Here is a 520,965-nt window from a genome sequence, read left to right on the forward strand (position 1 = left end):
CCTTTCCATCCTTTTCTTCCAACACAAGTCATCTAATCCAGACAAAATAGACTCCTCATTATCATCTCTAAATTATAATGCATTCCTAGTTCTCCATCAGTGCTACCCTCATAGCCCTTCGAAAACCTTTCAGAGATTTGCAACAGTGATCCAAGGGATTCATACTAAGAATACGTTAATGGCATTTTAAGCAGTAAATAATTTTCAATTTCAACATTCTACCTCATCTACCTCATCTGGGGGCTGTTTTAGAGCCCTAAGTATCACAGCTCACTTGTTCCCAAAGTAGCCCTCTCCCTTGTTGAACAACTCTCACTATTAGCAAGGTTTTGTTTTCCCCCCTCCCCCATATATTCTAATATTTCAATTTCAATACAAATATATTTTTCCTTTATGACAAAAAATCATGCGCATGGTTGAATCACCATAGGTTTGTTTCTTGAAGCACTTCAAAACCATCACAATCATGCATGTGATTTTGATATTCGCACAGCAATTATATCAAACTCTGACCACTTCTAAGTGAAATGTGTTCTTGAAGTTTCACAACCTGTCATCAAATTATTTCCAAACCTCCACAAGTGCAAACTGATTCCCGATGGACAGTCAGATGTATACGAAAACCCTCATTTGTAAACTGCACCAGAGCAGCTCCCTTATTCCTCTCTGTCACTCTGTAAATGTATCGTATGAGCTGCATAATCCTGCGATCAGGATATGAATGTTTGTGTTTTTGCAGCATAAATGGCAAGCCATTTGAAAACCATGATTGCTGGGTGTGCACATCACAAGTTCTCTTGAAACCATCATGGACCATCACAAACGCTGTGCAGAAGCAAACCTCACGTTTGTGTGTGAAGGCTGTTTTCTGATTTAAACTCATCTTCCACGTATGTAACTATTCTTCTGTCTGGCAGATTTTCAAGTGAATTGGATGGCAACATGGATCAGTCACTCAGTAATGTTTCTGTGAGAGTGGAGGGGGGGTGCCAATGACAGAAGAGAAGAAAAGTCACATCTGAAGAGATTCTTTCCTTCCAAGGGCTAATTTACATGGAAACATTGTTTTAAAAAATGACATATGCAATAGAGTTTCAGGTACATTTATCATTTAATACAATGTTTGTCATTAACTAAAGAAAAAAATAAATATTTCTATATCATAACTAGCTATTATTTTTATGGATCTGGTGGCTAAAAATAAAAATAAATAAATTCATATTTCAGTAAGAAACCTTGTAAAATTCTCCTACCATTTTTGTCACATATTTGTGTGAATAAGTATTTTTACTTTATCCTTATTTTAAATAAGAATTCAGAAATAAAATTTGATGCAAAACCAGATTTGAGATTGTGTTGTCTGATGTTTGGCCAAATACGGCAAATCTCTGTTCCGATAAAAAAGTCCAACATAAAAATGAAGTTTACATGGGATTATGATCTTGTGTTAAGCACTTTGCAAGTTGTGGTTTGTTTCACTAAACTATTATTTGTATTCAACAAAATTTTTAAAATAAATGTTAACATGAAGTTTTATAAATAGTAATTATTTTATTATTTTGTTTGGAGCTTTCATAATTATAGATAGGATAAAATTTCATGTTTATAATTAATAATATCATATAATATAAATTTAAATTTGAAGCTTTTGGGGGCAAAACTTATTGCAGTTATTGTAAGCACTTGAATAAATCTAAAGGAATATTTTGAGTAACATATTAAATTACCCCAGAGGTTCCTCACATTTTTGTTGCTGAAAGGGGTTCAAGGAACAAAAACTTTGGGAACCACTACTCTTCATTTTTGTTCACAGTGCTTCTTTAACCCGGAATGTGCTCCCACTAAACAAAACTTGCCTATTCTTCAAGGCCCAGCTTAGGCATCACCTCATCCAGTAAACCTCCCTAAGCACCCAAGGGAGCACACAGTGACTTCTTCCTCTTCTGATGACCCATAAACCCATAGTTAATGATCCTCATTGATCCTTATCATGACCTGCTTAGATTGCTAGGTAACTTCTAACATGCAGAGATTTTTATCTCCCAATCTGGACTAAAGACTTTGAGAGGGTTAGAAACCACGTTTCGTTCCCCCCTAGATCTACCACAGCATTTCGAACATAGGAGAGACCTAATAAATATTTGCTAACTATCGCTCTTCTTGTCATCTAAGGACACAGACACTTCCCTCATCAGACAATCATAAGAATTCAGACCTGGAAGGAATCTTGGAGATTGTTTAGTTCTAAATATGGAGAAACTGAGTCCCAGAGAAAGCTGAGGCAGAGTAGTCAGAAAATCTGAGTTCAAATCCTGCTTCCCTAGATGACTGTGGACAAGTCACTTGACCTCAGTTTCCTCATCTGTAAAATGGGGATAATAGCACCTGCTTTATAAGACAGTTGTAAGGATCAAATAAGATGATAAATGTACAGTCTCTTGCAAACCTTAAAGTGCCACACAAATACTAGATGCTGTTGTTAATGGAAGTCACACTACTAGAAAGCAGCACAGCCATGACCAGATCCCACATGCTGATTCCCCAGACTAGTGTTTTATTCTGGGGGGTAGGAAGAAAGGTGAGCCCTATGCTTTATGAGTCCTTTCACTGTTCCATTAGCTCTTGACTTCTTTCTCTTTCTTTCTCTATTTTCTATAATATAGTCTCAGGTCAAGCTCAACCTCTCTCCCTACCTCCCTTCACAGGAATCTTGGGGGATTTTAGCTGTTTGGAGTATTCCTTGGCTTACAGAGCATTTGGTGTTGAAGATATTCTGGGAGTTCCTGCCACAGCAACTGTTCAAGACCAGATTGAGCATGGTGGTCATGGGGCTGCTTGGTCACGGGGCTGGTGGTTTCTGAAAGCCCCAAGATAAACCTGGGAGGTTCTTTTGCATAAGCTACCCTCTGGAGTTCCCCCTTCATCCTGCCTCCAAGGGTGGGTGGCTTCATGTGGACTTTCCCCTTCCGAGTTTCTCAACCAAGTATTTGAGTCAGGTGCTTCCCCTGAGAGTTCAACACTTCCTTTCCTTTGTTTCCTCCACTGAGGGAGCATGGACCACCTCTGGAGAGAGACAGAGAGAAAGAGAGAGAGAGGGCAATCAACCTGAACCTTCTTTCGTAAACAGTCTCACAGCCTTTTGGCTTTGAAAGATTTTTGAATTGTCATTGACCCAAGAAATAGAGAAATACCACTTGCTGGCTTGATCTCCCCTTGTCACACATTCCTCCTCTTTGGAAAAAAAATTGTAAACTTTGATGAAAAAAGAGAATAAGTGATACACCTTGGTATTGTCTTGATAAACCAGGGAGCAACATTTTAATCAGATACTCTTCTCCAAAGACGTGAGCACCTTACGGTAGCAAGACCAAAATCAGGAACAATTTTCAAGCAACGTAGCAATGTCAGTGAGTCTACTCAGTGCCTACCATTTCCCCAGCCCTATATTCTGCTATGTGGTCAGAGATACAGAGAAGATAAAGACGCAGTCCCTGCTCTTGGATTACTCACAGTCTGTCTCATTTATGGAATGAGAGTGAGTAACACAAGGTATTTTGTAATCAAATTATATAGAACAGGCTATAAGTGCAGTAGGAAGTTGAGCAGGGTGAAATCCGTATGGGATGTTAGAGTCAAGGAAGGCATCTAAGAGAAAGTGAGGTTGTATCTGGGCTTTAAGGATATAGACAAAAGAGGGAAACGACGAGTACATGATCATGGTGTTTTCAGGGGACAGTGCTGAGGCTGGCCTAACTTCAGCTAAGGGTATGGAGGGGTGGGGCAACTGCATCCTCGAGGCCGCATGTGGCCCTCTAGGACCTCAAGTTCAGTCCTTTGACTGAATCCAAACTTCACAGACATTTACTGGGGATTTGTTCTGTGAAGTTTGAATTTGGTCAAAGGGCCACACTTGAAGGCCTAGAGGGCCACATGTGGCCTCGAGGCCACAGGTTCCACACTCCTGGATAGGGAACAGGGAATGGTATAAGGAAAGAGCAACAGATTTGGAGTTAGAAAAATGGGCATTTATCTCTGCTGTACTACAAACTACCTATGTGATTTTAGTTAAGTCCCTTCCTCTTTCTGGGCCTCAGTTTCCTAATCTAAAGTAAATTTTACTTTATATTTTACTTTCCTAAAGTAAAATGAGACAGTGGAACTGGATGATCTGAAAGGTACCTTTTAGCTCTAGGATTACTCCTACATTTTGAGGAATTTTGGAAAATAAGGATGGACTTTAAGTCAAGTTTGGTTGCCTTCTGGAAAGTCATCTCTTAAAGCTACACCCACTTACTCAATTCCAAGATTCAACCTGGCCTGATTTTTTGAGAGCTCTGATTTTTATCTGCTAGAAAAAAAAGGAAGATCTTCTTTTTAACTATCTGACAAAGTCAGGCTAATGATACAGTCAGAGGCCCTGTGTTCTAATTGATGGAGGACTCAGTGTGTCTTTTTTTTTTTTTAAACAACGTTGTTTTCCCTAAAACATATACCTGGAAGCAAATGCCCAATAATAAATACATTCAGGTAGGTTTTATGTATCTGTAACTCAAAGGACTCCTTAGGGAAGAAACTATGTTTCATTAGATCTGCAATTTCCTCCTTCACACTGAACTTGGCAGTTCACACAGTGAAACATACATGTCAAGTGCATGAGTGAGCACTTAGGTTCAGTGTCTTTCATCCAGTGGTGACTGGGGAGGTGGTAAAATCTGCCATAATCTTTCTCTGCCATAATACCCTCAGACATCCCTTGACTTCACACACACACACACACACACACACACACACACACACACACACACACACACACACACACACACTTTCTTGCTCATCTGTCCTAAGAGCTCCTCAGTCTTGCAGTAATAAGTATCAGGGCTAGTCTTTTACAGGTTATTTGCTTGGTCACTCCCTGGTCCACTTTCCCCTCCTTGTTCTATTTCTTTTTCTTATCTTCAAATGATCATATTTGGAAAAGGAACTATTTTCAGCCTCTCAGAAAACACTTTCCCTGTACCATGAGCTCAGCACGCTCAGCCATGGGACTGACCCCACTGCCCACATGCCAAAGGAGTTAGCTGGAAGGGGTGAGAGGCCAGGGAAAATGAGGGCCCAGCCAGAGAGAAGCCAAGCCGCCCTCTTGGACTTGGCTGTCCAGCATGTGCTGGTCTCTAGGCTCCTCAGCGTGAGCCTCCACTTACACTGCAGCTGCTTCCCATAAAAAGCAGTGATATGTGGGCTCTTCCAACCTTTCTAGCTTCTTAAGCTCGAACCCAAAGGGACTCTCCAGGTCCTTACTTTCCTAATTCTCCTCCCATTTTCTTCCCAGCTATCTCTAGGCTGACCCAGAAGGCTACTGTACACCCACGGCAATGCTCACTTGCAAACTGTTCCTTAATCAGTTTAAAAAATTGTCTTTTAAAATTGCTCCAATGAGGTCATCTGGCGTTGCATCCTCACTGAGCCACAGGAAGTCAACGAGGGGGAGGGGGTAGGTCGCTGGGTGCCAGAAGCAGGCACAAAGGGTTCCTATGATCATCTTCATGCCTACGGAGCAGGTTGGAATGAAAACTCACCTCTTTCCATTTGTCATTTGTGTTTCTTCTGGTTTGGCTGCCCGAAGAGAAAATCTGTATACCCTGAGCACACTCGGCTAACACATAATAAGTAGGTTCTGTCAGCTGGTAGGAAACTCAGTGACCAGCTAGTCTAACTCTGTCATTGGGACAGAGCAAAGAAACAGAGGTTCAAGGAAGGAAAGGGATTTGCCTAAGGTCACAGAGCCAGTTAGTGGTAGGTCCAGAATGGAATGATAGTTCCTGATATAGAGCACAGATTTCTTTCCCTTGAGAGAAAAGGGACAAGTCTCTACATTCAAGTAATACATCAGGGTAAGGTTGGCAGGGAAGCTAATGTAGAGGATTTGGAGCATCATGAAAATAATGTTGAGCAAATTTCAATCGATGAGTTCCTTTATAATAATAATTCCTCGTAATGTCCAGTGGCTTTCTAGCTTGCAGAGCCCTCTCTTATGTGGCATCTCATCTGATCCTTGCACCATCCCAGTGAGATAGAGTTGAGTTACCAGAGCACAGTGAAGAGAACATCCAACCCTCAATCAGGAAATCTGAGTCTAACTCTGGCTCTGCCCTACTAGCTGTTACAGATGTTTCTACATCTGTAAAATGGGCAGTTAGGTGGCATAGTGGATAAAGAGCTGGCTGGAAGCCAAGAAGAGCTGGGTTCACGTTCTACCTCTGATACATACTAGTAATATATGGATGGACCTGGGTAAGTCACATAACTTCCCAATTGTCTAAGCTTGTGGTTCCCACTATTCTTGTTCTGTGAACCTCATTCAACAACAAAAAAAAGTGTTGCAAATTTCCAAGGTAACAATGCACCCTATTAATCTATATAATGATACTATATCATATACCCTATCAAGTTATATTTTGTTACTATATCATAATATTCTGCAATTATTTAACTGCTTAAGGTAGCATTAAAGTATTTTTAACACAAACCCCTTGGACCATAGTCTCAAACTCCCAGGATTTATGGTTTATGAGGCTTATGAACCACTAAATGGGAACCCCTGGTCTAGGCAACTTTCTAAACAAGAGTTGGTAACGTTTGTTGTGTCATAGACCCCTTTGGCAATTTGGTGAAATCTATGAATTCTCTCTCAGAATAATGTTTTTAAATTCATAAAATACATAGGAGGAAAATAGTTATATCTAAATACAGTCACCAAAACTTTTAAAAATTCATGAACCACATTAAGAACCCCTTACATGATCTAAGACAGTAAGTTACAGAGGAAGTGCAAACCTGAATTGGTATAGGGAATGCTCTCTCCCTACAGTGAAACCACTAGTCTCGTTCCTATCTTCCCATTATTTCAGCCTTGTAAAGTCCTTCCAGCTTTGACACCCTACAAAATTATGTCTACTATCCCAATTTTACAGTGCAGGAAACTTAGACTAGGCTAAAGTAATTCAAAAAGTTTATGTCTGAGATGGAATGGAATGTGAGCCATTATAAGATAGAGAATAGATTTGTTAAATTTGTTGTGACCTGTCCTTTCCCTTTCCCAGAAGGAATCTATAGATTTCACCAAATTGCCCAAGAGATTTGGGACATAAAAAAAAAAGGTTGCAAACTCCTGTTCAGAGAGTTGCCCAGACCGGGGTTCTAGGACCCTCTCCTCCTTCCTCCTGCTCCCAGAAACATGGGCAGCAAATTATTCAGCAAATAAGTACTAATTAATGCTACTAAATTATAACTTGACTGGGGGCTATTTGGATCTCCCAAGCCCTGTGTATGTAAGGCTACATACACAAGGCCTTGATAAATGTAAATTGAATCGAATTCCTACTGTGGGAAAGAGCCAGGCCAAAAATAAACCCCTGCCCATTTCTACCCCTTTTCTTTCCGCCCCCCTCCCCGCCACACTGTGCCTGCCCCACTGGAGCTGTCAGATTCAAAGCAGCTTCTGAACATTCTTGTAACTTCATGCGCAGCAGCTCATTGGCAGGGATAAAAAATAACTCTCAGAAGACTGAAGGCACCAGACTCCCCATGTTCCTAAATCATTTTTTCTTTAAATAAGCAGGTCCCTCCCTCCATCTAGGCTGGCACTTTCATAAAGCCCTTTTGTGTGTGCAGCCCAGGACTCGGTTTCTATATTTGCAGGCACAGGTGGTTAAGTGGTAGAGGGCCTGGGGTCCTCTTCCCCCTCCACCACCAGAGTACATACACAGCATTCTTTTGCATTAAGCCTCATGCCTACTGCCCTCCCCACCCACCCAGTGTACTAGTTCTGGGGATCCAGGCCCCATGGTCACATTTCAGTGAAGTGCATTTGATGTTATAGCAGGGCAGGGCCTCTGAAGTCCCTCCTGGCTGACAACTTCTGTCAGGAGAGAAGGGGGCTGCTGAACTGACCTCAGTCCCAAACTCTAACTAAATGGTCTTATTCTGCCTCCCACACTGACTGCTGGGCCGGAGCCTGGAGCCAAGGTCTGGTGACTGGAATAAAACAGCCATTTCATATCTGTGAAGCACTTAAGTTCTTAAAGGCACTTAAACCTCTCACTGCCTCATTTCCTGTCTCTGTAAGATGACTAATAGGAGCTGCCAATGGATGACCCCCCCACCCCCCAAAGTACTTTGAGATTCTAAAAGGAAAGTTATTATCACAGATGAAACTTGTGAATGGTGGGAGGAGGGGAGTTTAACCATCTTTTCTGTAGCCTGGTCCCATAGAGAGGACCCTGCATTGGAAGTCAGGGGTTCTGGTCCTACCTGTGCCAAAAACTTGTTTGGCCCAGGCTGACTCCCTTCCCCTTTCTGGGCCTTAGCAGTCTCATTTATTAAAAAAGGATGTTGGACTAGAATAGATTGTCTCTGAGATCCTTTCCAGATCTAAAACTTTGGGATTTAGCTATTAGGGAAATTTGGACAATAAAGTCCCCATGTCTTTGGCACATGCATGGACATGGCCAAGTAAGGTCATAGACACACTCCCTTATTCACTTCACTAACAAAGGACTGGGAAGTATTCCCTCGTTGCCCAGTGACTTAATGCTCCCTTGAAAGCTTCTCTTTGAGAACATGTGCCTGGATGTAGGAGTCTTGGGGTTGTCTAGAAAACCTCCCAAAGCAATCCAACGTTTGTCTGGCCCCTGGTCAGGTGTGTGGAGGAGCTCACAGTGCCTTGGGTTTTTACATTTAACACCTCTCCATGTTGTCCGGGGTCCAACTACACTGGCCTAATTGATGTTCCCAGCTGTTTGTCTCTTTCATTAGAATATGAATTCCTTTAGGATCGAGACCAAGTTTGCTTTCCTTTGTATACCCAGTGTTTACACTGTACACAGCAAGTGTTCAATTACTGCCCAGCCAGCAACCTATCCTCCTGGGAATTTACCTAGCTTGTATCCTGGGGGGGAGGGGGGAAGGGGGGGGTGATCCTGGGAACCAGGAATTAATGCAAAGTCAGGTAGGGGCCTTTGAGAATAAGCCAACATTGTCAAAGGGAAATGACTTGCCCAAGGTCCTAAGGCAGTCAGCAGTAGATCAAAGCCTAGAATCCAGGCCATTTGACACCCAGTCCACTGTTCTTTTCATGGCCCTCATTGCTTCCTACTGCCTATCTACTCAATATATATTAGGTGCCTACTGTATGCATGGCCCAGTGGTGGACGCTAGGAATATAAAAATATGAAGATTACAAAAAGAAAACATCTTTGTTTTCAAGGATTTTATGGGGGTGAAACAACATGTGTACAGAAAAGTCTGTTCAAGGCAATTTGGGGAAGGAGAGAGCACTATTATTGCCAGCAAGGAGAGCTGAGCTCAGGAAAAGTTTCCTCTGGGGAGATGGCACCAGAATTGAGCCTTGGAGGAATCAAAGCGTGCTAAAGATGGAGACAGGAGGAAAGCCCTTCCAGGCATGAAGACCACCCTATGAAAGCCTGGAGGTCCAGTTTGGGGAGCAGCAAGTAGGTGAGTGTGGCCAGAGCTCAATGTGTATAAAGGTCAGTAAAATGAAGTCTGGGAAGATAGGTGGCAGACAAATTGTGGAGGCCTTTAAAGGTCAAAATAAGGAACTTATATTTTTTGTCCCAAAGGCCATAGGGAAGCACTGACAAGTTGTGAACAGGGCAGTGGTGTGGCAAAACATGTATGTTATCTGAAGTTCTTCATCAAAACTGAAGCATCACCATGTGATGAGGAATCATTTTCTGTGTAGACATTTCAAAGCCCACAGAGTTTTCTCCTTCTCACTCAAAGGCCCAGACTGATCCAGTAAACAAAAGATATTTGCAAAAACTTCTGTTCTCTCCCATAATTCTTAGGGACCTAAGAACAAAACCTAATCTACTACCTAACAGATTAAACTTCTATATACCTGTTTGAATTCTTCTATTTCTTCTAGATTCCAACCAGACTGTAATCTCCTCTATGAAGCTTTAATAGAGCAATAAAACCCAAACATTCTCAAGAACATTCACCCAAAGGGCAAAGAAGAAGCTCAACACCCCAGACTTAGCTTTTAGGTAGAACCTTCTGGTTCATCCCAATTCTGGGGCAGCCAAGTTAGGGTTGATGTCTTCACTCTTCATGCAAGGATATAGAGACCCAGAGAAAGAAAACTACTTACCCAAGGTCACACAACTAGTCTGTAAAATGAAGACAGATGGAGTAGGTGAGCTCTAAAACCCTTCTAAGCTGCAAATCTTATGAAATAATACACATTGTGTCATTTTTGTGGTCTTGGGCAAGCGTTTCCTCAAATGACCAAAAAGGACGGGGGGAGACACAGTTACCTGATGTAAAATGTCAACTGAAGCAAGCCGAACCAGGAAAAGGACGTACACAACGACTACAAAAAAAAAAAACCGGAAAGACCGACGTCCAAAGAATTGAAATCGAATTCTGTGTCATTATATAAGATCAGAACCAACGAAGACATATGACAGTATATCGTCCTCCCTCTTTGACAGAGGCAAGGATTATGGGTGTGGAATAGTTTACAATGTCAGATTTGGTTCATATGTTAGTGACTTTTATTGCCTCTCTCCTTTTTTTTTACTCATTTTATAAGGAATGACTCTGAGAGAGGCATAGGTAAAAAACTGACTGTAAAAGTTTACAGGTCCCTGTATCAGCTTCTTTTTTCTTTTTTTATGTTATTGGTTAAACTTATAATAAAAAAGAAAAAGCTTTCTTGGGAAAAGTAGTTGATGTAAAAACAAAAGATCGAAATAAAAGTGCTTAAAGAAAAGGTAAAAATTAGTCTTCACTTTTACAGATAAGGAAACTGAGGTTCAAAGTGCTCCTGGTCACTGCGGTAAATGTTGGATCAGGATCCAAGTTCGTCCGCTTCCAAAATCCAGGGTTATTTCTGTTACCTGGTCCCCTCCCTGGGGCTATCCACAGTGTGACTAGGTATGCATGTCCTTCAAAGCATAGAGAGGCTGGATCGGTTCTACCACTTAGCCCTGCCCAGGTAATGACCTCAAAAACCTGGCAGAGCTGGTGAAGGGTGAACGCTTCTGTCCCCACCAGATTAAAGCTGCCTTCATACTTTTCATTCTGAAGCTGATGCTTCACCCGTCCTGGGAAAAAGGTAGGGAACTGTATATATTAAGTAAAGAAGGCGCTAGAAAAACAAAAGGTTTCCACAAGGGTCACGAGTGGGAGTGGAGGGAGGAGAGACCCTGACAAGGAGGGGATGAATTCAAGATGCAGAATAAAATGCACATTTTCAGACAAGGCCAAAGGCAGGAATTTGTTTTGTTTAAGGAGGAATATTCGTTTCCCGGGTTTTGTTTTCCCTTTTCGCACTGTTGGGGTGGGGGTGGGATACAGCCAGGAGAAAACACGAAGGATAAAGAAGAGAGGGCTGGAGGAGGGCAGGTCAGAGACAGATTCAGCCGCTTCCAACCGCCTGGCTCTGCGGGCAGCCTGCCGCTGTTACCGTGTCTACTGTACATCAGCGGCCGCCTCCGGGCCCGCTTCCTCGGGGAACGTTCGCCATCCAGCGGCGGCCAGCGGAGCCGCGAGGGACGCAACGAGCTCCCGGCGCCTCGGACCTGCGGCCGCTGGGCCAACTTTTCGGTTCCTGCCCGGGACAAATGGAGCCGCCCCTTTGCTGCAGCTTATCCTCGAACCCCAGGAAGGAGCCGGCAGGGCCCGCCCACTCCCGTAAAGGTTAGGTGTGCCATGAGCAGCCCGAGGGCTCCCACACCCTGCAGACGGTGGGGACAGTGAGGAAGCGCTCTCCTCCCCCCAGACCGCCCCCCCCCCCCCCCCCAGTGATCTTTGCTTGGAAGGCTTGGGGTGGGGGTGGGCGGAAGGGAAGGGAGCAGAATTGAGGGCTGGGGCAGGGGGAGACGTCTTCATCAGTCTGTGTATGCATGTACATATGTATCCATCCATCTACCTACCTACCTGGACCTACTCCAGCTGTCTATTCCATCCATCCATGTATCTATCCATGTATCTATCTATCCATCTGTCTATCCATCTATCTATCCATCTACCCATCCATCCATCCATCCATCCATCCATCCATCCATCTATCCGTCTATCTGTCCATCTGTCTGTCCGTCTATCTATCCACCTGTCTATCCATCTATCTATCTACCTATCCATCTATCTATCCATCTAGCTAGCTATCCATCTATCTATCCATCCTTCTATCTACTTACCTGTACCTACTCCAGCTGTCTATTCCATCCATCCATGTATCTATCCATGTATCTATCCATGTATCTATCATCCATCCATCTATCCATCCATCTATCCATCTATCTCTATCTAATCCAGCTATCTGATCCATCCATCCATCCATCTGTATCTATCGTATCTATCTGCCTGTATCTAATCCAGCTATTCCATTCATCTATCCATCTATCAACCTATATGTAATCCATCCATCTATCCATCCATTTATCTTATCTATTTATCTATCCAATCCGTCTTGTTGTCCATGTCTAATACATCTATAAGAGCAGCTCCTGAAGTCAGGGAGGATCTGAGTTCAAATCCAGCCATAGATGTTTATTAGCGGTGTAACCCTGGGCAACTCACTTAGCCCTGTTTGCCTCGTTTCTTCATCTGTAAAACAGCCAGGAAATGGTGGGTCACGTAGAGACCAACTACAGAAATGACTCAACAACAAATCCATCTATCTATTCCATCCATGGCAGCTAGGTGGTCTTTTGAATAGCGTGTTGGGCCTGAAGTCAGGAAGACTCATCTTCCTAAATTCAAATCTGGCCTCAGACAGTAGCACCCTACTGTTGACCCTAGACAACTAACTTAAATCCTAAGGAAATGGCAAACCACTCTAATATCTTTGCCAGGAAAACCCCAAATGGGATCATAAAGAGTCAGACATGACTGAACAACATTCCATCCATTTATTTAACTATCTATCTGTGTAATCCAACTATCTTTCTATCTGATCCATCTCTCTGTCTTATCCATCCATCTATCTATCCTACCTATTTTGTATATATATATGGATGGATGTGTGTGTGTATACACATATATATATACATATAGATAGATAGTTGTTTGTACATCATCTCTCCCATTAGAATATGAGCTTTTTCAGAGCAGGGCCAGTTTTTTGCCTTTCTTTGTATCCTTAATGCTTAAATACTTAGTGACTTAGTGAATGCTTCTGACTTGATTTGACCTCTTCCTATTGGAGGAAATAAAAACAACAAATTCATATCAAATATTCACATATATTTCTGAAAGGTGCCATCTTCCCCAACACATACAGGGGCCAAGAGAAATGTAGTTTCTCCCTCTGGCAAATGAACTCTTTAGGCAAATACAAGCAGAAGTGAGACTTGAACAGATCTTACAAAACACTTCTGGGAATCATAACACTTCTAGTTCCAAAAGTGGAGGCTTTAAAGCTATGTTGATCACAGTCAGCCAATATGCTGTGTCAGCCACTTTGCTAAGCGCTACCGAAACAAATGCAGAAGTTCCTGCTCTTGAGGAGCTCATGATCTAATGGGAGAAACATCATGCAAACAACTATATATGATATAAGTAGGAAATAATCAGTAGAGAGAAAGCATGGGCATTAAGACACTTTCCTCTAGCAGGTGAAAGATGATCACAGATTCAAAGCTAGAAGGGACCTTAGAAAAGCTGCTGAGTCCAGCTCCCTCATTTTAGAAGCCTGAGAAATGGTTGTATCATAGATTTAGAACAGGGAGGGAATTTACAATCCTCTCATCAAGGAGTTGTAACCCTTTCTGTGTCACATACTCCTCCAGCAGTCTGGTGTAGCCTATGACCCTTTCTAGCAATAACGCATTTGAATGAAGAAAAATAGAATATATAGGATTACAAAAGAAACCAAATATTGGTGAAAACAAAAATGTAATTCTTTTCTCATCCTGGTACACCACTCCTTGAAATGTAACCGTAGACCCATGGACCCCAGGTTAAGAACCCTTGACCTAGTCCAACTTTTTCATTTTGCAGATAAGGGAAGGGAGGCCCAACGAGGTATTAAGTGACTCTCCCAAGGTCACAGTCAGCCAGTAAGTGGTAGAATCAAAACCTGAACCCAATTACAGGTTCCTTGGTCTTACCATGAAGCATTTTTATTGATGTCGTGTGGGCCTTCTCTTCTCAAATTATCATGTAAATGTCACGTAGTAAGTCCCTGGAATGCAGGGTGTGCTTTCAGATTTTGTCTTTGTAACCAATTAAATGGAGTTGAGTTGGGTCCTTTGACTCTTGGATCTCCTACGCAGGCACTCTTGTTGATACTAGGTCTTTGGAATTTACTCAAGTGAAGAGTTGTGCCTTTTGTGTCAACAGACATTTTTGTGTTGTCACAACTTTGGCCCAGGATAAAAAGAATGACCAGACCTCAGCAAAATGTTCTAGTTCTGTAAACACGGATGAAATTTGGATGGGCTGTTTCTCTCTGCAGGGGGTCACTTATTCAGTTTGAGGCCCATCTACATACAGAGATGGGAAGATGACAAAGAACAAGGGAAACCTAGCAGCTCTGCTCAGCCTCCCTCCAGCACCAGGGAGTCATACCCCAGACACTAGAGAGCAGGAAAGGTTCGGGACATGTTGCCAATGCCTCTCTTCTCGGTGTATGTAGATTCCTCTTTCCCTTCCTAATCGGTAAATCAGCATTTATTACGTGTTTCCCATGTGCAAAGAGGAGCAGCTAGGTGGCTAAGTGGATAGAGTGCTAGGCCTGGAGTCAGGAAAACCTGAGTTCAAATATGGCCTTAGACACTTACTGTGTTACCTTGGGCAAGTCACTTAACCCAGTTTGCTTCAGTTTTCTCATCAGTAAAAAGCTGGAGAAGGAAATGGCAAACCACACCAGTGTTTGCCAAGAAAACCCCAAACGAGGTCAAGAAGTCAGACATAACTGAAACTACTAAACTAAGCAGCAATAGCATGTGCTAAAAGCTGGAGGTACAAAGAAATGCCAAAAATAGTCCCTGCTCCCAAGGAGCTCCCTTCCCCCACCCATGATAAGCGTTCAGCTAAGGGAAAGTTTCCAAAGAATCGTAAATCTAGAATGACAGGGTTTCTCTCATCCCTTCCTCCATTCTGCCACTCTCAGGCTAAATGTGAAAAGAGCTTGCTTTGAGCTGGTTTCTACACTGTGCAACAGAAATAATAGTAATAGCAAAGGATGTTATCATTCGTGAGTGTTCAAAGGCAATTAGGAGGCACAGTGGGTAGATTTAGCACAGGGCCTGGAATCAAGATCTGAATTCAGATCCAGCCCCAAACACTTACTTTGTAACACTTTTTCTCAGTTTCCTCAACTGCCAAATAGGGATCACAATAGTACCTATGTCCCTGGGTGGTTGTGAGGATCAAATGAGATAATATTTGTAAAGAGCTGGAATGTAGCCTGGCATATAGTAGGTACTTAATAAATGCTTATTTCTTTCCTTCTTTCAATAAACTTTTATTATGCATCTGTGTGTCAGATGCTTTGCTAGGTACTGGATATCACAGGATTATGGATTTAATCCTGGAAGAAAATTTAAACTTCATTAAGTCCAAGCTCCTCATTTCACAGATGAAGGAATTGGGTCTCAGGGAGGTTAAGTAATTTGCATGGTATTACACAGATACTAACGCCTGACTCCAAGTCCAAGGAATTATCCACTATATCCTGCTGACAAAAATGAGACTGCCTACCCCAAGGAATTAATATTCTATTGGGCAAGTATACAACATGCTGCTGTTCAGCTGTCAGTCATGTGTGACTCTTCTTGATCCCATTTGGGGTTTTTGTAGCAAAGATACTAGAGTGGTTTGCCATTTCCTTATCCAGCTCATTTTACAGATGAAGAAACTGAGGCAAACAGGGTTATATGACTCACTGAGGATCACAGGGCTACTGCTGAGGCTAGATTTGAACTCATGAAGAGGTTTTCCAGATCCCAAGCCCAGTACTCTAACCACTGCACCACCTAGAGGCCCCTGAGCATACAATATGTCCACAGATAATGAAATACAAGGCCGCTGGATGAAGACACTAAGAAGGCTTCATAGTCTGCCCCTGAGATGAGCCTTGAACAAAATTAATCATTCTGGGAGGCTGAGATAAATGCATGGAGGAAAGAGGTGGAAAGGTAAGATAGAAGAACTAGCAGTGAAATGTGGCAAAAACCTTAAGTGTGGGAAGGGTAGAAACATGAAATAAGTTTGGAAATTGAATCAGAGTTTGCATCTGTATAGCACCTTTGCAAAGTCCTGGCCTCATAGCAACCTTGTAAAGCAGGCAATACAAGTAATGTCACTATTTTACAGGTGAGAAAACTGAAATTCTGAACAGTTTAGTGACTTGAACACACAAACATTCAATATCTGATTTCCTGATCCAAGTTTCTTAGTACCAGCTTGTGGAGAGCTTTAAACACCAAACTAAAGTGTTTATCTTAGAAGCAATAGCAAACACTGGAGGTTTTTTGGAAGAGGATTCATATTCAGAACTGTGCCTATGGAATGTTATTTCAAAAGCTGCACAAAAGATCATTTAGAGAGGTGAGTAATTAGCAGATGGAAGACCAATAAGGCTATTAGAACTGTCCAAGCCAAAGGTGATGGATGCCTGAAAGAAGGGAGGGGCAGCTGTGGATGGAGAGGAGGATGTGGATGCAACAGGCATGGACACAAAATGGACAGAAACAAAAAACGGATTGAATATGGGAGTGAGGGAGAGGGAAGAGCCAAAGATAATGCCAAGATTGCCAAGATGAAACTAGATGACAGGTAGCCTGATGGTGTCAACAAGAATAGTGTATTGTGAAGGAAGGATGGATTTAGAGAAAATCAGAAGTTATATTTTGGACATGTTCAGCTTATGATACCATTGAGATATCCATCCAGTGGAAAGGTCGAGTAGGCAGTCAGTGATGTGGGACTGTAGTTTAGGCGGGCAGGGCTAGATATATAAATAGATTTGGAAATCATCTGCATTAAGATGATGCACTTGAAGTCATGGGAACTGATGAGGAGAGGGAGAGAGGGAGAGAGGGAGAGAGGGAGAGGGAGAGGGAGAGAGAGAATAGAGACAGAAGAAGGCAAAAGCCAAAGCATTGAGGGATATCCATGGTTAAATGCAGGAACCTAGAAGATGCTAGGAAAGGAATGGTCAGACATGTAGGAATAGAACCTAGAGAAGGCAGGGTCAAGAAAGCCAAGGAAGGAAAGAATATTCAAGAGAAGGGGGTGGTCCACAGTGCCAAAAGCTACAAAGAAATCAAGGAAGATGAGAATGGAGAAAAGGCCATCACATTTAGCAGTTGAGATGGTTGGTAATTTCGGAGAACCTCAAAGTTTGCAATACACTGTCCTTACAACTACTCTTTGAGGTAGGGAATTCAAGTATCCTTATCCCTCCCTTACAGAAAAGGAAACTGAAACATAGAGTAGTAAAATGACTTACCCATGATCACAGAGATAATAAGTAATTGAGCTGGCATTTGAACCCAGATCTCCTAACACCAAGCCATCAGCAGTAATTCCACCAATGAGCAAAGGATCATGGAACTATAGAATGATGAAGCTAGAAGGGCAGAGGTCATCAAAGCGGGAGAAGATTAGAAATGAAAAGAGACCGGAGATTTTTTGGTCCAACCCTCTTGTTTTACTTTTAAAAATAAGTTTTATTAATATTTTTTCATTTCCCTGTCATTTCTGAATATTTCCCTTCTTCCCTCCAGTAAACTTCCCCTTGGAACAACAACAAAAATCTTAATCAAAACCAATACATGGATTATAGTTTGCCAATGTATACAACATTCCATACTCATAATCCCCAACTCACCAATAAAAGGAGGGAGGGGCATTTCCTCATCATTTCTTCAAAGCAAAGGCTAATCATTATAATTACACAGTATTCAGTTTCATAATATTGTTTTTTCTGTTGGTATTATTGAAGTCATTGTTTTCCTGGTTCTGCTTACTTCACTCTGCATCAGTTTGTACAACACTTCCTACATTTCTGTGAATTCTTCATATTCACTATCTTATGGCACAGTAATATTCCAGTAGAATCATATAGCACAACTTGTTTAGCAATTTCCCAATTGATAGATAGCTACTTTGTTTCTAGTTCTTTGCTACAACAAAAAAAAATGCTGCTCTAAATTTTTGGTATATAGTATATAAGACCTATATATCTCTGTCTTCTGGAATCTCTGGATCAAAGGTTAGAGTTTAGTCACTTTTCTGCATAATTCCAAATTGAAACCCAGAACAATTAGACTCTTTCACAGTTCCACCAACAGTGTATGAATGTGCCTGTCTTCATCTTTTGTCATTTTTGCTTAACTGCTGGATGTGAGGTTAAAAACCTCAGTTGCTTTAATTTATATTTTTCTTATATTAGTGATCTGGAGAAATCATTCACATAGTTGTTAATAGTTTGTAATTTTTCTTTTGCAAATTGTTCATAGCCTTTTATCACTTAACTGTAGTTATACAGGAATGACAGTTTTATTTGTGAGAATTCTTTACATGCCTTGGATAGCAGACCTTTATCAGAGATAACTTGCTACAAAGATTTGTTTTTCCAGTTGAGACTTTTCCTCTCCCTAGCCTCATTAATTCTGTTCATGCAAAAGCTTTTTGATGTCATGCAACTGAAATGGCCCACTTTATCTTTTCTGAGCTCCTCTATTCCTTGTTTGGTAAAGAATTCTCCTCCTAGTCACAGCTGTGAAAGGAACCTCCTTCTATTTTCCTCCAGTTTTTCTACTACGTGACCTTTTGTATTTAGGTCAAATAACCATTTGAAACTTATCGTAGTACATCTTGTAAGGTGCTGGTCTATAACTATTTTTTTTTTGCCAAACTGCCTTCCTGTTTTTTCCAGCAATTCTTGTCAATTTAACCATTCCACAAAGAGCTCACGTTCCTGGGTTACTGGGTTAAGACAGTTTCAAATTCTTGCTTTCCTGGTCTATTTCTATTCTGCTTTTCAATCTTCTTAACCAATGTCAAATAGTTTTTGATCATGGTAAAAGTTTGAAATCTGGAAGTGTTTCTGTCTTCATTCTTACTTTAAAAATTATTTTCTTTCTCTTGCAATTTTCGACCTTTTGTTGCTCCAGATGAATTTGTTTTATGGATCTTCATCCCGGTCCCACCTGCTAACCCCCGGTGTCCTCCAAGGCTCTCTCCTGGACCTTCTTCTTCTGCACATTTTCCTTTGGTGATACCATCAGACAGGTTCCAGGGATTCTCCCTGTGTAGACGATTCTCCAGTCCACTTGTCCAGTTCTAAATCCTCTAAATTCCAGTCTCACATCCTCTCATCCTGTCTGTCCTGTAGACATCTTACACTCAGCGTGTCCACAACTGAACTCTACGTCTCCCCACTGCCCCAAACCTTCCTTCTTTCTGCTTGCCCTGTGACTGCTCAGGGCGCTGCTCTCCTCCCAGGCACCTAGGCTCATCCTCATCCTCCTACGGCACGTGTCCGGTCACTCGTCGTGTCCTGAACCTTCTGCCACCAAACAGCCCCATGCAGGGCCTCCTCACCTCCTGCCCGGTGACTGGCCTCGGCCGCTGCCCCACTCGGCTGCCACGCTGACCTTCCAAGGGCACAGCTGCCCACCCCGCCCCCACCCCCGCCCCCCAGGGCTCCCGAAGACGTCTAGAACCGGCCTTCAGGCCCACGACCCACACGCTCCATCCCGACATTCCCAGCATTCTCTCCGGCTGTCCCTCAGGCCTCCTGGCTTCCCTGGCTCCGGACACTAGTGACGTGACCCCGGTCCGGCTCCTGCCCCCTCCGCCAGGCTGGACGCCCGGACTGGCCGCAGGCAAAGGGAGGCGGCGCCTCCTTGGCACTCGCTGTCTAAGTGACTTTGGGGCTTCTCTGGGCCTCGGTTTCCTCCTCTGTTGGGGAGATGCATCACGCAGCCCGAACGGCCTCTTCCACGAAAGTAAAACTGCGCAGGCGCTGTGAGGACCCCTGGGCCCCGCCCCCCTTCGCGGCCCTCGCCAATCAGCGGGCCGACCGCTGCGTGACGCCATCTACGCGCGACGGAGGGAGGGCGGGGCGCGGGCGGCGCACGGAGTTTCCTGGTAACTGGTGGCGCGGGGACGCGGAGGGGATGCGCGGCCCGGAGGTCCCGGGAGGCCCGGATCCTCGGGCGGGTTCGGAGGTGCTGGGCCAGGCCGCCCGGCTCGCCTCCTCGGGGCTCCTGCTGCAGGTATCGCGCGCCGCCCCAGGACGCGCCGCGGCCCTTGTCCGCCCCTGCTGGGCCCGGCCCGGAGCATCCCCGGGAGCCTTCCCCCGTGTATCTTGGCGGGGAGGGAGCCTTCGAGCGAGCTGGGCCCCCTGGGTTCCGTTCCCCATTGGGGGCCTCAGCGCCCTCGTCGGGGCAGCCGCCACACCTGGCGTCAGGAAGATCCGAGTTCAAACGCGGCCCCAGACACGCGCGAGCTCCGGGTGACCGTGGGCTGGTCACTTGTCCGCTCCTCTGTAAAAAGGGGATAACCCAAGTAGCGCCTCCCTGCCTCCCAGGGGGTCGCGAGCGCCCGCAGTAACCCGGAGCTGGAGGGGCCCCCCTTTTACACGGCCCCCCCCCCGGAAATGGGCATTCCTCTCCTGTTAAACTGACAAGGAAACTCCGACTCGGTGAGGCTGACCCCTTCGTAAAGTGGCTGCGGAAATGAATTAAGAAATGAACCCCGTGGATACGTACAAGTTAGGTCAGGTTTTTAAACCCCCAGATCCATCGGATAAAGAATGTGCAGGCGGTCCCCTGGACCTCCAAACACACGGAATTGTGGGAAGCGCGCTTGGTGCACCTGGTTTTGTTTTATCCCAGGTGTTAGAGCCAGGCAGGACCTCACCTTCCAGCGCTGAGGCCGGAGGATGGTTCGGTCCTTGGTCAGCCGCACCAAGCCCCCTCTCTTTCCTTCCTCAAAAATTCCATTTCTCTATTAATGCGCTTACATCCTAATCTAAATTTAGTGGTCAGTTGTTCCTTACAGAGCGCCAAGAGTTGTTTAAGAAGCATTCGATTAGGGTGTGTCTCTTAGATGAGAGGTACAAGGTCAGTATCGAAGGAAGGAGGGCCAGGGACGCACGAGCCTTTCCCTGCTCCCATTCATCTGCCTGGATCCTCTAGAGCTAGAGGGCTGGGGAGTGACACCCCTTGCTCTCTTTGTACCCACAAGGTGTTTAGCTCCTGCGTTTCCGTGAAATCGTAGTTGATTTTGGGGACGGAATGTCGATACATGATCTTACAAAAAGAACAATACTTAGCATTCTTAAAGGGCCCTTGCCCATTCTTGTATGGTTTCTCAGCTTCTCCTGTGGAAATGGCGGTGATGGCTTTATATTTAAACCCACAATTTTGTGATTCTTGATTGAGCATCTGTTAGTGCTTCTGCCAGTGGGGGGTGGGGTGGGGAGGAAGAGAAAGGGGGAAGACTAACACTTCTCATTTATATGGTGATCTGAGCTTTTTCAGATTGCTTGCATGTCTGACATTTACCGCGATCCTCAATATTAACCCAGTAAAAGAACCAGGACAGTTAATTTGCCCTGTTTTACAGAAAGGGAACTGAAGCTCCAAAGGAAGGGATGTATTGAAGAAGAGAGAGTGAAAACGTTATGACCCTTAATCCGACTCATTTATTGATTTATCTGCTTGGGTTTTTTGTTTATTGATTTAGCTAGACTTTGTGTCTCAGAGTTAGGAATCGAACCGGGACTTCCTGGCTCTGGAGTCAGCTCCCTGTCTGCTGAGAGATGCTCCACTGTCCTCAGACAAATACTTTTCATTAAAGGCTTTTAAGCAACAGTGTTTTGTTACTTTGCTTTAATTGTCATACTTTTCTTTTAAATTTTTCAAAATGTTTGATTTATTTCACCTGAAGAACAAAATGAGTTAGGTCAGTGCCAGATATTGAGTTAGAAAGATTGAGATATTCCAAATCCCTATTTTTATTTTCTTTTCAAGTAAAAACATATTAAGTGGCTCATCAGACTCATTAATTTAAACTACAGCCACGCCAACTCAGCGATTTCTGTCTTTCTTTTTATTGAGCTGGCTAAGCCCCACTGTATCTGAAATACTTTATGTATTATATTTATAAACAGAATACTGCTTTTCAGTTAGAGGGAATGCCAGTATGGTTCTAGAACTAGGTTTCTCTTCCTTGCCTTCCTTTTTACCTAAAATAACCATTTACTATCCCTATGATGGCATTTTCTGTAAACTGAGAATGCTTTAAAATACTTTCCAGGGCACCTTTTCATACCTCCTCACAGGGGTGTTTAGGAAGAAAATATAAATCCACCTTATGTTATTTGCATGATTTTAGTGCAACTGCATCTTTGTTTATAGGACAGCAACTTCAGTGTTATCAGGATGGTATTCTGACGTTCCTTTGTTTTATAGGTGTTGTTTCGTTTGATTACCTTCGGTTTGAATGCATTTACACTTCGATTTCTTTCAAAAGAAATACTTGGAATAGTCAATGTAAGGTAAATAGAGACATGCTTTAGCATTGTCCGTACCCAGCGTCTCCACTTATGTTTTTCCTTAGACTTTATAATAGCCTGTCATCTTCTTTCAGGAGCAGTGTATGTGCCTCCCTTGATCAGTTCTTATGTTGTGGTGGGGTTCTTGTGGTTTTTCTTTGCCTGTTTGTTTGCTTTACTGTTGTGGTCATGAAAAGCCATGACTGCGGAGTAGCTGAGAAAATCATTGATTTTAGTTTGAATGGACACATGAATTGTTTTCCCTGCCAGGTATTATGTTTTGTGTGCTTTCAGAGCCCCATAGGGAATTTGAGGAGGGGAGGAAAACGTGTGGAAAAAGTCCCATGAGGGTTGATTTCTGTAGTGGGGAAAGATAGTGATTTGTTTAATCACAGGGCCAAGTAGCTAGTCTACCATCTTTTTTATATAATTATAATGAGTGAGGAACAATTGGAATAAAATAGTCTTTAGAGCGTCTGTGTCTCCACTTTTGTTACTACGGCATAGCCTTCCCTTGGTTTGCTAAAAGATAGCAAACTTCCGAAGAGAACTGCTCTTCTGCCATCTGGCTTTTGCCACCCCCTCCCTCTATTACAGAAAGGAAACCAAAGATATGTTTAGATGGAGACAAGGACTTTTGTATCCCTCACAGCACTTAGTTTGGTCTTACGCCCAGTAAAGGCTTGCCATTAAATTGAGTTGTACTACTCTCATTCGGGTTGATAGTGTAAGTATCTGTCTGGAGCATCACTGATTCTGTAGTCTCTCTGCTGTTGACAAGAAACCCAGTGGCACCAGCGTTGCCAAGAGCACTTATAGCCAGAGAACTGAAGTGCTGGTGTCCTTTACCCCTTCATACTCAGACGTCTTTTCCCATGGCCATGAGGTCTGCAGGTTGTTGAATGGTCCTGTACTTTCCTTGAGTTTTAAAGCTGACCATGGCCTAGATGTGGCCCCTAGGAAAATTCTGATGGTGACAACTGTCTTCTCCTCTGCACTTCACCAGTTGTAATGGAATCTTATTTTGTCATGGTACTGGCAAAGCCCCAGGAATTATTATTGTGAAGAAACAAGCGGGATCATGCTGCCACCTGTTTTTCTTCTTTAGGCTAACATTGCTTTACTCGACTGTCACCTTCTTAGCAAGAGAGGCATTCCGCAGGGCGTGTCTGAGTGGGAGTACAAACCGAAATTGGAGCCAAACAATCAACCTCTTATGGCTGACGTAAGTTGTGATTTGGTGGAGAAAGAAAGCTTAATCAACGGAGGTATCTGATTGTTTGAGAAAACTGATTAAATAGTCATTAATATTACTAATTAAAACCTAATTAATTAATTAAAAACTAATTAAAACCTAAACCTGCTAAATTAAAGCCAGGTTCTTTCCGAATCTAGTTTTCACATGTAGTTTCTCAGAGCATCAGGTTGTGGCTGGAAGAAGAGAAACTTGCCAAAACGTCTGATGAGGGGGAGCATCTTTGATTGCTTTAATGTATTGTATGTTTTTGGGTTCCTAGGATTTTGTTACTAACAATGCTTTCTGTTATTTCCACATACTCCGTAAATCACAGGACCAAAATTTTTCTAGTATTTTTAATTTTCAAGTATATCTTGGAAAGTTAATTAATACAACTGAATTTCCTATATGGGTTATATTGATTTTTAAATTTGTATTATAAATTCATGATAATACTGAATTTCCTTAATGCAGATGTTTAAATTTTCTTTTAGAGTCCCCTTGGGTTTGTTTTGGTCCTTGTTCCTGGGTAGGGTCTGGTCCCAGATCCTTGAAGTGCCTGATCCTAATGTAGTTCCCAATTATGGAGTTGGAGTGGCAGCGTTTGGTCTCTCTGCGGTGATTGAACTCTTAGGAGAACCTTTCTGGGTCTTAGCACAAACACATATGTTGGTCAGGCTGAAGGTTGGTACATGATCTGCTAAGACTATTGGAACAAAATGCCAAAAGAAAGAGAAAAGGTTACTTTGGGGAGAGGGGGGCGGTTCTAGTTCTGTTCTTAAATGAGGTCCGGAAAGAAGATATCCGCATAGTCCAGGGAAAGTTCAGTAAGCGGGATTTCCCTCATTTAATATCTTAGAAGAGGGCTAGTCCAGAATTGACTTTTACCATTAGGATTTATGAAAAACTGATTTGATAAGCAAAGAAATATTGTAAATAACTTATTGTAAATAAGAAGTTTGTGCGGGATTCTCAGATTTTTCTAGCTGTCCTATTAGTTTTAGTCTGAGGTTAATCTTTTAAAAATGTTTTTGCAGGTGATTGCTGAAAGTTTGTCAGTCATCCTCAGATGTGTTTTCATAGCTGTTCTAGTCGTGTGCTTGCCTCACTGGGGACTTTACATCTTTTCTCTTGCCCAGGTGAATTTCATAGCTTTTTAGATTTTTGTATAATAGCCATTTTTAAAAATTTTCTTCTTTTTTCATGTCGTTTATTCTTAGTTGATTAAAATAAATAATCCGTGTCCCAAGAATCTTCAAAAAGAAGGCTCATAGAAATGTTAGACTGTTAGTTTTGCTGGTATTTCATCTTTGGCTGTTATCTCTATGGGCTTCTAATGGCATTAGAAGCACAGAAACTCCAGGTGCTTCCTGGTAACCTGGTGTGTTCTGCAAGCCTGGCCTGTTTAGGAATTTTAAATAGGGGAGAAAGGGAAATAGGGACCCAGGGAAGGCTTCCTTCAAAGCAGTGAACTCAGAATCAGATTTTCTTTAACCACTTAATGAATTGGCACATAGCCAGTGCAAGGGCTGAAACAAGCCAGGAGAATACGCCTCTATGTAAAATACTTTTTGATTATCTTGATCTTATCTTTGATCATCTCTGATTATCATATTATCATATTTTGCAGTGGGTTTTTCCTTTAAAAACAGTAAGGCTGGTGGAGAGGGAAAAAATCAGATTGAATTTCTGTTTCTTTCTTGGGATTTTGTACAAGTTCTTGTGAAATAGGTAGAACTTCCAAGTTAGTTTTATCCTCATCTTAAACCTTGTCTTTAATAAGTTAACCTAAGATTTTTCTAAATGTATGTACCCTTACCTTAAACATTTTTTCCTTAGTGTGCATTCTGATTATGTTAATTTTAAATCTTAAATTCTCCTGCTTATTCCACAAACACTTTGAAAATTTTTGGCTAGTACAAGGGAAGACATTTTATTATAACATTTTGAATAATAATTTCAATTTCATCTATATTTATTGATAAAATGGCAGAATATTGGGTTTAATTCAGAAAGCATTCATTAAACACTTACTTGGTAAAAGCACTTGCTGTGTGAGCCAAAAGTAGGTTTTTAAAAAATATCCCTTGTATCTTGACTTTACAATTAGTACTTAATAGAAATTAAAAATTATTAAGTTTGATAAAAATTGAAAATTAAAGAGTTACTGGTTTTGAAAATGGAAAATTGATGGTCAGAATGAGAATTCTTTTGAGATGTTATATTCATCAGCCTTTGAATCACTACTTGTGACTTATGAAGTGACAATTGACCTCTGAATCCCAGAAAAATGCTTTTTTGACCACGGTTGGCCAAAAACATATGCAAGATTGCACATAAAATTGAAATGAAAGAATTTGAAGGACATGAATATGGGTTGCAAAAGGTAACCCTCTGGCAGCTACCTTCCCAGAACCTCTTCAAGGTCTCACTTAGGTTCCACCTTTTCTACAAAGCCTATTTAACCGCTGCAGCCCCCACTCTAGCATGGATTGTCTCTATCACTCGTTTGACACCTATCGTCTATTCCTTTATAATTTAGTTTGTTATCTTTTTAAGGTGTACAAGCTCTGACTCCCCAACGTGCACCCTTCTCTGAGAGCAAAGACCACTTGTGTTGTCCACTGTGCCTACCCTGAGGCTCTGCACGTAGTAGGCATTTAATAGAGATTTCTTGATAGTTTGGTTGGTCATGCTTGATTAGAAAAGGCAAAACTTTAGTGCTGTCTTCTGTTTTTCAGTTTTGTGAAACAGTTCCTTGAATAGCTCTGTTGGACAGGACCACACCCTGGCATATAAAGCTATTTTTAGGGAAGGCATGGCCTTCTTGCTTGTTTCAGCCTTACTCAGGCTATATGCCAATTCACTAAGCAGTTAAATAAGAGCTGATTCTGAGTTCCCTGCTTTACAGGAAGCTTTCTCAGGGTCCCAGTTTTCCTTTCTCCTCCATTTAGGATTCCTCTCAGGGATTCTACTGGGTTACTCTGTAAGTTCAGAAAGAAACATCACACTTCCATATACCGGTGGAGCCGCCACCTCCACCCCTGCCCACTACAATGATGTAAACTCACTTTCACCCAACTGCCTCTTTCCTTTTCTCAAACTAATTCTCTTACTTGTTCCCAAGTATTAGTAGCAAATGTTTAGTAAAATACACAGTAATTAAGATACATTGTGTTTCAAGTGTTCATAGGCTTTGCCCACTTCTCTGTGTTTCTCAGTCCAGGGAAATTGCAGCCTACCACTGTGAGCACTTAGGACACTTTTAGTAAAGCTGTATCTGCCTCTAAGATAATAGAAAGGTGGAAGGGTTGGAATTTTCTCTTTATCATATTTTTCCCACATTCAGGTTTCTGTGTCCCTAAGAATTGACTGGAGGTTCTTTTGTTAAGGTTGGGTAAAGCAAAAAAGCCTGTTGTGGGAGAAGGTTTTTCTCTTTCTCTTTTTTTTTGGCTGAGGCCTCCATAGTATCAGGGGCATCACTGGAGTTCTCCCTTGGAAAGGCGGAGATGGAGATAGTGCCCCTATTCTGACAGCTGCCGTTCGATTCTGTTCTCAGTGGGAAAAGGGAGCAAGTAAGCACTTATGAAAGCATGCTTTCTCTCCCCTCACCCAGCCTGAGAACAAACATTCTTGCCTGCACCTCCTGGCTGGCCCCTGTAGCTGGTCTTTGTCTCCAGGATGGGTGGAGGGAGGAGGGACCTTTCTTATCAGCCCTCCTCCCATCCTGCCAACTGTGTACTTGAGAGGAGGAGAGAGGAGAGGACTGGCAGCTTCTCTGCAAATAAAGCAGATGTGGGGTCTTTTTGGTAATCATAAATTCCACAGATTTCCGGAATTTATGGAAAGTACTCCTATAAAGGTAGACAATCCCCAGGCCTCCGTACAATCAGGCACTCCCAGGCAGAGCAATTGTGAATGCCCACAATGTACTTTTTGGGTGGTGTAACTGAACTACTCTGTCCAAACACTCATCCAGTTAGTCTGTTATCTAATATTGCTGTGGGGCTTTGAGTGGTGGTAATGTTGGAAGCTGTTCCTTCTAAAGTTACTCATGTCATTTTGGCTAAGCCAAAGTTAGGACATTTCTCACTGTTCTGCAGTGTTCGTGGGTGCTATTGAACAGTGCCCATGTCATTTTCTGTTGGGTATAGCAGTTCTCTATTGAAGTGATTGTTTTATCAATGACAAACTGAATGAAGATGTATGATCAAGGATCACTGATGAAGAATTCTATGGAATCTTTAATAACAATTTTATTTCCTGATTGACATTTGAAGTTAAATTTAGCAGATGCAGCAACCTGATCTTATTTTAGTTTGAAAAACCATTTTGTTTAAATTTAGGAAATCCACTTTTCTCTTTTCTTCCCCAGCTTTTGTATACCACTGTTTTGGTGTTGTGCTATGCCATTCATTTCATGAAGTTAATGAATTCCCAAGAATTAACGAAGAAGTCTCTTCCGATTTCAAGAATGACTGATCTCTTACCTCACATCACATCAAATAGGGTAAATAACCAAAGTTTGCCTTCATCTTCACTTTAATCATAGGCACTTGTTCCATCCTTGAGAGAAGGAAACTAGAATTGGTTTACCCTTGTAATTAAGTCAGTCTATTCCTAACTTGACTTTAGCCTTGACTCTGTTGGTTATAGAATGACAAAGGAAGGCCAGAAAAATAATGTTACTTTATTGAAGTCTAGGCCTGACTTTACCAAGGCACTGAAAGTATCTACTAGGATTATTTGTTAAATATGAACAATTCCTTCCTTATTTGGGACATTTGAAATTCTAGATATTGATGTTTGAGAATAAAATGGAGTCTATTTCTGTTCAGATCTCTGCCTTATAGTTCACTTAACTATTAATAATTGTGGTTTCAGAAGTCATAAAATTCCAGAGTTTGAAGGGACCTCAGAGGTCATTTAGTCCAAATCCCTCCACAAAGCACAAATCCTCTATATACCATCCCCAGCAAGAGATGGATTTAGAGTTTCTCCTTAAACATCTCCAGTGATAGAGAACTGTCTGTATTCCTTAGTATGCCCCTCACCCTCACCCTCACTTCTCCCCAAGGTGGCCCATACCACATTTGTTTAGACTGTATTAAGTGCAAGGCATTTTTCATTAATTTGAACCCCAGAGTGCCTCTTTATAATTTCTACCATTTAATATTATTTCTTCTCTCTGGGTCCGAGTGGAACAAACCCAGTCCCTTTCCCACAGGGCAGTCCTTCATATACTTGAAGACCCCTCTCAGGCCCCTTTCCCCCCAGTCTTCTCCAGCTAAACAGGATTTTTCAACTTAGAATCCTATGCCATGGTTCTGGGTCCTGTCATCATCTTGCTCCATCTTCTCAATGATCCTTTTAAACTGTAGACCACAGCATACCAGATCTGGTCTCACCAGGGCACAGGGAAGTCAGACCATCATTTCTCTCACTGTAGAAACTATCCGTCCGTCTGCAAAGCCTAAGATGGCATCAGCTTTTCTGGATGCTGTAACTTGCTGCTGACTCACTCTGAGCTTTCAGTTCCCTAAAACCCTTACATTTTCTTTTCACACAGGCTGCTGTTTAGCTTCACCTCCCCCATTTTGTACTTTATTTGTACAGATTTTTTTTTAAAATCTCAGTGGCCTTTTGTTTATCCCTATCATATTTCATTTTGTCAGCTTTAGCCCATGAGTTCAGTCTGCCAGGATCCTTTAAAATCCTCTTTTTGTCATCTAAACCACTAGCCATCCCTCCCAGAGTTTTGTCATTTGTATATTTGATAAGCGTACCACCTGTTTATTCATCTATCTTACTGAAAAATGTTGAATGAGACAAGGTCAAGGACATGGCACTCAATTAGAGAAATCTCTTCTGGTTGATTCATTAATCAATTTTGAGAAGCCATTTAACTGTACCATTATCAGGTCGACTTCTTCCTCTGGTCCACAAGGATATCCTGAAAGACTTTGTCATATTCTTTGCTGAAATTAACATGTGCTTTGTTAATGGCATTTCCATCTTTATGTTTGCCATGATCCCTCAGTCTTCCAGTAGCAGCGCAACAATCATATTTGCAAATTCTTTCCATACTTTGGGATATAGTCATTATTCCAGGTGATGTGTACTTAAAATAAAGGTAATTAGGTACTCTCTGAACATTTGTTTACTTCTCTTGAGTTTCAGTTCCTTATTAGCAATTTTTATTTTGCTATTACTGGTCTGAAGGTCATTAGTTGAGAAAAATAGAAGCATAATACAGTTGAACAGTCTCCCATTCGGCTGATCTTTTCTCATCCTCCCTTCTCACCTGCCTTTCCCCTGAGCAGATGTCCTGTCCCTTCTGTGTTCTTACTGTTGATCATTGGCATTGCTTTAAACGGCTTCTTTTGCTATATTTAACGTTTATTACATATCTCAGTTCATAATGTACTTTTTCCTTCCTAACACTGTTCTTCTAAGACTTTGCCACTTTTAACACCTGCTCATTCTCGCCTCTCACGAATGCCCTTTTAAAGGCAGCCAGTCAGTGAATGTGTGTGGTGGCAGGCGTGCCCTTCGGTGGCCGTCTCATCCCATATTAGGTTCCATTAGAACTCCCTAAGCATTGATGACCTCTCATCTCTTAGAGTTTGGGGGACATTGTTTGTCTCTATGTTGTCTAGATTTTGCCCTGCATGTTTCTCCCTCACTAGCTCCCCACCTCCAGTTATTCTTTATGACAAATAATTTTTTAAAAAATAAGAGAAAAAAATCAGCAAAAACAATCCAGATCTCAAGAAAATCTGTTACTATACACAGGGCTCCGCCCCCATCTCCTCATATTTTTTCTTGGGGCTCGATACTTTGGAAATACTCACTTTCAGTTGTTTTGTTCTGCTTCTTTCTGTTTATGTTGTTGAAATCATCGGTTATGTTATTTTCTTATTTCTGCTTCCTTCATGTTGCGTCTGTTCATATAAATCTTCTCTGTAGTCATCACCATGTTTATAATTTTCTGTAACAGTGATATTTCATTACATTCATGCACCAACATTTGTTTAGTCAATACCCAGCCAATAGCCTTTGACTTTGTTTCCAGTTCTTCATTACTATAGAAGTGATGATATAAATATTTTTTCATTCTTGATGTTTATTTGTTTATTTTTAGTTTTCAACATTTATTTCCACAAAATTTTGAGTTCCAAATTTTCTCCCCTTCTCTTCTCACCCCCACCCCATAATGCCCTGCATTCTGATTACCTCTTTCCTCAATTTGCCCTCCCCTGTATCATACCCCTCCTTTCCCTTGTCCCCATCCTCTCTCCTTTCTTGTAGGGCAAGACAGACCTCTATACTCCATCACCTGTATTTCTCATTTCCCAATTGCATGCAAAAACAATTCTCGACATTCGTTCCTAAAACTTTGAGTTTCAACTTCTCTCCCTTCCTCCCTCCCCACCCATCCCCACTGAGAAGGCAAGTAATTCAATATAGGCTGTATATGTGTAGTTTTGCAAAAGACTTCCGTAATAGCCATGTTGTGTAAGACTAACTGTACTCCATCCTATCCTGCCCCACATTTATTCTACTCTCTCTTTTGATCTTGTCCCTTCCCTACTCCCTCCTCCCATTTGCCCTCCCTTCTATCATCCCCCACACACACCACTTATCACCCTCTCCCCTACTTTCCTGTAGTGTAAGATAGATTTTCATACCAAGTTGAGTGCGCATGTTATTCCCTCCTTAACCCAAACGTGAAGAGAGTAAACTTCACCTTCTCCCTCTCACCTCCCCACTTCTCTCCTCCATTGAAAAAGCTCTTTCCTGCCTCTTTTATGAAAGATAATTTGCCCCATTCCATTTCTCCCTTTCTTCTCCCAATATATTCCTCTCTCACCCCTTTTATTTTTTTTAGATATCATCCATTCTTATTCAGCTCACCCTGTGCTCTCTGTCTATATGTGTATGTGTATGTATATGTGTATATGTATATGTATGTATGTATATGTGTAATCCCTCCAACTACCCAAATACTGAGAAAAGTCTCAAGAGTTACAAAATTATCTTTCCATGTGGGAATGTAAACAGTTCAGCTTTAGAAAGTCCTCTATGATTTCTCTTTCCTGTTCACCTTCTCATGCTTCTCTTGATTCCTGTGTTTGATTTTCTATTCAGTTCTGGTCTTTTCATCAAGAATGCTTGAAAGTCCTCTATTTCATTGAAAGACCATTTTTCCCCTGAAGTATTATACTCAGTTTTGCTGGGTAGGTGATTCTTGGTTTTAATCCCAGTTCCTTTGACTTCTGGAATATGATATTCCACGCCCAAGATCCCTTAATGTAGAGGCTGCTAGATCTTGTGTTATCCTGATTGTATTTCCACAATACTGGAATTGTTTCTTTCTAGCTGCTTGTAATATTTTCTCCTTGACTAGGGAACTCTGGAATTTGGCCACAATGTTCCTAGGAGTTTCTCTTTTCAGGTCTCTTTCAGGAGGTGATTGGTGGATTCCTTGAATACTTATTTTGCCCTCTGGTTCTAGAATATCAGGGCAGTTTTCCTTGATAATTTCATGAAGAGTGAGGCCCAGGCTCTTTTTTGGATCCCATAATTTTTAAGTTGTCTCTCCTGGATCTGTTTTCCAGGTCACTTATTTTTCCTGATATAAACATTTTGTTGTGTATGGAGTCTTCCTGTTTATTGGCTTTCTCCTTGAGGTTCATGCCTGTTAGTGGAGTCTCTGGTTCAGATCACAGGGTTCTACCTGTCTTCTGCCTAAAATCTTGTTAACCTCTTCCTTAAAGTTTTGGGTATGTGGCAGACGGTGCCTGCTGCTTTCTTCATGTCAGGAATTCTAAACTTGCATGGTCACTCCCTCCTGAGGTTCCCAGTGTTTCTAATCCATGGCTCATTTCCTCTTTATTGGTCAGATTCAAGTCTAAAGTAACAATTTCCCTAATCCTTTCTTCCATCTTTTGAAAGGTGCATCCTTTGAGTACCTCTCCACATAATGGTGCTGTTTACTGTTTGGCATCATTTACGTAATTGTCGTCCTAATCAGCTGGTTTCTGAAGGATGCTTTGGTGAAGGCTCTCCTCAACTAGTCTGTTTTCCTTTGCTGTCCTCTTTTTACCTTTGTTTTCTAGAAGTAGAACAGTTAGTTATATGGGGCAGAGTGAGGAAGGGATTTGCACTTACTCTTTTTTCTTAGTTCCTGAAAAAGGTAAAAGAACATACAGAGTTTAGCCCCCAAGAGTTCTTGAATTCTCTTGTAAAGCTTTCTATGAGCAAACAGGTATTTATTAAGGTATTCTTAAGGTATTTCTTAAACTTATTTTATTTATATGAAAATATTCCAAACCAAATGGCTCTTATATACCTTGTCTGATTCCTTAGAATGCTTCTCTTTTCACCTGAAAGAAAATAAGAAAGTACAGGTTCTTTTTGATCTCATTTTTTTCATCAGGCTCTGTTTTCTTTTATCACACTTAAGTCAAGAAACTATTCTGTAAGGTTTCAGTGATATTAATCATGCCAGGAACCTCTAATTCACACCAGCAAGTCAATTCTGAAGATACTAAAAAAGTTCTCAGTAGTATGACTAACCCACCTATGTAGTACTCAACAAAAACTACCCAGCTAGTAAGGCTCATGGAAATAATTCTTCCTTAAGGATCTGCCCAGAAATGCAATATGGCAAATGTTTTCAGATGGGAGTGATAGAGCAGATAGCACTATTCTGTCACGAAGTGAGCAAAGCCAGAAAATAAGAGGTAAATAAAGTGAGAAGTGGGAATTTGGGTAAACAAAAGAATATAAGGCAATTTGGGAATTTTACAATAAAAATTTACTTCATGAAATTGTCTGAACTGGTTATTTTGTGAGGGTTTTTTTTTTTTTTAAGATTGAGAATTTCCTCCTAGGACAGTTTAAAAACATCAAAGAATGTTATATCTAGAACAAAAATCTGAAGTAGAATTATTACACCCTACTTCTTGTCCTTTGAATTCCATATTAATACATTAATGAAATTAATAAAGTCATTGGAATTTAAAATTGTTTCTGCCTGTGAAACTCAGATTTTTAAAAAGTTTTTAATTTTAGGGGTCATGGTAAAAGAACACTGGCAGCAGCATGAACCCGAAGGCCTATGAAAATTCTCTAGGAAAAAAAAAATTCTTTAGAACATTTGGCCTTTATAGAGAGAACCTAGTTAATAAGGCTGTCCTCAAGGAGAGAGGCGTTTGAGAGTAGGTATGGGCTGACTTCAGCTGTAAAGCACCTTGACCCTCTGACTTCTAGTTCTCGGACTTTTCCTAACTTTTATGCAGATCACATTTCTTTTCCCAATACCTCTCTTTCTTCATGGATAAAATGAGGCTGGAGAATGTCATGTGGGTCAGATGCTCCCAAGTGTGGGCCCTGTGAGATGGACATCTCTCTGAAATGCTAAGGAGTGCAAGCCTTCTTCCTTCCTTTCTCTCCTGACAAGTCACTCAGAATAGCATGAAGAAAAATTCACTTTCTTCTTCCTCTCCCATGCTACTTATCAGAAGCCCTAGAGTGAAGTCCAACCTTGGATTCAATTTCTTTTGTGTTTAATGAGTATGTTGGAAACATTAAATGGTGAGGCCATTCCCTCCAAACCATAAGTCTACTTAAACAGAAGAAAGTCAACCTTACATCAGAACTTTTGAATGAAATGCACTAAAGGAGGGCATTGTTTCTTTACGTGGTCATTCCTATTTCACACTACTCTAAAGCTCTTGAAAGCTTGATATACTATGATAGTTTTTACATTTTAACAGGAAGTTGAACTATAATTTGCTTAAGAAGAAAGTTACTCTACAGATTCCGGATATTACAGTCGTTCCCTGTTTTTATTAAAGAGTCTTATGTGAACACATCTTACCACCCTAAAGTTTAATGTTTATCTAAAGAAGACATAACTACACTGCTGTGGTAGTTAAGATAGCTGAGGCATTTGGGTCTGGTGAGAAGACTTCATTCCTTTAGACAAAGTACCCTGCGGTTGAGCATCAGTTAGCAGCACTCATTAAGCTTCTACTCTGTGCTGTGGTAAGGAGATAAATTAAAAAGGTGGATGTTCACATGGAGGAAACAATAAGGACATAAAAACATGCAACATAAATAAAAAGTCAGTGCCTACAAATGCTTGGGTCTCTCTAGTTTAAATCCGTATCATCCTGCTGCATATTCAACCACAGAGAAAAAGGCCCCGGGGGGGCTAGCTGATTTTAGAGGGACCCAATTTCTCATTTGCCTTCTAGGATTCTGTTGAATGCATAGAACCAGTGAGGTTGTTAGAACTTACCTCCCTCTCAAGAATCCCTCTAGCCTGCTGTGCTCAATAAACGTAAACCTGTGTCTGAAGTATTTTTCGCTGCGTGGAGACTGAGATCAAGTAGAGATCAGTGTTGTTGACAGTCCATAATTTAGGCTATGACCGAAGAAAAGCTCTGTACTGACTCCTTACATTGTGCCATAAAGATCATGATTCCTTTGGTTTAGCAGTGAGAGGTTTTGGTAGATTGTAAGTAAAAGACTCAGCAGCCAGTCGGTGAAAAGGTCAGGCTGAAGTATAAATATGGCAGAAATGGTTATCTGCAAGTTTGAGCCCATGAGCTCTTGTTTATTGGAGACATGGGGGCTCTGGCAGTCGGGAGAACATTGCATCGCATGCCGGTCATTGTGCCAGTTTTGGTTTTGTAAATCTTTGTTAATAAGGGAAGGCTCAACAAATGAGGGGGAGAGCCATATTCAGAAACGAATGCAATAAACACGAAAGCGGCAATAAAACTTTAAATAGAACTGTACATGCAGCCTCACGACTTCACATCTTGTCAACAGCGAGGGAAATCAAAGAAAGTACTTGGTGTTTATTGATTGTGGGGAATGTTAGATTGAATGAAGTGTTGCTGATTCACTCTTGGGATCTTTTGAAAGAAGTGAAGCAATTTCCCAACTGTCATCTACGTATGGATATTTTGATAGGCTTCTTGTAAGGAGGCTGCCAAGATGGAAGAGTTCATATTTATATTTGATAATGGGCACAATTCAATCTGGCAGTTATTGAGTACCTACTGTGTGCTCAGCATTGACTGAAGAATTGGGTAGAGATAGAAGGAAGGGTGCCCTTGTGGGATTTAAGAATTTGTAGGTTGTAGCCTAAAGGAGATATCACTCCCTCTGTTAGTACATCGTATAAAACCAAAATTTTAAATCCCTTTTTCTTTCTACCCTGCAGACTTTTGTTAATTGGAAAGAGGCTAAATTGACATGGAGTTTCTTCAAACAATCCTTCCTGAAACAGATTTTGACAGAAGGTAAGTAAAATAAGTAGCTGTCATGGAGCCATAGTTTGATTTGGATAACAAATCAGAAGGGGAAGTTTCCTAGGACAAGAAGTAATCAAATGAACAAGTTGTTTAGTATTTCTCAGTGGAATTTCTGAAAGACAGATTTTAAAGGAAGTAAAATGTAACAACAAATAGAGGTTCTTGTTTAACTGACTTCCCAAAATTGCAGATTTTTGGAGCTGGAAGGAACCTCTAATCCAACTTTTGCCTCAGAAGAAATCCCCGTTACAGTGTGATCTTGGGTTGCATTAAAAGAAGTTTTGCTTCCAGGAGGAAGGAGGTAACAGTCCTAGTAAGCAGCCAGCCAGCATCTGCTTTAAGACTTCTGTTGATGAGGAACCCACTATCTCCTGAGAGCTCATTCCACTTTTGGATGGCTCTAATTGCTAAGATATTTTTTCCTAACCTTAAACCCAAACTTTCCCGCTTTTCAATTTCTGCTAATCCTGGTTTTGCCCTCAGGTCAGACCAAATAAAGCTAATCCCTCTTTCACATCTTTGCCATTTAAATACTTGAAGAAGACTGTCATACAGCCCCCCAAGACTTTTCTCCTTCAGTCTTAAGTATCCCAAGGTCCTCATGGGATGGACTCAGGGCTCTTCCCCTTTGGACACTCTTCACTGTATCAATGGCCTTCCCAAACTGTGGTGCCCAGAACTCAATATAGCACTTCAAATAGGACTGTCGCCTCCTTCCTCCTAGAAACAATGCAGCTCAGAGTTACATTAGCTTTTTGATCAGCACACTGCTCACTCGTAAACGCTCCAGTTGGTTTTTAGACAAATTGCTGCCTAGCCCTGCCTCCCTCCTCTTGTATTTGGGTATAACACTTTACCCTTATCCCTGCTGAAGTTCGTCTAGTCTAGATTCAGCCAAGTGCTCTCTCCTGTCTGACTCCATCATCTCGTTTTTAGCTACTTCACCTGGAAGCAGGACTTTGAGAACTGAAGGAGCCTTGGAGATGATTTTGTTCTGTCTCTTCACTTTGTATATAAAGAAAAAGGCAATGACTTGCTCACGGTCACAGAAGCTAGTTATTGATAAAATCAGGACTGGAACCACGGCCTCCTGACTTTCCACACTTACTTTCCTAGAATTCCATTTTCATATTCAATTATTAATATGCTTTTAAGAACCAGATTTTTGTTATTCCATTTGCATAGGAAAATGAGATTCTCCCATATAATGAGTGTGCTGAGGCTCCAGTTTTCACAGAAACATAGCTGGGCTGTGATGGTGACAGATTTATTTGTTAGATCATCATTAAGCTAAAAATAGAGATTCAGGAAATATGTGTCGATTGACCCTATGAGTTGGTTTTCTTGATACTTTGGTTTCTTAACCTGTAAACTTGAGGGATGAACCCTTCTAATTCTGTGGTTCTGTGATAGAAATCAAACTTGGTGCTCTCAACCTAAACATAGACACTTAGCTTTTAAAATTAGGGTATTTAGAAACTTCCGGAGGAAATAAATGCAAATACCCGTTTGTGTGACAGGATAGGAAAAACCAACACTGACATTTTGTGGGCTTGTTAATGAAGGTGCTGATCCGTTGGCCATATTTAAAATGGGAAGGCCAACTGATTATTTTTTGATAAAGCACATTTTCACTTACGTGCACCTTTTCTTGGCCCCACATGTTAATAGCGATTATAGCAAGCCTACAGGAAGCATATTCAAGCCAAGTTGTGGCCTGTGTTGGTCTTCTAGACCACAGATGACTTTGTCTATATGAGGTAATATAATCTATCAATTTACCAACCAATCCTTAATATGATGGCACATTGATTCTAATTCTACTAATGGTAGCCAGAACTCACTAAAAGAATACCACTGAGTCAAAGTATGATATTCTGCAAGTCCCTTCCCTTCTAGACTTCACCTTCTTCCTTTGTAAAATGAAGGAGTTCAGTCAGGTGGTGTCTAAGGTCTCAGGTTTTTCACTGCAGAAATCAGGCTTGATAATAGTTATTAACAGTTAACTGATTTATCCTTAGCTATACAGTGATTAGGCATCACAGCCAAGATTGGTATAGCTATGTTGTATATCCTGTGCTTATTAATAAGGAGCAGTTAGTGATGATACCACATTGTTTGTAAAATTTTGCTTTATTATTTTATGAAACTTATAAAAGCAACTGGAGACCCACATGAAAAATTTCACAGTCATAAAGCATTCATCTTGAGCTGTATCCCCAAAGTCATCAAGCTGTGTCTACTCTTTACCCAGCAATATCACTACTAGGCATAGAACCCCAAAGAAAATTCTAAAAGATAAAAGGACTCATATGTACAAAAATACAGCAGCCCTTTATGTTAGAGCAAAGTACTATTTACTAAAAGGGGGGCCCACGTTAGGGAAGTACTGAACAAATTATGAAATACAGATGTGATGGACTGCATTGCACTATAAGAAGTGACAAAAGGAATAGATGCAGAGAAACCTGGGAAGACTTGAAAGAACTGATGCAGAGTGAACGAGTAGGACTAGGAGAGTAATTTATGTAGTGGCTACAACATTGTAAAGAAAGACAGTTTGAACTCCTTGGAATTCTGATTCGTGCAGTGTTCAGTCCTGAGTTCAGAGGACCAAGGATGAAGCCTGACGGAGAGAGGATGGAACAGAAGTGCTGAATGAGGCATGCATTGTCACACATAGCCAATGGGTGGATTTGTTATGCTTGATTGGACTCATTCGTTACAAGGGAAGGTTGGCTTGTAGTTTGCTTGTTTTTTAATGGAAAGGATTTCATGGTAAGAAGGGAACTGATTAAAATGTCAAAAGAAAAAGAAAAAAAGTCATTGAGGAATCTTTTACAAATTCACAGAAAAGGATGAGAATTTCAGAGAGACACATAAACAGGGTAGCTTTGAAACTAGTATATTAGATCGATTACAGGATTTTTTTTTAAAGTCTCTATATAATTGATAGTCACATATAAAATTCCTTATTTCTGTTTTTTGTATTTGGAAATGTTCATGTTTGTTAGTGTTTGTCAAATTAATAGGCCAAAAATATTAAAGTTTTTAAATGGAAATGTACATTTTGAATAAGATATGAAACAATTCTGCGCTAGGCACTGTACTAAGCGCTGGGGGATACAAAGAAAGACAAAAGACAGTCCCTGTCCACAGCGTAATTGGGAAGACAACAAGCATACAAATATGTACAAACAAACTATACACAGGATAAATAAGAAATAATTAACAGAGGGAAGGCACTGCAGTTGAGGCTTTGGGAAAAGCTGGGACTTGAAGGAAGCCGGGAAAGCCAGGAGATGATGTTGAGAAGGGAGAACATTCTAATCGTGGGGGACAGCCAGAGAAAATGCCTAGAGATGGAGTGTCTTGTTCATGGAGTGCAAGGAGTCCAGAGTCACTGGTTTGAGGAGCACATGGAGGGTAAGGTGTAAGAACACTAGAAAAGAAGTGGGACAGGGCTAGGATCCTGGAAGTGGTAGGGAGTTTATTAAGGAGGAAGGTGACGTGATCAGACTAGCGCTTTAGGAAAATCACTCTGACAGCTGAGTAGAGGGTAGATTGGAGTGGGGAAAGACTTGAGGGAAGGAAACCCACCAGCAGGGTGAGAGGTGTTGAGGACCTGCATGAGGATGCTGTCAGAAGAGAGAGAATGTGGTATATTCAAGAGATGCTACGAAGGTGAAATAGACAGGCCTTGGTGGCAGATTGGATATGGGGGACAAGCAGTAATGAGGAGTCAAGATTGGAGCCTAGAGGACTGGGAGGTAATAGGGTGGTTTGGGGAAAAAGGTAATGAGTTTAGTTTGGGACATAATTGAGTTTAAGATGTCTAATGCATATCCAGTTCGAAGTGTCTGAAAAGCAGTTGGGGGTCGACCAAGAGGTCAGGGCAGCGTAGAGATGATCATTGAAGCCCCGTGAGCTGATGAGATCACCAAGTGAAACAGTAGAGAGGGAAAAGGGCGCAAGACAGAGTCTGTGGAACACTGGACTGTTAGTGGTTAATCTTAATTAACCTGGATGACGATCCAACAAAGGAGACTGAGACTGTGGGTATGAATGCTTATTTCCCCCCTTTAAATGAAACCTATGATTTCACTGGTGGGGAAGCTTCTTGCTCCCCATAGCAATGCAAATCAATATCTTTTTTAAATTTAAATTTTATATTTTTCTGACTAATCAGCATTTGTTTTCTCTTTTCTCACCCTCTTTGGAGAGTTAAAAATAAATAAAAATAAAGCTGTCATAATAAACATACATAATCAAGTCAAAGAAATTTGTAAATCAGCCACGTCCAAAAACATGAGTGTCGTTCTGCATTTTAAATCCATTACCTCTCTGGCAAAAAGGAGTTCGTGCGCCTTCCCTTTGGTCTTCTGGAGTTGTGATTTGTTATTGCATTGATCAGTGTTCTAGTCTTTCTAAGTCGTTTTTCTTTATCAAGTTGTTGTCATTATACAGTTCTTTCCTCCTAAGTCTGGCTTGCTACACTCTGCATTATCTCATAAAAGTCTTCTCCGTTTCCTCTGAAACCGTCCATTTCATTGTTTCCTATGGCCCACCGATATGTCATTAATTTTCATAAATCATCGTTTGAATATCCATACCCGGACAGGTAGGTACCCCCTTAGTCTCTGGTACTCTGAAGAGAGCAGCTGTGCATAGCTTTGTACACATAGATCCTTTCCCTTTTTCCTTGATCTCTTTGGGATATGTGCTTCAAAGGGCATGCACAGTTCAGTGACTTTTGGAGCATTATTGCAAATTGCTTTCTAAAATGGCTGCACCAAATCACAGTTCCGCCAACTGTAGATTAGTGTGCCTATTTTCCTGTAGACCATCTAATATTTGTCTTTTTCCTCTTTTGTCATCTTTGCCACAGATCAGTACTTTCCCTACCACTGATGGTCTTAGAGAATTGACTGGGGCTCTGAGACGATAGTTAAGTGATTTGCCCAGTGTAAGCTTGGCAGCTAGTATGGATTAGAAATTGAATGTGAACTCTAGGCTTTCTGACTTCAAGGCCATTTTTCTGTACACTCTGAGATGAATACTTTCTATTACATTGAGACCCAGAATCTTTGCTCTCTTTTAAAACTTGAGGAAATTACCTTGACTTGGAATCTTGTCCTCGATTTCATCATAACCTATTCAAAAATAGTTTCCAAATGTTTTTCATTACATTTCACAGCATTAAAACTGGAGTCATGAGTGAGGAGTTATGTTTAGCTGGAGAGTAAGACTTTTCACTTTAAAACTTCTTCCAGCCCGGAAAGAGAAACTGGAACTCTGCATGTTTTGAATGTTAATTATGTTGCTTTTAAACTTACAGGTGAGCGGTACGTGATGACATTTTGGAATGTGTTAGATTTTGGAGACCAAGGTAAGCTTCACTCTAACCCTAAATGCACTCAGTAGTAATATATGTTATAGAATAGCACTCAATAAGTCCTTAATGTTGTTCTCTCTGGTTTATTGCTTTTTGTGAAAATGAAATTGTCAGTTTCTAGAGATACCAAACGGTTGTTTTGGTAAGTATATGAAAGGTATAGAGTATCTTTTTAAGTGTCTAGCAGTGGCGCTCAAGTGTTTTCACTATTGAGGTACTCTCGCTTATGCTTTGCTGGGCCTGGGTCTCTTGATATCCCAAAAGGGGACATGTTTTACACTGGTAGAGGATGGAACCCACTGTCTCTAGGCTGAGCTGCTGGAGTATGTTTATGTAGCTAGAGATTCCTTTATGTGTCAATATGTTTATAGATTGTAGGTGCCTTTTAAAAAATTGAATACTTGTTTGCTTAAAGTTGAACAAAAAAAGAAAATGATTATTTTTTATATTTTTTATTTTATCTAAAAAAGATTAAAACAGGACAGAAAGATTAATAATGTTGCCTTATGTTCTTTTCTTGTTCTGCTAGGTGTTTATGACGTAGTGAATAACCTAGGCTCACTTGTGGCCAGGTTGGTTTTCCAGCCAATAGAGGAGAGTTTTTACATATTCTTTGCAAAGGTTCTGGAGAGGGGAAAGAGTGTCAAGCTTCAAAAACAGGTAATTCTTGCTCTCATGTTCTAAACTCACTTACTGAACTGAAGGAGAAAACAAAAATGTCCATTGTTCTTTATGCCTTCTGAGTTGTGTTCCTTTGAGGTTTTAACCTCCCCTTCTCATCATTCTGTTGTATAGTCCCAGACTCCATATGGTTTTTGGGGAAATAGTTCTCCCCATGACCCCATGCTTCTGTACTGCCCTCATCTTTCTCTGCTTTGTTACTTTAGAGGCCCAGCCTCATCCCGTCCTAGAACTAAAAGAGCTGTCCCACTACTGTGGCACTTCTCTTGGGAACAACGAAAATTGTATCCCATATTTCCCTTATAGGTGGAAGGATATGGGACGCCAAAGAAGGCCTCAGGCTGATCTATAGAAGGAAGTTTAGGAACCGCAGCTTAGGCAGAATGGTGAGGAGAAGAGCTGCCATATGTTCCCCTCCCCACTCGAATGTGTGGGAGCTACTGAGACTTGGGCAAAACTACATGCTTGAAGACAAATATTCATCTTGAGATCCTGCATGTTATATGGCAGGCATAGGGAGGAGTCCAAGAAATGCAAAAAACATACGTTCTTATGAAACTGCTTCAAAGTTCTGATCTGCCTTTGAATTATAATCAGGCTCGGTAAAGCTTTTACCCTGAGAAATCCTAAGAGATTTTGTCAAGTTTGTCAAGATCTCTAAATTCTGTATGCATTTAGTTGTTTGCATGTTAATGTTTGCATTAAAATGTGAGTTCCTTGAGGTCAGGGATCGTGTACTTGCCTGTCTTTATATCCCCAGTGCTTGACACGGTTCCTGGAACACAGAAATTGTTTAACAGATACTTAATGTTGTGGTACTGCTCAGTTATTGAGTACATTAATGTACATTGACAGTGCCTTCAGAATATTAAAAACTGAATGGTTTGGGGAATGCTTCTGCCAGCACATACAGTAACATACTGCAGTTTTAATTTAATGAAAAACTTAAAGGGAAAAGTGAGTGTTTCAAAAAATTGAATCTCCTTGGGTATTCCATAATGTCACATTCTGGAAGTTGAAGTTAATTTATCCAAACACAATTGGAAAAAAACCTCACTCATTTATAACTTGTTCTTTTCCATTTGTCTTCATTTGCTAATTGATGTGAAAACACATTCGGGTTGCAAAAGCTGGTTCTGGAGATCATTAGATAGCTGTAAGAGTGTATGCTATACATTATATATTGAGGAAGGAGAAAGTCTAGGTGCTGTAAAGTACCAGAAATGGAGATATTTTCCTTTAGATTATGATTCATATGGTTTCATTTACTTTTGTTCCTGTCCCAGGAGGATATTGCCATGGCAGCAGCAGTTTTAGAGTCCCTGCTGAAGCTCGTCCTTCTGATTGGTCTGACAATAACTGTTTTTGGCTATTCCTATTCTCAGTTGGCTTTGGATATTTACGGAGGGTCCCTGCTTAGTACTGGGTCAGGTATGTTCCACATTTTTACCTAGTTTGTAATGCTTTCTGAAAGAAACAACAGTTCATTCATTATATACACACAGGTTGATGGTTTGTCAGCGGATAGGGCTCTTGTATCACCTGCACAAACAACCGGGTGTCCCAGTGAGTACTTGGATGATTCTGAGATTCTTCGTGATACACAGACCTCAGCCCGGAGGAGGTGGACAGACCCACCTCAGTGTTATTCCTCTTCCAGACACAAAATGTTTCTTGCAGAGCAATTTGCCAAGTTCCCTTAGAATGCCTGTAACAATGCTAATGAGTTTCTTAAGATAATAAATGTCATTTAAATCTAATGGCTTCATGCATAAAAGCCTCTAAAGGATAACTCAGAGTAATTGTCAAATTAGATCAAACTATGTAGTGAGTGGTATGTTTATTCCAGTAATTCTGGGTTTAGGAAGCCAAAGATGGCTGGATAGAGTTAACTTTTAAGCAACTCAAGACACACAATTTCTCTTAGCAATTGTTTTCTATGATTTTAATTTGTGATCTTGTAAATTAAAGCTCATCCATTTCAAACTGCATCAGATAGCTTTAGCCTCAGGTTGGCCATCCATTTGTATTTTCTTCGGTTTAGAAAAGTTATTTTAATTCCTCAGATTAGAAGACTAGAATCCCAAGTACCTTTTCTTGCCATTGAGTCTCTGTGAAAAGAACTCTTTATAAATCATTTATCAAAGCTCTCTGGGATAGTGGGGCCCAACCTCTTGTTTGGGAGTGTTGGGGAAAGAGGGAAGATCCAAGTTGGTGTAAACAGGAACAAAGGTAATTAAGTTTAGAGAAACAACTGCTGTTCAGCAGATGAAGTCACTGGCCATCATTCTTAGGGTTTGACGTGAGAAGTACATGGAGACCTCATTAAACTCAGCCCACTGAAAGGAAGTCTTGTTAGGAAATCATTACAGAATTGGTGTTCAGAGATTGGTGACTCAGCTATTTCGCTGAAATTCTGCCTTTTGAGAGATGCAGTCTGACATAGTGAGAGGGGTTCACTGTGTCTGGTTTGGCATTGATATAGTGAAATGGTTTATTATGAAAGAAACATTGGCAGAAAGTGGAGAAATTCTCTGTAGTCTTTTTTTACATGTGAACCAGATTTGCTACTTAAAAACAAATCAGTGCTAAGGTGAGCACACCCAAAGTCTCTCATCCATCACCTGATGTAACTTCAGAGCCATGCAGGTTCCTGTTAAGGAGTCCTAGTCTCATAATGACCTTCTCAAAGCCTTTTCTTCAAGTAGCTAGGAGTTCTAATCTGAAAAAGATATATTTGCTTTCTAGATCCTCTCACAAAGTGTGGCTTAGTAAAAGTATTTATTAAATCGTCAAGGCCTTTGTTCCATCTCGTGTGGATCACTCATATGGTCTTCCACATCAGAGTGTCTCCTTCATGAACATCCAACTGCCCCTACTTGCTCCTGTTTTTTGCTTTGATTATACTTCTATAAAGGTCCAGTAGTTGCTTCCTCTTTTAGCGGGGAGAGGAAAAGGGAAGACAGTCAGATCTGTGATTTCACTGAAGAGGTTTAGGGGTGCTGGGACCCTGAGAATGCCAAGGCAGAGTTGCCTGGAATGAATTCACACACTCAAGCCTTCTCTTAGTCAGGTGACAAAAAGTTCATTGTAACACTGTAGGAAAAGTGCACAAGAGCCATTAAGAAAGCTGAGAGAAAGTGAGGATGGTGCTGGGGTTTATATGGAGAAGGAGCAAGGGAAGAATGCCAGGGATGCTAATTAGGTAATCTCAGAGTCCAGGTTTCTTTGGGACCTATGGATGGGAAAATGTAGGGAGTATACTAGAAATTGAGGGAGTTGTCTGAGGCGTGAACCTTGGGGATCTGGTGGGAAGAAGAGCCCTTGGGCCAGGCACCCTCTGTCAGTTCTGATAAGATAATGTGCTCTGCAACAAGAGAAAATTTCCTCACATAACAGGGGCCTACTAAGAAATTGGGATGATCTTAGGACTGCAGCCCAAGCACCCCGTCATCATGTAGGGAATTCTGCTAGAGGAAATCCTCCCCTTGCAGGTCAGCACCTTCTCTGCAATTGATGGTCTTCAGGAATTGTCTGAGTCACTGATAGTTACCTGACTTGTTCTGCGTCACAAAGCCCTTACGTGTCAGTGTCAGCACTTGAACTCAAGTCTTCCTGGTTCCACAGATAACTCTTTATTCATGCCTCCTCTCCAGTAATTTCGTATTAATATACTTCAGATCAAGTCCAGGATTCAAAACCTTTCAGCAGAGTGTACCAAGTGATTTTGTTCACTGTACCTTAGTTTGTCTCCTCTATTCATTGCAGCCCATCAATTTTGGGTCCCAATCCTACACTTATCTCACTCTTAATTTTCAGCATCATCCTAAACAATGTGGCTACACATCTAAATTGCTATTTCCTTGTCAGCTTACCAAAACATCCATCTCTTATGTCCTCTAAGCCTCAGTTTCCTTATCTATAAAAAGGGAGAGGGATTAAACTATTTGATCTTCAGGGTCTTTCTCACTTCTCAATCCTTTAAGCTACTTCAAACCTCCTCCCCAGGGAGGCTACCTAGATTGATCGGAAAAAGTCTGACAACTTTCCATGGCTTAGCCTCAGCTCCCAAACCAAGATGTGGAATCCCTGTGTCCACACGCCTCCGTTTCCCACCCAATTATGTAACTTTTCTTGTTGTCACCACCCAGGTATGGATTTTCTCTTGTCCTCTATATAGGCTATATCCTTCCTAATCTTTTCATAAATTATTTTAATCATAAAACTCTAGAGTTAGAAGGAAAGTTATGTCAATAAGTCTAGTCCCTTCCCAAATAAGATAATTTGAGAAGATGGAACAATAACAGATGAAGGAATCCTTTCTTCCATATTGCTGACATTTTAGTTTTGCCCTCTCTCTGTTCTATGTGTTTTTCTGAGTCTGACATAAAACAAATGCAGGTAGACAAGTCAGCAGAAAGAGTGCTAGGCCTGGAGTCAGGAAAACCTTAAATTCAAATTCAGTCTCAGGCACTTGCTAGCCATGTGGCCCTTGGCAAGTTCTCTTAATCTCTATTTACCTCAGTTACATCATCTGTAAAATGAGGGTAATAATAGCACCTACTTCCCAGGGTGGTTGTAAAGATAAGATGAGATAGTATTTGAAAAGCCTATTGCAAACTTTAAAGCATGCTGATTTACACATATTCAACTGTATGCCCAGAAAAAAGGGAGAGAAATATACATACGTGTGTGTGTTTGTGTGTGTATACACACATACTCACATACACACACCTATTACTGTATAGGATTATGTATAGAGAGCTATTGAGTAGCCCTGGGTGCTAGGTTCCCAGGGCCACTGCCAGCAGGTCCTAGGCCCTAAAGGAATTCCTTCTCTGAATCAGGGCAGGCGAATTCCAACGGATGAAGACAAATCCACTGTCTCCCAGAAAGAGCAAGGCCTTGATTGGTTTCTGTTGAATCATTTTGACTGCACGATTTTTGCATTATGGGCTGACTTTAGAACCTAACCCACATGTTAAGCATTTATTAAGCACCTGCTATGTTCTAGGCACTGTGCTAAGTGCTGGGGATAAGGGCTCCCTGCCGTCAAGGATCCCCTACTCGAGTTCGCTTTTTTTAGCACCTAGGATAGCACTGGACAAAATCGGGGCTTCATGAGTGCTTCTGATTGATGGCTTGATTTCATTCACTAAGAGTGAAAAGGAGGAGACTATGAAGGTTCTGTTTTTGTGTTTCTGATTTCTTATCCTTTGCAAATGAAAGCTAAGACTCCGCTCTAGTGAGCAGAGTTACACTTAAAACTTGGTAGCCAGATGTTGGAAAGGTCATTTCTGACAACTTCATTAAAGATGCATTGCAAGTATGCTTCTTTTAAGAAAAAAATTGCTATTTTTAAAAGAGCTAAATTTTTATACAGAAAGCCCTTTCCAGTCTCCCATAAAGCTAATGCCTTTCCTCTGAAATTATCTCCAATTTATCCTAGAAGTATCTTGTGTGTAGGTAGTTGCTTACTCATCGTCTGTCCCTCACCCCCACGTCCCGAGTGCTCAGCACAGTGCCTGGCACGTAGTAAGCATTTAACGAATGCAACCAAAAATGTGAAACACAAAAAACTGAAGAGGCAGAAGCTGCTTATTTGTGCCCATTCTTACATAGCCTTTTACCAAATCTTGTAATCCAGGTGCTTTTGACAACAAAGTCCCATATGGTAATTGTCTTTTTCTGCCCACCTTCCCATCTCAAGGAAAAGCATAATCGTTCCTTTATTTCTCCTGGATGGATCCTCAGTGTCACCTTACATATTTCTCTCTTTTCTCCTCCCAAAGCCAGGTTGCTCCCAGATCGGGCCCTTCATTGTTTGTCTAACTTTCCTTCTTCTCTAACCTTATAATTTAGATTCTGGTCCTGGGTCATGCTTGGATGTTTCAGCTTCAGCATCTTTTCTCTTGGAATCCTAGTATTGCCTCAATACCGCAACCAAAATCTATTGTCTCATGTTCTGTGTCTCTGGGTTTGGTTTGGTTTTTCACCACTTCAAAGCGGCCCGGTGTTCTCCTGTCAGATGAGGCTGAAGGTTTCTGGAATGGTGGGAGAGTTCCTGTACCCCTCTCTTTCAGCAGAAAGGGTATAAAGGGTGGGCACAGACAGTAGCCGTGGCAACAAGGAATCTTGCATTAGATATAAAACTCACTTTTTGACCCTGGACTTCTTAAAAAATCCAGAGGGCTTGCAAGTACTGTAGATTCTACTACAAGTAGCTTCTCTGGAGAGAGGGGGCAGGCTGGGTGCTTTGCTTATCTTGTCTCAGGCAGATATTACTGCAGGATCTAAAAAGACCTTGAGGAAATGACCCTTTCTTTAGTGATAACTCAAGATTGGGATATTGAAATAACTCTTAGTAGTTTTCCAGACTGAATGGTTTGTATTCCTTTGGCAATTTATGATCTTCATAAAATTTTGGGGGTCCCCATGGGGATATTTCATATTAACAACCTTTATAAGCAGTGGATAAATTCCAGATTCTGTAGATCTGGTTTTTTAATATCATATAACAAGGCTCCCCTTGCCTTGAGAGTATTATTTAGAAACTTGTTATCTAATTGTAAAACTGGGTCTGTTTCATCTTGACCAAGAGTGAGGCACAAGCTTCGGTTTTCGTTGCAGATACGTGGAGGTTTTTACCCAGTTGCTGGTTTTGACCCTTAGCCCCAGTCTGATTTTCATGATGGCCTCTACACTTGTGATCCCTTAGCTTTCAGGGGAGTTGCTTCTGTGTGGTGCTGAGACTATTAAAAAGTGAGAAAATCCACTTGCTATCCACACAAGCTTTCAGCTGTCGAGGAGAAGATCCGGCTTTGTTCTTTTGTTATTGGCTGCTTCCTCTGTTTAGTGCCATGGACTGCTGGGCATCTTTCCACATAATTAGACTGTAGATTTGAATATGAAATCTGCAGAAACACTGGTCCTAGCAGCAACAAAGAGTGCTGGTTTGTTTTTGTTGGTTTTCCTGTGAGCAGTGAGTGGAAATGAGAGAAAGATGTCAGGTTTCTGTTTGTGGTTTTGATAAACCTTTGCCTGGTTTTTTGTTTCCAGGTCCTGTTCTCCTTCGAAGTTATTGTTTGTATGTCCTTCTGCTTGCTGTAAATGGTGTAACTGAGTGTTTCACATTTGCCTCCATGAGCAAAGAGGAAGTTGACAGGTAGGTAACTTAGGAATCGCAGATTTAGGGATGCCCATCAGTTGGGGAAGGGCTCAACAAGCTGTGGGTATGATTGTAATGGAATATTATTGTGCTCCAAGAAATGGCAAGCAGGGTGATTTCAGAAAAACCTGGAAAGACTTACATGAACTGATGCAGAGTGAAGTGAATAGTACCAGGAGGACGTTGTACACAGTAACAGCAGTGTTGTCCAGCAAAGAGCTAGGAATGACTTAGCTCGTCTCACCAACACAGCGATCCAAGACAATCCCAAAGGACTAATGATGAAGCATGCCATGTGCCTCCAGGGAAAGAACTGTGTTGTTTGACTACAGACTGAAGCATGTTATTTTTCATTTCTTTCTTTCTCTTTTATTCTCATCTTCTTGTACAAAATGACTAATATGGAAATGTTTTATAGAACTGCACATGGTTATATCCAATTGCTTACTCTCTCAGGGAGGGATAGAATTTGGAACTCAAAATTTTAAATAAAAATGTTAAAAAACTGGGGAAAAGAGAATCTTAGTAAAATGAAATAATTTACCAATTTATCCATCTCAAAGTGAGGTTCTATCTATCTTTGTATCTTTTCAAAATAATAGATTGTTAACTTAATATAGATATGATGCAATTAATATTTTATTATTGATATTACAATCCACTGAAGGCAGGAATTGTCATTTGCCTCTTTTTGTGTGCCTGGCACATAATAGGTACTTAATACATTTCTATTGATTGATAATATCATATCTATTATGTAGATAGGCAGCAAATTCTGTTTTTCTCAGTAATTGAACATCAAGAAATTAGTCGACTTTTCCAGAATCACAAAGTAAATCTGAAGAACTAGGAAAAGAATTCAATGCCTTCCCATTCAGTGTTAACAGAATCTAGACCCACTAGGGTGGGTCAGTTACCTTTTTCACTCTAAATTCCACAAGTGGGGAGTTAGCAGTATTCAGAAGTACCATCTGCAGGCATATATTTGAAAAATGGGAAATCAAAAGAGGAAAGTAAGAGAAAGAGGAGAATGGAAAGAAAGAATGGTGCCCACTGTGCCTTACAATTGTAATTTTATGGATACTTATGGTGCCTTCCTTGTGGGATCATGGTCCTCTCTGTCTTTTACTTAGCACAAGAAGTTCTTAACTTTTTTCCCCAAAAGTTTATTAATTTATTTGTTTTCGGTTTTCAACATCCACTTCCATAAGTTTTAAATTTTCTCCCCGTCCCTCCCCAAGACAGCATGCAATCCTCTGTGGGCTCTCCATATGTTCCTGTTAAACACGTATTCACATTAGTTATGTTGCATAGAAGAATTATAAAGTTCTGAACTTTTTGTTGTGTTTTGGACCCTTTGGCAGTCTGGTGAAACCTATGGACCCCTTTTCTAAATAATATCTTTTGAAAAATTCATAGTTGAAGGAAATAATAAATTGTAAAGGTCAGTGATAATAAAGATCTAATTTTTTTTCCCATCCAAGTTCACAAGACCCCCAGAAATCTCCTCATGTACCTGTGTACATGTGCATTCAAAATCTTAATGCCAGGTTAAGAATCCCTGATTCAGAGATACTTAATTGTGTATCCATATAACATTCTATCTTGTGTCCATCTTCTTGAAAGGAAGAATTCTTTTGGTATACTGTAATTTCAGCATTATTTTTTTTCTAGTTTTCTATATATCTATATCTACCTGTGTCTGTGTGTGTATAATATGTATGTGTATGTACACACACACAGCAAGAGAGCGAGCACTGAATGCTATATGCCAAAGCTATTAAGATGGGAGGTGGGGATAGTAGTGGTGGGGGAGACTTGTTGCAGGCAAACTTTGGAATGTAGACACTGGCCATTTGCTGTCCTCCCTCATCTCTATTTCAGCAAACTTCCATTGTAATGAACCATAGGAGATTCCTTTTATTTTGCTTGTATTTGAGTTTCTACAACATCTACATAATTATTTTCATGTTAATATTCAGTACTGATGCTAAGCAGAGTGCCTTCCTAATAGAGCTTTGATCTGACTTTTACTTAGCTTTCTTGAAAGTTGATATACTGTGATCTTTAAACATATTACTCCAGCAGATTTTTTCCCAGAAAATTTTCATTTCTCTTCTGTCCTCTCCCACTCCCATTCTTACCTGCTCTTCTTGTTTTATTTCAGTAACTGACTTGAATTCAATTCAGCAGACATTTTTTAAACACATGCTTTATAGAGAGCACTGGATGGAAACTTTAGCCAATATTCAGTCCTTACTTGCTGTTCGACTGGTAGGGAAATAAGAGATCTGCACAGATAATGATCATGCACAACAGTACAGTAAGTGCAAAACAAATCGCTGTGTGAGGTGCAAGGATTCAGACAGAACTGGATCAGTTAATAGTGTTGAGATCAATAGCAAATACTTTGGATGAAAATAATTGTGGTGTGGGCTATTAAATACTGTATTCCCACAGGAGTTGTGTGAAAAATAACTGAAATTATTTCAGCATTTGACATTAGTAATTGAATTTTTTTTAACTAAATGGAAGAAAAACTCCTCAATTTGGGAGATAGATATAGTACAGTAAAAAGTTAATGGAAAATGCAAAGGACTGGAAAAAATGAATCTTAAATGAACCAAGCAGAGCTTGGTCAGTGTGGAAGAGAACTTCTTGGAGAGGCTGTGTTTTTGCCTTACCGTTTCAGTGAGCACAAAATAAACGTATATGTCATATTCTTTACACCTCCCAGCCAGTTCTGTGGCTCTCCTGTAGAGAGCAGGGTGGTAGCCAAAGTCTGGTTACAGGTTCCCTGTCTTGTACTTGCATCGAGGACAATCTTGGTACCTACATAGACCCGCCTCTTAAAAATTTTAGAGAGATGGGAAAGTGGGCAAATAAATTGGCAGCTAAATTCAATTAAACACTGATTAAGTGGCTACTTCTGTATGCCAAGCACTCTAGGAGGTACTAGAGATAGAAAGGCAAGAACAAAACAGCCATTGCTATCAGAGGCCACTAGGGGGCGCTGCAGCACACAGAACGACCAGTCTGTAGGCAAGAAGACCTGAGTTCAAATTTGTCTTCAGGCACTTATTATATGACTCTGGGCAAGTCACTTCATCTCTGTCTGCCTTAGTTTCCTCAACTGTAAAATGAGGATGATAACAGCACCTTCCTCGCAAGAAGTAGTGAGAATAAAATAATATTTGTAAAGTGCTTAGGACATGGGAAGCACTTAATAAATGCTGATTCCCTTCTCCTCTTCCCTCCCTTCTTCTGGAGAAATCAGAAAAGGCTTCCTGTAGAAAGTACCAGCTCAGCTGAGAGCTGAAGGAAGGCAGGGATTCTGAGAAGCAGAGGTAAGGAGAGACTGTATTCCAGGCAGGGAGACTACTTGCTCAAAGGTGCGAAGAAGGGGAAAGGAAGGCTGAGTTTGCATAAGAGGAAATAGGCCAGTGTGACTGAAAGACAAGAGTTTTTGAAGGGCATCAGTGAAATAAGTCAGGAAACCAATCAGTAAGCGTTCATAAATAAATGGCTTACTATGTGACAGGCACAGTGTTAAGTGTTGGGGTGACAGAGAAAGGTAAAAACAGTCCTTGTCCTCAAAGGAACTAACATTCTAATGGGGAAGACAGTGTATACGTAAATAAGTATAAACAAGAGAGAATAGATGGGAACCACGCGGCCTTAAACACCAGGCTGAATGTTTATATTTCATCCATAAAGCAAATGAAAGCTACTGAAGATTTTTGAGCAAGGGGCAGACATTTTTCAGACCTGTATATAAGGAATAGTAATTTGGTAGCTATGTAGAAGATAGTTGGAGAATGAAAAATTAGAAATAGGGAAACCAATGAAGAGGTTTTTGCTTTTAATCCAGGTAAGAGGTGATACAGCTCTGCAAGTGGAGAAGAGGGATGGATGCCAGAGATGATGTAAAGGGAGAATCAATAGGATTTGGGATCTGATTAGATATGTCAGGTGAGGGAGAACGGAGTCAGTTACTTACTAAGATTGACAACCTGAGTGACTGAAAACATTTTGGTGTCTTCAGTGGGAATTGAGAAATTTGGAGGAGGGAAAGGTTTAGGTGGAAGATATTAAATTCCTCTTTGGGCATGTTAAGTTTGATATGCCTCAGATGGCATCCAGGAAGACATGCCCCAAAAGCAGTTGATGTGGGGCTAGAATTCAGGAGAATGGATTTGAGAACTGTCCAAATAAACAGATAAACACTAAGCACCTGTTCTAGGCACTGTAGATACAAATCCAAAGAATGAAACTTTTTTTTTGCGCTTGAAAATATTTTTTTTCCAGTTACATGTAAAGATAGTTTTCAACGTTCACTTTTATAAGATTTTGAGTTCCAAATTTTTCTCTCTCTCCCTTCCTTCCCTCCGCCCCTCCCCCAAACAGCAAGCAGTCTGATATAGGTTATACATGCACAGTCATGCTAAACATATTTCCACATTAGTCATATTGTGAAAGAGGAATCAGAACAAAAGGGAAAGCCCATGAGAAAGAAAAAACAAAAGTGAAAAGAGTCTGCTTGGATCTACATTCAGATCTGGATATGGATAGCATTTTCCATCCCAAGTCTTTTGGCATTGTCTTACATCATTGTAATCCTGAGAAGAACCACGTCTGTCATAGTTGATCATTGCACGATGTAAGCAGCTTACATTCTAGTGAGAACTGAACCCACGGGAGTGGATGAAGTCACTAAGAGAAACAGGGTCTAGAGAAATAAGGACTTAGGACAGATCTTTGGGAGACACCCAAGAAAGCTGGATGATGATGTATCGGAGGAGACAGAGAAGAGGCAGGGAGGTGGAGCAGGAGAGAACAGTCTCTCCAACCAAAGGAATAGAAGGATCTAGAAGAATCTGATCAATAGTATCAGATGATTCAGACAGTTCTTTAGAGAGAGCAAGTTCAATTGGGTGGTGGGATCAGAAGCTTGAATTTGAGAAATTGAGAAGTATGACTTTGAAAGCAGCAAGAGTAGATGATTCTTTTGAGATTTTGACTATGAAAAGAAAAAGAAACAGAAGACCTCAATTTAAGGGGTTAGCGGTGACAAATACATTTTTTAAGGATTGGGGTCACCATGGCACGATTTAGGCAGGCATGCAGGTGCCAGTGAGTAAGGAAAAAGTCATCAATGATAAAAAGAGAGGGAACAGTCAAGGGGGTGAGCTCCTGAGAATAAGTGTGGGACCCTCAGGAGTAGATCTGGGGGAGAAGAATGGACATGTCTGGAGGAAAGAACTGGAAATGATGAAATCTGGTGGGGTTAAAGTGTCGAGTTAGAGAAGAGGGAGTTTGTTACAGATGGTTTCTGTTTTCTCACTAATATATAAGGCCAGGCCCCTTGTGTTGGAGATTGAGGAGGGAGAAAAAGGCTTGGAATAGTTTCTCTGGAAGATACTGTGGTCAGTCAAGAAGAATAAAAGCATTATTTGGCATCATTGAGAGGCTACTTGATAGTAGTTAACATAAATATGTAGTACAACCAGTCAGGATGATTGTGTGACTTTGTCTAGCAGTGTTTAGCAGCATGTAAGTAGTTGTGAAGGAAGTGGAAGGTGGTGTAACACAAAAATGGAGTTTGACAAGTTGTGAACAATGATGGTATGGGAAGGCAAAGGATTCAGGATTCAAAGGATTCATGGGATGTATTGAGGTTATTTTTTTTTAATATATTTTATTTATTTTTAATGCTGTATAATCACTACCATAAAACTTAGATTTTTTCCCCTTACCTACCCCCCTCCCTCCCCAAGATGGATCTACAACATAGGATCTACACATACATTCCTATTGAATACATTTTCATTATAGTCATGCTGTGTAGAAGAACTAAAATAAATGGGAAAAATCATATAACAAACCAAAACATAATACACACGCACACACAAAAAAAATGATCTGCTGCATTCTGTGATTGAATTCCATAGTTCTTTTTCTGAATGTGGAAGGCATTTTGCCTTAGAAGATTATTGGGAATTTTTTTTTAATGTCCTTGCACTGCTGTGAAGATCCAAGTCTACCAGAAAAAACTCTCGCACACTGTGGTCATTGCTGTGCACAAAGTTCTCCTAGTTCTGCTCCTTTCACTCAGCATCAGATCATATAAGTCTTTCCAGGCCTCCCTGAAGTCTTCTTGATCATCATTTCTTATGTTGCAATAGTATTCCATTACATTCATATGCCATAATTTATTCAGCCATTCCCCAGTGGATGGGCATCCCCTTGATCTTCAGTTTTTGGCAACTACAAAGAGTGCTGCTATAAATATTTTTGTACATGTGGGACCCATTCCCATTTTAGATAGCTTTAATTTCTTCCTCTGAAAACTGCCTGTTCATATCCTTTGACCATTTATCAGTTGGGGAATGCCTTGTATTCTTGTATATTTTACCCTGTGTGTAACCCCCCGTTTCAAATGTGTTTCTTGTAAACCACATATTGTTGGATTATGGCTTTTAATCCATTCTGCTATCCGTCTCCATTTTATGGGAGAGTTCATTCAATTCACGTTCACAGTTATGATTACAATCTGTGTATTTCCCTCCATCCTCTTTCCCATCATTTGTGCTTTTAGCTTTCCCATCTCCCTTCCCCTCCTCAATAGTTTTCACTTTTCACCACCACCTCCTGCAGCCTTCCCTTCCTTCTTTTAGTCCCCCTCTCTTTTACTCCCCTTTACACTTATTGCTTCTTCCCTCCCCTTTCTTCCCCCTTCCCCTCCTACAGCCTATAGAGCTAGTTAGAATTATATACTTAAGTTTATTGTTTCCTCCTTGATCCAAATCAGATGAGAGTACCTCTCAAACAATGCTCTTTTCCCTCCCCTCTTTCCCTCTATTATAATTTTGTACTTCTTCCTGTGATATAATTTACCATATTTTGCTTCCTCCTTCTCACACCTCCTGTTACAATCCCTTTGCATGCTTAAATCATATTTTTAACATGACATCATTTTCTTTATACGTGTTCCCTCTATGTAGATTCCTTTTATATTTTATAATAGGCGTACAGTTCTCAAGATTAACAGGTATCATCTTTCCTTATAGGGAGGTAAACACTTTGCCCAAATTGAGTAACAAGTTTTGGGTTTTTTGTCCCCCTTGTTTACCTTTGTATGCCTTTCTTGAGACCTACATTTGAAGATCGAATTTTCTATTAAAGTTCTGGCGTTTTTGTCAGGAAGGTCTGGAAATCCCTTACTTCATTGAATGACCATCTCCTTACCTGAAATGTTATGCTGAACTTTGCTGGGTAGTTGATCCTTGGTTGTAGTCCCATCTCCTTTGCCTTACAGAATATCGGATTCCAATTCCTTCGATTTTTTAATGTAGAAGCTGCAAGGTCCTGTGTGATCCTAACTGTAGCTCCTCAATATTTGAATGGTTTCTTTCTGGCTGCCTGTAGTATTTTCTCCTACACTTGATAGTTCTGAAACAGTATTTCTTGGGGTTTTGAATTTGGGATCCCTTTCAGGAGGTGAATGGTGGAATCTTTCAATGACTATTTTGCCCTCTGGATCTAGCACTTCTGGGCAGTTTTCCTTGATAATTTCCTGGAAGATATTGTCCAGACTCTTTTTTTCATCATGGCTTTCTGGCAGCCCAGTAATTCTTAAATTTTCTCTCCTGGATCTATTTTCCAGGTCAGTTGTTTTTCCAATTAGATATTTTGCATTTTCTTCTGTCTTTTCATTCTTTAGATTTTATTTGACTGATTCTTGCTATCTCGTAGAGTCATTAGTTTCTACTTGCCCAATTCTAATTCTTATCAAATTGTTTTCTTCAGTTAACTTTTGCATCTCCTTTTCCATCTGTCCAGTTTTTCCTTTTAAGGAGTTATTTTCTCCAGTTAATTTTTGTACTTCCTTTTCTATTTGTCCAATTGTCCTAGTTAGCTTTTGTGCTTTCTTTCCCATCTGTCCAATTGTTCCTTTTAAGGAGTTATTTTCTCCAGTTAATTTTTGTACTTCTTTTTCCATTTGTTCAATTTTCCTTTTTAAAGAGATGTTCTCTTCAGTGAATTCTTTTTTTATACTTTTAAAATCATGGCCAGTTTTTCTTCTGTTTCCTTCTTCAACTGTTCCAGGAGAGCCATTTGTGCATGCGAGCAGTTCATAGTCCCTTCTGAAGTTTCAGATGGAAGTACAGTCTCACTACTGACCTCTTTGGTATTTGTGTTTTGGTCCTTGGTGGTTTTTTCATGCTTGTTTTGCTTTTTCTTGTTCATGATGGTGATTGTCTTTTGTGGCTTCTGATTCTTTCAGTTAGAAGCTGCAGAACTTGGTGTTGAGCTGACTTGTGTGAAAAAGCTAAGAGCAAGTGTCTTTTTATCTTTTTGTTTTGCGTTTCCCTGATCTGCCCTGGGGTTACGTTGTTAAGTGTAGAGGAGGGGTAGTCTGGTCAGGGGAGATCTCAGCTGAACTGAGGCAAAGGCAAGCTCAGGGGATGGTGATCCCAGCTGCTCTATTGTCTTCCCATTTCCCCTGGAGTGCTGAGGCATGCCTAGATGCTAGTGTGAGTTCCCACCCCTTCTGGGGCTCCTCTCCTTCCCATTCACCTCTGCCACAGTAGGAGGAACCCCCCTTAGCTATTTTCCTAGCCTCAGGTGTTATGAGACTATTTGTCCCTTCAGATGTTCCCACGGATCCAGGATTTTTCTGGGGAAATATTTTATGGTTCTTTCAAGGTTATCAAGGGGAGAGGAGAGAGCATTTACTGATCACTCCGCCATCCTGGCTCCCGGAAATTCAAGTAGGTGACTTACAGACATTTAATCTGAGGACTGAAAGTCTCAGGAGCTGCTGCGGCTGATATCTAGTGCTCAGCGGCTGTCACTTGCTAGGCTCTGCTGGTCTCTCACCCTGGGCTGCCACTCCGCCAGTTCCGCCTGCTGCTGCTGTCTCAGGTTTCCCCTCTTGCTCCGCTGCTCTGGACGCACTGCGCTGTGCACTGTGGGCTCACCTCCACAGAACAGATTCTTCCCGTGGACCTTCCAATCTGTCCTGGGCTTTGAATCTGCCACAGTCTGTTTCCTGTTGGATTCTGCACCTCCAAAATTTGGTCAGATTCTCTTTTTCGAGGTAGAAAGAGTTTGTCTAAGAGCTCAGGTGCCTCGTTGCTCTCGCTCTGCCATCTTGGCCCCACCTGTATTGAGGTTCACTTGAAATAATCCATATAAAGGGCTTGTGAACCTTAAATTGCTATGCAGATTTAGTTATTCTGAGTTCAGAGCCATGAAGGAAAGAAAGGGAGACAAAAACAGTGGAGGATGGACTGGGAGAAAAGAATGAATTAGAGGGACTGAGGCTCCTAGTGAGAACAAAGAACAGTTTTAGGTACAGTGGAGTAGAGGGAGATGGTCATATAGAGGTTATGATTAGAGGAGGAAATATGAAATTTCAGAATCCTGAAGGTAGCACAGTTATGAATAATGACAAGGGCTGAGATGTGGCTGGCCATCCTTGTGTATGAGGAGGAGGAGTGATGATCACAGTGATAGTGCCCGAGGATGCTGGAGGCCAGAGTGTTCAGGTGAATGCCAGCATAATACATATTAAAATTTTCAAATATGAATGGGCATGGATTGAGTTGGAAAGGAAAACTATGATTACTGATGTCTTCTCATTTGCCTTTTTTTATTCATGCCAACCATTTTTTTCATTATTTTGGAATCTTTTTGTCTTTGTGATATCTTGCTGTGCGTTCCCAGAGTGCCTTTAAATTTCTAACTGCATGTATTTAGCTTTGTCCAACTTCTTTTCCCAGTCTCATTTTTGTGCCATTTCTATATCCTCATATAATAGACACATACTAAAGCCAAATGTGGCAGTTCCAATGTCGCTGAATGAAGGTGTTTCATTTCACTCCTATTTGTCTTTTTTTCCCTTCCAATTCTCCTGTAACTGTTCCTGGGATGACCTGGCCTTGTTGGGCATCACGCCAGATATTCTGCAGCCTCATTTCCCCCTCCACTGCTTGTTTGCTGTTTTGTGAGATGGTTGTGTTCATCAGGCCTCCCCCTCCACAGCATTTTCTCAATGAATTTGTGAGCTAAACTGGTTTGGACTTTAGTTGATGTACCCTTTCCAAGTTTTGTAAAAGAAGTAAAACTATGAAATGTATGAACACAAAAGGAAGTGGGCCGGTTAAATAACAAGTCAGGAGTAAACAGGCGGACAGTTTGAATGTTGCTCTGGAAACTGCAGAATATTAAAGGGCCTGAAGGAAGGCCTCCAGGACATTAAGTAGATCTTCTATAATTTTTGGAAACACTTGGTCAAAAATTGCACAAGATGGGAAGGCTTGCGTAGACCCATCGAAGTATTACATCACTCAGTCAACAACAGTATGTTCATGTGACAGGCACTGGGCAAAGAACCGGGAATGCAGGGACAGGATTGATAGATGCAGCCCACAAGGAACAGACATTCTAATGGGGGAGACAAGAGTAGCCATGTAGTCATATACAAAGTAACCTTAAATGAAAGTGCATTCTTGAAGGAAACTGGGGATTCTGTGGGGTGGTGGGAGAACATGACTGGCAGAAGGAGACCCCCCAGTTCAGAGGCATGGTGCTGGCAGGGCTTAATGGGTAACCAGCAAAGAATGTGTGGAAGGGACTGATATGTATGGAGACTAGAAAGCTAAGGAAGTGTTTCCAATGCCAAATGGCAGAGTTTACATCCAATCCTAAGAAGGAGCTCCTCATAAGGAGCCACTGGAGTGTATTGAGTAAGGGCATGACATAACTCCAACCTGCACTTGAAGAAATTACTTTGGTGACTCTGTGGTGACAGGACTGGAGCAAGGAGGGACTGGAGGCAGGGAGACCAGTTAGGAGGCTGTGGCAGTGGTCCTGGCAAGAAGTGATGAGGCCTGCACTGGGGCAGCGGCCGTGTGAGTGGAGAGAGGAGAATGGAGTGTACAAGAGATGTTGTGGAGACAGAAACAGTATTTGGCAACAGACTTGCTGCCTGGGGCCTGTGAGAGTTAAAGATGCAGGATTCACTGAGGTGACATCACTGGTTAGCAAGGTCCTCAACTGTAATAGTGAAGTTTGGAGGGAAAGAGAATGAGCTATGTTTTTGACATGTTGAGTTTGAGATGTCTGCAGGATGTGTAACTGGATATGGAATAGTGGGACCTTTAAATAAGTTTTTATTTTAAAATTTTTTTAAGTTTTATTTTTAATTCTAAATTCTTTCCCTTGTGCACCCATTAAGGAGGTAAGAAATATGATAGCCATGTGAAGAACAACAAGTTTTTTTAGTTACTTAAGTTAACATTAGTATTTTAGCAAATTTGATAAATTTTTTGAAGTTGACTTCTGAGAATATTTTACAAATATACATATATATGTATAAATATATGAGTTTGTGTTTCATCTTGTTAAACAATCTATTATATTTATAACAATGAAAGCAGTTTATACGTGTGGTGCTGACTTCAAAAGACGTATAAAATGACATTCAGTCTTGCTCCCTTCACTGTTCAAGCGTGCTGTCTTTTTTTAAAATCTCAGTTTTTCTGCTAAGTCCCAGTTTTAAGTCTAATCTCTTTCTAGTGTTGAGCAAGAAGCATTAAAAATTAATTTTCTGTTTATGTTAACTAAGCCTTAAAGAATAATCATGACTGTCACCATGTAATAATTTTACCTTGATTGAGAAAGTGATATTTTAATCGCTTCTTTCAATTTTGCATTTTTTCCCCCAGAGTATGTAATGCCTTTAAGGCCGTAGATGGTGAGCTTTGGTTGGAACTCACTGGGAAGTGCAGCAGCTGTAGATTGCTGTTCTGATGGAAGACAGCAGGACTCTTCATTATCAGCTGTTCCAAAAGAGCCTGAAAGTTGTTCACTCTAGCATTCTTAACTGAGGAGCTTAGAATATGGAATTAATCTCTGCTTTCATGGATTAGTTATTAGCTCCATCCATTTTACCATTCACTAGGAGACGTGACTTTGAGAGTTTTGTGAAACTGTTTGTTCCATGTCAAGGAATGGTATATTAGTCAGGCCTTCCCAAGACATAGCTTCAGAGAAGCAGGGAATTATAACAGGTAACATAAATAACAGATTCTTAATTGGAATTCGGCTATGCTATATCTCACTACCATTGGTCTGAGTATCAGCTACAGGGTGAAGTTGGCTGTTTAATTAAGTAACGGCCTCCTGCATTGGGTTCTGGTTCCAGTCCTGTCACTGGCTTGTTCTGTGACTCTGAACAGGTTCATTCCCTTATGTGGGCTTTGGTGCGATCTTCTGTAAGATCGGTGGATTAGACTACGTGATCTCTAAGCATTGCTGCAGCCTTAACATTTAATGGTGGTTGTGGCTTCTGCTCTCAGATTGTCCACTAAGACTTTCTGTCATGGGTGAGAAGGAAGTAAGCTCCTTCTCTGGAAGTCTAGGTAAAAGGCTGATTATTGGGACTCTCTTTTCAGGTCCGCCTTCAACTAGTAAGACAGGAAGCACAGAAACAGAGGAATGTTAGACGGGCACAGCTCTGCCAACACTTTACTACGTGACCCCGTCGCATGTTTCAAGTGGCCCAGAAAGTCACTTAATAGTGGCAGCATTTATAGACTAGAAGAAATCCATGGGATTGGAAGGTAGTTAGTAGTTACGCCACGCCTTCTGGAAGGCTCAGTTTCCCTTATTTAAGGAATGAATGTCTTAAAGTGCCTATAAAATCACATCGGTAGTAGAAACCGTATAAAACATGGATAGAATACAAAGCATTATACATCTCCATTTCCAAGTTTATAAAATGGAAGAAATTTTACTTGGTCCCATTAACCCTTGCAAAATGTGTCAGACTTTTTGTATGTGATTAGAATGTGTGTTTGTTAAGAAAGCACCAAAGAAAATTCATTCATTGGGGTATTATCCACATTTCTAGTATGAAATGTAATCCTCATTTTAAAATATAATATTCTGCTTTAATTAAAACTGTCAGTGTCTGTGACAGTTTTATTGAATTTTGCATTATGTTTGAATTTCACATTCATTCTTGTAATTCTCAGCAGGCGCTCAGCCAATGTTTTTATGTACACTAATAAATGAAAAGGTCCCACTTAAACCATTAATTTTTGGTTTAAAAGTTAGGGAAAAATATGATTTTATATTTCTCAATTCTTTTCTGTCCCACTAAATCTATAACGTGTATTAAATGTGCAAAATATAATATTGTCGAAACTTAGTAATTTTAAAGGTGTGCTAATTTACTTGTGCCTGATTATTTACAGAGTATCATTTCTGTCCTTAAAAAGAATTAAGGGAGGCCAGGGTGTTTCGTGTAGTGATATTAGTGGCTTGCTTACTTTCATTCGCTTCCCTCTCTCCCAGGCACAACTTTCTCATGCTGGTGCTGTCGTTCACATTCTTGCTGTCTTCCTATTTCCTGACCAAGTGGCAAGGTAGTGTGGGCTTCATCTTCGCCAACTGCTTTAACATGGGGATTCGAATTACCCAAAGCACTCACTATATCTATAGATACTACAGAGAGAGTCCTCACAGGCCCTTGGCAGGCCTGCTTCCCTCACCATTTCTGCTTGTGGTCTATGTGCTCAGTGGAGTGATTACTGGTATTTCCGAGGTAAGCGTCCCTTCTTTTTTCACATTCTGGCTCAGACCATGCCCCTTTTCTTCTAGCACTGCCCACCTTGAGGTGCCTGTCGATGTGTTCACTCTCGCCCCCTCAGCTTTGGACTTGGTTCTTCCTAAATATTTACTATGTCAGTGATAAACCATGCAATGAAATATCAGGCTTGTGGGCATAATAGATTAAATTTTTGTTAATTGATTTGAATAAAAAACTAGAGATAGCAGGATCTTTATTTTTCCATCTGTTACTCCTAGAACATGGGCTGGTTCTCAGGGTTTCTAATGGCGTGGAGTTACTTATGGTCCTAGTGGAACTTCGAATGAAATGTCAGGAGGGTTGGGTTAGGCCCTGGCACTAATGCTATTTTCTTTCCCTATAGGTGTTTCTGTGCTGTGAGAGAGGCTGGCTGACCAGGCTTCTGCACATCATTGTGGGGGCTTTGTGTTTGGGAGCTACCCTGGTGACCGTGTTCTTCACAGAGACCAAGCTGGTCTCCTTTGTTCGGACTCAGTTCCTACCCAAATACACCCAGAAAAAAACATGAACATATAGGAGGACCAGTTCCTGTGTTTAGTTCTACAGGCCTATCAGAATGGTTTGTGGCACAGAGACTCATTTCCTGTTCAAAGGAAGAAATGTCATTGAGTAAGAATCCACTGAGGGTCTGGTATTAACAAAACCATAAGTTTACAAGAATCTAGAAAACAAGAACCCACTGGGAAATAATAGACATAATACTTGATTTATGTTTTCCAATCCATTTGAGTTTTAAATATTAATGAAGGATATAATTTTTAAACAGAGATCAGAGTAATAATAACATTTTCAGTTGTCTTTTCATCATTTTGTACTAATTTGTGCTTTTTTCTTTGTTGGTTCCTTTTTGGTCTGATCTGGCTTAATAGCCACATGTATAATCTCTAGTTTCTCTAGAGTTGAGTAAACTTAGGGCCCCCCAAAAGAGATCTGATCACTTAATTGCTCTTCAAATCATTTAATTCATTTCCCCAAGAAAGGAAGAATGCAGAGTTCTGCTTACAGAACAAAAACGAAGTAAGATACTTGAATGATGCTTTTACTGACTTTAGCCAACAGTGTGGTCTTTTCTTTCAGAGAAGAACAAATGTGATTCATTCCACAAGCCAGGAAAAAGAAGCATGTAGTGTTTCTGAGAAGTAGAATAAATAGAGAATTCAAGGTGGAGGAAGGGTGGCATTTACTGTAGTTGACCATAAACTACTAGACTAACCATCTTAAAGAACACGGGATTTTGAAGAAATGAGCAAAATGAGCGGCCTTTGGTTCTTCAAGAAAATGCTGCCTTTATAGCTGACTTGTGCTTTTTAGAGGTGATGAAAATGATGTAGAAAAGCAGCTCTCATTTAACATATTTCTTTTCCATTTTCTCCCTCCTTAGAAGACAAAATGGTTTTAATAATGTTGTAACATATAAGTCAGTAATCAAACATCTGTGACTTTTGTTGGCATGAAAACTCTCCACTGATTCAAATTGCTGCCTGTTTATAACTTAGTAGAGACGTTTTAGACAGTTGTAGGAAGCTCTGATAGATCCAGTGACTTGCCTATGGTCACACAGCTGCTAAGTCTTCCTGACTCCAAATCCTACACTTTTCCTTACTAAGCCTTGCTCTCCTTTTTTGTAACAAATAACATTCTGACATTTTATTAATGAGATTTTGCCCTTGCCACATGGCCAACTCCAGTTGTTGGCCCAGTTATTTCTACCTTTAGTTACTATATAATAGATATGGTAAATTTCCAGCCTAGCCCAGGAATAGAGCTGATCTGTGATGCTCAGAGAGCAGAGTGGTAATATAGAGCAGTAATGAAAATTCAATCTCAGTCATTCCGTTATACATTTAACTAAGACTTACAGAGCTCATACGGTGTGCAAGACTATGTGCTAAACACTGTGGGACATCAAAAGATGGATAAGACGCTGTCATGAATTACCCCTATATTAGCCACATAAAAAGGGACAAAAGATGGTCCTCATCTGGGGCCTCTAAATAAATCTACCTAGCTTTGCAAAAGTAAATCTTCTGTGATCTCCTCAAACCCATGATACCCTGCAACCAGAATAAACTTCAGGGTGCCCCTATTAGGCCACTCCGTCACTAGTCATTGTTGTAAAGACTCAGGCTGCCATTTACAACTTCTCCAGCAACTCCCCAAGGTCCTTGGTGCTGAAAATCTGCCAACCCTTTGATCCGCCTGTGGAGACGGTAACATGGTAAGTTGGAGATCTCATTCTGTTGGGCTGGATTCCTAGACCTCGTCTTCATTCCCACTTCCATTGTCTTCCTTATATTCCTGATCTCAGCGGGATTGCACACATTTTCCCAGCCTGGCTTCTAGATTACCACTTGCCTGTGGTCTGTTGTTCCCTGCCCCCAAAGCCAGCTTTGCATTCACTTATATTTTTAATAGAATTTTTATGATATCTTTTGTTTTTATATCACCTAGATTTCTCCTTGTACCTCCTCCTTCTCCCCCAAGGGCCATCCTGTATAACAAAAATTTTTTAAAAAGAAAAAAAAGGAATAAGAGAATTTTTATTACAAAGTTCACTAGCTAACCTGCTGCTTCAGGGCACGATCCTTAAAGACTTTGAGCTCTACCCCTAGTTGTTGAGTGCACTGGGACCATTTACTTACCTTTTCCTTATGCTGGCATGTCATATGTTCTGGGACCGTTAATAATAACCAGAGAAAGCTCCCCTTGGTGTTACCTTTATTTTCCATTTTGATCTCCTTTAGCACTTCCTTTCGGCCTCCTCCTCTGTCCCACCAGAAGATTTGCCTGTGGTCGTTATATCAGGTCATCCTTTCACTTCTTCAGAGGAGTCCACTTCTTTGATTCTTCCTCCACTTCTGCAGCGAGAACCATTCATTCAAATACAACAGTTGTGGGTCAAGCGTGACGTAGGCCTTTCTGATGCTTCAGATCTGAGACTAGAACAAAAGAAGACTGTTAAAGGTCATATAGCAGTTAGTGAAAGGTTTATTTAGCCATAGCATGGTAAGAAAACTCAGTAAAGATACAACACTGGTTTAGTTGGATATTTACCCCTTCCTGCTCCCAGTCTCCATATAAAAACCAATCTAGTCATCAAGCATGTTGGGTTTGGTGGCTTATATGGCAATGAGACATCTGTCAAGTCTGAAGGACCCTGACTCCTCTTGGGCTGACATTTTATACCCTAGGCAACTAGGACACCATTTCTGTGTTCTTTATACCTCTCTTCCTTTGTTAAATTGTTGGGGGGGAGAAACAATTTCACATTCTGTTTAGTATCAGTTCCATTAGAGGCACATATTTATTATACATAATCATATCATGCAGCTACTAGAAGAGTGGTCTCACAGATTGACAGTGACATAATACAGTCAGAGAAAGAAAAAAAGTCTTTATACATTCCCAAGATTAATCTCAGCATTTTTTTCTGGTTTAACATTTGCATGTGAAATGTTTCAGGTAAGGACAGAATTGTCTCAAGGAAGCAAACTCAAAGTCCTTTTTATAGTGTTAACAATATAGGACATGACATATAACCTCAAGGATCCTTAAATGTGAAACTTAAACAGTTGCACATTTCTAAACAAATAGCTTTAGTTTCTTGTGTGTGCAGAACAATAGCTTTAGGTTTGTTGTATCACTCCCTGTCTACTACCACATAAGGGTATTTACCTGGACACCTCAATTTCTTAATTTCTAATAAGCAATTTTCCCCCCAGTGTGTGGCAGCCTGTTTATATCTATTTTTTAAAACAAGTCTTTGTTTCAGGGAGATGTCTAAAGTCATTAATTAATGTTCAGTCATATCTAAGTCTTCATGGCCCTGTGGACTTTATCGTGCAAGGCCCTTCTGTCCTCTACTATCTCCCAAAGTCTGTCCAAACTCATGTTCATAGTTTCCACCACACTATCTGTTGCATCTTGTGCCATCCCTTTCTCCTTTTGCCTTCATTCTTTCCCCACATCAGAGTCTTTTCCAGTGAACCCTGTCTTCTCACTGTGTGGCCAAAGTACTTGAGCTTCAGGTTCAGTATTTGTCCTTCCAGTGAATAGTTAGAAATCATTTCTTTTAAGTGTTGATTTATTTGATCTCCTTGCTGTGCAAGGAACTCCCGAGTCTTCTCCAGTGCCACCATTTGAAAGCATCAGTTCTGCGGTGCTCATAGTCCTTATGGTCATCACAGCCAGACATATCTGCTAGAAAAACCGTAGCTTTTACTATATCGACCTTAGCTGGCAAGGTGGTGTTTCTGCTTTTTAGAAGCTCACCATATTTCCCATAGCTTTCCTTCCAAAGAGCAAGTATCTTTTAATTTCATGGCTGCAGTCGCTGTCTCCAGTGATCTTTGAGCCCAAGAATAGAAAATCGAACACTGCTTCCTTTCCTTATCCCTCTATTTGCAAGGAAGTAATAACATATGTCATTCATGGTCTTTGTTGTTTCTGGGGTTTTTTTTAAACTGTTAAGCTTTAAGCTTAAGTCCTTAGTAGAACTCTGCAATTTTCCAAAGGTAATCCAGCCCACTCCCTTCATTCAATACTAGACCCAATTTATGATCTATCTGGAGTGCTTTTTCCCGATACTGATGGATGAATTCCAGAGGTTGTCCATTCAACTATATATTTATCTAGACAAAAGTCCTTCATTCACTTGGATTTTCCTGTGTGGGTAGTTAAACCAATATCTTTTGAACTGGGGTGCTAGAACCAGCTCATATCAGCTCCAAAGATCCGGTTATTAAAATTTCGATGCGAGCATTTATACCTTGCAAATTGGCAAATGCTACCAATTAGGACTTGATTTATTTTTATTGATTGTCGGGACTTAAGAAATGGTAGAGAAAAATGTTAATAATGAAGATTAAACTTTAAACCGAGTCCTCTGTGTGTATATGTATATGTATATGTGTATGTATACATACATATATATATATATACATATATATATATATATATACATAAAGCTTTATTATTATTATGAGAGTTGGTTGTTAAACATTTGCCAACACACCCCTGCTTTGGGAGTGGTTTTATATTTCCGTTAGGAGGCTCCTCAAGTCATCTGTGGCTTGATTCATTCACTTCAGTTCAGCCATAGACAGGTTAGAGGGCCTGACTCTGGGTGGGGTCTTCACAAGGACAATAGCAAACAAACAGGTTCCGTGAGCTTATGTCTCCTTGTCTTATGCCTCACTCAATATTAGTGATCAGAGTATCGTTAAATAAGTTTATCTCTTTTGTTGTCTCAGAGAATCTTGCATAATTCTAACCCACTCTTAGGAGATATCTTATTGGAGAAGAGCACTTACGGTGACATTTTGTTCTACCAAATTAAATGTTTTCTGTAGTTAACAAACAAGTACTGTGGAATCCTGGATGTCTTTCACTCAGTTTTGTGTTGGTAAGGCCATGGTCTGCAGTGGGAAATCTCTTGCCAGTCCCCTTCTAATACCCTTATCAAGGACATCATCGATGCAAACATAGATTATTTTGATAAAAATTGTATGTATCTTTCATCTTTATTGTAAGAGATTGTAAATAGAGTTTTACAGTCTTCCCTTTAAAGAATGTAGAACTGAACCACAAACATAGACATTGAGTTATATGGGGGCATTGAAGACCAGTTCTCTACTTGCCAAGAGAAGATCCTCAGTCCTTGACTACAAGCATCTCTGGGAAATACCGGGATTGAGTAAATCTTAAAGCAACATTGTGTTTCTCCTGACTTGAGGTCCCTGGGACACAAGGAAGAGCAGAGGCAACGTGGTGTACTTAGAAGAGGAGTTCAAATGGATGATTTGAAATTGAAAATGAGGAGAGGACATTGAGGCAACTGGCTTTTGTATTAGGCATTTCCTCTCTTGCTTCCCTGGGGTAACTCTGAGGAAGAGTGCTTGGAGGGAACTTGTGGAACTTTTCTCCTCCAGAGATGTGGTAAAGGGCAGTGGCCTATCTCTCCTTTTCCCTGCTCTGTCCAGGGGGCAGATGTCAAGTTCAAAGTTTTCCTTTATTCTAAAATTGATCTCAATTTTTGTTTAGTTCATCTTGAACTTGGTGGCTATAAAAGTGAATCATCAGAGATGATTTGGATATATGTGCCACATTTTCTGTGAAAAATAAATTACCAAAAAACAAAAGAGAACAGAACAACCACAGCAAGGCGGCTAGATAGCAGTGGATAAAGCTCTGAATCTGCTGTCAGGAAGACCTGAAATCAAATTCGGCCTCAGATGTTTCCTAGCTGTGTGACCCTGGAAAAAGTCGCTTAGCCAAACGTTAATTGCCCTAGTTTCTTGATCTGGAAAATGGGAATAGTGGCAACCAACTCCCAGTGTTGTTGTAAGAACTAAGTAAGATAATGTTTATAAGACGCTAAAGTTGTAAACTCTTCATAAGTGCTAGGTATTATCATAGGGATGTTACACAAAAAGGCAGAGAACAGATCTGAATATCAAGGGGAAGAATAGATCTCCCTTGCTGGGATCTCAAGAATTATATGAGAATCTTACTAATTTTTTAAAAAAATATTTTGCATAAACAACTCACAGCAGAGTAAAAAGCTGAAGCTAGGCTTTGTTTCCTTTAGGAGAGGTTTCTGGTGAGGGCTGGAAAGCTGCTTTGGGTCCTTGTGTCTCTCCCATTCGTCCTTCTTCACAAATTCTCAGAAGAACCCTCTGGAGGAGTAGAACCAATGCACTTACTAGAGAGTAATTTATTCCTGATACCTCGAGGAGAGTTGGTGGAAAAGATCAGTGATGTTCATATTCCAAGACTGGGGACCAGAGACAGGAAATGAATACCCTCCCTTTCTGTTGTATTTCTGAAGGTGAATTTTTCTACTGCAAAAGAACCCTCCCAGACACCTGACTGGTTATATCATCTTGGATTTTTAAGTAACTGCATGTAGATGGGGAAATAGATACATGGATTCTTGGTTATTGATAGTTTGTCAGTTCTTTTGGCGGTAATAATAATAATGTTAGCTAACGTATATAGCACTGTGTGCTAAACATGGTACTAAATACTTTTCATTTAATATCTTATTTAATCCTCCCGACAACCCTGGGAGGTCAGTACATTTGACAGATGAGGAAAATGACAATGGGGGCAAATGGATGTTGAGGTATCCAAGATATTTGAGAGATTTTCATAATTGTTTGAAATATTCCCAGCATGATATCATAGAGCTAGACTGAGAAGAGATTTTGTTGATTCATATTTTTATGGCTTCTCCAAAGCAGAGAGAATCTAGATCTATACCTAGACCCAATGAACCAGAGGCAGTCCTGATGGGGGTTTGGTGTTGAGGGCTGTAAGTGAACTGGAGTGAGATTTTCTGAGGCATTTGCCTCTGCAACTTCCCTTTCCATTGTTTCTTCAGGGCAACTTTTAACTCTCTGCATGGGTAGAGCCAAGAGCATTGACCAAAAGGAATGTCCTTACTGAAGGGAGGAGGGAAATGGTGCTACCTGCCTGAATTTGGAAGCCAACCACAAGGTGGTAATGAATTCTAAATCAAATACCTTCTGTTCCTACTCACTATAAGACAAATACAAATCATCACCCCAACAGGAAATGGGGGCAGAGGGTTCTAAGAATTGTAGTTTTCAGATTGTCTGTAAACATTAACTTAGCTGATGGTAAAATAGATGTGAGATCCTTGTTCATTGAACAGCAAGCATGGCATTCTCATGAATGAAACCGGAAGACAAAAGAAAATTGCATCTAAATGGAAGGATGGCTGTCTCCCCTTGAAAAGACAGGTAAAGGAGTTGGGGAAGTTCATTTCCTTGAATATTTGCTCATTTTTTGCATGGCTCATGATTTGCATGACATATTTGCAAAGAGTACCATGGAAATATTTACACTTGATATACCATCTGCTGAGAGGATGAAGAAGTAAAGAAGTTGTATAAAGAACTTGAAAAAATCCTCCAAATCAGATCAACATATATTATGATGGAGAGGCAGTATGACCTGGTGGGTAAAGTGATGGCCTTATCAGGAAGAACTGAGTTCGAGTATTACCACTGACGTAAGCCAGCTGTGACCCTGAGCAGGTCACTTCATTTCTCAGTGTTCAGGCTATAAATTGCAGGGAAGAGGGGTGGTTCATCACCTGAGAGTTCCCTATTCCAGTGAACGCTTGGTTGCTTCGGTACAAAGGTAGGAATAGACAAAGACAGCATACGTGGTACCGTTACAAAAACGGATGTATCATGGAAGAAAGAAATGTAAAAGAACAGAGAAAGTAGACAAATCCCTTCCAGACCAAGAGGCCATAACCTTAGTAGTCATTAAGGAAACATAAGCCAAGTCTACTGACCAAACTAGAGACTAAGAAGAGTCTGAATAACACAATTCAAGAATAAATCAGGGAAGCAAACTGTTCAAGAGAACAGCAAAAGTGAGATAAAGATTTGTTGGAGGGGCTGAAGCAGTCCTCGAGGAAAAGTTATCTCTGAATCCATATTAGGACAGTAGGAAAGGAAGGTTAATGAATAGCATGTAGCTTTTAAATAACTAGAAAAATTATCACGTGATGATAGAAGCAACAATGAGCATCCACTTGACGTGGCAATACATGTGGGATGCAGAAATGGAGTCTTACTGAAGATACCAAACTTTCACAAAGATTAGTGGCATTCTAGCAAATGTTTAACGGCTCTCAAAAAAAAAAAAACTATGCACTTGGTGCACCTTGAAATGTGTCTTATTAACATTTTCTCCATCACTCTCGAAAGTCTACACGGTAAACAGAACAATAAATCAAGCCCTGGTTTTTAGTGTTTGCCAACTTCAAGGTGCAAATGCAAACACTTCAAATTTAACAGTGGGTTCCTGGGAGTCAATACAAGTTGGTTCTAGCATACTCTTGCCTCAGATTATGGCTTCCAGGTTCGTAAGGAGTCTGACAATAATTTTTCTTCATAGTGAAACCAGAAACAAACCAGGAGTAGCTGGACACACAGCAAGAGATGAATGCACCAGTGGGGATTACTGTGTGTACCACCTTATCCACCTACTCAAATGTAAACAAGATAACTTTCCTGCTTGCTGGCATATCACCAATAAAAGCATGTCTGGGACCCCTGCTAGCACCAGGGCTATGTGAGCCACATAAAATAATTTGTGCAAGAGCAGCATCTGTTAGTGAGGTTGAAGAGTAAGGAAGCTTCTATAGGGTAGAATAGTCACAACTACACAAAAGATATACCAGCTAGGTAAAGGCTGCTCTGACCTTTCTTGCTTAAAGAAAAAAGAAATTACCAACCTCAAAACAAGCAGGAAAAAAATTTTGAAAAGTGTAGGAGCCATAGATAGGTACAATAAAAATAAAAGATGGAAGAGCTATTTTTAAAAACTAAGAGATCATTAAACCATTGGCTAATTTGATCCCCACCCTTCTTTTTCCAATGGGAAGAGGAAGGAGAGAAAATATTGAAACATTTTTCCCCTTAGGTTTTTTTTTTTCAATTTTTAAAGCATTTTTATTGAAAGGTTTGAATTGCAAATTGTATCCCTTCTTCCATCCCTTTCCCCCTCCCTGAGATGGCATGCAATCAGATATAGGTTATACATGTGCAATTATGTAAAACATTTCTATATTAGTCATTTTGTACAAGAAGACTCAAAAGAAAAAAAAACAGTGAAAAATAGCATGCTTCAGTCTGTATTCAATCAATATCAGTTCTTTCTCTGCAAGCTGATAGTATGCTTCATCTGTAGTCCTTTGAGATTGTCTTGGATCGTTGCATTCCTGAGAATAACTAAATCATTTATAATTCTTCATCAAACAATATTGCTGTTACTGTGTACAATGTTCTCCTGGGTTTTTTTCACTTCATTATGTATCAGTGCATGTAAGTCTTTCCAGGTTTTCTTGAAATCATCCTGCTTGCATTTCTTGTAGCACAATAATATTCCATTACAATCATGTGTCACAACTTGTTTAGACATTCTCCAATTGATGGGCATCCCTTTGATTTCTAATTCTTAGCCACCACAGAAAGAACTGCTATAAGCATTTTTGTACAAATAGGTCTTTTCCCTTTTTTTTTTTTTTTTTGGATATCTTTGGGAATACAGATCTGACAGTGGTACTGCTTAATCAAAGGATATGCATAGTTTATAACCCTTTGGTCATAGTTGTAAATTGCTCTCCAGAATGTTTGGATAAGTTCACAACTCCGCCAACAGTGCATTAGTGTCCCAGTTTTCCCACATCCCTTCCAACATTTATCATTTTCTTCTTTTGTCATATTAGCCACGCTGATAGGTGGGAGGTGATACTTCAGTGTTGTTTTAATTTGCATTTCTCTGATCAAAAGTGATTTAGAGCATTTTCTCACACGACTACAGATAGCTTTGATTTCTTTGTCTAAAAACTGCCTGTTCATATCCTTTGGGGAATGACTTGTATTTTTATAAATTTGACTCAGTTCTCTATATATTTGAGAAATGGGGTCTTTACCAGAGATATTTATTGTAAAATTTTCCCCCAGTTTTCTGCTTTCCTTATAATTTTGGTTGCATTGGTTTTGTTTGAGCAAGAACTTTTAAATTTTATATAATCAGAGTTTTCTATTTTGTAATGCTTTCTATATCTTTCTATAAATTCTTCCTTATGTTTATAAATATAATTTATAAATTTATAAATTCTTTTTATATCCTAAATTCTTCCTTTATTCATAAATCTAACAGATAAACTATTCCATGCTGTCTTAATTTGTTAATGATATTGCCCTTTATGTGTAAATCATGTATCCATTTTGACCTTATCTTGGTTTATGGTGTGAGATGATGGTCTATACCTAGTTTCTGCCGTATCATTTTCCAGTATTTCCATTAGTTTTTGTAAAATGATGTTTCTGTTCCAAAAGCTTTGATATTTGGGTTTATCATATACTAGACTATAGTCATTTATTATAATGTAATCTATTCCTGATCCACCACTTTATTTCTTAGCTAGTATCAGTTTGTTTTGATAATTACTGCTTTATAATACAGTTTATGATCTGGTATGACTAGACTACCTTCTTTCACATTATTTTTTATTGATTCCCTTGATATCCTTGAGCTTTTCTTCTTTCAGATAAATTTTATTATTTTTCTAAATCTATAAAATAAATTTTTAATAGTTTGATTGGTATGACACTGAATAAATAGATTAATTTAGGTAGAATTATCATTTTTATTATATTGACTCAGCCTACCTATGAGCAATTAATATTTTTCCAATTGTTTAGATCTGACTTTATTTGTGTGAAAAGTGTTGGAGAGTTATGTCCATATTGTTCTTGGGTTTGTCTTGGCAGGTAGACTCGTAAGTATTTTATATTGTCTACAGTTATTTTAAATAGAATATCTTTTTCTACATCTTGCTGCTGGACCTTGTTGGTAATATATAGAAATGTTGATGATATATGTGGGTTTATTTTGTATCCTGCAACTTTGCCAATTTCCACTAGTTTTTTAGTTGATCCAATTTGGAGTTTAATTGAAGATTTTTAATTTGTTCTTTTTCTAGTTTTTTTTAGTTGCACGCCCAACTTGTTGATCTGCTTTTTCTCTATTTTATTGATGTAAGCAATTAGAGCTATAAATTTTCCCCTAAGTACCACTTTGGCTGCACGCTATAAATTTTGGTATTTTGTTTCATTGTTGTCATTTTCTTTAATGAAATTATCATTTGTTTCTATGATTTGTTCTTTAACCTACTTGTTTTTTAGGATTAGATTATTTCATTTCTAATTAACTTTTATCTCTCTTTCCATTGTCCATTATTAAATGTAATTTTTATTAAATTATGCTCTGAAAAGGATGCATTTACTATTTCTGCTTTTTTGCATTTGGTTGTGAAGTTTTTTATGTCCTAATACATGGTCTTTTTGTGTAGGTGCCATGTACGGCTGAGAAAAAGGTATATTCCTTTCTGTTCCCGTTCAGTTTTCTTCAGAGAGCTATCACATCTAACTTTTCCAGACTTTCATTCACTTCCTTAACTTTTTCCTTGTATATTTTTTGGTTAGATTTATCTATTTCTGAAAGGGGAAAATTGAGGTCCCCTACTAGTGCAATTTTATTTCTATTTCCTCCTGTAACTTAATTTATCCTTCAAAAATTTAGATGCTATACCATTTGGTGCATATGTGTTTAGTATTGATATGACTTCATTGTCTATGTACCTTTCAGCAAGATATAATTTTCCTCTTTCTTTTAATTAGATCTATTTTTTTCTTTATCTGAGATCATGATTGCTACCCCTGCTTTCTTTGCTTCAGCTGGAGCATAATAGATTATGCTCCAGCCCCTTACCTCTATCCTGTGTGGATCTCTCAGCTTCAAATGTGTTTCTTGTAAATAACATATTGTAAGATTCTGATTTTTAATCCATTCTGCTCTCTGCTTCCATTTTATGGGTTATTTCGTCCCATCCACATTTATAGTTATGATAACTTTGTATTTTCTTCCATGTTATTTTTTACTTGTTTATCCCCTCTCTCTTACCTCCCACCTTTTCCATCCTCACAAGTGTTTTATTTATGCTCACCACCTTCCCTAATATACCCTCCCTTTTATCAGTCCCTCCTCCCCCTTCTAATATCCCTGTCCCTTTTTAATTCCTTATAGGATAAGATAGACTTCTATATCCAACTGAGTATGTATGTTATTCTCTCTGAGCCAATTTTGATGAAAGGATTTAAACTTTGTCTGCCACCACCACCACCCTCACCCCCTGCCATCTTCCCCTCTGTTATGCTAGCTCTTTCATGCCGCTTTTATGTGAGATAATTTACCCCATTCAATCTCCCCCCTTCTTCCAGCGCATTTTCTTTCTCTCCCCTTTATTTTGTTTTTTGGGGGGTATCATCCCACCAAAGTCACCTCATATACATACTCTCTGTCTACATATACCCCTTCTAATTGCTCTTCTAGTAATAAAGTTGCTAAGAGTTACAAATATTATCTCACTATATAGAAATATAAACAGTTTAACCTTTACTGATTTTCTTATATTTTCTCTTGTTTTTTTAACCTTTTTTATGTTTCCTTGAGTCTTGTATTTGGAGGTCAAATTTTTTCATCCATCTCTGGTCTTAATTAATTAGAAATGCTTGAAAGTCCTCTATTTTACTGAATGTTCATTCCCCCTCCCACCCACCCCCAAAAGATTATATTTGTTTTTGCTGGGTAGGTGATTCTTGGTTGTAATCTTAATTGCTTTGTCTTCCAGTCTATCTGATTCTTTAATGTGGAAGCTGCCTACTCATGTGTAGTCCTTACTGTAGCTCCATGATATTTGAATTGGGGTTGTTTTTTTTTAACTACTTTCAGTACTTTCTCCTTGATCTGTGAATTCTGGAATTTGGCTATGGTGTTTGTGGGAGTTTTCATTGTGGGATCTCTTTCAGGCAGCGGTCAGTGGATTCTTTCAATTTGTATTTTGCCCTTTGATTCTAATATAGCAGGGCAGTTTTCTTTGATAATTTCTTGAAAGATATTGCCCAATATTATTATTATTATGGCTTTTAGGTAGTCCAATAATTTTTATATTATCTCACCTGGATTTATTTTCTAGGTCAGTTGTTTTTCCAGTGAGAAATTTCACATTTTCTTCTATTTTTTTTTTTACTTTTTACTTTTGTTTTATTGTATCTTGATGTCTCATAGAGTCATTAGTTTTCACTTCTTCAATTCTAATTTTTAAAGAATTATTTTCTTTTTGTTGTTGTTTGGACTTATTTATATTTTTATTACCCCCAAACCCATCTCTTTTCTTTTTTCCTCATTTAATAGTATTTTTTTTCCAATTACATATATAGGTAATTTTCAAGATTTACTTTTATGAGATTTTGAGTTCCCAATTTTTCTCCTTCTCTCCCCCCTCCCCAAGAGAGCATACAATCTGCTGTAGGCTATACATATACAACCCTTATATCCATGTTTGCACATTAGTCATGTTGTGAAGGAAGAATCAGAACAAAAGGGAAAACCACAAAAAAAGAAAATATGCTTCCATCTGCATTCAGACTCCATAGTTCTTTCTCCAAATGTAGATAATATTTTTCATCATGAGTCTTTTGGAATGGTCTCAGATCATTGTATTGCTGAGAAGAGCTAAGTCTGTCAAAACTGATCACTGCACAGTGTTGCTGTTACTGTGTACGGTGTTTTCTCGGTTCTGTTCGTTTCACTCAGTGCCAGTTCATGTAAGTCTTTCCAGGTTTTTCGGACATCTGCCTGTTCATCATTTCTTATAGCACAATAGTATTCCATTACGTTCATATCCCACAATCTGTTCAGCCATTCCTCAATTGATGGGCATTCCCTCAGTTTCCATTCTTTGTCACCACAAAAAGATCTGCCATAAATAGTTTTGTACATGTGGGTCCTTTTCTCTTTTTTATCATCTCTTTGGGATATAGACCTAGGAGTGGTATTGCTGGATGACAGGGTATGCACAGTTTTATAGCCCTTTGGGCATAGTAAGGAATTATTTTCTTCAGTGAGCTTTTGTATTTCCTTTTCCATTTGGCCAATTCTGTTTTTTAGGGAATTATTTTCCTTGGTAAATTTTTATATATCTTTTCCCATGCTATTGAGTCTTTCTTCATTATTCTCTTGCATTACTTTCATTTATTTTCCCAGTTTTTCTATTACCTCTCTAATTTGCTTTTTAAAATCCCTTTTAACCTTTTCCAGGAATTCTTTTTGGGCCTGAAACCAAATTACATTTTTCTTTGAGGCCTCATGTATAGCCATTTGTGTACTATTGTTCCCTTCTAAATTTATGCCTGGATCTTCCCTATCACCATGGTAATTTTCTGTAATCAAGCTCTTTTTGGTTTTTTGCTCATTTTTTTTTTTGACTTGGTGTTTTTCTGTGAGAGTTGGACTCTGATTGTAGTGTTCCAAGCTTTTTGTGTTAGAGCTCTGGGTCTTACTGTTGACTTTCACTGGACTTCGGGGCTTAGCTGCTTGCTGTCTCTAAAGGATAGACTTCCCTTCTAGCTTGAACTGGGACTGAGAGCCTCCCTGTTGGCCTCTCCTGGGTATGAGGTTTAACTGCTGGCCTTCTATAGGGTGGCACCTTGCTGCTACATTGTTATTTCTGCTAGCTGATCCTGGAAGAAGGGTCTTAAAGCTAATCTTCCCCAAGGGTGGGGCCCTGCTGCTGAGTTGCTTTGGACACAGGGTCTCTCTGCTGGTAGGCCCCATGGTCAGAGTCTAGCTGTTGTCAGCCCCAGGGCAGGGACTCGGCACTGGTCTGCTATAGAGGCAAGGCCTCACTGGTGACTGTGCCAGGGGTGTGGTTGCTGGGCCAGGTCCCACTGTGCCCTTGCTTAGAGGGTGGCTGGTCTGCAGGAAGGTAGAATGTCTACAGTGGATTGCCCCAGGCCCGGAGACTTGCTGCAGTCCAGCTGCTGCTCTTGGGACTCGCTCCCCTCCCACCCTAAAGAGACAGACCCTTCTTGCCATGCTGGGAATCTGCTTCCCTGATCCTAGATCAATTCTGAGGTGGTTTCCCAACTGTCTGGAGGGGAACCTGGGAGGACTTCAGAGGATTTCTTCCCCACTCCACCATCTTAGCACCAGAAGTCCTAAATTTTTTACGTAATTTTAAAATATATGAAGAGGAGCTGAGCAGATTCTCTACAGAGAGTGAATGTTAAATGGACAACCTGTCTACTCCAGTGGTACCTTTACAATTACAAATGATCCAGAGAAAGGCCAATGGCGGGCTGGGGGGAAGGATTTATCCGAGGACAAGAACAAGAATCCAAGCATTTTGAACATGGCAGATTCTACAAATGCTTGTGTTCTGTTGGAACAGCCTCCAGAAACACTGGGTCCCCCCCGCACTAGCACAGGCACCAAAGTAGGAGTTTCTAATAAATGTTGGCTGGCAGGAGCACAGCGGCCACTTCCTAGTTTTCAAGACTTTTTTTCTTGGAAGAACCAGTTTTTAGACAACAGAGCCCAGCCCAGGACACAAGACTGTGCCCGATAGCAGCTGAGAACAGATGAGAGCTGAAGTGGCTGAAGCCCCACTAAGGACAGCAAGACTGGACAGATCTGATAAATCAATAAAAAGAATAAGAGACTCGCCAATTAAAATAACTCTGAGCTTTCACTTCACACCCAGAAAATGAGTAAAGATGATGAGAGCTACTCAGCGCACTTGTTCAAATTAAGGAAAGTGACTACACAGAGAAAATTACAGGGGGAAGTAAAGTTATGAGCAGATGCCACTCAGCAGCCTCTTGTACTATTGAATATGCCCAGAGCAGTCCCTAAATTGGTAGCCCCATCAATCTTATTTTTCTCCAGACCCTAGACTCCCAATTACTGTGAACATGGCAAGCCCTGTCAATAAAGCAAATCGGAAATGCTCAGGTCACAGTCAAGACTAATGATTCCCCATGCACAGAGAGACTCAATATTCCTCACTACTTACAAGCTTTAAAAAAAAAAGGGAGAGCTCAGCTATGCAGGAGCAAAGAGGAATAAGCAACCCTGTTATTAAGATTATAACACCGTCAGTATTACCCTGTCAGCCACAAAAAAGGAATATCTGCAGTAAAGCAAAACATGTATATAGGTATAGGCTGGAAGCTGAGCCAAAGCTACTAGCTAGGAAAGTATCGCAGTCGGGCTAAGGGAAAAGCTGTTATCTGAGGGCAGCGAGAGTGTTAGAGCCCAGGCAAGCTTGAATAATACAACAGATCACATCTATGTAAATAGTCAGTATCTGACATTTTTATTTGTAAGAGTGTGCATACGTTATCTAACTACATAGATGCGGCTTTCAGGTGGAATGGATAGATATGATCTGAGTTCTGACCCATTTTTGTATAGTAGGAGAATGGCTACGCCTGTACCACCAGCATGATAGCTACAGGATCAGGCGATGTCTAGGATGCCGAGGCTGGGCAATCTCTCCTCCAGTCTCCAGGAACGGTATCAGGCTAGAATTATATCTATCGGCCACCCTTCAATCGTCTCTGGTTCAGGTATATGAGTCTGAGTTCAGAAGGAAAACTACTTCACCAAGCTGATCATTCTTAATGAGGAAGAGAACCCTTAGCTTACACTTATCAGCGTAGCCCCTCACACCAAACACAAGTTACACGGAAGACGTCACAAATAGTAAATAGCGTGTAAACTCATTGATCCAAGCAAAACAGTCAGGAAAATTGGGAAAGTTCCAGATAAGAATAGCCCAGGAAATCAACAAGAGTTAATTAGCTCTTCAGGTGGGAAGAAAAGATCTTCACTCAAACTAGCAGAGAGAATCTCACCCAAGGGAGATCTTCATGGTCTCTAAAGTGTCAGGCCCTGGAGACTGGGAATGTGATGGGGCCAGACAGCTGCAATCCACAACTTATCTGGAAACTGCCTCCCAGGAGGCCTTCTCTTCACGTCTCTCAAAAATATCTGGCATCAACTAAAATAAGTCCCTTGTGTCAGATTCAGGTGACATAAACGGATGGCACCGTTTATATTTTCTCATCCAGTCTGTAGTATCAACTCTTTCCACATTCTCAGCACACACAAAATAGACTTTGGTTTTATATATATATGCATACATTTATATGTATATATATATACACACATACATACATATATACATATGTGTATATATACACACATATACATATCTATATACATACATACATAAAGCCACCATAAGCTCCAAACTAATAATCGATGTAAATGTGGAAAATCAGTGGACAACAGAAGGAAGTATCTTTCACAACTATGGTTTAGGAGAGGATTACATTTGGCATCAGTTTTTAAAGTGGAACCTAATATACCTCAAGGTCAAAGATAGAAAGGTCCAATATAAACAAAAATGCTGACAATAACACTTTTTGTCACAGCAAAGAACTGGAAATGAAATTGCTGTTCCCTCATTGATGAGAATAACAAAACAGATTACGTTCTGTAAGTAAAGTGGAATCGAACTGCACTGGAGAAATGATGAAGAATACAGAGAAGTAGGAGAAGATTTCTATGAACTGATAACAAGGTGAAATAAACAGACCCAAGAGAACAATAGACACGAGGACTGTAACAAGACTATAAACAGACAGAAAAATAGCAAAAAAAAAAAATGAGATTGAATACAGCATAATTCTAATGATGACTTTGGCTCCTAAGCAATGAGAAAATGTAGGCTCTTCGTTCTCTGCAGAGGTGGGGGAGTGGGACCTTGGGACACTCTGGACACTGTTAGATTCCCTTAATGTGCTGAGTAGTTTTCAAACTGTTTTCCCCCCTCTTTTTTATTATGTTAACAAAGGATGACATCTCTAAGGAGTACAGAGGAAAAGTAATATCCGACAATGAAGATGAAACAAAAACCAAAAATATCAATATATTTTTAAAACAATAAAGCAAAGTCGACCTGTACATGGTTACACTGAGAAGTTTTATTGATGTTTTGGGGTTTTGCACCATCATTTCCCAATACTACCTCCAATCTTAAAACCTTCCACTGTAACAAAGAAACAGTGAAGCCAAGCCAAGTCAAGGCAGCCATTGCCACAGCAGTTTGAGTGCTGGACTCGAATCAGGAAGACCTCAGTTCAAATCCAGCCTTAGACTCTTATCAGCTCTGTGACTCTGGAAAGTCACTTAACCTTATTTGCCTCAGTTTCCTCAATTGTAAAATGGAGACACCAATAACACCTGCCTTGCAGGGTTGTTGTGAAGATCAAATGAAATAATGTTTGTAAAAAAAGCATTTTGCACAGTCCCTGACACAGAGAAGATGTTATATAAACGCTTATTCCCCTTTCCAACTTCCATATGGACTTTATCCAATTTATACACAGCTTTCCATATCCATAATCCAGTATATTTACTGAAAAGAGGGAAGCATACCCATTTTAAAAAACAAAACTTAGGAGTCTAGTAGGTGTTCTGCCCTGTTTCATGTCACTCAGTATTCTAATTGATAACAAGATATTTCTTTCTCCAGTTTCTCTATCTCTTAATAGCATTTACAAAGCACGTGAAGGTTTTCAAAGCTTTTTACAAATATGACCTCATTTTATCCTCAGCAACTATGGGAGGTAGGTCCTATTATTATCTCTGTTTTATAGATGAGGAAACGGAGGCAAATAAAGGTTAAATAGCCAGGCCCAGAATTCTGTCCTCTGAGCCGCTGAAGTATTACCAACATCCAATTTAACCAGCTTCCAACTATTAGGGTTGGTTTTGATTCCTGTTTTCCCTACTCTAATTTCTATTTCTATAACCCTTTCCATATCCACCTCCAATCTTCATTTCTCACTTGGGCAAACTTCTAACGAGTATAGCAGAGGACTGGCTGGTAAGCCCAGCGCTTACAAGCCCATAGAGTACTCAGTTGATGCAGTTCTGATAGGGACTTTGGATCATGTGTAGACATTCTCTAACTAGTTCTGGTCTGCTAACTACATGGAGGAGAGTCTTTGGCTGTGTAGCTAGAACTGGAGAAGCATTCGTAAGGTGCTCACTGGCCAGAAGCTCTCCCTCTCTGATCCATCTTCTTTCTGTCTGGCAGTATTCAGGGGAGGGAAGGGAAATAATATAAGGTGAGAGGCCTTTGGCCCTCTCCATACAAGACCAACATGTAGCACATGAATATGGACCTCAGTTCTTTGCCTCAGTATTTACTTTTTACATTTTAGGTGAAAGAGGTTGGAGTACATGACCTCATGAGTTCTGAAAGGTCAGGAGAACAAGCCTCTATAAGCAATAGAGTCTGGGGTGGAGTCTGCAGCCTTCTGGTCTAGCCTTGAAGCCCCCAAGAGCTAGGAGCAGCCTTGTGGGACCCAGCCCAGCAAGGGCTTATCCAGTATCTATGCCACAATTGAATGTGAACTTAGTGGGACCAATGCTGTAAAAACTAAGTTAAGTCTGAGCCCACTATCTTTAAGAACCAAGGTGGTATAGGTAAGAGTATACATCTAAAGTGTTGGGAGAGGGAAATGTTTATACTCCCATTCTTGATATATCAATGAAGTAAATATCCTTTTGTAAAAGCTAACTGATAATAATTGGTTAAATAGAACTGGAGTGCATGTGTTGTTCAGTCATTTCCACTGTGTCTAGCTCTTCGTGACCTTACTTGGGGTTTCCTTGACAAAGATACTGGAATGTTTTGCCATTTCCTTCTCCAGCTCATTTTACAGATGGGGAAATTGAGGCAAACAGGGCTAAGTGACTTGCCCAAGGTCACACAGTTGGTAAGTGTCTGAGGCTGGGTTTGAACTCAGGAAGATGAGTCTTCCTGACTCTAGATCTGGCACTCTATCCGCTGTGCCACCTAACTGCCCAGGGTGCTAGTTAGTAGTCACTGTCAGTTAATAGTGGAAGAAAGCATTCTAGAATGGGACCTCAAGACAAGAGCACTGGAGAAGAGACACCTTAAATCCTCAGAGACACCTATAGAGCCCTAAGTTATTACTTCTCTAATGTGAAAATCTATTCTCTCTTCCATCTACCCTTCCGACTGCTAGCTGTATAACCTTCCTAAGGCATTGCTATGTCTGTATTACTGCTCTCCTCAAAAACCTTTACCTCTGAGACCAAAAATTCTCGGGAGTGATCCTTTCCCCATATGGTCTTTGGGCAAAGCTAGGGAATATCAGGTAGAGACTGCATAGGAGGAATTGCTTTAAGAACTCACTACGAGTGGTAGACTGTCTTCCATGGAGAAGTTTAAAAAATTAATGTAGGTAATTTTATTTTATTGTTGTAAAATATCCTCTTAATCTACTCATCAATGAGTCATCCATTTGGAATCAAGCAAAATCGCGTAAGAGATTGAAATTTCAATGGGATGCAAACAAACGTTAAGATAGACACAGTATGAATTAGGGTGGGATTAAATAATACTCTTAGATAAATTCTCTGGAACCTGCACAGGTGAAAGCCCGGGCTGGTAAAAACAAAACAAACTGCCCATTCACACAGGCATCAGAAGAGAGGCCCTGTGGTTCAAACTCTGAGCACCATCAAGTGGCTACATCCACCAAAACCACCCTCCATTAGGATGGCTTTTTCATTTGCACATGCTTACAGAGTGAGCTGTGGCTGTTTTAAGTTAGACCACCACCCTGTGGCTTACCCAGATATTGCATGCTGCAAGTGTTTTATGTATAATCTCTTAAATCTCATCTCCCAGGTCTCATATAGAAATATAAATAGATTAGGTATATAATATAAATAGATTAGACCTTTCTCCTGCCTGTGTTAGAATGAAACCCAGTAGTTCATTTGGCTAAGGCCTAGAGAAGTGAAGAGGTGTGTCCAAGATCATGCAGGTGACGTAGCAGGGACAGGATTTAAAACCAGGTTTATAACCAGTTCTTTTTGCATGATACCATGCTGCTTCCACTATTGCCCTAAACAAGAGGACAAGGTTTTAGTGCAGAGGAAATGGAAAGAGCCTTCGAGGCTAGGGGATGCTGTAGGGGAAGGGAGCACTCCTTGTGAGGCACAGGTTTCTTTGGACTGAGAAGAAATCAATCCAAAAAGCCGTAGGAGAATAAGAAAGATGGACGTAGTCCCAGAAGGGGGGCCTTATCCATGAAGGACTCAAAGCCTGTTATCAGGGCCTTGATTAAGTTATTGTTGGGCCTTTGAGAAAAGAAGCAAGGACAGCATGGCAGAGAGGAAAGAGAGTAGGACTGGAAACAGAGGACGTGCTTGTGAGGTGTGTGATCATGGACCAGCTGTGCAGTCTCTCAGAGCTTCAGTCTCCCTACCTGTAAAATGGGGATCATGATAGGCTATCTACAGCCACAAGATCATTATGGACATCTCAAAGAACTACCAAAGTCTAATCCAACAAACCTTTATTTAATGCCTACCATGGACGAGGCAAGAGGCACGACCTAGTGAATAGAGAACCAACCTTAGTGTTGGGAAGGTGTGGGTTCAAGTCCTCTTGGCATACACTGGCTCTGGGATTCTGGGCAAGTCATTTAACCTAAACTACAGAACATGTGGTGGTCTACATTGAGTAGAGGAAATTCCCATATCCAGAGAGCCAATGAAATTCACAGGTCCAGGTATCAGGAGTGCTGACACATGCCTATAATCCCAGCTCCTGGGAGAGGCAGAGGCAGCTGGATCACTTGAGCTCAGGAGTTCTGAGCTGCAGTAGGTAGGGCTGAAGCGGATCTGGAGTCTGTGCTAAACCCAGCACCAAGATGGTAAGCTCTCAGGGAGAGTTTAGTGCCAATCAAGCTACCTAAGGCAAGGTAGACTAGCCCCAGAGCAGAGTGAATAAAGCCTCTGTACCAATTAGCCGTGGGATCAGGCCTGTGCCTGGGGCCTACATTTCCAGCCTGAGTGAGACACAGAGATTGGATTAAAAAAAAAACAAAAAACAAAAAACAAAACGAGAAAGATGGGTAAGGTATAAGAAGCCTTCCTTACTGAGTGTAAGTAATGCATTCAAGGTTGGATTTATGAGTCTCCTGGGTGTTAGTGCTGGGACTGACCTGGAGGGGCTGCTGTGCTTCCAGTCTGGGTGAGTAGGGAGACCCAGACTCAAATAATAAATTAAAATAAAAATATACAAGATCTGTGCCAGGGATACTGCAAGAAAAATGAGAAATCATTCTAGCTCTCAAGGAATTTACATTCTCCAAATGAATAGCTGGTCTTTCTCAATAGAAAGCATCTTTAAGCCTCTTTGTCAGATTTGCATGGAATTGTCTCAGTTCTCTTTATTAATGTCTAAATCTCTTAGGCTTATAGACTTATGACTGAAAGAGATCTTTGGGGACATCGAGTTCAATCCCTTTGTTGTATAAACGAGACATGAACGATTGTTTGTAACAAAGCTCTCCCAGTGTATTTGAAACCCTATAAAAAGTCCAGATTATGAGCCAGAAAACCAGAGATCATGGAACTGCTAGGGAGGAGCCAGGATTGAAGGCTGGTGGCTACAACTCAGGTGTCAGTACCATACCCACAAAGTTCCTCTAAGTTCTTTGACCCCAATTGGTCCAGTCACTTCCATCCCCACCTCTTTCTCCTCGTCTGTAAGAGGATGGTTTTGGGTGTGATGGCCTTTGTTTCCTTCAGGTTCTAAATCTAGGAATCAGAGACTCAAGACACAGACCAGAATGTGGGCAGTTCACTCTGAGCCTCTGCTTAGCATTGCTGAGCACTCTGGGAACGTCCTGGCTGTTGGGAGGAGCATGGAAATTAGACTTCTGAGTCAGGCAGATGCAGAGGAAAAGTGATGCACTGTGCCGTCATTTACCCCACGTAGGTGGATTACCAGAATGTTTTCTCTCTCTGACATATGTACATGGGTGAATTGGTCTTTAATATTGTACATACCTCCTTTGCTAATTAAATCTCAAGGGCTGCTGGAAATATGTTGTTGACAAGAATGCTGAATTAGGGGAGGAGGAGAGTCCTAACGTTGATTTGCATCATCCCAATTACCTCAATGTACTTCTTCCACCAGTGGGCCTTAGTTTAGAGTCCAGATGCCATTGGACATCAGAGTGGCCCAGCCAAAATGTAACAAATGGGCTCATTAACCTAGCACTGGCTCATCTAGGGGCCTAATCAAGGGTATTAAGCAAGGAAGTCCTATGAACACATTTAATAATCCTCCCAATAAATTAACAGTAGCTCCCTTGGCCATTTTTCCCAAGTGCCACCGTTTCTTCTTCAATCCGTTTGCCCATTCTTCTTAGTCCTAATGATGTAGAAATTCTGCGCGCTGGGGCATCTGTGGACAATTATATCTTCCCTCTTACTTTTTCACCCTTAATCGAGTAATTGCATTTGTCAGTGGAGCAAGAGAGGAAGTTCGAGCTGTTAGAGGGCAGATGAAGTTAATCTTAAATGCCCAGACTCCCCAGAGGAGCAGGGCTGTTTAAGGGACTATCACAGTCTTGTCGTGGCCAGGTAGAAGTTGGCGATGTCCATGCGGTGCTGAATTTATTTCAATGTTCCATGTGGAGAGGCCTGATGAAGTAGAATATAAACTCCTTGAGGACAGGGATGATTTTTATAATTGTTTTTATATCCCCATTATCTACAGTACCTGAGATTTAGGAAATACTTTTTGAATTAATTTTTTAGAATGTTTGTTTCTTATTCTTTCTCCACTATTTGTAGCATCAGCATAGCCATACTGTGGGACAGCTAGGTGGCTCAGTGGATAGAGCGCTGGGCCCGGAGTCAGGAAGACTCCTTCCTGAGTTCAAATCTGCCTCAGACACTCACTAGCTGCGTGACCCTGGGCAAGTCACTTAAACCTTGTGTGCCCCAGTTTCCTCATCTGTAAAATGAGTCAGAGAAGGAAATGGCAAACTACTCCAGTATCTTTGCCAACAAAACCCCAAATTGGGGCCATGAAGATTTGGACACGACTGAACAACAGCCATACTGTAAGTCTGGAGGCAAAGAATGGGGCTGTGATATTGTCACCTCTGCCCCCTAGACATTAAGCTCCTGGAGGGCAGGGACTGTGACTTTTCATCTTTGTCCCACCTCACCTTCTGCAGTCCCTCAAAACACCCAACATAGTTCTTTCCAGTTCTTAAAGGATATATGTCGTCAGTGAGTATTAACTAACTGAGAGTAAAATGCTTTACTCCGTACCCTTTTCAGGCACTAACAGGCTGATTCAGAATACAGGCTTCACAGTCCAGGTGTCAGGTGGGGGGAGAACAGAAAGTGGCTCCCTCCCCCCACAGGTGTTATCTTATTAGGGAGGGTGTTTGCCATTAGGGAAGGTTCCTTTCTCAGGGTCTTAATCCTCTTTTCAGTATCTTCTTAAGAATGTGATTAGAACTCTGCAGAGGTGGCAGGTTCATAGATGTGGAACGTTACATATAATGTCAGATTTTGTTTTCTATTTTTTTTTCAGTTTTGCTGATTTTTTTCTCTTCCTCTTTTTCTTTTAAAAAAATTATTTTGTTATTAGGGATGGCTCTCGGAAAAGGGAAGGGATGCCAAGGTATATCTAGGTGATACAAAACCAAAAAATATCAATAAAAATTTATTTAAAATAAATGACATCAGAAGTTGCCAGGGTGAATTGGCACAAAAGGTTCTGTAGAGCCCAGTGTTAGCTGCCTAGAACACATCTGATCCATAATCTCTGTCTGCCTCAGTTTCCTCATCTGTAAGCTAAGGTAGCAAAACTAAGGCAGGAAAGGCTGCTAGAGAAGGCCTAGAATAGTAAGAATCCTGGTCATTTAAGTCAACAACTCTTAGTAACAAAGGACCCACAAGAGATCAAATGTATGGGTTTAGTTAATTAACTCCAGCCTGTAAAATCCCGGAATGTATATGTTTATGAGGCCCTTGTCAAAGTCTAGAATACACAAATAAAGAAATGGAGGCCAAGGGAAGGGGGAAAAAAACAGATAGATTTGAGAACACCATGTTGTTTTTTTCCAAGGACATTAAAATTTTTTCTTCCCAAATTAAAAAAAAAGGTGGTTTTGCCCCTCCCCCCTGAAATTTTCTGTTGTTTTTTTTTTTCCCCAAGTCTTCACAGCTTTAAATACTGTAGGAGAAGGTGAAAAGACTGAAGAGTCTATCAACTCTCTGCGCTAGCAGGGAGAGAGTCCTTGAAAGAATAGAAATATTTTAAGGCTAAAAACAGAGAAGAAAAAATCCAGGGGAGCAGAGGGGATTCCTAACCTGACTGAGAAGTCAGAAAATGGAGAAATGCAACACAAAGAAAAATGAGAAGGGTCTCTGAGTCCTTTGGACTACATGCAGAGCAGGGATCAGGTGGAGATTCCAAGGAGGAAGCAGCTGCTCGTTTCCCAAGCAATGATGATGGAGACCCACAGGCATGTCTGGGAACAGTCATCCAGAATGATTGACATGGGTGAGGTGGGAATCACCAATCCTGCTCCTTCCAATGACCACAGGGAGAAGGACAGTGAGGTCTTCTGCCCTTACTCTGCTCCTTCCAGGCTTCCATGTTGTTAATTCAGCCATTTATCAGTCCTATCTGACTCTCCATGACCCCATTTGGGGTTTTCTTGGCAAAGATACTGGAGTGGTTTGCCATTTCCTTCACTACCTCATTTTACAGATGAGGAAACTGAGGCAACCAAAGTTAAATGACTTGCCCAAGATCACACAGCCAGTGTCTGTAACAGTGCAGTGACCAAGTTCTGTCTCTTGAAGCTGCTTCCTGTGTCCAGACCGAGGTAGCTCAGTAAGATGGGCACTGGCAGACAGCCAACTTGTTAATGTGTTTTACTTAAGTGCACTTCTTTGTTTTAAGGGAGGGCTCTTTGGGAAGTAATTGAAACATTAAAAAGAGCATCAACTCAAAAAGGAAAATTAAGGGGTGAGAATGGATAAAAGGGGGAGGAGTTGGTTAGCATTTTTTTCTTCCTTATCAAGGCCATCTTCTCAAGGTGTTTTCTGCTACAGTCATTCCTCCTCTTTCAAATTTTTGATTTGTCTTTATCCACTGACTCCTCTGGTCCCTATAAAAATGTCTAGGGGAATTTGCAGTCTCAAGGTCACATGTGGATCTCTAGGTCCTCAAGTGCAGCCCTTTGACTGAATCCAGACTGCAAAACTTGGACACACTCAAAAGGCCACACTTGAGGACCTAGAGGGCCGCATGTGGCCTCAAGGCTGCAAGTTCCCCACCCCTGGCTCTAGATCTTACTCATTCTTAAATGAAGCCTTCACTTGATCTAGCTTTCCCGTCAATACATCTGATATCTCCTGTCTTTGATAGCCAACTCCTGGGGGAACAAACCTCTCTGTGTTTGTTTTCCTCTTCATCCCCTCCTCCTCCCCCACATTTGTTTTTCAACCCTTTGCAAAATGGTTTCTGACTATTGAAAATGCTTTCTCCAGGTTTGTCCCCCACGACACACCATGTTTTTTCCTCCCTGGGTTCCTATGACAAAGCTCTCTCCTGGTTCTCTCCCACCCTGTCTGATTGCTTCTTCTCAGTTTCCTTGTGGGATCCTCTTCCAAGCCCCCTTTCCAAGTGTGGGTGTATCCCAGGCTCTGACCTTGTCCTTCCTTCTTTTCAGTGTCCTCATCAGTCCAAGGTCTCCCAGTGCATCCTGGGTCATCTCCAGTCACCCTGAGGAATATCTGGTCACTGTATCCAGATTGTTCTGGAGAAGTGAGACTGGTGAGCTGCATAGCCCTCCGTCACTCAAAACAAAGTCATATGCAAGTCATGTCATCATGTCTCCAATGGTGTGGTCTTCTTCGGCAATGAAGGACGAACACAAGTCTTCCTCAGCTCCCACAGATTCAACTTTCATTTCTACAAAGAGGACTCCCAGATCTGTCTGCTGAGCTCCCATCTCACATTACTGTTGCCTGTTGGGTATCTCCATGTGAGTATTACTGGGGCTTCTCAAATTTAATGTATCCAAAACTGAATGCACGTCTCTTCCCCTAACCTACCCCACCTTCGACTTCCCTTCTCCATCAAAGGTAATCCCACCCTCCCAGTATGTCATGCTGTTGGGCTTGCCTGACTCTTCATTACCCCACACTGCAATGGTTTGCCATTTCCTTCTCCGCCTCATTTTTACAGATGAGGAAACTGAGTCAAACAGTAACCCTGTGACTTGCCCAGGGCACACCTCGAGTAAGTGTCAGAGGCTGGATTTGAACTCAGGAAGATGAGTCTTGCTGATTCTAAACCCAGTGCTCTATCCACTATACCACCTAGCTGCCCATCCTTTCAACAACCTAGGAATTATTCTCAACTCTTTATTCTTCATTTTTTTCCTATATTCTTTCTTTATTTCCTCCAAGTGTGTGTATAATCCATATCCAATCAAGTGCCAAACCTTGTCAATCCTGCCTCCACAACATTTCTTACATCCCTGCAGCCCCCTTTCCTCCATTCACATGGATACCACCCTCTTTTGGATCCTCATCACCTTTCCACCTGGATTAGGAATAGTTTCCTAATTGGTCTTCCTGCCCTCAGTACTTCCCCTTCTCCAATCCCCCCTCCACACACTTGCCAAATTGATATTCCTCATGAGTTGGTCTCACCAAATAACTCCCCGACTCAAGAAGTTTCAATAGCTCCCCTAGGGCAAAATACACAACCTTCTATTTGGCACTTAACACTATGGTGCCAACCCATATTTTCAAACTAATTTCATATTATTCCCCCTTCAAACACTACATGTCCCATCTAATTTGATATTCCTTGTATGTGGTATTTCATCTTTTACTTCTTTGTATATAAGCTATTCAAATTGAATGTGCTTGTTCCTCACTTCTGCCTCTCAGAATCCCAAGCTCCATTCAAGGGTTCAGCTCACATGACGTCTTCTAACAAAGGTCTTTCCTGATGCCCTCAGTTTGAGTGCCCTACCTGCATCCAGAAAATTATATTTTCTTTGTGTGTATTTTCTGTTTATTTATCTGTGTCCATCCTCCCACCCTCCCTCATAGAATGTACATGCCTTAAAGGCAGGAACTGCTTCGTTATTATACTTATAGCTCCAGTATTTAGTACATTTCATGGCATATTATAAAGTTTGTTGAGTTGAATTGAATTGAGTAATTGTCCAAGTAACATATTGCAGAGCACCTTCATTCCCTTTAAGAGAATGACTATGGATTCTGATTCACTAGGTTTATAGGATAGGACATCTCCATCCATGTTTCTTTTCCCTGGCCGGTAATGAATGTTGAAATCAAAATACTACCCATCCCTGTTGAGCAGAGTCCAGCTAAGCACTTGAAAAAATATGAGAGTGGATTCCCGTCTCTATACTTGAATATATGTTCCATCTTGGAACTTACGGGTGACAGTTCAATTCAAAGCCAAGAACTCCAACTTGGGGTGGGACAACTAGTTTCACTGTCGATAAACCTTTACTGGCAAAATTCAACAGCTGGCTGATAACCATTGCCTTCCTAGAATAAAATTGCTGCTAAACTCTCTACATTGATATCAGCATGTTATATAAAAGGCTTGTTTTGATCTGGAAAAAACTAACACCCCTACACAAATGAGACAACTACCCAAGTCTTTGAAGGCCTTCTCATGTTTCTCACTCCGATCTTGTTGTTGTTGATTCATTTCAGACATTTCCAACTCTTTGTGGGGGTTTTCTTGGCAAAGAAACTGGAATGGTTTGTCATTTCCTTCTCCAGCTCATCTTACAGATATGGAACCTCAGTTCCTCAAAATGGGTTAAGTGACTTGCGCAGGCTCACACAGCTAGCAAGTATCTGAGACTGGATTTGAACTCAGTAAGATGAATCTTCCTGGTTCTAAGGCCACTGCTCTATCCACCATGCCACCTAGCTGCTCTAGATTTTATTCCAGTATCCAACCCAATAAATTACTGGGTACCAGGCATTGTGCTAAGTGCTGGGGATGTAATTAATAAAAAGGAGAGTCCCTGATGTCAAGGAGCTTACAATCTAATAGGAGGAGACTACACACAAAAGGAGGCAGGAAAAGGAAGGGGACTCTTGCTAGTTAGAAGTTGAATAAGGAGCACTGTGATGGGATTAGAGGTGATGAGCTCAACCTGGGAGAGCATCTTGTTCCAAGGAGTTGAAGAAACAAGGCAGAGTAGCTGACACTGTACTAAGGGGCTCGCTGCCAAATTGCTGTTAAAAGTTATCATTATTGTTTGCTGAAATGGATTATGGTGATTGTTTTGTACTCCTATATCCCTCTCACAGGGAGAACATGCAAGCTCTCATGCGGTTCCTTCTGCAGATGATCCTTTTATTCCTTAGATCCTCAAAAGTATCCAAAGCTGAACCTCTCAGGATCTACCCTTGAGTTGGTGTAACAGCAAGGACCCCGATATTCACAGGGGGGCCTGCTGTACAGGTTCTTAGATCTGCTTTTCCAAAAGGAAAGCAACTTTTGAGGGGTCAACAATCACTTTAATCAAACATATATACCAACAGAGAAAATACAAGCAGAGAAATAAACACCAACAGACAGGGCTTCCAACTGTCTGACCATAAGCAATATATATGTCACAGATCAACAGACAGATCCAGCTGTCTGACCATTACACACATAGATAGTTACCAGAGAGAGAAACACCAACATCCAGGTTTTCAAAGCCAGGTTGAGAGGACTCCTTAATGGCTACCCAGAGTCTTGTCTGGCCAAAGGAACACTTCCAATGAGTAAGCCCCAAAGTAAAACCTCATCTCAGAGGATTTATACACTTTTCAGAGTCCAAGGGCAGGACTGACCCTCTGACCCAGTTCCTCAATAGAAATTAACAAAAGGTATTGAGGCCTATTAATGGGTGGGGAAGGTATTTAACTCTCCCCACCACCACCACCACTAACCTTATGTTAACATTACAATTGGATAATTTTGTATTTTCTTGATTGTCTCTGCTAATTCTGCGCTACAAGCTTCTGCACTAGACTCTATCTCTGTGTCCATGGTACTCACCCAATATACTGAAGAGACTGGAATAGATCCTAATCAATATTGAAATCCCCAAGATGGTTTGTTGGGTCTAAACATACCAGAGCCATAGCATCTCCCTTCTTACTGACATCTCCAACTTTCTTAAGGGAGCGTCACTGTACTAGGGGCTCAGGGTAGGAGACTAGAAAACCAGTACCTTCCCTCAAAGAGGTTACATTCTGTTGAGAGATGCATCATGCTAACTGACAAGATCCAAGATAATTTTGAGGAGAGACCACTAAAAGCTGAGGATATCAGGAACAGCTTTGAGCAGAAGGTGGTACTAGAGCTGAGCCTTGGAAGAAGTGAAGAATTCGAAAATTCTAAGAGGTGAGGACAGAGTGCATTTCAGGCATGTATAAAGGGACACGGTCCAAAGATAGAATGTCATATACAGGGAACACAGCACGTAAGCCAGTTTGGATGAAATGTAGATTGTATAAAGGAGGGAATAAGTCTAGAAGAATAGTCTGGAGGCAGATTGTGAATGATTTCAAAAGGCAAAGAAATATGTATTTTACCCTAAGGCATTAGGGAGGTACTGAAAATTTTTCAGTAGGGAAGGTATATGATCAGACCAGTGTTTTAGGAAAATTGAGTAACTATGAAGATAAATTGGAGCAGGGAAATACTGGAAGAAGGAAAAGCAATTAGGAAGCTATTGGAATAATATAGGGGAAAAGTGAATGATGATCAGAACTCGGGGTGGGGGGAGGCAGCGGCACATTACAAGATGTAGAGAAAAAGGTTCTCAATGTGAAAGATGTTATGAAAATTGAATCAACAGGACTTGGCAACTGGTTTGATGGGAAGATTGAACAGGGATAATGAAGAGTTTAGGTTAGGAGAACTGAATATGCTAAGCCAAGTGACCAGACATAGAGCTGCACCTTTAACAGAAAGAGAGGGGTTTGTGGGAAGGAAAGATTTAGTGGGGAACATAACGAGTTCCATTTAGGATGTGCTGAGTTTGAGAAACTAGTGACATTGGTAGAAATGACTGGACAGCAGCTGGTGTGACATGAGATTGAAGCTTAGTCAGGTCATTAAAGCTGGAAGTAGGTAGGTAAGTAGGAAGATGGATGGATGATGGATGGATAGACAGATAGAGAGATGGATAGTTGGATGGATGGATTGCAGAGTTAATAACTGAACCCATGTAAGCAAGTGAGATTACTAAAACAAAGAATCTAGGGAGAGAAGAGCCAGGACAGAGTCACAGGGTACACCAAAGCTAAGGAAGAAGAAGATGGGGGACAATGCATCAAAAAATATCATGGAACAGTCAGTCAGAACCATGAGAAAGTGATGTCATAGAAACTAAGGGAGGAGAGAGTATCTAGGGGAGGGAATGGTCAACAGTGTAAAAAGTTATAGGAAGGTCAAGAAGGATGTGGACTGAGGGCGAAAAAATAAAAAACATTAGCTTTAGTAGCTAAGAAACCGCTTTTAACCTTCAAAAGAGTAGTTTCAGTTGAGTGGTAAGAAATCCAGACTGCACTTTGAGGGGTTGAGATGTGAGTGGGAGAAAAGGAAATGGGAAGCCACAGGCATACGGAGCTTCCTGGGTTTGGGGAAGAGAGCAGTAACAAGGTAGAAAAGGCTTCCCCTGGAGGTCACCGGGAGCTATGCTCCAAAGAAAGCTTAGGAATCTTCAAGGCAGAAATAAGAAGGGGCAGCATTTCAGGGATGAGAAACAGTCTATGGAAAAGGCATGGAGATCAAAGTCATGTAAAGGGAAAGATAGAAAGGAACTATAAGTGTGTGAGGGAGGAGTAACAGGAAATCAGTTTGGAAAGTTAGGTTGAAGTCGAATTGTGAAGGACTTTAAAAAGGCAGAGGAATTTGCATTTTGTCCTAACGGTCATAGGGAGCCTCTAATGCTTCTTGAACAGGGGAGTGACTTGGCCAGACCTACATACTACAGTGATATTAGTGTGATATCTATAAGGAGGATGGTTTGGAGAGAGTAACAGACTAGAAGTAAGGAGAATGTTAGGAGACTACTGAAGAGCTGTATGCGATCTTTTCTCCCCCTTCCTCTCTGCCCCTCTTCCCTTTCTCCTCACTGGAGAAAAGACCTATTTACCTTCCTCCCTCCTTCATAGGATCATAGTCTTAGAGTTGAAAGGACTCTTAGAGATCACGTATTCCAACCTCCCTATTTTACGGCAGGAGACTAAGGTAAGGCCAAAGAAGCTAGTTAATCGAACTAGACTTGCTCTAAGATTCCTTTCCTAATCTTTAAACCAATGATTTGCCCATTATCTCTCTTCCCTTTCCCCTACTGAGAACTCACCAGGATTTACATGTGCTTTTGTTGGCTGACTTTTTCTCCTGCAGCAGATTTAATCCGCCAAACAGGCCAGCGAGGGAGGAGTAGTCATGGCAACCACCTCCTTCCAGTGAGTCAACGATCTCTAAGCCCCACTGCTGGTCAAGATGATTCTTGTGAGGGACTGATGGTAGAACAGGACTAGGCACAGCATAATGGGGAAGGGTTCACTCCTTCCCATGGAGCTCACCACTCCCCCAAACTGTGAGAGGGCTAAGGACCAGAACCAGGAATAACTGGGAGCAGCTCAAGTGTGGGAAAGGACCTTGGGCTAGGAGTTCTGGCTTTGTCAGTGAACTTAGACAAATCCTGCCCTTTTCAGCCCTCAGTTTACTTCTCTGAACAATGAGAAGGATTAGACCAGATGATGTCTAAGGGCACTTCTGATGTTTGTCTGTTGTGCTGCCAACTTGTTGAGAAGGGTAAGAAATCTGTGGTCAGTTATGGTTATTTTAAACTTCCCTCACCCCTGTCTCAGGGGTGGAGGGGTATAGTGAAGGTGTGACCACTCTCGAGGGTGGAGAAGAGGGCTGTAAACCAGGTACCAAGGAGAAGGGACACTGACCTGGAGATCCAGATATGAGAGCAACAAGGATCTGGACAGGATAGAGGGAATTTTAAAGGAGAGATGTACCCCAAAAGTTATCAAACTGTGCACACCCTTTGGCCCATCAATACCACTATGAAGCATATACCTCCAAGAAATCAAAATTTCTTGATCGGAGAAAAGGACCTATAAGTACAAAATGACTTATAGCAGCTTTTCATGGTGTCAAAGATCTGGAAATTAATAGGAATACTATCAATTGGGAGACAGCTGAACAAATGATGATATGTAAATGCTATTATACTGTAAGAGATAATGAAGGAAATGGTTTGATGGAAATTTCAGAAGACCTGTCTGAACTGATTCAGAGTGAAGTGAACAGAATGAGAAGAATTGTAAAGACAGACAACTTGAAAGATTTAAGTGCTCTGATTAACGAGGTGATTGAACAAGATTCCTGAGGACTCATGATGAAACATGCTACCCCGCTCCTGACAGAAGTGATAGGGTGCAGAAGGAGACATTTTTTTTTTAGATGACCAATTCAGTCATTTGCTTTGTCTGATCATGAATATTAGTTACAAGAGTTTGTTTTTCTTTTGGGGGGGGGGGAATGGAAGGGAAAGATAAAAGATTCCCTCCCAGGAATAGCCTTCTTGACCAGCACTGGGGCATAGAGATCACCGACTCCCGGAAATGTGATGGTTGCCATGACTACTCCTCCCTCTCTTCCCTACTTGGAAGATTTAATCTGCTCCAGGAAAAAGCAAAAACGTTTTTTAAAAAATCATCCAACAAGAACACGTGTAAATCATGGTGAGTTCTAATAGGGAAAGGAAAAAAGAAATACAAATCACAGGTTTATAGATTAGAGTTGAAAGGAAACTTAGACATGACCAGTTATGTAAGTTGTTTTGCATATTTGTTACATTTTGTTTTTCTCTTTTCATTTTGGGAGTTAGGGGTGAGTAGGAGTTGGAGGAAAAGATAATAGGTTTTTTAAGTTAAAAATAATTTTAACTTAAAAAATGAATTTCCATGTCAAAAAAATAAAAATAAAGGAGAGGCAACTGATGAGTAATTGTGGTAGAGGGAGGGTCTGAAAGTGTCTCTGAGCCAAGAACAAAGATTATAAACTTAGAGCTCAAAGGGGCCTCCAGAGAATAGAAAATTTGACTCTCTCATTGTTCAAAAGAGGAAACTGAGTCTCAAAGATGTTAAGTATCTTGCCCTAAATCACAATGATAGCAAAGAGCAAGGCCAGGATTTGAATCCAGGCCCCCTGACTCCAAATCCAGAATTCTTTCCATTACACCACATTGCCTCTAAATTCATCTGAAGTTGTTTCTTTAGATTCACAGTGTTACAGGGTCTCCTTTCCTTTGTATTTTGACCCTGAGTGTGTACGCCAACTCCTCCTGCTAGTGTGGCAGGTTAAAGGTGTGAAAGAGCAGCCGGCTTGGAGAAAGTGCCAGGAGGGAGAATCTTTAGGAGAAAGTTAGGGTTTGGGTTTTTTTTATTTGATTGGTTTTTGTTGTTTTCTGAAAACCAGAAAATGAAAAACAGAAGAGAGCTAGGACAAAAGAAAGCTTATTAACAATAGAAGATGGGAAAAAAGGGAATTCAACTCAGTGGTGCGGTGAATTGAAGTCTGTATTTGGAGTGAGGAAGTCTTAAGTTCAAATGCTGCCTTAGATCCTCACTAGCTGTCTGAATCTGGGAAAATCCACTTTAATTTCTTTAACCTCCATTTCCCCATCTGGAAAGTGGATTTTTGTGATAACTAAAGAGATGAATGGATGAAGTATCTTACAGGCATTACAGGATTTACGTCAATGCGCTTAGAAAAAGAAAAGGATGAAAAGAAAGAAAAGTCAGTGAAACATTAAAAAATACACCGAGGAAATCGCAGATAAGCAGGACAGTCTCGGAGCTCCCGGGTTAAATTAGACGTACAGCGATTAGCGGCTGTTCAGCTTCCAAAGCTAAAAAGCGCACTGGGACTTTGGGGACACCACTTCAGCAAGTCATAGCGTCCTATACAGCCCTTCTCCTTTTGTACAAGGGAATGTTCACGTCTGCTGAATTCATATAAAAGGAGAGAAACAAGCAGGAAAGAAAAGGAAGAGCGAGCCCAGGCTTCCAAAGGAAACTAAGAAGGGCTCTTGGGGCACGCCAGAAAGAAGGGGTGCCGCTGATCCGTGGGGTCTCTCCAGGGTGAAGACCCAGGGCAGAAGGAGCTGTCCTTGGAGACGGTGCTGGAACCGGGGGGACGTGGCAGCCGTGATGAGGGGGGCGGCCACCACGCCCTGGCACATGCTGCCCGGGCGTCGGGTGCGGGCACCACCCCAAACGATGGGCGCGGTGATTCGCTCCCCGAGCTGGGCTCTGGACGTGCGGACGGGGCGTCCTCCTTGTCGCTCGGACCTCTCGGCGCGGGCCCGGAGCGCGGGCCGAGGCGCTGCTGCGGCTGCGGGGGCTCCAAGGCCTCCGGCATCGTCCCCGGAGCCGGGGCAGGGGGTGGGGGGCGGCGGGGAGCGCGCACAGGCGCGGGCGTGGGGGCCAGGGGAGAGGGGGGGGCCCGAGGTCAAGGTCAAGGCCAAGTCGGGCCACCTGCTCTGGGCCCCGCAGCGGCTTGAGGCGCCGACCCTCCTCCGGCCACAGCCAACCCTCCCCAGCTATGGCAGCCCTTCCGAGGCGGCCGCCGGTCTGGTGCAGCCTCGGGAGATGCTGCCCACGAGGGACCAGGAAGAGGGAGGGGAGGGGGAGGGGAGGGGGAGGAAGAGGAGAAGGATGAGGAGGTGGAGGAGGGGGAGGAAGGGGAAAAAGGAAGAGGAGGGGAGGAGGAGGAGAGGAGGGGGAGAGGGAGCGGGAGGGAGGGGAGGAGAGAAGGATGAGGAGGTGGAGGAGGGGAGGAGGAGGGGGAGGAAGAGGAGGAGGAGGAGGAGGCCGAGGCCCCATCCAGCAGAAGTGGGGGCGATCGCGGCCCCGGAAGGGCAGCGGGGGGGGGGGGGGGTGGAAGAGCTTGGGAGTGGACTGGGGAAGGGGCTGGCAGGGAGTGGGTGTGGCGGTGCCCAGCTGAAGGGGCTCTCCTACCCCCTGCGCCTCCTCCCCCAGAGTCCCCAAACACGCCAGCCCCCAGCCCCATCCTCGCCCTTCAGATCAGGACTTGTTCCCTTTCTTGGGACGGCGCCCCAGGACGGCGGAGGGAAGACCCTGAGATGCAGTCCTCCCAGACTCCCAGAGCGGCCTCTGCAAGGGGAAGGCTTGCTGGAGGGGGGTCTGCGCTTGGAGGATGGAAAGAGGAGGATGGACAGACACCACTCCAGGTTCGAGAGCCGGGCAGAGTCTAGAGGGGGGTTTGTCGGCTGCCCACCCTCCCGAGACGCTGTTTCTGACGTGGGGGACTTCTTGTCCCGAGGCCCAGGGCAGACGGGGCTCTGTTACCCAATACCCCCCGAAGAGAGACTTGTGGAGGCCGTGAGGCCCCGGAGCTGTCTCCGTGCCGGCGTCGGGAGGACCCTCCCCCACCCTCGGTCTCCCGGGCCTCTTCCACTTACTTGTTTATCGTTACACACTCCGCAGGTTCTCCCATTTGCCCAATTAGTGGTAATTGGAGGAGAGGAGAAGAGGCCGAGTTACCGGGAAGGAAGTGGAAAGAGCACCTCGGGATTGCCTGCTGTCACAGACGGGGCTCTAAGGAGACGCTGCCATCTTTTAGGGAGTCTGTCGGTGCCTGCACGCCTGTGCATGTCGGTGGCACATGCTTTTAAATTATGTGTACATCTGTGTTTGACCTCGGGGTGTTTGTGTGCATGTCTGAGAGCTTAGTGCAGTGGAAAGATCACTGACCCAGGTTCAGAAGCCCGGCTCTAAGGCTGCACTTTGTAGGGAAGGAGTTTGTTCACACTGGTAAGTGAAGGGTCTCCACAATTGGTCCTTATAGCATTGTAATGACAGTTGTGCAAGCAGGAAAGGAAGCAAGAAGAGAGAGAGAGAGAGAGAGAAAGAGAGAGAGAGAGAGAGAGAGACAGAGAGAGACAGAGAGAGACAGAGAGAGACAGAGAGAGACAGAGAGAGACACAGAGACAGAGACACAGAGACAGAGACACGGAGACGGAGAGGGAGAGACAGAGAGACAGAGAGACAGGAAGGAAGGAAGGAAGGAAGGAAGGAAGGAAGGAAGGAAGGAAGGAAGGAAGGAAGGAAGGAAGGAAGGAAGGAGGGAAGGAGGGAAGGAGGGAAGAAAAGCTTCAGGTACTACATGGCTGAGAGTTATGGAATATTTGTCTCCAAAAAATATTTGAGTATTGTCCCCAAGGGCAAACGAGAGGCGTGTGGTCATGAATTGACAGCCACACATCCTAAAAATGGGAATTGCTCAAGAGAAGCAGAATAAAGGGTGTCTTCAAAGGAAATTATGACCAGGGAAACACACAAAAAAATGAGCTAGTCCTACATCAAGGGAGACAGAGAACTTGTAGCTGGACGTACCTCCTGGTATCCTCGAATTTGTCAACACATCCACAGAAAGGCCTTCCAGAAGGACCCAGACAAGAAGCACATTCTCCAGAATGGGTGGGTGGTTACTTCTTCACTTCAAGGAATAGGTAATCCAATGAGATCAGAGATCCGTGAGGTGTTCTGGTAACACAATAAGGCTGGGTATCACAGAACTCCAAAGTCCTGAAGAATCAAAATTGTGGGTGACTCAGAAGGCAAGAACATAAAGAATCTATAGCATAATATCAATGATCACTTGCTTGTAGGCAACAGCATAGAAGATATCCCCTAAACCAGGCACAGTGACTTGTGCCTATAATCCATGTTAATGGGGAGGCTGAGATTGTGGGTTGCTAAAGCTCGGGAGTTCTGAGCTGCAATAGGGCTAAAGCTGATTGGGTGTTCTCATTAAAACTGGCACCAATATTGTGAAAAGCTGGGAGCAGGGGCATAAGTAGGGGTAAACTAATATGGGTCAGAAGTGGAGCAGCACAAAGACTCCATGCCAGTCAGCAGTGGGATTAGGGCCACGACCAGCTGCTGCCTTCAAGACCGGGAAAAACAGTGACATTACAAATCCATTAGAGTTTTTGTACATTACTTGTCACATCTTGATCTGACTTCACAATTATGACAAAGGATGACAATCCTGAATGAACAGGATTTGAGTTTCATGCCCATCAACATTCTTTGAATTCTGGCAGTTTTTAACCTGCTCCTCTTTTTTGATATTTCTGAGGAAATTTTCATGTATACTTTCTTTTACTTTGGTGATCAAAGTGATTTCTTTTTCAGTTTTTGGGTAGAATGATAACTCTTGAATTTTCCTCTCCTTCTTTTATCTTCCTGATATATCGCTTTTATCTGCATAGATTTTAAATGTTTTTCCGGTTTTGTAATTTTATGGTCTTATTTTTGTGTTTCCACCACTCTTTACTGCAGTGAAAAAATTATCTTTTTCATTGTCTTTTTTGTTTATATATTCCAGGGATATTTTCTTTTTCTTTTTTCCTAATAATTAATTTATTTTATTTTTAAATGTAATTAATTAATTTATTTTTTGTTTTCAACACTGTGCAATCTGATACAGGCTTTACTTATACATTTATATTAAACATATTTTCATCTTAGTCATGATGTAAAGAAGAATTAGAACTAATGGGAGGAACCATGAGAAAGAAGAAACAAAAGAAAACAACAAAAGAAAAGGGGAGCAAATAGTATTCTTCCATCTGCATTCAGACTCCAAAGTTCTTTCTCTGGCTGTGGGCAGCATTTTCAATGAGTCTTTTGGAGTTGTCTTAGATCCTTGCATTGCTGAGAAGAATTAAGTCTATCAAGGTCAGTCATCCCACAATATGGCTGTTACTGTGTACAACGTTCTCTTGGTTCTGGTCATTTCACTGAGCATCGGTTCATGTAAGTCTTTTCAGGATTTTCTGAAGTCCACCTGCTCATCATTGCTTTTTTTTTTTTAATTAATTTCTTTTCAGTTTTCAACACTCATTTCCATAAGTTTTCAGTTTTCTCCCCCTCCCTTCCCAAGATAGCACATAATCTTATATGGATTCTACATATACATTCTTAATAAACACATTTTTACATTAGTCATATTCATAGAATAATTAAAACGAATGAAAGAAACCATGAGAAAAAAATAAACCAAAAACAAAACATAACAAGAGAAAACAATCTGCTTCATTCTGCATTGCGATTCCATTATCCTTTCTCTGGATGTAGATGGCATTTTTTGTCAAGTCCTTTGGAATGTTTTAGGTCCTTGCATTGCTGTGAAGGGCTAAGTCTATCAGAAAGTCCTCGCATGCTGTGGCTGTTACTGTGTATAATGTTTTCCTGCTCGTTATTCCTTAGAGCACAACAGTATTTTTTGACATTCATATACCACAACTTGTTCATCCATTACCCAATTGATGGACATCTATAGTATGTGACCCTGGGAAAGTCACTTAACCCCTGTCAGTCTCAGTTTCCGCTTCTGTAAAAATAGGGAAAATAATAGCATCAACCTCATAGGGTTTCTGTGAGGATCTAATGAGTTATTATGTTATTATATTATATATATTATATGTTATTATATGTAAAAGCACTTTGCAAGCCCTTAAGGAAGTATGTAAATGCTGGCGATACTTACTCTTATTTATTTATTCATTCATTCATTCATTCATTCATTTATTTATTATTATATCCATGTCTTTCCTCAACTATCCCTGTTCTTCAGCCGGAGGAAGACGAGGGCATTCTTCAATGAGTACTTCGTACATATTAGAGCACTATAGACACTGGACTATTGCAATTACGGATGTTTCATTCAGCTTAAATATCTTGTGGTTTGCTCACAGGATAAGCAGGATCATAGATATAGAAGTTACCTCAAAGGCCAACCAGTTCATCCTGCCCCTCCCCCCCCATTTTACAGATGAGGCCCAAGGAGATTGATGGACTTGCCCAAGGTCATATTGGCAGAAAGGATCAACTATCCTAAAGATCAAACAAATCCTTGTGCAAAGGGAAAGGTGAATAGAAAAACCAAAAGAGAGCATGAACTGGTCTGTCAGTTCACTTTTTAAAGACCACAGAGTAGGACAGCTCTTCCAACAACAGTCCATCCCTTTGAGTCTTTTCAGAGGCAACCTCATGATCTGGACCCTCTCATAACCTCTCCCTGTCTTCTAGGCAAAGAGTCCATGAACATGCCCACACTCCACGAGTCCTTTAAAAGCTTCCAAACAAAATCCTATACACTGCACTTTCATCAAGTTGACTGGGGACTCATCCAATGAATCAGTAACTTCCTTTCCATATAGACCTCATTGCATATGATCAGGAATCCTGCCATCTTCCTGAATTTTTTTATTTGATCTTGGTTTCACCCTTGATGAGTAAAGGCCAGGTTGCAAGCACATGCACGTGATATGCCTCTCTCTGAGGGAGGTAGAGGTACAGTCTTAAGGATCAGCAGTTGTCTAGCCTCTTTGGGATGGAATTGGAAAAGACAACCACCTTCAGGGCAGCATCAATTGATGAATCCTAGAATGAGCTACAGAATATCAGAAATGAAAGACACCTTCCTTCAGCTCCTCGTCCTCTTCCTCCTCCTTCCTTTCCTCCTTCTATCCATTTCTATAGCTTTTTTACATGGGGAAAGTGTTATTTCCCTGGAAATCTCTAAGTAAAGTCCATGCTTTCCCTTCCCAAGCTGAAGAAGTCATCCTTGGACAGGGGCAGAGTAGTGTATTTTGAGGTAGGTAGTAGAAGTCATACTATCTTCATTTCACAGCTGAGGAAACTGCGGCTCAGGGAAGTCACTTGACTTGCCTCTAGGACACATAGGCATGAAACATCAGAATAGAAATATTCCAGAGTTTTTTCTACCATGCTGCCTTCCTTCTGGGCAAGAAGACAACATCCAAATCACCACCTGGGGAAGAAGGAGGGAGCCTTTACTATTTCCTTGAGATTTGAGGACCTGACACTGACTTTTTATTATAAGCCTCTTATTGGCTACATAACAAAAAAAAAAAATCATGGCTCCTCTTTGTGCCTCAATTTCCTCATAAAGTAAGTAGAGTCCTTTGATGGTCCTTTCTGTCTCTAAGTAATAGAATTCTATCCAAGGATTCTTAGAAGGGGCTTTGTGAACATTTTTATTTCCTATTTTGATGATTGTACTTCAATATAACAGGTTTCCTTTGCAATCCTCTGTATTTTATTTTATGTTCTTAAAAATGTTATTCTGAGAAAGGTTCCATAGATTTCACCAGACTGTTAAAGGAGTTCACAATACCAAAAAGGTTAAGAACTCCTCTTATTTGTGTCATTTCTATAAATCTAGTCCCCAGGTGTCTATTCTAGCATAGTCCCCTTAACAAATGAGGCACAGATTGGATGGGAGTATAGCAAGATCACCTTTAACTTATTGCATTCTTCTGTCCCCTCCTCTATAAAATGGGCACATCCAAGTGAGGCATGAAGTGAGACTGTGAGAAACACAGACTAAGGGATTGAGTGAGGAGGGAGAATCCCAGAGTGCAGGACCAGGGCCACTGCCTGAACTTGACCCTGAGAGGCTTTCTAGGCCATGACCACTAGAGGGCAAGACCTTCTCACATTTTCCCCATAGGAACAGTGACCCAGTGCAGGCATCTGCTGTGTCACTATAAGCCAAGGTGGAAAACAAATTCCCCAGCGAGGAGGAGACAGACCTATAAATCCCTTCAGGGTCACTTTTTCCTTCATTAGAAGTTTTCCTGGGGATTTCCTACAGTCTCCTTGAGTAAATGATTGATTGATCAAATGAACGAATGAATGCTTTACGTATCTCTGTTGCATGCATTGTCCTGTGTTCCTTCCTTTCAGCTTTACTGTTCTGTAGAGAGGCTGAGCTTGGCCACAGATTCATGAATCCGCCTAGATGCACCCTCAGTAACAACCACTTACTCATAAAAGTGTGCAAACATAAAAGCACCCATTTTAAAAGAATATTAGCGCTTGAAGGGACCTTCCAGACTTTCTATTTCATCTCTTCCATTTGACAGAAGAGGAAACCAAGGTCCAGAAGGTAGAAGGGACTTGCCCAAGGTCACACAGAAAGTCAAGGGCAAAGCTAACACAAAACTTTTCTCCTGAATTTCAGTTCAAGAAGAAGAGTTCTTGACTTTGAGCCAAACTGTGATTAGGCTGTCATCAGTGGCTCTGGAGTACACACTCATGTCGACTGGAAAATGTCATGATCAATGATCCTCTAAGACTTTAATTTGCAAATGAGTTGCTGGTCCACATAGGTGGAAGGAATGAAAATTTCCTAAAATAATCAATCTGTTAACCCCTATTATGTGCTAGCTGCTGCCCTCAAGGAATTTATGTTCTATAGAGGAAGATAATATTATCTAAGTAAAAATATACAAGGTATATACAGAATACTATGTTCGAGGAGAAGGCACTAGCAACTGGGGAATCAGGAAAGGTCTCAAATAGAATTAGGTGCTTGTGGTGCTTGATGTGAGCTTTGGAGGAGTGTAAGGATTCTAAGAGATATCTAGACATGGGACCTCTGTGCAAAGACAGGGGATGGTATGAGACTAGCTTAGCATGCAAGAAGTGGAATCATGTTTAAGACTAATGCATTATATTGCAAGGTCCTATTTACTGAGTGCAGAAAAGTAATACAGACAGGACATATTGTAATTCGGAGAAAGGAAAGATCCCTGGAGACTGCGTTGGCCAGGGAAGGAAATATGGAAGAATGGATGAATATAAGAGTATTTATTAAGTTCTATGTGTCAAGCACAGTGCTAAGAACTTCGGACACAAATAGTAAAAGAAGACATTCCCTGCTCTCAACAAACTCCCAGCCTAAATGGCAGAAATGACATATGTAGGAGGGTTCAGAGTCTAGGCAGACTGAGTGGTCTGCAAATTGTAAAGGTGTAGCATCAGGGCAGAGGGTAAAGCCCAGGGGCTCTTAGGGCACTTGGCAGTGCCCAGAGAAAGAAAGAAAACGGAATGAGGGTAAATATTAAGGCCTACAGTACTTTATAGTTCAGTCACAGGGCAGATGGTAAGGCCTGGTAGTCCTCCATCTTACCAAAGGGTTATAGCTGATTACTTCTATTTTATCCTAGCAATGTGAGCAGTCCTAACCACTGGAGGGCCAAGTTAGCCACCATCAGAAAGAGAGGAAAGGGCCTGAGGAACTTAGTGGAATGGGAATTCTGGTTCCCCTCACACAGGGGAGAAGGAAAGGAAATCTAGATCCAACCAGGATGGGAGAAGGAAAAGGGAGCATTGGTGGAAAGGTTGGGGAAGAAGGGAACCCTGTGGTCTTGATCCACTGAGTTAACCAGTGCCTGGATAGGTTGCCAGTGTAAAAACACAAAAGATAGGAGATGAAACATTGTATGTGAATAGTAAATAGACTAATATGACTGGAAGGAAGTTAGGACATGGTTCCTGAGCTGGGCCTTGAAGGATAGGAAGGAGTTGACTCCTAAAATATTAAAGATCATCAAGTCCAACCCTTCCTTTTATAGGAGGGGAAATTAAGGCCTGGAGAGAGAAAGGAAATTATCAAAGAAGCTGAACCTAGGTCTTCTGGTTCCTATCTCAGTATTTTTTACATTGGGGAAAAGGAAAGGTTTGAGTCCTCTGAATGAGGGATTTGGAGGGAATTCAGATCAACTCTCTCCATCATCTAACAAAGACAAATGTAAACTCCAGGGATTCCTAGAACTCACATTTGCATTAGTGGTGATTCAGTACAAGAAACAGAATGGACCTCATCTCCTGTCACCTGGATGCTCATCTTTGTATCTCCAGAACTTAACACAGTGACTGGCACACAGTAGGTGCTTAATAAGTGCTTTTTTTGATCAACTGATTGATGATCGGGGTGTGTGTGTGTGTGTGTGTATGTATGTATGTATGTATGCATGTATGGTGCCCCATCAGTCTAATATAAAGTAGGCATGACTATATTTTTCCTGTATTTCAAGAACTGAAAAACCCATTCTACGTAAGTAAGATTATTTTTGTCATTGTTCAGTCATATCTGACTCTTCATGACCCTATTTGGGGTTTTCTTGATACAGGAGCGGTTTGTCATTTCCTTCTCCAGCTCATTTTACAGATGAGGAAACTGAGGCAAACAGGGTGAAGTGACTTGCCCAAGGTCACATAGCTGGTAAACGTCTGAGGCCAGATTTGAACTCAGGAAGATGAATCTTCCTGATTCCAGGCCTCGCATTCTATCCACTTTACCACCAAGCAAGATTATTAGGAAAGCTTAATGCTTCAAGGATCCGTAATCTCATCAGTCTAGGCACTCCTTCCTCTGAAGCAAAGTACAAGCCCTCCTAGTGTCGTTGTCGGGTGTAAAAACTGCATCACTCCATGGCTAGCCTGGATATGAGACTCTCTAGCTAGGCTGGGTTAGGTTAGGTTTTAGAGCATGCAACCAAAAAGGCTACAGAAATGACAAACAATTTAAAAAATCGACTCTTTAAAAGATGAGCAAAATTGATAAACCTTAACCTGATTAAAAAGAAGGCATAAAACTGAATCAGCAGCATGAGAAATGAACAAGGTGGGATCACAGCAATCCAGAAGAAATAAAAAGAGTGATCAGAACCTACTCTGGACACGCGAATGCCAATAAAGCTAGGAACACAAAAGAAACAGAGGATCTTCTTTAAAAAGGAAATCCCCTAGCAAGCCAATAGGATACCACGTAGAGATCTACAATCATTCAGTGTCAGGCCTAGAGGCCTAAGGGCTACCCGAGTCTTTCCTTACCTGTCACAGGTCTTCGGCTGGCCAAACCGGATAAACGTATGAGAGAAGAGACTTTCCAGAGTCGAACAAGGGTTAGGCTTTATTCAGGGTCTTCAGGGGGAATTCTTCCTCAGGAGAGAGGAATCCTCTTCCCAAGGAGGCAAAGATCTTACAGTAAGAGATTGGAAATGGGAGTGGGAGAGGGGAGAGGGGCCTTCTGTCCTCTAAGGGCCCCTCAGTGCGAAGAGCCCTTCAGACTTTCCTGACCCTACTTAAGCTCTCCCGCCGCATAGTTTGCACGTGAATACCGGGCGTGCTCTCAGCCTTTTGTTAGTCAACAACAGGTGTGCTCAGACCCCTGGCCAATCTCAAGGGTGGGATGCTCTCCCCAGCATGTATCCCACGGAGAAAAGGCGGAAATGCACGAGATAGCCCGTGTCTCACTCCTCAATTCCCAGCTGTTCCCTGGGGGGCCTCATGAGAACTCTGAGGTTAGAAGTCCTCACTTTTACCTGCCCGAGACTGTCCACATGGAACTGAGCTTACACCCCCAACAATTCAGTCTCAGAAAAGCAGGAGCATTACTTGTAAAGGAAAAGACAAAGTGAGAAAAAAAGAACTGATTCTGATGGGCTTACAGGAAAATTCTGTCAAACTTTTAAAGAATAATTAATATCACAAAAATTGAGAAAAAATAATGCTCTACCAAATTCCTTTGAGGATACAAATATAGTGTTAATACCTGAACTAGGGAAGGAAAAAGCAAAGAAGAATTATAGACCAATATCATAAGAACAGTAAATAAGAATCTCTAAAATAAACAATAACAATTTGTCCAAAAAAAAAAAAAACCAAACACTCATTAGGACCAAATTGGATTTATACAGGGGATAAAAAAAATTTGATATTAGGAAAATGATCAACATAAAATTAAAAACAAAAGCAGACAAAACCATAGATTTTCTTGATACAGAAAAAGCTCTTGACAAAGTAAAACATGTATTAAGGCTAATACCCTATAAAATAAAGGCATAAAGAGATTTTTAAATATAATTTAAAAGTGACTAAAACCAAAAGAAAATATCGTAAGCAATGTAGACACATTAAAAGTGTTCCTGCAAAATATAGAAGTAAACTGCTATTTTCATTGACAAAATGGAAGGCTCCAGACGTATCAAAATATTGATTAAAGCACATTTATGTTAAAAAAATAGAATTGGAAACATAGTAGGGGCCCACCAATTGGAGAATGACTGAACAACTGTGACACAGGAATATAATAGAATATTACCACACTGCAAGAAATAATGGAACGTAATGAGTACAGAGAAACACAGAAAGATTTACATGAGAGGCAGGAAAATGAAGTAAGGGGAGCCAGGAAAGTGACTACAATGGAAATGGGAACAACTACTGTTGAAAATGAATGTTATTAAATTATGCAGAACCAGATTGGCCCCAAAGAAGAGATTATAAGACCCATCCCTCCACTCCTTTGCAGAGGTGGGGATATTTGCCAGTGGGGAGCACTGCATATAGCATCTGATTTTTTTCCAATATATTTGATGAGTTCTGCTGAAGTTTTTTCTATTCTTTTTTTATTTCTTTTTTTTTTTTTAAAGTTTTTTATTATAAAAGATGGCTCTCAGGGTGAGGGGAGTTGTAGGAGGGATACAGGGGGAAATATAGGCCATATAAAAATAAGAAATATCAACAAAAATTTAAAAAATGCAAATAAAAACAATCCGAAATTTACCCCTCACACCCACAAATTGGCAAAGATGTCAAAAGATAGCCACAGTGTTGGAGAGGGTGTGAAAAGATGGTACACTGATATGTTGTTGGTAGAGCCATAATAATATGTTTAATAATAATAATAATTCTATTTATTTATACAATAATGTTTAATGTTATATATTAATGATAGCACATTTAAATAATTGCACATATTTAGATAAACTATATTTAAAAAAAAAAAAGAAAACCTGACATGCAGACCCATAGGGGGAAAAGAGGATTAATTTCTAAAAATTAAGTAATATTTCTTAAACATTATAGCGTGTCTGTACAGCAAAACAAGCTATTGGAAAAGCACCTTATGGGGAGCTCCCTGTGTGGAAACCACCTCTACATATGCAGACTTATAATTTATAGTCTAAGGGAGTTGTCTAGGAATGCTGAAAGATTAAGTGCCTTATGATATAGATATTAATAATGATCATTACAAATACAGCTAGCTTTTGGGTAGCACATACAGCCAGAGTATACCTTGTTAACTTGGGGTTTAGTGTTTAGATTCTCCCTCTCCTCTCCTCTCCTCTTCCCTACTGCACTCTGAAGCCCATAGACTGTACCACACTAGACCCCTGCCCAAGCTCCACGGAAGAGCTGTTTTCTGGACCCTCCTGGCTTAAGAGTGATTATCAAAAGTAACTATTGCTGTTTCCCTCCCAGCCTGATGTAGTTATTTTTCTTTACCTCATTAAAGGGGCCATCCCCTGATTACTTCTTAAACAGGCTTATTCACTGAATGGATGTTGCCTCACCTTAAGTGAGTACCAAATAGGCCTTGGCCTCAAGGGGCCAAGATCTCCCACTGCATCCTGAGCCATCTCCAGTCATCCTCATGAGTATCTGGTCACAGGATTCAAATGGTTCTGGAGGAGAAGTGAGGCTGGTGACATGCACAGCCCTCCCTCATCCAAAGACAAGTGTGAGTCATGTCATCGTGTCTCTGCTGGCGGGGTCTTCAGCAATGACGGACAGACACAACAACACAACAATATGCCAAGTATTATGCTAAGTGCTTTATAAACATTAACGCATTTTATCTTCACAATAATGCTGGGGGGGTTAGCCCTATTATTATCCCCATTTTACAGCTGAGAGAACTGAGGCAAACAAGTTGCCAAAAAATTGCACAAAACTTGCACAAAAGTTCACCCCCAGTTTGTTGGTTCACCTCTGTTTATTACTCTATAAAACAAGACCAAGTTTGTTCCAGGATTAAGGGAGGTTGTATGGCGTTTAAGTGCAAGGACTGAGTGAGGAAGGGAGTCACAGAGGGGAGGGGAGGGATGGATCACTGGCTGAATTGATCTGAGAGACTTTCTGGACCATGACCTCTAGAGCACAAAGCTCATTACTCCCCTCCACACACTCTGTGGTAGCTGGGTGGCCCAATGGATAGAGTGCCATGCCTGCAGTCAGGAATTCTTGAGTTCAAATCCTGCCTCTAAGTCACTTAACCCCATTTGCCTCAGTTTCCTCATCTGTAAAATGAGATGGAGAAGGAAATGGCAAACTACTTCAGTATCTTTGCCAAGATAACCCCAAAAGGGATTATGAAGAGTCAGACCCAATGGAAAAACAAATGAACAATGAACATGCTCTAGGATCCAACCAAATTAGCCCTTTCTCTGCTCCACCCCACATACAGGCCATGTCAGAGGCTAGACTAGGATCTAGGTCTTCCTCCCTCCAAGACCAGTCCACCAGGCTTGCTTTGCTGCCTCTCTATGAATGGTCTTTGTGTTTCTGAAAGCAAATTAGTCTAAAGACAACATGCTCCAATGGTATTCATGAGCTCAGTTATTGAAACAGCAGCAATAAGAGCCATGAACTTGTATTTTTAAAAGAATTTGCCATGTACAAGAAGCACGACTGGACATCAAGTGAAAAGATCTGAAGGTTTTAGCGGACCACCAGCTCAATGCCAGTTCAGCTCTGTGGCAAGAGGTCTAACAGCTATTTCGAAGCAAAGTCCATATCAGAACAAAGGAGGCGATGGTCCATCTGCGGCTTTGCCCTGGTTAACTCACATCAGGGTTATCATATACAGATCTGTACCATATTTTGGAAAGGATATTGATGAGTGAGATTACGTGTAAAAGACAGAGACCAGAAGAGGGGACCAGAAATCAGTCCACTTTCTTCTTTGAGCCTCAGTTTCCCCATCTGTAAAATAAAGAGATTGGTTTACAAGATCTCCAGGGTCTCTCCTAGCTCTCAAAGGAAGGGGTGGTATTTGGTCTGGAGGACAGAAGGCATGGAGGGAGCATTCTAAGGCATTTTACTTGGCCTCAAATAAGATCTAATGGCCATGAGTAGGAGGGGAGTGAGAAAGAGGACAAACGCTCACTCGGCTCCTCCTACATGGCTGGCGCTGTGCTAAAGGCTTTACAAATACTATCTCATTTGATCTTTCCAACAGCCCTAAGAGGTAGTAGGGCTATTAGTATTCCCTCTTTACAGCTGAAGAAACTGAGGCAGACGTAGTTTAAGTAAATTACCCAGGGTCACACGGCTAATGTCTGAGGTCAGATTTAATTCAGGTCTTCCAGACTGAAGGCCCAGGGCACCTGTTGTAACTGCTTAGAAACTGTAGAGATTTGGGCTCAGCGTGAAGAATAGACGTGTTAATAATTAGAAAGGTGTAAAAGTAGAATGGCCAGCCTTGAAGGCACGGTTTCCCCTCTTTGGAGGTCTTCAAGGAGAAGCTCACAACAGTGCTTCAAAAAAGAATCTTTCCCCCAGTTTACTTAAGAAGGGAATATTACCCTCAATACACTGGCCTCCATCCCTGAAAATGGGCCCCCAGTGGGCAGAGTGTCCTCAGCCAGGTGTGATGGGTCCTGGGGTACTTGGAAGGCAGAGTTGGCTGTGAGGCCTCTCCTTCTGAGAGAGCCTGACTGCTCCCGTCATCCCTTCTTCCTCCCCACTGGGACCAGGCATCAGACTGTTACTGTCCCCAGTCCCGTGATCCACAGTCGTAGCCCACTAGTGGGTCTCTACTCTTGGCTTTCTTTTGTAACCAGGACACAGGGGAAGGTGGGGTTGTGAGTCTATGACAGAAATAAGCAGCTGGGAAGAATTTAAAACCAAACTACTCCCCTTTTTAACCTTTGGACAGCTGCAGCTATGTGTGTGTGTGTGTGTGTGTGTGTGTGTGTGTGTGTGTGTGTGTGTGTGTGTGTGTGTTGTTAGTGTGAGCCTATGGGTGTGCCTACACATTAGATACACAGAGACAGATTATGCTGTGGAAAAAATACTTGAATTGGAGTCAGGGACCAGGCTCTAAATCTGGTTGTATGGCTAATTCCCTGAGTAACCTTAGCCCTTAGTCCCAGATGCAGTGCCTGCCTTCTGAAAATGAGCTGGGCTCCTTTCTACAGGAGTTCTGCCCAGCATTTTCCTCACAATTCTTCAAGGTAGGTATTACAAGTATCCTGACCCCACACTTAACAAAAAAAACCAAAAAACAAAAAACAATGAAAGTTGAGACTAGATACCCACCTGAGCGTCCACTTTCTCCCTCTTGAAATTACTTTGTTTTGTAACTGGTTTTGTTTGTTTTGGTCTAAACCAGGGGTGGGGAACCTGTGGCCTCGCGGCCACTTGTGGCCCTCTAGATCCTCAAGTGTGGCCCTTGGACTGAATTGGCCTTGAGGCTACAGGTTCCCCACCCCTGGTCTAAACCTATCATTTTATCCATATACTGTTGGGGAATTCTTGGTGCAGAGAATTCACCACCACCCCCTCCCCCCCAATAATTCATTCTTCATCCTTGACTTTCTGGCTTAATGAGCTGCCCTGGAAATTAAGTGATTTGTCAAAGGTCATAGTCAGAACTTGAATCCAGATCTTGGGTCTCCAATACCAGCTCTCATTGCACTACAACATGAAGCCGAGATTACTGACAAGCTTCTGGCTAGCTTTCCTTCAGGGCTATCACCACATCCTCTTGGTGAGTTTCCTTTTGCAGCCAATAGTCAGTCAGCACATATTGACGTTAGTGCTAAGGGTGAGCCCAGTCCTGTGCTAATCACTGGAAGATACAGAGAAAGGAAAAAACCTCGTCACTGTCATGAGGGAGACAATATAAAAATAGAGCTATACATCTAAGATATATGCAAATGGAACTTTCTTTTAAAGATGCATTTAATTTTTGCAAAAACAAAACAAAATTAGAAGGAAAGCAAAAACTGGAAAATAATTTTTGCAGCAGTTTTCTCTGAAAAAGACCTCATTTCTCAAATATGAGTTAAATTTATAAAAATACAAATCATTCCACAATTGGCAAATGGTCAAAGGATATGAAGGGAGTTTTCAGAGGAAGAAGTCAAAGTTATCTATAAGCAAATGAAAAAATGCAATAAATCACTATTGACTAGGGAATTGCAAATTAAAATAATTCTGAGGTATCACAGCATAGCTATCAGATTGGCTAATATGACAGGAAAAGAAAATGACAAATGCTGAAGGGGGACGTGGGGAAATTGAGGAGATGCCCATCAGTTGAGGAATGACTGAACAAATTGTGGTATATGATTGTGATGGGATACTATTGTGCCACAAAGAATGATGAGCAGGCAGATTTCAGAAAAACCTGGAAAGACTTACATGAACTGATGCCGAGGGACATGAGCAAAGCCAGGAGAACCCTGTACATGGTAAGAGCTACATTGTAAGGATGATCCATTGTGAATGACTTAGCTAATCTCAGCAGCGCAAAGATCCAAGGAAAGTCTGAAAGATCTGTGATGTAAAATGCTTTCGCCTCCAGAGAAAGAACTGATAGAATCTAAATGCAGATTGAAGAACACTTTTTTTAACTATTTTCTTTTTTTGTCTGTATTTTCTTTCACAACATGACTAGTATGAAAATATGCTTTGCATAACTGTACATAACCTTTATCAAATTGCTTGCGATCTCAGTGATAGGGAGGGTGGAAGAGATTTTGGAACTCAAAACTTTTTAAAAAACAAAACACACAAAAAACCAAGGTTGAAAATAATTTTTGCAAGTAATTGGAAAATATTTCAGAAAAGACAGATTGAATTGATCCCATTTTTTCTTTGTCACAAACAAACAAAGAAGCAAAACTTCCCTTTCTCCAGACTGAACTTTCCCTTGCAACAAAGCAATACAATCACGCCAGGCTGGGTGAATTTTTAGTAAAGTGTCTTTTCTAGTGGAGTGAAGGCTTGGGCAGGATTGTCCCTCCAGGGCACCTTCCTAGGATAAGCTGCCTAGCAATTCAACTCAAATCACCACAACAAATATTTACCAAGTGTTGGCTAAGTGCAATTGTGCAAAAGTGCCACTAAGCGCTGTTGTATTAGGAAGTAGGTATACCAAAGGAAAAAGAAAACCCGTCCTGCCCTCTAAAAACCTTCATTTCTCCTGAGGGGACACAAGGGAGTTCACATAGAAGCAAAGACAAAGTAATGAAAAGCCTCATCACCTAGGGATAGAAGTCCAGCAGTAGTGTCTTAAGGGTCTAGGTTCCAGTCCTGACTCTTAGACGCTGGCTATATGAGTAATCGGCACATTGGATAGAGCACTAGTCCTGGAGTCAGGAAGACCTGGGTTCAAATCTGAACTCACACACTCACTAACTGTGTGATCCTGGGCAAGTCACTTCACCCTGTTTGCCTCAGTTTCCTCATTAGTAAAAATGAGCTGGAGAAGGAAATGTCAAATCACTCCAGAATCTTTGCCAAGAAGACCCCAAATGAGATCACCAAGAGCCAGGCATGACTGAAATGACTCAACAGCCACAAAAAGCCATCAGCAAATGTGTGAGCAGACTGTGGATCTCATCAGTGTCAGTGCAGTGTACAGTGGGGACTTTCTCTTCAGCTTAGAGTCTCAAGGCAGGAGTTCTTCACTTGAGGTCCATAGACATGTTTTTTAAATAAAATATTTGATAACTGTATTTCAATAAAATTGGTTTCCTTTGTAATCCTGTGTATTTTTTTTTTAATTTAAACATGTTCTTCTGAAAGGGGGTCCATAGGCTTCATCAAACTGCCAAAAGGAACCATGACACCGTCTGCCTCAGTTTCCTCATCTGTATAATGGAGTTGATAACAGCAGCTACCTCTCAGGGTGGTTGTGAGGATGTGTAAAGTACTAGCTATTATTATTACGATTATTACCGAAGAGTCACCTAGAGCACTGGGAAGTAATTTATCCAGGGCCAAACAATATGTGCCTGAGGCAGGATTTAAACCCAGATTTACCTGGACAGCTCTCTGTCCAACAATACACAGTACATGGGTAAACTCACAGATCTGGACCAAAACAGCAACTAAAACAAATAAACAAAAAAACAGCAAAAACCCCAACCTCAAATCAAAGTAATTTCAAGAGGGAAAATGGAGTGACTGAGCGTCCATCCAGCTTCCTCTTTCTACCCTGAGCACCCTTGGCAATCATAAGGCTGCAAAGCAAACGGGTCCTTCCACAAATGGCCCTTAATCTGCCTATAATGGGGTTACCCCATTTTCCATTAAGTTAAATATCACAGCTCTGCTGACCTGTTCTGCTGACATTCAGTAATAAGGATTATATTTATGAGACACTGTAAAAGGAGAACCTGTACCACTGTAAAAACTTCCAAACTTCACCAGCCATAAATATCTATTTACATTTTTATGACCCCGTTAAATGGTCAGTGGGGCTTCCCTAACAGGTTGTCAATGAATAGGACTGAGACCACAAAGGTAGGAAATCAACCTATTTCCAAGGATTGTCTGACCACTGATACTTAAGAGAGGTTACAGCTCTAAGAGCCCAGCATCAGATCACTCCGTTGGGGAGGATTTACCCCAAGATATAACTAGAAAGAGGTGGACACAAGAAGGAATTTTTTTTTACCTTTCTGGATTTTAATCTCTCACTGTGACGGTGGGGAAGAGGGAGGAAAAGGCAGAAAGGAGAGGGTTTCAGGGGAGGCATCTTCCTCCTTCCTGAGTATTTCTTGGTGTCATCAGTTCAAGTTTACTCCATGGATAGTGTCCATAATTAAGGAGAGGAGAGAGCCAGTGGCTTCTGCTTTGGTCAAATCACACTTGAAATATTGTGCCCAATTCTTCTTAGAAAGAACATTTAAAAACTGGAGAGACGAGGATGGTGAGAGAAATAGGCACAGGTGGAACTGGGGATATTTAGCTCAGAGAAGAGAACCCTGGAAGCACAAGGGATGACTTTCTTAAAGTACTTGGTGGGAGTGGACTTGCTTAGCTTGGTCCCGGGGAACAGAATTGGGTGGAGATTAAATATGGGCAGATTTTGGCTCAGTGTGAGAAAAATCCAGACTGTTCAATAAAGGAATAGATTGTAAGAAGAGGAAAGGAAATTCCTATTAATGGAGATCAGATCTTACATTAAGTTGTGAGTGACTGAATAGAAAGGATATATATTTGATATCCAAATCCAAATCTCCTTACTACTACATTGTCAAAACAAGAAACCTCTTCTAATTCCTATAGGAATCCTTCTGCTACCTCTATGGATGACATCATTCTCAAAGTAAGAATCCTGTCAAGGAAGCTAGCAGATGTTGGATGATCACATATGTTGAGCAGGAATTCTTAACCCTTTTTGTTTGTCCTGGGTCCCTTGGGCATCTAGTTAAGCTCCTGGCCCCCTTCCAAGAATAACATTTTTAAATGAATAAAATGAAATGCACAGGATTATAAAACAAATAAATTATATTGAACCATCAAAATAATTAAAAAATAAAGTTATGCCACTGCAGTATGAATCCCTGTGTAGTGGTGGTGGGATGATCTCTGAGGTCCTTTTCAGCACTGAGATTCCAAGTGGAAATTGTTGAGGCCAATGAGAGCCTCCTGTCTCAAGGACCCCATCACCATTCCCATTGTATTGGATAGTCAGGATCTAGAGTCAGAAAGACCTGAGTGTGAATTCCTTCTCCAACACTTACTAGTTGTGTGACCCTTGGGAAATCACTTAACCTCAATTTCCTTATCTGTGAAATGGAGGTAATAATGGCTCCTATTTCATGGGATGGTTGAGGATATTAAATGAAATAATGTCTATTTTGTAAACCTTTAATCTCTCTGTAAATGTTAACTATTTTTATTATCTATTCTGGCAGTTCTAGAAAACACCTTCCAACCTGACCAGGACCTGGCCAAATACTGATTGTTCCAGAGATGTCTTAAGCCTCCCCTGTTAACAAGGTGACGGCAGATGTCGTTTGTCCTTCATTATCAAAGAGGAGCATGACATCAGGGAGGTGAAGAGGCCATTCTCTGCCTGTTAACAAAGAATCCATTTGGAAGGCTGCCTGGAAACCGAGGGAAGAGGAGATTGGAAACCTGTGTCCTAATCTCATTCCCTGAAGTAATTGTGTGCCGTTGGTTAAATCCATCATACACAGAGACAGTCAGAGAGTTAGGGAATAGAGGCAAGGAGAAAACACAGACAGTTCTTGTGCTGAGAAATCCCCTTTGTCCATACTAGACCATGTGGGGCATGGTACTGAAGAGAGTGCTGCCCATATCTGGAATGACAATGGATGAACATAGGGCTGGGTGCTGAGGCTTCCAGGAGAACTCACCCTCTAGATGAGGCGACAGACCCCGAAGGGAAGGGAGCCAAGTGCTTGGCTGGTGTGCTAGTGCTGACTCAGAGGCCAGTAAAAGAGAAGTCAGTACTCTTCTCCAAAGGGCATCCTTGCCTTGGCTCTCTGTATATATACTGTCTGATGGTGCATTCCAACTCGGGAGGACTCAGTTGCTGGCCCAGAGTAGTGGCACCAATGCTCAGAGAGAAGGGAAGTTAGTGGTTGAAGAAGCAGGATGAAGAGGAAAAGGAAAGAGGGAGGGAAGAAAAGTGGGGAGAAGAAAAATGGGAAGGACAAGTGACACTTTAAATTTCCTGTTCATCCATCTTATCCAATTATCCAACTGTCTAGTTATAAGCACAGATAATTCTCACTGAGCAGAGTTTAGAGAGTTAGGAACAGGGAAAGCAGGGACCAGGGGAATTTTTTGAGGAAGTGGAGTAAGTAGCTGTCTATTTCAGTGGCATTTTGAAGGTATTGCCCCTCTCCACTCCTTAACTACCCCGGAGCCATTCATTCTACTGTTAGAGATTCATTCCTTTGTTCCTTTTTGTCCTAGATTCATAGAATGTCAGAATTGAGAAAGACCTTATAAGTCATGTAATGTAATCCCCTTTGGAGGAAACAAAGTCAAAGAGTCACATGGCAAGTCAGTGGTAGAGTCTTTACAAGAACCCAGGAATGGGTTTTCTAACGTGGGATTTCTAGCCCCATGTTATTTTTACCACTATGTTTAAGGATAAATCAAGATCTTTATAGGCCCCAGAACCTTTTAGATGATGAAACCATCTTTTGTATATACATACATATGTATATACACACATATATGTATATATACATGCACATATATGTATATATGCATACACACATATATGTATATCCTGCCCCTAGATATCTCTCTCCAGTGTGTGTGTGTATGTGTGTGAGAGAGAGAGAGGGAGAGAAGCATGGTATCGTATGTATCTATATATTTGTTCTATGTTTATATAAGAGTAACAGAGAGAGAGAAAGAGATGGATCTGAGAAGGAGCGTGGAGCAGTGAATAGAAAGCCTGCCTTGGAGCCAGGAACACCTGAGTTCAAATCCTGCCCCTGAGACTAGCTATGTGATTTCTCCGTGCCCTTATTAGGTGCTAAGACTAAGCTGGAGAATGCTTACCTGCATTTGGTCAAAGGAGTTTTCTCACCCAGAGTTCCCAATGTCCTTGAAATCATGGGTCTTGACAAAATGTGTGCACATATACAATATATTTTAAAAGTAAGTTGTTGTTCATTAGAAAATAGATTTAGAGCTGGAAGCGACACCTTAGAGGTCATCTGATCTAATGTCACCATTTCACAGATGAAGAAACTGGACTTGTCCAAGATCACACAGACAGTCAGTAGCAAAGCCAGGACTTGAATCTTTTTATCTGGAACCTCTTGTTCTAATTTTATCACTGTTTTTTTTTTTAAAAACATGGTCAAATAGCATATTATTTTCCTAGGCCTACTGTCTGCTGTGTCCATTGGATAATCCCACCATTACTGAGATATCATTCAGCTAATTCTTTAGTTAAGTAGCCGTTTGTTGAAGATTAGCTAGGCTCCTCAGACCCTAGCACAAGACAGAGACAGATGGTGATGTAACCCTGCGGAAAGGGGCAGCATCCAAACTCGTGTTCATCTGGGGGATCTTTGGATTACTTGGGTAGCCTGTGACATCAATCCAATGAATTAAGCGCTCTCTAGGCTCGCTATCCCAGAGTTAGGCTACCAGTCTGCTATTATACAACAAATCAATTGACAAGCATCTATTAGGCACTTCCTACATTCCTGGATACTGACCTCCCTGACTTCCTTTAAGTCTCTAATAAAATCGCACCTTCTACAGGAAGCCCTGCCCAAGCTTTCTTAATTCTCGTGTTTTCCCCTGATTAATCATTTCCTATTTATCCTATATGTAATTTCGTTCGTATATATTTGTTTGCATGTTACTTCCTGTTGTTAGATTGTTGTGTTCCTTGAGGGCAGGGGCTGTCTTTTGTCTCTTTTTGTGTCCCTAGCACCATCCCTGCCTTCAAAAGCTTTCATACTGGCCTTGACATGCTTCCTTGGATGCAATTTCTAGGAGGAACCGTTCAAACAAACCACACAGCAGAGGATACTTCCAGTATGGGAATACTTGTGGTGGGAATGAATCTTCTAGATGAAGAAGGGGAGTATGGTAGAGAGGGTCCAGAGCGAACCTTGGAGAGGAAAATATAACTTGCCATAGAAAGAATTCATAACAAAGAAGCAACGTCAAGCAGGAAAATAATTTATGCAATGACTACCATACAGTAGGTGCTTAATAAGTATTGATGAGGATGGTGATGATGATGAGCTTTTCTTGTTTTTGGAAAGGAGAAAAACTTCAGATAGGCTTGAGGTCAAACCTTTTGACGTTCAATCAAAATCCATCAGAATTGCAAAATGGAAAGAAAAGCAGGAATAACCCAAGCGCAACATCCTACTAATTCTACTGGCATTCTTCTAGTAGTTGGGACGTATCCTCTCACCAGAGGAGGGGAGAGTGGGAACAAATTTACAGAACCGTAGCATGGAGGTGCATGAGCGGAGAACACATGCTCCTGTGGACTAATCACAAAGGCTAGGCAGTTATGGGTTACTCCATTTCTGGGATTCTGAGGCACTGTTAAGCTTCCTTCAGGAAAACAGAGCCCTCAGTCTATGGACTGCAAAGCTTTTCACATCTGCACCCCTGTCTAGTCTCTGAGGGACTGTGACTTCTCAGGCAGTCCATGGAAAGACAAGGAAAGATAAAGGAAGACCCTTTCCCTTCCAATCAGCCCTCTTCAGCCACAATGATACTTCCTCCAGTCTTCTCTTACAAGTAGCAGGGGACAGTTGCTGAGGCTGGGCTGCAGCCTCGCTTTGAGAATTCTTCTCATACCCACTCAGAGATTTTGTCTTGGCTCTTGGAGGTCTACTCTTGACTAACCTACCACTGTAAAAGCCAGGTCTCTTGTGTAAAATGACTCACCACTATCTTAGAATGAGAAACTAAAACCCTCATTTCTGTCTCCCAAACCACAAACAGACAACATACAATCGTCCCATAGTCACCAGTAGCTGTAGTTATTAGGGTTTTCCAGTGTTCAACCTCAAAACCTTCGTATTAGTCATATGCAAATCAGATTCTGGGAAACAGTAAACTTTAGCTAGGCTTATTCTGAGCATCTCTTCTCTGTGGGGTTGCTTTCTGAGTGATCTAACAAAGCCGTCTCTCCTTTTTCTTTTTCTCTCTTTTTCTCTCCTTTTCTATTGGCAAAATCAGACAAAGTTACACCCTGACAAAGAACAACATGGGAAAGCTTGTATTAATTGATACAGGGTGAAATAAACAGAATTAGCTGATTAGTCAAGAGCTATGTATTAAGTGCTTATTGTGTACCAAACACTGTGCTAATTGGCAGGGAATTTAAGCAGGCAGAAAGGCAGTCCCAGGCTTCAACGAGCTGGCCTTGGTGCTCCACCTTGCAGGAGCCAAGTAATCAGAGGGCAAGACCATACAGAAACTTTCAATATCTGAATTTCATGGGAACAAGAGACATAAAAACAAAAATGAGGAGGAGAATTTGTTTGGGAAAGTATATGTCTATATATGGATGTCTATATGTTTGTGTGCATGAATATATCTATAGTTTTAGAGAAACATATACAAACTTAATCAAACCCTTGCGGGGGGGAGAGGAGGGAGGGGAGAGGAAAAAGGACAAAGCAAGAAAGTGCACAGCAGAGAACAAAAAAAACTTACAAGGAAGCAAAGATGAACGATATTCAACACGTGTATCATTTATCACACAGGTTTTCTTGAAATGAAAGTTCATTGCTACGTATTTTGAATCCTCTCGTTCTGCTGTGCACATGACGTGCTTTCTTGTTTTCTTACTTTCTTTGCGCTGAAGTTCCAATATTTAAGTTTAGGATAAATTTTTGTTTCTTTTCTCTATTCTGTATTTGTGTTCTGGCCCTTGAGTCTAAAATAAAATTTAAAGAAAAAATTTAAATATCTATAAAAATAAATAAAGAAAAAAATCTTAATTCCAGGGGTGGGAATGACGTTTCCAGATGAAGAGAAAGAGCATTGTCGAGAAGGTCCAGAGTGAAGCTTGGAGAGGAAAATATACTTGACATAAAGAAACTTCACAGCAAAGAAAAAATGGCAAATAGGAAAGTAATTTACACAATGACTATAATAAGGTAAGTAGAAAGGACAATAGCAAAATAATCAAGACAGAGCTTTGAAATTGTAATCACCAAGCCTCGCTCCAGAGAAGAGATGGAATAAAACACCTTCCTTCCTTTTTTTTTCTTTGCAGAGATGAAGGTCTGTGGAACATTGCATATCATGTCATATTTGGTTGATGTGTTGGTTAGTTTTACTTTTTGCCACTCCTTTTAAATTCTTTTTATAAGGGATGGCTTCCTAAGAGAAAGATATATTAAATATAACAGAAGTTTACAGTTTCTTATACAAACTTTTTTCTCCTTTTTTTGTGCGTTTACATGTTTGTGTTTATTGATCATTTAGTTCACAGTAAAAAGGTGGGGGGAAGATATCTTGAAAAATGTAGGTTATGTAATAAAACTTTTTAAATTTTCCAAATTAAAGAGACTGAAATTTAAAGGGAGAAAAGTGTTCCTATCTATTAGATTGGCTAATAGGACAGGAAAGGTAAATGACAAATGATGGTGGGATTGTGGGAAAAATGAGACATTAAAGCATTCATTGTTGGTAGAGTTGTGACATGATTCAACCATTCTGAAGCGCTATTTGGAACTATGCCCAAAGAGCCATAAAACTATGCATTCCCTTTGATCTATCAATACTACTACTAGGTCTGTATCTCAAAAGAGATAGAAAAACAAAAAGGAAAAGGATCTATATGTACAAAAATACTGATAGCAGCTCTTTTCTGGGGGCAGAGAATTAGAAATTTAGGGGATGTCCATCAATTGAAGAATGGCTGAACAAGTTGTGATATGTGATTGTGATGGAACACTGTTGTACGATAAGAAATGGTGAACAAGATACTCTCATAAAAACCTGGGAAGATTTGCATGGACTGCTGCAAAATGAGATGTACTGCAGATTGAAACACACTATTTTTGTCTTTTGTGTTGTTTTTGTTTTTTTTCTTTCTCTTGGTTTTTCCCTTTTGTTCTGATTCTTTTCTCATAGCATGACTAATGTGTAAATATGTTTAATATGATTGTGTATGTATAACCAATATCGAATTCCTTCCCATCTTAGAGAGAGGGAAGGGGAGGAAGGGAGAAACAAGTTTGGAATTCAAAATATTATAAAAGTTAAACTTTCTTTCCATGTAATTGAAAAAATAAAATATTAAAAAATATTTTTAAAAAAAGAAGTGCCTTGCCCATGGGCCCAATGGTACATATCAAATGACTTGGAATCCAGGCTTAACTCTGCTGATCCAAGCCTGTGGTTATTTCCATTACACTGTCCCCTCAGTGCCCAGTACAAAGTCCCTTTCCTAGGGCTGTCAACAAACAGTGTGACTATGTGTGTGCTTCCAAGGGAAAGAGGGCTAGGTTAGCTCGACCTTCCCATCCCCCAGTCATTACCTAAAACCTGGAAGTCCTAGTCAAAAGTGAATGCATACGTCACCAGTGGAAACACCTGGTCGTCCTGCTTGATCCATTTCATTTTATAGATGATACATCATCCATCCCTGGGAACACAAAACTACTCATTATTCACAGAGAGCTTCAAATTCCTGTATCCAGAACCCTGAAACCTGTCTGCTGTCTGTGAAAATTGGATCATTAAATCCTGTTTTTCTTATTAACTGGACCCCTCATCATTCTCATCACAAAGATAGATCCCCTTGCCCTACCCCATCCTCATCACAGAGTCACATAGTGGCCTTGTGTCCCCCACCACTTATACCATAGACCTTCCATCAGTTACATTTCCTCCCAAGAAAATCTTAAGCCCCCCAAATGTCAGAACATCTAGAGAGTTTGAAGACCACCCAGTCTAGCTCCTTCTTTGCACATAGGGGGAAAGTGAATACCAGAGAAGGAAAGGGATATACTAGATGTGACATTGTTGAACATAGTCTTGGCTCCCCCAGGTTTCCATGTTGAAGACATTCCCATTTCATGACACTCTTCCCCAACTAAGGTTTGTTCCAGCAGGTCTGTACAATCCCTTCCCTCTCCCACCTTCCTCTGTCAGTGCTTAACCGGTGGTGCCAAAAGGCCTCTATCCTAGATTCAGAGCTGAAAGATGGCTTAGAGACCACCTGGTTCTTTCTCATTTTAAAGAGGAAGAAGACGCTGAATCAGAGAGGTGAAAAGATTTGCCCAAGGGCAACAGCTAATGTCGGAACAGAATCTGAATCCAGGTACCATCATTCCAAATCCAAGGCTCCTTTGGCTATTTCTTACTGGTGTACTCCTAGATTTTATTCTATCGTAGAAGGAGGCAGAGGGAAAAACAGAGGCGATGGCGTTAGGAGTTGCTGCCTCTTGAAGATGCATTAGAAGTGAAAATCTTAGGATAAGACATAAGTAGCAGAACGCAGTGAAAAGAGCTGTGGAAGCAGGCAGAGAGCCTTGGCTTGCGTCCCAATCCTGTTACCTGGTCTTTGAGCAGCTCTGGCCAAGCCATTTACATTTTGTGGGCCTCAGGCTCTTGTCTTTAAGGAAAAAAAATGGGAAGGAGAAGTTGGTGTCTTCTAGCTCTAAATCTATGATTCAACAATCCGAAATTTTTAACTTTGAAAAACTCAGTTTATGTGATTTTTTTTTTCAGGAACATAGCTATTGGACAAAGGAAGGCCCACCTAAACTTTTCATGATGTCCCTGCTGTGTAGAAATTGAATCCCTGACTCATTCTGCTGATCGCTGGAGGATGCCCAGAGGATGCCCAGCCTGGCCAACTGGGTCAGCTGGAGCCCTGTGTTTGGACTGTTTGCCCAGAACAGGTAATTGTAACATTTATATTAATTAGAGAGACTAAGCTGTCCCTTAGCTATAAAAGCATCAAACATATTAAAATGTCCTCATTAAAGTTTTATGGCATCATATCAATCCAAACAGCATATAAGGCACTGTGGAAAAAAAGAGGAAAACAGAGACACAAGCTCCCTTTCTGTGTGTGTGTGTGTGTGTGTGTGTGTGTGTGTTTCTCCCATACTGTCTCTCTCCCTCTCTTTGCCTCTCTCTCTGTCTCTCTCTCTGTCTTGGTGTGTCTGTTTGTCTGTCTTCCTTCTCTCCATTTCTCTGTGTATGTATATGTGTCTCTCTTTTACACACACACACACACACACACACACACACACACACACACACACACACGCGCGCGCGCGCGCTCGTGCACACACATTCTGTCCCTGGCCAGAGGCAGGAGGGACAGAGAGATTGTCATTGGTTCTAGGATCCTAGATAAGCAGATACATGGAAGGCTGTTTCTATCCAATGCAGTCAGGCTGCATTCTAGCAGCAAATCCTTTCATGTCCCTGAGCCTTTGTTTCTCCATCTATAAAATGGTCATAATTATATTTATACTTCTCTCCTCACCCAGCTGTTGTGAGAAAGATGCTTTGTAAATGTTTAAGAGCTATAGAAATGTGAACACGTTATTATCATTATTACCTTTATCTCTGACTCTTTGCTTGAACCCAGGCAGACCCTAAGCCCCTATTGTGTGCAAAGCACCAGCCCTCCCTCTGACCCTAAAGACTTTCCTTTTTCTCAGCAGTTATAAATTCATCTCCATAAAACCTTCCCAGACTAATCCCAGCCAATTATGGTCACACTAACTGCATACTGGAGCAGAGATCTCTAGACAGTGGGAATTCGTTATATATTCACAATATGACTGGAGTTGTTAGTAGTTTCCTCTGTGTGTTTGTGTTTCATCTACCCACTAAATGTAAGCTTTCCCAAGGCTCAGGACTGGCCTCTTTTCATCATCACCTCCCACATTAAAGCTTTAGTTCAGAAAGTGGTCGAAGGAACTCTATCATGGTACGGGCCTCCTAACTGATCTCCTTGTTTCCATACTCTCCTTTCTCAAATTGTCCAACTAAAAGCTTTATGCAAACAACAAAATCCTCTCACTAACGTACTAACAGCTTTAACTGTTCAAAAATCTTGAGTCTCTCTGTATGATCTCTGGTCTAAATTACAAACTTCTCTACCTTATTATTTTCTACCCTACTTTTAGACACTGTTTCCCTTCTAATCACGCTGGACTACTAACTGCTCTCCCATCTCATCTGGTTTTCACCTATTTCCACTTATTTGCATGGGCCATCCCACCTACTTGCAATGTATTCCTTCTTCATCTTTACTAGCAAAATCCTTTTCTCAAAGACATATACATAGAAAAATATTTATAGCAGTTCTTCTTGAGGTAATACAGAACTGAAGACTGAAGGAGGATGCTCATCATTTAGAGAGTGGCTGAATAAATCATGGTATATGATTGTGATAGAATACTATTGTACTACAAGAAATGATGAGCAAGAAGGTCTCGAAAAAGCCTGGGAAGACTTACATGAACTGATGAAAAGTGAAGTGAGCAGAATCAGAACACTGTACATGGTAACAACAACATTTTGCGATGATCAACCATGGAAGACTACTACTTTGATCAATACAGTGATCCAAGACAATTCCAAAGGACCCACAGTGAAACATGCTATCCACTTCCAGAGAGAGAGCCAATAAACCAAGTATAAATTGAAGTATAATTTTTTTCATTTATTTTATTTTTCTTGCTTTTTTGTTGCAACATGACTAATAGGAAATATATTTTGCATTATTTCACATGTATAAATGATATATTGCTTGCCTTCTCAATGAGTAGGGGAGTGTGGTGTAGATAAAATTTCTTTTTTTTTTTGGCTACATTTTTTTTTTAAACATCATAAACATTCCTCACATACACTCTTTCTCCATTTCCACAGAACCATCCTCTACGAAAAATTAAAAAAGAAAAAGTAGAAAAGAAAAATTCAGCCACCCCGTTCTCAGCATGACAGCAGCTGTCTTCTGCCCTGCTATGCCCTGCTTCCCCCACCCAGATAGATGGTCTTCTGTATACCATCCCCTCTTGCTCCCAAGTGAATTTGTCTCAGAGGCTAACTACAGCTTTGATGCTCTATGCTGAGGAGGCAAAGACTACAGGAGAACTTTAGACAGGGATTCAGAGAGTGATTGTGAATGATCAGCGTTAGCACAGAAGGAGATGTCCATTTGAAGGAGATGTTCAATAAGGAATTGGTGCGTGACTTCCTGTTTGATCAGTGACTTGGATAAAGCCAAGACATATAATATGCATTTAATTTGCAGATGACACCAATCTGGGTGGGATAGCTAACATGCCAGATGATAGATGTCAAGGATCTTGACAGCCAAGGCCAGACGTATCAGGCAAACAGCCTGGTACACTCCCAAGTATGGCAGAGCCAGACTAAAATGTACCTGGGAAATATTTAACCAAATAAATAAAACTACAGTGACACTTAGATAATATCATATTTGACAACTACGTCAGTGTGCAGCCCACAGGGAAACATACGCACAGTTTAGTGACTCGCCTTCCTAACTGAGTTTGACGCCATTGGGCTAGAACATTGGGCTAAACCTAATAAGATGAAACTTAATAGGGATAAGTGTATAAAATCTTATGCTTGGGTAAAATGGAAAATTAACCTCGCAAGTACAAGATAGAGGAGGCATGCCTAGATGACAGTTTGTCTGAAAAAGAGCTTGAAGTTCTTTGGGCTAAAAGCTCAGTAGGAGCCAGCAGAATGACATGGTAGCCAAAATGCTAATGCAGTATTGGGCCGCATAAAGAGAGGCAGAGCTTCCAGGAAAAAGGTGTTTGATCTGTGCCCTTGTCACAGCTCATTGGGAGAATTGTGCTCAGTCATGGGGGCTGTGGTTTAGGAAGGATATTGGTAAACTGGAAAGTGTCCAGAGGAGGGTAACAGGGATGGTGAAGGCCCTTGGAAACTATGTCCTCTGAGTATTAGCTGAAGGAAAAGGGTAGTTTAAGAAGAATAATAATTAGCATTTCTATAGTGCCTACTATGCGCCAGGCCCTGCTAAACATTTTATAAATATTATCTCATTTGATCCTTGCAATAACCCTGGGAGGTAGGTGCGATACATTATTCCCATTTTACAGTGGGAGAAACTGAGGTAGACAGAGGTGAAGTGACTTACCCAGCGTCACACAGCCAGTAAATTTTTGAGGCCAGATTTGAAGTCAAGTCTTCCTGACTCCAGGTCCAGTGCTCTCCATCTGCTGCACTACCTAACTGCCTCGATAAGACTTGAGAAGACTCACCCCTTGAGAGTCATCCTCAAGGGCAAAATTAGGAGTAACGAGTGGAAGCTGTAAAGAAAAAATTTAGGCTACATGTCAGAAAAACCTTCCTGACAGCTACAATGGTCGAAAGTGGAAGGGGTTACGGGGGCAGCACCAGGCCTGGTCCGGAAAAGCAGAGTTCAGATCTGACCTCAGATACTTACTAGTTCTGCGACCATGGGCCTGTCACTTAACTCCTGTTTGCCTCAGCTTCCTCATCTGTAAAATGGGGATAATCCCTACCTCCCAGGGATGTTGTGAGGATCAAAGGAGATCATAATTGTGAAATACTTAGCATAGTGCCTGACATGTAGTAAGAGTTAATGTTAGCTGCTGCTACTGATACTACTACTACTATTACTACTACTACTGCTACTGCTACTGCTGCTACTGCTACTGCCTCAAAAAGGGGTTGGCGCCCCCTCCTTGGGGGTCTTTTAGCAGAGTCTGGCCGGCCCCTTATCCTGTATGTTATGGTAAGGCCTTCTTTGGTGTTTAGATTGTACCAAATGACTTCTAGAGGCTCTAATTCTCAAATTCTGTGAAAGCTATAGTCCTCGAAACTTTGAGAGGATTCCACAGCTAAGTTATTAGCAGAACTGGGATTTGGATGTTGATTTTTATTTTAAATCCAATGTTCTTTCTACATCAGCATGTGACCTCCCTGGCTGAAACTGCCGCATAATGAATCCATCCTTTCGGGTATTTCATTCATGAAAGCCCCTGAGGCTGGGGTCCGAGATCAACCTCCTTATCCCAAATTGTTCTCCACAGTCAAGATGATGAGGATGGCAGCTCGGGTAGGACTGTACTCTACAGTTTCCAGTGCTGGAACCTGACATAAAGTCAAAAAGACAGGATGAGCTGTGTGACCCTGGATAGTCTCATCTGTAAATAGGGATAATAACGGCATTGACTTCATAAGATTGTTGTGAGGACCCAATGAGATAATATCTCTAAATCACTCTGTAGACCTTACAGTGCCATATAAATGTTAGTTATTCATGGTTACAAGAATCAGTTCATATTTTGCACCCTTACATTCATTTCTGGACCTTTACCATACAGGGCTGAAATTTATACCCTAGTATATGTATGCAAATTCCCAGGGAGATCACCCAGAGTAGAATCCATCCCTTTGCATCCCTTATAAGAGAGAGCCATTTTCTGGGGTTCAACCATGAGCTAACTGTCTGATAAAAGTCCTCCCTGGTGTTTACATAGCATCACATTTTCCAAAATGTTTTCAAACTCTTAATTCATTTGAAGAGGCAGGAGAAAGAGAAAATACTGAGGTGTTAGGAGATACGGATTCTAATCTTATCTCTGCCCCATAATAGCCATGTGAATTTAGGTGTCTTTCCTTTCTCTGAGTGTCAATTTCCTTATCTGTGAAGGAAGGAGCTATTAATACCTCCTTTATCAATCTCAGGGCCCATCTCACTGTTCTTCCTTCTTCAGACTCCCCATTTTAGATTGTGATTTGGAAAACATGGAGATCAGGGAAGGATCTCAATTAATTAAAAATAATGAGTTGAATATTTATTCTGGTTCCTGGGGTTGGGGAGGAGTATCCTGGCCCTGGTGGATGAGTTGAAATTTATTGGTGATCTGACAGTCTCCTTCCATCACACTGAACCATCCTAAGGCCCAGCTACAAACTAGGATGCCCAATGCTCTCCAGCCCCTACCTCCTGATTTGGTCCCAGGGACCAAGACTGAACAATCCTCCACTGGGGCCTATGGAGGACATAAGTGTAGACTATGAAAAAAGACAGATCCTCTGGTAGTGGCGGCAGTGTGTGTTACTGGTTTTGTATTTCATTTAAAGGAAGAAGCGATAGTCCAGGGCTTCCTCAGCCAGCCACATTTGAGGGCATCCTGAAAAGGTGGCAATGCAGACATCCACCAAGCTCTAATGACCTCCCTTCCTTAAGTTCAAGATCCTGGATGTTGAGCTGGAAGACAACATAGAAGCTATGTAGTCAGACCCCCTCTTTTTGCAGATAACGAACACAAAGACTTAGTGACTTGCCCAAGGTCACATAGGTAGTAAACATCCTCTGATTCCAGAGTCGGTGGTTTTTTCACTGTGCCTCACTACTTTCTTTGGGGAAGAGCTTACTCAAAAGAGCCTAAAGTCAGGAGACATGGGTTCTACCCGTTTCCACTAACCATGTCCCTTCTCCTTTCTGGATTTCATTTTTCAAACTTGCACTTGGAGCCGATGTTCTCAAGGGCCCTTCTATCTCTGTGATTGGTGGTTTGTGACCTCCATCCTGCCTCATATCTGTACCGCTCAGTGGGCAGGCACTAATTAGGTGGGACTTCCCAGTGGTGTAGTCAGAGCTCAGGGTTAGCTTTGAATCTTCTTGTGGTTGCAACATTTGACCTGAATAATCTTTAGGTTCTGTTCTTGGCACTTACACTTCAAGTCCATGGAGAAAAGACAGAATTCATCTCTCTCCAACTGAAAGAGGAAGACTAGTCTCCCCTAGAGCCTCTGTGGGCAAAAACAACTCTTCTGGGAAATCTCTGTTCAGCTGTTCCTTAGTAGAGGAGGGGATGATATTTGGAGGAAGGGAAAGAAATTTCTCCATGAAACCTTGAATTTCCGGTGTTTCAGAGTTTTAGTTAGCCAAAGTCTTCAGATCTCATTCCATCCTCAGCTTCCTAGCCAGCTAGGAGAGAGTCCTTGGTCTACCTGACTCCCGACCATCTAGGATGTCCCACTGTAGGAGTGGGAAGAGCCAAACATAAGTATCTCCTTGTAAAGGAATCAGGAAGATGGGCTATACCTGTATGTGTTGTCCCTAAACTGATGGATGGATGTCCATTGTTGTCCTCGCTTACTTGGACGTTAGGACTTAAAGGAGGGATTGAAGGCAGGGAAGCTTGAATTCAGGAGCCCTAGGTTCTAGATCTGACCTGGCACTATGGAACAGTTTCTACCTCTGGGAATCATAGAATTTGGCAGCTAGAAGGACCTTGAAGATCAGCTATGTGCCCTGGGATCCTATGAGATAATGGATGCAAACAGCTTTGTAGAAAAATAAAGAGCTATAAACATGAGACTCTTGGTTGATTTTGACTAACGGTTCAGGTAGTAACTTGAAGTTGCATTTAGATACTCAGAAAAAGTCTCTTGGCAAAAGATAGCACAGCAATAATCAACAATGGCCCCTTTTGCTCTGGGCTTTTGTTTGCACTTTCATATACATTCTATTCTCTCCTGCTCCTCGCAACCCCCGGGGGAGGTGAATATTTTCAATCAGCTCTTTGCCTCGGTCTTGATCTCTTTCCTACTCTTCCCTTGGCCATCAGAGGACCTTGTGAGCTTTAAAGGGTCTAGAGGATTTCAGATTTCCCATCTTCCCACTGATATCCTAACTGTGCCAGGAATAACTGACAACAGGTGCTAAGAATAAAGGGGATGCAGATTCAGCACTCTACAAAGAGCCCAGGAGAAAAACTACCCCATACCTAAGGCGAACATTTTGAGGAGTGGAGCAAAAATATTTCCAGGAGCTGTGTTACGTCTTTGTGCTCTCTAGGTTTGAACCCAACTTTGTCTGGACTCTGTATTGAACTTGTGTTTTATATCAGTTTATATGGCTATTGTAAAACACCCCTTTTTAAAAGCTGATTAAGTGTGGCTGACTAATTGGCATCCCTTGATAATCACGGTGGGAAGCGTACAAGAGGGGAGTCATGAGCTATGCCATTACTAAGACACTCCAACCCCCTCAGGGACATCCGTAGGATTCTGGGGGAAAATGTAGTGGTTGCTCTCTGGGGATTGGACTGAGTGTGAGTTAGGATGAGGATTTCTAAGGCATATGTGTGTGCTACCTAAGTAAAGAAAAAAATATATATATACAAAGTAAATATGAATTAATTTGGAATGGTAAAGAGAAGTGGAGAAGGTATCAGGAAAACTTTCATGGAGGAAGTTATGTTTGAGCTAATTTTTGATGGAAACCAGGAAAGGGTGGGGGAAGGTGTGTGTGTGTGTGTGTGTGTGTGTGTGTGTGTGTGTGTGTGTGTGTGTGTGTGTGTGTGTGTGTGTGTGTGTGTGTAGGGAGTGAATACCAGGCGGGAGTGACAGCCAGGGCCAAGGTACAGCAGTTGGAGATGGAATATTGAGGATGAGGGATGAAAAGGAAGCCAGTCTCACTGAAACATAAAGCAATAGGAAGTCTGGAAAGATTCAGTTGGAGCCAGATTGTAAAGAGCTCTAAAAGCCAAACAAAGGAATGTATATTTAATCCTAGGTGGCGAAAGTGGAGTTGGGAAGACTCATCTTCCTGAGTTCAAATCTGGCTTGGCACTGTGACCCTGAGCAGGTCATTTAACCCTCTTTGTCTCAGTTTCCTCATCTGTAAAATGAGCTGGAGAAGGAAATGGCAAACCGCTCTAGTATGTTTACCTAGAAAACCCCAAATGGGGTCACAAAGCATCAGACGTGACTGAAAAACGACTGAAGAACAATTTAACCCTAGAGAGGGAATCGGTGGCCGCTGAAGTTGATTGAGCATGTTAGTTTTAGTGATATGGCTTTGGCAGTTATAAGGAAGACGGTTTGGAGAGGGGTGAAACGAGGCTGAGATACCAGTTAGGAGACTGGTGAAATAGTTTAAGAGGGGATAAAAGCCTATACTAGAATAATGGTCTGTGAGTAGAGAGAAAGTGTCAAATGCCGTAGACTCGTAGGATCAACAATATTTGTCATCTGATTGACTGGGGGGCAGGGTGTATGAAAAAAAGTGAAGAGTTGAGAGTGACTGGGAGAAAATAATGGTGGAGACCAAAGGTGTCCTTGACAGAAATATGGAATCTAACAGGACTGGGTTTGGGGTTCTATTTTGGACATGTTAAATTTGAATGGTCTATGGCACATCTAAATGGAAATATCCAATAGGCATCTGGTGATACAGAATGGGTGCTCAGGAGAGAGATTAGGACTGGATGTACAGACATGAGAGTCATCTGAAATGAGGTGATAACTGAGCCCATGAGTGCTAATGAGATCATAAAGAGAGGGTTGTAGCTAGAAGAAGGTCCAGGACAGAGCTCTAAGGTATATTCCAGATGTGTGGGGTGGGACATAGATTATGATCTAGCAAAAATCACTGAGAGAAAAGCCCAAACAGGTGGGAAAACCAAGAAGGAGCATTGCTATGGAAACCCAGAAAGGAAAGAGTATCCAGGAGGAGAGGGTAGTCCACAATATGAAATGATACAGAGAGATGGAGGAGGAGGATTTATAAAGGGTCATTACACTTGGTCATCAAGAGATGACTGTGATTGGTGATTGCCTTCCTTGCCTTCTTTCCCTGCCCAGAAATCACTTCATGAAGGAAACCAGAAAAAGGTCTAAGAGCTAGTGATGCTGAGTGTAGAAGGAAGGTGTTGCCCTACAGGCAAAGTCTAGCCCTGACTGGCTTTTTAATGGGAAGGGAGTTTAGGGGATGTGAATGTGGGGGCTCTAGAGCTCTGTATTGGCATCCTAGAGCCTCTTGACAGTAATTTTTGAAGCTTTTGATTTTGCCAGTCCCTTCAGCTGGCAAAGAAATCCTCACCTTCACTGAGGGTGTATATCCCTACCAAGAAGGTGGGGTTCACTCCCTGTTAGCAGCCCTGTGATCCCCATGGATGGCTGCACTGTGAAACCTGGTACATAGCTTGAAGGATGTTTGTACCTAACCTACTTTCTTGGGACAGCTGTACTGTAGCCCAGCCTCCTCTACTCTACTCCCACCCCTCCCTTGGGCGAGGTTTCAGTGTACCACCTTGCCTGGTTGTCTAGAATTTATTGCCAGTTGGGTCCCCCAGTCTGGCAATGGAACTGGCTATGAATTCTATACAACCCTCCCTTCTTTCCTTTGTTCTTTCATTTCTTCCTCCCTCCCTCCCTTCCTTCCTCCCTCCCTCCCTTCCTTCCTTCCTTCCTTCCTTCCTTCCTTCCTTCCTTCCTTCCTTCCTCCCTCCCTCCCTTCCTTCCTCCCTCCCTTCCTTCCTTCCTTCCTCCCTCCTCCCTTCCTTCCTTCCTTCCTTCCTTCCTCCCTCCTCCCTTCCTCCCTCCTCCCTTCCTTCCTCCCTCCTTCACTTCCTTCCCTCTTTCCTTCCTTCCTTCCTCCCTCCCTTCCTTCCTTCCTTCCTCCCTCCCTCCCTCCCTTCCTTCCCTCCTTCCTTCCCTCCTTCCTTCCTCCCTCCCTCCCTTCCTTCCCTCCTTCCTTCCTCCCTCCCTCCCTTCCTCCTCCCTCCCTCCCTCCCTCCCTTCCTTCCCTCCTTCCTCCCTCTCCCCACTCTCCCTCTCCCCACATGGGGATCATGCCCTTACCTGTGGGCTCTCTGCCCAAAGGAGCATCAATTTTGATTGTTGAAACCTTGCAAAATACCTTGGACTTTTTGGGCTAGATTTTTTTTTCTCTTCCCTACTTCTTTACTCTATCACTTAAAAAAAAAAAAAAAGGACAGTTAACTCTTTTCCCCCATGCAGTTTTATTTATTATTTAAATACAGCACTGGAACACTAGATTTTGATAAAGTCCGTCGGGATTCCAATGGAGCTACCTGACCCATGCTGGCTCTCACTGATTGGCCAGTTAGAGGTCCAAGCCAAGCCTGGCTTGGTCAACGATTGGCTTTGGAGGCTCAGAGTGAGAGTAAATAGAAATTGCTTCTGTTCTGACCAGAAACCCTGAGGGTCTCCCTGTCCCAGTTTGATTTTTTTTTTTTAGTAGGCAAACTAGGTCATCTTTTGCCTCATTTCTTTTTTTTCTTTTTTCTTTTTTTAGAGTTGAATGACACCAATAATGCGGTGTAGTTTAAACATTTATTTTTCTGTACAGAGAATCAATGCTAGACACCAGGAAGGTAAAGGATTAGGGAAAATATAGTTTACAATTTAGCACTTCTAAGATTATCAGTATAATAGCAGTTTTGTAAAACAGGTAAATAAGTTTTGATCTAGTTACAAGAACTTGGAAATAGAAGAGAGAGGTGGTTTTGGGCCTGTATCTTATCTCTACTTCTTAATAGTTCTAATAGGAAATCATACTTATAAATTAATTTCTTTGACAATTCAATTCTAATAATAGCTAGTATTTATAAAGCATATATTTACATAGCACCTACTCTGTGCCAGGCACTTTATAAAGATTCTCATTTGAAACCCACAACAATCCTGGAAGGTAGGTGCTGTTATTGTCCCCATATTTTACAGTTGGTGAAGCAGGTTGACAGAAGTGAAGTGACTTGCCCAAGGTCACACAGGTAGTAAGGGTCTGAGGCCAGATTTGAACTCAGGTCTTCCTGACTCTAGGACCAGTACTCTACCTCACCACCTAGCTACTTGAGAGCCATAGAGTAAACTGGGTAAAAAATGTTTACCAGCTAAAATTTCTAAAGGTTAAGAGAAGTCCATAAAAAATGTTGGGGGATAAAGGCCAATTTATGATTATAAAAGCAGAATTTGAGAGATTAAGTTTTTATTTTATAAGATGCTAAACCTTTGGCCATACAGTGAGATAAGAGGTATGTATTAGAACCCATGTCTTCTGACATATTTATTAGACCTGCTTTCTCTTAAACTGAATTGCCTTTGCCTGTCTCCTTGGATTTAAATCGCCATTTAGTAGGGGTTTAGCATTGTCGCCAGGAGGGGACGATACAGGTAAAAATAAAAATATAGGTAAAATAGGAAGAACTCCCTTAACCTCCCATTTTCCCATTAGAACAACTCGGTTTCTTGGATTTGTCCTTGAGTTGAAGGTAACGAAATGGCCTCTAGCTAGGTTTCAGCTGAGATGCAGCATGGCAATAGATGGGGTCCATGCCTTAGGCCTATGAGGCAGAAGTAGCTAAGAACCTTTATTTTGCCCTTACTGGAACACTGATACTGCTTTTTCTTTAGGGAAAATTATTTTTATATACCCGCAACCAAAAGAAAATTTCCAAGGTATGTCAGTCACCCTTCGGCTGCTTATTTTCATAAAGGGCATGGAGGAAGAAAAAGTACTTTGCATTATATTCTACTGTGGTCAAGCAGTGGGCAATTTCCTGGTCACATTTGCACATCATTTCTTGGCACTTGTTCAGGTTGGCACCACATTCCACCTTCTGGTCTCTGCATTCCCAATTTTAGCGTTCCATCTTGGGGGAACAACCAGCCTCCTCAACCTTGTTATAACAGCAGTCATGTTTTTGGCAGCACCAGTCACTTTTGTCCCGGGGCCAACCAGTTCTTCCAATGACACAGTAGCAGCCATAGCTCATGTAAGCCAGTGCTGAGCGGCTTGAGAGATCAGTTGAGTCTGTCTCAGTTGAGAGCTCCTGGCAGCTCCAAGAGTTCCCTCCAAAGCACATGAGGTTTCCCCGAAATAGCTGAGAAGAGGCATAGCAGCAGCAGGGAAACAAGTTCCATCTCAGGCTGCAGGTGTAAGTGCCGCTCTGGATGGCTGACCCCTGCCTCATTTCTTAGCTTGCCTTAAATCACAGAATGGGCATTGCCTCAGACAAACCAAGACCTGGGACAGATCCTGGCTTAAAAAGGCCAAGGCATCCCACTGCATCAGAACCATCTCCAGTCTTCTTTATCTGGCCACTGAACCCAGATGGCTCTGGAGGAGAAAGTGAGGCTGATGACTTTGCACAGACCTGTCTCATTTAAATCCAATTCATTTGCAAGTCAAGGCATCATCCTCAGAGGTGTTTGGTCTTCTTTGAGAATGAAGGACAAACCCTATCAACAAAGTCCAAGAATCCATCCCCAAAGTCCTTCTGGAGCCCAGGTGCTCTCCCCTGGGAGCTTCCTGGTATCACTGGGATCACTCTCGATGGTCCTGGGAACCACAGGCACGTGGGGCCTCCCTGAGGCCGTTGGGAGCAGCCCGGAGGCAGGCAGATTAGAGGAGCCTATTACTCACGGCAATTAACCTCGGGAAGTCATTAGTGTGAGTTACCTTTAGCAAGCTGGCTTGTTAAAGGAATCTCTAGGCCAGGCTCGTTTTGTTGCTTTCTGGCAGCTTTTGCCCTGCTCCAGAACTCAGTGGGGCGGGGTCTTCCTGTCCCTGGGTGGAGAAAAGGGATTTGGTAAACTGCTGATGCCCTTAATTGGGTGTTTCTTGGATAGGAAAACATTACCACCCACTGACCATAAAGGGGCTCGTGGCAGGCCAGTGGGATCGGTCCTTCCCCTGGTCCTGGACTTTGCCTTTTTGCCTGATCCCTGGGGAGGGAGGGTGTTCTTGGCTTGGCTCCAGTCCCTAAGACAGGGGACTTGGGGAACCTGGGAACACGCCCCTGGAGAAGACACTAAGGGGATGGATAACCCTTGAGTAAACTCCTTTCTCTCTCTGGGTCTCAGATTCCCATCTACAAAAGGAGGTGCTTGGAATAAATGATTACCAAAGACCTTCGCAGCTGAGGGTCTATAGTCTATATACTAAAGACTCTTTTACTCTGACATTCCACCCTCTATGTTCTAAGGCTCGCTCCAGTTCTAGCTTGTGTTCTTGGTTCTAAGGCCTACCTATGTTCTAAGTTCTCTGACTCTTAGAGCATCTATAGCTGTATGACCTTGGGGAGAAAGATTCAGACTTTTCCAAAGTCAGGGGTGGGGGGAAAGGGGATCCTCCTCAGGACTAAAGAGAAATGTAGGTTCAGGTTGGAGAAAACATGCCTAGCCTCTTTGGTCCAAGGATTTCCAAGCCCCAGATCATCTGGCCCACTGAGGAAGGTAAAAGGTTATATTTTTCAGATATAGAAACCAAGGCACAGAAAAGAAAAGGAAAACTCACAGAAAGATCCTATACAGCTTGAAGAATGTAAATGGAAAAGGAAAAACCAGAGGTATACTAAATGAGTGTGTATACAAACATTTATTTAAATGTATAATATACGCACAGAAACATGCACAAACATACATACAGGCATATCTTGCCCCTGGGTCTTATTTTGGGCTCATCTCAGGGAACGATCTACTTTCCTGCCGAGGATCCTGGGCCCAGGGTAATGACCTAGGTTTGTCAAATCCTGGTGATACCTCTGATTGGTAAGTAAATAACATGGATGGATCAGACTGTTTCTGGAGTCTGGAAGGCCTGAGTTTGAATCTGGCCTGAGATACTTCCTAGCTATGTAACTCTGGGCAAATCGCTTTACCTCTACTTACCTAGGTTTTCTTATCTGTAAAATGAGAATAATAAAAGCTCCTGCCTCGCAGGGTTTGGTCAGGATCAAATAAGAGAAAAACATTGTAGAACGCCTGACTTGTAGGAAGTTCTACATACGCATTAGCTGTGACCGTTGTTGCCACTGTGCCATTTTGGGGGCGTAGGGTGGAACGACAGTCTCCAAACTTTTGGACTGTGTACCCGCTGTCGGTGAGAACTTCTTGAGCCTGTACTGTAAATGTATTTGTATATTATATTCATATGCTACCTTGTGTATATAATTGGTGCAATTTACACTAAAATGTATGGGACACCCTGGGCATTATAAAACAAACACAAAAGTAGGCATTTTTAAAGGCTAAGAACAAACAGTATTTTAAAATAATGAAATATTTCGTTTTGTTTTTTAGTGCTGTGTAATATTTTTGCCTTGGCTAGTATTAATAAGAATAAATCTCAGTTGGACGCTTTGTTGCGCATGGGCCCCAAGGTCAGTCTCTCCTGACGGTTGGTTTTAATGGCTTTCCTAGCTGCAAAGGCTGCTTCCCAAAGACTTGGAGATCCTAAAAGGAGAAGGGCCTTGCTGGCTCCACTCACTGAACCGTGACACTCATTTTACAATTTGTTCTTATAGTTCAGTTGTGTCTGATTCTTCGTGACTCCATTTGGGGTTTTCTTGACAAAGATATTGGAGTAGTTTGCCATTTCCTTCTCCAGTTCATTTTACAGATGAGGAAACTAAAGCAAAAAAGGTTAAGTGACTTGCCCAGGATCACACAGCTAGCAAGTGTCTCAGGTCACACTTGAACTCGAGAAGGTGAGTCTTCCTGACTCCTGACTTAGCACTCTATCCGCTTTGCTATCACCCAGTGAGGCAAAGGCTTTTGTAGAAACCACTGAGTTCATCAAATTCCACCTTCCCTGATGCCAATTACATGTGCTTGCAAATGAATCTGAAAGTGCTGCATTTTAATATATTTTTTTCACCAGTGAGTTCAAGAAATGTTTCATTTGAAAGGTTTTTAAACAGGCCAGGAAACGTTGTTTACAAGTTTAATTGGGCAGATAGGAGAATTGTTCTAGGTGGCACATATTTTGGCAACAAAAGCCCACTTTAAAACGTCTCACTGATCTTAATGGCTTAATACCATCATTAGCTAATTGCCAAAAGCACATTTTACACTTAGGGGCAGGGTCATCATTAAGGAGATTGGAGGTAAATTCATCGAGTAAATAATAATTTGTAGAATAATGATAATCTCATCAGACCTGACAAGTAGTTGTTCAAAAAATAAATCAAAGTTTTCAAGGAAATTGTTTGAAATTTCTTTTTGTCATCTATTTATCCTCTCTTTATCTTTGTTAAGAGTTTCTGGGCTAGAATTACTGCTGTGCTATCACTCAGGCTCACACTGTTAGGGTTATTTTCAATCCATGTTTCCTTTGCAGGAATCTTTTAAAGCTACTTGTCCATACTGTGTGTGAGTTTTGTTGGAATTAGACAATATAGCTTTACATATTATATACTATGTATTAGATAATGTGGATATTAGATATAAATATATCTATAATCTATAAAAACAATATAGACAATTATATATTAGATAATATAATTTTACAAACTAGATAATATAGATAATTAGATATGGCTATATCTGTAATCTATAAAAACTATATATAATTATGTATTAGATAATATAATTTTACATATTAGATAATATAGATAATAGATATATCTATAATCTATTAAAATAATATAGATAATTATATATCACATAACATAATTTAGATAGCATAAATTTACTATCACAAACTTTAAAATATATTGGAATCATGACGGTGCCTACTATTTATATGATACTTCGGTTTTACGGTTGTTTATCTGATTGTCACACTAACTCAAGGGTTTCTTCGGTGGCGCAGTGGAGAGAGCACTCAGCCTGGAGTCAAGAAGACTCATCTTTCTGAGTTCAAATTTGACCTCAGACACTTACTAGCTGCGTGACCCTAGGCAAGTCACTTAACCCTGTTTGCCTCAGTTTCCTCATCTGTAAAAGGGGCTGGAGAAAGAAATGGCAGTATCTTTGCCAAGAAAACCCCAAAATGGGGTCACGAAGAGTTGGACACAACTGAGCGGCAGCTAGTCATGCTGGGAGATAGGTGCTATCATTATCCTTATTATACAGATGAGGAAACTGAGTTGGAGAGAGGTTAACTTGTTTGCCCAGAGTCACACAGCTAGTGAATGAGTTGGGAGTGGAAATCAGGGCTTCTTAACTCTAGTCAGCATTCTATGGATTGTACTTAGCTGAAAGTGACAAAATGATTAAGAGTGCCATTGTCATTGATGCTACACTGTGGACACTTTCTCTTCCCTTAAGATACTTTGTATAACACACAGGATAAATGACCACCTGGCATTTGGACCAAGTGAAGGCGCCTGCGGCAACTATATATTAAATATTAATAAAGCTCAAGTTTTTCTAATATTTTAGATGAAAAATATACAAATGAAAATCCTAACTTATTCCTTTACTCTTAGAGTATGTGCCCCCGCTTTGGAGGTCATTGCCATAAAGCAAACTTATTTGATTATATGATACAAGCCCCCTTTTTATATCACGGATGTGTTTTTTCTTTAATTTGTTTTTGCTTATTAAAGGCATCTAATTATCTCTGTAAAAGTCACCTCACCTTGCCTGCATATTCTACATGCTGACTTTCAAAATGTAAATTTTACTGATGTGTTTTGTTTTTATATTACGTTCATGTCTCACTATATCTAGGGATGAAGCTCAAATGAGATAATGGAAATGAAGACTTTGCAAAGCTTAAAGTGACAAATAAATACCTGTTTTTATTAGCCTCCAGTCTGGGATGACTTCATTCCCTGAATGACTTCATTCTCTGCATCCCAGCTAAATTCAAACAACGTTTATAGAGCATGACAGGAGTGTGCTGGAAGGGGGAAGAAGATGGGAATATATACAAATACACTTTTAAGTTTTATTGACATGATTAACACTTTAGACAATTAATAAAGTAATACATTAAGTGTTGATTTGTGTAAGTGGTTGATTTCTGAGATACAAGTTCTCACACTGATAATTAAATAAGGGAAGAGAAAAGAACAGATATTGGTTAAGTGCCTACTATGTGCCAGGCACTACGTCAAGTGCCTTACAAATAGTGTCTCACTTGATTCTGAACCATCATGCAAGCCGGTTAGAGCTGCTTCCAGCACTCCGCAAACATTTCCCACTGACATCAACCAAGGTCAATATTATTTTGTACATACACTTTCAATATATTTAATTTTATTAGATTTCATGACATCCGTAGCTAAAGCATTTACAAAGCAAACACACTGGTCTTTTCCCTTTTCATCAATAACAGAATTTGTGAATCATAATAACAAAGTGTAGCATATTTTCTGAATTTGTCTGTCTTTGTGTTTCCACTATTCTGCTAATTAAACCATCTCTACTCTATTTACTCCTACCTAGTTTTAGTTGCTCCGATGGATTTTCTCTTCAAAAAAACTGTCTATTTATCTTATCTTTTAAAATAATCAGACAAAAATTAAGACAATTGAATATACATTTAATTTTTGAAAATTTTAATAAATTATAACTTCTTATATCAATTTTTTAAAAAGCTGCAGTTTCCAACTTATTGTGTTATCCTTATCCAAATGAATGATGTTGAGAAATATAACAGGTACTGTGATATCTTTAACTTCTTGCCTCACGCTCCAGGGCTCTCTCCAGCTTGGCATGCTGGTTTTCTTGTTGATGCAGCTGTAGTCATCACCAGGCTTGGCATTTTCATTTTTTGGGTTGTTTTTTGTCCTCGAATGTATCAGAACAGTATCGACACTAATTTTGCCTCTCTGGAATGACTATCTTCAAGGTTTCTTGGCAATTTCTTAAAAGTAGGGCAAGTTCCTTCTCAGAACAAAAAGGTTGGCAGGTAGGTGTAGGTGCCCACCTCCTTTTCTGTGGCTCCCAGCCATCCACAGGCAGGGCTTTCACATTATTTTCCTTCTTCCCACCCACCAAAAATTACTCCAAGCAGTTAGCACATGACTGATGATGCAAGTGGTCTCACTGCTCTCAGAAATGTCTCTAAAGCTGTAATAAAGGCAGGGAGGAAGCATGAATGGTGGAATTTCAGGCATTAGTCCCCCACTAACCCAAAATTAAACAAAGTAACACAATATCTGTTACATTTCTCAACAGTACTCATTTTGGAAAGCACAATAATAAATAAGTTTCCTTCTTCGTTCTCCACCCCTCCCCAAACCAAATTTGAAGCTGCTGCTTCAAGAAAGAAGGAATAAGGAACAAAGCTAAAGTTTCACATCTGACAGGGCCATGCTGACCTGAAAACACATCTGTCTGGTATTTCCAGCAACCTAGGCAAGCAACTTAAACTTAAATATACAAATGTTTCCTTGGAGTTCATTGTGTGTAAGCCCCTGTGTTTGGCATTGAGGGAGGCACCACGCCCAAAGCTGTCTTTCTCAACGTGAAACTCTTTGTTAGCTGGCTCCCTCCTACTTTTCCAGCCTTTCTACACCTTCTTTACCTTTGGACACTCCAGCTCCACTGGCTTACTTGCTGCCCCTAGAGCACAAAATACCATCTTCCATCTCTGGACTCATGCCAGGAAGGGGATGCCTTCTCGCTTCTACCTCTTCATTTTCCTGAATTTCTTCCAGACTCCGCTCAGATCCCATGTTCTGCTGTAGGTCTTTTCTACTTCCCTCAGCTGACAATGTCTTACAGTTTAGCTTCTATCTATTCTGTATGTATGTATAATATATATAATATTATATATAGGCATATATAAGATATAATAGATTATAGATTATTATATAGACATATAACATGCAATATATTACACACAGGTATATAAATATGCTATATATTATATATTGTATGCAATATATTGTATAAAGGTATATAATGCACAATATACTATATATTGGTATACAACATACAATATGCTATGTATTATATATAGGTGTATAATATATTACATATTTTATATAGGTGCATAACATATAATATGCTATATATTCTATTTCTACATTGTATATAACATTTAAAATATAAAATCTATATTATATCTGTACATATCATGTTATTTAGAGATATATATCTAGATTTTTTATACATACACACATCTTATCTATTTATCTAATATATACCTAATTATTTACAAATTTTCTTTTCCATTAGAATGTGAACTCCTTGAGGGTAAGAATTGTTATTTTGTCTTCCTTTGTATCCTTGGCACTCAATACAGTGCCCAGTGCACTGTCCCTGAAGGTCTTAGAGAGGTCACAGTATAGTAAGGAGATAGATAGGGACAAAAATAACCCTAGTATGAGACAGAGCATGATAAGAACCAGGTAGAGAGACACAAAACATGCTTTACCTACAGATGAGGTTGACAGTTTAAGGATGGCTTCTTCTAGGAATGAACCTGAGCTAGGGATTGAAGGATGATTAGGATTTACAGAAGTGGAAAGAAGGGAAGAGGGAAGTTTAAGAACAAGAAATGCTGTGAATGAGGTATAAATAATGTCAGGATATGCTCGTGAATTTTTAACAAATGCTCTGTACTCCAAAAATGTACAGGGACACAATATCCTTTTTAAAAGTTAAATCTGGATTATCAACATTTTCTCCATCACACTTTTAAATCTTGACAATCAACAAAACATTAAATCAAGCCCTGATTTGTAGCATTTACTGATTTCCGAGGTATAAATGCTCACCCTAAAAATTTAACAATTAGCTTTTCTGACCTAGTTTGAGGTGGCTTCAGCACAACTTTGAAAGGACTGTTACACAGGGCAGTGTTTGACACCAGATGGAGCAGAGGGAGGAGCGGAACATACATGGAGGGAAAGGTAGAGAGACTTAAATTCTATATTTGGTATCATAACATATACAGAAAAATATATGTACTATGTATTATTTGTAGGTATACATATATGTGTATATATATGTATGCATATATGTATTGCTTAGAGATACACATATATGTATATATGTGACTATACATATACATATGTGTGCATGTGTATATATATTGTGTATATAATATGTGTATATGTATGTGTGTGTATATACACACACATATATATATATGTTTCTGGACATGATATGAACCTAGGCCTCTTAAAGTAGAGTTTATAGGATCATAAGCTCAAAGGATGCTGATATAGAGCTGACAATAGAGGTTATCAAGCCCATTTTCTTTATATTATTTCATCTTATTTTTACTTTTAGGTGTTTTTTTCTCTGACACTTTAAGTTTTTTAAATTGTATTTGTTATTTTGAATTTAAACACACACACACACACACACACACACACACGAACATTTCTGCACAAGTAGCAGAGCACAGAAAGTGACTTCTACCCAAAACTATGTATGTCTATTTTATACCACTTTCTTTTTAAAAGTACATTAAAAAAAAAACCCAACTCTACACATTGCTTTCCAAACTGTCCTGCTTGTCTGCTCTTCCTTCCAAAATTCCTTGTGTTCTCTTCTGTGCAGTTTGAAAAATGTTATAATGGCCCTCTTTTTGTTGTTATTGCATCATTATTACTAACCTACTGCCCTTCCCACAACCCCAATTAAAACTGAAAGAACAACAAAAAAATTACCTTATAACAAATAAGCCTAATCAACCTCAATGAATACACGTAGTGGCCATATTAAAAGAAAAAAAAGAGCATGTCTCTTGCTGCCCCTTTTGTATGTCAATCACCTCAAGAGGTATGTGGGTCACATGCTTTGGAGGTAAGGTTGGCCATTCATTGATGAGCATCTGTCTTGTAACTGATGGGCTTAGAAAGTTGCCTGGGGGCTCTGAAAGGTGGAGAGATGTATCCATGGTCACCCAGCTAGTGGATATCAGAGAAAGGACTGGAACACAGGTCTCCCTGACACCATGATCAGCTCTCTGTACACTATGCCAGGCTTTCTCTCCCTGTTATTTAGTGCAGACTATTGGTGTGTAAAGTGAGCAGGCCACCTTTCTGCAGGGTTTGTATTGTGTAGTACATTGGTTCCTGATGCTGATAGAACAGGTGTGGGTATCTTTCTCTTCATCCTTCCCCCACCTGTATTGTAAGCATCCTCTCAGTCGTACCTGCTCCCATTTCCACCAGTCACAAAAATTCACATCTATTATCAGAGATCTTTACAACTCTGTACAGGAGATAGAATAGGGATTGTTGTCTTCCTTTGATATTTGAGGAAACTGAGGTTCAGAGAAGGAAAGGGAGATCCTGAATGAATGAAGGAAGGAAGAAACGGAGGAAGGAAGGACAGAAAAGCATTTGTTAAAAATGTTACAGGCACTGTACTAACCCCACACTACAAATGCAAAGAGTAAGACAGTAAGCTTCCGTTCTAATAGGGAGAGATAACATATAGGAAAGTCACAGAGTAGAGTTTTGGTCTGGTGAATTACAAGGATAAAAGTGATCCATAGGGCAGTCAATGGACATATCCTTTCCAGAAATAATGGTATAATTGATACGGTTACTATATCAGAGCAAGAGGCAGAAAACTTGGAGGAGGCATTTGTGTTGTAGCCAGGCAGATGGCAAGATGGTGCTGGGTGGTCAGCCAAATGGGATGTGAAGCATGATCTGGTGTGGGGTCTGCTGGTGAGTTTGCACTCACTTGTTCACCAACCAAGACAACTAAGCTCAATGGTAACCATGGCTAAGATCACACGGCCAGTACCATGGTGGGATCCAGGACTGCACTCCACGTTTCCTGAGCCCAAGCACAATGTTCTTTCTAGAACTTTACATCCAGGATGAAGGAGGGTGAGACTTGAAGGGTTTGGCTGGCTGGGATGGTTCACAGAAGGGTGAATGTCAGGTATGGGTTTGCTGGCAGTGCCCACAAGTTATTTTCTGGGAGACACCTCTAGGTCATTCATTGAACCTGACTTCAGACCTCCATCTTCTGGCTACCTACCCTCTTTAGCTTCAGCTTAGTTGGAGATGACTCCAGTCAAGCCTATATTCACTTCTAGGTATGGACACTGGGGTGGGTGCTGGGGAGGGTGCCCTACCACCTGGGTCCAAAATAAGAAGAGTATTCTGTTGAAGTACTGAATGGTCCCAAGGGACAGAGCTGAACTTTCCAATGGCTCCCACAGCAAAAATAGAGGACTTCAGAGGGGAGGGGAAAAAAGTGGCTAACTAGCTAGTTTTCCTTTTCTCCCTTCAAAAGTCACCTGTCCCCTGATGCTTCCTGAGACAACTGAAGTGTCAGGAGGCAGCCAGGTCTGTGGATTCTCCTACCCCTCCTTCAGGTTGGTGGGTGGACAGCCAGCAGAAGGGAAAGGGATTAACAGACACTGAAGGCAGATGCTTGGGTGGCAGAGGCGTCTCAGAGCCTCATTGGATTGTGCAGTGTCACATTCACCATTTTCTTCCAGGAAGAAACTGGGAGATGTTGCCCTGAAATGAAGCATCAGAACAAAGCACTCCACTGAAGGAATGCCAGGATGGTCACTTCTGCAGAGTCCATCCATCTGGCAATGGATGACGATTTGCTGTTGGGTGAGGGTAGGAGAATTGGGAGGACTGTTCCAAGTTCTTAAGAAGCTGTGCTTTTAGCCCTGGATCCTTCAGAAGGACCCTGAGATTTTGAAAGTCCACCATCCTTTTAGAGGAAACTAAGGATGTATCTGGTGGTCTCTGTGGCTAGCCACCCCTTTCTAGGCAATGGAAGAGGGAAGGCAGCACAGATCTGCTATGCCCAGACATTCTGACTGTGTCCCAAATTGAACACAGCTAACTAGATGAGGGCTTTCCTCACAATTCATGTGGACCAAGTCACAGAATCATAGAATCTCAGAGTGACATCAGTGGCCTTGGCATCAAGGCCAATCTATCCTTGAACAAAAAATATTCTCTATAAAGGCCTGTCTTCACCCGCAAGTAACAGGGAGTCCTTCCCTTTCCTGCGCAACCCATTCCATTTTGGGATTGCCCTGATTTTAGGGGAAGTTTAACCCTACATTGGGCCAAAATCTACCTGACTGTAACTTTCACCTTTGCCTGCAGTTCTGCCTGCTGGGGCTGAGCAGGCAAATCTAACCTTTCTATTACATGAAAACCCTTCAAACACTTGAAGACAGTTATCATTTCCTACCAATCTTCTCTTGTCTAAATATTCTCACTTCCACCAGTCCTCATATGGCATGATTCCTAGCCACTCTCCATCAGAAGCCCTCCAGCTTGAATATCTTTCTTAATATAACAGGGGGATTGGCTGATGGGATCCAAGCCCTCAGAGGATGTGCAGTGTACTCTCTCTGCTTGCTGCCAACCCAAGGAGGGGCTTAGTGAACTGAGTTTTGGAAGCATATAATGATGAGTAATGGAGGGGCCCTACCCCCAGTTCAGAGCAGGAGCAGGAAATCTGTGACTGTTTCTTGTGTGTTCACTACATAATGTAGATAATCTTTTTAACTAGCTGTGGGGCAGGAATCGAATGTACATAAAGAGAAAGGAACAGGCCAAATTAAATTCTCTTTTTTTTTTCTAGTGGTGAACGAAAGAAGAAATCCTGTAAGTCTCTGGGGAGAGAGAAAGGCCTCAGGCCCTTATCCTTTCACCTGGGACACTGTGTGATCTGTGAATGAATGGTTCTGATTTTTCTTCTGTTCCTATTTTTTATTCTTTCCTGACATTAGGTGAAGATTGATTGGAGTCAGAACAGCAAGGCTGGAATCTTGTCACTTCAGAAGGTTGAAAGAGCCACTAGAGGTCAGAAGCCAAGCTTGGGAAGGAGCCAGACTTGAGTGACCTACTTGACAGCATAGCAGTAAATTGATCTGGCAGCTAAGATGCCAAGTCCTATAAGCAAGGAAGTGAATTATCCATTGACTGGGCCACACCCAGAACTGCGGGTGGGGGTGGGGTAGAGGAGAAGAGTGTTTGTAGGATCAGCTTAAGTTTGAACTCACTCTCCCCAAGGACTGAAGTAATAGAAAGGAGAAAGTATCTCCAGTTTTTTGGGGGGGGTTGGGATAGGGGGTGGGGAGGAAGGTGGGAATGTATGTGATCCTCTTCTTGCTATATCTTTTCGATAAATATCCCTTTATAAAAGCTAATTGATATTAATTGGTTATCTATGAATATAGTAAAGATGTCAATAGGTTAAATGAAATTGATTTGCTAATCAATTATATTGTGGAGAAATGTCAGATAGTGGTTTGAGCCTTTGGTATTAGAGAAATCGTACTCCCCTTCAGGGGAGGCAGCAGAATCTTGAGGGGGAGGTGTAGTAGTTGTATTCTTTATCGTTGGTCCTCCAGAATTATGGCTGATCATCACGCTGATCATCACACTGATCAGAACTCTTAAGTCTTTCAAAATTATTTCTTCAAATTAAATTTAGTTATTTATTTTTAGTTTTCAATATTTACTTTTCTAAGATTTGGGGTTCTGAATTTTTTCCCCTTATCTTTCCTCTCCCCTCCCCAAGATGGCATACAATCTGATATAGGCTATACATGTATGATCATATTAAATATATTTTCACATTAGTCATGTTGTGAAAGAAGAATCAGAAGAAAAGGGGAAACCACAAGGAAGAAAAAAACAACAAAAAAAGAGAAAACAGTGTGCCTTGATTTACATTCAGACTCCACAGTTCTTTCTCTGAATGTGGCTAGTATTTTCCATTATAAGTCTTCTGGAATTGTCTTAGATCATTGCATTGCTGAGAAGAGCTTAGTCTAGCCAAGAGGTCATCACACAACGTTGCTGTTACTGTGTACAGTGTTCCCTTGATCCTGCTCACTTTACTCAGTATCAGTTCATGTAAATCTTTTCAGATTTTTCTGAAATTTGCCTGCTCACCATTTCTCATGGAAAAAATAGTATTCTATTACATTCACATACCACAGCTTGTTTAGCCATTCCCCACTTGATGGGCATCCCCTCAGTTTCCAATTCTTTGCCACCACAAAAAGAGCTGCTATAAATATTTTTGTGTGTGTAGGACCTTCCCCCCTTTTCCTGATCTCTTTCATGATCACTGCCTAGTAGTGGCATTGCTGGATCAAAGGGTGTGCATGTTTTTACAGCCCTTTGGGCATAGTTCTAAACTGCTGAATGGTTGGATCAGTTCACAATTCCACCAACAATGCATTAGTGTTCCAACAAAAATATTTTTCAGTGCTAATGTTACAGTATGAATTGCTCTCCTGGTTCTATTTACTTCACTCTGCATCACTTCTGCATTCCAGATTTTTCTAAAAACATTTCATTATTCATTTCTTACAGCACAATATTATTCTATTATATTCACTTGCCATAATTTTCAACCATTCCTCAGTTGATGTAACCCTTTAGTTTCTATTTCTTGGCTTCTAGCGTAAAAAGGACTGCTATAAATATTTTTGTACACATACGACCCACAATGCCTCTCAATATAACAAGATAACATTAGGCTTTTGTGGGCTGCTGAATCATGCCATTGAATCATATTGCATTTACAATCCCTGAAAACCTTCAGATATTTCAGATTAGCTGATATTTACTTATGCCTCTCCTCATACTTGTGAAGTTGGTTTTTTTGAACCCAGGATAGGTATAGCATTAGTATTGTTAAAGAGGATGCTGTTCCAGTTCTCTTACCCAGGACTTTTGATACTTATCCCTATTACATTTGATTTTGTTAGATTTGGCACAAGGTTCTAACTTATCAAAATCTTTTTGGATTTTGTCTTCCAACGTGTAACGTATCCCTCTGGGTCTTTCGGCATTCGCACATCCAATGACATGCTCCATATCACTGACAGGGTTATAGACAGGAATAGGGACTGGGCCTATGATTTCATTGACAGAAGGGACTCCTTGGCAAGGAAATCTTCTCTGCCATTCAGGAGGGCATCTACTCTGCAAGTTCTAGTTTCAGAGTTGCTTTGAGCACAGAGAGGTTCAAGGACCTCCTCAGGGCCACACAGCCAGTATGTATCAGAAGGGGGATCTAAACTCATTCCCCTGGTCCAGAGACCAACTCTTTATCAGCTACACATTTACAAAAAAGTAATCATTTTTTATATTGTTTTCCTGGATCCATAGATCAAGCACAGATCCTTAGGGGGCACTCTAGGAGAACCATTTCAAGTTGATGTCAAATCATTAATAATTACAGTTATCCCGTCCGCATCATGGGGGTCAGGGATATGGTGCCACCCATGATCTGGAAAATCCACATAAAATTTTTGGTGCTCTCTTCATATCAGGAAAGAAATGTGAATTTTTTCTTTTTCTTTTATGTGATTGTTTACAGTACCTTATTGTAAAATGTAGATTGATATTATACAATAATATATATGTATATGCATTTCTGAGTTTCTAAACTTTTTCTGTGTCATCTGATTTAATTTCTTATGCTAACCTGTGCTATATGGAAATGGTGATAGGGAAAGTTGCAAAGGAGAACGGATAGCTGTGTTCTTAGGATCCATCCATTCGACCAGTTCTGGTTCTGCCTTCCTATTGTTATCTGAACTATATCCCTTCACCTTGTCTTCCAACACAGTATAGGAGGCACTGTCAGATGTTTTGGTGAAAACTAGCCAACTAGTTTTCTTCAAGTATTCCCCTGATCTACCAGTTTAAAAAGCCTTGAAGTTAGTCTATTATGACCTGTTCTGTATTGCTTCTTTTTCTGGATGCTCAGAAATTTGCCAGGATGTCTACTCTGGGATGTTGTTCGTATTTTTCTTGAATTCTATAGATCAATCTACCTCCTTACTTTTCTTGAATATTGATTCCTTATTAGTCATTTTTGTTCAGTCCTTTCCAGCCCAAAGATTTTCTAGAGGAAACCGAAAACAATCTAAGAGTTATGGAGTCCTGCCTTCTGGTTGTCATCCATTATCTTTGTGGAGGTGCTATCCTTTTTTTTTTTTTTTATTATTCTCCATTATTCCCCATTCAATATAGCTAAAAAACAAACAAAAACCCAAAACCCTGCTCTGCTCTCTTTAGCACTTGTTGTCAGTCTCAGAGCATGCTAAGCTTCAGAGCTGCCGTTGCTATAGTCACAGAACCATGCCACCCTTTAGCAAGCATCCTCCATTACCTGTCCTGGCTGACATCTTCTGCACATGTCTTTTAAAATCTAAGTTGGCATATGAACTGATTCAGAGTGAGGTGATCAGGACCATGAGAACAGTATGAAAAATGACTACATTTACCATCATGTTAATGAAAATAAGGTTTAGGGCAGCTGAACTCACACTGTGAAACAATGACCATTTCAGGCTTGGAGAGCAGATGACGAAATACGCATCGCTTCTCTTGATGGGAAGGCGGGGGGTGTTACAGGCATGTGCTTTCAGAATGGTTATTTTGTAGGCCAAGTTGGCTTAAATATTTTTCTTTTGTTATAAGGCAAATTCAATGTGGGGACAGGAGGAGGTATATCAGAAAACTGTAATAATATAAAAATAAATACTTTTTTAAAAAAAGCTAAATTGTTTGCTATTTCCTGTGCTACACTCCTCTCTCTTTAGATAACTCTTATTTTTGTCCTTTATCAATATCATTTCTTGTGTCTTCAGAACTTCATTCTTCAGAACCCCTATCCCTTTGAGGCTAGCTTCCTCTTTATGATTTTTGGTCTATGAAATAATATGTATACTGTCTCTAAACACATTTGAAATCTGCTTTCTAGAGTGCATGTCAAGTGATCATCAGCTTTTCTCTCCTCTATGACAAATTCTAAGCTAGAGTAGTCACTTTTCCCCAAAGGTCCTGTCCTTTCAACTTCTTTCAACTTTAGCCTTTCAACTTTTTGATCCTTCTTGTGGATCAGAATTAGATCTTTTTCAAAGTTTTGAAAGATGAAATTAATGTGAAGTCAAGGCAAGAAATTGTCATCTATTTTGTCTTGGCTGGAGAGAGCAAGAACTCTCCAGAGAGCCAGGTAATTGGAATTTCCTGTCAATACTATATCATACTACCATGACAGGCTTATGTTTACTGAATTCCTCATTTAGTTACTCCTTCTGTGTTGGTAGTCCACGTGCAGAGGTGTCAAGCTCTCAACCTAAAGCCACATGCAGCCTCCAGAATGGCCAAGTGTGGCCCGAATCAAATTAAAATACAATCAAGAAGTGTTTAACAAAATAAGTAAAAATATTATAATAATATTCAATGAAAATACAACTCAGATGATGTTAATTTGTGGTTTTCTAAACACTATGTGGACAGCAGGGATCTGTTTCTATTTGAGTTCGGTACTATTGGCTATACAAGTAGCATGCTTCTATGACAACACTGTTTTGTTCTCTTCTTTTGTTGATCTCTGCCCAAATGCTTCTTACCATGATTTTCGTCTCTGTTTCCTACTTATTCTCATAACGTGATCCAGTTCTATAAGCATTTATGAAGTGTGTAAGATACATGTTATTTCTTCAATATTTGTCATATTAAAGGCTACTTCTATTGCAGTTCTTCTACAAATTACAAAAATTGTAGTTTTTCTTATGCTTATCTTTTCAGTTGAGAGTTCTTTTATCACAGATTTTTTTAAAATGTCTACTAGCTCTCATTAGATCTACTCTGTCCCTAGTGAGAGCTCAACAGTCTTAGTTTTGGAATTGTCATTCAGAAATCCAATGGTATTTTTTACACCATCTTCTTAACGAGTTATTCTTTTTCCAAATATGCCTTTCGTCTGATGCCTTTGCCTTCAATAGGCAGCAGTAAAGATAAGGCCACTTATGCCCCTAATGTTTTTTGTTTCTTGCCTAGGATTTGGGGATCCTTGGCAATCCTTTTTAGATTTCTTCTGACCACTTTGCCCAAATGTATCACCAGCAGCAGAGAGAAGTCATCAATACAGCCTCAGACATCTAAGGGCATCACAAACCTGTTATTCAGTCATCCAAGACTGAATGCCACCTGTCCCTTTAAGAAGTTGGGATGCTGACCATAGGTTACCTGCACTTGTCCAAATACGGTTGGCATGCACTGAGTCAGTGTATGTCAGTGGGGTGTATGGGCTGGTCAGGAAAGACTAGCACCTCTGGTCTGATCTTTTTGGGGCTGCTTTTCCATTTTGGGGGTCCACTTGTCACCCAACTCTCACCCTTAGATCCAAGAAACTAACATGTACTGCAGTCACACCCTGGTAAAACCACTTCAGTAAATGGACTAAACCACACTGAGGGCAATTGATAGTCTTCAAACCCATCAGTGTTAGGGGGATGTCTACCCCAACCATGTAAAAACTTCCCCCTGTGGAACAATTTTTCCTCCTCTTGGAACAATTTATTCCAGTGACTATAAACATGGCTGAAGCAGGCATTGTGGAGTGTTTAGCACTTGGTCGTACGTGTATGAGGTGTGCTAAATTATTAGATATTTTCAGGACATTTTTAAACTCTTTCCTAAGGGCATAATTGTTTATTTTTTTCAGTGAAAACAAAGTTCAGAGCAAAGCAAACAAAAAGAAGAGTGACACTGGATTCACTCTAAGTGGCAGTGAATACAGTGCAGGGATTATTGAGTATGAGACACGTGCTCAGTGTTCTGGGAGTACTGGTTACATCTGCTAGTCAGCATAGGCTCACCTGCTTCCTTCATTTGAAGATGAAGTGTGAAAACCTGAGGTGAAGCAGATATATGGAAACTGAAAATATCACAGTATCTGCCCTATTGACCAATGTCTGATTTTACTAAGTATGATGTTTTTAAGTTGATTTTTTAAAAAATCCAACTTGCAACTTAGATAAAATTGAATTGCTTCAAGAATAGTTGTAGGTAATCATCCAAAAATGTCCATAATTAAATCACATTTCTTTTTTATTGTCTATTTTTAAACAGTGAAATAACATCTTTTTGTGATGGATAAACCTATAATTGGCTTGAAGAGACTATAACCTGGAGCACCTGATATCAGTACAAAGATAATAAAAAATGATTGAACTGGAAGAAATACAGAAACAGAGTGAGCTGCCCAAACTCAGAAAACACACTGCTATTCTTATCATTGGTACCTGTAAGTACTGTTATCGATGGAGAGGAAAGACCACTGAGTTTGCTCTATTTGTAGTAAAAGGAGGATCTTTGCAAAATTTCTTGACAACATGGGGGCAGGTTGCTAGGGAGGTAGATGGGAAAATAGATAGAAAGAAAGAGCATCTATTAAGCATTTTCTATGTGCCAAGCCCTGGGAAACATGTTGACTTTTTTATACCAAAGTACTTTGAAAGGTGTTTGAGCTAAAGGAAGAAAACGTTATTTATTATGTTTTCACTATGGGTGAATAAAAACTACTTACTCATGTGAAATGCAGCTGTCTGCTATGGCTATTATATCAAATACAGGCACAATGTGAACCTCAATCAGTGGTTAAAAATATTACAAGTAGCAGTATCATCAATGACACTATGTTCTGAGGAACTCTGAGCTGGAAAACTAACTCATTTATCACATTAATATAATAATTATCTTATGTAAAAATACGAACATTGTTAAGGATGTCATAAAAAATATTATTGTTACTTTATTATATGTCTAAGATATGTGTTATTACCTTTTCTGTAATTCTTATTTTATGAAACTATGGAGCATACAGGGAGTGCCATGTCCTCTCCCTGTGCTTTGGACCCATGCATGCACTGAAGTTTAGTTCTGGAGAAATCTGGCCTCTAATGAGTAAGTCTTCCTTTTCTCACACTCCGGGTTCTTTACACCTAGACCACAAGAAAAACTTCTTAAAGCTCAGGTTTGGCTCATCCTGAGGGTGTCTCCAAAGGAAGCAGCAGCAAAGTACTCAGTTTATAATAGGATCCAAGTGTAGGATACATACTTATTTCCTCCACACAAAAGAATTGCTCAGTACAAAGGTCCAGAAGCATGAATTGATGGAAAATTTAAACAAGATACTATAAATTATAATTATACTCTCCCAGGAAGTTAAAACTTAAAAATCCCACACATAAAACAAAACAAAATGGTTTTTGGGACTGCTGAATAGGCAGTTGGACATTTTCCCTTCACTCTTCAATATTCAGTTTTCTTCAAGTTCATATGTTCTGACATGCCAGGTCAGGGGTTGAGCTTCTCTCCTCCTGTCATTGACATCCTCTTCAATGCAGAAACTTCTGGTATTAGACATCTCTGACCAATGGACCCAGGATGTCTGACTGTTTTGAACTCCCGAGTTTGTCTCCAAGCCTGGATACATCCACCTCAAGACTGATGCTCAGTCACCTGCACTCAGTGAAGGAATGTTAAGAGAGGTACCCAGGGGCCTAGATTCAAGTACACCCAGTTGATCACCCCAGCTCTGGCTGCCACATGGGAACAGCTTGCTGCCATTGTGGGGAAAAGGGGAGTTTCTTCCCCCATGCCTTAAGGGAGACAGAAATAACTTGCCACAAGTTGGGATGTCTATGGAAGAGAGAGAATCACAAATTGTCTCCCACTTTATCTGATAAAGTACCCTACCTCCCTCTCATTGTCATGGGCCAAGTCAGGAACAAGGGACCACTTAGATTTTGCTGTGCCAAATCACCAAGTCCTTTTATCACTGATCCACACACATCATTATCTAGAAGCAAGCAGTTCTGTGTATACTCCATCCCCAGTGCAACAAGCTAACAAAATTACTTGTGAAAATTAAAAAAAAAAACCCAACAAACATTCATTAAGTGTATACTATATTATACAAGACACTTTGTGAGACACTTGGGGAATACAAAGACAAAATGAAAACCAGTCCCCGTCCTCAAGGTATACAAAGGATGAACTATTTGTGGGTGAACTAAAGATTTTATTTACGTATCCGGACCAGATGTGAAATCAGAGCACTGAGGTCAAATCCAGGGACTGCCAGTTATGACCTGTGTTTCCTTGGGCAAGTCACTACAGCTCACCGAACATCAGTTTCCTCAACAGTAAAGAAGGTTGGAGCAGATCACCTCAAAACTCCCTCTATCTCTAAATCTTCAACCCTATAATCACGTCACTCTTCTACTCAATAAACTATTACTTCTAAGTAATAAATAAAGGCTGCTAAATCATTATTACTTCTAAGAGCAATTACAAAGCCTTTCACAATTCCCACCCACTGGGGAACTGTGTTCCCCACACATTTAATTGAACTTACTGTTGCTTGGACATGCTCTTCCTTCCTGTTCCCGTGTACTTCCCTTAATGACTCTCCATCCCTCCTCACTTCTGTGTCTTTGAGTCCCTGATTTCTTTCAAGACTGAGCTCAAGCCTCACTTTCCACACGATTGATAATCTTCTATTATCCCATCTCTCTGTGCTTTACACATCTTAATGCTCAGACATCTAATCCCTCCATCATCAGTACTTGCCAAGGTCTTCAACCCCGTGCTGTCTCCTCCATTCCAGATCTTGACTCCAGTGAACCAATTCAACTTTCTAGTCTTCTATTCTCATATTCTCTGCTCCGTTGTATTACTGGCACTCATGAATATCCAAACCCCACCCCTGCCTCCTTTGATTACTCCTATTATGTGCTTCCTTTGAAGCACCAATGAATGGAATGGGAGGATGTCTTCAATTGTGCTGAGACCACTAAAAGTTTATGTCATCTAATCTCAAATGGCAGGCAGTTAGGTGGTGAAGTGAAGAGAGTACTGAACTTGGAATCAGAATGACTCATCTTCATGAGTTCAAATCTGGCTTCAGATACCTGTGTGACTCTGGGCAGTTACTTAGTCTTGTTTGCCTCAGTTTCCTCATCTGTAAAATGAGCAGAGAAGGAAATGACAAACCACTCCAGTATCTTTACCAAGAAAACCCCAAATGGGGTCATAAAGAGGAGGCCATGACTGAACAACAGAAAATCTCAAACAGGCTTGAAAGCATAGCCATTCTTTTACTTCTAATTGCTTAGCTATCCCATTCACCACAGTGGCTATTCCAAACCCTCTTTCCCCTCCATATTCACATTCTTAGTGTGATTTCATTCATTCCCATTGATGACAATGTAGGATCATGAGGTTTTGTTGTTGTTTTTTTTTTGTTGCTGTTGTTAGTAAAAAAAGGAAAGGCTACATAAAGTTTGGAAACCACATTCTCACTGGATGATGCATTGTCATCCACACACAAGTTCAAATATCCTACTGGTTTCTCTGAGTTAACATGGCACTTAACCTCCCTAGGGGTGTGTGTGTGTGTGTGTGTGTGTGTGTGTGTGTGTGTGTGTGTGTGTCTGTGTGTCTGTGTGTGTCTGTGTGTCTGTGTGTCTGTGTCTGTGTGTGTGTCTGTGTGTGTGTAGGTTGGATGCAATGTCTTCTAAGTTCCCTTTCAGTTTAAGCTTTGATTTTTATCCTGATGAGCCTCATGAGCCACATCATTTCTTGGACGATAAAGAGCTGTTTTCACTTCATACCTCTTCCATAGATCGAAATCTTCTCTCATTTTTCTTTCCTTTCTCTGCTGAATCACGTGCCCTTCAACTTCCTGGTACAGGTCAGGATTCTTCTCTTTTCCCCATGAAGCTCAATCTTCACTCTCCTTGATAACATAGCAGAGGGGAAAGCCACTTCTTGAGCTCCTTCACCTTGTCCCTTCTCTTTTAGGAGGGAGGCTGGCCTGTACTTTGGGCATGACTACCAGCTGTTGTGCAGCTGTGATAGGAGGACAAACATCATATACTCTATGCAAGTGATTGCACAATCATCCTTTTCTGTATTTGCTCAAAGCTGGTTCTACTCAGTCCTCTGGCATTCTCGCTGGGAGCTCTTGTGGCCAACTCATAATAAACTGCGATGGCATGCAAGCTGATTAAATTCAATGAACATTTATTAATCACCTAGCATGCAGCCTGAACTCCTGCGAGGGAAACAAAAATGAAAAACAACCTAGTTTCTCGCCTCAGGAAACTTGACAGGGAACTAATGAACAGGATGATTTATTTACTAGTCTGAAGAAAGCTGAGACTTATACAAACATAAGAAAAATAAAACCACAGCCCAGGAACCAGGGATCTAGGAAGATGTCTAAACTCCTGCCTGGATTGGTTGGGTCTGATTTTCACTTCTGGAGGCAGCCAAGTAGTGGAGTGTATATAGGGTCAGGAAAATCGGAATTCAAATCTAGCCTTAGACAATTACAAGCTGAGTGACCCTGGACAAGTCATTTACCTTTTTGGCCTTCACCTGTAAAAGGAGGATAACGGAAGCAATCACCTCACAGAGCTTTAGTGAGAATCAAATAAGATACTATACGTAAAGCGATTCACAAATCTCAGACTGCTATATAATTATTATCTATTAGTTACTTGGATGAAAGCAGGATACAAGTCAAATGGTGGTTTGGAAGGTTTTTCTGTATTCCCTAGAGCAGGGTGGAAATTCAAGAATTTGTGAAGTCATTTCCTAATTGATAATTAAAACATATGAACAGGCAGTTCTCAAGAAACCCAAGTTATCTTTAGTCATATGAGAAAAAATGCTCCAAATGACCAATAGAATGAAAGTAGCTCTGACAATGCACCTCACACTCATCAAATTGGCAAAGGAGGAAAATGATAAAAAAAAAAAATGGATGGGTTGCAGCAAAACAGGCACGTTGATAGTGGAGCTGTGAATTTTGGTTCAGCAGTTCTGGGAAGCAACCTTGAAATATGTCCCCAAAGATACTAAACTGGGTATAGCCTCTGACTCACTGATATTAGGCCACTGATTCTAGGCCTATACACCAATAAGATGGAATTTAGAGAAAAAGGACCTTTAGGTACAACTATATTTGTAGCAGGCCTTTCCGGAGTGATAAAGAACTGTAGAACCTAATGGCATGTCCATCAGTTGGGGAATGGATGAAAAATTACGGCATTTGAATGTAATATTACTGTGATGTAAGAAATGATGAAAGAGTGTGAGAGAAATCTGGGAAAACTTGTATGAACTGACGCAGACTGAAGTGAGCAGAACTAGAACAACATATGCTATAAAAATGGTATTCTAAAAATGAACAGCTTTGAAAGAGCTGATCAACCATGATTTCAAGGGAATAATAATAAAGAATGTGGTCCAGTTGTTGACAGAGAGGTAATGAACTAAATATACAGAATTAGATGCACACTTTTAGACAAGGTAAATGTGGGAATTTGTTTCGCTTCACTGTATCTGTTACTAGGGTTACTCGGGTCTCCCTGCTCCCTCCAGGGCATGAGAGGCGAGCGAGTTACCCAGTTTTTCCTCTCTTCTAAGGGCTAATAGAGTATAAAGAAAATTGAACCACAGCAAGAGGAATTCAGGATAACTAAAATCAATTTTCTATGTCCTTAAACATAGAAATAGATTACAAAAAAAATTTGGAACTCCTTCCTCTGAAAATCATTAGGTACAAAGGCAGTATTTAGTTCCTAGGTGCTTTTGTCTTTCTTGGAGGTAGGGAGAGGAACCAGACTGAAATTTGCTGGGAAGATCTCCCAGGCTACAAGGACCAGCTGGGACTGGCCTCAGTTATGCAGGAACAACATGACATTGTTGAATCTCCTCCTTCCTGAACATCCTTTGTCCTTTAATTTTTAAGGCTGGATTTTGGCCACTGTCTGGTGGGAAAAACGCAACCCTAGACAAAAAACATTGCAGCAAGCAAGAGGAAACTGTTGCATCTTAAGTGTATCTAAGAAAGTGTCACTGTGGAAGAGGTAAGTCCTGGTCAGTTTCCCTAGACTTCTTTGCCCTTCCTACACGGCTCAGCACAGACTTAGGCACATGGGGTGTGTTGGTTTGTTAGTTTACTTCTGAGACCAGTTTTGCTGGTCATCACACTTGTTCCAGGTTTGGCAAAGTTCAGTACTTCAGTGGTAGGGTGGAAATAGCACGGGACTAAGAGTCTGAAGGCCTGGGTTCCAGTTCTAACTCTTAAGTCGCTGGATGTGATTTTGGCGAGTCCTTTTCTCTCTGGACTTCAGTTTTAAGATGTTGGCCCCTGCTGCAATACTCTGTGATTCTCAAATTAAGCAATTAGTCTCCTTATAGCATTTTGAGCCTTAAGTAGTCATTATTATTGCTGGGGAAGGAACAGGTGGAAGAATAAGAAAAGTTTCTGCGTGAGCCCCTTTTAGATCCTACTTGACACCCACAGGAACCGAAGGGCTTATTCTCTCAGAGGTAAATTTGGTGCCCCAGCGATGTGAAAAAGGGAGGCAAGTGATCAGGCCCTAGAAGTTTAAAGTAGGACCTTTCCCTCCCGGAGCTGTGCGAATCAAAGTGGCCTGGAATACTCCAGGGGCTTTGTGTCGGACCCGGATCCACTCTCTCGGTCACGGAAGGCTGGGTTTTCGCCTGCGGAGTGGTGTGCGGGCGTCTCTCCAGCACAGGCTGGCACCCCCTTGGCCCCTCGGCTGCCCCGGAGGAGGAGCGGGAGGGGAGCGGAGGGAGGAGGCAGCCCAGCCTCTTCCCACCCAGTCCCTCGGCCCAGCGCTGCCACCCGCTACCCCGGCACAGGCACGGGCGTCCGGAGCAGCTTCTCCGCGGTAAACACCCTCGGGCCTGAGGTGGGTGGGGGCAAGCCCAATCTGGCGCGCCCGAGGGCCGGCCGGGGCCGGCTTCCCAGCGGCGGGGGCTCGGGTCTTGGGCGTGCCCGCAGGGCTGGCTGGCATCCCGGCGGGAGAGGGGGCTCCGGGCAGGCCGAGCCCGAGCTTTCGAGCGCGCCCCGCTCGGCTCCCTCGGGAAGGTGCGGCCCCGCAGGCTCCGGGGACTCGTGGGAGCAGCGGCTCTCTTGGCCCGCGATTCCGGGGACCTGCCGTGCCAGCTCGAGCCCCCTCCGGGGCAGAAGGGAGCCGCGCGCCTCCCGCGTGCGCCCGCACTGCGGCCCGTCTGGAGCCGCGCTTTCTCCCCTCGGGCCGGGGGGGACGCGGCCTCCTGGGGTCCGCCGTAAAGAGCGAGGGGCGGCTGGGCGCGCGGGGGAGGGGCAGGAGCGGTGAGGGCTCCCACGGGGAGCTCCCTGCCTCCACTCTCGGCAGCTTCGCCCCGGGCATCCGTCGGTGCCCCTCCACCCAACTTTCTCCAACTCGGGCCGCGGGGTGTCCCGGCGCTTCCTAGGGGCACCGAGTGCGGCGCCGTCCGGGGCAGCGCGCAGCCCGCGGCCCGGGCAGGGGCGAGTCCCGGCCAGCTGGTGGGTTTCGGGGAGCGGGCGCGGTGGCACCGGCACCTGGAGGGGCTCGGGGATGCGAGAACGGCGAAAATGAACGATCGACAATAAAAAGAGGACCACGTGCCACTCTGCGCCCCGGGGTGCCCCCACCCCCAGGACTGCGGGGACAGTGTGCTTCGGGGGTGGGAGGCGGTCCGCAGGGGCGGCGGGGTCCAGCCCGGGGGGGCACAGCCAGCCCCGGCGCACGTGGCAGGGGGGAAGGCCGAGGCCGGGGCAGAGACCCACGCGAGTGGCGAGGGACTGGCGATGTCGGGGGCGAGGGCGGCTGGAATCGGGGAGCCGGCGCGGGGGTGGGGTGGGGGGAGCCGGGGTGGGGGGAGCCGGAGGGGCGGCGGGCGCATGCGCTCTGCGCGGCCGTGCCATATTGGAATGAGGCGGAGAGCGGAGCGCCGCCGCCGCTGCCGCCGCCACCGCCGGAGCGCGGGGCGGAGGGAGGGGGGCGGGGAGGGGTGAGCAGCGCCGCGCTCGCCGCGCAGCCCAGCCCGCCCGGCCGCCCGCCCGGCTCCGCGCCGCTCCGCGCCTCCCCGCGCAGCAGGAAGGAGAGCCCGAGCCGGCCCGGAGCGGGGAGGAGGCAGGAAGAAAGAAAAAGAAAAGCCCCCAACTCCCGGCAGGTAAGCGCGGGGCCGCCGCCGCTGGGCCTTCCCGCCCGGCCGGCTCCCGAGGCGGCCTGAGGGGGCGGCGGCGCGCGCCGGGGGCCGCGGGCGACAGGCCGAGCCTCCGGCCGGCCCCCCCGCGCCCCCTCAACTTTGCCGAGGGAAAATCAAAGGGCGGGAGCGGGCGCGGGGCGGGAGCGCGGGCGGAGGCGCCAAGCCGCGGGCGGAGGAGCGCGCGGGGAGGCGCGCACGGGCGGCCCGAACGTTGGGGAGAGGAGCCCGCGGCACGGGGGAGGGGGAGGGGAGGGGGCGCGGGGGCGCGCGCGCGCGCCGGCCCGGGATGCTGGAGGCGCGCGCCGGACCCGGGCCCGACCCGCCGCGGCGGCGGTGCTGGCGGAAAGGCGACGGGCGCTCCCCCCACCCCGGCTCCTTCTGCGGCACCTAGCGGCCCAGCCCTCCGCCGGGGCGGGGGAGAGAAAAGTGCCGGGCGCCCCGGAACGGCCCTTTAGGGGGGCGGCGCTCCTCCCACCCACGGCCGCGGCACAAGTTTCCCTCCCCGCACCTTTGCCCCCCCCCCCCCACGCGCTGCCGGGAGTTGCGTCTCTGGGGCCGGGCGCTCCCCCACCTTCCTCTTCCTCTCCCCCTGCCCCGGGTGGCGCGGAGCCGGCGGCTGCGAGGACGGCGCGGGGAGCGGAGGCGGCGGGACCGCTTCGGTGCGGGACGGCGGCCGGGGAAAGGCCCGAAGGGAACCCCCGCACCTCGGGCCGCGGCCGCCGCCTCCCCGGCTTGTCCCAGCGGTCGGAGGGGGCGGCCCGGCCCCGGGCCCCGGGCAGCGCCTGGCCCCCGCCCGGCCTCGCCGCTGTCGTCGCCCGAGACCTCCGCGCGTTCGTTGACGTCTTGGCCCCTGGAGTCATTTCTGGGATTGGTTGGAAAGCGGGTCCCGAAGAGGGCCGGGCGCCCTGGGGAGCCGGGGCCCGAGCGTCCCGGAGGTGAGACGGTGGGAGCGGCCCCACAGGTGCGCTACCTGCGGAGGCTGCTCGGGCCCCAAGGGGGGAGCCTTGGGCAGAGGTTTTACAGAAATAGGGTGGACGGTAACGTCTAAAATGGTTAACGACTCACGGGTCCGCTGTCGAGAAGGTGGAAAGATGCCAGAGATGGGGCCGGTGGTGTTCTCGCTGGCGTGGACCCTGGGCTTCAGCTCCTTCACAATTCCACAGCTGGAGGGGCATGTGTCAGGAATGGGGACAGAGCCCTGGCTTGGACATTAGCGAGCTCTGGGACTGGCTCCTCTGGCTCTGCTTTCTAAGGGACTTAGTCTTCCCAGTATTTCATGAGACTCCTTTATGATAAGTATTCACCGTCATTAAAACCTCGTATTGTCTACAGTGAGGGGACTGGGCCTGGTAGTTCTTCATGTTACTGTTTTCCTCATGGCTTTTAATGTTGGGAAAACTTCAGAAGTTGTGACCTCTAGAACGACCTGTGGTGGTACAGGTTTTTCTGTAGTCACATTGGGCACTGAAGTTAAGTCAATTTTCCTCTGTATAGTCAGTGTGTGAACCTGTGGTTGCTGAGAATTATGCCACAGTGTATCTCTGTGTTTGTCTATTGGCTGACATTACAGTTCAGTTGATGAGATGAATCATGAGATCTCCAAAGAAACAAATTTAAGTTCTAGTTGAATCACTTTCTAAAACTCAATCCTCATTAAGAAATGTACAGATAAAAATGGACTCAAAAAGTTAGTGGTTAAAAAAGGAATATAAGAGAATGGTTTAGACGAGTTGGTTTCCTGTATTAGATTATCTGCTATTTACTTGTTTTACCGTAATTTAAAAAGAAGAAAAAGCAAAGATCATAGAAATTTCTATTTTCTCATGAGAATTATTTTCCTTAATTAATTTAACTATATAAAAATTCACAGCCTGATTGAGCCAGGATTAATGATGACTTACTAATTATTGATCATTTATTCTTTCTTTTTTGTTACTGATTTCCTCACACTTGTGTTATCTAATTCTTTAACTTAAAAATTGTTCAATAGGCTTCAAGTTCCACTTAGCAAGCTAAGTGTAAAATGGCAAATGGTAAGAAATTGCATAAAGGAAGCATTGTTGATTTTTTAAATATGTCCTCTTACGTTGATTTTTAGTGTCCTTAGATTTTTTTTTTTTACGTTTGCTAATTCAACACTTTTTATCAGGTGCACATTTTTCAGTTCATTGTTTAAATGCTGGTGATATTTGTTTCTAATTTGTAGGGTGTATTATTCTTTGTTGGTAACAAGCTTGTGATAGTGAAGATGGAGACATAATTTGACTTAGCAGAAAATAGAAAAGTTCAACTGTTCAGACTTATAAGAACCTGCTACTGTAGTATAGTATCTCATTTACATAGAAGTAAACAATAAATGGGAAATAATCTGCAAAGAAGAATTTTATGTCAAGAGAGATTTTTGAGGCCGAATAATCATTAACATTTTTATTTTGTAATTGCAATTTGCTTTATTATGTTTCCCAAACACTTCCCTGTGTCATTTAACTGGTCACTGGTGAGTTGTTTATTTTTGAATGGAGGGTAATGACAGTAATTTAAGTGACAGAATTAAAATAAAGTGCCAGGGGATCTATAAAAAGTTCAGTTTTTCTACAGTAAGGTATTTTCGTCAGTAATTTCTAATTTCATTAGCCTTTGTTGTTTAACTGTGTTTTCTAAGAGTGAGACAAAAATATTTGAAAGTGAATTCATATATTTGTTAAATTAGGCAAAACCTTGAGATTTTTGGTTGCCTGGGAGACTTGGATCAGTTGCACTTGGGGATTGGGAAGTTAATGCACCTCCACTAGACTTCCTCTGATCCTGTCTTTCCTAGAATATATTTTATGTGGTGGAGTTGTTTATGTATGGAAGGGCCAAAGTATTAGAGGTTGGGGGGCGGGGATAGGGGCTAAAAGTAGAGTGTGGGTATCTGATAGAGAAGTTTGCGTACTGAAGGTTTATTAAAAATCTTCTCTTGGCCACTGCAGTATTGGAGGTATATGATTAGGCTGTAATGGAATCTCATTTTCACTCTGCTTTCCAATTTGTTCAGAGTTTATTTTTATAATTTTATTCAATCTTTCAGCCTTTTAAAAAAGCCACAGTTTTTAAAAAATAATATGGGTGATGCACCTATATTAAATATTTTTTAAAATGTTATATTACTATTAATAGTTGTTTAATAATTCAGTGACCATATAGTGTTTGGTACTATTTAAGGAATTTTCATTGATCTCTGGAGATTTTATTGGAAGGTGGAATTGATAACTTTTTAATATTTTACCGTTTAATATTAATATTTTAATATTTTACCGTAAACTTAATATTTACATCTTAGTTTGTAAGAAAGGTCATTTGCTTCATTTATGTTTTGGCCTGAGGAAGCAGTAGAAGTTTCCTTTATTTTTTGACCATTGAAGATTTCCTACTTGCCATGGGAATTGAGGAGCAACTTTTTATTTTAAAGTCAAAGAAAAACAAACTTTATTAAAGATTCACCATATTGGGTTGACTCTTTTAAGGAGCCTAAGCATTTGTAACACTTGTATTAACAAGCGTGCCAGATAGAATCTCAGCTAGGTAGAACCTGAGCTAGATTGAATGTGAGCGCCTTCATGGAAGCAAGATGGAAGTTATATACAGAAAGTCCATGGGAAAGATCTTGAGGTGATCTGGTAGTCTGGGAGGAGGGTCTAAAGAGGATCTTGATGAGAGTGGGGTTAACTGTTGATGTAACCAAGGCTGAGCAGCAACTGGAGACAACGGGTGGGGGTGGTGTGTGTGTGTGTGTGTGTGTGTGTGTGTGTGTGTGTGTGTGTGTGTATGTGTGTGTGTGTGTGTGTGTCCCACTAAGGCATGAGTCATGAAATGACAGAATGAGACAAAGACCTGAGAAGTTTTGCATTTTTAAAAGGGTTACTAAAATATCAACATATTTTCTTGCTGAACCAGCATATTAATTTTACTGCTTATTTTTAATTTAATTTTTGCGTGTGTATTTCTTGTGACACTGCTCTGATTACACAAGTGCTTTTCTTCCACAATTTTGCTAGTATTCCTATAGGCCACTGGTTCTCAAACTTTTTGGTCTCAAAACCCCATTACACTCTTAATTATTGGGGACATCCCCAAAAGATCTTATCTGTTTATATTTGCTGTATTAAAAATTAGTATTGTTATGAAAATACTTTTGACTCCAGAGATTTCTGGGCCACATTTTGAGAACTGGTCATTATCTCATGGAATGTCCTTTCTCCTTTTAAAAACAAAATATGGTATATTAAAGTCATATCTTGAGATCGAGATTATAATATTTTGACCCCTTTCTACTGTTAAGCTAAAACTGAAAATTTTACTATAGAATTGGAATTAAAATAACCTGTTTGGGAGTAATAATATCAGTATAGCAGTGTGCCAGCTATCCAGCAAACCCATCTATTCAGAGCGCAGCTCAAACTAGGAAGTGAGCAAAACAGACCTCTGGGCATCCAAAATATTTGTCACAAGGTCCATGTATTGATTAAAAAAAATCAGCCTCTTGGCCCTCTCTAAACTTTCCTTTTTTTTTTGTTCAGTTGTTTTAGTCATGACAAGCTCTTTCTGACCTTATTTGGGGTTTTCTTGGTGCAGATACTGGAGTGGATTGCCGTCTCCTTCTCCAGCTCTTTTTTACAGGTAAGAAGCGAAGGCAGATAGGGTTAAATGAGTTCCCCGGGTGACTGAGGCTGCGTTTGAACTCAGGTCTTCTTGACTCCTTGCCTAGAACTCTACCCACTGTGCCCCTGGGTGCCCTCACATTTACGCATAGCTTTGAAGAAGCTTGACGATTTGGTTTTCAAATCCATGGTGGCAAATTAGAAGCCAGAGTGTGATGGGCAGATATGCTGCCAACTGAAGCCGCGATGCCAAGAGCAGACGGAAAACATCAAGAAGTCACCAGCTTGAAAGACAGCTGTCTTGAGCCGTTTTAATGTAAGGGCAGATAGCTCATAAGTTCTTAGAGTGTAGAATGTATCTTCCAGGTTAGAGTAATTGATGTTTACACAGTGATAATAGAATCTCAGAGTTGGAACACACCTTTGAAGCCATCCAATTTTAGCTTTAACTGGACAGATAACTTCAGCTGAGAAGGAATCTTCCCGAATCATCAAGAAAAGGCAGAACCCTATTCACTAACCTATTTTAAAAAGTCATGGAAATACATGCTACATTTTAGAGAGATTTCCATCTACAAGGGTTAAAATAAAGGTTTAGTGTCTAAACTCTTAGTCATTTGAGAAACTGATCAAGAATGACGTATTTTACAGGAGTGCTAAATAGTTGAGATTTTACTAGATATTTCCTGATCAGTATTTTTATAGCACTTTAGTATTTGCCAAACACTTTCCTCATCGTAAACTTGTTAGGTAGATAAAAGAATACTGGGTTTCATTGTTGTTATAATTTTGTTAATAGAAAACAAAACCTGTGAGTAACAGTAAGTATTTATAGGTTTAATATCTAATGTCAAGTATTAGAGCAAACATACAAAGAGGTATTTTAATAAAAGAATAAAACAGTTAAGCAGTGTGACACATTTTTATAACTGCATGAGAGGTATGAGTTTTCTAACCAATTTTTTCTGTAAGGTTAATTTTAGAGTTTTTTTTCTCACCATAGTTAAGGTCCCTTAAATTCTTCTCATGGCTTGTATTTATGTATCATAGTATAGTACATTTTGAAAGATGTTATAGTATATTAATATAGTTACATTTTGAATCTTTTGTCTCACTTTGAATAATACTATTGCCATCTCAGGAAAGTTAGTGTCTTTGATGAAAGGATTAGTCTTACTTTGTTGTTCATTTTTGACCAGAATACTTTGGAGGTCGCGTTTTTACTAGTACTAATGTACTTAGAAAATTGATGCTAAATGTCTGGAAGATAGAATGGCTTTCTTTATTATGTGTCCAGTTCTTAAAACTATCAGTGTTAGGATGTTTCCCAGGCTACCTAACTGATGGTAGAGTTTGCAAATGTCTTTGGAAGTAGTATGTAAGATTATTATGGCAAGGTATTGTTGCTATGAGAGTGATGGTTGCTAAGTTCTTTGATTTGAGTCCGTCCTCTGGACTTTATACATTTTTGTTTACATCTACAATTTATCACTGATAATCTGTTTTTTTACAAATACAAGTAGAAATTTCTAAGATAACTGAGTTTTTATAGTTACTGGAAAAGCAGTAAACAAGACAGAAACAACAAAGGTTAGATATGATATTCTTTCCAGGGTGAAGGAGAGAGAGAGAGAGAGAGAGAGAGAGAGAGAGAGAGAGTAAACAAAAGTGATTTGAAGTAAGTGGTCTTGAAAAAATAGAAAAATTCGAGTTCTACCCTAGATTGGTTTATTTCATACTAAACCTCTTAATATATGTATGAAGACAAAATTGTTATGTTACAATTTTTTGTGTCTTAGCAAACATGTGGGGAATAAGGGATGAGTTATCACTGGACAGATTTTCCTGAAGATAAACAAATGCTTTCTTGATTTGGTAAGTAGCTTAGGGTATAGAATCAAATGTAATACTTGATGTATTTCAGGGCCAATTTAATGCAAATGATGCAGTTATTTAAAGTTTTGTTACTATGTTACACAAGTTCCTGATCAAAACAGGAAGGAATTGTCTGTGATTTTTGTTATTTCTATAAGAACATACGCCTGAATCCTCGAAAATTGGTTGGAAACCAGGATTTGTTGTTAAAACTAAGAATTATACTAAATCAATAACTTTTGGAGGGGGGCGGAGTTCTTCTGTATTGCCAAAATAAATTGTTCTTAAAATTTTGGTGAGCACCTGAATAGAAAACTAGATTGTGAAATATTTCATTAATTTCTAGGATACATGGCTTGATTGTAACCCTAACCCTAACCCTTCATTCTAACCCTAAATAGCATTGGTTAGAGTTCAAATGATCTGAGGCCCCAGACACTTTTACAAATAATCTTTACTCTAAAACAGTAGAATGTGTTTGTAAGATAGGCTTGGGTTACAAAAAATTCTGGGAACAGAGAGGAGAAGAAGAGATGAATGCAAAAAAATAAGAGGTCTGTGCTAAAAGAGTATCATTAAAAATCTATCATTTAAAATGATTGCACTTTTGGGAGGCATTTTTGCTGAGAATTAACATGCGTTTTAGGTTTCCTCAGTTAACTTGGAAAACAAATAAATAAAATGAAGAGCTTGTTGCCATTGTACCTTCCTACTTTGGTGAAAAAAATCTCATTTGACATAGTGGGAAAAGAGTCCTGACATTGGAATAAGATCTAAATTTCAGATTATTACACCATGAACAAATCACTCAATTTTTCTGGTCCTCAGTTTCCTCTTCTATAATATGTTCCTAATAATATTTATATCACTTACCTCACAGAATTGTGGTGAGGATTCAGTGAGACATCAAGTATGTGAGGGTACTTTACCTGTAACAGACAGGGAGAAGTTACTTAATACTATGACCATTTTGAATGGAAATTTTTCCAAGATGTTTTGCTCTGTGCTTTTTAAAAGTTATATACTGAGTATAGTCTTAAAGCACTTAAAATTCAAAGCAGTTGGGAAACAGCCTACTTATTGTTGAGTTTTTGTCTGTTATTGAACTTATAGAACTGTTTTTTTAATGAATAATTAGTTTTCTTGAAATCTTTTGCCTAGCAGGATTTTTTTTTGTATGTTCTTGCAGCTAATGAAGTAAGCATAGTAAAAAAAAAATATTTTTTTTATTTTTTGATTTCTCTGATCACTTTAGAATTTTAGAAAAGTTTTCATGAATCTGCCAGGGGCAGCTGTAGCTTAATTATTGTTTTGTCTCTCTGCTGGTCTCTCTCTCCTCTTGCCAAGATCATGTGGAAAAATGGAGAGAATGTGAGCAGGGGGACCATTGCTAGCTATTGTAGGAGTTAACAGGAATATAGATCTAGAGCTGGAAGAGATGTCAGAAGTCACCTAGGCCAACCTCATTTTACAGCTGAGGAAACTGAGGCCCAAAATGAAATGGCTTCCTTAAGGTCACCACTTGGGGAGTGTCAGAGGTGGGAGACCAGTTAGCAGGCCAGTGTAATGGTCCAGGCAAGAAAGGATGAGGGCCTAAACTAGGGTCATTGGTAGTGGGAAAGGAGAGAAAAAGAGAATACACGCAAGAAATGTTATAGAGGTTGTTATTGTTCAGTTGCGTCTGGCTCTTTGTGACCTAATTGGGGCTTTCTTGGCAGAGATGTGGGAGCAGTTTGCCACATCCTTCTACAGCTCATTTTACAGATGAAGAACTAAGGAAGACAAGGCTAAGTGACTTGCCCAGGGTCACACAGCTAGTGCGTGTCTGAGGCCAGATTTGAACTCAGAAAGATGAGTCTGCCACTGGCCACCTACTTGTAGGTGTAAAATAGACAAAACTTGGTAGCTGATAGGATATGGGAGGTGAGGACGAGAGAAAACAGCTCGAGAATGATTAGGTTATGAGCCTGCTTGATTGGAGGAAAATAAGGGAGTTTAGAGCATTTAGACAGAATGTATTGGGGGAAAATAAGGAGTTCATTTTGGGACATGTTGAGTTTGGAAAGGATAGGCCATTCAGGTAGAAGATATAGCAGGCAATTGATCAAATGGGACTGGAGCTCAACCGAAATAGAGGTCTGGATATGTGAGTGTGCAGGTCATCTGTGTAAGAGATGATAGTAGAACCAATAGGAGCTGATGATACAGTCACTGAGAAAGCAGGCAGCAGAGATCTTGGCGCTTTTTTGGAAGAAAATGTTTTTAAATGCATTAAATAAAATGCGGAATGTTCTAAAAGGAAACCAGTTACATTGAAATACAATTATTAAAATATTCAAAAAAGACAAATTTACAAATCCCTGGTTATAAGAATGCCTGGTGTAAAGAAAAAAAAGAAAGTCTATAATTTTAGAGAATTAATTAATATTTGGATGGTGTTGGGCAAATCACTTTCCTTTTCTGGGCCTCAGTTTCACTACCTGCAAAATGAACGGGCTGGTTTGGATTATTTCCAAGATTCCTTCCGGCTCCGACATTCTATGTTTCCATGAAAAGGGATACAAATAAGTAAGAACTAAACTCCAACATAAATTCAGTCATGTCTTAGTCTGCAAAATTTATAGAAGTTGAATATAGCAATAAACATGCCCTAGTAGAATTTTGATTAGATAATATTAGATCTTCTGTTGTGATTAAGCCTTTACCCCTCAGGCAGTTGGGTGGTGAGATAGAATGCAAGCTTTGGAGTTATGAAAGACCTGAGTTCAAATGTAGTCTTAGACACTTAGTAGCTTTGTGACCCTGGTCAAGTCGCTCGACCTCTTTGTCTCAGTTTCTCTGTCTTTAATATGGGCGTAAGAATAGCACCTACCTCCCGGTGCTGTGAGGATGAAATCAGATAATGTTTGTAAAGCTCTTAGTCCAATTCCTGACACGTGGTAGGTGTTAAATGCTAGCTGCTATTATTATTATTATTATCTAGACTTGGAGTTGGGAAGACCTGAATTCAAATCTTGACTTCAAATACTTACTAACTGTGTAACCTTGGGCAAGTGATTTAACTTGTCTAACTCAGTTTCTTCAACTAGAAAATGGGTATAATAATAGCACAGGTCAAATGAGATCATATTTGCAAAGTGCTTAGCAAGTGCCTGGCACATAGTAGGCACTTAATAAATGCCTGTTCCCTCCCGTACCTCTTCCTTATGGTCTATTACTAGGACCATACTCAAGTCCTTTACATTTGTTTCATCTCATTTCTATGGGTGCAGTAAATCTCTCTTTGCTTAGACCCCAGAATGTGTTCTGAATTGTGTTACCTAAAGAATTGTATTTTTTCCCTCTAGATGTGATTGCCCTGAGGGCCACACTGTTGTTAATGTTAGTGAGTTGCTGTTTTGGTTGTTGTCACCAATAATAGCATTCCTGAGCCTTTTATGATTTCTTGTCACTAAAACAAGTTTCTTCTCATATGGTTTTTTACAAAGCTCCCTTTTTTCACTGTTTGCTTTTCAGCTAGCATCTCTCTTGTCCTATCTTAATAGAAGTATCTCTCAGTAAAATAGGTAGATAATAAAGTAAGAGTATAGTTTACTTAATTATTAAATGTGTAGGTGATATTGAACACACTGCCCTATGCTTCATCACAGTATTGGAGTGATTCTGAGCTCTCAAAGGCTGTGCTAGCTTGGTTTAGCTCTGGCAGATCCTACCAAGATGAAAAACTTCAGAGCAGTGATCTGGCAACAGACCTTATACTTCTCAAATCTGAGGATCAGCCTAGGCAAGCACTAGACAGCTATCACCAGAAAGTTGACGTAACATTTGTTGGATGTAGCAACTCTTGAAGATCGTCTGCTTAATGGGCTTTGATTAATTCTAGTGAATATATTACTTCATGTTGATGACATCGCAGATTTTTTGAAGTAAGGGGGCTTCCTTCATACATGGTCACACAGAAAGCTCCTTCACATGTAGGACATCCTGTGGGTTGACACTTTCTCAAAACCATAGCTGAGAAGCTCTCACTACTATGCCTTCTTCCATCTTACCTAGTGCTTCGGTAATGGTGTCTTTTTGGTCCATTATATTTTCTCGGTTTGTTTCAGTAGCCCACTGGTGAAGAGCCAGTTAAGCTTGGTTTTCCTCTTCCCTTCTTGACTATTCTTGCTGTGAATCTATTCACAAACTGAACCAACTCTGTATATTCAGGAAATTGTTGACAGGTTGACTCTCAGGTCTGAGTCTTTCACTGACTCACTTGAACAAGTCCAATACTAGTCTTTATCTTTTCCGCAGCAACTTTGACCACCAGTTTCTGCAGTACATGTGTAATACAAAGACAGCAGATACTGTTGAGAGGAAGCTTGGAGTAATGACTGGAGCTCTGAACTTGGAGATAGAGAGATTTAAGTTTGAATCCTGCCTCTGGTCACTGTTAGCTGTGTAACCCTGGGGAAAGTCATTGAATGTTTCTTAGCCTGTTTCTTAGTCTGTAGAATGGGGATAATGATAGTATTTCTTCCCTCCCCTTATTTTGAGTATCAAATAAGATCATATATATAAAATGTTTTCAAACCTTAAAGTACTGTATAAATGTTAGATATTATTTTATTCTCATTTTTTCCCATGAGGATCATATGGAAATGGTCTTTGGATAAGTAGCTCTCCTTACTGCTTTTGGAGTTCTGCTTTTGTGGCTTGTCCCTGTCACCATAATAGTTTTTTATGGTGGTGTTCTTTTTTTGTTTTCCCACTCTCCCAGACTGCTTTGTGACTTTGGATTTGATATTAGAGCCAGACTGTGCACTTTTGGAGAGAACATCTAAGCTGTACTACTGATGCTTTCAGGGGGGTTCTCAGGGACAGCTCAGGCTACCAGCTTTCAGCATTCCCAAAGTGCTGATCCAGGGCAAGTCTTAGTGCTTCCCTTTTGGTCTGAACTCTTCAAATTCCTCCCGTGGGTTTGTGCCACCTTGGAGTTTCAATAGATTGCTGGTGGACCTGGCCACTTTTAGCCAGCTCTTCAGGTTCTGAGTCACAGGACAATTGGGTTTCCCTTTGTTCTAGGATTCTTAAACTGATTATTCCTCTGCAGGTTTCAGACTTGGCTAGAAGTTAGATCTCTGACTCTGCTCAGCTCCTGGAGATAGAGCCACACAGCTGCTGTTTGCTTCTGAAACTATTCCTTATTCGGTATACAGCCTAGGGTTTGGGACCACTTCTTACCCTGGAAAGTCCGCTCTTGGTACAGGTCCCTTCCTCGTTTGGCCCTAGATCTATGATCTAGAGCGGGAGAGTGGGTGTCAAAATTGTCATTTGGCACCTATTCCTGCACTTTGCATGAGGTTGCAGTACCCTGGGATGGGTCTGGGATCTCATCTTGCCCATAGTGCAGTCTTGATTTTCTTTCATTCCCTGAGCCCTGGAATGCTCCCGGGACCCACTCCTGACCATATCCTGTTCCCATCATCTACAGATCTCTCCATCTCCCCATACCAACATGGACTCCCTGTGACACTTTCTTGGATTTATTGTTCGGGACTTAGTCTGGTGCATTTTGTAGATATTTGAAGGAATTTTGTAGAATGGAGTTTACTGTACTTTTTCCTGCTGTTCCACCATTTTGGCCCTACATCTTCTTGTTGTTTTCTATTTCATATTTTACAGTCTGTTGGATAAAGTGATAGATTAAGAAAATCTGCTTTTATAGTTAAGTAAAAGTATTAGACAAGAAGTTATCCTTTTTAGGGTCACTGAAATCATCCTTGGTACAGCTCTAGTAGCATGTGACAGGACTTCAGGGATGATGTGTTCTCATGTGATTTGGTTTCCGCTGCAAAGTCTCTAAAACTTTTTTCCCCATGTAGCTTGGAGTTTGGGTGTGTTTGGCATGGTTATAGGTGTTAGAAATATTGTTTTTAAAGTGTTTTGTCCACCAACTTCCAGGTGATGGTGTGTAACACTTTGGTAGGTGGTAGTGGTCCAGTTCCAGTATGATTTTCATGGTTTGAGCTCTTCAGGATATTTTGAGATCTGCATTTGTAATATGGGAATTTGCAATCTTTAAATCCATGGAAGATGGTGAACCGTATTTACAATTCTAGCCACCAGGTCAGTATTATGGTGTATGATTTCTAACATTTCCTTGCATAATAGACATTGATTTCTAAGTCTGAACTCCTTACAGATAATCCTTATGTAATTTCGAGTGTCGATGACCTGGTACTGAATTCCATCATAAACCTCTCAGGTAGGAGCAATATAATTTGTTGCAGTTATTGTCCTTGGGGGTTGTTTGGATTAGCTTTCCCCCAAATCCCTTCCAATGTAGGTTAAACCAGTTTCTCTTTAAAAGGTATTGTAACTGTGAATGAGAGGGAAGCTCAGGTTAGCATAACTTCTTGTTTATCCAAGGGTATAAAAAGACCTGTGGAGTTCAGGCCTTTTGGACTTGGTGGAAGAGCTGCCTGTCACCACACCCTTCCTTGCTGACTACTGAACACGGATAGGTTTCCTGTTGGAGGTGTGTGTACTGTATGCTTATGGAGTGTCCTTTCAAAGCTATGGAGAAGTAAATCTCCTTTATTGAGTGTTGAATGGCCTACAAGTATCTCTTTAGGTTACAATATTAGACCTAAACGCCAGCTGGCCATTTCTGTAACACCCTCTTCTCTCTGTCTGTGTCACACACGCACACATGCACACACACACATCACAGACATACACACGTACACATTCACACCACAGACACAGATACACATACAACACCACACAAGCACATACACATACATGCACACACGATGCACACACATGCAACACACGCACATGTACACACACACGACAGAGACACACGTGCACACACACCACACGCTGGAAAATTCAGCTGTTTGATACTCTTGCTGAAATACTCTTGGTCAAGTTTATGTGGCCGTTGCCCATTGTGACTCTGTCCTTAGTTCTTATTTCTTAGACTATCACGAGGTAGACGCCACTTTTGCTTATTACATCAGAAGTGTTTCTACAGGTTTTTGACCTGTTAATAATATTCACTAAACTGTTTGTTAATCCTCTTCCTCCTTTTTTTTTTTTTTTTGTTGAAGAAGTGTTAATTTTTCAAAGGCTGCTTTGGGCCAGTGGGCCATTTGTTTTGCTAATATTGTATTGATTTTGTTAGGATACTTTCCAATTATGTTATGGTGTATTTTCCATTCTTGAAAGCATACATTAAGACTGGTATTGCATAGCTGTAAATTGCTTTAAACATATTCTTTGCACTCAGCTTTGATTTCAGCCTTCCAGTAAGTCTCTAGTGTATTCAGTTACATAGCCTTCTCTTTGATATCTTTGTTTGTGAAGCGTCTTGCCTGGAGGAAACCCAGGTATTTTAGGTGTTTACCTTTGTCTGCTGTTGCATTGTGACCTCCAAATTCAGTTCAGAGCCTTCAGTTTTGTTTTTTTTTTTGATTTGACATAACATTAAAAATTTTACTCCAGTTTCTTTTGTGTGTGTATATATATAAAATATAACATATAATCTATATATACACACATTGTTTATACATAATTGTTTGCATGTCATCTCTCATTAGACTCTGAACTCCTTCAGAACAATGACTCTTTTTTTTTGGCCTTTCTTTGTACCCTCATTGCTTAGCATAGTGCCTGGCACAAAGTAGATTTTTAATAAATACTTGTTGACTTGTTGAGTCCAAATGACGTCAGGCTGATATCATTGGAGAAAGATTCCATGTGTTGAAGAAACTATTTAACGTGTTGTTTGGTGTCATTATATAGCTTGATGTCATTCATGTATGTCAAGTAATAAGATACTTTAGTTTGGCTTCCTCTTTAATTTAGAAGCCATATGTAATTCTGTTTAGGAGAGATGATGATAGATTTTTAAAAAGGCACAAACATAGTGGACTTAAATTGTCCTGAAAAATGCCATGTTTCATATGAATTGTTCTTGATATTACTGTATTGGTGGTATGTTTTAAATAGAGAAGAATTTCTCAAGTAGGGGCAAAAAAGCCGCACTAACTTCCTCAGTATGCTGGTGTCTGTTTTATATTTTTGCAGTATGTGACCAAGCCACGAGTGCAGAACTAAATCAAAGACTTTTCAATAATCAACAAAATCTGTATAAATCTTATGGTGCTTTAGAGCAGCTTGTCCAGTAATTACTGAGTCTGTAATAAGTTGCTCTTTATACCTCTGGGACTTTTTGGCATGCCCCAGCCAATATGTTGTTCTCTTGTGTTTGTGGGCACTGTGATACAAGCTGTCAGTTAAATGTATAGAGCGCACATAAGCACAGAATTAAGCTGCATTATAGAATCACTGCTCTCATTTTTTGGTAGTATAGATGTGCTACTTTTCATCATGAAAAGGATCAGCCTTGCAGTTGAGAACAAGCTGGTAAAATGTTTTGCTAGCAGTTCTTTGCATGCTGCTCTGAAGCATTTGAGTCAATAATTATGGATCTTACCTGGTTTTCAACTTTCTCTTCAGTCACACTGACACTACCCTAGTACAGGCTGTCATCAACTCATACCTATACTGTTGCAGTAGCCTTCTGGTTGGTTTCCCTGTGTAGTCCATCCTCCATTTACCTAACGTATGATTATCATCAGATTCCCCCCGCCTCTCCCTCCCCTGTTAAACTTTAGTGGTTCCCTATTACCTTTGGGACCAGATATAAAATTCTCTTTTTGGCATTTAACAACCTGGCTTCTTCCTATCTTTCTAATCTTCTTACAGTTTACTCACCTCCATGTAGTTTACAGTACTGGTCTTCTTTGCTGTTCCATGTACATGTCGCTTCATTTTCCAATGCTAGTGGTACCTTTTCACTGGCTGGCTGTCTCCTGTGCTTGAAATGCTGTTTCCTTAGCTCTGCCTCTTGGTTTTTCAGGACTTCCTGAAGACTCAGATCACATCCCATCTTTTGCAAGAGTCCTTTCCTGGTTTCACTCTACTTCTAGTTCTCTTTGAGATTACTTCCCACATACACTGTATATCTTGGGTGTCCACAGTTGTTTGCATGCTGTCTTCCCCATTGCAATATATGTACCTTGAGGGTAAGGGATTGTGTTTTTGTCTTTCTTTGTATTCTCAGGACTTATCATGGTTTCTGTCACATAGTAAATACTCAGTAAATGCCTATTCCTTGACTCCTTTTATGACTTCTCTTGTGATTTTCTGGACTTCTCCGCTGTGCCCCAGTTTCCTCACTCTGAAAGGTACCGCTGCACCTACAGCCTTTCATGCTACTCCTGTGGCCTTTTCTTCTGTTTTGAAGAACTACCCAAGTAAGCCGTGCTCATTTCTTCATTCTGTCCTTGGCTTTGCTCCTGATCCTCTGGACTTCTCCACCATGTGAGTAACTTCTCCCTCACGCCCTTAGCGCTTCTTTTATGTCTTGTCTTCCTTTAGAGGTTCTTTCTGCTTGTATTTTTATTCCCAGCCCCTAGCGTAGGCAACATAGGTAATGTTTAATAAATAGTGATGTAACTGTCCTGTTGTTCATCATGTTTCTTGTTTGGTCCACTTGGCTTTTTTTTTTTATTAGACTTGCAACTATGTAGACGAGAAATTTTACACAGCCTTGTTGTCTTCATATCAAAACCCTTTGACACCATCTCCCGCGTTTTCCCCTTTTTCTTATCTTTTTGCCAATACCAGACCTTCTCCATGTGCACTAGATTTCACCCCCCCCCCATTTTTCCAACAGATTGCATTCTTAATCACCTCATTTTCTCTTTAATCTTTATCAAATTGTTCTCTCTGTCCTACATTCAAGCATGCCTCATCTTTCCCTCTTTTTAAAAAAACTTTTACTAGATCTTGCCATCTTATCTTTCCTTCCTTTCTCAGACTCCTTGAAAAAAATTGTCTCTACTTGCTGCCTCCACTTCCTTGCACTCTTCAGCCCTTTTCAGTCTAGCTTCTGTTCTCTTCACTTAAATGAAAGTGCTGTCTTCAGTGTTACTAATGATCTATTAATTGAAAAATCTGATAGTCTTTTCTTAATCATAATACTTTCTGACCCTTCTGTTGCATTTGACACCGTTGACTTTGGTTTCTGTGATGCTACCCTCCCCTAGTTTTCTGTGTACATGACTGACCATTTTTTCTTAGAAGTCTCCTTTGCGGTATCTCCCATGCCCCATAATTGTGGGTGTTCCCCAAGGTTCTGTTCTGGGCCCCCTTTTCTTTTCCCTCTACATTCTCTTGGTAACTTTATCACCTTCCATTAGTTGAAGTATCACTTCTATGTTGATGACTTGAAGATCTATATATCCAGCCCCAGTCTTTCCTGAGCTTCAGTCCTATGTCATTGAATCTAATCGTAATTGCCTGGTTGACCTGGATGTCAAAGTAATTTTCTTAAGTGTATTTCTGGCCATTTGAATCCACAACTCAGCCAACTCCATTAGTTTCCTATTGCCTGTAGGATAAAATATAAACTCCTCTGTTTAACTTTTAAAGCCTTATGCTACCTTGACCACAAGCTATCTTTCCAGTTGGATATTATTTCATTTTCTGCACTGTCTTCTAACCAAACTAGCTTTTTCCCTACTTAAATTTGATACTATCTCCCGTTAAGGTGCTTTTGCACAGTCTGTCCTACGTACCTGGAATGTACTTCTTATTTTTGCCTCAGAGTCCCTTTTCCTTTAAGATGAAGCTTTTCCTGGTCACTCCAACCAATAATACTCTCCTTCCTAAACTTCTCTTAAATTCCATTGTATTTATTTTTATTTATTAACGTCATATTTGTACATATGTACTTGTCTCACCCACTGTAAGATAAACACCTTGTGAATAGGCGTTATATTCTTTGTACTTGTATTTCTAGTATATAGCACAGTGTCTAGCACTTAATAAATGCTTGTTGATTGATTTTTGTGATTATTTCTTATCTCTAATTTCCTTGCTAAACTTCTGTAAACTTTACTTGCTAAACTTCTATAGCAAAGTTTTTGATTGATACCAATTTCCTTGTTCTGTGTATTACTTCCATTTCTCATGTGGTATTAACCTTTAAACTTTTACTTTCAGTTGCTGGTTAAGGAAGTCAAGAATTTCTGATGTGTTTTTGTTTTCTGAATTCTGTATGCTTATTTTTAGTTGCCTTTAATTGGGCAATATAATATTCACATTTTCTATTGTGTGTATCAGATATATATTTAAAAAATTGTTAAATAAAAAATTTTAAATTGCATTCTCTTTCCCTTGGAAGAAAAAACCTTTGTAACAAATATGCATAGTTAAGCAAAAAAAAAAAAATTTCCACATTAGTCACATCCAGAGATGTGTATCTTATTCCTGAATATTCACTGAATCACTTCTCTGTCAGGAAGTGTGGGTAGCATTTTCTTTATGGTTGATCCTCTGGAATAATGGATTGATCATTGCATTGATCAGAGTTCTTAAGTCTTTCAGAGTTGTTTCTTTTTACATGTTGTTATGCTATAAGTTATTTTGATTCTGCATCAACTCATATCAGATTTCTCTGAAAGTCTCCATCATTTCTTATAGCACAATGACCCTACATTATCGTCATGCTATGTTCACTCCTTCCCCAGTTGGTAGATGTTCCCTTAGTTTCTAGCCCTTTGGTACTACGGAGGGAGCTGCTACAAATATTTTGGTGTATATGGATCTTTTCCCTCTTTGCTCTCTTTGACTTAGAGTATAGTGGAGGGTGTCAGATATCTTCTTTTTTTCCATATATCTTCAAGTTACCTTTTCAGTTTTCTTCTGCCATTGGTGGTTGGTGTTTGATGCCTGTCCCTTTTGTAAATGCCTATTTGCCTGTGATTCTTACTGTAGCAGTGGCTGCCACGTATACTGCTGTGTGTGGATCCTGAATATTTTTATACTGTCTGTCATATACTGTCAGAGGATGTGTTTATTCATCGTGGTTATAGTATGTACTAGGTTTTTTGAATGATTCTGTTTTAATATAATTGGCCTGCTAGGTAGAGTCATGTCATCAAACTGAAAAACAGGGCTTTTAGGAATTTCTTTCTGAGTATGCCTATCTCCTTTTTTCACAATCATTTGAGATATTGGGACTATTTCTCTTCTCTAGTTAGCAGGCATAATTTCTCTAGTTTTCCTTAAGTAACCACAGGCATCTTCAACTTTTTGCTTTTCAGATTATAAAGAAATTGTTCTGAACTTGACAAACACCAAGAAACATATGTAAACATATTTTTCTTATATAAAGAAGCACAGAAAAAGAGGATTGTATTTGAAATCATGTATCTTTATTTATCTATACCTTTGTTACTTAAAAAAAAGTGATAAATTTAATGCAATAGTTTTAAAGCTGTTCTGATTGAAGATCACCTCTAAACTTGTGCATTTTAAAAATGTCCTCTCTTAATGCTCTTTTCCTTTTTGTTTTGGCATTGCTTTTTGAAATCCTTCCACTCTACTCTCACCATCTTTCCTTCAAAAAAATTAATAAAAAGTTTTTATTTACACAGTTCTAGTCATTGTATAAATTGTTCCCCTCACTTTACTCAGCATCGGTCCATACTAGTCTTGCCAAGTTTCTGTGAATTCATTTCTTTTGTCATTTAGAATAGAAGTAGTGATTTTGAGCTGGAAAGGACCTTAGAAGTCATTGGGTCTAGTCTGCTTCTGGGGCCCAGAGAGAGAAAGTGATCATCATCAAAGTTTGGAATAGGCACAGCCTTCAGCCCATTGATGCTTCATTTATTCTTTTAGATTCATAGGATTGGTTTTATCATACTGGTTAGCTTGTTGGCACTGTTGGTGGCATTGCCAGAGCCAGTTGGCTAGTGTTTCAGTGTTCCTGCTAGGCCTTCACAGCTACCACAGCAGTCCCAGGGTACGTAGAATGCCTGTTATAATCATCCTAGCAGTTATTCCCTTCCCCTTGGACCTCCCCTCCCCAACAAGTTCCATGGATGATGAATTAGCTGAATGAAGGTGTTATTGTTTCAAGGCTTCAAGTGTTCTTTTCTAGAAGACTTTTAGTTTTGCTCAGTCAGTGCCTTGTATTTGTGCTGACAGGCTTTAGAATCTACCTTTTGGCTCCAGCAGTTTCCACCAGTGCTGATTTTGGCTCTCCTCCTTCAGCAGGTTGTTAACTTTAACATTATGGAATTCTTTACTTTCCATAAAGTGTTCTCACCCATTTTCCATTCCCCATGGTTCTTGTTCTTATTGGAGGGTAGTGTAGTATTTAATTTCTAGGTAATTTCTTTAATCTTTATCTCTTTGGGGAGATTGAAATGTCTCCTTACATTCATCAGTCAGTTGGCATTATATAGTCATTGTTCTGACCTCATTTTTGAGAAGTCTGGCACTAGTACTTAACATTTCCTTATGTTGTCCATATCCCATAAAATCCATTTATTCTATTTGTCATTGTTTTTAATGGGTGTCTCTGAAATTGACAGTCTTTGTTAGGATTCAGCTCCACCAGAACACAGCAACATTCTGGTTATTACTTAGCTTTCGTGACATTTTAGCTCCAGTTATAATTACAATAGCAGTATGCCGCCGCATTTCAGTACTTTGCTTGACACAGAGGAGTATAGCAGTTATGGCGAAACAACTGGTTTGGTCTGAAAATATATCAGAAAACCTTGCTATCTAGTCACTACCTAGGAGAGGAAACATCTTAAAAATCTTCAGTGAACACCTCTAGTGGTAGGGCATTAAAATACTGTACAGGTTCTTAGTTGAGGCCTCTTTCACCTCTTCCTCTTGCAGCACCTGGAGCCTTCACTTAGAACCTCCATTAAACTATCCCATTCATGGCTGTACCTCATGAGTGACTTATATGTGTACTTTATCAGACAACTGGAAGATAGTATTAGTGGAAAACAAAAGACAAAACTTTTTTTTTCTTTCAAACAGCATAGCAGATTGAGTGACAGGAAATGTCCCCATTCATATGTGGGATACCTCTCCTACAGATTGCCGCGCCACCATTTTAGGAGAATATACATAGGCACATCATGTCTGATCAGGGAATGTTTATTAGGGTCCATAAGCAGGGAACGTGTATATAGGCAGACACAGGCAAGAACCCATGAGGCCAGAGGGCACAAGAGGCCAGGGCAATTGATGATTCTTATACTGTGAAGCTGCTTCTGATGTCTCGGATGGTGTCATTGTTCTGCTCTCCACTGGGCATCCAGTCTTTGTTCTCCACTGCCTGTAACTTTCCACTCAGGATTTCCTGTGGTTTAACATCACCAAGCTACTTTCTGCAGCACACTGCATTTTAGCCTCTTCAGGTTCATCTCCTTTTCTGCTGTCTTGTGTTTTGGTGTAGTGCCTAGTAAGCCTCTTTCTGGCAAGGCTCTTCCCCCTTCCACTTTTTAGCGTGCACTAAATATTCATAGCTGAGGTCTCTGAGCTACAGCATACTTACAAGCAGTTAACAAAAGCTGGCAGAATGCCACAGCCTCAGATGGTTTTTTTTTTCTTGGTGTGGGCTTGAAGTTCTTAGTTCAAACCAACTAACTGCCTTAGAGTTATAAAATTCTTCCTCACTGTGGTTAAATTCTTGATCAACATTTTTGTTAAATTTTTGATTGTCATTCTTTGTCCATCAAGGTCTCCATCCAACAAAAAACCCACTGGAATTGTGGGGCAGCTGGGAACTGTGTGACAGCTGTAGCTGTTAGACTTACCTCCTTCCCATGATACTTACTGATTGACATGCAAAGGAGCCTTGGGGCAAGAACAAAAGATTAGTTGGAGCAGGCTATTAGCCCTTCTCAGTTTCTTATTCCTGCCATTATCATGCATATGTGCCAGCACCAAAATCACTGACTTTTGTGTAGCATAAAAGTGCTAGTGTTTACATGAATTATTGCAGTTATTGTTGGGCTTTTTGTTCATTCTGCAAATTGAGTTTCAGTTTTTATCCTTGACAAACTCGATATCCTAGGACATTAACTATTCTAACTGTGGCCTGCAGTTTCTCCACTTCTCAGTGCTTTGGTAGGACTTCACCTCTCCTCTGTGTACAGTCTCCTCCCTTCCTGATCTTGACTCTGTAATGAATCATTTCAGCTCTGTACTCTTCTCTACTCTTCAGTCTCTTTCTCCCCGCCCCCCTCCCTTGCTATTCATACTTTGCCAAACTCCAACCATGGCTTATTTCTATAATTCACTTTCTCTTTTCCTGCTCCCATTCTCTTGATTGGAGCTGATGAAAGTCTTGCACTAATGCTTGAATGAGTCCACTGTAAAGTTATTATCTGATCTCAGCAGTGAAACTTTTTATTTCTCCTTCACAGGATTGTTGTGAGAATCGGATGAGATAATGTTTGTAAAGGGCTTTGCAAACCTAAAAGTGACATGTGTTATCCTTCTTGTTAATAGATTCTTGATCTTAACTCTTCCTAGTGATTGTTCAGAACCTTTCTTCTCTTCAAGCCTTCCACAGCACTCCTTCCTGTCTCAGTTAGCAGTAATTGAAGTCATTTTGTGGAGAGCTCTTCTCCTCTGCCTCATTTGACAATCATTCCCCCTCATCTTACATCCATTTGACATTGTCTGCTGTTTCCTATTTCACTTAAGTCTCTGATGGCAGGATAGCCCTTTTCCTCAAGACCATCCATTATATATATATCCTTCTTACACCTCAATTTATTTCCTGAGAACCAATTTTTTATTTTTAGTATCCATTTTTGAAAAATTTTGAATTCTAAATCCTTTCCCTCCTAACTTTCCCCATCTGTTGAGAAGGCAAGCAATGTGATATTAATTATACATATGGAATCACGCACATTTTACATGTATCCTTGATCCCATTTTGTCGCATCTCTTCGAGTAGATTAGCCCAACTATCATGTTCATTTTTTAGTCTTCAGTCTTCAGTGAGTCAGTGAGTCAGCCCCTACTGAGCTAAGTGGTGGAATACAAAGAAATGTGAAAGACAGTCAGCCCTGACGGGGCTCACAGTCTAATGGAGGAGACAGCATGTAGACAACTACTGATTCCTTCACTATAAAAGACACTTCACTATAAAGACACTTGCATCACCATCATTCTTTTTTTAATTAATTTTTTTTAATCAGAAAAAATGCCTTTTCTCCTTTCTATCACTTTGCCTTCCCAAATTGAGAAAAGACACAAAAACAAAACCCTTATTATAAGCATAAATATGTATTCAAGCAAAACAAATGTGTACATTGACCATGTTAAAAAAAATATGGCTCATTTTGTACTTTTTCCTCTATGAGGAGTAGAATATTTCGTCATTAGGCTTTAGGAGTCTTGGTTGCTCGTTTTCTTCAGCAGAGGTGTTTGACTTTACAGTATTATTGCTTTGTATAAATTATTCTCATGGTTCTGCTTACTTTCCTCTGCATCAGTTGATGCAAGTTTTCTCAGGTTTCTCTGAAAACACCCCCTTCATCATTTCTTGTAGCACAGTAGTATTCTATATTTCTTTCCATAACTTGTTTGGCAGTTCTCCAGTTCATGCATAATCCCTCAGTTTCCATTTCTTTGACACCACAAGAACTGTAAGTATTTTAGTACATCTTTACAGTTTGTTTTGCTTAGGACTAACCCCATCCTTAATCCGCCCTTCCACTAATTTCCCCTTCTCTCTTCTTCCCTTTCTGTCCTCTTTCCCTGTTGAGTGAAATATATTTCTGTAGCTGTGTGTGTCTGAATGTATTCTTTCCTTCAGTTGACTAGTTCAGCTTAGATTGAGGTTGATGTGTCAGCTGCTTCCCCTGCCCCTTCCTTCTGTTTGGCATTTTGGTTATGTGAAATAATTTCCCTTAGCCTTTCTTTCCCTTTTCTCCTATATTATGTTTCTCTTCCTTTCCCTTTCCATTTTTCTTTTAAGATCAAGACATAACTGATCCATTCCCAGGCTTTCTAATTAAAATTCTGACGTGACCCTTAATGAAGATTGGGTTCAGAGGGGGATACATATATTATCTCCCTGTATTTGAATGTATGCAGTTTATCTTTGTTTAGTCCTTTAGCTTTATTCATCCATATTTACCTTTCTGTGGTTTTCTTTGCTCTTGTGTTTGAACTTCAAAGATTTTACACAGCGCTTGTCTTTTCATGAGGAATGCTCTATTTCATTAAAGATTGTTCTTCCCCTCCTCCCCCAGCCCTACCCTGGAAGAGATTATATTCAGTTTTTCTGGATAACTTATTGTTGGCCATAAGCCTATCATATCCTTTGCCTTTTGGAATATTATATTTCAAGTTCTCTGCTTCTTTATAGTAGTAGTTACTAAAACATATATGATCCTGACTATGGCTCCTCAGTACTTGAATTATTTCTTTCTGGCTGCTTGCAGTATTTTTTCTTTGACCTAGAAGTTCTGGATTTTGGCTATGATATTCCTGGGAGTTTGTATTTTGGGATTTCTTTCAGGATGTAACCAGTGGATTCTTCCTATTCTACTTTGCTTTCTGGTTCTAAGAGATTTGGGTAGCTTTCTCTTATGATTTCTTGATACATAAAGTGTCCCAGTTTTTTCATGCTTCCAACATTTCTCATTTTCCTTTTCTGTCATATTAGCAAATCTGATAGCTGTGAGGTGCTACTTCAGAGTTGTTTTAATTTGCATTTTTCTTACCAGTAGTGATTTAGAGCATTTTTTCCCTCTGATTATAGATAGCTTTGGTTTCTTTGTCTAGAAACTATCTGTTCATATCCTTTGACCATTTGTCAATTGGGGAATGACTTGTATTCTTACAAGTGTGACTTAGTTTCTCTATGTAGTTGAGAAGTGAAGCCTAGAGAAACTAGCTGAAACCCCCCCCCCCCCCCCCCCCCCCCAGCTTTTTGCTTTCCTTCTAATCTTGCCTGCATTGGGTTTGTTTGCCCAGACCCTTTCTGATTGAATACAATCAAAACCATTCATCTTAGATCTCATAATACTCTCTGTTTCTTGTTTGGTCATAAATTCTTCACTTATCCGTATATCTGACAGGTAAACTATTCCATGCTCTCCCAGTCACCCTTTATGTCTAAATCATGCACCCATTTTCACCTCATGTTGGTCTGTCCCTAGTTTCTGCTAACACTGCTTTCTAGTTTTCCCAGCAGCTTTTGTCACATAGTGAGTTCTTATCCCTAAAACTTGAATCTTCAAACACTAGAAAACATTTGAAATACTTAAACAATTTTCATTGTCTTCTGCATCCAAATCTTTTCTTCTGTCAACTGAAAGTAGGGACAATTATAGATATTGGCGTGTTCATTCCATTAAGCCTTTCCTCCTGGTTCAGTGGGCCATATATTCATGTAAAGCTAACTCTAATCTTCAGTACAGTGGAATACAAACTATGATTTCTTAAAAAACCAAAGGAGTAGATGTGAAACTTGTAACATTGATGTAATTAAAAAAAAATTTAGCTTTTTCTTACAAATTTTACTGTTTCCATGGAAATAAAATCTTTTATTTCTGAAACTGGAACTTTGAGGGTTTTTTTTGATGGGTTCCTCAGGATATACTCAAATATACCATTGTGCTTTTTGATGGATTGAACAATAATGGTCAAATAGCAGCAAATATCTTTATTCTAGGTAGTAAGCTGACTCAGAAGCACTGATGTCATTGTTTGAAATGCTAATATTTCTATTCTAGGCTTTAAGTTATAAATGTACAGCATCCATTTTTCATGCATTAGTATGATCTTTTGCATTGAGTTTATGTGTTCATTTCTGAGACTGGCACATAAGTGTGAAGGTGTGTGTATGAAAAAATAACTTTCATAAATAAATGGTTTTAGAATTTTATTGTGCATTGGATTATAGGATTTCCATAAAATTTAACCAGCTTCAGTTTATGTAGTTTCTTAATAGGATGTTTTGATTGTTTTTCCTTTGTTTTATAAAGAAGAACTTAAGTTTTAAAATGAGATGTTAAGCAATTAGAATATCAGCCTGCGTATTTGGTTGTCCATAGATAGTGCATTTTTATAGCAAGGAACTAAGAATTCCTTGAAAATACGTCTTCCTTTTTACTGCTGACAGCCGTTTTGTTAAGTTTAATGCTGCTGAGAAGCTTTATTTTTTTGGGACCTGGAAATCTTATTGCAAAATACTGATGAATTCTAAAAGTGTAGAGATTCTGTTTAGGATGGCTCGTGTTAGTTTGCTTTCAGTATGCTTATTAGAAATCCCTCCTTGGTTTTAGCCATGATTCATCCTAGTTCTAGGAAAGAAAAATAGAAATTGTCTAATTTATATTGAGGGAAAATATATTTTTCTTCTTTCTACATTGCTCCACTAATCCTTTGCCCTCTTAATTTTTTGCGGGGGGGAGGGGTTAGTGTTCATGAGAATGGTTTTTAAATTAATAGGTACTGGAAATCCTGAACACAAAATTTCATAAAATTTATGCTAGCATGTCCCATTTTGTAGGTCTGATATAAAAGATGAAAGGGATAATTTATCTTCTAGGATCTAATCAGCTCTGATTGTCCTTTGGACTTACCTGTATGGAGCTGATGTTTTTCATTGAAGGTACTTTTAGCAACTAGGTTATCATCTCACTTAATTTAAATTTCCATTTGTTAGCAGTTGTAAGGTAAGTTGAACTGGGTATTATCTGACTTGTCTGTCACAGATAAGTCTTTAAATTTTTTAAAAAAATTTTGAACACACAGAAGAACAGAAAAAGATTCTTTTACAGATGTAAATCTCTATTTCATACTGATTGCTTAAAAAAGTACATGATAAATTTTATATATTACTTTTAACTTTGCCGTGCTCATCTGTTTTTTTCTGAGCTTCTTTATATTCTGATCTGTACTTAAAAAAAGTACAATGGCTTTTGTTTTTTACCATCATTGTTGCTAAGTACTGCCTCTTCATCCCTTTGTTGGGACGTGGGTAACGTGCTCCCCCAAGGACCTTTGGAGACGTTGTTGGTTTTTGCACTGATCAGTAGTTCTTACATCTATCAAAGTTGTTTTTCTTTACATTTCCATTCATGTATAAGTTAATTTTCCTGGTTCTGTTCAGTTCACTGCATCAGTTCATATTACCCACTATTCACTGAAATGTTTTTTGTAACTTCTTAAAGGTCAGTAATATTTCATTTATATCTATTTATGATAGGGGTCCTTAACTTGGAGTCTATGAACTCAAAATTTTTTTTTTATAATTGTTTCATTTTAATTGGTTTTCTTTGATCATCTGTTTTATTTTGTATATTTAAAAATGTTATTCTGAGATGGAATCCATAGGCTGACTGCCAGAGGAGTCTATGATCCCAAAACAATTAAGAACCCTTAATATACCACAATTTGTTCAGCTATTCTGAATTATCTAAGATGTAATCTAAAGTACCCAGTCAGATTCTGGTTCTTTATTCTATATTCCTTTTTCTCCTTTTTTTAAATACTCCTTTTAGGATTAGGAAATGTCTTTTGCTTGTGACTCTTTTCTCTCTGGTTTTATCCTTTGTGTCCTCACCTGCTTCTCTGTTAAGTTTGATATATTTCTTCACTAAATTGTACATATATATATATATATATATATGTATATGTTCCACCCTTCATTGTAAATTTCACGTAAGAGTGAGATTTGTCTGATTCCCATTGTTCCCATCCTTTCCTCCATGTTTGTATATTCTCACAAACCTCAGTCATGAGAAATAATAAGTTCCTCTCCCTTTTTCTTAGATCCACTTTTCTAACCCTCAAAACTTTATCTATGGTCACATAGTTAGCAAGCATTGGTGGTAGGATTTTAACATAGGTAACCTGTCTGTAAGTCTAGTTCTCTTTCTACTTTTTCTGCATTTTATTGTATAATTATTAGATATAATGAGAGTACTTTTCAGACTAAAGGCATTTAATAGTGGTAATAACAAAAGTTTCTACATCTCTCTTTTCTACATTTTATTGTATAATTATTAGATATGATGAGAGTACTTTTCAGACTAAAGGCATTTAATAGTGGAAATAATAAAAGTTTCATTAAGGGGATCTTTCTTATAAGTTGAGTCTGAAAAATCAAGATTTCACAAAAAGAATTAAAAAATGTGTTTATATAAATACATAAATTTTTTATTGTGAGTAGAAACTCACCCCTGTGAGTTAAAGATAAGAAACAAAATTCAGGGATTTCTCTAAGTGGAGAAGTTTAAAGAGTGGGGTCCTCCAGAGACAAGTGCTGAATGAACCCAGTTTTAGTGAATACTTACACGAGTTCATAGTAGAATTTACAAATTTTCAGGTAATTTTTTTCTCCTGGGTAATGAAATACCAAACTAATGAGAAATATGTTATGTAAAAATCTTGTAACACTGTATGAGTGGGAAGAAAATAGGCAGTTTATCATCAGTATGCACCTCCACAAGATAATGAATTTAGGGGGAAAAAAATCCTGAATAATGTTTATAGGGTGATGATTGTGAAGTTACTGCTTCAACCCTGAAAAAGGAAGTGTTAATCCTTGAATCATTGAGTAATTACCTTTTACTTACTGCGTGCATAGTACTGTGGGAAACCCTTAGGAAGAGATAAATGTGGTGTAGGACAAAGATCTAGATTTGGATTCAGAGAATATGGGTTTAAATCTTGGCTCTGCCCATTAGTACTTGTGTACCCTTGGGTAAGTTACAAGCCTCATCTATAAAATGATGAGGTTGGACTAGAGGACCATTTCTCAGGTTTCTTCTAGCTCTAAATCTGTGATAACTATGATGAACAGAATTCTTGTTGATGAAAACTGGCAGTGGGGGAAGATTTCAATTGCACATGTTGGGAATTGGGGGAAGGCAGGAAATATTAGGGTGTTTAGAAGTATATTCATTTCCTTTTTCAGCTTTTAACCTCTTACACTTCATTTTTTCCAGTTAACTTAATTCTTATTCCTCTATCTATCACTAACCAATTTAAAAGACAATGAATTTGTAAAAGGGACTATAGCAGTCATATACCTGAATAGGTACTCTTTTTACAACATCCTGAACAAGTAATTGTGGATGTTTTTTTATTAGACTTTACATAAAACTTCCTTGAAACTTTTTCCTATTGCTTCTAGTTTTGCCTTTTGGGATGAAGCAGAACAAACCAGGCCCCTTCCAGATGATACCTGGTAAAGTACTTGAAAGCAGCATGTTGTCTTCCTTTTCTCTAGGCTAAATATCCCAAGTTCCTTTAATCAATTAAAGATTATTTTTGCTCTTCATAGTTAATATTCTCATGTTTAACATTCTTCTACTTGCAAAGAATACAGTGGGTTGGTTTTATGTAAAGGAATGAATAGCTAGGAGTTGTTTACTATTCACGCACTGAAAGAGGTTTGCTAAATAGAGATAGGAAAGAAGATCCTCTAGAAATAATTCAGGAAGACTTTGAATACACATTCACTAGTCAGATTCATTTGGTTAGAGAATTTAACTTTGAAATTTGTTAACATTTTTGGAAGGCTACAAATTGAGGTGAAGATAGGAAAAAAAGATGCCAAACTATGTAGTCTCTTGTCTCATGGAGCTAAAAGGTTATTGAGGATGGGAGTGAAGGTATACATGTACATAAATAACTCTGGTGCAAAGGTAAAGTGTATTAGGAGTAAGGGAGGGAACCAGTATTGTCTTGGGAAGTTTGAGAAAGCAGTGAAGATTTTCAGGGTCACTCAGGGAAGTCTTTGCACAGGGCAGGGTCACATCTGAACTGAATTCTGACAGCATGATGAGGGAGTGTATTCAAGGTATGGGGAAAATAGCTTATATGTAAGTTGGAGCTAGCATGCGGAGTTCCTTCAGAGTGCATGAAGGATAAGTAATATGAAATAAGATTATAAGTTTGCTCAGAGCCAAATTTTGGAGGGAGCTTAAGGAATTTGTGCTTGATCCAAGGGAGTAGGAACTTAATTATGTATTTATTTAGGGGAACAATATGGTAAAATTTTTACATTAGGAAGATTTTAACAGTTTTACAAAGGGATAGAGGAGAGAAAGAAATGGGGGAACCTGTTAGACTGTTACAGTAGTTCAGGTGAGAGGTACTGACAACGTGAACTAGGGTGATGGTAACGTTGTGAACAGAGAAGAAAAATGAGAAATGTTGGAATAGAATTTAAAAACTTACAAACTGATTAGATGAGGGATGTGTGAGAGGGAGAGGGATGAATCCAGATGCTTAAGATTTCAAGCCTGGGAGAGTGGTAGTGCCATAGACAGATATAGGGAAGTTGGGAAGAGGATAGGTCTGCATGGTTGAGGCGTTTGTCACCTCTCAGCTGAACTGCTACAACATTTACCAACTGTTCTCCCTGCCTCCAGTTTCTCTTCTCTCCAATTCCTACTCCATATCAATTAAGTAGAAGTTGTGTGCCAGGCACTGAGGTCTGCCTGGTTGCTAAAATGATAATGCTAAAGCACAGGTTTGATCATGTCATCCCACTTTTCAAGAAACCATTGCCTCTAGGATCAAATATAAGCTCTCACTTTAGCAGTTACAGCTCTTCATAATGTTGCCACAAACTACCTTTCCAGGTTTATTAAACATTACTTTCCTTCACAGGTTCTGTGGTCCAACCAAACTGGTCTTCTTGCCGTTCTTTACACTTAACATTCCATCTGTTTTCTCCATGGCTTTGCATACATACATACCTACATACATACACATGTCCCTCTGTCTGTATTTCCCAACACTGGAATGTACCCCATCCTTACTTCCTCTTTTAGAATATTTAGTATTTAGCACATTTCAAGCCAACTTCCTTTATATGGCCGTACTTGCTCCCTCTACCTTCTAATGCCTTTCCTATGAAATTACCTTGTAAATTTATGTGTCGTTTGAATATTTGTATTTATGTGCATGTTGTTCCTTCCCTCCAAAAGAAGGTAAATTTCTTGTGGGCACAGTTTGTCTGTCTGTCTCTCTCTCATATGCATGCACACATACAGATGGAATTCTAAACTTGGTTCTGTTAAACTGTGCTCTTAATTCATATAGTCAATAGCGTAACTTTACATTTGTTGCTTGTCTAGTTTTTCTTTTTTGTAATAGGTGAAAATTGTTCTTTGTAAAATTTATTAGAGAACTCAGACCTGAGATAATTGAGAAATGCCGCCTTACTAAATGACAGATGTTTCTGTAACTAGTCTTCTGAGAACTATGTCTTATGTTTGCCCAGTATTTCGCATGATGCTTTGCACATAACTCAACATTGATTTGCTTATTTCCTGTTTAAAAAGATGTAGTTTAAAAAGATCTTTGAATTAATTTAAAACAGTTAAGCCCATGGCTATTACCAAAAAGTGTCATTGTATTTATGTAGGCATATGTCAGGTGAAAACTAGCGTCTCATTAAGTGATGGCATATTGCTTTGAGTTTAAATAAAAATTACTTTAAAATATTAATGATTGGGAAATTTTGAATTCTTTGAAATTCACTGATGCCACCCTTTTCATTCCTGTAGAAATAGTTTAACCACAAAAATAACACCTAGAGCATTGGAGTATTCTTGAGTAATTGCATTTTAAAATTTGTATTTATTAAAAACTTTATGGTTATGGATATTTTTGAAATTATTTTTCTCTTCTGAATACTGCTGTTTTCACTTTGTTTAGTGGCTGAAACTATTTTACTGGGAGCTATCATCACCCTGTTTAAAAAAGCAAGGGACAAAACAAATTGCAATGTGGTTATTTTTATGTATTTGAATATTTTTGTTGGTGTTTACTAAATGTAGAACAGCTTTTTGAAAAAAGAATCGAGGGACAAATTTAGTTTACGGTGACTATAATGAGTCTTCTTTTTCTGTGCTTCACCTGTGTCCTCCATAGTTCCTCCTCATTAACATTTTACTGCTCTCCAGGCCCAATCAAGTTTGGATAATTTTTTATGATTTGTTAAGTACATATGAGCAGAGATTTAGAAGTGGAAGGAACCTTAGAAGTTGTCTAGTCCAGCTCCATCATTTGGCTTATGGGAATGGGCCTAGAGTAGGTAAATGACTTGCTAAGGATTACGTAACTATGAAGCGCACAGCTCCTACTTGACTAAGTACCAGGACTCCAAATCCCCCATTATTTCCACTATGTGGTCATGCTTCCTTGTTTTAAATAAGCTCTTGAAAACATCCTTTTTCCTTTTTCCACTCTTTTTATGAATGATCTTAGTTAAAAAAATTTTTTTAAGCTACAGGCTTATTGAATATAACCTGCAAAATAGAACTGAGGAATTCTCATAGATGGAAACAGTATTTATACCCATGAAATCAGGGCAGCTAGGCGGTGCTGTGAATAGAGTGCTGGGCTTGAAATCAGGAAATCCTTTGATTTCAGTTCAATTTGGACTCAGACATTAGCGCTGTGACCTTGTTTGCCTCAGTTTCCTCTTCAAAATGAGGATAATGATAGCACCCAGCTCTCAGGGTTGTGAGAATCAAAGAGATAATAATTGTTAAGTGCTTAATATAGTTCCTGCTTCATAAGAAGCACTATGTAAGCATTAGCTGTTATTATGATATTGAAATAAGTAATTAAAATATGCACCAAGAAATCTGTTAAAAGGTTTAGTCTAAGTCTCCTTTGTAAAGCAGATGATTGCTTGTTAACCTAGCTCTTCGGTCAGTTTGCATTTTGGGATATTGGGTTTTCTTAAGGCAAGTCCCATTTGAACTGTGAAAGCTTGATAAAATGTAGATAAGATTAGGAGGATAGATCTGTCCCTTGACACCATCATTTTAATTAGCTTGTTTTTGAATAGACCTTGCAAGAATAGATTATGAAACTCTTGAAATTCCTTTGTGAGAGGTCATTTCTTTATCCTTACAGCAAAGGTCTGTAGTTAATAATTTTATTGTAGTACTACTGTGAGTGAGTTAACAGTTCTCCTGGCTGTTTGGTATTATTTGCAAATTTGGTATGTCTTAGTGATGAGAGTTAGCTATAGTGTTTGAAATTTTCTTCTTTTTGTCTCTCTAAATATTTATCAGTCTGGTTTCTATATTAGACAGTCTTAGGTTCTCTTTATTCATTATAATCAATTCATATAGAATAGTAATATGCCAATATATTAATACATAATACTTTTATTAACCATTCCCCAATTGGTAAACATCTAGTTTATTTGCAGTTTTTTGCTAGTACAAAAAGTTCCACCATAAATATTTTGGTGTATATGTGAACCTTCTTCTTATCAGTGAGGTATATCCTAGAAGTAGAATCTCTGGGTTAGAGTATTAGTATAATTCTAATTTGCTTTCCAAAATGGTTGTACTGATTGACACATCTACCAACAATACATGGGTATGCCTACCTTCCCACGTGGAAAGATTTACGTGAACTGACATAAAGTAAATAGAACCAAGATAACAGCCTGTACTGTGTAGATTGTACACAACAGTGTAAATGGAAAAAAGCAAAACAATGAAAAGTCAACGTTGCAAAGAACTGTCATTGCCCCAAGCAATAGATAAGAAAAGATATCTCACTTATTTCAAACTTTTTTTATGTATTTATATATTTTATTCATTTTTTTCTTCTTTAAAAATGTTCTTTGACTCACTTCCTGGAAGGCAGTAAAGGGAAGAATATTGAGAGAAATTCAGATTGTGTGGGAACAAAAGATATAAAAATTTATTATTAAAAAAGAAAGTTCTATTATGTTCACTGGTTGTGTTAATAATCACTTGCATTAAAAAAAAAAAGCTTTACTGCTAAAGATGGATGATAGAAAGACCCTACCACTTTAGATAAAAGAGAAATCAAGTTGCTTGGAGTCCCTTAGTTTCATAACTTCTAAATGTCATAGTGAAGGGCATGTGTTTATTTTCTGACTCACTATAATAAGAAAGTTTAGCACTACTGTTAAATGTAAGGACTTATCTTTGGTGTGGTTCTGTTTTGGGGGCTTTGCATCCTGTGTTCACTTAGAGATGAAGGAAATATTTAATAATAATTGTACAATTTATAAGGCAGAGCTGATATGGTATTGTACCCAGGAGCCTTTTGATGGAGATAAATTGGACTTTCAGGACGAATTGTTGGTGGGTTAGAGTTCTCATATGTGTCACCAGCTGTCAGCTGATGTGTTCTGCTTTTGATAACTTTCTAAGGAAAGGATCTGTCTTGCTTCCCAGAATTGAGGCTTCGGGGAGTTTTTGAAGAATCCCATAGTTAAAGCTGTTCTTAAGTAATTGTATCCTTATTATTTGTTAAGAAATTGTCTTTCCTCTAAGTAATTAATGCTCCTAGTTACCAGCTTGTTATATTAGAATAATTTGAAAAATTGACAATTCAAGGATTTTGGTAAAATTAGGTAAATTATAAAAAGTCATTTTGTAGAATATGAGGAATTTGATCCTCTAAGTTATTGCTAACAGTAAGTTCTGGCTTTTGACTACTATTAGGTGATAGAGTGGTTAGAATACAGGATCTAGAGTCAGGAAGTTGTTGTTCAGCCATTTCAGTCACGTCCAACTCTTCATGGGCCCATTTGAGTTTTTCTTGACAGAGATACTGGAGTGGTTTGTCATTTCATTCTCCAGATCATTTTACAGATGAAGAAACTGAGGCAAATGGGGTTATATGAGTCATATAGCTCCTAAGTGTCTGAGGAAGATGAGTCTTCTGACTGCAGGTTGGCACCTAGTTACCCCCTGGAGTCAGGAAGCCCTGGCTGTCAGTCCTCCCAAGGACGCTGACCCTGGGCAAGTCATCTACAAAATGGTGATGGTCATAGTATCCCTCTCCTAGGGCTTTCGTGAGGATCAGATGAGCTAGCCAACATAAATGCTTTGGATACATGCTGTTGTTACTATTGTTTTATAGTACTTTAAAATCAAGATTAAGTTCTAAAATAAAATGGCTACAATAATAATATACAACGAAGTTTCTGATGAATGCTAGTTATATTCTTTGGACTTTGTTTCAATTTTCGTTTCTGTGACCTTCCTGTGATATTTGACATTGACCTCCCCCCCCCCCCTTGATATTCTCTTTTCTCCATAGTAATCTCGTGGTTCTCGTTCTGTTTCTCTGATTGGTTCTTTCTGATGACTCCTCATCACATGGGCACTACCTAAGGTTCTGGCCTTCTATGTCTTCTTGCTACATTTTCTCCCTTGGCGATTTTGTCCATTCCTGTGACTCCACCTTTATGCAAAGACTCACACACACGTGTATTTTTACCTCTTCCTTCTAAGAGTCCCTTTTCTCTAACTACCTGCTGAATGTCTCCATATGCACTGTCCTTTGATCAAAGCATCTAATTCACCATGTCAAAACCACAAATTTTCATTTTCCTTTCAAAATCTCTCTTTATTTAACTTTCTGTTAATGACAATTCTTTCTTAATTGCCCAGGCTTACCTCCTGTATAGTTGCTCAGTTTGAGTACTACTACCTGAATGATCTCTCTTACATGACTGTTCCTCTTTAACTGATTATCATCATAGTTTCAGCTTTTATCACTTGTCTGCACCATTATACTGTCTTCCTAAATAGGTTTTTTTGGGGGGTCCTTTGTTCTGTTTATCCTCTTTCCAGTCTGTCCTTCATATTACTGCTAGGTGTGACTTAGTAAAAGAGTGATGGATTTGTAGTCAGAGGAGACATGTGTACACATTCTGTACCTAACATTTTAATAGCTTATGATCATGGGTAAATGGTACAACCATGCAGCCTCAGTTTCCTCAGTTGTAAACCTGGGATAGTAGTAGTACTTATCTCTATTGTGGTGATCAAATGAGACAATGTACATAAAGCTCTTTATAAATCTTAAAAGTGCCGCATAAATACTAGCTATCACTCTGATTTGGCAAAAATATGTTTATGGAAAGTAATCTTATATTGACACAGTTGATTCGTTAATATAGCAGGAATAGAAAATAAATCTACAAAATGAACAGCATTTCTCTGTAGCAGTAATAAAATTCAGGAGAAAATAAGAGGAAGGGAAATGCTATTAAAAAGTAACTAGAGAGTGGGAAGAGCATTGGCTTTGAAATTAGAGGAGCTGGGACCTCTTGGGCAAGATAGTTAATTTCCTTGGGCTTTAGCTTCCTCATCTGAAAAATCAGGGCTTTGGATCAGATTGTCTTTTAGGTACATTCCAGTTCCACATCTAAGATCCTGTTTTCTTGTGAACTATAGGATACATGAAATTTTAGTGAGTCAGTCTACTGAGACATATTTAAGACATAAATATATTGACAGAGCGTTTCAAAGGATACTCTTTAATGCAGCTTTAAAATATCTATACCCTTTGACTCAGATTTTACTGCTATGCTTATATACTTCAAGGAGATCAAGGAAAGACAGGAAGTTCTAACATACACCAAAATATAGAAGTGCTTTTTAGCAGCATTTTTTTGTTGTAGCAAAGAATTGGCAGCATAGTAGATGCCAATTGATTGGGGAATAATTGAACCAGTTATGGTACCTGAATATGATGAAATGTCACTTCACCTTAAGAAATGATGAATATGAAGGATACAGAGAGGGATGCAAAGATTTATATGAACTGTTGCAAGGTAAATTAGTAAGCAGAGCTGGAAAAGCATTATACACAATGACTGTGGCAATGTACACGATGAAAAACAATATAGTCCACTTCCTGTCACATATTAGGCATGTAATCAATTCCTGTTGATTGGTTTTGCTGAAATTTTTTTCACTTCTTTTTCATTCTTTATTATAAAGGGTGGATGCTTGGGTAGGTGATGATGTTTCACAAATTGAGAGTTAGAAGGGATCTTGGTGGCCAATCTAGGTCAATCTATACAGGAAAGGAATACCCACTATAATATACCGAACACATCTTCCAGCCTCAGCTTGGAGGAATGCCTCCAAGCAGGACGAGCTAGTCACCTCTTGAGGCACCCCATTCCACTTTTGCACGGTTCTAATTGTTGGAAAGATTTTACTGACATCCAGCCTAAATTTGTTTCTTTGCATCTTCTACCTTTTGATCATGGTTCTATCTTCCGGGACCAGATAAATTAGTTTAATCTGTCTACCACATGATAGCCCTTTAGATACTTGAAGACAGCTGTCATGTTATCCCTGAGCCTTTTCTCCATCAGGCTAAATATCCCCACTTCCTCCACTTGATCCCTTATATGACATGGAATCAAGGCCCTTCACACATTTTGTTTAACTTTTTTGCATTCTTTTCTTCTCCATTCTTGCTTTTTCCTTTCTTTTCTTTTCCTTTTTCCTTTTCTCCTTTGTCTCTCTTATCAGAAGAAAGGAAACATGGAGCCCTATCTCTAATAGATATTGGTTGTGTGACCCTGGTCAAGTTACTTTATTTTATAGTACCCTAGCAATTTTCTAGGACTAACAGTTGCAGATCTGTATTGTTAGAATTACCTTTCACATAAGAAATCCCCTTATTGGGGGTGGGGAGAACCTGTAGCCTTGAGGCCACATGTGGCCCTCTAGGTTCTCAAGAGTGACTCTTTGACTGTGAATGAGTTACAGTTTTGGACTGAAAACAGTTATTGTCACATCAACTTCTCTATTCAGAAACCTTCAGTGGTTTAATGTTGCCTGCTATCCAAGACTATAATCTGATTTCAGCCTACCTTTCCGGCTTTATTTCATTCTGTTCTCTGCTTGTACTCTATATTCCAGTCAAATTGGACTACTCTTTATCTCCCAGATCCTAGTCTGCTCTCTTCTTTTGCTAAGCCTTTGACACCCCATGTCTTTTCTTTGTGGAATGGATTCCCCCTTCTTGTGGCCCCCAGTCTTTCTGTTGAAATACTTCTCTGTCCTCAGATTTCTCATAACACTTTGCATAGACCCCCTCTTTTACACCTGTGTCTTTCTCTGCTTTGTAACTCTTTTTTTGTAACTTGTGTATTTATCTTCTAATTAGATAGTAAGCTGCTTGAGAAGCAGAATTGATGTAATATCTTTTTGTTTCCAGCCAAATGTCTTGTACATACCATATCCTTTATAAATATTTGAATATTGTGTGTGCTTTAAAAATTTATCTTGTAATGCAGCATAGTGAATGAATGTTGTTTTTGGAATCAGGAAAACTTGGATTTGAATCCTGCTTCAGACTCCGTGTGAACCTGGGTAGTAACTCACTCATCTGAAACTGCTCAGTCTCTCCATTTTATCAGCCTCTGTATCCTTATCCTTAAAATGGAGATATTAATAACAGTGTTATTTACTTAACAGAATTGTTAGGATAAGTGAGATTATATATATATATATATATAATATACATACACACACACAGAAAGCATTTTGCGAATATTAAAGTGCTATGTAAATTATGGATTATTTTATTGCTGAATTAAAACTTAATGGTGCCCCAGTGCACTTGTGCTGAGTGGTAGCAACCTACATTTCTGTTGTTTTCCAGTTTAAAGGAGCCAATTGATGATTCCTTCAAAGAAACAACAAAGCAGCCCAGACCAAGAATCAAAAAATGATTCAGGAAAGATTGTGTGTGGGTGGATGAGGGACTTATGAAGTAAATTAATAACTGATTATTTGTCCAGACTTTATCAAGTTACTTAGCCAGCTTACTTGAGTAATTCCTAGAGTCTTCAGGGTATTTCTGGCCAGCCTTCCAGCTGTTAGGTGGCCTTACTTTGTCCCATCATTTGATCTGATTTAGGAGTAGTTTTGACTATGTGCATGTAACTCTTGAGTATGATCTCAAGGGTATTTTATTTTAGATGATTTGTTCTCTACATTAATAATGGTAGTAGTTTGTTGGGTAGAGAAGTTGAAATTTGTAATTGGAGAAGGAAATCTCTAGATTTGGCAGAGCAGCCCCAACAGAGAATAAGAATGATTCTCAGCAGCCTGGAAGATGGGTTCTCACTTGTTTCTGTCCATTCCCCAGATCTTTTGTAATCTTAGCGTTTTAGCCATCCCTAACTTCTTGTTGAGCTAAAGGCGTTACATGTAGTCCTGAACAGCCCTGAACAAGGAGAGAAAAGTATGCATTTGATAGGAAGAAAAGAAGGCTCATTTAATTAGGCATTAATGTTGGAATATAGGAAATAGGCAGAAAATTAGTTAACAGGTATAATACATTTTAGAGGAGCTTGACTTTTTGTATTCTATCTCCTGATGTAAAGTATAAGGCCTGTAAGGACAGGAACTAATAACTTTTTATTTTTTCCATTTCATAGAAAGCCCTTGCATGTAGTAGGTGCTTAAGTATTTGTTGAATGTATTAGAGACTTTTCAAATTCAGAATTCCTTAATTTCCCATTAAAAAATCATTTAGATGAATTTTTCCTTTGAATTAATGAGAATTTTAAAATTTGGAACCCCTTAGTTTGGAAGAAAAAAATTACTGCAAAGTATTTGTATTACATAAAATTCTTCAACAAAAGCTATAGACAGAAAATTTTAGCAGAAAGTGAGTAGCTGCTCTGAGTTAGCTCAGGGGAGAAGTTAGGGCTGTCTGTATTCGATTCTATCTGGGAACCTTCAGCATAGATGTGGTTATTGAATTTATGGGAGCTGATGAGATCATCAAGTGAAATAACATAGTGGGAGAAGAGAAAAGAATTTGTTAGACCCTTGGGTGACACCAGAGGTTAATACATGTGATATGGATGAAGAACCAGCAAAGACGACTGAGGGGTGCTCAGCTAGATAATAACTAATGGTAATGATGATGACGATGATGATGATGATGATAATAATAATACCAGGTAGTATTTATATCACACTTTAAGGTTTGCAGAGTGCTTTACAGATGCCTTATTTTATCCTCACAATAACTCTAGGAGGTAAATATTTTTCCCCCTTTTGCGGATGAGAAAACCCAGGCAGACAGATGAAACAATTTGCTCAGTGTCACACAACTCTTAAGTGTCTGAAGCCAGATTTGAACTTAAATCTCCTTGATGGCAGCTCCAGCACTCTACCCACTGCTTTAGGATAGAGCAGTTTCCACAAAAATGTAGAGAAGAGAATGTCAGATACTGCACAGAGGTCAAGAAGGATGAGGATGGAGAAGAGGACACTGTGTATGTAAATTGAGAGATCGCTGATAATTTTGGAGGGGCAGTTTCAGTTGAATGATGAAATTAAAAGCAAAATTACACAACTTTCATGAGAGAGTTGGAGGAGAGGAAATGCTGGCAGCAAATATAGATATCTTTCTGGAGAGAGATAGGGCATGAACCAGCAGAGATAGTAGGATAAAGTGAGGATTTTTTAAGGATGGGGAGACATTGGCATGATTGTATGCAGCAGGGAAGTAAGTAAGTAAACCAAATGGAGATGATGGTGGGAGCAGTTTGCTAGAGAAAACAGGAGAGGGTTGCATCTAGAATTTGAGAGGTTGGCCTTGGCAAGGCGAAGGGCTGCCTCTTTATCAGAGACTAGAGTGAAAGAGGAGATAGTGGAGAATGATATTAGAGGGATGTGAAATGAGAAGGGGAAAAGAGTGAGTTGTTAGTGTATTACTTCAATTTATTTTTGAAGTATGAAGCATAGTCTTCAGCTGAGAGGATGAAGGGGAGGACATGGTGCAGGAGGCTTGAGTGCTTTGGTGAGTGGGATAGAGAATGATTAGAAAATAGGATCGAGTGGGGTGGGTGTATAGTAATGGAGATATGGCTGGGGAGTTAAGGTTTCCAGAGTAGATTCAGCAGAACTACTTTTTTCCCGGGGGGGTGGGGGGTGGGGGGTGGGGGATGGGGGTGGGGATTAAGATAAGCAAAGGAGGGGAAGGCTGTGAATGCAAGCATGATAGTTTGGGAAAGTAATGAGGAGTAGAGGGGAGATCTTGGTAGGGACAAACTAAATAGAATTGAGAGCTGAAAGGCATAAGGAAAGATGGAATGAAAAAATTACAGCATGTTTTTGAATGATAGCATGGTCAAAGGTACGGTCAGATCTTTATGTAGTGGAGGAGTAAGATATCTCAGAAATGAAGAGTGGTATGTTGAAGTCCCCTTGTACGAGGGCAAGAGACATTAAACCAAGGACTGAACTTACTTGGGAAGGAAGAAAAAGGACCTGGGCTCAGTAGATGATTGCCTCCAATATTTGAATTAGGTGACCTCAGAGGAGAAGTTGCTGAATGATTTTGGTAGAGGGAGAGAATGAAAAGGACAGTGGAAAGCAAAAGTGATTCAGGAGTATGGGAGAAAGTGTAGCCATTTTTGGAGAGAGTGGCTCTCAGTATATCAGTAGAGTCTGATGTCTCAGTGATGTCAGAAGCAGTGAGACAAGGAAATTTGTTAGTTATGGACATATGTGTCAGATCTGTAGCAGAGAATTTGGGGAGTAAAGTTCAAGTAAATAAGAAAAAAGGCATGGCTATCTGGTTTAGAGGAAAGGAATTTGTTCTTCTCCAGGGAAGCTGGGAAAATTCATTAGTACCACTGAGATAAGGAGGTTAAAAAGGGATGGAAGTGTGTTTAACTATTTAATATTGATTCCAGGCAGAGTTATCAGTGGATGGGGAAAGTTCTGTTGAAGGAGACAGATTAGTTGGTTTAGGGTTTTCTCTTTAGGCCAATATCATGGAAGGTGTGTGGTGTCTTGTGAGGAGGAGGTATGTATGGAACAGGGCATCTAGGAATCCTGGTCAGGCGGCATAGGAGGAGGTGCTGTGAAGTGAGGTGGAGGTGGAGTTGGAGTTGGAGTGTGGCTTCTACCAGAAGGTGACCCTGTCCTTAAGGCCAAGCCAGTATAGAGCCCTGGTACTCCACTGGAGACATGGAACCATTAACAGCTACTCTTTGAGCCTGTTTAATCTGAATCCATCCAATTGTAGGGTTATCTAGTCACATCTTTATCTTCTCTATCAAAGTCATATGAGATGTTTTATTAAATGCTTTCCTACAATCTAGGCAAACTGTATTTACTACAGTTCCTCTGATTTGTCAATTAAGTCACTGTCAAATAAGGAAAGGAAGCTAATTTGGTATGAACTTGTTCTTGAAGAAGTCATGCTGGATTTTTGTAATCGCTGCTTCTTTTTCTATATATTTACCAACTATCTTTTAATGACTTATTCTAGGATTTTCCCAGAAGTTGAAGTCAAGCTCAGTTTATTTGTGTGTACTATTTCCTCCCAAAGAATTTAAATTTCTTGGGAGCAGTGGCTGTTATTTTTGTTTTTGTATGTTTAGCACCTTGCACAATGCTTAGCACATCTGGGTTACGTAATTAAATGTTTGTTGATTGATAGCCTCTACTGAAGTTCTCATGGTGATGTGAAGGTGACCCTGAGTTTTCAAAAGTTCTGCCTTCATAGTTAATCCCTACTATGTTGAAAAGACTTTGAGTCCGGTCATGAAGTGTCCGTTATCCAAGAGCCAGTCTAGTTAAGTTTACGTAGATTCATTATCACTGGTTGGTGGCAAGATAGTGAACTTTTTGGCCATGACAATTTGCAGAGACTTTACCAAATAAAGTGATACCACATATAGTGATTGGGATCTTTATCAGGTGGAGTATTAACCACAATGACAAAATTAGATATCCTGGAAGTTAAAGTTATGGATTTGGGAGACTTTGTTTTCTTCTTTATAACATGTTTCTCCAAGGTTGTGTTTCTTTTTTAAAGTTCTATTTTTACTCACTCAGATATACATAGGGGGCCTAGGAAAAGGTAATGTGAAACATTTGTAATTTTTATAGCATATCAAATCCCATTTTTCTGTAGAATACAGTTTTGAAATATACTTACTTTTCAATGATAAAAACAGCTGGAATCTGTCAGAATCACTACATTTTAATATGGTATATTCATAGCTCAATTGGATTGTTGGCCAAGGGTCTAAGAGTATATAAAATATATAGGATTTGTTTTAATATTTTTATTTTAATGCTAGTATCTTGAATAATCTTGAGTATTAATTTTGTAGATTTTTTTAACTTTTAATTATCTTAATAAGTTTTATACATAGTCACTTGAAGAGGTGACACTTACATGACTGCTGTATCCACTTTGTTTCTGCCTATTTGTTTTGTAACTCCCTACAAACTGGTTTCTTCTTCCACTGTTCTGAACCACATTTTGTGAAATCCAAAGTTCTTTTCTTGATTCTTTTTTTAATCTCTCCTGGATACTTGAACACTGTCATCCACCTGCTTTAAAATTTTCTCTTTCTTGAGTTTTTTTCTTTCTCCTTTGGTTTTCTTGAAGATGTTCTTTTCTTAGTATTCCTCTTACTTCTCTCATTATTCCTTTTGCCCATCAACCAGGTATTTTCCATAACTACCTCTTCTCTTTTATGACTTCAAATGTCACCTTAGTATTGATGATTCCCAAGTTTACATCTTCAGTCCTAAATGCATAATTGTGTTCTAGTGCTAGTGGAACATCACAGCTTAGTTTTTCTGTCATCACCTCAGTGCCTTACCAAATTTGTTCCTATTTTTGACAGTGATTCTACCATACTTTAAGTTTCCCAGGCTAGAAACTTTGGAATCTTTTGTTTCTCCGTCAAATCCAATGTGTTATGTAGCCCCATCTTTCTCACTTTGAAATGTCTCTTGAATTCTTCCTTCTTAGTTCTGGGAGCACCACTAACAGGTCCCATCACCTGGAGTTTAGATTAATGTATTTGTTGAAAGTTGCTGTCTCTGTCTCTTCCTCTCCCTAACTGGTTTTCTTTTGTTAGACTAATTTTTCTAAAATACTGCTTTCATCATGTCATTCCCTTGCTCAATAAAATAACTTAAAATCACTCCCTAGACCTTATTATATTAACTATAAACTCCTGCCCAGGTTTGGATGCTCTCTGTAATCTGGTTTTACCCAACTTCTTCCTCCCCTCCCTTAGCATTTTTCCTCTGCTAAAGTTATGCTAATTTGATGGTATACATAGAGAATCTTAAGAGAGATTTTTAACTAATTGAAACAATTAGCAACTTAAATCACAGGATGTAAAATAAACCCATACAAGTCATCAGCATTTCTTCATATTACTAATAAAATTCAATAGGAAGAAGGAATCAGAGTGCATTATTCTAACCCTAAATCCGATTCTGTCCGATTCTAAACTTCTATTCTAAAAATCCATTTAAAATAACTGTAGGTTATATAAAATACTTGGGAATCTACTTGGTAAGACATACTTATATATGAACTGTATGAGCACAATTACAAAACACTCCTCATAGAACAGCAGATCTAAGTAATTGGACAAATATTAATTGGTCATGGATTGGCTCACTTCTGCTGTTGACCCACCGCTCTGAGAAAGCGTCATCCGGAAATTGTCACACACAATGTATAGTAGCAGGGTATCTAGTCTTGTTAAAATTCAAATTAGGAGATTTATTATGTATTCAATTTCACAATCCCAGATAAATGTCAAAGAAATTTAAATAGTTTTGCTTCTAAATGCTGGGTTTTTTGGTGAATTTGTAGTATTTGAACTTCGGAATTTATGAAAGCTTTAAATTGCACTGAAACTTTTGGGACACCATTTAATTGAAAACTTCTGTTCATATTCTTTAATCATTTATTTATTGGGAAATGACTTAGTCTCATAAATATGAATCAATTCCTTATATATCTTGTAAATAAACCTTGTTTTAGAGATCCTTAGAGACTCCCAAATTGCAGTAAAGATTTTTGTCCTCCAGCTATCCTTCTATTTTTTTTTACTACATTGGATTTGTTTGTGCATAAACATCTACATTTTATTTAAACAGAATTGTCCATTTTATCTTGTGTGTCTTCTGTCACTTGTTTTTTTCATGAACTGGCCCCTTATCTCTAGATGTGAAAATAATTTCTTCCTTATTTGTTCTAAACTGTTTAGTTTTTCTTTTAAAATTATATTTTCCAAATACGCACCTTCTCAATTGAGAACTAAAGAAAAATAAACTGTTACAAACAAGTCTAGTAAGGCACAAATTTCCACATCAGCCATCTCAATAAAAAAAAAACCCAACAAAACTCAATCTCAGTCTGAATCTTCTACCTATCCAGGAGGTGAGTGGCATGTTGCATCTTTAGTCTTCTGGGATTGTGTTTGGTCATTCCACTGAGGTGTTGTTGTTCAGTTGTGTCTGACTCTGTGACTTTCTTGTCCTCCACTATCTCCTGCAGTCTCATAATGTCAATACTGTTTTCTTGGCAAATATACTGAAGCGTTTTGCCACCTCCTTCTCCACATGGATTACCTTTTGTCAGAATTCTCCTCTGTGACTTTGCATCTTGGGTGACCCTGCACGGCGTAGCTCATGGCTTTCTTGAGTGTACTGTAAGGCCTTTACCTGGAGGAGCGTTACAGGAGCTCCTGATTCTCTCAGAGGTGCTCCTCTGACATGTTACTGCATAGATGATTCTCCTGGTTCTGTTCATCTCCTTCATGCTTTCTTCTTTTTAAAAAATTATTTATTTTACTGTTATTTTATGGGATAAAACAAGCATTTCCATAACATAGTATGATTAAAGAAGGTGATTGCACACAAAACTACCAGTTTCTTATGTACAATTTGCTATTCCTTTTACACGTATAGTAAAGTTGTCTTGTAAATTAAATCCTCCCCTCCCCCCATTCTAGAGATGACATTAGACACAAATATGTCTATATATGTAAAATCATTCTATACATACTTATGTTTATCAGTTCTTTCTCTGGATGCAGATAGTGTCTTTTATATATCTTTTGTAGCTAATTTGGGTGTTTTTAATAGTCAAAATGACTAACTTGCTCAAAGTTGCTCTTAAAATAATATTACTATATGCAGTGTTCTCTAGGTTCTGCTCATTTCACTCTTCATTATTTTGTCCAAGTCTATTTTTTCTAAGATGGTTTTTCAAGATCATCAACCTCATAGCACAGTAGTATTCCATATGATCATATATCAGAACTTGTTTAGCCATTCCAAAATTGATGGGCATCCCTGCACTTTCCAATTCTTTGTCACCACAAAGAGAGTTGCTATAAATATAATTCTTTGGGCATAATTCCAGATTACTTTCCAGAATGGTTGAATCAGTTCACAATTCCACTAACAATTAGTGTCCCAATTTTTCCATATTCCCTCCACCACATGTTATTTTCCCTTTCAGTCATTTTAGCCAATCTGATAGGTGTAAAATGATAGCTCAAGGTTGTTTTTACCTTTTTATACCCAATTTTATTTTTTAGAATCGTGCCATCATACACAACTCAGCCACAGCCTTTCTTTCAAACTAACCTAGTTTTAGATGATAATTTCAAGAATACCTGATAGCATTTTCATATATAAAAAGTAAACAGTTTAACCTTACTGAATCCCTCGTAATTATGATTATTTTTAAATGTTTTAAATTTTTCTTTTGAATCTTTTATATCAAAATTTCCATTGAGTTTTGGTCTTTTTTTTTTTCACAAATGCCTGAAAATCTTTCAGTTTGTCAGATGTCTTTTTTCCCCACTCAGGATAATTTCATTCATTATTTCTTATTGCACAATAGCATTCTATCACAATTATATACCATTACTGTATTTGTTCATCCATTCCCAATTTGTGGGCATGCCTTCAGATTCCATTCTTTTGCATCTCAAAAAGAGCTATAAATATGTGTTTGTACTAACCTAGGATTTGTTTTGCTTAGAACTAATCACTCGCCTAAACTACCTTACCTTTAATTCCCCCTTCCAGCCCTTCTCCCTCTCCCTTCTATTTCCCTGTTGAATGATCATGTATTTCTGTACTCAGTTCCATGTATGTATATATAGTCTTCTTTACTTTTCCCAGTTCAGATTGTTGGTGTTTGTCCTTAGTTTTAGAAGGGGACCAGTGACATCAGAAGGGTGATGTCTTGACTTGCAAGGGTAAGGCTGCGCAGTCATCAGCATCACTCTGTCCTCCAGAGTCATTGGAGTCCAGTGGCAAGACAGGTCAGGACAACTGAAAATGGCCCCCACCTGGTTCAGATGATGTTGACTTGAAATGTCAGCTGCTCTCGCTGCCTCATCTTCCAGTTTATATAGACTTGTGCACCCTGATTATGTGAGATCATTGTCCCTAGCTTTTCTTTCCCTCCCCCTCTTTCTCTAGTATATTCCTCTTCATATCTTTTTCCATTCCCTTAAGATCATCAAAATAAAACAGAATCACTCCCGTGCTTGTCTAAATTAGACTCCATCTATGAACCCTGATTTAGAGTTTAGAGAATACACATGTATCATCTCCCCATAATTAAATATAAGCAGTTTATCTTCGTTTAGTCTCTTATCATTGTTGATTCATGTTTACTTTAGGTTTCTCTTTACTTCTGTGTTTGAACTTTATAATTTCCATTCATTTGTGATCTTTTCATCGGGAATGCGTGGGGGGAGGGGGGACTCTTTTATCTTGTTGTATCATACTGCATGTGACTCCTTTCTGACTTCAGCCTCTGGATGGAAAAGGAGAGGCAGGACACCTTCCATCTACAGCTCAGGCTTTTCTTGCCTCATTTACAGTCTCTTAATCGGAGAGGGCAGAGCAGAGGCAGCTCCCTTTCATTTTTCTGCTTACAAATCTCGCCTTATCTTCAGCTTCCAAAGGAACAAGAGCGGTGGGAGCCTTCTACTGTGTCACATTCCTTTAATCTTGCTCCCCTGTGCCCCTCTCTCCCCCACCTCCAGGCTCTTGCCTGGTATCCATCTTCCTATGGGAGTGTGAACTGGAGAGATAGGTCCCTTACTATTATCCCCATGTATGTCCTGCTTAATCTCCAGCCTCTTCTGGGAAGAGGACAAACCTGTTGCCGAGGAGTAGAGAGTGGGTGCCCTTCCATCAAATTTCCAACCTGGTCTCCTGCCTTGGCAAAGGGGAGAGTATCATCATTCCTTCTGCTCCAGGTTCTTTCCTCCTTGCCTGAACTGCCCAGGACTTTGAAAGAAATCCAACCTTAGGTCAAAAATCTGTCTTCTTTGAAAATCTCTCTAAATTTTTCACTTAATAATTAACAGAATCTCACCTGGTCATACCTTCTGCATCCCAGTGATTCTGAACCCCTGTAGGTCATCCAGACCCCATTACCTGTCACCTAATGATCCAGTTCCTCATTCCTATCCCAATTCAAATCCTTCCAACCCTTAAGGCTCAGACAAACACTCCCCACATCTTCTACTGTGCCCTGTGGAATGCCTGCTCTATAGGCAGCAAACTTACTTTTATCTTAAATCTTCCTTTTCCACTCCATCCATCTTCTGCCTCTCACAGAGACTTGACTCCCTCCTGATGACAGTATCTCCATTGCCACCCTTTCCAGCACTGGCTATGCTTTCACTTGTTCCTCTTGAATCACTAGTTGAGTTGGAGGAATTGGAATATTCCTTTTGCCCCACTGCCATTTCCAGATTCTGTGTCTGCACCATCGTTCAGTAACGTCTCTTCCTTTGAGGTCCATACAGTCTGTATATATCCAATCAGAATCCTAGTAGCTATCTTCTCTCAGGACATATTACCTCCAGGACATTCCTCTTCCTTCCTTAGTGATTTCAGTACTTGGTTCACTGTCTTTCTCTCCTCCCCAACTATGGCCTTCATACTAAGAGACTTCATACATGTTGATACTCCTCAAACACCCTGGCCTCCCAAGTTCTTTGGCCTGCTCATTTCCCACCCTAAGCCATACACAAAGGTGGTCATCCCTGTGATCTCGCCATTACCCACAAATGCACCACTTCTGTGTCCATGAACTCTACAGTTCCCTTATCTGTTCACAGTCTGTTGGTTTTCTCCTTCTTCCACACTGTGACATCTGATCTCTTGACACCTCAGTTCTCTCCCAGGTATTACACCTGTACTAGCCATATTCTCTTCCTTTCCCCATCTGGACCAGTTCAGCTCTCTGCTGCCCTTCTGTCGGATTGTTGTCACCTGCTAGACTTCACCATTAGATCATTCCCACCATCTCTTTGTTGCCTTCATTTCTCCTCACATGTTGCAGAATGAAGGTGGAGAAAATCATTAAACATTCTCCTAGATCCACTCCACACTTTCACTGCTCTAATTAACTCACCATCCCATTCGCTACACCAGCTCTGCCAGACTATTTTTTTCCTCCTCAAACCTTCGATGTCTCTCCCTGCCCCCACCCTCTCAGCTAAGAATATTGCCTCATTTAGTTGAAAAAAATTGAGACCATTCTCTGAGAGTTCCCTCTTCTCTCTTAATCTCATATCATGCATATGCCTTCTGCCACTACTGCCTCCTTCATTCTTGTCTCACATGATGCAGTGATCCTTCTTGCCAAGGCAAACATCTCTTTTCTTAAAGGGCAGGTCTGACTAGGTCACCTCTTGAATTGATAAATTGCAGTGGCTCCCTATCACCTCCAGAATCAAATGCAAAATTCTTTGTTCATAAACTAGCAACCCCTCTCTTTCTTTCCAGTCTTCTCACACCTTATACACCCCACATGTGCCGCCTCTTTCCCCCTGCCCCCCTCCATGTGCTCTTTTATTTAATGACATTGGCCTCCTTGCCTCCTCCAACAGGACTGTCTTGGCTCTTATCCTATATGCTTGCTGTTCCTGATGTCTCAAATGCTCTGCCTCCTGACTTCCCTGGCTTCCCTGGCTTCTTTCAAGTCTCAACTAAAATTTTACCTTCTACAGGAAGCCTTTCCCTAGACCCTCCTAAATCTAGTGCCTTCCCTCTGTTAATTATTTCCAGTTTATCCTGTATATAGCTTGTTTTTGCATAATTGTTTAAACATTATTTTCCCCAGTAGATTGTAAGCTCCTTGAAGGCAAGGCAAGAACTGTCCTTTTGCTTCTTTTTGTTATCCCTAGTGCTTACCATGCCTGGCACATAGCAGGCACTTAATATATATTTATGGATTATTTCAGTGAAGGTTTCTTTTCCTTCTTGTTGCATTCTACTCAGTTTTGCTGGGTAAGTTATTCTTGGCTATAAGCTTTCTGGAATACTGTATTTCAAGTTCTCCAGTCCTTTATAGTGGTATCTGCTCAATTGCGTATTACTGTAGCTCTTTGGTACTTTAATTCTTTCTTTCTTTCTATTTGTAGTATTTTTTCTTTGACCTGTAAGCTCTCAATTTTGACTATAATGTTCCTGGGAGTTTTCATTTTGGGGTTTTTTGCAGGAGATAACCATTTTTTTTTCAACATTCATTTCCACAAAATTTTGAGTTCCAAATTTTCTCCCCAACTCTCCCCTCCCCCCGCAAAACACCTTGCATTCTGATTGCGCCTTCCACCATTGTGCCCTCCCTTCTATCACCCCTCCTTTCCTTATCCCCATCTTTTGTCTTGTCCTGTAGGGTAACATAAATTTCTATACCCCATTACTTGTATTTCTTATTTCCCAGTTGTATGCACGAGTAGTTCTCAACATTTGAAATTGCTAAAACTTTGAATTCCAACTTCTCTCCCTTCCTCCCTCCCCACCCATCCCCACTGAGAAGGCAAGCAATTCAATATAGGCTATATATGTGCAGTTTTACAAATGACTTCCATACTAGTCATGCCGTGTAAGACTAACTCTATTTCCCTCCACCCTATCCTGCTCTCCATTGCTCCTATTCTCTCTTTTGACCTTGACTTTTGATTCCCAAGAATGTTTACTACTAATTGCTCCCTCCTCCTATTTGCCTTCCCTTCCATCAAATATTATCTTTTCATGTAGGAATGTAAACAGTTCAACTTTAGTAAGTCCCATGTGATTTTTCTTTTCTGTTTACCTTTTCATGCATCTCTTGATTCTTGTGTTTGAAAGACAAATTTTCTTTTCAGCTCTAGTCTTGTCATCAGGAATGCTTGAAAGTCCTCTATTTCATTAAATGACCATTTTTTTCCCCTGAGGCATTATACTCAGTGTTGCTGGGTAGGTGATTCATGGTTTTAATCCTAGTTCTTTTGACTTCTGGAATATCACATTTAATGTAGAAGCTGCTAGATCTTATATTATTCTGATTGTATTTCCACAATACCCAATTTGTTTCTTTCTGGCTGCTTGCAATATTTTCTCCTTGACCTGGGAACTTTATAACTTGGCTACAATATTCCTAGGAGTTTCCCTTTTCAAATCTCTTTCAGGAGGTGATCAATGAATTCTTTCCATTTCTATTTTACCCTCTGGTTCTAGAATACCAGGGCAGTTTTCCTTGATAACTTTCATGAAAGTTGATGTCTAGGATCTTTTTTTGATCATGGCTTTCAGGTAGCCCCATAATTTTTAAATTGTCTCTTCTGGATCTATTTTCCAGGTCAGTTGTTTTTCCAATGAGGTATTTCACATTATCTTCCATTTTTTCATTCTTTTGGTTTTGTTTTGTAATTTCTTGGTTTCTCATAAAGTCATTAGCCTCCAACTGTTCCATTCTAATTTTTAAAGAACTGTTTTCTTCAGTGAGCTTTTGAACCTCTTTTTCCATTTGGCTAATTCTGCTTTTTAAACCATTCTTCTCCTCATTGGCTTTTGGACTTCTTTTACCAATGGGGTTAGTGTATTTTTCAAGGTGTTATTTTCTTCAGCATTTTCTTGGGTCTCCTTTAGCAAGATGTTGACCTGCTTTTCATGCTTTTCTTGCATCTCTCTCATTTCTCTTCCCAATTTTTCCTCCACCTGTCTTACTTGATTTTCAAAATCTTTTTTGATATCTTTCATGGCCTGGGACCATTGCATATTTATTTTGGAGGTTTTGGTTGCAGAAATCTTGACTTTTATGTCTTCCCCGATGGTAAACATTATTCTTCCTCATCCGAAAGGATGGGAGAGAATACCTGTTCACCAAGAAAGTAACCTTCTATAGTCTTATTTTTTCCCTTTTTTCGGCATTTTTCCCAACCAGTTACTTGACTTTTGGGTCCTTTGTCAAGAGTAGGGTATACTCTGGGGACCTGTAAGATCTCAGTTTCTCCATCGTGGCACAATCAAGGGAGAGGAGTTTATTCCCGGGCCTTGCTCATGGCAGAGATGAAAATCAGCTGCTCAGTTCTCCCATGGGCTTTAAATTGAGGGCTTTGACAATGGAAGCTGGCTGCTGGCAACTCTCTCACTGACCTTTGAAGTGTCTTTGGCACCTGTGGATTGAGGCATCTGGGAACCTCCCCTGCTGCTGAGGATTCTGCCCCTGAGGCCTGCTTGGGTCCTGCTTTTCCCAGCGCTGCGGCCAAGGCTGGGCTGGGCTCCGCTCTGGGTCCAGTGACAGACCTTTCCCTTTGGCCTTCCAGGTCACCCTGGGCTGGAAATCTCCTCCACTCCATCATTCTGTGGCTTCTGCTACTCTAGAGTTTGTTGAGAGTCTTTCTTTACAGGTATTTTATGAGCTGTGAGGGAAGAGCTAGACTATGTACATTTTTCTACTCCGCCATCTTGGCTCCGCCCCTGGTGAATTCTTTCTGTTTCCATTTTGTGCTCCGTTTTTGAGAGATACAGGTAGCTTTCTTTTAAGCCTTCATTAAATAAGATGTCTGGACTCCTTTTTTGTTTGTTTGTTATGGTATTCAGATAGTACATTGATTCATCAATTTTTTTTCTTAATTTGTTTTCCAGGTCATTTGTTTTTGCTATGGCATACCTTCAATTTTCTTCTGTTTTTTCAGTTTTTTGGCATTTTAATATTTTCTGTTGTCTCATGGAGTCATTGGCTTCTATTTGGTTCATCCTGATTTTTAAGAGTTTGATACTTGGGCAAAGATCTATAACTCTTGTGTCAAACTGTTATTTTTCTTTCTGTTTCTTTCTTACATAGCTCTCATTTATTTTCTAGTCTCTCCACCCAAAGTCTCACTTCATTTATTACTTCATATTCTGGTTGAGTTTGTGCCCATGCTATGATTCTGTTTGAAATATGAGACATTCTTTTGAGTTTTTGTATTGAGGTCTCCTGGTACCATAAATAGGTCCTTATGGTGGCATTCTTGTTTGCTCATCCTTCCAACAGCTTCCTGACTTTGATCTGTAGCACTTGTGGAGGGAGTGTCTGGCCTGGTCCTGCTGCTGCTTTGTTGTTGTGTTACTTCAGCATTTCAGGTACAGACTTCAGCGTTCCCTGAGCAGTCTGATCCCGAGCACTGTCTAATTCCTGTCCCACTGGTCGGAGTTCTTCAAATTCTTGGTGGAGGGTTGGGCCTGAATAACAGTAGAGTGCTGCTGGACTGAGCCTGTACATTCGCAGAATTCTAGCATTCCTTTTGGTCTCTGGAGGCTAGCCTTAGATGTTGGAATTGATGCCCTGCTTGGTTCCTCGGGGTGTCAACCATCTTGCTCCTTTCTTGGCGTATTGTTCTGGGTCTCCCTGAGGACATTCCTCCTTGATGTTGGCCTGCTTCTCAGCTGAGGCTCCTAAATGAATGGTGGAGAATCCTGGCTAGAGTCCTGGAGTCTGGAAACCTGAGTTCAGATAAGGCCTCACGTAGTTACCAGCCTTAGTTTCCTCAGCTGTAAAATGGGGATAAAAATAGTACCTCCCTCCTCAGGTGGTTGTGCAGATCAGCTTAGATAGTAATAGAAAAAGCACCTAACACCGTGCCTGGCACGTAGGGAATGTGCTCTTCCATAGTTGTCGTTGTTCCCTGAAATTGTTTTCCTTGTCTCTTTGCTCTTGCTAGCATTTGTAGCACCGTGTTAGTGTTGATAATGGACTTTCTTGCTTTAGTCCTGTTCTTACCAGAAAGACCTTTAACTTTTCTCTGTTACATGGAATGTTTATCCTTAGATTAGACATATACTATTAAATATTTTAAGAAAAGGTCCATTTATTACTATGATTTCTAGAATTTTTAATAGCAATATGTTGGGAAAAAGCCTTTTCTGCACCTTCTGGTGTATTTATGTTTTTAATTATTTATTTAAGCATGGTTAAATACATTAATAGTCTTCCTCATGTTGAATTAACAGTATATTTTTCGAAACAGATAAGATTACTTTTTCTCTGGTCATGCATTGCAGTTGTGTAGCATTTATGTTTTTGAATTCGGTGTCTGAGAGTTCATTGAATGAGCGCATTTTAAATGAAGTATTTCTTATCAGTTGTAAAATCTGTTCATCACAGTGTTGGAAATTTTTGCAGTGAGGATGAGATGCAGTAAGGATAGCTGTATTTTTATGAAACTAAACTATTCATTGTGAAAATATGAAAAAAATTAGTGCAATAGTGGAAACTTGCATACAAAAATAAAATTTTATTTCATTCTTTAAATACATTATTCACAGGGCTTTATAGATGTCTAATGAATTGTACTGATGCCTCCAGGGTAAATGACTAGTATAGGTAAAGAAATGACTCAATAGACATAAATGTAGGAGTATTTCCTCTTATTTACAACAAAAACTATGAAGTGTGTAAGTATATGTATTCCTTGATGCATTTGATCCTAATGGGTAGAGCCACATTTTATTTCTTTCATTATTCAAAACATCTTTAGTGTGTTAAGGGATCTTGATAGGAAAAATAGGGGAAAAGTCATGAAGTATGAAGTAGAAATACCAGAACTGTTTCAAGTTTATTTTGGAAATTGTATCATTTGTCCTGCTTGTCTCTCTAGTGTTAATTCCCAGCTACTTACGCATTTTGTGTGTTGTTTGAAGGAGAGTTTTCTTTTCATTGCTTCTCCCTGAGTTTTGTTGTAGTGTAATGATGACAACAGATTTGGTTCATGAATAATTTCGCTCTTACTTTTTAAAAAAAAAATCTATATTTTCAAATAACTAGGAGATTTCTTTAATCAGAATTAGCTTGCTAGGAGCCCTCTTCCCTCCTAATTCTGATTCATCTCAGATATTGTCACGGTTTCTCCCACTACATTCATTGCGTCCTAATTTGTCTTGTCCCTTGGCTCGTCTAGCTGTATTTACCATCCATGTCTGCCTATAGTTCACACTTTGAAGTTCTTAGCACATGTATTTACATACATGGAGGCTGGAGGGAATAGGCCAGTCCATTCTGTCTCCACCACTATGCTTTTTCTTCTCCTCGGAGAAATCCTTGGGCCCCTCTTACACATCTTGTCACTTTCTAGTATTTGCTGCCTATGTCTGGATGGAAACTAGTCAGTCAAATAAAAATAGCACTGTTGGAGTGCTGGTAAGGTCATATCTCCCTGCAGTGAAAAATTAATATTTCCCACAAATCATGTGGGATACACTTTTAAATATCTGCGAAAATATGCTATTAGCATTATTTTTTAGTATATAACATTATTATTTAGTATATGGTACACATGTAACTAATTAATCCTTGTTAGAATTGCATGCTACCATTAGTATTACACATTAGTCAGTCAGGAAACATTTAATAAATGCCTACTGTGTGCCAGACCAGCCAAACATTAATTAAACACCTACTTTCTGTCAAGTACTGACTGTGTTGGGTGCTTAGTATACAGGGACAAAAATGAAGCAGTTCTTGCCTTTTTGCTGGAGAATAGCATGTGTATAAATAAGTATATACGAAATACTTATAAATTAAACAAATACTTCTTTTTGAGAAGAGTTGGCATTAACATCTGAGAGAGGGATCAGGAAAATCTTCATAGAGAAGGTGGTGCCTGAGTAGAGCTTTGAAGGGACTAGGAACTAAGTGGTAGAGGTTCTTTTGGTGGTAGCCCAGAATTGAACACTAAGGGGATGTCTTTCTGTTGGGGAAATATCTAACATGGAGTAATATTGTATCACAGGAGATGACGACATGGACAATTTCAGCGGCAAGCAGGATGATCAATATGAAATGATACAGAACAAAGTGAACTGAGTCAGGGCAGCTGTCAGTGGTTACAGAAAAAAACAACCCTGAAAGACTTTAGGACTCTGATCAAGGAAGTGATAACTTGAATAAAAAAGAATGAAGATGAAGCATGTTACTTAATCCTGACAAAGAGGTGATAAACTTTAAAATACCAGAAGGGATGTACATCTTCTGAACATAGCTAATAGGGGAATTTATTTGACTGGACTGTGTGGAAATGTTTTTTGTTTTTATTAATTTGCTCAGTGGGGACTTGGGCAATGTGAAGGACAAATTAATTTTTAAAAATAGTTGTTACTTACATGACTAACGTGAAAATAGCTTAATATGAACTGTGTATGTTGAGCCTATCTCAGTTACACACCACCTTGGGGTGGAGGAGGGGAGAGATGAGTAGAAAATTTGGAACTCAAAATCTTATGGAAGTGAATGTTGAAAACTAAACATAAATTTATTAAAAAATAGTTGTTACTTGAAAAAGAAAAATAATACATTATCTTTAAAAAAAAGTGGTGGATACAGAATCAGTATATTCCAGGCATGTGGAATATAGCCCATCTTCCTGAACAAGGTGGTTAGGTGGTAAGATTATTTCATCCTTGCCGAAGTTAGCATCTCCTTGGGTAGCAGTATGCTCTCAAACCTTCTGCCTTGATTAGAGTGAATTCTGGCAGGGAATCTATATTGTGAGGAATGCTTCTCCCCTAGCTTAGCACCTACAAGTTTTCTGGTTCCTAGTTCCTAACCAGTGTGCTTGTGCATACTGGGTTAGGTGATAGGATGTTGCTCATAGTCTTCCCATGCTTTCTGGTGTTTATATTCTCCAAGCATGTAGTTTTAGTTGGTTGCACTTGGCTTTGAATACACTTTTTATTATAACAGACATTTGTTGCCATCTTGGGCAATTAGAATTATTATTATAATTTTTTTACTAGTTAGTCAAGTAACATTTATTAAGTACTTACTGTGTACCAGGCACTGTGCCAAGTACTAGGGTGCTTAGCTCACAGTTTTATATCCTTTTTGTTCCAAGTATCTCAAATAATCACATAACGTTTTTATTGTAGTATAGGGAAATGTCTGAAGTAGCTCCAACCACTTCCTAGTTCTCTTTGTGGGATCAGTTACAGTTCAAGGCAGTACTCCATTATGTAGTTTCAACTTCTGCCATTATCTAAACAGGGTGTTCTCCAGGGAACAGAACTTGAGCCTTAGCCCGTTTTGTTTCTTACAACCTTTCATCATGTAGCAACTTCTCCAGTCAGTCACCCATAGGAAATGAACCCTGCTACCATTTGCTTCTATCTTCCTGTAAGTTTTCACATATGGCCCATGGATAGGCTTTCTAGCAATTAAACTGCAGCTTGCTATCTGCTGTGTTCTGCTGTGCCCTGAATAAGCTGGAGTTGGTTCCAGTTAGGGCTGACATTCACTATTCTATGAGGAGACTATAAATTCATATTGATGTAGTGCCTGTCACTCAGGTAACAGTAGAGGTATACGTTGCAGATGTCTTCCATGAAGTGATTGGATTATTGTCCGGCACAGTAGAGTACTCCATGCGGTCTTCATAGTCACTGCTGCATGAGGGTTTGTAAATTCAAGGGACTTGATCTCAGGAATGGTTGTTGTATGTCTCATTGACCCCAAACATATTATTAGCCTTGCTGCAAAAGAATGGAGATCAAAATACCCCCCCGCAATAATAAAGTAAAAAAAAAAGTGTGCTTCAATTTGCATTCAGACACCATCAGTTCTTTTTCTGAGGTAGATAGCATTTTTCAGCATAAATCCTTTGGAAAGGGACATGGTTTTAAATGAGTTGTTTAGAGGGTTGTATTGGGAGAGTTCAGCAGAAATGCTCACTTTGCTCCACCATTTTGACACTGCTCCCCATTTTACATGTCAGGGAATGCGATGGCAATCAAAATAGGATCTTTTGCTGTTTTTGTTTTTGTATGATCAGGTGCCTCTGATTGAATTTGGCCTTTATCAATCAAGAGTCTTTACAAGGAGTAAAGTACAGAAATAGAAGTTTCTTTAACTAGAAATAGTGTATGTATTTGTATTGTTAATTATTTTAGTGTGATTAAAGATCTTTCCCACCCATTGATGGGCCTGCCCATTGTGGGAAGTTTGATTAGGGGAGTTGTTTTGAGGGTCCCAAGTACCTTTTGTTTTTTCTATTGAGGCACTGGGTCAAAGGGTTGTGATGCCCTCTGCCTCTAAAAAAGGTATAAATGTTTTGAGTTGAGGTTTTGCTTTGAGGCTTAGTTTTTGCAAGAAGGTTTAAGTGGCAGATGAGGACTCTGGGAAGCCACTAAGAACCCTTCCTCCCCCTTTGAGAACACAGATGTCCTGCTTCCCTCTCTGGTAACCATGGTCAGACAGCCATACCTGTCTGTTGAATTATGGTCATGCAGAAGAAGCCATGTCTGTTGATTACTTTGGGGCCTACTGACTGGAAGTGTTTGTTCGGCCAGATGAGGACTCTGGGAAACCGCTTGAGTGGGATAGGTTAAGTGAAGACTTCTCAAGATTGTGATTCTTCTCCCAGGGGTGAGGTAAGGCCTAAAGGCTCAAGGTTACAATATTTTTAGAGTAGAATAGTTCCATATAAGGATATAAAACTGTGTAGTGTATTAGGGTCTCAATGATTGGATAAAGCTTACATAATTCCTCAATGTCTTCATTTCAAAAGGGATTGGTTAGATTTTGTGTCTAGAATGTAAGATCATATTCTCAGCTAATGAGGATAATGGTCAGTGGGGGAGGAGGGACCTGCGTTAGGATCTATATAAATCACTGCCCTTTTCTTTGTCTTTGGCTTTCCTACTCCTGCAGGTTAGCCCTGCTTCTCGAGAATTGAATAAATCACTTTTCTGTCATCACTTTGAGAGGCCTCTGAGTAATTGATTTATGTAGGGACCTGAGCCATCCCACACATGCTTAGGAGTCTCCCAGCTTTGAGAACCCAGATGTTCTGCTTCCCTCTCTGGTAACTATAGTCAGACAGTTGGGGTCCAATTGTCTATTGAATTCAAGCAGAGGAACCCATGTCTATTGACTTCTTAATTTCTCAGTATTTTCTTTGAAGTTCAGGGTGCTGACTCTCCTGAATTAGGTGAATGATATAATGTGCTTAGTTAAAGGAATGGTACATGTGCTTAATTAAAGTGATTGTTAACCCCTCAAAAGTTGCCTTTCCTTTTATGAATGTAGATCTAAGAACCCGTGATAGTAGGCTCCCCTGTGTATGTTGGGGGGCTTACTGTTACAGTGAACTGAGACTCAAAGAGGTTAAGTGACCTTCCCAGGGTCACAAGGCTAGAAATAGCATATCCAGTATTGGAACCTAAGTACTTAGATGCTAATTCCAGCACATTTTCAGATGTGCCACCATAACTCTGCCTGTTAGCTTAAGTAAACTCTTGCTTGCAGAGAATTACTATTCTGTGCCTTTTTGGGGGGAGGGGGTGGACTGAAGGTAGGTTCTTGGATATATTTACGCTTTATTCCTTACATGAATTTAGAAAATTCAAATCCAAAGAATATCATTGATGGGCAATAAAAACTAGGAAGAGACAGAAGTAATTGTGCCACCCTTTGAAGGAATCCTAAATGACCACTTCTGTAAAGACCAGTCTGTTTGTCAAATTCTTCTAGTGATGTTATATGACTGAATCATGAAGCTGAATTATGAAGAATCATAATCTCAAAGAATAGGATTAAAGGTAACCCAAAGGCAATGGAAAGGTGGATAATGGATATAAATAAACAGGTTATATTAAGGAAGTGTGAGATAGATTTCAGTTTTGAATGCTATCTAAGAAGAGAATGGCAGCTAGGTGGCACAATGAATAGAGTGCTGGACCTGAAGTCAAGAAAACCTGAGTTCAAATAGTCTCAGTTATTATCTCTGTGACCCTGGGCAAGTCACTTAACCATGTTTGCCCCAGTTTCCTCATCTGTAAAATGACCTGGAGAAGGAATTGGCAAACCATCCCAGTATCTTTGCCAAGAAAAGGCCAAGTGGGTCATGAAGAGTTGGACACTACTGAAACGAATGAACAGCAAAAAAATAACAGGATGAAATACCTTAGGAGGCAGATAATGTTTTTCATTGTTTCAGGTCTTTAAAAAATAATTATCATCTCAAATTTATTTAGTCCTTAGTATATCTATATACTTTATCCCATTTTGCAGATAAAGAAGCTGAGGTGCAACGTTGTTACACTCCCTAGATTACTAAAGTAGTAAATGTGTTGGATCTAGGTCAGATTAAGGCTGAAAAGTACCCTTTCCCCCTCCCTGTATCAAAAACTTTTATTAACAATTTAACACCACCAGGTACGCCATGCACCCACTGCCATTCCCAGAGGAAGGAATTACAGCTTCAGGGACAGGATCAGGATTTGTGGTCATGTTCCATCATGGATGTTCCAAACTCACTTTGGACAGACCACTCATCTTGGGAAGTCCTGCTCAGATCTCACTTAACTCAGTTTATTCTTAAGCTCCTCCACCACATGCCTTGGTTTAGGACACTTTTAAGTTTTTGTTGGGGACCCAGAGATCATTAAGTCCAGTGGTTCTCAAACTTTTTGGTCTCAGGAACCCTTTACCCTCTTAAAAACTTAGCATCCTTCTTCATCCCCTCCCCCCCGCCCTTGTTCGTGACAATTATTCCTATCAGAATTTACCATATTAGAAATTTAAATGTCCTAATGTTATTAGTATTATCAAAATAATTTTGTTCTTGTGGAGCACTTAAAGGCTCTTTGGGGTCTCTCTAGACCCACCCTTTCCCACTCATTTTACAGACAAGGAAGCTAGAATCCAGAGAGGAACATACACAGCACAAGTTCACATGGTACTCCAGCTTAGGTCTCTTGACTCCTAGTCCAATGCTCTTTATACAGCACTGTGCTGTAGATCTTTGGGTAAATTCCTTGTTAATGTGTTAATGATCATTATTAATATCATTATAAACTTGACCATCTCAATCACATGAATATTTCTTTATACAAAGAATAGCAGAAAAAGAATTAACACTGAATGCATTCTATTAAATACAAGTTGTTTTTAATCACAGGAGTTCCATTGCTGTCCTGCTTTTCTCTTTCCCTTTCTAAACTTCCCATTGCTCTTTTCTGTGGATTTTTAAAATATTTCATTGACGTGAAATTCTTTCTTTTTAGTGTCATTATCACTACTCCTCTACTTTTTTTCTCTTCCCACTAAATAAATACAGCAAAGCAAAGTTATTCACACATTGGCAGTAGTTGAAAGTACATTTTTCATCTTGATGTTCCAGTGTACCTCCTATCTACCAAGTAGAGTTGGAGGTGGGATGGCAAGCATGATTCATCACCAGGCTTCTGGAGTTGTCTTTGTTCAGCTGTTTTAAAATTTTCAGTTATTTTCCTTTACTCGTTGTAGTAATTGTCTAAATTGTCCTCCTCGTTCAGCTCATTTCACTCTGCATCAGTTCCTCCCAGTTTTCTGTGAATCTGTTTCTCTTGCCATTATTTATGATGCAGTAATATTCCATTACATTTATATATTCTATTTGTTTCATTCATTCCCCATTTGAGGGGCACTCCCTTAGTTTCCTTTCGCTTGTTTGTTACAACAAAAGTGCTGTTACGAATGTGTGTGTGTGTCCCTCCATTTTTGATCTCTCTAGAATACATGCTTCATAGCAGTATTACTAAGGCCAAGGGTTCAGTGACTTTTGTTAATATTGTTCCAGATTGCTTTCCAGAGGGAGTGAACAAGTTCACAGCTCCACCAGTGTTGCATTACTGTGCCGGTTATCCCATGGCTCCCCCAACAAATATCATTTTCCTTTTTTTGGGTCACCTTTGCCAATGTTCTGGTGAGGGGAGACCTCAGAGTAGGTTTAATTTGAATTTCTCTTATTAAAGTTTTGGAACATTTTTGTATATGGTTACTAAAAGCTTTTCTTTTGAGAATTGCCTTTTTGTATCTTCTGACCATTTATCTATTAAGGAAATTTAGGTAGCCAAAAACTGATTGTTAACTTTGATTCTGTTTAGGAATGACCTCTGAGATTCCTTCTTGCTCTGAGATTGTGAAATTTTATTCTGGACCACTTATAGAAAACATCCAGATCATGTCTGAGTTTCGTATTAAAAATTGATGGTGATCCTTCTCCCTTGACAGCTTGATAGAGATGCTGCAAGATTTAATTGATCATTTTAAGATTATTTAAATACCTACATAACTCAAAAAATGAACAAGTGGTATTTGTGTCTCTAAAGGAGAAACACATGCAACTTTGAGAACATTGCATCTTTGCCGTGCGCTTTCTTTCCGCAATGGTTTTCTGTTTTTGCTCCTGTGTTAGAAATGAGGAGCTGCTTCAACGAAAAGCAGAATCATACACCACCTGCGCTTTATACTTAATCTGTCATATCCTATTTTGTAAGTAATACTCCTTTTTTTATAATAATAAAGTTTGTGGATACTTCATTTTGTATGTAACTTTTGTAGGAATTCGTATCTTGAAGAAGAATTTGCATCCTAAAGAAAGTTTGTCAGGAAAGGAGAAAGGCGGATGACATGGCTGTTTAGAAAGCTTTAGGCTCTTAAATGTTGTACTTTTTTTGTTACTTGTTCCATTGAATGTATTTTCAAGTATTTTCAGTAGTTGTTTTTCTCCCCCTTTGTAGTATTTCCCAGTTGAATTGGCAGACAAATACTAGAGTTCCAGCTAATTAGCAGGTTGAGAGGGTTCTCTATATCTCCTCTCCCTCTTCTTTTCCCTATAATGGCTTATGGAAAAGCTGTTCTGTTTGGAGAGCTGTATGAAAGTGCTATACTTAGCTCTTCTCAAAGGCCTCCTTTGTGGGAACAGACCACATGTTGAAACATTGTTTTAGAAGAGCAAATTGTAATATTGACTTTATCTTGTCCCAGCGTGGCATTTCGTGATGAGTATATAACTACTGGCTATCTCTTTTTTAAGCTTGGATTTATGGTGTGGCTTTAGTGTCACCTGATTATGTTTAATAGGATTGCCACCCTATTCTTGGTCAACAGTTAAGAAAACAGAAGGTGAAATAAACTTCATTGAATCTTCAAAGTATTTTATTTTCCTCCTTTGTATCTATTGTTGAGACCACAGTTTGGACCCTTGCCTAATGAGAGAATTGTTCTAGTCTCTAAGCATTTATTTAAACAATGTTAGAACTTCCCACTCTCACAGCAGCAGTGTATGGAGAAGAGCACAAATAGCAAGAGGGCAAATGGCCTTCGTTCAGAGAATTGGAAAGGGTATGGAGAGGAGAGACTAACAGATATTCGCTCTGAGTTAATTTGAAGGTACAGAAATGATTAGTATTTAGAATGTCTTCCCGCACCCTCCCTCCTACTTTTCATTTGGAATCCTTTGGAGTTGTCTTGGATGATTGTATTTGCTGATAATAGCTGTCATTCACAGCTGTTTATTGTACAGTATTGCTGTTACTGTGTACAGTGTTCTACTGGTTCTGCACTGGTGGAGGCAGTTTTCTTCCAGGAAGAAATGAAATCAGAGATCCAGATTAAAAAAAAAATCTATTGGTCTTAATTAACCTTGAAACTTTTGCCTTTTTGCCAATCACTAAGTATTGAATTAAATTTAAGAGGAAATAAGCCACTTGTTCTTTATGTAAGTATGTAGTAGGAAATACAGTATAGTGAAGTAGTCCTAGATCCTGAGTCAGAAGACCTAAGGTTGAGTCCTGGCTCCAAAGCTTGATAGTTTTAGGATTATATTAATTGCAGCCAAGGTAGCAGTTGTCTCCAAAATAAATAGTTTTTAATAATAAGTAATTGATGAACCAGTCAGTCTGTGTTAATGCTTTCATTGATCTGCTTGTCCGAATAAATCTATACCCTCAGACACATTTAAATTACTAATTTCTTCTTCTACCATCCCTGGTGTCTAACCTAGTGCCTGTCACGTGATAGTTAGCCAAGTGCCACAGTTTATAGAGTGCTAGACCTGGAATCAGGAAGATACAGACACTTACTAGCTGCATGATCCTAGGTAAATTACTTAACTCTATTTACCTTAGTTTTTTCATCTGTTAAATGGGGCAATAGTATCACCTACCTTTCCAGGGTTGTTGTGAGGATAAAATGAGATATTTGTGAAGTGTTTTGTAAACCACAAAGTACCCCTTAAATCTTTGCTTATTAATATTATTACTATTACTGCTATTGCTGTGGACAAGTCTCTTAATATTTCTGACTTTTATTTTTTCCTAGCCTTAAAATGAAGAAAATTACTGGATAGTTGTGAGAATGTGTTTTGTGTACTATAAAGTGCTAAAAAAAAACCCCAAAACAACCCCATGCTGTTATTATTGGTAATGAAATAGTATGGAAAGAGAAGAGAAAGGGACCCTTGACTGAGCCTTGGTTAATGGGAATATCCTGGATAAAGATCCATCAAAGGAGACTGAGGAGTGGTTAGATATGTAGGAGAAAAATCAGGAGAGAGTACGTAGTACCATGAAAACTCAGAGAGAAGAAAATATCAAGAAAAGGGTGATTGACATTGTCAGATGCTGCAAAGAGGCCCAGAAGGATGAAAATTGAGAAAAGACCGTTAAATTTGTCAATTAAGAGGTCATTAATAATCTTTGTAGAGAATGGTTTTGGTTGAATGATAAAGTTGGAGTCAGCTGTAGAGAATTAAGAAGAGAGTGAGAAGAAAGGAAGTGGAGACACCTTTTATCGAGGACCTTTTTAAGGAGTTGAGCCACAAAAGGAAGGAGAGATATGGGATGATAGCTAGTAGAAATGGAGGGATCAAATGAGGCTTTTTTGAGGCATGGGGATGACATGGGCGTGTTTGAAGACAATAGGAAAGCAGCCAACTGGCAAGGAGAGTTTGAAAGTTATATTAGAGGGGTCAGTTAGATGGCAGAGATGGTATAGAATGTAAAGACTTAAAGGATTGCACTCCTGTAGGGTTGAATGACTTGATTGATTTTTCTTTTAAAGGTTATTTTTTTATGATGTTAAAAGTTATTTTACATAGGACATTATTGTCAGTCTTTTAAAAAATTTCTAAAATTTTAAAAATTAATTTATTTTTAGTTTTTAATATTCACTTCCATAAAATTTTGAGTTCTAAATTTTCTCCCTCTTCCTTCCCTCTCCCCGCCCCAAGATGGCATGCAGTCTGATATAGACTCTATATATATACATTCATATTAAACATATTTTCACATTAGCCATGTTGTAAAAGAAGAATTAGAACCCAACCATGAGAAAGAAGAAACAAAAAACAAAACAAAAGAGCATAGAATGTGCTTTGATCTGTATTCAGATCCATAGTTCTTTTTTCTGAATGTTGACAGCATTTTCCATTATGAGTCTTATGGAGTTGTCTTAGATTCTTGCACTGCTGAGAAGAGCTAAATTTATCAGTTAGTCATCACGTAATGATACTGTCACTGTGTACGGTGTTCTTCTGTTTCTGCTCACTTCACTCAGCATCCGTTCATGTATGTCTTTTCAAGTTTTTCCAAAATCTGCCTGCTAATCATTTCTTATAGTACAGTAGTATTTCATTACATTTCTATATGTCACAGTTTGTTCAACTGTTCCCCAGTTGATGAGCATCCCCTCAATTTCCAGTTCTTTGCCACCACAAAAAGAGCTGCTATAAATATTTTTGTACATGTGGGTCCTTTTCCCATTTGTATGATCTCTTTGAAATATAGACCTAGAAGTGGTATTGCTGGTCAGAAGGTATGCACAGTTTTATAGCCTTTTGGGCACACTTCCAAATTGCTCTCCAGATCAGTTCACAACTCCACCCACAATGCATTAGTATTCCAACTTTCCCCATTTTCTCCAACACTTATCGTTTTCCTGTTATGGGTTTCAGACTTTTGATAACATATATTTGATAGTTTAGCTTCATGAGGCACTGAATTTAAACTATAGTGAAAGCCATGTGAATTTTTTTGTTTATAAAATTCTGAACATCATTTCGTTTAGCCTATGATTATAGTTTCGGGAATGTGTTGGTCATATTTTATATAAAGTTATGAGTATAATGTATCAGAAATGAAGCTCTGAATATTTAACCCAGTTCAGAATATGCTTTGTGTCAGCGTGTGGTCCAAAGTATGACTCATGAGCCCCGCTGATGTTTTTCTTTTGTCAGACCACACTATAGTACACATTAGTAATTGAAGCAGAAGACATCTAATTAAAACAGTTCTCGGATGGATGTGTGAGCTTATCCCTTTGGAGTTTATCTCTAGTCATCCAGATTGCAGCCCATATATACCTGCCAGTCATGAATTCTTGTCCGTTCTCTCCCAGAAGCTCACCATAGGGGGTGCACCTAGTGTGGCAGAGGCCTTGTTGACTTTCTCTTGGAATTGAGGGTCTCAGTGGAGCGCTTGGTATCTCTCTACCTGCGATCCCTGTTTTCTTGTCGTACATTCCCTCATGACATCTCTTACTTTTGTTCTTTGAAGTTCTTAATGAATTGCACTCTTCTTACATTGACCATTCTCATCTCCATGTGAGAGATTCAGACCTCACATCTCCCGTATGTGGGACTTGGGTTTCTTTGGAGTGTCTTGTATTGTATATATATCTTTCAAGCAAATAATAACACTAGCAGAATATTCATATTAATAAGGTGGGCCTTGATTTTTGAGAGAAGTTTGGTTTCAACAAAGGAGTTTTACAATTTTCCTGAAGGCAGTCTAGCCCACTTTTTTTGATTAATGCAAGACCTAACTAATTGTCCATTTTTATCTGCCTCATACTCATACACACACACAACACAGGTGTACAAGCTTTATAAGTTCTCCATTCAAATGTGTATCATAAGTGGAGCAGTAGATTTTGTTCATTCACATGTCCCTTTCTGTATATGTGATCAGCCTAAACTCTTTTAAGTAGATATAGATCTCTTCTAGAAGACTTGATAGTATTCTGGGGCTTGATGCGACTAGCACGATGTCACTTGCAACAAAAGCATTTGGAGAACCTCCTCACCCACAGAATTCTCTCTTTTCATTTTATTTGATATAGCAGTAGTGAACACTTGGGGTGAGTATATGACTTCCAACTTTATACCTCATAGGATGTTGCTTAAGAAGGGTATTTCTGGGTTTGCTTTCAAGGAATCCAGAATGATTTTGGTATGTGAATGAGAGACACCTTGTTGGATGAGAGCTTTAAATGTAGCATTTAGATCTACCAAATTAAAATTCTTCTTCATAATCAACCACAATAAGCACATTGCGATCTTGAGTGCTCTATATCTTTCAGTAATTTGCGTAATCATAAAGATATAGTACATTATGAAATATTGCATTATAGGTCTGCCTGTTCCCTGATAATAGCCTCATTGAGGATTCACTCAATGCATGTGGCTATGAATCTCATTAAAGTTTTGTATAAATGGGGAGATAGTTACTTAAAATTGGTAGTTGTCAATATTCTCTTACTAGCCTTAAAAAAAAGTGTTAAGATCTGACCTTTTTTTCACCATTCCTTTGTTATCTTCCCTTCTGTCACTTGCCTTCTGAATTGATCCCTCAATTCCCTCATAATTGTAGCACCTCCCCTATGGATTCCCTTTATCTGTGTTTGGTCTGATTAGTCTGCTTTTCCCAACTTGGTTCACTTTAATTCCATTTCTATCTTCTCTATCGGTCTGTGGAGCATTGTGAAATTGGAGTTCCAAGTGTGGTAGCTCTGTCATCTTTGATGGTGAAAACACTTTGTTATAAAAATCTTTGCATAGCTTTTCCATTTTTCCTGTACAGTTTTCATCCTTTAATGTCCCTGGACTGACTCTACTGAAGTGGGTCTCTTGCCAAACTTTCCTTAAATTGATTTTACGTTCTTCTGCTTTATGAGAAGCCACTTTTCATAATCATGAAACAAAAACATTAAAACACAATAGCAAGGTAAATCAAGGAAACTGTCCCCCTGTACATCCCCATGACACTTGTGGGAGAGGAAACATGAATGCACTTGTAGGGAATATATTTAAGCTGGACAGCTCATGCTTCTTTGGTTGTGTCCTAACTTAAACCCTTTGCCTATGTTGATTCAGCCTCTCCATTCAGGTGTCAGTATCAGCTTGCTAGCCTAGGATGTTATTTTCCGGGCTGCTTTTACTATGCTGACATCTGGTGGTTCTCCATTCAGCTACATCTGCTTTTCCTTCAGGAGAATACTCTTGTGAGTGAGCCCCAAAACCATAGCCAGCCATCTAACTGGCTACATCTCTTTTTTTTTCCTTCCCTTCCCTTTTGGGGAACTGCTTTTGCTTCTTTTTTGGTAAGAAAGGCTTTCCCAATTCCTCTGTATTCTGGGGCCATCTGTCTTAATGATTCCCCATTTTTATATACACATGTATGTTATATTCACACATATGCGTGTGTGCATGTGTGTGCGTATGGTTTGTCTGTGCATATTTATTTGCTTGTCTTCCCCATTAGGCTATTATGAACTCCTCGAGGGCAGAGATTGCCCCCATCCCCTTTTTGTATACCCAGTGCTTAACACAGTGTCTGCCATATAGTGGATACGTAATGAATGTTTATTTGTTGACTGAAAGGAACTTTCTTAGGCTTGCCTAATATTTAGGTTAACATTAAAAAGTCCTTTAAACTTCCATCATGAAGGTGGCAGCCAGCACTGCACAATACAGATTTACCCTAGGGTTAAACTTTAACAATGTTAGGTAAACAGCTTTACATCAAGTTCCTCTGAAAAAAGTTCTGACATCCATATCTAAGGAACTGATAAAAATGCATAAGAATGACAGCTATTCCTCAAAATATAAATGTTTGAACATCACTAGACAATTCTCAAAGCAAGAAAAATCCAAGCAATTAGTGACTGTATGAAGAAGTCCTCCAAACCACTAGAAATTAAAATAAAAGCAACTTTGAAGTCTATCTCTTTTCTATCAATGGTAAAGATGCTAAAAAAGAAAACAATGACAACTCTTGGTGGCATTGCAGAAAAAGAGGCACACTGTTACCTTGTTGGTGGATCTATGAATTAGTCCAGCAATTTGGAAATATGTCCAGAAAGTCACTAAGCTATTCTTGTTCTTTGACTCAGTATAAGCTACTAGACTTACATCCAAAAGAGCTCAAAGAAAGAGGGAAAAGACCCATATGTTCAAAAATATATCATTTCTTTTTAAAGAATCAAAGATCTGGAGGACAAAGTGGCGTGCTCATCAATTGGGGAGTGGCTGAAAAAATTAAAGTTTATGAAAGCAATGTCATATTACTATATAAAGAGAGATAACAAAAGGAGAAAGGTTTGGAGGAACTTCTGAGGACTCGTGAAGTGCTACGGGATGAAGTGAGCAGAATCAGAAAAATGTGCACTGCATCCTTATAATGGTAAACGACCTGGAAAGTCTTTCGAATGATGATCGGTGGAGTAATCGGACTCCAGAGAACTGATGATGAAGCCAGTTACCCAGCTTCAGACAAGAGGGACGATGCACCCAAGATGCAGAAAGAGGTGCTCATGTCTTGCTTGATTATATTTAATTGTTGGAAGAATTATGTTTTCCTTTTTTTATTTGTTGGGAGGGATATTTGGGAAGGAGGGGGAGCTAAGGAGAGTGTTGTTCCCTCTCCCTAAAAAAACAAGAAAATACAAGAAAAGCAGTCGGGGGGGGGGGCTGTTATTTAATATCCTGATAAACATACAAAAGAACACAGAAGGAATTTCATGGGGAAACTAACAGTACAACTTTGGAAATACAATGTTGAATTTATTCTATCCTTTTAAAAAAGCATGCTGTATGCAATAAAGATTTACAGTTTTACATATAATTCTCTTTTGTTCTTTTGGTGCTTAATAAAAATATTAAAATTTATTAAAACATTAGAGATAACAAGGTTAGCAATTTGTTGTGTGTTCCTGTATAGCTTTACTCATGTTGGTGTTCTCCCTTTATTGTTGGTGTTCTCCATTTATTTGTAATAGAGAAGTGAGCTTTAGCCTTATATTCTGTTTACGAAAAGAAGGCTTGTAGAAAAATCCAAACTCAACAACTTGTTAATCTATTAGGGCATTTGTTGTGAGGCTTTGTTTTTTTTTAATTGGTATTTAGTAGACCAATTTTCTTTTGTTGCATTTACACCTTTCTTATTCCATTCTAAAGCACGTCATTCTGCTATTCAGAGAAAAAAGATACTTTACTTGGGGAATGCCTTTGCTTAGGATAAAGTTGATGACTACTGAGGAAGTTTACTCTCCTTCGTGATCTTTTCCTGATGAATACTGTACTCTAACAAATTGAGCTGACTCATCTAATAACTTTAAATAATCACCTCAGAGTAAGTAGCCAGATTTGAAAAACAACAATAAACTGTTTTGAACTTGGCAATAATGAAAAAATTTTCATGTATGGGTTCTATAAAATTTAATTTACTTTGAAAGAGCCATAAGTAATTGGGTCATTGACTGGAATCAGTCATTTGTGCTGTTAACTCATGAAATAAAATAACACAATAGTTGAGAGGTTGTTACTAACAATAAGACATTTGAGGATTTGTAAAAAATATTTTATTTTACTATTTTTAAGTAATAAAGTGTGAAGTAGAAGTATGCTGTGAGAATTTGATACGTGTTTGACATTTTACTGACTACTAGGAGAAGGAATAAGTAAGGCAATTTTTTTTCCTGGAAAAGCAGAAATTTTGTTGCATTACATTTTCCTTTTATTAAAATCACTAACTGATAAAGAAAATCGTAATTTTGATAGAGGAAATGAGAAATTGAATTTCTTCCTCACTGAAGGGGACAGGGACTTGTAGAGTTCCAGATTTGGAGTTAGAGATTGCAATACGATAAGCAGATCATTTAATGTCACTGGGCCGCTGTCTCTTAATCTATAAAATGAGCCAGCCAGCCAGTGATCCAGTGTCCTTTTAAACCTTAAATCTGTGAGCCTGTTTAATTAACACTTAGTAGATGTGTAGTAGACCAGTCCCTTAACCTGTCAAAGTCTCAGTTTTTTCTATAAAATAGGGACAATGATGCTTTTGCTACAAATGTTTTTGAAATGTTGTGAAGCAAGTATTTTGCACACCTTAACGCACTCATGGTGGTGATTAAAACTTGGAAACTAAGATTTTATTTATCTGAAACTTAAATAACTTAGAGGTTTTCAGGGTACTTAATATCTGTAGCAGTTTGAGTGTGCAGAAGTAAATGCAAAATTTTAAAATGGAAGGAAACCTGTATTTATAAGATCAATAAAGCCATGAGCTTCTTTTGTTGAACTTTTGACAGATGATTGTCATTCTGCCATTTAGAATTTTTATTATGTGTCTCATTACTGTAGAAGTTCAGTCTTTTTCTGTATCGTGAGTGCTCTTGATGATCTTTATTTTTATTTGTAGCTTTTCCTCTATGGCTTTACCTTTTTTATAATTATAATAGTTGTGTAAAAGTGCATTTATGTGGATCAATGAGGTTAGCTTTTTTTGGAAGTACTTATTTTGAAGGACACCAAGACTTTTTTTTTTTTTTTTGCATTGTACTTGCTTCTTTAACCTTTAATATTAAATAGTGGCTCTCTTTCTTTGCTGTATGGAATGATTTAGTACCTCAGCCAGTTTCACCTGTTGGCCTGCCTTTCTGTAGTTTCCTTGATAAGGGAAGCTGTCCTAACTTTGGACGATTATGGAAGTTGTCCTTTCGTTGAGTTACATGCTTTTGAAATTGATGTTCTATCTGAACAAAATGTTGATCTTAGCTTGTAGTTTTAAAAGTGGTCTTCCTTTCTAAACTTTTTTCTTCTGTGTATGGTCATCTCATTTTAAGAAGCTTTAACTCTCAGTGTTTTATTGATTTCTTTCATAGCTTAATTTTAATAGTTTTTAAAAATTTACTTTTAAAAATCATGCGTACCTTCAATTTTGAAACAAAATCAATCTCATAGAATCCTCTTAGGATCTATAGATGGAGATTTGGGAAGATGCCTCAAGCGTTATCTAGTCTAGGCCTGCCTCATTTTGTAGATGAGTAAACCGAGGCTTCTGGAGGTTAATTCCCTTGCCCAAAGTCATGCAGATTGTATGTCAGAGGTGGGATTTAAACCCATTTCTTTTGACTCATGAAACCAACCTTCTTTCTACTGTTTAGGAAGCCTCCAAACTTAAGGAGAATTTGAGAAGGCAAAGAAGGAATTGTTTGGAGAATTAAAATGATAGGCCAAAGGGAATAACTTTACAAGGGATCTCTTCGTATTGGTTACCATATCCAAGACCTTTTATTTCTTTATTAGTGGTCTTATGGGGTACTGGTAGGAGATCGTTGTTTCTGGAAGTTCTCAAGGTTTTATTTACTTATTTTTTAGTTGATTTTCAACCCAACTAGTCTTAGATCTTCTTAGGACTATAGTAATGGTATGAAAATTTCAAAACAAATTATTTTAAATTTAGTGGCATGCGTATATTTATATATAAATACATGTGCATGTGTAGGTGCACTTATAATTTGTTGTTTATCCTTTGTTTTTGAAGAGAACCAGTGACATCCCAGGTGATGTCTTGACTCGTGCCTGAATTGGATTTAAGAGGCGGAATTGTGCAAAGTAGTCAGCTTTGCTTTCTTTACCAAGAGTCATTGAAGTCTAGTGGCAAGGCAATGGCCCAGGATGCAGGGAAGGGTTCTGGCTTCATTGTCTGACTAAGCCCTGAGTTCTCCACCGCACCTACTTGGAACAGACTGTTTTCACCCATCCGTTCTGTCAGGGAAAGTGACATCCGAGGAATTCACCAATGGGTTTGCAGTCCGTTGGTTCCCCTCAGCCTGGGGTTTAGCCCTTTGAATAGAGATACACACACATGCGCGCACACACACATGCACATGCACACACATGCCCACACGCACGCATTTGCAAACACACACGCACACGTGTGCGCATGCATGCGTGTGCCTGTGCTGCCTGATGCTTTTTAGAAGTGACACTGGTTTCCTTTCTGGTATTTCTCCTCCAGAATGGTTTGGAACCCCTCTGGCAGCATGTTTGCCACATTGTTTCATAGAGTAGTTCATTTGCTTGCTTGTTTATACACAGAAACTTTTGAATTCATGCTAGCTATTTGTAAAAGATGCTAAACTTTCTCAAATAGAAATGTGGGAAGAGTACCTGGAAAATACTTGGAAGCAGTTGACAATTCAGCTTGTGATTAAGCTTCATTGGACGGAGATAACCATACTGAAATGATGTCTTAACTAGTCTTTCCTTCATTCTAAATGAATGAACAAGCATTTATTAAGCCAAGCACTGTGTGCCAAGCATTGTGCTTAATGCTAGGGTATAAACAGAAAAGTCCAAGGCTATGGGTACCTGCTCTCAAGGAGCTCACGTTCTAATTAGGTAGAGACAATCAAAGAGAGTTCAGTTGCAGTATTGATGGAAAGACCCGGGAGGTCCCACCTTTGGTTACATCACTAAGTCATATGACAATGCTGGGGTCCTAGAGGCAAGTCAGGGTAAGCCCTGGAGGACCTTAGAGGGAGTGTCAGGGAAGATGATAAGCTAGTCTAGTGGTTAACTCTCTGAAGGTGAATTAGTTCTGGTTAGAAGATGGTATAGGATGGAGGGAGGTGGAGGCAGGAGAAGAAAGACTGCAATCCCTATGGTGATGGATTTTCTTACCTCCTTTTGGTACCAGGTAAGCTCTGGTGAGGTCAGTTTTCTGGTTTTTCTTCCTGGACAGTAAATTATTTTACTTGTTCAGTATTTACAAGTAGTTGGGCTCAGCAAAAACATAAATAAATAAATTAAAAAAAAATTGTGTCTGGGTTCTGTTCCTTTTTCCCTTGCTGATTTGCTCATTGATCTTGTGCAAAGTGGTCAATTATCTGGAGCATCAGGTGTTCCATTTCATTTTTGTGCTTAGTTTCACTTGAAGTTTTCATCCTTTTCAAGTGAGCCATCTGCTTTTAATGAGCCATAATTGTTTTTATGCTGCTTCCAGTTTTTACTCAAAGGTTTACAGGCCAGAGAATCTGTAGTCATAATATCACATTCCAAGACAACTAGATTTTTTAGAGGTGAGGTAGGAGGTGTGTGCTTAAACTGTGAGAATAAAGAACTTGAGAGGTTTGTCAGTGTTTTTTCTCAGTTGGACCTTTCTCTTCATGCAGGTATTCAGTATATCAGAGGGTTTTGTAGAATTTTTTTTAAGGCTTTTTTTTTTTGCTGGAAGGAGTAGGTTCTTAGAACAAATAAACATACATTTGAAAATCTTGAGAGATACATAAAATTAAGTAATGTCTAGTGTTGGCTTTGGAGAGAGACAACATTATGCAGTGGTAAACACTTGTTTGGGAGTAAGAAGACCTCAGTACAAACACTGCTTATGTTACCCTGAAGCAAGTCCTTAACTTATCTGAGCCTTAGTGTCTTCATCTGTAAAATGAGGAGGTTAGACTAGATGACCCTTTCATCTCTAAATTTATGATCTTGTGACTTGGATTCAGTTCAAATCCTACTCTGACACACAGTAACTCTATACTATACTGTTTGACTCTAGGTGACTTCATCTCAGTGCCCCCAGCAAGTTCTCTAAGGTTAAAATTACAGATGAGTTGCTGATCTGTATCATTGGAGGGAGTTTTTGTATTTTATGAAAGCATGGGTCCTCAAAAATGTATTAATTTGATTCAGAACACTTTCAGAATCAGTTTGTAGCACTTAAGGGGTGGGGCAGTCTGAGTTTGTTGCTTAATATTCTAAGTCTTTTTAGCATGTGAGAAGTTCTCTAGTATATTTCTGGTACCCACATATTTGGTTTCATTCTGCTGGATGTTGAGTTTTTCTGATTAAAAGATTTTGATCTTTCATTAGGACCCTTTTTAAAGTACTCATCTGCCTTGTTCTAGGCTTCTTTGTTACTTAATGTGTAAACTTGGATGATGAAGTATGTGAGGTAGGTGACCGGTCTGCCATTTAACAAGAATTGTTTTCTAGCCAGCTTTATCTAACTGATTTTGCATTGTGTTTTGACATAATTATTTCCTGGTAAGTCCCCCCCTCCCCATTTCTTAAAAAAATCTAAAATCTTGGTTATAAATTTCTCTTATTCTTCATTGTCTCTTGTTGCCTATATATATTCAGACACATGCATATTTTCATGTACATATATATATATATATGTATATATATATATATAAACATATAAATTTTATATAAGAATGAGGAGCCCTGGGCAATAGTTTAGCATGGATAGAAGAATCAAGTGGGTTTTTTTTTTAGGATAGGGGAGACATGGGCATCTTTTTAGGAAGCAGAGAATGAACCAATAGAGAGGGTGAGATTAATATAAATGATAATGTACGTATGGCATAGGAAACAGTCTGTTGAAGGAGAAGTGATAGAGAGGGAGCTCTTGAACAAGTAGAATGGTTAGCCTTGAGAAGGAATAAGGCCACCTTGTCATATGAGATAGGGGTGAAGGAGGAAATAGTGATATAAAGCATTTGAGTGATAGATGAGAAAGAGGGGAGAGGAAGAAGCTAACAACAAATGGCCTCAATTGTTTTTGGTAAAATGAGGCAAGCATCTTAGCCGAGAAGTTGGGAAGAGAGCTCTGGGAGGCTTGAAGAGGGATGAAAAGGTTTAGAAGAGCCAGTATGGAGCATTTGATAGTAAATTGATAAGGGAGATACAGTAAGATTGTTTATCATCATTGAGGGCGCAGTTGAGGCTGTGGATCCTGGCAGAATAGTGGCATGATTTTTTTATTTCCTTGCTACCATAGCATGTGTGTAAAAGTAGAGGCAGTGACTAGTGGGAGTGATCCAAAGCTTAGGAATGGCCGGGCAGAATTGGTGATATGATAAGTGGGTAGGAATTCAAGAGAGGAAGACAACATAGAGTTGAATCGATTTACCAAGCAGTCAGGATAGGGGTATGAGGAGAGAATGGGGAGGTAGCCTGAGAGAGAATTGAAGGGTCTAGGAAGAATTGGGTTTGGTAAGGGGAGGTAGAGGAACAGGTAAAAAGCTAGTAAATTATGGTTGGACAAGAGGACTTTATAGTTCTTCTACATGGAGGTGGTATATTTTGAGTAATTCAAGATCAAAGCTATGACCATCTTTGTATGTGACTCAGATGAGAAAGAGGTTGCTCTTGGTTGAGGAACTGAGTGGTTAGGACCTTTGAGGGAGAGGAATTTTTCTTTTCAGTTTTTTAACATCCTGCTACTTGCCTGCAGCCTGTGTGACTGTGTGACTTCGGCTAAGTTACTCAACCTCCTGGGTTTTTCTGGTCCTCAGGCAAAGACTGATTACCATTTGTCAGGAATGCTTTGGAGGAGCCTCTTTTTTGGGTCTTGTCTGGACTAGATGTTTCTTTTCCAACATTCTATTTTATGTTTTTTCCCCTCAGTTTTCAGTTTAGATGAGAGAATTAGAATTGGTCACTTATGAGTCTTTCACAGCTCAGAGAGGCTTTAAGAAGACGCTCAAAACCCTGCAGGGGAGGGGCCCATATGGCTGCTCTTGTGGCCAATGGCAAAGGCTCATATCCTGCTTATGTAAACAAGCGGAAGTTATTTTAGATACGTTGTGTTCTTTTAAAATTGTGGTTTTAGAATCATTTCTTTGAAAAATGAACTACTGACAATATAGGCACATTAGAGTTCTCATTTTTGTTATTTTCTATACTTTCAAAGCTCTAGATTTTTATAATATTCCTTATTGTGACAGAAACTGTCTAATTTTGAATGAACTTAACTTTTTTTGAATAACCTTACATGTTGAACATGCTATATTGCTTGCATACGCATATGCTCTAGGTGTATTATAACAAACTTAAATTGCCAAAGAATCAGTTTTAAAAACTGGACAGTTAAATTATGCAAGTTGAGGAAAATGAAAACCCAACCATATGCTAGCACCCAATTGTGTGGCAAGAATTTACTTGAAATGTTGTCTAGTGCAATAGGTTGATTTTCAGTTTCGTATTTGTAATTGCCTCAAATTGCCTTGTCCTATAGGTATGATTTAGTTGAGATATTCACTTTCTTATAAGTAATACAGCAAGAAAGTTAATTTTAAGTTAGGCATGTTTTGCAATGTAACTACAAGATTGGCGTTAGAAAGTATTTAATTGAACAAGTATTTAATGGGCTCCTACCATAATTTAGATTTAATGTGAAATTTCTCCTGTTACAGTGTTAGAATTGCTGGGACCAGATGAAAATTGGAAAGAATAGAAGATGATTTAAGACATGTTTGAAGCAAGTTTTTTTTAAGGGATATTGTTTATTTATGGGTTCTAGATTAGGGAGATAACATTAAATATAAAGGTTTAAAATTCAGCTAATTTAGAACTGCAGTAAAGCTTCATTAATTTGATAATTTGGTAGGTTCATTATTTCATTGGTGTGAATTATACCTGCCATCAGTGCATATCATTACTTGTTCATGACTTCTCTTTCAGTATGATTCTTCTACATGTTTTCCCATAAATCCCTTAGTAGAGGAAATACATACAACACTTGAGCCCTTTCTTGAGTTTTTTATCTGTCTACAGGCTACCAGCATACTATGTGGGCTTTCAAGTTTTTTGTCTTTCATTCTTAATACCTGACCCACATAATTTCCTTTTTGGGGGCCATATGTTCTTAATATCTTATGTGTTGTCTTCATGGATACAAATGACTGGTGACTTGCTTTAGCCACCTTACTCTTACTTACATCTTTCCCATTCTCTTTGGCTTATTTTTAAGTTTAATTTGTCAAGGGTCATTTAAAAGACATTTATTAAGTGACTACTGTGTGTAAACTACTCTGTTCATGGGTGTAAAGGATTTAAAAAATAATAGGTGCTGCTATTAAGGAACTTGTGGCGTAACAGGGAAGGGACAGGTACACAATTATGTATAATAAAATGGAAGGTGGATAGTTAGGAAGTGAGTATGGAATATTCTTTTAGGCTACTATTATAGAGATATGTCACTAAGGGGACCTGAAAGAGAAGGTAACTTAAGGATGGGAGTAGGGACAAAGGAATACTTCAGCAAGTAATGACCCAGTTTTTAGACTTTAAATATACAACCTTTACAGAGAGAAGAGAGGGTTGGGATTTTTGATGGAGTGAGGTCTTGGAGGAAACCTCATGAACTGGACAACAGTAAGTCCCTGCCCAGGCTCCAATTAATGACTGGCTTAGATTGATTATCACTAGTAACAGTGTCTTTTGATTTATTTATTTTTCTTTTTTTCATTCAAAGGGCCATTCCCTGACTACTTCTTAAAAAGACCTGTTCATTCAGTTACCTCCCTCTAAGTGAGTACCTGAAAAGCCAGGTCTAAAAAGGCCAAGGTCTCCCATTGCATGCTGGGCCATCTCCAGTCATCCTGATGAATATCTGGTCACTGGACCCAGATGGCTCAGGAGGAGAAAGTGAGGTTGGTGACCTTGCACAGCCTTCCTTCACTCAAAGCAAAGTTAAGTGCAAGTCATGTCATTATTTCTCTGATGTCATGGTCTTCTTTGAAAACGAAGGACAAACACAGAGGGAATAGGATCAAGGGGTTCATGACATTTGCAAAAAAGGGAGACTCTCTCTTCCTTTGAAACTAGAGGGAAGGAATTGACAATAGATGAGGACATGGAGAGATTTGAAATTTAGGGAGTTCTAGAGGTCTTCAATCTTTCTAGTCAGATAGGTGAAATCATCCTAGTGTTAGAGGGAGTAGGAGGTTGATATAAGGCTTGGGACAGAGTTGGAACAGTTGCAGTGGTTCCCAGCCTGTGGGTCAAGGGTCCTTGAATTCAGATGTCTACTGCCTAGAATATAATCGATGATTGATATAGTATGTATAGCAAGCAGTATTATTTCGATTGAGTTCCTGAAAGCTACACAATAGGGCCAGATATTTTGTTAAGTGACTTTCCTAGTCTATACAGTGATTATTTTTTAAATGTAAATTTTTTTTCAAGGAACAAAAATTCGTTTTCTTTACTTTCTGCCTTTTAAATGGCTACCAGGTTCTTTTAGGACAAAATAGGACAACTTTTCTTGATTTTATCCTATCTTTAGGTTTGTTCTACCAAACTCACATCAGTCAATCAACAAGCAGTAAGCATTTTGGAAGCCTTCTTTTATGCTAGGAACTGGATACAAAGAAAATTATTAAACAGTCCTGGTCCTCAAAGAGTTTATATTTCGATGAGGACCTTCAGCAGTATAACATGTATATATATAGATTGTTATAATATGTAGTAGATACAAGGTAATAATCCTTAAGAGGAAGGCACTAGTAGCTTGAGTAACTGGGAAAGATCTCTTGTAGAGAGGGTGGTGCTTGAACTGAATCTTGAAGGAAAGCAGAGTGTGAAGTTCCTCCTCTTCATCATTTCTTATAGCACAATAGTATTCCATTACATTCATGTCCCACAACTTGTTCAGCCATTCCCCAACTGATGGGCATCCCCTCAATTTTCAATTCTTTGCCACCACAAAAAAAAAAAAGCTGCTATAAATATATTTGTACTTGTGGGTCCTTTTCCCATTTTTATGATCTTTTTTGGCATATAACTCTGGAAAAGTGGTATTGCTGGGTCAAAGGGTATGCATATTTTTATAGCCCTTTGAGCATAGTTCCATCCATATTGCTCTCCAGAATGATTGGATCAGCTCACAGCTCCACCAACAATGAATTAGTATTCCAACTCTCCCACATCTTCTCCATTTATCATTTTCCTGTTTTGTCATGTTAGCCAATCTGATAGGTGTGATTTGGTACTTCAGAGTTGTTTTGATTTTCATCTCTCTAATCAGTAGTGATCTAGAGCATTTTTTTGGTATGACTATAGATAGCTTTAATTTCTTTCTCTGAAAACTGCCTATTCATATCCTTTGACCATTTATCAGTTGGGGAATGACTTGTATCTTGTAAATTTGATTCAGTTCTCTATATATTTTAGAAATGACACCTTTATTACAGACACTAGTTGTGAAGATTCTTTCCCAGTTTTCTGCTTCCCTCCTAATCTTGGTTGCATTGACTCCGTTTGTACAAAAACTTTTCAATTTAATCAAAATTATCTGTTTTGCATTCCATAGTGCTCTCTGTCTCTTGTTTGATCATAGATTCCTCCATTCTCCATAAATCTGACAAATACACTATTTCTTGCTCCCCTAATTTTTTTATAGTATCAGTCTTGATACCTACATCATGTATCAATTTGGACTTTATTCTTGGGTAAGGTGTCGGGCTTTGGTCTATGCCCAGTTTCTGCCACACTTTTATCCAGTTTTCCCAGCAGTTTTTGTCATACAGTGAGTTCTTATCCCAGAAGCTGGGGTCCTTGGTTTGTCAAACAGTAGACTGCTATAATCATTGACTGCTGTGTCTTGTGAACCTAACCTATGCTGATCTACCTTTCTATTTCTTAACGGTACCAAGTGATTTTGATGATTGCTGCCTTATAATACAATTTGAGATGTGTCCACCTTTCCTAGCATTTCTTTTCATTAATTCCCTTGATATTCTGGACCTTTTGTTCTTCCAGATGAATTTTGATATTACTTTTTTCTAGCTCTATAAAATAATTTTTTGGTAGTTTCGTACGGCGCTGAATAAGTAAATTAATTTAGATAGCATTGTCATTTTTATTATATTAGCTTGGCCTACCCATGAGCAACTGATGTTTTTCCACTTATTTAGATCTGACTTTATTTGTGAGAAAAGTGCTTCATAATTATGTCCATATAGCCCCTGAGTTTGTTTTGGCAGGTAGATTCCCGATTATTTTATAGTGTCTACAGTAACTTTATTTTTTTATTTTTTATTTTTTTTATTTAACTTTTAACATTCATTTTCACAAAATTTTGGGTTACAAATTTTCTCCCCTTTTCTCCCCTCCCCCCCCCCCCAAACACCAAGCATTCTAATTGCCCCTATGACCAATCTGCTCTCTCTTCTATCATCCCTCTCAGCCCTTGTCTCCGTCTTCTCTTTTGTCCTGTAGGGCCAGATAGCTTTCTATACCCCTTTACCTGTATTTCTTATTTCCTAGTGGCAAGAACATTACTCGACAGTTGATCCTAACACTTTGAGTTCCAACTTCTTTACCTCCCTCCCTCTCCACCCCTTCCCTTTGGAAGGCAAGCAATTCAATATAGGCCAAATCTGTGTAGTTTTGCAAATGACTTCCATAATAGTTGTGTTGTATAGGACTAACTATATTTCCCTCCATCCTATCCTGTCCCCCATTGCTTCTATTCTCTTTTGATCCTATCCCTCCCCATGAGTGTTGACCTCAAATTGCACTCTCCTCCCCATGCCCTCCCTTCTATCATCCCCCCCACCCTGCTTATCCCCTTACCCCCACTTTCCTGTATTGTAAGATAGGTTTTCATACCAAAATGAGTGTGCATTTTATTCTTTCCTTTAGTGGAATGTGATGAGAGTAGACTTCATGTTTTTCTCTCACCTCCCCTCTTTATCCCTCCACTAATGAGTCTTTTGCTTGCCTCTTTTATGAGAGATAATTTGCCCCATTCAATTTCTCCCTTTCTCCTCCCAATATATTTCTCTCTCACTGCTTGATTTCATTTTTTTTTTTAAGATATGATCCCACCCTCTTCAATTCACTCTGTGCACTCTGTCTCTATGTATGTGTGTGTCTGTGCATGTGTGTGTGTGTGTGTGTGTGTGTGTGTATAATCCCACCCAGTACCCAGATACTGAAATGTTTCAAGAGTTACAAATATTGTCTTTCCATGTAGGAATGTAAACAGTTCAACTTTAGTAAGTCCCTTATGACTTCTCCTTGCTGTTCACCTTTTCATGGTTCTCTTCATTCTTGTGTTTGGAAGTCAGATTTTCTTTTCAGCTCTGGTCTTTTCATCAAGAATGCTTGAAAGTCCTCTATTTCATTGAAATAACAATTTTTCCCCTGAAGTATTATACTCAGTTTTGCTGGGTAGGTGATTCTTGGTTTTAGTCCTAGTTCCTTTGACTTCTGGAATACCCTATTCCACGCCCTTCGATCCCTTAATGTAGAGGGTGCTAGATCTTGTGTTATCCTGATTGTATTTCCACAATACTTGAATTGTTTCTTTCTAGCTGCTTGCAGTATTTTCTCTTTCACCTGGGAATTCTGGAATTTGGCCACAATGTTCCTAGGAGTTTCTCTTTTTGGATCTCTTTCAGGAGGTGTTCTGTGGATTCCTTGAAAATTTATTTTGCCCTCTGGTTCTAGAATCTCAGGGCAGTTTTCCTTGATAATTTCATGGAAGATGATGTCTAGGCTCTTCTTTTGATCATGGTTTTCAGGTAGTCCCAGAATTTTTACATTGTCTCTCCTGAATCTATTTTCCAGGTCAGTTGTTTTTCCAATAAGATATTTCACATTATCTTCCATTTTTCCAATCTTCTCGCTATGTTCTGTGATATCATGCTTTCTCACAAAGTCCTTAGCCTCCATCTGTGCCATTCTAGTTTTGAAAGAACTATTTTCTTCAGTGAGCTTTTGAATCTCCTTTTCCATTTGGCTAATTCTGCTTTTGAAAGCATTCTTCTCCTCATTGGCCTTTTGAACCTCTTTTGTCAATTGAGTTAGGCTAGTTTTCAAGGTGTTAATTTCTTCAACATTTTTTTGGTTCTCCTTTAGCAGGGAGCTGATCTGCTTTTCATGCTTCTCTTTCATCCCTCTCATTTCTCTTCCCAGTTTTTCCTCCACCTCTCTATCTTGATTTTCAAAATTCTTTTTGAGCTCTTCCATGGCCTGAGCCCATTGGGTGGGCTAGGACACAGAATCCTTGATTTCTGTGTCTTTGTCTGATGGTAAGCATTGTTCTTCCTCATCAGAAAGGAAGGGAGGAAATGTCTGTTCTCCCAGAAAGTAGCCATCAATAGTTTTATTTCTTTTCCCTTTTCTGGGCATTTTCCCAGCCAGTGACTTGACCTCTGAATATTCTCCTCACACCCACCTTGCCTCCTGATCCTCCCAGCCAGCGTTTGGGGTCTGAGATTCAAATGCTGCTTCCAGCCTTAGGGCTTTTGGCGGGGGCAGGGCTGCTATTCAGTGTGAGAATTAAGTTCAGATGGTCAGGTCGGGGCAGGGCCGCCTCTCAGGCTCAGTTCCCTCAGGGGGTTTATGCACAGACCTTCCACAATGGATCCAGGCTCCTGCCCCCTTGGGGAGCCCTGGTCTGCAGCCGCCTCTCAGCTTCTACCTCCCGGGGGGGCCTGAATTATGGGGGCACCCCACTCCCTTCTCGACCCGCCAAAGAGACTCTCTCACTGACCCCCGTCACCTGTGGGTGGAGGGACTTGTGCAGCCGCTGGAGATCCCGTCCCTGAAGCCCGCTCGGATCTTTTCCTCTTGGTGCCGCGGCCGCGGCAGGTCTGGGCTGGGCTCCGCATCTGCAGCGCAATGGACCTTTTGCGAGAGGTTTGCAGGTCTCTCCGGAACAGAAATCTCCCTCGCTCCAATATTCCATGGTCTCTGGGTGCAGAATTTGCCGTGAGTTACTTCCCTGTAGCCGTTCTATGGGTTGTGGGTTCGGAGCTATGTGTATGTGCGTCTTTCTACTCCGCCATCTTGGCTCCGCCCCCTACAGTAACTTTAAATGGGATTTCTCTTTCTATCTCTTAGTGTTGGACTTTGTTAGTAATATATGGAAATTCAGATGATTTATGTGGGTTTATTTTGTATCACTTTGCCAAAGTTGTTTATTATTTCAAGTAGTTTTTTATTGATTCTCTAAGTATATCATTATATTGTCTGCAAAGAGTGATAACTTAAGTTTCTTGTTTGCCTGTTCTAATTCCTTCAATTTCTTTTTCTTCTCTTATTGCTAAAGGTAACTTTTCTAGTACCATTGAATCACAGTGGTGATAATGGACATCTTTGCCCCGCCCCTCCCCCCCCAATCTTACTGGAAATGCATCTAGTTTATCCCCATTACATATAATGCTTGCTGATGGTTTTAGGTAGATACTATTTATCATTTTAGAGGGAGGCTCCATTTATTCCTATGCTTTCCAATGTTTTCAGTAGGAATGGGTGTTGTATTTTGTCAAAATCTTTTTCTGCATCTATTGAGATAATCATGTTTTCTGTTAGTTTTGTTTTTGATATGATCAATTATGATGATAGTTTTCCTAATATTGAACCAGCCCTGCATTCCTGGTATAAATCCTACCTGATCAAAGTCTATAAATTGCTGTAATCTTTTTACTAATATCTTATTTAAAATTTTTGCATCTATACCCAAGACACAGAAGTCAGTGAACAAAGCAATCTACTGTTTGATAAACCCATAGACCCCAGCTTCTGGGATAAGAACTCACTCTTTGACAAAAATTGCTGGAAAAACTGGGTAACAGTATGGCAGAAACTATGCATAGACCAATGCCTGAGATTGTATACAAGAATAAAGTCCAAATGGGTACATGATCTCAGTATAAAAACTGATACTATAAACAAATTAGTGGAGCAAGTAGTAGTATATTTATCAGATTTATGGAGAAGGGAAGAATTTTTGACTAAACAAGAGATATAAAACATTATGAAGTGCCAAATGGATAATTTTGATTATATTACATTGAAAAGTTTTTGCACAAGCAAACTCAATGCAACAAAGATCAGGAGGGAATCAGAAAACTGGGAAAGAATTTTTGCAACTAGTATCTGTGATAAAGGCCTCATTTCTAAAATATGTAGAGAACTGAGTCAAATGTACAAGAATACAAGTTATTCCCCAATTGATTAAATGGTCAAAGGATATGAACAGGCAGTTTTCAGAGGAAGAAATCAAAACTATCTATAATCATATGAAAAAAATGCTCCCAATCACTATTGATTAGAGAGATGCAAATCAAAACAACTCTGAGATACCACATCCCACCTATCAGATTGGCTAACGTGACAAAACAGGATGATGATAAATGTTGGAGAAGATGTGGGAGAGTTGGAACACTAATTCATTGCTGGTGGAGCTGTGAGCTGATCCAACCATTCTGGAGGGCAATTTGGAACTATGCCCAAAGGGCTACAAAAATGTGCATACCCTTTGACCCAGTAATACCGCTTCCAGGACTGTATCCCCAAGAGATCATAAAAATGGGAAAGGGTTCCATATGTACAAAAATATTTATAGCAGCACTCTTTGTGGTGGCCCAAAACTGAAAATCAAGGGGATGCTCATCAATTGGGGAATAACTGAATAAGTTGTGGTATATGAATGTAATGGAATACTATTGTGCTGTAAGAAATGATGAGAACAGGAAGACTTCAGAGAGGCCTGGAAAGACTTATATGAACTGCTGCTGAGCGAAAGGAGCAGAACCAGGAGAACTTTATTTAGATTCCTCACCCCCTCTACCTCCCCAAGATGGCATACAATTCTGTATAGGATCTACATATACATTCCTATTGAATACATTTTCACTATAGTCATGCTGTGTAGAAGAACTGAAATAAATGGGAGAAATCATATAACAAACCCAAACGGAATACACACACACACACACACACACACACACACACACACACACAAATACAAATGATCTGCTACATTCTGCGATTGAATTCCATGGTTCTTTCTCTGGATGTGGAAGGCATTTTACCTTAGAAGATTATTGGGAATTTTTTATTTTTTTATTTTTATGTCCTTGCATTGCTATGAAGATCCAAGTCTACCAGAAAAAACTCTCTTGCACTGTGGTCGTTGCTGTGCCCAAAGTAACCAGGAGAACTTTATACACAGCAACAACCACAGTGTGCGAGGATTATTTCTGGTAGACTTAGAACTTCATTGCAATGCAAGGACTTAAAATATTCCCAGTGGTCTCTTAAGGCAAAGTGCCTTCCACATCCAGAGAAAGAACTATGGAATCGGATCACAGAATGTAGCAGATCATTTTCTTTTGTATTACGTTTTGGTTTGTTTTATGATTTCTCCCATTCACTTTAATTCTTCTGTGCAACATGACTAAGGTGAAAATGTATTTAATGGGAATGTATGTGTAGAACCTATCTAAAATTGTATGCCAACTCAGGGAGGGAGGAAGGAAGAAAAGGGGAAGGAAGGGGAGGGGGTGGGGAAGATCTAAGTTATATGAAAGTGATTGTAGAACACTGAAAACAAAATAATCATAAAAAAAATTTTTTTTGCATCTATATTCTTTAGAGAAATTGGCCTATAATTTTCTTTCTCTGTTTTGGCTCTTCCCAGTTTAGGTATCAGTGCCATATTTGTATCATAAAAAGGATTTGGTAGGACTCCTTTGCCAGTTTTCCCAAATAATCAATATAGTATTGGAATTAACTGTTCTTTAAATGTTTGATAGAATTAGCTTGTAAATCTATCTGGCGCTGGAGATAAGACATGATCTTTAGGAAAATTACTTTGGGAGTTTTGTGGAGGGTGCATTGGAATGGGGAGAGACTTTGAGACTGGGAGACTGATTAGGAGGCTGTTGGGGCAGTCTGGGTGCAAGATGATGAAGACCTGAACTTAGGGTGGCGACTGTGTAAATGAAAAGAATTGGGCATATACCAGAGATGAGGAGATAGAAATGATTAAGATTTGGCAAGTAATTGGATATGTTGGGGAGAGTAAGAATGATGAATGAACTGAGGAAAATGCGTAATTTGCAAGCCTGGTTTACTGGTAGGATAGTAGCACTCCTAATAGTAATAAGGTAGTTTGGAAAAAAAGGGTATATTGAATTCTGTGCTTTTGTACGGGTCACTTTTCCCTTCCTCCTGCTCTCAATCCTGGGAATATATTTCCTTCTCATAGAATCCTTGTAGAATCCCTAACTTCTTATAATCGTCAGTTCAAATGCCACTTTCTCCATAAGATTTAGCTTGATTCTTCCTTGTTGCAAGGTCACCCCCCTTTCCCCCCTTTTATAGTGATTTTGTATTTTTTGGTGTCTTGTGCCTGTTCATGTTGTTCTCCTCTGGTAGAATGTCATCTTGAGGGCAGGAAATGGATTTAGTATTTGTGTCCCTAGCACCTGGGCCTGTGTACGATATAATTGTTCCTAGGTTGAAGCTGATGTTCCTGGATGGCAGGACGCATTTATTTTATATTGTGAATATTTGCTGAAGTTAATCATTGTTTCAAATTAATTTTAAATTTACTTTGGTGTCACTGAGCAAACCACTATGTTCAGCAGAAAGTGATGACTTTGTTTCTTCTGGCCTGTGCTTATCTCAGCTTCGTTTTCATGTCTTATTTACATTTTTACTATTCACACTGTTATCAGATGGTAGTTATAATGAGCATTCTCACTTCTACCCTGGTTTTGTGGGAAAGCACTAGGAGGTATTCCGTTACAAAGAGAGCTGACTCTTGGTTTGAGATAAATACTACTTGTTTTAAGGAATGTTCCATTTATTCCTAGGTTTTCTAGTGGTTTTAACAGTAATGGGTGTTGTATTTTGTCAGAAGCTTTTTGTGCTTCTGTCTATTGACATAATCATGCCATTTTGGCCATTTTAATTAATGAAGTCTGTTACATGATAGTTTTCATAATATTACTGGAAACAAGTGCCTAAAAATCTTTTACATAGGTTAAGTATTCCAAAAATTAACAATTATTGGCTGAATATGTAAAATAAGAAACTTACAGAGGTTTAGCTGCTATGAAGAAAATAGTCTTATTTTCAAAATCCCTGTAGATAGTGAAGCAAGACACTGCATAAATAAGTAACGTTGGCATGTTCGTTATGTTAACACCTGTCAGTACCCGGCCAGAACACTGTAATTAGTACGTAAGACCTTAGCCAGATGTCCAAAGATATTGATACAACTCTCAAGGGCTTCCATTTTTACAAATGGAAAATAGTGTCACCCAGGTTTGTATCAGAGCACTAACAACGTCTGTGTCGTCCAAGATCATCGGCTGTTGTTGCCACTGCTGCACTCTGAGATAGCCACACCTCTTTTTGATCAGCTCGCCACATATAATCTATAATGTTCTCACACGTCTGGAAAATGCTCCCTGTTTACATGTATCTCATGGAGTTCCACGTTTACTTTATAACCATTTATTTTAAAAACAAATATCCCTAATGAGCTCAGGGCCCTAAGTCAAGTGATAGTGCTCCAAGTAGAACAATCTTATAGTTTAGCTGAAAAAGTACTTATCAGTGACCAAGAAATTGAACTGAAACCTTTTAAAATGTTTACTAAAGTTTTCCCTCAGCTTCACTTAGAGCAAAGATACAAACAAAAACAAAAAGCCAGCACACTGATAGCATATGCATCATTCTGCACCCACAGTCCCCTACGTCTTCAAAGAGTTGAGGAGGAATGTACATTGTTTTCATCTGTTGCATCAGTTGAGTTATATTTTATTGTTCTTTTGTATTTTTGTGGGGATTGCATACATTGTTTTCCTGTTGTCACCCAGCTCACTTTCATTAGTTCACACTAGAAACTTTCTTTTCATGAAAGAAAGAAGACAAGATAACAAATGTGCTCTCTTCCTTTTCACATATTTAATTGTGGGACACTGAAGACAGATTAAACACAGATTCAATTAAGATCGTATGACAGAAATAGAACACAACTATATTAATATCTCATTTATCTGGCACTTTAAAGGAATGAGTCATCTGGAATGCTGAGTTATCCTGATGATTGAAATTTAACCCTTCAATACTCATAAAAGCGAATGCAGTTACTTAACCTTCACAACAATCTCTGCAAAATTGATGATTGAGTCAGAGGTTGACGCAACCTTCTCCCAAAGTAGTTCTTAACCCCAGATGACCTTTAATGTCTTCACTATCCCTTGAATTTTTCTTTTTCTTTTTAAATTTATTTATTTAACTTTTAACATTCATTTTCACAAAATTTTGGATTCCAAATTTTCTCCCTATTTGTCCCCTCCCCCACCCCAAAACACCGAGCATTTTAATTGCCCCTATCACCAATCTGCCCTCTCTTCTATCATCCCTCCCTTCCCTTGTTCCCATCTTCTCTTTTGTCCTGTAGGGCCAGATAACTTTCTATACCCCTTTACCTGTATTTCTTATTTCCTAGTAGCAAGAACAGTATTCGACAGTTGTTCTTAAAACTTTGAGATCCAACTTCTCTTCATCCCTCCCTCCCCACCCCTTCCCTTTGGGAAGGCAAGCAATTCAGTATAGGCCATATCTGTGTAGTTTTGCAAATGACTTCCATAATAGTTGTGTTGTGTAAGACTAACTATATTTCCCTCCATCCTATCCTGCCCCCCATTGTTTCTGTTCTCTCTTTTGATGCTGTCCCTCCCCAAGAGTGTTGACTTCAAATTGCTCCCTCCTCCCATTGCCCTCCCATCATCCCCCCCACCCTCCTTATCCCCTTCTCCCCCACTTTCCTGTATTGTAAGATAGGTTTTCATACCAAAATGAGTGTGCATTTTATTCCTTCCTTTAGTCGAATGTGATGAGAGTGAAGCATGTTTTTCTCTCACCTCCCCTCTTTTCCCCTCCACTAAAAAGTCGTTTGCCTGTCTCTTTTATGAGAGATAATTTGCCCCATTCCATTTCTCCCTTTCTCCTCCCAATATATTTCTCTCTCACCGCTTAATTTCACTTTTTTAAAATATGATCCCATCCTATTCAATTCACTCTGTTGCTGTGTGTGTGTGTGTGTGTGTGTGTGTGTGTGTAATCCCACCAACTACCCAGATACTGAAAAAAGTTTCAAGAATTACAAATATTATCTTTCCATGTAGGAATGTAAACAGTTCAACTGTAGTAAGTCCCTTATGACTTCTCTTTGCTGTTTACCTTTTCATGCTTCTCTTCATTCTTGTGTTTGAAGTTCAGATTTTCTTTTCAGCTCTGGTCTTTTCACCAAGAATGCTTGAAAGTCCTCTATTTCATTGAAAGACCATTTTTCCCCCTGAAGTATTATACTCAGTTTTGCTGGGTAGGTGATTCTTGGTTTTAGTCCTAGTTCCTTTGACTTCTGGAATATCCTATTCCATGCCCTTTGATCCTTTAATGTAGAAGCTGCTAGGTGTTGTGTTATCCTGATTGTATTTCCACAATACTTGAATTGTTTCTTTCTAGCTACTTGCAATATTTTCTCCTTGACCAGGGAACTCTGGAATTTGGCCACAATGTTCCTAGGAGTTTCTCTTTTAGGATCTCTTTCAGGAGGTGATCGGTGGATTCTTTCAATATTTATTTTGCCCCCTGGTTCTAGAATATCAGGGCAGTTTTCCTTGATAATTTCATGAAAGATGATGTCTAGGCTCTTTTTTTTGATCAAGGCTTTCAGGTAGTCCCATAATTTTTAAATTGTCTCTCCTGGATCTATTCTCCAGGTCAGTTGTTTTTCCAATGAGATATTTCACATTATCTTCCATTTTTTCATTCTTTTGGTTTTGTTTTGTGATTTCTTGGTTTCTCATAAGGTCATTAGCCTCCATCTGATCCATTCTAATTTTGAAAGAATTATTTTCTCCAGTGAGCTTTTGGACCTCCTTTTCCATTTGGCTAATTCTGCTTTTGAAAGCATTCTTCTCATTGGCTTTTTGAACCTCTTTTGACAATTGAGTTAGCCTATTTTTAAAGGTATTATTTTCTTCAGCATTTTTTTGGGTATCCTTTAGCAAGGTGTTGACCTGCTTTTGATGCTTTTCTTGCATCTCTCTCATTTCTCTTCCTAGTTTTTCCTCCACCTCTCTTACTTGATTTTCAAAATCCTTTTTGAGCTCTTCAATGACCTGAGATCATTGAATATTTTTTAGATGTTTCAGATACAGAAGCCTTGACTTTTATGTCTTTCCCTTATGGTAAGCATTGTTCTTCCTCATCAGAAAGGATGGGAGAAGATATCTATTCACCAAGAAAGTAACTTTCTATAGTCTTATTTTTTCCCCCTTTTTTGGACATTTTCCCAACCAGTTACTTGACTTTTGGGTCCTTTGTCAAGAGTAGGGTATAGTCTGGGAATCTGTGAGATCTCAGTTCCTCCAGGGTGGCACAATCCAGCATGTACACTGATCTGGAAGCAGGGAGAGATTTTTGTGTCCAGAATCAAGTCAGTGCTGGGGGCTGATTTTCAGATAAGCTGGATGGGCAGGGCCACCATTCAGTGCTAGACAAAGACCAGCTCCCTCAGGGCCTCTTTACAGGGCTGAGGTAAGACTCAGCTCCTCAGTGCCCCCACAGGTTTTACGATCCAACAATGTGTGCCAGCTGCTGTAGGGGCTGCTGCTGCCACCTGCCTAATATGGCCTTTGCGGGCTGTTGCCTGAGGCCAGAGCTGCTATGGGAAGGCCCTTTTCCTTTCCTGGCCAGCTGAAAAAACCCCATCACTGACCTTTGGCGCCTGTGGGTTAAGGGATCTGAGGACCTGCTGCTGCTGCAACTGGAGATTTCACCCCCGTGGTGTCCTCCCAGAGTCGCGCTCGGCCTAGCCTGGGCTGGACTTCGCACCTGGCCTGGGCTGGGCCTTTCAGGTTACTCTGGGCTGGAAATCTCCTCCACTCTGTTGTTCTCCACTTCTCCTCCTCCAAAATTTGTTGAGAGTCCCTCTCTACAGGTATTTTGTGGGCTGTGTGGGGAGAGCCTGCATTTTTTTGTCTTTCTGCTCCGCCCCTCGAGGCATTTTTTCTGATAGATTTTTTTTTTTTTGAGCATTGCTTTAACTTCATCCATCCATGTACGGATACGTTGGCTAAATAGTATTTTCTATTTCATAGTTATTGTTTCCATGATTTTTTCCTTTGAGTCACTTTTTGTTCGTGTTACAGTTTCCATGTATATGCATATTTATGTACACATAGTTTGTGTTCCCTGTATTCATCATCTTAACTATGCTATAATCCGTAAAGGATCATATTTAATATTTAAGTTTAATATTTCTTGTTTTTTTACATTTATTATTTGTCTTCACCCTAGTATATGACCATTAAGTAAAAAAGGGATACTAAGGAAAAGAAGTGTGTGCGTGTGTGTGTTTGTCACTTTCATTTGTGATATGCCATGCCTTAGTTTCCTGAATTCTTTGTTTTCCTTTTGTAAGATTTATCTTACTCTGAGAGAGGAACATTAAAATTTCCTATGATATTGTATATGTCCTAAAATTTAGCTGCAATGTGGCCAATAATGACATCACTTTCATTGCCTGTCTTGCTTTTAAGCAAATAAAGTTTATCTCTCTTGACATGGCAAATTTTTCTTTTGCCTTGTCTGTTAGTATTTTTGTAATTTATGTTGTTTGAATTGCCTGACAGTAAATTTTGTTTCTTGCTTTTCATTTTCATTCTGTATCTGTCTTTTTTAGATGTTTTCGTAGTGTGTAGCATTTTATTTGGTTTTGGTTTCTTCTGTGTTCTATTATTTTTCATTATATTGGGTTACTAATCCATTGATATTTAAGATAATATTTTTAAGGTTTGTAATTTCTTCCATTTATTTCCTTCATATTGATTTTTACATCTTTACTCTATTAATAATCATATTGTCCCTTGAAACTTGTTTTGCTTATATTAATTCAATTCCAGTTGATTCATACAGGCTTTTCTTTTTTCCCTTCCCTATCCCAGATTCTTTGGTTTATTTAACGAGTTCCTTTCTTTTTCTCATTATTTCTCCTGTCTTTTGAACCTTTCATTTTCTTTCCCAGAAAAGAGTGTGATTCACAAATGCTCTCCTCTGTCCCGGAATTCTATCTAATTTCTAAAGATTTCTCTTACGGTGCTTTTTCTGAAGGTGTGTTCATTTACTTTGCCCTCCTTATTTCTGCCCCCATCCAGGTTCTTATGAATTCTGTTCTCCCACTTATAGGCTGTGTACTTGCACGTTACTTTCTTCCCTTCTCATCCTTGGAGAATGTTAGGATTTCTAGAATACGAAAGTCGAAAGTCGAGCTTTTTATTCTCTCCTGTTACCACATTATTGTATTTGAAGTCTCATTCCATCCTCTGCTCATTTTTTTGCAGGTTCTTTTCTGCCTTGTTGCTGGGATAAAAATATTAACTGGGCTTTGCAACTCAGATCTCCTTAATACATGATTTTTTAAAGTTCTATGTAGGATTTTTTTTTTTTTTTGGAGGGAGGGAGGCTATTAGAGGGGTTGGAAGTAGTGTTAGTGATGAGCAGGAAAGAAAGAGTGTAGTTGTTTTGTTAATGCAGAGAAAAGAACAAAAGGAAGTCCAGAGACAGTCACAAACCAGCTGGCTTTGAAACTGTTCAGTTTATTGTATTCTTTTAAAAAAATAAATAAAGCTAAATAAGTCATAAAAAAGAATGCTCAATAAAATGTGTCCTCCAAAGTTGAAAAAGAACAATTGCTCAGTCAGTTCATTTGTATGGGGTTTATCTGGAGGATTTTCTACTTGAATATTCAAATTCGATTTGTCCATTTATGTTATTTGTGTTCTCCTCACTAGTGTTGTTCAAGGTAGTTTTTAAGTATTCATGTTACTACAGTTCAGCTTTATACTTCCGCTATCCCTTTCTTTAAAGTCAGTGTTGTTTTTTAATCTCGCAAATAACAGAATACGTTTAGGAATTTATTTATTTGACAATATTTATAATAAATTGTGAAAATAAAAAGGATCCATTTAAGTAACAATTACTGGACAAGTCAATATTATTTTAGAAGATTTCATCAAAGAAATAAAATAACATATTTTGGACTCTAAAAAGAAATATAATGGCAAAATGAACTGATAAATCAGTGTGAAATAGAGGAAGACAATAAAACTGCTTTATACGAGCTGATAAAAGGGTACAAATGAAAAAGAATTAAGTTTCCATAAACCAGATCAAGATATTTTACTGTTATTTTCCACTGCATAAAAAGACGCAGCAGTCTGGCAATAAAGAGACAGCTCTAATAGATGTTTCACAACTGAATGACTTCATCAGTTTACTTCCCTTGGTTCTGTTAAGACAGTGAACTGATATCTCATTGCTTGTGAAGTGGAAAAATGTTGTAGTCTCAGATTTAAGCCTTGTAAAACCTGAGTTTCTACTGCCTAGTGTGGGAATGTTTTAGCCTAGAAACTCCATTAGGGAAGAAAAAAATTCTTTCTTTAGAAAATATGTTCACATCATCCCAGTAGGTCCTGTGAGTAATTAATGTTTGTATTTATTTCATGATTAATAGCTATGGCTTTTACTATGTTCCTAGCACTGTGCTAAGTAACTTGCTTAGTATCATGCAGCCAGTAGGTGTCTGAGGTTAGATTTGAACTCAGGTCTTTGTGATCCCAGGCCCACCCTTTTATCCTTTGTGCCATCCAGTTGCCCCTCTACCTGCTTTTCAATTATTGCACATCTGTGTTGACAAACTATCCAGACTGCATGAGATATAAATTAAAGGGTAAACCATGCTATATGAAACTTACCTTCATGAGTTCATGATGTGGCTTACAAACCTTTCCATTCCCATTCCTGCCCCTGTTACGAATATTCACGATGATGCTTAGGTCTCACCCATTCTAAAAACCTTTACATTTCTTCAAGCTTTCGTGCTTTGGACTCTCTGCCACCCTAGGTCATTAACAGTCTTCATCTATACCTAGCTACTCCACAGCTTGTGATCTCATCTTAGACTTCACCATCATCCAAAATATTTTCCAAGATTTTGAACTTTGAAATTATCCTTTCTGTTCACAACCTTCTGTCGTTTTGTTCCTCTCTTATACTCATTTGTCCTAAGCCTGTCCTTTATCTTCATCCTCCTCTCTTCTCCCAGCTCTTCATCTCGATTCTGCCGTTCTGGTCTCATTTCTGCCTTTCACTCTCTCAGCCCTATCAATAATTGATTCAACCAGATACTGTCCTCCACCTTTACTGCCTTGATTCTTTATCTTTTCAGCAGCTCAAAAAAGGGAAAAGACCAGGCTAATGGAGATGATGATGGGCTAAAAGACTGGCAGAATACTGAAAAGATAAAGACTGGGTCTTGCCAGGCCTAGAGGCCTGAGGGCTACCCGAGTCTTCTTACCTTACCTCTCGCAGGTCTTCGGCTGGCCAAACCGGATAGTCGTATGAGAGAAGAGACCTCCCAGAGTCGAACAAGGGTTAAGCTTTTATTCAGGGTTCTGGTTACAAGTGCAGGGGAATTCTTCCTTAGGAGGGAGCGAGGAATCTCCCAAGGAGGCAAAGATCTTACAATAAGAGATTGGAAGCAGAAGTGTAAATGGGGAGAGAGGGGGAGGGAAGAGGGAAGAGCGAAGAGAGGGAAAGGGAGGAGAGGCCTTCTGTCGGTCAGGGCCCCTCCCAAGCTAAGAGCGCTTTCAGGCTTTCCTGATCCTAATTAAGCTCTCCAGCCGCATAGTTTGCACCTGAATACCGTGCCTGTTAGATAACAATAGGTATGCCCAGATCCGGGACAATCTCGAGGGCAGGGAGAGCTCTCTCCCATCACGTTTCTCACGGGAAGAGGCGGAAATACACGAGATTGCTCGGTTCACCTCGATTCCCAGCCGTTTCCTGGGGGGCCTCGTGAGAACTCTAAGATTTAGAAGTTCCCACCTTTACCCGCCCGAGACTGTCCATATGGAATTGAGCTTCCATCCCCAGCAGGGTCTCTTTTAAATTCACATTATCCGACTTTAATTGGGCCTTGATTATATTAACCCACATTATAATCCTTCTTATTTATCTCTGTGAAAGTGCGAAAAGAAACTATTCCAAACTTCTGATATCCCATTTCTGCCTCTCTCTACTTCACCTTGCTTCCTACTTGGCTGAGAAAGTCAATATCGTGCACAATGACTTCCCTCATCTCCCAGCTCTGGACTTCAGGATTTTTTTTTTTTTTAACAAAAAAGCTGTTTTTAATAAATAGCAATTTGTGATTTCACACATAATAGTCTATTTTGTTCTACTTTGCGCATGGAAATGTATGGGATGGCTGGAATCCCAACTTAAATTAATTACTCAGAGGCCTCTCAGAGTGATGACAGAAAGTTGATTTATTCGATTCTCGAGAAGCGGGACAATCCTGTACCAGTTCACCTGGAGTAGGAAAGCTGAAGACAAAGAAAAGACAGTGATTTATGTAGACCCTAACGCAAGTCCCTCCTCCCCCACTGACCATTATCCTCATTAGCTGAGAATATGATCTTACATTCTAGACACGAAATCTAGCCAATCCCTTTTGAAATGAAGACATCGAAGAATTATGTAAGTTTTATCCAATCATTGAGACCCTAATACACTACACAGTTTAATATCCTTATATGGAAGTATTCCACTCTAAAAATATTGTAACCTTGAGCCTCTAGGTCTTACCACACCCCTGGGAGAAGAATTACAATCTGAGAAGTCTTCACTAAACCTATTCCACTCAATCCCTCCTCTCATTTATTAATCTGAAGACTTCCACGGATATTTCAACCACAGTTCTGTAACAGGATCTCATACTGTCTATTAATCTCCTCATCCCAATCAGGATCATTCCTGTCTGTTGTCTCCACAGGTGCCCATACTTCCTTCTTTAGTATCATCAATCGAATGGCTCCTTCGGTCCTCTCTTCTACTCCAGCAAGTTTTAGGAGAGAATTTCTAACTATTTTAGTAATAAGTGAAATCAAACGAGGTTAACAAATAGGAAGTAATATGATACCACTAATTGCTATGAGGCCAAACCACAGTAATCTCTTCCACCAGCTCCCCTCAAACCAGGACCACCAAGACGTATTGAAAAGGGAGTTCCAAGTTTGTACAGGAACGTGGGCAACTTTCCTGATATTCTTGGTGATCTCTTTCACTATCCTTCCATTATCATCACTTTTTAAGCAACATGTGGATAAATTGAGCTTCCCACAAACTCCCCCTTCTTCTGCAAGTAAATAATCTAAGGTTAATTTATGTTGCAGTACTGCTTCCCTAGTTTGTGTGGCTTGATCAGCCAATAAGTCCAAAGCCTTTGCTGTTTGATTGGTTATAATTTCAACTACTGCTTGGAGTCTGATTAGTCTGTTTAATAGATATATAGGGGTTCTATAACCCCAGCTCCCATCTTGAGCCCAAGTTGCAGGCCCATACTCTCTGATTATCCTCTCAGGAGGCCAAGTATCGCCCCACCCATTTGCATTTCCAGTCTGAGTGAGGGAGGTGTCAATGTTCCTCTTCCTTTTGGCTAGATCATCATATAGAGGGACCCTTAGATGCTGTTTCCCTGATTCAGGCAAGAAAAAGAATTTAGGTCTCACCAATCCAATGTAACAAACACCTTTCCAGTTTAGCGGAAGGTGAGCTGTCTGTCCACATATCCAATAATGCCCTCTCAAAGAAGGATTTTCCTCTAGAAACAGTCTTACCCTATAATCCACAGCCGGAAAGTACTTCACATCATCCGGGCCTAATGGTCCCCCTTTCAGGATCTCTGACTTACACTTGCATAGTTGTTGTTTCCTCTTCCATATACAATGTTGATAATTCTCCCCAGTTCTATTGATTACACTCCAGAAAGTATCAAACATCATCCTATGTGTTCCATTCTCCCACTTCCATACCCATTCTTTATATTCTGTGTTATTCTTAGTACTATTCATATATATGCAACTCCACAAATAGTCATAGTTGTGACCCCCTTCACATGGTTTTCTGGGATCAGAGGGGTTGAAAAACTTATACCCGCAACTCCTGTGATATTCCCCTTTTGTTCTCTCCTCGTATGAAGAGGATGGGAAAAATGAATGGGTACAGGGAATCACCCTACCGTCTGAACAGGTAACACTATTTGGATCCCATCTGTTTGCATACTGGGCACAATCAATATGGGCCAGGGTTTCTGGTCTTCGTGTGAATGTCCACTTACAATTACTTTCTCCCAACCATGTCTCCTGCAATTTGGGTCCTGTTTGATTTAAACAATGTTCACCTGGAACTGATTTGGACAAAGACCATTGGTGTTTCTCTTGGCTTGTCCAGAATCTTGTTCCATCATGTACTACAGATCTATTACTTAAAATCCAGACTGGACTCAGCGGTACTGCTACCCATGGCCATTGACTTAACCCCCACAAATCCAACAGTCGGTACCTCAAAGGTATCCGCAATGGTCTGGATTAGGGCTAGGAAACTATTTTCAAGAGGGGGGTTAATAACTGGGGCCTGGTGTCCCAGCAGTGGGAGCAGGATCATGCCTAAAAGGGACATTCCCAGGGTATTACATTTTGGTTGCATTGTTCCCAAGGTTTGTCAAGTCCACACAGTCTTAATAGAAGAGTCCTGTTTAGATATTGTGGTAGCTGGCTTAGGACAATCGCTGAACAGAGAATCCTGTTAAGAACAAATAATAATAATCCTAGTATAGTTCCCCAAACAACAAAACATATAATGAATTTATACAGAGGCCTCATTGACTATCCCTGTTCACATATGCTTTAAACGGAGCTTCAGTTCATTTGACGGGTCAGGGTCTGCAGTCCACCCCTTCGGGGCGTCCACGGGTCCTTTTACCCTGGTATGGTGAGTCCAACCTCGTTCCTGGGTTCTTATAGCTGTGTCTGAAGTCAGGAGAACCTGGTAGGGACCTTCCCAGCTCAGAGTCAACTTCTCTTCCTTCCACACCCGGATCAGGACCCAGTCGCCAGGGTTAAACTTGTGCACCACAAAACATAGAGGGGGAGTCTGAGCAGTAAGTCCCTTAAGTCGTAATCCATGCAAATGTTTCATCAAAGCAAATACATATTCTCTTATAAACCTATCCTTGTTATCAACAATTGGATCCCAATTTCCTTCCTGTATTCCCGGGTAGGGATGCCCATATGAAAGCTCATAAGGAGATAGACCCACATCTCTGCGAGGTTTTGTTCTAATCCTTAGGAGAGCCAATGGTAAACACTTAGTCCATGGTAATTGTGTTTCTAAGGCTAGTCTAGTTAGTTGTTTCTTGATTTCCTGATTCATTCTTTCTACCTTGCCCGAGGAAGGAGGATGCCAAGGAGTGTGGAACTCCCAAGAAATCTCTAATGCTTTTATTAATGACTGCAAAACCTTGGCAGTAAAGTGAGTGCCTTGATCCGAATCTATCCTCTCCACCTGCCATACATGGAATTATCTGTTCTAGTAATATCTTACTAACTGAGGAGGCAGTGGCTCGTGATAAGGGAAAGGCTTCTACCCATGAGGTCAGGTGATCTACTATGACTAGCAGGTACTTGAGACTGCCCACTGACGGTAGTTCAGTGAAGTCCACCTGAATGCTTTGGAAGGGTCTGTATCCCAGGGGCCTGCCCCCTGAGGGGTATGGCATTGAGCAGTCTTATTTGTCCTTCGACAAATCAGACAGCCCTCCACCAATTGTCTGGCCATTGTGTATAAGCCCGGTGACACAAACTTAGTCAATACAGCATCGCACAGGTTTTGGACATCCCAATGATTACCTTGATGTAGGTATTGCAAGACTCGTCTCATCCCTGCCTTGGTCAGTACCTCACGGCCATCCGGGAGAAACCAGCGCTCTCCTTCTGCCTCCTTGGCTCTCAAGTCTTGAGCCTTTTTCTTCTCTTCCTGAGTATAGGATGGGAAGGGGAGATTGGAATTAATACCAACATTGCAGTCTGTCCAAGCTCCTTTTCCCCAGCCTTCCTTGCTTCCTCATCGGCACGGCGATTACCTTTAGCCTCAGAGGTGTTCCCTATTTGATGTCCTTTCACATGCACAATAGCAATTGCCTTGGGCAACAATAAACTGCTCAATACTTTAGTCAGTAGGGTGGTATGAGCTAGTTCCTTTCCCTTACTATTTACCATTCCTCTTTCTTCCCAAATTTTTCCAAAGACATGGGCCACTCCCCAAACATACTTAGAGTCTGTGTATATAGATCCCTCTTTCCCATCTAACAGTTTTAAAGCCTGATGCAAAGCATACAGTTCACAGGTTTGTGCTGACCAAGTCTTAGGTAAGCTGCTGGCCTGTAATAGAGAATTTCTATCTCCATCTATTATGGCATCTTCCCTTCTACCACTCAGGAGGATCCATTTATAAACCAATTCACTCCCTCAAACAACGGGGACTCCTGTAAATCCTCCCGTACTTTTGTCTGATAATCAATTATATCCAAACAACAGTGTTCCAAGTTTACGGGCTCCTCAGGAGAGGCTGACAGGAAACTAGCCGGATTAAGGTTATGATCTTGAGACAGTATTAAATCATCTTTTTCTAATAATGTGGCCTCATACTTCAGGATTCTTGAATCTGTCAGCCATCTCCCAGCTCTTTGATTTAAGATGGATCGCACCTGATGAGGTACACTCACAATCAAACAGCCTCCATAGGTTATTTTTTTACTTTCCTCTACTAGGAGGGCAGTGGCTGCTACAGCCTGTATGCAAGTTGGCCATCCTTTTGCTACTGGATCTAACATTTTTGATAAAAATGCCACTGGATGTCTCTGCCCTCCTCTCATTTGTGCCAGGACTCCCAAGGCCACCCCTCTGTCTGTGTTCACAAAGAGATGAAAAGGCTTCTCTACTGAGGGTAACAGTAATACCGGGGCTGAGATTAGGATGTCCTTGAGGCGTTTAAAGCTCTGTTCACTCTCAGAGTCCCATTGAATATGCTCTGGTTTTCCTTCCAGTAGTTGACCATATAAGGGTTTAGTTAGGACAGCATATGAGTCTATCCAGTTTCCGCAATATCCCACCAGGCCCAGGAATTTTCGGAGTGCTCTTTTATTTTCTGGCTTGACTGTCTGTATTATTCCTTCTACCCGAGAGGCATCTAACTTCTTTTTCCCTTTACTTATCAAGTTACCCAGGTACTTCACTTCCCTTTCTACAAATTGCAGTTTGTCTTGTGAGACCCTTAGCCCCTGTAGCCCTAAATAGTTCAAGAGTCTTATAGTTGTTAAGTTAACTATCTCACGCTTTCCCCCAGCTATGAACAAGTCATCCAAATATGGGAGAATTCTGACTCCTGCCACGGGGTCAAAACCTTCCAATACCCTCTCTAAAACTTGCCCAAATAAATTTGGGGATTCAGCATATCCTTGAAGTAGGACACACCATCTATATTGTTGTTTTCTCCCCGTATCTGGATCCTCCCATTCAAAGGCAAAAATATCTCTGCTCTCCTGGTCTAAGGGGCAACTCCAGAAAGCATCCTTCAAATCTATTACACTAAACCATGAGCTGTTCTCAGGTATCTTTCCTAGTATGGTATATGGGTCTGGCACCCCTGGGTGGGATAATAAGACAATCTTGTTAATTTCTCTTAAGTCCTGAACCATTCTGTATTTCCCGTCTTTCTTTTTTGCCGGGAGAATGGGAGTATTAAAAGGAGAGATGCAAGTCTCTATGAGTCCTGTTACCAAGAGTCCCTCTATCACTGGCTTCAGCCCTCTCCTCCCTTCCAGTGAGACCGGGTACTGCTTAACCCTAACTGCTAAATTTGGATCCCTCAGCCGAATTCTGAGTGGTGTGATGTTTAACCTGCCGGGATTTGTTGGGCTGGCCCATACTTGAGGGTCAACTTGCTTTCTCTCTTCCTCCCTCATTTCATATATTTTAGTTGGCACAGTTAAAGTACCGTGAGGAATGAGGCCAGTAGAGAGTTTTGTTATCAGATTTCTCCCTAGAAGGTTTACCCTAGCTTCTGGGACCAAGAGTGCTTGTCCCAACACCTTAATCCCCTGATATTCCAGTTCAGTTGTCTTTGTCTTGGAGACTGGAAAGTTTTCTCCTTTGACTCCTGAAATTATCAGGACTTCCTTAGATAAGCCTACTCCCTGGGGCAATCGAGTAATTGAGGTCCGAGCTGCCCCAGAATCCACTAAAAACACCATTTCCTCTCTCTGAGGTCCCACCCTTAAATTTACCAAAGGCTCCGGGTGGCTTTTTCAATGAGCCCTTGGCACCCCAAGTCTTCCAATTCCATGAGAGAGCAAACTCTCTGCTCATCTCTCTGTTGAGGACAATTCCTTGATAAGTGCCCCTTCTCTCCACATGCCCAGCAGATTGGTCCTCTCTGGGGTCCCCTCTAAGGTCCTTTCTCCTGTGTGTGCTGGGCCACCCCAGAATCCCTTTGTCTTATATTTTCAGGGGCTTGGTTCCGATCCCACCCCTTCTGACCTTCCTGTTGTTTCCTAACTGCATCAGTTGCTTTCTGTACTGACTGCACAAACAGTTTTGCTTTTTTCTTTTGCTTCTCATCCTCTCTCCTCATGAAGACCTTGGTGGCTTCTTCTAATAATTCCCCAAGTGGTTTCCTGTTCCACCCTTCTATTTTCTGCAGTTTCCTACTAACATTTGGCCACAAGTTGATAACCAAATGAACCTTTAACGTGGCCTCTATATCAGGATCTCAGGGATCTAGGCCCGAGAATTTTCTAACCCCCTCCTTCAACCTCTCCAAAAACTCCGAAGGGGTCTCTTCCCTTTTCTGCATACTCTCAAAGGCCTTCCCCAAATTCTGTGGTTTGGGTACAGCATCCCTAATTCCTGTAATGATTAATTCCCTCAGGTCTTACATGTGCTGTCTATGCACCTGATTATTGTTATCCCAACTGGGGTCCATGGTGAGGTATTTTTGCTCAGCTGGTACCACCCCTGGGGCTGGGGGATGGCGTCGCTCCCACTCCACCATGGCAGCCCGCTGGATAAGAGTTTTTTTCCTCCTGTGTAAATAGCATGTTCATAATGTGCATTAACTCACTCAAGGGATAAAGGTTAGGTGCCAGAAAATAGTCTAATTGTTCTGCTACCCCTGCGGGGTCTTCCATAAGTGACTTCAAAATCTTTCTTAAAATTTCTAACCTCAGTGCCGTTTACTGGAGCACTGACATATCCTATTTGTTCTGGCCCCATTGGGACTTCTCTAAGAGGATACATTTTAGCCCCCGGAGCAGGGGATTTTGAGAGTAGAAAATTTTCCAAGTCTCTCTGTAACTGCCCCAACTCTCTATTGAGGCCCCCATGTGTTGGTTTGTCGGGTGTCTCTAAATCTATTAGTGAACCACTACTGGGTTCAGGTGCAGAAGCAGAAGGTGATTCTGGTGGTGGAGCTGATGGGGGGTGGGGCGCCGCCTGAGGAGGGGGTATTGCATAAGGCGGTGGGAGAGAAAGAAGAGGGTCCCAGGGTGAGGTGGGACTGTTTCCTGTTCTTTCCTACCTACCTTCTTAGCCTTCGTTCGAGACAAAAATAGCTGGGCCTCCGGTAGCCAAAGACTGGCATACATAACCTTCTCTGGACTCAAAGGGTCCTTCCCATTCACATATAAATTTAACTTTTGGCATACCCAATCCTTGGAGGAACCATATTTGGGCCAGATTGTGCCTCCTCCAATGTCTCTTTCACCCCATATGAAACAACAATACTTATTCATCTTCTTCTTGTCCTTTCCCCTATATTTTGATAATTCGTGCCAATTTTGTAATCGGTTTCCCAAGGGACTATTTACCAGTATTTCTTCCTGACTCCACTCCGGAGCTCAGTTCTTGGACTGCTTCTGTCCCATTTTGTTTGCAAGAGGGTTGTCACCAACACCTCCGAGTCTAAGACTCAACGAATTATGCTAGCTCCCTTGCTAGCTCTCTTGCTGGCTCTCTTGCTAGCTCCCTTGCCAGCTCTCAGTGGGGGTCGCCCACCCACTAGCAGTCACCAAGCAAACGTTTTTGGGGGGCCCTTCACCCTGGGGTCCTGCAGTCCACTAATTTGGTTGGGAGTTGTCACCTTCTCCCTGAGTCTATCTAAGACTCAACGAATTGACCCCCAGACACCCCCCTCCCCGCCGCGCGTGCGCTTACTGCCGGGTCGTACACGTACAAGTTGCCTGACTGCAACCTTCAATGCCAACTGATTGGCATTTTCACACACTTCGCAGCTTCGGAGTCTTTGGAGTCCTTATCTCTAGTCTTTCTGTTCTCACTGAGTTCCTCTGCTTCGGGTCGTTACTTTGCAGAGAGGAAGGCCCCATGGCCCGTTTCAAGGACCGTGGCGGGGGGAGGGGGGAGATCTCCCCCGCGGGCATGCCAGTCCTTGAACTGAGTTGCTAGCCGTCCCTCTGAAAAGCCACAGATCCCGGACGAGCCCCCAAGCTGTGTGGGATGGCTCGAATCCCTACTTAAATTAATTTACTCAGAGGCCTCTCAAAGTGATGACAGAAAGTTGATTTATTCGATTCTCGAGAAGCAGGGCAATCCTGTACCAGTTCACCTGGAGTAGAAAAGACAAAGACAAAGAAAAGGCAGTGATTTATGTAGACCCTAACGCAAGTCCCTCCTCCCCCACTGACCATTATCCTCATTAGCTGAGAATATGATCTTACATTCTAGACACGAAATCTAACCAATTCCTTTTGAAATGAAGACATCGAAGAATTATGTAAGTTTTATCCAATCATTGAGACCCTAATACACTACACAGTTTTATATCCTTATATGGAATTATTCTGTTCTAAAAATATTGTAACCTTGAGCCTCTGGGGTCATGGAGAAGAATTACAATCTGAGAAGTCTTCACTAAACCTATTCCACTCAGAAATATGGTCAGGCTTTTTTTTTGGCGGGGGGGGAGGAATCGGTTTTATATTCAGAATAAAAAAATTGTCCAAAGCAATCAAAACTGTTTTACCCCTCACCAAGTCTCCCTTCCTTTACTAAAGTTGCAGGAGACGAGGTGACCCTTTACTTTTCCTTTACCTTTCTCTTAGCAGAGTACCTGGTGCATACTAAACATTTAATAAATATTTGTTGACTGTCTGACTTTTCCAAGGTTTACCACCTCTGCTTGTATCCTTTTTTCTTTCTGTCTTGTTCTCTTTCACTGTCCACTGGCTTTTTCTTCACTGCCACAAACAAGCCCACATCCCCTTGCATCCTTGAAACAATAAAAACCTTCCTATCCCCTCAAGTTTTATCCTCTATCTTTTTTTCTCTTTCATTGTGAAACTTCTAGAAAAAAATCTTTTTAGGACGATTTGTTTCTTCTTCCTTTAAACCTCCCACTTTTCAGCGTGATGTCTTAACTGCTAAATCCAATGGTATTTTCTGAGTCCTCACCCTTTTTCTTCCTAGGTTACTATGACTGTCTGGCCACTGCTTTTGCCCCTCTTGTCTTGGATCATCATCCGTCTTCCACCGAGGTTAGGTGTCTGCCAGCGTAGATGCTGTATTGTCCTTACGAATGTTGACTGTCGCACTGCCCCTCAGAAGTTGTTGAGGTCTGTAGAATCGTGTGCCTCGGAGATCCTCTGCTTACTCAGTTGTTTTTTTCTTGGCCTTTTTCCTCTGTTCTTTGCTCTATCAGTAAGCAGTGATTTCTTGCTTTTGTCAGAGTTCCTACCTACAATACAGGCTCTCCTAAATTTCTCATTTGAATCAGTTGTGACCTTGAAACAAGATCACTAGCTTGTTAGAATTATGTGTAAAGCAAAAGTAATTTAAAAAAACTGAGTGTGAGCTTGAGATCCCCCTTGAGTAAAATAGTCTTTGTAACTTCTCCTTGGATTTTCCTCCCATATTTGTGGCTGTTTTCCAGATGGGTGATGTTGCTTATTAGCTGAGTTCCAGATAAATTTGAGTATATCTCAGATATCACCTCTGAAATTTTTCAGAAAGAAAATGACTACAAACTAAGGTTGTTGATGATCTTGATTTGTAATCTCAGCTGTGATATTTGTTACTGAATTGATTTTAAAGAGGAGTGATACTTAAATATATTTGTAGTTTAGGTTTGATTTATTAATCTGTTAGGTTTGCTTATTTAAAAATGTAAATTTTGTCAGTATATATTCTTTGTAGCTTCTTTAGGGGGAGAGGTCTCATACTCAGTAATCTGATAGAAAAATCTGTTTAAAAGCTGAGATCCAACAGATCCTAATGGTAACAAAAATCTCCCTGAGGAAAAGATATACTTTGTTTTTTTTTTTTAAGTGAGAATGAAGTGATAGTCCCATATTACCCCATAACTGTGGGTGTACCCAAAGACGGATCTATCTTAGGCCTTCTTCTGTAGCAAATACTCTCTCTATGAACTGACTACCCAGGGGTTTAATTATCACCTTTCTGCAGATGCCTCACAGATCCACCTCTCCAGTCTACGTTTTTCTGTGAAGCTCCCTTCCCAAACCACAAATTTCATATTGGACATTTCAAAGTGAGTATACCAGAGACATCTTAAACTTAACATACCCCAAATGTAACTCGTTCCAAATTTTCCAAATTCTCCCCTCTACACTGAACTTTCTGCTTTTGTCAAGGGCAGCACCATCTTTTGAATCTTCGACATTCATCATCTTGATGTTAGCCTCAAATCCTCACTCTTCTTCATACTGCATATGCATTCCAGATCTTGAAGTTTATAACATCACAGTATCTCTGTATCCAAGAATGTATAAATAAGTATTTAACAACCTTTTCTTCCTCTTCCCCCTCCCTGCAGTTATGGACAATAGTCTTTACAGTTTAATCTGTGTCATTAACATTTTCTCTACCATTTTAAATGTAGACAGCACAGTATTTGGATTTCCAGAAGTAAGTGCTCACACTGAAAATTTAATAATTGTTTGTTGAGAGCCAGCATAGGTTAGTTCTAGCACATCCCTGCTTGTCTGGCCTCTTCTCTCTACTCAGCCACCTCCTTAACCTAGACCATCGTCACCTAGATTTTTGTTTTTGAACTGTTTATAACCTGTCTTTCTAACCTTATTATCCATCACACTCCCGTGCTATGTTTTGGCCTTTTCTTAATTTCTTATACACAGCGATTCATCTTCTGTCTCTGTGCCTTTGCATTGGCTGTCCCGCGTGCTTAGAGCATACTTCTATCTAACCCCCATATTGAATTCCCCATCTCACAACATAACTCTGACAGGATGTTCTTTCTTATCTCCCTCCCCTGTTTGTACCTTTGTACACTACTGCAAATTTATTTTTTACATATTCTATATATACACACGCATATGTATATATAATATAGTGGATGTTTCAAAAGCCTCCATGTAATTTTTAGTAATTAAAGCTTAATACATAGAGATGGATGTGTATAGATGTGTGTATGGGTCAGAGGGAGGTTCTTACAGTAGAATGTATGTGTGTTCGTCCTTCGTTGCCAAAGAAGACCACGCCATCAGAGAAATGATGACATGACTTGCACTTGACTTTGTTTTAAGTGAGGGAGGGCTGTGCAGGTCACCAGCCTCACTTCTCCCCCAGACCCATCTGAATCCAGTGACCAGATATTCCTCAGGATGACTTGAGATGACCCAGGATGAGGCAGTTGGGGTTAAGTGACTTGCCCAGGGTCACACAGCTAGTGAGTGTCAAGTGTATGAGGTGAGATTTGAACTCAGGTCCTCCTGACTTCTGCACTGGTGCTCTAGCCACTGCACCACCTAGCTGCCCCAAAGAGAAAGAAAGAGAGAAAGAAGGAAAGAAAGAAATTACATAGGCCTCCATCACCAACTGCCCATCATATAGACTCCTTTTCCTAAACTCAGATCCAGCCTCAGACACTTACTAGCTATGTGACCCTGGGCAAGTCACTCAACTCCATTTGCTTCAGTTTCCTCATCTGTAAAATGATCTGGAGAAGGAAACGGCAAACCATTGCAGTATCTTGCCAAGAAACGCTGAAAGAGGTCATGAACAGTCAGATATGACTGAAAGAAAACTCAACAAAAACAGATGTCCCACTGACATTTAAAAACTCAACATGCCGAAAGAAAATTCATGATCCTTCACTTCCTGGGATCACCCCTGCCCAGGAGAGGATTAGTCCCCCACCCTTTTTCTGTGAAGGGTAGATCATTTTTCTAGTCACCAGGTTCACAGCTCTTCATTCATGCCACGCTGGATCCACGTACAATTAGTTGCCAGTTTTTGTTCATAGAATTTCTCTCTCATCTGTTCCTTTTCTTTACTCAAACTACAACCATTCTAGTTCAGGTCCTTATCTCTTGTGACCTTGGCTGTTTAGTTAAGGCACAGAGTCTCTCCCTCTGCAATCCATTCTGGACACAGCTGCCAAACTGATATATTCCTAAAACAGACCTAAGTCATTTCCTGGCTTAAGAAGTGTCAGTGACTCCCTGTTAAATCCAGGATATCATGCAAACTCCTGTTTGACTTTGAAAGCCCTGAACTGTCTGAGTCCAGTTCACCTTTGCAGGCTTGCGACACACTCTGTGCTTCCCCTGGGTGGCCCTACCTGCTGCTCTGTCTGTATGACCCCAGCTCAGTGCTGAGCCTTGAGATCTGCTTTCTTTCCCATGCAGATCAATTCTTCAACGCCTCTATGCTTACATTCAATACTATTTCTTACAGAAACACTTCAGACTTCTCCCAAGTTTTTAGTACTGCCTCCAGTTATTTTGTATGTATTTTGTACCTACTTATCTATACAAGTTGTTTCCCCCAACAGATGAAAGGTGATTTTTTTGTCTTTGTATGCCCAGATTGTAGACTCTAGACCTGGTGCCCTACTGTCCTGATAAATTGTTGCTGCAATAGTTCCCTAGGTCGGTGACTCTGCTCCAGGTGCCACAAAGTCAAGTACTCTTTTCGAACCACCGAACCATTTCTACTTCAATCAACAAGTATTTATCAAGCACCTACAATGAACCACGTGTTGGGGATAGAAACATAAAAATGAGACAGTGGAGGAGTTTAAATTCTACTAGGGAAAGGGGAGGGGGGAGTAGATACAATATGCTCCCAAATAAGCAAGTACAGAGTATATAAGAAATAAATACATAGTCATTGGGGTGGTAGGGGGAAACTCACAACTGGAGAAATCACAGATATCGTAAAAGAAGTGGCACATGAGCTGAACCTTGAAGGAGGCCTGAGGTTCCAAGAGGTTAAGGTGAGAAAGGAGAGTTTTCCTGGCATGAGGAACAGTATGTGCAAAGGTGTAAAGGTGGGAGATGGTTGGAAGATAAAGTACGTGAGGAGGCAAACAATGACTGTGAGTCTGGAAATATAGGCTAAAATCAGATTTTGAAGGGACTCATACCAAACAGAAAGGTTTTTATTCTATCCTAGAAGCAGTGGGGAGCCGTTGAATTTTCTTGAGCAGAGGAATGTCGTAATAAGATCTATGAATAATAGTAGGGCAGTTGAGTGGAGGAAAAACTGGTGAAGGGAGAGACTGGATGCAAGGAGACCAATTAAGTAAGGTGTTATTTCAGCAGTCCAGGAGAGAGATGATAATAACCTCAGCTAAGATGGTTGTTGTATGAATAGAGAAGGGGGAAATATGGAAGAGAATGTGAGGAGCTCCCTGAAGAGAACGGTCTTTCATTTTTGTCCTTGTATTCCCAATGCCTAGAATTTTTTGGTGCATAGTAGGAACTTATTAAATGGTTTTTTTTCCTTGTTGTTGATATCTGATAAAGCAGATTTGGGATATCACCCTGTTTTAATCTTTTTGTTTTTCAGCATTCTTGTTTAAACCGATATGGATGTCTGCTGACCAGAAGCTAGAGAGCTGCCGATTAGCATCAGATGGTGACAGCATCTTACAATTTCCATCCCTGTGTCTGAGGGAGATAGTCTGGGTGCTGTGGAAATGAACGGAGAACAGCAGCTTGACACAGGTATTAGTGTCCATACTTTATTAAAGTACTTTCTGTTGGTATCATTTATGATCCTAGATAGTGCAGTGTAATTAATTTTTTCCTTTGTTTTGTCATATGATTATTGTACAACATGGTAAAGTTGATAAAAAAAAAAGTTGGAACAGTAGAGTAGAACTACACTTTTAATTCTTGGTAATTTTAAGGCAAATGGCAAAATAAACCTCTACAATGGAAACAGCTATGTAATGGACATAAGTTAAAATTTAAATGCATCAGATTTGTTTTTTCTCTGGGGAAAGAAAATATTTTGGGCATAAGAGCAAGTTAGCCTACAGCAAATGTGTCATTTTACCATATTTTCTTCTTTTGCCCAGTAGAAAATAATGCAAATCAGTATGTAGTGGAAAATATTCTGATATTGAAGTCATCAGGAGACCTGGGTTTGAGTTCCAGCTTTACCAATTAAACTCTAGTGCTATTTAGATCAGTCTGAAGTGGTTATGAGAATCTTAAACTAGTTTTTAATGTCAGTTTTAGTTATGAGTCTTCCATGATCTAATTAAACCACTTAATTAGAATGCCTGTTTTTTGTCATCTCTCAGCTAGTGACACTGAGTCCCATTACTTTCCTCAGTGAATTCAGTGTCTGGTTCACAGTCTTTTCCAATTTCTGCCCTCATACTAGGGTATTTCAAGACTCATAGTGATGTTTCCTCAGATACTTTAACTTCCCAGTTCCATATTCTACTTAATTCCCATTATGTACTCCTTCATTCCATTTCAGCATAGGCATGCTTCTTGCTCCTAACTACCTCTTCTAAACTTACTACGCTACAACCATCATTTAGTACCTTTTCATTTATTAAGTGTCACTTCATTCAAATGTAACACCATTTTTAAGTCCTGGTGGCTATTTTCTGTCAACATTCTCCCTCTCTCCCCCCTCCCCTCAGTTATTCTTTTTCTTTTCTCATAGAGTTCAGTGCCTGATTCAGTATTTCTTTATTCTACATCCCTTACTCTCATAATTGGGGACTTCAGTTTTCTTGCTTTCCATTTTATTGTCACTTCTGCGGTTACAAACAGAGGTGGTCATACATTTCATCTCATCACCCACAGGTGTTCCATCTCCATTATCCATAACTAAAATTCCTTATCTGACCATAGGCTCCTGTTCTTCCATCACTTGCTGTATTTTACCTGTGCTGAACCTCTTGTCTGCCTTAATCTCCCAGTTACTTTTTTCTCTCTTCCTTTTTTCTTGTGTCATCATTCATGTTCTGACCTCACTGTTTGCCTTCAAAGTCTTGACCTTTTAGTTAACTAGTTCAGCTTTATAATGTTCTTTATCCTTGTATTGTCCTTGTCTTATTATTTGTGGCTTTCCAGATTTCATCCTTGAATTACTCCCACCTCCTCTACCTTCATTACTGTTTTGTTCTGTATATCACCAGTGAGAAGTCATACAACCGTGCTGACTGGGGCTACTAGAAGTGTTATGTAATGTTATGTACGCTTTTGTTGCTGCATGCCAGTCCTTTTCTGATATATTTAATCCAGCCAACCATTCTATAAATACTTATCAGACTCCTGCTATGTACCAGGCACTGTGTTAAGTGCTAGGGATACAAAAAGAGGCAAAAGACAGTGCCTGCCCTCAAGGAGCTCACAGTCTAGTGGAGGAAACAACTCTCTATGAAGTAAGCTATGTAAAGTATAAACAAGTAACAATGAACAAAGTGAAGGCATTAGAGTTAAGAGGGGTTAGAAAAGGTTCCTGTAAAAAATGGGATTTCTATTGGGACTTAAAAGAAGTCAGGGAAGTCCAGTGGAGTTGAGGAGGGAGAGTGTTCCGGGGATGGGGAACAGCCAGAGAAAATGCCCAGGACTGAGAGATGAAGCATCTTTGTTTGTGGAACATCACAGGAGGCCAGTCTTGCTGGATTGAAGAGTATGTGCCAGGGAGTAAGGTAGAAGAAGACTAGAAAGATAGGAGGGGGCTAGGTTATGAAAGGCTTTGAATGTTATTTTGTGTTGCATCCTGGAGAATAGGAAGCTACTGGGGTTTATTGAGTAAGGAGTGGGGGGAAGGAGGGTGTTATGATCAGATCCGGTTTTTCACTTTGGTGGCCGAATGGAGGATTGATTGGAGCGGGAAGAGACTTGAGTTGGGGAAACTCACCAACAGCTTGCTCTTGTGTGCTCCAGGATTGAGGTGATGAGTGTCATAGAAGAGGAAGGGTCATAGTGGAGAGATGTTGTAAAGAGCAGATTGTCAAGATTAGATATGGAGGAAGAGATGAATGCATACTGACTCTGGTTGGGAGCCTGAGGGAGTGAGAGAATAGTAGTGCTCTCTATTATGGTAGGAAAAGGGCTGGGTTTAGGGGGAAAGATAAGGAGTTCTACTTTGGACTTGGCAAATTTAAGATATATACTGGATATCCTTTTTGAGACTTTTGAAAGACAATTGGAGGCAGACTAGGGCAGGATAGGTAGATGTGAGAATTATCAACATAGAGATGGTAATTAAATCCATGGAAGCTGATGAGATCACCAAGTGAAGTCGTGTAGAGGGAGAACTGAAGCAGGGTCCTGGACCGAACCATGTGGGACACTGATGGCTAGAAGGTGTGATCTGAAAGAGAATCCATCAAAGGGAACTGACAGGGAGTATTCAGATGGGTAGGAGCAGAACAGGAGAGAGTGATCAACCGTGTGTCTGTTGATGCTGCAGATAATTGAGTGAAGATTTAAAGGCCACTGGATTGATTGTCTCTCGCCTTCTTCTTAGCTTCTGGTCCAAACTTCCTCTTCTTTCCTGAAGCATCCAAATCACACTTCTTCTCCCACGCCCTTCCACTACTGTCTCTCCCCTTTCTAGCCCATTCTCTATCCGGATGCCAAAGTGATACTCCTGAAGCACCAGGTTGGTTGTGCGCTTTCCTGATAAAAAAAAAAAAGTCCACTTGCCTCTAGGATAAAACGCCAAACTCTTCTGTTTGACCTTTAACACCTTTAACTTTCTGACTCCTGCCTGCATTTCTAGGCTTATTGTGTTCTGTGTCCAGTCACACTGACCTACTCGCTGTTCTGTCTTCCTGCCTTTGCACAGGTTGATCCTCATGCTTTCAATGTAGTTGTCTCTCATCAACCCCTGCTTTCTAGTCTTTGTTCAAAGCTCAGCTCAAGTGCTACCTCCTTTAAGAAGCAGAGCTCGAACCTCTTGTTTGCCAATGTTTTTCCCCTGGAAATTGATTTGTATGTATTTTGTATTTATTTTTCAGTGTGCAGTTGTTCCCCCCAATAGAACGTAAGCAGAAATGGTTTCATTTCTTGCCTGTCCCATTGTAGGTGCTTAGTAAATGCTTAATGAATGAATGAGAAGTTCCAGTTATCTTAGGGAAGTATGTTATAGAAACCTGCATTTTCATATGAAATATGCTTTGTTTTTTATTGTCTTCAGTAGAAATGGATTTTGAATGTATCTTACTCACTTGAACATGAAATTCAAAGATTTAAAGATTTGTTTTTGGTCCAGATATTCACGACATGAGTAGGTTTTTTTTAACCTATTTTTTTCAGCCATCTGATGAGTTAAACCAATTGTTGTGAAATGAACCTTTTCCCCCTTCCAACTATATGTTAATGTGTTTAATTCAGTTTCATTTTGGAAAACATGTTTCTGTGAGCTTCTGTAAGCTTCTGTAAACTTGCAGCTTTTAAAAACAGTAATAGTAGTTAGCTGGTAATAATACTTTGTAACTGAGGCAGAGTAGTCTTGCAGAGCAAGTTAATGCTTCTGATCTAAGCTTAGAACCCAAGTCTCCTCTCACTACTATTTCAGGCCTCTCGTGGCATCTAAAAACATTTCATAAACCCTCTAAATAGCAGCTACTTGAAGACAAGAGAACCTGTCCTAGAATGCATACTTACTGTTTAGCTATTAATACTTCTCCTTTTTGATAAAAACAATTTATAAAAAATTGAGTCTACAAACCTAATAAAAATTAAGACAGTTGGAGACTAGGTGTGTAAATGACTAGGTATTTTAAAAACTGGAGACCTTTTGAAATATATTTTCATTTACCAGGAATTGCCTTAGTATAGTATATCCATCCCCCTGGAAACAGGAAGGTAGAATAGAAGTGTTTTTGCATGTGCTCCCAATTCTAGGATTCTCTTTCATTGGATCCCTTTCTGATTAAATGTACAGAGTTCCAGCTTTGAGATACTCTTTAATGATAGCTCTATAACTTGAAATTTCCTTGAGTTATGCCAATAGTGAGTTTCCAAGTACTTAGGTATAAGTAAATATTGGGTGGGACTAATTTCAGCTGTACCTCTGTAGATGTGGATTAGCATAAGACCAATCTATAAAAGCCCTGCAGTTATAAGACCTACTTTGCAGAAAACCAAGGCAAGAATAGCTGGGAGATGGTGTGGGGAAATGTGTAGAACCCATTGGTTTTTTGTAGGGGGTCAAAATTACAAAAGAAATTTCAAATATGCTACCAGTTTTAGTTTTGGATCTTGAAGATAGGGAACTTTCCAACTCGTCCTAGAAAAGACTGTACTGTGTACTTAGACCTTTTTGTAATGAACTTCACCTAGTGTTGATAATAAAAGAAATATTTGTAGCAAACATGTATCACATGTTTTTGGTTGTTTTATATTGTATTTTCAAAATAAGCCTTATGCCTTTTAAAAAATATCACAGTTGCTTCCCAATTTTGCCTTCTCTCATCTCTTGGAATATAAGAATCCCTCAGCCCACTTGTAATAAAGAAAAATAGTTAGCAAAAATGACATCTGCATGCTCTGTCAGCTACCACTGTGATGTGGTATATCTTAAAGTATTAATGCAGGAGATGTTGTCTTTATTATTTGTCTGATGTGGCCAAAGCTATACTTTGCAGAGAACTTACTTCGTTTGATGCCAGTCATGATGATATGTAATATTTAAGTGAGAAGATTCAGAAAATGACCATTTTCACAGCCCTTCTCTTATTTGATTCTTGAAACAACCAGTATACATTTGTCAAGTCCCGACAGTGTTCTGAGTACTGTGCTAAGACGGAGGGTACAAATGAAAAGATAGTCCCTGCCTTCAGAGAGCTTACTGTCTAACTGGTGAAGACTGCACATGAAGCGGAAAAGCAGGGGGACTTGGGGTGGAGCAGGGGAGGGGTGAAGAAGGATCACGTACTAACAGACAAGGAGAAGCATTACACACAAGTCCGGAAAAGTTCAAAAGCAGTGTAGCTGGTAGAAAATGGGGAGAAGATCACTCTGGGCCCCTTCCTTCAGTGGAGGTGGAGCCCATGACTCCAGTCAGGGAGGCAGAGGGGGCAGGTAACAGTGCTGGGAAGGATGATGGGCAGGAGCCATTTTTCCCATTTTACAGACCGAGCAAATGAGACCTCCAAACGTTAAGTGATTTGTCCACATCTCACAGCTTTTAAGCCTAGGTCTTTGAGCCTGACTCCAACAATCTTCCCACTTTAAAATGAAGGTACTGGGATCGAATTAGACCAGGGGGTCCTAAACTTTTTTGTATAATTTTCCCCTTCTTAGAAGAATGTTTTAAGATGCATAAAGTGAATACATAGGATTACAAAGGAAATCAATTTTATTGAAATGCAGTTATGAAAATTAAAAAAAACCAAACCACTCCACAAGTTCATGGACCCTAGGTTAAGAACCCTGAACTAGATTGTCCAAAAGCTGGAGTAAGGTATGAACGCTCAGCTCAATTTAAACAAGAAGATCGTCTTGGTGGGGATTGAGGAAGGGCCGTAAAATGGAGTGAACTTTACAGACTGCCCGTATTTCTAGAATTGTTTAACAGTTACTCCCTTTTATATACATACGTTGTGTTGTTGTTCCTGCCTGGATTGTTCTCCTTCCTGTCATTTCTACCTCTTCGAGTCTCCTGTCATTCTTCTAGTCCCAACTCAAGTTTCAGCTCCTACCTAAATCATTTCTTGATTAGTTTTGTTTTTAATTAAAGATATATTTTTTATTCTTTAGTTTTTAGTGCACCTCCTATAAATATTATTCCTAGATCTATCTCTTTACATGTTGTATTTCCAACTAAAACATAAACTGCTTGAGAGTAGTGAATATTGTTATTTTCATTTTTGATCTTTGTATTCTCATTGCCTAATGTAGTGCTGTTCATATAGCAGGTACTTAATATGTATTTATTGAATTGAATCGTCATGAATTTTGCTCACATTTACGTGAACTACTTCTACCACATTCCCCAGATCTACCAGGCTAATATCCCCAACAGGGTTTTCTCACTGAGTTATTCTTCATGAAGTGATATTGTGCTTTAGCTAAATGCTCACACACCATACTATTAATGATACATTCTAGGATTTTCTCAGAATTTGGAGTCCCAGGCAGAAGCATGAGAGGACTTCTCTGCTTTCTATTTCAAATATCATTTGCCCTTTAGGCCTTGTACACGGCTCATCATCTTTGAGAGACCACTGCTGATCATTTTTGCCAAGCCTTTCGGGGATAGATAGTTGACGTAATCCTACTCTCATCTCCTTGTCCTGAACTTCAGTTCACTGCTAACCGTCACTCTCCCCTTCAGGGGCCGGCATTCTAATTGGGAAAATGCATTACATTCATAGACAAATCTAGAATAAATACGACACAAAAACAGTGAATTTGGGTTCCAAGAGGCAACATTTGAGCTGGGCCCTTAAGGGGAGATAAAAATTCCAGCATGTAAAGGTGAGGAGAGGAAGCATTCCAGACATGGTACCTGTGTAGAGGGATGGAGGAGGAGATAGTTTGTGTAATTGACCTGGAAAATAGGCTTCAACTAATTTGTTAAGTTCATTAAGCACTTGTGCTTGTGCTAGGCACTGTGTAAGCACTGGGGATACAAAGAAGGAAAAATAAGCCCTTCCCTCAGGGGGTTACATTCTAATGGTGGAGGTAACATAGAAAGAATTAAGTTGATAAAATATGTCTTTCGAGTAGATGGAAGGACCTCTGAGAGGGGGGACCACAGAAGATCACATTTGGGCCAAATTGTGAAGGGAGTCAGGGAAACCAAGAGACCATGGTGGTCTGTAAGGTTAGTGTTCCAGGGGTGGAGGTCAGCTGGGATAATGGGGTGGAGACAAGCGTTTTCTAGGATCCAGTCCAGACATTCTCATCTCTTTTTCATTATGGATCCCTTTGGCAGTCTGGTGATACCCATTGACTTGGTTTTAGAATGATGTAATATGCAGAAGGAAACACACAGTGGAGTTGGAACACTTGTGACTTAGGAGATCAAGTGTGTGTGGCCACCCCTGCTGGTGACTGCAGTGGAACGAGAGCATATAGATTGTGGTGCTCCTTTTATCCTCTGCATAGCTAGAAATATACTCCTTGTTTTCCTTGTCGTTCATTGTTAATTTTATAAGAATAAACTACATTTGTGTATTCATCTTATGCCTTTTCTGTATGTTTTTAAAATTAAACTTGGTTGTTTTGTTTGTGGACTTAATGTAATAGGAACCTGTGGTCTCGATATTTTAATAAAGTGTTATTAGATATAATTACAGGATGGTATTAGAGCCCAGAGGCACCTCAGATGTCTTCGAGTCTGACCTCCTCATTTTTCAGTTGAGGACGTTGAGGCCTGGGTCGTTTAAATGCCCAAGTTTGCACAAGTAGAAAGTGCCAGAGCCAGGACTTCTTTGACCCCCCAAATCTAGCATTCTTTCCAGAAAGTTGTCAGAGATGCCGCGCTATAAAATACCCACTTTGGCTAAATTGAGATGTTGTTCTATAATTTTAAAGTTCAGAATGAGAATTAGGATGTGGAAGAAATCTAAAGTGATGTTTTCAGTCTCATTTCAATCAGACCAGTCACTGAGTAGAATCCAGCAGTAGTTTTTCTGGATTCAAACTGTGGCTGATCAAAATGGTGCTGATAAGTGGAACTCAAAGAATCGTAGCTTTATCATTACTGGTAGACTGTCTTCATACAAATTAATTTCAGTTTTAAATAGGTCAGAGAAATTACCTGGTACGGTGAAATGACGTTGGCTGACATAATAATAATAGTAGTAATAATACTAGTTGACATTTGTGTGGTGGTTACTGTGTGCCAGGAACTGTTAGGCATCTTTAGTTATGGTTTACCATTGTTACCTCATTTAACCCTCTTAACAACCCTGGGGAGTAGGTGCTATTATACTGAGGAGTAAGCTGAGGCCAATAAAGGTGAAGTAAATTGTCGGAGGTCATTCGACTAGGAAGTGTCTGAGGCTGAATTTGAACTCGCTTCCTGACTCCAGCCTGACATTCTTCTCAGCTGTGCCTCTTGGTGCCATAGTGAAATGGTATCTCGCTCACCTACTACCTGTGTAACCTTAGGAAAGTTACAGCTTCAGTGGCTCTCAGTCTTCTGATCTATGAAATAGAAGAATTGGACTGTGAAGATGAGGAGTATGGAGTATGAGGTCCCTTCAAGCTCTGCCTCTTGAATATGTGTGCTGGAATGGGCACTGCCAAAAGTGGAGCTTCTGAGCTTGACCCATAATGGGGTGGGGCAAGAATAAGATGCCAGTGCAGACGAACGTACTATTTATTCCATTATTATAGAACTGTGTTAGTTCAGAGCAAAATCCATCTTAGGTATGAGGAGGAAGAACATCATAACTGACCAGTGAGATCAGGGAAGGCTTCCTAGAGGAAGTGTTATTTGCTTGATATTTAAAAGATAACTTGGAAATTAACATGAATTGAAGGGGAGGGAAGACATTATGCATAGGAAATATTGTGATCAGTTCAATAAAATGGAAACTGTGGTAAACACAGGGATATAAATATGAAAAAGGGAGATTGTAGCTTCCTTCAAGGATCTTACAATTTAATGGGAGAGCACAACACAGACAAGGAAGTTGATAAGTGGGGGTAGGGAGGACAAGACACTCCGGGGGTACCTATTGAAACCATTCATAGCTGCAAATGGAAAGTGAAGTTATCTGGAAGTCCAATTTCTGCCTTCTATAAGAGAGGGCTTTGGGAATTTCGTATACCCCCCACTTTCAATCAAAGGGAAGAGGAGCCTGAAGAAGGTGGCACCCAAGGCTTGAGTTAGGAGCATGTTGATGAAATTAGACAGAATTAAAGCATAGTGGTGGGGGTGGGGGTGAGGAGCATTCATGGGGATAAGAAGTAGTCCAGACTGGTGATGGGAGGAATAAAAAACAAGGCTAAAAATGCAGGATAGCAAAACATTGTGGAAAGGCTTGAATTTTAATCATTGTCAATAGGGAGCTGTTGAAAGTTTTTGAGTAGGTGAGGGACACATCTGTATATTTATTTAACATTATTCTGTCAGTAGTATAAAGGATAGGGAGGTGGGGAGAATGGAAGTGGGAAGACTTAAAGAGAGACTGTTGCAAATAGAAAATGGAAGTAACTCCATTATTTCCATTTAAAAGTTCTTTCTCATCCCTTCCACCTGACCCTTTTCCTGACTTTCCTCTTTCCGAGTAGGATGTCATCCCATTCATCCAGACTTGTGGCCTAGTGTTATTGTCAACTCACTCACACAATGGGCACCAAGTTGGGACATCCCCTATCCCCATTTAACCAATTGCCAAGTTCGGTTGTTTACTTTCATAATATCTCTTGCATATAGCCCTTTTTCTACTGTGATAGCCATCACCACCGTGGTGCAGGCCTTCATCACCTCACACTTGGATTATTGTAATAGCCTACTCAAGGCTATCCCCACTCCAGTCTGTCCTTCACTCAGCCATCAGTGGTCTCTTTAAAATGCACATCTGACCCTGTCACCTGTTTTTTTAATCAACTTCTGTGTCTCTGTTATTTCTAGGATCAAATATCAGATCATTTGTTTGGCTTTTAAAGCCCTTTCTAAGCTGGCCCCTTCCTAACCGTTCTAGTCTTCTTATACTTTACTCCTCTTCATGTACTCTGCTGTCCAGTGAAACTGCTCCGCTTGCTTTCTGAAGCACCAGCTGTGCATTTTTACTGGCTGTCCCCCTGCCTGAAATTCTCCCCTTGTTCATCTCCTTTAAGCTTCTTTCCTGTCTCAGTTAAAGTTCTGCCTTTTGCAAGAAGCCTTTCTCACTTGTCTTTCATATTAGTGCCAAGATGATAGCCTGTAGAAATGTTTTCAACAGTAGCCTGTGAGATTCTTGAGATCAGAGACCGTTTTTCCCTTGTGTTGCCAGTACTTAGCACAATGCCTGGTACGTAGCAGGTCCTCCTTAGTAAATGCTTGTTGACTAACAAAAAAAAAAAGAGAGAATTTCACCTTATTGCTGCATTCCAGATGCTGGATCTGGTGTGGAGGAAGTGGAATTTAACTGGGATGAATATCTAGAAGACACAGGATCCATAGCAGCTCCACATGGATCTTTTAAGCATGTAAGTTATCACTTTATTTTTGTGACTTTTTCTGTATGTCCTTTTCCCCTTGGATTCATGTGTAAGTCTTTAGAAGAATTAAATTAGAGGAAATAAAAAAGTTAGAGCAAGATAAACTCAAGTATGCTTGATTCAAAAAGACTACAATAATCGTTAGTTGTTATTCTGCCTCCTAATTCTTGTCAGATGAGTCAGTTGACTCAGTAACCTTTCATGTGTGTTAAAATCCCTGTAGCCTCATGTACAGAAGCCTATGGATGAAATGGAACAAAATTGTACCACTCTTGTATATTCATTTGAAATGATCACCCTTACAGCATGCCACAGGATCGCAGGAGTTAGAGCTAGCTTGAAAGATCATCTGCTTTATTTCTCTCATTTTGCGGATGAGTTAATTGAAGCCAGGAGGGTAAAGTGACTTGCCTGATGATGTTGAGCTTCCAAGCTGGGATTTGAACCAAGGTTCTCTGACTCTGAGTGTGAGTCTGTTTCCACTACTCCAACCGTTTCTCAGGAGTCCTTGTTGAGAGTGTCTTTTTGTACTCTGCCCTGGGGACAGCAACTAGTTTCCCACAGTCAGAGTTCATTGTGCTTCCTCTCCTTAAGAGGAGACATTTGATCTGCTGTTATTACAAGTAAGAACATTATAGCTCTCCTGGTTAGTCACACCAGTAGTCCTCATGGCCATTTGTCTATTAAATACGTCATTAAAAGAGAATCACATGACATAGCCTCAGATGTTTAGGCATATAGCTGTATAACTTAGATTAGTTACTCATGAATATATTTAACTCAAGAGTTCTAAACCTGAGGTCTGCAAACTTGTTTTAAAAAATATTGTGATAGCTATTTTAATATAATTGTTTTATAATCCTGCTTTAATTTATGCATTTTAAAGCATGCTAAGCGGGGCTTGTTAGACCTCATTTACTAGACTGACAGGTGGGGTGCATGACACAGAAAGGCTAAGAACCCCTTCTATAGATCTTTTATCAGGCTGTTCATCCTGAATATCTTCTTAAAAGTTCTATTTAAAAAATAAACACATTCTCTTATGGGATGGGGCTAATGGTGAACAAAGGCAGTGATTATTGTCTGAACCATTTCTTTATAAATTTTTATTATATCTTTCAGTCTTTGTTTTTACATACCGAAATCTTTTTTTAAAAATATATTTACATGCAGAATTGCATTTCTTTGGATTTTTTATAGCTGGTTCATGCATATCCATTTTGGAATTTTCTGATTAAAATTGTATATTTCAAATGCAGATATGATTTTAATTATCTTTTATGTTTTTGGCTTATCAGTTAATAAAACAGTAGAGCCCCCTAGTGGCTATTTGGATTTGTACTGATTTTAAACAGTTGAGCTCATGAAAAAAGAAGCAAATAAATAGCTTTTAATGTAGTCTTAATTTTTCATGTATGCTTACATAGAATAAATATTCAAATACATTATAAACATGAGGAATATCTACATGACAGAAAGGTTTTTCTTAGCGAATGATTCATTTCCAGCAATATTTGATGAAGTCAAATTATGGAATGAATTTTAAAAATTTATTGAACAAAATAAAAAATGTGTAACAGTTTGTCTAGCTATTAGAATTTGCTCTGTATTCGCCTAGTTATCTAGCTAACGCTTGATTTTTGGAAGAATCTTAAGTTCAAAACCAATGAGAAAATGTGCTAACAAAGTCAGAATCTTACAGTTTTATTCACATTGCCTTACTGATTTCATTACCTAGTGCAATTTATTACTGAGTCTTCCCATTTCCTTCTGGAAAGAGAAATTGGCCATAGAGAGCTTTGCTTTTCCATAATTGAATTTGAAGTTAACAATCCAGGTGTATGAAGAGGATATACTTTCCTGCACCCGACTTCTTTATAGTACATATCATATGGAATACATATTACCTGTCTTTGGGAATTCATCAGTAGATAATTTTGGTGCTGCTTTTTAAACTTTTATCATTAGCCAGCATTGGACTTTCAGAAATTTCTTTTCAGTGATTTAAAGAGAACTCCTAAATTTCTTTTTGCTTCTATAAATCTCATGTAGGGAATTCATGCTTCAATTCTTAATTTTATCTTTTTATCCAAATATGAGGAGATAGAAGTAGTGGAGTAGTGGGAGAGCATTATGGGACTTGGTGTCAAGGAATTAGGGATTTGTGTTCTTCCTCTGCTTACTAGCTGAGTAACCCCTGGGCAAATGACTTAACTTCTCTGAACCTGAGGCGCAAATCCATCACTTGTTGAATAATACATGACACTTCTAGAAACTCATGGGCTCCATAAACATTTAGTGGTTTTCATCCTCAGTAGAAACAAGTTCTGTAATCATATTCTTCTGTGGGTAAAGCATTTTATTTCACTTTTCTGAAAGTGTTGCCATTCTTGGTTTGGTCTACTTACGTAATGTTAGAATTTATGTTTTTGTTCTGTTTTAAAGAAAATTTTATTAAGGGTTCGTATATTTAAAGACTTTTTTTGAATAAGAAATATTGTCCGTAAGAATATTTTATGTACCGTAGATGGTCTGGTAGTTATTGAGTTTTGTTATTCAGGTGGATACAAGTCTGCAGAATGGATTTGCCCCTGGCATGAAACTGGAGGTTGCTGTAAAATCTGACCATGAAACTTACTGGGTTGCCACCATCATCACCACATGTGGGCAGTTACTCTTGTTGCGTTACGATGGCTACGGAGAGGACCGAAAAGCAGATTTCTGGTGTGATATCAGGACAGCTGATTTGCACCCCATTGGCTGGTGTGAGCAGAATAAGAAGCTTCTCAAAGCACCTGAAGGTAGAGAACGTTTCCTGTAGGTTGAAGAGTATTATAGCAAAAACTGTAGCTCTCCAGGACCACCAGAACCTCAAGTCTGGTTAAGAGTTTTCCAAATAAATGAATGTTAAAAGACCACGACATTTTCTTTTTAAAAACTATTTTGACTGAAAATATTTCTAAAATGTATCATCTTCTTCCATGCTTTATTCAGTGTAGGGGGTGTTGGATGCAATTTAACCTTTTCTCAAAGTCATAATTTTGAACATAGATTGTATTTTTCAGTAATGTAACGAGTGCCTTTGGGGCATGTTAGCTTGTTGGCCCCTACACTGATGGCCTCCATGGCCATGCTTTGGGGCTTTTGCTTTGTGCTTCCTGTAGCCTTCATGGCTGTGATAGCTCAGTTCCTTCTTTCCTTATGATTTGATGCTTCTATTCTAATTTGCTGCTTTTGTGTTTTCTAAACCAAATATTATCTTGTGAAAACTGTGTAATAAGATTATATAGTAGGTTTTGAGTGAGGACCTCAAACTGTTCTCTTGAAAAAGAAAATACAAGAAAAATTCGTGTTTAGCATATAAGCTTTGTGATACATCTTATTTAGGTTTCCCCAAGGCTTCTTCCTGTCCTTCCTGGTTTTTGGGTATTATTGGCATAGATGAGATTTCCCAGTACTTAGGATGTTTGTGTGTGCCCACTACCATTTCAATTTCCTTATCTGTAAAGTGAGGGGGTTGGGATAGATGCCTTCTGATATCTCTTTCAGCTTTAGGTCTGGCATTGTTTGCAAATACATATGAGAGCACTACTTCACTTGCAGGAAGAAGTCAAGGCATACAAGATTAAAATTAGAAATACAAAGGCAAGATGAATTACATAGTTCTACTTTAAAGTGTAGGCCATTCTCTTTTGACTCAGTCTGCTCAAGAAATACTGAGTTCCTGCTGTATTCCAGGGGATTTAGTCTTCCCTGTTTCATCTCTTGCATCCTGAGGGTCACCAAGTTCTAACATTTCTGACTTTAAAATCTCTTGAGTTATTTCTTTCTTTTGACCTCACAGTTAGCTCCTAGGCCATCTCCCAGGCACAAGCCACTTTCTCCTTTTTTTGCCCCTTCTTTATCCCTTTGGGAATCAGTTAAATCTACACGTCTCTCTCATATCGCTGGCCCCCTTATCATGTTTCCGTTTGTGCCCTGCCAAGCCTCAGCCTTAGCTCACTCTCACCGTTTGCTACCTCTGCTCCTACATGTGTGCTGGAGTGGAGAAAATCACACAGCTGTTATTGCTGCATCCACTTCAAGTTGATGTCACACAGCCTCAGCTGTGTGTAGGTGCTGCTAGACAGTTCCTCTATCTTTCTCTTCGTATGATCAAGCTCCCCATAGTGGCTCTTTCAGAACTTTTCATCCCTCTTCAGATGTTCCACTTTTTTACTATTGTTTTTAATGACACGTAAAAACAATTTTTAACCTTTTTGCATGCAACTGAGAAATAAAATGTACAGGCAGCGGGGCATAGAAATTTATTTTTCCCCACGAGAAAATGGGAGAGGATGAAAGAAGCGAGGAGGGTGATATAAGGGAGGACAGACTGCAGGAAGGGGTGGATGGGGTGTCCTGGGGTGGGGGGTGGGGAGAAATGGGGAGAAAATTTTGAATTCAAATTCTTGTGGAAGTGAATGTTGAAAACTGAAAAATAAATAAATTAGATATATTTTAAAAAAAAAACAAGCAATTTTAAACTCTAAATTTTCTCCCATCCTCACATCCCTCAGCCCTCAATGGAAAAGGCAAGCAAATTATAAGGTTTATGCATGTGCAGACATGTAAACCGTATTTCCATATTAGTTATATTGTAAAAGAAAATACAGGGAAAAAAGCCCCCAAGAAAAATAAAGGTAAAAAAATAATGTATTTCGATCTACATTCAGATTCTTTCAGTTATTCCTCTGAAGGCAGATAGCTTTTTTTTTAATCATAGGTACTTCAGAGTTATTTAGCATTTTTGTATGCCTGACGATAGCTAAGTCATTCATAATTGATCATTGCTGTACAGTGGTCTCCTGGTTTGACTCACTTCACTCTGCGTCATTCACGTTAAGTCCAGGTTTTTCCGAAAGCCTCCTGCTCGTCATTTATTCTGTATGCTGACGATTCTTAAATCTACGTACCTGTCTCCTATCTCCAGCTGGATGTCCAGTAGACATCTTACATTCAGCATATGCAGACAGAACTCACCATTTCCCCCTATTCACCTTCGCTGTTACTGCAGAAGGCAGCACTATTCTACTTCCCTCAGGCTCCCTACTGAATTATCCTTGATACCTCACAATCCTCATCCCCCACGTCCAGTCATTTGTCAGAATCTCTGCGACATTTGTCAACTGTGGCTCCTTCTCCCCTCTGACGCTGCCGCTGCTCTAGTGCAGGCCTTCATCACCTCATACTTTGATTATTTCATAGCCTGCTGGTGGTTCTGCCTGCCTCTCTCCCCACTCTACAATCCACTATCCATTCAGCCACCAAATTTTCCTAAGCCACAGGGTCTGCCTTGTCATTTCCTCACTCAGTAAACTCCATTGACTCCCTTTTGCCTCCTGGATTAAATACAAATTGCTTTATTTGGCATTCAAAACCCCTTCGTAACTTAGCATAATCTTATCTTTTTTGTTTTCTTATACCTTATTTCCTACCACATTGTCTTTGATCCAGTAACATTGTCATCCTTCCTGTTCCACAAGCAAGACCCTCCATGTGTTGGTTGTGGGCCTTTCTCTGGCCATCCTCCTTGCCTGGAACTCTCCTCCCTCAGCTCTACCTTGTGCTTTTCCTGACTTCCCAACTAAAATCCCATCTTTTTCAGGAAGCCTTTTCCAACTCCTCTTAATTCTAGTAGCTTTCTCCTTATCCTGTATATAGCTTGTTTATATACTTACACACATGTATGCATGTATGTGTGTGTGTGTGTATTTGTTCGTTCGTTTGTTTATTTTCTGTTTCCCCTAAATACATCATGAGCTCCTTGAGGACAGGGACTGTCTTTTGCCTCTTTTTGTATAACCACAGTGCCTGATGTATAATAGGCACTTATAGGTTGGTTGATTGATTTCTTAGGTATTTTGGCTGTAAGATGAGAATTGACCAACCTTGTACTTCATGAATATATGCAGTCTTCATTAAACTGATAAATATTATTGCCATGTATCCACATGAGGAATTAAATTCAATCTTTGCTGAGGTCTATAAGGAAAAATAGATGTCCTAATCCAGGGATGGGGAATCTTCAGATCTCTTAGTAGATCTTTAAAGGAAATAATACTCTTTGAAATATTATTTAAGAATTTAAAAAAGTTAAGTGTATAGGTGGTTTATTTTTGAGAAAAGGGATAATAATTATTCATTTATTCTCCCATTTAGGTATCAAGGACAAGATTTCTGACTGCAGTGAGTTCCTGCGGGAGACTCTGAAAGGAGCATGTAGCGCTCCTTCTAACCTGCTAGAGGGCGTAAGTGTTGGGAGCAACGTGGAAAACTTATTTGAAACTATGGTGGTATTTTCTGTATAAATATACTCATGTAACTTTCTGGATATTCCCCAGTTTTGGGGGGAGGGAGGTAGAGTGACTGAACCTGTGGTTTCATTGGCTGAGGACGCTTCCAATGCCGTCGCAGGCTGGCGGACACCTGCTCTGCAGTTTGGAGTCAGAGAGTTGCTTGGGGTCACAGACAGCATGAATCAGAAGCGAGACTTGAACCTAGCTCTGTCTGACTTTGAGGAAGTATCTCTATCAGCTGTGCTAAGTTACCTCTCTGGGCGCTTTTAGACTTCGCAAAACAGTCATCTAGTTTGTCTCCTTCATTTTACAAAGGAGGAGATTGAGACCCATCAAGGAAAGAGATTGGTCCAATCTCATAAAAAGTATGTAGCGGAAGTGATCCTGATGTCAGGGCCTCCGATGCTTAGTAGGTAGATGTCAGCGCTGGGTGAGGGCCCACCTCTCAGTATCCTAGGCAGTTGTAAGACTAACAGTTTCACGGAAGGTACTAACCTCCGTTGAAAGGGGGAGTTTCCTTATCTAGGACTTATTTATACCATGAAATTGCAGGTCTAATCTCCGCACCCCCCCTCCCCTTTTCATTGTCTTTGACAACATTTCTTTTTACAAGAAAGAAGATGTTCTTGACTTCGTTCCAGGCCATCCCTCTGGGTTGTATGGCTAACATTATTGCCGTTTTCAGAACATTGCTTTAAAGCATTGGGTTTTCCTTTGTAATTTCTTACTCCTCCCATTGGTTACAGACACTTTACGTAGATAGGTAGTCTTAAGTGGAAATAGTAATACATACTGAGAAAATAAGAAGAGATTAAATCATAAATTTTGCAAAGAACCTCCTGTCCTTGTAACAAATAACTGAGACAGGGCAACTTCCTTTTTGAGTTGTATACTTGCCTTCCTGAGTGAAATCAAGTAGTAGAATGTGCAGAGTTCTCTTGGAATTTTAGTCATTTGGTTTTTAGTTTGATTAGTCATCTGTACTAGCATGAAGTCACCTTGTATATGGCCACAAAAGTATAACAGAACATTTTGGGTTTTAATCAGTAGTATTTAAGTTTTACTTAAATCTTTATCTCCTCTATTTCTGTGGGTACTGCCTCCCCTAATATAGATTGCAGAGCATCTGTGCCTTCTTGTTTTCTGAGATTGTTGTCCAAGTCTTTTCACAGATTCTCCGTAGAATCTCTGCTTAAAACACTAGATGTCTTATTCTGAGTCTTTTGTTACTCCATGAATACAAACAATTTTAAAACTTGTTTTAACGTTGTTTAAAGACTTAGTTTATACTAGATATTTAAAATTTTTAACCCAGATTTCTGTGTTAATTTTGTTGTTGCTTGTTCTCTTATTTCTTTGTGTTCCCTTTTTACCTGTAGCTTCATAAAGGGAAGAATCCTTTGGATCTCATTGCACCAGGCTCCAGACTGGAATGTCAAAATTTCCAGGATTCCTTAAGCACTTGGATTGTTAATGTAGCAGATAACATTGGGGGAAGATTGAAGTTGCACTACGAAGGTGTGGAGAATTCTGATCAGTTTGAACAGTGGTTGTTTTACCTGGATCCATTCCTTCATCAAGTTGGTTGGGCATCTCAGCAGGGATATGAGCTTCAGCCTCCAACAGGTGAAGAACAACTTTTAAGAAGACATTTTCTGTGGAGAGATTAGATGAAAGAGACTAGTCATTGATCATGTTCCTGTGTGTTGTGAAAGCTCCCTTCACTACATGTAGTAAAGATATCGTTAAAGTTTATAGGGCTGTAAAAATGTAAAGTTTATGATTTTATATCTTACATTTTCTTCCAGTTTTATTATTTCCAAGTCTCTTGCCATTTGTAATTTGTAGTACCAATTTAAGACCACCTGACTGCAGTAAAACATGTAAGTGAGGGGTTCAAATAAGTGGGATTCATGAAGTGGCAAGTCTTGTTGAAACTCATGTTTTTAAACCAGAGTTTCAGTGACTGTGATGTTTAAAGTTACACCATGTTAGGCCTTCTTTTGCTCCTGCAGTGATATGTTTATTGTCCAGGTACATTCAGCTGCTTACTTTAAGTTCTATACTTAGCCTTCACTCCTCAGCCAATAAAGTATTAAAAATTAGTGATAAGTTCCTTAAGTGCATTTTGAGAGTAGGTTTCCGTTTTAGGGATTCCTTTATACTCACACTTGTTGTTAGAGGAAATTAATCCTCATTTGTGACCTTTGAACAACTTTTTCCATGTCATTCAATGCACTTCTACTTTATTTTTAACCGAAGCTATCAGACATTTGAGAAGTGAGTCAGAATGGCGGGAGATCTTAACCAGAATTAAAGAGGAAGAAGAAGAGTGTCTGATACCTTCTGACTTATTTAAGGTAAAGCAGGCAAACAAACAAACTTCAAAGATGTAGCCCTGTTGGCAAAACAGTAAATAGCAAGTGATGGTGGGAGGAGTGTATCTGGGGAAAAGACGTTTTGAAAAACGATGCTATTACTTCTTCCCATTGTGGTTTTGATTTTCATTATCAATCTGTATGACTTTGAAACATCGTAAGTAGTTTAATTTTATCTTTTAGCCTTTTTTATAGCTATATCCTTAGCTAAGTAGCCATAGGTTAAGGTGGATGTTAAATGTATGCTTCATTATTCCACATCTTCTCTTCCCCTGCTCCAAATTTTCATTCTTAATTTATGTAACATATTGCGTGAATATACAAAATACTGATTTCTTGGGCTTAATCTTTTCAGTTGTTCACCAGGAAAGAAGACTAGTGGATTAGCTAAACTAATTTCTATAGAAGATTGAATTAAGTAGCATAATTCTTTGACATGTACCTGGGATAGTCCAAAAATTAATATAGAAGCCATCAGACACTTAAAAACCAAGGCAGGACATTTGAGCATCTGTAGTAATTATTTCAACATGGTGATTTCATTTCAGGATAAACCAGTAATTGGTCATCACACATTCTCTGTAAGCATGAAATTGGAAGCCCTAGACCCCTTGGCCCCCTTTGCTATTTCTCCTGCTACAGTTGTGAAGGTAAAAAAGAAATTTATGTTTTTACCTCTCTTCATGTCAGAGGTGGTGGCTTGAGAGATTGGTAGCAGGTCATTCAAAGTGTTTTATTCTAGGAAATGTCACAAGTCGGGGAAATGCACTTTTCCTTGTCAGGTTTTAGGACCCTTGTCAGAGGGTTACCCCAGGTATAGGGAAAAAAATATGACTAATTTTATTTGTGTCAGGACTGATGTGTTAAGTTTAATGTTTAATGCAGGTGGAGTGCAAAATTCTTGAGGTCAGCAAACAAACAGATTTTATAGTGTAATGACACTTAATCGCACTTGACCCCCTCAGCCCCATTCTACAGGGTAGTCAGATATATCTGAAGCATTGAGATGGTCAGAAAGAGGAGAAGGCATCTGAAGTTGTAGCACAGAGGAAGAGAGAAGGCAAAAAATGACCACAAATTAAACTCTGAAGATCTTGTCACAGGACAGCTGAGGGCAGCTTCTGTTTGCATTAAAGCTTTTGCAGGAATTGCTACTTATGGATTAAACAATAGTGTGTCCTATAGGAGAAAATGTACAGACTCTGTAAAAAGAGACTAAGCAGAAAATGAGATTGTTACTTCCACTTGGCCTGGAGAATATGAAAGAGGGGGAGAGTTTTGTGTGACTTCACAGGAGAAAGAACAGAAGTGGATTTGGAGTCAGAAAACTTGCACTCACATCCTGCCTTTGCGCTTCCTAGATGTGTAACGATAGACAGATTATGTAACTCGTCATAAAGTGAGGACAGTAATGCTGACAGAGCCTTTTACCACATTACCATTTTATTACCGTTAGGGTCAGGGAGACCTGGGTTCAAGACCAGTCTCTGATGTATATTGGCTTTGTGCCCTGCAGTGCTTCTAGGTAGTTGTCTGAGACTCTGAGTTTCAGAGAAGGTGCCACCTGCTACAGGCAGAATTTCCTGATACCACTGAAATCCAAGGTGTAATCTTTGTTCCTGTTCTGTTTCTGCCAGGTTGCATGTGGATATGCACAAAGATCATAGATTTAGAGCTAGAAGGGATTTTAAGGTCATACAGCTTAAACTCCTCATTTTATAAATGAAAAAACCGTGTCACGGAGGTAAGGCCCAAGGGCACACAAGTACTCAGTTGTAGATCTAGGATTTTTACTCTCGGTTCTCACTCCAGACATGTGCTCTTTCTGTTTTTCTGTTGTTTTTTTTAAACTGTGCTGTGGCAGTTTCACATCAAGAGACGGGAGGAACACCTTTCTCTTCTCCAGGTTATCAGGAACAGTGGTGGTTTTTTTCTTTTCTTTTTTTTAAATGGAAGAAATATTTCACATAGAAAATGGGGAAAAAAATCAGAAAAGGGAAAGAGAAATCCTAACCTTTCTTAGAAGTTTTTTTTGAGCATTTAAGGGTTAGTACTGTGAATTTATGGAAAAGGGACTCTGGAACATTTGCAACTGTAAATAGGTGTAAAGCTTTACCTGTATGAGTGGGAACTAGAGATTTTTTTGGCTGAGAAATGCAGATGTAGAGAATATCCATTACTGATCAGAAGAAGAGATGAATTGTGGTGACTGGGTTTATTGGTTGGTGACTCTGTGTTGACGAGGTAACCATCTCTTGCAGGAACACAGCTAGAATGTGATAGAATGCCTAAGGAAACTAATCAGACTAAACTAGTGAAAGCAGGAAACTCACAATACTAGTGATAAACATGAGATTGAATGATAGTATGCAAAGGAACTTCCCCACTATTGCTGAACATTGTGAAATCTTGGGAAAGAGCATAAACTACTTGGGGGTCCAGGGAGTATTTCATTACAGTTTTTAATTGAAGGTAATTACTTTGGAAGAGAAAAGTATATGATAAGAGAATATGATATGTTAGAAGGAGATTTGGATTTTGGGGACTACAGTAAAACTTAGGAACAATAGGCTCTTGGATAGGGACAGTGCACACTTAACAAGGATGGGTCGGTAAAATAGGTGTTTGTTGAGAGTCCCTTAATGAAAGGACTTTATGCTGAAAATAGAACGAGAGAAAGAAAACTGTCCACTTATATCTGCCAAGCTAGATACCACAGAGTAGCAAGTATTCCATACTAAGAATGTGAGTAGAGAAGAGCAACAGTTTACAGAGATTATATTCAAGAAAAGAGATAATATCAGTCATGTGGCCATTGATGATCTCTATACAGATACATACCATCTGGGTAAAAGCAAGGTAATTAGAGATCTTAAAGAAATTCAGCCATTTTACTGAGACTTGTGAGATGACATTTGTGATTGGACTCTAGCTTTAGAAAATAGTAAAATAAATCAAAGGGGTAAGGTCGTGGAATAGCTTTGTAGATTAAGAATGAGGTAGGTGATAATCTTTTTGTATTGTCCTCTGGATCGTAGACTGCATCTGGAATATAAAATATAATGTTTATTTTTCTCAGTGCCACATTTTCATCAGAACATTGACAAATCGGAGTATAGTGAGGGTTCTGGAGACCATGCTGTGTGAGCACTATTTGGAAGTCTTGAGAAGAAAAGACTAGGGGGCAAAATAAAACTGTTAAAAATATTTGAGAGACTGTGGTATGGAGGGAAGAACTAGATAAGACTTCTTTTGCTTGGCTTTAGAAAACAGAATTAGGAGCCATGAGGTGGAGACACGTTTGGAATCAATGTTATGTAAAGAAAAATTTCCTAATGATTAGAGTTATTCTACAGTAGAATAAACTCCTTCAGGAATTGTTGTTTCCACATAATTGGCTTTTATGCAGAGGCCAGATAATACTTTTTACAGTTACTGTAAAGAGTTCAGGTATGTGGCTGAGTTGGGTAATCTTTGAGTTTCCTTCTAGCTCTGAGGCTCTTTTGCTCTGTTCATGTTGATGTACTTAATAAATGTATGCTGAGTTGAGTTGCTGGAACTATTTTGAGGCTCACAAGATTTTTTAAGCTTCTTAGTCTAGAAAAGAGTTTGGTCAGGTAAAAGTGTCCTTTCAATCTCTGAGGATTCCAGTTATGCATAGTATATTGAGACTATGTTCCTGTGTCTTTATGGTTGGTAAACATGGAATTAGCCATAATTGTTTAAGATACTTGTCATTGGAAGTCACATGTAGAAACCATTTAATGTTTGTTGAACTTAATATCTGTGGATTAAACTTACAGGTATTCAATGAGAAATATTTTTTGGTGGAAATTGATGATTTGCGACCAGAGAATCCCACAAGACGATCCTTTGTGTGTCATGTTAATAGTGCTGGTATTTTCCCAGTACACTGGAGTTTGAAGCATGGTTTACATCTCAGCCCCCCTCCTGGTATGTATCTTTCTAGTTGAACCTAGTGAGCTTTGATCTTATTCTTGAATCAAGATTTATTGTCATGGAGTATTTTTTTAAGTTTCCTTATTTCCCTCTTTCCACTACTTGTTTTCTACTATCTTTGATAAATTTTTTAAAATGCAGTAAGGAAATATTAAGAAGTTGAAGAAAAGTAGCACATTGGATAGTCATTGGTACCCAGTACGTTAAAAAGGCCATAAAGTGGAATTGGAAGGTTCATTTTCTGCAGTTCTTAATTCATTGAACATCATTTATCACTCAGCAACTATGTATCAAGCCTATGTATGTGCCAGACTGGGGAGACAAGGGCAAAAGCTTACATTCTGCTGGGGAAAACAGAACATACACATATAAGTAAATATCAAGCTAATACGTATAAGGTAATTTTTTGAGGGAAGGTGATAGAAGCTTGGGGAAATCAGAAAAGGTTTCGTGTTAGAAGGGAATGTTATATTTCAGAAATGAAATGTAACATGTGGCAAGAAACAAACATGGGAGGACAATGACATGCATGGGGAACAACAAACATCCTAGTTTGGCAAGACTTGAAGAGATTGTAAAGGAGAGTAATTTGTACTAATTCCAGAAAGGTAACCTGGAAACCAATTTGTGAGGATCCTTAAACATAAACAGAAATTTATATTTGTCCATAATGACACTAGGTAACCCTTTGGAGCTTCTCAAGACCAGTACTTTAATGACAGTTTGGAAGCTATATGGATGATGGATTGGAGAGGGGAAAGACTGAAGGCAGAGAGACCACTGATGAGTCTGTTGCAGTAGTCCATGCAAGAAGTGATGAGGGCCTATGAGTGTTGGCAGGGTGAATGGAGAGAAGGGGAAAGATGGAAGAGATGTCCTGGAGGTAGAATCTACAAGATTTGGCAACAAATATTGGATCTGGATATGTCATGGGAGAGTGTGAGACTACAGAGTTCAGGGAGATTTCTAGGTTACAAATCTAGGAGACTGGAAGGATGGCAGCTTACTCAGTAGAGATAAGTACGGAAGGCTTGTGGGAAAAGTTAGCGAGTTCTGTTTAGGCCCTGCTGAGTTTGAGATGCCATGGAAATGTCCAATGGGCCTTTGGTGGTGTGGTGCTGTCATTTAGGAGGGCTTGACTATATAGACTTGGAATTCATCTTTTAGAAATGATGATTGAACCTATGGGAATGGATGAGGTATTCAAAAGGGAGACTGGAGAGAGGAGAAAAGAGGGCCTGAGGCAGAGCTTTGGGTCACACCCACAATTAGAAGGCAAGATTTTCCTCATAGAATGTGATAGTGCCTCTGTCTCAGGGAGGAAGGATTATACTTCCCAGTGAGTAGGAAAGGAGCTGCTCTTATATTTGGTTTCTGTTTATGATCTTAGTACCAAGTGGATGGTCCAACAGTCAGGCTAAGAGGCAGCAGCATCAAGGAAGATGTTTTGTAAAAGCAGCCCTTGGGACTTGTTAAGTACTTATTGTCATCTCACCTTTAAAGCAGTGCGTGATCATTAGGCCATGTTTTGGGACTGGCCATTCCATTAGGATAAATTTAAAATTATTTGCCTGCACTGTAATCTCATGATGTAGTCTTTCAAAGTAAGTATAAATCCTGGAAAAATGTTCATTTTATAGAGAGAGTTTCATTTTAATAAATACTGTAATAATGGAGCGTGTACTCAGTGTGAGTATTCAGAAGTAAATAAATGAAATATAGAAAGAAATGAAACACATTTTCAGAAATGGACACATGTAATCGTCATTTTCGAATGTATCTTTCCCTCCAGCCCAACAGTCTAGATGAGAAAAATTCAAAAAAGCAGTTCAACAAAACCAGGCAGCCTGTCAGCACTGTTCTGTGCCCCTGACCTTAGGCTCTGAGGGGGAGGGGAGAGAGGCATTTCTTTCCTTCTTCAGGACCAAGCTTCTTCTTCATTCTAATTGTACAGTCTTCCTTTTTGTTTTGTGGTACTCTCCATATGTTGTTTTCCTGTTCAGACTTCCTTCTCATGCTTCTTTGAACTCTTTGTAATAATGCTCCCAGACGTTCTTGTACCGTAATGTATTTAGACCTGTCCCGACCTGGGGGCTGCAACTCTTTGCCTCCACAAAAAGTGCTGCTGTGCAAAGCTATCCCTTGATGTCTATAGTATGAGGGTTATTATCCCCATTTTACAGATGAGAAAACCAAGGCTTTGAAAGGCCATGTGACTTGTCTACACTTATATAACTGATAGACCTCAGAGTCAGGATTCAAATCCAGGTTTCTTAATAACATTTTAAATTTAAGTTAGTTTTTTTCTCTAAAATAAAATAAAACAAAAATCTCCGAATATACACAATTAATTATATTTCCAATTCAGAATCCTGTAGAAATATGTAGACATGCATACAGAGGCATACATATATCTTGTTGAATATACTACACAATGTGAATTAAAATTTGAAACTGTGAAGGTAGGTATCTGTGTAGTCATCCATAGCCTTGAAGACTTTTTAATCAGTAGATTGAAGAAGTACGGGGGGGAGGGTGTGTGTGTGTGTGTGTGTGTGTGTGTGTGACTTCTGGAGAATGAAAGCTAAGTTTGGTGAAAGAAGACTGACTATAGCTTGAGGGATGCTAAAGTACTAAGATATGTTTAAGAGAGAGACAGAGAGAGAGTGTGTGTGTGTGTCTGTGTGTGTCTGTGTGTGTCTGTATGTGTGTGTGTATGTGTGTGAGTGTGTGTGTGAGTGTGTGTGTGTGTGTGTGCACATATCTATATTCATATTTGTTGGTTTTTTTAAGGCTATCCAAATCAGGATTTTGACTGGGCAGACTACCTCAAACATTGTGGTGCTGAAGCTGCTCCACAAAGCTGCTTTCCTTTGGTAAGCGTTTTTCTGTACAGTCGTTGTTCTCATACCAGTTTCCATCCCATTTTCTGTTAAAGTTACTCCACAGTGAATTGTATTTGCTTGGATTCCGACCATGTTACCCATTTCGGCAATTATATTGGGTTAGAAAAAATTTGCTGTTGAGTTTAAATGATTGATTTCTATCTAATCAGCTTTATTCCTAACATCACAAATTGAGGTCTCATTGATCTTGGAGAGAAGTTTAAGTTCAACTTGGAAAAGTGATAGAGCTAACTAGGAGAAAACTGCCATGGGAAATGTACATCTTTCCATGTGTATATACACACTAAACTATGGAATTGGGTTCCTGAATGACTTTTGAAATATTGATAGATAGAAGAGATAAACCTTACGGTAGGATGTGCCGAAGGAACAGGTACAACAACAGCCATTTTTAGCTTTCCTTTTTTTTTTGAATCAGTCAGTAAGCACTTATTAAATGCCTGCTGTGTGCTAGGCACTGTGCTAAGCATGGAGGATGCAAAAAACAGTCTGCCCTTAAGAGCTCACAGTCTAATGGGGGATATGACATTGCCTTATTTTTAATTAAAATGTTGTATATTCTTAGCAATCTGGTGATTAGGAGGTAACACTTAGAAAAGTGAGGTAAGTGCATTTTATCTCACTGATTCATATTTTCTTTTAGCCGATTTTAGACCATGGCTTTAAGGAGAACATGAAGCTTGAGGCAGTGAATCCTACTGACCCTGAAGAAGTGTGTGTTGCTACTATTACTGCAGTGAAAGGTTCATACCTGTGGCTCCAGTTGGAGGGTGGGTACCATACCAGAGAGCTTTGGAATTTTGCTGTAGCAGGCTCTCTTTTTTTCTCGATTACAAAGAAATATATAGCTAGTTCATCTTTGTGTACCAGATAAATGAAATAATTAAGAAGACAAAGGGAGTTGTTCAGATTCACATACTGACTAATCGTGGGACTGAGACTTTAAAGCCAAACTTTTAATCAGCAGTTTTTGTCTTCCAAATGTTTGGGAACTATAATATGTTTCAATACAAAGTTCCCTGTCATTTGGAAGGGAAATTGTACATATCAGATAACAGCTCTCTGGGGGTGACAGGATTACATAAGAATGACTGTTGGGGCCTGTGTTTATCCTAGATATTAGATTTTAGTTTGTCTTAACTAGTAAGCTTTTGTTGCTTTTGAAATGGAAAAGGATGGTACGTTTGTGCACTTAAATATCTTACAGTAGTAGAAGTGTCTGCTGCAAAGAAAGTTTCATAGGTGGAAAATACTGGGCTCAGAATAGAGATTACAGTGGTTTTTGTCACATTCACCTTTCCTTTCTTTCTGCCAAGTCAATAAGTTAGCAAGCCTTTATCAAGTGCTTGCTATGTGCCAGGCACATAAGCTCTGGGGACGTAAAGAAAGGAAAAAGATGGTCCCTGCCCTTAAAGAGTTCACATTCTGCTGGGAAAGACAGCGTGCAAACCACTATGGACAGTCAGGATGTCGGCAGAAGGTTGGGCTTTCCTTGATCCGTGAAGTAGGCCAGGGAAGCCAGGAGGCAGAAGTGAGGTGGGAGAGAGGTCCAGAATGCCAGAGACTTAGATAGGCTTTGGAAATGTGTTGCTGCTCTCCGGTTTCATAGTAGTATTCTGGATAAATGTTAGAACTGCTTAGAATTTCTGTTTAAATATTTAATACTGTTTCAATGGTTTGCATCATGCTCTGCTTCAATACAGTTAACAGTGAATTGAGTTAGAGTTTCTAATGAAGGAGTTTTTTTGGCTTTTGCTGGGGGTCCCTCTCTATAGGGAGAACCGATGGTATTTTGGAGCGGGTTGGTTAGTTTTGCTTTTTTGTTGCCCTCTTATATTCTTCTTTCTGGTGCTCTCTGTGCTGATCTTTTGAATCAGTGGAGAGAATGCCAGGCCTGAAGTGAGGAGGAATTGAGCTCCTCTCCCATCTCAGACACTTTCTGGTCTCTTAACCTCTGGCTTCAGTTTCCTCATATGTAAAACGGAGATAACAGCAATATCTCCCTCGCAGTGTTCTGTGATGATAAAGTGAGATGACGTATGTAATGTGTTTGTGTGTACCTGGAAGCAGGACGTAAATGTTAGCTACTAATCTAATTACTGTTATATAGATCTTCTGCATATTTTCTCATCTGTGACCAGCAGTCACCTTTGGTCCACATTGGACCGTGATAATAGAATGCTCAGGTACTTTGTGCATGCTTTGTTCTATGGATGTGGAAAATGGGGAATTTTATTTTGAAGTAACCTCGTAAACAAAATATTTGATCCATAAGCAAAGATATAAAATGACACAGTCTGCCCTCAAGGAACTTATATTCTGTTGGTGTTATCATTGATGCAGAATAGTACTAAGAAATAGAATTTAAAAGTATACTAACAGGCTAACTTTAAAACATTTTTATTAGGCTCTAAAAGGCCAGTACCCGAGTGCATTGTAAGTGTGGAATCCATGAATATCTTCCCTGTGAGTTGGTGTGAAACCAACGGATACCAGCTCCGATCTCCTCGTCGAGCAGTAGGTACGACTGGGTTTGAGGACTATGGGCTGCATGGTATCAATTATGTTGAGTCCTATTAGCATATCACGTTAGAATTTCTGACATATCTGATATGTAGACTCTAGAATTCTAATCTGACAAATTTGCCCCGCAATGTGTTCAGTTATTATATCACGAAAGATTGCAATTACTGAAGTAAAAATAAAGCCTAAATTAGCTTAATGTGAATCATGAAGTATGTTACTGTTCCAGCTGGAACATTAGGAATGTGTCATTATTATACAATAGTGAAATTTATAAGGAAGAAAAAGGAAGCTTTTGTATCAGTCAGCATAGTACAATAGATATCTCTCCTGAAGTTCTGCTACTTATTTATCAGATTCTTGACTATTTTGTCTAAATTTTTTCATCTGTAAGATGAAGAAACTGGTGAGATGTTTATAAGGAGCCTTTTAGCTCTAAAGCCTCCAGTCAAAGTTGTGTCATCATTTATTCACTAATGAAATTTTTGTAACTAGCAGAATTTGTATTAAAAATTGTCCACTATCAAAGCTTTTATTTCAGTCATAATGTGCCTAACCAGTCTTTAAGGCCCAGAAATGAAGCATAATCTTAATGAAAAATCAAGATACTAAGTATTGCAAATACATTTCATCTGCTACTTGCCTGTAATAAGATAACTGATGTTCTCTTATGCTCCCTGGTAGCCACAGGTGGCTCATTTTAATTGCCCAAAGGATATTGTTCCTTCTCCTAGCTATCATTATGACACTTTTGGGAGATGGGGAATTACCTTACCTCTGGATATATGAAGCCTTTCATGTACCCTAATACCTATTGATAGCCAATTGTAGTTTTAAGTTCTTCAAAGAAACGTGCCAAAATATTAATTTGATCCAATGGTAATGCAAAGAAAATGGTTTTGCAGAATTGTTTTTGAAATTCAGATTACATATCAAGTTCTGTTAATTGGAATTTCCATTAATTTGTATCATAATATTGTAGCTAAGTTCCTGTGAATGTTATCTTGTGTACTCCAACATATTTTTCCCTTTGAAAAGGATAATCATTTTTATTACATACTTAACAACTAACAATAAAAATAAACATTAACCTTTAACTACACAAAACCAAACAAAAGAACACAGCAAACAAAATGCTTTTTGTTCTGTGCCCTTTTTAAGACCCTCTCAAAGTTTTGCTACTTTTATCCCATTTTCTTTCTTTTTTAAATTTTTTTATAATTGCTAGTATGTGTGCACGCGAGTGCATGTGTGTGTGCATTTTTCTGGTTCTATTAACTTTGTTCTGTATCATGTTAACAATATCTGTTTTCCACTTATTTTTCATGATCCCATACTATTTCATCACATTAATAAACTATAATTTCACAGACTGTTAGGTTTGGAGCCGGAAGAGACCTTGAAGATCATGTGTACTCCAATCGTCTCATTTTATATTTTAGGAAACTGAATCTCCCAGAGTTAGTTAACAGGTTAAATGATTTTCCTCAGGTAACATAGAAGAATAGAAAAGAGAGGTGGCCTTGGAGTCAGGAAGACTTGGCTTCAAGTTTCACTTAGGAAATATTCTTGCCTAGATGACCCTGGATAAGTCAATCTCCCAGTACACTAGGCAACTCTTTAAAACTCTAAATTTAAAGAAGGTGCTGATTTATATTCGTGTGAGAATTTCCTTACTGGAAACTCCTTACACCAATGAAGCTACGGATCTGGAACAAGCAAACCAGCAACAACTAAGAAAAAGTCATAGTTCGGTTATGGATATTTTTGTATATATTAGTCAGTCAATTAGCACTTAAATCATTGGTGTGTACCAGGCATTGTACTAGGTACTGGCAATACCAAAAAATGAAATAATACTTTAAAAAAATTTTATTTATTTTATTCCCAAAATATTTCACAGTGAAATATCTAAGTCAGAATTTATAAGTTTTGTAATGTTTTGTGCATATTGTCATGGTTCTCTGAAGGTTAGCAATACTGGGGAGTTCCACCAACTGAAAAACATGAAGGGAAAAGAAAACTGCCTACAAAAGGGAAAACTATATAGGACAGTGGAAAGAGTTCCAGGTCTGGAGTCAGGAAGATGTGAGTTCAAATTCAGACTCAAGACACTTACTAGCTCTGTGATCCTGGGCAAGATACTTAACCTATGTCTGCCTCAGTTTCTTTATCTGTAAAATAGAGATAATAATGGCACCTACCTCCTAGAGTTGTTGTGAGCATCAAATGACAATGGTAAAGTGATAAACACAGCTTCTGGCCTGCATAAATGTTAGCGATTATCATCATCATCGTTGTCATTGTCATCGTACGTTGTCGTAGCGTAGAGAATAACTACAAAGAAATAAGACTACTAGTAGTTCGTTAGCCAGATCTAGGAGAAGTCACTGGTAAAATGCATAACCTCAAATATCTGTACACAAATGCCCAAAGTTTAGACAGCAAATAAGAACAGCAGGGAGGCAAATTGGATCTCATCCAAGGAATATCTGTGAGGTATCCTTTTGTTTAGCTATAACTTCCTTTTTTTTTCTGGTTTCATTTATAGAAAGAATATCAAGATTGTTACAATTCAGTTCCTGTAGAGCTGAATTTACACTACTTGGTTATTTTGGCCACGAATCGTTAAAGTTTGTTGATGATCTGAAAGCTGTGTGATTTACTCAAGGAGGAAAAATAAGTCTCCTATCTCTGATGCACATCTCACTCTCTCATCTCCACAGTGTTAGGAACCAGTGGCTTGTCTCTTCCCCTCATTCCTCACATCAGATCTGCAAAACTTGCAGTTCTGCATGACCATAGAGAGAAGTCCAAACTCCCCAGGCTTAAGTTCAAGATTTTTCACAACTTGAACCCAGCCTGCCTTTCAAGTGCTATTGTCCACCACTCCTGTCTGTGACGTTTCTTCTCTAGCTAAGTGTGTTGACTCATTCTCTTCCATACGTTCTTTATATATTCTGTCCTTCATGCTTTTGCCCTTGTTGTTCCCTCTTCCCTTTCACCTCTACATCTTGCCGCTCTTCAGAGTCTAGATTGACACCATCCTTCTACAAGAAGCCTTTCAGGACTCTCTTCTCCCCCCTTGATATTGCCTTCTTTTATGTAGAACCTACTTGTGTATCTGTAAAGAATATAAACTTGAGACTAAAGACTCCGTCTGGTACATCTTTGTACTCCTGCCAAACGCCTCCACAGGTCCTTCCTTGCACCTAATGTGTGCTCCATAAGAGTTCATTGATTAAAAAATTTTTTTTAGCTAAACAGTTCTTAGCACTCTCTGCCCCCTTTTCTACCGTTCTGCTGCTGTTATTGCAAAAGAAGAAGTAGGGGGTCATGCAGGATAAAGTCTATTTTTTACTTTTCTCTGTTTCATGGGTTGCCATGACTGATAAAAAATTCAATACCAGATGGCCAGCCTTCTCAATTTAAGAAACTGAATCCCTGAGTTAGGTAGGTTCTTAGAAAACAAACATGATCAAACAAACAGCATAGTGAAAGTTTTTCTAACACCTACATTAACTTATATTTCATTATCTTTGAGAATATGAAGTCAGTTCTGCACCACAATTAGGCATCCAAGTAGGGCTTTGTGGAGTCCTTTATGTAATTAATGTGTTGGTATTTCAATTGGTATTATGTTAAATCTCTAAGTTAGTTTGGGAAGTGTTGATATTTTTCCTCTATTTGCTTGATCCTTTGAAAACTAGCATCATATTTTATAACCCAACTAACACTTCTAATTGCCGGGTTTGTTGGTCTTTTCTTAGTTTTCATCATTCATGACCTCTCTGTTGCTGTTGACACCGGGGATACAATTTCACCTCTGGGATATTCTTCTTTGCATTTTTGTGACAATTATTTTCTCCTAATTTCCTACCTGTCTGATCACTCCTTTGCTGGAGTGATTTATATCATTCCTTTTGTCATTGTGTGCCAGCACTCTTTTGGGCTTTTTTCTACCTTCTCTACATTTTTCTACCTTTGCTACACTTCTTGGTAAACTCATCAGATTATTTACAGATTTATATATTCAACCATAATCTCTCTCCTGAGTTCATCACCAGCTGCCCATTAGACATTTCAAACTGGTTGTCCTAAAGATACCTCAAACTTAACATGCCCAAAACAGAATTCATTTTTCCCTTCAAGCCCTACCAGACTTATCAGACTTCCCTATTTCTGTCAAAGGTTCCATCATTTTTGTGGCTAGTGGATAGAATGCTTGATTTGGAGTAAAAAAAGACTTGTGTTCACATCCTGCCTCAGACTCTTTACTTGCTGTGTGGCCCTAGCTAGGCAAACTACTTAACCTCTTAGCCTCAGTTTCCTCATCTGTAAAATGGGGAAAATAATATCATATGCTTTAGAGGGGTTTATGACGATAAGGTAATATTTGTAATGTGCTTTACAGATCTTATAGTGCTCTATAAATGCTAGCTATCATTATTATTTCAAATCTTCCAGGTTAGCAAACTCATTGTTATCCTGGACACTTAATTCCACATATCCAGTCAGTTACCAGATCTTAGTGTTTTCTACTTCCATAACATCTCTCTTTTTCTTGATCTGTTCTGTTTACTAACACAACCACCACCTAAGGTCAGATCTTCATTGCCTCCTTCCTGAACTTTACAATGGATTCCAAAATGGTACAAGTATCCAAAAGGAGAGAGACATCTTTTCTGAGGACTTTTCTTTAGTTCTTATCCTCCTTGATATCATCTCTTTAGCTTTTGAAAGTGATAACCATCTCCTCCTCCTAGATACTCAATCTTGCCTATCTTGGCCTTTGTGGCTCCTCTTTCTTCATTCTCCTGCCATTCTGAATGCTCCCTTTCAGAGCAGTCTCCCTTCTTCTTGATATACTTATTTGATGAGTGAGCATTTGCAGAGTCGGATACTCAGAAGGTGGACACTCCTAACTGTAGCACATGATCCCCTGTCAATGGACATCCTTCCCATTGCTGATTGGCTAGTGGATACAGTTAACTTAAAACAAAGGCATTTATTAAAATAATATCGTGAGAAAAATAGCTCCAAAACAATTTCCTCATAACTGGGTCACACTCTTCCGCAACTACAGTGACCACAGGAAGGATTGGCACAAATTTAGATACAGTGGTAACAGAGAGAATGTGTGAGGGAACATGTGGCCCAGGCAGTTTATGCCTCCTCTATTATTGTAAGACTTGGGTAGCCTTTCACTTCTCTTCTGAGCAGGCCTATTGAGGCTCAGAAAGATTAAGTAATTTGCTTAATTCTACAAAGATTCCTTGGTGAAACTGAGACTCAAACCCAGGTCTTCTGACTCCTATTTTAGCGCTGTTTTCACTGTACCAACTGTGATGGTCACATTAATACCAGTATTATTTATTTTAGAAATTGCTGCTTCTTTCTGCTGCAGGCTTGATTAACTCTTCTTAGTAAGAAGTTCCATCTCTGTGTATGTTGCAGAATACCTGTCATCTCTTAGTAACTTCCTAAGCTGCTGTTCAGGCTGTGTTCATGTGCCCCACCCAGGTCAGTGGTCGGGAAGGACAGGGAGTGTTGGCAGTCTTTAAACTAGAGTTGGCTCACAATTGAGTAAGAGTCTCTTGCAGTTCAGAGGTGCCAGGTTAAAATGCAGTATTTTATTTAAAAAAAAATCTACATGATGCTCTTGAGTGCTTTTCCACGTTTACTTTGGTGAATTCCTGCTCCAGAAGCTTGTCGCAGGTGATCGAGCTGCAGCACAAGGTTTTCCTCTTCCTTCCTTACTCACAAACTTTGAAAATGTATATTTAATATTTCATTATATAAACCTTTTTTTTTTTGCTCAATAGTTGGTTTTCTATATTACGAAGTTGTATAAAAGAAAATTGGGCTTACATTATGTTTTTAATATGTTTGATACAAACTGAACATATTCATCACTTTTCTCTTCATTTTTCTTATGGTATTAGGTGACATTTATATGTTGTTGTTTCTTTCTATAGTGAATAAACAGAGGAAAGTTGCAGTGGTTCAGCCAGAAAAACAGTAAGTAACACCATGCGATTCCTGGTAATGACTGTTTGGAATTTCAGAGGAAATATGCCTTCTGTATATTCTCTTCTCAAATATGTGAATGTGTTCATCCTTTGTTGCCAAAGACCACGCCGTTAGAGAAGTGATGACATGACTTGCACTTGACTTTGTTCTGAGTGAGGGAGGGCTGTGCAGGTCACCAGCCTCCCTTCTCCTCCAGAGTTATATCTGAGTCCAGTGACCAGATATTCATCAGGATGACTGGAGATGACCCAGGATGCACTGGGAGACCTTGGGCCCTTTAGGCCAAGGTTTTTGCAGGTACTCACTTAGGGTGAGGCAATGCCTGTTCATTGAATAGGCCTGTTTAGGAAGTAGCCAGGGCATGGCCCCTTTAATGAGGTCAAGAAAAAGAAAGACTTCAGACTGGGAGGGAAACAGCAACAGTTACTATTGATAATCACAGTAAACTAGGAGGGTTCAGGGGAGCCCTTAGGCAGGGGCCCATTGGAGTTCCCGTTCCAGAGCGCAGTAGGTTTGAGGTGACAGGACAGGAAAGGAAAGGAAAGAAGGAACCAGTAAAAGTCAGCTGAGCATCTTTTGGCCATCCAAATTTACCTTCCTTTGGAGAGGAGAAGGAAGGGAAGGGGGAGGCAGACAGGAGAGGAGGAGGTGACTTACCCAGCTAGGTGGGTCCCTATTCAGCCAGCTCCATCTATTCACAGGATTGTATTCGTCCTTTGTTGCTGAAGAATAAATATAAATGATTTCTCAACATCAAACTTTATTTTAGCATATGACAGATTATCTTCTTATCCTGAAAGTACATCCTTTCTTAGAAAGAGAAGTGGAAAGCAAAAATCAGCAAGTTTCCCTTGACTAGTTCATGTAACCCCAAAATTTGAATTAGAATTTTAATATATCTGTGTAGAAAAATGGAAGTGGAAATTGTAGCATTCTAGGTTTTGCTAGTAAAGAATGGGAAATACCATTCAGGGGTGTGCGTGACAGAATGAAAAAGATTCCAGGCCTCAAACATTACCTAGAGATAAACGTAAACTTTAACTTTGCTTGAATATTAGATAGTTTCCTGACCGGGGGCTCAGAGCTATTGTAATCATATTACAAATATTTTATCCAATATAAAATCCATAAAAAAGTAGAAGGGACAAATAGGCACCTCATGGGCCATTCTATTACCTCTTAGCCGAAAAGTGAGATAGTTGTTTTAAGAAGGTGTTGATGATCAAGTCTCCAAGTGAAAAAGGGGCAGTGACTAGAGAGGAATATGTCATAATTGGAGAAGAGACACCCCCACACCCCAAGAGACAAGAGTAACAGAGCATAGAGGAATGGGATTTACCAGCGGGCCAACTCTGTCCTTTCTGGAAGAGACAGATATAGTCAAGTCAGTTTTAAAGTATTTATTGAGCACTCACTATGTGCCCACATACAAAGAAAATTTTAAAAAAAATAGACGTCTCAGAGAGCTCACATTCTAATGGAGAAGTGAACATGCACATCTCTGAGAGACAAAGGAGGACTGGGAAAGGTCTCCAGCAAGGGATGGGAGTAGAATGAGTCTTAAGGGAAGCCAGAAAGTGGAGGTGAGGAAGAGGAGAATCCTCACGGTGTATTGGAAAAAGCATGGAAAAGGAAGATGGGAATGTCAGTGTTCAAGAAACTAGAATTAGACCAGTGTAGCTGGATCCTAAAATAAATGGAGAAGAGTAAAGTAAAAAGATGAAAAAGGTAGGAAAGGGTCTGGTTGTGAAGGATTTTCAGTACCATATGGGGGAGTTCATATTTGCTTCTTAAGGTAATCAGGAATTACTAGAGTTTAATGAATGGGAGGTGGGGGGAAGTAGGGGTGTATCATGGTCAGATCTGTGCTTTTAGAAAATTATTTTGGCAGTTAAACTGAGGATGGATTATAGCAGAGAGAGCTTTGGTGCAGAGAGACCAACCAGGAGGCTGTTGCAGTAGTCTAGATATAAGGTGAGCTCCTATACAAAGAGGGGTGGTTGTGTGAAGAAAAGGAAGTTTTGATGTTCAGGAGCTATTGTGAAGGTAGAAATGACAAGACTTGCCAATAAATTGGAGATATGAGGTGAGAGTGAAAGAATTGAAGATCATGTGGAGGTTGTAAGCCGGGGTAATAGGACAATTGTAACACCCTCAAAAGTAATAGGGAGGTTGGAAAGAAAGGAGGGTTTGAGAGGGAAAGCTAGTGAGTTCTGTTTCAGGCATGCTGAATTTGATATGCCTGTGGATATATAGCTCAGCATGTCCAAAAGATAGTGGGTGATATGAGACCGAACTGGAGCTCAGGAGAGAGATTACAGCTGGATATGTATATGTGAGAGTCATCTGCAGATAGAAATGATCATTAAAATCTGTGGTAGCTGATGATATCACCAGGCAAGAGTGTATAGAGGAAGAAGAGAGGACCCAGTCTGAGATTTGTCAGACACCAACTATTAGTGGGTATAAACTGAATAAAGATCCAGCAGAGGAAACCGAGAAGGAATGGTCAGATGGGAAGAGAACCCACACTGAGAGGAGAGCATATCCAGAAAATGGACATGAACAGTTTCAGGACTGAGAAAAGGATGTTAGATTGGGCAATGGAGAGAGAACTTTGGAGAGAGTTAGAATGCAGAGGGTTTAGAATCAAATGAGAGGAAGTAGAGGTAGAGTATAGATTGTTTTGCAGTTTCACTAAGAAATAGAGGACAGTTATCAGGGATGGTTGGATCAAGTAAGTTTTGTTTTTTGGGTTTTTTTTTTTTAAGGATGGGTTGTAGACAGCAGGGAAGGAGCCACTAGACAGGAAGAGACTGAAGATTAAAGAGAAAGTGGGAGTAATACTGGGTGTAACCTCTCAGCAAATAGTCTCAATGTTTTGGTAAAATTATTTCATCAGACCCTTAGCTGCAGGGGCAAGGAGAGAAGGTGTTGTGGAAGAGTCAAGGAGGGATTAAAAAGATTGGGTACAGTTGCTCCACAAGGATTGCCTTGCTGCATTGAGGGCCTAGCTAAGATTTTGTAACATACATTTTAGTCAACCAGCAACACAGTTTCATGATTTTTTTCTAGCACTGTTGAGGGGCACATAAATGGGAACAGTAGAGGCAGATGGTGGGAGTAATTCAGGGTAATGGGTGATTGGACAAGGGGTTCGGTATTTGAAGAAGCACTGCATGTTCTTTTCCCAGCCTTTATGTAGTGCTTCACTATGCATTAGGCAGTGTGCTGGCTCTTTCCAAATGTTATCTCATTTTCTCCTCAGCCACCATGGGAGGTAGAGTCTAATATTATCTCCATTTTACAGTTGAGGAGCCTGAGGCAAGCAGGTGTTAAGTAACTTGCCAGGTTCAGACAGCTAGTAAATACCTAAGGCCACATTTACACTTGAGTCTTCTGGACTCCTGGTCAGGTAAGTTACTTCACTTTCTGCCTCAGTGTCTTCATTTGTAAGACAAAGATAATAAAAATCTATCTCAAAATGAAACTATACTGGTGAGAAATGTACTGCAAATCTTACAGCACTGTATCCGTTGTAGCTTTCATCATCACCGTTATGGCATGTTGCTCTACAGATAGATTAAATACTGCTGAGAACATTGATCTTCTTGATTTGGTTATCAACATTAAACATGTTCAGAAAAGAGAAATTATTACTGTATGAAGAAGTATGATCATTATTAATTTTTTCTAAGTTTAAACATCTCTAAGCAATGTAGCCATTGCGCAAAAAAAAAAAAAAGATGTTCCTTGTGGTTTGCTTCTTCAGATTTTCTTTGTTTTTTTAAAAACCCCAAAGTCTGATAACATATATTACTTCTTCATAGAAAATGAAAATTACTTTCAAAATGTAGACTAATCACATGACTTCATTCAGATTGTTCACCAACCTACCAGGTCTTATTCTTCTGTTTTTATAACCATACATTTAAAAAAAAATCACTCATAGGCATTTTTGCCTTTATAGATTTAGCCATCCAGTGCCTTCATTCTCTTATTAATTTTAACTTCATGGAGTTACAGGTTTTTCCTTATCTTGAAGACTCTTCATTCAGACTAAAAGGACCTGAAAACAGCAAACATAAACAAAAGCAGTTACAGAAAGCTGGTTTTTCTTTGTTTTCTCACCTCAGAATCATACCTTCGAGGATGGTCCATGAAAGTCTGAAGAACCAGGAGCCAAATCCTCCAGAGTCAGGTATGACCTTGGGCAATCTTTGTTTTTTCAACCCCTAGACCACGCCTTTGTAGAACATGACAATTAGTTTCATTGATTTCTTAGAGGAGTCAAATAACAAGTGTACGTTAGCTCTCCTCATGATCATCCCTAGGTTTGTTTATGTATTTTCACTTCTATAATGCCTTACCCCATATCGTTGGTCATAGGACCAAGGATGCAGATTTTGTGGTGTGCTATTGGACGTAATAACCGTTAGGCTGATTTGGGTTCAGCGTAAAGATATTAACTGATATTCTTCACCTCATTTTGGTCAGACCAGTTGACCTTCTAAAAGGTAAGGCAGTACTCTCAACTGGAGTGAATTTGAACAACATGATGGAAAAGTTTTTTTTTAAGGCTGAAATAAGGTTAGAAAGAGATTTGTGCACTATTATTTCCTTAATCAAGAGTTTCTGTTTATTTTTTTAATAAAAAAGAAGCTACTTGTAAATTATTTGATAGTTGGTGGTGTTATAGTAGCTTCATTTTTTAGCAGCAATAGTTGCCATTATCAATAGTAAAGAAAAGTTTTGTGCTAGGTGCTGATTGAACGAAATCTCAGCTCTACTATAACCAAATTTTGTTCCATATTCTCATTGGTGAAATTTAATTTGTGTGATTTGTTGGATGAAGTTGTGAAATCTTTATTCCTTTGATATTTTCCAAATAGTGGGATTCAGAAGTTGCTGCTTCAATAGATTCATGTAGCACAGTAAAGTGGGTATGTAGAGAGCTCTGCTGCCCAGAGAAACTGATGGGAAAGAGTAGTCAGTAACTGGTTGGTATTAACTTGAGTGGATGTCTCTAATGGAATGCCCCAGAATCTTTTGTGGAATGAAAACTTGCCAGATTTGCAGATGACACAAAGCTGGAAGGGACAGCTAATAGACCAGATGAAAGTCAAGACCTAGTCAGACATTCTGACAAGTGAAGTGTTAACTTCAGTGTAATAAGATGACATTTAGTGGGGATCAATGTGTTTGGAACACCAACGATCAAATCAGCCTCATAAGTTGTGACGGGAGGGCGTGTGAGACAGTAGTGTCGATGTGAAAAGGGAGCAACAGTGGCTAGTATAGATCACCATTGCAACATGGCGGCCAAAAGTGCGGATGTGATTCTAGGTTGTGTGAAGTGTCCAGAATGAGGAAAGTGATAACCCTGCTGTACACTGTGCCCCAGTCAGAACATATTAGATTGTTAGGTTCAATTCCAGGCAACACATTGATAAGCAAGATAGAAAGGTTCATGGGATGGGGAAGAGTCTTGAATCTTGCTGTAAGAATATTTGAAGAGCTGGGGATGTTTGGCCTTGAAAAGAGAAGGCCCCAGGGGGGCGGGGGTCAGAGACAAAGTAATTGTCTTCAGGTATTTGAAAGGCTGTCATATGGAGGATGGGCCAGATTGGCATTCTATACTCTAGAGGCTTACCCAGGAGCAGTGGATTGGCATTGCAGAGAGGCCCGCGTAGGCTTGATATCCACAAGAATGAGCTGCTTCAGGAAATGATATTAAATATGGACTAAAAGAACCAGAACAACAACCATGTAAAGCAGAGGATGAGAGACTTAGTTTGTTGGAGGGGAGGTTTCTGTTCAGCTATTAACTGGCTGCCAGGGCCTCTTCAGGGTGTTGTCTCTCTGAGGTTCTCTAATTCCTGAGTTCTCCTCTGTTTGAATTTCTTCTGTATTCAGGGAACCTGTACTAATTAAGGCTTAGCACAGTGCTTGGCACATTGGAGGCACTTAAATGTTTGCCTGTGATGATTTGACTAATATAATGGGGTCTATTTGTCAGAAAATTATAAACCATTAAAACCAAGCCACATCTGTCACGGTTAAGATAGTCATTGAAATTTTAAAACACAGTCTGACTAGAATGTGTACTACTTCTTTGAATAAAGGCATAAAACAAAATCCAAATAATTGTACTGGTTAATTTAAAGAAATTAGCTCATGTAATCTACTTTTACTGTTGAAAATTACCTGTATTTTTATAGATAAGTCTTTAACCTTAAGCCATCTTTATTTGTTTTAGAAACAGCTTTTTTAGTATTAGAACCTTTATACTAAACCTAGCAAATATTTTGTTATGAGTCCTTATGAACATGTGTTTTACGTAATATATGTATTATAGTATTTGATCCCATAATTTTATTCAAGATTAAAGGTACTGAAGTAGAAGTAGGCATAATTCCTTCTTCCTTTGATTTCCTTTGATCCATATATCCCTTTAATTGAACCTCAACTTTTCTAGTGAACTTTGCATACAAAAATATCTAAAAACATAGCTGAGCATTACCATGGTCTTGCTACTCTCCTGGTCTTAACCTAAGTATTACAGTGGATGGTATGTCTGGTCTGAATTCAGGAAGAGCTGAGTTCAAGGCCAATTTCAGACACTTACTGGCTGTGTAAACCTGGACAAGTCACTTAACCTGTCTACCTCAGGTTCCTCATCTGTAAAATGGCAATAATACTAATAGCACCTATCTCCCAGTGTTGTTTTAAGAATAAAATAAGGGGGGGCGGAGCCAAGATGGCGGAGTAGAAAGACGCACATACACATAGCTCTGAACCCACAACCCACAGAACGGCTAGAGAGGACCAACTCACGGTGAATTCTGCACCCAGAGGCCACGGAGTATTGGAGTGAGGGAGATTTTGGTTCCGGAGAGACCTGCAGACCTCTCGCGGGGGGTCCTTTGCGCTGCGGACTGGGCGCCGGGACTGGGGGCTGGGTGCAGCCCTGCAGCGGCCGCGACACCGTGAGAAAAAGATCCAAGCAGGCTACAGGGACGGGATCTCCAGCGGCGGCACAAGCCCCTCCACCCACAGGTGACGAGGGTCAGTGAGAGAGTCTCTTTGGCGGGTCGAGAGGGGAGTGGGGTGCCCCCATGGCTCCCCCCCCCCCCCGGGAGATAGAAGCTGAGAGGCGGCTGCAGACCGGGGCTCCCCAAGGGGGCAGGAGCCTGGATCCATTGTGGAAGGTCTGTGCGTAAACCCCCTGAGGGAACTGAGCCTGAGAGGCGGCCCTGCCCCGACCTGACCATCTGAACTTAATTCTCACACTGAATAGCAGCCCTGCCCCCGCCAAAAGCCCTAAGGCTGGAAGCAGCATTTGAATCTCAGACCCCAAACGCTGGCTGGGAGGATCAGGAGGCAAGGTGGGTGTGAGGAGAATATTCAGAGGTCAAGTCACTGGCTGGGAAAATGCCCAGAAAAGGGAAAAGAAATAAAACTATTGATGGCTACTTTCTGGGAGAACAGACATTTCCTCCCTTCCTTTCTGATGAGGAAGAGCAATGCTTACCATCAGACAAAGACACAGAAATCAAAGATTCTGTGTCCCAGCCCACCCAATGGGCTCAGGCCATGGAAGAGCTCAAAAAGAATTTTGAAAATCAAGTTAGAGAGGTGGAGGAAAAACTGGGAAGAGAAATGAGAGGGATGAAAGAGAAGCATGAAAAGCAGATCAGCTCCCTGCTAAAGGAGAACCAAAAAAATGTTGAAGAAATTAACACCTTGAAAACTAGCCTAACTCAATTGACAAAAGAGGTTCAAAAAGCCAATGAGGAGAAGAATGCTTTCAAAAGCAGAATTAGCCAAATGGAAAAGGAGATTCAAAAGCTCACTGAAGAAAATAGTTCTTTCAAAACTAGAATGGCACAGATGGAGGCTAAGGACTTTGTGAGAAAGCATGATATCACAGAACATAGCGAGAAGATTGGAAAAATGGAAGATAATGTGAAATATCTTATTGGAAAAACAACTGACCTGGAAAATAGATTCAGGAGAGACAATGTAAAAATTCTGGGACTACCTGAAAACCATGATCAAAAGAAGAGCCTAGACATCATCTTCCATGAAATTATCAAGGAAAACTGCCCTGAGATTCTAGAACCAGAGGGCAAAATAAATTTTCAAGGAATCCACAGAACACCTCCTGAAAGAGATCCAAAAAGAGAAACTCCTAGGAACATTGTGGCCAAATTCCAGAATTCCCAGGTGAAAGAGAAAATATTGCAAGCAGCTAGAAAGAAACAATTCAAGTATTGTGGAAATACAATCCGGATAACACAAGATCTAGCACCCTCTACATTAAGGGATCGAAGGGAATGGAATAGGGTATTCCAGAAGTCAAAGGAACTAGGACTAAAACCAAGAATCACCTACCCAGCAAAACTGAGTATAATACTTTAGGAGAAAAAATGGTCTTTCAATGAAATGGAGGATTTTCAGGTTTTCTTGATGAAAAGACCAGTGCTGAAAAGAAAATTTGACTTTCAAACACAAGAATGAAGAGAACCATGAAAAGGTGAACAGCAAGGAGAAGTCATAAGGGACTTACTAAAGTTGAACTGTTTACATTCCTACATAGAATGACAATATTTGTAACTCTTGAAACATTTCAGTATCTGGGTACTGGGTGGGAATACACACACACACACACATACATAGAGACAGAGTGCACAGAGTGAATTGAAGAGGATGGGATCATATCTCAAAAAAAAAAATGAAATCAAGCAGTGAGAGAGAAATATTGGGAGGAGAAAGGGAGAAATTGAATGGGGCAAATTATCTCTCATAAAAGAGGCAAGCAAAAGACTTATTAGTGGAGGGATAAAGAGGGGAGGCTAGAGAAAATCATGAGCTCTACTCTCATCACATTCCACTAAAGGAAAGAACAAAATGCACACTCATTTTGATAGGAAAACCTATCTCACAATACAGGAGAGTGGGGGACAAGGGCACAAGCAGGGTTGGGGGGAGGATAGAAGGGAGGGCATGGGGAGGAGAATGCAATCCGAGGTCGACACTCATGGGGAGGGAAAGGATCATAAGAGAATAGAAGTAATGAGGGACAGGATAGGATGGAGGGAAATATAGTTAGTCCTATACAACACAACTATTATGGAAATCATTTGCAAAACTACACAGATTTGGCCTATATTGAATTGCTTGTCCTCCAAAGGGAAGGGGTGGAGAGGGTGGGAGCTAAAGAAGTTGGAACTCAAAGTGTTAGGATCAACTGTAATGTTCTTACCACTAGGAAATAAGAAATACAGGTTAAGGGGTAAAGAAAGCTATCTGGCCCTACAGGACAAAAGAGAAGACGGAGACAAGGGCAGAGAGGGAGGATAGAAGAGAGAGCAGATTGGTCACAGGGGCAATTAGAATGCTTGGGTTTGGGGGGGGGGAGGGGATAAAAGGGGAGAAAATTTGTAACCCAAAACTTTGTGAAAATAAATGTTAAAAGTTAAAAAAAAAAAAAAGAATAAAATAAGATGGTGTTTGTAAAGAACTTTGCAAACCTTGAAGTGTTATATAAATGCTGGCTGTTACTACGTGTAGAGAGTTCTTTGTAAGTAATTTGCTTTATTTGAGTTTTCTTGAAATCTACTGTAAAGGAAGCATGGGATAAGAAATAACTACATATTTGAATACATTTATCCCTTCCACATGGGGGTGGGGTGGGATTCAGGGTGTGGTTCTTCTCCTATCCCCCAGCCCCAACTGATCTGGAAAATCCATGTAAAATTTTTTGACCCTCCCTTCATACCAGAAAAGATGTCTGAATTATTATGGTATTAAAAGATAAAATATGTAGGTATTATGCAATACTGTACATATATTTTAAGCATTTCTGAGTTGCTAAACATTTTCTGGGTCATCTGCTGGCCTTTGCAATGTTGTCTGCAACTTTGACAAAAGTTCCCCAAATTCCCATTTAACTATATGAGAACTGTAATGGGGAAAGTTGTTGATGAGTTTAGAGTTGGGAGAGCTGGTTCAGGTATGAAAGAATTCACTTAGATCTTCTCTTTTAGCCAATGGGAGCTTTTTATTTTACATGAAAAAGCATCCCAAGACTCCTTAGCAAGAAAGCTAAGTGAGATTCTGATATTTGGAGGAGTTATGCATATACAGAGGTTTCAGAATGATGATGCAGTTTTAGAGGTTTTTATGGGGGTTAAAGATTAAAGACAGGACAGGATGACATAGGATGAGAGAGACAAAGGGAATTCTTTATGATTTAAAGATTTAAGGACAGAGCAGGAGGACGCAGGTTAAAAATTAAAGGACAGGGGGAACACAGGATAAGGGACATGAAAGCAGTTTTTTTGGTACAGATTCAAGATGGGGGAAAGGATTTTAGGGTGCCTTCAGGTTACAGAATAAACTAGGGGAGCTTCACAAAGTACTGGAAAAGCAGCTCAGCCCTTAGGGCTCCATTTGTATTGGACTCATTTCCCCACTCACCCACTAGGCAGGAGAAATCTTTCAGAAAAGGGGAGAAGGTGCACTATCTTCCTTGATCACTTTTCTGACTGGTCACGTTCTGGTCTTATCTCCTAGCTCATGTCCTACTTGCTTCATCTGCCTCAAGCACTCTTTTCTGCCTCATCATTCAGATGTGGAAGGGTTAACTGTATTTACTTCTTTTCATTTTCCAGTCACAATTAATGGAAAGTACTTCTGTCCAAAGATCTACTTCAACCATCGTTGCTTCTCAGGGCCTTATCTCAACAAAGGAAGAATTGCTGAATTGCCTCAATGTGTAGGACCAGGAAACTGTGTTCTGGTTCTTAAAGAGGTAAGGAGGGTCTCCAGACCTGTGGGCGACTGCTTCTCTGGCCTGGGAAAGAGAGACTTTGTCTCTGCCCTTCCTCCCCCCACCTCCCTTCACCAAAAAACCAAAGCCAAAACAACCACCAGAAAAAGAGGTGAGGGTCAGAAAGTCTCTTAAGGGTCTGGCCCTTGGCATATACAGACTTAGGGATTTCATATCACTCTTACAGGTTAATTCCAAATGGAGCTTGTATAACTGTCCCTTCAAAAAATAAAATACTGGAATCTGAATACCTGGAAGGGAAATTAGGGGATTGTAGCTCCGCATCACCGATCCTTACTCCCTTAAGAGTTTTATAGAAAATATCCAGCATTGTTCCTTCTCTCAGCATTGCTAACTGGTGCTGTTATTTTGGGAGACTTAGCCCTCCAGTGCATTGTATACTCCACCTCTGAGGTTAAGTGAGTTTGGGTTCAGGATTGGATGGAGCAACTGTCGACCTGGAAGTTTGGTTAAAAGGAGCAAACGGGCTGGGTGTTCTATAAATTCGTGGTGTTTATTTCCTTAAGCTAGTGAATGTGTGCGCATGGAGTCAGAACTTTAATTCTGACTGATGAGAAGGATAAGAAGTCTTATATACATTTTAGAGCAATCCCAACTCAGGATGTCTGGGTCCCTCAGATTTCTGATCTCCATATGTGTTTAACCATAGAATGAGAAAGGAGTTTTCTTAATTGAACAGGTTGTAAATGCAATAAGATGAGAGAGTTGAAATATGTGTTTCTCGTATCAATAACATAACACAACACAACATACATAGTATATGTCTATAAAATACTAGCATAAGAAAAGTCCTGTTATTCAAGACAGTGTCTTGGGTTAAGGAACCTCATCTCATCCTTCATGTCCATAAACAGGGGAATGCTCTGGGTTAGCTTCGTCTGGCCTTGTGGTTGTTGACACGAAGAGGCATTCTGGGTTTACTCAGAGAACAAAGAAGGGGCTGTCTGTCTGTTAGGCCAGGGTGCTTGGGATCCAGTGATCTTAAATGATTATCACAACATAATGATTCCAGTTTCTTAGCTAAAATGACTTGGTATGAAAGCTGCATTAAACACCATCTTAGACAAGTTCTTCTTATCTTGGGAATGTTTATTTTATGGCATTATGTAATTGTAAAATGGAGTTAATTTTCAAAGTTTAATACCTGCATTTCTGACAAGTTAAATATAAATTATACTGTTTTAGATGAGTTAACTTTTGAACTCATCCCCGTATTCTTTGTAATGAGAATAATCACTCCATAATACATTTCCTTTATAAGGTTTGATTTCTAGTTTATTAAATTAATTATTAAGCAGATAGTCTAGGGCTGTTATTATTGTTTGGTGGCATTAAGAATAAATTATGTCAAGCTAATGACAACTCACTAGCTTTTTCTGATAGGTATACTGAATTGATCAAGAATTATTATTGATATGGACAGTGGTGTGCTGCTAAATGTTTTAAAAGCTGGCTCTCTGGGAGGGAGAGGACATAGGCATGACATACTTTTAAGCTTAATCTGCATTATTAACATTTTATCCTTTGCTTTAAGAATAGGTAATCAACAGGTGATCTGTTGATTATCAACAAATCAAATCAAGCTCTATTCGTGGCATTTGCTTATTTCCTAGACAATTTCCTTGTAAATGCTCTTACACTGAAAATCTAACATTTGTCTCATTCAGGCTGTTTTGAGCTGGCTTTAGCACACCACTGTATAGCACGTTTGTATTCAGCCAGACATTTGCCCAAGTCTCTCTTCCCCTTGTATACAAAATAAAGAAGTGCATTTAGGGTTGGGGTTAGGGGAGGTATGGAAGAGCAGTTGGAATTGTAACTGATAAGTGAGCAATGCCCAAAGATTTGATTAACCAAGCCTGTGTGGGGAAAATTCCTATTTCCTTATCTCCATGCTTCAGAAAATTCTCTGGCTTTCCAGCCTTTCATTCCTATCCACCTCAGTAATAGTTATCATCTGCTTTCCTCTAATTCCTTGATAACCTCTGTAATCCTCAATTTCCTGTTAACAAACTCTTTGTTATTTGAATCCCTGGCCAATACTGGGTATTCTAGGAGGAAGAGTTGGCTTATTCCTTACTCTTCATTCCCAAATTATTCCTTTGCCACCATCACTCAGCAGGCTGTCTCCCTACGATCTGTACTCTATCCATCTCTCTCTCTTATTCCAACTTCTTGTCATATTTTCTATGGATTTCCAGGTCATTCTGCCCCTTTTTTCATGTGACTCAGTCTTCTCTTCTTTACTCCAGCCTCTGTCTATATACTTGGGGATGTTACCGCACAGATTGATGTTCCCTTGGACAGCCTGGTCTCCCATTCACTGACTTTGTCAGTTTCCATGAACTCCATTTTCACCCTGCCTTAATCCTGAAAGTGATGGCCTTAATCTTGATCTGAGAATAAACCATCACCTTCCTATCTCCATAATTCAGAATTCTGACTTCTTTTCTTCAGACACAATAATCTGTCCTTCAGTCTCTCCTGCTTCATACCTCCTAAACATGGGATCTACATTTAGAGCTCAAAGACTCCTTATTGAATCAAACCCTCTCATTTTACAGATGAGGAAACCAAGGCCCAGAAAGCTTATGTAACTTTCTTAGGACCATAAAACCAATAAATGTCTGAGACAGAATTGGAACCCAAGGCTTCCTCCTTCTAAGTGTACTGTTCTATGTATTATATCATAATCCCTCTCAAATCTCTCCTTCCAACTCATCATGACTTTCTGTCCTTCCAGCCTTTCCCATCCATCATGCCTGCTGTGGTCTCTCTCGCCTCACTTCACAGTCTTGACCCTGTGACTGACAGTTCAACCATTCGCTATTAGCTCCCCTTAAATTCTTTACCCTTTGTCCTATCGCCTTTGTCTCTTTTTGTATCCCCTGTGACTGGTACTTAGTGGAAACTCAATAAATTGACTGACTCCTAAGTAGTGTTTTGGAATTGCATTCGTATAGTTCCTGTGTGTGTCTTGGCAGGTAGACTCCCAAGTATTTTATACTCTTTGTAGTTATTTTAAATGGAATTTCTTTTTCTGTGTCTTTCTGCTGGATTTTATTGGTAATACGTAGCAGTGCTGATGATTGGTGTGTTTATTTTATATCTTCTAACTTTGTTGAAATTGTTAATTGTTTCACTTAGGTTTTAGAAACCCATCCTGGTATCCACAAAAGTTATTGTTCGGCCTCAAGGCCGATGAGCTACCCGAGTCTTACCTTTCGCAGGTCTTCGGTGGTCAACCGGATAAACGTATTGAGAGAAGAGACTTTCCAGAGTTGAACAAGGGTTAGGCTTTATTCAGGGTCTTAGTTACATGTGCAGGGTGAATTCTTCCTCAGGAGAGAGGAATCCTCCTCCTCCCAAGGGGCAAGGATCATACAGCAAGAAGATGGGAGCAGGAGAGGGGAGGGACCCTCTGCCCTCTAAGGGCCCCTCAGTGCGAAGAGCGCCTTCAGGCTTTCCTGACCCTACTTAAGCTCTCCCGCTGCATAGTTTACACGTGAATACCATGCCTGCTCTCAACCCTTAGCTAGTCAACAACAGGTGTGCTCAGACCCCTGGCCAATCTCAAGGGTGGGATGCTCTCCCCAGCACGTTTTCCACGGAGAAGAGGCGGAAATGCACGAGATAGCCCGTGTTTCACGTCTCAATTCCCAGCTGTTCCCTGGGGGGCCTCATGAGAACTCTGAGGTTAGAAGTCCTCACTTTTACCTGCCCGAGACTGTCCACATGGAACTGAGCTTGCACCCCCAACAAGTGATCATCCTAGTTCTTTTTGCCTATGATTATTCCCTCCATTTTTTCTTGTGTTACTATTATAGCTAGCATATCTAGCACTATATTAAGTGTACGAATGGTGATAATACACAGCCTTGCTTTACATTTGAGGTTACTGGAAAGGCCTCCAGCTTATCCCCATCACAGATAATGTTGGCTCTTGGTTTTAACAGTTACTGCTTACCATTTTAAGAAAAATGCTGCTACTCATTCCTGTGTTTTCCAGTGTTTATGGGCATTATCTTTCTGTATTGATATAATGCTGTGCTTTTTGTTACTAATATGGTCAGTTAGGTTTGCGGCTTTCTTCTTTCCTGAAATAAATCTGGCCTGGTCGTAGTTTGTAATCTCGGCGACGCTGTAGTTTCCTTGCTAATATTTCATATAAGAGACTTCATCCATATTCTTTAGGAATATTAACCTATAGTTTTCTCTCTCTGTTTTGACTCTCCTGGCATAGGTATTGGCACCATCATTGTGTTACAGAAAGAATTTTGTAGGGCCTCTCTTCTCCTCTTTTTTCAAGCAGTTTATGGATTACCGGAATTGATGGGTCTTTTGTCTGATAGAATTCACTTGTAAATTCATCTGGTTCTGTGGAGTTTTCTTTGGGATTTCATTTATTATGTCTTCAGTTTCTTTTTATAAGATAGAATTATTTAAGTCTTCTGTTTCCTCTTCTGCTAATGGGCAACTGACATTCTTATGAATAGAAATCACTGGTTTTATTGTCATATAGTTGGGCAAAATAGCTCCTAATATTTCTTGTATTCTTCATTGGTTCTGTGTTTGATACTGTAATTGGTTCTTATTTCTTTTTTTTAATCAAGTTAGCCAATGACTTAGCCTTTTTACTTCGTTTTTTCCAAGACCTTCATGTTGTTTTATACATTAATCCAGTTGGGTCTTTTTCTTTTTACCTTTTGCTTTCAATTTTGTTAGTCTCCTTTGATTTTCAGGATTCCTGTTTTATTTTCTGATTTGTTAGGTTTCTAATTAAAAAGAAAATAGAATATTTTTTCCACAGTTGCATGTGAAGATAGTGCTTAACTATTCATTTAAAAATTCTCCCTCCTTAAGATGACAGTAAACAATTTGATATAGGTTATACATGTTCAGTCATGTAAAACATCTTTCCATATTAGTCATGTTGTAAAAGAAGACACAAACCCAAAGGAAAAAAAAACAATAAAAAATACAGGAAGTGAAAAATAGTCTGCTTTGATCTCCATTCGGACTCCATCAGTTCTTTCTCTGTAGGTGGATAGCATTTTTCATCATGAGTCCTTTTGAGAATAGCTAAGTCATTTACAAGTGATTATTGTACAATATCGCTGTTGCTGTGAACAGTGTTCTCCTGGTTCTACTTCCTTTACTTGATATCAATTCATACAGGTCTTTGCAGGTTTTTCTGAAATCCACCTGCTCATCTTTTCTTAGAGCACAGTAATATTCCCTTACAGTCATATACCACAGCTTGTTCAGCCCTTCCTCAATTGATGAATGTCCCTGTAGTTTCCAAGTCTTTGTCGCTACGAAAACCGCAGCTATAATTATTTTGTACAAATAGTTCTCTCTTCCCAACCCCACCCCCCTTTAAAAAATTTCTTGGAATACAGATGTGGAGGTGGTATTGCTGGGTCAAGGGGTATGCACATTTTTATAACCCTTTGGGCATAGTGCCAGATTTCTCTCCAGAATGGTTAGATCAGTTCACAACTCCACCAACGTACATTAGTGTCCCAATTTTCCCACATTCCCTCCAGCATTTATTAGTTTCCTTTTCTGTCATATTCAATAGGTATCTCAGAGTTATTTTAATTTGCATTTCTCTAATCAATAGTGCTTTAGAGCATTTTTTCATGACTATAGATAGGCTGACTTTCTTCATATCCTTTGACCATTTGTGAATTGGGGAATGACTTGTATTCTTATAAATTTGAATTAGTTCTCTGAATGTTTGAGAAATGAGGCCTTTATCAGAGACATTTGCTGTAAAAATTGTTTTCCCAGCTTTTTACTTTCCTTCTTATCTTGGTTTACAATTCTTTGCCACCACAGAAAGAGCTGTGATAAATATTTTTGTACATATAGGTCCTTTTTCTTTTCTTTTTTTTTTTTTCCACATCTTTGGGATGTTGCAGACCTAATAGTGGTATTGCTGGGTCAAAGGGTATGCACGGTTTTATACAAACCTTTGGGCTTAGTTTCAGATTGCTCTCCAGAATGGTTGAATCAGTTCACCACTCCACCAACAGTGCTTTAGTGTCCCCTCCAACATGGCGTCATTCTCCCTTTTTGTTATATCAGGCCGTCTGATAGGTGTAAGGTGGTACCTCAGAGTTGATTTTTGCATTTTGCTAATCAGTATTTATTTTAAGCATTTTTTCATGTGGCTGTAGATAGCTTTAATATCTTCTGAAAACTGTTCATATTCTTTGACCATTTATCAGTTGGGGAATGACTTGTACTCTTATAAATTTGACTTCTCTACATATTTGAGAATTGAGGTCTTTATCGGAGAAACCTGATATAAAAATTGCTTTCCTTCTAATCTTGGTTGCATTGGTTTTTTTGCGCAAAAATTTTTAATATGATATACCTAAAATTATCCATTTTCCATCCCATGATGCTCTCTGTCTCTTGTTTGATCGTAATTCTTCCCTTATCCATTCCATGCTCCCCTAATGTGCTTATGACTTCTGTCTAAATCGTGTAGCCATTTGGAACCTCTCTCAGCATACAGTGTGCGATGTTGTTCCACATGTAGCTTCTGCCAAACGCCTTTCTGGTTTTCTCAGCGCCTTCTGGCAAACAATGATCTCAAACACTAGATTGCTGTGGTCATTTACTGGTATTTATTGTGTGCCTAGCCTATTTCACTGGTCAGCCAGTCTGTTCTGATGATTGCTACTTGGTAACACAGTTTGAGATGTGACACTGCTAAGCTGCATCCTCTTCACATTTTTTATTGATTCCCTTGATATTCTTGACCTTGTGTTCTGTAAGATGAATTTTGTTATTTTTTTCTAGCTATATAAAATAATTTTTTGATAATTTTGTTGGTATGGCATTGAATAAGTAAATTTAGGGAGAATTGTCATTTTTATTATATTGGTTTAGCCTAGTCGTGATGACCCATCCATTCTTAACGATTGTTTTTTACTTTACAGTTAATTATGGTTGATAAAAGATGCATCTAATATTTCTGCTTTTTGCATTTGTGAGGTTTTTATGCCTTAACATACGGTCACCTTTTTGTGAAGGTGTCATGCACAACTGAGAAGTGGGTATACTCCTTTAGTATTCTCCAGAGATCTACTCTATCTAACTTCAAAAATTCTCTTCAGATCTTTCATTTAAGAAAAAAATTTTTGGTTTAATTTACTTAGTTCTGAGAAATGGTAAATTGAGGTTCTAAATTGAAGTTCCCCCACTCTTATAATTTTACTGTTGACAGTTTTTTCTTCAAGAATTTAGATGCCATAGAGAGACCTGGAAAGACTTATATGAGCTGATGCTGAGCGAAAGGAGCAGAACCAGGAGAACTTTATACACAGCAACAACCACAGTTGAATTTTTTTGGTACAGAATTTTTTCTGGTAGACTTAGAACTTCATTGCAATGTAAGGACTTAAAAAATTCCCAATGGTCTTTTAAGGCAAATTACCTTCCATATCCAGAGAAAGAACTATGGAATTCAATCGTGGAATGTAGCAGATCACTTTCTTTTGTATTACGTTTTGGTTCGTTATATGATTTCTCTGATTCATTTTAATTCTTCTATACCACATGACTGTAGTGAAAATGTATTTAATACGAATATATGTGTAGAACCTATATAAAAATGTATGCTGTCTTGGGGAGGGAGGGAAAGAAAGTAAGTTATATGGTAGTGATTGTTGAACACTGAAAATAAATTAATGAGTTCATTAAAAAAAAGAAAGAATTTAGATGCCATGCATTTGGTGCAGATATATGTGGTACTGATATTAATTCCTTATCTCTAATACCTTTTAGTAAAATCTATTTTCCCAGTTTATCTCTTTCAGGTAGGTCTATTTTTACTGTTGTTTTGCCTGAGATCATAATTACTACCTTTGCCTTTTCCACATCAATTGAGGCATAATAGATTCTTCTCCAACCTTTTTAAAAAACCCCTTTCCGTATCTTTCTGTTTCAAGTGTTTCTTGGAAACAGCCTATTTTTGGATTCTGGTCTCTAATCCATTCTTCTATTTTGTTCTTTTTTATCGGTGAGTTTATCCCATTCACACCCACAGTTATTACTGCTAATTATGTATTTCCCCTTCCATACTCTTCTCTTATACTTTTCCATCTCTTTGTTTTGTGCCCCCTCTTAAAAAGAGTTTGTTTTGCTTGTGATGAATTCCTAGCTTATTTCCTCTCTCTTCCCTCAATCTTTCTCCCTTCTGTTTTCCTACTGGATGAAAATGCATTTCTGTACCCAAATTTTCTTTCTCATTTGATCAGTTCAGAAGAGAAAAAGGTTCAAGTGTCACCCAGTCCCCTCCCTCTCTTTTTCATACAGATTTACTTGCATACCCTATTTTATGTGATAATTTTCTCCATTCTTCCTTCCCCCCCCCCCCCCCCCCAGCTTACTTCTTTTTCCCATACTTTCCATTTGGAGTTCATCAGAACACAACAGAATTCCTCCCAAGTCCTCTATTCAACTAGACTTTCTCTAGATGATATGTTGATGATAGAATTCTGAATACATGTTATCTTCTCATATAAAATTGTAACCAGATTGACCTTGTTTAGCTCCTTATTAATGCATATTTACCTTTTTCTGTTTCTCTTGTCTCCTGTTGAATTTTCTACTCAGCTCTGGTCTTCAGGAATACTCGAAAGTTCTCTATTCCATTAAAAGTCTCTTTTTTCCCCTATAGAATTATACTTATTTTTCCTAGATAAGTAATTCTTGGTTGTAAGCCCAGATTTTTTGCCTTTTGGAATATCATTTTTCAAGCCCTCCATTCCTTTATAATTATCATTTCATCATTTCAGTCATGTCCAACTCTCAATGACCCGTTAGGGTTTCCTTGGCAGAGGTGCTGGAATGGTTTGCCATTTCCTTTTCCAGCTCAAGGCCACACAGCTGGTAAGTGTCTGAGGCCAGATTTGAACTTGGGAAGATGTGTCTTCATGGCTTCAGGCCTGTAGTTCTATCCATTGTGCCACCTAGTTGCCCCTTCCTTTATAATAGTAGCTGCTAAATCTTATGTGATCCTGCCTATGGCTCCTCAGTACTTGAATTCTTCCTTTCTGGCTGCTTTTTCTTTGATCTGGAAGCTCTGGATTTTGGGTGTAATGTTCCTGAGGAGTTTTCATTTTGAGGTTTCTTTTAGGAGGTGATAGGTAGATTCTTTCAGTGTTTACTTTGCTCTCTGGTTTGAAGACATCTGGGTTATTTTCTTTAATGATTGCTTAAAATATTTTGGTCATGAGTTTTGCATGTCTAGTAACTCTTAAGTTATCTCTGATAGATTCTTAAGTTACCTGTTTTTCAGGTCTGTTATTCTTGCTATGACAGAACTCACACTTCTGGGTTTTTTTTTCATGTTTTTGACTTTATATTAATATTTTTTTGATGTGTCTTACAGAGACATTATCTTCTATTTGGTCAGTTATTCTGATCTTCAGAAAATAATTTTCTTGGGTAATGTTTGTACCTCTTTCTCCGAGTTATTTAAATCTTTTCAGCTCTCATTTTTGTTTCTGCAGCTCTGATTTGGTTTTTAAGATCCTTTTTTTGGCTCCCTTTTAAACTTTTCCTCTAATTCTTCCAGGAATTCTGGTTGGATTTGTATCCAAGTTGTGTTTTTTCTTTGAGACTATGCTTGTGGATGTTTTTGTTTCATTCTCTTGTGTTCCTTGAACTCCTCTGTTCCCATAATATTTCTTTGTAGTGGGATTCTTTTTTGTTTGCTCATCATGTGAGCCTACTTGTGGATCTTGGACTGGGTTCTGAGCACTTCTGATTCTATTTTCTTGTTTCCTGCTGCTACTTTTACTATTCAGGCTGGAGACCTGCAAGTTTTCAGTGCTCTCAAAATGATATGATTTTAGACTACGTCTGTTTACCACCCCCTGATCTGAGCTCTGTAAGTTCCTGATCCAGGTTTGGGTCTTGGGCCTTGTAGCTTGTCAGTGTTAGCGAGTTTGTGCTCTTAAAATGCTACTGGACTCAGCCAGTCTCTGGGAAGCCTCTAAAGGTTCAGAGGGACTGAACTCTAGGTTTGCCTTCAATCTGGAACATTTGCCCTGGTTACTCTTCTTCAAGCTGCAGCCTCTCTGGAGGTTGTAACTGAGTCCCTTGCCCTGCTTATGAGATTAGAACTTTATTTGCTTCCAAACTTGTTCCCTGTACTGTTCCCTCAGTACATAGCTCAGTATATGGTCCACTTGCCATCCCTAGGCATAGATCTCTTTTTCATTCTGACCCAAAATGAGGTCGTGGATGACTCTGTGTCCCCTTTTTTACCCTAATGCCCAGTCTTGGCTCTCTTTGAATCCCTGAATGCTCTGGAAGTGTGCTCCCAGCTACATGATTTCTCCATGATCTGTAGTTCTTGTTTAGGAGAATTGACTTTTTGGCTTTTTTTTTTTTGATTTCCCAATCAGAATTAGATCTGGTCTATTTTTTAGATCTTTGGAGGGCATTTGATGGGGAACCTAAGTTTTGCTTCTTCCTTCTACTCGGCCCCCTTGCTTCTGCTCATGGGAAGTCCCTTTTGCATTTACAGAATATCACAGGGGAGTATGGCTGGTTAAGAGGATTAGCCTAAACAGGAAAAGAAAGCGGAAACAACACCAAGTCTGCAAAGCCTCCGCAGGAGGTAGAGATGGCGTTTAACAGGGATGAAGACAGTCTTTAATTTAGGTTCAAAAATCAACGTTATCAATACAGAGTTTAAAAGAAACCTGGCATCAAAGTCGTTCACATGAAAAAGACTTGGATAGCTTAGGTGACTGTAGAATCATTGTGAACCAACAGTGTAACATGTGGTACCTGCCAGAAATACTCATTTCAGGATACAGGACATAACAGTCCTGCTGTACTGTATATTGTTCAAAGCCTGGAAATAGCAACCACGTAATAAAGGCTTTTTTATTCATAAATACTTTTTTGTTCATTCAGACCACATTGGGAATGTTCATATCTGGGTACTAGTTTTTAAAGTTGTTAAGCTATAGAATATGAACAAGAAGGTAATGAGGTTTATTATGAACCCAAACCATGTGGAGTTTTGGTGGGACTTTTGTGAGGCTTAAATAAGATGACGAAGGGTAAAGAACTTCACAAACCTTAAAAGTTATCATCATCGTAATCGTTATCACCTTGCCTCCTGTCTGGGGACAGCTGCATTCCCTGGGACTTCTACTGCACTCATGCTGAACTTGGGCAGCGTTTATGAAGCAGTCCCAGGGTAAATGTTTAACAACCACACTGTCTGGGGGAAGAAGCATGTGTAGGCACACTTTTGAACTCAATCAGTACAGTTAACATTTTCTCCATCACTTTCTTAAGGCTAGAAAATCAAATAAAAAAGTATATCAGCTCTGATTAATAGTAATTGCTGATTTCTGAAGTGTAAAAACTCACATTGGGAGAATCTACCAGTATACCCCTGAATTTTGGCAAAGGAAGTGAGGAAGATTTTCTGAAAAGAGTGGAACTGGTGTGGGCTGGGGGTGAGCTTGCATAGTGTGACATGAATTAGATGTGCTCCACTACCTCAGAGAACAGAATTCATTGGTGGAAATTGCAGACAAGCACATTTTAGCCACTTTAATTAAGAATGTTCTAACAAGAGTCATGGAATGAGCTGCCTTGTGGGATAGAAATTTCCTTGGCATGCTAGATGTGGGATATGTGTGAAATCTGTTCCAAAGGTACTTTGTTTACTTCCAAAGAAAGACTATTGTTCAGCATTATCCACTGACTTGTTAACTGTTAGTCTCTCCCACATATAAGGCTGTACATTTTATATTTCTACATGTAGAGAAAGGATGAGATGGAACAGTTTTTAATCTGGAGTTTACTTTTCTGCTGTTTTAGGGGTTTTTAATAAGTGATTGAAGTAGTGAAGTATATCATGAGATAAGTTCGGAATTCTTGGGACTTTGTGGGATCTGCCCAGGTGACATCATAAAAATTGTCCATCTACTAAAGGAATTGCACGTTAGTGGTACACTATTTCTGACAATCAGGTTTTGAGATTTTTAGCCAGGTTCTATTTACTGCTTGATGTGACTCTCCTGGCAGCCGCTACTGTTCTGTATAATATTAGCACGACTCATGAATGTCTGGCTCTCAGGTGTTTGGATATTTACCAATTCAATTGAATGGAATTATTCTGCTGACATGCCTTAACAGTATGAATCAGGCTGATATTACCAGTAGTCTGATCTCTCTGTCTTTTCTTCCTATTATCCCTGTTATACTTTCTGCCTCTTAAAAAAATGCCTGTTAGGTTCTCACATTGCTGATCAATGCAGCCTACAAACCAAGCCGTGTTCTTCGGGAACTTCAACTAGATGAAGATTCTGTGTGGCATGGACATGGGGAAACTCTGAAAGCCAAGTACGTTGCCTTCTTTGGGCACCTTTTTTTGTAGTTGACGCATATTGGTTGCAAGAAACTCTAGGATTACCTAGATAATCTAGTGATTCTGAAATTTGGAGGACCAAAGTTACATACCTGGAAATACCATTTGAACTGTAACATTAAACTGAATTGTAAACTATTAACTAAATGAAAGAGTGCTACGAATAGCTGGTAATAAGAGATATGCACGTCAAAAGAAAATTCGAGTTTTATTTCACTCTAAGCAAATAAGCAAAAATGGCAAAAGGTAGAAAAAGTCTTGGAGAGGCTGAAGGAATCTAGGCACAGTAATATATTGCTGGTGCAGCTGTGGATTGATCCAGGCATTCTGAAAAGCAGTTTGGAATTTTACTAAAGGAAGGAATAAAATGTTTATGCCTTCTGACTCAGATTCCATTGCTAGGGCGTACACCACTAGGAGAACAGAATAAAAAAATGTCATTTACATAACAATATTAATAGCACTTTTCCTGTAAACAGAGAAGTAGAGACTGAAGTAAATGTTCATCATTTCAGTTTATTTATCAATTTATTATGGTATATAAATGTAATGGAATACTATTACTGCCCTGTAATAAGTGACATGTTAATTTTTTAAACTATGATATAGCAAACTTGTTTTTGTAGAAGTAGTTTTGACTTGAAGAACTTGAGGGCTAGAAGGTAAAACCTTTGCTTGTTTCCATTTTTTAGCAAGAAGTTTGCTTCTTTATGCATTATTTTACTTAACATATGAGAGCAATCTTTTTCAAACGGAATGTCATGGAAGAAAACTCCTTACTTGTAAAGTAGGTAGAACATGAAGCATGTTTTAAGAAACAGGCTAATTGTTGCGCACAGTAAGGCTTTCCTCTGTTTGATTTGGACTAGTGAAATAACTTTGACGTCTGAATTCCTCCAATGACAGATACAAAGGAAAAAGCTATCGTGCTACAGTTGAGATAGTGAGAACAGCTGATCGGGTGACTGATTTCTGCCGGAAAACCTGTATAAAATTGGAATGCTGTCCTAATCTGTTTGGTCCTCAGATGGTTCTGGACAAGTGTTCTGAGAACTGCTCTGTGCTGACAAAGACCAAATACAGTAAGTGATCTTTTAAATATTGGCAACTAGTGGCTGATATGCAGAGTCCTTTGTCTATGAGACAGTGACATTTAAAAACATTTACGTAGCATCTGATACAATATGTAATTGTTTAACTCTGCACTAACATGCTTTTGCCTCTGAAGTGAATAACATCCCCTGTTCTACATCCTGTTTCTTTTCATGCTCGTCACATTTTTGAAACTAAAGAAAAGGTTAAAGTCAACAGACTATAAGGCAAGAAAGTTTTGTCAAGACCCTGTGACCTTTACACAGAATCCTAATTTTTTTATCTCTGATTCATGATGCTTAAAAGCAGTATGACAAAAGCAGTACCTTTTGGTCGAATTAATATAAAAAAAGACTTTATCCTAGTCTAAGAAATTGTTTGTTAGGCACTTTTAATACATAAAATTAGTTTTATGAATTCTTTGTTTATAAGGTCAAATGATCTCTTGATAATTTCAATAAACTGTATATGCTTAGTAAAATGTTGTGCTCAGATATAGAGATAAAAAAAAGAAAAGTGCCCCAACTACTGCTCATAATGAGCTTATAGACTACTGGGAAGATAGGGCATGTGTAGATATAATATCTCATTTTGTCTTGCCCTTAGGGTACATGAGCACATGTCTTAAAAACCTTGGGAACCACTCAAATTGATTTTTATTTCTTTTCAAAAATGTATTTCTAGTAAATGGCATTGTTAAAATTAGTGCAGACTTTAGTGGGAACATCTCTTGTAATGTTAATTTGGGTAAAATTAACTTAAATCAGAAGTTAGGAATACTGAGTTCTCCCCCGCTCCTCCCCATAAGGGCATTCCTGATACATATTCTTTACAAACAGGGGCAGCTGGGTGGTACAGTGGATAGAGCACCAGTGCAGGAGTCAGGAGAACCTGAGTTCAAATCTCACCTCAGACACTTGACACTCACTAGCTGTGTGACCCTGGGCAAGTCACTTAACCTCAGTTGCCTCATCCTGGGTCATTTCCAGTCATCCTGATGCATATCTGGTCACTAGATTCAGGTGGCTCTGGAGGAGAAGTGAGGCTGGTGACCTGCACAGCCCTCCCTCACTTAAAACAAAGTCAAGTGCAAGTTATGTCATCATTTCTCTGATGGCATGGTCTTCTTTGGCAGTGAAGGATGAACACACATCTTTACAAACAAAAGTTAAGTTAGTCAATATTTTAAAGAAGTGATTTATTTTGATTATTTTTTCAGCAGATTGTCATTTTTATTGACATTTTATTGACTGATTGAAGCAAATACTGGTAAAACCACTAGGTATAGCATCTAGAGGTTAATCACCAATATTTGGGAGATATATTTGATGTGTGCAAATAAAAAGATATTGTCATTATGTTAGAATGAATGAAGGAATGAATGAGAAGTATTTATTAAGCATTTAATGTGTGCCATTCACTAGGATATAAATGCAGAGGCCTAGAGGAGATTATATCCTAGTAGGAGGAGATCATGGGGGAGAGGTGGGCAAGGGAAGGGTGTTTTGGTTCGGGAGGGCACAGAGATGATGAGGGAAGTCAATTGACAGTAGTAGTATTGATTTTCTTAGTGTACCCAGAGCTAGAGGTTATAGAGGGTATACATTAGTGCCAGGGGATGGCAAGGAGTTGGCTAGAAGCAGCATAGTCTGGGGTCTGGATCCAGCCAGATGTGGTAGGTCCTGTGCTTCAGGGCTTGCTGCCTCACCTGTCTTGAATATTACTGCATCAGGCCTCCAGGCTTAGATTCAAGAGGGAACTTAAGCTGGACATTCAGATGAATTGTATAAAGCATTTCTTTACACTTTACAGGAAAAATTTTCCCCACTTCTCCCCCTCACTTCTTTCCTACCCACCCATGGAAGAAAACCAAAACCCTTGTTACAAATATGTATGGCCCAGTCAAACAGATTCTTACATTGGCCATGTCCAAAAAAATACCTCATTCCATGCTGGGAGTCCATTACTTCTGTTGTGAGATGGGTAGTATGTTTCATCACGAGTCCTCTGGAATTGGAATTAGTCATTGTGTTGATCAGAGTTTTAAGTCTTTCAGAATTATTTGTCTTTACAATATTATTGTTACTGTATATTGTTCTCCCAATACTGCTCGTTTCATTCAGCATTAGTTCATACAAATTTTCCAAGGTTTTTCTGAAACCATCCTGTTCAGCATTTCTAATAATACAGTAGTATTCCATCATATTTTTATGTTATAACTTGTTCAGCAGTTCTTCATTTGCCACCACAAAAAGAGCTGCTTTAAATATTGTAGCACATGTAGGTATTTTTCCTTTTTCTTTGATCTTTTTGGAGTGTGTAGGTCTAGTGATGGTATTGCTGTGTCAGTTTGCATAGTTTAATAGCTTTTGGGGTATGGTTCCAAATTGTTTTCCAGAATTGCTGGTCCAGTTTACAGTACTACCAATGGTATGCACCTAATGCACCTATTTTCCCACAGCTCCTCCAGCATTTGTCATTTATTTCTCAACTTTGTCTGTCTGATAGGTGTGTAAGGTGGTATCTCAGAATTGTTAGAGCAGTTTTTCTTGTGACTACTGATAGCTTGAATTTCTTCCACTGAAAATTGCCTTTTCATATCTTTTTCACTATTAATTGGGGGAATGGCTCTTATTTTTATACATTGGAACTAGTTCCATATGCACACATACTCACTCCCCTCCATCTCTCTCTCTCTCTCTCTCTCTCTCTCTCTCTCTCTCTCTCTCTCTCTCTCTCTCTCTCTCTCACACACACACACACACACACACACACACACACACACATCTCAGAAGCATGATGACACTTCCAAAAAAAGTTATATGAATGCATTATTTTTAATACTATTTTGCTAAAAATTAGTAATTTTCATGAAAATGCCTTCAAGTTAAAAATCTGAATTAAACTCCTATACACAATTTTTGAGGGTATTAAAAAAAAAACCTTCAAAATTTAAAATAAAAAAATTTTTTAGATGATTTTTATTGTTCCTGACTAGGGTGTGATTTCTGTGCAAATATTCATGCCAAGAAAGATAATTATTCCAAATTGGATTCAAATTGTGAAGTAAGGGAAATGATAGACAGATAAACCTTGTCCCTGATCTCATTAAGTTTATCCTAGCGGGACTTGATAAGACAACAAATAATTATGAAATACAACATTACATGATAAATCCATTAGAGAATTGCAAAACAGTATGCGTTTTGAGGTCTGAGGGCTCTGGTTATCAAGGTGACAGTGAAGTTAGAGGTGCTTAACAAATTTGTATTGCAGTACATGATGTATTGAACTTTATTTTTAAGTTCCGATTAACTGTGTTAATGCTGCCAATGCTAACAACTCATATTCATATAACACTTGGGAGTTTTGCCAAGTGATTTCCTCAGATCAACTCTGTCAGGTGGTGCAGACACTTTTAATCCACCATTTTAAAGAGAAGCGAAGTGCCTGACTTGTGTCCTGTAGGTATCTGAGAATGGATTTGAATTGAGTTTTTTGACCCCAAGCTCAGCATTTTTTCATTTACATCATGCTACTTCTTCCCTTTTAGCCATATGATTGTGTGTTATATTATGATTAAGCTGATTGGCCACCGTGGTTTCTCTCTTTGCCCCAAATCCCAAGTAGTTTGCATCAAAAAGAGATAGAAAGCAAAATGCCTCCCTCCTTGTATCTGTGCTTTTGTCTTCCATTGCTTCCATTTCTTTGCAGACAGAACTAAGGGCTTCCTTATTTCTGTCCAGAGCACTCCCATCCTTCTAGTCACCCAGGTTATAACCTTTGGCTATTCGTGGCTATCCCTGTGTATCCATTCAGTTGTTATATCTTGTCATTTCTACCTTTGAAACATCGAGGGCATGTGTCTTGTTTACACAGGTAGCCTTGTCTGACCCTAATCACCTCTTAGACTAGTGCTGCAACCTACTAGTTAGTCTTCCTGCTTCAAGTCTCCCTCCTCTACCCATCCTACCCATAACTGGCAAATGATTTTCCTAGAGAGCAGGTTTGACTGTGTCACTCCTCTACTCAGTAAACACAAATGACTCCTTATTACTTTTAGAATAATGTATAAGCTCCTCTTTTGGGATTTTAAAACCTTTCACAACCTGGCTCTAGCTTAACCTTTTCATGTTCACTATATAATACTCCCCTTCACACTCTATGCTGTTCCTCACACATAGCATTGCCTGTCTGTAATGCCTGGTCTCCCTTTTAAAATCTTCTTAATCCTTAATACTTTTCTCAAGTGATGCCTTCTTCTTCCTGATTCCCTCCCACTAAAAAAATAAAATTAGTTTATGGTTCTTCTGTATGTACTTACTTATTTACATGTTGTTTTCACCATTAGAAAGTAATTTCCTTGAGGTCAGAGACTGTTCATTTTTGTTTTTGTATCCCCAGTGCCTCTTACCTTATTAAGCTCTTAGTGTCTGTTGATAGATTGACATCATAGATTGATTTTTCTTTTTTTCTTAGCATCTGACCTCCTTAGCACTACCAGCTCTGCTGACATGTGAAAATAGTTTTGAAGAACCACAGTCATACAGAAAAGCATGATAAAAAAAAGTCTCAGTCTCTCTCTCTCTCTCTCTCTCTCTCTCTCTCTCCCTCTCCCCCCCCACCCCCTCTCCCCCTCTCCCCCCCCCCCCCCCACATTCCTCCAGCACACTATTATGGAAAGAAGAAAAATAAAAGAATTGGACGGCCACCTGGTGGGCATAGTAACTTAGAGTGTGTTATGAAAAAAACAAACAAGAGACGGAAGAGGAGGAAGAACTTCTTTGTCCATAAGAAGAAGCGTTCCTCGGCATCTGTCGATAACACACCAGCAGGCTCTCCCCAGGTATTATGTGGAGGGACCTTGGAGAGGAGTGAACTGAAGCTTGTTTCTGCTTCCCAGTTGCTCTCCCTTCAACAAAGGAATGTAGACCTTGATAATTTTGAAATAATGGTGCAAAAACCAATGTTTTTGATAAGTCTTGGGTGGTGCCTTGTTTTTTATGCTATAGGGCAGTGGGTGTGAAGATGATGATGATCAGGATGAAGTAGATGAAGAATCTCTAAGTGAAGATAGTGCCTCTGAACAGCAAGATGAGCTGCAGGAAGAATCAGAAATGTCAGAAAAGAAATCCTGCTCTTCCTCTCCTACCCAAAGTGAATTGTCTCATTCATTGGCTCAGGATCGAGACAAGAGAAAAAGAAAACTTCGCACTTTTTCTTTCTCTGATGATGAGAATAAACCTCCTTCACCAAAGGTACCTATTTAACAATTTTTTTCTCCTTTGCCCTAGGATTTTTGTGTGAATTGACCTTTTGCAGAAATAAACATAACAGATGAGGTTTTTCCTCTTTTTCTATATGAACTTTAATTTTGAGGAGTTCCCTTTAAAAATGCATTCACAGTGCAATAATTACTTGTCCAAAAATTTTTGTGAGGATTGTATATGCAGGAAAGAGGTCCTAGAACAGTGTGACGGCTGGGCTTCTGTTAAAAAAAACTCCAGATACTCATACAAAAAGTGATTCTTCCTTGTTTGGCTTATTAGTGATTAGAAAAAATGTTCTCTGAGTTTCTTATGATAAGTACTTTTAAATTTGTCCCAATTTTAAAAATCATTGACACTTTTGATTTTAATAAAGCAATTTTGTTGAAATACTAGAAATAATATAGATTTTATAGATTCTAGAAATTATATAGATTTCTTTTTTCAACAACCATTTACCAAGTGCCTTGGAAGTACAAAATACTGTTCTGTCTTTTGGGACGATTGAGATACTTCTGATACTAACCCTACCCTTAGGGCTTTTAGTGAAAATATGGCATCAAAACAGAAGTAATTAACTCTTCTTCCTTTTATATTTAAAGTCATTTCAAAATGATTCATATTAATAGAAGTGATAACCAACTAAGCATTTATTAAGCACCTACAGTGTGCCAAGCATTAAGTTGGGTTCTAGAGTTCCAAAGACAAAGGGAAAAATGTTATCTGCCTCAAAGCTTTCAGTCTAGCCAGATACACAAGCATTATATACAAAATGGATACAGGGTAATTGGGGTCTTAAATCATTTCTTGATTTTTAATTTAAAGTTTTTCTTTAGTTGGAAATACTATTTGTCTCATTTGGGTATGCCACTGCAAAGAGGGTATAGTTCAAATATTTTCCTTAGTCCTTCAGTAGGATTAAATCTTCCCTTTATTTTCCATGATCATCATCCTAAATCACACCACGGACATTACTGAGTGTCCAGGGTACTCTGGTCATTTTCATGAGGAGTCTGCCCTAAGCCCATTTTAAATAAAGACTTCAGCGCTTGGCTTTGACAAGTAGGTGGACGTTGTTTAAAGGTGATGACCAGAACTTACGATACTCTAAAATTTGCTTTTATTTGGTGGAAATGAAGGAAATAAAGATTGAAGTTGCTGAAAAACTGCAGCTAGACAGTAACCCACTGGAGTGGAGTGTGGCCGATGTTGTGCGGTTCATCAAATCTACAGACTGTGCTCCATTAGCAAGAATATTCTTGGATCAGGTACTATGGACGCTTTGCATTTTTGTTAATGTGTCTTATAAGGGAAAAGCTTTAGAGATATTTAGTTACTTTCAACAATTCATTCACAAACGTTTAAAAGCAAGGGTTTTTTTCAGACTGAAAAATGCAAGAGTTTCATATTAATTTTTCCAAGTTAGAGAAGGGAATAGCCATTTTTGTAGCATTTACTCCATGCCAGACACTGTGCTAAGTACTTTACAATTACTCTTTGACCCTCACAACAAGCCTAAGAAGTAGGTGCTGTAATGATCCCATTTTATAGATGAGAAAAGCAGAGATTAAGTGATTTGCCTAAGTTCACATTCCTAGTAAGAGTCTATGGCTGGCTTTGAATTGAGGTCCTTTTGACTTGGGGCATAGCACTCTATCCACTGCATCACTTAGTTGCCTTCAAGTAATGGAGATGATATAGTCCATTTTTTTTATACAGCATAATGCTTGCTGAGTAGAAAGCATACTGGGCCTGGAGTCAAGAAGACTCATCTTTCTGAGTTTTAATCTGGCCTTAGACATTTACTAGCTGTGTGATCCTGGGCAAGTCACTTTACCCTGTTTGCCTCAGTTTTCTCATCTGTAAAATGAGCGGGAGAAGGAAATGGCAGACCCCTCCAGGATCTTTGCCAGGAAAACCCCAAAGAGGGTCATGGCCTGAAGGGATTGAACAAGAATATTTGCTAAGTAATTGTTAAGTTCTTAGCAGTGATGAATACACAATCTAAAAATTGAGTTCTTTTTATTTTAAAGGAGTGACTGTCGTGCAGTTTTAGGTTTATTAATTTAAAATTTCACTGAGAGTTTTGGGATTCTGTGTGTGCGTACACGTACTTACATTTGTGTATGTACACACAACATGTATATCAGCGTGTATCTAAGGCCCTACAGTGCCCTCCTTGTTTTAACAACAAAAATAATTCCATTGTTCTTAATAAGTGTGAAAATGGGAGGATTTTGTTTTAATATTAAATTTGGGAAATTTAAAACATTTGTATATCATCTCACATAATATTTTTTTGATGAACAGATATCCTCAGAGTATTTCATGAGTTTTCTGGTCACTTTGTAAAGCAAAAAAAATACTGAAGCTCAGCACTCTTTTAGGTTTAGTTAGAGACGTGTATAATTAATTCTTTTTGGAGGGCTACCATTTATAACTTAATTTTATTTATTGAATGCCTGAAAGCAAGAGAAGTCAGTCTAGAGACATTGTTGAGCAATTTTCAATGTTAATAAGTTCTGAATATTTGTTAGTGATGAGGACTGTGAAAAAAAATTTTAGTTATCCTTAAAGAAGAAAAAGAGGATAAGAAAAAAAACTACTGTCTTTGTTCGGTAAAGTCTGAAAAGTATAAGACTTGATGGAGCAGCCAGTATAAATGGAGTTCATGATGAAGGTACCACTGCATACAATTAAGAGAAAACTCTTCTTTTTATCTTTTGACAGGAAATTGATGGGCAGGCCCTGCTACTCCTTACCCTTCCCACTGTTCAAGAGTGCATGGACTTGAAGTTGGGCCCTGCTATCAAGCTTTGCCATCATATAGAGAGGATCAAGTTTGCCTTTTATCAGCAGTTTGCTAACTGAGAAGGATGGGCAAGGTGAACTGGACCTTTGAAGCACAAATGCAGTGAGCCATTGGTCCCTCTCTGAGATGGCGTGCTGACCTTGGTGACCTCCATATGTCTGCTTGCTGTGATTTTGCACTTTCAGGGAAGGAAGACCACACACATGAAGTGAAACAATGCACACGAAGTGTCTGCCCTGCCATTGGAACTGTGGTAGTCCTTTGTTCATCAGATTACAATTTTTCTTTTTAAATAAAAGATTATGGGAAAAGAGACTCCTGTAAGGAGAATAAATGTTTCACAAATTCAGGTGGTGTGGACTGAGAACTAAGAGTGATATCCTCGGCTGCTGGAAAACACTTTTTCTGTTGCTCCTTTTTGTTTTGTTCCTTCCCATGGCGGGTTGACATGTTCCCTGTTTCCTTTTCTTGGGAAAAGAGAACATGGCTTTAACTTAGCACTGATATAATAAGGCTGTGCCTTAAGGAAGACCAGTGCTCCATTTTCAATGTTCTTTTTAAGCTTTTTAAAACTAAAAGCAGCTCATTGGGGAAAGTTTTGTGGAACCAGGGCTTTATGTATGTATAGTTCCATTGTAGCCCACTTAAAAAGCCTTTCCTGGGGATTTCTTTTTGTTACTAACTCTGTTGACAAGTGTAGTTAACAGTTCTGGGTGGGATTTTTTTCCTGTGATGCTTGTTTTGCTGTCACCATAACAATAAGAAATTATGTAAGATGAAAGTTGCAGAAAGACATTTTTAAAAATTATAGTGAAAAAATGTGTGGCAACTTATAACAGTTCCTGAAACTGACCTAACCCCAAAATTCTCATGTCATACTTTACAGAGATCTCTTCTATTTTTGGCACTGGTCAGCTAGTTAAGTGGCATATCCAAGATTTGTTAGTAATTTAATTTGAATAGGTTTCTCTTGAGCTTCTCAAGAGGATTTTATTATTTTTTTCTCCTACAATGGCTACCCCATTCTCTCCTTTCTCAAAGTTCCTTTCTTCATCCGGCTAACATTTATTTGAGAAATAGGCAAGCCTCCCTTCACTTCATTCCAGCCCTACCAAGTAGTTAGTACTTCTACTTAAACCAAGTAGTTAAAACATTAGTTTTTTCAGGAACTTCGAGCACAAGTTGAAAATCCTCATTCTGTGGACATGGCTTAAAAATCCAAAAAGAAGTTGAAAGGTCAGAGAAGTGTTGGACTTCTGCACATTTTTTAACTACTTTGACTTAACTGCAGAGGAATTTCAGGATAGGATGTCATCCACATTTAGATGATCCTGATGGAACAAATCTACAGCTCTTTTAAAATCTATACCATCTTGTTAGTTTTTATGGGCCTACTTTAAGTTAAATTTAAAATCCAAGTGTATTTGCTTTCCACAGTTATGCTGTTGGGAGGCTTCAGCAGGACTGTCCAGCTGAGGTCTCTTGATTTCATTGTGAATAGGGAAAAAGAAGTATGTGCTGACTTCCTGTAAATTATGGATTTTGATGACAATCTTTCTGAATTATCCCCAGTCACCAGTGTATTATGTTCAGGCCATCTATCTTCTTCATATTCTACTTTAGACTTCTCCACATCTACTAACTTATTGATTAGGAATTCTCATTGCAGGTATAGACAACAGAGCTTATACGGTCTGGATCCTCTGTACATTAAATAGTGAATTAGACTCTGTAGCCAAATGACAGTAAGCACTAGTTATTACAGTGCATTTTGAAGAGGTATTCAGTAAGTATGTCTAGTAAATAAGGCATCTGTTTATTTTTGTCAACATTCAATAGCTTCTAGACGTTCTCTTTGTTACTTAGATACTTCACTGGACCAGTGATTTCATCAGGGTAAGTACTCCCTTTGGTAATGCAGCTCACAATCTATCCATGTCTTTGGATCTTTTGGAACTTTGTGTCCTTTCCATAAATTCTCCACAGAAAGTCCAGTCAAAGTGCTAGGAACTTCCTCTGGTTCTCCTGAAACTACACCTGTATCAGTGGGGACTATCATTATGTCTTGTGCTGCACATCATCTCTCTAGGCAAATATCTTTCTGATTACATCCTGTATACCACCTCTTTTGTGTAATTTTTGGTTGGTAATGAATGCTTTGAAGCTTATCCATCACTACTTCGAACTTCTTCCTTACCCTTTGGGTGACCCTCAACTTTTATTCTTCAGGACCTGTGGAACTCCATCATTAGGACTTACTCAGCATCACTGGAAGCATTCTACTGCACAAGGAAGGATAATAAGGTCCCTAAAAGTACTGAACAGTTTCCTAAAGGCAGTCCAACTTGCTCTCTTCCTATTTGATTCTTACCCTAGCCTATTATCTATGCACTGTGTTTGTCCAAGATATGTGTGCTAATGATGAGACAGCGCTACAGACTGGTTGCATCCAAGTGCATATCATACTCTAGAGAGTAGACATTCTTCATCTGCTTAGTTTTCCAGTGTGGATAATTAACTATATATGTGTTTCACTGGGACTGATTTCCAGAACCTTGGGTCACCTCCACAACAAAGCATCAAAGTAGCACTTTGTGAAGGTCTCTCATATTGAAAAGTTGTACTGTAAGTAAAATATACGTAATGAGTTGAGATAATTGGATATTTAAATGTAAAGATTGGTCTGGTGAAAGAGTGGGGGGAAATGGGTGGTATTGGGCATTAACTAGAAAGGTCACTTTGGTATCTTGATTGATAAAATTTTCTTCTGATCCTAACTACCCAGTAGTGGAATCAATTCAAATGATAACTTTTGGGAAGGTTAAGGCAAATTCCTCTCAACCCCCCCCCCCCAATATTATTGGAATTCTTATAATTGAGAGTTTGGATCCTTCTATATTTCCCATCTTAATTAGGAAAATTAAATATCCTTTACACTAAATACAACAATTAAAATGTTACTTTCCTCAAAAATCTACTTTTACTTCCAAAGGAACCATATAATTCTGGAACTTGAAAAGGGGACCTTAGGGATACATCCAAGTACAACTCTCCAGTTTAATGTTTGGGTGAAATTGAAGCCCCAAGAAGGTGGTGACTTTACAAATTAAACAAGCTGGTTAGTAATACAACCTGAAAGAGGACCTGGGTTTTTTGACTTCTCAGTCTAAGGCTCCTTTCACCGTATCATATTTCCCTTCTGCTGCCCACTCTCACAATATTTTAACATACTCTCAATACTTGTTCTATGTAAGATAAGTAAAATCTCAGGGCCATTTTCTTGGAAGGAGAGTATGACTTAAAACTGAAGCATTCATGCCTGGGAATTTTCTTTCAGACATCTATTGTATTACTCCCTCAGTAGACTTCCTTCAACAACTGTGTGAAAGATGCATAGATAAACTCAAGAAAAAAATTAACTGGAAATCCCATGTGCAAGCAATAGTTTGGGAATGTTTGGTCCCTTAAAATGTACATTTCACATTAGTATTAGTGTAAGTAATTAAAGAAGTAACCTCGCCTTGTTTTGTTGGAAAGGTTAGAAGATTATGATGATGTGAGCCAGGAGCATTAACTCTACTTTAATATTTTTATCCATTGTCCTCTCTCTCTCTCTCTCTCTCTCTCTGGGTGTTTCCTCCTCCAATCACACCAGTTCCACACTGGTGTTCTTATTGAGGTCTTTTAATAGATGCTCTGTAGAGGAGTGACCTAGCCGTAGGGAGGTCTTCTTTTGGTTCTTTTACTGTCTCAGGGTTACGAACGTAATTCCCAGGCTGTTCATGTGTTGTTTTGCTAGACAGCTGATCCACCTCCTTTTCTGGCTACAAATGACTCCCAAATGCTGTTGGGATCCCCACTTTTGTGGGCATGTCTTCATTGTGAACATGCAACAGTTTCTTTGCACCCATAATTCATATTTCTGCTGCCCCATGGGTTACCTGCAGCTTAGAGTCATTCAGGATCATGCCCTTCCATTATTGCGGCCTGGCAGTTTGGGATTGTTGAAAGTACTACAGGATTTTCTAGATCTGATTCAGCCTAATCTCTCCTCTCAGCCTCGCTTACCATCCATTTACTGCAACTATGCCAGGATATATGTGAATCAACATAAAAGAGATGCACGAATAGCTACATATCACAGCCTGGGAAATACAGAATTTTTTACCTATTTTATTTTTATAGGGTACAAGATTAGATCTATCTCCTTTTCATTGTTGTGATCTGAGGTGGTGGATTTTGTTTTGTCGTTTTTGCGTTTTAGTGTGTTAGGGCTTGATGCAGCTGATACAATGTTGTCTGTTAATAGGAGCATTTAGAAAACCTCACTGTCTATGTTTGAGTTCCATATATTTTTCATTACTCTAGAGAACACTTTGGGTGACCATATGAGTCCCTTATCTTACTTGATCAATAAGCATTTATTAAACACTATGTGCCAGGCAATGTGTCGTACACTAGGGATCCTTGATTTTCAGTGCTCGTGGCCTGCTGAAGAAAGTTACCTTTATTGTTGATGTTAATCCTCCTGCGTTTGTAATGTACGTGTGGGAGACAGCCTTCTTAGAAGAGAGCCTTCAAGGATATAGTTCTGCTAAGTCAAATGCTTTTTAAAAAAATAATAAACAGTAGATATGATGATTCTTGCTGTAGTAAGACTGATGGAAGCCTACTTGTTCCTTTTTCATGTTGTCATTGAGGATACCTTTGATGATTACGCAGACCATTCTCCTAAAGATGTTATGGAACTTAGAAAATGGGTACATGGGTTAACCGTTGTTGAGAAATGTTCTCAGTCAGACCATCTGTGGTCTCTTCTATTCTTTCAGAATCTTTTCCTCTTTGAAATAGCTTGAAAATGGACCCCAGAGTGCCTTGACAATGACCACCTTGAGCACAGATTTTGTCAGATTAGCCATTCTTCCCAAATTCATCTTAAGTACTATCATCGCTTCTTTGTGTATTATATTGAGTACTGAAATGGCAAAATACACGTGTGGTAGTTAAATTCACACAAATGATTAAGGAAGCCAGTACCATAAAGGTGCTGGCCAGTGTATCCCATTTCATGTCTATTGACATTCTAATTTTGTCTACAGATGTTCTCAGGATGACCTAACTCTGCTTGATCTCATATCATATTCTCAACCAACTCATTTATTTGTACATTCACTTGCTTTTGTGTTATTTTGTAAAGTGATAATGCTCTTAATCTTCCATCATCCTTTTCAGCAAACAAGCTTATACACTAAACCAGTGGTGTCCTTGGCTACCACTTCCCTTCCCTTGGCAAGAAGATCAAGTGTTTGCTGCTGAGGCATTTTCTGGGGTCTTTCCGACTATTTGTTCTAGTAACTGCTTTGCATCATTTAAATTTTTCTTAAAAACCATGACAATGCCTTTTTTTCAGTTTATTTCTCACATTTTGAAATTAGTAACATGTTTCAACAGATCAGGTTGCAAGAAGTATCATATTCATCCATACACTTGCTTTTAATTTGGTACTGTCCTAGATTTAGTTAAGGAAACAGAAACCCAGAGAAATTGAGACTTGCTCATTTACTATGGATAAAGGGATAGAGGACTTGAACTCAGGCTTCTCTGCCTCTCACATTCTCCTCATACCACCACAGCCCTCCTGTTAAAACCACCCAGCTCTTTTCTCCTTTGGCCTTTGCTTTAACCAGCTGATAACAGCTATCAGATCAGCAATTCTTCTTATCTAAAATAAAATTATTAAAATGAAGTCATTTTTATTTTTCACATTGTGGTTAAGTGTCTTAGAGTCACACAGCTTCTGAGGAGCCTTTAGTCTTGAGTTCTTGATCTCAAACTATATTTACCAACATGATTTTTGCCTTCTCCTATACTTATTTTCATATTGAACTCACCAAGTGTGGAGATATATGTTGACTTAGTTTTGAAAATTTTGTTAGGTTTATCAAAGAATTTCTCTTATCTATCCTCTACAGTGTAAGATATTGTGTAAACTTCAGTTATTTTCCTGGCCTACTTGCTTACATTCATCACGATGACTGCAAGACAAGATCACCAAGTATCCTTCAACACCATGCTGTTTGTGGCCTTTGGAAAAACTACGAAACCAACTCTGCTCAACTCCTTTATTCATCTTGCTGAGAAAAATAGGCAAGCTGTCCTTCCCTTTATTCAGCTGTAACTTCTTTGTCTTCTGATTTCATTTAGAACAAAAAATGCCAGTATTTACGTGGTTAATTTTCTCTAGTAGTATTCCAGCTTTTTGGTAGTTTGACGGAAATGAGTACCAACTGTTAAGTTAATGTTTGTAGACAATCTGGAGCCATGTGATTCTTAGCATCCCTTGCCACCTTTCCCCACTATCCACCCCCGTTGAGGAGAAAGTAACGATCAGCTTTGAATTTTCAAAAGGGATGATTCTTCTTGATTGCATAAAATATTTCCATGCTAGATATAGACATGTGTGCTCTTCATTTCTTGGGAAAATTATCTTTGGTTGCGTATTCAAAAAGAATTAATTGTAGAATAGTTATATTTGCCTAGATTTCATTTCCAGGCGGCACTCTTGTTCGCTCTAGTCCAGCAGGATAAGTCTTCCGTGACTGTGTGCTCATCATGCATCGACAACTTTGGAAGTACATTAATGTGCTGTACTTTTCCTCCAGGCCCCTGAAAATTTAACAGTGTAATCAATAACAACTTGGTCATGGTGTTAGGTAAATCATTTAAACTCCATATGCTGTGGTTGCTGGAGAATTGTGGTTAGGGTTTTAGGCAGCTGAGCCATCTAATCAAACCACAGTGGGACTCTAGTTTTCATATTATCCTTGTTTATTTTGCAGTATAGGTAACTCTAGCACATGTTCCATAGTGTATTCTGAGGACAGGGCACATCGTATCTATCAACCTTCTGGCAGAGATATAAATACATAATTATTCCACAGGTAAAACTAGTAAGCCAGATCTCAAACTTGGCTTTTTTGTGCCTCTTTTTCCAGGAATTAAAATTGAACTCACTGTGAGATAGGGAACATTGGATCATAGCTTCTTCAGAACTTGATTTAGCTTAACTTTCTACTTGGTACCAGTTCAGTAGGTGATCTGGGATCTGAAATGGGTTCAGAACAATAGGAATTGCTTGTTGAAATTAGGTTTCAGAACCATGTCCCTAAAAAGCAAGGTAAAAGTTTTTTTTTGGGGGGGGGGAGTATACAGAGAACATCAGGGAGTTTTAGGAGTATGTAGGTTGTGACATAAATGGGGGCACTGAGATAAACTATTAGAGAAGCTTTTATTTATTTGGCATGTTCACCAAAGACTTTTCTTATGATTAAGATGTTGAGAGGTTTGAGTTATTCCTATTCTTATTAATGTTTTGAGAGAAAATCTAAGGAACTAAGTCCATGGCAGAAGCCAATACAGGAGTTGGTTTCTAGGCATGTGTTTGTAGGGAATGTAGTTTTAGTTTTGGAAAGTAATTCTGTATTATCAGTAGGAGACTCATTGGCCTTATGAAGCTGATGAGAAGGGGATACAATTAGTTTTGGTGGGAATCAAGTGCCCCTTCTATGAAGCTGGACTGGTTGGTTCTGGGCCATTACAGTATGTGGAGTGCTGCCTCAAAACCAATGTAGAAAGTAAGCCTACCATAAAGCCAAAAAAAAAAAAAAAATCAGTCCTTTTCATGCAAATATTACTTATTCTTGACTTTTTTCACTATGAAAAACACTTTACTGATGAACTTATGTTGGATCTCACCCTTTGCATGAGACTGAGTACTTTGGAAACTTGAATTTGTCCAGATAAGCCACATGTGGACTTGCATTTCTCGCTGAAGAGTTCTAATCTGTATGCTCAAAGACAAGTCCAATTCATACTATTCCAACCCCACCTTTTTGGGTGCTCCCTTCAAAACCTTCCCCAAATTATACAGATAGCCTTGTTTTTGAAGGCAGCCTTAGGGGTAAAAGAGTAGAGGGTGGGTGTTGGATGCACTGAAGATTACAAGGTTCTTTATTTCAGTGTTTGAAGAATCTTCTATTTTTACAACCAGCAGACCAGGATTTGAAGTGGGAGAATGGAAAAGTAGGCCATTAATTCCCATCTCATATTCCTTTTCTGGTTTAAGAGACATGGTTCAATCTGTCCTAGTGCTGTGACCTATAGCAAAGGACTGCTATTCGAAAGGAAATAAGCCAGAACCTTGTCAGATGGGTCTCCAGCACCAGCAGTGAGGTGCTGACCCTGAAGCCTCCATGGGAGGTAAGGGGTTTCACTTCATCCACATTTGGAGGCAGTAGGTGAAACTGGCGTAGCACAAGGTCCCCATCTGAAAGAAGTTTTTGCACCAGGGTCATAGTGTTTCCATAAGGCTACTATATAGTATGTAGGTACCTGTCCCTACAACCTTGGCAGAGTGAGAGTGGACAAGGCTAGGACACTTGAATTGAATGGGGTGGTGGTTTGAATTCTGGAACAACCTAATATAAAAAGCAGCTGACTTTGGTAGGTTATGATACTCAGGCAAAAACAATAAGCTGGTTGTACTGTCAGTTACTTAGTTCTACTTTGCAAGAAACCTTTAAGGAAGGTATCTTGAGGTTTTGAGTTTTCCTCCCTCTTCTTTTTCCCCTTTCCTCCTTTTTAGTCAAATATCTCTATGTAGACAATCAGAGGTCTGCCAGGTAGGTACTCCTGGCTGGTACCAGCACCACGTTTAGGCCTCTTTCATATACTAACTCATTGGAACTGATGCACTTTGTTTCCTGTATTTTGCCTTTTTTATTAGCTGCTTGTTTGGAACAAAATGAAATGCATACTGTGTTGTGACCTTCCTGCTTGCTGTTTTTTTCCTTATTTTCAAAAGTTATGCATCAAGGGTAAAATACTACTTAAGGAGAAATATGCACAAACAAATATGCCTATTGAAAATAATGTCCATCATGTTTGGTAGGTGTAGTGACTTCAAAGGATTTTAAAAACTATTTTAGATGGGTATTTTGCTCGTTTCCTTGTAAATAAGAATGTAAATAAGTTTGTGGTATGATAGTTTTAAGTGATTGTAAAAAAAAATTAAAAAAACAAACTCGTTTCATTTGTGCTGATTTGGATAGCAAGGGACACTGCTATCTAGATGAATTTTTTTTTTAAGCTTTCTAGTAAGGTTTTTCAGTCTTTGAAGCAGGGCAGTAAACTTCTTTTTGATACCACTAAGTGGGGCTGCTCCTCAGGGTGCTCTTGTTCATGATCTGATTTCTGTATTTCTGACCAGTGGCACTCTTCAGTTCTGGTCCTAATATAAAGCCCTGGAGGCATGGACCCCATCTCCACTAGTATCTAAAGCAGTTCCTGGGTACAAACCTGCTTGGCCTCAGGAGCAGTGCTCTGCTCTAGGCAGCATTTTGCTAGATTTTTCTGCATGTTTCAGTGCGGGATGCTCTTTGGATCTTCAGATACCTTGTGGTCCAATAATATCTAACTAGACTTCCTGCTGCCTTAATTCAAGCCATTTCTTCCTGTGGAATTTTCTGTGGATCAAGAACATTAGTTAAGCCTTTGATACCCTGTTAAAATCCTTCACATAATCATTAACTTAGAACTGGAAAGGATCCCCAGATGTTATTTTATAGAAAAGGAAGCTGATGTCCAGAGAATTTGAGTGACTTGCCTGAGTTCACATAGATATATATAAGTAGAGGAGCCAAAATTCTAGCCCAGGTCTTCTGATTGCGAACCTGGCTCTCTTTCCACCACATTCTGTCTCCAAAACAGGAATTAAATTAATCTGAAATGTCTTTTTCTAAGATAAATAACTATTACATGTTAATTTTTGCATTTGTTCATCATTAATTGTGGATACGTACAAATTTTTTCATTTAACTGAAAGCAGATTACTCTTTGACCAAATTTGGTTAACATTCCAGTCAGCCAGTAAAGCTTATTAAGAGAGACTTGCATTTTTGAACAACCATTATTCATAGTGCCTGTCCTTGACATGGGACAAGGGACCTATTTTCCTTGGAGATGGTATTTCCTATAGAACAAATGCAGCTCTCGTGCCTACTAAAAATTACAGTGCGGTTTATACATTGGAGCCTCAGTCAGATTCAGCTAACTTTTATCTTGTGTCCACCACAAAGATAAATGATACCTCCTCATGCCTCAAGTATGCTTTGACTGTTTCTTCCAGAGCTAGATTTGCCACATTTGCCCCTCAGGGTCCAAGGAGTAACTTTGAAGGGTGGGGGGATATCATCTCTATTGCCATGGCTGGAGCCCTGTCAGCTGTGTTCTCCCATCTCTTAGATGCCAGTAACCAGGCCCCAGTTCCATTTAATTACTTAACATCAATTAACTTTTATAAAGGGACATTAATTTGAAGTAATAGGAAGAATTATCATTTCTACTTAATGCTTGGGAGTATAGCTTCTTCTATATCACCTTAAGTTTCTGGGGAAGTAGACTCAGTTTAACTCATACTGGTCCCACTGAACTCACTTTCACAACTCAGAATAATGGGTGGGGTCATCATACTAAACTAACTGAGTCCCAGATGCTTAGTTTCCTGACCTTTCACAACTCACCATACTGAGGCTCATTTCTTGGGGCCTGAGTCCCCAACTAGAAGAAGGTCCCAAGGTTTCCCTCCTTTATAGCACTGTCACTGCATGTGACAAGCAGTTGATGAAATCTACCCAGAATGAAACCAAAGAGATTACATAATGTCAACTGATACTCCATAGATTCTCTAAGGTCCTTCCATCCCATCTCCTGCTCGACTCTCCCAGAAGCAGACTACCCAAAAGTCTCCATGTGAGGAGATATCATGGAAGGCACTCTGTACATTTCATATCTGTCATACTTCAAACACCTAGCTCAATTCCTACAGAGCATTGATTGGTCCCATTAAATTTACATTTAAAGGTGGCCTTGCTTCTAGATGAGTCCTAGCCTCAGCCACCGCTGGACTGGGGTCCCCAAAAGGTCACTCCTTACTCCTCACAATATTGATGCTAGGCTGACCACAACACCTATCCTGGAAGCTAGACTCTGGAACACTCGGCTCCCTCTGGACCTTTCAAACTCTAAAAGTCAAGATTACACTTTAAGCCTAGAAGGGAAAATAACCAGTGCAGGAGTCTGAGGACTGAGAAGGCCTTTAATCTTATAAGGTGATCTCCAGCAGATGTAGTGAGCAAGAGTCATCGAGATTCTCCAAAAAGAGATTGACTCGGAGAGGTGCAGTTTGTGATGCTGACAAGCCCCTGTGAATGCCATCCTTATGCCTGCTCCACCATCTCCCTAGGGCACTTCCCTTACACATTATCCGGATTCTTCCCGAAGCAAGCAAGCTCAGTATCCCACCAGGCAGAGAGCTGGCATCAGCCAAGAAGGCTGATGAGATCTGCCCATGTGCCAGGCATCTACAGAGTTAGTGGCTGGGACAGTCACAGGGCTAGGGTGGCATGGCTGGGGTAGGGAGAGTGATGGACCTAGCGAGCTGAGGACAGTTTTTAGCCCAGGGTGCTGTTTTGAATAAACATGATCTGCTAGGCCAGAGGAAGGGGAAGAGCCTTGGGGGTGGTTGCTGACTCGGTTTCCTTTTCTCATGATTCTCAAGAGTGGGACCTCTAGCTTTCCTTGTAAAAGCCTTGGAACTTTTAAACCCAAAATGTTTTCAACCCAGTTTAAATAGAAATTATGTTTAATGCTCAGCACAGTGCCTGGCCCGAAGTAGGCGCTTAAACCCTTGCAACATGAAGGAAGGCCCTCCCCCTAAAAAAACAAAGCCAAAAACGTGGAAGAGACGTCGAGCTGACACTGGGCCCTCGTCCTTCTGCCCTCAGCATCCTGCACACCCGGCAGCCTCCCACTTCGCTGCGCCCGCCCCGCCCCGCCCCGGCTCCAAGCCCCGCCCCGGCTCCAAGCCCCGCCCCGGCTCCAAGCCCCGCCCCGAAGCCTCCCTCCCACCGCTCCCAGGAGGAGGCCGTGCACCGCCCCCTGGGCGCGATTCGTCCAATCAGCGGCCGGTGATCTCAGACGTCGGCGGTGACGCGCGGCACGCAGCGGAGCCGAGCCGAGCGGCCGGGCTGAGGTGGCCGGCTCCCGGGGCTCGGGGGCCTCCGAGCTGGCGGCGGCTCGGGGAGCAGAAGCCGGGCCGGCTTGGGCCGGGCCGGGGCGCCCGTCCCTTCCTCCGGCCGGCCCCGTCATGCAGGGCCCCGCCGGAAACGCGAGCCGCGGGCTGACGGCCGGGCCGCCCCCCACGGCCTCGGCCGGGGCCGGCGAGCGGGGCTGCGAGAACGGCGCCTTCATGGACAGCTTCGGCATCTTCCTGCAGGGGCTGCTCGGAGTCGTGGCCTTCAGCACCTTGATGCGTGAGTGAGGGCGGGCGGGGCCGGGTACCCGCAGCGCCCCCCCCACGCGGGAGCGCGGCTGCCACGCCCCTGGGGCGGCCTCGCTGGAGCCCCCCGAGAATCTCCCCCACCCGGCGGTCAGCACCGACCCCGCCCCGCCGCGGCCCCCGCTGCCCCCTGTGTCCCCGAGCTCTCGATTCCTGGGGGTCGTCCTCGTGCGGCCGCTGGACCTCTGTTCCCTCCTCCCTGCCGGTCCCGGGCCTCCTCCTGCATCCCTTAGCACCCCCTGCCCCCCCATAATGTTCCCTGGATCCCCAGGAACGTGAGAACTTTCTGCCCCAGTGCAGTCCTCGGTTCCGAGCTCCTCCCCGGCTCCAACTTTGCTAACTCAATCGGGCCTTGCACCCTCGGCCACCCTTACCTGGCCCAGGCCGAGGGGTGGCGGGGGGCCCTGGAAACCCCGTGTCTGAAGTGGAGGAGCCTGTCTTGAGGAAGCCGGGAGGAAGCAGGGAGAGAGCAGATGTTCTTCCTGGAAAGCTGGGAGCTTGGCTTAGTCATCAGTTCTGCCTCCTGGGGGGGGGGGGGGGGCGCGTATTTTAGTCGTTCTTGCCCCTTGCTGGGCGTGGGGCAGTTAGAGGGGCAGGAAGCCCGCGCTCCGGTAGCTGTGGACGGCTCTCGGAGGGGCCGGGGGGCCGAGGTGGGGCGAGTGGCGAGGGCAGCCACCCTCTGGAGCTCTCCCCAACCTTTCCTCAGTAACTTTCCCCTTTCCCGCCCAGATAGCTGTCTCTAATCAAAGGCAAAAAAAAAGATAAAGAGGAAGAAAATCAGCGCATTGATAAGGTCCCGAAAACCCCTACAGTGTGGAACACCTGTGGAAGCCCAGGCTGGGTTGGAGGGAGGTGTTCTCTTGTATCTGTTCGTGTTGTGTTTGTGTATTACAGCGCATTCCTTCGTTCATTTCAAACGATCTTTATAATCTTGCTACATTGTAGTGACTTCTGAATCAGCTCCTGCAGGTCTGCTGCTTCTCTCCGTCCGTCTTACGCATCATTTCTTGTAGCACAGTAATGACACTCCGTTACATTCATGTATCGCGATCTAACCCTTCCTCGATGAATGGACTGATACTTTGTTTCCAATTCTTTGCTATTGCAAAAGGTGCCGCTATAAACGTGTTGGTATTTTGGGGGCTTAGGTTATCAGCCCCGTAAAGAATTTCAGCCACTTGTTTTGCTTAATTCCGAATTTCTTTCCAGGATGGTTGTACCACTTCACAGCTCCATCGACAATGTGTTAATGTGCTTGCCATTCCACAACCCCTCCAGCATTGACTGTTGACCTTTTTCGTCAAATGCCAATTTGCAGGATAGGAGGTGAAACTACCAAGTTGTTCTGAGTTGCATTTCTTTTAGTATTAGTGATTTAGAGCACACTGTCATGTGGTCGTGAATACTTGGCGGTTCTTCTTTGGATAACTCTTTGTTTATATTCTTTGACCACTTAGCTATCGGGGAATGCTTAGCTAGTATTTCTGTGTTTAGTAAGGTCTTTGTTTCAGCAGCTTGGCTGCTGGAATTTCTGCTTTGCTTGTTTGTTAAATTGGACCCCAGAGGGTCAGACCTGGACTGATTTTGGAGATCATCTAATCCAACCTCTCATCCTGTGATGGGAGTTTCCATTTCTTTGTCTTTAGGGTCCTAATCTAGGCTAGTTTCTTCTTTTTGCAAGACTTATAAAGTACTGGGCAATAAGGATCCTTCCTTGTGTGTTCATCACCTTCTTTTCCTTTCCACTTCTGATTTGCTTTATTGTTTCTCTTGCTGGACAGATACTCACTTGTTTCCACAGTAGTGATTTGTGCTGATGTAGCCAAATGTCACTGACTCCAGAGCTTGGACTACCTGTAGATAGACTTCCTTAAGGTTATGTTCATGGAGGAGTTCCCCGTGACACTCATTCTTGCCTCCACGTTGACTGGCCATCAATTTCTATCTAAAGGGACTAGAGCCTTGATGTTTTGCTTGGTTTCTAGCCCGATATTTCTTAACCTGAGCTTAACTGTTTTTGTAATCTTAACTGATACTGACAGTCCTGGAGTTTATTCCATGGGGTCTGGTACTTGTGTTACAGTGAAAGAAATGTAATTATGAATAGAGTGGCTTCCAGTTGAAAAGAAGGGGGGAGAGGAAGACTTGAGTGGACCAGTAAGTTCTTAGGGATTTCACCACATTTTTATGAAGTGTGCAAGGAACAGTGCTTGATACTGAATATGCAAAGATGTAATCGATACAAGCCTTGCTTTCAAGGAGCTCACAGACTAATTGATGATAATAACTTGAATTCATATAGCCCTTTATATCTGGCATTTAAAAAAACTTTTAAACATGTTTTTTGTAACCCTTTATGGCTTGCAAACTGCTTTTCATTATCTCATTGAATCCTAAGGTTAAAGTTGTGTTTCAAGTTGACTGATGAAATCACTGGTCCAGTTCCCGTCCCTGCCCTTTGTGTTTTATCATAACATTCTGAGGAAAGCACTGAAGATAGTATGTTCATTTTGCAGATGAGGACAGCAAGGTACTAGGAATTGTGACTTGCCAAAGGTTACACAGCTAATAATTGGCAGTTTAGATTTGAACCCAGGTTTTCTGACTACAGATCTAGTGCTCTTTCTTCTAATACTGCCTTTTGTTCCCTTTTAAGCCCCTTTTGGACTGATTTATTTGTTAGGCCTACTTGTGATCCAAAGAGTTTATCTGTAAAGACTGAACTTCAAAGGAACTCTTGGTTTGTTTTAGATTTGACTTTACTCTGAAACTGCTCATGTAAAGAGAACCTGGAAAAACATTATGGGTTGCAGAGGGTTAGGACCAGGGACTCTGTCCAGTTCTGTGACCTTGAACGATCACACAAACAACCAGAAAATTCGAACAGCAGTCTACCAGTCCAGAAGGAGAGAAAGCAGGCCAGAACACTGTGGTGTACATGGATCAGGTAAGGAAGAAAGAACACAGGACAGGGAGATGTAGTATGTCCATGGGTACCCGCCACACCTTTGGGCCCCCTCCCAAATTCTAGGACTTGCTTGGGGGAGATGGGAGGATAGTTGGTTTGTTTTAGAAGGAGAAGGGATCTGGTAGATATTAAGGCACTGATATAGGAACACAATGATTGAAAAAATGGACACAGTCCCTCCCTTTAAGGATTCCTGCCTTCCAGATACTTAGGTTTGGAATATCTACATTTCCCCTTTTTTCTACTATATAGTTTGTTAATTTTTTTATCTAATTGAAATTTAACATGGTAGTTACACCACTACCCCGTTCTAGATTCCCTTTTTGCACTTTTTTCAAAGATTCATCAACACTCTTTTCTTCCTTTTTCATCGCTTCACCTTTTCTATCCACTTCCTCCCCTTCTTTTCCTTTCCCTCCCCTACTTTCTCTTGTCTTCCCCTCCCCTCCCCTTTCCTTCGTTTACGTAGGGTATCTGTCACACCCTTACTTGAAGGTGCTCTGCCCAAACGGAATGTAAATTTTTAATTTCTGAAACTTTTTCTTTCTCCTCTTCTCTTAAAGAACAGCCTTAAACCCATATCACTCTGGATGTCTTTGATGGCCAATAACGGTCCCAGACCAAGCCCTACTTGGTCATTGTTTGGGCCCTGACTGGCTCAGAATGAATGTAAATACCAATTCTGTTTTGGCCAGAATCCCTACTAGGCTTTCCCTCCCAGATCTTTTTTTTTTTTTTTGAAGAGGCCACGCTTTGCTTCATTTCTTATTAAGCCTTAATCACTGAATGGGCTTTGCCTCAGTCAAACTGAGATCTTAAGGGCCCTGGCACAAATAGGCTAAGGATCCCCACTGTATCCTGGGACATCTCTAGTTGTCCTGGTCTATATCTGGCCACTGGACCCAGATGACTCTGGAAGAGAAAGTGAGGCCGGTGACTTTGCCTCACTTAAATCCAATTCACTTGCAAGTCATGACATCACCTTCCTGATGTCCTTGGTCTTTTTTGAGAACAAAGGGCAGACAGCAGCAGCAGCAGCAGCAAATATTCTTCTTTCCCATGCAAGAAAAAAGAAAAGGCTTGCCTTCTAACAAATCAGTCATTAAGCATTTATTAATTGCCTCCTATGGATCAGGCACTGTGTTAAGTGCTGGGGATACAAAGAGCTCCCTGCCTGATGGGGGAGACATCATACAAATCACCATGTACGAACACGCTGTATGTCTACCTGGTAAATAGGATATAATAACAGAAGGAAAGCACTCGAATTAAGAGAATTAAGAAAGGTTTCCTATAGAAGGTGAGATTTTAGCTGGGGCTTGAAGGAATCCAGGAGAGAGAGTATTCTAGGCATGGGAGACAGCCAGCGTTACTGAATTACAGAGTATGTGGGGTGGGGATCGGGGTGGTTGGAAGTTGTAAGAAGATTGGAAAAGTTATTGGGGGGGTGGAGCTAAGTTATGAAGGGCTGTGATTGCCAATTGGAGGATTTTGTATTTGATACTGGAGGTTATAAGAAGTCATTGGAGTTTATTGAGTAGGGGTTGACCTGGTCATATCTGCATTTTAGAAAAGTCACATTGGTGACTGAATGGAGTATAGACTGGGATGTGGAGAGACGTGTGGCTGGCCAACGAACTGGCAGACTATTTCAGTAGTTCAGGTGTAAGATGATGAAGGTCTTTATTAAGGTAGTGGCAGTATTGAGGAGAGAAGGGTGAGTATTTAGGAGATGTTGCGGGCCTTGCCAACAGATTGAGTAGGGAAGAGGCTGATGAGAGAGTGATTCACTTTCATTAGGAATAGAGAAGCTTGGGAGGGAGGGTTGGGGAAAAATAATGAGTTCAGTTTTGTACGTATTGAGTTTAAGATGTCTATAAGAGATTATCAAGTTTGAGATGTGTAGTAAGTAAGAGATGGGAAGCTGGAGGTCAGCAGAGAAATTAGGGCTGGGCAAATAAACCTGGGAATCATCACCTTAGAGATTTTTACTTACATTCATGGCTATAGATATTTCACATTTTCTTTGTAGAAAAGTGTTAGCAATATGAAATATAAAATAATATCACAAAAAATGAAGTTAATTCTATTTTAACAGAGAATGACTGCTTGGTAATACATGCATAATTTCCAAATGACTCTGCAGTGCAGACCACTGACTTCTTAGAGCAAAGATCACAATCAGTAATCAGCTAGAACAAAGAATCTTTAAGAGTAGACACAGCGTAATTGAAGCACTTCTAACCCGACCTGTTTAAGCAAAGTGTTTAACTGAAATTGATTAAAAGAAAGACTTGCCATTTCATAAGGAAATTCATCCAATGCAAATGAGGCGCCACCACAGTAAGACCAGAACAGCTTGGCTAGTAAATATACTGGAGCTCTTTGGCAAGCAGCCGAGAGCAAAATAGATTTAAGATGTAAATTCATTGTTAATTCTTGTGAAGAAGCATGTAGAATATTATGAACAATATTGCCACAAAAATAAATCAAGAAATATTGCAAGGGAAAACAAGTTCATAGAAAACTTAGTAGGAGGCTTAGTTAAGCTGTAATTCCAAGGATGTTTAAAGATGAAATTGGAGGGCAACTAAGAGATGAAAAGGAAGGAATATCCATCAAGATTTCTATAACATAACTCTTTTCTCCATTGATAACGTTGGAATACTTCTATTTAGATTCTTAACATTATAATCCCTAATGTGCTTAATGTGCTGTATGAGGAAGTAAGAATCTTCATATCTAGCCCTTTTCTCTTTCTTAAGATCCAGTCTAGCATCCCAGCCTACTTGCTAGACACTTCCACCTGGATGTTCTGTGGCATTGAACTAAAAAACGCTATAACAAACCTCATTATCTTTTCCCCTATATCCGCCCTTTTTCATGCCAAACAGGTCCACAACGTGAGAGTGTTCCTTGACTGATCACTCTCTCCCCCATATCCAGTCAGTTGACCAGTCTTGTTGATTATTCTACCTCCTCACATTCTCTTCCGTATTTCCCCCCCTTCTCCATTCATACAACAACCATCTTAGCTGAGGTTATTATCATCTCTCTCCTGGACTGTTGTAATAACATCTTACTTAATTGGTCTCCTTGCATCCAGTCTCTCCCTTCACCAGTTTTTCCTCCACTCAACTGCCCTACTATTATTCATAGATCTTATTACGACATTCCTCTGCTCAAGAAAATTCAACGGCTCCCCACTGCTTCTAGGATAGAATAAAAACCTTTCTGTTTGGTATGAGTCCCTTCAAAATCTGATTTTAGCCTATATTTCCAGACTCACAGTCATTGTTTGCCTCCTCACGTACTTTATCTTCCAACCATCTCCCACCTTTACACCTTTGCACATACTGTTCCTCATGCCAGGAAAACTCTCCTTTCTCACCTTAACCTCTTGGAACCTCAGGCCTCCTTCAAGGTTCAGCTCATGTGCCACTTCTTTTACGATATCTGTGATTTCTCCAGTTGTGAGTTTCCCCCTACCACCCCAATGACTATGTATTTATTTCTTATATACTCTGTACTTGCTTATTTGGGAGCATATTGTATCTACTCCCCCCTCCCCTTTCCCTAGTAGAATTTAAACTCCTCCACTGTCTCATTTTTATGTTTCTATCCCCAACACGTGGTTCATTGTAGGTGCTTGATAAATACTTGTTGATTGAAGTAGAAATGGTTCGGTGGTTCGAAAAGAGTACTTGACTTTGTGGCACCTGGAGCAGAGTCACCGACCTAGGGAACTATTGCAGCAACAATTTATCAGGACAGTAGGGCACCAGGTCTAGAGTCTACAATCTGGGCATACAAAGACAAAAAAATCACCTTTCATCTGTTGGGGGAAACAACTTGTATAGATAAGTAGGTACAAAATACATACAAAATAACTGGAGGCAGTACTAAAAACTTGGGAGAAGTCTGAAGTGTTTCTGTAAGAAATAGTATTGAATGTAAGCATAGAGGCGTTGAAGAATTGATCTGCATGGGAAAGAAAGCAGAAGATCTCAAGGCTCAGCACTGAGCTGGGGTCATACAGACAAAGCAGCAGGTAGGGCCATCCAGGGGAAGCATAGAGTGTGTTGTGTTTTTCCTTCGTTGCGAAGAAGACCATGCCAGCAGAGAAATGATGACATGACTTGCACTTGACTTTGTCTTGAGTGAGGGAGGGCTGTGCAGGTCACCAGCCTCACTTCTCCTCCAGAGACCTGATATTCCTCAGGATGACTGGAGATGACCCAGGATGCACTGGGAGACTGTGGGCCCTTTTGGCCAAGGACTTTGCCAGCACTCACTTAGGGTGAGGCAACACCCATTCGTTGAATAGGCCTGTTTAAGAAGTAGCCAGGGCATGGCCCCTTTAATGAGGTCAAGAAAAGAAAGACATCTGCCTGAGTGGAATATGACAAAAATAAAACCACTCTGAGAATTCTTAAAGTAGAACCAATTTCACTTCTGAGATTCTTGCTGATTTTTTTTTAACTTCAGTGTGCTCTTCTTGGTCCTTTCGCCCCACAGTATCTATTAATCATACTGGAGCTTCCTCTTCCTCCTTCATTTTAGGTGGTTTTTCTCACAGGGATTTTTCTTCTTATTGTCTTTTACTGTATTTGGGTCATATGTTTCCTATTTGGTGTGCTAGAGGGGTCGGGACTCAGTTATGAAACTTTATTGCTAAGATGAAAGAAAGGTCATTGACTTTAGCTAGTGTTTTCCAATTCTCCTAAATGGCTATTTTGTTTGAAAAGTTTGTGGTTACATAGTAGTATGTCTGCTATGTTCTAGGAGTAGAAGTCCTGTGAATCTGCTCTCAGAGTGGGGAACCTGTGATTTAGTTCCACCAGTGAAGAGCATTCCAGGTCTTTTGAGTAGAGAGAACATGGAAGAATGCCACAAGATCACCTGTTAGTAACACCAATAGCCAACGTGTAGTTATTGTACAGTTTGCTCTGTATTATTTCATTGAAGCTTTACAGAGTCTGGTACTAGATAAGGGAGATGAGCCTCAGAGAGGTGACGTGAATCTACACAGCTGATCAGTGTCAGAGGCAGAACTGACACCCAGGTTTCCCTGACTCTTGGTCTGTGCTTCCAGAGACCTTGTGGTACCTCTGGCTCCAAACCCTAACTGACCATAGGCTAGTCATTGAATCTCTGTGAATCTGTTTCCTTTATAGAATGGGGAACTTCATGTCATCGTGGGGTTCATGACAGGAGTCATGAGATCGTGTGTGTAAAGTGCTTTGCAGATCTCAAGCCGCTGTGGTTAGCATTTATGATGCTGCCTCTTACGGTTGCATTGTCGGCAGTGAAAGAGTCAGAATCAAGATCTGAGTAATTTCCCATCCTTCATGGACCTTCCTGGACATGATTGCCTATAGACAGCTGACTTACAGGGAATCTGTTTATGGTAGAGCTCAGTCTCCAGTCCTCCCTTGCCGGGTCCAGGGCTGGTTGCACTAGTGCTTCATGTGGCCCACTATGTGGTAGCCCTCGCCATGCTTTTTCTTTTATTCCCATTCTGTTTCCACAACCTGGGCCAGCCCAAACCGCTGTCTTCCAATTCTGGAACACACACGTATAGAGAGAGAATATATGTCTCTAAAATATATTTGTGTGTATATATTTACTTGTTTTATTTAACCCCCTCCCCCTTCCTTCTCCATCTGTTAGAAAAGGGGGAAATACATGTATCATATATGTGTTATATTCATAATATATGGACTATATTCTATACATGGCATATATGATGTATAATATGTATGCATGGCACATATAACGTATATGGCAGTTCTAAGTTAACAGTGGAATAGTAGGATAGAGTGGGATAGACTCACAGGAAGGAAGGGTATGAGGGAGTTGGGAGCAGTGGCAAAGGAAAGGAGCTTTGACCTAGGCAGCCTGCTGCCCCAAATCACAGGGATTCTTAGTTGGGAGTTGGGGGCAGGGGAGAATGTGATAAGCATTTATTCATCAGGGTACTGTGCTAGGTGCTTGACAAATATTATCTTATTTAATTCTCACAACAACCCTATGAGGTAGAACCGTGGGCAGTAGATCATGCCATGATGGACATTAGCCATGGTAATGTGAGTTTAATTATTCCTGTACTAGAGGGGAGTCTCAGGGCAAGGGAGTCCGTCCTGGCTGGTAATAAGGGTAAGAGCTGAGGTACTCAAGTCTTCAGTCCTCAACCAAGGCTCAGCTCTGTTCAGTGAATCAAAGTAGGTCATCTTCAAGAGGGGGAATGTGAAGGGGGTTACTAAAGGTTTTGGTCCTGGACTGTTAAGCCAGTGTAGAGGTATTTATATCTGTACATGTGTACTCCTCCAATAGGGCATCTGGGTGGCACAGTGGAGACATCACTGGGCCTGGAGTCTGGAAGACTCATCTTCCCAAGTTCAAATCTGGCTTCTGTGTGATCCTGGGTAAGTCATTTAACCCTGTTTGCCTCAGTTTCCTCAACTGTAAAATGAGCTGGAGAAGGAAATGGCAAACCACTCCAGTACCTCTGCCAAGAAAACCCCAAATGGGGTCAAGAAAAGTCAGATACAATTGAAATGACCAAACAATAAATCCCCCAGGAATTGAGGAGAGGGACTGTTTCAGTTTTGTCTTTGTGTCCTTAGCACCTGGCATAATACCTGTCACCTGCTAGGAGCTTAATAAATGCTTACTGACTGACTGGGGATTGGTGCACCATTATTTCTAACTTTTTGCACATCGAGCCCCATCTGTGGTACTTGTGGTCTCCCAAATGACCATTCTGTGGACTTTGAATAAATGAGATATGCCAGAAGCAGCAGAACCTGGCTGAGTGCCAGGAGAGGTTATCCTCGAGTTGCCTGGGGTTGGCATCGTCTGGTGAGTTTCACATTTCAGCCTGGAGTTCTCCCCACCCGCCTACTTGGCCATCCTCTCCTGTCTTTCTCCCACCGTCCGGATTGCTCTCCTTGCCTGTTTGTAGCTGCTGCTGTTCCGAGCCATAGGTGACTTGATAGCAACACTTGGAGTAGGTCTTTCCCGACCTTTGATCAGAATATTTTGTTGTATCAAGACAGTTTTCTGTTTACAAGTTATGAGTGCTTTTTGGAAGGAGGTGGTGGTGATCTGACTTCTGATTGCTCACAAGGACTTCAAGGTGCTGTGGCTCAGGTGATGATACTTTAAAAATTTTAGATCTGAAAGGTACTTGGATGCCTTCTTAGATGAGAAAACTGAAGCCCAGAGAGAGGAAGGGACTTGTCCTTGGTTACACCTGGGACTCCTGGCCCTGGGGGTGCTAGAATCCAGTTTTCCACACTCCTGGTACAATGTTCTTTCTATTTCCTCATTGCTGGAATCTTTCTTCTGTGTTCTCCTATTGCTAAAGTATTAGAAAACACTTTAGTTCAAGTAAAAGTCACTTGTTTAGGTAAGTTTGTCACATCTTCACTTGTGTGGAATTAATAAATGTAGAAGTTGCTGTGGAATTCTTGGAGCAAATTTTAATATACATATATTAAAAACAACAAAACGTGACGCTTCCTTATTTGGTGGTATTGTCACTGATGAATTTCTGAAACAGCAGATTTTCAGACAGTGCATGTGTCGTAAACTAGACTCACATTCACTCCGCCTGGTGCTGTGTCTTCCTATAGAAGTGTCCCACTCTCTCCTACTTTATCTCCTGCCTGTCTGACTGTTCTTTCTGAGTCTTTGATGAATTCTCATACAATTCCTTTTCTTCTTCCCCTGTCCCTTAGCACGGATATCCCCCAAGACTCTTTTCTCTCTACATTCTATCACTGGGTGATTTCATCTGTTCCCCATGAATTAGTATATCATCTCTATAGAGGCTGGTAGGTGGCACAGTGGATGTAACTGAATTCTATCAGAATTTCAGATTAGCTATGTAACCCCAGGCTTAACCCCCTCTGCCTCAGTTTCCTCAACTATAAAGTGGGGTTAATAAATGGCATGAGGATCAAATGAGATAATATTTGTAAAGCATTTAGCACAGTGCCTGGCACTTAGTAGGTACTTGTTAAATTTGTATTCCATCCATCCAGGTAACTTCAGCTGAAATATCCAGCCCTGGACGCTTAACCTGAACTCCACTTTCACACCTTCTACTACTTGCCAGACGTCTTTGTCTAGCTATCTCATGGGCATCTCAAACTCAGTATATTGAACAGAGGACTGATTATCTTCATCACTAACCCCAAACTGGCTGTGCTCCAAACTTCCCTTTTTCATTTGAAGCTGCTCCCTTCATGACTGTCAGCCTTGGAATGCAATCTCCCTTTGCTTCTCAATATCCTCGGCTTTCTTCCAGGAAGGCTCTGCTTGTTTTCCACTGCAGGGGAACATCATGCCTTCCCCAGGTTGAGTTGCTCACCTGAAATCTCTTCACTATGCACATTTGCTCATCCCTTCATACTCCTTGATACTCCTCACCTTCTTGCACCCTTTAGGTGCCATTCCCCTTTGATTGGAGGGCTGGAGGGAGGAACAGTCCGCTCCTTTACAGAGGGCTCCACTTTCCAGGTAACACTACATTTTCCATTATCACCTCTGCTTGTTTCCATTCCAGAGGATGTTATGCCCGTGAGCCAGCTTCCCCAGGTATGTCCCCCCTCTCGCAACTCTTCTGTTTCCTTTTGTGTGTTGTCTTCCTTGTTAGATTGGAAGTTCCTCAAGGACAGAGATTGTTTTTTCTTATCAGTGTCCCCAGGGCTTAATACAGTGCCAGGCACATAGTAGGTGCTTTATAAATGTTTCTTAAATTGAGCTGAAAATTGAATTCAAGACCCCACTGAGATGTCACATTTTCCATAAAACTGCCTGTTGTCCTCCCTGACCTTATGTATTGTACTTATTTGTTTACTTCTTCAGGTCAAGTGTTTGCTGTTTGTTGTATCCCCAGTACCTCACACACTACCTTACATGGTCAGTCAGTTAACAAGCATTTATTAAGCTCTTACTGTGTGCTAAGGGCTAGTGATATAAAGAAAGACATAAAAATGGTCCCTGGTCTCAAGGGGCTCACATTCTAATGGGAGAGACAAAATGCAAACAACTGTGTGCATATAAGATATACCCAGTATAAACGGAAGTTAATCTTAGAGGGAAGGACAAGCAGTATGGAGAAATTGGGGGGCGGAGGGATTGGGAAGGCCTCTTATAGGGTGTGGGAGTTGAGCTGAGTCTTGAAGCAAGCCAAAGAAACTACTAGGAGTTGGGGATAAGGAGGGAAGAAGAAAGGAAACAAGCATTTATTTAGCACTTACTGTGTGCCAGGCATGAGGGATAGCCATATTAGTGCATGGAGTATGGAGAGCTAGTGTCAGGTAGGAGGAAAAGCAAGTGGTCCCCAGTGTAACTAAGTCATGGAGTATATGGAGGGGAGTCAGGTGTATAGAGATGAGAAGGAAGACTGCAGCCAGGGTTTCTAGGTTTGAGCCTAGAAATAAAAAACCATTGGAGTTTAATAAATAAGGAGGGGAGGGTGTGACATTGTAGTCCTGAACTTTAGGAGGATCACTTTGGCAGCTGAGTGGAAGATGGATTGTAGTGAGAGACCAGTTTAAAAGGTTATTGCGGTAGTCCAGTAAGAAGCGCTAAGGATCCATACAACAGTGGTGACTGTGTGAAAGGACAGAAGGATATATAGGGGAGATGATTTAAAGGTCAAAACGCCAGGATTTGACAACAGATTGGATATAAGCGAGAGGGAGATGTTGAGGATGACACTAAGGATGTGAACCTTGGGGACTGGGAAGATAGTGGAGCCTTCCCCAGCAGTGGGAAAGTGAGGAACAGGGAAGGATTTAAGGAGGAAAGATCACATGGCTGGTAAAATTGTTTTCCAGTGAAAGATGTTGCTTCTAAGAATGAGACCTGTGTTCTGCAGAGAACAGCGTGCACCCAAAGGAGCTGGCTTACTTAGCCACAGAGAGAGGAGGGCTGCTCAGCACCCCGGAACCCAGCAGTGCTCTAACGTGTTCTTGTGATGCTTGAATTCCTTTAAAGCCTTCTCAAAGATGTCTAATCTGTAAGGTCTTGATTTCCTCCTGCCCTTCCCTCCCTTGAGTCCTTTCCATCCTTTCCATTCAGACCTCTTGGTTTACACATTTAACATGGAACCTGTGTAATCATTATCAGTATTGAGTCTTTTCTCTCTGTTAGACTGAGTTCTTTGAGAAAAGGGGGAGGAGTCCGAGAACTAAGATCTTTAAGAGTCACACGCTGATGTAATGTTAGGTGCCGTACACTTGGTTTGTGCTGCTTTCCTAGAAGAGAATTAAGATCTGAACAAACCTTAGAGATTGTCAAGCATTTCATTATACAAATGGATTTCAGACTTTATATCTTGGCATGTATACCGTCATGTTCTTCACATGCTAGTCACTTAATAAATGTTTGTTGTAGGATATGCTAAATGACAATTTATTGTTATACTGGTGCTGAGATATGGTCTGTTTTAATGAAAAAATGATATAATGTCGTAAGAAGGGTTCCTGGAAAACAGAAGGTATCAATAAAACATTAAAAAGAAAGAATACCAATTAGGATTTTCTACTAACAAGTTGTGTGACCTTAGGCAAGTCACTTCCTCTCCTCTGCAAAGGGGATAATCTTGCACTGTCTATTGTTTTACTGGGTTGTTGTAAAGTTTTGATGAGGTAATTGATGTTAAAGTGCTTTGAAAAGCTGTCCTGAAGTAGAAAGAATATTAGACTGACAGACAGAAAGATAGGGACCTGGAGACCTGAGGCTTGAGTCCAAGCTTGTTCCTAACTTGATGGATGACCGTAGGTAAGGCTCTTGACCTCTCAGCATCTCATTATTGTCTGTCTGTAAAATGAGAGAAACTTGATCTCTAAGATTTCTTCCAGATCTGATCTTTTTCTCTAAGAATGAAAAATACTTGAACTGTGTGGTGGTAATAATTAGGTTATGTCCATTGCGCTGTCATAGGGAGCCTGCAGTTTTAGACTCCTGGGCCTTTAGCAGGGCAGGTGGAGTTTGGTTGGGCAGGAAATATCAGGGAATTATGTGATTTGAGTTCTGGAAACTGTTGGAGGCACTTGATTTTGCTTTGGGGCTTTACTTTTCCCCAGGTTATTAGAGACTTGGAGGGAAGGAACAAGTGCTGCAAATAAAGACATCTGGCCGAGACTGAGTCAGTGGAGAAAAATGTGAGGGTTTTGTTTGTTTTTCTTCCTTGTGAATTCCTAGTTTAACAGATTTTCTTCCCTGCTATTCTTGGCCAGCTTTGTTGCTCACCTCCTGGTGACTGACACTGTTGACTTGATAGAGGGAATGGACAGGTCAAAAATCATTTAATAGTGAGTGAGATTGGAATCCAGTAGGGTTGGTTACTGATGCTTGAGGGAGTTACTGTTGAAATCCCATTTAGAAGTTGCCGGAGGCAGTCTTCTTGCACATAAGGAAGTAGCATTGATCATTTTGAATAAGCTCCTGGGTCCTTTACCCATATTGAATTTATTTTATAGAATTCATTGGCAAGAAGAGATGTTATATATGCAGGGAAGATGCAGTCATGGTTAACATTTAAAAAACAAACAAACGTGGCATTTTGTCTCTGAGCCTTCGTTGCAGAATAACTCATACTGCTGATCCTGCTTCCGGATTTCCTGTCAACAACTCATCTCTTTCTACCCTGGTATAAGTTTAAATGCCTTTACCCGCCCCCTCCAACCAAAACTTTTCATTTCGTGGAGGGGAGGAGGGAAGGGGAGAGATCCTAAGGAAGAGATGACTTCCAGAATATTGTTCTTGACTTCAGGATGTCATGATTTACCCTGGTGGTTAGTATTTTCTGCTTCAGATAATAATGTACAATCATGTGCAAATTACTTGAGACAAACAATACTTTTGATGTCCTTTCATTTTGTAATAGCAGTGGTTATTTGTGTTTGGGTGTGTTTCTGTGTATATTTCTGCTGGTACTAGACTGACTTGGAACATCTGTCTTTGACCATGTGAAACCAGACTAAGCTGTTTTCCCCATTTTTAATTAGTGCATACTGGGGATACTGCAGTGCCCCAGTCCCTAACATCCTGTTCTAAGATGTCATGGAGGGCACTGAAGATCCATCCTTCAGAGCCTCAAAGGTCATGGGGAATCCAACCTTGGGAAGGAGGAGTGGTGGGAGTCACAGGTGACCCAGGGTGAGACCAAGGAGTGCCGGTCATCCCACCGAAAAGTGCAGCAGGAAGTGGAAACTGACCTTGGCACAAAATCCCAATTCAGGAAATAAGGTTAGAGAGAAAAGTTAATCAAATAAATTAATTTACCAATGTAAAAAGTTATTGCCACTGTAGCGATCCCCCCAGAGAAGGAGAAGGTAACTCCATAACAACTGCAAGCAAAGACTCAAAGGATAAAAAAATAAATTTTCTACATTGAATACCTAGCTGAAATGAAGTAAGACATAAAAAATTAAATCAAAGCTCTGGAAGAAAGAATTGGAAGGAGAATAAGTAGTTTGGAAGGTAAAAGGTAAAAAAGCCTTATGCAAACAACTGACAATGAAGATAGACCACATAGTAATCCGTGACCCTGTTAGACAGAAAGAAATATTCAAATGAAACCAGAAATCGGACAGTCAGAAATAACTGGCTTGGAAGGTGATTCAAGGAGAGGGAATGTAAGGATCATCAGGCTCCTTGGAAATCATGGTTTTAAAATGGTCTTAAATACATTTCAAGAAATCATAAGTGAAAACTGCTCAGATCTATTTTAATAAAAAAGCAAAATGAAGATAGAGAGTGCACCAAAGGAAAAGTCCCAGTAATGAACTCCCATATCATAGAATAAATACTTGAATATTCGAGTACCAAGGAGCCACAGTCAGGATGACAAAACACTTGGTAGATTCTATTGTAAATAAGTGATCTTGGAATACGGTATTAGGAAAGGCAAAAAATAAAGGCTTGCAACCAAGAAGGGCAAGAAGTTGCCCTTCAAAGTTGAGTATAATCCTACAGAGGAAAAATGAGTCTTTAATGGGGTAGAGAACTTTCAAGTATTTCTTATGGAAGGACCAGAGCTGAGTAAGAACTTTAAAATTCAGACATAAGAATTAAAGGAAACCTAGAAAAACAAATTTATTGGAGCAGTTGGAAGGGGTGATAATAATAATGTAGTTCTGACATTCGAACGGGGGAGAAAAAACAAGTGCCCCTTCAGAGCCTTAATGTCTTCAGAGGGTATTAATTGGATAAGAAAAATAGACAGCCTAGGGCCTAGATTGGTTCTGAGGGTCTGAAGAGGGAAAAGAGAAGAGGGGATAAAAGGGCTAGACTGGGATGTGTGAGAAGAGGGGAGGGTGGGGAAATAGGGAGCAGATGAACCTCCCTCTGGTTTGAAAAGACAAAGAAGGGTTGAACACACACAGCTCGGTGTGGAAATACATCCCACTCAATGGAGAAACGCGCTAAAGAAAGGCAGAGTTCAAAGGGGAAATGAAGGGAATGAGCATAAGGAAAACAAATTTCACTCTTCTGAAAGGGAAATTAAAAGGGGGGAAAACAAGCCAAAGAGCTAGAATCTCAGGGAGTGGGGGCCGTCAGTCGAGGAATGACTGAACAAATTGTGGCATATAAATGTGGTAGAATATGATTGTGCTGTAACAAATGATGAGACGATTGCAGAGATTCCTGGGTATTGGGAACTAAAGCAGATTGAAGGGTGAGAGCGACTTTGGAAGGATGAAGACTTCTGAGCAGTACGTGTGTCTGGAGGGCCTCTGATGGAGGGTGTTACCTCTTGACTGAGAAATGATGCACTTGTGCATTTGGATCGGTTTTACTTGACTGTGCTTATTTCTTTTAAGAAGCTTCTTTTTTTCTCTAGTAAATTGGTGAAAGACATGGGGGGAGGGGGAGTTAGCCACAGTGATGCCAAAAAAGAGGGTCCATTAAAAGTTTTTTAAATACACAGAACAGAAATTCAGAAATGAATGGTTTATATGCTACATATTAAAAACACCATTTTTAATAAAAGTTGTAAACCATTGCAAGGTTTACTGAAAGCCAATAAATTTCATTATTTTCCTTCATCTCAAGTAATTCACATATCACTGTAAATACTTAATGTTTCCTATTGAATTCCCTTGGTAAAATGTAACTTCCTTGAGGGAAGGAGCTTTTAAAATTTTGTTTTTGTATCCTTGTAATAAGTATTTAGTAAATTCCTGTTGAACTGAATTTGTAATTTTTGTTAGATCTTTTGATCTGACCCTTTTCTGTGCTAAGTTGGAACTTGTGTCGTATGATGGAAAGAGTGCTAGATTTTGAGTCCTAGAACTTGGGTTCAGATCCTAGCTCTGACACGTGACCTTGTGCATATCACTTAGCTTCTCTGGTCTTTAATTGATCTCTTCTAGCTTTAAATCTTGGAGCCTTTGAGATTCAGTGCTCTTTCTGTTGAAAAAGCCAGGTTTTGATGCTAGTAGAGAAAGCACTTCCCTGTTATAGAGCTAGAAGGGATTTTATCATTTCTTACTTGATCTATCGCAGTAGTATGCTGGTTGGTCTTCCTGCTTCAAGTCTCTTCTCCACTCCAGCCCATCCTCCTCCACTCTAAATTCATCTTCCTAAAGCTCATGACCATGTCACTGCTTCTCAGTAAACGTCAATGGCTCTCTGTTAGCTCCAGGATCAAATAGAGAAAATCCTTCCTTTGGGCTTTTAAAGCCTTTCGCAATCCAGCTCCATCCCACCACTCCAGCTTTACTTTATTTCCCTCCATGAATTCTAAATCCAGTGGCACTGGCTTCTCTTCTGTTTCTGGAACATGATACACCATCTCTGGATTCTGTGTCTCCTCCCTTGACTGTCCCCCATTTCTAGAATGCATTCCCTCCCCTCTTGGTTTACCTTGCTTCCTTCAAGAGTTAGCTCCAATCCCACTTCTGCAGGAGACTTTTCTTGTTGTCTCAGTGCTTTCCCTCTTAACTTACCTTCCATCTACAATATGTATAGCTTGTATGAACATAATTTTTGCTTGTTGTCTCTACCTTTAGAACGTGAGCTTCTTGATGGCAGGGACCATGTTTTGTGTTTTCTTTGTATCCCTGGTCCTTAGCACAGCATCTACTTTTATTAATGCACTGGCAGTTAAGAGGCTGTTGTAGAATTCTGCTTTTTTCCATTATTTCCCCATCGAAAATTGTGACAGCCCAGCAGGTTAGTTCTTTGTTGAGAAGTGGCTAGCCTTGATTGGCTCTGGAAACTGCTTTCTCCCAGCCAAGGCCCTTTCTTTCTTCTGCAGCATGATTAGCAGTTCATGAATCTGCCAGAAGTTATGTTTGTTTCTCCCTTTTTTTCAACACTTAATGTAATGTGTATAGCTTTATCCTCAGACTCTTATTTATGTCAGCATTTCTTCCTACCCTTCATTTTCTTTTTCATGCCAAGTATTAAAGATTTCCACCTGTTTTCTCAAATGTGCTTATTCTTTAGCTGTTAACCAAAATAAATGAGAATGTTGAATATTCCTAAACTTAAAAAAGCCTTAATATCTTATTCATTGTATTTGGGGGTTTTCAGTTTTCTCATGGAGAAAAAAATTTAGTTATAACTCAACTTTATAATATTGTCCACCTGCTACTTCTACAACACAATCCTGGATAGTAAAATTTGGCATATGTTGTCTTAATTTCTACTACATGGAAAAAGAGAAATCATCAAGAAAATCTTTAACCATTATGTGGAAAACCTTGAAGGTTTGCTTTGCCCTCAAGGTTCAATTATCTTTAACTGCTGCTCAATCCATTTCATTATCTTATCTAAATTATTCTCTAGCTCTTCTGGTACATTGCTGGGCAGCCAGTGTACTATTTCATGGTTGGAAGAGGCATTTAGGGTTAGGGTATTTGGAAAATTTCACACTGAATATTGTCCTGCAATTTCTTAACCCTGTATCCCCTCTTTTCAGGCCTTATATAGAATACAGTTTTCTGTTTGAAGCACAAAAGCTCTATGAAACCTTTCTTCTGGGAAGAAGTCACAGCCATGGTAATCGACAATAACCTCACCTTTTTCCATTTTATTCTCTAATCAACTACTCTGTCTTCATCCAAAATGGGATATTCATATTCTTCATCAAAGCCATCATATAACCCCACATTAATGTATGTCAGTCCTGTTTTTGATGCAAGTTCTTTACCTACTGCAGTCTTCCCAACCTCTGGGGTATCCATGAGCAGGATGTTGGGCAGCCTCATGGGCAGAGTGGCGCCGGCTCTGCCTCAGTCTCCTGCTCTCCACGAGAGAGCAGAAGTTGTTTCTTAATTGTAATAGACAGGAACGCACATCTTCTGTAGACTTGTGTTAGTGCCTTTTTCCCACTACTTTATTTTTGTGTAGGGAAACAGCGTTTTCACCACTCATGCTGTTTCTGTTGAATGGCAACTAACGAAGAAATATTTTGCTTTGTGGCTGGAAAACTGAGTGCAACAACAGAAGCCTCTGTTTGCTTTTCTGTCGTCTGATCTGACAGTAAAGGCCTATGACTCTGACTTCCTGTGCAAGGACCCCATTGATGGCTCCTTGTGCTCTGCATTTAGATTTCTTGTAGTTGAGTTTTATGTTTCTGCTACCTCCTCTGGGCTAATACAGAGATATTTGTTTTTAGAAGACATTCAGAAGTTAGAAGTTGGTCTTCTGTGTGTTATAATGTTAGAAAAACTAGATTTGAACCCAAGCTCCAGCATTTGGTGGCTTTTTGGCCCTGAGGAAATCACTCTGAATGTTTCCTCATCTGTAAAATAGGAATGAAACTGTTTATATCAGCTACTTTACAAGGTTGTTATTAGGAAAATACTTTATAACCCTTACAGCACTATATAAATGTGAGCTATTATTATCTGCTCTACTACCCCAATACCTTAGGTTTTATTCATCTTTTATCACGTTGCATGCCTTGCCTTAAGGAAAAGGGAGATGTTAGTTTCCCATATTATGGAAAGTTCTTCAGCTGAAATGTTATTCTGATGCTTCATCATGGAAGGGTGACACCTTTCTCAAGGCTGTATTAGCTAAATGTAAGTTCAGGAAAGTACTACAAGCTGGAAAGCCTTCAGGTTGGAGCTCAGCCACAGACTATCAGGTCTGTTGCCTGAGGCTCAACCTAGGAGAATTTAAAGAGACTTGTTGGGGGTGTAAGCTCAGTTCCATGTGGACAGTCTTGGGTAGGTAAAAGTGAGGACTTCTAAGGAAGCAAAGATCTTACAGTAAGAGATTGGGAGCGGGAGAGTGGAGAGTGGAGAGGGACCCTCTGCCCTCTAAGGGCCCTTCAGTGCAAAGAGCGCCTTCAGGCTTTCCTGACCCTACTTAAGCTCTCCCGCCGCATAGTTTGCACCTGACTACTGTGCCTGTTCTCAGCCCTTAGACAACAATAGGTGTGCTCAGACCATGGATTAATCTCGAGGGCGGGATGCTCTCCCCAGCAAGTTTCCCACGGGAAGAGGCGGAAATGCACGAGATAGCCCGAGTCTCACACCTCAATTCCCAGCTGTTCCCTGGGGGGCCTCATGAGAACTCTAAGGTTTAGAAGTCCTCACTTTTACCTACCCGAGACTGTCCACATGGAACTGAGCTTACACCCCCAACAGAGACTTGCTGGGGGGAGGAGCCAAGATGGCGGAGTAGAAAGATAAACATATGCTAGCTCCAAACCCACAGCCCATAAAATACCTGTAAAGAAGAACTCCCAACAAATTCTGGAGCAGCAGAAGCCACAGAACAATGGAATGGAGGAGATTTCTGTTCCAGAGAGCCCTGAAAAACCGACACGAAAGGTCTGTCACGCCCCAGACCAGAGCAGAGCCCAGCCCTGTCTCAGCTGCGTGGCACCGAGAGGAGCAGATCCGAGCAGGCTCCAGGAATGGAATCTCCAGCAGGCCACGTGGGTCCCTCCACCCACAGGCGGCAAAGGTCAGTGAGAGAGTCTCTTTGGCTGGCCTAGAGGGGAATGGGGTATCTCCATAACTCAGGCACCCTTGGGAGGCAGCAGCAGAGGCAGCAGCGGACAGGGGCTCCCAAAGCAGGCTGAAGCCTGGATCCATTGTTGAAGGTCTCCACATAAACCCCCTGAGGGAACTGAGCCCCGTGAGGCTGCCCTGCCCCCACCTGAGCACCTGAACTTAATCTCACACTGAATAGCAGCCCCACTCCACCAAAGCCCTAAGGCTGGGAAGCAGCATTTGAATCTCAGACCCCAAGCCCTAGCTGGGCGGATCTGGAGGCGTGGTAGATGTGGAGAGGACACTCAGAAGTCAAGTCACTGGCTGGGAAAATGCCCAGAAAAGGGAAAAAAAATAAGACCCTAGAAGGTTACTTTCTTGGTAAACAGATATCTCCTCCCATCCTCTTGGATGAGGAAGATAATGCTTACCATCAGGGAAAGACATAGAAATCAAGGCTTCTGTATCCCAGCCCATCCAATGGGCTCAGGCCATGGAAGAGCTCAAAAAGGATTTTGAAAATCAAGTTAGAGAGGTGGAGGAAAAACTGGGAAGAGAAATGAGAGAGATGCAAGAAAAGCATCAAAAGCAGGTCAACACCTTGCTAAAGGAGACCCAAAAAAATGCTGAAGAAAATAACACCTTGAAAAATAGGCTAACTCAATTGTCAAAAGAGGTTCAGAAAGCCAATGAGGAGAAGAATGCTTTAAAAAGCAGAATTAGCCAAATCGAAAAGGAGGTCCAAAAGCTCACTGAAGAAAATAGTTCTTTCAAAATTAGAATGGAACAGATGGAAGCTAATGACTTTATGAGAAACCAAGACATCACAAAACAAAACCAAAAGAATGAAAAAATGGAAGATAATGTGAAATATCTCATTGGAAAAACAACTGACCTGGAAAATAGATCCAGAAGAGACAATTTAAAAATTATGGGACTACCTGAAAGCCATGATCAACAAAAGAGCCTAGACATCATCTTTCATGAAATTATCAAGGAAAACTGCCCTGAGATTCTAGAACCAGAGGGCAAAATAAGTATTCAAGGAATCCACAGAACACCGCCTGAAAGAGATCCAAAAAGAGAAACTCCTAGGAACATTGTGGCCAAATTCCAGAGTTCCCAGGTCAAGGAGAAAATATTGCAGGCAGCTAGAAAGAAACAACTCAAGTATTGTGGAGATACAATCAGGATAACACAACATCTAGCAGCTTCTACATTAAGGGATCGAAGGGCGTGGAATATCATATTCCAGAAGTCAAAGGAACTAGGACTAAAACCAAGAATCACCTACCTAGCAAAACTGAGTATAATACTTAAGGGGAAAAAATGGTCTTTCAATGAAATAGAGGATTTTCAAATTTTCTTGATGAAAAGACCAGAGCTGAAAAGAAAATTTGACCTTCAAACACAAGAATGAAGAGATGCATGAAAAGGTGAACAGCAAAGAGAAGTCATAAAGGACTTACTAAAGTTGAACTGTTTACATTCCTGCAGGGAAAGACAATATTTGTAACTCTTGAAACTTTTCAGTATCTGGTAGTTGGTGGGATTACATACACACACACACACACACACCACACACACACACACACACACACACACACACACACACACACACACACACACACACACCATAGAGTGAATGGAATAGGATGGGATCATATCTTAAAAAAAATGAAATTAAGGGGTGAGAGAGAAATATATTGGGAGGAGAAAGGGAGAAATGGAATGGGGCAAATAATCTCTCATAAAAGAGGCAAGCAAAAGACTTTTTAGTGGAGGGAAAAAGAGGGGAGGTGAGAGAAAAACATGAAGTTTATTCTCATCACATTCAACTAAAAGAAGGAATAAAATGCACACTCATCTTGGTATGAAAACCTATCTTACAATACAGGAAAGTGGGGGAGAAGGGGATAAACAGGGTGGGGGGGATGATGGGAGGGAGCAATTTGAAGTCAACACTCTTGGGGAGGGACAGGATCAAAAGAGAGAATAGAAGCAATGGGGGGCAGGATAGGATGGAGGGAAATATAGTTAGTCTTACACAACACAACTATTATGGAAGTCATTTGCAAAACTACACAGATATGGCCTATATTGAATTGCTTGCCTTCCCAAAGGGAATGGGTGGGGAGGGAGGGATGAAGAGAAGCTGGAACTCAAAGTTTTAGGAACAACTGTCGAGTACTCTTCTTGCTACTAGGAAATAAGAAATACAGGTAAAGGGGTATAGAAAGTTATCTGGCCCTACAGGACAAAAGAGAAGATGGGGACAAGGGAAGGGAGGGATGATAGAAAAGAGGGCAGATTGGTGATAGGAAAAATCAGAATGCTCGGTGTTTTTGGGTGGGGGGAGGGGACAAATGGGGAGAAAATTTGGAACCCAAAATTTTGTGAAAATGAATGTTAAAAGTTAAATAAATAAAAAGAGAGACTTGCTGCAAGGTTGGCCAGAGGGTGATTGATCTCTTTGTTACCACAGCAACTCTCACGGACTGTCTGTTGAGTTACGGGGGAGTTGCAGTCTATGATGATCATGGGGATACTGTACTGCAAAATCGCATCCGTTTTTAGTTAGATTTTTTTCCATTTTCTGTTTTAACATTCATTTTATATGGAGTTTCATATTCTTTGTAAAAATGTGTTTTAAAACTGGTTTTAGTCAGCCAGTACTCACTTTCTTACTCTCCACTCCCTTGCCAGTTGAGAACACAAGAAAAACAAAACCCATTACACATACAGTCACGCATAACTTCCACATTGACAAGTCCAAAACAATATTTTTAGTTCTGCATTCTGAATCTTTCACCTCTACCAGGATGTGTGGGTAGCATGTTTCATCATTAGTCCTCTGGAGTCTTAGTTGGTCATTATACTAATAAAAATTTAGCACAGTAGTATTCCATCATATTTACATGTCATAACTTGTTCATCTGTTCTCCAATTTATGGGCACTCCTCCCCCCAAATTCTCATCTTTGGCCTCCTCTAAAGGAGCTATAAGTATTTTTGTACATCCTTAGCATTTACTATACTTAGGACTACACCTTCCCTTAAATTACCTACTATAGGATTCTCCTTCCTCACTTCTTTTTTTAACATCTGTTTCTCTGTTGAGTAAACTGTATTTTTATACCCAGTTCTGTTGTGAGAAAGAGAGTGTGTGTGTGTGTGTGTGTGTGTGTCTACTATTTACTATAAAGGATTGGAAAATTGGAATACAGTATTCCAGATGACAAAAGATTTGAGCTTATAGCCTAGAAAAACTTGCCAGGAAAACTGAGTATAACACTACAGGGAAAAAAGTCCTTTTGACTAGTTCAGGAGAAAGTGAGGTTCATGTTTCACTCACTCCTCTTTCCCCGCTCCTCCTTGTTGTCATAGATGTCTTGTATGTTCTCATTATGGGAGATAATTTCCCCTAATCTTCCTTTCCCTTTCCCTACAATGCCCCCTCTCCTAGTGGATTATTCCTCTTTTTTTCTCTTTCCATTATTTTCTTAGTATCATCAAGCCCTAACAGAACCACTCCCAGGCCATGTCCCCTGATACTGAGAGGGATCAGAGGGGACCCATGTGTCATGTAAGCAGTTTATCCTTATTTAATCCTTTAGCGTTATCCATCCATGTTTACTTTTTTGTGTTTCTCTTCACTTCTGTGTTTGAGCTTCAGAGTTTCTAGACAGCTCTGGTCTTGTTGTCAGGAATACTTAGAATTTCTGTATTTTATTGGAGATCCACTTTTCCCATCTGTAGCATTGTATTCGGTTTCTGCTAGGTAAGTTATTCTTAATTGTAAGTCTATACGCTTTGCCTTTTGAAATATTGGATTCCAGATTCTTCACTCTTTTATATTGATGGCTGCTAAGTTGTGGGTAATCCTGACTGTGGTTCCTTGAGTATTTTTTTCTTGGACCTGGAATATTCCTGGGAGTTTTCTTTTTGGGGTTTCTTCCAGGAAGTGACTGATGAGTTCTGTTTCCACTTTGCCCTCTGCTTCTAAGAGATCTGAGCAGTTTTCTTTTGAGATTTTGTAAAATATGATTTCTAGTCTTTTTTTTTTTTTTTTTTTTTTTAGTCAGGGCATTCAGATAGCCCAGTGATTCTTAATTTTTTTTCTCATTGATCTGTTTTCTGTGTTACTTGTTTTTGCTATGAGGTACTTTACATTTTCTTCTATTTTTTCTCAGCCTTTTTTCTTTGTTTTAACATTTCTTGTTGCCTCATGGAGTCATTAGCTTTTATTTTGCCCATTTGCCTGATCCAAGGCAAAGTCTTACTACTGCCTCCTGCAGTCTGGACTCTGCAGGTTCCTGGCCTGGGTTTAGGTCTGTTCAATAGTAGGCCACTTCTGGATTCTACCCTTGTCAGCTACCTGGAAACCTCTCTTGGTTCAGAGTGGCAAAATTGTAGACTGCCCCTTGGTCTGGGATTTCTGTCTTGATTATTTCTCCGCAGGCTGGCCTGGCTGCTTTAAATGAGACCTTGCTCAGCACCTGGAGTGTGAGCCACTCTGCTGTAGCTGCTAGCTTTTGTACTTCCTCTTTTCTTAGTGTCTCACCCAGGTCCTCCCCACTTGAGGACTCCACTCCCCTACGCAGGCCTCCTTCTCAGTCCAGTTTGCAGTTGTGACCTGACACTGGGGAGCACACCTTACCAGTAGGCACCTTTCCCTGTGGTGTGCTAGAGCATCTCCCGACTAGTGTTAGTCTTCAGATGCTCCAGTCCTAGTCCGGTATCTTTTCTTGCCCCGTTGCATAGCCCCTCCCTGTGCGCTGGAGTGCTCCACGTGCAGCTTGCTTTTGTCTAGTCCTGTCTCCAGTGACCACAGACCTCCCTGTCTTTCTCCCTATGCTGAGCTGGCCTGGACAAGTAACTCACTAATTTTTTTTTTTGATTTCTCCTGGTAGTGTATTTTCTAGATCTGTTGGTTAAGTTTGTGGAACAAAGCTTACTGTATTGCTTTCTGCTACTCCGCCATCTTGACTTTGCCTCGAAATTGCACATTCTTAAAGTATTGTCAAAAGTTCTAAATCCATTAGGGTAGTAGACATACAGAGTATATGTACTTTTTGTTAGATATTTCCTATCTTGACACATGTTCAGTGTAAAGACTTTAATTCAGTCTTGTGAATATGCTTAGTGTGCTAATCATCCGTTTTTATCTTGTTTCTTGGGGAATCCACAGTGACTGTCTTTACCTTTCTTTCAGTCAAACGCTTCAGAGAACCAAAGCATGAAAGGCGTCCGTGGAGGATATGGTAAGTTTTAAGTATTAATGGCTTTAGAATGCTTTTATGTGTGTGAACTGCTCATTTTGTGGAAAGAAGAGTTATCACTAACATGTAACATAAAATACCTGGAAGCCTTTTATGGACTCAAACATCAGGGGAATATGAAGGATAAAAGAATCTTTTTCTCCTGGTATTTTTTTTAAAAATCTCCTTTTATTACACCATCTTTCTGCTTTCCAGTTTTTGAAGACAAGATAATATGAATTCATCAGTTTCCTCCTGCAGGCTCTTCTTTTGATGACTTCTCAGAGTTTGATAAGCTCATGAGCTAGAGTCTGTTTGTGATTCAGTCTGGGGACTTGAATATGTAATTGAGATCGTCTGTCATTCCAAATTTATATTAATTTATATGAATACGACTTTTGGCTGTTGATCCTTTTATTCTCCAATGTTACTGGACTTAGAGGCTGACCAGTAATGCTCCAGCTTTTCCTCTTGGGGGTGCAATAGTTCTTCTGAAAGAAAACTGCACAGAGTCACTTAAAAGCAAAGAGGCAATTCTTCCGAGATGACCTTTGAAACCACTTCTCTGGTATCTGCCCCACCACCAGTAAAGCATCCAGGCTCCACATGGGTAAAATGCCCTGACAGAATTACCGGAAGACACCCCGTTGTCAAGTTCTTTAGAGAGTTAGCACCGTGTACTTCACTGATGTTGAACTCATTGCTATCTCCTGTGAACTCTGTTAGAATATCTCATATATATATATCTTAGTCATTTTTATTACTAAAGATTGCCTCTCAGGAACAAAGAGACCCAGTAGTGACTGGGACTTTTGAGCGCTCTCTCTTTTTCTGTGCAGGTTTCTGGACACTTCAAAACAGGCCATCGGAATGTTGTTCATCCACTTTGCCAATGTCTATTTATCAGACCTTACTGAAGAGGACCCTTGTTCACTGTAAGTACTGTGTGTTTGACCTAGCTTTGCCTCAATTTCACTTACCCATACTCTTGACCTCAATCTATTCCATTCCCAAGAGGCATAAGAATTTGGGCTTCTTCTAGGCAAATGATGGGTCTCTCTGTTCCTCCTCTTAGACCTCCTTCCCATTTTTGTTTAATTCTCATCTGTAGTACATCTCTGCCCTGCTAGATCAATTAATATGCATTGATTTAAGCATTTACTATGTATTAGGTTCTAGGAATACAAATTTGAAAGTGAGTTGTTGCCCTGAAGATACATACAAAAACAAAAGTGTTTGGCTTGGGGGTATGGGGTGGAATGAGGGACTGAGAAGGGACCTGAAAGCTGTAGGAATCAGAAAAGGCCAATTGAAAGCACTGGCCCTTGAACTGAGCTTTGAAGGGAACTTGACATTTCAAGAGGGAGAGGTGAGGAGGAAGAACATTCCATTTGTGAGGAACAGAATGGAAGTAGAGGCATGAACTTGGGAGATGGGATGTGGTATACAAGAAATGACAGGAGGCCTGCCGTGTATGAGGGATAAAAGCTAAGGCCAGGTTCTGAAGGGCTTTGAATGCCAAACAGAGGGCATTGCACTGAAAGTTCTAGTGCAAAGGAATTGTTGAGGTTCAGAGGTGCTGGGGACCCTGAAATGCTGACATGCTAGGTTCTGCTCAAATGAATTCGACTTAAGCCTTCTTAAAGCCAAAGAAAACAAAGTTTATTAAAGGTTCACCACCTTGGGTTGACTCTTAAGGAGCCTAAGCATTTGTAATGCTTGTATTCACAAGTGGGCCAGATAGAATCTCAGCTAGACAGAGTTTGAGCTGGATTGAATCTGAATGCCTTTGTGGAGGCAAGATGGAACTTAAATACAGAAAAGACTGTAGGAGGGATCTGGGGGTGGTCTGGTAGTCTAGGGTGATGGGAGGAGGGGTTTAGGGAGGGTCTTGAGGAGAAGTCCAAGGAAAACCTCAATGGGAGTGGAGTGACTGGTCAAGGGTTGGAAACAGCTGGAGGCAATCAGGAGATATCAGACAATGTAGGGCCTGGGCTGGAAGCATGTGTCACCAGGTAGTCTGGGGTCCCAGGGATGGTCTTCATAGATCAAACCCAGGGAAGATCTTGATGGGAGTGGCTGGTAATAGGATCAAAGGGTGGGGAGTGCAACAGAGACCTGGGCACAGCAATAACGAAAAGCCCTTGGGCTTCTGGAAACTGCTGGATCAAATGGGAAGATTAGATTTGAGTAAGAAGGGCTGGATCAAATAGGAAGACTCAAGGGGAGCTCAAGGAGGCCCCCAGAGTCCGAACCCCATCAGAATGACATGGTTCTTAGACCTGCACTTTAAGAACATCATTTTGACAGCTGTGTCAGTGAGGGACAAGAGAGGGGAGAGACTAGAAAATCATTGAGGAGCCTCTGGCAAACTTTCGAGTCATGAGCAACAGCATGAAAGACCAGACATTTTCTCTGATCTCCACACTCTCACCCCTTTCCAAAACAGAGATTGTAGGCCAAAGATAAAGCACTTTCAGCTATCTCCATGTTCTAGAAGGATTAAAAAACAAAGCAGAACCCATGACTTGATGCTCACTGATGCTGAGCTCACTCAGCACCTCTTGGTATCTCCCACACTACCAGCAGCAAGGCTGCTCTAGCAGACCCGGGGACCCAACACAGGCTTACAACAAAACTACCCCCATCCCCCAGTCCCTGGTCACACTTTCCATTGCTGTGGAAGCCCCAGCTCTTAGCTTTGGAAGTTTGCAGCCTGGGGTGGGGGACACAGCTCTAAATTGCCTGCCAGTGCTGGGCCAGAGAACTCAGGAATAGAGGGAGAAGATGGAACACCAAGATAGGATCCAGCCCTCAAGGAGACCAAGGTCAGCCATCTATGAATAAATATTGCACAACAAAGGAAAATGATCATGTACTTGGTAAGAGGAGAAAGGAAAGGTCCCTGCGGAATGTGAGGAGAACATGCCACCACAATATGCTGTTCCTGAATGATTGCAAAGAAAAATGAGAATTATTAGAGCAGAGTTTATGGCTTGCACAAGGGGCAGGCAATTGCAGCAGTACGGATGAGAGGCTTTAGGGCTTGGCTGAGTGGCCACGGTATGTAGGAGACCTTCCCTAGGGGTGCTTCCTTTCAACACAGACAAACTGGGGTTCAAGTGTAGAGGATCTAGAAGTACTGTCACAAAGCTGATCGTCTGCCAATAGGTACTTACTTATCCATATCTTATACTCTGTGTGCAGCTTGTCCTGTACCTCTGTCACTTAATGAAGAGCCTAGAGTTCTGGTGGAACACTTGCTCCTAAAAGAGGGGACCACCACTTCTCCAGCTGCAGCAAATTCAACTGAAATTTAGTCTATCTACAGTTGCCGGGAGCTGGGCATTTATTGTTCTGTTTTAAGTCCTGCCCAAACAGTCAGCCATCCCTATTCAGCCTTTCTTCATTCCTGTTCAGCTCAAACAGTACTAATTAAACACCTATTGTGCTTGGAGACTAGAAATACAAATACCAAAAACTCAGTCCTTGCCCTAAAGGAGTTTACATTTCACCCAGACTTGCTGCGGATAAGTAGATAATTTGAACCTTTTGGGGAAGCTTCTAGGCTTGGGGCCCACCTGGGAAGAGGCCTGAACCAGGGAGTGGAATGACAAATTAAAGCAATAGCTGGGAGGCAAGGCAGTTTGGCTGGAATTTAGAGTGTGTGAAAGGGAGAAGTGTCAGATAAATTTAGAAAGGTAAACTGAGGCCAGAGTGTACAGGGCTTTGAATGCCAACCTGAGAAGCTTGTAATTTTTTTTCATCTTAATGGCAATAAGGAACTATGGAAGCTTCAACAAGGGTTTGAAGATTATTTTGGCAGCTGTGTGGAAGACATGTGAGGCTGGAAGACCAATTAGGGAAACTATTATGGTAGAGATGATAAGGTCCTAATGTAGGATCCTGTCTCTCTCCCTTTTACTTCAGGTATCTTGAAAAGGTTGTTTATACCAGTCTCTCCACTTTTTCACCACCTGATTGGTTTTTAGCTCGTTGTAGCCTGGCTTCCATCCCTACCATTTTAATGAAGTTGTTATCTCAAATATTTGTAGCGACCCAGTCATCAAATCCTAAGAGTAGCTAGGTGGCTTAGTGGATAGAAAGTTGAGCCTAGAGTCAGAAAGACTTGAAGTTCAAATTGGGCCTCAGACACATTAGCTGTAGGACCCTGGGCAAGTCCTTTAACCTCTTTTTGCCATAATCCTCTGGAGAAGGTGATGGTAAACCACTCCAGTATCTTTGCCAATAAAATCCGTTGGATAGTATTGGTGTGATATAGGCCACAGGGTTACAAAGTGTGGGATACAGCCCAACCACCTTCATGGAATCCTTTGGCTTTATTCTTGTTCTCTCTGAAGCTTTTGACATGTTAATAGACCACTCCCTCCTGCTGCATAATCTCTTTTCCCCTCTGAAACCCAATTTTCTTGAGATTAGAACTGGGGTGGGACTCTTCCCCTTCATGCATCATAAAGTATTTTACCCGTATTATCTCATCTGGCAGCTAGATGGCATAGTGGGTAGAACACTAGACTTGGAGTCAGGAAGACCTAACTTCTAATCCTGTATATTATTACCTAAGTGACCTTGGGCTTCATCTCTGTCTTGGTTTTCTCTTCTGTAAAATGGGGTTAATAATAGCACCTACTCACAGGGTTGTTGTGAAGTAGACGCTATTAGAATTGGAGGAGATAATATTTGTAAAGCACTTTGAAAACTTAGAAGCGCTGCATAGGCAGAGCCAAGATGGTGGAGTAGAAAGGACGACCTGTAGAAGCTTCCCCACATAGCCCATAAAATACCTGTAAAAAATGACTCTAAGCAAGTTCTAGAGAAGCAGAAGCCACAAAACGACAGAGTGAGAGATTTCCAGCCCAAGACAGCCTGGAAGGCCGATGGGAAAGCTCTGTTGCACTGGGCGCGGAATGGAATGCAGCCTAGTGTGGGCCATGCGGTGGAGCAGGGACAGGACCCGGACCATGCTTCAGGGAGCCATGGGCAGTAGCAGTGCCCAGATTGCTCAACCCACATACACCAGAGACAACTTCAAAGGTCAGTGAGAAAGCTCCTTCACCTAGGAGAAGGGAATGCCATCTAGACCATGTCTGGAAAATCATGAAAAGCGAGTCAACAACTTCCTAAAGGAGAACCAAAAAAACACTGAAGAAAATAACACCTTTAAAAATAGACTAACTCCATTGGCAAAAGAAGTCCAAAAAGCCAATGAGGAGAAGAATGCTTTAAAAAGCAGAATTAGCCAAATGGAAAAGAGGTTCATAAGCTCACTGAGGAAAATAGTTCTTTAAAAATTAGAATGGAGCAGATGGAAGCTAGTGACTTTATGAGAAAGCAAGAAATTATAAAACAAAACCAAAGTAATGAAAAAATAGAAGACAATGTGAAATATCTCATTGGAAAAACAACTGACCTGGAAAATAGATCTAGGAGAGACAATTTTAAAATTATGGGACTACCTGAAAGCCATGATCAAAAAAAGAGTCTAGACATCATCTTTCATGAAATTATCAAGGAAAACTGCCCTGATATTCTAGAACCAGAGGGCAAAATAAATATTAAAAGAATTCACCGATCACTTCCTGAAAGAGATCCAAAAAGAGAAACTCCTAGGAACATTATAGCCAAATTCCAGAGTTCCCAGATCAAGGAGAAAATATTGCAAGCAGTTAGAAAGAAACAATTTGAGTATTGTGGAAATACAATCAGGATAACACAAGATCTAGCAGCTTCTACATGAAGGAATTGAAGGGCTTGGTATATGATATTCCAGAAGTCAAAGGAACTAGGATTAAAACCAAGAATCACCTACCTAGCAAAACTGAGTATAATACTTAAAGGGAATAAATGGTCATTCAGTGGTATAGAGGACTTTCAAGCATTCATGATGAAAAGACCAGAACTGAAGAGAAAATTTGACTTTCAAACACAAGAGTCAAGAGAAGCATGAAAAGGTAAACAGGAAAGAGAAATCATAAAAGACTTTCTAAAGCTGAACTGTTTACATTCTTACTTGGAAAGAAAATATTTGTAACTCTTGAGACTTTTCTCAGTATTTGGGTAGGTGGAGGGATTGTGCATACACACACACACACACACACACAGAGTACAGGTTGTGTTGAATCAGAAGCGATGATATCCACAAAAAAATAAAATAAAAATTAAGGGATGAGGGAGGAAAATACTGGGAGGAGAAAGGGAGAAATGGAATGGGGCAGGCTATAACTCATAAAAGAGATAAGAAAAGTCTTGTTCAATGGAGAAGAAAAGGGAGAAGGGAAAAGTGAAGCTATTCTCTCCATATATGGCCTAAGGAGGGAATAACATGCTTACTGAATTTGGTATGAAAATCTGTCTTACACTACAGGAAAGAAGGGGAGGAGGCAACAAGTGGGGTGAGGGGAATGATAGAAGGGAGGGCAAATGGGAGAAGGGAGTAACTAGAAATAAACTCTTTTGGGAAGGGACAAGGTCAAATGAGGGAATAAAAAAGGGGGGATAGAGTAGGATAGAGGGCAATATAGTTAGTATTACACAACATGATTATTATGGAAGTCTTTTGCAAAATGACACTTATTTAGTCTGTATTGAATTGCTTGCCTTCTCAGTGGGTATGGGTAGGGAGGGAGAGAATTTGGAATTCAAAGTATTAGAAACAAATGTTGAGAATTATTACTGCGTGTAACCGGGAAATAAGAAACACAGGTAATTTGGTATGGAAATTTATCTTACCCTCCAAGAAAAGAGAGAAGATGGGGCTAAGGGAAGGGTAGGATGTGATAGAAGGGAGGGTACATTGAGGGAAGGAGTAATCAAAATACAAAGTATTAGGGGGTGGGGGAAGGGGAGAGATGGGGAGAAAAATTGGACATGTTACAAAGTGATGTAAAAGCAATTAGTATTAAAACAATTGACTGAATTAATTACTGAGACTAAATCAGAGACATCTTTAGTTTGGGGGAAAGAATTTTAGTCTAAGTTCCCTAGAGTCAGGTAACCTCAGGTAAAATTTGGCATTGATGGAAAAGTTAAGGTTTTAATGGTAAATTTGATTTTATGAGTGCTATTTAATCAGGAACTAGAACATGTATACGAAGGCATGTAAGCCACTTAAGACTTGCCTCAAAAGATGTTCCTTAGCCAAAGTGAAATTATAGTCATATTTGAAACCTGGTTATTGGAGCTTGCTGTTTTAAGATGCTCTGGGACTATTAAGTGGCTGTTCTTCTGAGTCTAACTCCTGGTATGGACAGCAAGAAAGGCGGTCTGAGCCTTCAATCCATGATGCCAGTAAGCCTGTGAGATGCTGGTATGAACTGAAAAAGGTGATCTTATGGGAAGGATGGGAGAGCGGCTGTTCAGCCTGGGCTGAGGTAGGATTCTCCTGACTCAGTTTCCCCACAGACACCTGGCAGATTTTAAGCCTGACTGAATGCAAGTGGACAATCTACTCCTGCCTGGAATTGACATGAAGTTGGGGAGATATTGTTTCCCTGCAATGTCCCTACTCTTAGTGGCAATTTTCTATAGTCAAAAGATTTGTAAGCTTAATACCAGATCCATTAAATTATAGATTGTTGGTAGGGGAACATCTGAGGTTAAGTCTAAAATTAAGCTATTAGGCTTAGGACTCTAGACCAACACAACAGTAAGTTAGGTCCTTTAATTCTTAGTCATGGTGTGGAGACAGGTCAAGGGCTTGTGAAGTTAGCATGCATAGTTATTATTTGTGTCTCAGTTGATTAATGTTAAAAAAAAAATTCGTTTGTGGTCTGTATTGTCAATGCTTTAAAAGAAGTATCTCCTGACCAAAAGTTGAAATTGTTTTATGCAATATGAATTGTTAAAAATGAAAAATTAAAAAAAAAAAGAATAATGGAGCTTCAATGAAATAGAGGAGTTTCAAGCATTCTTGATGAAAAGACCAGAACTGAATAAAAAATCTGACTTTCAAACACAAAAATCAAGAGAAGCATGAAAAGGTAAACAGGAAGAAGAAATCATGAGGGACTTTCTAAAGTTGAACTGTTTACATTCCTCCATGGAAAGTTAATATTTGTAACTCTTGAGACTCTTCTCAGTATTTGGGTAGGTGGAGAGATAATATACACACACATTTTATATATTTTTATATATATATATATATATATATATATATATATATATATACTTAAATATTAAATATATATCATGTATACTTAAATATTAAATATATGTCATGTATACTTAAATATATACATTTAAATATATAATACATATTTGTATATATATAAACAGAACCTAGGGCGAGTTAAATAAGAAATGATGATACCTAAGAAAATAAAATTAAGGGCTGAGAGAGGAATATACTGGGAGGAGAAAGGGAGAAATGGAATGGGGCAAATTATCTCTCATAAAAGAGGCAAGTAAAAGAAGAGGGGAGGTGAGAGGGAGAAGGTGAAGCTTACTCTTCACACTTGGGTTAAGGAGGGAATAACACGCACACTCAATTTGATATGAAAATCTATCTTACGCTACAGGAAAGTTGGAGAGGGGGACAAGTGGGGTGGGGATATGATAGAAGGGAGGGCAAATGGGAGGAGGGAGTAATTAGAAGTAAATACTCTTGGGGAAGGACAAGGTCAAAAGAGAATAGACTAAATGGGGGACAGGATAGGATGGCAGGAAATACAGTCTTACACAACATGACTATTATGGCAGTCATTTGCAAAACTGCACATATATAGCCTATATTGAATTGCTTGCCTTCTCATTGGGGTTGGGTGGGGAGGGAAGGAGGGAGAGAAGTTGGAATTCAGAGTATGAGGAACGAATGTTGAGAATTGTTTTTGTATACAACTGGGAAATAAGAAATACAGGTTATGGGGTATAGACTCTATCTTGCCCTACAAGAAAAGAGAGAAGATGGGAATAAAGGAAGGGAGGGGTGTGATAGAAGGGAGGGCAGATTGGGGGAAGGGGTAATCAGTGCATGGTGTTGTGGGGTGTGGGGAGGGGAAGGATGGGGAGAAAATTTGGAACTCACAATTTTGTGGGAATGAATGTTGAAAACAAAATATATAAGCAGAATTTAAAAAGTGCTGCATAAATGTTAGTTGTTGATGTGATTGTTACCATATGCATTATTTATTCCCTGTGGTCTTTAGAGCTGGAATAGTTGCCAGCCTGTCTGGGATAGTTAGGGTGTTGCATAGTCTGGAAGCAGGGGGACAGGCCTTTAGTAGGCACCCTCTTACCCTCTCTTGAGATATGACATATCATTGGCAAATTGATAAGAGGAGAATTTTCTCTTAAGGTAGTCTTACAGTTTATTGATTTAGTTAAATCAAATAGAATGATCAGATACTCGTGTTTAAGTTGATCTCACCGCGTTAGCTATGAGAGGCCAGCCAAAAGTATATGGACTGCCCTGTTCATGCTGTTTGGGATTGCTGGGAACCCTGAAGTGTCAGGGTTAGGGGTGGCATCTACTTATGTACAAAAAAGACTGGAAGGATCTGTATGGGATTAAGCGGGCCAGGTGCAACAGTGAAGGGGCTGTCCAGTAGACTGATCTAGGTGGGCTGGGGTGGGCCAGTTGCTTTGGACAGGAGGAGCCAGTGATCCAGGCTACTGAAATGGATGGGAAAATTCAGGGACGGGGCTGCTTTCAAAGACATGGTCTTTTCCTTTTAGGGGTCCAGGTCCCATGGTGCCATCACCCCATCACTGTAATGCTGAGGTGGCCGGAAGTACCTTGTACATCACAGAGGAAGCCATGTCTTAGGAATCAAGAAACTTGGATTGTCTGTGATTTTAGAGAGATTCCTTGCTTTCTCTGGTCCTGTTTGTTTAGCTGTAAAGTGGGGTAATGAGGCTGCCCTTCCTGCTTCACAGCAGTGTTGCAGGAACTGCAAGAGAACAGATGCATAACTTAAAAAATGTTTAAATGCAATGCAAATGTCAAGTACTGTTGTTATTTTAGGAAAGATCTGTGATTTGTTGCAAGGAACTTCTGAAACAGACTCCGATAAGAGATGTAGACATCTCTGTTACTCCAGGACTTCATGTAGAGTTTGTATGACTGTTTGCTGGAGATTCGTGTATCAGGGAATGAGTTGGACTAGCTAACCTTTCAGGCCCCTCCCAGCCCTGAAATTCTGTATAGAAAAAAAAGGCATCCTGTCGCTGAAGTTCAGGGTGGATATAACAGCTGGTTTACAAACTTACGAGGGAGGTTGTAACGTGATGCAGTGGTTCTCAAATTTTCCACAGTGGTAGAATCCTTCAGTTTAAACAAAACTTTGGCTGAACCCTTATAGTAAAATCCTTAAATTATTATTCTTAGTGCCAGTTAACAAACAACATAATGTTCATTTTTTTAAAAAAGAATTATTTGGCATATTTTAGGACTCCTTGCAGCACGGTTTGAGAAACACTAAGAAATAAAACTGAGTTCTGATCTTGACCCTACCATTAGTTTTATGACCTTGGGCAAGTCATTCCCCTCCCTGGCATCCAGTTTCCTCATCTGTAAAACAAGTAGTGTAGTCTGGATAATCTCTAAGGGACCCTTTAGGTTTTGATATACTGCGATTCTAGGTTATAGTGAGGAAAACAAGCTAAAAATGCTCTTTCTTTTCATCTGTGGTCCAAGAGCGACCTCTTGTGATTTTTCAGGGAAAGACAAGCAGGTGGGCAAAGCCACTGTCTGTTCCCCTGCCCCCTATGGAAGCTCAGATCACATGTCACATGCCATCCTTCCTGAGCCTCCCAGCTCCTATTGCTGCCCCCTCCCATGACCTTTTGTCTGGTTTATGTTGTATGCATACATGGTTCCCCTGATTATATACATAATCTCCTTTTCTCTTGTCTTCCCAATGCCAAGTGTAGCGTCCAACACAGGAGGCATTGAATGAAAATTTGTTCATGGATGTGTCTTTTGTTAAGCTTCATTTGTGATGGAACTGATGTAGAGCAGAGCAAGCTGAGGTTGCCACTCTCTCCATAGAAAGAAATGCTGGGCAGGATGAACGAAGTCTGCTTAAGAAATTTTGGGATTTAGGAATTTTGGCCTGGGAGTGATCAGATCATAGGCCTACTGCTCTTTGTGCTGAAAACATCTTAGGGCATCTTAAGTTATAGGGAGTTCCCTGTCCTTATACACTGGAAGAATCAGGCAGATAGGACAGGTCCCATGGGCTTTTTGGAGATGGTTGGTTGCAGCTAGAGTGACTTATGCCTAAATGAATTTGAGGAGCCCATCTGCTTCTTCTGCCTGTTAATGAATGTAGGACAACTTTTTACCTATGTCAGAAGCCTCAGCTGCTCAGCAGAGGGCATGGATGTACCTTGGGTTAGATGTGCATTGCCAGGCTTCCCAGGACAAGCCTTTTAGAGTACTATTTTTATTCATAGAATCAAAGTGTTGTATCTGTTATGGCACCGTAGAAAATTACTTGGTGCTTTGCATGTGGTAAGTGTTTAAAAATACAGACTTGAATGAGGATTTTCTTTTGGCGGGGACAGGAGCCCAGAACTGATTTTATTGGCCTGGGGAATTCGGCAGGTTAGTTTCTACCCTGACAGATGCACATCAGCAACTCCTATATAGTTTATCTTGAGAGCATTGCCTGGGGCACTAAGAGGTTGCCCATGATCAAACATCTAATGTGTGTTACAGCCAGGCTTGAAACCAGTTCTTCCTGACTCTAGGGCCACTAGCCCTTCCACTCAATATCTGTGTAACCTTGAGCAAGTCAACTTCTCTGGGCCTCAGGTTACTCTTGTCTTTCAAATTAAGAGTTTGGACTAGGCCTGGAAATCCATTCCATCTTTAAATCTGTTACCCTGTGAACGAAGTTGTGGGTGCTGAGTCACCTAGCAAGGTAGTGGCAGAGCTTGTAGAAGACCCTGGATCTCTGGACTCCTAGTTCTCTTTCCACTGTGCAACAATGGAAGTACTTCTCTGATTGTCCATAAAAAAAGCCCCAAAGATATATGCATAGAGAGTATCTCTGCTTTATGAGGGTGTTTCCAGAAGGTGGAGCACTGCTTCCTGTTGTACCCTTCTTTATCCCCCTTCAGGGAAGGCCTCAGGGAGTGGCAGATTTGGACAAAGGGAGAAGACTGGATCTCAGCAGGACAGAATTAGGATTCATGACGCCCAGATAGAAGTCGAATGGAAAGATCAGTTCAGGCTGGGATCCTCTTTACCATGATATTCTCCTTGCTTTGCTTTGTGTGGTTCCTGTCTTCACTTCCTTGTAAAGCTGGTGTGATCCCTTGTACGTAGACATTGCTCAGTAAATATGGGGGAAATGGATTAACGTTAGCAGATCAGGTCCTCATTTCTAGGCAGTTTTCCATTTCTGTTGAGTCACTTCCTGGTTGGGTGCAATCGTTTAGCTTTAGCTTGATAGATTTATCCTTTCTCTGCCCTTCCTCCCAGTCTAATTCCATCCAACAGATACTCATTGTACTTAGTGACCTGGAAACCAATGTCTCCGTTCACCAGGATAAGCATATTTAAAGGAAGGGGATGTCAGTGAATCCTTTTATAAAATGAAGAATTCTTTAAAAATACAAATAATTGCCTCTTACTGTACTTGTTGGGAACTTATTTGGGTATCCTGCTGGTTACGTTTACAGTTACGATGTCTTATGCAAATTATATAACATCTTACAAATACACATCCCAAACTTAGTAGCCCACAGAGGTGCTTTAGCCATCCATCTTTCTTCAAGGTAGGTGTGCCACTTTCTGGAAGCATGATGTGCCCATGTGTTCAGGTCCCTTTGTCTGAGACTAGGGAAGCTGATGCTTCTGCTTTTCCTGACCATGCCTATGCACACCTTCTCCTTTAGGTATCTTATCAATTTCCTCCTCGATGCCACCCTGGGGATGCTGCTAATCTACGCGGGTGTGCGAGCTGTCGGTGTTCTGGTGGAGTGGCAACAATGGGAGTCCCTTCGATTTGGCGAATACGGTAAAAAAACAACAACAAACAACGACACACATGCACACAAACTTCTGCTGTGCTATGGCAAGGAGACTGACTTGAATGAGTTCATTTCATAGCCCTTTGCTGATTAGCAAGACCAGACGGCATTTCGGAGAAGAGATACGAAGCTGATTGGTGTAGCTTAGCATATGCTAGAGAGAATACCTGGCTGGATTCTTCTGCCTCTGACCTAGCAAAATTCGTGAGCCATTTGTGTGGCTGGTTTGCCACGTGTGGACTACAAACTGCCATCTGTAGGAGATACTCTGATGTTAGAAAAGAACAAGGCAGTCAGATCCCCACTGAATCCTCATGACTCGGGGAGGGACGCAGGCCAAATGAAAAGACTTACCCATGGTCACATAATTGGAAGCAGGGCTGGAATTATGCCCATTCTACCGTTTCCTCTGTGGTTTAGGTTGTCTTCCATGCCCAAGTTTCTGTCAGGGTTAGGAGACATCAACAGATGGCAGAATTCTGTCTGTTGGGATAATGTGAGATTGGTCAGCTCATTTAGGGCAGTGCTAAGGAGGCCAGGGTCAAGTGAGGACTTGCCCCAGGAGGGTTGGCTTTGTCCTGTTCTCTGACCATACCAGGCACGGTGCATGGGATCGTTGGATTGTAGACTTAGAGTGGAAAGGGTCCTTGCATTAGCCTCTGTTGGATTCTCCACATTGTTTGCCAGTCCTTTTATGCTGCCATTCTCATTACAGAGAAAAGGATATTTTCTGTAGCCATTATTCCAGACCTTTTATTCTCTTCTTCTGTTCCCAACTGCGTCCCTACCTTCCACAGTAAATAACGGTCTCTAATGCTGATTCCTTCAACTACATGGAATTTCAGCTAGGAGGGGACCTTGGAGGTTTAGACCTAAACCAAAATTTCCTCTATGGCATCCTGAGCAGGTGGTAGTAATCAAGCTTTATCCGAAGGGACGACCTTTGACCTCATGGAACCACACTTTCCTCTTTGGACTCCTCTGATTGCTTGAAGTTTTTCCTTACATAGAACAGTTAATTAATTAATCAACAAGCATTTAGTAAGCGCTTGCTCTGCAGCAGACCCTGAGATAGTTACTAGGGATACAAGGACAAAAATGAAACAATTCATGTCCTCAAGCAGCTTATATTTTCCAAGGAAATGACGTCCCTCTTCTTGAGATCTGTTCTGGTCTAATGGAGCCCACAAGCGTTACTAAATTTGGGGAAGCTGCTGCATCCTAGTGCTGACTTCTTGAGTTTGTAGTCCACTGAAACTCTCAGATCTTTTTCAGACAAATAGCTGTCTAACCATGCCTTCCCCATCTTGTACCTGTGAGATTGATTTTTTTGTATATAAATATAAGATTTTTACCTTTATCCCCAATGATTTTTGATCTTAAAAGATTCAATACTCTAGCATTTCAAAATATTTTTGGATTCTGACAGTCAGATACCTGCTCACTTTGTCTTATTTGCAAATTTGATGAGCATGGCGTCTGTATCTTTATTCAGGTAATGAATAAAAATGTTACACTGCATAGGGACAAGTACTAAGCTGTCACTTAATAAATGTTTATTGATTGAACTACTCTGCTGGACACCTCCTGCCCCATTAATATCCAGCCATTCATAGCTACACTTTGAGTCTGGATAGTCTGTTAGTTCTGACTCATTAGTAGCTTTGGAAAGAGCAGTTTCAAGGAAGTAGGAGGGCAGAGAGGGCAGTCATAAGTGAGTGGGAGGTCAGGAGGTATTAAGTGTAAACAATTCTGAGAATTTGACAGTAAATAGAAAAAAAGATTTAGAGGAGATTTTTTGAGGAGATGGCAGGGTCAATTAGAGGATTTAGAAGGATAGGGTAGACCTGTAAGAGGTGATAAACAAGGAGAATAAGATTGAAGATGAAAAAGGAGAAATAAAGGGGCAAAATGCTGGAGGGGAAGGAGGTGAGGGCACAGGTAGAGGGTGTGGTGTGGTCTTGGCAAAGAGAAGGGTCGCCTCTTCAGAAATGGGAGTAAAGGAGGAGAGGGTGGGTGAAGACATAGAAGAGTTTTGAAATATGGATTAGCAGAGATGAAAAGAGCTATTAATGGATAATCTTGAATTTTCTTAATAAAGTAAGAATCAAGGATAACCCACTAAAGGGCAGGAAGGGGAAGCATTAGGGCCTTGGGGAAAAAAGTTCTGGAATAGTTACTAAGGTGAGTGGATAGAGTGATTTAAGGAAAAATAAAAATTTTGTCATACAACATTGAATTCCCACTTGCAGTGAAATAACATGATTTTTATTGGACCCAGCCAGAATGGTGATGTCATTTCCTCAGTAGCACAGTAGTACAAGATGGAAAGATGGATGGTGAGAATGAGTCATGGTGGATGGAGATCGAAGTCCTTCACACTAAACATTCTCCAATATCCTATACTCTTAAGTGGGCAGCTAGGTGGTGCAGTGGATAGAGCACCAGTGCAGGAGTCAGGAGGACCTGAATTCAAATCTCACCTCAGACATTTGACACTCACTAGCTGTGTGACTTTGGGCAAGTCACTTAACCCCAATTGCCTCATCCTGGGTCATCTCCAGTCATCCTGAGGAATATCTGGTCACTGGATTCAGATGGCTCTGGAGGAGAAGTGAGGCTGGTGACCTGCACAGCCCTCCCTCACTCAAAACAAAGTCAAGTGCGAGTCATGTCATCGTTTCTCTGATGGCATGGTCTTCTTTGGCAACGAAGGACGAACACACACACTCTTAAGTAGCCAGTTTTTTTCCAACCAGTCCTCTCAGTGGAATGATCTCCATTGCCCTCACCATTGTGGATATCCTCCAGTTTGTCAGTGTCCTTCTGAAAATGTGGCATCTGGAAAAGAAAACTATTCCATATTGTGATCCAGTTGTTTCCATCCTCATTGCTAAACCCTAAAGTCAGGTTAGATTTTATTTTTTGATTTAGTTTTATTTGGGTTCCCTTCAGTCCATAGAACTTCTTAACGTTCCTTTCTCCTTCTTTCTTTCTCTCTGTTCATAAAGTAGACAGCCTCCTGACTCATTAAAGGGAACCTGTCCCTGTGCTCTAGGTTCTATTCCTTGATGTTTCTGGCAGTCGTTTCATTTGTCTCCACTCCCTTTCTTTCCACTGGTTCCTTCTCATTTATCTACAAATAGTCTCAGTTCTTCCCATTCCTTAAAAATCCTTCCTTGGCCCTTCTGTCCTTCCTAGCTATTATCAATCAGGTCCCTGTTGTGTGCCAAGCATTGTGCTAAGTACTGGCCATCCAAAGCACAAGCCATTCCCTGTTCTCAAGGAGCTCATAGTCTAATGGGGAAGACAATATGCAAACAACTCTGACTAAACAAGATCTACTTGGGATAAATTGGAGGTAATCAACAGAGGGAAGGCACAGAGCATTAAAAGTAGGATCAAGAAAGCCTTCTTGCAGAAGGCGGAACTTCAGCTGAGACTTGAAGGAAGCTGGGATGGGAAGATGAGGAGAGAGTTCTGGGCACGGGGACAGCTGTCAAGAATATCCAGAGTCGGGCTATGGAGTGTTGTGAGTGAAGAATGACAGGGAGATCATTGTCACTGTGGTAGATTGGGAGGAGCTGGGGATGAGATGTCAGAAGACTGGAAAGGTAGAAGAGGTTAGGTTATGGAGGGCTTTAAAAGCCAAACAGAGAGGTTTCTGTTTGATCTTGGATATAAAAGAGAGCCCCCAGAGTTTATTGAATGGGGGAAGAGGCTGTGACATTGTCAGACTTACGCGTTAAGAAGATTATTTGATAACCGAGTAGAGAATGGACTGGCGTGAGGAGATACTTGAACCAGGGAGACCAAGAAAACAACTTTTGCCATTGTCCCAGCATGAAATGGTGCACAGGGCGGGCAGTTATATTATTTATGAGAAATGTCACTAAAGTAGAAATGACAGGTTATGGCAGTTAATTGGCTGTGAAAGATAGGAGAGAGTGAGGAATCAAGGATGATGCCTAGGCTGTGAGCCCTGATGACCAGTGCCCTCAGCGGTAATGGGGAAGTTTGGAAGAGAGGAGAATTTGTGGGGAAAGATAATGAGAGCAGAAGATGCCTACACTGCATCCAGTTTGCCTAATAGGCAGCCAGTAGTGTTGGAGATAGGAGGCTAGAGGTTAGGCTTAGAGAAGTAAATCTAAGATTCTTCTACATAGAGGTGATAGTGAAATCCGGTGGGAGCGGATGAGATCTCCGAGTGAAACACTATAGAGGGAGAAGAGGAGAGGACCCCTGACAGAGCCTTTGGAGACATCCTAGTAACGTGCTTGACTTCAGTAAGATCCAGCAAAGGAAACTGAGGAGGAATGGCCAGACCAGGGAACTCGGGGAGAACAGTGTCATGAGAACTTGGAGAGACAAGGGGAATTAACAGTGTCAGAGGTTGCAAAGGTCAAGAAGAAGGAAAATGGAGAAAAGGTCATTAGATTTGGCAGTTAAAAGATTATTAGTAACTTGGGAGAGAGTGAAATCCAGAGATCAGAAGCCAGACTGCAGATTGAGAATGAGTAGAAAGGAAATAGAGGCATCGTTTGTAGACAACCTTCTTAAAGTGTTTACAGCTAGCAAGGATGGGTGGATCATGGAAGAACTTTTTGAGGATGAGGGAGATGTGGGCATGTTTATGGATAGTACTGTCCTGTCTCCAGCTCCCCTTTGCTGCTAATCTTGGAAAATGTTCTCTACACCTTTCCCTTCCACTCCCTGATTTCTCTATTCCTAGGGATCTGACATGTCTACACCATTCACCTGCAGCTGTTCTCTGAGACCACCTGTTGCCTCCTCCCAATCACCTGATCTCATGTTCTTTTTGCAGCCTTTATCCTTTGATTCCTACCAGACACTTTCTTTTCCCTTGGTTTCAGAGATATCCTGCTCTTCTCCTGCATTTTCACACCCTTCCTTTTCTGGTTCCTCTTCTTTCTTTCTTCTCAAGCCCTCAATGTGAGTATTCTTCAGAATGCTTTCTCTACACTTGTTCCTTTGGTGGTGTCCTTTTCTGCCATGCTTCTGCTGTCACACTTGTCTGCTACTTCCAAATCTTTCTATCTCTAGCCTTACCCTGTCATCCTCCGAGGGTCACATCCATCTCTCTTGTCTCTAGGACGTCTACGTCAGGATATCCTCCTCTGAGACCAAGATGGTAATTTTTCTGCTAAACTTGTTCTTCCTTTCACCTTCCTCGTTGTCTGTCTGGAACTCTGCCACTCACCTCTTCACTTGCACTCTTGACTCTGATCAGGTCAGAGCTGTTGACTGAACCTCATCCACACCACTCACATTTGTCCTTTCCTTTCTCTTGCCATTGCCACTGCCCTCTTCACGTAGGTCCTTGCCGTCACTGACCTGCACTGTTGTCGTAGCCCGCTAACAAGTCTTCTTGTCTGCACCGTCTTTCCCTCTGCTGCTGGAATAGTCTTTCTTCTCTGTGGATCTGGTTATGCCATCTGCTCAAAAATCGTCTGTGGTTTCCTTTTGCCTCCTCAAAAGTTCCGAGTCTTCTGGCCTTTTGAGTCCTCAGCAACCCGGCCTTGTTGTAACTTTTCCTTTCTCCACTGCTCCTTATCACCAAAATGTTTTCCTCTCTACCTCTTTGCTATCATATTCCTCCCTGTCTTTTCAAGGCCATTTCAAATGCTATCCTTTCTGTGGTGCCTTCCATGATTCTGATTTTTCAGGTGCTTTATTTCCCATCTTTCCAATGTACTTATATAATATCGTGTACCATAGTTGTCTCTTTGTGTCTTTCCCCCCAACTAGTAAGCTATTTGAAGGTAGAGACCGTCGCTTACCTGAACATTGTTTTGCACACAGTAAGTACTTAATGTTTGAGTGAATGTTGATTATAATTATATTAGGTGGATTATGAGAAGGGTCATTAGAGAGATACAAAGTGCTGCAGAGATACTCAAAGGCCATAAAAGCAGATAGAGACAGGTGTATAAAGTTAGTTGGTACTGAGCAAGAATGGAGTAGATTTTAGTTTTTCTTTCAGAGTAACCCTGTATAAGGAGCAAATTCATAAAAGAGTGTAGAGCTAGAGGTGCCTCATTGTAAGCCATCTCTGCTGCCCTCAGCTGGCTAGAAAATGGATCCTTTTCTTCTGTTTGCATTACAGAAAAGCTCTCCTTATCAGGAGGAGCTGAACTGGTTAAGTGTTTGCTGGAGGAAGTATACTAGCTAGGGAGAGAGGTATGCACCATGCCTGGCCCTCATCAGACTCCTCAGGCAGTCTTGTGGCTCCAGGCCCAAAGCCCAAGCCTGCTTCGGCCAGCTAGGGACTCAAAAGGCGGCCGGCATTTTCCTCCAGAGTATATGTGTGCTTTTTTATTTTAAAGCCTCAGCCCAGAGTTGTTTGTGTATTTCTGGAAGCTGGAATCCTATGTCGCCTGTTAGCTGAGCTGAGAGATCCATTACTTGATGCTTTATGAGTCATCTACTTGAAATGTTTGCAAACAGAAGCACTAATCCTGCTGTTCCCCTTGAAGAAGGCTTCCCTGTGGTGAGAATCCTGATGCAGACTCAGATCTGAGAAATGGAGTCCCACCCCCTGCCTTCGGCGATGATGGGCTGATTTTATCAAAATAACACAGCTGATAGAATAGATCTGCAGATAGGAGGGCTGCTGTCTGCCTCCTTGTGCAGCCTTTGTCCTGCTCTACCAGGTAGTCTCTCAGTCCCCCTTAACTGAATTCAGTAAAGTTGTTTACCTGTGAGTACAGTCCTGCTCTTTTTGCTTTGTAGGTATCAGTTGCTTGAGTATAGGAAACTGAAGTTCAGTACCTCACTCCCACAGAACTTCTTTCTGTTTGATGATCAGAATGAAGTTGGGACTAAAGCTTGAATCTCATGTAGCGGTTGATTTGTTTGCATTATTTTTCCTGTATTTACGGGGGTGATGAGGAAGTAGGCTGGAGTTTGTGTTTTCTCCCTTTTTCTGCTTCCTCTTCTTCTCTTCTGTGAGATCTCTGGGTGAAGACACCACAGAACCACTGGGGTCTCTTGGCTGAGAGGCACTAAGTGAATCTGTATGGTACAATTGGTAGGAGGGGAGGAGCTTTGAGCTTGTTACCATCCACAAACCAAGACACAGAGTATTTGTCCTCCTGGCAGTTCAGAATCATTCAAATGGTTTCCACATTTCTGTCAAGAGCCAAGAGGTAGGCTTGCCCTAGCCCCCTCCACAAGAACTTTGAACAAGTTAATGTAATGTAAGGACCTTAAGTCACAGAATTTCAGAGTTGGAAAAGACTTTAGTAGCCATCCAACCCAGCCTATATCCACGCAGCATCTCTATAGCACCCCTAGTGGGTGCTCATCTGATCTTTGCTTGAAAGATTCCAGTGGAGTTTGGGGGCAGGGGAATGGGGCATGAATGAGTCACCATTTTTTAAGGCATCCCAGCCCCCTGGATAAACCAGTTGTTAGGAGGTTTTCTTTATATCCAGCCTGAGTGTTTCTCTCTTTTTTAAAAAATTAAATTATTTTATTTGTTTTCAGTGTTCAACAATCACTTCCCTATATCTTAGATTTTTTTCCCCTCATTCCCCCCACCTCCCTACTCCCATCCTGAAATGGCGTACAATCTTACATAGGTTCTACACTTAGTTTCCTATGAAATACATGTTGCATAGAAGAATTAAAATGAATGGGAGAAACCATAAAATAAAACAAATTGAGTGTTTCTCTTTTCCATGCTCAATATCACCATTTCTTTCACTTAATCTTCATTTAGCAGGAACTCAAGGCCCCTCCTATCCTGGCTACTGTCTTCTGGACACCCTTCTGCCTATCAGTACTCTTCCTAAAATATGGTGTCTAGAACTTAACTGAGTCCAGTAGTATTCTAACCTCCTTAATCAATTATAAGCCTTTGTTAAACTGAGCACTGGGGACACAGATACCAAAGTGAGACAGTTCCTGGCCCCTAAGAGCTTTCATTCTAGTGGGTGAAGGGGAGCAACAAAAAATACGTTCACTGAGAATTGAACACAGGATGTAGGAAAAGTGATTTGGGTGGGCAGGGGGCACTGACAACTGGGGAAATCAGGAAAGTCTCTTGAAGGAAGAGGCACTCAAGCTGAGCCTTGGAGGGAGCTGCAGTTTAGAACAGGCAGAAGAGGGGAGGGACAGCACTCCAGGTGTGGAGAAGCTTAGACTAGTTTTATTAATTTATTTTTCATTTCTTAACGTTCACTTCCACAAGAATTTGAATTCAAAATTTTCTTCCCCTCTCTCCCCACCCCCCACCCCAGGACAGCATGCACCCCATCCACCCCATCCTCCAGTCTGTCCTCCCTTCTATTACCCACCCTTTTTTCATTCCCCCTTCCCCTCTGTTTTCCTGTAGGGCAAAATAGATTTCTATACTCCGTTACCTGTATAACTTAATTTCCAGTTGCATGCTAAAACAATTTTTAACATTCATTCTTAAAGCTTTGAGTTCCTTATTCTCTCCCTCCTTCCCCACCCACCCTCACTGAGAAATCAATTCAGTGTAGGTCATACAAGTGTAACAATGCAAAGCACTTCCACATTATTTATGTTGTAAAAGACTAACCACATTTCCCTCTGTCCTGTCCTGCCCTTCGTTTATTCCATTCTCTTCCTTGACCTGTCCCCCCACAATAGTATTTGCTTCTGATTATCCATTTCCCCAATTTGCTGTCCCTTCTATTATGTTCCCTCTCCTATCTCCTTCCTCCTTGCCTTCCTGCAGGGTAAAATAGATTTCCATATCCAATAGAGTGTGTGATATTCCTCCTTAAGCCAGAACCCATGAGAGTAAGGCTCAAGTATTTCCTTTCATCTCTCCCCTCTTCCCATCCATTGTAGAAGCTCTTTTCTTCCTCTTGTATGTGAAAGGATTTGCTGCATTCTACCTCTCCCTTTTTCTTACTCCTAATACATTTCATTCAACAGTAACTTTTATTTTTTTTAGGTATTCTCCCTTCATATTCAGCTCACCCTGTGCCCTCTGTCTATATACGTACACACACATATATACATACAAACATACACATGTACATATACATACCTTCACATATATAATATATTCACATATACATACATACCCATACACACCTACATATATATATTCCCTCTAACTACCCTAATACTGAAAAAGATCTCATGAGTTACAAATAACATCTTTCCATGTAGGAATATAAACAATTCAACTTTAATGAGTTCCTTAAGATTTCTATTTCCTGTTTACCTTTTCGTGTTTCTCTTGATTCTTGTATTTGAAAGTCAAATTTTCTATTCAGTTCTGGTCTTTTCAACAAGAATGCTTAGAAGTCCTCTATTTCATTGAAATTCCATTGTTTCCCCTGAAGTATTAATACTCAGTTTTGCTGGGTAGGTGATTCTTGGTTTTAATCCTTTCACTTCTGGAATATCCTATTCCAATCCCTTTGATCCCTTAGTATAGAAGCTGCTAAAATCCTGTGTTATCCTGATTGTGTTTCTACAATACTTGAATTGTTTCTTTCTGACTGTTTGTAATATTTTCTCTTTGACCTGGGAACTCTGGAATTTGGCTACAATATTCCTAGGAGTTTCTCTTTTAAGAAGTGATTGGTGGATTCTTTCAATATTTATTTTACCCTCTGGTTCTAGAATCTCAGGGCAGTTTTCCTTGATAATTTCATGAAAGATGATGTCTAGGCTCTTTTTTTGATCGTGGCTTTCTGGTAGTCCCATAATTTTAAAATTGTCTCTCCTAGATCTATTTTCCAGGTCAGTTGTTTTTCCAGTGGGCTATTTCACATTGTCTGCTATTTTTTCATTATTTTGGTTTTGTTTTATAATTTCTTGCTTTCTCATAAAGTCATTAGTTTCCATCTGCTACATTCTAGTTTTTAAAGAACTATTTTCTTCAGTGAGCTTCTGAACCTCCCTTTCCATTTGGCCAGTTCTGCTTTTTAAAGCATTGTTCTCATTGGCTTTTTGAACCTCTTTTACCATTTGAATTAGCCTATTTTTAAAGGTGTTATTTTCTTCAGCTTCTTTTGGGACTTGCTTTTCATGATATTCTTGCATCTCTCTCAATTCTCTTTCCAATTTTTCCTCCACCTCTCTTACTTGATTTTCAAAATTCTTTTTGAGCTCTTCCATGGGCTGATGTTGCATGGTTTTTTGGGTTTTTTTGGAGGTTTTGGATGTAGAAGCCTTGACTTTGATGTCTTCCTCTGATGGTGTGCTTTGTTCTTCCTTATCTGAAAGGATGGAAGAAAATACTTGTTCACCAAGAAAGTAACCTTCTATAGTCTTACTTTTTTTTCTCTTTTTTGGGCATTTTTCCAGCCAGTTACTTGACTTTTGAGTCCTTTGTCAAGTGGAAGGTATACTCTAGGGACCTATAAGTTTTCAGTTCCTCCAAGGTGGCACAATCAAGGGAGAGGAATTTGCTCCTCTTCTGGCATGTGCTCTGGTGTGGGAGCAACCACAAGCTTTTCTGCCTAGGATCTGTGAGTAGGATTCCCTCTCTAGTGCCTCCACCAGCTCCACCAGGCAGTGCTCCTCCTTACCCCAGGACCTCCACTCAGGACTGAGACCCAAATCAGCAGCTCAATTCCCCCAGGGTCTTTAGGCTGAGAGCTCCAAAAGTGGATGTTTCTGCTGGGCTGCTGCTGCCCTGGGGCCAGACTGCACACCCCTCTCATCCAGGTGAAAGAGCTTTCTCACTGACCTTTGAAGCTGTCCTTGCCATTTGTGGGTTGAGAAATCTGGGAAACAAAGCTGCTGCCCATGATTCTACATCCTGAAGCCTGTTCCAGTCCTGTCCATGCCTGCCACGCAGCCAAGCCTGGGCTGTGTTCCACTCTGAGCCCGATGCGATAGACCTTTCCTGTCAGGCTTGCAGTCTGTCTTGGGCTGGAAATCTCTTTCGCTCTGTTGTTTTGTGGCTTCTGCTGCTCTAGAATTTGTTTAGAGTCATTTTTTACAGGTATTTTATGAGCTATGTGGGGGAGCTAGAACAGGTCCTCTTTCTACTCCACCATCTTGGCTCCATCCTCCCTCCCCATATTTTTATTAACACAAGTAAAATGCTTTCAGTCTATCCTTTTTATATTTCATTTTAATAGGTTTGGTGTTATAGGGTTTAGCCTATATAATCTATATAGATCTATATAATCTTTTTGAATCCTGCCTCGTGTCTAGTGTGTTAGCATCCCCTCCTATCTCTTTCCTCATCTTTTCCAGGTAGGATTGAGAACCCTGAAATAGGTCCAGTTAGGAAAGCCAAGGTGGCCTTGATCACTCTGAGAAACCTGCCTTTTCTGCAACCAGAATGAATCTTCCCCCCCAACCTCCTCCATCCTGTGTAGCATTGGATTTTTTCTTACGTACAAAGTTGTACTCTAATGGCTTGTTTGACAGTCCTTTTATGTCCTTGAAAGAGAGTAAGTTTGCTTTTTAAAAAGGATTGGGAAAATGACCCCAATGACCCATTTCCCCATAGGTCTTTTCTCTTGTGACCATGACCTGAGTCATAATAAAGTGCTTGTGTCCTGCCCCAGTCCAGAGAAGCAGAGCAAATGCTGTGCTTAGTTATTTGTCTTTTCTCTTTTTTAATTCTGTTCTTCCTCCACTGTTCCTTTCTACATGATCCCTTTGAAACTCCTTGGTTAGACAACCTTTGTCAAGAGCCCTAGGATGCAGGAACCCAGTGCATTCAAGATGAAGGTGACCCTTGTGATCTGGACTGGGGCTAGGGAGCCTGAGCACTTCACTGTTCATTCCAGGGCACCAAACTTTCTCTCTGCTCTTCTAATACTTGTACTTGGTTAGTTAGAGATCCCGATCTCGTGTATCAGGGGGGAAACATGCAGTGATTGAGGCTGGCAGAGTAGGGATGCCTGACCAACTGTCAGGAAAGGCAGACCCCTGAATCTACACCCTTTCCTTCAAGACCCTCAGGACAGAAGCAGCAGTGTGGTAGTCATACCATACCAGTCAGAAAGCCTGGCTTCAAGTTCTGGCTCCATTACTTACTAACAGTTTGATCTTGGAATGGTTCAGCCATCTTTCTGAGCTTTACATTTTTCTCTGTAAAATGGGTACTCCTATTTTGCTTCCATCATGAAAGTGTTGAAGATCCATTGAGATAATAGATTTGAAAGCACTCTGTAAACTCTACAGCCCCATGGAGATGCAAAGTCTTGTCCTAACTGTAGTACCTTCAGATGGGACCTGTGCTGATCAGAGGTTGGCTCCTGCCCTCAGCTCCTTCTTGCCTCCTCACCTGCACCTACATAAGTTATTCTCTCTCAGGGTTACAGAGAAGGTTTCCAAGTGTTGCTCACTGTGTTCATTGTATCCTTGCTGAGATCATATAACTGTTCCTTTCTAACATAATTATATCCACTACTAGCCTATTAATCTATTTTTACTAGCTAACAGAGATGCTGCTGAGGGATACAATTATTAAAAAAAAAAAAATTGTGGAAGATGTATGGGTTTTGGGTTTGGTTTTTTTTGGTAGTGGGATGTGGGCATCTAGCCCAAGTCAAGTTCTCCCAACCAGTCAGTCAGTAAACATGAGTGCCTGCTTTGTGTAAGGTGTCATGTTCAGGGCTGTAAGGGTAGAAGTTAGAGAAAACATGATCATAGAATTTAGAACTGGAAGATTTAGATTTGTCTTTAGATTTATAAGTAATGTTATAAAGGGCTGGGTAAGAGCCCTACTTATTTAATGCTTATTTATTTGTTGTGTGTCCTTGGGTCATGCAGCGTTTCTTTTCTCCTCACCTGTAGAATAGGAAAAAGGTGTTCTGCCTCTTGGGGCAGCTCTCAGCATGGGGGTGAGAGACTAGATGTACAACAGGGTTTGAAAATTGTCAAGTATGTGAATGTTTATGAGTTTGTTATTATGATCATTTATGAAAAATGTGTCTGCCTTTGATTTATTTAAATCTGATTAGATAGCAAAATATATGAATAAAAGGATAATTCACAGAACCAGGAAGGGCATTGAGTAAATTTCACCGGGGAGAGAGGTCTCTGACTGAGGCAGTCAGGGATGGTGCTGTGAAGGGACCCGATTGGATGGGCTGGATCTGGACATTACTGTTAGAAGAGCCTTGGGCAGTATAATCAACAAGTAACTTCTATTGGCATCTTGTCGTTATCGACTCTGTTATAACATTTGAAAGGGAAGTGAGTGGGTGAGTAAGGGTTATTTAAACACCCTTCTGAAACAAAAAAACAAATCTTTAAACATTAACATCATTTCAGGGCCCAGGGCATTCATTCTTCCCAGAGGGTAGGCATGGCTACCAAGGACTTTGTCCTGGTCCCTGGTTTTGCCCACCAGTGATTGGCCAGGCAGGGCTTCCAGGTGACATCTGCCAGCATCTCCATCCTGATTCCTAATTCTCCAAGGCTGGTTGATACTCCCACAGCTCAGCTAAGGGTCTTCCCTTGCCTGCTCTTTGAAAGTTGGTGATTTTATCACCATCGTTAGCCGCAGCGGTAATATAAAGTTTACAAAAGCTGTTCTCATTTGTTGCTTCCTTTGATCTTCACAATAGCCAAAGGCCAGGCATTTTACAGATGAGAAAACTGAGAGAATATGGTGGTATTAGTAGAGCCCTGGACTTGAAGGGAGGAGGACTTGGGATCAAATTCTACCACAGAACCTACATTTTCTCTGTGTCACCCTGGGCCAAGACACAATGTCTCTGAGATTCTATCTCCCCCATCTCCAAAATAGTGATAGGAACAGGTTCTACCTGCCTCACAAAGTTGTGATAATCGTGAATTTTTGTTGCCTAAGGCCACACAGCATGTAAGTGACACACCCAAGACTTAAACTCGCCTCTTCTGACTCCCTCATAGGTACTTTTTCCACTGCAGCATGCCCTTCTGTATTTACCATCCCCAAACTGAGAAGGAGCCAGGTTTGCCTGGTGGGTCTATGATAGTCTGATGTAAATGAATGGGCTTTGCCTGCAGTGTTATCTGAAGATAGTAGTGAGTTCAGTTTTCTCGATCCCTGGACCCCTTCAGCAGAATCAGAGTCAAGAAGGGTTCACTCTGTCCTTCTGGTTTACAGGGTTTGCCCCATTGTGACAGGTGGTGTCCTTAAAGTATCCTAAAAGATCTTGTGGGTATTTCTGTCATGAAGCCAGGGGAGTCATTTCTACCACAGTCAGCTACTTGGAAATAGATAATGGAGGAAGGAAACTTTATGCAAGTATGATTTGCTTTCTCTTTTGGTATGAAATGAATTTTTGTACTTGGCTATTGACTAGAAACAGAACCATGATCTGTCCTCGTGGCTCTGTGTGCCCGATCTCAGGAGTCTTACTTTGTGGCTTTCGGTGATAAGCTCCTTTGATTAATGATTTGTGGACTTTTTCTGAAATGGGCCAAGAATTATATAAAGCTTACAAAAGTCTCTTTCAAAAACCCCAGCAGGCATCGTGCCTTTGTAATTGTTTTAGGCCAGAACGTCCATTGTCCTTTTTATTAAAGTAGACAGAAAACTTAGGAATGGAAAGTTACTGAATTTGAACGTATCAATTGCATATCTTTTATGGCTTTCCAGAAAAGGGAATGGTCTTGGTCTCTTAGCTGTTACAACTATATAAAGGCATTCACTTGTGTTTCTGCTCTGTACCCTTGGCACGTTCTGTCTAGCAGGGCTGGGGGCCTGTTGCTCAAATGCTCACAAAGAGGCTGCTTTATAAATAGTGGAATCATGTGACCAAACTGTCATTTTCTTGTTTTAGCCAAGTTTTTGTTCTCAAAGCCTGGTCCCCGGAGCAAGTTGTCTATTTCTGTTGCTTCTCAAATGAAACCTTGCTTAGTCTGTCGGAATACTCTCGGAGGCTTCTGCCTCTAGGACCAACCTCCTCAGAGCATGGATCAGGTCTTGTCTATGAGGCCAGCTGTGCTAGGCACGACAATGCCAGTGCCCCAAAGACAGCTGGGCCAAGTGCCTGCCATTTGTTCTCTAGGGGATTCTGACCTTGCAAATAGTCTATTTCTTCTCTTTGTAACTTAGGATCTGGCTTGATATCTCCAGTAGCTGCTGATCTTCTGGAATTTATCTACTTAGGAGGCATTTATTGAGTGAACAGGTCCTCAGTGCCAGTCTAGTTCCTCTGAGATGACATTTGTAAAGGCACTTTTTAATAAATCCCTCTGTCCTTCCCTCCACTCCCATTCTTTCCCCTCCTCTCCCTTCCCCTCCCCTCCAACTCTCTGAAACTAGGACTCCACTGGGGCCCTGCCTGAGGGCTCTTCTGGACCCTCCTAGCTTGAGATTGATTATCCATTGTAACTGTCACTGTTTCCCACCCAGCCTGATGTCTTTGTAGCCATGCCCTGGCTATTTCTTAAACAGGCCTATTCAATGAACAGGTATTGCCTCACCCTAAGTGACTGCCTGCACAGACCTTGGACTAAATGGCCCAAGGTCTCCCAGTGCATCCTGGGACATCTCCAGTCATCCTGAGGAATATCAGGTCCCTGAATTCAGATGACTCTGGGGGAGAAGTGAGGCTGGTGACCTGCACAGCCCTCCCTCACTCAAAACAAAGTCAAGTGCAAGTCATGCCATCATTTCTCTGATGGCATGGTCTTCTTGATGTCTTCTTCGGCAACAAAGGACAAACACAATCCCTGATTAAGTAGCAAGACCCAGGGCCAAGATGACGCACTGTTCTCTCTTCCACCTTGCTTTGAGAGTTTCTCTCATCTCCCTTTGAATCCTCCTTTTTAGTCACAACCTTTTACTTCTCTCCTCTGCTAATGAGCCAAGGCCAAGTCTGGGAGGTGACAAGTCCTGATTTCTGTCCAAAGGGCCGGGGTGTAGGACAGAGTATTGCCCAGGTTCCAATAACTTCTTTCAGGATTCATGAAAAGAATGAGTTAGTTACAAATATTAGGATTGATAGTAGCTTGAAAGAGTTAACAGTGGGTGAAAATAATAATCTGTTTAATATGGCTTCTGATGCCAGGCCATTCATTAATGTGTAGCCAAGTACAACAGGTCTACTGTTCTAGAGTGCCAACCAGAAACACTGTGGAAACCCCTCCAGAAAAGACACCAGAAGAAAGCCAATTCAGACTCCAGATTAGGAAATCTCTGGCCCTTCATATCTGAAGCAGTAGGATCTATTTGTTAATGACAGTTCCCAATAGTTGTTGCTTTTCCATTAAGACATCGGAATCTCTCACATGGGACTCTTGCACTGCTTAGGATTTTAGTTAGGAGGCAGTATGCTGGGAGCATAGGGCAAAGAAGAGAAAAGTGAGCATGGGGGAAGGGAGATGAGGAGATGAACTGAAAAACTTCTCCATGTTCTTTGTGTGTATTTAGTGTCTGCCATTGTATTTGCAGGAGACCCACTGCAGTGTGGTGCCTGGGTTGGGCAGTGTGCTCTGTACATCGTGATCATGATGTTTGAGAAAACTGTCATCATCATCGTCCTCCTAATACCTCAGTGGAAAAAGGTTTGCATCTCTCTTCCTGCCTCAGATGGTTCCCCAAGAGCATCACTGGCCAAAGGAAATGTGTCTGTGAACAAGACAGGCTGTTGAGCACTGCTGCAGCAGTACCTCTGTGATTCAGGCTTGTCTAGGTGTTTCCTTGTCTGAGCACCTTAGATGTATCCCCAGATTCAGTCGTACTCAGCAGTGGACTCCTCATTCCTTGTCTGGGCACACCCCTCTCAGTGCCTGATAGCATCAGGAGAAGCAGTACTTTTAGGGGAGGTGTTACTCACTCTTACTGAAATTCTTCCTTCTAGATTATTTTAAGGTTCTTGGCCTAGTGACGTGTACTGTTTTCCAAGTAGATTGACTGGTTTGGTATGAAATGTCTGAACCTAACCTTTAGTGCACTGTCCCCATCCTGTGATTTGTAATCGTGGGAACCCAGTCTTGCCTAACTGCGTGGTTTTTTTCTTGGGATCCATGCCCATACTCTAAATCTAGCCAGGCATCTAGTGTTAGCATTATTTCCCCATGTGCCAGTAGGAATGATGGTTTAGTTCTTGGCCTACATGCAGCAGGTTCTAGACCTTCTGGCCCATGCTTCAGGCTGGCCTATCAGGGCATTCATTGAAAAGAGGTCAGCTAAGCCTATGAAAAGGAGAACCACCAGCCTTACCAACCACATGGAGATGATGACCTCTGAGGAAGGACCCATGGAACTGTGGCCCAGCAAACCTGAGCTGAGCTGCCACAAGGTTTGCCGATAGCCCATTTGATATGCTCCTGGTCTAATTTTCTTGTCTCTTCACAAAGAAAGCTAGAAACATGGGCCCTGGTTCAGGAAGGCAAACTCTCCTGCTCACTAACAGTCCCTGAAGGTGTGACTGGAGAGAAAGCCAGCAGGTCCAGGGGCACATTTAGCCATCTCGTCCCTTTCCTGCCTCAGCTTAGGCTCAGACTTTCTGCTGACTAAACTGGACTCTCTTCTTTTTACAGGTAGCTCTTCTGAATCCTATTGAGAACCCCCAGCTGGAACTGGCCATCGTCATGCTGATAGTTCCTTTCTTTGTCAATGTTAGTATGGATAACTTTTCTCCTCAGTTTTCTCTCCTCCCTAAAAGATCCAGGGTTGAAAGCTTGAGTCCTGTGGATAGTATCCTCCTCGTAGCTCTCCAGTCCTTTTTCCTCTGACTTGCTCTACACTCACTGTACCACCCCTTAAATCTCAGTGGGCCTCTGGATGCTTGTCATGGGACTATCCATCCTCCCCTCTCCCAGGGTAAAGGTGGGGAATGGAGCCATGTCAGTGGCAGCCACAGACGGTTTTATGCAGTGTTGACCCAAAGTCCTCAGTTTGTAGCCCAGGCTTCTAGCAGAATATTCTTGAGATTCTTTTCTCCTATAAGGTCTCTTCTTGCTGGCCTGTGTTTTTAGATTTCACCTAAACTATCACCAACATTCTGTATTTGAGAAGGAGATTAAAGCCCCAAACATGGAGCAGGAGCTGTTTACTGTGCAAGGAGCACAGTGAGCATCTAGAATGAACAGAAGACTAAGTTAGTACATAGGTGCCAGCAGTGGGGAGGAGAGGCCACGGATGGTTGAGGGTAATAGTGGAAACTGAAATGGGAGTCTAAGGTTGTGGGTTCTAATGTTGGCTCTGGTGTAAAGTTACCTCTGTGACCTGGAGCAGGTCCCTTCAGAGAGTTCTGGGTTTAGAGCGAGAGCCCCTGAGTTCAAATCCTGTCTCTGCCATTTATTGGCTGTGTAACCTTGGGCAGGTCACAGCCTCTCTGGGCCTCAGTTTCCTCATCTGTAAAATGAGGGGGTTGGAGTAGATGACCACTTGGGTCACTTCCAGCTCTCAGTCTCTGATCTAAGTCCCTTCTACTTGAGCTTCAGTTTTCTCATGTGTTTAAATGAAAAGGACTGGACTCTTAAGGTTTGTTGTATTGTTCTAAATGGTCTCTCACAAAAACTTGACAGAGTGAAGAAGGGGGTTGGAAATGACATGTTCCCAAGTGACTGACACATGCCAGATCATCACTTTGCCCTTCCTCTTCCTGCAGGCATTAATGTTTTGGGTTGTGGATAATTTCCTTATGAAAAAGGGAAAGACAAAAGCCAAGCTGGAAGAAAAAGAAGCCAGCCTGGACTCAAGAAATGGGAGCAAAGTCCGGTACAGGCGGGCTGCATCCCACGAGGAGTCAGAGTCTGAAGTAAGTAGCATTTCTGATTGTTCGTGGGAGTCTAGAACTTGCTGGGCTTAGCAAGGCCAGCACATCCTCTCTTTTCATACACACTCCTTGCAAGCGCTAAACTAGGAGAATTACTTGTTGAGTTAGCATTGCCTGGAACACACGACCATCCCTAGCCTTTTAACTGCAGGTGCCTTACTAATTCAGATGGAAAGGAAAGGGACTGATCTCTCCTGAAGAATCCAGCAAGGCCTTATCTAGTATTTGGGAATAAATATGCTTATCCTTTCTTGTCCTTCTCTCTGCCCCTTTCCCCCAGCTAGGGAACAGTGTGATTAAATCATCTAGAGACTCTTAGGGTACCTCATCATCCTAGCAGTGAATGGACTTAGGAGAGCAGGCTTATATATCGGCCCTGTATAGCCCCATAACTGGGCTCCCACGTTCAGAACAAGTAGAGTTCGGTCAGAATTCCAGTAGACTCCCACAAGCTCCTCCTTTACCTTGCCCTTTGGTACATTCTTCAAGCCAACTGGGTTTCAGGGCTTTTGACCCTGAGATGACTTACCAGCAAGCTTTCCCAGGAGTAAGGGGATCTCTGGCAGATCACACCCTGCTTTGTGGACCTGTCTCACAAGCCCCAGCTTCTCTTCCCCATGGTCAGGAGGCCCTTGAATCGCAAGCATAAGCAGGTTGTCCTTGGGCTCCAGGTCTGCTCTGCATATGAATAAATGAGATTCAGGTAGAGATGGCTGAGTCCCAGGGGATTGCCTGTATTTGAGGATGGGGGGCCAACACCTGTGGTTTGCCTATATAAAGATTTATTTCTGTACAGACAGTATAAACCTGAGAAGCCCTTAATGGGGTCCTGTCTTTGATATGTATCACTTTTGATTTGAGGGGTGAGCTAGACCTATAGCTTCCTCAGTAGGGAACCCTGACCAGTGCAAAAAGATCTACATCTGTCCTCTAGTATTGGGGTACCAAAATCATAGAGCCACAATGCGTCATCTTTGGGGCTTGAACCTCTGTCCAGTTTTCTACCCACTGGGCTACCCTGCTTCTCTTGATAAGTCTGTAGCACAAACCCCAAGAAATTCTCCTCTGCATCCCCTGGGCTTTCCCCTCCAGCTGTTTTAGGTCTTTTACTCTGCAAGGTGAGCTTGTGGTTCTTGGGCTTAGAGGAATGCCTGGACTTCAAGACTGGGCCTGTCTACCAAAATGACATTGGGTTGGGAGTTATTCTGGTGCTTGTCTAATTGGATCTTTTTTTTTCCAGACTGAGTTAGTGTGGAGGAAAGGGGTATACAAGATAGCCAGGAAAGGATAGGATTCAGATCATAGTCCACCCCCCTCCTCATTTTACTACAGATGAAAAAAACTGAGGTCCAAGGTCTCCCAGGCTACTAGTTAAGTAGTAGAGTTTAAATAGTAGTAGGGTTTAAATTTAGGTCACATGATTCCAACCTAATGAGAGGGTCAGAGTGTTGTAGCTGTCATGTGTGCCCCTAGGAAATGTGCTTTTGGGTATAGGACTGGAATCTCCCTGACCCTCTTCAAGGAGGCTCAATCCTGCACCCCCTTTGGGCAGGCAAGGACATGGGGTGGGTAGAGCTGAAATCCTGCCACCTCAGACTTGGTCCTGTGACTCAGTGCTATGCCTTTCCATTTCCTTTCCAGATTCTGATGTCTGCTGATGACGAGATGGAAGAGTCAGATGCAGATGAGGACCTCCGAAGACTGACCACCTTGAAGCCTGTGAAAAAAAAGAAACACCGATTTGGGCTGCCTGTATGACACACTTCCTGGCCTGGGGCCTGGCGGGTCTGGGGGCCACGGTCACTCCTGGATTGGCAGGTTTTCATTCTCCAATGTCCCTTGACCTTTTCCCTCTCTCCTCCTCATCTCTGCCCTTCCCTCTACCCTTTCCTGTCTTCCTGCTGTCCTGTTTTCTCTGACACCTGTGACGTGGAACAAGGGAAGAACAGGTGCCCTGAAGAGGCCGTGGCATCGAAGGTTACAATTCAGCTGCACTACACATACTGACTGAATATGCAACAGAGGTTGGGCTTGGGGTTTCTTCATCCATCCAGTGTATCCAGTGTTGTCAGGGACCAAAACTACCCCGGTCTTTGTCTGCCTTGACAGAGCTGCCAGAGAGGATGAGCAATCGTGCGTGTGCTGGCCCAGCACAGACACACATATTCACACTCTGCTGATGTCTCCTTTCAGTTCTGTGGGGAATGACGAGATATGTAACTTTTGGAGGAAAAAGTAATCAGGACTGATCAAGTTGGAGCCAGTGTGTTTTCTTACTAAAAAGTGGTTTTTGCAACAGTTAATTCCTAGAACCCAGGATCGTTTTGTGGTTACGAGCCTTAACCATGTTGATGTTTTTAAGTCTCCATGTTTGTTTCCTACAAGGTACCTATGGAATTGATAGGCAGAACATAGATTTTTTTTTTAAGTCTTCTCTATCCTATTTGACTTTTATAATTTAAGTTATATTTTCATACTGTTCTATTTAAGGATTCATTTTTTAACCACCACCAAAAAGAGAAGAGATGGTCTGTTTACCTTTCAAGTGATATTTAAGTGGGGGCAAGGTTAAAAGATTTGCTTCAGAATAATTTAATCATTTCATGACTCTGCAGTTAGGTGGAGGGCTAATGAAAGGAGCCTTTCTCAGCTGTAGTACTTACCAGATGTCAGCCCCAAGCAGTGGGCTCCCTGTTCTGTCTGGCCAAAGTTCTCGTGCTTTCTCTGCAGATTTAGGCCACAGGCACCTTCTAGTGAAAATGGCATGACTTCTGATAGGGTGCAGAAGCCACATTCCCAATCCACATTTCCCCATTTGTTCCTGAACTACTGGAATGTTCTCAAACCTGCCTCCCTTCGAATTCTTCCTTCATTCTCCCCAAATACAGCCCAGCTCTCTCCTCAGCCTGCAGAGCTGGCCTGGGGATCCCGCATCGTTAACTTCCCTTGATGCTTTCCTGCATCCCAAGATTGCCAGTCTATTTTGCACACCCTGATCGCTCTCTTCCCAAGCTCCCCCCAGGTCACCTTCTCTTCCCCATGCTCTTTGATTCTTGTGATTCACCAAGGTGAGATGGAGCCCCAGGGTTCTTTGGATCTGCAGATAGGAGCTTCCAGGTTGGTTTTTGTCATTTTCACAAGGCAGACTCGTGCTCGGTGGGGCTTCAGGAACCTGGACTTGTTTGTAAGTACCAGACCAATCTGCAGAAACCCTTTCCCTGTGTGGAGCCTGAGGCAGGGAGAAGCAGCAGCTGAGACACCCAGGTGACAGTGTAGCAAAGAAATAGTCGAATGACTCTCTGCTCTCTGGATAGCAGCTGTTCCAAGCCTTAAGCCAAATAAATTCAGTGAATGACAAACAACTCAGAGCTTTTTAAATGACATTTTTAAATGTTTTACATAGACATATTGGGTCTGAATACTACTTGGGACCACACAGGGACCTCAGAGAATATTGAACTGTGAACTCTCATGTTCTCTTGCTATTGTAACATTCCAATTTGTTGACTTGTGGGTAACAAGCAAGCCTTGATAGAGATTTCCCAGCTGTACTGCTCGGCCTCATCTGCCAAGCACCCAGCAAGGGACTTGTTCCCAGCCCTGACCCAGAGAACTGAGTGGAGCCGCTGACCTGTAACTGTGCATTCACACATCCTCTTTGCAGTAAGAAGTGATCCATTGTTCCTGTGTAATCTGTTCCATCTGACAGCGTGGTTGCAAAGGGCTGAGAGTGAAGGAGAATCCTGCCCTTGGCTTTATTCCTTCCACCATTCCCTTATTCTACACTCCCTTATCCCCCATGGCTATCTAGGCAACTTCTCCTGGGGAGGAGAGAAAACAGTGTTTGGGGAAACAGTTCCAATGTTAAGTCTGGGTAGTCATCTGGGAGACGCAGAAGAGACTCTGTGTTCACAGGCACTAGGAAGACTGGAGCTGATTTTCCTACCTGTAGGAAAGTGACACATGGGCTCTCTAAATACTCGCCCTTTTCTCTGACCATGTTACCTGGTAGTTTGAACAGCACACATACCTACTTCGTTCACTGTCTCTTTGAATTTCAGAGCATACAGGGTGTCTGATTCTGAGCTTTGTTTTAACCTTGGGCTAAGCCTATAGAAACCATCTATTCCCTATTTTTAAAAAGCCTTAATCATGTAAAATGTGTTAAATGTGTGTTAACACAGACCTCAGATGATCCAAAGCTCAGTTTGAACAGTGGTATTCTAGAGAAAGGAAAGAAGAGGTGGTGAGAATTTGATATATTTTCTTCTGGTTTTTAATAAGTGCTTTGAGATTTCTGGGTTACAGTCCTATACCTGACTAACAGGGTGATGTTGTAAGGCCTTGCAAGCCAAAGACCATTTGAGAATGTGGGTTCCCTGATCTTTGAGCATAGGATATAGTGTTTCCTTGAAAGGTGATTGGTTCGTCTAGCACGACTTCACCATTTTTGGTAGCCTCTAGCCTTCAGTGCAGTATCCCAGGAAGACAATGGAAAGCAGTGGCCAGGGCTTCCTTCTATCCAGGATGCCCTTTCTTTAATAGAATGAGTTCTCTGGAAGCATCCTGTATGAGATACCACATATGGTAGAGCTATTAGCTTCAGTGGTGCTCATTCCCCTTCTCATAGATAACATGAAAAAAGCATTACCCAACATGGTAGTTGGATATTTTTTGAGGAGCACAGTAATGCTGATTGAATTCTTTGTTAGTAGCTGATCCATTCTCAAAGTTTGGGTGATGTTCAGTCTCTTGAATAAAGCTTGGATTCAGAGAGTATTGCTCCAAGGGTAATGCATGTGATCCTGGTAACTAGGATATATTTGTGGCAAACCAGGGGACAGGACTGTCACACTCATTTGGTGATCTGTGTATGAAGCCTAGAGTAGAGAGGGCCATCTGAGACTGATCTTCGTTGAGGAAACTTCAAAGGTCATGTTCCCCATCTTACTTTTTCTCCACTGGATTGTCATGTGTTAATGTCGACGTATCTTGCCTTTTTCTTCAGGGAAAAAAAATAAAGACTTCGAAGCAAGGCTTCTCCCAGACAGTGCAGATCGGTGCCTTTCGCTGGCACTAGTCCCAGACTCAGCTTGCAGCCAGGTCTCAGAAAGCTCCGTTTGGGAGCTTGCAGAGAACGTGGCCACCAGTGATGCCCACCACTGCGCTTCACTAACTGGCCATCCATTTTTTTTTTTTTTGCAGCAGAATAAACAAGGGTGGAGCGACTCAACTGTGCTACAAACTAGGGGAAATTTCTTTAGGAAAGTTTCCAAACATTCCCAGCAGAGAAACAGAATCATCTGGTTGTACAAAATGCAACAACTGTCGCTTTTCCAAAGGGATCACTGTCCTTTGGTGTGGGACCTAGTTCTTGATGGGGAAATAGGTTGGGTTTTGTCTCATTTGGTTTGGGGTTATTGGTATCTGAACCTTGGGCTCTCAAAAGGTTTTATTTGAGCTTTCTCTTGATAAGTAAATTAGGGGTTGGGCCTTTGTGTGAGCAAAAAACCGCCATAGAATACTGCTGCATTTAATCATATTGTCCAATCAGTGCTGTTACATTTAAAAAAGAAACCACCTTTTTTTTTAAATGTAAGGGAAGATCATGTACTTACATTGTATAATGGTTTACAATAAAGTTTGACACCTTATTACCAATTTTTAAAAAAAAATCTCATCGTATGTTCTTGTTAGGGTTAAACTACAGGTAGGGCAGAAGGCATGGAATGTCAAAGCTGGAAGGGGATCCCAGAAAGCACCTAGTCCAGTCCCTTATACAGAGAGGAGAAACAGGCCCATAGAGGGACTTGCAGCTATGTTTCTGGCTGAGTCAAGGACCAACTGCAGAGTCAGCAAAGGGAGCCTACAGGGCTGATGAGAGATTCCCAGAAAACTCATGGCACAAGGAAATAAAGGGAAAGGATGCCATTGTCTCTTACGTTGCCTCTCCTTTAGGGAGCTGAAGCATTGTCTCTTCCAGGGAATGAATTACATTAATGAGATAGGAAGCAAAGGAATGCTGAGAGAAGCCATCTCTGAAACCTCATGGAAGCATTTTTATGTAGATGGAAAAGGCAGGAGCCACCCTTTGCCAAGTGGGATGGACAGAGTGTCAGTCTCATGTTACGGTCAGGAATTAATCACCTGCCCAAAGAGTTACCCCACAAACGCCTGCCCTGGGGCTCTAGCTTAGGGGGTGGGGGAGGGGAGAGCTGTGCCACAGAGGCTTTCTCCAAGACACCGTGGAGTGGCCTCTTGTCCTCTGGAGAAAACATTCAGTCTTTACTTTATTTTTAGTTTTCAAAATTCGCTTTTGTAAGATTTTGAATTCTAAATTCTCTCTCCTTCCCCAAGCCAGCATGCAGTCTGATATAGGATATACATGGGTGATCATATTAAACATATTTCCTCATTAGTCATGTTGTGAAAGAAGAATCAGAACCAAAGGGAAACCGACGAGAAAGAAAAAATAACAACAAATAAATAGTCTGCTTCGATCTGCATTCGGACTCTGTAGTCCTTTCTCTGGATGTGGGATGTGTTTCCCATCATGAGTCTTGGAATTGCCTTAGATCACTGCATTGTTCAGAAGACCTAAGGCTCGCAGAGTCGGTGATCACACAACATTGCTGTTCGTATGTAGTTTTCTCCTGGTTCTGCTTGCTTTGCTCAGCTTCAGTTCATGCCCATCTTTCCAGGTTTTTCTGAAATCTGCCTGCTCACCATTTCTTACGGAACAACCGTATTCCATCCCATTCATATACCTCAACTTGTTCAGCCATTCTCCAGTTGATGGGCATCACCTCAGTGACCAATTCTTGGCCACCACAAAAAGAGCTGCTGTAAATAGCAAACATTCAGTCTTAAACCCAAGTGGGCCAATGCCCCCGCCCCACACAACAATATGTAAGGTGGGGGTTAGATGAGATCCTTGAACTTGGACATAGAGTTTCTTTAGCCTGGAACCTCAGCTGGCTCTGGCCAGACTACGTAGGGGCTGGGTGAAAAGAAGTTAGATTGTTGTCAGATAAAGCTACATCTCTGAGAACTGTCTTCTGGATTTAATTCCATCGTTCTGGATTCTTCACGGGTAAATTTCAAAGTAGATTCTCAAAGCTGGAAGGGACCTTGGAGGTCATCTAGTCTCTTCCATACCTCACTCTAAATTCTAAATGGTGGTGCACTCCGCTTGAAGACATTTGATCGGGAGCTCACTGTTGTCATCACAAATTAAGGAAGTTTATGAGCAGTCCCAACAGTAAGCTTCTCATTTAATCACTCTCTGAAAGAAGAGATTAACACAGGCTGGAATATTCAGAGACATCTTTCTGGAGACAGAGATACAGTTTGATAAAGGCTTTGAAGGGTAGGTAGGATGTGGATGATTATAGAGGATGGGAGATAGTCCCTACCCTGCCTCAGAGAATCACTGCTAATTCTAAAGGCTCATGGTTTGTGGCAAAGCCAGGACTGGAATCCAAGTTTTGCTTCATCAGTCATTTTGGTTGATGATGGTCATTAGAGACCCAAATAGAAAAGCCATCATCCCCTTCTCTCTCTGAGTATCTTATCTTCTCCAACAAGTGGTTGGAGAGTAAGAGAATACAGGACCCCTGGGAAGTAGGACCCTAAGATAGATTAGCCATCAGTCCCAACCTCTCTGAGTCCCCATCTCCCCGCCCCAATCCCACAAGGATATAAAGTTCATGGAGAAAGTGCTTGGAAAATTGTATTTCCTTTTTTTCTCAGAGGAAAGTGAGTGAAAATGGGTGGGGAAAGAAAAACACTCACACTACACACACACACAGTACAAACACACAAAAACTTTTAAACTTTTATATATACAGACAGTTCTCAGGAGCCTAACCCTCAGCTATAAATAGAACATCTTGCTCCCCAGGGACTGGGGTCCCCCTCAGCTGTTGCTTCCCATCAAGGCGCTGGGGTCCTAGCTGGCCAGACCCCCAGTCATCTCTAAGAATAAACACAGGATCCAAGCAGCCTGTGTGGACTTGACTCATGGAGGGGAGCCAGGCCAGGGAAGTGACTTCACAGGGATGGGCTGGCTATATAAGCCCCCACGAGCCCAGCTCCTGCTTAGATCACTGTAAACAAGGGCACTTCCACAGGAGAGAGCCGGACTGCCAGTTGCTGCCTCCCACACCCCCCCAACTTACAGCAATGTCCCAGGTAGGCAAAGACCCACAGTTGGCCACAGCCATCAACTCCCTCCAGTGAAGAAACATTTGAGGCTTTGGGGGGGTGGGGGTGGGGGAAATAAGTGGTAAAAATGTGAAGTCTGCTGGGAGGGAAGGTGTGAACAGCTTGGCTAGCAAGTGAAAGAATGCAGGTCCGCTGGGAAGACGGTGGTTTTTGTTTTATGGGGAACTAGTATGTGTAGCTGTGTACTTGTATATCTGAATGTTCATATGTATGTAAGGGGAGAGATTTGGTCCTCCCCCTCAGCCTTAGGTTACTTGAATCCTTTCTTTGTGTACTTAAATAATTGGGATTTTTAGTTAATATGTAAAGATTGTGGGGAATAGATGGGAGATAGCTGTGGGTAGTTGTGAACAGTTTCTGTCTCTCCTCTCTGTCTCTTCTGTGGCTGGGAGGTAGTAGTGGTAAGCATCACAGCATACAGCTGAATCCACTCCCACCTCTCGACATAGGAAGTAAATGCCTTTTTTCTCCACCCTTGTTCCTGGTATCAGTACCTAAATCTCCAGGTTCCCTACAACACAAAGATTCCAACAGTGCAATACAAAAAAAAAATTTATTAAGCACTCAATGGTATACACAACTAGATACTGTGCTAAAGTCTGGGGCTACAAGTAAGAGTAAGACAGTCACCCTATACTGCCCACCTTGAAGCAGCTGCCGGGAAGAGAAAGAGCTGAGCGCAGATTGTGATCATAGAAAAAGGATCAGAACTCAGATGGATTGTAGAGACCATACAGAGGACTAACCTCATTTCTAGGAAGAAAAAAAAAACAGCCTCAGAGAGAATGGTCATAGATGGGGAGCCGGAAGGGACTTTGCAATACACCTAATGCAGAAATGTTAAGATGACTTAAGATGACACATGACTTCAGAGTTACTGTCAAAGTGGGGGCCAGAACCTAGAGTCTTCTGCCCCAACTTGGCTTCATTAGGGAACTTAACCACTTCTGTCCATTCCCAGTCATGGCTTGAGCCTTCTGAAAAACAAGTCCTAGTTATCACTCTACCTAGTTGAGGCCCGTTCTCATCTAAAAATTGGGGCTGGACTGTTGTTCAGTAGTTTTTTCGGTCACATCTCTTCCATGACCTCATTTGGATTTTCTTGACAAAGATGCTGGAATAGTTTGCCATTTCCTTCTCTAGTTCGTTTTACAGGTGAGGAAACTGAGGCCAACAGGGTTAAAAGACTTGCTGAGGGACACATCTGCTAGTAAGTGTCTGAAACTGGAGTTGAACTCAGATCCTTCCAACTGCAGGGGCAGTGCGCTATCTACTGCACCACCTAGCAGCCCCAGGACTGACTAGGTGATCTTAAAAGTCCTTTCCAATTCTAAATCTGTGTTCCTATGATTACCTCTTGCCTGAACTACTGTTATATAATTCTTATATATAGTTATGTATACGTAACTATATAACTCACACCCTCCTCCCTCTCCCTCTTCCGTAGTCTCTCTCCCTCTCTATCTGTGTCTCTCTCTGTGTCTCTCTTTCTCCCTCTCTTTGTCTCTCTCTGTATCGGTCTCTGTGTCCCTCTCTGTCTCTGTGTCTCTATTTCTTCCCCCATCTCCCTTCCTCCCTTCTCTCTTCCTCAGTCTCTCTCCCTCCCTCTTCTTCTCTCTCTCTCTGTGTCTCTCTCTCTGTCTCTCTCTCCCCCCTCCCTCTCTCTTCCTCTCTCCCTCCCTCCCTCTTCCTCAGTCTCTCCCCCTCTCTCTCTGTATCTTTGTCTTTCTCTCTCTCTCTCTCTCTCTCTCTCTCTCTCTCTCTCTCTCTCTCTCTCTCTCTCTCTCTCTCTCTCTCTCTCTCTCTCCCTCTCCCTCTCCCTCTCCCTCTCTCCCTCTCTCCCTCTCTCCCTCTCTCTTTCCCTCCCTCTCTCTCCCTCTCTCTGTGTCTGTCTCTGTCTCTTCCCCCCCCCCACCCCAGTCTTACCTCCACTCTAATCCATCTTTCATACAGATGTCAAAATAGTCTTCCTCATGCATATGCCTTGTCATGTCGCTCCTCTGTTCAAAAAGCTTCAGGGTCTCCCTGCTCGCTGCCTCCAGGACAAAATGGAAATCCTTTAGCTCAGCATGAGAGTTCTTCCCTTCTGGCTCCAAACTACCTCTTCAACCTTATTTCAGTCTCTTTCCATATCCTCTAAGTTCCAGCAAAACTAGATGCCTGACTCCTGGATAATCTTATCTAGCTCCCACCTACTTCCTTCATTGCAAGACACTTCTGCCCTGTAGCCCATGACTCCCTCTTCTCTGCCTATGGAAATCCTTTAAGACCCATCTTAGGGCAGTCTTCTCCAAGAAACCTTCCCTAATTCTCTTCCCTCCCTCCCCCAATGAACTATTCCCCCTCAAATTTTGTTACCACTTTGAATGGATCTCTCCTCTGCCCTGTCGCTCTCTTAGCTTGTCCACTGGTCAGGTACATGTCATATTCTTCCATTAAACTGTAAACAGCTCTCCTGTGAAATCAGTATTGAATTAAGAAGTCAAACATCGCTCAGGTGCTGTATGTACCAGCTATCTCTAAGGAGCAGGGGAGACAAGAGGAGACGGGTCTGGGGTGGGGGACAGATGGACCAGCCCTGGGGAGAGAGAGGTTCAGCCCAACATGGAGATTGGAACCTGTGGCGGAGGCAGGAGGTTTGGGGAGTCACTCCCCCTTGGTCCCTTACCCAACATCTAGGATCAGAGCCCTACAACCTGACCCCTGGAGGTCCAGAGTTACCCTTGACTCCCTAGACAGCCTGTCCCTTCTAATGAGGAAAGAATTCCTGAGGACAGAAAAAGGTGACTTTACCATATATCGACATGGCTCAGGTTCTCAATGAAGTTGTTCACAAAATGTCCCCAGGCTTCTATGACAAACCGGACAGACAGGAGGGGTATGGGAAACAGGAACTCAGGAGCTGTGTATCAGCCCCATTGCAGTAGACACCTACGCCCTCTGGCTGGCTCACTGAATGAGCCCCTGCCAGCCCCATGGCCGGGCAGGGCTGGCTCGGCAATTCTAGCCTCTTGAAACAGGAAGATTCTTGGTCTTCTTTAATCTGCCCGTCAGCGGGTCTCTGAGTCCTGAGTCCCTGTGTCCAAGTTCCCAGTCAATCAACAAGCATTTATTAGAAGTGTCATTTCCCCAATTAATAAATGGCCAAATGATATATAGTTTTCAGAGGAAGAAATCCAAGCTATCAATAGCCATGTGAAAAAATACCCTAAATACTAATAATTAGAGAAATCTAGTTATTATTAAACTTGTTTTCATTAACTAAATAATGAAAATTAACGTAATTAAAATGAAATCTAATTATTAAACGAAAACATCTCTGACCCATCAGATGGGCAAAGCTGACAAAATGGGAAAATGACAAATGGAGGAGGGGCTCTGGGAAAACATACATTATTAATGCGCTGTTGGTAGATTGTCAAGCATTCCAACCATTCTGGGAAACGATTTTGTAACTGTCCCCAAAGATTTCAAACTGTGTGGAACCTTTGACAGTGAGGCCACTACTAGGTGTGTACTAAGGAGATCAAAGAAAGAGGATAAGAATCTCTTGTCAAAATTACAGAATTATACCAGGTTTTTGTTTTGTTTTTCTGTTTTGTTTTGTAGTGGCCACTTAGGGGTGTTCATCAATTAGGGAATGGCCAGATGAGCAATGGCATAGAAATGGGATGGATTAGTATTGTGCTTTAACCATGGATGAAAGGAGTGGTTTTAGAGAAACCTGAGAAACCTTTTATGAACTAATGCCAAGTGAAGTGATCAGAACCAGGGGAACAATTTATGGATAACAGCAATATTCTAAAAACAAACTTTGAAAGACTCAGGAATTCTGAGCAGCATAAATGAACAATTCCAATTGCAGAGGACTCCTGAAGAAAGAGACTCCGTGCCTCCAGAGAGAGCGGATCAAGAAGGTTCTTGTGGCCATGGTCAATTTGGGAATTGGTTTTGTTTGACTCTACAGTGTATCATTTATACCAGAGGATTTGAGGGTTTTTTCTTATGGGGAGGACAGAGATAGGAGGGAGAGAACTCAGATCTGAAAATAAAATAACATTGAATTTTTAGAAAAAGCAAAACCAGAAACAAGCATGTTTCGGTGCCTGCTCTGTGGTGGGCACTGTGCGAAGGGCTAAGTTAATGCCATGATAATAGCTAGCACAATTTTGAGGTTTGCAAAGCACTTTCTGCATTATTTCATTTGATGTTTACAACTACCTAGGGAATAAATACTATTATTATTATTATTATATCTCCATCTTACAGATAAAACAAGCTGAGACGGTTAAGTTCCTTGTGCAGGATGCCTGTGGCAAAATTTGAACTCAGGTCTTCCAGAGTCCAAGTCAGGTGCTTTACCTCTGGAACCACTTAGCAAGGCAAAATAGTCTTTCCCCTAATGAGGGAGACAACTTGTAATAGGTAGTGGTGGCTCAGTCATATCTCAGTCTTTGTGACTGCATTTTGGGTTTTCTTGACCAAGATATTGGAATGGTTTCCTTCAGCTCTTTTTTTTTTTTTTTTTTTTACAGATGAGTTAAATGAATTAAGTGACTTGTCCAGGGTCACTCAGCTAATAAGGGTCTGAGGTCAGATTTGAACTCAGGTCTTCCTGACTCCTGACACTCTATCCACTCCACCCAAGTAACTAGGAACAAACACACTGTGTACAGCATAGAGTGATGTGGGAAAGACCCCCAGAAGTCTTTAGAGGAGGAAGAGGGGAAACAGACTTTATGCTGTGAGCCAGGGATCTGCAAGTCTGGAGGAAGCAGGGAACTTGCCTCTGGGCTCTCCCAGTCTTGGGGGAGACAGGAGGAATATATAAAGACTCCCCCTTAGGGAGGTCACAGTCCGTGCCAAAGGGCTGACAGGTAAAGGTAACCCATGACTCAGAACTGAATCTGGGCACTCGGTTTCAGTCCTGTAGGCTTCTGAAGCATAACATTCTGTACGTGCATTTGGTTCCCATCTAGGGCGTTCCTTGGGTGTAATAGAAAATGGCTTCTTTTGCTTAGAGGAATAAAGGCAGAGAGCATTGGGCCTGGAATCAGAGAGAGATAGAGACAGACCTAAGTTCCAATCTGGCCTCAGATACTAATGCTGTGTGCCCCTGGGCAAGTCACTCACTTTCTGTTGGCCCTAGTTTCTTCAACTGTAAAACAAGGGTAATAATAGCACTTAGCTCCCAGAGTTATTGTAAGGATCCAATGAAATAATTTTTGCAAAATGCTTAGCACAGTGCCTAGCACGTAGTAGGGGATTAATAAATGCTTGTCTTTTATGTTTTTATTTTGCTCAGATTCATATTTTTTTCTCAGCTGCAAGTATTCAGGCTAACAAAAAATCAAATATAAGACAGGTTTTATGAATCCAAGTGTCTGAGTATAGCCTCTTACTTCACTTAAAAGGAATGCCCAAGGGAGTCACTATGCCTGACATAATGTAAGATCCAATTTTCTTTTCCTTTTGCTTCCGTAGGAAGCCCCCATCAAGAAGAAACGACCTCCCATGAAGGAGGAGGACCTAAAGGGAGCCCGAGCTACTCTCACTAAGAACCAAGAGATCAAATCCAAGACCTACCAGGTCATGCGGGAATGTGGTAAGTTTCCATGTGTGATGTGATGGTGTGTGCACATGTTAAGGACTGTGGAAGGGAGGGAGTACATCAGTGCTGAAAGAAAACGGAAGAACCAATAGAAAATGTGTCTAGGGATGGGGGAAGATGAAAGGTCATTCCCTGCCTTTGGAGCCTTTTCTGGTTGAAACAACCAGCCAGACCTGGTTCCCTGAATGCTTGGGAATCCCCTAGGGACCCACTTACTCACCTCTTTCCCACTTTCTTCTTCTGAAAGAGGAAGCTGGCTCAACTGCCCCATCTGTGTTCAGCCGAAGTCGGACAGGAGGAGAGACCGTCTTCGAGAAGCCCAAGTCTGGACCCCCTAAGAGTGTCTTTGGTTAAGAAACTCCATGCTGCTTCCTGGCCCTGTTCATCTCCACCCCACCTCACATATGAACCCCAGCAGCAGCCCTGTCATGGACAGAAAGTAGACACCTTTTTTTTAAGAATTTTTTTTTAATACCTAAAATGTCCACAACATTTTTCTGTAAAGTACAGGGTCCAGAAGCTGGGCTGCGATCCAGTAAGTAGTCTCTTACTTCCCATGATTTCCCAGAATGGATCCCACTGACACAAGGATGTCTGAAAACCTTTGTTTGAATCATCAATAAATCAAAGTAATGAGAGCTGTTCTGGGGCACTGTTCTCTCCTGAGTGGGCTGAGCCAGGAAAATAAGGAGACTTCAAACATGAGTTGATCTCTTTACAGGAGAATCTGTGGCTGCCCTTTGATCCCAGCCCCTTCCCTCCTTCACTCCCTCCAAATCACCATCTTTCTCCTCCATTAGTTGTTACGGATTCCCCTGCCATACATAAAGCTCGGACCACCGTGGGGGAGTCGGCACACAGCTGGTGGCCCAAGCAGCTTCCAGTCTGGCTACATAGAGAAGACGCACATCTGGCCGCAAAATAAAGGATCAACTGATGTGTGAGATTGTTGGTAGAGTGAGGGCATTTGTTTGGTTTTTCCCTCTATTTATTTTAGTTTCAACATTCACTTTTATAAAATGTTGAGTTCTCAATTTTTCCTCCTTCCTCTCCTCTCCCCTTCTCAAGATGGCGTGTAATCTGATGTCGGCTCTACTTATATATTCATATAAACATATTTCTATGTTAGTCATGTTGTGAAGAAGAATGAGAACCAAAGGGAAAAACCACATGGAAGGAGAAACGAACGAGCATAGCCTGCTTGGCTCTGCGCTCAGACTCCAGAGCTTGCTCTCTGGAGGGGGACGCACTTTCCATCATGTGTCTTTTGGGGTTGCCTTAGATCCTTGCTCTGCTGAGAAGATCTAAGTCTATCAAAGCTGCTCATCACGTAATGTTGCTATTACTGTTACAATGTTGCTGTTACTGTGTACAGTGTTCTCTCGGTTCTGCTCACTTCACTCAGCATCTGTTCATGTGAGTCTTTCCAGGTGTTTTCTGAAATCCCCCTGCTCATCATTTCTTATAGAACAATACCATCCCACTACGTTCGGAAGCCATGACTTGTGCAGCCATTTCCTGCTGGGTGGGCATGCCTTCAATTTACAATTCTTGGCCACCACAAAAAGAACCACTATAAACATTTTTAGTAACGGCATTTGGATCTTAAAAGAGAGAGGGATCCCCGGGCTGAGGAGACTAAAGAAGTCTTATTGGGGAGTGGTATTTGAGTGAGGTCTCCATAGATTAGGGTTAGGGGAGAGCAGGAAAGAGAGTGAGAAAAGGTGGGGGAGTCCCGGGAAGCTGGCATGTGTGGGGAACAATGAGGACACTGACCTGGCTGGAGGAAAAGGGCTTTGTGTGGGAGAAGCACAAGAAGTGAGTCATCCCACCAATGAGAAGGATCAAATGAGATTTGTAAAGCACTTTGCAAACCTTAAATGCTACCAAATGTTACTTACTATTAGTTATTATCTGACCCTGAGCTAGATTCTTCATCTCTTTTGTCTCCTGAGCCTCATTTTTCTTAGCTGTAAGATGATGAGATTGGACTATAGTGGTGGTTCTTTTATTTGGGGTGGGGGAGGCAATTAGGGTTAAGCGACTTGCCCGGGGTCACACAGCTACTAAGAGTCTGAGGTCAAGTTTGAACTCAGTATTCTATCCACACCTAGCTGCCCATCAGAGGGGAGCTTCTTAACCATTTTGTGTGACATGGACCGCTTTGGTACCGTGGTGAACCCTACCGACCCCTTCTCACAATGTTTGGAAATAATTGAAGGAGATACAAACTTTCCACAAGTGGTTAGCAAAAATAAAGATGTAATTTTTCCGCAGCCAAGTTCACAGATCCCATGAAATCTATCCACCAACCCCTGGACTAGATGGTCTTTCCAACAATCAGAGGAGAGAGAGAGAGAGAGAGAGAGAGAGAGAGAGAGAGAGAGAGAGAGAGAGAGAGAGAGATGTGTGTGTGTGTGTGTGTGTGTGTGTGTGTGTGTGTGTGTGTGTGTGTGTGTGTGTGTGTGTGTGTACGTAGAGGGGGATGCCAGCCCTCATTGCAGGGTCAGGCACATGCTCCCCAATGTCCCTGGGGTTCAGCCTTCCCCATTTTATTCTTTTATCAGGAACCACTCTTACCTGGCCCAGAAGTCTGCCTTCCCTTTAGCTGCCCTGAAGAAAGGATGCTTTATTTTTCCCTGAAAAGGGCTTTGAAAGATGTTAAATATCATTTAAGTTAAAGAAAATAAACTACTGATAGAATTATTAACATATAAATGCAAGTCATCAGTCCCAGGACTCTATGAAGTTACACAAATTCACTGTGTGGCCTTAGGCCAGTCATAGGATCTAGAACGTAAGAACTAGAAGAAAGGGAATAGGGGACACACACTGATATAGCACCTACTGTGTGCCAGGCACTGTACGGGGGCTTTTTACAAATATTATCTCAACCTCATGATATCATCCCCATTTTACAGTTGAGCAAACAAAGGCAAATGGAGGTTCCATGACTTGGTTAGGGTCACACACAGCTAGTGTTTGAGACTAGATTTGAACTCAGATCTTCATGACTCCAGATTGAGGGTTCTACCCACTGCACCACCACCTGCCTCTGAAACTTCTAAGAAACCTTAGAGATCATCTAGTTCAACTCCCTCATTTTACAAATGAGGAAACTGAGGAAGGTGTGATGACCCCAGGTGCTGGGATTCTGAAGACTAGTGGCCTTTCCCCTGCTTTCTCTGGCCTTGCAGCCTCCTACCTGAGAAGGCTACCCTGATCAGTATGTGTAGTGCTAGCCTCTGTCCTGGTTCCAATCATATGGCACCGCCTGCCTACTGAACATTTCTAACTGGATGTCACAGAGACATCTCCGACTCAACTCATCCCCTCTTCCAAGCTTCCCTAACCTACCATCCTTCCAATTTCTCACGTCCTTAAGTCTTCATTCTTCCTCAGCCTCCTTCTGCCCAACCCATGGCTAAATTTTGGAGTTTCTACCTCAACATCTCTCGTACTTTCCATCTTCCCTATCATCCCCTCTTGCTTGGGCTGTTGCCACAGTTCCTAATTGGATTCCCAGCTTCAAGTCTATCCCAGCTTCAACCCACCCATCACATGGCTTGCAAAATGGACTTCCCAAAACTCAGATCTGATCATATCATTCTCCAATAAACTCCAGTGGCTCCTGTTACCTCTAGGAACAACCATCAATCCTGACACTTAAGGCTCTTCACAACCTGTCCCCAACTGAAATTTCCATGCTGTCTTCCACACTTTACAATAAGGCCAAACCAGCCTTCTCTCTCTTCCTCACATTCAGTGCTCTATCTCTTGCACCAATTCTCCCTCCTGCCTGCAATTGCCCTTCTCCTTGCACTGGCTCATAGAACCCCTCCCTTCTCAAGCACAAGCTTTTCCTGATCCCCCAACTGCTGGTGCCTTTCCCTCCCTAACTACTTTGCCTTTATTACATACATACATACATACATACATACATGTGGGTATGTAAAGTGCTTCCCATTTTGTCAACCAAACTGATACGCTTGTGTTCTTTGCTCTGATAGAATGTATGCCCCTTAAGAGCACAGACTGCTCCTCTGTGTCCATATGCTCAGCACCCAGGACTTAATTAATGCTGGTTGATTCACTGATTGATGATCCTTTCTGAGTATATCCCGCATTTCCTTTCTCAGTCCATGGCATAGGTGCGGGAACTGAGTGAACCACACTGACTCCATCTTGTGACTCAATTCTGCATCTAGCTTAGCTCCCTTTCTCTTCAGTGACGGCTCTAGGCCAGTTTTGGTCTTTTGAGAAAACTTTTTATTCAGTTATGGGAATTGTGAGAAAACTTTGTCGCATTATTTGAACCTAACCTCATGTGGCTGGGAAGTTGGATCACCTCTACCTGTTGCTTAGAGACCTTTAACTAAGGACTCGGGTTATGTTGACCAGAAATTCAATACATCTGAAGATTGATGCAAGGAGTTTTCTCACAATTTTACATCTCAAGTAACCCATGTGTTTTATCTGAAAACTGGTCCCATGTTAGTCAATCAGTTACTGTTTCCTTATTTCCTTGATTGACACTTGGGGGTGGGAGAGGAAGTGGGACATCTCTTTTTCTGATTCTGTTTACTCTTCCCCTCCCACCTCAGAAAGCCCCTAATCTTTTCTCCAATTAGAAATCAGATTACCTAATCTTGGCCCGTTTCCTAACTGTTTTACTTCATAGAAACCTACTTCCCCTTGTATTTGGGGGTCCAGTACCAAGTTGAGGGGTCCTAGTCCCGATTTGCTTTGCAATTGGGATGCATTGTTTGATAAATTGATATGTTTGGAAGTTCAAACTTTTGTTTCCTCAATTCGGATGTCACCTCCCAAGTTTTTGGCAAAGTCAGCCAAATTGAATCAGGACTTTGACCTGCAGGATGATGGACTTTTGGAAAAACTCCCTTGAGCCCTCTGGACCTTTCTCTGTGGGACTTCTTCATAGAAGACTACTACCCTTGGAGGCTGAACTTCTCTCTTGATTTCAAATTCTTCTAAGATACGGTTGGGGCAGCAATGTGGTACAGTGCATAGAGTACTGGGTCTGGAGTCAGGAAGACTCATCCTCCTAAATTCAAATCTGGCTCCAGACACTTAACAACTGTGTCACCCTGGGCAAGTCACTTAACCCTTTTTGCCTCAGTTCCTCATCTGTAAAATGAGCTGGAGAAGGAAACTGGAAACCACTCCAGTATCTTTGCCAAGAAAACCCCAAATGGGGTCCCAAAGTGTGGGACATGACTGAAAATACTAAACAATAACAAGGCAAAGTTTACCTGCACACTGCAGGAGATAGTTTACCCCCACCCTGATGGATCAATAGATACTCTCTTTAAGGGAATGATGGGCTAAAAGACACTCCCTTTCTGTTTCAGGGAGCAATGGATTCTGGTAATCGCAAAATGCTGAAGGATTCCTCCTTGGTTAAAATTTCTTTTGGCATGAGACCAGGGGAAGAGTGTGCTGTTAAATTGACACCCCCTTAGAGAATTTCTTATTGACCTAGAACTTCCCACTTCCCCTAGGAGTGGAAGAGATAATTAATAGATTGAGCTCTTAAATTACGCTAAAATATATAAAAATCCAAATAGGTCCCAAACTTGCAGCAAATTAAAGACTTTGAGATTAGACTTTCACTAGAAGATAAAGAGGATAGCAAGTATATGTTTATTGTATTGTTTTATCTGCATTTTTGTTTCTGGTAAAGTGTAGGAAAATCTTCATTTTGTTTCATGTTTAGTGTTTGTAGATTTTGATACTTTGAAAGATTTCTAAAGGGGAAATGCAGCTAGCCAGAAAGACTGCTGAAAAGCTGCAACCAGAGTATGCTGGGTAAGAGTAAGGAAGTTTCATACTTCAAGCAGTTCTGGATTTCTGTAATCTGATGCTAAACTCTGTTCCAATAAACAGGATTAACTCCCACTTTGTGTTTTTAGTAGGTGATTAGATTAACTCTCCCCCCACAAAAGAAAAAAAACCCTTGAAGATACTTTCTGGCATTTCAGCCCTGGCTGTGTTAAGGATACAGACATAAAGTCATATAATCAGAGAAAGGAAAACTTTTTCCTGGTTTGCAGGAATTTGTAGCATCTTAGATGAATTAAGAGATTCCAAATTATGAAAACTGCTAAAAAAAACTTTTAGTAGATTTTGGAGGTTTAGAGATTAAGAAGATTGGAGATTAATCATTAAGGAGTTTGAAGATTAATCATTTTAAGATTTCAGGGTAGGGAGAAGATTCCTGGGACTTTGGGTAATTCCAGGAATTCTTTCCTTTCTTTTTGTCCTATCTGATAAGACACTTAGTAGAAATTTAACAAATCTTCCTGAATTTGAAGATACAACTCTGTAGAATTTGTTTTAAGGAAAAATAAGAATTAAATTTTGTAAAAGTTTCAGGGATAAAAAACTACTTAGATCAGTTTTTCCTCCTGAAAACTGATAGCGCTATTGTTTTGGTGTAATGAAGCAAGGCAGTTAGTTTGAAAGGAATCCCAGAGTGAAGAACAAAAATAGTTACATGGTTTGCCTTGTAAATTCCTGTGAAAGTTAAATAGCTGCCTCTTATTAACCTTTTCTTAACCATGAAAAGAGAAAATCTTGTATAAATCAGGAAACAATTTAAAAATGAGTAAAATTTAATTAAGGAATGGAAAGGTTGATTTTAAAGTGGGCACATGAGGAGAGACTCTTTACCCCACTGTTTTCTGGGTCCAGACATGATGTTGTACATAATGGGGATAGATATTTAAAATGACAAGAAGGAGAGAGGAAGGTGATCAGGAAGTAGGTCTTTTGGGAAAACTGAAATAATGCTTTCAAAGCTTTATATAACAGAAATAATTGTTTAGGTAAACTAGAAGAGAAGTCACCAAAGAAAATGAAGAAGAAACCATGCATTTCTAAGCTATTAGGAGCTCAAAAAGGTAACAGTATTGCAATTAATCAGAGTTGTGTAAAATTTTGTGCTAAATTGCAAAGGAGTAATTCTGTGGAATAAAAATTAGGTTTTTTTAGATAGTTTGGGATACAGTTAAGTAATATGTACTCTACTCTGAAAGATCATTCCAGGGGTATATTCCTCAGTCTTTAAAATCTTGTGAGCTCCATAGTAAAGTAGATAAAAATATGGAGCTGTCACTTGGAATTTCTCCTTATCTCTTGCCTGGGGTTAAAACTGAAAAGCCTCTGGGAAAGAGAGGGTGGGATTAGGTTATGAACATGAAAGGAACTGGTTCGGTGCTAGGAGTGATTTTTGAAAGAAAAACAAATAAAAAACTTATGGAAAAATGAAAGTGCTACCTCAAACCTTTGAAAATGAGTTCATTGTTAACTCTGGGCTCTAAATTTGAAAGCATGGGTACCTAATAGCCCTGGAAAAATGAAATTTTGATTTTGTGATTGTAAATTCAGATTTGATTTGGTTGAGATTTGTCCTATAACTAAATTATGTGGTAAAATATGTTTTCCTATTAACTGTGGCATCAAATGCAAAAAAAGGCGGGGGGGTGTGCATGGATCAGGGAAATCTGAGTTATACTCCAATCTCACACAGGTATTAGCTATATGATCATAAACAAGTTGTCTTATCTTTGTTTACCTCAGTTTCCTGATATGTAAAGAGGAAAATAATAGATTTGCAACCATGTAATATTTTCAGGAGAATGTTTGTATTTTTTTAATGGGCATTTGAGACAAGGGTCAGCTTGGGATCATTAAAGGCCCTGCAAACCAGCTTACTTTCTTTTTCCAGTTCTGGTCCCAACTCCTTGTCTATCTGTCATCACTGTCCCAAATATATGTACTGATGGACTAGCCACTCAAATGCATATCATGGCCCAGACAATAGGCATGTTTCCTGTATGGATTGTTAGACTGTTCTTTTTTTATGTCAGTGGCTGGGAATCTCACTCAGGATTCTACTGAGGAGGTCCTGTGATATTCGGGAGCTTTATGCAATGATTATACTGTCCAGAAGACTATATCATCTACAGAAAAACCTTCTTTTTGGACCTTGGACAAGACATCCTCTGTGTCAGGGCTGAATGCTGTCTTAAGGAACAAAATTTCAAATGACTAAAAAGTCAATGGAGGAACCTCATGGTAGGTGTCAGGAAGCTGTAGCATATTTCCAATGATGACCAATGTGCAAGGGACATCCTTCAGCGAAAATTTAGGGTTAGAAAATGAGATGGGCCAGGCCAAACAGTGAGGGATAACAGATGGACAGTTCAAGTCCTGCAATGATGTCTATTAAATGTAAAAAGACCTAAAGGAAGATTTCTTGCATGTTAGATGAATCTTCTGTGGAGAAGCTGAGGAAGAGCCCTGACAAGAATTGTAGAAGCTGAGAAAACATGGATTGGTTATGATCTGCACCAATGGAAGCAATATTCATAGCAGTGAGATCACAGATCCATTGAAATATTAAAATAATGATCCTGTGTAGGTATATCAGTGATTTTTGTTGCTAGCAGGAATAAAAGACAAAAAAATCACAAGCTCTTCCTTGTCCCTCCAGTCTTGCCAATTAAAACTTTTTGGTTGGTGAGGAGAAAGGAATTTTCTCATACTCAAATAAGGGACTGAACTTGTAGACTGGTCATTCAGATAGAATGAAAATTTTTTTTTGAAATATATCCTTAAAATGTCTAAAGGGCTTTTCTAGCTAGCTAGGTATACCTGTCTGGGGTCTGCATCACAAAATAGCTAAAGATAGCCCTGGGGCTATAATCTAAAGATCCTACAGATTTCTTTACCTCCTTGTTCCAGCAGATGGCAGTAAAGGCAGGAACAGTTTAGTAGAGATGCCCAAGGACATTGGTGGCTCTGTAGCATGAGAGATGAGACTTACCTGAATCACTCATGTTTTGTTGATGCTCCCTACATGTTTTCCTTCAACTGATAATGATGATAGCTAGTATTTATGTCATGCTTTAAAGTTTGCAAAATACTTTACAAATATTATCTCATTTTATCCTCATAACAACCTTGTGAGATACATTTTACAGATGAAGAGACTAAGGCAGTTAGAGGTTAAGTGACTTTCCCAGGGTCACACAGTTAGACATTGTCTGATGCCAGATTTAAACTCAGGACTTCTTGATGACAGATCTAATGAACTTTACCACCAAGCTTGCCCTTCTGTGTGAGTTTCCTGGACACATGTGTACACCATCATGCATATTTCATGGCCAAGTGCATTTTCTGCATATGTTCCCTCTTGCAGTGGTGTTGTACCTGTGGGAGAAAGCACTTCTAAATATATAGGGAAAATCTTTCTTGTCACTTATTTTTCTAAATTGTTTAATTGAATGTCTTTTGTGTTGTAGTATAATAGGTTGGCCTATTAAGGGAAGCACATTGGGACTCAAGAGCTATAACTTTTGAGCAGATGCTGAAAATACCTCTAGTCTTTCTAAGGACTCATGTGTGAAGGACGTCCTTGGTGTTATACTTACACTACTTACTTCACAGAGTCATTGGAAGAAAGCACGTTGTAAACTTCAATGTGATACAGAAATGGGAGTTGCTATTTTTATTTTTGCTCTGGTGTTCCCTCCTGATAATGCCAGTGGACTTCCCAGATTTTCAGTATTTCAGTTCTGTGGATAACAAGTATCGGGCTCTCTTTCCCTCTATCTCAGTAAAATTGGATTCTCAACCACATCCTACCATTGTCTGGACAGAGTTGATCACTAGAGTGAATTTGTCAAGGAGTCATCCCACTCACTACAGAGTTTCATGTCTGATCCCATCTAAAATAAGAAACCGCACAGATATACACACAGAGATACTATGCGCGCACACACACACACGCACACACACACATACATATACAGATACATACAAAGACATTTGTTTTTCCTTACTCCTCATTGGTTAATTAGCTTTGCAGCACCTCTTACATCCTTATGCAATTTGCTCCCTGTCTTCCCAGAACTGGACCAGGCATAGATCTCTTGTTCCTTTGCTTTTCACCAGGCTATGATCTTACCGAGAGCATGGCCTATTCTTGTGATTCCCCACATGAGCCTCTACGCAAAGATTGGGGCACACAAGGGGACTCAGATACATTTACTACGAGATAATTCTCATGACCTCTTCAATCCTGGCAACAAGAAACACACAGAAAAAAGATAGAAGACCCTTGCCTTTTAAAAAAGCATAGATTAAACTTTCAGCCATGTATTTTTCTGATGCTGTCCTTTATACCACTTCTTCATAATTCTTATTTGCAATGCATTGCAAATTTGGGGTGATCAATTTGGGTACCATTTGGGTGATTGTCAACTTCAATTCTTCAGAGACTGTGATATCCCGTTCAATTTAACAATGTACTTAGATTCAACAAGCAGTTATTACTATGTCCCAGAACCAGGGAATACAAGGACAAAATTTAAACAATCCTCCTCTCAAGTTCTTATATTCTACTGGGGACAAGGCAGAGAAGCAATATGTATATTACTTTTTTAAAATTCAATTTTATTTTATTTTTTGGTCTGCTTTCTCTCTCTTCCACTCACCCTCCCCAACCCAGTTAGAAAGCAAGAAAAACAAAACTTATTTATAAACACTTAGGGTCAATCTAAACAACTTTCTCCATTGGCCATCCTACCCCTTCCCCCCACAAACATTTCCTTCCATACTATGAGAAGATCAGCTCTCTATCTATAGGTGAATAGCACATTTCTTTGTAAGTCCTGTGGAATTGCAGTTGGTCTTTGTGTTGATCAGCATTCCTAAATATTTCAGAATTATTTGTCTATATAATATTATTGTTATTGCATTGTTTTTCTAGTTCTGCTCATTTGACTTTGCATCAACTCATGTGATTCTTCCTAGGTTTTTCCTTTACCATTTCTTATACCATGATAGCATCATATATCATAATTTGTTCAGTCATTTGCCAATGGATGGGTACCTCCTGAATTGCCACCACAAAAAGAGGTGCTATAAATATTTTAGTAAATATGAATCCTTTTCCTCTTTGACTTTCTTGGAATATAGATTTACTAGTAGTATTTCTGCATCAAAGGGAATGCACAATGTAATAGCCTTTTAGGCACGGTATTAAATGGCTTTCCAGAATGACTGGACCACTTTCTAGTTGTACCCATAGTGCATCAACATACCTGTTTTCCCCCTTCTGTAGTTTTCGTTTTCTTTTTTTGGTTAGCTTTGACAAAAACTTTTACTTGACAGGTGTGGGGTAGAACTTCAAAGTTTTAATTCATATCTCTCTAATTATTAGTGATTTAGAGCATTTTTTTAATGTGGCTGTTGGTAGCTTGTATTTCTTCGTTTGAAAATTACCTATTAATATTGTCGCAAATGAAATTTAATAAAAAAGTAAACCAAGGTGCATTTCTCTGAGCAAGATAGCTTTTTCTTTATAGGGCACAAACCAGAGAACAAGATGGATCAAATGCCTTAGTTGCTAGCCAAAGGTCTAAATCAAAAGCATAGCTTCCCTTTTATAGGTTTTGGGGAGCACAGAACAAGGAACAGAACAAGGTAGGTGACATTGTGGGGTTGAGGGCAACATGATTGGCCACATCACTGGAGGAGTGGGGAACAATATGATTGGCTGAAAGTTGGGAATCGGGACTACAACAACTCCCTCCTTCCTTACTGTGACTAAGAAGTATTCATTGTTAGCGTCCACTTGTCATTGGTTACAACAAATGGAGAAGTTTTGAATGCTGTGGATAAGTTCACTTACCTTGGTAGTGTACTTTCCGGGGATGTATGCATTGACAATGAGGTTGATACATGCATTGCCAGAGCTAGCTCACTGTTTGGGAGACTCTGAAGAAAGGTTTGGGAAAGAAGAGGTATTAGACTGACTACCAGACTGAAGGTCTACAGAGCCACTGTGCTGACCTCATTGTTATATGCTTGTGAAACATGGACAGTCTACCAGCACCATGCCAGGAAACTGAATCGCTTCCACTTGAACTGTCTTAGGAAGATTCTGAGGATCATCTGGCAGGATAAGGTACCAGACAATGAAGTCCTTGCTCGAGCTGAACTGCCAAGTATTCAAACTATGCTTCAGAGAGCGCAACTCCAATGGGCTGGCCATGTTGCTCGAATGCAGAATGTATGCTTGCCAAAAAGACTATTTTACGGAGAACTTGCATGGGGCAGGCGATCACATGGTGGCCAGAAGAAGCGATACAAGGACACTCTCAAGGTCTCTCTCAAGAACTTTGGATTTGATTGTGGGACATGGGAGAGACTGACACAGGACCACCCAGCATGGTATGCCCACATCAGAAAAGGTGCTGTGCTGTATGAGCAAAGCAGAATTGAAACAGCACAAAGGAAATGTAGGATGCACAAATTTGGAGGAATCACCCCAAATGTTCACATGGACTATCTGTGCCCAACCTACTGTAGAGCATTCCAAGCTCGTATTGGTCTGATCTGCCACCATCGTACACACTGAAACTTCACTTCATCATGGTGATGTCATTTTGATCCTCTTCCAAGGAAGGACAACCACCAACCCACCGACCAAGGTTAAAAGACAGTGGACCAGACTTTTTTGGATTGCAAAACAAAAATTCTTTGAAAGATAGCTTAGTGGTGTAAAGATTTAAGCTCCAACTCTCTAGTGTCCACCCTATTTCCCCAAAGATAGCAGAATTCCTTGAGGCAAGAATAGTATAGTGATTAGCAAGAGATCTGAATTTCTAAACAACCGACTACTCATCAGCTGAATTCTAAACTAAGTTCAGAGACAGAGAACTATGACTTAAGTAGTTATAGGGCAAAATCAATGAACTACAAGTAGCATCAATAAAAATGATACAGAATCAATTTAATCTTCTCAGTATCCTTTGACCATTTATCTTCTGGGGAATGGCTCTTATTCTTATAAAACTGAATCCATTCTTTGTCTTAGAAATGAGACTTTTATCAGAAAAACTCTCCACAAAGATTTTTTTTCCTATTTGCCTGTTTCTCTCCCAATCTTAGCAGAATTAATTTCATTCATGCAATAACTTTTTAATTTTATATGATTAAAATTGTTCATTTTACCTCCTATGAATCTTTCTTTCTCTTGTTTGGCTATGAACTCTTCTTCTCCTATAGGTAGATCTGTGATCTATGCTTCTCTGATGTTACTTTATCCCTAAATCATGTACTCATTTGAAGTAGGTCTATATTTAGTTTCTGCCACAGTGTTTTCCAGTTTTCCCAACAGTTTTTATTGAATATAAAGTTCTTGCCCAAATACTTGGGATCTTTAAGTTTACCAAACATTACACTACCATGCTCCTCTGCTTTTGCATATTGTGAATTTAATTTTTTCAATTAAGCAACCTCTCCTTTTCTTATCTTGTACCAAATTGTTTTGATGATTACTACTTTGTAGGATAGTTTGAAATCTGTATTTCTAGATCTCTTTCCTTAACACTTGTTTTTCATTAATTCTGTTCACATTCTTGACTTTTTTTTTCTCCAGATAAATTTTGTTATTAAAATTCTATAAAGTGATCTATGGTGGTAGTTGGATTGATAGGGCTTTGAATAAGCAAATTAATTGAGGCCATGTTGGTGTTTTATTATTTTGGATTAGCATAATCCATGAGTAATTAATAGTTTTCCTATTATTTAGATGTCTAAATTTGTGTAAAGAATGTTTTATAATTGTGTTCATATAGTTCCTGGTTATATCTCGGCAGGTAGATCACTATTTTATACTGTTTGTAGTTATTTTAAATGGAATTTGGCTTTCTATCTCTTACTGGATTTTGCTGGTTTGACATGGAAATGATGGGAAAAGTGGGGGAAGGGTTCCGATCTAAGATAGTTTGTTAATAAGAAATGAGGTTCAAAATGGCATGGTAGGCAGGAACAGTGGAATGGCATCAACATGGATAAATATAAGGGAGCCAGGTGGGGTCCTCAGGGAAGGAAATTTCAGCCTAGGCAAGCTTCAAGGCAGAATGACAGAGTCTTGAGTGGAGCCATAGAGAAGTGGATTGTCAGTTGTCGAGAAGCATTGCAGTACTGATTCTATTTCAATGCCTGAACAAGAAGTGAGATGTGAAGGTGCACATGCCTCTGGAGTCGGGGTCAATAGGGTGGTGGGACCAGGGATTATAGAAGAGGGAGGCATACTTGAGGTACTCCCCTTTAATCACTAGCCAGGTCATTGTTTTCTGAGGGTTCACTGCAAGTGTGTAATGGGGCCCTTAACCCTGCTCACTGATTCTTCTGCCTCAGCATCCACAATCACCATTTTAGCTTGCTTTAGGGAACTTTGGGGACCAGCTTCTAGCCATGTATGCATTAGCTACTGAAAATCCCCTGATTGGCTGCTGAGTCAGAGACACTCAGGGGATCCTTTAAAGAAGGAAGCAGTTCCCAGCTTCCTTCTTGCCTTCTTGGCTGCAGCTCTTAACATGACAAGATGGGATTCTTGTTAGGGGGAGAGGAAGGTTATGGTTCTATGGTTCTTCCCTGGGAGTGGAGGTTATCATGATAATCTTCACATGGCAATTAGGACAGAGGGACTTAACTGGGAGAAGCTGTATTGGCACCCTTGGCACCTGCTGGTTCTTTTGTGGCAGCTGTCCTTGTGAGCCTGAAAGGTCTGTTTCCCAAGTTATCTCTGTCATTAGCTTTCAAGGAACTTTCCGTGAATTTGCCCCATGCATGGTAGACACTTGTTGGAAGAGAGCCATCAAAGTGGCATTCTGTCTGACTGAACCAAGAGCTTTAGAGTCAACAAGAAATCCGTACGAGGGCATTTTGTTTTCTCTGTGTCTCTCAGTTAGATATGAAGTTGCGGTCTACTGTGGAAGATCATTTGGCAGGACCTGCTCGTTCCATTTTTATTTATTCGTTTCTCATTCTTTCATCAAGGATGTCCTCAATGAATGTGTAGGCCATTCTATAAAGACACGGAAAAGTAGTCTGATATCTTCTTAGTCACATTTTTTTGTTTATTGTTTTCATTTTAAAATATTTTCATTTATGTATTTTGTTTTTTTAAATACTGCCATAGTTTCCCTGGTAGAGAGCTTTTCAACAAAAACAAAATTAACAAGAAGAGGAAAAAAATCAACATATATGATCAATACATTGAAAGAGTCTGAAAATATGTGTAAAGTACAACACGTATGGGCCTCCCGCCTTATGTCACAGGATGTAAAATGGATCATGTTGATTACATGAAATTAAAAAGGTTTTCTACAGACAAAACCAAACACAGGCAAGATTAAAAGGAAGGCAGAAAATGGATAAAAGCCTCATTTCTCAAATATAGGAAACTGAGTCAAATTTATAAGAATAAGGGCTATTCCCTGGTTGATGGGTGTGTGTTTGTCCTTCATTGCTGAAGAAGACCATGACTCAGAGAAATAATGACATGACTTGCACTTGATTTTGTTTTGAGTGAGGGAGGGCTGTGCAGGTCACCAGCCTCACTTCTCCTCCAGAGCCGTCTGAATCCAGTGACCAGATATTCATCAGGATGACTGGAGAGGACCCAGGATGAGGCAATTGGGTTAAGTGACTTGCCCAAGGTCACACAGCTAGTGAATGGCAAGTATGTGAGGTGAGATTTGAACTCAGGTCCTCCTGACTCCTGCACTGGTACTCTATCCACTGCACCACCTAGCTGCCTCGAAAAGAAAGAAAGAGAAAGAAGGAAAGAAAGAGATTACATAGGCCACCATCACCAACTGCCCATCATGTAGACTCCTCTTCCTAAACTCAGATCCAGCCTCAGATACTTATTAACTGTGTGACCCTGGGCAAGTCACTCAACCCCATTTGCTTCAGTTTCCTCATCTGTAAAATGATCTGGAGAAGGAAAGGGCAAACCATTGCAGTATCTTGCCAAGAAACACTGAAAGAGGTCATGAACAGTCAGATATGACTGAAATAAAACTCAACAAAAACAGATGTCCCACTGACATTTAAAAACTCAACATGCCAAAAGAAAATTCATGATCCTTCACTTTCTGGGATCACCCCTGCCCAGGAGAGGATTAGTCCCCCACCCTTTTTCTGTGAAGGGTAGATCATTTTTCTAGTCACCAGGTTCACAGCTCTTCATTCACCCCACACTGGATCCACATACAATCACTTGCCAGTTTTTGTTCATAGAATTTCTCTCTCATCTGTTCTTTTCTTTACTCAAACTACAACCATTCTAGTTCAGGTCCTTATCTCTTCTGACCTTGGCTGTTTAGTTAAGGCACAGAGTCTCTCCCTATGCAATCCATTCTAGGTGGTTGATAAATAGTCAAAGGATATGAATAGACAGTTTTCAGAAGGAGAAATCAAAGCTATCAACAGTCACATGAAAAAAATGCTCTAAATCACCGCTGATTAGAGAAATACAAATGTAAACACCTCTGAGATACTACCCCATACCTCACACCTATCAGATTGGCTAACATGGTAGAAAAGGAAAATGACAAATGCTGTAGGAGATGTGGAAAAACTGAGATACTAATGCGCTATTGGTGGATTTATAACCTAGTCCAACCATTCTGGAGAACAATTTGGAGTACACCCAACAAACCCTAAAACTCTGCATACCCTTTGACCCAGCAATACCACTACTAGGTCTATATCCCAAAGAGATATGGGGCAGCTAGGTGATGCAATGGAGAGAGCACCAGTGCAGCAGTCAGGAGGACATAAGTTCAAATCTCACCTCAGACACTTGACACTCACTAGCTGTGTGACCTTGGGTAAGTCACTTAACCCAATTGCCTCATCCTGGGTCATCTCCAGTCATCCTGATGAATATCTGGTCACTGGATTCAGATGGCTCTGGAGGAGAAGGGAGGTTGGTGACCTGCACAGCCCTCCCTCACTCAAAACAAAGTCAAGTGCAAGTCATGTCATTGTTTCTCTGATGGCATGGTCTTCTTCGGCAACGAAGGACAAACATACATCCCAAAGAGATAAAAAAAGCTTATAAATGCTTGTTACTATGGCTCTTGCTACTTTCTGTTATTTTAACTATTTGCCTTCTATGGACATATTGCTAATGGAGTGCTTGGGTGCATGTGCTTGGGCCCCAATTCCAAAGTCACATTTCTGTTTAAAAATCCCATTTCTCCCTAGCCTCAAAACACTATCCCAGGCAGTTCCTCCCCAGCCCAAGGACACAGCCTGCCCCAGCAACAACCTCTATCTCCTTTCCTGATACGGTAGCCAGCTGCTCCCATAGAATTTATTAATTTGGACCAGTTGGCTGAACTCCCTGTGTCCTAGATCACAGAGATACTTACTCCTCACTGACCAATCACATGTATCCTAGACTTAGACGTGTGTCTGCTCCTTTACATTGATCTTGTCTAACAAGACACTGATGGGGTATTTCTCAGTCAGCCCTGACTGTTAGTTGACTTAGGGATGTTTCAGACCCCAAACCACACCTCCATGTAGCCCCATCTTGGGCTGTTTCCCAATGAACTCTGTGTTGTTGATGGGTAAAATACCTGTGCAGCAGATTCCAAAAGTGCATGTTCCTTTAAGAACTAACCACTCCCTAATCCCACCCTGAATCACCTCATGTTGGCACATGTTTTGCTGCAGAATATCCTATTTACTTTCCCTGTACCCCTCTAAGGTTGCAGGTTCCCTAAGAAGTCTTGCCCGCTGAAAAGCATAACAATAAATCTTTACCTTGACCTCAAGGATGCTTGAGTCTGTGAATTCTTCTCCAGAGGACCCATGCAGGGAGTTCCAATCTTGGCATTCCTGTACCCCCTCCCCCTTCTAGCCCTCATCATTGCCACGTAGACAGCCAGAATCTGCCATTCTGTAACTTCTACCTATTCATCCTTCTGAAACCAAGAAGAATCAATCGAATCCCTCTATCTTTCAGTACTTGAAGACAGCTATCATATATGTCCTCTCCCTCTTCCTCCTCTTCATGTCTTCCTTTATCTAAGCTAAGCATCTCCACTTTCTTCAGTGATCTTCATGGACCCTACCAATGTGGTCACACCCCTCTGGACATTCTTCAGCTAAGCATCATCCTTCTAAGAATGCAGCGTCCTGAAATAAACACATCACAGATGTGGTCTGAACAAGGCAGAACACCTCCCTACCCTGGGGAGGCACACTGTGCCTCTCAGTACAATCGTAGATGACATTCGCTTATCAGACCCCTCTGTTCATGTGGACCTGCACTGACCTGGCCATTCACTAACATTCCGTTCTCTGTCAATCTAGCTATGCTACCACCATCTTTGATGTGTGATGCTGAACTCTGGTTTTAAAAGCACAGACTGACAGAGTGTGAGATCCTTGGATTGAGGGAAGTAGCTCAGATGGACACAATCTTAGGTAAGAAAAATAATCACTGTCTGGGTCAGAAGAGATCTTAGAGACCATTTAGTGTAATTCCATATTGTATAGAGGAGGAAACACAGGTGAAGAACCTTTCCTAAAGTTACCCAGGAAAACAGAGTCAGGACTGGGAATAGAACTGTTCTCTTCATTCGCAGCCCAGGGCTCTTTCTGGGGTACTGTTCCAATCCTAACAAATGGCTCATCTGAAAGGGCACGGACAGAGGGGGTAGGGAGAAGGCTGGATTGGTATGAAGTGAAGTCCTCCAGCAATTTCTCTCTGCCCTCCCATCCCTCCCCCATGGATACCTGAAATTCCATCGTTAGTGACTAACTCCTTTGGGCTCAGCCACTGACCTTTGCAGGTCTCTCAGGAGCCAAACAGAATAGGTCCAGTCCCTCTTCCACAGTACTAGAAGGCAGCCAGCATATCCCCTGAGACTTCTCATGTAACAGAACTGAGAACATTTGTACAAATTGTTCCTTTTTTCTCCTTCAACTTCTGTCCTTGGGCTATAGCCAGTGGAATTCCTGATAGTGGGATCACTGGGTCAAAGGGCAAAGCCAATTTTATGATACTGAATTCTCTTGCCAGATGGCTTTCCAAAACATTTCTCCAGTTCACAATGTCATCAGCAGTGTGTGTTTCTCCATAGTCCTGCTTCTCTGTTTATTTCATACACACAAATACACACACATACACACATATATTTTCTATGTTATTATTGTATATTATGATATATTCCTATATATTTCCTACATATATGCATATGTCATACATATATATTTCCTGTATATGGCTTTTTTGTACGTATTTGTTTGCTTATCGTCTCCCCCACTAGACTGTGAGCTCTTTGAGGGCAGGAATTGTCTTTCGCTTCTTTTTGTATCCCCAGCACTTAACACAGTGCCTGGCATATAGTAAACACTTAAGAAATGCTTTATTGGCTCACTGTCAATATCACCTTTCATTACTTTTGTTTCAGTCAGATTGATAGGTATAGAGTGACTGAAATCTCAAAACTAACTGTGACATTAGAAAGGATGGACTGGAAAAATCAGAATTAGAATGGTCCATTGGTTTGGTCTTTTGGAACCTACTGAATTTGACTGCCAGAAAAGCTGTAACAGCTGGAAGAGGGAAAGGCTATCTGGAGATTTTAGGGACTTTCAAACTTCCTATTTGTCAACACAGTGCTATGCTAGTCAATAGCATTCATCTGATTCTAGACTGACCTAAGAGAAGCAAAATGTCCGGGACTAAGGGAGGTGAGAGTTACGCTGTATTCTGTCCTGGTCAGATCATATCTGAAGTATTGTAATGATTCCTGGGCACCACATTTTAGGAAAGACCCTGGTAAGCATCCATTGTCTTTCTGAAGAGGCAGGTGACCAAGACTGTGAAGAACCTTTTGGTCATGCTATATGAGGACCAACTGAATGAATTTGGGATATTTAGCATGAAGAGGAGGAGAGTTGGAATGGGATAGGGTGGGGGAGGGGAGACAAGCAGAGTTGGAGAGAACGAAAATTGTCTTCAATTGTGGGAAAGGCTGTCTCATGGAATACCAGATCGAGTTATTTCTTCTTCCTTTCCCAAGGAGTTCAGGACCTGTGTTAGAGTCTTTCCTTCCATGTCTGTTCTCAGACTGTCCCTTTTGCCTGGAAGGCGGTCCCCTGTCACCTCTGCCTTTCAGAATAAAGATTGACTTGGATGTGCTGATACATATTTAACAACTGAACTCCCTGGAGGAACAATGTTTGCCCACAGTCACACATCTACTGTATTTTTGCTCTATTTTGTTCCTCTAATTCTTTTTTCATACATTATTGTTATAGCTAGCGTGGATGACACTATGTGAAGCAATAATGATTGTAATAGCATCGCTACTCTGCACCCAGTCTTATTGGAAAGGATTCTAGCATTTCTCCATTACATATAACGTTGGCTCTTGGCTTTTTGTGGTTGATCGGTCGTTTCTTCATGACTCCATTTGGGGTTTTCTTGGCAAAGACACTGGAGAGGTTTGCCATTTCCTTTTCCAGCTCATTCTACAGATGAGAAAACTGAGGCAAATGGGATGAAGTGACTTGCTCAGGGTCAACAGCTAGTAAGAATCTGAGACCAGATTTGAACTCAGGAAGATGAGTCTGGCTCCAGGTCTGGTACTCTATGCACTATGCCAAATGGTAGCCCTCTTGATTTTAGATAGATACTATTTACCATATTAAGGAAAGTTCCATTCTTCTTATCCTTTTTTATGTCTTTAACAGGAATAATTCATTTTTTAAAAAAGTTTTTTCTTCATCTATTGACATAATCCTATGATTTTAAAATAATTTTTGTTATTAATATAGTCTGTTGTGTTTTAAGCTTTCCTAACATCGAACCCTCCACTCCTGGTATAAATCCAAGCCAATCATAGTATATAATCTTTTAATATTGTTGTAACCTCTTTGTTACTATTCTTATTTAGCATTTTTTGTTGTGATAGTCATAAGGATTATTGAATTCTAGTTTTTCTTTTATATTTTGTCTGGTCAGGATCATATTTGTAGCATTTGATTTTGGTGGGTCCTCTGCCATTTTTTGCAAACATTTTATAAAATCCTGGATGTAGTCATTTTTGAGCTCTCGTTAGGATTAGCTTGTAAATCTATTTAGTCCAGTTTTTTTGTCGCTGTAATTTCTTTATAATTTTTTCAATTTCTTTTATCTGAGATTTGGGTTATTTAAATATCCTATTTGTTATTTGTTGCTCTGTTCCGCTAGTATTTTATGTTTATAAGCATTTAGCCCTTTCATCTGTTTGCAATTTAATTGGCATGTAATTGTACAAATTAGCTTCTCACATGTTCTTTTATTTCATCTTCCATTCTGGGAATCTCCTTTTTCATTTTTGATACTATTTGATTTCTCTCTTTTTAAAAAAAATTCTATCTCTGTTTTATTTTTTTTAAATCAACTCTTAGTTTTGTCTCTCAATTCACGGCTTTTAAGTTTTCAATGTAATTAATCTTTCGATTTTAGAATTTCTAATCTGGTGTTTAGCTGAGGTTTTTAAATTTGTTGGTTTCCTGATTTTTCTTAGCTGTGTACCCAATTTATTGAATTGATCTTTTTTCCTTTGTTGATAAAAGCATTTAGAGAGAAAACTTCCCTGAAGGACGGCTTTCTTTGCTTCTTTGCATCTGTAAAGCCTCTGTTGTCATTTTCTTTGATGCAATTTTAGAGCTAAATACATGACAATTAATGTTTTTGATTATTATCCTTCCCTGCAGTCACCAGGCCTCCAATCTGGGGATGACTTTATACCCTGAGCTTTCTCCTGGACTCCTGCTGGGCTCGGACTGGTTACTGGGGTGCGATGGTAAATGTCAACAACTGGGCTCTCTGGGGGAAATCAATGTGTGCGCCTACCTTTAAAGGTGGCTTTGCGTTACTGTCACATCTCTAAGTCTGAACAATCAGCAGAACAATACACCAAAGGCGGGTGCGCAGCATTTGCTGGTTTCTGCACCGAAAATTTGACAACTTTCTTAAGGCTCTTGCAAGTAGTTAGAGAGCTGGTTCCAGAATATTCCAGCATACTGCAGAAAGGCTTTAAATTTGATTCATGACTAAGAAACTTAATTTAAAAGAATGAGTGGGTCAAAGAATATGGAAGCAGAAATTTATACATCTATAAACATGTTTATAATATCTAAATATTAAAATAATACACAAAATATAGAAAGAGAAAATTGCATCAAAGAAAATGACAAGAGAGGCTCTAAAGATGCGAAGATTCAAACCAAACAGTTCTCAAGGGAAATTTTAACTCTAAATGCTTTTATTAATGAAGGAGAAAAAGATCATTTCAATAAACTGGGTACACAGCTAAGAAAAATCAGAAAACCAACAAATTTTTAAAAAACTCAGTTAAACACCAGATTAGAAATTCTAAAATCTAATCACATGTCTCCCTATCCTCCAAAAACTCTCATTTGATCCATCCAACCATCCTAGCTAGCACCACATGTTTCTCTTCCCTTTTGTAGCGACTCTTTGAGAAGACCCTCTGTGATAGGTGTCTCCACTTCCTTTTTTTCCCCCCACTCTTCTTAACTCTTTGTAGTCTGGCTTCCGTGACCCCATTATTCAATCAAAATGACTCCCTTCCAACTTACTAATGATCTCTTAATTTTCAAATTTAATGACTTTTCTCAATTGTCATTCTTCCAGATCACCCTCATCTCCTGGATAATCTCTTTTCTCTAGGTTTTCATGACACTGCTCTCTCAGGGTTCTCCTCCTACCTACAGGGCTACTTTTGTTGGGTCTTTATTCAGGACACTCCCTTTAATCATAGGTGTACCCCGAGGCTCAGTCGTGGGGCCTCTTCTCTTCACCATCTACACTACTCCACTTGGTGATCTCCTCAGCCCACACTCGATGCAGATGATTCTCAGATTTATTTAACCAGCCTTGACTTAACAACTTAACTGCTGGCCTCTAGTCTCACATCTCTAATTGCTGATTGGGCTTCTTGAACTGGAAGTCATATGGACACCTTAAACTCAGAATGTACAAACTGAACTCATCATGTCTCCCCTACCACTCCCAAATCCTCCCCTCTTCCTATCTTCTCTGTTACTATCCAGGGTACCACCATCCTCCCAGTCACCTGGGCTCAAAGTCTAGGTGTTATCCTCAGTTTCTCACTCTCTTTCATCGTCAAGTACTAGAGATGTTACAAAAGGTAAAAATCGATTAGATTTGTCATCTGTCTAATTGATTTTTACATTTCTAACACCTCTAACATTTGTCTCCTCTCTTCCTGACACTGCCACCTCCCTGGTGTAAGCCCTCATCTCCTTACACATGAAATATTGCAAAAGTCTTTTGGCTGGTGACCCAGCCTCAAGTCTTTCTTCGTTCTAGTCCACCCTCCACTCAGCTGTCAAACTAATCTTTCTAAAAGCACAGGTCTGACCATGTCACTCTCCTAGTCAATAAACTCCATTGGTTTCAATCACCTTTAAGATCAAATAGAAAATTTGCTTAGTGTTCAAAGCCCTTCTTGACTTGACCACTGTTTATCTTTCCAGTCTTATCCCCTCCTATCCAAGTGCTCTGCCATCCAGTAACACTGGCCGCCATACTATTCCTCACATAAGACACTCCACTCCATCTCTCAGATCTGAGACCTTTCCCTGGCTATCTCTCAGGCCTTGAATTCCCTTCATCATCACCTTCTGGCTTTTCTGGCTTCCTTGAAGTCCTAGGTAAGATGCTATCTTCTGTAAGAAGCCTTTCCCATTCCCCCTTAATGCCAGCACCTTCCCCTTCTTGATCATTTCCAATGTATCCTGGACATAACTTCCTTGTACATAGTTTGGCTGTTGTCTTCACCATTAGACTGTGAGTTCCTTGAGATCTGGGCCTGATTTTTGCCTTTCTTTGCATCCTTAGGCTTTAACTTTCTTATCTATAAAGTAAAGAGACTGGACTAGAGGACACGTAAGGTCTCTTCTAGACCTAGATCTGTGATTCTGTGATCCTAGAATAAAAAAAGGTTATATTTGGGGAAAGTATTTTTGCATCATATAATCTGATTAAATTCCTGCAGCCAAAATCTTTAGGGAAATGACACAAATTTATAAGATTAATAGTCCCTCCTCAAGAGATAGGTGATCAAAGGATATAAACAAATAGGCTTCAAGGAAGAAATGAAAACCATCAACGGCTATCTGAAAAATGTTCCAAATAATGAATGATGAGATAGATGCAAATTAAAACAGTACTGAGTTATTACCACTTCAAATCCATCAAATTGGCAAAGACACTGAATGATAGAAGTAATCAGTGTTGGAGGGAGGTGGTGTCGTGGTACTAAGAAGACAAGTTTTTATTTCTCAGCCTGTTTCTTCAAGTTTATTTGTCCCAGTTTTGGAGCTAGGGGATTCACTGGCTTTTCACAGCAATGTTCCCTGAGTGCCAGCACATAATTTGGCATGTGTACACAGTTACAGGCATAAGAGAGCTATGCCAGAGCCCCGAAGTGAGTAGACTTCAGTGAGGTCAGAGGTTTCATTTCACATTTAGTGTTCATGCTCACCCCTGGGTCCACAGTTCTGGGAACTGATCCTGAGCAGGAGATAGGTTTGGGATTTGTTATATGTCATCTTTCCCAGATGAGAAAAGGACAGCTGTGTGACTTCATATATGGGAGCAAATGAGGAGAAATATGTCATGTTTGAAAGATAGGCCTAAGCTCTCGAAAGGCAGAATTTACAAGAATGCAAGGAAGAGACAGACAGTGAGTGCCCTTGGGTATCTGAGAAAAAATAGTTCTGTCCACTTTGCAAGTTTCCACTTAAAGGTTGATTTCTTCTTCTTCAATTTTTTCAGAAGAGAAAAAAAACCCAAAAAACATTTATGTGCATTAAGTTAAAGACTGATTTTTTTCTTCAGTTTCTTTAGCACAGAGAAAAACAAATTTTGTGCATTAAGTTAAACTTTGGTCAAAATATAGAGCATAAAGCAATACGACAAATGGGAAGGCAGGTAAGACTGATCTTAGGTATAGGGAAAGAATTATTTTTCTATTACAAGACTATGGGAAGTTAAATGCACTAATACATGGTTGGTGGAGCTGTGCTTTGATTCAACCATTCTCAAAACAGTTTGGAATTATTTGAGAGAAATTACTAAATTGTTCATGCTTCTTGATCAGGCAATATTTTTTCTGAGTTCATAATTCAACAAGGCTGAGTCAAAATACTTTGTGTCAAAATACTTCTGGTAGAGCTATCAAGTTGTGGAATATGTATACATGTGAATGTAATGGAATATTATTTCACTATTAGGATCAATGAATGTGAAGAATTTGGAGAAACACAAGAGAACTTGTGCAAATTGTTACAGTAAATGAGAGACAGAGACAGAAAGACAGATAGATGGAGACAGAGAAAGAGACAGAGAGACATAGGGACAGAGACAGAGACAGAGAGAGTGTGCTTTAAGGTTTACAAATCTGATCTTCACCACAAACCTGTGAGGTAATAAGCACTACTCTTATCCTTGGAAATTGAGGCTCAAACAGGCCCAACGACTTGACCAAGCTCTGGTGAGAGAAGTAGACAAAGCCCACCACCCCACTGGAATCCCAGTCACACCCACTTCAGCTAAAGGACAAAGCTCTGAGGCCGTAGGCTAAGTATCTCATTCTCACCTATCTGAACCAAAAGACTTTGTTACTGAAGGTGGGAAGATTCCAGAATCCCTAGAAAAGTTCTCCTCGCAGTCTTGAAGTGATAGAATCGGATTTAAGGTTAGCTACATAAACCTCTTTTCTATCCCCTACAACTACAATACACGTATTTCTCCCACCAGCATACTAACCTTTTTGTATAACCATCTTCGTTTTATGAATAGCCATCTTTCTTTTCTTTGTTTCACACAATGTTACTTTGAATAATGCTCAGCTTATGATACTGCCCTAATAAACTGAATATAAGGAGACTCTTACTTCATGTTAGGGTAGTTTACCACCCACTTGCTATCTACCTTGGCTGCCAGAACAAACAGCCACTTGCCTCGCTCTTCGTTGACTCTGTCACGGGTATTTTGCAACCCTGCCTTCTAGAATCCAGACTGGTCAGCGATGTGATGGGTCACTAAAAAATGTAACTACCGTACCTGCCAGGAAACTGAATCACTTCCATCTGAATTGTCTTAGAAAGATTCTGAAGATCCCCTGGCTGGATAAGATACGAAACACTGAGGTTCTTTCTCAAATTAAACTGCTGAGCATTCAAACTTTACTGCAGAGAGCACAACTATGATGGGCTGGCCACATTATTCAAATGCCAAACATGTGCTTTCCTAAAAGACTCTTTTATGGAGAATTCACACAGGGCAAGCACCCACATGGTGGTCAGAAGAAACGATACAAGGGCACTCCCAAGGTCTCTCTCAAGAATTTTGGAATTGATTGTGTGACATGGAAGACACTGGCCCAGGACTGCTCAGCATGGCATGCCCTCATCAGAGATGGTGCTGTGCTCTATGGGCAAAGCAGAATTGAAATAGCACAAATTTAGAGAAGCCACCCCAACTGTTTCCCTGGACTATTTGTGCCCAACCTGTTGCAGAGCTTTCTGAGCTCGTACGATCTGATCAGTCAGTTAGATGCACAGTGACTTGACTCTAACGTAGCGAGGCCATTGTGGTCCTCTTCCAGAACCAAGGACAAGAACCAGTTGTCACAGTGTCTGGAGGTAGGATATGAATCCAGGTCTTCCTCAATCCATGTCCAATTGTGTATCTGCTTTGCCTCATCGCATCTAAACATGATGTCCATGATGACTATAAAATATATATTTAATATTTATTTTTCCCTAATTAAATATGAAAACAATTTTAACATTCTTTTGACTACAAAATGTAGATGAAGACAGAGATAAAGGATAACAGAACTTAGGTCAAATACAACGATCTATATAGGCCGAGGTAAAAATTCCCCTTCCGTACTATGTGAAGAAATGATCCATTTCTCAGAAGGAGGTCACGTGTGTTATCTGTCACAATTGCTAAATTCGATGGTTTTGCTTAACCCGCTTTTTGTACGGCAAGCCGCTAGGTGCGGGGGTGGATTGAGCTGGTGATTGGGAAATGGTGCTTGTGTTGAAACAAAATGTGATGGAATTGATCCACCTTCCTCGGACTTCACTCTTTGCTCAGAGGAGGATAAAGGGAAGGAGGGGGCACAGCTCATGGAGCGCACTTGGGGCTGTGTATTCAAGCCATCTCTGTCGGCTTCTTTTCCCTGTACTGAGTTGCGAAGGGGAAACCTTGTCTTGTTGAAAGATTTTTTTTCTTAGGGTCTCTCATTGGTTGGATATTGAATAAAGAAAGGTTCATTGAGTTGTTGAACTCAATTCTTTCAATTCTGTTCAAGCTTGTGATTTCTCCTTCCTTGACTCCACCTCCCCTCCATCTCCAGCACTTGGGATAACCTAGCCTTGGGCGTGGGGTATGAGGGAAGGAAGCAATGACCTATGTCCAGTAGCATGAAGACAGGGTTGGTCTGTGGGTGGTGCAGTCTAGAGTACAGAGGGACAGGGGAGGAAATTTCGTGAGACTTCCCACTCGAGGGGGTGTTTTCCAACAGTCCCAAGGCCTGCTGGGAGGTCCCTGTCCTGCAGCCCAGCATTTGGCTTACTAAACCCCTCCCCCTTCCCAACTTCCCGTAATCACTGCTGGGGGTGGTTATTGATTGACCGAAGCCTCTAAAATCCTGACCCATTCTGCACCCTTGCCTCTGCCCAGTCAGAATGGGGGCCGCAGTTCACATCCTGCCTTTCTCTATCCTCATCTTTCTGTTGGCTTCCTTTGCTTCTGTGGCTGCTCAGAAGGTACTAGGGTGTCTGTGATTAAGAGGATATGTGTGGGAGAAAATGGATTTTGAGGACATCTGTAGGCATGTAGAAATACAATGCACTTGGGGCTTGGGGATCTGGGTTTGACTTCCAGGTCTATCACAGTATGAATCTGGGCAAGTCACTGTATCCACTGGCCTCAATTTCTTTATCTGAAAAATGAGGTACTTGGACTAGATGACCTCTCAGTGTCTCCAGGCTACTGTGATGACCTTATGTTGGTAAAATCTCGCACAAATGAATGTGGGTATGAGTCTGTCCAGATGAATGTCTGAGCTGGCATGTGACTGTTGAATGTTTGTGCATCAGTAAAATGGGGCTAATAATAGCACCCACTTTCCAGAGCAGTTGTGAAGATTGATTGAAATATTCATAAAGTGCTCTACCAACCTTAAAAATAGCTATTACATTGTGATTATCATCATTTATCATTTATTATATTATGAACATAGAGAAGTTTGACTGAGTTTTTTCTTACTGAGAATGAGGTAGGGTAACTCCAGTCCCCTACTGTACAGTCCCCTACTGTACTGGCAAGCAGAAAGGAATGACTCGGAAACCCTCATCAGAGAGAGTTCTGGTGACTTGGCCTGGCCCTGGTTTCCTTACTCAGTCTTTCTCCCCATCATTAAAAATAAAAGACTAAGTGAATTCACTTATTCAGTCACCCAGAAACTTGAGCAGAGGTGGAACTAAGACCTAAGTCTCTGATTCCTTACTCAACTCATCCTTCCTATATTGGAATACATTCCTGACCACCCCCATAGGAATCAAATAATATTATTCCCCTCTCTCCTAATTGGCTTACGTTGAGAACTTGGGTTCTGTTACTTCTTCCATGCAGTGACCAATGGCATTTGTGAATTGTTCCGCCTCCAGGGTTCAGGGAACTGGGGATAAGACTGTGGAGGAGGCAGAGTCATGGGCCATATCTTCTCCCCTTGGTGACCTCCCCATTCTCTCAATCCCACCCTAGAATGGTATTGACATCTACAGTCTCACCCTGGACTCCAGGGTCACATCTCGCTTTGCCCACACCACCATCACCAGCCGTGTGGTCAATAAGGCACAAGAGGCCCAGGAAGCTGTCTTCCAGGTAGAGCTGCCCAAATCAGCATTCATCACTAACTTCTCCATGTAAGTACTGATCCTGGATGACCTACCCCCCCCTCCAATTTTCCTTCTCTCCATGATGCCCTATCCCCCATATCTCAACTCTGTCTCCTTCCTATCTTCCCTATGAAAAGTCTAAGGAGCAGGACTCATGTCCTGATGTATATATGCACCCAACATGCAGAGTATGGTTAATGAGCAGAGTGGAATGGACATTTTAGTGCAAGGAAATAAATATGACTTCATATGAATCACAAAAACTCAGTGGAATGAGAGCCATCATTGGAGCCATTAGGTAGAAGAAGACTGAAAAACTATCTGAAGCCACCCAAGATAGATTAATCACCAACTTTCCCATTAAAGTAATGAGTCTGGATCTTCCCCATCTCATGCCTCCTCTCCCCCCTCTGTGACATACGTCACACACACCCACCAGCTTCTGGTGTGCCCCATCTCTCAGAGCTCCAGTATCTGTACATCAATGAGGACAGTATGGATTAGAAAGAAAGTTACCTTGAGGTTTTAACACAAGGAAGAAAATATAACCTCATTGGAATCACATCCTTTACTGAATGGAAATTCATGAACATGTGGGTAGCAGCATAACTGGTGAGCATTTGGGCTAGGACAAAGAGAGAAACAGAGGAACATTGGATTAAAGTATAATGTTACACGCTGTTTGGTCTGATGGGGGCTAAGGATGATGTTTTCCTAATTTTCATGGACTGAGGCATTCACCACCTTTGTAATTTCTAAGGTAGAATTACTAAGACTTGATAATTGATTGTATACAATGGATGAGGCAGAAGGAAGATTCGGAGACTGAAAAATTGAAGACTGAATGGTGCACAGAGGGAAAAACTGAATTTAGGAAGAACAAATGAAGGGGGAAAGATAATGAGTTCAGTATTGTACCTAGTGAGCTCATGATGCACATGGAGCATCTGGGTGGAGATATCCTGAAAGCAGTTGGAGATATTCTGGAGCTCAGAGGAGAGGTCTGAGCTACAGACATAAACTGGGTGTCATCTGCACATGTGTGCTCATTGCAGATGGGGGAGTGAATGAGCGTTAAGAGAGAAAGAAGAGAGAAAAGAGAGACCCTTAGGGAGCAACCTCCTTGAGGGGGTTAGAAGAGGAAAAAAAGCCATTGAAAGAGACTGAGAAGAAGAGGTAGGAGAGGTAGGAGGAGAACCAGGAAAGCCCGGTGTGTCTGAAGTCCAGGGAGTTGATGTATGGGTTGGAGGGAGGCTGCAGTTGTGTGGTGATCTGTGACCTCAGTGGTGGCTTTGACCTTGAGGTTCTATGATTTCCACGGTGCCCTCTTCTCTCCAGCACCCTCTTATTACATTCTTTCTTGTTCCTCCTCATCAGCCTTTTCTCCTAGAGGTGGCTAGAGCAGGAAAGTAGGTGAGCAGTGAGAAAAGTGGCAGATTGTGTCTTATCCCGACTCAGAACAAGCTCTCATCTCTTTTCCCCTCCATTTTTTCTCCTCCCTTCCCTTCTCCTCTTCCCCCTCGCTTCTCATCAGGCTGGTTTCCAGACAGATTTTGTAATGTTTGTAGTGGGTCAGTGGACGACTTCTCTGGCCTTCCCTGGGTCATAGCAGGAAATGGGGGAGGGGCAGAGGACCTGGGGCATTCGACAAAAGGAAGCAAAGATGAGGCACAGAGGTCATTGCCAAGGGAAGTCTATTAGAGTAGCTGAGTCTCCAGGAAGAACTGAGTCTCCAGGAAGAGCCTTGTCTAGACAGGTCCCAGTGCAGACACAGGAGTTTGGACCCTGTGACTTCTGGATGTCCCCCCAGGATGACGGATGATTTTATGCCTAGGCAGGAAGGGGAGATGTGGTGGGTCATACTAGTCCTGAATTCTACTGTCCTCAGAGCATCTCAGCCTCTCTGGGGTGGGCAACAATTTTTTGGAAATGGAAAAATGAGAACAAATCCTTGTCTCCATCTTGACCCACAGAGACACTTCTCCCTCACTGACTACACCAATAGGTGATACCAGCTCCCTGGAGCTTTGTCCTCCTGTTTGGGAGCTCCTAAGCTCAAGGGCTGCTCCTATCTCTTGACTTGCTGAGAATTCCAGGGACTTGTAGCCTCTCTAGCCTTGGGATCTAGCTGTGTTTACTTCACTTTCTATCAGTTCATAAATATTTTCCATGTTTCTCTGTATTTTTCTTATCCATCATTTTTTAATGCCACAGTGATATTCCATTATATTCATGTACCACAACTTATCTAGCCATTCCCTGATTGATGGGCATCTATTTCATACCTAGTTCTTTGCTACAAAAAGTGTTCCTCTAAATATTTTGGTGTATACGAGATCTTTCTTTTTAAGGTCAACTTCCTTGGTATGTATGTCTAGCAGGAGAGCTTCTGGCTCAGAAAGTATGAACATTCTAGTTCCTTTCTTAGCATAATTTGAGTTGCTTTCCAGAAGCATTGGTTGGATCCATGGTTCCATTAATGATGCATTAGCACACCTATCTATTTGATAAGAATTGCTAGGGAAACTGGGTAGACTAGCAGAAATTAGGCTTACACCACCATATTATACCATCTGCCACAGTAAATTCAAAGTGGATAAATGACCTAAATGTTAAAGATCATATCATTTAAAAAAGTAGGATTGGAGGAGAAGAGCAGATACTTTTCACAACTTCGGCGAGGGGGGAATTGTTAACCAACCAAGAGAGAAACTGTCATAAAAGATAAAACTAATCATTTTGATTTCATGAAATTAAAAAGCACTTTCAGGAAAAGAAATAAGGCAAATAGATTAGGGGAAGGGATTGGGGGGAAAATCTTTGCCTCATCTATCTCTGATGAGAGTTCAATATCCGATATACACAGGGAACAAACGCTAAGATCAAAAATCGCTTCCAATGGACAACTAGTCAAAAGGAGAATCGTAAGTGATTAACAACCATGTGAAAGACTGAAGCAGGAGAAATGCAGATCAAAGCAATCGGAGGTTTCATTCAGCAACCTGGGCAAAAATGACAAAAGATGAGGAGAGTCGGTTTTGGAGGAAATGGAGAAAGGCAGGCACAATCTAAGGCGTTTTAGGTCCTTCTCAACCTGCTTCAGCCAATATATCTAGACTGGCTTCATATTACTTTCCTTTGCACACTCTAATTTGCAGCCAAAGGAATCACTATCCTTGTATAGGACATTCCATCCTTCACTTCCCCATTCCCTGGATGCCCTTTCTTCTCACTCCCAAGTCTCAGGATCTCTCCCTCCCTTTGGGAAGCCTTTTTTGTTTTTCCCGGTTGTTAGAGCTATCTCCACTTTCCACCCCCTCCCCCCCATCACATATACAAACATTGCTTTGTGTGTACATATGGTCACCCTCCAGCAGACAATAAAGTCCTTCAGGACAGGAATTGCTTCCCCTTTGCTGCTCAATCCCAAGCAACTGGCCCGGTGCCTTAAACAGAGCAGGTGTTCAATAAATCCTTGTCAAGTTGAATTAAATTGAATTCAATTTTCCCAAGAAAGTCCCTGAGGTAAGGCCTAGGAAAATAGGGGGCACAGGAAAAAAATCCAGACCAGCTGGTTTGTCCAATGGTTTTCCTCTCCTCTGAGAGTTCATGGTCTAGTGGGGGACATAGGACTTCCATTTTGGTCGATTGAACCAGTGTTTATTAAGAATGGTGTTGCTCTCTGTCCTGGATGCTGAGGAGGATGGGGTAGAGAAGCTGCTTCAAAGAAGTTGATCCTCTAAAGATGAATGAATAACTGACTTAAGAGACAGATAAGAAAAAGGGAGAAATCCAGACAGACTTGTGACAAAGGAAGGCAGCAGAGACTGGGGTTGGGAGAGAGGAGGCAGCAAAGGCTTCACGGAGGAGAGACTGCCGGCAGCAGAAATGTAAGTTAGGGGAGTTCGTTGCAGGCAGAGACTAAAGGCACCAAGATGATCCAGGACAGAGTGAGAACACAGAATGAGGAGTTCTCCGGTTTGGGTGGTTCTGAAGTGGGCAAAGGCATCTTGGCGCTGCTGGTGGTGCAATGGGTACAATTCTGGACTATGAGTCAGGAAAACCTAAGTTTGAACCTGTCCTTATGCACTGACAAGCTGTGTGGCAGTTACTAAACTGCTCAGTGACTCAGTTTCCTCATCTGTAAAATGGGGATAATAATAACACCTAACCAACAGAGTGGTTGTAAGAATATACGTGTATGTGTGTGTGTGTGTCTGTGTGTGCATATACATATATGTATGTAAAACACATATATTAATTTCTTTGCTAACTTTAATGAATTATAATCATATTCTTAATTATTGTTATTTTTATATATTGTACCATAACAATAGATTATAATTAATGTTATGTTATATGTCACACATCGTATATGAATATATGATTATATACAAGGAACAGCAAGTGGGACAGTTTGGCTGTAAAGTACAGTTTGTGAAGGAGAGTCCTGTGTAATAAGCCCCGAGGTGTAGCTGCAGTCAGATGGTGAAGGATTTAAAGTGATAAATAGCGGAATTTGCATTGGAACCTTTCAGAACAAGGAAGGACGATCTGGGATAGTTAGGTTGTATCCTGTACATTAAGAATTCAACCTTCTCCCTCCTCTGTCCCTCCAGTCTTTTCCCCTCAGCATCCCTGAGGGAAGGAGCTCCTTCCCCAATGTCCCCAGCTCTGGCTCCTTCCCTGAGGCCTCCCTATGCCCCCCTTCTCTCTTTCTCCTCAGGATCATTGATGGTGTGACCTACCCAGGGGAGATCAAAGAGAAGGCAGCTGCCCAGGAGAAGTACAGTTCGGCTGTAGCCAGAGGGCAGAGTGCTGGAATCATCAGGTAAGATCTGTGGTAGGACTTGAGCTGGGGCAGCCCGGGGGTCAGAAAGTCCTGCCTGAGAGCACCTCCTGCCCTGCCTGACTGTGGCCATGGCCACAAGCTCCCCCTGCCCACCCTGTCCATGCCTAGCTCCACTAAGGAGCCAACCTCCCACCCAGGTCCACAGGGAGGACTCTGGAGCAGTTCCAGGTGTCTGTCAATGTGGCCCCAACAGCCAAGGTCACCTTTGAGCTGGTCTATGAGGAGCTGTTGAAGAGGCAGCTGGGGAAATATGAGCTGATTCTGAAGGTCCGGCCCCAACAGCTGGTCAAACACCTGCAGGTAGGAGGATTCAACCCTAAGACTCCTCCTCTGGGAAGTCTGCCCTGATGCACTCATTCTACTCCCCACCCCCACCAGACAGAAGTCTGTTTCTCTCCCCTCACCCCCACTTCCCAACAAGGGTTCCCTGGGGCCAGAGGCTCTTCCTCCTCAGATCTAGGGTTCCCTGAGCAGAGCTCATTCCCTGCTCCAGACTCTTCTCATGCCTTATCCCCTTCCACCCCACAGGTAGATGTCCACATCTTTGAGCCTCAGGGCATCAGCTCCCTGGAGACTGAGAGCACCTTTATGACCAAGAACCTGGCAAATGCCCTCACCACAACACAGAACCAGACGAAGGTCAGATGCTGAGACCTGGGGGAACAGAGTCTAGGCCCCATCCTCCATTGCCCAGTCCTCACCCTATCTGATTTCCAGGGGCCTGGGGTGCTCTAGACTTACACAGATAGGGAAACTGAGGTCCAGAGGGAAGGTGACTTACCCTAGAGCCTAGTCTCCTCATTCCCCAATTCCAGTGCCTTTTCTCTGGGCTCAGCCCTAGGCTGGATGTGGGGAGGAATCTCTCATCCCCAAATGTAATGGCCACAAATCATAACAGGGACAAGGGAAACTGAGGTAAGGTGGGACAGGGATTGAGCAGGCACTGGGATCCCCAAGTTGTCAAACCCTGGGAAGGATCACCCAGTGAGCAGGGACCATTCAGTTTTCCCATTGGCTCTTGGCTAAGGCCAGCCCCAGAGAAGGAAGAAGGGGGTCCCAGATTACCCATTGTGTAGCCCATTCTGTCTCTCAGCTTCCCCAGTTCTTGGGTCCCTGGAAGGACTTGTAACTCCTTCTGGCTCCTCAGGCAAGTTCTCAGCTCCGAATTCTTCTCCTCCAGGCTCACATACTGTTCAAGCCATCTCTGGCCCAGCAGCAGAAGGAGCCTGGGAAGCTGGACACCATTCTGGACGGTAGCTTCATTGTCCGTTATGATGTGAACCAGGCCACTGCTGCAGGGGACATCCAGGTGAGGGTTGCAGGGGGTTGGCAATGAGAACAGTGTACTCTGGGAACCCCGTGGGAAGGAGGCAACTGCTTTTCCATTCAGGAAAGGTAGGTAGGTACATGGAGTGGTTCGAGTTCTGGGTCTGGAATCAGGAAGAACTGTCTTCACATCCAGTCTCAGACACATGCTAGCTATGTGACCTTGGGCAAGTCATTTAACCCTTTTTCTGCCTCAGTTTCCTTGATTGTAAAATAGGTATAATAATAGCACCTACCGCCCAGGGTAGTTGTGATGTTCAAATTAGATGATATAAAGCACTTAGCACAGACCCGTAGGCACTTAATGGATGCTTGTTCCTGGTCCTCCACCCACAATCCTTTGATTTTAGTACCGCTGGAGACTTTGGGGGAAATTAATCAGTCAGCAAACATCACTAATCTCTTTTGTGTTTCTAATTCTGTGCTCAGTCCTAACGTGAGGAAGACACATGATGTACAGACCAGGCCCTGCCCTCTGAGAGGAACAACATATACATCCATCCACATGTATATACACATACGTATTTAAGAATATATCCATTGCTACAGTTTGCTTTTACTTCCCCATCCATTTCCAGTATATCCATTCTGTTTCCTCTCCCATACAGCCACCCCTTATAACAAGGAAAAAAATGTTCATTAAAGCCAACCAACTTCTCAGCCAAGTCCAAGGCCATATATCGTATTCTCTGCCCATAGCCCTCCACCTCTGCCAAGCAGGGAGGGAGAAGCCTTTTCCTGGACTTTCTTCAAGGCCAAACTTGGTGAATATCATTGCCCAACATTCGACTTAGATGTTTTGTGGCTGCCGGTTTTTTCTATTTGCTTTATTATATTCACTGAATATATGATTTTCCTTCTTTTGCATACTTTACTTTGAAATAGTTCCCCTGAGTCGTTCACTATGATCTTCATGCCTGTCACTTCTTACAGTACTGTCCCATTACATTCATGTCCCACGGTCTGTGTGGCTGTGCCCCCTTGATGGGCGTCTCCTTCATTTCTAGCTTGTTGTTTTGGGGCTTTTTTGCTATGGTAAATAGCACTGCTATAACTTTTTGGCATCCATTGGACTTTTCTTTTGGTCGTTGGCATACTTGGGATATATGCTTACCAGGGTGATCTCTGGGTGAAGAACACGTTGGAGTCACTTTCTTAGCGGTGTTATCACTAGTTCTAGCTCTTTGGTTGTTTGGTTATTTCAATTATGTCTGACTTTTCTGTGACTCCATTTGGGATTTTCTTGGCTAAGACAATGGAGTGGTTTGCTATTTCCTTTTGCAACTGATTTTACAGATGGGGAAACAAAGGCAATAGTAAGCGCCTGAGGCCGGATTTGAAATCAGGAAGATGAATCTTCCTGACTTCAGGCCCCAGTGCTCTATCTGCTGTACCACCTAACTGTCTGTCTAGGGTCACCTAACTAATAATTAACTGTGAGACAGAATTTGAACTTGTATTTCTGATTCCAAATCTAGTACTTTATCAACTCACTGCCTCATTTACCTCTGAGGCCCTCATGTCTCAGAGAAAGACAGAGACAGAGACAGAGAGAGACACAGAGACACAGAGAGAGACAGACAGAGAGAGGGCGAAGGAGTGAGTGGAGGAAGGACAGCTGATTCTGATACTGCTGTTGACAAGGATAGAAGGTATGTAGATGTGTGGGAGATGTAGCTCTGACCCACGGCTGTCTCCACAATTCAGATTGAAAACGGATATTTCGTGCATCACTTTGCCCCAGCAGAGCTGTCTGCACTGCCTAAGAATGTGGTCTTTGTCATCGACAAGAGTGGGTCCATGTCTGGTAGAAAGATAAAACAGGTAAGCTGGCTACTATACACAAGGAAGGCCCCAAGGACACCACAAGTCACTTTATTGTCACTCTGATGCCCCTTCTCTATCAGTGGTTTACAGTTCGTAACTCTCCACCGTCTTCCAGTCTTTGCATTCACTGAGACTTTCAACCACAGCTGTCCTTGCCACCCCTGATCATCTGTCATGCCCATTCTTTGCTCCCTGAGCTTCTCTTCCCTTTCCTTTCCTGACCTCTTAGACCCGTGAGGCCCTGGTAAAAATTCTGGGTGATCTCAGACCAGAGGACCAGTTCAACTTGGTCATCTTTGATGGATACGTGACCCAGTGGAAGCCAACGCTGCTTCAGGCTTTACCTGAGAATGTGGGAGAAGCCAAGGAATTCGCCTCCTCTATCTCAGCCAGGGGTGGTGAGTGAGGGGCCAGGGCTTCTAGGGGTGGGCTGTTCTGATGGCTCTTAGCCTAGCTGCTTAGCTGAGAGTTTCTGGGGAGTCTAATATGGATGATTTTATAAGAAAAAAACAAGCAAACAAGGCCTGTTGGAAAGGTATCGAGAAGAGTGTTGGTATTTCCCTGATCCCATTCCCACCTGTGCCTTGGCCCTATGACCCAACTTTATTAAGGACATTTAATCAATCAGTAATCTTTCCTCCACCTCCAACACACACACTTGGTACTCAGGACCAAGCTGCACTAGACTGGCCCATCTGCCTGCAATCCAAGGGTGAATTTCAACTCCTCTGATCATTGATGTAGGCCCTTGTTCCAGCTACACTTTGCTAACTCGACCTGATCTCTTGACCATCCTCCCTTTCTGACCCCAGTTGGTAGTCTCCCTCCTTTTTAACTCTGCTGCCTAACCTTACTTAATCTCTCACTCTATGCCTGGACAAGCCTCCATCCTTCTCTTCCTCCCAGGCCTCTAACCCTCCACTTGTCTTAGTTGGTACCAAAGCTGAGGCAGGGATGAGCAGATTTCTCTCCCCAGCAACCAACATCAACGAGGCCGTCCTTGTGGCTGTGAGAATGCTGGATGAGAGCAACAGGAAGGAGCAGCTGCCAACAGGGAGTGTCTCCATGATCATCCTGCTCACAGATGGGGATCCCACTGAGGGTGAGGTGGGGGTGGGGAGGACTCTTTCTTCTTGGCTCACTCCTAGCTCTCCTTCTAATTCTCTGGGTGACCTTGAATATCTCTGGGGCTCAGTTTTATCATTTGCCCTCTGATGGAGTTGAACTCCTTCAGGATGGTATGGTGTTTTGGCAGGGGGGGTAGTGGTGTTGTGAAGGAGATGCCTATCCATATAGAGGTAGAGGTGGCTGCAGAGTCAGAGGTCATGTGTTCAAATCTTATCTCTGATACTTGCTACCTGTGTGGCCCATGGCAAGTCATTTTGCCTCCATGGGCCTCAGTTTCCTCTTGTATAAAACGAGGGGTTCTGAGATCCCTTCTAATTCTAGCTCATTTTATAGTCTATGATCACAGAGGTCCCTCCCAGCTCTGGCATTCTATGATTCTAGCTTAATACTCACCTGCTGAATACCTAACCAATATTTCTCTTCCCTCCCTGTCCATTCATTGGCCTCTGTTGCTACAGGGGAGAGAAATCCCCAGGAGATTCAGAAGAATGTGAAGGCAGCTATTAATGGTCAATACTTCCTCTATTGCCTGGGCTTTGGCTTTGATGTCAACTATGCTTTCCTGGAGAAGCTGGCCCTGGAAAATGGTGGGGTGGCCCGGCGCATCTATGAGGACTCAGATGCTGACCTGCAGCTCCAGGTACCAGCAGCTGGGGTCATGAGTACCCGTTATGTGTGGGATGCTATGTCAGGTCCTGGGGAGTGGAGGGGTTAGAGGGGGAAAGAGGAGCCCGCAGCACTTGATTAGAATTTGCCACTTGATTCTTGTGTGACTATAGACAAGTCCTTTCCCTTCTGTAGAATTTACTTTCTCTTTTTTGTCCAAGGAGGGAGTTAATTGGATTAAACCATCCCTAAAACCCTGTCTATCTCTAAAGTGCTAGAGATCCTAGGCACTGGGATCCTGCCCACTGTACCTCAGTCTGCCCTCACCTCTCCCCTCTCTCCCAAAGGACTTTTACCAGGAGGTGGCCAACCCACTGCTAACCATGGTGAAGTTCCAGTATCCAGAAAATACTGTGGAGCAGCTCACTCAGGACAACTTCAGGGTCTTCTTCAAGGGTTCTGAGCTTGTGGTGGCTGGGAAGCTCCAGCCCCAGGTCCAGGATTTGCTCTCAGCCCAAGTCAATGCCCAGTCGGTGAGTGAAGCCCAGAAATCCTTAGATGGGAGAGCCTTGACCTGAGAGCCAGGAGACCTGGGTCCTAGTCATGGCTGTGCCTCTGCCTGAGATTAATCATTCCATTCACCATCTAGCCTTTCCTGAGCCACAAGAATTCCCTTCCCCTCTCTGTGCCCAAATCTGTGCTCCTCATTGATGGCTCAGGTATAGATGGAGATAGTATTCACCTAGGAGACCATCTGAGAATGATCCAGTAGAATAAACAGCCAAAGAGGGTGGTAGAACATCAAATCAACAGTCAGAGAAGCCACTGTGGGCTGGAGAGTGAGTGAAAGCTGCATTGGAGAGGTGAGATTTGAGTTGGCCTTTGGAAGAAGAGTAGGTTTGTTCAGGTAAAGGGAAGGTAGGGAGGGATTTTAAAGCTTAGGGAGTGGAGGGAAAATGAGGGGATTCTTCTAACTATAGGATAAACTTTAGCTTTACATTCCTGGGAAGTCCTAGAACGCTTTACTAAAGGAATAATTTGTGAACAGTTAGGAAAAGAAGAGATGACAGAGGAGAACACTGTGAATTGATTAAGAGGAGATCATGCCAGAATAACCTCATTTCCTTTTCCATAGGGTTACTAGGTTGTCAGATGAAGGGAATCCCATGGATGCATTATACCTAGAGTAAGACATAATGCATAGAGAGCCGCTAGTCACAGACACAGGAATATCTGCCTGCATTGATAGGTTGGTAAGGGACTGGACAAAGTTTCTGTATCAGCCAGTCAACTATGTGCCAGATGGGGCAGCTAGGAGGCACAGTGGATAGAGCACTGGGCCTGGAATCAGGAAGACTCATCTTCCAGAGTTCAAATCTGGCCTCAGATATTTACTAGCTGTGTGACCCTGGGCAAGTCACTTAACTCTGTTTACCTCAGTTTTCTTACCTGTAAAATGAGTTAGAGAAGGAAATGGCAGACTACTCCAGTGTCTTTGCCAAGAAAACTGCAAATAGGGTCCTGAAGAGTCAGGCACAACTGAAAGACAATTGAAGACTAGCTTGTGCCAGATACCACGCTAGCACTGGTAATACAAAGACAGAAATTAAACCATCCCTATCCCCAAAGAGCTGGCTCAGATAGACAGGATGGGGAAATGTGGGGTCAATGATACTGCAGCTGGGCCACATCCAAACACTGGCAGCTAAGGAATTGATGACAGCTCAGTTAAGGGCATATTCCAGTCAAATAAACCCATAATCTGTTCTTGGAAATATTTTGCTCAATTGAACAAGCATTTCTTGGGTATCCATATGATCTGGGAATATAAGGCAAACCATGAATCAATCCCTGCCCTCTGGAAGCTTCCATTCCCCCGAGGGGCCACAAACACAGACACAAGGAAGAAAATCAGGGTGATCTGAATAGGAAAAGTGACAGTGATTACCTGAGGGGATTCCCTGTAGGTTTTTATGCTACGTTTTCCTTTGCGGAGGTGTTATCATTCTCCTTACAAACCCAATCCAAATCCCAAAATCATAAACGCAAACGTCCCAGCCATGCTGCTGTGGGTGGATGGTCTCCCTTTGCCTCTTTTACAATTTTATTTAACGCGTATCAGTGGTGTGTAATTACTTCACTGCTTATTCCTCTGTATTCGTGCTTCATTCGTTTAGCATGAATGATTTGCTAAATATAATTTTATTTCACATTTACTGAAAAAATGGAGCCTGATGTATTTAACGAATATCGTGAGTTGATTAGGGTAAATATGCAGTTTAATGTTAGCGGTAAATCCCAAGTGTAAGAATGAGGACACTATGCAATTATTTAAAAAACCTGGAAAAGAGCTGAAGAAATGGAAAGCGGTTATTTGCCAAATAAAACCTGGAGGAACCACTTAGTCAATATTCTGTGAACAATAAGACTGGAGAGCATTTGGAAGTTGACCCCTAAACCCGTCTGAAAGGTAGTTTTTTTATTAGTGAAATATTTCATGTGAGAGATTTGCCAGCAGAAAACCGTAGAGGTTTGAAATCAATGCTGAATATAGGTTTCTTATATCACAAAAATATTATAGGGCCATGTTGGGAATCTTTTTAGGACAAGATCTCTTTCCTTCTGGGTAAGAGTCAGTAGAGGTTTGGACTAGGTAAGCAACAGAATTATTAAAGAGGCTGGAAGATGTTTAATTTAATGGAAAATGTCCAAAGACTCATTTTGTAATTTTTGAGTTCTCTGAGATCAGAAAAACCTGAAGCCAGTTTTAGGCACCCCAGTTTTAGAGGCAGCCAGGTAGCACTATAGTGCACAGAGCACTGTGTCTGGAGTCAGGAAGGCCTGAGTTCAAAACTGCCCTCAGATACTTATTAGCTGTGTGACCCTAGACAAGTCACTTAACTGCTGTGTCCCTAAGGTGTGTCCAGTGCTAAATCTATGATCCTATATCTGGCTAGAAAAGAAGATGGGTTAGTAATATAATGACAGTAAAAACAGTAAAATAAAATTTGGGGAGTTTCTAGAGCTCTCCAAGGTTCTCTGGGATGATGACCCCTGGTGGGGTATGGTGTGGTTGATGGAGCTCCTACTTAGGTGACAGTTGGACTATAGATGTGCCTTGAGGTACCTTCCAGCTCTGGGCCATGGGGACAGGGCCACTGGGTGAAAGGGGCAGAGAGCATGGATAGCACGGACTGGTGAACCAGCACCTGCCCAAGGTTCAGGAGGAGGAGGAGACAGTCATACCTGGTCCTAGAACATGCCAGAGCCAGTGACTTTTGGATCTAATTGGTGAAGATTTTGGTTGAGGTGAGTGAGGAGAGTGGGGATAAGTCAAATGAGATGTAGAAAGATTGAACGGTCCTTCTTAAAACAAAAAAGGAAAAGAGAAAGAGAGAAGAATGATAATCTCAGCGAAGATTCCCTGGAGCAGCAGAAATGTCTGAACCCATCCCTGTGAAAGTCATCACCCAGAACTACAGGCAGGAAGGCAATACTTGGGGGTGGGAGGGTAGCTCACCCAGCTACTGTTGGAATCACAGGACACACGCTGAGAGGTCATTGGCCCGATTTATTGGTTACTGCTAGCCTACCTAATGAATTGGTCATGCTCAGTAAAACCAACCAAACACACAGAACCCAAGGACACATCAAGTCAGGTGCCGAATCAGCTGCAAACCTGCCTTTCCTCTCACCTAATCCCCTGAGGTTGCCCTACATCGGCTGGGTATGTCCTGTGTCTCTACCCCTAAATCTGCACACTGTTTCCCCTGCCAGAATATAAGCTCCTTGAGGACAGGAGGTGTTTTGCTTTTGTCTTTGTATAATAGGGCGTGACACACAGCAGGAGCTTATAAAATGCTTATTGATTGATGGATTGTCCCCAAGCTCTAAGAAAAGAACTGAAATGAAGGAACTGGGCATGTGTAGATGAGGCAGGATGGCTCAGTTCTCTCCAGCTGTACGAAGGGCTGTCATGGAGAATGAATTACATGGGTTCTTCTTGGCCCTAGAAGACACTTCAGTTCTGAGGAAATACTGGCTTGTTTAGAAGCAGGGAGAGAATTCCAGCTTTGCTCTCCACCACCTACGTCACCTTCATTCTTTTTTGTCATTGGGCTTCAGTCTCCTCCTCTACATTATGAGGATATTAGAATAGATGATTCCTGAGGTCTGTTTCCAGGCCTGTGGATGGTAGGTGTGCATGCTATTTTACATGTTTTAACCTTTTAAAAAGACACAAAATGGCCAAGTAGATCCAACAAACCAGCCAGCAAGGGCCTGGAAGATGGCCTGGAATTGCCGTTCAGGCATGCTTTGATGATGCTCTGTCCAGTTGGGGGAAAGGGGAAAAGTGGCTGGGGCTTGAGCAGAGCCCCAGGCAAATGCCTGACCTCACCTCCATCTCCCCTCTATTCAGCACACCCAGAACTTCACCTTTGAAACAGAAGTAAATGTTGCAGACAAGGAGAAAGTCTTCCAGAGTCCAAAGTACATTTTCCATAACTTCATGGAGCGCCTGTGGGCATACCTGACCATCCAGCAGCTGCTGGAGAAAGTGTGAGTGACCCTTGTCCCTGTGACCTTGGGGAAAGCATCAAGGATCTCTGCAGCTCATCTGGGTCACTGATACCCATGAGTGAGGGTGCCCTCCTCCTGGGTAATCTTTCAGTCTGGTTGTAGGGTAGAGGGGGGATGAGGGATCTGGGTGGGTCTGTCACATCCTGTAAGGGAGAGAGAAGAAGCCCACTGTCTCATTTCCAAAGCACTGGATGCTAGAGTAATGAAACAGAAAGAATGATTGATGAGAGGGAAAGAGGCCAGTGTTGATGACCTTGGCCTTCAGTGTTTCAGCCTCGGGTAATGAGCAGAAGAATCTGACGTCTCGGGCGTTGGACCTGTCCCTCAAATTCAGCTTTGTCACTCCACTCACATCTATGGTGGTCACCAAACCAGAGGGCCAGGATCAAGCCCAGGTGGTTTCAAAGCCAGTGGAAGCAGGTGAGTGGTTGGTGGGTGATTGGGTGGAGGTTTCCTGGAGGTCAGGGGCATTCCCTGAACCAGACTTTTCTAAGTCCTTAAACCTTCATTGCGCCCATTTCTGCCCTGCTCCAAGGGCTCCGGTGCTCTGTCTGAGGGCTTGGCCACACTGGGGGTTTGGGGGTGGAGCCAGGGAGAACCTGGGGAACCAAACTCTCTTTGCTTTTATTTTTTTTCAGATAACGATAAGTCGTCTTCGTTTCCAGTATTGACAAAATTTCCTAAGACAGGTAAGGACAGGTCTTGGAGCAGAGCCCGGGGGCCACATGTGGCTGTGTGACTGAGATTATCTAATGGTTAGTGTCCAATCTGTCCACAGATGGCTTGCATACCAAATCAGAGTGAGCTCTAACCCTGCCCCCAAATTCAGTCCCTACTCTGACCTCAGCCACAAATGGGCTCCAATTAGCCAGTTCACAAAGCACATATAACCATAATGTGGGAGGGACCTGAGGGGTCGCATAGTCAAGCTTCTGCCCACCTCACCCCCAACACATATGCACAGAATACCAAGGACTGATTGTTCTCCAACCTTAGTTGGAACATTTCTAGTGATGAGAACTCAGTGCATGCCATCGTTGTCAAGTCCCTTCTATGTGCCAGCTGCTAAGTACTGGGGATACAAGAAAGGCAAAAAGTTCAAACAAACCAAAAAAGCCTTAGTCCCTGCTTTCAAGGAGCTCCCAATCTAACTGGGGAGGCAACATGAAAGTGACTATGCAAAAATAAAATATGTATAGCATAAATTGGAGATAATCTCAAAGGGGAGGAAATAAGGAACCCTCCTGAGAAAGTGTGAAAGGTGCTATGGAATCCCTCTCCATTGCCAGAGATGCAACTTCGGTACCTGTTTTGCCTTCCTTAGAGAGAAGGAGGTGGGGAGACACAGATCATTTCCCACATTTTATGTATAAGTAAATTGAGGCAAAGGAGGGTGAGTAACTTGGCCAATATCATACCAGAAGCAAAGGAGGCAGTAACAGTCAGGATTAGAGAGATGCCTAAACTTCCCATCATGTCCTTGAAAAAAGCAAGAAGCTTTCACCTGGGCTGGGTATCTTGGGAGACAATGGCAGGAGCAACATCTTGGGGGGAGATGTCTTAAAGATTTTACAGTTCACAACTGTGGGTGGGGGGCACCCTCTCTGGAGCTTGCCAGATCATCCATCCTTTGAAGGCCAGGCCCTGGGAAAGAGTTCTTGTCCAATGGTTCAGGCATTGTAGGTTTTTGGTACCTGAGGGATGACCCTTGTGGAGGAAGCCTCTTCTGGATCATCTTCCCGGGAAGTAAGAGCAGATTTTGCTGCCTGTCTGTGGTAGATTTTATCTCTAACTCTCCCTTCCTTTCCAGGTTTTCGCCTCACTTCAAAGACCTTGCAGAGCCAAGACGTCTTGTTAGCACGAAGGCCTTCAGGTTTTCCAGGTCTTCTAGGTCTTCCAGGTCTTTCAGGTCCTCCAGGTCCTCCAGGTTCTGCAGATAGTCTTCCAGGTGGTGTTCCAGAAAGGTTCTTTCTTAGGACTCCACCCACATTTGGTAGGAAGTCAGCTAACTAACTTGGGACCTTTACTAACAGCATCCTGGGACAATCATTTTCATCACTGAGGGGATAGGAGTGGGAAACCCTGGGTCCCAAGCAATCCCAGAAGACTCTGAGGAGGAGGCGAAACGCCATGTCCACTCTATTCCATAGAGTGTTGAGTGTACCTGAGTGGATATGAGCAAGGTACACTCAACATTCCTTACTGCCTGCCCTTGGCCTTGAGCGTTGCCAAACCTGGACATCTCTTCTCTGTCTGACCCTTCTTCTCCGTAAGGTGTGGGCCAAGACAGAAAGAGGCACATCTTCCACTTCTTTTCTCTCTCAGCTGTGTACGACTGGTCTTTTTTCCTTCCTGGTGGTTCCATGATGTCCCATTGGTTCCCAGCTTTGCTTTGATCTGTCCTCTGACTTATCTGGTTTTGAAGTCTAAGATTTTCAGTCATCAGATTAGCTGAGAGCACGACCAGACACTCAGAAAACATGCGCCAGGACTCTTTGGGGTCATCTAGTCCAGCCTCATCATTGTACAACACCAGTGCCCTAGTGCATGCAGCACTGGGCCTGGAGTCAGGAAGACCTGAGTTCAAGTCCAACTTTGGATGCTTACTAGCTGTGTGACCCTGGGCCAGTCATGTAACCACTTTGGTTTCAGTTTCTTCAGCTGTAAAATGGAGGTGCCAATAACAACACCGATCTTACAGGGTCACTGGGAAGATTAAATGAGATGCCATATAAAATGTTTTGCACACCTTAAAGTGTTAAACAGGGGTATGCTGGAACAATTTTCAGTAGGAGCATTTATACCTTGGAAATTTGCAAATGCTACAAATCTTGATTTATTTGTTTTGTTGATTTTCTAGATTTAAGAAAGTGATAGAGAAACTGTTCATGCAAATTAAATGTAAAACTATGTCATGAGTTCATTTTTTTTTCTTCTAGAGAACCAGTGGTTAAACATTTGCCAGCATAACTCTGGCACTGTGGTGTACAGGGAGGGAAACTGGCATCCAGAGAAGGGAAGGAGCATTCACATAGTGCTAGGTGCTTTACAAATATTGTCTCATTTAATCCGCACAATAACCCTGAGAGGAAGATGCTGTTATCATCCCCATTTTACAGTTGAGGGAACTGAGGCAAACAGAGGTGAGGTGACTTGCTTAGGATCACACAACTAAGTTTCTGAACTTAGATCTTCTTGGCTCTAGGCCCAGCATTCTGTCCATTTTGCCACTGAACGTCTTCAGGGGGAGTTACCTGCTCACAGTGGCACAGTGGCTTCTGGGATTGAGAACTCTGCTCTCCTGAATAGGAGCTCTCTAATCTTGGCTGGGTATTCAGCCAGCTGCCACCCTCTGTGAAGCCTGACAAATATGCTTTGGAAAGGAAAAAAATTCAAGTTTCTCATTCAATCTTTCAAAAGGTTGCAATGGGCTGCTTAGATTTGGGAACTTGTGTGGAAAGCGTTTGTTTCTTTTGTGGCTAAGGGGAAGAATTATTGGCTTCCTTAATGCCAGCCTCCTCTGTCGTCTGCCCTTGGGACGCTACCTAGTTGCCTGACCTCTTCTCTCTCTCTCTCTCTCTCTCTCTCTCTCTCTCTCTCTCTCTCTCTCTCTCTCTCTCTCTCTCTCTCTCTCTCTCTCTCGTTCCTAGGGAGCATTGACTATGACACTGTAGACTTCTCATCCGGAGGATTAGGTAAAGCTGATTCATGAAAGAGCAGAGGGAATGTGAAGGGCTGGAGACTGACTAGGCCAACTGGTCTGTCAACACAAGGGTCAAACACATGACCACACTGTCCATAGCCAAGTCAAAAAGTACTTGTTTGGAAGGTTTCTAAACCAGAGAACAAAGCTGGGGAGAGTGTAGAGGTTAAGATGAGCCCGCCCCCCCTCCACAGCTTCTCACCCTCTCCCCTTCTCCACACCTCTGAGATGATTAGATCTACACCTGATGGGTTCCTTTCTCCAAAATCCTAGACTCCTCCATTACATTCCCTCGTACCCTGTTCATCAGGATGAGAGTCTAGAACACAGAAAGGCCCAAACCCAAACCCTCTGCATGCTCTTTCCTTTTTCTTTTCTTTCAAATTAATTATTTGAGATTTTAACTTTTCTTATCAACTCCCTTTGTATCTTTCTTCCTTCTCCCATTCTCCCTTATAATAAACAATATAAAAGGTGGGGGAAGCCATTCAATTAACCTAATTAACCCATCTTTCAAGTCTAACAGTTTATGGGATGTTCTGTAACCCTAGCCTCTTCCCACCCCTTTTCAAAGAAAGGAATCCGTCTATATTCTGTTTTCTCAAGGGATTTGATGGGGGAAGAGGTAAAAGAGGGAAGGAAAAGTGGAGGGGAGACTCAGAATAGATCTGAGGACCAGAGAGGAAGCAGATATTTTGGTGTCTTGCACTGCTGTCTTAGGCAAGAGGCCCATACTTGCCTAGAACCAGTTCCAGGGTCTCATAGAAAGAACACTGGTTTTAGATCCTGGAGACCTGGGTTCAAACTCCAGCTCCAACGTGTATTCCCTGTCCTTGGGCAGCTCATTTAATCTGTTGGAGCCTCAGCTGATTTGTCTTTAAAATGGGCATGATGATACTACTCAAAGAGTTGTGGTGGGAAAAGAGATTTGTAAACTAAAATATTACTGTTCTTTTCTGTTTCTTCCTTAGATTCCTTTCCATCTTCACATCATCCAGATTCTTCTAATTTTAGCCCTCAGATGGAATCATATGACGTTCCAGTTTCTTTCCCAACTGTGTCCGTGGAAAAGGCCCCTCATTTTATCCTGCTGAGAAACAACCGCACTGAAGACACGATGTGTGTGAATGTCAAGGGATCACCTCTGACCCCCCAGAGTCTCTTCTCTGATCCTGTCCAAGGTGATTGAACAGACAGAGCTGTGTGCATACACACACACACACACACACACACACTCAGAAGTTTATATTTCCCCTCAAATCTTCCACCCTCAATTGTGCAGATTCTCCCGTTTTCTTGTGATATTTTGTTCTACACTGGAGAGTTCTGTCTTCTGACTGTGAACTCCCTGAGGGCAAAGCTGAGATCTTCTCCTCCCTTGTGCCTTCCACATCTTGGCTGAAGAAATATCAGTGCTTTATGGGCTTGTGCTCTCCTGGAGTAGACAAGACTCATATAGAAAAAGATGGGCCCTTTACAAAGCTATTTACAGATAGACACCAATGAGAATAGATCAAGCCTGCAGGAAGAGGAGAAATCCAGGGGAGATCAATCAGAGCTGAGAGGGGCATCTCCAGCAGGCTTCCCCAAGAGGACTCTAACTTCCATGGGGAAGGTTTTCCACAGGGACATGGTTAATCAGCATGGCCTTCCTAGAGGAGGTGACTAGTTGATGCTCTGAGGGCTGCTCTCAACCCTTCTGGTCTCTTGGGTTTCCAGGCATTGAGCTGACTGGCCAGTATGAGGGGAGCACAGATAAGTTTGTCTGGCTCCAGGTGAGCTACAGGACTCCTCAGGTGAAGGTGCGTGTGACCCAGGACAGCATCGTGGTGACTCGTGGCAATGGTGGGAAAAGCTCTTCTTATCAGTGGCAGAGGACGCTGTACTTGGTGATGCCTGGGTAAGCCTGGGGATCAGGATCAGGATCAGGATCAGGGAGGGCCTTTAACCCAGGCCTGGTCAGCTCCTCGAACCAGCAGAAATGGGCAGGATCCACAGGTGCCAGACCTTGAGGCCCCTGGGAGCCTGTGAACTACAGCCAATCCCTGCATTTGGGGTGGAGGGCAGGGTGTCTTTACTTGGACATCTACTTCCCTTGCACTTAGAGAGGTAGAAATTCCCTTTTCTGACTAATGTGCCCCAGACTTTGAGCTGTCCCCCTGGGTCTCCCATCTATCCTGCTTAGGGCTTGGTTTCTCCATAGGCTGAAGCTGACCTTGGAAAATGGTCTCTTGCTGCTCAGTGACTCAGACAAAGTCACCATTGGCCTAGTGTCCTTGGGCCCTCCCACTGCTGGACTGCGGCTCTTTCTAAATGATCCAGGTCACTTCTCCAGCCAGGCCAGTGGAGTCCTTGGTATGACCCAGACACTGTTCACAGCAATCTGTGACTTCCTGATCAAGTACTATCTTCTTTCACCACCACCCCCCCCCCTTTTTTTTTTTTTTTTACCATCCTCTGTCTCCTTTTTCTGATCCCCTCCTTTCTGAATGTTCCCCTCTGGGATCATCTATCCCCTCCCTGGTGACTCTCTACCTCTCAGAGTGTGCCTTTACCCTCCCCTGCTCCTCCAACCAGCCTAATGCTCTCTCAGTCCACCATCTCCCCTCCTCCCCTTGTCATCCCTGCCTTCCCATCATTCTCCATCTAAGCTCCTATTCCAGCTTCCTGCCATCCTCTTCTTCCCATTTGTGCCCATTGGACAATCCGCCTACACCTCCTAATATCTATTAATCCTCCTCTTTCAGAAACCCTTTCCCCAGGATGCACTCAAGCTACCTCTTTCTGGGAGTTGAAACCTGAGTTTCTGCTTCTCTCCATCTCTCTGCCTCTCTTACCTCCCTCTTTCTGTCTTTGTCTCTGTTTCTTTTTGTTTCTCTGACTTGTTTTGATGTTTCCCCTTCTTGGCTTCTTCTCATTTCTGTGTGTGTATGTCTCTCTCTTTGTGTGTCTCCAATTCTCTGTCCCTCTTCCTCTAACATATCCCCCTGATCCCTTGCTTCTCAGGTCAGTTTTACCAGGACTTGCAGTGGGATCCTGCGGGGCCAAGCACAGTTGAAGACACACGGGAGCTGAGTGTAAGGGGAAAGACATATACAGTCACCAGGTAACTATCAGCCAGCCTACTGTGAGCCCAGGCTAGACTGGGAGTGAGGGTGTCTGGGTTCTATTCCATCAATCCTTTCTTTCCTTGTTCTCATGGAGAATCCCAGGTTTGGGCATCTTATGCCCAAGTACAGATCTGGCCACTCAAGGCAGTGGTGACATCTTTGGTCAGGTGGGAGACAATCTGAGGGACACTACCATCCCCAGATAATTCGAAATCCAGAGATCTTCCAAATAGCCGCAAAAATGAAAAACACAAAAGATCTTTGAACCCATGGTTAATTAAACAACATGTACTGTAAAGAGCAAACGGTACAGATAATGGGAACAAAGAATAAGGGAGTGAGAGCTAGGAGAAACAAGGTACAGATCATCTAAAAAGATGCATTATCTGAAAATCTCAGATACTGAAGAAAAAAAAGAAATAGTTCATGTAACACCAGAGATATTAGATAATGAACAAAACCCTCAGTAATTAGTGGAGGATTTTCTGACAGTCTGTGTTCATGTATTTTGCAGAAAATCCATGGTTGATTTCCGAGGAAGCAGAGATACTGTCCCAATGCCAAAGTTCTCATGCTTGTACCTAGAGCAGTCCTTATGAGATGGAGGAGAATCAGGACCAGCTACACCCTTCTGGAGGCCCCATACCTGGCCCAACCAGGCCAGGAGCTGCCCCTGGGACCAGGCCAGGGGATGCTATAAAGCAAATTCTTTGTCAGCACTTCTGTGTATGATGCCTCTCATTTCCTGTGGGATAGTGGTGGGAGATGTCTTTGGTGACTGAATCCTGTAATGAAGTGAGAAGTCAGTAATGGAGGAAGAAGGTTATCGATCTCAGGGACTTATTCTGGACCAATTTAGGATGCAAATCCAAAATTCACAGATATACCAAATACTTGAATAAGTTGAACCCAAAGGGATTTTTCAATCAATTGATCAACAAACATTTATTAATACCTACTGTGTGCCCTTCACTCTGCTAGATTCTGAGGATTCAGATACAAAGAATGAAATAATTTCTCTCTGCAGACTTTTGAAAAAAAGAAATGGTTAATGAACTCCCTGAGTTTATTAGGGAATCAAGGTAGCCCTTCCTCCGAAGCTTCCCCTTCCACTTCCTCTCTCTTGCCTTTGTGGCTGCTGGTCTTTTGTTCTCGAAGAGGACGAATGACACCAAGGAGGTGCTGCCCCGACTTGTAAGTGAGGGAGGGTACAAAGTCACCAGCCTCACTCTCTCCTCTAGAGCTTTCTGGGAGCAGGGGTAAGATATAGATCAGGACGACTAGAGATGCCCCTGGATGCAGTGGGAGACCTTGGCCTTTTTAAGTTAAGGTCTTTAACAGGTCCCAGTTTGACTGAAGCAACACCCATTCAGTGACTAAGACTAAGCTCTCTGCGAAGGCAGAGAATGGCCTCTTTACCTAGTTAAAAAAATCATTTGGGAAGGGAAGACTTCACTCAAACTTTTGATTTGGTCCCCTTAGAGGAGTTACTACCTCCTTGGGCTCAAAGGTCCTTGGAGGGTGGTGGGTGGGTGGAGTTTTACTTCTAAAATGCTCCCTGATGCTCTTACCTTAAATTATTAGTCAGTAGGGGGAAATATTACCTCAAAGTAAAGGTGATGAGGGTTGGAAAGGAGGGGAGGTGGCGAGACACCCCCCTCAAAGACCAGAGTACAGGGTGGGGCTGTCCACAATGAATTCGCAGACTCAAACATTCTTGAAATCAAGGTGGTACGGATTTATTACGGTTTGCAGTGGGCAAGAATTCTTAGGAAAACTGCAACCTTAGAGAGATATGGTTAAAGTTATATGGTACATTCTATAGTATAACATGTCATTTATGCTAACTAAGAGATTCAGGATGGGATTAGGGAGTAGTTAAGGAGTGGTTAGTTCTTAACGGAACATACGCTTTTAGTAGCTACTGCACAAGTATTTTATCCAGAGTTCAGCAGGGAAATAGCCCAAGCAGGGGACTACAGTGAGGTGTGGTTTTAGATCTGAAACATCCCTAAGTCAACTAACAGTCAGGGCTGACTGAGAAATACCCAGGCTGCCCCTATCAATGTCTTGTTAGATAGGATAAACATAAGGGAGTATACTTACGTCTAAGTCTAGGATACATGTGATTGGTCAGTGAATAGTAAATATTGTTATGACCCAGTGCACAGCCAGTTCAGTCGGTACACACCTGGTTCAAACTAATAAATTCTGTAGGTGTAGCTGGCTCCTGTATCAGGAAGAGTGATCTAGGGCAGGTTGTCCTTGGGCTGGGGAGAAATGTGATTTTTTGAGACCAATGTGATTTTAGATTTGGGATCTAAGGGCAGGCACCCAAACATCACATCAAAGGCATTTACTATAAGAGCTTAATAAGAACAGTAAAGTTCCTTCATAAACCTGAGGCAGACTCACAAATACACACATTATCTATAGAAATATTGGGTACAATTTTAAAATAAGACAACAGTGTCTGGAATATGTGACCAAGGCAGCTCTCAACTGTGGTACCAAAAGGCTCTGATATTCTATCCCTTTCCAGGTTTTTTCACCTTGCTCCCTTCTCCAAGTCAGCCTCCTCTCCCTGATCCCCAGCCATGCCTATACACTGAGCATCCCACTTGGTTACAGCACTTCTATTAGGTGTTGCCTCCTGACACAACTATCTGTCTGTATATCCCTAGAAAAAGCATTATTCACTTATGATCTGTGAACTTCTTTTTAAAAAATTGTTTGATAGCTATTTTCCAATATAATTGGTTTCCTTTGTGATCCCATGTATTTTATTCATTTAAAAATACTATTTGAGAAGGGATCTATTGGCTTTACCAGAATATCAAGGGAGTCTAGGATACACACACACACACACACACACAAAAGTTAATAACTCTGCCCTAAAGATGATGTCCCATTTTGTAAAAGTCACCAGGAATGTGGCCTTTTACTTGCCAAAAGCTAGCTATTCTCTGATTCTATCAGAGACAATTTGATACTTCATAAAGACATAATAAGACTTATCCACTTTTATCAACAATTCCTTCTGTGATTCCATTGACTGGACTGGAGGAGATGCGGTAAGCGATCAGGGATGAATTTTCCACCCCACCCTCAATAAATAAAACTCTCACATACTGCATTAAAGATGAGCTCTGTGTGTGTGTGTGTGTGTAGGACCATAAAATACTTCAGCCGTAGAACCCTGCAGGTAGAAGGTCTTAGGAAGAATTCTAATCCAATCTCCTCTTGAGTAAAAATCCCTTTTATAATAACCCTGAGAAGTAGTTCTCCAGCATTTATATGAGGACCTGAAATGTTAGGGAATATTCTACTCCCCAAATAACATTCCATTTTTAGACTGTATTAAGAAATTTCATTATGAAGTTCTTTTTAACATTAAGATATTGTTAAGATTTTTTTGACTACTAAGTTTTTGATTATCTTAGTATTAAGAAGTTTTTTCCTTCCATTCAATTAAGTCTTCACAGCATGGTTTCTGGTTCTGGCAGCAAGGCAGCTGACTGGCATAGAATTATTATACCTCAGGTGAAATTAAAAAGCAGGGGTGGCAAGGTCTCAAGATCTCATACAAGGCAACAGTAACCACAGGTGTGGTTAAAAAAGAAACTATGTCATGCTTAAATAATAGATAATAATAAAAATCCACCATCCACACTTACTATCTATGCACAGAAAGGCACTCATTTAAATATTTGAAGATAAAATAGAATTACAAGGAGAAATACACAGAAAAACTATAATAATTCATCTTTTGCAAGCTAGATAAATCTAAGAAAAGCATAAGAGAGGTTAAGGACTTAAATATAATTTTAGAAAAGATAGATGTGACACGATAAATCCTTTGTCATTAATGAATGAGAATCAAAAGGAGCATGAGTATTGATCAGTTTTGTGTGGTACCTTTATAAGAACTATTTCTAGGACATAAAAACTCAAACAAGCACAGAAAATGAGAATGATTAAATACATCCTTTATTGACTACAATGGAACAAAATTATAATTACCCTTTTATGTAAAGAGTCAGAAGCAAATGGAAGCTAAATAATGTAATCGCAAATAATATATTGGTCAAAGACGATAAAACCAAAAAATCAAAGAAAATGAGACAACGTATCAAAATTTTGAGGATGCAGCCAAAGCAGTTATTTGGAAAATTTTAACTTCTAAAAGCAAAGGTTAGTTCAAGGTTCACTGAAGCAGGTTTATCAAATCAGACTTTTAGTTCAATCACCATTTTTATTCCAGAAAAATACCTCCCCTTATCCTATCCCTGCTGCATTAAATAGAGATTATTCAAAAATGAGTGTGCACACTTATTTAATTATACTATTAGAAATGAATAAAAACCACATTTTGTTGTTCAGTTATTTCACTCATATCTGATTCTTTGTGTTCCCATTTGGGATTTTCTTGACAAAGATACTGGAGTAATTGGCCATTTCCTTCTCCAGCTCATTTTACAGATGAGGAACTGAGGCAAACAGAGTTAAGTGACTTATCGAGGGCCACATAGCTCTTAAGTATCTGAGACAGGATTTGAATTCAGGAAGATGTCTTCCTACTTCCAAGCTCAGTGTTCTATCCACTGCTCCAAAAAAAAAAATCCCCCCAAAACTCCAACCCCCCCAAAACAAACAAACAAAACATTAAAGCAACCAGAATAGTTTAGGAGCCCATGGATCCTTCCTCGACCAGGCAGCCAAAAGCTTCCTTTCTCTATACAAAAGTCAAAACCTAAGAATCCATCAACAAGTTTGTATTAAACACCTACCATGTGCCACAGTATATTAGCGGTTAGGGACAGTGATACTAAGAATGAAACAACCCCAACTTTCAATGAGTTTATATTCTAATGGGAGAGATAAAAATTGCTTATTAAAATATATGTGTGTGTGTTTGTCCTTTGTTGCCAAAGAAGACCATGCCATCAGAGAAATAATGACATGACTTGCACTTGACTTTATTTTGTGAGTGAGGGAGGGCTGTGAAGGTCACCAGCCTCACTTCTCCTCCAGAGCCATCTGAATCCAGTGATCAGATATTCATCAGGATGACTAGAGATGACCCAGGATGAGGCAATTGGGGGTACATGACTTGCCCAAGGTCACACAGCTAGTGCGTGTCAAGTGTCTGACATGAAATTTGAACTCAGGTCCTCCTGACTCCTGCACTGGTGCTCTATCCATTCCACCACCCAGCTGCCCCATTCAAATATACAGTTATACATAAAAATGTGACTATATAAATGTAAAGTTAAAAAATTCGTCTACATGTAGCAATTAAATATAGTGTACTAAGGGTGGGGTGCCAGCTAGGTATCACAGTGGACAGAGCACTGGGTCTTAGAATCAGGAAGACTCATCTTCCTGAATTCAAATCCAGCCTCATATACTTACTATCTGTGTGACCCTGGGCAAGTCACTTAACCCTGTTTGCCTCAGTTTCCTCATCTGTAAAATGAGCTGAAGAAGGAAATGGCAAACGGCTCCAATATCTCTGCCAAGAAAACCCCAAATGGGGTCATGAAGAGTTGAACTCTACTGAAACAATTAAACCACAGCACTATAGGTGGGAAGGCACTAAGCAGGTTGGGGATAGAGAAAGGTTTTGTGCAGAAAATGGTGCCTGAGCTGCATCTTAAAGGATAAGAGGTTCTTTTTGAGATATAGGTAAAAGAAGGAGGGCATTTCATGTATGGAAGACAGCCAGTACAAAAGCACAGCCATGAGAGACGGAATTCAAAAGAACAAGGTTCTGGTGCTTACATTCATCTCTCCCACTCCAAAGTAGAGTGGGGAATGTATTAGCCCCTGCTCGAATCCCAAGACCAAACTGAGATAAGATAACGGCTTGACCCCACCACACTGCTCATCTTCCTCATTGGATTTTGACCTTTCTGGTCCTGCTCTGTTTGTTGCTGTGACCCTTGATCAGTCTGATCTGACTCTCCTTCCCACTCCTTATTTGTGAGGATAGAAATCCCTCCCTTGCTGCTGGGCCTGGTTCATGCCCAAAGCGTATAATCTCTTTCCCTTACCAACTTTCCTGGTGACTTCTGCACCCCCAACCCCATTCCCCTCCTTCCAGGGCCTCACCCCTTTGGGATATGGCAAGAAGATACAGGGTAGAGTAGGGAGAGATGTATGTATGCCTACTATGTGCCATAGTGTTAGAGGGACTGTGAGAAGACAGCTGTATTAATGCGTTGTTGGTAGAGCTATAGATCAATATAATCATTTTGGAAAGCAATTTGGAATTATGCAAACAAAAATGAGTAAAATGTCCATATGCTTTGACCTAGAGAATCTAGCCCAAGGAAGTCTAGCGTTGTAGCCCAAGGAATTGACTTCCATGTTGAGAGAAATTTTGGTGATTGTAACATATATATATCAGACCAATTGTTCAAAAAGGATAAGAAGAAGTGTACCCCTGCTCCCAGCCCTGGGGGCTGTAGATGATGGGATCTTCAGGAGATGGCTAGGTTTGCTTGAGCACCAGAACATGGGATTGATGTGAAAAGAGACCTAGAATGAAGGGGATTTTCTTAGTCATATACTGTGGTGGCAAGGGAAGGCAGAGAAAGGTAGATGAGAATGTAGGAAGTGGTGGCCAGAAAAAAGGGATTTCATCTAGGCAGAAAGTGGTTCTGAATGGCTGGGCCTAGGGAAGCAAGATGAGGTGAAGGATGGAAGCATTTATATAGTGCCTACTATGTGTCAGGCACTGTCCTAAGAGCTTTACAGATATAATCTTTCTATCGTAGACTCAAGGGGCAACATTTGCTAACTTAGTCGTGGGTCAATGGCCATGCCAAGGTAGAGAGGCAAAATCTACTCCATAGTTCTAATCAGAGAGTTGACTAAACATCTCTGCAGGCCCTGACTCAGAGATAGGGGGAGGAAAGGGGGAGAGGTGAGTAGGACTACTTGCTTTGACAGGTAACAGTTACTTATCGTAGTCATTGACGAATATTTATTGCATGTCTTTTTCTGTAGGGGAGAGGTGTGAGACACCCTCCTCGCATTCTAAGAGTTTACTGAGAGATGGCGGTGAGGCCGAATTCAGCTTTCTACTTTTCTGGAACCAATCCTTAACGTCCCCTGTAATGAGGGTCTAGGGGCCCTCAGAGTGTGTGTGTGTGTGTGTGTGTGTGTGTGTGTGTGTGTGTGTGTGTGTGTGTGTGTGCGCGCGCGCGCGTGGTGTGTGTGTATGTGTGTGTGTGTGTGTGTGTGTGTGTGTGTGTGTGTAATGGATAATACATCCTGGTAGGAAGGCAGGCTTGAGAGGGCAGGATGGTCATAGGATCCTAGTGGGTGGCAGGTGAAACCTGGGAAAGGAAGTAAGTAGCAAGGTCTGAGCGTATGCTTTCTGTGAGAGGTCGGGTGGACCAGGCGCCCGCTTTGCCCTTCCCTCCACCCTCTAAAGATGAACATCTGAAGCAAAACCCTGGTTTTCTCATGCTAGCTTTGTCTTTGTCTCCTATGATTTTTCAAAGATCACTTATAGTGATCTAGCAATAATAACGTGTGTGCGTGCACGCACGCATGTGTGTATGTGTCCATGCATGTGTGTGTGTGTGTGTGTTTGGGAGTGGACAGCATATGAAGCCTTGTTTGTGCTGTTCTTCATTAAAAAAAATTTTTTTTGATGCCTTCTGTTCCACAAATTGTGGTCACATATATATACATATATACGTGTATGTATATATATGTGTATATGTATGTATATATGTATATATAATATCTATCTACAGATATGTATATATGTGCATATACATATGCATATATATGTGTATGTATGTAATATATACACATTTCCCCCACATATAATTATATACATATATGTGTATATACATACATACATACATACACACACAGACATATATATATGTATATTTTTTTTAGTCATCTTTCAGGCACGTCTGGACTCTTTGTGACCTCATTTGAGGTTCCAGAGTGGTTTGCCATTTCCTTCTCCAGCTCATTTTACAGATGAGGAATCTGAGGCAAATGTGGTTAACTGATTTGCCCAGGGTCACATAACTAGCAAATGTTTGAGGAAGGATTTGAACGAAAGCCTTTCTGACTCCAGGCTCTATCTACTGTACCTCCTAGCTGCCATATAAGTGTTTGTGTGTGTAGTGTGTATATTTATGTATGTATATGTGTGTGTGTGTTCGTGTGTGTGCGTGTTTTGTCCCATTGCCAACTTGCCAGTTTGGCTTTTCTCTGTTTTAGAAATTAGTCTAGTTGCGTTATATGATTGTCATAGAATACTTCAATGCTATAAGAAATAATGAGCAGGATGGTTTCAGAAAAATCTGAAGACTTACATGAACTGATTGATACAAAATTAAGTGAGCAGAACCAGGAAAACATTGTATACAGTAATAGCAATAGCATACGATGGTCACCTGTGAATGACTTAGCTTGTCTCACCAATACAATGATCCAAGATGATTCCAAAGGATTTAGGATTAAAAATGCTCTGCACCTCCAGAAAAAGAACTGGTGGAGTCTAAATTCAGATCAAAGCAGACTTTTTAGAAACTTTCTTAATTTTTCTTGGTTTTTTGTCTGTTTTCTTTTGCAATGTGGCTAATATGGAAATGTGTCTTGCATGACTGTACATAAATAATCTATATCAAAGTATTTACCTTCTCAAGGATAGGGGAGGGAGGAAGAGAATTTGAAATTAATATTATGACCATTTTCTAGAGGAGGAAACTGAGGCAAATGGAAATAAAGCTAGGAAGTGTCTGAATTGGAACTCAGCCTTCCTGACTCTAAGCCCAGTACCCTTTCCACTGCACACACAAACAGTGGTACAGCATTCAATAAATCCAAAGCCCATAGCTACTGGGCTAATATTCACTATTTGACTGAAATTCCAGGGAAAACTGGAAAGTAATCTAACAGAAATCGGGTTTAGATGACCTTCTCACCCTGTATGCCAGTATAAACTCTGAAGAGACACATGGGCTGGTAACAGGTCACATCACAAACAAGTTAGAGGAATGACTAGACACACTCTGCCTTCATCTCTCCCCTTTGTTTAGGCCATTCCAGGGGTGTGGACTGTCCTTGCTTTCCCAATTTAGTTATTGGAGTCTCCCCTGTATTTTAAAGTTCAAGTCAAATGCTGCCTCCACCAGGAAGCCTTCTCTGATCCCCCTACCCGCCAACTCTTTTCTCTCACATTCATGTAGTACTTTTCTTTGTATCTTTCTGGTGCTTGTTTTCTTAGATAAGGTACATGTGTGTGCATGTAAGATATACATGTCCACATGGGCTGTCTAAATGTGCAGATATAAAGCTTGTGGGACTTATGAATAGATAAGGCCCACCTCGTCTCAAAGGGGGAGCAGGAGAAGGGCCATGGCTAGGCACTTGGTCTTTCCTTCATCTATCTCCAAGGTGGGTGTCAGAGTGGAATTGTATCTGCTGCCTCTGTAAGTACTGCTGGTCTAGGGGTACAGCTAAGGTTCAGAACTAAAGCTGCTTCGCTAGTCGCTTGTCCTCGGCTTACCTTTGCCAGCTGCATTCACCAAGCACTAGTTACACAAAAGACTATATAACCAATAAGAAATCCATAGCCTGGGCCTGGAAGGGCAGTAGTGCCCTCCATAGTGATCAGGGAGTTAGGAAGAGGGAAGCACATGGGAGTAAAGGTAATGGGTTCTGGTTGGGACATGTTGAATGGAAGATGTCTATGGGTCATCCAGGTGATACATCCAACAAGCCGTTGGTGATGCAAGACTGGAAATAAAGACAGATATTAGAGCTGAATAAGCATGTCTGAGAATCCTCTGAAAAGAAATAATTGAATTCACAGGAGCTGAAGGGATCATCAAAGCTAGACCGTGTGGGGGGAGAAGAGGACCAAGGATGCTTGGGGGACAGCCAGCAGTTTAGTTGGTGTTGTTGTGTTTGTCCTTTATTCTTAAAGTGGACCATGACATCAAGATGATGATATGACTTGCAGTTGACTTTGATTTGAGTAAGGGAGGGTTGTGCAAGGCCACTAACCTCACTTTCTTCTCCTGAGCCATCTGGGTCCAGTGGCCTGATATTCATCAGGGAGGCATGAGCTGGAGGAATATCCAGTAAGGGAGGCTGAGAAGGAGCACAGGAGAAGAGGAACCGGGACAGTGCAGTATCACAAAACCTTGGAGGGAAGTGAGTATTCAAGAGAAGAGGGTGACCAACAGGGAAGGCAAGGGCAATAAGGACTGAGGAAAGGCCATCAGTTTTGGCAATCAAGGGCTCATTGACAACTTTGGAGAGAGCAGTCTCAGTTGAATGATGAGGTCAGGAACCATATTGCAGAGGGTTTAGGAGAGAATAAGGGGAGAGGAAATGGAGGCACCAATTATGGAAATCTTTCTCGAGTGATTTAGGCACAAAGAGGGGTAGAGGTACAGGGTGACAGCTACTGGAAATGTTCAGATAAAATGAGAAGTTTTTTAAGGACAGGGGAAGAAGCTAGCATGTCTGTAGTAAGCAGAGGAGCCAGCAAAAAGAGAAAGATTCAAGTCTTAGGGGATGAAGAGCCACTGAGAACCTAGAACCTAGAGAGCTTCCCTTGTGAACTACTCCTGTGAGTTGGGAAGTGGCTCCTGGTGTTATAGATATTTCTGAACAGATGTGAATTGAATTGATTTTGATACTAATCTCTCCTTAATTTTTACTGAGTACACAGCTTCTTATTTCCTTTTTCACCTTCTCCTCTCCCTTGGTGTAACTCAACCCAAGTACTGGAGTAAAGAAAGTTGTATTGGGTAGGCCCAGGAAGGGGAGGTCTCTGGGTGAGATAGTCTGAGCCCATAGGGCAGCCCTCCCTCCCTCAAAACAAAGTCAAGTGCAAGTCATGTCATCATTTCTCTGGTGGCATGGTCTTAGGCAACGAAGGACGAACACACAGGGCAAAGAGGAGCTATGCTAGGTCTTCCACTCTGAGTGTGTAGGGAAGAGGGGAGGTATTTCCCAACAGATCAAAGGCCCTCTGGGAGGTGGGTATTGGCAGCTTATCCTGAGCTGTTGGCTGCATTTGGCTAGTAAATACATATTACCTTGGGACCAGCTTCCTGGAATCTATAGGAGTAGGGGGAGGGAGGGGAGCCAGGGGAGGACTGGGAGAGAAGTGAGTTACTGATTCTAGATCCTGGCACCTCCCTTTCCTTGTCTAGTCAAAATGGAGCCTGCAGCTCATGCCCTGCTGCTCCCCATTCTCCTTCTTCTGGCCTCCCTCAGCCCCATCAATGCCCAAGAGGTATCTATATGTGCTCATAAACATGTATGACTATATGTTTATGAGAGTGTGCATGTACAAATGTGTGAATGTGGACATTTGTGGACATAAATGAATATAAGACAGTATGAGTGTGTTTTAGGGGACTTGGGGGAGAATGTCATGGACCTAGGAATAGATATCTGATAATGACTGTGTTCCAGATATCAGTAGTGGTAAATACCCCAGGAGTTTAGGGGGTTGTCTTTACCTCTCTACCTCTGTAGAAAGAATCAGAGCAGAACTTCCACAGAATTTGGGTAGATGGGGGAGGTCTGTCTATGAACAGGGAAAGGCTTTGGCATAAACCCTGAACACGTGACTTGGGTTTAGCTTTCTTATTGAGAGAACTGCAATCCCTTAAGGCAAAGGAAGGAAATGTTCTGAAGGCTTCACCCCCTGCCCCCAAACACTTCCCATCTTTTACCCATTATGCTGCTATTAGCCCTTGACGAGAAATTATAATAAAATATCATTGCAATTTTCCCCAAGTCACCCAGATCTAGATTTCTAAAACATCCCAGCTTTCTATGCCAAAATATGCTCCTGATTTCTCATTCCTCGACTGTAAACTATATCACATCTGTGCTTTGTTACCTGATGCTCAGAGCATACAATGGGATTTGTGAACAGACTAGTCAGGGTTAGTGAGGGGGAAAACTATCAAATATTCTTCCATTTTGTTTCCCTATTCTGGCAATCCTGTTCTAGGATGGCATTGATCTCTACAGTCTCATTGTGGACTCCAAGGTCACAATGCGCTTTGCCCACACCACCATCATCAGCTGTATGGTCAATAAGGCAAAAGAGGCCCAAGAGGCTATCTTCCAGGTGGAGCTGCCCAGAAGAGCCTTCATCACTAACTTCTCTATGTAAGTACTGTTCTTGGATTGCCTACTTCCTCAAATTTCCCTCCTGTCCCTGACATCCCATCAGCCCACACTCCAACCTCCTTTGCTCCATATTTTTGTCTATGAAAGGCTTAAGAAACAATACTTATGACCTAATGTATATACACCAATATTCAGAGTATGGATAATGAGTAGAGCGAACTTGACATCTTAGTACAAAGAGATAGATATATATGACTTCATTTCACTCAAAGTGGTTTTGTGGGATAGGACTCACGAGTGGAGTGTTGCATTGCAAAGCCTACCTTGTTCAAAAGAGATGGATCTGAGAGTCTGCATCTGCATGAAAGTTTGTGAAACCAGGGTAAAAATCTTGGTGCAGAGTATTTGGATAAGGAGGATAAGGATATACTTATAAGGAGTATGAAGATATATATAAGGATAAGGAGTAAGAAGGGGTAAAGAAAAGTGATGCTGCTGTGGGAATTGCTAGAGACTGCTCGGTCAGATGGAGAGTATGGATGACGCTTCCTGAATTATAATTGCTTCAATCACTGCAGTATCTTACGGTTTAAAGAACATCATCCACACGCTCATTTATGCCCAATTTCACCTTGTTAGTTTCATCCCACAGCTGTTTGAGGTATGTGTTGCAGAAGGTGAAGTGGCTTGCCCAAGAACATCCTGTAAGAAAGTGCTTTGATTGATCTTGAACACAGATCTAATTCTAAGTAAAGTGTTTTTTTCCTATCCATGAGGCAGCCTCCAGGACACAAAACTGGTATAGAGGCAAGTTAGAGTCATGGTAAAGGATGCCAATTGTCTCTACGTGTTCAAGATGGGGTTTTTTTCTGCTAGGAGCAGACTATCTACAAAATTCTTCATTTGCCTCATATTTTTAATCAACTTGTTCTGTTCAATATTCCTAACAATGATTTGGATGAAGACACAGATGCCATTTGTCACCTTTGCAGATGGTAGTGACCTGGGAGGGATAGCTGAATATATTGGACAGCAGAAGACTCGAGATTCAAAATGGTCGCTATGGCTTAGAAAAAATAGGCTGAGACTAACAATATGAAACTTAGTGAATACTTTGAAATGAATACTTTGAAACTTGAATAAAAATAATCAGCTAAACAAAGGCAAGGTGAGGATTAAATGTTAAAAAAAATCATCTGAGATTCCGAGATCAACAGAAATAACATAGTAGCCCAAAATAATGACATCCTATTCAGCTATATTAGGGGAAGCATTGGTTCCATGATGAAGAGGAAGGTAATTCTGTCTTTTCCTCTGGAGAATTGTTTCTACTTCTGGCAACCACATATTGGAAAGAACATTGATAAGCTGATACATAGCTAGAGGACACAGGATAGAGGAAGAGGAGAAGCGCATTTAGGGTTAGGGTTAGGAAGGGAAGGCAAAGAGGAAGGGAAGGGAAAACTCAGGCACATTAATGTGTCAAAGAAAATGAGCAGCCATTGAAAGATGCAGGAAAAGAGTGGTTAGAGAGTTAGGGAGGCAAAGCATGGAAGTGTACTGTCTTCGAAAGGAAGGAAGGGGAAAGCATGTAGGAGAACATAAAATTATAGATCTTAGCTGAAGGGGACCTTAGAGACAATCTGATCTTACCCCCTCATGTTATAGAAGAGAACACCGATGCCCAGGAGTTAAGTGGAGTAGGACAACAGGAGGCAGGGAGGGGCTGAGTGTGTATGTATGAACCTATCCAGAACACAGGCTCTTCTCCTCCCTTTCCCCACCCCCACTTTGTGCTCTTTCTCCTCCTGTCCTGGAGTTGGTTTCCAAACATTTTTTGCAATGTTTGCAGTAGATAGAGAACTCCTGGTCCATTCTTTCCACCTAACCCAGAGCTACAAAAGGAAAGAGGGGGTTGAGGGGGAAAGATAAGTAACTGAGATAAGTAACAAAAGAAAATGTGGCAGGGCATTGTCAAGGATCCTTTGGGGAAGGACAAAGAGGAGAGCTCAGTTTCGAGACAGAATTTCCTCTGATCAGGATGGAATAAATGATGCCCCTACTTGGGGGCAGAAGGGTAGACTCAATGATTTTTGGATGTCCTTTTAATGTTACTCCTCATTCCCTAGGTCCCACAGGGGTGGGGGACCTACGGCCTCAAGGCCACATGTGGCCCTCTAGGTCCTCAGGTACAGCCCTTTGACTGAACCCAAACTTCACAGTTTGGCCATATTTGAGGCCTCTGATTTTATAACTAAACTGGCGTGGAGCTGGGGAATTAGGGGGAGGAAGGAGAGTTCTGTTGGGCCTGTGGTTCTGTTGCCTGTAGAGCAATTCAGCCTCTCTCCAGGATGGGCAATAATTTAAGCTGCTTGCAAATGAGACCAAAATCTTGCCAGACCTTGACCCAGCAGAGATACTGAGCCTCAGGCTGGGCCGCCATCAGCCTGCCAGTCACATGCAGCATAGATGCTGGCTTGGTGTGGATCCTCCAGGTTGGGGACGCCCAACCAGATCTTCTGTTGGTCAAACCCTTTTACTGTATAATCTCTCTTCCCTTTGACTTCAGAAACACCATTCTGTCATGGTTCACCTGCCTCTCTGTGTGGAGCTAGAAATAGACTATAGAAGGATGAGTCGCTCTCCTTCATCTATATGGATGTACTTGGCAAAGTGTTTTACCAATGTTATTTCATCTGGCAGTTAAGTGACTTAATGGAAAGTTTGCTGGACTTGAAGTCAGGAAGACCTGAGTTCAAATCCTGTCTCTGATAGGAACTAGCTGTGTGACCCTCAGTAAGTCATTTAGCTTCATCTGGAAAAATGAGAGGGTTGAACTTAGTGACTTCCAGGGCCCTTTCCAGCTCTAAATCTGTGAGTCTGTGATCACAAGGTCTGGTCATGTCTCTTCTTAACTTGTTTTGTTGTCTAGGGTCACATAACCTCTCTTAGGCTGAGGGTTTTTTGTTCTTTGAAACAGGAAATTAGGGAAATGTTTGCCTTAAGCTTACCCACAGCAGAGGTGCAGTTGGAGGGGACCAGCATTCTCTCTGAACCCTCAGTTCAACCTCCAGATAGACATAGATCCAGGCCCCAGAAAGGAATTTCCACTCTAAGAAACCTTAGAGATTCTCTGACCTAATCTCTTCATTCCACAGATGGGGAGACAGAGTCAGATAAGACAAAGAACTTGTAGACAGTCTTGGTGACAAGCCTGAGAAGATTTCCTGCTCTCCTCACTCCTTGGCTCAACTTTGGCCCCTAGTTAAATGATAATCTCAATTCAGGGGAGAGGCCAAGCCCAGACTCCTCCATGCCTCATCCCTAATCCTTGTCTGGTTTTGAATTCTGATTTTGCTCTAGATCGTAGACCCATCAAACCAATGGCCCTTTTGTATCTGTTTATATGTTGTTTGCATGCCAGTCATTTACCAGGCATTTTCCTCTATGCAAGTAGATTTCCACCCCCACCCAGGGAAGAGACCCAAAGACTTAGTTATTCTAGAAGCTAGTTTATCAGTTCCTTTGTATTTGGAGCTAATAATAACTCATGCTGTATATATTTGGCATATGCTTTTTTTTGCATTTAGTCTTTCTTCTTTGAATGTAAGATCCTCGGGAACAGGGACCCTGTTTTCCCCTTTCTTTACATCCCAGCATTTAGCATTGTATCTGTCACGTTGCAGGCTCTTAATGTTTACTGAGTATAACCAGCCTCTCCAAATTGGCATATCATCTTCCCTCTCATTGACTTTGCATTAGCTCTATACCTTGCCTAGAATCTCTCCAACCTTATTTCTACCTCTTAGAATGTCTAGCGTCTGTCCTCTCTCCCTTGGTCTCAATTAGATCTATTGTATCCAGAATGATGGTGTATAGTTGTAACTTAGTGAACAGTTGTACAACCCTTGGTGTAGGCCATGGGTACCGTCTTGCTGAGTATCACAGGTCCCATGTGCCTCAGGGACAGTACAGTCCACACCAGCTCACGTTTTTGCCTTCTGTAAGGCAATGGAAGACAAGATATCAATTTGCAATTAACCAGCAAGGAAATAGAATATATATTTTACCCTCCAGGTACAAATATATTCTCATCATCAAAGAATAGTCTTATGGGGTCCAGTGAAAGTCTCTGAAATATGGGCAGAAGATTCTCTCTATGCGCATAGACCAGTCACTCAACTCTGCAAATGGGTACTTTAAATGGGTGGATCAGAAATAAACACTGTTATCTGAATTTAGACTACAGTATGTTGAAATGTGGTTCCAAACTATTGGAACATTATAGGTCTAATACCCACTCCCACCCAGGCAAGGGGCGGATAGCTTATTTTTTCTTTCCTAAGGGACAGCCCTGTGCCACATGCTGCCTACCAGGAACATAACTCCTGATTATCTGAGAGGCTGTGAGATGAAAGGCTGTGTCCCTTCATAGGAGACTTAATTCAGTTGGTTACAGAGACTTTGAATGGGTGAGGGAGAGAGAGGAAGATGGTAAGAGAGATAGTAACAGAGACATTGACAGAGGCAGAAAGACAAACACAGAAATAAACCCCACATGGAGACTCCTGTTTCCCTTATCCCATCTGCCACCTTCACTGTTAAGTCAGCTCCTAGAGGAAGGCTTCCTCACATTTTCAGAGTTCTAGGAATAACCCAGGAACTTGGGTTATTCTTCTAAGTGGGAGCTTGAGCTGCCATTGTGTTCCATTATGTTCTCCCCAATATAAATGCCAGTTACAGTTAATATATCTCCCATAGCATTGTTTGACTGAGCAACTGGTGCCTCAGTGTCATTTAACCAAATAACATCAATTAGCTTTTACAAAAATATATTTATTGAGAAGATGTAGAAGAACAAAATTACAAAGTATTCCTCCAAGCCGGGGCACAGTCTCCCCATTCCACTTCAGTTCCCTGGGGAGAGTGGACTCACACTGACAATGCTTACCCTCACTGATCGATCCTACATTACCAATGATGGATCACCACTATACCATATCTGGGACGTTTTCCAACTCAATTTTAACTCTCTCGTTTTATAACATGCAAGCGAATAACTTTTCATGGCCACATAGTTTATTAGACACGGAAAAAGTTGGAAAGGTAGTAGACAAACGTTCCATGCCTAGATTACTACATCCAATTGTCTCCCAATTCCTCCTATCACAACTTCAGATCACGACAAAGGAATAAAGGAATAGGGGTGCTGCCTGTGTGTGTGTGTGTGTGTGTGTGTGTGTGTGTGTGTGTGTGTGTGTGTCCTAGACCCTAAGCCTGGATGGACCTTAGAATTTAAACAGCAAGGCAAGGGTGATGAACCCTTTGTGTGCCTTCCCTCCCCTACGTTACTGCTCCTCTATATTCCAGTCCCCTGCAACCTGGATTTTGCCTCAATAGCAGTGATCCTGAAATCTTAATCAGTAGCTCATATTTCTGCTCCAGTTTGGAACTCAGCTCTATCTACCCCTGTGATGCTGTCAGTCCAAGAAGTCTGGTTCCTAAGTCTCTATCCCATATCAGGCAGTCTTTCTAGAATGAGGAAATTGTTGGTAACTTTAGGGGAAAAAAGAAGTCAAGTACACCCCAGTTCCATTCATCCACTGGACAGCCAAATTAGCTTTTGACTTGAAAGGCATAGTTGGAACAAATTTACAAACAATTCCCCCTAACCTGAGAGCTATAATCCCACATCACCTCAGTCTCCGGGTTTGGCTCACTTCATATATAGCATCATCCCAATGAGTTCCAAGTCCAGAGTCCTTCCTGGACTCTAGTTCTGACACCCTGGCTCCTCAAGTCTCCTTGAGAGGTTCTTCCCTTCCTAGCATGGCAGCAGCATTCAGCCTGGGATCCTCCCTTCAAGATCATCCTGGCTCCAGTCTGGGTACTTCATCGCCTTTGCTTAGAACTGAAAAAGAACTAACGAAACAGACCAAAACCCCAAGCCCAATTCTTCAGGCTACAGGGCCTAAAGAGAGAGAAAAGTGAACCACACATCGGAAACACTGCAAAGACTCTTCCAGTTTGGCAGCTTTAAAGATACAGCATGTTCTGGCGACGCAAACCAATGAAAAGAGGCTCCTCCCTCCGTCTCCTCCTGTCCAGTGGTAGAAGAATGCAGGATGTCTTCTCTGAGAAACAGACGCCTACTATCTACCACATGGGTGCTGCTATCTTAGGTGATTTGGGCATATGCAGCAAAACCCTTAGAGTGTTATATTATTTTCCCATTAGCAACTCCCTACTGAACTGGATGTCCCCTAGGCATCTCAAACTCAAATGTTCAAAACTGAACTCATTATCACTTCCCTAAAACCCTTCCCTTTTCTCAACTACCTGATTTCCACTGAGTCATCACCAAACTTCCACTCAGTCCCCCAGGTTTGCAAATTCAGAGTAATTCTTAATTTTGCCCTCTCCCATCTTTCCCACATCCCACGTCATGTCCTATCAGTTGTCAAGTCTTATCCATTCTACCTCCACAACATCTCTCCAATTGGAATCACGGTCAATCTTCTCTCCTCTTGCACAGCTACCACCCTAATTCATGATCTCACTCCCTCTGGTATAATAACTTCCAATTGATCTCTCTGCTTCCAGCCTCTTACCTCTTCCATCTGTCTTCCACACAGCTGTACAATTGATATGACTAAAGCACAGGTCTGTTAGGGTAATTATCACCAGGCATGTGAGCAAAGGCACTAAGATGGGGAAGGACAAGGTGAGATTAGGGAACGGTGAATTTATGTTGGCTGCAGCTGGACAGATATGTGGGAGCCAGAGTATGGAGGATCTTGAAGGATAGGAATGGAAGTTTTTCCTTTGTTAAGTCAGCAAAAGGGAGCCATTAAAAGTTTCTGGAGACAAGGACATATTAGGAAGATTAGTCAGTGAGCACATGTGGGATGGGTGGGGAAGGACAAGACTGGAAAACCATTTAGGAGTCTCAATACGCACTGATTAATCACTCCCTACGTATCAAGTACAGTGGTCAGTACTGGAGTTCCAAAGATAAAACTGAAACAATCTTTGTCCTGGAGATATTTACATTCTTTCAGGATAAGAAACACATAGAAATATAAAAGTATTACAAGGTAAATACAAAAATTTCAGGGAGAGCTCAGTTACTGGTGTTGACCTGAAAACTTTGTTAAGAAAAGGCAACATGGCTAAATGCATACATTTTATGATTTAATTAATTAATTGATCAATTCCCCATAAAGAAAACAGTCACATAACGCTATGGAGTCAGAGGTGACTCTGACTACCTAGTACAGAAATCATCTGTCTTAAGTACATTTTGCCATGAGAAAGAAACTCTCCTAATTAAGCAAATCATAAATTCAGTAAGACAGGACAATTAACAAAGCAATGTCAGTCAGGTCTTGAGATTCCAAGCTGGGTAAACATATGTCCCAGGTGGTAAGGAAATCCCACCACTAGTAAGTGGCAGGCTTCCTGCCCCAAACAGATAACTGATGCAGGAAAGGGCAAACAATGTTCAATAGAAACCCAGGATGCCTATTTTTTCTTTACCATTAATATGCCATAACATGGTATGTGTCTATAGATAATAAGATACAAAGGAAAGTCCCATTATTCAAGATATGTCATAGGTTAAAGGTCTCCCAAGGAATGCAGAGTCAGCTTTGGCTGGCTTTTGCTGACATAGGAAGAGGCATTCTCTGAGTTTGCTTCAGAGAGAACAAAGAGATTATTCCAAAATTTTATATTAAACATTATCACTGGGGAGATCAGGAAGGGTTTCATGTAGGAAGAGACATTTGAGTAAAGCATTGATGGGATCCAAAATTTGCATGTAAGAGGCAAAGGTTGAGTAGGAGTTACGTTCTAGGGTGGGGCATGCTGGGAAACAGAATATTGTATTCACACAAAAGCAGAAGAGCAAATGGGCCAGTTTGACTGAAACAAGAGTTTTGTGAGGAGGAGTCTGGAGGTGTAGCCTGCAGTCAGATGGTGAAGGATTTAAAATGATAAATAGAGGAATTTGCATTGGAACCTTTCAGAACAAGGAAGGATGATCTGGGATAGTTAGGTTGCATCATGTACATTAAGAATTCAACCTTCTCCCTCCTCTGTCCCTCCAGTCTTTTCCCCTCAGCATCCCTGAGGGAAGGAGCTCCTTCCCCAATGTCCCCAGCTCTGGCTCCTTCCCTGAGGCCTCCCTATGCCCCCCTTCTCTCTTTCTCCTCAGGATTATTGATGGTGTGACCTACCCAGGGGAGATCAAGGAGAAGGCAGCTGCCCAGGAGAAGTACAGTTCGGCTGTAGCCAGAGGGCAGAGTGCTGGAATCATCAGGTAAGGTCTGTGGTAGGACTTGAGCTGGGGCAGCCCGGGGGTCAGAAAGTCCTGCCTGAGAGCACCTCCTGCCCTGCCTGACTGTGGCCATGGCCACAAGCTCCCCCTGCCCACCCTGTCTATGCCCAGCGGCACTAAGGAGCCAACCTCCCACCCAGGTCCACAGAGAGAACTCTGGAGCAGTTCCAGGTGTCTGTCAATGTGGCCCCAACAGTCAATGCCACCTTTGAGCTGGTCTATGAGGAGCTGTTGAAGAGGCAGCTGGGGAAATATGAGCTGATTCTGAAGGTCCGGCCCCAACAGCTGGTCAAACACCTGCAGGTAGGAGGATTCAACCCTAAGACTCCTCCTCTGGGAAGTCTGCCCTGATGCACTCATTCTACTCCCCACCCCCACCAGACAGAAGTCTGTTTCTCTCCCCTCACCCCCACTTCCCAACAAGGGTTCCCTGGGGCCAGAGGCTCTTCCTCCTCAGATCTAGGGTTCCCTGAGCAGAGCTCATTCCCTGCTCCAGACTCTTCTCATGCCTTATCCCCTTCCACCCCACAGGTAGATGTCCACATCTTTGAGCCTCAGGGCATCAGCTCCCTGGAGACTGAGAGCACCTTTATGACCAAGAACCTGGCAAATGCCCTCACCACAACACAGAACCAGACGAAGGTCAGATGCTGAGACCTGGGGGAACAGAGTCTAGGCCCCATCCTCCATTGCCCAGTCCTCACCCTATCTGATTTCCAGGGGCCTGGGGTGCTCTAGACTTACACAGATAGGGAAACTGAGGTCCAGAGGGAAGGTGACTTACCCTAGAGCCTAGTCTCCTCATTCCCCAATTCCAGTGCCTTTTCTCTGGGCTCAGCCCTAGGCTGGGTATGGGAAGGAATCTCTGATCCCCAAATGTGAAGGCCACAAGTCATAACAGGGACAGGTCACTGGGTTTGGGAAGGTCACTGGGATCACCAGGTTGTCAAACCCTGGGAAGGACCACCCAGTGAGCAGGGACCATTCAATTTTCCCATTGGTTCTTGTCTAAGGCCAGCCCCAGAGAGGGAAGAAGGAGGTCCCAGATTACCCACAATGTCACCCATGCTGTCTCTCAGCTTCCTCAGTTTTTGGGCCCTTGGAAAGGCTTGTAACTCCTTCTGGCTCCTCAGGCAAGTTCTCAGCTCCGAATTCTTCTCCTCCAGGCTCACATACTGTTCAAGCCATCTCTGGCCCAGCAGCAGAAGGAGCCTGGGAAGCTGGACACGATTCTGGATGGTAACTTCATTGTCCGTTATGATGTGAACCAGGCCACTGCTGTAGGGGACATCCAGGTGAGGGTTGCAGGGGGTTGGCAATGAGAACAGTGTACTCTGGGAACCCTGTGGGAAGGAGGCAGCTTTCCATCTTTTGACTCTAGCAGCACCAAAGACCTTCAGGGAAACCATCCATCCAAAGTGCTGAGGTCTCTACCAAGTAGCATTGTGGGGGAGACACCGGATGTGCAGTCCAGGCCCTGCCTTGAGGGTGTCCCCAGTCTGAGAGACATCTCTACCTTAGCGCATATTTCCATTTTATTTATGGACATTGCTTGCTGTATGTTCCTAAAGAAATTGTCTCCTGTGCCTGCCTCTTAGTGTTTTCCTCTGAGTAATGAGCAGTTGTACTCAATGGTCCCATAGTCGCTTCACCCCAATGATGTGAATCCATGTGATCTGTTAAACAGTGATAATAGCCCTTATATAACCTACCTCAGGGGAGCTCTCTTTTTAAATATTCATATGTCATAGGCACGTGAGCCGTTAAGATTGTCAGGATAATACTGAGAGATCAGGGTAGGTGTTGCTCAGTTGGCAGGCCTTGGGTAAGATTTATAGATGCTCCTGGTCTGAGAAGAAGGGAAGGAGAAGATAAAGAGGGCAACTCACTAAGCTTAATGACCCCTCATGTTTTGTCAGAGTAAGGAAGGGTGGTGGCAACAAACGAGTCCAAAACTACTCTTGGCTAAGGTGAGGAGGTGGGAAATGGGATGTGTAGCTCTGACCCATGGCTGTCCCCACACTGCAGATTGAGAATGGATACTTTGTGCATCACTTTGCCCCAGCAGAGATGTCTACACTGTCTAAGAATGTGGTCTTTGTCATCGACAAGAGTGGGTCCATGTCTGGTAGGAAGATTAAACAGGTAAACGGGTCACTTCAAACAAGGGAGGACTCACATTAACCACAAGTCACTTCTTTGTCCCTCTGATGCCCCTTCTCTCTCAGCCTCAGGCCCAGAGATGACCCCACCCCTGCCACCATGTGTCAGAGAAGGGTCTAGGTGGGAAGAGAACCACATCCTCTAGGCTCAAGTTCCTATTCTCTCAGCCCCATCTCTGCTCCATCTCTCTTTCCTGCTTTCTGAGTTTCCTTTCCTCTTAGACTCAGGAAGCCCTGGTAAAGATCCTTAGTGACCTCAAGCCAGGAGACCAGTTTAACTTGGTTACCTTCAGTGGGCATGTGAGCCAGTGGAAACCAACACTCCTTCAGGCCTTAACTGAGCATGTGGAAGAAGCCAAGAAATTTGCCCACCACATCCAGGCACGTGGATGTGAGTAAAGAATAAGGGCCCCAGGGGGTGGGCAATATGGCCGACCTCATGTCTCCTACCCTGGCTGCTTATTTATTTTCTTTTTAAAAATATAATTAATTTATTTGCTTTCAGTTTTCAACAATCACTTCCATGAATTTAAAATTTTTTCCCCTTCCCTCTCCTCTCCCTCCTCAAGACGGTATCAATCTTATATGGACTCTACACATACATCACCATTAAACACATTTTCACATTAGTCATGTTGCACAGAAGAATTAAAACAAACGGGAGAAATCATGAGAAAGAACAAAGCAAAATTCCAAGTTACTCTCTGTTCATGGAAGCAAGCTCCTGACCAGGTCCTGAAAAATGGTCAAATTATACTCTAACCTACCATGGTCTCTTGGCCACCCTCCATTTCTGACTTACCTCTCAGCTTCCGGCCTCCATCCCTCTCTGCTGTGCTTCTGCTCCTGGACAAACCAACATCCCTCCATCCCTCTCTTCCTCCCAGGCCTCCCTGTCTCAGTTGGTACCAAAGCTGAGGCAGGGATGAGCAGATTTCTCTCCCCAGCAACCAACATCAATGAGGCCGTCCTTGTGGCTGTGAAAATGCTGGATGAGAGCAACAGGAAGGAGCAGCTGCCAGCAGGGAGTGTCTCCATGATCATCCTGCTCACAGATGGGGATCCCACTGAGGGTGAGGTGGGGGTGGGAAAGATTCTTACTACTTGGTCACCAACTTCCTGGGGGATTCCTTAATGGTCCATGTGTCCTAGGAGCTCTATCCAGAACAAGAGCTCATCCCAAGATGAGAGCAGCAGTTTAGGGGAGACAGAGGAGGAGCAGACCTGGCCCTACCCTCAGAATGTACACAGTCTAGGAAAGAAAGAGGAGAATGAGATCTGACCCTTGCTCGCAAGGAATTCTGAGCCTGAATGAGGAGATGAGATGCACATGACAATAGAAGAGGATGAAAGAAGGCAGGGAGAGGGCTCAGGAGTGTGGTCCTCCTCTTCTCAAGCTCTTTAGGAGACTGGAAGAGGGGTGGCAAAGTTAGAGAAGATCTCATGCAGCATGCTTCAGAGAGTCAGGAGTCGCTAGGTGCAAGGCCATCATGCCACTAATTGTCCAGATGGCCTTGGTCAAGACAAGAGCTCTGGGCTTCAGCTTTGCTCTCTTCTATCTAAAAGAATCAAGGTTGTTCAAGGTTTGAGGGGGAGAGCATTATGGAGGAAATTCCTGCTCACATAAAGGTAGAATCATATAAGTAGAGTAGAAACTGAACTGGCTGGAAAGTGAAAGCACCACCTCTTATACTACCTGGGCAATTTATGGCAAGTCCCTTTGCCTCCAAAAGCCTCAGCTTTCCCAGAAAAGTGAGAAACTTGAATTAGATGGCCTCTAATGGCTCTTTCTTCTCTTGTTCTACCACTATCCTTCTCTCTTTCCACCCCACCTTCAGCATAGTTTAGATTTTGGAAACACAACTGTTGTCTCTATAAGAAATCAAAGGTTAGAGTTAGGGCTCTGTGTTAAAGTATTCCATGAAGCTGCATATTTGAGGCACAAGGAAGACTATGCTTGAAATGCACAGTGTTGGATTTAGCATGGAAGGGTTTTCCTCAGTGTGGCATCAGTTGCTTTCACTAAGCTTTTGCATTTCTCCTGAATTTGTGTTTGCATGTCAAATTTCCTATTCAGCTCTAGTCCTTTCATCAGAAGTGCTTAGAAATCCTCTGTTCCGATAAATACCCATTGTTTTCCTTATGGGATTATACCCATTTTTGCAGAATACCTTACTCTTAGGTGTAAGCCTAAATCTTTCACCTTTTGAAAAATTTAGATGACAAGATATCCTCTCCTTTACAGGAAAAGCTGCTAAGTCTTGTATGATCCTTTCTGTAGTTCTTTGGTACTTCAATGGGTTTTTTTTTTTTTTCTGGATATTTGCAGTGTATTCTTTGATATAAGAGTTCTAGCTTTGGGCTATGATATTACTGGAACTTTTTCTTTTGGAGTTTCTTTTAACAGATGATTGGTGGATGCTTTCTATCTTTACATTGCCCTATGGTTCTAATAAATTTTTAGTAATTTTTTAAAGAATTCCTTAAAATATAGTGTCCAATATTTTTAAAATGTGCTTTTCAAGGAGTATGATGATTCTGCAATGAACTCTCCTTTAACTGCTTTCTAGGTCTGTTGTTTTCAATATTAGACAGCTTACATTGTCTTCTATTTGTTCCAATATTTTTTGCTGTATTGTAAAGTTGCTGGATTCTGTTTGGTCTATTTAGTTTTTAGGGAAGCTCTTATTTGGGTGAGCTTCCCCATTTTGTCCTGTAAGCTTTTTATTCTTTCCAATTCTTTCTTCTAGAGTTTTTACTTCATTTCCCCCCTCCTGCTTCATTTCTTTCAGGTATTCATGCAGTCCATGTGGCATGTTCATTTTTCTCCCTCTGGGTATCTGTTGTTATCAAGTTACTTTCTTTTTCTTTGGTGGGATTTCTAGATCTGATGCATTTTTTTATAGTAGCCCATGTCTTCTGGGGTTTACTCATTTCTCCAGCTTTAGTTCCTGAATTGGGGCTTTGTACTAGCCTCATGCTAATTGTCCTGCTGAGGTGGTTGTTGTTTTTTTGGAGGGGGGGAGTGGTCTAGGAATTGGTCCTGCTTGAACCCACTCTGAATAACCTCAGTTCCTATGCTGATCTCCTCCCAGAGTTAGATACTCCCCACTCTCTGATCTTTGGAGTTCAGGTTTCTGAACCTCAGGCCATTTCTGGCATCTCAGAAGAAGTAATTAGGGATCTCCAGAGCCCTGGGGTGTCCAGGTTCCAAGCCATAATCCTAGTGGATCCTGCTCCACATACACAAGTCACTGCTGCTCCTCTTGGGTTTTTTTGGGGGGGAGCCCAATACTCTTAATGCTTCCAGACAGAAAACATTGCAGGCAACACTGGTCTCAGGGTCTTCTCTGGTCCCACCGGGAGACTACTGGTTTGTCTGCCTATGCCAGTGGCCTTCTTTCTTATTGCCCATGGGCTGTTGACCAACTTTTTCTATAGTTCTAGGATGAGTCCAGGCACTTACTGAAGTTTCTCACTGGGTTTGTTGATTTTTGTTCAATCTGGAGCCAATTTCAGGTTTTTGCTGGAGTATTTTGTGGGAGAGCTGGTGGGTCGACTTCTTCACTCTGAAGTGGGGCTGTGGTGGAGGGAATTCCTGTTCATATCAAGGTACACAGGAAAGAACACTCGCCATGAGGAGGACTTGTATTCATATCCTACCTCTGATACTATTTGTGAGCCATGACAAGTCAGTTGACCTCTGTGGGCTTCAGTTTCCTCATCTATAAAATGAGGGGTTTAGAGTAAGGAGTTAGTCTCAGAGGTCCTCCCAGCTCTGACTTCCTATGATTCCAGATTAATATTCACCTGTTGAATGACTAACCAATACTTCTCTCTTCCTTCCCTGCCCATTCATTGGCCTCTGTTGCTACAGGGGAGAGAAATCCCCAGGAGATTCAGGAGAATGTGAAGGCAGCTATTGAGGGCCGCTACTTCCTCTATTGTCTGGGCTTTGGCTTTGATGTCAGCTACGCTTTCCTGGAGAAGCTGGCCCTGGAAAATGGTGGGGTGGCCCGGCGCATCTATGAGGACTCAGATGCTGACTTGCAGCTCCAGGTACCAGCAGCTGGGGAGACTTCCCAGGGCAGTCATGAGTACCCTTTATGTGTGGGATGCTATGTCAGGTACTGGGGAATGGAGGAGTTAGAGGGGGAAAGAGGAGCCCCCAGCACCTTGATTAGAATTTGCCACTTGAATCTTGTGTGACTATGGAAAAGTTCCTTCTGTAGACTTTCTCTTTTTTGTCCAAGGAGGGAGTTAATTGGACTAGACCATCCCTAAAACCCTGTCTATCTCTAAAGTGCTAGAGATCCTAGGCACTGGGATCCTGCCCACTGTACCTCAGTCTGCCCTCACCTCTCCCCTCTCTCCCAAAGGACTTTTACCAGGAGGTGGCCAACCCACTGCTGACCATGGTGAAGTTCCAGTATCCAGAAAATACTGTGGAGCAGCTCACTCAGGACAACTTCAGGGTCTTCTTCAAGGGTTCTGAGCTTGTGGTGGCTGGGAAGCTCCAGCCCCAGGTCCAGGATTTGCTCTCAGCCCAAGTCAATGCCCAGTCGGTGAGTGAAGCCCAGAAATCCTTAGATGGGAGAGCCTTGATCTGAGAGCCAGGAGACCTGGGTCCTAGTCATGGCTGTGCCTCTGCCTGAGATTAATCAATCTATTCACTATCCAGCCTTTCCTAAGCCACAAGAATTTCCTTCCCCTCTTTGTACCCAGATATGTGCTCTTCATTGATGGCTTAGTGTAGAGAGAAACAGGGGTAGGTCCTATTCTTAAGGAGCTCAAAGTCTTGGGGGAGAGGGATGAAAGGAGATGACAGAAGGACCCAGGCCCAGACTTCAAGGAGTGGACAGTTTGGCAGACCCAATGGAGCTCTTAACCTTGGGCAGCTGACCTTCTGTGAGAAGGGAGTAGAAATTGAGCCCTGTCTTTAGCAAGCTGAAGGAGACAGAGAAGGAGCAGACCATTTCTTTTTTCAGAGAGCTTATAGTCTGAGGGAGACAGCACTCCCCAATAAATCCACTGAAGAATGACAAAGTAGAAGCAGTCAGTGGCTACAAAGTGTAGCATGAAGTCTAAAGAGAGAGAAGTCACTGTGGAAGGGGGCAGATAACAAAGGCCTCCTTGGAGAGAGAGGATTTTTTGAAAACTAGTAGGATTTGGAAAGATAGAGGAAGTGGACCTAGATCTTGGAGGCCAGATCTTTGCCCAGTAATCATCACTGCCTTTCCTAGAACACATCATGAAAAAATGTTTGTGAGCGTTTAGAAAAGGAAGAGCTAAGAGCAGTAAGCTACCAAATACTAAGACCACTAAGTAAAATCACTAATTGTAGCGTGGGTTAAGAGTAGGTGCTATCAGGCTGACTTCAGCTTCACTGGTGGGGGGATGTTGTAGATGGGGCTCCTACTAGGTATGGGTTGAATTTTATGTACCCTGAAGTCTTTTCCAAATCTGAGATTCCATGAATAAATGACATTCTCTGTAAGAGGAGACTTAAGGAATTATACACGTAAAATCACGCAAAACATATTTCTACATTAGCCATGTTGAAAAAAAACACAAACAAAAATAAAAATAAAGTTGATTTTTTAAAAGTGTGCTTCAATCTGCATCAGAATTCATCAGTTCTCCCCCTGGAGGGAGATAGCAATTTTCATCATGAGTCCTTTGGAATTGTCTTGGATCATTGTCTTGATCAGAGTAGCTAAGCTTTTCATGGTTGATTATCCTTACAATATTACTATTACTATGTACAGTGTTCTCCTAGTTCTGCCCACTTTATTTTGCATCAGTTCATATAGGTCTTCCAAGATTTTTCTGATAATGTCTTGTTCATTCTTTCTTGTAGAACAATAATATTCCATCACAACCCTTTACTACAGCCTGGTCAGCTGTTCCCCAGTTGATGGGCATCCCCTCAATCTCCAATTCTTTTCCTCCACAAAAAGAACTGCTACAGATATTTTTTATATATACATACTTTTCCCTTTTCTTTGATCTCTTTGGGATACAGACCTAGCAATGGGTCAAGGGGCATACATAGTTTTATAATCCTTTGGGTATAGTTCCAAATTGTTCTTCAGAATGTTTGGACTAATTCACAACTCCAGCAACAATGCATTAGTGTCCCAATTTTTCCATGCCACCTCCAACATTTGTCTTTTTTTTCTGACACATTAGTCAATCTGATCATTGTGAGGTGGTATCTAAGAGTTGTTTTAATTTGCATTTTTCTAATCAATAGTGATTTAGAGTACTTTTTCATGACTATGGATAGCTTTAATTTCTTCTTCTGAAATCTGCCTTTTCATATTCTTTGACCATTCTTTTTAGTTGGGAAGTGGCTCTTATTTTTATAAATCTAACTCAGTTTCCTATATATTTGAGAAAGAAGTCTTTATCAGAGAATCTGGCTGTAAATTCCAACCCCCTTTCTTATTTTCCTTCTAATCTTGATTGCATTAGTTTTGTTTATGCAAAAACTTCTTAATTTTATATAATCAAAATTGTCCATTTTACTTTCCTAATTCTAATTCCCTCTATCTCTTGTTTGGTCAGAAACTCTTACTTATCCATAGATCTGACAAGTATATTTTTCCATACTCCCCTAACTTACTTATGATATCACCCTTTATGTCTAAATCATTTGTCCATTGTGACCTTACCTTGGTATACAGTGTGAGATGTTAATCTATACCTGCTTTCTGCCAAAGTGCTTTCCAGTTTTCTGAACAATTTTTGTCAAATGTTGAGTTCTTACCCCAGAAGCTTGGATCTTTGGGTTCAACAAACACTAGATTACTTTGGTCATGTACTGCCATTCATAATTTATGGAATCTATTCCACTGCTCCACTACTCTGTTTCTTAGTTAGTAGCAAATTGTTTTGATGATTACAGTGACTGTAACATAATTCGATGCCCAGGAATGCTGTGCCACCTTCCTTAATGTCGTAAAATTGATTCTATTGACATTCATGACCTTTTGTTCTTCCAGATGAATTTTATTGCTATTTTTTCTAATTCTACAAAATAATTCTTTGCTATTTTGATTGGAATGACACTGAATAAATAAATTAACTTACGTAGAAATGCTATTTTTATTACATTGTCTTGGACTACCCATGAGCAATTAACATCTCTCTAGCTGTTTATTTATGTGAAGAGTATTTTGCAATTATGTTATTTAATCCCTGGGTTTGTCTTGGCAAGCAGACTCCCAAGTCTTTTCTATTGTCTGCAATTATTTTAAATGAAATTTCTCTTTCTATTTCTTGCTGCCCAGTTTTGTTGGCAGTATGGAGAAATGCTGATGATCTATGTGGCTTTATTTTATATCCTGTAATTTTGTTGAAGTTAATTATTTCAATTAGTTTTTTAACTGATTCTCAAGAATTTTCTAAGTATACCTTATATTATCTTCAGAGAGGGATAATTGTATTTCTTCATTGCCTCTTTTCATTCCTTCACTTTCTTTTTCTTGTCATTGCTATAGCTAGCATTTCTAGCACAATATTGAAGGGTAGTGCTGATAATGGCCATCCTTGCTTTACTCCTCATCTTATTGGGAAGGCTTCAAGCTGATCCTTATTACAGCTAATACCTGCTTTTGGTTTTAGATGGCTATTACTTAGCATTTTAAGAAAGGTTCCCTTGATTTCTATGCTTTCTTATAGTTTTAATAGGAACAGACGTATTTTGTCAAAGGTTTTTTCTGCATCTATTGATATAATCATATGATTTTTGTTGTTTTTGTTATTGATGTGGTCAATTACGCTGGTAGATTTCCTAATACTGAACCATTCCTGCATCCCTGGAACAAATCCCACCTCGCCATAGTGTATGATCATTGTCATATATTGCTGTAATCTCCTTGCTAGTATTTATTTTAAAATTTTGCATTGATATTTATCAAGGAAGTTGGTCTATACTTTTGTTTTGTGTTTAATATTTTTATTTAATGTTTCGAGTTCCAAATTCTATCCCTCCCTGAGACAGCAGGCAATCAGATATAGGTTATACATGTGCAATTATGCAAAACATTTCCATAACTGTGATCTTACACAAGAGAACTCAAATAAAAGAGAAAAAAATGAAAGGGAAAATAGCGTGCTTCAGTGTGGATTCAGACAATATCAGGTCTTTCCCTGGAGGCAGATAGTACGCTTTATCATGAGTCATTTGGGATTTTCTTAGACTTAGACCATTGTATTGTTGAGAAGAGCTGTCATTCACAGTTCTTCAGTGAGCAATATTGCTGTAACTGTGTACAACGTTCGCCTGGTTCTGTTCTCTTCACTATGTATCAGTTCATGTAAGCCTTTCTTTCTAGGTTTTTCTGAAATCATGCTGCTTGTCATTTCTTATAGCACAATAATATTACATTGCAATCATACACCATGTCTTGTTTAGTCATTCCCCAATTGATAGGCATCTCTTCATTTTTCAATTCTTTGCCACCACAAAAAGAGCTATTATAAATATCCTTCCCTTTTTTTCTTTTGGATATCTTTGGGATATTGCTGGACCAAAGGGTATGCACAGTTTTATACCCCTTTGGGCGCAGGAATTGGGGATGTTTGACCTGGAGAAAAGAAGGATAAGGGCATAATGACAGAAGAGAGTGATTAAGCTGCTTCTGCTTAGAGGAAATGTTGGTCTGTTCTAGTGAGGAAAGAATCTGAGCTTTGCTACTTACCCCACATGACTTTGGGCCAGTCATTTAACTTTCATTTTCCTCATCTGTAAAATGCAGATGGAATAACAAGTTACCTCTAAAGTCCTTTGAAATTCTAAACTCTATTGGCCTATGAATGGTAGAAGTATAAAATAGCTTTTTGTTTTATGATGAATTAAAATGGTGAAATTAAGTTAATGGAGCCAACAAGCCAGTCAGCAAGTGCCTGGAAGATGGCCTGGAATTGCCGTTCAGGCATGCTTTGATGACGTTCTGTGCAGTTGGAGGAAAGGGGAAAAGTGGCTGGGGCTTGAACAGAGCCCCAGGCAACTGCCTGACCTCACCTCCATCTCCCCTCTATTCAGCACACCCAGAACTTCACCTTTGAAACAGAAGTAAATGTTGCAGACAAGGAGAAAGTCTTCCAGAGTCCAAAGTACATTTTCCATAACTTCATGGAGCGCCTGTGGGCATACCTGACCATCCAGCAGCTGCTGGAGAAAGCGTGAGTGACTCTTGTCCCTGTGACCTTGGGGAAAGCATTGAGGATCTCTGTAGCTCATCTGGGTCACTGATACCCATGAGTGAGGGTGCCCTCCTCCTGGGTAATCTTTCAGTCTGATTGTAGGGTAGAGGGGGGATAAGGGATCTGGGTGGGTCTGTTATATCCTGTAAGGGAGAGAGAAGAAGCCCACTGTCTCATTTCCAAAGCACTAGATGCTAGAGTAATGAAACAGAAAGAATGATTGATGAGAGGGAAAGAGGCCAGCGCTGATGGCCTCGACCTTCAGTGTTTCAACCTCAGGTGATAGGCAGAAGAATCTGGAGTCTCGGGCGTTGGACCTGTCCCTCAAATTCAGCTTTGTCACTCCACTCACATCTATGGTGGTCACCAAACCAGAGGGTCAGGATCAGGCCCAGGTGGTTTCAACGCCAGTGGAAACAGGTGAGTGGTGGGTGGGTGATTGGGTGGGGGTTTCCTGGAGGTCAAGGGCATTCCTTGAACCAGACATTTCTAAGTCCTTTAACCTTCATTGCCAGGTATCTGTTGCGCCCCCATTTCTGCCCCGCCCCAAGGGCTCCAGTGCTCTATTTCTCTGACAGCTTGGCCACACTAAGGGCTTTGGGGCAGAGTCAGGGAGAACCTGGGAGCCAACTTCTCTTTCCTATTTTTTTCAGATAATAGTCAGTCATTTTCATTTTCACAATCATCACAAAATGCACGGATATCTCAAGGTAAAGACTGGATTTCCTGGAGCAGAGCTTAGGGGATACCAGTGACTGTGCAACCAGGGTTAGTCTAGGGGTTAGATCTTAATGTGAATGAATTCAAGGAATAAGAATTGGTTGTCATGTGGGCCACATTGTCTCCTGACTCAGGCCTCAGATTAAACCCTAGCTTTGAATAGCCTGAACTCTTAATTCAGGCCCACACTATACCCAGAATCCCCCCTAGCAGCAGCTCTGACTGACTGAAATATTTCCAGTGACTGAGATCTTACTCTATGTAACTGGTAAGAAAGGGATCCAATCAAGATATTGTGAATGGTTCTATGGAATCCATACACTGTACTTAGAGATGGCTAGGTGACCCAGTGGATAGAGTCCTGGGCCTGGAGTCAGGAAGACCAGAACGTCAAATCCAGCCTCAGATATTTACTAACTGTTTATTCTTGGGCTGTTCACTTAACTTGTTTGCCTCAGTTTTCTCATCTGTAAAACGGGAATTAAAAAAGCAGCTACTTCTCAGGGATGTTGTAAAGATAAAATGAGATAATATTTGTAGGACATGGTGCCTGGCACATAACAGGCATTGTTTAGTCCTTTCCCTTCCCACTTGCCTCAGCATATATGTCCTGATTTCTCCCTTAAAGGGGTCTTCATTCACCCTTTTCCAAATCATTTAAGATACTGCCTCTTGGGGCCCTTGGCAGAACAGCCCAGGTCATTTCTCCAAGCTTTACATATGAGGAAACTCAGCTGAGGGAGACGTAACTGATGCAGCCAGTCATAGGGTAGGTTATTGGCAGAAAGAGGGATTTGACCAATGTGATGGTAAGGTTGGGAAATACCACAAATCGTTGGGCTCCTTGTCGTCTCACCTCAGCTAGAAGAAAATACCTAAAGACCGTGTTGGTTTCATCTGGATTACACAGGCTCAGTGAGGGTACTGTGGTGTATGAACCAGAGCTGACTGCTCTGGGGAGATGCTGAAGAAATTTTATAGCTAGTGTCTGTGCATGGGGTGGGGAGACACTCTCTCTGGAGCAGGTCATCCTCCATTCTCTGGAGGCTGAATCCCAAGGAAGAGTTCTTGGTCAATGGTTGAGCTATCATAGGACCCTGGTGTCCTTCCTTTGGAGAAGGGCCTCAGTAGAGGAAACCCCTTCTCTCTGGGACCCTCTCTCTGGGGCATCAGAACAGACCTGGCTGCATTCCCTTGTTCTCCCTTCATCCCGCATCCCCTTCATGTCTATCTCGTTTCAGACTCAAAAACCATCAGGAGCAGGTTAGCCTCCAAGTCAAGGACAGCACTTCGCTTTAAAGGTAAGGTACCCCAAGACATTCAGAACAGCCGTTGCTACCTAGCTTTCTGGCGCCTTTGTTTCTCATTTCTTACTTATGTATGACCCCCTTCAATGCCAAATGCAGGCACCTCAAGGACCCTTGTTATGTATCTTCAGATCCTGTGGTTGGGGAGGATGATGTTACATTGTTACACAGACCAGTGTTACATTGGTCTAGTCATTCAGTCTTTCTGAGCCTAACTTTCCTCATGTAAAATGGACATAATGATACTTTGTAGCGTATAGATCACAGGGTTGTTGTGAGGAAAGAATTTTGTAATGTTCAACTGCTATTGGTTTGTACTCCTTAGTTCACAGTCGTCACAAAACGGATCTGGAAGAATCACGTCACTCAGTTCTCTCCTCTCCTGGACCAATGGAAAGGGGCCCTCATTTCATCTTGTCACTGCCCCATTTCCAGGAGGCCTTGTGTGTGGATATCAGGGCGTCATCCCAGATTCCTGTGAATATTCTCTCTGATCCCATCCAAGGTGAGGAACCACTCACCACTTCCAACCACCACACAGTTTACATTCCCTTAGTCTTCTCCCCGTTGGACCAACTTGATCCATGTCGGGGAATCTATTCTCCCTAAGACTAGGGCAAGGCTTGGGGAATCAACTCCTACTCTGTCTCCCCTCCACTGGGGCTCTCTGAGGAAAGGCCTAGAGTCAGTTCTCCTCTCTCTTCCATAGCATGGCTAAACATAGGGGTAGGTATAGGAGGGAGAAAAGAAAGACTGGCTGACTTGAGAAACTGACACTATCCATAAGGAGTCCCAGGTCCACTAGAGGAGGCAGGACTCCCCCCTAGAAAAAGATTGTAGGACCTTTACAAAGATATATACAGATAGACACCAATGAGAATAAACCAAGCCTGAAGGAAGAGGAGAAATGCAGGGGAGATCAATCAGGGCTGAGAGGGGCATCTCCAGCAGGCTTCCCCAAGGGGACTCTAACTTCCATGGGGAAGGTTTTCCACAGGGACATAGTTAATCAGCATGGGCTTCCTAGAAGAGGTGACTAGTTGGTGCCCTGAGGGCTACCCTCAACTCTTCTGATCTCTTGGGTTTCCAGGCATTGAGCTGACTGGCCAGTATGAGGGGAGCACAGATAAGTTTGTCTGGCTCCAGGTGAGCTATAGGACTTCTGAGGTGAAGGTACGTGTGAGCCAGGACAGCATCGTGGTGACTCGTGGCAATGGTGGGAAAAGCTCTTCTTATCAGTGGCAGAAGACACTGTACTTGGTGATGCCTGGGTAAGCCTGGGGATCAGGATCAGGATCAGGATCAGGGAGGGCCTTTAACCCAGGCCTGGTCAGCTCCTCGAACCAGCAGAAATGGGCAGGATCCACAGGTGCCAGACCTTGAGGCCCCTGGGAGCCTGTGAACTACAGCCAATCCCTGCATTTGGGGTGGAGGGCAGGGTGTCTTCACTTGGACATCTGCTTCCCTTGCACTTGGAGAGGCAGAAATTCCCCTTTCTGACTAATGTGCCCCAGACTTTGAGCTGTCCCCCTGGGTCTCCCATCTATCCTGCTTAGGGCTTGGTTTCTCCATAGGCTGAAGCTGACCTTGGAAAATGGTCTCTTGCTGCTCAGTGACTCAGACAAAGTCACCATTGGCCTAGTGTCCTTGGGCCCTCCCACTGCTGGACTGCGGCTCTTTCTAAATGATCCAGGTCACTTCTCCAGCCAGGCCAGTGGAGTCCTTGGTATGGCCTGAACACTATCCACAGCAATCTGTGGCTCCCTGCCACCTACTTCTCTGTGCCCCTACCTATAAGCTCCACTTCTGAACCTCCATCCCCCTTTCTGCCCATCAACCTTATAAACCCCCCATCCTATGACCACAGTCTCCTTTTAACATGTTGTAGCCTTCAGAGCATTCCTTACCCCTGCCCATCACCTGCCTTCTATTCATCCCACTTGAAACCATTAACATTTACCTTCTTCTGTTCCCCTTTTCTGATCCCTTTCTAGATTCAGTCCAGTCTGATCATCTCCTATCTATCTGACTACCCTCTCTCTGATTATCTGCCCCTTTGATAATCCCCCCCAAATCTGAATAGTTATCCCAATATTTCAGAAAAAAACTAATAAACCCTTATCCTAATATACACTTAAATCTTACCTCTTTATGGGAGTCTGAATTTCATTTCTTCTGCCTCTGTTTATCTCTTTTCCAGCTTCATGTCATATCTCTCTCTTCCCTTCTCTTGGTCTGTCTTCCTCTCCCTCTCCCTCTCCCTGCAGATCATTCTGTCTCTGTTCAGATGTTTCTTTCTTGGCCTGTGTGTATGTGTGTGTGTGTGTGTATGTCTCTTTGTGTATCTCCTATTGTCTGCTTCTCTATCTCTGTTCCATTGTGGCTCTTTCTCTAACACATCCCTCTGGCCTTTTGCTTCTCAGGTCAGTTTTACCAGGACTTGCAGTGGGATCCTGCTGGACAGAGCACGGCTGAAGGCAAAAGGGAGCTGAATGTGAGGGGAAAGACATATACAGTCACCAGGTAACATGGAACAGCCTACTGAAGCCAGAATGGACAGGAATTGAGGGTGCCTGAGTCAATCCCTCCCTTCTACTCCCTCCCAGTGCCCAAACACAAATCTGGCCACTCAAGGTGGTGGTGGCACCTTTGGCCAGGTAACTTCTGAAGATCTGAGCCAATGAGAGGGTACCTTGCCACCCCTAGATAATCCTAAACTCACAGATATTCCAGATAACAAGATGTGTAGAGCCTAATTCTAATCACATGGAATAGAAAAAGCAAACTAAAGAAATAACTGGATATGAAAAAGAGAGAATTAGGGAAACAGGCAGAAATCATTTTAGAAAACAGATCATTCTAAAACTGCAGATAACTGAATAAAAAGATGATTTGAAAGATAGTTGAAAATGAAAAAAAAGATTATAAAATAAACAAAACCCTCAAATATTTGACTGAGGATTTTGATTAACACACTCTGTCTCTGTCTTTCTGTGTGTGTCTCTCTCTGTTTATTTCACAGAAAGCCTGGGATGGATTTTCGAGGAAGCAGAGGACCTAGCCCACTGCCAACATTTCCATGCTGGTCTTTGGAGCAGCCCTTATAAGGGGAAGATGAATGGCCAGCGCTGCTTTCCTCTTCTGGTCCCCATGCCTGGTGCAACCCAGGCCAGCCAGAAGCTGCCCCTGCCCTTTGTTATTTGTCTATCTGGGACAAATGGGGAGGCAAGAAAGGTAGCAAGATGTAATAAAACAGAGGTCATGTCAGTACTATTCTGTGTGATGTCTCTCATTTCCCGGGGACCAGTGGAAGAAGGTATCCCTAGTCACTGAATTCCATAATGAAGTATGGAGTCATGGCAGACCTATCTCAGGGACTTGCCCTGGTTCAGTTTTGGATGGCACTCTTAGATCTGTAGAATGATAAAAAGCTAGAACCTTGGGATCATGTCATCTCTGTGGTAGATGGACTTCTGAGGGCACTAGATTCAACCTGGGTTTGAGCAAGAATCTCTTTTACAATAACTCTGAGAAGTGGTCTTCTAAAATTTGTTAAAGACCTCCAGGACAGGTTGCTCACTACTTCCCAAGCATATCATTCCATTTGGGGATGATCTGATTATAAAGTTTTTCCTTCTAGTGAGCCCAAATCTATTTCTCTGCAATCTCCCTAAATGAATATATTCATATATTCTAGTTTTGATTCCTCCAGATGCCCTTCATTTTGTCAATAGTCATACTAAAATATGGCATCCAAATTTGAATATCCTACTCTAGAGCTTCCAATCTGCTAAAAAAAAAAAATCAAAATACATTTACATAGCACTCTTATATGGACCAAGTCCTTTCCCCACAGCAACCTTTTAAGAGGTACCATCCCTACATCTTTTTTTTTTTTAACCATATGCTCTTTAGTTCTAGCTTGTCCATCAGCAGCACTTGATCAGTTGATTTATTTATTTTTATTCATTTTTTTCATAATCACAATGAGAAACTTACTTGTGATTATAAGATAACTTTCCCTGATTTAATGACCACATTGTCAGTAATTACCTAATCATTTTCGGTAACTGATGGAAAGCATAAACCTGCCACAGTTGGATTCCAATTGGTCTTTCTAGGTTTATTTCTTATTGCTCCCATTCATGTGCTTTCCATTTCAAACTGGCCCACTAGTTTTCCCCTGATTTTAACATTCCATTGAGAGGAAGCTGTGGAAAGCTGACCTCAGAGTTAGGAACCCAAGATGATTTCACCTCTGACACATACAGGCTATGTGACTAGGGGTAAAGGAATAAAACTCTCAGAACAAGCCTAGAGGCAGCTACATGGTACAGTGGATGGAGAGCTGGACTTGGAGTCAGGAAGACCTGAGTTCAAATCCAGCCTTAAAAACTTCTTAGCTGTGTCATCTTGGATAAGTCACTTAGCCTTTGTTTGCCTTAATCTACTAGAGATGGGAATGGCAAGTATCTTTGTCAAGAAAACCCCATGGACATCGGGTCATGAAGAGTCAGACATAACTGAAGTAACTGAACAACTCTAAGCCCAATATGTCAAACACATCCACTGGGGGCAAAACTCCCAGAGTGCAGCCTTTGCAAGATCAAAAAGTAATTGGGAAATATTTAACAAGTAATGTAATATTTAACAAATATTTTAAAAGCCAAATTCTCTTAAACTAGTTATCTTTTAACCAGATTCAATGTAATAGGAAAATATTTAACAAAATAGAAAATACAACAGAATGTAGATAATGCTAACCTGTGGTTTTCAAAATCAATATGCAGCCTACAGGGATCCTTCTGTACAGTTTAGTGGCCCCTTTTTATTTCTGAATTTGACACAACTGTTCTAAACAACTCTCTGCAGCTACACATTGTAAAGAATGTGCCAACTTGCTTTGCTAGTTTTCTCATCTAAGATTTTCCTACAATGAAATGAAATCATGGGTTCAATCGCACCTGTTTGCAAATTCTGTGTTGCCTGGGATGTTTTCCTCCTTCAGCTCTGCCTCTCAGAAATTTTGACTTTCTTCAAGGCTGCTTCTTTGTTGAGGCAGCTAGGTGGTATAATGAACAGAGAACTGGACCTGCAGTCCAGAAGGTTCAAATCTAGCCTCAACATCCACAAACAGCTACATGAACCTGGGCAAGTCAACCAAGCACAGATGCCTCACCTGCAAAATGGGGACAGTAATAGCACCTGCCTCCATGAGGATCAAATGGGACATCATTTGTTAAGTGCTTTTCAAACCCCATGGATTAATTGAGGCTTATTTCAAGTGCCATCTAATACAGGAAGTCTTCCTGATGACCCATTCCTTAATATCCATCTGAAGAGGCCTTTAAATCATATTGTATTTATTTATCAATTTACCTATCACTCCTGCAGGAGAAACTATGCTTCTTGAGGACAGTAACTATTTCATTTTTCTCTAGTAATCCTAGCACCTACCAAATGCCTCATACATAGTAGGTACTTAACAAACAGTTCATCTATTTTTAAGCTTTAGCCAGCAGAAGTTGCTGCTGACCAGTTACCTAATCTTGTTTACTAAGAACTAAGGGTTGTCAATCATTTATTTTGGCTGTTAGGCAGCCCAACACCAGAGGGAATCCTGGGAGAGGGCAGAATGCCAAATTCTTTTTGGTTCTCCAATCTCCTGCCCTTTGCAGGTAGCAACACTTGACTCATTAGTCTGAGGGTTTAATGGAAGTCTGTCCAATCAGGCTTTTGGCTCAGCTCCTATTAGTAAACCAGCAACACTCCTCTGCTCATTTTCAACCAAGGTTACTAATAAAAGAAAAGAAAAAGAAAATAGTGTATAGCTATATACATTGCCTTAATTATGCCATCATAAAGGAATGAAACCAAATACATTAAATCAGTGGAGTGAAAATCCACAAATAGTTCTCAGATCAGGCAAGTCAAAACCCAGGAGCTCAACATAGTTCAGGTACTCAGACTCCCTCCCCTCCTGGAAAGGCCTCTCAAGTCCCAAAACTGGACAAAGGGCTAGTGATTTTGGCTTGATCCCAACATGCTTCTGTTTCTCTCATTAGTTTCCAGTTTGGTCCTGCCCTGCTCACTATTGTTTTTTCTTTTAAAAAATTTATTACTTAAAAATTTCAACATCTCTTTTTTTTAAAGTTTTTGAGTTACAAATTCCCTCCCACTCCTTCTTCATCCATTGTGAATGCAAAGAATGTGATATCAATTATACATGTTTAATCATGAATAGTATTTCCATATTAGCCATGTTGTGAAAAAGAAGCAACAAAAATAAAGTGAAAAAATTTGTGCTTCCGTTTGGATTCAGACACTATCAGTCCTTTCTCTGAAGAGGGATGGCATGTTTCATCATGAGCTTTTTGTAATTGTCTTGGATCATTGTATTGATCAGAATAGCTGAGCAGAGACAAGCTATCCCAGTTGATCATTGTAGCTATGTACAGCATTCTCTTGGTTCTGCTGACTTTACTTTGCATCAGTTCATATAGTGTGAGGTGGTATCTCAGAGTTGTTTTAATTTGCATTTCTCTAATCAATACTGATTTAGAACATTTTTTTCATATGACTGTAGGTATCTTTTAATTTCTTCTTCTGAAAACTGCTTGTTCATATCTTTGACCATTTATCAATGTGAGAATGACTTATATTCTTATAAATTTGACTCATTTCTCTCTGTGTTTGAGAAATGAGGCCTTTATCAAAGAAACTTACTGTAAAAAAGAAGTTTCCCTAGTTTTCTGTTTACCTTCTAGCCTTGGTTGCATTGGTTTTGTTTGTGCAAAAACTTTTCAATTTGATGTCATCAAACTATTCATTTTAATATTCTCAGTCTCTTGTTTAGTCATAAATTCTTCCCTTCTCCATAGATCTTACAAATAAAATCTTCCATGCTTCTCTAATTTACTTAAGATATCACCCGTTATGTTATCATAGAGATCTTATATTATCATAGATATCTGCAGGCTCCTCTGACTGCTCATTCAACTCCATATACTATACATTCCCTGCTTGCCCCTGAGACTGGTTCATGCTCAGAGGAGTATGTGGCCTCAATATAAATTCAGGAAAATGACTAATAGTGAAGGAGAGATATGTCCATTCTGCTTCTCTCTCCTTTTATCTTGTCTAGAATCTTATCCAGTCCAGTCTCAGTTTCTTCTTCTGGAAAAGACTCCTCAGGAAAGGAAGAATCTTGGTCACTTACTCACCTTAAACCATTAAATTCTGCCCTAAGCTTACTGTTTTTACACCAAAGATGTCTTGGGCGGGGGAGGGGGGGGGGGAGTAGAATGAGGAGTTTACCAAAGGGATAAACTTTACTACTTTGCCAACAGAATCTCAGCAGAGGACAAAATCCAAGAAAAGAACTAGTAGTAAAAACCATGGCCTCGATTGTCTCTACACAAACAAGACTATGTCTCTGAATGGGCGTATCTTATTCAAGAGAAACATAATATGTAAAGGGGGTTGGGTGGGGGGTATAAGGTATAATACTCATGTGAAGGAATCAGATGAGGAAAGCATCTTGGAAAGTGTTTGGGTAAAGATCAAAGGAGGGAGAAACAGAAATGGTTTGGTTATCTAAGTATACCATAAGACTTGGACAGAAAGAGGAAATAGATGCAAAGTTTGGGAAACAGATGAGAAGTCTGGTGCAGAATCATGATATAGCAGTAATGGAGCACTGCAATTACCCAGACATCTGCTGATGCCAAAAGCAGAGCAGCTAATAACTTCTTGACTGACCTGAATAATCATTTCATCCTCCAGAAGGTAGTGTAACCAACAAGGGGAAACTATGTTCTTGATCTTATTCTTATACACAAGACAGATTTGGTGGTTACAAATGGAATGTTGAGAACTTTAAAGGGAAATGACCACTCTTTCCTAGAGGTCATGATAAAGAAGTAGAGGAAATATCTGCAGTCTTATATGACCTCCAGATACTAGGAAAGTAGACTTCAAAGAGTTTGGAGGAAAAATAAGTAGGATTCCAAATATTTCAGGGAATGTCAGCCCAAGATGAATGAGAGGTGTTCAAGAATAACATTTCTGAAGAACAAGAGGGAATAATTCCAACAAAGAAGGAAAATAGGCTTTGTCTGATGAGAATACTGTGGATGCACAAGGAACTTATCAATCAATTTCAATTTTCAAAAGAAATGTACGGAGGCAGGAAACAAAGCTGGATAACAGAAGATGAATGCAGGGGGAGATGGCACTCTGTAAAAGCAAGAATGTTAATTCTAAGATGAGTTAAGACTGATGAAGTAAGCTAAGGTCAATAAACAAGTCTTTTTTCAAGATATATTGAGAGAAAAAGGGATGAGACCTATAGATAGGATGATGACAACTGGCAACCGAGAGAAGGTAGAGTTGTTCAGTTATTATTGGGTTGATTTTCTCTGCAAAGAATAACCTCTTACATTGAGTATGACACAATCAAATGACTAATGGAGCTAAAACCCAAGCTAAATTAGGCTGTAAAGAAAGTATCTATTGTCTTTGATAAATTCAAGTCATTTGGCCCAGATCAACTATATATATTTGGATCTTTGAGGTCCTAAGTAATTAAAGAGGTGTAGAACAGTGGTATCACATGCATATAGAAATGAAGTCACTAATCTATATAAAGAGTGCAGAAACAGGTTTTGAATGACTCTTTATGTGTAGTAAGTGCCACATTTTTTGCCTTTTCAATGGGTAGTGGAAGGATAGAATTTGGAATTGAAAATAAAAATTAAAAAATAAAATGTAATGTTATTTATGTCCTATTATTTTTTATTTGTTTTAAAATATTTCCCAATTGCATTTTAATCTGGTTCAGGCTATGTTTGGGAGTGTTGCTTACATGTTTAATACCTCTTGTGTGGAAGGATTGCTTTGCTGTAGTGAAGGACCATGTGAGATTACGTAGCATAAATTTAGGGTGGATTCAATGAGCACAATTTTCTTATTTTCTCCACCTCCAATCAGTGATGTGTGAGTAAAAGAGGTGGATGGTGGTAGTGTCCAGGGTTGGGATTAGGGAAAATATGATTGATCATATGAAAAGGTGTTCTGGTCTGGGTCTGACTCAGGCCAATCCCCCGGTATTTTAGGTTAGATACTGGAACAAAATGAGACACTCACTAAGTCATTTGACAGTTAACAGAAGGAACTTTACTTAGCCAGAGCAGAAAAGAATGATATTCTACAAGAATAGGCATTGAACAAATACTAGTGGATTCAAACAATCAAAGCTGCTAGCTTCATTGCCTGTGTTAATTATCATAATCAATCAGCCAAATCTCTAAGAACAATCCTCCCACCCCAGGTCCTTTGATTATTTTGTCTGCAGGTCAGCACTTGCATAACATGGTATCAACAATCTAAGCCCTTAGACCCTTGAGTCAACCAAGTCTTCAGGGAATATCTCAATTTCTTTTAAGGGAAAATTAGCCTAACCTGCATGGAGGGAAGGGTTAAGATGTTATTCCTCCCATGGGGGGCAAAGGATTCAAGAATGTAACATAGAGTTTAACTGAGTCGCTAAGAGGTCAAGATAGGAAAGATTGGAGAATACAGTTAGTTCTGAGATAATGGCTTGAGAAAGGACAAAGGGATGGAAGGCATGGAAGTTACAATGAAGATGAAAAAGAGGATTGGGGTCATAAGGCGTAGGGAAAGTAGGAATGATAGAAGGTTATGACAAGATAAAGGCATTTTAAAGTTCATGAACATGGAAGTGGAACAGTTGTGGGTGATGGCAAGATCCAGGGTATAACCACTTGTGTATGTAGCAGACTTGAAATGGGAGAATAGGCCATTGAACAGGGAATTGAGTAGATTGATAAGAGCATTTGAGAGAGCATTGATAGTCATATTGAAATCCCCTGGTCTGAGGGAAAGACTTGTGACAGAAAGATCGTGAGCTAGTCACTGCACTCATTGAGAAGAGAAAATGTCTATAGATCAGTAGGTAGCAACTACCAGGCACTGGACTGGGTGATAAATTTGAATTGGATGAACACCAAGAGAGGAGAGACTGCTTAGTCATGGTGGTAGAGGGAGAGTCTGGAAATGGCAATGAGGAGCAAAGAGTTTCCAAGTCCTTGACCATGCCTAGTGGGTTAGTGGGGGCTGGGGCAAAGAAGAATGAAAAGGGTAGGCAGGAATTCCATTCTTCAGAAGGAAGTCAGCTCTGGTAAGTGCCAGAAAACTGAAGGGGTGAGAAAAGAAATGGTTTAGGAGGAAAAGAAGTTTGTTAATTGTGGAACAGACATTCCAGAGAACATAGTGGAAGGAACAGGCAGTCTGGAGTGGGGGAGAAAGGTTGAGGGATATTGGAGTAAGGGAGTAGGCATCTGGGAAATGGGAAATGGAGTTTGTACATAGATAGCAAGTATAGAGTCACTAGGATTTGAGGGTTTATAAGAGAATGGTAGTATGTTAGCCCTTGAGAAGTGAGTTCAAGTGGAGTATCAGTGATTGGAGGAAAGTCTACTCAAGGAGGTGAGTGATAAAGTACTTCCTCAAAATCCAACCTCATGGGCAGGTGACAATGTTGTGTCTTGGTAGGCCAACCTCAGAGAAAGCACGACTAGGGAGAGTTATGGCCTGTGAAACTCTGACTGGAGACAGGAGATGACAGTACAAGGTAAGTTGGCAGAGGGTTGTGACAGAAGCCTGAATGAAAGCTGGCAGGCTGAGTGTGGTTTCAGGAATGGCTGAAGAAGTGCTAAAAAGGTCATGGGGTGAAGACTGAAACTGAGAATCATGTAGGTGGCCCAGGCTGGTACCTAGGATGGCCCCTGGAGAAAGCTCCAGGACAAAGTCAGAGAAGGGGAGGCAAGTGGTCAAGTCCGATCCCATGGAAATGCTTGGGACTGTGATGACTCAGAGCCCTTGGAAATTTGGGGGGAAATTAACTACTACCTGGGGGATGACTAGGTATAGTTTAGCTTTCAAAGATTAAAATCAGGAGGCGTAGAGAATGCTTTCTGGAAGCTAGAGTAAGATTTTTGAAAGAGACCCAAGTTCCTGGGCCAGGAAGTTCTGCTTGAGAGAACTAGCTGTTTATGTAGGGACATCTCTTCCCTTTATTCTAAAAAGCTTCATGTCTGTGGCAAAGACTCTTCTCCTGAAAATGAGGAGCTGTGGTCAAAGCCTTGATGGGAGAAATGGAGGTTACCTCTTAGGGAAGAATCAAAGAAGTTGCTTTGTTCTGTTCTGCTCTGTTTCTTTTGCTTTTTAAATTCTAATTTATTTATTTATTTTTAGTTTTCAACATTCATTTCCACAAGATTTTGAGTTCCAAATTTTCTCCCCACCTCTCCCCTCCACCCACTCCAAGACAGCATGCATTCTGATTACCCCTTCCCCCAATCTGCCCTCCCTTCCATCACACTCCTCCCTTCTCTTTTCCCCATCCCCTCTATTTTATTGGAGGACAAGATAGATTTCTATGCCCCATTGCCTGCACATCTCACCTCCCAGTTGCATGTATAAACAATTTTTAACATTCATTTTTAAAACTTTGAGTTCCAACTTCTCTCCCTTCCTCCCTCCCCACTCATCTACACTGAGAAGGCAAGCAATTTGATACATGTTATACATGTGCAGTTATGCAAAAGACTTCCATAAAAGTCATGTTGTGAAAAACTAACTATATTTCTCTCCATCCTATCCCGCCCCTCCATTTATTCTATTCTCTCTTTTAACCCTATCCTTGCTTAAAAGTATTTACTTCTAATTATACCCTCTTCTCATTTGCCCTCCTTATCATCTCCCCCTCTTGCTTATCTCCTTCTCCCCTACTTTCCTGTAGTCTAAGATACAATTTCATAGCAAATTGAGTGAGCATGTTATTCCCTCCCTAAGCCAAATGTGATGAGAGTAAGGTTCACTTTTTCCCTCTCACTTCCTCTCTCTTCTCTTCCTTTGAAAAAGCTTTTTCTTGCCTCTTTTATGTGAGAGATAATTTGCCCCATTCTATTTTTCCCTTTCTCCTCCCAATATATTCCTCTTTTACTCCTTAATTTTTTTTTAGATATCATCCCTTGGTATTCAACTCATCCTGTGCCCTCTGTCTATATGTATATAATCCCTCCAACTACCCTAGTACTGAGAAAAATCTCAAGAGTTACAAATATTATCTTGCCATGTAGGAATGCAAACAGTTCAACTTTAGTAAGTCCCTTATGATTTCTCTTTCCTGTTTATCTTTTCATGCTTCTCTTGATTCTTGTGTTTGAAAATCAAATTTTATATTCGGCTCTGGTCTTTTCATCAAGAATGCTTGAAAGTCCTCTATTTCATTGAATAACCAACCATTTTTTCCCCTGAAGTATTATATTCAGTTTTTCTGGGGAAGTGATTCTTGGTTTTAATCCTAGTTCCTTTGACTTCTGGAATATCATATTCCAAGTCCTTCAATCCCTTAATGTAGAAGTTGCTAGATCTTGAGTTATCCTGATTGTTTCTTTTGAATAACTTCTTTCTGGCTACTTGCAATATTTTCTCCTTGACCTGGGAGCTCTGGAATTTAACTACAATATGCCTAGAAGTTTTCCTTTGGGGATCTCTTTCAGGAGGGGATCAGTGGGATCTTTCAATATTTATTTTACTCTCTGGTTCTAGAATATTAGGTCAGAGTTCCTTGATAATTTCTTGAAAGATAATGTCTAGGCTTTTTTTTTGATCATGGCTTTCAAATAGTCCCATAATTTTTAAATTGTCTCTCCTAGATCTATTTTCCAGGTCAGTTGTTTTTCCAATGAGATATTTCATATTGTCTATTACTTTTTCATTCCTTTGGTTTTGTTTTATAATTTCTTCACTTTTCATAAAGTCACTAGATCTGCTCCTTTCTAATCTTTAAGGAATTATTTTCCTCAGTGAGCTTCTGGACTTTCTTTTCCATCTGGCCAATTCTGCTTTTTAGGGAATTCTTCTCATTGACTTTTTGGATCTCTTTTGTCATTTGGATTAGTCTATTTTTTACAGTGTTACTTTCTTCAGCATATTTTTTAGGTCTCCTTTAGCAGCTGACCCATTTTTCATAATTTTCTTGCATAACTCCCATTTCTCTTCCCAATTTTTGCTCTGCTTCTCTTACATGATTTTCAAAATCCTTTGTGAGCTCTTCCATGGCCTGAGACCAATTCATGTTTTTCCTGGAGGCTTTGGATGGAGAAGCTTTGACTTTGTTGTCTTCTGCTTGCATGTTTTGGTTTTCCTTGTCACCAAAGTAAGATTCTATAGTCTGATTCTTTTTTTTTGGTTTTTGTTCATTTCCCCAGCCATTTACTTGACTTTTGAACTCTTTGTCAAGGTAGATCGCTGCTTCCAATGGGGGTGGGGGATGTACTGTCAGCTGCTCAATCCCCCCACAATCTGTGGGCCTAGAGATCCAGAAACAGTGGCTGTAGCTGCCCCTGTTGCTGCTGTGGCTGCTATGGGTTCCTCCACCCCCTTCCCCCTCTGCCACCCTGAGGCTGGGGCCAGAGCACTCCACTCTCCCACAGTGGTCCCACTGGCTGTTTTCACTGACCTTCCAATTTGTCCTCAGCATTTTGGGGTCTTGAAGCCTGGAAACTGCTACAGATGGGAGAGATTCAATCTCTCCAAGGCCTTCTCAGGTCCTGTCTGTGCCAGCGTGGCCCATGCTGGACTGTGCCCTGCCCCCTGTGTGATGTGATAGACACTTCCCTGCGACCTTCCAGGCTGTCTTGGGCTGGGATTTGCTTCACTCTGTTATTCTGTGGGTTCTGCAGCTCCATAATTTGTTGAGAGCCATTTCTTACAGGTATTTGGCTGGGTTTGGGGGAAGTGCTCTCTAAATTGTATGGTGTTACTCCGCCATCTTGGCTCCACCACCTCTGCTCTGTTTCTAAGGGTTCTGCTGGTTGATCCCCTGGTGAAGGAGGGGCTGCTAATTTTTTTAATGAACTTTAAAAAGTCTCAGGGCTTTGAACTTAAAAAGTACAACAGAGTACATTCTTTCTATGAAGAAGACATAGCATTAAAGCAGAGGCCTTTAACTAAAGTCAGAAAATAGAAGCAGAGAAATTCTTTAGACAGGTATGCAGTGGGGCTGTACTTGGTGGTGTCTGATAGAGACTATGTAATCACTGGAAACTCGGGCTCACTCTTCAAGTACACTGAGGCAGCATCTGGTGGTGACAGGGTCCCCAGAGAGAAGAGAATGAAAATGCTACCCAAAGACATCAGTGGCTCTGCATCAGAAATGAAAATAAATGCCTGATAAAGG

General features: G+C 40.9%; 5 protein-coding genes, 3 long non-coding RNA genes and 2 pseudogenes across 19 annotated transcripts; 5 read left to right on the forward strand and 5 right to left on the reverse strand.

The window, feature by feature from the left end:
• The first annotated feature begins 20,083 nt into the window (after positions 1–20,083).
• RFT1 (RFT1 glycolipid translocator homolog) lies at positions 20,084–63,829 on the forward strand. 4 transcript variants are annotated; one of them, XM_072649575.1, is made up of 13 exons: positions 20,084–20,261; positions 22,464–22,549; positions 23,655–23,771; positions 24,278–24,467; positions 24,821–24,922; positions 28,159–28,293; positions 36,028–36,106; positions 41,457–41,507; positions 42,043–42,173; positions 43,481–43,625; positions 49,254–49,359; positions 62,731–62,980; positions 63,369–63,829. In XM_072649575.1, the coding sequence occupies exons 1-13, from the start codon at positions 20,163–20,165 to the stop codon at positions 63,531–63,533; spliced, it is 1,656 nt and encodes a 551-aa protein (XP_072505676.1). In that variant the 5' UTR covers positions 20,084–20,162; the 3' UTR covers positions 63,534–63,829. The 4 variants fall into 4 exon arrangements, with proteins under 4 accessions (XP_072505676.1, XP_072505697.1, XP_072505692.1 ...); XM_072649596.1 differs by lacking the exon at positions 22,464–22,549; XM_072649591.1 differs by lacking the exons at positions 62,731–62,980; positions 63,369–63,829 and adding an exon at positions 49,461–50,032 and having other exon boundaries at positions 20,097–20,261.
• A 73,057-nt stretch (positions 63,830–136,886) lies between these two features.
• On the reverse strand, positions 136,887–137,673 carry LOC140530212 (group 10 secretory phospholipase A2 pseudogene; annotated as a pseudogene).
• A 23,931-nt stretch (positions 137,674–161,604) lies between these two features.
• On the forward strand, positions 161,605–339,019 carry SFMBT1 (Scm like with four mbt domains 1). Of its 5 annotated transcripts, XM_072649636.1 has the most exons (22): positions 267,144–267,289; positions 268,140–268,224; positions 271,509–271,666; positions 281,976–282,070; positions 284,643–284,883; positions 288,284–288,372; positions 289,800–290,046; positions 290,683–290,780; positions 291,347–291,448; positions 294,602–294,752; positions 297,552–297,634; positions 298,308–298,434; positions 300,072–300,185; positions 306,166–306,208; positions 310,357–310,421; positions 316,900–317,039; positions 329,365–329,474; positions 330,406–330,581; positions 335,259–335,437; positions 335,604–335,849; positions 336,998–337,126; positions 338,589–339,019. In XM_072649636.1, the coding sequence occupies exons 3-22, from the start codon at positions 271,639–271,641 to the stop codon at positions 338,727–338,729; spliced, it is 2,604 nt and encodes an 867-aa protein (XP_072505737.1). In that variant the 5' UTR covers positions 267,144–267,289; positions 268,140–268,224; positions 271,509–271,638; the 3' UTR covers positions 338,730–339,019. The 5 variants fall into 5 exon arrangements, with proteins under 5 accessions (XP_072505748.1, XP_072505720.1, XP_072505729.1 ...); XM_072649647.1 differs by lacking the exons at positions 267,144–267,289; positions 268,140–268,224 and adding an exon at positions 161,605–161,669; XM_072649619.1 differs by lacking the exons at positions 267,144–267,289; positions 268,140–268,224 and adding an exon at positions 162,805–162,960.
• Positions 339,020–346,167: 7,148 nt separating this feature from the next.
• On the reverse strand, positions 346,168–352,431 carry LOC140530254 (uncharacterized). The gene is made up of 2 exons (XR_011975877.1): positions 351,442–352,431; positions 346,168–348,194 (listed from the first exon to the last, which is right to left on the reverse strand). It is a non-coding gene; the product is annotated as an uncharacterized lncRNA (long non-coding RNA).
• LOC140530232 (store-operated calcium entry regulator STIMATE) lies at positions 350,762–423,448 on the forward strand. Of its 2 annotated transcripts, XM_072649670.1 has the most exons (11): positions 350,762–351,041; positions 377,231–377,279; positions 378,116–378,211; positions 390,141–390,262; positions 406,642–406,754; positions 407,733–407,810; positions 408,806–408,955; positions 410,615–410,725; positions 415,051–415,071; positions 422,684–422,804; positions 423,058–423,448. In XM_072649670.1, the coding sequence occupies exons 1-11, from the start codon at positions 350,876–350,878 to the stop codon at positions 423,162–423,164; spliced, it is 1,134 nt and encodes a 377-aa protein (XP_072505771.1). In that variant the 5' UTR covers positions 350,762–350,875; the 3' UTR covers positions 423,165–423,448. The 2 variants fall into 2 exon arrangements, with proteins under 2 accessions (XP_072505771.1, XP_072505763.1); XM_072649662.1 differs by lacking the exons at positions 350,762–351,041; positions 415,051–415,071; positions 422,684–422,804; positions 423,058–423,448 and adding an exon at positions 371,680–371,987 and having other exon boundaries at positions 410,615–412,335.
• LOC140530244 (adenylate kinase isoenzyme 6 pseudogene) lies at positions 369,595–370,481 on the reverse strand (annotated as a pseudogene).
• LOC140530249 (uncharacterized) lies at positions 419,128–420,386 on the reverse strand. The gene is made up of 3 exons (XR_011975876.1): positions 419,993–420,386; positions 419,558–419,654; positions 419,128–419,235 (listed from the first exon to the last, which is right to left on the reverse strand). It is a non-coding gene; the product is annotated as an uncharacterized lncRNA (long non-coding RNA).
• A 12,167-nt stretch (positions 423,449–435,615) lies between the features above and the next one.
• Positions 435,616–443,316, reverse strand: LOC140530257 (uncharacterized). Its single transcript, XR_011975879.1, has 2 exons — positions 440,475–443,316; positions 435,616–437,718 (listed from the first exon to the last, which is right to left on the reverse strand). It is a non-coding gene; the product is annotated as an uncharacterized lncRNA (long non-coding RNA).
• Positions 443,317–450,436: 7,120 nt separating this feature from the next.
• On the forward strand, positions 450,437–473,531 carry LOC140530261 (inter-alpha-trypsin inhibitor heavy chain H4-like). Of its 3 annotated transcripts, XM_072649715.1 has the most exons (21): positions 450,437–450,545; positions 451,546–451,706; positions 456,406–456,510; positions 456,669–456,831; positions 457,060–457,170; positions 457,712–457,840; positions 459,565–459,681; positions 459,914–460,082; positions 460,661–460,786; positions 461,271–461,452; positions 461,766–461,951; positions 465,839–465,978; positions 466,265–466,419; positions 466,638–466,688; positions 467,810–467,992; positions 469,650–469,694; positions 470,674–470,883; positions 471,422–471,602; positions 471,906–472,057; positions 472,709–472,808; positions 473,327–473,531. In XM_072649715.1, the coding sequence occupies exons 1-21, from the start codon at positions 450,465–450,467 to the stop codon at positions 473,409–473,411; spliced, it is 2,832 nt and encodes a 943-aa protein (XP_072505816.1). In that variant the 5' UTR covers positions 450,437–450,464; the 3' UTR covers positions 473,412–473,531. The 3 variants fall into 3 exon arrangements, with proteins under 3 accessions (XP_072505816.1, XP_072505824.1, XP_072505833.1); XM_072649723.1 differs by lacking the exon at positions 469,650–469,694; XM_072649732.1 differs by lacking the exon at positions 469,650–469,694 and having other exon boundaries at positions 467,810–467,947.
• Positions 473,532–484,019: 10,488 nt separating this feature from the next.
• Positions 484,020–509,966, forward strand: LOC140530280 (inter-alpha-trypsin inhibitor heavy chain H4-like). 2 transcript variants are annotated; one of them, XM_072649743.1, is made up of 20 exons: positions 484,020–484,102; positions 484,832–484,992; positions 493,172–493,276; positions 493,435–493,597; positions 493,826–493,936; positions 494,461–494,589; positions 495,323–495,439; positions 495,679–495,847; positions 496,404–496,529; positions 499,334–499,515; positions 499,836–500,021; positions 504,509–504,648; positions 504,935–505,089; positions 505,323–505,379; positions 506,631–506,690; positions 507,022–507,201; positions 507,787–507,967; positions 508,271–508,422; positions 509,120–509,219; positions 509,719–509,966. In XM_072649743.1, the coding sequence occupies exons 1-20, from the start codon at positions 484,025–484,027 to the stop codon at positions 509,801–509,803; spliced, it is 2,637 nt and encodes an 878-aa protein (XP_072505844.1). In that variant the 5' UTR covers positions 484,020–484,024; the 3' UTR covers positions 509,804–509,966. The 2 variants fall into 2 exon arrangements, with proteins under 2 accessions (XP_072505844.1, XP_072505853.1); XM_072649752.1 differs by lacking the exon at positions 505,323–505,379.
• Positions 509,967–520,965: the final 10,999 nt, after the last annotated feature.

This window comes from Notamacropus eugenii, chromosome 1, assembly GCF_028372415.1.
Source record: "Notamacropus eugenii isolate mMacEug1 chromosome 1, mMacEug1.pri_v2, whole genome shotgun sequence".
Taxonomy (NCBI): Eukaryota; Metazoa; Chordata; class Mammalia; order Diprotodontia; family Macropodidae; genus Notamacropus; species Notamacropus eugenii.

What these genes read in the sequence shown, in the direction of transcription:
- LOC140530280 (XM_072649743.1), top strand. Translation starts at nt 484,025, where the DNA reads ATGGAGCCTGCAGCTCATGCCCTGCTGCTCCCCATTCTCCTTCTTCTG. An exon ending in AGATGGGGATCCCACTGAGG is followed by an intron (nt 496,530 to 499,333) that starts GTGAGGTGGGGG and finishes CTGTTGCTACAG; the next exon opens with GGGAGAGAAATCCCCAGGAG. An exon ending in CCCAAGTCAATGCCCAGTCG is followed by an intron (nt 500,022 to 504,508) that starts GTGAGTGAAGCC and finishes CCCTCTATTCAG; the next exon opens with CACACCCAGAACTTCACCTT.
- LOC140530261 (XM_072649715.1), top strand. Translation starts at nt 450,465, where the DNA reads ATGGGGGCCGCAGTTCACATCCTGCCTTTCTCTATCCTCATCTTTCTG. An exon ending in TTCATCACTAACTTCTCCAT is followed by an intron (nt 451,707 to 456,405) that starts GTAAGTACTGAT and finishes CTTTCTCCTCAG; the next exon opens with GATCATTGATGGTGTGACCT. An exon ending in CTCTATCTCAGCCAGGGGTG is followed by an intron (nt 460,083 to 460,660) that starts GTGAGTGAGGGG and finishes TTCTCTCCCCAG; the next exon opens with CAACCAACATCAACGAGGCC.
- LOC140530232 (XM_072649670.1), top strand. Translation starts at nt 350,876, where the DNA reads ATGCAGGGCCCCGCCGGAAACGCGAGCCGCGGGCTGACGGCCGGGCCG. An exon ending in TAGTTCCTTTCTTTGTCAAT is followed by an intron (nt 407,811 to 408,805) that starts GTTAGTATGGAT and finishes CTCTTCCTGCAG; the next exon opens with GCATTAATGTTTTGGGTTGT. An exon ending in CCAGGTCATGCGGGAATGTG is followed by an intron (nt 422,805 to 423,057) that starts GTAAGTTTCCAT and finishes TTCTTCTGAAAG; the next exon opens with AGGAAGCTGGCTCAACTGCC.
- RFT1 (XM_072649575.1), top strand. Translation starts at nt 20,163, where the DNA reads ATGCGCGGCCCGGAGGTCCCGGGAGGCCCGGATCCTCGGGCGGGTTCG. An exon ending in CTTGGAATAGTCAATGTAAG is followed by an intron (nt 22,550 to 23,654) that starts GTAAATAGAGAC and finishes TTTCTTCTTTAG; the next exon opens with GCTAACATTGCTTTACTCGA. An exon ending in ATCAACCTCTTATGGCTGAC is followed by an intron (nt 23,772 to 24,277) that starts GTAAGTTGTGAT and finishes ATTTTCTTTTAG; the next exon opens with AGTCCCCTTGGGTTTGTTTT.
- SFMBT1 (XM_072649647.1), top strand. Translation starts at nt 271,639, where the DNA reads ATGAACGGAGAACAGCAGCTTGACACAG. An exon ending in CCTGTGGCTCCAGTTGGAGG is followed by an intron (nt 298,435 to 300,071) that starts GTGGGTACCATA and finishes CATTTTTATTAG; the next exon opens with GCTCTAAAAGGCCAGTACCC. An exon ending in GTGTTCTGGTTCTTAAAGAG is followed by an intron (nt 317,040 to 329,364) that starts GTAAGGAGGGTC and finishes AATGCCTGTTAG; the next exon opens with GTTCTCACATTGCTGATCAA.